The sequence below is a fragment of the Mugil cephalus genome, chromosome 15 (genome assembly GCF_022458985.1).
Source record: "Mugil cephalus isolate CIBA_MC_2020 chromosome 15, CIBA_Mcephalus_1.1, whole genome shotgun sequence".
Taxonomy (NCBI): domain Eukaryota; kingdom Metazoa; phylum Chordata; class Actinopteri; order Mugiliformes; family Mugilidae; genus Mugil; species Mugil cephalus.
In genome coordinates this window covers 4,609,858-5,117,927 of record NC_061784.1, presented here as the reverse complement: position 1 = coordinate 5,117,927, position 508,070 = coordinate 4,609,858, and the positions used below count along the sequence as shown (strand labels likewise).

Below are 508,070 nucleotides of genomic sequence, written 5' to 3'. Positions count from 1 at the left end.
ATGTAATGAGGATGATAACAACTTTGCATATGATGTGCAGAGGATACTGAGGCAACAGGGCTTACGTGAAATATTAAGAATGAAATATTCTTTAGATCTCAGAATTATATAAAGCGTTTCTAAAATTGTCTCTAATTTGAAGAATGTTTCAGTATTCACCATTTTGAAAATTAAGGCCTGACTGGCCACCTTCAGCCATGGATCATGTGTGATTCATCTGCTTTGTCAGCCAGCCACTTAATGCAAAACTATTTTGTGCAGTCACCATTCAAATTTAGATCACAACCGAATTCATTCGGTAAAAATAACATCAATAAGACAGATTCAATGAGTGTCTTTTAACATGATAAAACAGATAAGCCCCTAAAACATTTTGGCTTCAACTATGTGACATCTCTCATAATGAAGACTGAAGCCCCCGGAGACATGGGACGGGAGGGGCTGCAGAGGGTAATGGGCAGAGACTGCGCAGGCTTTCTGTCGATCGAGGTTTGAATCGTATCAGCATTATTGAAATAGGATCACAATTGAACCTCCTGAAAAGATACTTATTTACTTTGCCATATATTCCTTCAAGCATGTGGAGATAAAAGTTGCATCTTGATGTAGCTGGTCAGAATGTCTGTAGCATATACAGTATATACAGACAGGCTAATGAGGAACAGTATCAAACCAACATGGAGTGTGACGAGGATTTATCATTCACAGAGTTAGCTCACGAGTAGGTGAGGTAGATGTTCTTCAGTCTATTGATTTGAATACTGTATCAAAAAAATAAATAGAATCTCATCTTTTTACAAATTCTGGAATGATCCATGTCTTGTGAAGAGAGAAAACTAATCTGATTAAATTGCTATTATTTTAGGACTTCATGCGCAAGAGAGTTTAACGACTTTTGAAAACCCATCATCACCATCAGTAGCAGATGCTTCTATTAAACATCGCCAAATTGAATAGGGGATGTCATGAGAATTAAAGCTGAAATTTTGAAAGCATAATAGTACTTGTTCTGTGGTGCCCTATACCGTAAATCATAGGTCCTCAACAAGCAGGTAGTGGATCTTTGCTATGGCATTTGCAGCAAGGAGACAATTTGATTCTGTTAAACTTTGTTTAGTAATTACACTGAACTTTGCTCAGTCTTTCTGTGCCGCTTCCTTCTCTCACCACACCTCAACGACCAGGAGTAGATAGCCCAACTAGTTTATCTCTGTGACATCTCAAAACTTGCTCAGTGGGCTCAATGTGTCACTTCACGGGAGAATGACAACTGTCTTAAAAGTTGACAGGTAAACTGCATTCCCAGAGACAGAGCCCGGACCGCCTTCATCCCAGCTGGTAATCAGTCACCCGGCTCTGATGTCGACAGGATTTGATGTTACTTCCCAAGTGCAGGTGACCCAAGAAATGAAAAGGAATGGATCCGTGACCAATTTGTCAATGTCCCTGACAAACTGCCCGTGTCAGTGCGAAGAGAGACTGCAAAATGACGGTGGGCTGAAAAAGTGTGTTTCACATAATATCACTGCCAACATTCTAAGGTCAAGGTCTAAGTCAAGGCAGGAGGCAAGAACGGAACAACCTATCATAGCCACTGATACAAAACATTGCTTCCATTTCCAACTCATACTGCATATCTATGGAGTCGCAGTAATGAATGCGACAGAAAGTAAAATGTGGAATGGAGTACTGACATAAGGAACAAGCCTGAACAACCTCATCACCCTACAATGGAACCACCTTGACATAAGAAAACAAGCTGAGAGCTCCAACTGACTCACTGGTTTAGCTGAGTTGAAGTGTTCTATATGTATCTTATCTAAGCACCTCAGAAACAGACAATTGGCTAGATTAGGTACACATAATTTAAGTCGTGTTTATGGCATACCATGCCTAAACAGAAATAATGTGCCCCATAATGCTTTTGGTCCAAAGCAATGTTCCAGCTTTTCGCCAAACTGCCGTGACATTTGCGATGGGTATTACCGCCCCAGCGGATGCAGGATGATGATGTTTTTGGAAAGGTTTTACTGAATTTGGAATGAATATTCTCCATGACCGTTGTCCTTTATCCTACAGCTAATGAGCAGCTCACCAAACAGAGCCATGTAATGCATGCTCACCTGAGGGCTTTCACTTTCTATTTTGGACACTACACAAGGTTTGTTTTGCTTCCATCCTTAGGCCAAATAACAACTTTGGAACCATGTTAACGTTGAGCACTTTCACCTTCAATTTTGATAATCCCGTGTCTTTCCTTTAGTGCCACCCTCAGGACAAATATTACATTTTTAGCAAACTGCAAATACTCATCTGAAATATATGTCAATGCATCTGATTTTCAGTGCAATTTTGATAATACGACTTAGCGATTTAGTGTCACACCCAAGTCTGGGTCCCGGAGACACACTTAAACACATCCTGACGGAATGTCATGTGAATTTCATTCCTTTTATACACAATTCTCTAGATATATTCTCTTGGGCAGTCTGCACCAATTTCTTTCCAGAGAGCAAGGCCCAAATAAAGGTTAACCCTCTGAATCCCAAGCCCGCCCCCGGGCTCAAAAACTACTATTTTTTAAATTACTCGTATTTACAAACCCTTTGTCCAATCTGAAAGCTGTAAAGACTGGCGCAATCGCGAGATTCTGAAGTTTACAAGAAAGTTACAAGAAAAAATCTACAGAAATTCAATTTCCGTTTTTCTTTTTTTGTAATGGTTTCAAGCTTTTAATTTTATATTGCATGGAGTCAAAATTGAGTTACATTCGCCTATAGCCCTATGTGTCCTGAATCTATAGAGGTGTAGGACTTCACTGTGCACAGAAAAATGAGATCACAGTGAGTAAAAATGTGTCAGATACCAAAATCAGACAAAAATGGCTTGGGATTCAGAGGATTAATGTATCTGAGAAATATTTTACGTTGCAAGTTTCAAACACATAATTGCGAAGAACAGCGACACTGTTAGCGCTGATGAAGGAGTTGAGCATCGTCCCACAATTTATTCTATTTACTATAAGCCCTCCAGGCTCCAAGAGCAGCTCAATCAGATACCATGGCCACTCCATCTGCCACTGTGTTCCCATCCTCATTACTCCGCAGCAAGAAATGTGGGAACATCCACACGGAAATATTACTTTTACATATATCGTAATTGCAAGAAATCACTGCACGTATCTCGTTCAGATGGGATGAAGTGTTTCTGGATGGATCCTGATAAAGCAACCAAGGCGGAGCTCAACCAGGATCGAAGGACAAAACAAATGAAATGCTCTTACTTTTCTTCACTACCGCGCCGCATGGACTCATCACAATAATTAACAATGTGGGAAAAAAAAAAAAAACAGGTGAAGGCAGGAAAAAAAATTAACAAATGATCAAGAGGAAGTCAATTGTAGGGGCCTTAATGAAGCATCGGTGCAGGTTATTAAAACAGCAGCAGGGATCAGAAAGCAGCATGCAGTAGGAGCAGATAGGAGATGTTAGACAAAAGGCCCTCTGTCACCACTGGACCAGAAAATCAATATGTTGTTGTTGGTCACCGCTCTTTTTTTCTGCTTAACACCTGTGGATCACATGGAAACCCCTTTATCTTCTCCACAGCAACACACAAACAGAGTAATATATCTTGACAGCTACTGGTCGGAAACCATTAAAAATGCGGTATGGTTGCACATCGCTGCCTCTAGGGGAGGTGTTACTTTTTTATTTATCTGCTTTCCCTGTGTGTGCTTGGTAATTGTAAACTGGAGAATGTGTCATAATGAAGCCAAGTAGTATGCACAATCTGGTGACACATTAATTAACGATGATCTAGGTGAAATTCTAGCTGCGTATAGGTGTCTGTGAGCGATGCACACAGTTTGAGGGAGCAGTCTGACAGCTGCTTTGCCTCGAGCTTAAAGCTAATTCAAGGAGCAGAATGGCCCACCAAGTTAAACAGAGAAGGCGGCTTGGCCATGTTAGCGTGAACGGCCATTTTTCCTGATACATTGTGTATGGAAATGATGAAAAAAAAACAAATAAAGCCCAAAAATAATAGGATGATCATTTGTATGAGAGGAAAAACAAAACAGAGAAAACTGAAAACATGGCCGCAAGGAAGAAGACAATACATAAAAATGTGTCTTGAGGGATGCAATTTAAAAGGAGATTTACAAGATAACATTGAATTAACTAGCTTACATTCCTTAGGCAGGCACATTCCACACGAAGGCCTTTTAGCGAAACTGCAATCAGCTTTATTTTTGATTCGATGCTGAAGGAGAGTCAAAAGAGCTTGAGAACCTCAGGCTGACAGGAAACTCAAAAATACTCAAACTCTGGACGTCGCCAAGGGCCTGGCGTTGCTTTAGCCTAATTTAAAATTGATCGCTAAAAAGAGATGACACCAAAGTAAACCCCCCCCCACACCCCCACCCAAGTCATGTGCGAGTTTACGTCACGCATTCAGCTGCCAGTTGGTAGGAGACTCTCTGCTTCATAGGCTGACAACTGCCTATTTTAGTGTTTCCCAAAGTATCCCATTTGTCCCACGACTCCCAACATGCTGTCAAAGCATGTCTCGTGTTCTGGATGTGGGTGTGTTCTGAACATTTTGCTGGCAACGCGCAGGCCTGATTAATTCATTACCGTCTGTGACAGCCATGTCCTACCGACGAGCCAATGCTTCTCCCTTTATTTGGCGAACGTCTCAACAGGATGTGTAGTGATTTGGAGAAAATGCAATCAAAGCCCAATGGATAGACTAGAACTAAAAAATAATAGAATATTTTAATAATCAAGTAAGATTATATTTAAAAGTCACGAGAGACGTTTTAAAATGTAGGTCTGCAGCATAGACTGTATAAAAGTGAAGTCTCAAAAGAGCTCGCCCTTGTGACTGGCTGCAGTGCAGGTCATAAGCTCCACCTCCTTCATGTTAGTGGATAAGCCTTGGGCCAACTTAAAACACATTTATTTGATTTTTTTCAAGAATGGTTTCTGTCATTTTAGGTAGTAAAACGGACACTTGAGTACGTGAAATGTCCATTTTTTTTTTTTTTTTCTGTTTAGGTTAGATATTTTTGCCGTATAGAAACAGGATGTGGCGTCATGATGAATACAAGTAGCCATACCAACTGTTCTGTGAAGCAGTTCCGTAGGTGTGTGAGAGTAAGGAAAATAAATAAATAAATAAATAAATGAGCACAGTGTATAATCCAACCTTTCTTTGTAACTGGTGGAGGCAGAGTAGAACACTTCTCTAGCTCTACATCACTTACTGCCATTTCAAATTTACAATCCATTGCAGTTTGGCACTGCAGAACTCAACGTCTTTTTAGGTGGCACTAAGTCGGTTTTTATTTATGGAACTGAATCAGGGTTCTGATCACAGGAAGAAGGAAGAAGCAAACAGCTGTAAGGGCAGACGGAAAGAGAAAATTTAGAAAGAGGAAGACAATGTAACCCCGCCAAAATGATCTTTTCCAATGATCCTTTCCAATTTTACTTTATAAAGACTAATATACGAGCATACTCCCTAATCCAAAATAAAAAAAACAAAAAGAACAAAAACAAAAAAAGAAATGTGGAGGTGGCACTTTCATAACCACCTCCACAAAGGTAGATTCAGGGGGCTTTTAATTTCAGTCTGGTCTTCACATTTGAGGTGTTAGTTAAAGGCTCTTAAAAGCCTTTGGTTGCCTCGTCTCTGCTGCTTGTTTCTACGTCTTGCTGCGATGCTCCACAGCTGGGGTTTAATGTCTGAGGATGCACGCCCTGCTCAACCAGAATGGATGCGGACACCCTCAAAAGTACCTGAAGTCAGCACTTACCCTCACAGTCACTGCTTTATTTCAAATGTGTTGGACTTCATTCCAAACATGTCACCGTTCCAACACTTTCCAACTGCACCGTTCATATTTTCAAACAGCCATTCTCCCATAAAGTTTCCGTCGCAGCTCATTCCAAACCAATTCAATTTTGGAGGTGTCAAAGGAGAAGCAGCATGGCAGTTTACGGTGATTTTATAAGCCACTGTCAAAAAGGAAAAGATCCACTCCTAGGAGGCAATAACCTTGACTTATCTGAACAAGTACACTGTTACCGTGGATTTTTTAATATTTTCTAATTTACTGCAAAACTTTATTGAGCTTGGTAAGTAAGTAAACTCAATAAAGCTCCGCTTTATTAAGCAAGCTTCATTAATAAGATTTAGTCAGTAGGCACACTTTTGGAAGACTGTGAGATGAACTAGTTTGTAAAGTTTTATAAAACTGAGACCCTAAGGGTTCATACAAAATATTATCTAAGCAAAGTTTCAAAGCTAATGTCACATTTCCAATCAGCATTGTGTTTCATAATTAAAGTCATTTCCAGCAATCAATCCTCAGCATTGATCTTAGGGGAAACTGACAGACCTACACAACAAGTAAGAACAATTATGCCGGCATTAACAGCCCCGTATACTCTTTAAGATATTAATCAAGTTGTCATATTAACACTAGTCTGTCTGTGTGAAGAGAATGTGAGAATAACCTGGTTCAAATGCTCCAATTTGTTGTGTTATTTGTGTCAAACAGGACAAAGGAGGATTTGCCAAGAAAGCCCTGACAATATGATTATTTACTAGCATGAGCAAAGGGAGCAGTGGTAGCCAAAGGCCTCATTTGAACGCTTTCAGATAACATTGTGAATAATGAGGCCTCAGTCAAGTGAACTCCGTCGGCTGGGTAAGGAGAGCTCAGAGAAACAACAACAAAAAGTAAAATAAAAAGGACCTGACATTTCCCACTAATTCCTTGTGCTCAATTCTTGTCTGCAATAACTGCCCCCAGTCTAATCAAACATACCCCTGCTGGGTGAAATCACTTTAATTTCTAACTCTGTCTACGCTTAATTGAACTATTACTGCAATCTCTGTTGTCACGGTAACAACCATGCCCTTGCATTGTTCGCGTCGTATAATCAAAATAAAGTCTAGACTTTTTAGTTCTTAAATTTGGATGCTTTTTCTTTTCTTCTTTTTCTTTAAGCATCTACTTACACATGTTTTCAAAATGTGTTACCACTGGGAATTTTGTCCACTGTTTTTTTTTTTTTTTTTTTTTTTTCCCACTCCTGCTTGAAAAGTGTGTCCTAAGAGTCTGCTTCTTTCTTACATAAGACCGCGCGAGTTCAAAGAAAAACTAGGCTGGAGAAATCACACACGACTGACAATGTACAGCGCATTTCCACAGTAATACTCGTCACAGAAGTGTGCAGTCAGTGGAGGAACGGGGGCAGCTGCAGTCTGGATACTGCACCAGCGTGGGCAGATAAGACAGCCGATGCAAGGGTTTAAATGACGTGAAGCACAACAGAACAGTGGGAATTCAGAGCAGTATTGAGTGATGTGTAGATGTAATGAGACAATAAGACTGCAGTGCACTTGCAGATAAGGTGCGAGGATGGTGACAGATGAGAGGCAGGAATGAAAGGGAAAGGTGTGGTCACAGTAGCATTTAAAACAGAACACTTTCACAAGGAAATCAATTCGCTTCTATGAAACCAATGTGGCCTGTGGATCCACACAAGTTTTGTCCACAGCCAGCACAGCTGTCCTGTATCCCTGTGGTGGCTAGTTGAGCTAGTTGCAGATAGATGCACGTTTTTTTTAATCTTTTCTGTCTCTCATCATTCCTGATGAAGATTTCAGGTCAGCTGGATACACAAATAATCCTGGTTTAAACATTCGCCAAGGCATTAAATGGCATTTAATCAGAACAGCTGTGTGTTACATGTTGACCTCAATGGCTTTTCTGTGGACTTGAGTGAATAGCTCCTGATTTCTTATTTTCCCACCTGCCATCCAATAATCAGTTCTTTAAAATGTTGCAATAAAACAAGGAGTTCTTCTTTTGACTGGTTTATGAAAAGATTTAAATTACATCTTGAGCTTGTTTAAATAGTTTAGAATTAGAATATCTGTGTTAATGTACCTACTGCTTACTGATGCACATGGACAGTAGCCTGGTTAGCAACTTAGCTAGCGCAAGTCCAATTCAAGTTGGAATTTCCAAGTTCTAAATTGGAATTTTCAACTGGAACGCCCCCCGGAGTCTAACTCAGAAAGTTGTAGAATCCTCACTACCCCTGAGAGCTGAGTTATCAAGATGGCCGCCCCATATGTAAATAGTAGTTAGAAGCTCCTGTAATATTTCGTTTATTAGCACTTCTGATTACTTTTTGTTGACAGTATTTTCTGACATACATATGTTGAAATGCTGTTACAGTGTAATTTAAGTTTTTCATGTGTTAAACGGGAACTACAAGCCCATGTTGTGGTAACCACAGCTAAAATCAATAGCAATAGCAAACAATTTAAACTTTTGAATATTTTTATAAATTTCTGCCTCATATGGTCTTGTAAATTTCATCACTGTAAATAATTCTAGTAAACTCATGAGATGGTTCAAGTTATTTGTATAATTTACAATCTGTGTAGCCTAAGTAGCCTAAATGTAGTTTAACATTATAGCAATAACATCAAGATTTCTTTTTTAAAAAACTTTAATTTCACTCTGCACTCAAAAAATGTAGTTTCTTTCATGGACATGGCCATCTATTCCGACTTCTGTAACTGGAACACCAATAACTCAGGTGTGACGTCATTCCCAGTGCCTAATTCTGCCCTCTGAGGTAAATGGAACGCACCAAAATGCTTCTCTAACTGGTACTCATGAGCTTTTGGTTACAACATGGGAAGTAGTAACTGTCAGCGTGTAGAAGCCACCAGTGCTAACAGTTTACAAAAGAAACAACTACTAGGTCAGAAATACCACACAAGGGGGCCGTTTCTATGGAGTTTACTCGTGAACACAGTAAATAAAGCTCATTTCACAACGGACGAAAAACACGGGTCGAAGGACCCGGCAGTCGAGCTGGGATTTTATCGGCTCTACTCTGCTTCGATGTGAACAGGAATGCCATGTCGACCCGTTGATTTACATGTTGATGTACCTGCCTGTCACATTCAGATTTTGTCACTAGACGGCCTGTCAGACCGTTATTGAAAATGGAAGCACACTGTCAAGCTGCTCTGCATAGGCGGAGAAGAGGAGCGGCAATGTGTAATAATGACGTTGTCGACGCAATGACGTGTGAGAGGGAGGAAAAAACAGGCACACATCTCTCACAGCGGGAGGTCAGACCCGGGACTGCTTGCAATGTGAAAGCACACCAAAGGTGGGTCAACCCGGGCCTGAAAATCCCGTCTCAACCCAGTATTTTCAATGTGGTATAAGGCACCATTTGAAGGCAGCAAAAGTACAAAAAGACATAATTGTGGTGGAAATTTCTGTTGGAAAATAAGAAATCAGAAAGCTCTGGTCTTTCTGTTTGTTTAATTCAGACTCTGCAGATGAGCTCACAGCACAGACAAAGTACCAAGCACTGAGACGAGGCTACTGAGCAAAGACTACACAGTGTAGATCTGTTTTATACTTCTTATCTACTAGAGGTCACATTGTTCACTCCTTTCAGCAATCTGTCTGGCTTCCAGGCACAGGCCCTGTAAGAACACAAGAATGCTGGAGAACACTGACATATACCTTAGTAGACTTATAGTTTAAAGCAGCATCTAAATGCTGCATACTGACTGCGTGAAAATTTTCCATTTCACAGCAAATATTAAAAAACATACCGAAACGGCTGGCAGTTAGTCCGGTGCCAACAGTCACCTGGCTTCCTGAAGACAGATCATTTTTACATTTTCTGCTGCAACCACGGTTTAATACACCATAATAAAGACACAAATATTAATATAGTGTGGGATCAATAAAGTACAAACCATTACCTGAAAAATTTGAATCATATTTTATTAATACTGACATGTTTGTGAAGAGTTTTGGACAATAAACTTCTTTTATATTGAGAAATTAAAAATGACAGATAAGTGCCATTTGCTAATCAATGGAAGGCTTCAAACATGGATCATAAAAAGTAAATTTTTTTTTGCCAGTGAAAAACATGTTGGATAAACATATGACTACAACACCTCAACGTTGGTTCCTATAATCATTATTTATTCAAACCCAAGCATTATCAATGAAGCGTTCAAGTCTTTACCGTTAAGATGATGCTCACTGAGTTCCACATAAAAATATAAGCTTTAACAACATGCACAGTGCAACACAACTGCACATTCTCAATTATACTGAATATGAATGTTGGGTTCACGTTGAGGGTATGTAAGCCGTCGGCAAATGTCTAGATTTACAATTGTCGCCATATAAGCTTCAGATTCTTTAAACCATTTGTACCATGGTGCACCAACATGGTGGAACACAGCCACCGTCTTTCTTTAAACACATGCCATCCATTTGGGTTTCACAATATGTTTGTTTAGTTTGTGTTCTTCCTGCTGCTGAGACCCAGCTCCCCAACTGCTGTGGTAATGTACTGTAGTCCAGCGATGAACCGAGTTCCCAAACAAATTAATAATTTAAATGTTTTCAGAATGCCTGTGATAACCTGAATGATGTTTTTTTTCCCTTTTTGGCAACACACCAAACATTTCCCTCCGAAAATAAACCAGCGGAGATGTATGTGTGTAAATGCATCCACTCCCAGCAATAGTGGCAGGGGATCCCGAGAATAACATAGTAACTTTTTTTTTTTTTTTTACCATTGTGTATGTAGAAAAGGGAAAGTGGTCTTGTTGTATAGAAAACCAAAAAAAAACTTGACAAACTGGTATGGATTGGTATGGGAAGGTAGATATTGACCTTATTGTGTTGACTATTTATCAGACAAAAATGGCATTGGATTATTATCTGTATCAGCAGAGTGAGTATTTGAATCCAGTCTATGACAATATTGAATGGATGACTTCCACGAAGAAGAACAAAGCTTTCTTTGGTGTCCTAATTTAAAAAGGGAATAACATTTCCATTTTTATTGATGACTATTAGCATGCTTCCCTCACCTTGATTTGCTGTGTAACCTTAACGCTAACTTAATTTATAAAAAGGGAAATGGCTATAAACTTTTGATAACCTTAAAGATGGACTATAACTTCAGTGGTTTTGGCCCAATTTACCCCCAGATGTACCCCTACCAAAATCAGAGCGAGTACCTCGATGGTATCGAGGTGCAGACCAGATTATTTGGTAATGTGAGGGTTTACAGATCCAGTCTTCAACCTCCTAAACCACTCGCAGACTCAATGGGGCCACCTGGATTAATGTCAAACATGTCTGATATTAAGGATTTAAGATCAGGATGATTACGTATGCACCACCACAGTGGACTTTGAGAGGAGCGAGTCTTCGGGGACAGGGAGCAGCTGACGGTGTTGTCAGGCAGCAGTAAGCATTCTAGCTCTTATGGCCAACTGTAGCCAAGCCAACATCTGTTAACAGGAAGCCGTTTGCTGTGCTTCTTCTGCTTTTGGTTTCGTTGTCACCATACCTTGACAACACATGTAAGTAATATTTTTGATTTTAGCCTCAGCGGATTTGGTGAAAAATGTAGCTACCATGTAAACAGCGAGTGTGGTTTGAAACTACCGGTCCCACATTTCTGGCGGGGCAGCTGCTTGAGCACCTATGTTGTCACAAATATAACAGAAGGTGGAATGGTGTTACCAGAGCAGCCAGCTCACATTGTTTTAATAAAGACACCAGACAACAATAGGCTGCCTTTTAATGCCGCGTGCAATGTGAGTTCTTGCCGCATGTGGCACACGTAGGTTTTCACACGACAGCAGGCGGTCTCGATGCTGAGGAGTTATAAATGTGCAGCTTGTTGTCAGCATCTAGCAGCTTACTGTAGCTGCTTCTCCTCGTTACATCACTCGTTTGCAAAAAATTAAAAATGATTATCTAGTTTTTAGCTTATCGTGCTGAATTTGGTGAAAACGCCATTGTGTCTCCTCTGGCTTTGTGACATAACACACTGTGTTATGCAACTCGAAAAAACAACAACAACAACAACAACAACAAAAAACTTCATCAATTAAGGTAAATCTGGGTTTTGCAGTTGCCCACTACCAATGTTCCTATCTGGCAACAGAGTTGAGGAAGCAGTAAGTAAAAAAACCAATTGGAGCATTCCTGTGAGAAACATAGTTTCCTTTTGATCTTCGGGAAAAGCATGATCATATGTTTTACATCTATATTTCATGAGGACCTGCAGCGGTTGAATCCATAATACTGTTTGAGATGCAACACATACTGTAGATCAAGTGTAATTACACTCTGGCGTAAATCAATGCATACACGGGGCAAATCAATGTTATAATAATTTGTCTACAGCCATAATAAAGGCCATTCTAACCTCGTATTATACAGTTGGGGACGCTGCACAGATGGAACAAGAAAGGAGCTGCCATTGGTATTTGGTAATGGAGATGCACACCATATTGAAAGCATGGCAGATTTTAAAAATGAAAATTTGATCATAAATTGAAACCTTGGGAAAAACCAGCGCTGTTAGAATGAGAGAGCAGGTTCACCGTGTTTCAACACAGACAACCACAATAATGGGTAATACAATCCCCTACAGCTGGTCCTATAGCCACGATAGCAGTCTGCCTTCATTGTCTAGCCAGAGGAGCTCAGCAACATGGAAAATCAGCCCGTCTTATTGTCTTACACTGGGAGCATTCTGACTCAGGATCGTAATTCATTTGAGCAAATACATACAGTTTACTTTGCCATGCTATTCAAGCTGCCACAACACAAGACAGCTGGTGAAATGTAAACGTCGCCTTAAGAAGACTGTCACGTTCAGAGGAAAGTGTACCTTGACAGATGGGCCGGCTGCATTGATGATGTGTAAGTTAGTGTAAGTGGAGCACTGAGACTTGCTGTATGAGATGTATTCTGCTGAAATGATTTGTATGCCTAAAAGTGTTGAGAGGCTTCCTGTACTCCGAAGGCACTGCTCTGAGGTCAGCTGAATAAAAGATGGGGGAGGTGTAATTTGGGTTTCAGTGCGAGCGCTGACTTTTAAAATGGATTCGAGGCTTGCAAAATGTTGACTGCTCCTATGCAATGTTTATCATACCGGTAAATTTAATTGTCAAATAGTTGATTTGACAGCAGAACACCCACCCACATAGTAAAATATGTCAATAGAAAGAACAGTAAAAAGTAGAAGTATTTTACCTATATCCATTGTCTATATAATTAGACACCATGCAGCCTCATTCATTCTTTAGACTAAATATAAACATGTCAAAGCCAAATACTAAATGAAGGACTGTAAGTGAATTACCAGAATGTTAATTGCAGCACCTTCAAAAAAAAAAAAAAAATGGACTCCAGCATCCCATCAGCTGATCAGCTACAACTGCCTGTCAGATTAAAATATGGTAATTATACGGTCTTGATGATCTGACAATCTATACTTTCACTCCTGTCATTATTCTGTTATTCTCTGCTCTTACGGCTCATGCATCACACACTCTCTCCCTCGCCGCTTGGACTCAGCTGTGGAGCGCCTTCGAATGCAGAGCAGTTTTCACTGAGTGCATCTGGACATCTACTTTCAATAAATCTCCCTGAATCCTTTGATGTAAGTGTCTGGCTGAACTACCTGACATTCCGCAAGAGCACTACAGTATAGAGGTCTTATCAGTGGCGGTCCACGCTATAACCAACTGGTTATATTTGTCGGTCTTTTGTAAAAAAAATAAAATAAAAAATAAAAAATCTCAGCAATCGACCTCACTGTCCAGCAGTTTCAAGTGATTAGCCAAAATGTAACTTGAGGACACCAGGGAGATTTCATCTGGCTGCAGTCACTGAATTCACTGGCAAAGGAGGAGAAAATGTGCATGTTTTTTTTACATCACGTTCAACAAACCAGTCTGATCAGTGATGACCACTTCAAATTAATTTAGCTTCTTTTTTTCCAAGACCACTAAAGCTTAGTTTATAGTTCCGTGTCACTTTTACGGCAGAGATATGCCCTAGCCTACGACGTAAGCTGATGCGCACCTCCTGAAAAACGTAACTACCTGTTGCAGTGGCGCAAACCTCAACGGAATAGGTCTTTAATACATTTCACGTCTCAGCGAGTGCAGAAAGTTCATCCTGTCTCATCCTTTACGTTCTATGCCGCTGTGATTTCAGTGAAAGTAACTGTTGATCCACATTTAATAACTTTGTCTCAAACATGAGCCAACACAACTCACTAGTCACTATCGAGTTTTAGTGCCGCAGTTACAGAACAATAAACTAAGCTTTTTAAAAAAAAAAAAAAAAAAAAAAACAGTAATGGACTGTCCCTTCAGTAGTCAGTCTAACTTCGTCATGGATTCTACGAACAATGCGTTGTACAATCTCGGCCCAGCACAGCGAAAATACAAAAAGTTCCGTCTAGTGCGAGAGTTGTCTGAACAGATATATCGGACGGTGAACTTTCTTGCGTGACGAGCTCTTAAGCATGCCAAGCAATGTCCATGGTACAACATGACACGTGTCTGTAGTCGCACCAAACCAACGTTTCTGCCACAATCTGCGAAACAATCTTTCGAACAGCTGATGAGAATTACGTTTCGTTTTTTTTTTTCTTTGAAACTTGTGTAACCCAGGTACAATATTTGTACATGCTGGGACTGCTGTTTATTTGAACAAACACGGGTATTTTTTTAATTAACAAGGGTGGACAATAATGGTCTCTTTCGCTGACTAACCCAAATAGCTTTAATCGTCAAAACAACTACAACATACCACACTTAATGGATGTACTAACCATTGACCCTCTGACTTGAATCACTTCACGCATAGCAATGCACCGACAATCCTGTAATTTACAGCCCGGCCTACATGTAGCACAGTTCGTAGCGTGAGTAGTACTTTAGCGGAGCCGCAGCTCATGTGCTCTGACTGGATCTGCACAGGAGGTGTTCAGGAACACTACGGAATTCTGGCAGGGCAGTAAACCCCATGTGCAGCGACTGTAGTTGTGTTGTAAAATACAGAAAATCTTACTTACTGTGCAAAAACACAGCTGGGGTCACATTACAGAACGAGGAAGAGCAGTAATGACTTCACTGGAAAAATAATGTCGGGAGGAGACATTTTAATGTTTTCTTCATAAAAGGTTACGTGAAGAGTACCGTTGATTTGAAAATATTTTTAATTAAACACCAAAAAAAAAAAACGCCACATTGCAGTTTGCCATTTTTAACCAAGGTGCATGTTTCTTTCACTACCTGCTTACCATACCTGTCTTTGTACCCTTCCAACACAATGGCGATAGATTTTTCAAAAATTAATACAAAATGCCCACCATGTAAAGTGTTAAAATTTGAGAAAATCCTTTTGAGGTCTCGGTGAGTATCATTCAGCGCTCGTCAACGGTTGATCACTAAGATAATCTGGGTCTTAAAATTCGGGGGATTACATTGTCTGACATCTTAGTTTCAGCCTTGACAAGGTCCACCTGCAGTCACAGTCAGTGGACGCCAATCATCACTTATTTCATGTGCCGAATTATGTCTCCAACTTTATTTTGGTTGCGACGGACAACCCACAATGCACTGAGTGAACCGTCTAGCACCCGACGAGGAGCACATACTTCGTTCTTTGCACTGAGCGACAGTTCAATTCGGCACTAGTGGCAGTGAGTAGGTGGGGGGCACAGGTATTAACATTTCCTTTATCACCACATTTCACCTTTCTTCACCGTCCTTCACTGTATTCAAAGTCAAAGAAACTAGAATTTTCTGCTTTCGTAAGGTAACTATCATGTTCTCCGCTAACAAAAAAAAAAAAAAAAGTGTAGGAATTGACATTTAGTCAGTAATAGAAAATGTGCGGCTGCCTTAACGTGCCGTGTAGGCTACATGTCGAACTATGTATGTATCTCATTCATGGCAACACCTTTCTAAAGAGAACCATCTGCCTATTAAGTGGAGATCAATGCTGCTTGAAAGAAATCATTTTTTTTTTAAGAATACATGTTTGAATGCCAGTTCAAGCCCCGCCCCCCCCCTCCACAAAAAAATAAAAATGAATTGAAGCGCTGCAGATGCTTAATGGATCGTGTCTGATGAATTGAAGGGTGGAACTTTGTGATTCAGGAAAGGTCACGTGTGCCGTTTTAATGGGCTTGTGCCTCTGCCGCTAATAAAAGAGACATTAAATGACCAGATATTTTTAATGGGGTTTGCTGTGATATTCTTTCCCGACTGCAGAAGACAGGATGGCACTTATGCTGGCTTATCTTATGGATGACTGTTATGTGATATTGTTCAAAGGAGGTTACACAAGATGGTTACCATGGCATTTGCACTGGCGTTTCTCCAGCTTCACTTTGCTCACAGATGATGGGTCAGGTCAAGCTATTCTACCGCCTTTCTCCTCCATGGCCGTGACGTGACTGAGAGCTGGGTCATTTTAACCTCCTTTTTTTTCTCCTGACTTGACATCTTCACAGAGAAATTAAAATCTCAGAGACTCCATTATGGCAGCTATAGCATCAAGACGGCATATAGTAAACGCTTCATGTGAGGATGCTGGCTAGAAACAAGGCTGGTCATATGGTGAGGATAGTGCGGATGGTAGCAGCTGCTGAATAGAAGCCAGTGTGGGATGGATTTTTATGCTGTTTTGTGTCGATGATAATTGTGAAAATAGAAAAAAATTACAACTTGGTAGCGTACTAAAACCCAGAGTAATGTGTACGGTCCATGTGCAGCTTTCAAGAGAGCTCGTCAGAAAGACCACTAGAGGTAAAATAAAATTCTGATGCAGGAAAAGCAGAGTGGTTGACGTCACATACGCAGAAACATGGCACAACCCAAAACCTTCCACGCAAGTAATATGTGCATTGGACGCTTTTAACCTACATAACTTACAGATGAAACTGTAATTGTTCCATGTCTGCTTTGCTCCTTCTTGTTAAGCAAATGCTGAAAACACATGACTGCATCACTGAGGGCTCAGTGCATTCCCACGCTGTAAAATTGCTCAGTGCACTAGTTTCAGTTAAAAAAAACTGTGTCCTAACCACAGACTGCACAGTCCAATCATGATCCTCCACAGCATTTGTCTTTCAGGTTCAAGTTCAGGTTATTATACATATTTTAAATGCAGATTGGGTACATTTAGAACTGTACTGTATAATTGTTGTACTTTGTTTGAGTACAGGGACACAAGCTATTGTTTGAGGGCCAGTGGATTAAAAAAAAAAAAGAGAGAAGGGGGCCCCCAACAGCTACTCTTTTTTTTTTTTTTTGATATTTCTGATATGTCAACAACAATAAAGCCCCTAAAACCAATGAAGGCATTACAGTGCATAGTGCAGTACAACACTCCACAACCCTCAATAAGGGCCCGTTTGTTGAACTTAGGAGATAGCGCTCCCTGAAGCTGAGATTGCCATTGCTTGAGTGTTTCTATTTTGATGCTTTATATTTCCACCCCTGTAGTTTGGAGGTGAATATTTAATTCCAATACAAAAAATCGAATAACCGTAGTACTTGAATAGGTTTAGTTATGTAACAATCTAAATACAGGACTTTTGCTTGTAAGTAGTTTCACTATTGCTGATTTTTCTATAGTAAAAGATCTGCTGGATTCCCAGAGCCTGAAGTGAGACAATCCAAGGAGCATGTGAATTTGTGACAGAAGTCAGAGATTTCTGAAGAATGTCCTTACTACATCTCTGAACGCTCGGGTCGGTCCCGCGCTCCATAAGGGCTGAGAGCATAAGGGCTCTCTTGTGGAATTTTTTTGGACCCTTGATACACACTTTCTGCAAGTGCACAATCCTGCAGACTCTCCTTAAGGGACATGGTGTTGTGACAAAAAACAGCAATGATGGGGGAACCCCTGAAGCATCCCAGAAAAGGTGAAAAAAAATAACCACAAAACAAACAATGTCACGTGATGTCCCTGAGGGCTATCCCATAAGCCCGCTTCATGCTTTTGTTGCCTAAATTACATCAATCAGCTTTGGTGGGCTTCTGTGTACTGGCAAGAAGTGCAAATTAAGACGGAGCCTGTGTCAGAACATATAACGTAGATTGCGTGTTTTCGTGAACAAAAGTGTTCACTCTCGTGATCCTGTATTTTCTGGATAAAAACATGACCCAGACTTCACCGTAACCTACGCCGTAACCTACGCACATAGCCAAGCCGATGCCACCCAAACACTAGACGGCGCTGTGTCTTTCTTGCCATTTGGGTTAATTTTTGTTCCTTCTTCCTGCTTCCCTTTCCGCTTCCTCCTCATGTATCTCCGAAGCTCTTCTGTTAACGTCGAGGAACTGTGTGTTCCATCTTTACTGATCCAAAACAACCAGTTGTGGAGATGGAGAAGCAGCTGGGAGTACTAAATCAGAAACACGATGCTACCGAAACACCAATCACAGCTCTTGCGGTCTGTGTTGCTGTGACGTACCGTCACATTCCTGGGGAGGCGCACGTAACCGACCAGCGCAAGGGTCTGCGTACGCTCTGCACTGTTGCCGTAGCTTCTGCGTCAATTTAACGCAGGAGTCTGTGCGATGGTATTCCATTAAAATCATATGATAAATTCACTTTGAGTGCCTCTGGTTTAAACAAGAATACATAATGTAATTTGCTCGTCCCGAAGTGAGAAAGCATCACAGCCATGAGACCACTTGTTTATTAACACATCTTTCTGTGCAAACTCTTGATGTGATGGCGGCATGAAGAAGCCGTACAGTATTTAACACTCTGAATTTTTATGCAAGTTTTAATGTATGCTTGGAGGACAACAGCAAAATAACAAATGAGAAAATGACTGAAAACTGATATCTGTGTATTTGACATGGATAGATTATAACCTAAGCACAGACTATAAAGTCCACTCATGTACCTTTGTAGTATCTTTATCATGTTGATGGGTATTTCTATTTTCTGTTCCTTTATCCTTCTAATTCTCTCCATTTATTATTGACTATTCATATCTAACATATATGATATAAAGTAATTATAGTGAGGCCTACAATTACCACCTGCAGCATAACAGGTGAACACATTAAAATGTCAATAATTATAATCCAGTAATATGTGTTATTCTGAAGTAAGGCACACCTTTTCCTTTGATGTTTAATAATAATAGTAATTAATAGTTTTGTTACTATCACTTTGTCACAATCATTTCATGAGAAGAGGTAAAAAAATATTTTATTATGGCTTCATGTTCAACGGTGTTTATGATGCTACTGCTGGATTTTAAAAACAGACTTCCTGATTCTTTCGATCTTCATTTGAAAGAACCGTATCACCTCATCAAATCCTCGGATGGATTTTTAAATGTGCGCTTCCTGAATCCTCTCATTGGAAATCTAGCTGCAGCATAGTGAGGCTGGTTTCACATGTTAAGCCTCGGGAGACGGCGCAACAGAGTCCACGTGTGAGGGAGAGCCAGGACATGACAGAAGCTACAACTCTGACAGCACCGCGAGGCCTGAAAGCTGATGTGTGGCGGAAGTTTTTGATTTAAACAGCATGACGACAGAGAAGAGCTGCACAAAAGCAAAGCCATACGGCCACATGCGTTAAACAAAGCACCCGGACTGCAACATCAGCTTTGTGAAAATCTCTTTCGTAACTGCATAAAATTACGTCTAAACTGAAACCTTCCTAGACGAACTGGTCTTGAATCAAATCAATCTGGTACCTTGTGATTCGCAATCAGACTGATTCAGGTGATCTTATTATACTCTGACATTGATACGTTTATTTGAGTAAAATCTCTAAAGGCTTCCATCTTCCAGTTTATTGTGAATATATCACTTCAAAATAAAATAATGCATTTCACTTGTGGATTATTGGAAAATCCAAATGTTGGATTGAAGAATTGGTGCAAACATGGCAGGAACCGCGTAAACGAGTTGAAGTAAAACATGCACACTCAAACAGTGACATAAAATACAGCTGCAGCTTGCTTTCATAAATCACTTTGCATTTTCAGATTTATTTCATACCAACTATGGTTGTAACTGCCCGTGGCCGTGCAACACCACCACTATAGCCTGCAGGCTCAGGAAGCTACGGTGCAGATCACTTACTGCCACATTCTACATAATGCACATAATCTCACAACCAGACTGAGCTAGTGTTACATCAGTCACATACTAAAGTCTCAGGAGTCTAAGGAGAGAAATTGTTGAATTAGATTTACTTGCTTAGATGCATAGGACTTCAAAATGTTACAATTACATTAAACGACAGAAACAGTAACGTGACAAGGTCACTCCTCCTCAAAACAAACAACTAAACACGCTACCCGTCCTTTCAGGAGACTCTGGTTTGATGGAAGAAGAGAAAATGTCCCATCGAGCACCTCAGGACACTACACCTCGCGCTCACACATATCACCCCAAACATACTTCATTAAACATTAAGACTTAACACGATTTGTTCTGGATTGTAAGTCTCCACCTCGTGTTGTCATCCAACCCATTAAGCAGCCATTCTTTCTTTTTCTTTCCATTTATCTTCACTTATCGTCTATTTTCTCTCTGAAAACCAATGGAAGCCGGGCTCGCCACAATATTAGCTTTATTGGCCCTTTACTGTAGTTTATTGGATACAGTGCTCTGGGGATGGCAGCAATCACAGTATCTTCTTCTTGGAGATTAAAAAAAAAAAAAAAAAAGATGGAATACCAGTTATGAAAGTACCAGCTGCCTGGCTGACAGCAGTGGGTGCACTACATTTGCCACCACATCTTCAAGGCCCACTTGTTGTTGAATATGTGGACACAAAATGGATCACTAGCAGACATTGCAAATCAAATATTAGCTTGGAAGAAATAAAGGCTTTAGATGTTTCCAAGAGACATTTAAATGTGGGGCCTGTGGGTGTATTTCTAACGCATTTTGCCATTTGGTCGCTGTGTACACTTTGTACTCTCCTCTGATATGTAATGAAACAATTCAGACTGAAAACGCACTGAATGAGGCAACACTGGTATATGAAGTCACTCAAGTCTTCAGCCATGTTCTGTTGCATCTGAGCAAGCGCCCAAATGCCAGTAACCAGGCCGTCGTGATGCCGGCCTAAGAAAGCAATCACAGCTGTTTTCAGCGGAGAGCCGACAAGAGTAATACAAAATTCAGCAAAAGTCTACAAAAGCACTTTATTGGTTTTCTGATGGATTTTAAATGTCACTTCTCTGTAGCTACGGGCAACATATCAGCGAGAGGGGAGGGTGGGGGGGAGAGAAAAAAAAACACATTCATTCCCCAAAAAATGAAAATATACCATTTCTCATCCGTGACCTGCCAGAACAGAGGTCCTGTTGTCTGCCATTAACTCAGCACTGCTCAACCACCACTGAATATTAATGGAGCCTTCCCCTGGATCATCGGAGTGTGTGCATTTAATTCACAATCCTATCTGCATCTTCTAGGGCACGGGCTTCGGTGTGGCTGTGTGCGTTTGTGTGTGTCTTTCGTAGCTGTTGTGAGTTTGTTCATTAGAGAGGACATCGTCTGAGTTCAGGGCCTGTCACACACTCTGCTTAAGATTAGTTATATTGCAGCAGGCTGCATGTGTGTCCAATTAAGCTGACATCAATGGATGTAATAAAGGGGCATTATCAATAGGGATCTATACCTTCGCAACCAGGCGAAATCAGAGCCCACAGGAGGAGAGCAGCCAATCTGATTGGCGCATCCAAACGATGAACTGATTCCAATTAAATCACACTTACAGGTTCTTGATGGCGGCACCGCCGAATGCTGATGTTGGATGTGGACCGATCATGTTAAGACGTGAGAGCTCATCAACAGGCAAGGCCAATCGATGGCTCCCACTGAAAGGAAGAAAATGTGTGCTATAGCAACAAAGTGGCACGAGGATTCTACATTGAAATCTCATTCTCCCCCCAAATTGTGACAGTGCGTCAAGATGGGCAACGTGCGCTATGTGCGGAGTCACCAAAGCGTACATATTGCGCACACATAAAGCCCACGATGGACAGAAAACCTCCAGTCACGTTTAGTAGGTGGTGGTGGTGGTGGTGGTGGAGCGTATGGCTTACCTAAAGAGACGCGATGCGAGCCCCGGAATTAAGACGATGACGATGATGATGGCCCTTCCATCTAAACACAGTTCTTCTTCTCTATCCTCTGTCGCTGTGTCGGTGATCTCTTAACTAGGCCATTTCTTCCCGGATCGCAATTATTTCTCAGGAGGGCAGCGCGTCGCAGGCGTTCGCACATCAGTACACCTTCTCGGCGTCCGTCTTTCTCCGGCTTTTCCAAAAAAAGCACACCTCACACTGCCCCCCTCCTCCTCCTCTCATCCCTTTCTGACAACACCCTGCCCTGTTCCTTATCCACAGATATTTGACTTTTATAAGGTCGAGATGCAGCAGCGGCTACAATTCAAACGGGGGGAAACAGAGGGAGAGAGCGAGAGGGGAGAAAAAAAAACACACTCAGTGAAATAAATGCGTAACGCTATAGCGTCAAGACTGCGCGCGTTGCTTCACAAGTCAACGCAGCGATCTGTCCTCTTTTTCCCATTTATCCATGCTGATAATAATAATCCACGGCGCCTGTCTGCCCCGCTGCTGCACCGGCCGGGCCTTTGGAACGCGGCTCGTCGGACTTAAAATGTGGAGAGAGAAAAAAAAGACACCACCACGAAATCAGGTGTCCAATCTCTTATTTGCGCGCTTGCGTTCTGCTCGCCCTCGGATTCACTTGGTGTCTGATGATGGCAACAGAGAACCGAAAAACATCTTCCGTTTAGCCCTCATGCTGCTGCTGTTGTTATTATTTTATTTTTTTGTACCATAAAGGCTTTTAAATATAAGGAGGACGCGGTGGTATTATTTTGCAGCTCGATGTCTGCACTGAAGAAGATCCCTCAGCTTGTGCTTCAGCTGCCTCTCTCTCTCTCTCTCTCTCTCTCTCTCTCTCTCTCTCTCTCTCTCTCTCTCTCTCTCTCTCCCTGTCTCTCACCGACTCTCTCGCTCGCAGGACACCACTTGCAATATTTCAATCTCACGGCTGGTTGTCATGGCGAGGAGGCTCGACGCGTAATTCAGTGAACAAGGCGCTCGTTCTGCAGAAATCGCCATGCGAAACACAAAATCTGCCTTTGGAGAGGAGGGGTTCTGCTTTGATATTTTTTTTTCTGACGTCAGAGTCGCTTTTTGTTTTATTGTGATATACTCGGCGACGCCAGTAAATACTTTATGTACCTGAATAAATCTGTCTGCGAAATATTCTAGTCGGATTATGGATGTCCCAGCTGTAACTCCATCGCACATTGAACTCAAATAAGCAGAACAGCCAATTTATGGTGGTGTCAGTTCTGTTTCTCACATAATATTCTAAAATAATAACAATAATAAAAAAAAGACAAACGCAACATCAACACATTCTATATGTAAATTAAATGGCACCAGCAATCCGCTTAAAGAAACTTGTGGCATTCTAATTTTGTTTTTGTAACTTTTTCTAAAACGAGACGCTGTGACAGAGTTGTCCAATGGAAATGAAGTAAAAATCCTTAATATTCTCACTTTACTAACACACTTAGTGTAATAGAAGGGATTTCATATTTCCTAGTGGATCAGATTACTCCTAAATGTGGATTAAAAGCCTTTTTAAGCTCAGCAACAGGGTTGACCAAACATGTATTTACAGTAGATGTCAAATATATCTGGAAAAAGCAAAAACAAAACATAGCCTCAGATGGCACAGGATATCTTTTTTTGGTGGTAAGGTCCAAATCCAAACAGGGGCGTACAGAATTTAAAATCAGTATTTTGAAAGTCTTACATTACAAACACTTATAATGACACATGCACTACAGAATATACTACAATTACTACTACTATTATTGCAGTATAATGACAATTATACTGATAATATACTAATTATACTAAGCCCATGCTTCCCATAATTTCCTGTGAAGCATGGTTCATGATTTGGTATGAATTTTATTAATACTGGTGCATTTTCACATTAACTGGCATTGATTTGGCCATCTGGGGGTAGATTAAACTATGGATTTGAGTTGAAAAAAAAAAATAAATAAATAAAAATAAACAAGAATACTACATCCTGGAATTGCCATCATGAATGTGAATCATGAATTGTATTGCCTGTGGTAATTCTCAAACTATGTTCACGAAGGATTACTATTTTGTTCCGTCTCTTCTGAGTAGCTTTAACTGTTGATGCAGATCTTTAAAACGCACCGCCTATGTTAAATTTAATTACACCATATTATCAAAATACAAAAGTGGGGTTGATAGTCATTTTTAACACATTGTTTCTGCCAAGTTAACACTGATGCTTATATCATAATTTACCTTATGGCGTCTTTGCATTGACTCTCAAATTCACTAAAATCAATAATGATATTGATTATCTGTCATTGCGGATAATTTGCTGAGAGGTTTTTCTGTATTTCAGTACACAAAAAATAGAAGAGATTAAGCACTGAATGTTGGGTCAGAAATTTGCTTTACATGAAGATAATACGAGCCTACTGTACAGGTCAAACGTGTCTTCTCAGTGCCTAGTTTTACAAAGCTGGAAAGTTGATAAAAGACAGTGTGCAAGGTGAACTATAAACATAGGAGACACAAGAAAAGGAACAGAAAAGGGGGCTTCCAACCACAATGTTTCACTGTGGGTCAATACTGAGCCTTTTCTTAACAGCCCTTGTGCAGGAGGCAGATCTCAGGTGTTATATTAAAATGAGAGGGGAGATAGTGTAGACGCCGAGGTCCCTGGGGCTCTGACCGCTTATCATAGGTCAGAGAGGAGATTAAAAGAAGCCAACAGCTGCAGCAGTATCATCTGCTTACTGAATATTATTAAGGGCAACAACAAAGCAATATCTGAGCAGACTGGTGCAGGAGTTATTCTGACAGAAACAGTGAGGGGAAGTGAGTCTTTTTTATTTATTTATTTTTTTTCTCCCATTCTCGCGTTTCAAGATGTGCATCGTTAAGGGTAGTGAAACTTTTCACTGCTGAAAATATTGTCAGCTGCCTTGGCTTGCATTCAGCTGGGATAATCCCAGTTGTTTCATATTGTAAAAAACAAAAACAAAACTGTGCATAGCCTAGTGTAGCCAGATTCAATTCTTATCAGTATGTAAGTCTGCTATTAAGGCTTGGATTTCATTATGGGGCATGTTTCCACTAATACAGAGAGAAAAAATACTTCTTCACGCAAATGAGTAGTCCTACAACCAAACAAAGCAGAGAGAAGTTCACAACACACCAATGACATTGCTGTTACTTACGGTCCATAAAGCCCAACGAAACGATTGTGACTGGTCTGGCGGGTCTCTGCAGGGAGCATAATCATTTCCCAGCGGAGTGAACCCTGATCAACAGCAAAACTTTTGCAAGTGAGGGAAGTTGGATTTTCTTCCAGGCCAGGCTGTGCGCTATGTGCAGGAGCTGACACGCAGCAAGAGGTACATGATGGGACACATTCATAAATCACAAATCTGCATTAGAATAAAGTCTGGGTACAGTCGACTTTGACCTTCTCGTATTCCTTTTACTTTTCCACACCGCTTGGTTGCAGATGTAGGTGATGAGGCAATTTCTTCTACTATTAATTTTGAACCAGGGGTCAGTGCTGCTATTCATTCATTCATCCATTCATTCATCCATTCATTTAAGTGCTTGTCCTCTGGAGGGTCGCCGGGGATGGCTGAAGCCCATCAACGCTGTCATTGGGCGAGAGGCGGGGTGCACCCTGGACAGGTCAGCACTGCTGGTGGGTAGTAGTGAGATGTTCTAATTTAAAATTAACCAACCCCATTCGACTCTAATGATCCCTATGGGAAAACAGCCATCCAAAGTGCAAACAACTTGATTTATATAAGGCAACTGCCTCTGGTAGGAAAACACAGCAAAAGTATTGGGTGGGAGAAGTCTCGACACATGTAGACAGCTGCAGAAAGAGAATCACGAATGCACATGGTGAAACAGCAGAAATACACAGACTGCTGTAATGGATGTGACAATGTCACAGAACCAAGCAAGGAAGGGAGACTGAGGCGAGGCAAGGCACAGCACCCAGCTCAGTGATGATTTTTGGAGGAGATGACGCATTTCCAGGGCTCAGTTGTTGGAGAACAGCTCCCTCTGCTGGTGATGTGCTGCTGTTGCATTCTTTGACATTCTCAGCAGCACAAACACTGTTCCAGGTGATGGTTTTGCGAAGTGGCTGCCATGTATAGATATGAAGATGGAATACATGCATTCAGCCCAACCTTAAATGGTACTTGTATGAATACACACATACTTTCAGACAGATAATAAGTCCAGGGCTGATACAAATCCAATGATCCAGTTACAAATCAACAAGCTTTAAAAAAAATGGAAGGATTCAGGAGGCCTTCATATTATAGAGCTCTTTCTCATTAACCTGACAGCTGTGCTGACCCAAGGAAGTCCTTGTTCTAGTTCTCTTGATGTCAGAGTGGAAAAATTATTATTTTCTATACCACTGGGCAATGCAGTGGTCTCCATGTCTAAGATCACTCACGCTTTGTTACCAATCCACCGTGCAGTGTGATGTTGCTCTCAGATTAGCAATCCCCCCACATGTTTTCTATAACTGTCAACTAACAGTCTGACTTTTAAAGCAATACTTGTTTGTTGGTTAGACAGTAGCCCATAAGAAGATGCTCTGAAAGAAACAGAAACAGTTAAATCAGGCTGGTTGTTTTTTGTCTGACGTTTTTCTGTGCCTTGAACCGGTCAACATGGTTTATGCTGTTTTTATTCATTGTTTTTTCTGGACTTTTTGTTTTTGGCTGTGACGTGTTCCTCTGATCAGCTGCTAGCGCTGTCTGTGTCCCCTGAGCTGCCGGAGTGAGGCCTGATATTCCCGCTGAAGAAGTGCTGGGGATGCCTGGCTGGAGTTGGAGGTGGAGGGGAAATGTGAGGTCTTTGGCAGCAGAATGGAAGGACTCTGTGCACTTGATGGGATCCAGAGGGAGTGTGTCATAAGAAGGGCGTTGGAGACCTGGTTCATACTGACCACAGCACGTCTGTTCCCGGCTTCGGGACTCTATGGGCTGACACACTTGAGCTGTCGTTTACATCCCTCCCTCAGCAGACAAGGAAACACCGTGCGCCATGATCTGTGCCGCTGTTGCTATGCAACTGGCCAAACAACCACATCACCTTGGACACTGTTTTGAAAAATGCTTTTGTACATTTGTTCATAATTCTGTACATTTTCTTGATTACACTGTTTATTTTACTAGATATTTTATTTTATTTTATTCTATTATATTTTATTTTATTTTGATTTGATTAGATTTTATCTTTCTTTTTCTTTTTTTTTTTTTAAGAGTGTTTCCTTTTATGTACAACGAAGCTACTGTGACAAAGTAATTTCCCTCGTGGGATCATTAAAGTCTGTTTAAGTCTAAAGGGCATAATCATTTACAATGAATCTTCACAGTCCACAATTCTCCCTAAATATAAAACCCTAAACCTAACAAAAAAAATCATCCACTTTATAGTATCCTGGGTTAATGCTCAGTTGGAATATGCAGTTTGGAAAAAAAGTGTAACAGGTTGTAGCTGTTAGCATTTCGGATAAAATAGTTCAGTGCTATAATTTAACAGCTACATTAACGACAGTTTATGTTACATTAAACATCCATCTTTCTCACTGTGTTCTTATTTTTAAAGGATATTTTTAATATTTTAAATGCGCGCCTTTTCTCTGCACTGCAAATTGCTGTGCTCTGAAAGGTGTCGAGTTGTTTCTAAAAGTGATGTAGAGCATTACTTCTTTTCCAAAAACAGATGCTCCTGTGATATTCTTCTAGCAGCTCGGATGACCTCTTACATGTTGACTCTAGCTCCAAACTCAATAAACTACCTTGATAGAAGAGTAAATGAACACTATTTTTACTTACTACTTCCGTTTATTTATCAAAATAGTGCAAAGCAACACTAACAGAAAAGCACTAGAAAGAAATTAGTTATCAATAAGCCAAAGACACTATGTCAAGTAAATATATGTACAACACAGCTACACACCACCTGCCTTCTTGCAAACAATTTATCGCAAATGTGTCCAAAGATAAAGGATCAGTGTTTCCACCTATAGGTACTCAAAGCTGACACATCCACCCATTTGCTCACACACATTTATTCACCAGTGCCAGGCACCGTGAGACAACTGGGAGTTCAGTGTCTTCCTCGAGGACATGAGACATGTTCCAGGGATCGAACCACTAACCTTCATACATAACAGAGTCTACTCTGGATGAGTATCCTCCCTCCCTAAGATAAATCATATGAGACAGTTTGCCACTGAAAACTAGTCTGACACATTCCAGAGAAAAATATATGAAGATATCAAAAGAAACAGTTTTTTAACACTGGTACACTTTGGGTAGGATTTGCTGTAACGAAAAGTAATTTCCCCCTGTGATCAATAAAGTAATTCTGACATGATCCTAAACGTGCACACATCACGTTAGTATTTAACTGACTTGATTAGAGTATTCAGTCTGTTTGGATAAGAGTCTACCAGCTTGACATTCACTCTTCCTTTCCAAAAAATTCCAAGTTTGGCTGACTGTAAGGACATTACTCGTGCATGGATTCGCCATCTTTTCTTGATTTGAATGTTTGCTTTGGATATCAATATCAATATGTCAGGATGAGAGTTATTTTAATTTCCAGCTTTCTGAAAATAGACACAAAGAGTTTCTGTTCTAAAATTGACCTCTACGTGGAGATATTCATGTTGTTCATGTTGACCTCCACCTTCACTAAAGCCCCAGTTTCAGCTGAAAAAAGCAGCACCAAAGCATGATGCTGTGACCACCATGCTTCGACATGGCCTTTTTATTATAATAAGTCAGGATATTGTAAATGAAATGACTTAGACTTCCTTTATAGTCATTTAACAACCGCACCATCGCTGCATATATTAAACGAAATTTCATTGCATTGACTCACAGTGGAGTAGGCACATATCTAAAATACACATGTACTCTGTATTCTGGAACACCGAAAGAACATCATAAACCTGCTGACTTAACAGCGGCATACATGGATTTTTGCATCTAATGTATAGCCAGTACCCATAATGTATACACTGACAGCCGTAGGAAATGATTTAAAAGTCACCAAAAAATGACTTCTACCATAAATCTGCCCTCCCTAAATATTTTGATACCCAAAACACATAACCAAGGTGTCATTTATTTGACAATCTTCTAATACAATCAGCGCTAATTCATGATCACTTTAACATGTAGTTCCCAATTCAAAGCAACACAAATATCAAGATGTCATCCACATACTTTAAATAAGTTTCTATAAACAGGTAAATGTGGCTTATACTAGTAAATACTAGTGCCTTGAAAACGCTTATGACTTTCTGACACATCTACACCCTAACCTGAAGGAAAATGTATTATTCTGAAGTCAATGCCAAGAAAAAGCAGTTATATTTGTGGAGGGCAGATGATCAAAAGTCATCCAGCCCAATTTACCAGACATGACAGCGAGAACATTTAGAAGCCTGATTAGAGATAAAGACGGGGCTGGAATAATGATTTATTCCCTATATTTAACATCCGTTTAATCTCTCTCCCTCTCGATTTCCCCTTTTCTCCTTCTCATTCAGTCCCCCTCCCTCCTGTACATAACACTTTAGAGTCTCCCTCTCCATAGCTATGTCTTTAATAGGATGAGGGAAATCACGTTAAAGGATTTAAACCCTCTGCAGTGAAACGCTGTAGCTTTGCCAAGCTCACTCTGTCGTTCAGCTTCTCATTCTCCTCTCAAACACTCTCGCCTCTCTGAATTACTTAGCGCCGGCTCACACTGTTCACTCCCACAGACTCCCGACTAATGACTGAGAGGTCCGGCAAGGACACCGCAATAAAAGAAGGAGCCGTAGACAATGTCTGACAGTTTGGGTCAGTGTTTTCCCATTCTGTATACAGCACACGCCACGTGAAAAGTTTGATATCACTGACATCCCTGGTGCAAGAATCATTCGCGGGATTTCAGAGAGCATAGAGAATTGGAGAGGAGGCTCAAAAAAAAAAAAGAAAAAAAAGAAAAAAGAAAGAGCTGTTTAGTTTCGAAGAGCACGGCTTGAGGCTGAGGCTTGGAATCAGAAATGTGAAACACAGAGGGTAGAGCACGTGCCGCCGTGTCCCAGTTTCGTCATTGTATCCAAATTTGCCAAAGGACCTTTTAAATCAGTTGGAAACCATTCTGTCTGGATTTAACACGGATACTGAAATTACATTACAATATGAGGCTCTGGGAAGAGCAACGTGTAGTATTTAATGGCTGTTTAAACATAATAGAGACGGGGAAACAGGCCATGGGGGTCATTCATCTATTTAGCAAAGTAGATACCACACTTGATTGAAATATTTTGCTTTCCTTCACTCAGTTAATTCTGAGGGGATTAAGTGGAGCCAGTTGCTCTTAATTTGAATCGATTAGTATTAGTATTTAGTATTGATTAGTGTCTAGGAAATAGTGGTGAAACATGCCCACCGTGACGAAAGAAGGTTGACTCATATTACTCATTTAGTCGAAGCAAGATTCTAAAATTAAAAATATTTATTTTGCCATGACGTGACAGAGAGAAAAGCAACAAATGAAAAGTGAGTCAAACAGGAAATTTACAGAGAAAATCTATTTTCTGTCCATCTAACTACTAATCAGTGTATCCACTCTACATGTCCTCCCTGCTGAGGCAGTGACTAATGGGGATCAGAAATAAAGAAATAAGGACATGTCATTATTAGTCAGATATAATGTCGCCTGTGTGGAGAGTCTACCACATAACGTTGCTAGATGAAATTCAGTCCAGAGCAACTGGCGTCACCTTCAGAGCTCCTCCAATCAGACGTGGACATTTCAAAAATACAGAATAACACAGTGAGATTTATCATAATACAGACGTTAAGAGCAGCCGTGGTCGATTTTGCGCAGTGGATACCATAATGTCAGATTTATTACTTCATCACTTTTTCATTATGTCCTGTGTGCTGAAGTAACTGTAAAAAGACAGAGGTGGAGGAGCACGCCGGCGACTGAACTGAGAAATGCCCTTGCTGTGTTCTTCAAGGATGCAGCAGACCCCGTGAGTCAGTTGCGTTTCATGTACAGCAGGAGGTGCTGCCTGACTGCGCTCGGCTCTCTTCATCTTCCCCTAATCCTGTAGCGGCTCTGTCAGTGGGAGATAGTCACGGTCTGTGAGTAAGACTATCAAGGAGGAGAGGGAAACCAGGATAGAAAAAAGAAGATGGGAGGATACACGGGGACCGGCGAGGCAAACTGTGCTTTAGTAAAGTGTTAAGATGAAAAGTGGGGGTATAGGTGGGTAAAGTGTTGCGAGTACACACACACAAATATGTGTGTGTGTGTGTGTGCGCGTGTGTGTGTGTGCGCGCTTCTGCTCGACCATGTAGGCTAAAGCTGGATGGGTGATCCTTAAGGACATGGTTTGCTTTAGCAGAACCACTTTTCTCCTGAGTGGCTGCCTCTCCTCTTCCTCTGTCTTCCCTCACTGGCTTCAGACCAAACCTTCTTCTCGTGTTACATCCTCTCTCATGCCCCCTATGTCCATCTTCTTTCCCTCTTTCATCCCTTCCTCTCGCCCTCTGTTTTCTTCTTATCGCTCTGCGAAATACCTCCTTATCCTATTCTCTCCCCGCGGCCTTTGTCTCTTGGAGTTGCAGGTGAAATTAGAGGGTATTATTTCCTACAATCAGCAGAATATGGTCCACAGCACCCCGCCCCCACCTCTCCCCTGCTGCCCTTCCGCCATCCGTCCACCCTCTTTCTCACACAAATCCTCACCATGGCCAGGGGCAGAGGAACACCAGCAGTCTCAGGGAGAAGCCTCCCTTCGTTCTGCCGTCTTCACGGGGTCACTTTCATCTTCTGGTTGCGGGGGAAAGAACAAACCGACGCAGAGGAAAAGAGGCACTAATGAGCATGAAAAGCAGATGAGCGGATCCCGGTCCCGGTGTGTGTGATGAAACGGAGTGAAGGTATATAGAGAAGGTGAGAGTCTAAAACGTGGAAGAAAAGGAAACAAATGAAGGGCAAAGAAAAAGAGGAGGAGGAGGAGTGGTAGGGATGTGAAGGAGGGTAAACAAAACCGACCCCCAGACAAATGCACGCGCACATCACCTTCCAGCGGTCTCCCACAGATAAGAAGATTACACCTCTGAGTTCCCTAGAATGTTCTCTGCTGTACCCCACTCAACCATCCACCCCCCCACCCCCCATCCCACAGAAAACACCGTCTCCTTCTTCTCCAGGCGGTGTCCTAGACTCAGGCACGGATGCCCCGATCTTCCACAGCTCCACTTATATAAGCACGACCTCATCCTCTCCCGGGTCTCCATACCCAGCCCACGGATCACACCATCCCCGGCCTCGCCACTCACCCGCTGAGTGATGCCCCCCGGCCCGCAGGACAGTCTGTTTGCTGTCAGTTAGCCTCATAAAGCATCTCAGCCACTTGACACTGTCCCAGATGCTTTAAAACCCCCAAACAATGACCTTTTGTTAACTGTGAACAATGCAGGCCGAGGAAACGCTCTACCTTTTGGCTACACTTTCCTTGTGTTTCACGTTAAACAAAGAGACTATTTGTTTTCCCCGTTGCGCTGTATACTGTGCTACACTCCCTTCAATGCTGAAAAGGGACGGTGGACTGTAATTATTTGGAGAACAGCTTTTGTATGAAGGTGTTTTTCACCTTCCTTATTCCTCGTTTAATGAAATCGATCCATCTTTCAGTCTGTTCTGATTTCTACCCACTCACAGAGATTTGCAACCCCTCCACCCCCGCTCAATATGTTGTTTTTTTTTTCTCTTTTGCTCTGCCATGTCTGTTTGTTGCTCGTGTCCATTAATCTCCATTAACACAGTGATTGCAATAACAGTCTGAGGGAGAGAAAGAAGAGGGAGCTTTTGGGCTATGGGAGGAGGGAGGGGGGGGTTACAGTGGTCAGAGATGGGCTGATTTGATTTTCATCCTTCTAAAATTATTAAAAAACTTCAGTGGAGAATTTCTGGAACAAAGTATGCAAACATTAAATCCAACATTAGGACTTCTATATTCAAAGATTATCAAGTGCTGTACGTGGGAGCTGCTTCAGGTCAGCTCACTTACATAATGCAATCAAAAGAAATACAGTTAGGATAGGGCCAATGTTGATGATCAGCCATTTCAATCATCCTCCATGTTCTGTTAAAGCCGGACAACAAACAGCTTCCCAGTGAGCCGCTGCTCTAAATTGGAGAGAACCGATAAAGCTAATGCTGCGTCTACGTCAGCATGACTGATACGTCGATGGAGTGTTTCTGGTCAAACAGCCAGTGTACGGTATTGCTAATTGAACTTAAGAGCCTGTCTTCAAAGTGACATGTACAATGCATGTGAGAACAAGTAAACCGATTCTTATCTGGGAACCTTAGAGTGGAAGATATTGACAGGTGTATCCATTATACCCACATGGACAACTGCCACTGGTTATATAGTAAAAGAAATAAAACTTAAAAGAATTAAAAGTGTATGTTAAAAATGAGCAATTTCACAGATAAAAACTATATTGCTTTTCACTGACTAAACCAAAAAATTATGAATATCAATTTGTCTAGGATCTGTATACGTTTTTATCAAAGGACTAAAACTCCTGTGCCAAAATGTTTAGCACATTTACACATCTTGACTGTCAAATGGTATTCTAAAAAAGCATGTGTTTATTTATGGAGGGTGTAAAAAATCTAATTAAGAAACTTAAGTACGGTATGGTCCCATTTAGGGCAAAGCAACACTGAATCATGACAATACAAATCCACTGCAGAGAATTTCTCAACCAGCTCAGTCTGTCTATTTTTCTGAGGGCTGATGCTGAGTGGCACACATTCAGGTTTGCTAACCAGCTGAGGATTTATTTTCTGGCTCTGGCTGTGACTTGACTTGATTAATTAGTATTCTCTTTGACAACTTTTTTCTCTAGTTTGAAAAGGAACTCTTGGATGCAACATAATTGGCCACGGCTCAAAAGCTTTGAAGTAAAATTGCCTGGGTGAAGTCGACTATTGTAAACTGGATTAAGAGTCAAGGGGGTAATAAGTAATCAGTTTTTCATTCTCTATCAACTTTCACTCCCTTGCTCTGCTCAGACTTCCACTCTCCCTCTCTCTGCTTGCGTCACCCCTTTTACTCGGTTCTGCTTCTCTGCCAATCCTCCATGCTTTCTGCTCCATTTTCGATTTGAGAGGCTCTGGCAGTCAAAAGTACAACATTTTCTCCCTGCTACATTGTTACCTAAGGTGCACAGCTAGAAATAGACATTTTCATACCCTTTAATTGCAACGCTGCTGCAATTCAAGATTAGGAGTTGCACTATGGCAAAAGCAAGTAGGTAAATTTGAAATGTCCATTAGGTTTTAATTAGTGGCATCCTTGACTGAAAACGGCACACATATGTAAGACTGAGATGTTCATAGTAGATGATGCATGAATAAATGAAGAAGGAAAGAAAGAGAAAAGAATAAAACAGACTCCTAATGGAGTGTGACAAATTGTTTCTTAAGCCATGACGCACAAGATGGGCTGCAGTCAGGAAACAAGGACAGTAATTACGAGAAAGACCTCCCCCTCTTTCCGGCAAAATCTAGCGAAAGCAATGAAAGTACTAGATGTGAACTTAGTCTGCAACAGAAGAAAAAGCCTTTCACGATGAGCAACAACATTTAAACCACCCACCAGTGAAGTGAATGACATTGATGATCTCATTACGATGCAATGTTCTTCTGGGGAACCTGGGTCCTGGCATTTAGATGGATGTTACTTTTATACCACCAAGCATATCCTCACAGCAAAGACAGAGGTTTATTTCATTCTGGTACCATCATGTGTTCCGCAGGAAAGCAACGCACACACACCTGGCCATCCACGTGATGTAGCAGAAATCAATAAGCAACAGGCGACCTTCTCCTGTGGTCCAGTTCTGACCCTTATTGTGGGTGGTTCTGGCAGTGGACAGGTACAGGATGGGAACCTTAACTGGTCTGTGGCTACACAGTCAAATACAGTGTGTGTGTGTGTGTGTGTGTGTGTGTGGACACCTTTGGTACATCTTTCTATCAGAACTATAACTTTTTCAACAATTTACACTCTAGTAGGTTGTCCATATGCAGGGGCACCACCAGGAATTTTGGGGCCCATGAGAAAAAATCACATTGGGCCCCACCACCTCACTGTGAAGGTTGAAGACCATACCACTGCTTTGTGGTACTAACTGAGGTTATTATCATCATTCATGTAATTCCTTCCAGTTTACAATTTTTCCTGCAAAAGGTTTACTTGCTACATAATATATCCTACCCACTGAAAGAATCCATGATAACCAGAGGATCAGGCTTAATTACTTAACCAGGGATTGTGACCAGGTCATTATAATGTTACATAGTCATTGTTGGTCAGGTACTACTAGGGGAGGAGAGGCTGCCAAGTCTAAGCTTCAAAAACATAAGTACACGATATACGATTTGTTTTAGCACATTCACAGTCACACCCCAAATATAGCGTAAATAGCTTCCTATGGGTGTTTAAAATATATCAGTTTAGTAAGGAGGTGGGGTAGGGGACGTTCAATAAATGGCTTGCGCCACTAATGTCGTGTTTTGTTGAAGTTAAGAAGCACTGGCGGTTAACCAGATTAAGAACTACAACACTAGATGTTTAGACATATTTTTAACACACATACCCGGTTTTGATTCAGTGCCAGTTTTATTGGAGACTGGATTTTCTGTCTTCGGGTTTATAACGTCCACTCCGTCTTCAGCGCAATACATTTTATGGCTACCAATTCCAGCAATTTGTGACTTGAGATTCATCTCAGTTTGTAGTACATTGCCAAAAGCCTGAGTGGTCTACTTTAGAAGCAGAATCAGAGGGCTATTAAACCTACCTATTACCAGGAGGTAAGTTTTTACTGCTAGAGCTTTAATATATTCAGTTCCTCAAATAACAGCATCCGTTCCACATGCAGCAGTGACAAAATTTCAAAGTATCAGCTTTAACTTTGAAAGTGTTATGGTGCCTGGTTCTCCCTGTGCTGCAATCGCTTCAATAAGGCTAATAATGAGTGAGAAGATTATCATATAAACACCTATGTCTTTGGATTTTTCAGATTTGGTGTTATCAGCATCTGAGAAGTAAAGAAGTACAGCATCTGAGAAGTAAAGAAGTGCTGAGGGATGTTGGAGGATTAAAAAATTTAAAGTGAGTCATTGTGGCAATCGCTAAAAGCTAAGGAGGACATCATAGTCATCGTTACAAAGTAACAGGGTCTGTTGGAGGTCAGGGGGGATTGATGGGTCGGTACAGAACTATTGCTTCACTTTCCATCGGTGTGGTTTTGGAGGATGAGTCAAAGTGTTCCTTATATATAGACACATGTTAAAGATTAAGACTCCTTTAGGATTCTTTTCATTGTCATTGCAGAGCACATGCAATGACATTTCAGGGCTGTTCAGCTCACTTCAGCTACCCATTTGTGCTTCAATTGTTCTCAAAAATGTGGGAATTTTTGAAAAAGATTGGCAACAGATAGTGTCGATCAGGACATCAGAGTTATTTTAAATACTCCTTTTCATCTAGGACTCCCTTACAATCAGACATTTGTGTTTTTCCAATAGCTCTATGGCCATAAACCTGCATAAACCAATGCTACAACCATTAGACAAAGCCATGCTTTGTTTAATTAGTGTAAGTCAATAAATCAAACAAAATACCTGATAAATACTAGCATGTACCATGTTAGTGAACACTTTGAACGTGTTGCCAGTGTTGTTTAGCTTAAATCACTGATGTGTTTAAATTGTAAATTGCCTGGATGATAGTTTGACTCATTAAAAAAAATCCTATAAAAGACAAAAGAACATGCAAGAGCACAGTGGATTCAAATAACAACGAGAGACAGTGGCATCCACACACTGGCTCATCTGATAAGCTGACATAAATATCTACTTGGTCTGTGTGTGTGTGTACGTGTGTGTGTGCATGTATCTGCGTGTGTGCAGAACATCCGCACTCACAACACACTCACTTGTGCCACAGTCAGAGCATCTGTCGGGATATTGCTGCGTATCTAATGTGAGTAAAAGGTATCATATTAATATTTTAATTACAGGCAGTGTTGGGACTTCTGTTGAGAGACAGGCTTAATGTGGTGACAGATGAGAGTTGGGGGTAAACAAGAATTTGGCCGTCCTCCACAGGAACTGAGAGGACAGAGTTGGTGGATTAAACAGCAGGTTTTGGCCAAAAGGCACCTTGCCTGTGGTGGGATGGATGCAAATCCAAGGGCTGATTACCAGGGACATGAACATCAGGAACCATACCCTAGTTAATTACACAATCTCAAATATGAGATGTCACATTTCAGCTCAACAAATACGCTTATCATGCGTGATTAATCCAGGATAACTGGACGGGAAATTCAGATGAAGCCACAGAAGCATGTTTGCCATCAGTAGGCTGTAGGACAGGTGTTAATTAAGCTGTATTTGAAACCATTTGGAAAGCCATGGCAGGTCACTGACTTGCTCTGTTACCTCACAGCATGGAGAAGCTGGTTCCTCTGAGGTGAGAATGTGACTGTGATTGTGTTAATCTGTTTTACCCTTGTGATGGACTGCCAACCCGTCCAGCGCGTGCTGGGATAAGAGCTTGCCCTCTGTGGACTAGAGCATGTCATTGCCTCATTTTGTAACACAATACTGAGCAAATACAAAAATAAATCACTTGTTTAAAAAATGTACATGAGACACAGGACTAAATTGAGATTATCTCATACCTATATGCAAGTACAACTTACATTGAGGCTTATACACTAAACCTAAAGCAAGATTTAACAACATAGGCCCATTACAACATGAGCTATCTGTTCTCAGCATAACTGAGGTCAGGAGTAAAGTTGGGCCTTTTAATGTGCATTTAAGGAATTGTGCGCCTTTAGCACTGTCTAATTTTTCAGCAATTTAGGTTTGCTGCTTGGTAATGAAAAGCATGGTGAACATACATTACATGTCATATATGACCATCTTGTGACAATGCAATGTAAACCTCAGTTATTAATTAGAAAGTGGAACAGCTTGATTATTTCTAACCCTATAAGATTAGCAGACACTCAGCACTTAAAGTAGCATTCATTATTTTATTTAAGATATGAATATGTTGAAACACCCCAACTAAGGAAATATAAATGATACTAATATTCAGTTAATTTTATGTATATTTAATCACATAGTATGAATGATGAATAAATGACAGATTTTCAGTGTCATTTCTGTTTACTGAAGCATATTCTAATACTCACGAACATCAAATGTTCATATTTGAGTATGCCAAAGTCAAGCTCACTAAATCATCAAGACTGGATGACTTAGAGCTTGAAGTTGGAAAAGGATGGTCATCCATGGACAGTTCCTTTTCTTCCAGACATTGTTAATGTTGCTGCTGTTGACATCAGGGTTGTGTCTTTGCTGGGAGTGTGGCCCGCTGGACTGAGGATGGAGAGGGCGACATCTCCAGCGTGGGCCATGGAATCTGTCCTTGTGTTGTCTCTGTGGATTTGGTGTTTGTTGGCATGTGGAATTGTCGTACGGCTGGGGCTGCCTCAGATGATTTTGGCAGTGACAACAGATGTGTTCTCTTTGCCACTGCTGTACAACTGCACGTAAAGGGTGTGGGTAATAGTAGGCTGCCTGTGGGCGTCTGTGGTGACGGGATGTCCTGTCGTGTCTTGCATGGATTGGCCTCTGGTACCTCGGATGACGGTGAAGGGCTCCACCATGAGAGTAGTTGTTGTTACCCCAATTTCTGTGACGGCGGGGATTGAATCTGCGTGTCATGTTGGCTTTTGTCTTGTTTGTATCTTCTTGACAATCCCCTGCATAGGAGACTCTGCGGTAGTGGGCAGAGAAGGTTCTTTTTGTATCCATCACTTTAGTGGTGGTGCTTCCTGGATCTTTGCCCTGAGTGGTTCCAAGTACTAGCTTGTTCCATGGACACGTCATCTTCATCTTGAAGTGAATTACTGATTCTGCGGTACTGGGCAAGCAGGTGGTACCTGCAATGTACACGCAGTGCCCAAATACCAGAGGAATCCTTGTGGAGAATGAAAATGGAGGTCTTCCTCTAGTAGTGATCCTGCCTGAATCTTTATCTTGACATGTTCCACCACGGCCATGTGCCATGGGTACATTATCAAGTGAATCAGGTACTGGGCAAGCAGTTGGTACCCGCAATGTTTACGCCATGCCCATATACCACAGGAATCCTTGTTGAGAAGAGAACTGGTGTGTCTTCGGTGGTGTGAAGTAGTAGTTCTTCTGTGGTGGTGCCGGCCTGTATCTCTGGTGTGGTAGTGTGGTAGTGTTGGTGCTGCCAGAGTCTTTGGACTGTGATGTTCCAGCATCGTCTGCTGTGGATGTGTCATCAGTGGAATCAGAAATTATTCGGTAGTGGGCAAGAAGTTGGTATGTTACTGTGGGTGGCACAGCAGCTCGGTGGTTAGCCCGGATGCCTCCCAGTGAGAAAGTCCGGCCTCGAGTCCAGCTTGGGCCTTTATTGGTGGAGTTTGCTGTGTTTGCGTGGGTCTCCATGACTCCGGTTTCCTCCAACCTCCAAAGACGTTTGGCGGCTGATTGGTGACTCTAGATTGACCCTAGGAGTGCGCATGAGTGCGAATGGTTTTTTGTCTATGTGTTGGCCCTGCGATAGGCTGGTGACCTGTCCAGAGTGCACCCCAAAAGTAGATGGTAAAATGGTGAATCTGAGCAATTTTTGACATGTTTTAGCCCAGGTATGTCCAGGCAGAACCACCAATTGTGCCTTTTTGTCACATATTGGCAACGTATGTGCGATTTGACCTTTCTCAGGTACCAGACTGAAAAACTAATTGTGTTTCATTGATATATCACTAAATACAAATACAACTGTTTGACACATTTTGAAAATTAAATCAGACCGTGCATAAAAGGAAGCCTTCAAGCCTAAATTGGGGAGAGTTGAAGAAGTTGGTTGGGCAGAATAGGATGTTGTAAGGGAGATGCTGCATTTTTATAAAAACATGTTTTTTTGTTTGTTTTTTTTTTGTTTTTTTGCAGATGCTCAATGTAACTAGTAAATGTGTAATCGAATTTAGTTACTTTTAAAATCAAATAATTAGTAATGCAACTTTTAGATGAGTTTCTCCTTTTGTCTCCTCTTATCATTTTGGTATACTACATGTTCGGGAATGGTGCATGCTATCATACGTTTAAATCATTTATAGTGCACGCATCTGTCTCAGCCCCCTGTATAGGGGGTGATCAGGCCAGACATGTTAAAGTAGCTCACATGGTAGAAAAAGCGTGGTGCCTATCTCCGAACATGGCACTTACAGCAGAGCATGAAAGTGAGTGGCGCAAAAAAAAAAAAAAAAAATGAAATAACTGAACTGTAATAAATTTTGGCATTTATTTTATGACCAAAAATATCTTTTACTATCTGAAACCATGCCGGCTTTGAAACCCACAAAAGAACTGCTCAGGAACAAAACCAGACACTGTGCTTTCTCTTGCATGTCATTTAATTGGACTTCACAGGTGGGACAGTGCTTGCTCACTGACTTGCTATGCGGCTCTGACAGACCAAACAAACCCTATTTTTACCACTATCTGAATCTATGCGTGTGATGGTGCATGTGTGCTTGTCTTAGTATCACAGCAGGTAATTAACTATCATATGCCAGCCAATATGTGTTTGAACACTTTGTGTTTTGGTTTTCATACAAAGTCAGTGTTGGATTTTCAACATTCCAGGTCATAAAATCTACAAACACAGCCTGGACGACAGCAAAGAAGAGACAGCTGTTGTCAAGAATAAAACATACAGTTTTTTTGCAACCATTAATTACTACAGTTCATGTTACAACTCTACTGTCCACACAGACTCTCCCAGTACACATCATGAGGTTTGAAACACAGCCATGCCATGTAGCAACACTTCTATAGCATCTCCAAAAACAAACAGAAGATCCCATGGTGCCGCCTCTGGCTGGGCCATATGCGGGGCATGACTTGTGGTAAGTTGATAATAACAAAACTCTGTATGCCTGTTCACCATAGCACAATCAAGCCCCCAGCAAGAGACTTGACTGCATATCCATTAATCCACTGCAGTTTCCCACTGGTTCAAAGGCTGTCTTGCAGCGGAGCTCTGCAACATCAAAGAGTGCTCTCTCTCATGAAGGATAGCAGGAAAATGTGGGACTCGCAGCTCAGCTATCTACCGCGCTGCAGAGGAATATTTGGAATTCACCAAGAGATGCAATTAGGCTAGCTTGAGTCAAGTGGCCTCTACATTCATGACATGTTTAAGGTGAAGATAGTGTTTTGCTTCCACTTCTAGCCCTCTAATGACATCATCCGTCCTTTAAGGGGGCGTTTCATTAAATACAGCATTTGGTTGGCAGCCAAGGTCATCTCGGTTGTTCCCCAACTAAGTTTCATATATCAATAACCAAAGCAAAAGAATGTCATATTTGAAAGATCATATGTGCTTTTGAAATGCATTTGTTTTAGGAACATATTGGTTTTCCATATGTAGCCTTACTTTTCAATATACACTAATTGCATATTCGGTTATGTGCTTTGCTAAAACGGTGTGTAATTTCATGCTTGGTGATAGGATGTCACTTGCAAAATTGCAGTTCTTATGGTTACAGTAATATACTGTATCTTTGACCTTTTAACAAAGCATATTTATCAGAATCTTTTATCAATTTTCAACATACATCCCTAGAGAAATCTGGTTCCTTGTGCCAATCTCTAGACTAAAATCCCCATTTACATGGAAATTGACTAAAGTAGCTGTATCAGGAAGTATTAGTTAATATTGGTGATTTCAGATATTTTACAGTACATGCATACATAAATACTGCTGTCACAGTCTTTTCGGGGCCACTGTGGTTCAGTAAGTAGAGCACATTGTCCATGAACCATTTCTCAGTATATGAACCACAGGCCATAGTGTCCTTGAGCAAGACACTGAACTCCCAGTGGTTGGCACTGGTGTGTGAGAGTGCGTGCGCATGTGTGAACGAATGTGACATTGTGAGGGTGACTTGAATACAACTAGCGCTATTTAAATGCAATACCATTTACTTCCCGACAATATAGGACGGATGGATTCCCTTTTGTTCTTATGCAAGCATAAATATATATGAAATCTGTCTTATAGGTCTATAAATGCTGCAGCAAAGGCAGAGTTCACCTCTCATCTTAAAAAGCTTCTCCAGCTCTAAGTGACTAGTAGGAGGTATTTAACCTCTTATGGGGCCATTAAAAATCACTGAGGTTGCATGTGACTGGTTGGTGCTCCCAGTCGTTATGTGAGTCGTTAGGGTCACATGTGTCGATGTGTAAGTGTGTGAGCAATCTAGAGACTGCATTCTAAGTAGCTGATAAGTGGTGTTGTAAACCATCTCCTCTGTCCAGTGATGGCCTATGACTGAGGACCCTCAGAATTATTCTGTCCATATTGACACCTGACAATTGGTTTGCTGTCGACCTACTATAATAAACTGTTCACACCATCCGTTCTCCAGATGATTGTCTTGTCTTTAAAAGGTCAGCCACTCTTTTTGTTTCTGTGATTTTAACTCTTCCTATCATCGCCACACCCTTATAAGCCTCAGAATCTGTAAAGGTCATGTTTGTTTCACTGAGCTTTTGTTCACAGATCTCTGCAATACCACAATCCTTGTGAGCCATCTAACTGTGAACATGCCATGTCTCCACTATATTCTGACAATAATGCCCTTAAGTCTAACAACAACTAATTCTGTAATATGAATCTCTCCCATACACTCTGTTAAAACGCCATCCAAACACTAGTCAGCTCTGTGGTTTTTTTGCCAGTTGTTTAATTTTTGTTTCTACTTCCTGCTTCACTTTCAACAATGACGAATTAAACTTGTGCCGAAACTCGTGGAATATAAGTCATACAAATGTTTGGTGTCTTCCATCTTTAATCATCCAAAAACAATTAACTCAAAAATTGCAGAGATGGAGAAGCAGCCAGAAATACCAAAGCGGAAACATGCTACTGCCAAGTGGACCAATCATAGGTCTTGTGGTTGGCGTTGACGCGATGTGTAACTACATTTCTGGTGAGGCGCACATCAGGCTACAGTGTTAGGGTCTGTGTAGGGTCTGTGCTGTCGCCGTAGTCGTGCCTTTGAAGCCAGAGCTTGTTGAAGGGATAAATATCATTGACTTACTGTGACCCCTAAATAAGTACTGGTTTAATGAGTGTCACTGGAAAGTGAAGAAGCATTGACCTTTAGTTCGCCCCAGGCCCCAACCCTCTAATGAAGCATGAAGCTACTCAGTGGCCAGCAGATCAGACTGGTTGTACTGGGTAAATTCCACATACAAATAAACAACTTGAGGAATACTCTCAGTATAAAAACTGAGAGAGATGTGCACATAGAAGTTTAAAAACTACATAATAATATAGTGGGCGCTATGACCTAACCTCATGTTCCTCTAATGCCACCCTAGGGGACACCAACACCAGAAATAATTACTTCAGTGTAGGAGGCTTTAAGTGGATTTGTTCGATGGCTGGTGTGACCACCTGATAGGTGTGACAGATGAGAAAGCGAGTCTGGAAATAGACTGTATAGTGACCATAAACAGAACCCCATGGCAGCAGTATCGATAACACGGATGAGCTGTACACCTTGGACAGAGATCAGAGGTAAAAAGAACCTCACAGCAAAACTGACGATGTGGCTAAAACAGGTTCTTGAAGTATCTCTGAAATATTTCTGAAACACTTCAGTTCAGCAGATATGCCAAGATGGCAGGACGTGTAATGCAGCAGCTCACAACGCGGATCTAAATTTTAACGAATGCACTCTGCTGTGACAATAAAAGAAATGTTAAAATTTACTTGATTGAGATCATGAACACTGGTGTGTAACACAAATCTCTCAAATAATGTAATATCGTCCTACCTGGAGCCGCGCTACTAATATAGCTAATAATGTTTGTATTATGTTTTTAGTGTCCTGCATTTTAAAGGGGTATACACAAGAAAAACACTTTTTCAATGATCATTCTAACTTAGCTTTAATTTCAGGAGAAATGTGTGCGTGTGTGTGTCCCTCTTTCTATCACTGCTCCATGTGGATGTCCGGGTCTAGTTGCTGTCAGAGCCCAATACAATATCCTGCTGTAAAACACCAGGAATCAGACTTGGAAAGCAAAAAATATGCCTCATGTTTATGAGCGCGCAGCGCAACTAAAACATATGTGGTTCTTGGCAAGACTATCTTTTCCACTGCATATGTATGAGACTGAAATATGCGTGAGAAATCAGCCTGTTTTGTTTTCTGTGTGTTCTTAGACACACAGTCTTCCTGCTTCTCTAGAGAATCGTGTCATGGATCTGGCACGTTTGAAAGGAAGCCTTTGTTTAAAAAATTTTAATGCTAGAGTAATGAGTCGAAAACATCAAACCGTCGACACGGGATAAGGTGGAGGGCGACGTTAGAAGAAGCCGGCTGTGTTACATAATCCATAAACCGAATAAGGGACGTAGGAAAGGCGACAAATGTGACAAATGACAAATGTGTAGTAATAAAAGGAACAATCTGCAGGAACTGCACGTGGGGCGGATTGGATGCAAGAAGTTGGTTTTGAGCCTTCTAAGAGATGTTATGATCCTAATTCAGCTGAACATCTGTGATGGGAGGCGCCCATCTGAAAACACCAGGGACATGCCAGCTTCCACCCACCACTTCTCTCCTCCTGCAGCTCACCCTCAAATGGAATAATGTTGCACTATGTGTGTAAATCCAAGTCCAAGCAGCACATCCATGCGGTAATTGTAGTTTTGGTGAATCTTAAATGAGTCTGAGAGAGTTATTCTTAGCAGTAAGCGTCAAAAAGACTGATGGGACACTTGAAAGACCTCCAGAAGCATAAAATCAATATTTATACTGAATACACAGCCAGTCTCAAAACCCACTTACGTGACCTCATTTTTGCTGGCACAAAAATAATCTTGTTTCTGTATTCCTGCTTAGCTTTGATTCTCCGTGGATCATATATGCCGGAATATACATCATATTGAAAAATAAAAATCTGCAGTTATTACCGCAGATTGGCGCGCGCTGATCGCCAACACATACACACACTTTGAGTTACAAGCATCTGAAGTGCTCCTGTTTGCCGAGCACTCTCTTGGAGGGATGATTAGAATTAGTTGTGGCGGGATTAGTTGGTGAATCAGGAGTCATTATTTGGACCCAAACATTTCATATCCACTCCTAATCCACGAAAACGAAAGGTCGCCCTAATCTGACACAAGCCTATTCACTCAGACTCACTGGGGATGAAGACTGTGGAGCAGGGGGAAAGAGATTGAAGACTAAACAGCAGAGATCGTCCCTAGCTCATAGTAATCACATTACTGTCTCATCTGAGGGTTCAGTTAAACTTGTCTCCTACACAAATCCACCCACTACAAACAAGACCGATGAAAGTTTAGAGGCACTTTTCATCTGACAGAGTTGATTGCTTTCAAAATGGTTACTGAAGGAGTGAATTCAACCCCTAATTCTAAGTGACAAGTAGTTTTTTTAGAGTCAAGAGTGCAAGAACAAGCTGACTGAAACTATAGGCACAGATAAATGAACCTCCTTCCTGCTGGTCATTCTTTGATCAAAAACTCACACCAAATGTGTAATTGTTGCTAATTTTCTGCTTCACTCAAGTGTTAAACCAGCCCCCACTGCGTTGGTCAGTGTAAGTTGTATCACATATGATGCAAAAATACAAGCTTTCAACCAAGTAAGAACTGCAAGGATTTGTAGTAGGAAAACATATACGTTTATATACTAAATAACAATATCTTGTGCTCCTCCACGTGTGGAGAATAGTTTTGAAGGGGATCAAAACAGGAGAGAGAGAAGGAGATGAGTGTGGTGATGGTCGAACCAGCGGTGGTAACAGTGAGATTTCATACGAGGGCGTTCCAAATTTCTGCATTCATCAGGGAAACTTGACTGAGGGAAGTTTAATCTCACAGATTTACCTGCTAAGACTGCACCTCAGGCAGCAACTGAACACAAAGACAATGAAAAAAGATCACGTTCAAGCCCAAAGAAGATGTAAAAGAGCGTGTGGCTGACTGATAACTGTAGGAAAGTTAACACTTAAAAATACATATTTCCCAATAAATGACTAATAAGAGGCAACAAACCAAGAAGTCGGTTTCTAATCATTGTTATGAGTTGAGCAATAAATTAAATGAATTAATGTGTTCACCAGTACAACGGAAAACAATCAGAGCAACTGTCAAAAAATGTATTTAAAAACTAAAACATGGGTAACTCTGTGCTATGTAATCAAACGAGTAGTGAAAAGGCAACTTGCTTTTCTGTATTTTCAATGGAAGTCGGCAATATGAAGCCACAAACTACACTTTTGCCGACACCCAAATGATGTATTTAGTAGTTTTATCCAATAATGAGTGTGTTTACTCCAATAATATGTGCGTTTAACCATTGCACTTTTTAAAGAGATGAGTACCTACACACCGTCTCAATGTAGCTGACCACACTTGGCCATTTCGCCAGTGGAGTGAACATGAGGATGAAAAAACAAGCTGTCTGCTTGAATCTGTGATCTTTGGCTGTTGCACTGATGCAGAAGTCATTTTGAGATAAATCCTCAAAATGAACATCTGGCAGCTTTCTGATTTAGTTATTAAAGTTATGCTGTCACAATGTTATGCATGATTGGTGTAAGTTCATATATTGTATAGAGGCTTTGCTGTTTTGTTTTTTTATGTATGTGTAAATCACTGATTTTCCCAATGGCCTCATCTTTTTGCTTTGCACTTTACACTTGTAGATGCCAACAGATGTCTACCAACAGTGTTCTCATGGCTTGCAGCCACTGTCACCATCCAGTGCCAAGTGTTTTGAGTGCACCATGCCTCAACCATAAGTCCATGAATTCTGTTTAAGGGCAAAATTATATTCACACTAATGCTCAACTAACATGTTATCAGTTAACGCAGGCCTGGAGGTGAGTATCAGACAGAGCAAAGCGGCGCTGTAGCTGCTAATGCTGCCAATGTTCAGGTCCTAAAAAAAAAAAATGAAAACAAATGTGATGTAGCAGCAGCACGCCCCTGCTTTATTGCGGGGTGAATATTCAGAGCTTATCTTAACTCATACAGTTGGTGCCACCCCTGCTCCTTCTCAGCAGCTGTTTCCACCAGCTGGAATCATACGGCATTAACAAAACTGAACAAGCCACTGCCATTACATAAACAAGGCGACCATATTATTTTACATTTAACCATCAAGAATCAAGTGTGCTGTGGCGAGAACGAGGTAACACTGTGTTCATATCATTTCATATCCCAACACTGAACTTGCTGTTGAAGACTGCTGCTCCTCATTAAGGAAAATATGGGCCAGACTTTTTATCTGTTAGGAATATCTATTCGGATCCACGCTATGTTTTACAAGAAGCATGGATGTTTGTCTAGCCGATATTTGCATGGTGACAGATAAGAGGCAGTGCACTGTAATCCAGTCAACATGTATACGTTAATGCAAAGCATGTAAGCTGGAAACGGGGCCATATTTGATTTTTGTTTTTTAAATGAGTAATCACTCATAGCAACAGATTAGTCTTTTTGATTAACTTTCCCTACACAAGGAACAATTCAGCAGTACTGGCATTATTTAAAAACCAAGCATCTGCTGAGCAATGTGCTAAAAAAAACTGACTCACAGCGAATCAAACTCAGGAGCTGTTTCACACAGAAATGAAAAGAGGATCGGTTTCGGTCTCAAACACAGTGTCACTTCCACGATTAAAACCTAATTACCAGAGTCTGATCTGAACCGGGCTAAATAAAGAATGAAACCGAGAGTGGTATGTGCTGCTCAAAGCTAATGAGCAACTCACCCAAGGGTCACGGACGCTGGAAATATTATTTCTGTATGCAAGAAGGAGACCTCAGATTCCACATGGTCGCATAATGGAGGGGGGATTAACGAAGAATACTTCCTGTCATCTGTGGACAGCGGGATGAGCTGAGAGGGGATTGAAGGAGAGAGAGTGATGTAGAGAGGGGGGAGAAAGAGACAGAACTAGGCCAATTGTTTTGATGTGCTTAACTCTTTCTGGCTCCATGAGTGTGTTTATGTAGCAGCATGTCCAAACTTCTGTATTGCAATATCACTGTACACAGGACCAGTGACTCAGTGGCACCTTGAAGCAAATACACTGCCTCCATTATTCCCTGAAAGTCAGTGACTGTAAAGACTATGGTAAACTTGTTTTTATATACTTAATAAATCATGCTCAACTTAACGTATTTTACAAGTTTAATACATATTTTTTTCATGAAACCTTAGGAAACCTTGATCTGTAAAAGTAAAATTTTTCTTCAAATGCAGTGAAACTGAAACTTATTGTAGGATAAAACAGAAACACTGCAAGTACCTCAAAACGGTACTTAGATGCAATACTTGAGAAAACTGTTAGTTTACTTTCTGCTACTAGGATGGACAGAGAAAATCTCATCTCCATCCTTCTTTATATTCCCCTGACGATTATAAAAGTCTTTGTTAGGACTGTATAAAAATGGATGCCAATGGATAGCTCCTGAAAAGTGAAGCCAAAGCAAGTAGAGCTCCCCCTAGTGGCTAGCTGCAGTATAAGTTATAAGCTCCTCCACCTCCATGTTAGAGGTGGGAATTGGGCCAAACTAAAACACTACATAAATGTCACAGGGTAAAAAAAAGAGCAGAGTGTTATATTAAGATGGCGGCGTCCATATCCCCAGGAAAATGGCATCAGTCTGGCTAAAGCAAGGAAGTGGAGACACGCCGTCCATACGTATACAGTCTATAGATAGGCTACATGACTCGCGTAAATGTATTACTATATCGGAGTACACAGCACCAACAACCAAGTGACACCTTGCAGCAAATACACTGCCTCTATTATTCCCAAAAGGTCAGTGACTTTAATAATGATGGTGAAAATTTGCTTTTGTGTACCATCTACCCATCAATAGAAATCTAAAGAAATTTGTAGATGTTGCAAAACCCCAATAAAAACAATACAAAATTTAACTTGACTTACAGCGTCAGGGTTGTGTGCCAGTCACCAGTCAACGCACAGTTTACATGCATGCTAAAGGGATCTTTAAACAGAAACGGGCTTTCTTCACTAAAAGACAATTTCTCATCTGGAGGTCAATATCAGCAAAACAAGAGAGCTTGTGGTGGACCACCAGAGGAGACTTACCATCCAGGGAGAGGAAGAGAATAGGCTGGACTCCCATTAGACTTTTATAAGAAATGTTACCATAATTAGTGCATGAATTATTGAGTTATGGCCAGTTACGTGCTAGCGCAGTGACCTTGACCTTCGCCAACCAAACTAATAATTTTATGCGGCAGTCCAAGTGGACGTTTGTGCCAGATGTTATTAAATTCCCTTCGGGGGTTCCTGACAAATGTATACCATGTTCTCAGGAATAGGTTGGACACAAGGTCACAATGACCTTGACCTTTTGTCACTTCATGCTTATGTCTAAAAGGAACATTTGTGCCAAAGTTGAAGAAATTCCCTCACGGCCTTCTTGAAATATCACGTCCACGCTACAGTGACACAAACGGATGGACAAGCTGAAAACATAACGCCTGCGGCCAAGACTGTCTCCTTTGTGAAAGCACGCAAATGTATCAAAAGGACTCGAAAAAGGACTGGAGAAAAAGTGACACAATGCTATATGATAAGCGATTCGACTATTGCATATTATAAGTAGGCTTTAGCTTTCATACAGTAGGTAGTCAAAGCATGAACTGTATAGCCTGCTGTAGCCAGAATCAATTCTTATCAGGACAAAAGTCTGATGACAGCCATTTGGATTCCATTAGGGGGTTTGTGTCAACAAATACAGAACAATCAATTTGATTGGCCCTGTTTATCAAAGCACAATTTGTGAGCAGTGGATAAGTCAGACGGGCTTCCAGAGTAACGCCAACTGTTTATAAAAATGGGCAATGTGTCAACACTCTGTAAAAAACTGAAGCCACAATATGGCAGTAATGGGCACTGACATCTCATGCTGGTGACATCGACTGCAACTAGTGTCGTGATTCTGGGAGGCGTCCAGGTCCTGGCTCCAGAAAAATTCATTTGCTAAATAAAATATGATTAGTAAGAGCTAGTTGTCTAGTTGGTTGTGTTCTTAGTTTGTCTGCTATAACATTAGCATTAACTTACCGTACCTGTAAATATGAGGTGTATCCGCTAACACGATCCCATCCACAGCAAAGGACCAATCAAGATATTTTAGCTTGGTTTGAAAAGGTCCTGCTACAAACATTAGCATTCAACGCATGACCATTATTTTAAAATCTTTCGTGGAATATTGGATTTTATGTAAAACATGAAAGCGTCACAAATCTCACATCACAGATTTGTTGAACCATTTACATGCATTGTATTTCTCAAGTTTTGACTTACTGTAAACTTATTGAAGGGTAGAATAGAAACACTGAAGTACACTGCAAGTACCTCAAAATTGTACTTAAGTACAATACTTGAATAAAGTGTTTAGTTACTTTCTGCTACTAGGATGGATGGAGAAAACCTCCTCTCCACCCGTCTTGCTTTTCTCTTGAAGATTATAAAAGTCTTCGTTAGGCTACATGAAATCACCCAAACATGGGAATCATTATCCTAGGAAAACCCATTTCAACATAAAGCCCTTTAAAAGAGGATGTACCGTTAATACCCTCGGCTTCCATGTAAATTGATGTGCATGCAGGGATTGTGGAACGGATTGATTTTGGCAAAACATCTGCATTTAATCCCCTTTTGTGTATTATTCAGATGATGAGAATTCATATACTGCACAGAAACGTGGCATGTGTGCTATTTTTACATTTCTTACTTTTCATTTGGATTTATTCTTCATTTGTTTCTTTGCTTTACCAAAGAGGATTCAGCAGACACTGGGCGTGCATAGTAAATCCTAAATGTGACCAGATTTGTTTAGGGGCCTTGTTCCAAAGTAAGGCAGGGGGCATAAATTATGTTTGAGCAAGACAAAAGACCAATACAAATATGGTAATACATGGAAAAGAACTGATGTGGAGTTCTGACATAATGGGTGTTTAGTTGTTAGCAGGGCTACGTTCATACAGGTGATAGGTCCTGGGACGAAATGAAAAGCGGTTTTAATGCAATTGGTCCACTTATTTTGTTGGCCTGATCATTAGAATGATGGAAACATTTCTTAACCTTGAGAATGTCTAATGTCCCAAGAACCCCCACTTAGCTTTCGTTTGGTGTAACTTGGCAAGTACTTGTGACTGGAAAAAAAAAAAGCAAAAAGAAGTACAACCTTTGGCAATGTGTGTAATGCGATGTCCATTAGGAGATTGATTCTCAACCCAAAGTAAGACGAACAAGCGGCTAGGGAAGGTTAGGGAACGTGGAGGGGGGGCACGAATCGTTAGAAAAGGAGAGAAATATCTTTGCTGTTTTCTCGTCAATACAAAGTGCATTATCTCACCCGGCGCTCCCGCCGCTCGGCCCCCGCCGTGCCCTCGTCCCTCTGTGGAGACCAAACATCTGCTGTCACCTGTCAATCAAGCCCTGACAGACGGCGACCTTGCTTCGGCATTGTTCGAAACGATTTGAATCGCCCTTGCATTTTCCGGTTGCTTCTGCCGCCGGTTCCCCCAGGCTTGGCCTGCCACTCCTGGCTTGTAAAAGAGGTGCCATGCCAAATAAAACCCGATTGATTGGCGCTCGGATGAGATGATTTACTGAGTTTAAGAACTTAGAAGGAAGATGTTTAGAGTAGTTATATTGTATATTCAGCTTTACTACGGTTTCAGTGATGAGGTTTTCACACTATGCCTCAGATTTGTCAAGTTGATGAATGTAACAATGTAATTTGAGTGGAAATCGGACATTCCCTACAGGATTAAAATATGTGTATCACCGCACCACAAACATTACATGCAGTGCATCAAACTTTCAAATATTTTCTCTTAAATCAGATTTTTTCTTTCTTTTTTGTTTTGCAGAATGATGGTGGTCAGCATAAACATTGTTTTGGTTGCAACACAACAAGGTGCTTAACAGGAGGGCACTTATCCACTTTCATTTCACTCTCAATGTGTGTGTCGGCACAATTTGTGCTCTCTTCTCATATTCGGGAAGTTTGTTTTGTCCCATTTTTTATTTTTTTGTGTGAAATCTCTTATTTAAGACTCTGGATTCGTATCTAAATGGAAGCGGAATAAATGAGGTAACTGCACGTTCACCATCTGCAATATATGCACGTTTGTTGCTTTCGTATGAGTATTTTGCAGGTGGGGAGAAGAAGCAAGGGGAAACCGTGGCTGATGTGAGCCCGTTTGCGTGTATGTGTTTGTGTGTGTGTGTGTGTGTGTGTGTGAGTTGGCAGGGTTAGCTGTCTAACTCAATCTGTCCGAGCTCATGTTTCTGTCAGGGTTAGTGTAAGCCAGCAGTCGGCTATGTCATACAATAAATGCCAGTTTAAGGGAAGAACAAAGTCATTTTATGTCTATTTCTTTTGCCTCCATTTCTTATGGAGAGCTCAAGCAAAGAAATCCCAGACAGACCGTGGAGGTTACCCTCGTGTGAGCAGGAGCACAGGAGGGAGATGAAGAAGAACACTGACTAAAGACAAAAGTACTGAGCAGGGAGAGGACTCCGCTGCAGGATATGTTGATTTCCTCTGCATGTGTGTGTGTGCGCGTCTGTGCATTTGTGTGTGCATGTGACAGGATGGTAGCACACGGTGGTGATGTTCCTCTCGAGGAGGCAGAACTGTCACAATCTGCACCTCAAGCGCGCCCTCTTTCTACCCCCCTCTGTCTGCAGTCAGAATGATTGAGTTTATTTCAGGGAGACGTTTCTGTAAAATAACAAAATTGTTGCCTCTGTGAAAGGTCTGTTACCCGTCGCTCTCCCTTTTCCCCAGCCAAGCTCATTGTCACACATTACCGCCTCGACCCCCCACCCCCCTTCCCTCTCTCTCTCTCTCTTTCTCTCTCTCTCTCTCTCATGAATGTCACCTCTACTGGTGGTGGCTGCTGGAATTCACACACACATACTCTCACAACCACTCGCTGACTTTGGATGGGAGGAGGAGGAGGGAGAAGAGGAGGAGGAGGAGGAGGAGGATGGGGAGGGGGAGGGGGAGGAGGGAGAGGGGTTCGTTGAGGACTGTGGGAAAGGAGCGTGCCATTGGAGGCAGAAGAGGAATCTCTGTCTGTCTGTGTCCATGTCTCCGCTCTGTTCCCGGCTTCATTCCGACAAAGACCGTCAACGTCCCGCCTGCTGTTCTACCTCTGGATTTAAGTCGGCTGGATTACCGCTTGGACTCGCAGCTCATTATTCCACGCTGCCACATTTAAATGGGAGGCAAAGTTGGACCTCCGTGGACTGCACAAATGGTGACAAACAGTTTGATTTGTCCGGCGATTTTAGGAGCTTCCTAGCATTCAAGATGATCTCACATTTCTTCAGTAAACGTGTTTTTATATGTAAAATATTTTGAGCTCTTTCTCTTTGGTATTGTATATTAAAAAGTAGGTTAGTTATCTTGCAATATAACATTCTGAACTTAGCTTTTAAGGCACATTTTGACGTGGAAGATGAGTGGGGAAGAGGGGTAGAGACAAGTCTCCTTCTTCCCCCCTTTTTTTTTTTTAAAAAAAAAGTCTTTCTTAAAACTGAAAATGTAAGCGTAGCCCTTTTTCTCTGTGCTCTGTCAGATTCTTATTTTTGGTTTTACTTTGGACAGCAGGTCAACTTGCATCTCTTCCAGTTCTTCCCTCTCCAAGGGAACCCTTAAACTAAACTCTTCTCTGTTAACCCACTTAGACGCCAGATCTCCCCCGTGGGGGCTCCTCTAAAACGTCTGTCCTGCTATAGGGTTTTTTTTTTTCTGTTTGGAGGAAAGCAAAAGTAAACCAGCAAAGGGGGGTATAGAACAAGGAGTTACCCCCCTCCCAAAGGTGAGAGGGGGGGAAGATGGCAGCTCTCGCCAGCTCTCTCATTAGACAGAAACGGGCGGTCAAGGACGACCAAGCCAACCGGCCAGTAGCAAACAAGCGCAAGCCCTGTCCTAAGAACAACAAGTCCCTGTGCCAGAAACAGATCTTGGTTCTGATATCTAAAGTGCGACTATGCGGGGGTCGAAAAGGTCGAAACGACAAAAGACCGGGTGAGTCATGGCTATCACGTTTTATCTTTTCTTGCTCATATGTTGGGCTATTTGACCATAAATGTAATGTGAAAATGTAAATTAAGATGACATTTACATATTACAAAATTCAAAAAATCATCAAACTTTTTGTATAGAGCAAACTTCCCTGCTTGCAAATGAAGTAATTACAGATTATTTGGGATATCAAAGAGCTGTCATGATATTCAGTCCTCTTTTATCTCCTATGCAATCAACAGCCCACCATATCTGTCCTGTTAGAACCAAGGCATCACCCTGCATGACACCTTCTCTTTATGCACAAATAATCTGTTTACCACCAACAGTTAAAAGTGCTGGACGGCCCCCACCCACGCCTTCATCTGCCTGATCCGCTGGTCATCCATAGACACTGCACTCAGCTTTACACAATAAAAATAAAATAAGTTGCAGAGTTGACACAGTGGTCACCCGAAAGGATTTTTTGTGCACGTTATGGAGCAATTTTTGCATTTTCAAACATATAATTATGCAGACATACATAAACAGTGAAGTTGTAAAATTAGCTAAAAGCCATAAATGAAAGTTTCTGTGCTGGTTTGGGGCATGCCAGTACACATTTGATGTTTGAAAGCAGAACTTCAGCTCTGGGGCTCAGAATGGAGATATATGTGATGATATATGTGATGTTGTGCCAACATCATTTTGTCTCTACCAACATGTCAATGGAACAAAAAGCATGCTACAACTTCTTAAATCACTCAAAGTTTAACTTTTTCATACAAAGCCAATTTCTTAATATGAAATCTTAACACCCTTGTGTATTTTACTACATTTGCTTTTTATCTCCCTAATGGCATTGTATCAATAATTAAAGAGAATGGATAAGGTAACGTCTTTGTGTACGTTTGAGGTACTCTTTTCTCCTTTGGTGTGACTGCTAGAGTGCTGAATTATTTAATTCATGACTGAGAACAGTTTTGCCTTATCCATGCACAATTAGTAAGTGCAGTATGCTTCAGGTAAATTATGCACATTACAGAAATGTCGCTGAACAAACATCTTTCATAAAGAGGCCACATACCGTCAAGGCTGATTTGGGAAGAAACTGTGAATTTATAGTGTTTTCTTCTGCCCCAGAGCTACAGACTGAACATAAAAATGATAAGGCATAAGCAGAGCTTCGTGTTTGATGATGACTTTCGGTTCAGACATGTTTGCAATGCCTCAAACAACACTGTAATTCAAAAAGTCCACTTCATGGCCAAAAGACAGATACACCGCAGATCTGTTACAGTTTTACAGCTGGCTCAGTTTATTTACGTCCGTCCGTCCTTTAAAGGGGATTAGCTTCCTGCAAACCACATCCATTAATACACTTGTTTTCATACTTGGCAAACATGATATAAGGATAACAAACTGTTATAATGCAGCTGTATTTCTCATAAAAGGTGTATTTGAATCGTTATTTTGCAACTGCTCTATATAGCCTCGACAATCCCTGGCTCTAAGTAGTTTACATAATGAGACCAGCTGTTCGACTGGCGCTGCAGTGGCAAGAGGGTTTGACTGTGGACATTAATGAAAAGGCTCCGTGCTCAGTTACAGTTAGTTATCATCCTTGTGGTTGCATGAACATGTCACCAACGTCTCAGCTTTGTTCAATTTTCAGTTTGAGCTATATGGATCAGTATGACATTAACTGGAATTAGCTTTTTTTAAGGGGTTTGTAATTATATCAACAATATATCAATATTATAATTAATTAACATTTGGATTTAATATTTGTAGATATGTTGTGTGGAGAAAGGAAGTAGTAACAGTACAAAGGCTAAATGCTAACATGGGGACATGCTTTAAACTTGCTGATGTTCCTGTTTTTCGTGTTCATCATCTATTCATTAAATTAATAAATTAAACTAGCCTTACTAATGCTCATTTTACTAATTAATACTAAATATATGTAGTTGAGCAGGCATTTGGCCATAAATGGAAGCACTAAACAAACTGAAAACTGGACCTGATGACAGTTCCAGAAAATCACCAAAGTCAGTAGGAGGCAAGCTTTGGCCACAGTAGATGTAAAGCATCTACCACTTTTCCTGGCATTCCATTCAGTACATCTGGATCATAAAGGTGGACAGTCCTGCTGCACAACATTAACTGCCACAAAATGAAACATTTGGGTAACCAGTCCTACTACCAATACATTTCTCTTTGACGGCTGGGGCTAGGTTGTTAGCGACAACCTGCATGCTAGTAGTTAACAATTTATATGCATGCTGTTGCCATATAACATTCATTTTATTAACTGATTACTTCAGGTTTCAAATCTGCTTCAAATTTCAAATTTTTGTGTGGCAATAACATTTTGGGTTGTAAAGGTTGTAAAGACCTGTTCCAACTTTCAACATCCATTCGTCTCTCAAGTCTGGATGAAGTATTTAGCATTGGAGCTGGACCAGGATTGCTCATACCAGATTGTATCCAATATTTACAAAGGTGTTTCGGGGAGTATTTCCATAAAAGCAACACAATACAGTCACCAGTGGTTTGTGAAACAGCAGGTACAGAACAAAACTGACTTACTGACTCACTCACGCCAACTCACAGTTAGCGTACTGCAGTAACTCCACATGGCAAAGCTCTGGTTCCCCTTAAGACATATGTCAACTGTATACTGACTGGATATAAAGATGGACAAACCTTACACAATGCTGCTTGTAGATTCCAAGTACAGTGCCTGCATCCACCTAAACCCAGGAAATTTAACAATGGGCAAGCCATGAGGTGGTTGACGCATAAGCAGTGGCTAACTGTTAGGCAGACAGCTAACATCCTGCTTTTTTCAACATTAATATCTATGGCTTAGTCTAATGTCGACAATGAAGGAACTGCAGTTATTAGCACTTGGCTTCATGTTTTTAGATCCTGAATATTGCCAACTGATGCCAACCAGCTACAAATGTAGACTGACACCACCTATAGGCAAGGACCGTAATGCCTGCTCTGGTTCAAACACAGGTCAGAAAGAATTATTGACTTTTACATAATACCATTTGAAAAACTGGGACTTTGAGAACATATACACATATGTGTGGGTTCCAAAAAGGTTTAGAAATGAGAGATTACAGTCATGTTATGCAACACTACTGCATATCTTTTAAAAATACACAAATTAATATATTGATTCTAGGAAATGTAATTATACTCTTTCTCTGTGCAGCGCAGCCAGCTCAGGATTCTGCCGATTTTCTACCAGCTGTGTTTTTTGAGTGTAGAGTTTCAGTAGTCATATTATCATCACACAGCACACATAAGCCGTATTTATTACTGCCATAAAGCAACGGGCTATTACAAAGATAGATAAGGACATAAACCCTGGTGCACGTACATTCGGCTGCCACAAATCTCAGACGGGATGAGATCCATTGGAAAACCACCACAACCACCCGATTTTACCTGCCTCCGTCCTCTTCATCATCCTCCTCTACGTGTCCTGCACAGTCCCTTTCAAGTGGTGGCCCTCAGACTGGCAGTGATCTGCACTGCTGCCCTCCTTTCAAATCAATTCAGCTCATTAATGTATAGCGACTAATCAATAATCTCCCTCTTAGTTTGTTCAAGGTGGAATCTGACTTGAAAAGGGAGGGATATCGAACTGCCTGCCCCTGTGTATTACCCTTTAGCTTTACCTTTCACTAAGTTAGATCACATGCGCACAAAGTCTACACACATATGTATGCATCGTAATAAAATAATAAAAACATATACATTTAGACTGAAAATAAGGCCAAATATTCAACTAAAAACTAAAAGATAATAACTATTTGGACTTTGGACCACGTTTCATAGTAGCATTACCATAAAAATACAAATACGCTTTAAAAATAGCACCACTATAAGCCGAGTCATTAGAAACTAATGCATTCAAGTATAGTGCAGACACAGACATCTTGTAGCGTTGAGTGTGCCGTTTGGCATGGAAGTTCAGTAGTATGTTGTAGGAGTAAGCATCAGAGGGGCCAGTCAACGATTGGAGCGCAAATGTAGGGCCCGGCTGGCGGGCAGCAGACTGGGTTACAAGGAGAGATCCAGCAGAGGATAGCATTAAGCTGACCCCAAGAGATCAGGGCAGCAAACTCGCTTACTCAACAACACCTGATCAGACAATGCAGTGTTAGGTAGCTTCTCATCAGAACTTTACTGACTGTGACAGGGGTCAGAGAGAGAGAGAGAGAGACAGAGACAGAGACACAGGGAGATTGAGAAAGTCTGCAGAGGCACAAGCTTCGAGAGAAAAGTAAATATATTCCTGATGTCAAAAAACTGTATCAAAAGGTGGAGGTGGATGGCAATGACGGGGGTGGATGCAGATAAACAGGTAATCAAAAATACAGGAAGAGAAGCACTGAGAGATAACAGTGGAGATTAAAGGGAATGTGGGTGGAACTGCAAAGAGGTGTGAATCAGGCTGTCACAGAGGCAGCATGTGGAGAAGGAGATGAGTTGGGAAACCATGGGGCTCGATATTAACACATATCTTGCTTCAGTTATCCTGTTGTTTGATAATCTGCCTGGAAATTAGGTTGACTTTGCATGAAAAACAAATGGATTTATTTGAGCTGTGCGTGCTTTTTTCCCTTTTGAATGAATGTTGCAGATATTCTAAGTGGCCAGTCAGAAGTGTCAATAATTGTTTACAGAAGAAACAGTTACATCCTCATATCACACGCATGACATGAGGAGGTGGATAGGTGGATGTGCATTAGATTAAAGCCATTGAAAACACATCTTCTCAGTCAGTTTCTTATTGATAGCGATAGAGTCTTTCACATACTAACAGTACAACCATGTTGAGCACGGACCCCATCTCTTAGCTTAACAGCCAGTGCGTTTACATGCACAGCTTAATCGAGCTATACTTGAAATTCAACTTTTCTAAATGCGGTTCAGTTTACGTGCAATGGAGAAAATCGAATAACTGACATGTCCTCCTCCTACACACTAGGTGGCGATATGTGTCTTGTCAACGGGTTAATACGGCCCCCTATCCAGTTGACCAAATATGTCATATAATCAACAGTCGTTCATGAAGCAGACCAGTGTTTCAAACAACATCAAGGTGGATAATAGTTCATTTTATTAATCTCATATGTAATGTGTGCGCTACTTATGGTGCAGATAAGATACATGCTATCCCTCAGGTGGTTGTTCTACCAACTTGATTTACCTTCTTCTGTGACCAGATTTCTTGGAGGTTTTTGGTCATGCGCCAGTGTAGTGGTTGTGGCGTATGCACACACACGTTGTCCAGTCCAAGTCTGGTTCAACGTATACATCCCAGAGAAAATCATTTTCCAATCGCATTATCTGGGTGCCTTAATCAGATAAGGAGAACTCCGCTTTTTGACAGAGTAACGTGCTTACATGCACATAAATTGTCAAATCAAAGTCGGATTAAGGCAAAATTCTGTTTTATTCACGTGCATGTAAACATACTGACTGACACAGAATGTTTGGTCAGATATCAAATCCTGTTTCTTTTTTATTATATAGTTAATGATTTAAACGAAAACCATGCTTTTGGAGAAGTTATTCAGTAACATTTTTGAAAATATCATAATTAAATTTGAGACATTTTAAACAATGTCTATGCCACTGACTGTATATTAAGATGGAAGTGATATTAAATTTGAAGTCTAAAGTGGTGCCACTGCCATCTTGGCAGTCAGTGACTCTGTTTAGGCATTATTTTTTTTTGGACCAGGCTTATAACATGGGGTTTCTTTAGGGATTGAGTAGCTAATGGAGTGCGCTCCCAGTGGTCATTTGAGGAACTTTGGTCATTGGAAGTTCCGCTCCGGATTAAATTTTCAGCCACAGAGGTGGCCTATCAGTTTGCTTGATTCAAATCTATTACATTATATTGATACAGTTCCAAGAACAATTCACACTGTTTCAACAGGCTTTATATGACTCAGAGTATGAAACTCCCAAGGCAAACACTAAGGTGATGGTAGCAAGGAAATAATCCCTTTTAACAAGAAGAAACCTTGAGCAGATCCCAGCTCATATGGAGGGACCCATCTGCTTGAGGCCAGTCAGGTCCTGATGAAATAAACAAAAGATTAGCGCTTGATTGCTGTAGAGGTTATCCAATGGTATAGGGATTTTCAGCTTTGAACAACCCTTGGTTCACCAGAGGGATCTAAAATTTCTGGAACCAAATGTTGTTGACAAGGATGGGGATGGAGCTGTTCATATGCCAAAGAAGTTAATTCCCAAACTTGATGTGCTCATCAGATTAGAACCACAATGAAACAAAGTTCTGAGCTTTAATCTACATTTGGGTTGCATACACTCAGCAAATAAAGTCAATGGATATGGGTGGATCAGGGGATCAGCACGCCTTATTTTGGTGAGTATTACTGCAGTTACAGTTTAGGAGGGTCATCTGCAGAAAGCATGTTGACAATGCCCTTAAGTCTTACTCAACGCTACTGGGGCGGAAGGATTTGTGTACAAAGAACACGCTTTTGTTTCCTATCTTCCTGAGGATACTACCTTAACCTCGCACACATAGACACTAAATTAAATCTGTGGACGCTTTGATTAAAGCTGACAAGGGTAGATTGAATTTACCTCTAACAAGGGAAAGACAGTGAGGATGGAGGACACCTATAGAGGTAATAATGAGAAGACAAGGTGAGGGAAACCTAGAAGAGTGTAAGGGAAAGAGGGTCATGAGATGGGGGACTCACTGCAAGAGAACCAGGGCTGTGATGGGAAACAAAAACGATGTTGTATACCTGCATATATATTATAAAGAAAAAAAATTAGAAAATTATATTATTACACTTTGTGGAAATGCCAGAGGAAAGGTTTTTCATCAACCTGGCAGAATACAGTTTGTTATCATCTGGGACTAAAAGTAAGAATGGCAAACTGGTTCCAAGTAAGAACTATTTTCCAGTTTTTAAGAGACATCAGCATGGTTTGCCTTCATCATTATGGAATAATCTGAACAAACCCACTCATGACACACCCACGCACTCTGAGACAGTGAGGAGCCATAACAAAGAATCAAAATGAGAAAGAAGCCAATCGGGGCTTGGCTGCATTTCACCTAACACAGCGCAAGGCAGGGATATCATGCAGACATCGTATCCATGCCAAGACTAACTGCCTAGACTACTTGCCTAGACTACTGCTCACTATCATAGCCTTAAAAAAAACTAATCAGAAATAGTTTTACACATCCAACTTTTGTCAGGGCGCTCACATTAATGGTGCTACCACATCCAGTAAGTTAGCATATTTTTGTTGTACCAACTCTGTTAAACATCCAGATTGTGTTCTAAAAGATGATAAAACAACTGGTTTGGTGATGAAAACCATGCATGTCTGCTTTGATTCCACACACAAACTGATGGCGAACTGATCGATAAGGGAATGGATAAAGAATTGATAATTAATAATCAATTCACATGACTACCTATAACCTTTGCTCAGATTATCTTGCTGTTTAAATACTGTTTTGCAAAATACTGTTTTGCAGCTTCAAAGCCTGCAGTTGTACACACCCAGAATGTCTTTGCATCATTTTTATGTGCTTTTTGGTAGGCGAGCGTGGCAAGTGCAGTTCAGTTGTGAAACAGAGAACCATGGAAAATCTGATTGTCTTCCTCATTTAAAGGCTTTTTAAGCTCTGCACGGGATCTAAGCAAAGCCTAGACCATTGTCCACATTTCTCCTTGTGCACTGGTATGTTGCTACAATATACCAAATGTTCTGTAATTACAATTGTAAATTGGCAGTTTGATTTCAGTGCCACTATGTTAAAACAGCTAAATAATACTGTTTACTGAAATCAATGTAACGCAGAAAAGAGAGAAGATGTCAGTGCAGATGATATAAGACTGCTGAAGTGACTCAAGGAGAGGGAGGGTAAATTTTCTCAGTTGTCTGGCCAGAGACGTGGATGAAGAAATGCACCAATAATTTTGGACCAATAACAGATGTCAAAGTGACCTGTGGTACCATTTTAGGCCACAGCGTACACTTTGGCATAGGGTACAGAGCTATGCCATTCCAAAGGCTTACCTATCGCATAAATCTAGCTTTAGATGTCAGTACTGATGAATTAATACTGGAGGCCTCAATGAGGTGGGTTCCCCAATACTGAACTGGTTATTGGTGGTCCTCCAACTTCTATGTTCCACATATTCAACAGGTGTCAAGAGCTGTTCGGTTCAGTACTGAATCAGAACAGAAACCACTTAATTAGGAGGGGACCAGACTGTGATATGCAGGGCAATCATTTCTGATCTGAGCACAGTCAAGTTCACAAGGATAAAAGCATACAGCTCCAAGACAAACATAAGGCTCATATGTAACTATGTAAGCCCAAGAACTTGCTTGTAAACAAAAGAAGAACCTATGATAATGGTTCTACCATAAGCTATATAAAATCATGAGGTTCCTGCAACGGAAAAAGTTATCAGCATTTTTTTTCTATACGATTTCAAAATGCAGAGCTCCATCTGCTTAATGGAGCATCTACTTTGTGTACTGTACGTTCATTTGCCCATACATATTTATGCCTCCTTTGAATGTATATCTGCGTCTGTATACGATCCTATTCAAACGCAGCTTTGCATGTATCAAAACTGCGTCAGCAAAACTTAATCTCAGACAATGTTTGGCAGAAAATGGATTCCATCCTCCAGTGAGAAGCTGCCCTTAGGCGTCTCCACTCGTGGTTTTCTGTGCGGGGGAAAGCGCTCTGTGTTCGGAATATATCCAAGTGCTTTAGCAACCAAATCAATGCAAGTTCAAAATCCGAATCCTTTGTTGTCCATCACTGAGATGTTTAGCTTCGTTGTGTGTTCTCTTGTGTGATTATCACACATTCTGACAGAGGCTTGGACCCATGTGGGAGTTTGTCTCTGTTTTATCTGCATATATTAAAGTGCCTATTTGGGTCCTTGCTAGAGGGTCCACAGGAGTAAAGGACAGATGAGGTGCAAGGCACTGCGGCCACGCTCCCGTGCTTTCGTACTTATCTACGTGGAAGTGGCTTTCAACCTAAAACACTATCTGAAGCTGCTGCTGCCTCACATCACTCTAAATCCCTAGAGCTGAGCATGTTGTTAACTGTCACTGATATGTTCTTGTCCTCATGCTAATGAAGCACACGTGTGAATATTGCATGTGTGTCGGGAACGTGCTCCTGCTGCTGTTTGACACGCAGTTGTCAAGCACCATTAATAAGCAGCAACAACCCTCACTTCTGTGAACTGCTGCCATTGTCACATGCAATGATTTATGAAGCCTTGAATTTAAGTTAAAAGACCGATGTTGACGTTGGAGGTGACACGCTACACCTCATTCATTCCTATTCTTTCTTTAACCTCTCCCGCGTCCCGCTGGCCCTTTTCAAAATGTCTTCCCCCATTTTCCTCTCACGCTTGTGACATTCTGTATCTCTGTATCGCTGCTACATTGCCCCTTTCTCTCGTTGTCCTTCCCTCTTTTATTTCCGGACAAACAGAGCTTTCCCCGGCATTGCCTGCGAGTTGTTAGCAGCTTTTATGACTTCATTCCTCCCTTGCTCCTCTCCTTTCTCTCCTCCTCTATCTCTCCACAAGGTTGATAATTACTAGCAGCACTGTAGAGCTCATGGCCCAGTTTAGAAAAGAAAAAAAAAAGGAGAAACCGTGTTCTCCTTTTATTAGGCACAGAATCAAACACAAGAGACAGGCTCCATCTTTTTTTGCAATATGCGGTATAGATGCACACGTATGCACGCATGCATGTAAGCACACGAACACTATGCATGCATTTACGGACAGACAGAGAGCTAGAGAGGAGAGGTATGGAGAAGACCTAAAAATGAAAAGAGAGTCAGGGAGTCCTGAAAATATAAGCCAAGGAATACCCCTGTTGTTTGCTGCAGCCAATGCAGAAGAAGAGGAAATGCCCTTGGCTGCTCAGTCATGCAGGCCCCCAATAATTACCTCCAACCTTATCAAGATGAGCTTGGTTGTAGGGAGATCAGCCAATGACATACTGAGTTCAAATGAAGCCAGATAAATACATTAGTGTAATGATAACCAACAATGAGCCATACACTACGCTGATTAGCAATAGACCTCGACCACTGCTTATTTTTCAGAGCAATTACATAGCAGTGAAGGGTTTAAGTGTCCTTGATGGCAGCCGTGATGCATGAAGTGATTACCTTGGGTTCTTATGTGCATTGACCTCATTTACACAGAGATGCACATAATTGCTGTGTGAACAGTTGCACTGCAGGGCGAGGCTCCACTGTCCCCCAGGTGATTTTCCAAATGATCATCAGCGCTGAATGTAAATTGATGAGGGGCATCCCCGCTTGAGCCATGAAGCGTTTTTTCTACTGGGATTAGTAGCAAACTCAATTTAATAAACAAAATCCTCCCAGATAGGATCTCTGGTGCTTTTACAAAACACTTACTTAATAATAACTTGAGCTCTGAGAACAGTAAATTCACTGTGGTTAAATTCATCTAAAAAAATGAAACAGTGACTTACAGTGCAATAAATATAGAGTATATGTTGAAGCAGAATCCCCTACAGTGCTCTTCCTACACACTACTGCTTTTCTGCTTGTCAACTGCAAGTCATATTTCCCTTCATGTGCGGAGAGGTCACTTGGAAATGGGCCTGCTGATGAGTCGACATGTTGTCGGGTGAGCTGATGTACATAAACAGACAGGGAGCTCTCTCCGTGACCCACACTCCACTGACCTGGATCAGTGAATGTTTTCTGTCAGTCAAGCCACACGTGTCCCGGGAGTGATGAATGTAGTCTCCTCTTCGTGGGAAACACCCAGTTACGGCGGAAGCTGCACGGTGTGTTTCTGGCAAGCCGGATAAAGATGTACTCACTCTGAAAGATAATGTGCAGTCCTGCTGTTCTTGCAACAACAAAATAGAGTTAGCCTGGCGTAGCCAGACTCAAGTCTGATTAGAATATGGTTCTGCTAGCAGGACATTGAGATGACACATGTTTCAACCAACATAGGTAAAAAATACCTCCAGTTGGATGGTCCTATAACCAACGACAGCAATAAACTGTGTGTATGCTTTTCCACAAATGTCTTAATCGTTGTTAACTGCTCATACTTTAAAGTTATTTCACTGACAGTATATTTCATAACAGACGATATATGACGGATATTATATCCAAGACCCTATCCATTATTAAACAAACAAAAATATTTCCCCTGAAGATTAATAAAGGCATTTCTAATTTTACCTATTCTCCTAGATCATGTGTGTACTGTTCAGCTGTGTTACGTACAACAAATAGGGCTGTCAATGCCAATGTAGCATGGAGACTGGCTCCACAAAACATGTATTCTGTACTACAGAAAGAAAACTTTGTAATCCTCTCTGGAATATTCTTTTCCTGGATGCTGTCTCTCAGAAACTGTTGTAGTTTCAGTGCAGACTTTGCCTGAGTATACTCGTCCCTTTTGTTTGGTGTTCAAGTTGGTAGTATTGAATGATAAACACCTACTAGGACCTCGCCAAACATCCAGACTGTATAATAGACCCTTTCATGGGTTACGTCACTGTCACGTTACAATGTTAACTGGAAGCAAAACAGATGGAAGCTTGAGGCGAACACTGTCACTTTCAACCATGAAAATGTCGTCTTGCCGTTTTGTTTGGTGCCAAAACCGAAAAATTAAAAGTGCTAAGTTGACGTTTTATCACATACCAGCCACTGTCGGTTGTAGACAACTTTGGTTTGGTGATTAAAAGAAAGGTCTGGAGTAAGACAATCAACAACGTGCCTGGAAAACGTAATGGGTTAGACTAGATCGTGACTAAAGTTACATTAAGTTAAAGTTTATTTAAGGGATTCTTGTTACATGTTAATGTTAATGCTAACCGCTAGGTAACGCAACATCTTTCAGGGGTGTCCAAGCAGAAGTTACATTTTCCACATTTTCACATTACCCTCCACAGTGGTTCCACTTACTTCTTGTAATATGTTTGTTTGAAAGGCTTCACTTGATAAAGACAGCCCCTCTGTGTTCGGATGGACAAACATCAAATCTTGCACATGTCCATTCAAGACATTGTTATAGGCGACAATTTTTCTTTCGTGTACGGTCTCTCATTTTTCTTTCGTGTACGGTCTCTCAGTTAAGTCCATGTAAATGTCTGCACATTGCACAGTCAGCAGACCTGTCAAATCATCCATCACTCCCTGGATGGACGATTTGACAAATTACATTAAGTTAATGCTTGTTTAGGGGATTCTTGTTGCATGTTAATGCTAATGCTAACTGAGAGCTAACGAAGTTGCATTTACTACATTGCCCTCCACAGTGGTTTCACTTATTTCTTATATCTTTGTTGGAGAGGCTTCAAATGATAAAGACAGACAAAATTTCGTCCCTTCTGTGTCCTCCTCTGGTCAAATCGTCCATCCAGCTAGTAAGAGTGTAGGGGTCGGTGAATGTAGTCCCATCAATCAGAGTCACCTTTTTAAAATAATACTCACCATCTTGAAGTGTGTTTATTAGCATATTCTCTAAAATATGCATTTCCCCCACCCATTCGTGCTAAAACAGTCCATTGAAATATGCTAACTGCCGTACAGGCTATGGTGTTTGAGATGTTTTGCCTCCAGTTAAGTCCCGCCCCTCAAAAAACCTCAACCGTGAAGGGGTCTATTGAAAATTTCTGTCTGGCTGACTTGACTTTCTAAAGTAAAGTAGTTCTACACAGCAGACATGTTTAGTCGTGTGATTTTGGTTGTTCTTCTTTCAGATCCGATTTGATCATCATAAAAAATACCTGGATGGCGTCAGATACTGATCAATTGATACCAATGAGGCGTCTCTAGTCGCAACTTCCCTGTCCATCGCCACATAAAACCAGTTCAAATGCTAATAATCCATGCCAACATTGCTCCAAATAAAGGTGTGTGGCCAGCTGGTTTCCAGACTACTGCAGGGTTGCACCTCACCTTATATGACTGCAGCGACAAGGCAGCATATCATAAAATGAACGATTATGGGTATTTTCAACTACCTCAAGAGACGACTTTTTTTTTAAATAATGAAACATGATTGATTACAGAGAAGCTAAGAGAATATTGGCATAAGTAAGGAACTGCAGCCTCACCTGAGTTCTCCATTCTCCAAAGTGAAAACAGGTTGAAATTCCCAGCACACTTTCTATGTCAGCATACTTCCTTGTATGCTGACATAGAAAGTGTGCTGGGAATTTAAACCTGTCTTGGTCATAACTCACTAGAAAATGCATTTTCTTCTTTTTTTCAGTAAAACATGGCAGTTTGATTCATTCAAGCCCTCGGAGGAACTACATTGTTATGTCGTATATGTAATAGAAAGCATACGCTGATTTACAACACATAAATCAATTGGTGGATTCAGAGAAAATCTGTAATTATTGTGATGGATCTTTTCAGTCAATTTTCAAACAAAAACATCAACCATCAACTTTTAATGAGTTTGCTAGGCAAGAAATGTGAAGGATCCAAACTGAATATTGTTTTTTTAACCAAACGAAAGAGCATTAAAATGAAGTAGTGTATCATAACTATGCTTAGGTAATGTATTTGATTAGATGTACTTTTTATCTCTGTATTTTAAGAGGCTTGACTTCAACATTACATCTGTTTAGGTCAATGTCTCAAGAACTGTCACTGATATGTCCCGTGCCAAATAAAATATTCTCTTTCTGTTTGAATAAAAGCATGCCCCCCATACCAAACTCAGGACACGTAACCTTTGAGTCAGTAGCTCTCCGAGTTATCGTCTTCTTTGTTTACCCCCGTGGAGCTGTACAGAGTGAGCTTGCACGCTACGCATCCTCATGATACAAACACAGGCTTTTTGCCCATGTAAACAAGTCTGTATGCTCCGCTAATCCAACCAGAGGTAGACTGCTGTCACAGTGTGTCACTATCTGTCAGTGTGTTCCTTCAACGTTTATAAAGGGGAAAGAAGTTGTGTGTGCTTTCTCTGCTGTGGCTTGGACAGAAACCACTGAGTTTAAACGGCTACTGCACAAATGTTAACACACAAAATTTATTTGAAACATTTTGAGAGTAAAACTCTCAAAAAAGTTGTCTTTAGTGGGTCTGGATGGAGTTTTCCCAAGTGTGAAAAAGATTATTTCAGTAGGATCTCTGTCTGAACCTTTTGAAAATAAAACCTGCATTAAAAAAATGTATGTTTTGTTCTTTAAAATAATTGGACATTTAATAAGTAGGGTAGGTCCCATGCAGCCACCAAGCACTTCCTCAAATGGCCACACTTTTGGGGCAAACAGCACAGAAGGTGTCTGTATTTTTTTCTGAAAGAAACATCTATTGATTATGATTATTTCTCAAATACTGAGTTTATTGTTTTTATTAAATGACCTCTGTGCTACACTGACTTCTAGAGCAGTCATTGTATTGTGCTGGAGAAGAATTTACGGGGTGAGGACTGTGAAGTTAGAGCCAGCTCTGCTAAGTGAAACATTAGTTCTAGTGCACATGACAAGAAACATAGCAGATCTAATTGTGGCCATATTGCGCAATTTGTCTGTTTTTCTTTCTTCCCAAATGAGCTTTTTCTTGAGCGCATACAGCCGTCACTCTTAATGAAATGACAGTAGTGTTGTCTGATTTACTCTGCCCTCTGCTCATTTCTGTCCTCCCTGATCCTCCCATCTCCCTTTCTTTCTCTCACTCTCATCTTTCTCTTTTTGCGTCTGTGGGGACGAGTAATGAACGGCTTCCCTGCTCTGATTGGATGATGTATGGCATTATTAGGTGGGATGAAAGCGAACATAACTCAAAGGGTATAAAATGCAAAAAGAGAGAAAGAAGGAGTGGAGATACTGAAATGTTTTGACAAGTGGCTTTGAAACAGAGACGGACTGGGACTGCTGCAGATGCGTGCATGTAACAATGGGAGTAGGTCACAGTTTCACTGATGTTTCAACCCTGGCACAGTTCCTTTGGGAACGAGTCCTACAGATCTCATCCCTGCATCCTCTGCTTCTCTCTGATTCGGTGTGCTAGTCCGAAGAAGGCAGGCAGATTGCGCAGTGCCCTGGGTCACTCCCTAGGAGGTGCATGTGAGGGCATGGGAGGAGTTTAGCAGAGGGGGAACTCCCAGATGGCCGTCAGCCGTCGTCATAAACTGCCCCTTCATCCATGTTTCATTGGCCTCATTAAAGCTGCAGCGAAGGAGCCTGGTCAGTTCGCTGAGTCTGACCAGACTGAATGACTGTGACTGAAGCTAAGTCATGGGAACTGCAGGGCTTTCGTTGCCGGTGGGGTATCCCAGCTGATGCAGTAAAGTGCTGAGCTCAGGAGAAAACATGGTATTAACATGGATCCTGAACTGAAAAAGTAATTTGCAAGAATCCAGCTGGAGAGAAATTTTTCTCCGGATGCATCTCGAGCCAGTTTTCGAGATCTGATCTCAGTTTTGAAATGCAAATGAGCTAACTGGGTTTGTTTGGGGTGCAGTACATCATTGTGCAAAAAGCCGCCGTCTCTAATGTGTCGCTAGTTTCAGGCACATGAACAGCACTGTTTGTTGAGTGTGCGTACCAACATGGGGATACAAATTGTGGAACATGATGTGCACACATAAAGTTCTTATTTATTTATCTCCACCCCCACTTTAGAGAGTGGTACGAGGTATGGGTAATTCTCATTAGCTCCAGTAATAAAGGTAAACAGATAACATCGGGTAATATATCCCTGATGTATCTCTCTCTCTCTGCTCATGAACAGACAACTCTTAAAGCGATTATGTCTTTTCTGGCAATCATAATAGCGGTCGTGTGTTTGGGTCTGAATGACTGAGGCTTGCACAACTTCAGCTGAGTAGGCGGATCATCAACGGGGCCAGGCTACATATGTGTTCACACTGCCAAAAGAATGTTCAGAGGCAATCAGATCACTCAGGAGGTATTTTAATACCACGTCTGAATAGATGACAGCAGCAAATTAGGCCACGTCCACATTTGGGTGTAAACAAACCATTAGTGCTAAATACAAATCCCCCCATAGTCAGTGTTTATTTTGTGTTGCTAGCTTTTGTCAGCCGGAAAGTGGGCGAAATGGCTAGCGTTAGTCAGGCAGACATATGTAATGTTATTGCCGAGCAATGACCTGCAATATTAGATTGAAAATTTTGAAAAAATAGGGGTGGTTGTTTTCCCCGATAAGGGGGTGTGGCCTTATCAATGATGTAAGGTTACGGTCTTCCATAGGGCCTTAGATTCCCAAAAGAGAAGGAATGGTTTGTGAGTTGGTGTGTGTACATGTGTGTGTGTTTCTTAAATAAACGCAAAGGGGGGCTGCAGGGACTCCGCTCATGAATCATTCAGCCACTGCTCACCCTCCATCCTCGCCTCCTGCGCCCAGCCACCGTGATTACATATCTTTTATTTAGTGGGAGACAGACCTCCTCTCTCACTTGACTTCATCCTCCGATGACCACAGCTCTTGCTATGTTAAAAATAGCACAACACGGTAGACACAGCTTAAGTTATGCATGAACTTTAGTCACCAGTAAGCTGAATTACCCGCTGCTACAGAATTTCAGATATGTTGTGTTTGATAAATATTCCCAGTGTTAGTGTATGTAAAACGCCAATTAGCAAAGGCATTGTTACTGAGTGCTAAAAGCCTGAACTATCTTTTTTTTGTGCCCAACACAAAACTTGTCTTTTCACTAATCTAGAGAGAAATCCCCAGCCAGAGAATATGCAACATAAATAGCTGTTAACATTTAATTGTACAGTGTTTTAACATTGGATGAGTGGTTTTGAAGTTGTTAGCAGGATGTTCAATCTGTATTTTACATCACTTTACTGAACAGTTAGTGACTATGGTACTTTGTAGCTGTTAAAAAAAGTTTGATGATGGATTCCTAATTTCTGAAGAGCTGTTTTCGGGCTCTGTGTTGTCGGTTGTCGCCATCTTGGCAGTGCCCGACCCTTAGCTCACCTCTTAACCCAGCTTATTCAGAAAATGGGCAAAGACGTGGAGCATCAGTGGAGCTGAGGTAGGCAGGTAACCTCTCAACAGACAGCTAGCAACGTGTGAGGGCATCAGCATGTCATGCAAATTGGTCATTCCATTGTTATGTGTAACTTTATGCATTAATGTAATTTCAGCAGGTGAGTTATGTAAAATTTCAACCCCATACAGTCGTCACAAATGGAGAAATTAGCTGGAGAGGCCAAAGCTGTTTTTTTGTTCCAGGCTGTCAAAATGTTTATTTATGCTGTAAAACTGAACATTTTAACACGGAGGTCTATGGGGACTGACTCATTTGAGTCTGACTCACAGCCAGACTCAAGTGGCCATCAGAAGAACTACCGTTTGCGCAACACCCACGTCGGCTTAATTGTCCACTCCTGACATAACTGAACAACCCGTTTGTTTTTCAGATTTCTGTAATTTGAGTGAATGTCATTTCTGCTGTCTATAGTGATGTTGCCTTCCTGTGCTGCCTTGCAGAGCCACAGCTGAAAGGCATTGTTACCCGGCTATACAGCCAGTACGGATACTACCTGCAGATGCAGCCTGACGGCACCATGGACAGCACAAGGGATGAAGGCAGCTCATTCTGTGAGTGTGTGAGTTTTTACCTGAAGCTAACACATTTGACATGTTTGTGAAACTGAAATTATTAAGTGTGGCGCCCAGCACCAGTCACATACACTAAATGCATGTAAACACTTGCAGTTTTCACCAACATATGACTCAGGGGTGGAACACCTTGTGGCCTTGTTAGCAGTCAAATCTCCAACAGTGGCAGAGTTAATGCTGTGCTGTATGCACAGAACTAAGCTAAACCACAGCAGGTGTCAAGCTGTGCTGCAGGGTCCTGCGGCTGAAAAGTCGAGGCAAAAGTTGGGATTTTGTCAGCTCACCTGTCAAATTTGTTCCAATTAGCATGTTATTTTTGTCTTTTAATAGGATGGAGTATCATGTCAAACCGCCTGTCAACTTTAGCGTGTCCTCGCCCATGTGTAGAAACGCTTGGATCACAGACGTCGAGTCTCCTTGTATCTGCAGCTCACCGTCTGAAGTTTATAACCCACAAACAGCGGTGACATATTGCCACTGTTGAGACAATGTGAATGTTCACTCTGACCTTTAGCAAACTAAATTTAGTTCTCAGACCGGAAACTATGCAGCGTTCCCTTCCAAGTATCATTTCTTCACATTTGCCTGTTTGACCTTCAAGACTCAGACGTGGGCCCTTTTTTGCGACTGTAGCTTGGATACTGAGTTTTATTTATTCATCAGCTGAAGTTATTTCTTGGTGAGCTGTACCTTTTTCTGTTGTGATTTAATCGGCCCAAATATGGAATCAGCCTGTCCACTTTTTTAATGCCTTTGCTCTAAGCTGCACCTGGTACGGCAGAACATCTCCATTATTATCCAGGTTTCGAGGCAGTGGAGAGCACAGTGAAGGTGACATGGTGTTGTGTTACCATAAACATAAACTCTAAGAGGTCACAGCATTTGGGCTTAAGAGAGATATAGCATGCAGCAGTGACACTGCAGCTATTCAGCCAGCAACAATGAAGGCAGGAAAGCAGCTGGTATACAGTATTGCAGTTGGATTTCACACTCTTCTGACTTTTTCCTCTTTTTCTCTTTTTTTTCGTCATGCTCTCTCTCTCACACACTCCTGCTTTATTCCCCAATTTAGCACAATTCAACTTAATCCCAGTGGGACTGCGGATTGTGGCAATTCAGGGGGCAAAGACAGGGTTGTACCTCGCCATGAATAGTGAAGGATACCTCTATACCTCGGTAAGTACACCCCACAGATCAGCCATATGTGTAAGGTCAAAGCTAACTTAAGTGTGCTCATATACCTGCTGTATGCCAACCCTCATATGATAAAAATATGTCTCGGTGACACTAAATCTCATGTAATGTATATAAACGGGTTTTGTCTTGCTGTGCATGGTCTTAATTCATTTCACATGGAGAAGCTATTGCCTGGAATTCAAGATGGAAATTCAGGACTTTATCTTCTGTCATTTTGGATTTAGCAGTTCCGCTGCCTGTCAGTCAGCTTTCAGTTTAGTGGGTCTCTTATCTGAGGATAATATGGATGCATGTGGATAGGAGCACGGTGTAATAACTATGAAAGTGTCATAAAGGATTTTACTAGTTTTAAAAAGTTATACTGTGACATGTCTGCTGTATGGGTCTTCATTATTTATTGAATCAACAACAATTAACACTGTTCCAGGTGACTTTTAAATCCTTCAGCTGATAGTACACGGCTGGAAAACAGAAATGTATGTAGCAGCAGCGGGCGGAGACAGAGAGATGGGGAACTATTTGAAGTGTAATACCCATGAGAGCGTTTCTGCATCTCAACTAGTTTGGTTTAATTTAGTTGCAATGAACTTCATTAACTTTTAAGTATGATTTCAATCGGTGCTGCAAGTAAGATCAGCAAACTTAGTACCAGACAAAACTGACAACTCGAAATCCAAAACATTGGCAGCTGCTGTACATTAGCAGCAGGATCCTAAACTCCTTGCACTGTGGAGCTGGCACTGTCCAGCTAGAACGTTTAATATTTTGTAAAATACATAAAAAAATGTTACGGACGATCTCAGCAACAATTATTTGAGTTCGAGCAGTTCCACCAGGAACTTGGACAGCTTTAGTGTTTAGGTTTAAGAGTCTGATCAGCACCCTGGGCAGCGCTCGTGACACTGCTTACTCATGATTGTCACTGAACCGTGGCCACATGATTAATAATAGATGACTATGGTAGGAAATGTTGACTATTTACACCTTACTGTGGCAACCACTGTTGTCTATCCAATTCTGCTTATAACAGCACTAAAGTCGTCCCGCTAAAAATAAAAATAGCCCCGCTCCAAAAGCAGTATACGCTTACAGTGTTGCCATCCTCCCTTTGGATTTCGTACACAATATACCAATCGGGGATCACTCTCGCCATTCATCTACAGCAAAAAAATAATAATATAACATATCTTTAATATAATCCTCTGGTTTCTAAGGATGGAAGGGAAAATTATGCGCAATAGGAACGAATGTCATCGTGGTTTAATAAAAAGGAGAATATCATCTGTACGTGTGAAGAGTTTAATCTTGAATTACGGCTTATAGACTACTCCATCACCTATTATCTTCTGAGTCCCTGATTAGCATGCATTAGACTTTGGTGCCTTGCTTCTGCGAACGGAGAAGAGAAGGGATTTCCTCGGCACCAGTCAATAGCTGCGCTGCATCCCAGTCTGACCTCTTTTAGAGAATTTCCTTTCTCACACACATACACAGAGTTACAAGAATTGTGTCTTGAGGTGCACAACAACGGAACATCTGTCTTCTTTTGTAATATTATGCATGTTTTATGCCCGATTTTATGACCCCATATTATTCTCTGTGTTGCGTCTCGCGTACACATTTGCTGGCGTAGGAAGGAACACAGGTGGAAAATGTGTCCCTTTACACTTATTGTTGCTTTCAGAGCATGTTCATATTGCTTTTTATCTCGAACGCGTGCCAAGGGAGAACGTGACACAGGCCAGGAATGTTTTCGTTTATGGCAAATAAGCTCATCACTGTCACTTTCAGAGGAGCCGCGGTGACTGACAGAGTGATGAGTTGCTCCCTCCGAGCTATTTTGTCATCTTTTTGCATACGTTCTCTTCGACTGCTGTTTCTTCCTTCCTCGTCCTGTTCACACATAGAATGGTCAGGTTGTTGTGCCAAGCTCCATAACAAGCACAGGGAGTCCACTGTTTCCCTGTCTCAGGCATAAATCTCAGCCTTGCTTACCTGTAGGTGACACCAGGAAATGGCTGGTCCTGATACAAAAATAGAGCTTGGCTTGTTCCTGTCCCATTTTATAATCTATCTGCTCCGGAAAACTCCTCAGTATGCGTGTGTGTGTGTGAAGAGTGGACATTGGGAGGGGGATGGGGGGATTGTTTTCACATAAGCAGTTTTAGACAGATACCGTACATAATCAATCATTCAATCTAAATTTACTGTAGGTAAATATAAGGATATATTTTTATATATATAAGAAATAGGAATACGACCGGCCTTACATCTTGTTCAGGCACCTCTCAACATCGTTCTTATGGTACAGCATGCAAACAGTGAACAAAGATCGAAAAAAGCGTGGGTGACGGAGAGGCATTAGAGGTATTGATGGAAAGCTATATCCTTTCTATTCTTTTCATGAGAGGATTACAGTGAGATGCAGGGCAACGGCAGGGGCCAGACAGCATCGCTTTTATCATCGGACAGGGGGAAATGTGGACATTAGAAAAAGTGGTCGGGAGAATAATTGGCCAGGGCAAGAGAAAGGAGATGAAGTGCGCAAATGTAATAATAAAAAAAGGCATTTTTGCCAGGCAGTTAATTAAGAACACTTAAGGAAGGAAAAACCTATTCTGCCTGATAGATTAACAACCTACCGTGAACAGCACATTTCTTCCAAAATGTTCTTGGGGATATATTAGAATAGCCATTGCAATTTGATATGAAATAGTTATGGCGGTGTTAATGACACCGAGTTGGCCTTTATTCTCTGTCCCAGAAAATTTAAACAAGAGGGATTTTGAAAAAGGGCAGCGGGCACTGTGGAGCTGGTCACCTCTGTCGCTGAGGGTCGAAGAGGGGAGTGACAGCTACAGCTCGCCTCTCAGCAGCATTTATATTGACAAGGGCCTTCCACCTGTCAATCAACCACCGTGGAGCCACGTGTCCCCAGGCATCACCATCCACTCTGCTCTCGTCATGCAAGCAACATGCTTCCCTGGGCTATCATAAAGCATTAGAGACAACCCATACATGTGTGGTGCTAGACAGCAATAACTGCCAGGCTCATCCTCTGTAAACCCCCCTTAATGAGCACGTCTATGCCCTATTGACTTATGTAACGTGGCGTGTCATAGTGCATCTACATCTGGCTCGACAAGAGCATCAGCAACATGCCCTGCCGTCAGCTCCCAGCGCTGGAAACACTGACACACACACACACAGATTGTGTGCATGCATCAGTAGAGGATCACCGTGAATAAGCTATATGTTGCAGTAATGGAGTAGTATGGTGGGATTACTGCAGCCAGGCAGATTTCACAGCTTACCTCAAGTTTACCAGAGGAGCTAATGGGACATAGTCTGGAGGTCGGTCTGAATGTCCCCCACCCACAGCATTTTTTTGGGGATAAGTTTGTCTGGAGTTTGCGAAGTAATTACGCCAAAACAGCAAAAGATCAGATCGCTTGTGAAGGACAGAAGGGTCACAGCTAGGTAGTCATACACATCGTCTGAGCTCTGTTTAGTTGATTTTGTTTAAAAAATGTCTTTGATTGGTTGTTGGGCTTAGCATCTGTGTGCAGACGTATTTTTTCTCTGTATCAGTGGAAACACAGGCCACGATGAAGTCAAGATGAGGTGTTGCCAAACTCAATAGCCCGGAAAGGAAGCATGACACTGTGACCTCTGCTAAAGTGCAAAGCATATACTAAATGTTTTAAGTTCTTGAGTAGAGCGGCATTTTCAGCAGCATTCATTCCGATTATACATGCATGATAGATTTAGTGATTAACTTCTCTCCTCGTGCGTTCTATCCTAATTTTACACAGAGAAAGATGTTAGTATTTGTTAGATTTAGGGTACTCTGCCCCGTGTACGTACATTATTAGTACTTCACTGTCCTTGTTTGGTGATAAGTGCACTTCTAGCGTATGGTGGCATGCAGACTAAAGCTTCTTGAAGCAGGTAGAGCAGATGTAATCAGACACAAGGGATGAAGAAGGAGGTGGTGTGTGTGGGCGGGGAGGGTCGGGCTGATACTCTGCATCATAAAAAGGCTGCTCCCATCATAGGGATTCTCAGCACGGACTACACACATTACCTTCCTCGCCCGCTTTCATTCAAATTCATTTCTGGCTTGAGACACACGGACGGAACGCTAGCTTTCCAAGTCTGTGAATAAGTCACGGTTACAAAACAAACAAACGGATTTTATTTAGTTTCCAGTACGAACGCCTAATATTTACGTGGAAATATTCCCCCATCGCTCCTAAAAAAAAAAAAATGCTGAACACACTCACACCCATATTCAGCAATTATTCATCTGGGCAGGTAAATCTGCCGGCTTGATATCATCAGCAAGTACGCACTGAGTGGAGTCTGTTATTCGGCCGAGGTCTAGAGGTTAGCTCAAGGTGAGCTTCGGGGATGGGGACAATTACAGCAACATATTTGTATCAGTTAGGGACGGGCATATTGGCCATTGTGGCAGGTTATTGTGAAAAATCACTGTCATATGAGGAAATTTATTTAATTGTCTTCCCTGCTCTCACAGACTGTATTTTTTTTTCTTCGGACATTTCGAGGGTACTTGGATGAAAAACAGAAGACACAGAAGGCTCTATCATTAGACCAATTTCAGGGGAGTGATTATGAAGGGTAATTATAGGATGACTTGGGAGAGGGGTTATCGCTGGTGTCGTTTCAAAGGTTGAGCTGAAGGGTATTTTGCCGGAGCGATGGCTTCTCTTTCCCGAGGGACATGGGTATCAGATCTTGGGGTGCCGGCGGCTAAAGCCCTTCTTGGCCCGGGCGTTCCTGCTTTTCTCGCGTACGAAGAAGCGGGTCCCTCCTTTTCTCCCTTCCCTTAAACTCCTTCAACAGCGAGCAACCCCTCTGCCCTCTCCGAGTGATCTTCTGTTCTTTTTCCCGTCTCTCCTTCTGTCTCCCGCACTTCCCACCTCTCTTTCTCCCTGGCCTGATTAATAATGAATGAAGCGGATCATCTATCGATCCCATCCTCTGTGTTAGCACAGCAGAAGATATCAAACCTGTCAGTGGAGCCTTAAAATAGCTCTGCGATGTGGCGGTGAGGGTGGTGGGAGTGTTTGCTCAGTAAAGGGTGGGGGCTTGTTTTTTTTTTAATTGGGGGAAGACGGCAGTGAAATGGGCGCACGCTGGGATGGATGAAATGTGCTCTCGGCTAAAGGATGACTCCTCGCCGTGAAGGAGAAAGGTGATGACCTGCGATAAGTGCGAAACCAGAGGTCTCTTATACCTTTTCAATCTACTTTTCACTCTATATTAAAACTTTTCGACCGACGCCGAGCCGTGATCCTTTGGCCCTCTTCTGTCATCCTGAGCCCTGAGAAATTCTCCGCTCAGCCTTTTCTGCGCTGCTGCCCTCACTTAATCAATCCAGCAGATGGGCTGTGCTCTCTGACAGACGAAGGACCCTGTCCAGACCCTGACGCAGTCTAAGAGAGATGTATATCTGTCGCTATTAGTTAATATCACCAGTCAACATTATGCAGGGTTCAGTAGTCCTTATGTTGAGGACACGGAGGAAGAAGAAGCGCTGCGGGAACATGATCATTTACAATGAGCGGCTGAACTGTTGGATTTGATCCAAGTTCTGCTAATTTGATTCTCTAACGTCTATTCAGATTTAGCCGGGCACAGATAATTGGCAGTACATGAGAGTAGTCTATTTTAATAGCATAATTCTCTCTAGGAGGGTCGCAGGGGGACGAATCTCACTGTGGATGGATTTTCCAGTGGTTGTTTTTTTTGGGAGGGGAGGGGGAAGATTGTTGATCAATATCACCTATTTTCTTGGGACTTTTTCACAATGATCTCAGCCAGGTTTCTGAGCTTGGGATGCCTCGAGCAGTCGCTGCGGTTCGATCGCAGAGCCCTGCAACAAGGGCTCACCGCCATGAAAGAAATTGTATCAGACCCCGTGAAAGAAATGAACAAAGTGGGCCCCTGGATAGCTACCTTTTGTCATAATTTTCAGCGACAGCCATGAATCCCCTTCAACCATATATACATGTCCACAGCACTTCAACAATGACTCAGAACTTCGCTTCCCTGGGCAACGTATGCGTTAAGTTATTCTGGAGCCCAGAAACAAGGACACACTGCCCGCACTGGGTTTGGTTTCAGCTGGAAACAGACGGAAAATCCAACCAGGATTTGCTATACTTTAATAAATTCATAGTTAGTTTTGTTTTTTCATTAAAAATCAGAAATGCCAACGATACACAGAATTTGTAACATCGCAGTACATTATCAAGTCTAATGAGGATTTATATTTTCCATTTTATTGTGAATGCCAGCAACACAACTTTTCAGTGCTCCGTATCAGCCAGATAATAGGATGCTACTCTAATGAGCCCTCAAGTCTTATTAATTGCACTTAATTTTGAAATAGCTTGTTGGGAAACAGCCAGATTTATTCAGTCATAAAACATACTCTTTGTCTTATCTCACCCTATTCTCCTGTGGCCCCATAGATCCACATCATGAGTTGGTTCAGTTTAATTAAAGAAATGTGTCAGCCAAAGCAGGAAAACAACATTCTTGTTGTTTTGTATAATGCTGTGTAAAAATAAATCACTTTAAAGTGAGTGACTGTGTGTCCCATACGTGTTTACTTTAATCATGGGTCAGGCTACAGGAAGTGCATTAATGGTGAGGTTGGCTCCGGATTTAGCTTCTAGATATTTGCGGGTAATGGGCAGGTTCCGGTGCTGAGCATTACCGGTGTGAGTCTGCAAATCAGGAAACCTGCCGGAATCTGGTCGGATGTCAAAACTAGTCATTTACATGTACAAAATATAAGCATGTGCATATATAGAAATTGTATTGGTGTAGGTTTTTTAGCGCCTTTCATCTTTTTTTTCCTTTGGGAACGTGTTGTTTAGCAGAGATGTTAATGCATTTGTTGTTTGTTTTTTTTTTACATATGCATCCATGTCTTGCTGTTCTCAGAGGACAGGGATGTTCATGCTTTCAAAGAAAGTCCAGATTTAATTCTGTCTTTCCTTTCCCTCGGGATTCAGTCACCTAATTAATGTGTTTCACTATGTATTTATTTTTTATACTGACATGTGCTGGAGTTCATGTTCAAAGAGAAAAATATTCACTTTTCTCATGACATTTGCACTCTATCTTTCTCCTTGCGTTCTAATTTCTAATATAAATCCACCTCTTCCTCTTTTCCACGTTTCATTTCAGGAGCACTTCACTCCCGAGTGTAAGTTCAAGGAGAGTGTGTTTGAGAACTACTACGTTACGTACTCGTCCATGCTCTATCGCCAGACCCAGTCTGGCCGCTCCTGGTATATCGGCATCAACCGTGATGGCCAGATCATGAAGGGCAACCGGGTAAAGAAGACCAAGGGAGCCGCACACTTCCTGCCCAAAGTTATAGAGGGTGTGTGTCGCTTCGTACAGTATTCCAGACCACTTTATCTCAGTTATTAACCATCTCCTCAGTCATTAATCCATAAATGCCTCTGTCTGACAGTTGCCATGTATAAGGAACCATCGCTACACGAGATCGCCAGTGAGCCAGTGAGTCCTCCTCGGAAGACAGTGAAGACGTCAGATTCGCCGACCCTAAAGAATGGACGGAAAGAAGCTCCCAAGGCTGATGCCTCATAGCACAGGAGACTGAGGGTGGGACAAAGGGCAGCACTGACACTGGGAACACAGTCGCCCATTATGCACTGAGGGTGGCTGAGGCAATGGCCAAAATTGACCACCACATTCCAGAAGTGCACTACAAGATGCTGAGGGTTAAAGAGTCAGCAGTCCATCAGCAGCCAAGAAGGCCTGAGAGAGGAGTCCCCACCTCCCCCAACCCCCTCACCTCACAGACCCACAGAAAGTAAGCCCAGGGTCTGCCCCCCCCCCCAACTCGCCTGTCCTACCGTCAGCCTCTTTCTCTGGCCCCAGTAACCCCCGAATACACAGCATTCTTCATTTCCCTCAAGCGTCTTTGTTTCGCTGACAATTTCACCTGTTCTCACATGCCTACCCACATCTGCTCTCTAAGACTGTATATTCACCATTTCCAGCGCTGACTCTGCATGATAATCTTCAGCCCTCTCTTGAGCCCTAAAGTCGGTGGCTGCATGGCTCAGCCAGCTTTCCGGTCACCATCTGCCTACCAGCTAAGCTAATCACCAAGGTCAACTAAAACTCAAAGCGAGATGAAACAGCTCAGCGAGGAAAGAAACCTGCGAGGAGCCCAGGTCAGCTCAGGTCAGGTCAGCATGGCACGATGAGATTTAGAGAGATTAACGAGGGGGTCAAATTATTTGCCGATCAGTTTATCACATAACACGATTTTTTTCTAATTTTTTTTTTGGTTTTCCCTTTAATCGTGTACTGAAAACTGGAATTCGTGTCAGCCAGGGAGAAGCCGTGTCCGTAAAATATGATAACGACGATAATAACGCGAGATCAAATCGACAGAAAGGTGGCGATTCTTGATGGAAAATAAAGACAAGAACAGGACGTCTGGATTCAAGAAGATGTACATGAAGCTCACGAGAGAGGCCACTTACAAAAGTGTGATGATTAAAATAAAATAACTATCCCTCTAAGGAAGTTGAGCCATAAAACACAACATAAATGCCTGAGCAACATATTACCAACAAGAAAGAAGATAATTCTTAGTAATAAATAAAAAAAGAGGGAGTTACACCCACTTCTTGTTCCATGATCTCCACCACTTGATCACTAATTATTGCACTAGCTTGTTAAAGACTAAAAATGAACAACTGGGTCGCGTTTTTCTTTTTTTCTTTCTTTTTTTTTTAATAAATCCGGTGCAGATGTGAACTCAGGCACCTGAAAAGGAGCCGTAGTGTGTACACTTCACTCGGCATCTGCTGTCAGAATAAAGTCAAGTTTGAAGCCTGACATCAAAGCCGGAGGAGCCTCTGAGCCGGAGCACTTGTTATTCTGAGGATGTCTGGCAGCTTATCCACTCACTAGCTTTATCAAATCACCTTGGAAGAATTGCCCTCAAAAATGTAGTTGTCTGAGAGAATGCCTTGGCGTGACTGTGTTTTAACCCTGGTGTACGGACGATTTTTAGAGTATGGATGCACCGAAGGGTCTATGTGTGACTGACTGAGCCTGAGCAGAGGAGCCACGGGTAACCTCAGCTGTGTCCTTCACACAGAGCACGACACAGTCTGTGAAAAGGTGATACTTCATCTGGCCTCTGTACCATTTCCAGTCACTTTCCATTTAAAACAAAACCGGAGAGGGTTTCTGGGCAGCCTCGTGGGCACTGAGCTTTTTTAATTTAATACTTTGTTGAGGTGCAATCCACCATATGTTCTGACTCCATCTGAAGCCCCTACAATTTAATAAAACTGCACTGACCTGATGGAAGTTGAGGCTTCTAAACGGGAAGTGTCAGGGTGCTTCGGCGCTGCCTGCTGTTAGGTGCCGTCTGCTCTGGTGAGCCACTGAGGGGAAAAGAAATGTCACCACAATGTTCAGTCAAAGTGAGTGTACATGGATACCTTCAACAAACACAGACAGCAATACGTCTTTATGTCAGGAAGACTGTTGGGAAACATGGAAGGCAAACTGTAAGTGCTGTTGAGAGATTAAATCATGGTAGTTCTGTGCATTGGCAAGTGTATAGGACTGTAATTGTGACATAACGTGAAGGAGGGTTACAGGATGTGCTGCGTTGAGGGGGTGAAGCAAGTCTTAAAACTGTGTGCGGAATTGTAAAGAGGTCATCACGGGGAGACGGTTATTTAGAAAGAGTGAAGGATTAGCAGGTGTATTCTTCAGGAATGCCGATAAGGTATTTCGGCATGCGGCATGTGGATATGATAATGAATGTGAGACAAAGAAACGGCAGGCACCGTGCGCTATTTATGACAAGGAGGGTCTATGTATGGAGGAAATCAGTTGGAGGGCTTTGCATTTTTTTTTCTTTTTCATTAAGTCGTTTCATTTTCTGGGCTTTTCCAGGGGGAATATCACTCTGTTCAAATTTGGATATTTTGCCCTTGTAGCCGATTTTGTACTGGAGACCTACAAATCTCTATTTTGAAAAGGCAATGCTCTGAGTCCCTGGTGAGTTTCGTACAGCCTAGTAGGATCTCTAACTGCGGATCACTGCCTGGCGTAAGATATCAAAGTGTGCTCACAGCAGGTGGCACACAATGTTGCATCTGTGTTTTTTTGAAAGATCTTGGAGGTTCAAAGCAGTGGGAACAAAATGAGACATTTGTTTCTCCCCACGTACAATACATGAAGCAGGGCTACGGCTACTGACAGAAAAATATACCAAATTATAATTTACCTGAAGGCCAATTTTGTCATTTTGTGATTAATTTCCTATTGACTAACTAATTGAGTAATCATTTCAACTTCACAGTGCACTGAATCAGATAGAAACAAAGTAAGTTTATCAAATGAACTCTCACACCGACTTTACTGTAGCTTTGTCCCTTCCTTTCCTCCATAGGTTTCTACTTCCCAAACAGTCCCTCCTTTTGTAATACTGAAGAACGCCACAGTAAGTTGTCAGATGGTGACGCTGAAAGTAGACGATGAACGGAGAACCTTAAGTAGTCTGATGGAGCACCTGAATGTGAGATCTGAGCAGAAAAGTAAGTTGAAGGTGAACATTTAATGTAAAGTAACGTGAATGTTGAGAAGTAGAGAGCAAATAATGGAGGCAAATGCAGTCAAGCTGCTCATGCTTTTGAAAGTTAAGTAAAGTAAGTGAAGAATGTTAAAGTTAAGTAGCAAAAAGGAGAATGTTAGCTGTAGAGTAGAAAACGTTTTAAGCAGGAAAGAGCTCGGTTTTGCTAATGTGAGAATGCGTTCACGGTACGTAAGGTCTTGGTGATAACAATGGAAGTAAAAACAATGACGGAGTTTGCGCACCCACGCATGAGAGTTTTAAAGCCATAATCCCTGTCCTACAAAGATCACCTCAACCTCAGTGTCCACAGCCCATTAACTTTCTTTTTAGCATTATGCTGCCTGTGCAGGCGTACACTCGCAGTGTCTTTATACGGTCTGTGAGGGGGTGTGCATGTGTGTGTGTGTGTGTGTGTGCATCTATGACTAAGAGTACGGTAAGACAAGACGGAGGAGCAAGGAGAAAAAGAAAGGGCATGAGATTGAAACAATGATCGATACACTCAATAAAACACAATCGAGAGAACAGCCACCCTGCCATGGGTGCGGAAATTTCCCCAAGGTTGGCCAAAGACAGCAAAATCCATTTGTTCATGACGAACTCAGAACTCAGTGTGATTTCTTCCTGTAAACTCGACCGAGAGGCCAAATGGACGACACATCCGGGCCTCGAAACAGTTGAGCAGAACAGCGCAAGCATCAGCAGCCATAGTGTCTTCCAAGACACATATCTGATAAAAGTTCAGGAGTATAACATACACTAAGCCACCTCTTGCACACCTAAATTATTTAAACGGAAGCACACTGCACCTTACAAGCTGTGGGCATTGCCTGAAACGTCTGAAAATTAACAAGCTGTGCAGGAAGGTTCTTAAAAGATTATGACAAACAGGGAATCCCCGTACTCTTTCAGAGGCAATAAAGAATATTACACAGCAGCTGATTCATCACAAAATCAAACGTTTTATTGCACTGTGTGAACAACTACCAACATCCAGGGAAAACTTTGGGACAAAGCCAGGTAAACCTTTATGTGAAGCGTATTTCAAGAGGCAACGAGGCATTTTTATCACACTGAATGCTGTATAGCATTGGAAGAGACTGGTGCATTTAACATTTTACTAAATCTGCATGTATACCATGTTGTCTTTCCCTTTTGTGAAATCATCCAAAAAAAAAAAAAAAAAAAAAAAACTGCAGCCCATCTCATTCCAGAAACAGTATATATTGTGTACCACGCGGTTTGTCAGGTTATGGGGAACGTCTATGTACGACTAGCTCCCTCTAATGGATGCAGTCGGTGGCTGGAAGGCAAGAACAAGGGGCAAAAAGACACACCGCTTGGTTTGAAGCCATAACTTCTAATTGTAATTTCAGTTCATCCACTGCAGTGACATATTCTGATGTTCACATTTTTACACAAGGAATTTTAAGAAAACAGTGCTTTATTCCTGATTTTCTACAGTCTGTGATGAGATTTTGCTGTTTACACCACGCTGTAATTTGACGATACTGAGCTCACCGGGGCTTTCTAATGTGCCGTGCTAAGCTTGCTTTTGATTTTTGTGTTTATTACAACTCATGTATTATAATTACTTACGGTACTAATGAGAGTATTCTGTCTATGATGAGTTCCGCAGAAAGAAAAAAAAAAAGAAAGAAAATTGGATAAACAAAACGAGGTACTATGCTACTTTTTTTCCCCTGCTAAACCTACGTGGGCATAAAAGCTACGCAGCTAATTATTTGGGGCATGTTTGTGAAGACTGAACAACTCAAATCCTGTGAATTCTGAACATAAATCACTCCTTGAATTACAATGGATATCTGCCACTGTCCCTGAGTTATACTAATAATATTCCAAACAGGACAGAAGTCGGCTGCAGTGCTGAATATCTGTAATTACGTCGGCATTCATTTAAAGTGCAAAATGCAGAATTTTGCTGACTGGATCCCTGCACAGCATAGCAGTATGTTTCCAGTCGACAAAACCTGCCTAAAGACATAAATGTATGGAATGCTTCCAGTTTACATGTATGTTTTGTCAGTAATACAGTTATCGTGTGTCTGATGAACTATATCGGATCTTGTTTCCTCAGAAATGTACTGACGTAATCTGTGTTGATGTATTTTATTTGCCTTTGCCGGTAGTTGTTCTACCTTGCCATGTTCCCTTTCTGACGCACACCCCTAAGACGGAGGCAGAATACTTGCTCCTATCTGTTGTGTTTTCGTCAGCACCATTGTGTCCACACTGATACGAACCTTGAGTGAAATTCAGCCCAGGTGAATCCTCCGTCCGGACTGTGTTTGCAAAAGATGCAACATATTCAAAAGAGCAGGAGAAAAACTCCTGAAGCCAACGTTTGTCCTGCCACGCCCAGCAATGGGCTAGGCAGTCACAGGGTTAAGTTCACGCCTTCCAGAAAGTCTTCCAGAGAGGCCCCACGGTCGTGTTCCCCCACTCTTACAGACTCTTGACTTCTCTCTCAAACCAATCCCCTTGTCTTCCTTAAAAACTGACACTTAAAATTTTAAAAAGGACAAAAAAAAACAAAAAAGAAAAGCCATAAATAAAAATGGGCCTTGGCGCTGATTAGTCAGAGAGAGCAGGCCTGACTCCTCAGGCACCTCCTGAGTGTTACAGGGATTTAGATTCATGTTGGACTCCTTACAATAAGAGCCAAAAGCAGCAGCAGGAACACACTGGCTTTTCTGAAACACTCCGAAAAGCAGCAGAGCAGCAAGAAGACCAGCAATATGCAACGCGTACTACCAGCCTGCACTCAAGGAGGAGAAGCAAATCTAACAGGCTAACTGGAATCAGGATTTGGAGGCTACAAAGGCTGTGATCTGCAAAAATAACTACTAATTGCCCTGACTAAGATGGGATTTTTTTTTAAAGCATGTATACATCAGTGTTCTTTGGCTCTCTAGGGATGACTCCCTCTCAGTATCTACAGACACAAGCCCTCGATTCACCCTCTCTCCATGTTTGCCATCAGACCTGTGTACATTTCTACAATTACTCCTATATGAATTGAAAGGAGATGTCTTATTCTGGAATATTACTCAATAAAATAACATATATTTGTATGATTGTAAGCTGTGCCGAATGATGTTTTGTCTTTTCCCACAATTTCTTTTTAATTCCTTCTAAAAATCAGTGTCCACTCATTATAGAGTGGAAAGTTATATTCTGTCATATTCTGACTATAAAGTTATGACAGCAGTGAGGAATTATGTAAAAATAAGTGACCGGGTGTCTCAGGTGAGCTAAGAGCGACGCATGACAGAGGTCGGCGGCTCGGGCTGAGTCAGCTGACCTGCCCGGATTGTCTCTTTTCTTCCTTCTGTCATCAAAGGCCTTGCAGAGTTGTACTTTGCCCCTAATTTCCCTGAGTCAAATAAAATGAACCGTTTCATGTCTGCGTGAGCAATTTTATAGAAGGTTAAATGGTAATGTTAGCAGCGCTGGTTTTAGGGCGCACGTATTGACCGCGGCAGCTGCGAGAGACAGCTTGTCTGGAGGAATGCCTCAAAGGACGAAGTTAAAATTTAACATTTTACATCTGTATAATGCACTTCAATGAAATAACAACAGTTCTGTCACGGATTCAACTCGTGCAAAGTTTACACAGAGCAAGACACACGTTATTCCTGAGATTTAAGTGGTGCACTGGACTGCACTGCGTCAAATAGAAGGCGGTCTCAAACTGAGTGCAAATACTCTCTGTGTAAATGTGATGAGATGAGGAACCTCAATGGCAAAAGCTATTTCATTGTACAGCACTAGAATTAAATAACATTGCCCATCTTGTGACAATTCAATGTTCTGCTGGGAAACTTTTGGACGTTACTCACACTTAGATGTTATTTAAACATGTACCACACACCCAGACCACACCATGGTGTGGTGATGTGTGGTGACAAAAACAGTTTAGGAACAACTCAAAATGCATGCACAGTGTTGACCTGGCCTCTAAATTCACTAGATCCCAAACTGATCCAGTATCAGTGGGATGATCCACAGAGCACCCTCCCCTCAACCCATAGGACACAAAGGTCCCCACTAACAACATTCTGTTACCAGACACCACAGGACACCCTCAGTCCATTCTCTGATGAGTCACAACTGTTTTAGAGGTACAAGGGAGACCTACACTCCCTGTGTCCCTCTGTCCTATTTAATTTCTTTCTGGTCACTGGTTTTCTTGACTTGTGCTGCTGTAACATCTGAATTTCCCCAGTGGGGATCAATAAAGTATTATCTTATCTTACATGATATTAGGAAGGTGGTCATAATGTTACGCCTGAAAGGTGAAAAAGTGATGCCAAGGGTAAAAAAAAAAGGAAAAAATTTTTTAAAAAAAAGCCAATAAGTGTAGATGTTTCAATTATGAAAAAAGCTCAGTAATTCCCTAAAACAGCTGGGCACTACAGATTCCAGCAAACATCACTTAAACATGAGTAAACAGTGCATTTGTCTGAGATTATTTCAGCCTGAGTGAATCTTCCCAGCAGCAGGGGATGTATTTGAGATTTATTCCGAGCCGCTAGTCTTTGATTCCACCAGACTAAATGTGAGTGTTTTCACTCAAAGCAATAAACAGAAGCACACAAACTTCAGCTTGTCCAACATCCACTACAAGAGATTGCGATTAGCAACAGATTGGCACTGCATGGGCCTGTGTTGGTTTAGCAGATGCCCTAAAGTACTTGACACTAGAAGCCTGTATGACAGTCTCACCATTTTCCTGCAAAAACATAATTTATTTATCTATGTCTAATGTAGATGACTTACTTGCACGTGATGATTCAGTAAGAGCACAGATTGTCAAATAACTTTTAAGATTTGGCATTTATCATCCATCAAACAATTTATCAAACCAATCACATCAAAATAAATTACACTTACTAATCTTATACATGTAAATCACTATTAAACTATGCACACTAACTGAAATTGGCAAAGCAACAGCTACACATTCTTGTTGCAGTCCTAATAGCCAGTAGCTAGCAGCGTTAAAAGATAATTACTGTTTGCAGAACATGTCTTACCTTATGAACAGGTGCTTGTTATTTGTATTTTACTGTGCAGAATCATTGGCCTCTTTGGTGCAACATATCCAAAATAAAAACTCAAAAGTGTGTAGGCTACTTGTTAATGAAGTTTAGCGGTGCCACACTGGGCTATGAAAAGAGGAAGATTTTCTGGGTGGCGGTTGGAATGCTCCATTCGGAACTTCCCCGGCCCGATGTATACAAAACGACGTTTAACTTTGAAAACTTTTGACTGTATGTAAACATGGACGCATGCAACGTAACATCACCCACACAGTTCTTAAAGAGTGGTTCCGTTCAGAAGCTCAGTGTGGTGGCACAGGACGTCGCCATCTTGCCGGTGCCAGACCCTCCTGAGTCTGGGCGAAATCAAACAGGGGCAAAGGCGCAAAGTGGTGTAGCGCTTCTTTTTTTTTCAACAAACTTTATTTGGGAAAAAAATAACATGCACCCGAAAGGAACAAGATGGATCAAAAAGAAAAACTGTAGATAAACAAGTCAACATTTCAAGTATAACAAGCCATAACAAGCTATAATATAATATTAGTGCAAGTATAGCGGCTTTAGGTAGCAGTTTATTCTAGCTTAAGTAATAAATTGTGTGAAGAAATAAGAAGAAACAATTGCTTATTTTAACTAACTGATGTCATTAATGGAGAAATTAACTATGTAGACTAAAACTTTACTGTTTTTTTTTTTTTTCGTACCAAGCTGGAGACATTTTAACATAGAGGGGAATGGACACAAATTTGGAGGCAGGCCATTACAGCACTTAGACTTGACTTTATTTTTTAGCCCCGAACACAGTTTTCTATTCGCTGTCTGCCAGCGCAGACAGGGCAGGTATGTAATGATATACCAAAGATCTCTTTACAGTAGGTTTCTGGGAAGCATTGGCAGATCTCCCAAGAAGCCCCATGATACAATAGGCCCCAACACATCAAAAGAAGCATTTACCATTACTTCAAGTTTGAATGACTGGCAGTTATGACGCCAATGCAGCTGTCATTCAAAATTAGCACAACTGTCACTTCACCCATGAAGCAGAAAACACAATGTGTCAAGACAGAATGAGGGAGAACTATCTAACTCCTCACTGCTCATTCCTGCCCTGGCTTGTGGAAGTGTGTGTGAGTGATATTTTCCCCTTGTGTATCCTGACTGTGTGCGATTAATCCATGGTCACTTGTTTGGCATTTTTACTGACAATGTAGAGGCAACAGGAAATGAGAGGAGCAAAAAAGTTTCCAAGGCTATATTTCCAAAGCTCAGGCCATTGTAATATGGAGGATGGACCTTGACTATCCAAGGTGCCACCGTACCTTGCGGCTTTAAAGTCTCAGACATTCAGAACAGAAACGCTTGCATATGTTGTGCCTTCGTTGTTTTTGAGAGTATAAGAGCCTGACAGAATCTTGTTGGGTGTGGGCTCCTTTGGCAACAAACAAGCCATGCGTCCTGTTCACATCCAACCCTCACATCATGGGGGATGAAAGATAGCAATGCTTAAGATTTTCATATTTACAGTTTTTAAACTTAAAACTTGAACGATAAGCAGAGAAAATTTAAGAAAACAAAAAACAAAACAATGTTAGCAACATTTATATACATACTCCTGAAAAGCTGTGTCTATTATTCAGGAGGTTAATTTAACTAAAGTGGTAGTTAAGTGAGGCTTGTTTTACTACAGCACTTATGTAATTGCCATTCCATATTTCACTCCTTTTTGCCTCGGCATCCCAGTTGTCAAGCCTGACATTAAATATTTAAAACTGGTAATAAAAGTCCCAGAACATATAGTAAATCATATCTGATGAGATAATTCCATGATTAGCAGACAGAGGGAAAAGTTCTACTTGAACACGTATACTTGGTAACATACTTTGTGGGGAATATCCACAATTTAGGTTCCCTGATGTTGTACAAAAGACATTTGTATAAGCAAACAAACGAAAATCTAAACATCCATGCCAAAAAAACAAAGACAAAAAAAACATTTTTATTTTATGTGAGAATAAAACTACTAACTATGTCTGATTTGCGTAAGACTCATCTGTCTTTTAATCAAATATATCAATTGGATGAATAGCTGCAATTACATCTCTGGTTCACAACTCAGCAGTCAGTTATACATTTCAATATCTATGTGCCGACTGTGTTAAACAGATGTGTCACAGACTTTGATCATTAAGCTACGAGTCAAACTCTAGAACAAACTGAAGTTGAGCAGCATCTGATCTGTGGATCTGTGAGATTATTCTGTGCTCTGGGCTGTCACTGGCTTTCACAACGAGTTCCCCTTTGAGACGTGACCTCAGTCAGGGTCAGACAGCCCTCTTTCCTCTTCTGATCCTCCTTCTGCTTTACTGGGGCATCTCAAATCTCATGGAAGCATGACTTGTGCATTTATAAAAGATTATTCTCAGTAAACCCACACAGAGTGGAGCAGTCTGCACTCAGACAAAATGGAGCTTTATATTTCTTAATGCAGCAAATAAGGATTAAGGCTTTAAACCAAATATAGTTCTCATGATAGCTGGAGGAACCAATTACCCTCAGCATGCGCATGTTTCCATTACAGGAATCTGCATGCTAAATTTGAACAAACGTGGGAAAATCGCAACCTTGTGTTGCATTTAATCGTGTTTTTCCAAGCGCCAAATGCCAATTTTCTTCTGACTACACACAGCTCAGCTCTCATTGATATTAATAACAACAATATAGCATCAAATGGATGGAAAGCAATCATGGAATGATTAACAAAGTCAGCGGAAGTGCATGTAGAAGAGGGGAACAAACATAAAGATCCTCTTTATGCGTCAATAATTACTGTCATGAAAAACATATAATGAGAACATTTGGTATTTCGTATTAGGTTCACTAGAGATGTCACATTTTTGTTATTTTAGCCATTTACCAAAACATACCGGATTTAAAATGGTATAATGAATATGGGTTTGAAGTGGCAACACTCAGTTTGAAAACATTCACACCTAAACTGAAAGAAAGTATCTGTGATTACAATCATTTGTATAGGCAGGCGCCATTTTGCAAGCTCATATTTGGACATTTGACTCAAAATCTGTGTTGTGGACACGCTCTGTGGTATACGCTCTCACTGTTTCATCATCAGTCAAGCAGGCTGAACATTTGTCTGTCTTCAAGTGTGACTCTGCCATGTGAAACTGTTGCTGTGAATCCACAACATGTGTTTTAAAGCTCTCAATGTAAGTGGAATATTTTGGTTAAGTTAGCCACCAGACTTTGACCCGATCAAGCATGCAATTCACTTAGGGCAGATAGGTAAACAATCTAATATAGAGACCTGGCAAACAATTGAAAAAAGAAAAAGAAAAAAAGGAGTATTTTTTTTATTTGTCCAATTATTTTTGAAGCCCTGACAGCAGTGGACTATGTATTATTAATGGTCGTGGTTCCTACGCCTTTCCTCCGATTTGAATACCCTCAAACTGAATCTGAAAATCTGCACTTTAAGTTCATATTCAGCACATGTAACTTCACAACAAAGACTGTGTCAGTATTCAAACATATGTGGACCTAATGCTGACTATAGACATTTGTTTTGATTTGATTTTCTGGACGGTTGAACAGTGCCTTCTTAAACGTTACTGAAATGTGATGATTGAGATCTACAGAATCACAGCCAGCTTAGCCACATAATGAATAAATCCAAAGCAGCAGCTAGAATAAAACTATGGCGCCCAATCTTTATACTATGTAACAGTTCCTACTGCTGTGTGAAATGTGGATGCGAAATGAGAATGTATGCTGATTACAGGGAAGTACGAACTGGCAAACAAGGTCGTAATGGTCCAAGAAAGAGCTTGAATGTACAGTACAAAGAAGGCACTCCTTTCATTTGTATGAGGTCCTTTTGTTTGTTTTGAAAAGACACGTATGCCACTTTGTTTGCAGAGGTTGACTTAATGGCCGTTTATGGCTTGGTTTTATATGCATAACAGCCAATAGATGGCAACATTGAGCTTTGTAGCTGTGTTTATGAGATCAAGCATTGACGCAACCATACCTCCTCTTTCCTGATCCTTAAAATGATGGTGCAACATACCCACTCAGAGTTAAAGGATTACAGAGAGTCACAAATCAGTCTCAAAGTTATACCAGCCACCTGGGTATAAGAAGCAATTAACTAGACAAAATTCATGACTCAAAATATCAAAGGTATGTCATAGGGAAATTTTTCAGGTAATTACTTATTTTTGATTAAAGGTTTAGAGAGGAAACTCGTTAATGTATGAATGATTTCATGAAGTTTCAGTTTTCAGTTACCGCAGTTGCACTGCCCTAAAAAGAAGAAGGTATATCAATAATAAAAAGTGTAACTTCCCCTCTGTTTTTGGAGGCTAGGTCCATATCAGAGTCTTTAACACAGTACAAAACATACAAAATCAATCTTCAGTTAACAGTGGTAAAGGGCCTGGAGTTATCTTTCAGATCAGTGTAAATAAAATGTTGACACAGATAAAATGGACACACCCTGTAAGGCACAATAAGCGCCCTAAAATAGTTCCTTTTGATGTCTGTCTGTTTTTCTTCAAATGAGTCACTGGCCTTGTCCAGAAACTTATGACAAGTCAAAAGTATTTACTAGATACTTTCCTTCAATCTCTGTGATGACTCAGACAGCTACGATTGGTATCAATCTGAAAGATGCCAGTATTGCTCAAGTATCATAACAATGATGAAACATACTTTACATGTGGTTAACATGCAGTCTGGTAAAAGTATGAATGAGAAATTCACACGCTTGCGTAAAACTTGATTCTGCATGCAAATGTTGATTTTGGTTATATCTGGTGTTTTCTAAGAATTGTTGTGACACCAGGAGGAGCTTAAAAAACCGGTCAGACCAGTGAAGCAACAGAAGCAACTCCCACTGTAACTTTCAAGTCACATTGTTATTTACCATGGAATAAAGCCAAAATATAACCACTAAGCATTCACCCAGATAAATTATCCAGCAAAACAGTCAGAGAAACCCTGCTATGGAGTTAAAGACTTTGTCTGTTAAATAAAAACTGACACTGGCACATCTGTGAATTCATATCCTGCTCTTGTGTTGTTGTAATGTATTGCCCAGAGCAAAGTGTCATCTAAAAACAATATTTCGCTTGGGGCAAATAACACTTTCAGGTCTGAGCTACCTCCTGGGTTAGCTATTAGATCTTCAACCGTTTGTCAAAAGGAAAGCTTATTCGGAAAAGAAATTCCCAGAACTGTTATGTTTGACTGAGGTTGGTATTTGTGGTTATGCCTTTACATGCCCATACATAAAGACACAATAGAAAACGCGCCCAAAAGACAGTCTACAAAACTGATAAACTGATAAACAACATATAAAAATCTTTCTCTCTCTCTCTCTCTGTCTCTCTATCTCTCTCAGAAAGGAACGCTCTATTTTATTTCCATTTGTTTATCTCAACAGTCCAAAAGAATAGCTCACAGGGAAGTGGCAGTCACAAACATGATAATAAATGGAATCAGTGCGTTCAGAGCTTTATTGATCCGTGAGTCTAATGTGAAGCAGCATCAGGCTTTGTTCAACCCACAACAAACAGTAAAATCAGTTCCTGCTAAGTTGATAACAAGTAACAGTTTTGTTGAAGGTAGGGCTGTATGTATTTATTAGTAAATGGATGTGTGGTATGTTGTTATCAAAACATGCTCCTTCACTATACAACACTCATATCTACCACTGCTATTTTAATGGATTCACCTGGGAGTGGATTCAGCCCCAGAGGCCACGAGACACTCCTGCTGCCATTTGTTGACTTTCCTGGTTTCAAATCCTCAACTGCAGTCAGTTACATGATCCTGCCAGTGGATCAACAGACAAACATCGTCCAGAGACCCATTTAATGCGTCCTATAACTGAAGCGCCCATGCTTAATCTAAAAAATAATTTAATGTATGATTATCAATTGTGCTTTTTGTAAATGTACATACAAGCACACTGTGTGACATTCGCATTAAATATGACTAAGACAAACCTTATGTGCTTTGAGCTTCCTGGATTACTTATTAGACCTTCACCGTTTGCCTGTGTGACAAAAGGAAGGTGTGAACTGATAAGACGTTCTTGGAAATTGTATTATGGTGACGGTTATGCCCATATATGTACACATAATTATGAAGAAGTAAAGACAGAATACAAACTAAAGCTAGAGACTGGCCACAACACGGAACGAGCCTCAGCCGTGAAGCTCAAAGGGAAGTGTCAGTTTCTTTCACTTTACATTTCATAAAAGGTGGGAAAGGAATGTGTTCTGTTCATCGGAAGCTAACACTCAGGCCGCAACAGAGTCAGGCATCATCTGACTCGAACAACAGCTGGACCAAGCCCTTCACGATTCCAGGAAACCCTGGCGCATAGACTGGAAAACAGATGTGTGAAAAACTAAATGGAATGTGTTCAAAATGAACAGATACTGCAACATATATGCTAAACATGACCCATTTTTTGTCTAATGTCTTACTTATTTATTTATTTGTTTTTGACACAAAGATTATATTAAAATGTATAATGATGAATTAACACTATGGGGAAAATGTGTATACATGTCCATTTCTGGACACCAGTAATGTGTACATATGATAAGGTAAATTAATTACCTTATTATTATTATTGACATTTTGGGCTTCCACTTCGAAAATCCTTATTGAAACTGTTATGAGGCTTTGATTTGATATTTAGATTTTAGATAATCTAACATATTGGCGTAATTCATGTGTCATTGGAGACATATGTCTGCTGGCTAAATTAGTTATATTATTATTGCAAAATATTACCACATTGTTGCAAGACACTGTTTATTTTTAAAAAAACGCTGACCAGGCAGTGCCACGTGATTCTGACTATTTCTGTCTTTGAAATGATCAAGTCAGAAATATTTCAGACTGAAATTACATATTAAGTCCAGACTTCTAATTTATCAAAAAATATGGTGCAGGTTGATGGGGGTGTTAAAGTTTTTGTTTCTTTCACTGCTTTTTCAGTTGAGAAGCAGAACGTTGTTATGCTAGTCATCAAGGTAAATAGAAATATTTCCACCGCACAGGAAGCACTGACATCACGAAACTAAGGTGCTCGCTGCGCGGCGGATGAGTCGAAACTGCGTGCGCGTCCCCGCCCACCTGCGAGAGAAACCGCCTAAAAAAGCTCGCTCCCGCTGTCCCCTCCTCAGTCAAGGTGCGGCAGAGGAACAGGTGTGCAACAAGGACCCCAGAGACTTGATAAATTCAAACAGAACCACTGTCGGCTTGAATATCAACAGACATCGGAGGAATATCCGCATAGATAATAAAAGAGGAGCTCACTTTTGGAAAGCGAACTTTGTTTTAAGAAACTATATTGTAAGGTGAGCGGGGGACCCGTACCGTCGCAGCAGGTGGACGTCGTCTTTTGTTGATTCGAAGTCAACTCGTCGAAGAAAAAGAAGGTCAAGAAATAGAAATGGCCAACTCGAGTCTTCAGATCTTGGGCTTCGCCCTGGCTCTTTTGGGCGTCATTGGACTGATAATTGGTACCATTTTGCCCCAGTGGAAGATGTCCGCTTATGTCGGGGACAACATCATCACAGCGGTGGCCATGTATGAAGGACTGTGGATGTCCTGTGCGTTCCAGAGCACAGGCCAGATCCAGTGCAAAGTGTACGACTCAATCCTGCAGCTCAACAGTAAGTGGCATTTTAAGCAGTTGTCCTTTTGAACACAGTACATTTTTAAATACTTGAAACGAAAGTGTTCGTTTCTCAATAGTCCTTTAAAAGGCTAACCCTGTTATTTGCGCTCAAACTTTAACAAAAGTAGACTACTTATGTTAAAATCAGTGTATACTTTTATTTTGTTTATTTTTTTAAGTATACCGTTAATATGCGGCCGGAAATTATGTAACATTGTCATGCACCTGCTGGAATACAAGTTTGTCCTACGGCCATTTTTCTTTTTTTCTTCTTGGCTAAGATTCCCGTAAACTGGGCTAACCGGTTTTTATCAACTTGTCAACCGCCATTTTGCCGTCTCTAGTTTGGATCCCATTGAGTGGCCTACTCTACTAATACTCTTTGTATTGCAGTATTGCAGTCAAATTTTTGAAATTCTTACTCTTTTGCCTCTTGATAGGCGACAATGTGTGTTTTACTCCCACATCTCGGCAATGATTAGCCTTCAGCCATTGTCCTGGTAAAACTTCCTCCTCCTCCCCCTCCCCATCCTCCCCGGGTGAAACTCCCCATAGAGTTGCACTTGCCTTACACAGCAGATGTAGTTACAGTTTAAACAACGCCTGTATGAACAACTGTTTAGTCAACAGGTCCAAATACCAACCTCACAACCCCCATTCCTGTATATGGCCTGGGCCCAAAAATCCATATAATTAACACCCTAAACAATGTTGCTCCACTTCCTAGCTGCAGAATAGTAGAGGCAGTTCAGTGTTGTGATAAAATCGGTAGTGATGTCATCCTTCTCCAGAAAAACAAAATAAAGAAGCCTGGACGTTGGTCTGAAATCATCAAACTTTTATTGTTGTAATTGTCTTTATGAGTCTAACCTGTCGTAAATGGCTGGCTAAATAGGTCAATGGTAGCGCTGCAATTTCAAATTCAGTTCAAGGATGCGGTGCCCTGAAGCGTGAAACGCCTGAATAGCAAAACGAGGGAACTTTAGAGCCGTAGGTTATTTGTCGGCCTAAAAGTTCAGGAACCGGCTACTATTATCAGTTATTATTTTAACTTAGTTATTTTTTTGTGTGTGTTTGTTTTTACTTATCAAAACTTGATAAAATATCTGTAGCACAATGTGACTTATTGCCTCTTCAAACATGAACACCAACCAACTCTGATAAACATTGTGTGATTAAAGCTGTGGTTAGATAAGGAGGAAGCGAATAAATAAATTGTCATTATTCAGAAATGCCTCCTCAAAATCTGCTAACACGCCTGGAAAAGGTTGACAACTAGAGTCGGAGGTGGCGCTTTTATTTTTAGCCACATTTCTGACTTTTCCGACGGCCCTTTTAAACCATTAGACATCTACCTGCTGTAAAGGTGGGCCGTTGAGTGCCTGGAATTGGGAGTGTCTTCTGCATAATGAAACCTGAAACCTGGTCAGACCTGTTTGGGGTTTGCACGCACGCACGCACGCCCACTCACTTACTACCCCAACCCCCTCCAGAGCGTCTTTGGTCTTCCGGTTAGAGCCAGTTTGTGTAGTGCGTTGTTACAGGGAGCGGCAGTGACACAAGAGACAGAGGCTGCTCTGTTGCTCATGAACAGTTTTTTTTTTTTTTTTTTTTTTTTCCTCGGCATATCTTGGATGTGAAACATATAAAACCACCTGTGCAACAATGAGTTTAACCTTCATAAAAGAGATCTACACTTTATATGTTGTTGTACTTTTGTTTTACAACCCATAAAGCCTGTACTTTCTTGCCACACCTTATTCATATACTCCAACTGTTGACGAATGGTAATTGTTTCAATGGCTGACGGTTTAACCTGGTCCTGTTCTCTTAACCAGGTGCCCTCCAGGCAACTCGCGCCCTTATGATTGTGAGTATCATCGTAACATTGGCTGGCCTGGGCGTTGCCTGCATGGGAATGAAGTGCACCAACTGTGGAGGAGATGACAAAGTGCGCAAAAGCCGCATTGCTATGACTGGAGGAATCATCATCTTGATTGGAGGTGAGAGGCCGGATGGTTTTTGCAGTAGTTTTCTCTTTTTTCACAACAGTTTTAGTGATCTTTACTTTACTCTCCCACAGCTTTGTGTTCCGTTGTTGCCTGCTCTTGGTACGCTCACGACATCATCCAAGCCTTCTACAACCCTTTCACCCCCGTCAACACCAAGTAAGTACACGAGAACTGAAGCTGAAAACTTCAGGCACGTTTTTCAAAGAGTCAAGGGGAAATGTAAAACGGTGATCTGCAAGCTGTACTTTTGATATTGAATCAAATTTGCATTGCAAAGCAGTACTGGGTATTTTTAGTATTATTCTCCCTTGATAATGTTTATTGTTTTGACTAACTGTACCTTCTCCTTCTAAAGGTATGAGTTCGGTTCTGCCATCTTCATTGCCTGGGCTGGAGCTTTCCTGGCTGTAGTCGGAGGTGCCATGCTGGCAGCATCCTGCCCGAAAAGCAAGCCATCACCAAAGTATCCCATCTCCAACAGACCCCCAAGCAGCAGCAAGGAATACGTTTGAGGCTGAAGGAACACTTTGACATTCTTGCTAGTTGAGTTCAGAGATTCAAGCATTTGAAAAAAAATGTATCCCAGGAGGCAATCAGTACCTGTGTATTTTTTTTATTATTATTTTTGTTTCTACGGGGATACCCAGTCATGTTACTGTAATATTATTATTTCAGCAAACTCATTAAAGTTTTAAGTAACAGTTTACTTATAAGAAAGACCTTACTGGCCCTGCCATGTCTAGAACTGAAGCCAGTGCTTGCTTATGTAATGTGTAATATACTATCTACATAGCTGACACCTGTAAAGCACTAAGTTAAAGTACTTTGTGTGTTTCAACATGCCGAATGGTGCAGTCCATTCAGATGTACAGTGTAGGGAGCATGATTTGAATGCACTGAATAGAAATGACACATGGCAATGGGTGCGTTTTGAACCCATTTTACAGCTGTGTAGGCCGAACACTTAACAGCTGACTTCAAAAGCAGTTCACTACCATTATTTCCACGTATTTGTGCCTTATTTAAACAAACACAAAAAAATCATCCAGTAGCCCTGCAGATGTTTTTCAGGTGCCAGAGTTAAACTGTAACTTTAAATGGAAAATATACTGATTTCTCTAACTCAGATTGCCAATATTTTTTGCTGACCGACAAATGTTGTGACCTGTTTGTTGGTTTGCTCTGTTTGTGTGAATGGGCTTGACTTGTACATGTTGTTTTTCTAGTTGCAATAGCTGTTGCACTCGTCAAATATTCAGTTTTTTAAAAACTTTTTAAATTGTGATTTGTTTGTGTTGTACATAAAATAAATGTGGAAAATCTACTGCGTCTGCCTTGTGGAAGTACTGTGAATAGAAAACTGTTCACAACGCACCTTTTTCACACGCAATGCAGCTTAAAGTGCCTCATGAATGTGTAAAACATACATTTTTAAACAGGGAAGTAAATAAGATAATCCTTTAAGGAGACCTTTATTTTTTTCTTCAGAGGAGTGTGGGGCATTATAGAGAATCCTTAAGATTTAAATCATCCTTTTTGTCCTTGAAGTGGTGCACCAATCTATATATACATAATTATGGAGCCTTTAATACACACTATATACAGTTCACATTTAGAGATGTTGCTGCACAAACATGAGACTTTCATACTGAACCAGGAATCAAACATCACCCGCGCCACACTCTGGCTCGCCCTCTCTCTGGCTGGAAGCCATCTTCCTCCAGGTGAATGAGTACACAAAACATAATGGCCAACAAAATGAAAGTTGCTTTGCTTTCATTGCCACCTTGTGGTGCAACACGCTATTGGCCATGAAAATGATAGAAGTTGCCATGGCTGTGCCGTCTGCATGTGTTTTAACTGGTTACACTATATATGATATATGAAAACCGCCTCTTCACCTGAACTCCCTTAATTTTCCTCTCTCTTTTTACAGTGTCTCATCTCCCTTCACTTTGTCACGACCTCCTCTGAGCTTATGATTTATAAGAGCCCACAGTGTCGCGCTCTAGTTCTCCTTTTTTGTCTGTTCCCATTCTGCCTGCCATTCTCTGGTCATTTCTCCTTCCTCCCTGCAGGCCAGACCATAAAACTAACAATCATTTCACTTCCACAGAAGTGGCCAAATCTTCTGAATCCACTCTGCCTCTGTCCTACAAACTCACTGAAAGGAAATGAGGAAGAATGACAATTATCTTCTACCGCAAGATTTCACATATGCATTTCTGTTCAGTGATCATTTCCCCTCTCTGCTCTTTACTGAAGAGATCGTAGAACTCCTTTCGTCTTTGGGCTGGAATTTAAGTTGACTTTAAATAACTTTAAATAACAACATCCGCCTACGTCAGGTGATCACAACATAGACCTCTGAGCTACTGAAACATGATAATGCTCAAATCTTTATGACCTTGACTGCATGTACTTCGGCACCATCTTATTACCATGTACCCAGACAGTTGTTGCATAGACACACACCTACACTAGTTCTTGAATGACTGTGACTCCCAAGCAAAAGACTTTGGCTTTTTTACGCTGAAGTTGCATACGCGCCACATACCACGAAGCACATGGCAAAATACTGTACGCAGTCTTACAATAGCTGAACCTCTTGAGGTTACATCATCAGAAAACTGTTCAAATAAATGATTCATTCAAGAACGTTCACGCAACGTGAATGGAAAACAACCAGGCCCACCCTGAAGGTTGAGTCTGAAAACGTATTCCTCAAGAAAAAGGCAGCAAGGGGAGCTAGATGAAACGGATCCTGCTTACAGACACGGTCGACACAGTACGTGTTCCACACACGGGAACAAAAGCAGCCTCACCGGCGGCTACAGTCAAAAAGAAGGCTCGCGATTCTTTTGTCAGATGACTGCATGCCCTTTAAAAAACGCATTTGATCAAGGGTCACAAAACATCACCCTCGCTCTACGAACAATAGCGGGAACAAACAGCATCACAGAATTCTGTGATTCTGTGTAGCTTTCATTAATGCAAAGTAGGAGCACGGATCACAGTGGTGACATGATTTCATCTTTACGCTGATGATTTTGATAGAATGTTATATAGAGAGACACGCACTGGAGGGTGCATCACCACGAGAAACAGTGAAATGTGGTCCGACCTGACAGACCAGTAGTTCAAAGTGCATCAGTCTGCTTTGTACCAGGTCACACAACTGCACCTCTGTCCACTGCTGTGAGACGAGGCACTGATCCACGGGGTCCTCCCCTCACAGCCTGCAGGACTCGCTGCCTTGGTACTGGACACCACAGGAGTCGGGTTAATGTGTTAGCAACCTACACAATATCATGATGTTATGGCTGATGAGTGTAAAGCAGGAACAATATATTTTCCCCATTATGGAAAAGACAATGGATTTCCATGACACCTAAATATGAAGCTTCACTTCTTAAACACACTGGGAAGGAATAATACTTTCATTCATACAGTTCAGAAGAGAAGACTGGTTTATTATTCAGAGCTGTTAACACCTAGGACTTGATTTTGGCTCCTGCCTCAAATTATGAGTCTCAGTCTTTGAAAATGTTTCACAGAATATAAAGGAAAGGCTAAATACAGTATTTATCGTCAGCTATTATAACTGCAAGGAAACGGAACAATGACAACAGATCCACATCTTTGTTTTTATTTAATCATTTTTTGGGAAGTCCATTCAAACCCACGGCATATTTAAAGTCATAAAAACTGACGAGATGTTTCTAGACAACATGGAATGCTCTTCCGCTTGAACAGGCCTCATGCACCAACATTTACGCATTTAATACAACTTGAACTACTCACAAGAATTTGCAGCTTCTCGAAAACAGGTCGGAAATTTTTAAGGAACAATCACAAAACTCACTCGCAAATTCCTTCATGCGTGCGGGTCACTCGAGGCATTCGGAGCCTTAGGCCTACAGGACTGTCAGTAGTCATAGCAACACAAGGCAAACAGATCCCCCAACAGAGTTGAAATATGTCAGGCGCTTCACTTCAACGGTAATGCAGCTTTTTGCTCAATACCCAATTGTTGATTATATTTTTTGTTCTTTCCCGGACGGTAAAATACAAGAAAATCTTGAATTCTGAAACAATATTACATACAATGTTTAGTGGGATTATGATATCTGTAATCTCACATTAGCATGAACATTCAAGGAAAAAAAAAAAAGTGCCAAGTGTTTATGTTCTTGATGGTACCAAATCTAGATCAGGATTACTAGGGATGGCAAAAATGCATTACCAAAGCTGGACTATGGGAAGCAATAGATTATGCTTTGGTTGAAACTCATTTGAAGGTTTTATGTCTTAAGCGTGTGTTATGATGGGTGTATATACTGTTGCTATGAGACCAAATCAGATTTTACAGTTGATGCAAAAAAAAAAAAAAAAAACAAAGAAATCGGCTAGCGAGAATTTTATTTACAGTGATCTAAGACCGTTCTTATAGGGTTTATTCAACAAACCAAATAATTTCTCTGTACTAATGAGAAGGCGATGCATGGTTATTATCCACCACCGCCTCTCCAGTCTCCTCACTGAGGAGAGCAGGCCAAGTTGGACTAGACTGAAGTGATTTTATGACAAGTGTGAGGCACTGAGTTTGGGTTTGAGAGGTGCTATGGGCAAAAACGAGCCATAAAAAGAGATAAAACTACAGAGTGGGAGTTATTTAGCATCCTTCAGAGTCTGTCTCCACTTCCACAGCTCTGCAATCGCCTAGAACAAAAAAAAATAAAGAGAGCTGGATGTTGGTACTGCAGGATCAAAAACATTTCAAATGTATTATCAGGAAATATCAGCGTAACATGCTTTCAATCCTTCCAGTGAGCTTCAAATTTTGGTTTCATTTCTTCCAAATAAACTGAGGCAGTCATTATTTGAAAACTGGGACTCTGCTGCCCTCTAGTGGTAGTCTCAAAGTCTAACAGCATCTCCTTTTTTCTTCTTATTGGTCTACTTTTAAAGAACATTTAATGCAATCATTCTGCTATACTCATATCTAATAAACACACAAAATGTACAAAGATACACAAATACTAACAATGTAATAATATTTTTTTTCTTTCTAATCTTTAATTTTCTTCATAAAAGGTCAAACTGGATGACCTTTAAGATTGAAAACGTAGTCAACAAATGAGTTTCAGACAACTGAGGTATTAAAAGTATCACCAATTAACAGTAGTTGTACGTTTTCCATTTTGTTCAAACTTTTTTTTTTATATTGCCAATAAACTCCCACAATTAAATGGATTACGTGTCCCAAGCTCATTTTAAATGTCAGCGAGCGTCTGATTAACGAGCACAGGCTCTGTAAATGTGTACTGTACCTTGGGGTCTGAGACTTTATGACCATGCTTCACAAAGTTCTCAAACTTGGGCTGGGCTTTGGGTAATGTTACTCCCTGCGAAAACACAACAGCTTCTATGAGAAAACTTAAATTTTTTTAAGTCGAGTAATGCATCAACTCTTCAAAACAACATCAAACAGTGATGACAAACAGATTTTAAGAGAAGGACACCAACCTTGTTGACTGCCTCCATCATCTTGGCTTTAATCTCAGGAAGAGTCAAGTTTCCTTTGGGTGTTGGTGGGGTTTTAGGCGACTTCTCACCTTTACCTTTAGGGGTCTTTTGAGAACAAAGTTTTGACATTAGGAGCGTGCTAACTTTCAAATGGTAATATGCTGTCTATATGTAATAGTGGTTGTGTAGAGAAGGTTTCTGAAACCCAGTGGTCACCTGGTTTGCGGCTGGAGTGGCGGGTTTAGAACTCTTGCCATTCTGAGCTGGGCCCTTCTGTTTGGATGGCGTTGGTTTGGCCTGTAGCAAACCGGCAGATATTAGTCAGATTACATCTGTCACAAAACATATTAATTCAGCTTACATCATAGTCTAAAATATTTGCTTACCTTAGGAGGTGTTTTTTCCTCCTCACTCTCTTCATCCTCATCATCCTCTTCATCGCTGAAAGAAAGGATTTCATTAATATGGTCATCTTTGTTCTTACAACTGCTTTATCTTCTTAAATGGCTTAAAAATAAACATCCTTGTTATCTGTAATTATGTCAAAAGTATTACTAAGAAGCCAACATTCAAATAGTTGCCTTTAGGGCTAAAACACCACTTCAGTGCCAAAGCAGAACACAGCTGTTAGTTTACAACTCAGATACACAAAGTCTCCTCGGTAACTGCATTCATATTCCCAACTAATAACATATGTGGGGTTTTTTTTGGGGTTTTTTTGGTTGCAGAGGATAAACGCTGCTTGCCTTCCACAGCGTTCCTGCTGCACCGAGCATGTCCTGATTTTCCAAACTGCTGTGTAGGCCAAGGTCATAAGAGAATATGTGCGCATTAATAGAGTGCTAAAAATAATTTCCAGTATTTAAAGAGTTTTTTTAACGTGTTACTATTGCATTTATTTTCAAACCATAGTTTGAACCTGGAACCATATCAGCACCTCTGCTAGATCACTCTTAATGAACCTAAAAGCCTGAAGCATAGTTCAGCGTGTGGAGAACTGCTCTCATGCTTCCAACATAATGTTTCTCACATTGCAAGCTCAGAAAACGAGACGGCATCTAAACAAATATTAAAAACTAGGAACAGTTGAAGCACCTTTCATGATTCAACATAAATCCTATTACCTTTAATGGTATTCAACCAGAAAAACCAGGAGCAGTATCTATTAGAGTCATCTTCACATCAGGTTACTTTTATGTTTTGTGAGGAAAGTTCATTGTAACAAGTCTTGGGTGTATTACAGCACAAAGGCAGGTTATACATCAAGCTAAAACAGAACAGCACTTCCAGGTCACACTGCTATCATCGTTCAAACTGCAGGTAATCAACCACTTCAACACAGGTAACTTGGACATCCCCAGTCCAGTATCTCACATTCTTTGAATAAACTGCTTTAAAGAAGAACCTCTTAGTCCAGTATTCAGCTGTATATACTAACAGCAGTGCACGTTTACTTTATAGATAAAAGTTTCACTTTTAGATCTGTAGTTTTTGTATTCTGTGTTATCATATGTTGTAATAGAGGAGAACAGTGCAGCAGTAGTTGCAGGTATAGTAGTTATTATGGTCTTGTCAGCATAAATGTAACACAGTGGAACTAGAACAAGATTTCACAACCTCAAACTCACAAAAAACACTGGATTGAATGCTAGTGCGTGTGCAGGTAATTCATTGATATATATATATTTTTTAATTATATATGTTAAGAACTAACTAATTTTGACTGTGCTAAGGAATCCATGTTTCAGAAAGGTAAATGAGATACTTACTCATCATCCTCGTCGTCATCATCATCGTCATCCATTTCCATTTTCATTTTTTTCTGGAAAGAATTAAAAATAAAATTTAAAAAATTAAACAAATTATATTGATTTAATCTGTGTCACGTTCCAGCTTCAAACCGAACCGGATATAAAACAAACCTGAGCCTTGACGGATGGAGAAGAAGCAGGTCTTTTCTTGGATTGTTTGACGTCTTCCTCCTCCTCTTCCTCATCGTCGTCATCATCTTCATCAAAAGACTGGTCAGCTTCCATCACTTCAAGAACAAGTTAGACATGTCAGACGAGGCTCTGCTGCATGAACAGTCATACTGGTGTTTTCCAAGGATCAATCATTAAGTGAAAAAACAACGTTATTTTCTTTGGTCAAATACTCACTGACGAGGTGCTGTCCACTGATATGGATGGGACCTGCCCCGGCCTTCAGGCGGAAGACGGCAGGTGGTGTGATGGTGAAACCGCCGAGACAAACCTGTAACGAAGAGGCTCACATTATCCAACCGCCTCATCGCTGGTTCTTAATATTCATGTTACACGGAGCAGAATTTTGAATCATGAATTATCTGAGTGTCAATGAGTAACAATGCCAAGTGGCAGTGGCAGGAAAAAGAGCAGAATGCATTAAGCCTTTGACATGTTTAGAAAGACAAGAAGTGGTTTACTTACACATGGAAGTGTAGAGGGTTTGAGTGTAACAAGTGCCGCCTTGATTTTCTGGCCCTCTGTGTCCTGACCTTCCACCTCCACCATGTGAAGTTCATCCTTTGTGCTGGGGTCAACACAAGCCTAAAGGGACAAGAACAACCACATTTCTACATTGTTTCTTTCTTCTTATTTAGATTAATCTGGTGCACTGCCGTGTTTGTTCCATTTGTTTAAGTCTTTGTAAAATCAGGTTGTGATGGATGAAAACAAAACAGATGAACTTCTGGACTCTGACGACTTCTAAAGGTTTTCATGATTTCACTGCAGCATGAAGCCGTGAATCGGTGTAAGGGTGTGTGGTTTAGCTACCTCTCTTAGACTCGGGCGGATGTTAAACTAGGATTTTCATTTCATTTTGACAGACAGCAAAAAGCAGCTGTACCTGCCAACTCTACTGAGGTTTAGGAGCAGGGGGACTCTAGTCACACGCCCTGAACAGTAGTGTCTGTTAACATCTGTTGCAGCTGAGCAGCTGTTTCCAGCAGATGGATCGAGTTCAGCGACCAGGGTAAATATTATATAAAACTAATATACTGCATTACTCTGTACAAGCCTTTAGATTTTGTTTGGGTTATTGTTAAATAGCAATTCTGAATGATGCCATTTTGCCTTATTGATTATTGACTCTGTTGGTAACCTTAGTTAAGGAAATTATTTAAAATATGCACCACTAAATTAAACCACCAAACAAGCTAATACTAACTTTGTCTGATTCACATTCGGATCCTTTAAACACACATCTGGAAACCATTGTTTACACATTTCCCATCACTTCAATCATGTATTAATGTTTATTCAAATGTCTATCAAACACTGAGCAGCAGTCATGAAATACAATCTGACTTTGTGATTGCACTGCATGGTCCATAATTGCTCCCATGTATTTGTCCGCAACCAGAAGAAGCTTATAGAGAAGAGGACCTGTTGCCAAACTGCCAGTAGGATAAGGAACATAAAGCGTTTTATTATAAAGTGACATATGTCTCTCTTGGTTCAACTTTGATTCCAGGGTTCTTACCATTCTAAGGTCCAGCTGATGCTCCAAGTCGTCATCCTCGGGATTGAATGTCACCTCCTTTCCAGCTTCCAGCACACAGCCTGTTGACAGGATATTTACAAAGAAAAGAAAGAAAGAAAGAAAAAATTAGATTAGATGCAACGTGAAACCTGGAAGCAGACAAAAATCTGGGTTTAAAGTGCTATATTTAAAGTATGCACAAGAGGGAGACATACAGATTACTGACACCAATGGCTCCACATGGTACCTGCAGGAATTCCCCTCAAATAAAGGGGGGGGGGGGGGGGGTGTAGAAAACCCATGTTGATTTTTTTTTTTTAAAAAAGGAAAAAAAAAAGACCCAAGCTAGATAATTTCATTTTAATTACTACGTTTTCCATAGTTAATAACATCACATTTTATTGGACCTAGACTCAAGAGCCCCATGTAAATTTAAATGTAATAGATATTTATTCACATTCGTTATTAATTCGCTAGTATTAATAACGAATAACATTTTAAGTTATTACTGATTACAAATTGTCTGACTAAGAATTGCCTACGGCTGGCACACTAAATGGAAACGATTCCACAGATCACATGTATGAAACGCCTCCCATTGTGTGAATCAATGCAAAATATATGGCTCACATTATTTCTTGTGCGAGTTAAATTCCGCAGCATAACGCTGTATTGACCCGTTTCTTTTCTTTTCTTTTTTTGGTTGGTTGGTTTTGCATTATAACATCTCAATCATATTTAACTCCGCTCGGGAAATGCTGAGGTTATACTGAGTGATGGGACGCAGAAACACCGATGGTTGCTAAGAAACAATTACAGATAGATATGTGTAGTTTTAAAATACACTCAAGTAAAAGCACGTGAACGATTTAGATCGAGGCACCAGAGAATGAATAAATAAATAAATAAATAATAAAAATATCTAAGACATTAGCCAAGCCAGGAGAGGACGTGAACGTGGTCCACATGTGTAACAAGCCACGTTGGGGTGAACGTTACCGGTCCGATGAAAACCGTTACTACAAACTTAATCCTCAAATCTGTCAGTACTTCAGAATATGATGCGAATTAAACTGCAACGTAGTCTCAATCTACAGTTGAAAGAAAAAGACTTAAATATCACGGATGTTCTTAAACCACGGGCGCCGCCATATTGATAGTCAAACACGTGTATGGCGGAGTGCTCGGAAACTGCGCAGCTCACCAGGACTCATTAATGCTCCTCCTGGAAAAACGTTACTGCAACGCATAACGACAGATGATGCACTTTAAATGCCCTCTACCGTCAATAATATGAGAAGCAGAAGGCATTACCTTCCATTAAAGAGAGCCACATGCAGCTGATCAGCCAGATGTATTGACTCTCTCCTGACAGCAGCACAAAGGGAATTGATGTTTAAAACACAAATTGAGAAGTTATCTCACCGTAAAGAAAGGTTTGTGGTGCCATTGGTTCCTCGCTTAAACCGTTCATTTTGGAGAGAAAGTCGCTGACAGCCTGCTGTTTCTGTGCAGTGGAAGAACTACGATTGACTGACTGACTGACCCACTAACAAACGTGCTACTTCGGTTCCTCTCTTCTTCTACGGTGGCCAGGAAAGCAAAAATGAAACACCGCCGCCTACAGGAACACACCGTGTCTAACACTTCTTCAAGGCAAGGGGCTTATTTTTTTCTACACATACTGCGATAATTTAGAAAGTCAGTTTTAAACAGAATTCCAGGAATTTTGTTTCGACGGAGGGCCACAACTTTTCTTTTGGTTATACCCAGATAGACAACAATAGACAATATAATCATTTAGAAGAAAAACTTCATAATAACAGAATAATCTCATTAAAATATTTTCACTGTAATGACTGGCAGTCTTATGTTTGATGTTATGTAAATAACATGTATGTAAGTAACATAATAATAATAATGTAAATAAGCAAATTGAGTGATAAAAGCTTAGATAGTAGAGAGTTTTGCTATATTGCACATATTTTTTTAAATCAGAAATCAAGTTTGCAATGGAATTTACAATACAGTTTACAGTATACAACTAAATGTTTATTTTGAAGGTTGTCTATCTAATATTCTGAAAAAAATGGGCAAAATGGCCCAGTATCTCAAAAAAAAAAACAAAAAACTAGTGCATGGAAAAGGTATGGTTTTGTCTGAAGTGTCTCGCTTTAATTCATCCATCCAACATGTGCGAGCAGCACTTCAGAACAATAAGAATATCCGGTCTATCCGATGATTATGTATTATTTCTTAAAAAAAAAATGTAGTAACCAACTTAATGTGTCAAGATCTGGGGAATACATCTTTGATTCACATCAAACCACTCAGTGGCTCCTCTGTCAGTCTCCTCCCTCTTTAAGGCAGGTAAATTATACATTTCCTTGAGTGCATTCACAAAATAAGAGAGAAAACACATGTCAAGTAAAACACCACTCAGTTTAAGAATTTACACGTTTATTCCTATGGCTTAGAATTAATCACCTGTTTGTGAAATTGTACAACTCTGATTCAAACCAAGCTTTCAAAGGCCTGATGTCACACGGAAGCGTACCATACAGAGAGACTCCACTGACGGCAGAAAGAACAGCAATTAATATTTCAGTGCTTCAGCTACTATAGCCCAGTGAGTTTTCTATTATGGTGGTGCTTTCAAATGCACTCTGACTCACAGATAGGCAACTGCAGGTGTTACTATTTGTCCCGTGTACGTCAGTGTGACATCAGAGTCCTGGTTTGGATGGGGGAGGCTGTGCCACACGTTCATAATGGAGTGACTATGACAATCCAAAGATGACATTCAGCTGTATGACCCTGGAAGAATATATGAAACTTTCTCATGCCAGGGTTTCATCACAACGGCCCAGCAGCCAGGATCTGACTTGTCATGCAGACATGGTTGTAGGTCGCCACTGTCACCTTGGTCATATCTCAACTTCATTAATCCAAATCTGTACAAATAATGATATTGGTTTTATGATCTCCCTGTTTATTCAACATCGTAGTTTTACTGGCACTTCATAATTAGATTTATGATTTTTTTTCCCCACACTATAGTTTTTTTTTTAACATTTTATGACAACACATGGATTTGACCACAAGAAGCAGAGCAGCAAGTGAAAATATGAGAGAATTAACACATTTCTTTCTCTTTACGAAGTTCCAACATAGACAAAAAGACAGACAGACACATGCCCATCACATTAAAATAAAATGCACTGTTTCAAAAGTATTCAACTCTCTACTGCAAGATAAAGACAGACTAACAACAAGCATATGATGGACTCAGCACAGAAGCAACAGCCAGGTCAGCACAAAAGTACTTGTCACTGGATCACAAGAAAAACAAAAAAGCAAAATCAACAACACATTTGAAATATCTCATAGCTTTCAGCCGCTGTATGCCTGAGATAAATAGAGACATCCTCATGGCCAAAATCCCATAGCAAATGTTTAGAGATAATTTTTGCAAATGCATGCAATTATATTTTGGCAAGAAAAGAACATCCTTTGGCAAAAAAAAAAAAAAAAAAAAAAAAAAGTTCAGCTCATTGGACGCATAGCTCTTCACTGGTCATGAGCAGCTTTGTATTGGGCGAGCATCTTTATCTTTAACTGGCTGAACTAAGAGCGTTGTGTTGAAGTCAGAGTCTGTCACATCAGCCACTCTGTGTTGTGCAGCAAAATCCGGTAGGAAGGCTAAAAACACTCCAGTCCGATCCCTTCCTTCAAACCATTGTGGGGGATTCTGATTGCACTCAGGCCGCAGCTGGATAGAGAGGAGAAGAGGAGTAGAAGAGACCGGATGTATTGCACATATGCACTCTTGCTTTCCCTGTCTTCGGCGTTTCCACTTGTCCTACATCACATTTTCGAATAGCTGCATGGACCTCATCATGGTTTCATCCTGGGGAGAGAGAAGATGATTAAACATGGCAGAAGTATGCATTTAACTGTCACCATACACAATGTACTGTACATCAAGCCCTGCTGTAACAACTGCACAAAGACTGGCACTTAAGTAAGGAACTTTTACCTAGTACTATATTAATAAATACCAGTCAGAACTTCTATAAATAGAAACGATAAGAAAGATGTAGGCAAATTCATGCAGCATTCATGACTTATTTCTTTATATGGTCTCTCCACTTTGCCGCACAGACGCAGGGCCATTCATACCTCCTGGCAAGCTATGATGAACTCCTCCAAAGTCACCACTCCATCCTTATTCTTATCCATTTTCTGTGGGAAAACAAAGAGTGAAGACTGTCATTACTGGGTGCTGATCATACTGGGACTCATTCAGCAATATGTGTGTAGAAAACTTTGCACATTTGCAAAGTTATTGATGTAATCATGACATGTAAAATGTATGTATATATGACAAGGAAGTACAGGAGTTGGACAAAGCTAGGAAATTCTTCTAGAGGAGAGGGGCCCCGAAGCAAAGTAGGCGAAGACTTTTACTTTTGAAGAAACCGAATTAACACTATTCAAAAGTTATTTTAAAAGGTGGTGAATATTGTATTTAAAAGAAAAAGAAAGAAAGAAACGGACCCATCTGAGACTAGTTATTTAGTCTGCAGCTCTTAAGTTGTTGTACCAATAAGAAATTATCGATGAATTCTGCATCCACAGGCCTCGTTTGTGAATGCTGGCCACTTTTTTTTTTCTTTTTTTTTTATCTTGTGTTGCAGAGACCTTTAATCACTACAAAAATCTAGAATAATTCATACACAATGGCAAAAATACTCCGACTATAAACCTTTGCACTACAAGGACTGCTTACTTTAAAATGTTATAAACCATGTCCAACTTGTTTCCCCTCGTGATTTTTATGTTCATTATGTACATTAGAAATTAGAAATGAACCTGAAAAAAGGCATCCACATGCTGCTGAGGGACGTCTCCCTTTAGTGCCGGGTAGGTGTACTTGCCCATCATGTCGTAAATCGCCCTCACAATCTCGGTCATTTCCTGTTAGAACAGAGGATTCACAGTGTGCTGAGGCAGAGACTTGAGATAAGGCATAAAACGCCGTTAAAGCTGCAGCAGCGCGGTCTCACCTCTCGGTTTATGTATCCATCTTTGTTGATGTCGTAAAGGTGAAACGTCCACTCAAGTTTTTCCCTCAGTGTTCCCCTCAGCAGAAGCGACAAACCCATTACAAAGTCCTGTCAATAACACAACAAGAAACAAACAGTAATGGGAACAATTCTACATAAAAAGGCAAAAGACAGCAAAGAAATTCATATTTTTACATGTTTGTTGTTACCTTAAACTTGATGGAGCCATTGTTTGTAGTGTCAAACGCATTGAAAAGATAATGTGCATACATGCTTGCATCTGAAAAACACAAAAGGTAAAAAACATGTAAGGACTACTGTTCAAATTTCTCTAAAGGACACTGAAATAGATTTGAAAACAGTGCTTTTTACCTCCATGAGGGAAGAACTGTGCATAAATATGTTTAAATGTCTCCTCATTGACGACTCCGCTTGGACATTCCTGAGGGGGAATATGATTCATTACTCAGTTACAAAGAAAGATTTCACTAGGAATGGGTTTTATCACTTATTTGACTCTTTTCACACCAGTCAGCCCTGATGTTATGACCACTGAGTGGAAACACTGATTATCTCCACATCATGGCACAGATGGGATATCTTATCTTGGTCATCAGTGTTGACTTTGTTGACAGAGCAGAAATGGTTTGGTGGAATGGTTTGGGGAACTCAGCAATGAGTTCAAGGTGTTGACTTGGTCTCCAAATTCCCCAGATCTCAGTCCAGTTGAGCATCTGCAGGAAATGCAATACGAAAAAGTCTGATCCATGGAGGACCCACTTCAGAACTTGCAGGATCTCCTGCTACCTTCTTGGTGCCAGATACCACGGTGCACCTTCAGAAGAGTACTGGAGTCTCAGCGGGAAACTACACAATATTAGGCAAGCGGTCATAATGTTATAGCTGATTCGTGCATACTTGGGTGCCTTTGGATGAGATCCAGAATGTCCATATAAATGACCTCACTTTTTTGTAATTGCAACCTCAAATTTTGTGTCTGTGTCCACAAATGTTGATATTTCCAACAACCTTTCGTGCATTACCTGGACAACATGGCTGTTAGATCGCTGAGCTATTTCCCCAGTAGCCTCTAGACCCTGACCATCACCTTGCAGCGGTGTTGTCAAGAGGTTTGAAAAGAACCAAGCTACCGAGCGTCAAACTGACAACTTCTACAAAGTTGAGCTGCCTTCAGCTTTTCTCAACCCTCCAGTGACTCATTTGAGTTTGTTTCGCTTGTTAATTTTTGCATGACATCCGACATCAGTGAGTGCTTGAGCAACGTAACGATGTTACCGCCGGAAAGCCAAACATTTTGTCCGCATGCCTTCCCATGACCTCAACCAAGAGTTCCATGTGAAGGCAGCATTTCACACAAGGAGTAAATAAGGAAACCAGAAAGTGTGTGCTTACATTCTTAAAACCACGATATAGGATCTGCAGCTCCTGTTTGCTGAAGTTAGTCTGGGCTTCCAGCTGATCAAGACCTTCCGGCCTGTGACACACCATCGTCATCTCAAGCTCGTCGTCTGCTTTGTCTTCAGGGAGTGAAACAGAAAGAGATACATGTTTCATACTCAGGACCTTTGGAGTGAGTGTTTTAACATATGCTCTTCAAAGTCTTTTGTGGGGTTATGGAAAGTGTAACACACAGGAAAGAGGCAACTCAGCGAGGCTTGAGAATGTTAAGTGGGCAGAAAACATCAAAAATCTGATCAGACAGCAGAAAAGTGAGCTTGCAGAGTTGCAGCAGAATAAGAATAGGGCAGGACGAGGAGGTTAAAGGAGAGAACGATGTGAGGGAAACTACATCTATGCCTACTTGACAAATTGCGTGGCCCTGAAGCGTTTCATTAATGGAAACATGGCTTCTGCTGTGGAGATGGATGGCGGTTAATGAAGTGTGGCGATGCTTCTGCCGTGGTTATCTCTGACGACAGACCAATACTTACATCCCTAAACCCGGCGGAGAGCACAGTCCACACACCAATGAGTTCGCAAACATGAACAAATATCCAGGAGAAAACACCTACCAGCTGCTGCAAACCCTTAGAAAAACTGTGGATAGATTAAATCTTAAACCTGAAGCCTTGCTGGGGCAGGACTGGATATTTACACAGGGCGGTCTGCAACTTACACATTTGCTTTAACATCTGAACGGAGCCTAAGACATTTAAGACACCAGGACCTATATTCTTGAATGAACACAAAAGATTACAAAAAAACGCTAAATCCCATTTAAGTCCACTATGGGAAATACATTAATTACATGTGAGAAGCACGCCGTCGAGTCCAGGCTTTATAACTGTACCAAAATCAGTTGGCACAGTCAAACTCCGAAGAAAAGGAGATTACAATTATTAGAATAATTCTCGTGTTTCAGATCAGCAGTGATGAATCACTCATTTCAACCCATTCACCGGCTTTGTCAAGATTTATCTTCGACACTGAAACTGTGCCCAGAATTATCCATCAGTTGCCGGGGATTATGTTTATTTGAATTGTACATGAAACATACAGTTAGTCGCACCCTTTTAGCGGTTTCCAGAAATCATTTGAAAAGACACATTCTAACGATAAAATCTAATTGTGTCTTTGTGCAAGATTAAATGCTTCCGTTTCAGCCTTTTATTTTTTTATTCACTGGGATCTTGCCTGGCCTGTCGAACACCCCTTGCAGCTGTTTCTGAGATCTAAGATTCTCAAGGTGACAGTGTGGTGTCATTTATCACCGGAACACACATCATTTTTCTCTCAATCTTCCCTCCATCTCTCTCCGAGCCCCAGCTGCCATCCCACCGACTCTTGTTGTCATGGAGATAGACAGCCATGATAAATACGAGCTGTGGTCGGTACACTGGATGAACAGATAAAAAAAAAAAAGCATACACATTTTATGCATTCATTTTCCCCCTGACTGAAAGTCCCACCTCAGGTGAAAACAAAACAGCAAAGGTCAAAACCTACAGGCTTTTTCCGTAAAGGGTGCTTTAGCTTCCGGCAAATGCGAAAGGTGTGATTATAAACAAATGAAATGAAATGAGGGTGCGAAAAGGAAACAGGCAAGAGGTGTTGATTAGAGGAGGAGGAAGAGGAAGGTGGCTGTGGCTGAGTGTGAAGAAACACAGAGAGGCGAGAGGGAAAGGGAGCTGAAAAGGAAAACACAAAGTGATTGATGGGCAAGGGGACACACTGTATTGATGAAGCGCTAAGCTTTAACCACACGGGGGTTTAAATATTGACAATAACAATCTGAGCTGATGACAAAATGATCTGAGTGTCAGTTTTCTTAGCAGATGGAGGCAAAGAAAAATGTTGGAGACCTTTCCCGTCCTGATTTGCGAGGAAGGAGGAGGTCTCAATACAAATACGTAATACAAATGGTGCGACAACAGCTCAGCACAGAAGTCTCAAGCGTGCACCAGGTGGGAAGTGTTACATGATGAAATGGAGATAATTAAAAGTGTGCATCGGTTGCAGGAAAGCAGGGTGTGTGTTCTTCGCAATGTTCTCACATATTTTAATGTAATCGCCACCTTTCAAACTAGTGGACAAATGACATGGGTTTACACACAAAAACGGTTCTTGTTGCTTTGGTTCGGACGTGATCTTCCAGCTTTTCTCAAGGAAGTGCTCGTCTAGGGTTAGGTGAGAAAATCAATGCCATTCTCACGTGTGCCCAATAAATAAATATGGAACTAGTGCAAGCAGCAGATTTCCTCAGTAGATTACCTCAGCTTCACAAATGGCTCTGTGGGAAGGTAAAATAATCACCCCACCAGCTTCTCCAAAGCTCACTACTTAGTGATTATTGATCCATCATCCACAACATTAAAACCACACTGACGCTGCAACGACACAGGGCGTTACAATACGACGTCTTCTGTAAAACCTCTAACAATGGCGTTCATACCACACGTTTAGACAATATTATAACCCAGTTGATGTCTGTCTCTTTTAACCTCCTTAACTGGAACAGACCGGTTGTTTCAACCCAATCAAAGGGTATTCTCAAACAGATTCAGAAGGGGGGTGTAACCTGTAACCCAGTTAGGAAGTAATGGCCCCAAAACTCCACATAAACACTTGACCTGATTGTTTCTCTCTGGGTGGGATGAAACATTCTTTTTCGGTATGTTAGCTGGACAAGTTTCCAGCTGGGCCAGAAACGGCAACAGGTCGCTCAAACAAGCACAAGTGGTTGAAAAGATGAACAAATTTAGAATAGATTTGGGCAACACTTCGGCACAATGTGTGCCTCCATGGTCTGTTTGCACTGGTGAAATCCAGGGTTTTCAACACAGTTGGGAAAAAATCTCGTTCTGTAACAGGCAGATTTGACGCTCCTCAGCAGGCAGGACCACTTTGTGCGTGTCAGAAAATTAATATTCTGATGTATGTTACGTGGCACGAAAACACATTCATACAATATCGGATCAGATAATTGCGTTAAGTGTAATTAAATAATTAAGTTGAAACCTCTAATCAGAATCAGATTCAATGGATCAATCGATGAATCACTATCAATGGATAGTCACAAGATGATCAATGTTATTCACTTGACCTGTCAATGGTCATAATGTTGCCAGATCAGTGTATGGAACTAATAACTGTCTGTGTCTTGACTCAGTAGTTATAGGACTCTGAACTGAGAAGTCACTGTGCGACAACATGACCTTTTTTATACATTATATATTCATCAAACACTATATAACATGTTAGAAGTTGTACCTACTGAGTTTCGTTTTCTTGCAGAAAAGGGCAAGCTTGCCTTTTCCAGTTGTCTGTGCTAAGGTAAACTAATGTGTCACCGGCAGTAGCATGATACTAACGTGGTGTGAATGTTGTTTCTCTAAGTATCACTTTAATTCTAAGAACACAATGTACTCAAAATGTTGCTATTTTCTTGTCCTCATTTCCGCTAAGCTGCTCCTTTAAAATGCTCAGTTCATGCAGCCTGTGTTCGCTCATTTCTTTTCTTTGATTTAATTCCTGGCAGACCAGATAGAACAGATGTACCCACCATACTGGCGAAATATAGCTTGACTGTACTTGTGGCCTGTGATACAAACAACAGGACTGCTTGTTCTTTAAAATAACAATAATTTGCTACAATGTGCATGTTGCATCCTACTTTGACCTGCCTCTGTGCCCTGTCTTTTATTATCCTACTGCAATACTTCTTATCTTATCTCACATACTTCCGAACAGCTGGCACCACAACACACTTTTAATGGACAAAGACAATGGAGCTTTAAAAAAAAAAAGAAGAAAAAAACACAACATGACCTGTTTCGCTAAAAGGTCCTTGAAAGGTTTTTATCAGAAACAAGGACAAACGCAAGACACTGCCCTCGTCTTGTAAGGTGTTGCATCTCTGTCAGAGTAACGCTTTTGTTTGCTGCTTCCTACAATTTTTTCCCCCTTTATCTCCATCATGCTGTTACAAATTCACCCTGGTGGAGTGTGTGTGTTCACACTCTCCTTTTATGCCCCTACAACCCAGTCTCCATGACAACAGGCTTCTCAAGCATAAGGCCAGGGAGAGGTATGATATGTGAGCTGCGTGTTAATTCGCATGCTTTTCCCCGTGAACCCCCGGCTTGCGCCGCGTTTCCCCTTCACACGCGCACACAGAGCGCCTTATCATAGAATCTGAGGCTGTGATTCGGCTCTCTGGTTGTTTTCAAGGACATTCGGATTCATGGCATCCTATAGCCTCTCCATAGTTAGCGTATGTTGTACCTCACAACCCAACAAAACTGAAATCAGTGAACACACCATGATTCTGCAGCTACTTCCCTGAGTTAACGCTTGTCTGTTGGCTATTCTTCTTCTGTGTTTTTCCAGAAGAAATTTTAGAAATTTGGCATCAGTGCTAATATCTGATGTACTTTACCCACATAATATATGGATTGCCATTTAATACTATTTGTTTTCATATTTGTAACATTTGGCAAATTCTTTACAAACTCCCCTTTGCTGTTCTTTTCCAGTTTCAGTCTTTTAAATCACTCTGCAGATATATTAAAAAAAACCTAAAGGTGTTTCCTTATTTTGCTTGTGCACTAAATATATCACAATAACAAACACATCATGAATTACACTAGATCTCTGTTTTTTATCACTTGAAAGTTGAATGTTATATTTCTCTGCTGTCTCTCAGATAAAAGAATCTTTCTGTTGCTCTTTTGTCTTCTTCCTTTATCTCCTTCTGACTAATGTTGCCGTACCTCTGGTTGGTCTCCTCTGTTTGGTTTGCATGGTCAAAGTGCCCACCACTGCACCCATCTTGTCACCGTGGAAACCAGCCCGGTCAAACAACCCAGAGAGAGTAACAGTCCTCTATTTATCCCGGGATTGTGTCAGCCTGCGTCGCCCCGTCTTTATCTCCCTCCACGGCTCAGCGCCTTAAAGGGGTTTTGCCCTCTGTCTGTGTCTTCTCGCCGGTTTCAGATCTGTCACCGGAGGACGTCCCCTCTTCTTTGAGCGCACTCTCTTGAATTTCTGATCCCTTTCTCCAAACACACAGGCTGCTCCTTCCTTTCTGTGCCACTCCCTCTGTTCTGCTGCTCACTCTACTCATCTGTCAGCCTTTCCCCCTCTCCATCGCGATCCCTGCCTCCTCGTGCCCCTGTGTTGTTGTGGAGCGGTATTCTCTTCGATGACATTTACTGACAAGTGAGCGGGATCAAGAGAAGAAAAATTCAGACAAATATCTTCTTTTTATTTGTTTTTTTCCCTCTTGTCCATAAATTCTCATATTCTTGTCTTAACCATTACTAATTTTCCTCTCTACTGCACTGAACAGGAACCCCTAACACACGCAGCTCTGCACACTGGTTAATGATGACAGTTGTTCAATACTACTTCAAATTAGCACTCTGCTCCCTGGAGTGTGCACCATGATGTGTGTGGATACACTGTATGTTAGCTGCGAAGGCTGCCCACTTGTGCGTATTTTGCTCGTGTTAGCTCGCCACAGCATCATTGGCTTTGTTCCTATCCCTGGAAACATATTAGACTTCACTCTATCTTTTTCCACCAGGGCACAGACAAGGACATTAGTACTTTATAGTCCCAGTGGATATTCATTGAGCAGACTGTGTGCATTGGAGGAAGGAAAGCGGTCGGAATGAGCAATGCTCATTTTCCTCTAAACACTGAGCATTAAAAGTCTGACAGCGTTGCCGGATGAAGAGTTAAGAGTTTTTTTTTCTACCAGACAGTATCACTCACTGCAGTAAAAAACAACTGTTGAGTAAAACACACATCACTGCAGGGCATCTTGATGTCTTCCTGACATGCAGCCATTTCTGTAGATTAGAATTCATTTAATATCAGGAAACACATCTGAAAGGTTGTTGATTTGGCGTACGCACCTTGTTGCATGTGGTCCATGTAAAGCCTTGAGGCGCAACACAGAAAATGGGGCATCTTTTTTTAATGTTCCACTGGCTCCGTAATAGAAATGTAATGCCCCTGCCTCACTCATTGTTTAAGTGTGACTGTATAAGTGTGTGTGGTAGCTTCAAAAAGAAAAAAACTCTCCTTTTTAGTTTTTAAATATTCATGGATTGCCATTTTTTCAATGCCACTGCAGCTTTCTTCTTTCTTGAAAGTGGACAAAAAAAAAAAAAAAACTCTCGTGAAAAGAGTACGGTGCCAGTAACTGGAGAAACACTCTCTGGAGTCATTCATAAATTCAGTGTTTGTCAGCATTGCTTGAATATCCACAAGAATGTCCCTGATATTCAAATAGAGGAATGTGTGTGAGTGTGTGGTTTGCTGAGGTGGTTGCTCAGGTAGGGCAGAGGTAAGAGCATAACATGCCCCGATTAATTAAACATAAAGTCATGGATAATTCAGGTATATTTACACTCCTCTCACACTAGCTCCTCTGCATTTTCTTTACAGTCCTTTACCTGTTCCCCTATAGCTATAGAAGAAAACATACTGTCACCCTAACAGTTACAATTTCAAACATCTATTCCTGTTAATTCCTAGAAAATTCGGGGAGGCATATTTAAAGACTGTAAGTGATAACACTTGGAAACACTTGCAGATTACTTTAAGTAACATGATGTAATCCCCATGACAGATGTTTGCCATCTGGAACTGTCCTTCTGCACCATATCACTTAGTGCAGAGACAAGAAGTGAGGGCACCGCACTCCAATCTGACTTCTCAAATCTCTTCATTTTCTTGCATGCATGAGCTTCCCACGCCACAAAATCCAGCAGAGAGGACCCACTTCGAGTATTACATCTTCTAAAGAAACATGAGGCACATAGAGAGTAAAATATCCATGTCAGGGTTCGTCGAGTGACATTGTCTTCATTGTATAAGGAAGCATGAACTGATACATATTGATTTACACTCATTAATAATGTATACATACATGTTTTTCATTATCACTGACCTGTTTTTGAACATAACAAAAAAAAAAATACTGCACTGTTCTCTCAGTGGGAGAAAATAACATATTTTCCAGAGCTCAATAAATTTAACTTTAGAAGAGTTTAAAAAAAAAAACTCGTCTGATCTTCCTCTCAGACATGTGACGTTCCAGATCTGATGAAGTGGCCCCCGGTTATGCAAGAGCTTGCATCATTAAATGTGTTCGACTCTACTTCTGTCTGTCTTCCTTAACCTCCACCACTATCACTGACTCATTCTACATTAAAGCCGGCTTTAATGTAACTGCAGGGGAAAAGAGATTTTTGGAAAGTATAGCACATTTCCAGATCAGTTTTTGCCATTTGTAGAAAAGAGCAGCCACGTTCGGGACATGTTTATCATTTTCCCTTAAGGATTTCGGTAAAATTCTAATGGGTCAATCACTTGTGGTGCTGTTTTGGTTGCATATTACTGTAACTTCACATATTTCTTTTCCTAAACTTTTAATAAGTCAGATCAAACAAGCACTTGGAATAAAGCATTCACTTGAATAAAGCATCCAAACTGATCACCAATCAAGCGTCAGTGATGGTTTTGCATACAAAATGATGAAAGCCCGTGTCTCTGGAGAGGAGGAAACCCCAAAAACACTCAAAATTGAAAAATGCATGAGGGTAATCGTGCACTCTGGAGTAAACATCTACTTTTTCACTCGCACAATCGAAATATTCTTCGGAAAGAGATATCACTTGCTATATTTAAAGAGATTAAGGGCCAAAAAAAAAGAAGTACACCAAGCCTTCATCTTGGCTGACAGGGTAAACAGACTCGAGCGGTTCTCATCACTAAGCAGCTTAAGAATATCTTTTCATGTGTCCATAGAGAACAGCCTGATTGATGGAAGCTGGCACAGTCACAGAACGACAAATGGAGCAGAAAAGTAAGGCTAACATTTCTTATGTTCCTGGTGGTTGTTTCTGACAGTGGAGCTCTTTTCACGTTGTAGTGTTGCTCGTTGAACTACAGGTGGCAGCAGAGTACAGTGTTTGCTGACTCAACCAGCAGCTTCTGTCACCTACTCATCTTAAATAAGCAACACAGCGAGGAAAATGTCTACAATGTACATTCTACAAAGCATGAATATGGAAGCAGAAGCTAGCAGTCGCACCCTACTACACATTACGACGCCATCATCACACTGTTTACAGCATCAAATACGTACTAGAGATTGGGTTTGTAAATGTCAAGTAGTAAAACAATGTGACTGGGCAGATTTAATGAGCTGAATGAAACAGAGAGAGGAGACCAGAGCTGGGGATAAAAATAAACCTAAAAGACGACGGTTACATAAAAGCATGTAGTGGGGTGATGTAAAAAATTAAAAACAGAGACGCGCTGTCGGCTCCCGTCCATGGCTTCTACAGCCACAGGACAGGAGAGCGAGGCCGAGAGGAGGACGCAGAGAGAGAGATGTTTCAGGGAGTTCGCATATGCACCGCAACACTGGCCAATTTTGCCGTAGTCCTTGGTCAAAACAGATGCTGCGTTAGACGGGGTTGAGCCGCACATCTGAATCTGTCTCCGCAGTGTGGGCCGAATAGGCTCTTGCTGCAAGGTTATGCACTTAGAGGACACATGTGACTTGTAATGGAGAGAGACAGGTGCAGCGTGAGGAGGGCTGAGTGGGTTTCTGCGTCTACCTACGCTACTATTGTTTCCAAGTGGAACTCACACAAAAAAAGACCTTTCACAGGAAAATATATATGCCAAGTATACAAAAAAAATTATATATTTTTTTGTAATGTTTCCCAACCTGTCTCTTTGCAGTTATTCAAGCAAAGCTAAATTTTGAGAAAAATGTTAAATCCCTGTGGTCGTTTTTATGGATAGTTCACTGCGTGAGTGGTGGTAACCAATAGCAACAAGTGTTACTTTGGCATATGTCTTTATTGGTGAAATGCGGTCCTGGTATCACTTTCAAAATCTCATAGTAAACACGCTGATGAAGTAAATGTTGTGTGTCAATAACATTACTTTCCTTTTACTCAAATAGGAAACAACCAGTGTAATTCTTAAAAGGGACATTATATATAATCGTTTAAATTGCATTTAGACTCACATTTTTCCAGCTCTGACCTAGCTGACCTGGTGACAGTGAGTAAAATGATGGGAGGAAATACTTTATTTTCTAATAACTTAACAGCATCATTTCAGCTTTAAGTCTCCATGTAATCACCTTTTACAGTTATCTGTTTCCATCTGACGAATCCATCTGGACTAATTCCTTGTGGGTTGCAGCAGTGTAGTACTTAAATACTTTTAATCTGGCAAATGAATGTATTCTAAAGTATTCCACTTATTCAACATAATTCATGTTGAAATAACTGGATGGTGATGATGATTTCAATGATGAGCTTTCACTGTTGGCACAATAAAAAGTGATTTACACCATATGACCCAATATAATATTTGTCTTTCTCCTATTAAACTGCACTACAACAAAGGGAACAAAACACTATATGTTTTCATTCAGATGCCTAGAAAAGTATTTGATTCAATGACAAATCTTCATAACAATGGGTGGCCTTTTATCAATAACATTTTTTTTTTCTTTTTTTGAGAAAAATGGAGGCTTAGCTCTTTGTCTCAGACATAAAGGCGCTGCACATTCACTTTGCAGTTCATCGGGTACTCAACTGAAAATGAATGCAATCTGATATAACAATCCCGCACTAAAGCTTAGCTTCATAAAGGTTACAGTATTCAGCGTTTGTGTCAAATAACTGAGAGACCTGCTGATTCAGCTGTGATTCATTCTGGATGCTTCGGTTTGTTCATGAAGTTTAATGATGTGCCTGGTGAGTGTACATGAGCCGTTAACTTCTATCTGGACAAGCGAGGCACGGGACTGTGCAAATTAAAAGGATTCATGGATCTTGAATCTGATGCCTGAATTAGCTGAATATTGGGGACTCAGAGTCCCTCCATTTTGCTCTAGTCCTGCCATCCTGTTGAAGTCATGTCTTCTAATCTATCGTTCAAACACTGAAGACCTCCATAGTGATGAGTCAGAAACGTTATCACTCACATCCTCAAATAATTCCTGGAGCCCTGAGCACTGCCTTAATCATGCTGTTCATTTATCAAGATAAAGAAAGCTTCAGTTGGTCAGCCGATCCAAACTATTGCTCCCACTTCTCTTTTATTTTGCCTCCGATGACACAAAAACCTCAGCTTTCTTGTAAAAAGCTATATAAATTGTAAAGCAGCTTCAAGCCCGAGGCAGAGCAGCAAGCCCGTCGTGTTTAAAGGTCTGGAAATGAATATAGATGTTGCTGAACTTCTAAGTACAGCATTTTAAAGGTGAACAGGTTGAGCTTTACAGCTCATTTCACGATGTACATAGAGGTATGCAGGCAAATAGGCATAGTAAATCAAACCAGCGGTGATACATGCGTTGGAGTCGAGGGACTCGCATTCCTCGCAGTCTAGATGGCATGCTTGCGTGTTCGAATGTGTGTGCGTGCGCATATTTTCACGTCTTCTTCCATGCATATAATAGCATGTGCTTTTGCTCTGCTGCAGTCTGCTGAAGTTATAACATGAGACACGACCGGAGTAAATTGTGCAGAGAAAGGTTTGAATCTGGAACGCAAGCAATGCCACAGAGGGAGGACGGGGACTTTGTGCGTGCTATGACCCTACATAGCAAGATCAGCTCTCTCCACGTGACCTCACAGTTTACAGACCAATGGCAGCATTTCTAAGCAGCAGGAACTCATTTTGTATGGGAGGCAGAACAACAAATAAAAAACTTGAAAACTTGTAATATTAGACTAAATGGAGGTTTAATTGATTCTGGGGTCCTCGCAGTTCTTGAATGTAATAAAAAAACGACTTTCCCTACAAAACAGGTTTAATCACATATGGTGATAAGAGACAGCTTAGCGCACTGCAGCTTAAGAAAATACACACACTACTCACAACACCAGACAACAGAATTGTTTCCAGGGGACCCCGAAGGGTCACAAAAATTGTCAGGATAAAAATTTAAATATAATTAATGCTGTCAGTCTGCACACAACTCGGATTATCTGAACTGAGAAGCTAACAAAAAACTATAAATGCTTATAAGGAATCGTGTGACTAAGCCGTTAAAAGAAAAAAGACAAGAATAAGACGCTGACAGTCAACGAACAAAGAGAAGTCATAAAGCTTTGAACAACAAGCACACAGGCCATGTCCATTGTTAGAATTTTAACAAACACGGATTCAAACACCATCACTTCTTGACGTTCCCTGGAAATATTTCCATTGTTGTTTGTGATTCAGCAGTGTGCTTCAATACTGCCTGCAGTTGCCAGTGTTTGCAGACTATGTGCTGTCAAACTTTGCTTTTGACTGCATTGCAAAAAAGGCTTTTAATGGATATAAAAACAGAAAAAAAAGAACCTTTACTCATTTGTATGACTATTATGATTTGCATGACATGACTCTGGACCGAATTTATCGTTCTCTTTTTTCTTACCTATATGAATGCAATAGCAAGTGATAAAATCTAACCTTGCAACAATAATTACAAAAACATGTTTGTGCAAGTTTGAGTTTTTTATACCAGAAATATTTTTTCCAGCTTTCAATAAAGTCTGCAACAGAAATATTTCAAGTTTATTTTGTCCAGCTTTCAATAAATTCTGCAACAGAAATATTTCACATTTATTTTTCCAACATTTCATTGCTCCGTGTCATAAGCGTGACCAGCCCTTCTGAGCCTGTGTGTAAAAGCTTGGGTACGTTCATCTTGACCACTCCCAACCAGTCCCAACTTTTAGACACACATACTTTAAATTAAAATATAAAATCTCACTGCGGGACAGAATTATGACACGTTTTTAGCAATATGAGTATTTTGAATAGGTCGGGCCTCTTAATTAACTCAGTGACATTTAATTAAAGCGCTGAATGTAGACACGTCCCCTGCGCTGCTCAAAGCGCGCGCATCTCAACAGTAAGTCTGAAAAGGTCAGAACCGCGCGCTGCAGTCAGCGAGGCACAGAAGTACATTTATAGGGAAGCAGCAAACATGTTCTGGGGCGCAGTATCAAGGGACTGCACGTGGAGTAGAATTCACACTCCCTTCCATCGACTGCTCATCCTTTAAGGACGCAGAGAGCAGGGACACAAACAATGACAGGGATCATCCTGAAAACGGTTTTCTTGTTTGCTCCTCCAGCAGCAGTCTGAAGGAACATTACATCACATCAGTTTACTTTTTTGTACAAGCGGTTAAATATAAGCTTCTTAATGCAAATACTGATATGTGGCTGCGTCATATGACCTAGATTGTCAGCCCATGCAGCCATGAGTAGGCTGCATTATTTCTAGAATAGCACAGGAGCTGACTAAGGAGCTGACTATAAACATATAGTCTCACTCCCAGCAGTTTTTTTTTATTGCATTTTTTTTTTTTTTGTACATTTCATTCCAGATGCAAAAACTTTTCCTTGCTCTGCGGCACGATTGCATCACAGGCAACATGGCATGTGTCTATGAGTTTGTTGCTGTAAAGTAGGACAGAACGAAGGCAGTCAGACAGAACTCTGACTGGATGGATTTCTGTTTCATATGTGAAACACTCACATTTGTGCTCATGTAAATTGCACATTTTGCAATTGAAAATGCATGAATACTGCATGAGTCATTCCACCACCTATCAGGTACTCACTTATGATGAATACTGCAGCATGATTTGCCTGTTAAAATAAAAGAACAACAAAATCCTAATCTATTTAAAATAATAAACCAGCTAATAAATAAATCAGTGTAAAGATTCATCCGAGTGGTTTTGGTGACTCCTTGCTTTCAAAGGAGTGTTTCCTTTGTCAAGTTTCCTCCTGTGCTACTATAAGAAATCAATTCCTGGCAGTGAGTATACTTGCAAATAATTTAGAGGTAGCTGGTAAGAGCGTCTGAATGGAAAAAGACAAGCAGTGCAGAAATCATAAAACAAACACCCAAATTTACGGCTCACAAGTTTGAGATGACACAAAGACTGCACTTGCACACTTTTTTTAATGGGGTTGAGCCAAACATCTACGTAGGTTTTATGTTGAATTTCTATCCGAACACGAGTTTTCCTGAAAGCCAGAACCGACTGACTTGCAGCTGCACTCTGACTTGGTGACTCAGCACTTGATTTTTCGCTGCTGAAGTGAAAAGTAACTTTCAACTTTAAGATGAGAGCTTGTGAGAAGGAACAGAGCCTTTTAGCACATGATGGATGTACGGACGACACGCATTCGGTAGATGACCTCACCATTCAGCTTCTGAAGGTGTACACAGGGAGTCCAAGCGAGGTCTGCACAAAGGCGCCCATGTTTTAACATCCGCATAATCCACAACACAGCCTCTGATGGAACTGCTCCTGAGCCGAAGGTCGATGCCTGGCCATTGTTGCCCCCTTTGGTGTCACAAACCACTAGCTCTAGCTGGACCCTTGTTGGCAGATTTTCAGTTGATTGAACATATTGAATCAATGTGAAAGAGTGAAAGACTCTGTTTGGCAGTTCAGATTAACATAAGAAGAAAGACCGAAGAGGTGACGAACAAGCGAACGAACACATAACAATGCAGTCAAAAAGCACGTCTGAGTGCTTCTCATTTTCTCCCTTCACCTCATCTGAATATTCGAATATGCATACATGTACACAGCGACACTGGCCATCTGGAATGGATAAAACGTAGGCCAGCTGATCTGGATGATTCAGGAGAGGTCGGCTGTAATGCGACAGTTTACAGCTCTTCCCATGTACTCAGACTACTGAGCCTAATAATTGGGATGTAGGTTCATAGGCGGTAGAATGATGTCGTCTGCAGTCTTTGACGTGGATTCAACATTCTGGCAACATGAGTCGATGCCACTTTGAATTATTTAGTTTGATTTTTTTATTTTTTTTGCACGGAGGCAAAACCATGCGCAATGACCGCCTTTTCAGACGTCAAATATGACCCTTTTAGAAGAAGTCCTTCTAATGTCCTCTCTGGTTTGAGCCTGAGTCACTCCATTAAACGATCTTGACCCCACAGGGTGGCCACCAATGGATTCTCCATTAGCAACCACAGATCCTCAAACTGTAGCGGCCTCAATAGAGCCTGTGCAAGCACAGGAGGCTACTATTCACAGGGCATCTGCCATCAAAACAAATCAAATTGAGTTATGGAGATCTTTCCGCATTTGTGAATCAGAATCAGCAGAGAATGATAATCAAATAACAGCCAGGATTTATATGCGTGAGCTGAAACCTTTATAAAGCATAGGATCAGTGTTTTGGTTAAGGACACTCTGACATATGGCTGTTGTTGGAAATTAATCTTGACCTTGACCACATGGCTTCATGAAAGATACAAGGCAATGTAAAAAGAATTATTGTTTAAAAAAAAAAGTTATGAGTCAGTGGCTTTTGACTTGTGTTAAAACACACTCAGGCCATTTCAACATTTTACTCTAAAAGCAGAGTCCACATTAATCACAACGGTCCACAAGAAAAAGTTATAAGCTATGTAAGTACATCAGTAAAAATTCACTGTACCTTTTGTGAGGGTTCCTGACACCAGTCTCTGCAGGGACTGGATTAACTTGAGCACCCCCTGCCTGCAGCGGCTGGTACAGCCGGCCATCCTGAGGTAGAGACGGGCAGATGGAGCAGGCTTCTTCCAATATATGTCGAAAAAAATCTCTCTTCACCCTGGGATGAAGTCTTTATCACAGCCAAGACTCCGCCTCAGTAGTTTTTGTGATGCGACATCATGAAGCCGTTCAAGAGGGATGTTCCTGGTGGAGAAAAAATAAAAGTCAGTGAAATGAATAATAAATCACTGGATTTAAGAGTTCGTACTACAGCTTCAAAACAAAACAATGTATCTCTTTCACAGTCCCATTACTATTCCAAGCAGATACACCCGAGTGCTTGTTAACTCATTCAGGTACATTTAACTTTCTCATTCAGGAACACCTGCTTGCACACACGCACACACACACACACAGATAAAAACACATACACACTCTGCTGTGAAGTTCACAAGAGATAAAAAAAAAAAAACAACGTGTAAAGTCAAACTTTTTCAAAAAGCAAATGTGTTCCCCAGACCAAAATGAGTGAGAATATAAATTATTGAACAGACTCCGAAAGTAGAACGTGAAGCGCCTCATCCCCACTGGAAGTTCTGCTCGTCCGCGAGACAGCAGAGAACCTCGTCTAGTTCTCACCTCTTCGCCTGTATCTGTCTGATCTTTCTTTGTCTTGTCTTGTGTCGTGGAGTCCTGCGAGGTAGCTGATTCTCCTGGAGTGGAATGTTTCTGTGCGAGGTTGTCCTCTGAACTGCAGTGGGAGCCCTGCGGCTGTGGTCTGCTGAGGAGCTCAGCTCCGGCGCTCTCGGCAGCTCTGTACTGCAGAGAGCGCCAGCAGCCGCCGCTGTACCCGCCCTCCCTCTCTCCTTCTATGCTCCCTCCTCCTGTCTTGCATTTGTGCTTCCTCACTTTCAGTGGTATTCTACCTTTTTCCGAGAGCCTGCACAGTGATCCAGTAAATATCAGGGCAATGAGAGGGGCTTAAACTTGATGGGTTACAGGATGAAGGTGGAGATCAGATGCTCTCCACATTCCCATGTCAAGAGTTTTATGTTAAACGGACACTTTTAAACAGCACCAGTTCTTCACATTAACTGTAGAATTACCTCGGTTATCTGTTTTAAATCACCTCTAAATGCCTGCCTGATTAACTGGGGGATTTAAGACACTGTATCACCACTGAGGGATCAATTAAAGGATTATCTTATCTTTTCATAACTCAATGCATATTTTATGTTTTAATTTAAATTACTACAAGGTTCTCATAAGTTCATCTTTAACAAGGTACTTTTTTGTCGGTGTAACACAGCCTTTAGGTCTTATTCTCATACTGTAAAGATTTTTAGCTATAGGAGCGTGAATGTGTGATGTGTGAACAGTGCACCATACAATGCTTCTCAACGTGTATCCAATGAAACACTGTAGAAAGCAACTGCAATTGTGAAACAAAAACAAAAAAGATAAATGCAAAAAGAGTGATCTGTAGAAACACAGTGTGGAACAGGGTCTCTCCTGGAAGAGTGGGCGTCTGTCTACAGTAAACAGCATCAAGGAAAGTGCATCTTGGCGTTAAGGCCCCCATCAAGAACTGAGGAGTTATCTTTCCTGAACAACACTCAAATTGACAAATTGTATAAGCAAGCAACAGACCAGAAATGCAGCGGCCTATTCTGTCTCAAAATGACTGAAGCAGGTTATGTAAGTCCGCAATTTGCTTGTGGAGACGGAGCTTTTTGTCTCTCACTCCACTGAACTGGGGAAACGCGTAGGGAGAGCATGACGCAGTGCTTCCTTCGTCTACTTTCACCCCCCTCCCATACACTCTTGTCTATATTTAATGGTTATAGATTCTATTTATCTTCTCACGGGGGCATTTTAGCAGGTATCTGGCCCTCAGTGTCTCCGTCCTGAATACCTGGAAGAAACAGTAAGTGACAGAAGGGAAACCCACAGCTTTCGTGACTGGACGTGGTTGTTCGCATAATCCCGTTTGGAACACGGGAGAGAAGCACTTTACTCGAAGAACGGCGCGGCGAAAAAATTGCAGCTCACTGCCAAGCACGCTGTCAAAGAAGAGTGTGTGCAGGATGGTAGTAATCTGAATTGAATTGTGACTTTTTTAACAGTTCACACTTGGTGCAGGCCTTCACCTGGGGATGTGTTTAAATGGCATTTTTTTGTGACAATGTGAGGAATGTGTGTAATCGTGTAAAATGCAGGCAAAATATATGACAAAGATGACAAAACCAGTTTCAACAAAACCTATATATGGGGAGGTCAATGTCACACAAGGTTCAGATAATAATTAGCTTCCAGAAATCCAGGCAGACATGTTTTTAAGAAGAAAAAAAACAGCTGTTGAACAAACTAGACACTTCTCTACCTCTCCGTCTTTAACAGTCTCTTGGTATTGTCCAGTCGAATAACTTAAAGATATCATAAATTAATCATTTACTTTACAAAATTAGCAAGCGCAGTTGTTGAATAAAACATATGACTGTCCCTTGTAAATTATAAACCTAAAGTAAGTAGTATTAGGGTTAAAGAGAGGGCGAGGGATAATTATCAGAGCTCTAAAAGTATTGGGGCCCTGGGCAAAAATCTCCACCAGACTTGGTGAACACGGTCATATTTCTCTGCTAGCTAAGATAATTAATGTTAATCTTAAAAAGCTGGGGTGTAGAATGGGATGCCGGTGGAAGCTATTCAAATATCTCCTCCCTCATTGTTAAGCTTATATTAGGTGCATTCACTTAGGTATTTAAGCTTATTACTTACTGTCATTATCTGCTTGGCTTCAATGTCTTGCTTTCTTCTCTTTTCACGCCCAGAGGGATCACTTCTTCTCATTTTGAACTACGCATCGGCGACATACTTGCTTAAAGAGCACACAGCCTAGTGGGATTTAATGTATAGAGGTGTGTCAGCTGGGGGCGCTTCAAGTGCAATGCCACTGGTGTAGTTTAAAGTGTGTCTGTTGCCCCTACTGGCGTCGGGCTTTAAGAAGTTGACTGCCTCACCAGATTAGCAGTTGCACCACTGCTAATTATGTCACTCACAATGTTTGCATTTTGATGTGGCTGGTCATACATACACTTTGCATTATCTACAACTTTTACATTAGACGTAACAATAGAGGCGCCACAGCTCCCAGCAGAGTGGAACATTTAATATCAAAGATACTGTTGTCTTGGTATGCAGCCACCCTCAGATCGAGCTAATCTGACCAAGAACAAGTTAGTGGAGTCAGTATTTTTACATCCACAGCTTAATCGAGCTGTGCTAAAAATTTGACACTCTGAATGTGGTCCTTGTCCTAGTTGGTATGCAATGGAGAAAATTGAATAACTGACGGGAACATGTCCTCCTCCTGCACACTAGGTGGCGATATGTGTCTTTTCAGCGGGGTAATACCATGTTAATATGGCCCTCTTTCCAGTTGACTTATTATGTCATATAATAAACAAGAGTTATTCATGTGGCATTTTAAACAATAACAAGATGGATAATAGTACAGCTTAATCTCGTACGTAAGATGTGCGCCACCCTCAGTGGTTCTTCTCCCGGCTCAGTTTGCTGTCTTCTTCTGCAACTGGCTTTCTTGAATGTTTTAGTTCTGGGGTCATATGCCAGCGCAGGGGTTGTGTAACATGCGCACACGCGCTGTAAACGTATACATGCCAGAGAAAATCGATTTCAAATCGCATTATCTGGGTGTCTTAATCAGATAAGTAGAACCCGGATTAAGGCAGTAATTCGTTTTTTTTTTTCACGTGCATGTAAACATACTGAGTGTGTCAGTTCCATGTGAGAGTAACACTAGTGTTACACCAATCAGGCATAACATTATAACCACTGACGTTAGAAGTAAATATCATTGACCATCTTGTTACAATGCAATGTTCTGCTGGGAAACTCTGGCCCTGGCATTCATGTGGATGTTACTTATACAGAGGTAAACACAATATGTCCGTCCTGTTGAACAGTCCTTTGTGAGGAGTTCTAAAGCAGGTTTTCGTGACTTAGGAGGTAAGCAATATGTTTTTTTTATACAATTAACTTTGAATTTAATTCATTTAAATTTAAATAACGACTGCATTAGACTACATTGAACGGAATGGCACAGTGTCATCACATTTCTTTGTATTAAAATGTTGTATTGCAGCCCAAGTATCTAGATAGCAGAGATGATGAATGACAGCACTGATATGCGTGAGCATGGCTTAATTTAGTTGTGAGAATTTGTTCTTTTGTAGCCAGTGGATTATCCACTTTCTCTGAGCTCCAGCCTCGTACTCGATTAAAAAGCGTCCTTCAGTAGCGGTACAGAAATATTATCAAGAAATGTGCTTGTATATTTCTGTAGTAATATGTCCCAAGTGACTGGTAGATGTATGAAATCCAGTATCAGATCGTCCTCAGTACTGGAAGATGATTAACATCAGAGGACTGAAGACAAGAAAGGTTCTATCGAATACATTTGTAAAACATTTAGAATATGCAACCATTTGAGAGGCTTCGTCAGGACATCTAAAAAGTAGCATTGAATGCATGTCACAGTCTTGCCGCACCTTTTTTGTATGTCCACACCCGAAAATTAGAAACCATGGGTTTGATTACATGTTATTACCTGGAAAAACTGCTAGATCCAGTATTTTGCAATACATGCCTCTGCAGTGCGACTGAAGTATAAACACGTACCTTAGAACTGCACAAGAGCAGTGTTTCAATACCATTTACCACACAACAAAGCACCTTGTGAGCCCAGGGAGTAATTGGTGGGGATTCTCATCTGTTCCTTGATCCACATACTCATTACCATCATGTCTGCCCTATAGAGACCATTAGGCACCATGGCGATGTCAGCACACATAGAATCTGGATAATTCCCCGGTCAGATTTCTACATCACTTCTGGGGTCTCCGCTCTAGAACTGTCAGGTTATTTATGTAGCCACTCATCACAAGTATGCCCCAAAGCTGTTGTGGTAGAACATGTTGCATGATATATTTGCATATACAATACAATGTATCATGCAGCAAAACAAACTAACTGAAACTAATCATGGATCTGAAGTGCCACCCACAAGTAGGAATCATGCGCGCTCCAAGATGAAAAAAACGAAATCTTTCACAGCATTAATTTTAACACTTTAATTTATTTATTTATTTTAATCCTGTTGGCAGCAATCTCCTATCACAATCGTGGCCAACATCAGTAGAAAAGCCAAGCGAGGCTGATGCGGAGGAAAAAGTGTGGTTCAAAGTGTCCATGGTGATATGGAGATATTACTTTGGCACGTTGTTTGAGGAAAATATTGTTGCCATAGTGAAGTTCATTCCCTAAGCAATTGAGGGAAGAAGATATTAAAAGTGTATTAAATCAAATAAAGAAAAATCACACATGCAAATACTGATACTGACTAGCTTTGCGTTTAAGGTCAACCCTCCTCTCCTCATCCATCAGCATTTTGCTGGTGAGGGAGGTCTGAGATTTTCCATTTCCTCAGGGGTTATCTGTTCAGTGTAAAAGAAACATAACTGCTGTTGAGTGCGGGCAGCCACACAGCTGACCCCTGCAGCAGTAGCAGCACTGCGATGCCTCCCACACTCGGATGTTAAGCCTTCCGTAGCCCCCGCACTGAGCATGCTCAGACGAACCTTCTTCTGGATCTCAAGACAGGAGTTTAGCAGTCATCCGCACATAGGACGATAGGAAGTGACAAGAATAATGGGTCGCCATGGAGCTAATATACTGTGTCTGGATGCATGAGGCAAAACCAAAAATGTACAGGCCCACACACACTTGTACGGTTCACGTCAAAACACCTTTTGGCTCTCAGGTACATTTAATGTGAAAAAAGACAGTGTTTGCTGATGAAGATCACCTTTGGCATAGCATACCATAGCATAACAACAACCTGTAGTATAATGTATATAACGCAACCTAACAAAACAAAACATAAATACATAATATGCTACCTATTTTCTAGTATGTAATGTAATGTAGCATAGCATAGCATAACATAGCATAACAACATTGTGTAGCATAACAAAACATTGTAGAAAAGATTAGAATAGAAAAGAACTTTCTTCATGGAAGGAAATTCATGTGTCCAGTAGCTTGCTAGCATAGCATAGCATAACATACTGGGTTTTATTCAATTCTTACTGATTTTACTTTAAAACTCGCACATGTTGCAAAGATTCAAGCTTATCTATTACTGCCTTTTGAGTAAAAAGCTGCATATTAGAAATAGAACTGAACATGTAGCTTCCTTCAGAAATTTATTTTTAAACTACTTTCTTAATTGTAATCTGTCCAGTCAACAGACCTCAACAAAATCTTCTTCAAGTGCAGTCTGCGGAATAAATTTGTTTAATTATCCATGGCAACCGCTGTCCTGTGCAAATCTACTGGGGACAATTAGGACGTGTGACTTAACAAACACCAGCCAGCACTCCGATCAAGTGCAGAGGCAGTATTCACCAGCTCACAATGCAGCAGGCTTACATGGCTGAGGAGAAACCAGAAACTGAGTCTTATTTTAAGTGTTACACCTCGCCACCCACCTTCCCTCCTACTCAGTTGCATAATAAGGGAGAGATTATTTAAAACACTCTCATTACATTGCCACGACAATTATCAGACAGAATATTGGCACATACACAGATTCCAAAAATCCAAAAATCCAAAAGCCTTTCTCTTTCTCCAACGTTACTTTCCTGCTGAATTTTGTACAGAGCAAAATCACTGTGGACTAAAACATCACCTACACTGTGCTCCTTAATGATTGTTCATCAAAGCTGATTACTATCTTTACAACAGTTTTAGTTTTGTGTGAATTAATTTTAATAACAATAGTTATGAATGCACCTCTTAAACTGTGACTGCTGTCTTCCAAAACCTGATATTGGCAGTGTTTCTTTCAGGGTATTTGCATAATCCTTTTCCTGTCATCTGGAATGAGACAATGCAAATCAGCACGGAGAAAAAAATAAGGCTTAGTGTAGCGTTCATTTAAGTCTTCACAGTGAAAGCTGGTTTATGCTGCCATCTGGTGGACACTGTCATTGATGGACGCTGCAGTGAACCACGTGGGAGAAAAGCGCTACCATTACTAAAAGATAGCAGGTGCATAACAGCCCAGGCTAACCATTTTAATGCTTTAATTGGTAATTTGGTGACTGACATTCACACGGTTTATATGTAGATGATCAGAAGGGAAAATTGTGTTAATATAATGTTATTGTTTGTATGTACACAAAAATAAATTGTTCACAAGTACAGTAAAACAGAGGCAACAGAAAGTTTAAAAACAGTGTTACAGTTACTGGTAAAATGTATTAAGCTGGTGAAAGAAGCAGTAAAAATCGGTGAGTTTTGGTACGTATTCGTGTTTTACAGCAATATTTGTAAAGCTGAGTCTTAATGATAAACTGCGTGTTTATTTTGATAGTGACATGGCAGTTAATCATTGTTCATGAATGGATTCATGGAACCAGTAGAGTGGAAGACTGATAAGAAATCCTGTTTTAATGAGGCCTGTAACATATACTATGCCAGTTTACTATAGATTTTAAAGGTAGCCAGACAAAATTGATCATTTAAAAGTTGCGAAGTAAACCTGGGGAGTTTGTGCCTCTAATGGTCTTATATTACCTGGTCTGCCCAACATCTAATCCAGCCTTGGCTTGCCATCCAGAAGTATCATCATTCCCTGACAAGATACGACATTCTGTAAAACTGCTCTTTGCATTGATTAAACACATGAGACATAATGGGAAGTTGTAATATGAGACTGGCCCACAGCACACAGTTTAATGCAGTATTATGATGCTGCTCCTGCTGTGTTATTTTATTTAGTGATCACACTAATTACATTAAAGCAAGATTCCTCATCTTAAACACATCCAAAGACGCTGAAAGGGATTTTTTTGTTGCCAAGACCAACGATGCTGTTGAATTGTTTAGGAACTTGTGGGGGGAAAAAAATACGTGTCCAGATGGAAACCGTTATTTAGCAACAGCAACCATAAAGCTATAAAGGCCCTACAGTGCATCAAGGGATCTCCACAGCTCACCCCGAGGGGTCCCTTCATACATTTCTCTGGTGTGGATTCGGGGGAAAGTACACGTACGTCTTTAACAGCAGAACCTGGCCTTGCCACTGGTTAGGTTATTTCCTAAAACACTGTAGACTCTGAACCCATTGTCCGTATTGTATTCACGTACAGACACACACCAAAACAATAATAATGCAATTATTGACTCCGGGATAAAAATGCTGTCATTTGTACAGCAGGTGGGAGTTTATTTATCTTTGTGCAATAGAGATTCAAGAGGAAATGATAAGGTTCAAGCAAACAAAGATAACCACAATGTAAATGAGAGTCAACATCCGAGATTACAGGCCTCATATAAATAGTAATATTGGATCAGTGAAGCGATACATTTTCATAAAGCATGATGACGCATACTGCACGACCCCATACTGGCACTGTGGGTTTCTTAACTATGTTTACACATGAGCGGAAAGCACATTTTAACAATTGCAGAGAGTTCTCATGGGGTTCCGGAATCTGATAATCAGTTGTAAAACCACTGATGTTTTTTTTTTTTGCATTGTTCCGTTTGATCTGTTTTCATGATGTCCAAACCAGCACACTATTCATCACCAAACATTTACAGTAACACAAAACCCAGACGGATAAGATTTAACTACATACATTGATAAAAGTTACTTCCCATTGCAACTGCATTTCAAACCAGAACTACTTCATTTTTATAACTTCTGCGCTAGTTTGTTATACGCATTATATCGATAATGTCTGCAATCACTGATTACAACACACATTGTTTCAGACAACATGCAAATACAAACATTTCACAGACAAAAGACAGAGATCAACTATTTCATTTTTCATTTCATTTTTTGGCAACCAACAATCATTTCAAAACAAACAAAAACAACAACTTGTGGTATAATTACGTTACGTTATAAAGTAAATGTTCAACAACAGTTGTTCAGTGATTGTTTGTAGCGGTAAAGTTAATAGTGGTGACAGATCCACACCCTGAGTCTGATGGTTGGGGCGTTCACTGGCATCCAGGCCATGCTGATGATGTTGTGGAAAATAAAGTATTATTTCTGTATAGCTCTCAAAGAGACGCAATAAGTACAACTGGATCGCTGTCCTCAGTTGCATCATCTCAACTGGAGGTGACTGTTCTCACTGCGGATGGTCTTCGGTACTGATCATGGAGCAGCTCTAGTTTATCTCCACTGCATCGATATATCACAATATCCCACTGAATTACAGTTCACTCTTGATATGTTGTGTTTCAAGTAATGTTAAGTATTAAAGGAAAATAAATGTTGGCACGCAAATGATGTCTGAGTATTGCACTTGATTGACGTAATTAAGCGAATCTGAACCATTGAGTGAGTATTATTAAATTTGAAGTTGATTGTTGATTTCAGAAGGGTGCAATTTGTGTCAAGTAGTGGACACTAAATGAAATTAATTTAACAAACTTCGACAAAATTCATTCATTCAAGCATTAGTAATTAAGTAGTACAATTTGTTTCAATGTGTACTTTTTATAAGCAAAGGTAATTTATTGGATTTAGCAGCATATAATCAGTTCAAAATGCCTCAGCTATGAGGCAGAGGCATTTGAATGAAGTAACTTTCACTAGCATCCCATTATTTCATTTGTTCTTTCTTTCAGGGTCACACATTTTTTAACTTGGCTAGCAGTGCAGTGTGTCCACCGAGTGCTTGCGGCACCAGTGGGACTTGAGACACCACTGACTCGTTTGCTGGTTAGCTGATAGCTCTAAATCCATAAAGTTTTCTTGAACTGCAAAATCTTGTTTAATTCGTGCAAAAACAGACACGTGATAACTTTTCGACATGTTGAAACGAGCGGTGAGGTTGCTAGGCAATCCGGGAAGTCATTTTGCCAGTTGAGACGTGACTTTCAGTCAGAACTTAAACATACCATTTCTTTTACGGTTTTCCACGTCAGCACAAAGTCACGCATGTCGCATTTAAATCATATAAGCAGACCTCCACCTGATGGATTGCAGCGAGTTTTATAGAGACGCTGTTTAACCCTCAAGAGGCTGCACATGCAAAGCTTAAACTCTGACAGTCTTACCCTATGCTCCCGATGTATTGAACATGTGTGGGAGAAGTAGTTGTAGTTTGAAAATCTCTGGTATGCCTCATCAATTTTACTGTCCTCCAGCCGGTAGGTAAATCACTGCACTTAACCCAAACAATATGTCACTATGTAGGTATCACTTCTTGTAATATTACGTGATCGGTTCTCCTCAGCAGCTTCCTCTAAAATACAAGTTGTAGGTAAGGGTATTTCACTCCCTCTCCCTACTTTAATTCAACTTTAATTCAACTTACGCTGACAGCACCATGATTGACATTAACATTTAATTCCATTCACACTCGGTTTGCATTGATACTGACAATTCTTGAAAACCACACCCGTGTATGCATTCACTGTCTAAAGACACATGTACACGTACACATAGACACCAGTAGTATAATAATCAACAGCATACATATGTAATGGTTAACAGATTAATTATATCCTATTAAGTTAGGTTAAAGAGTAATTGTGAAAAAAATAAACATTTAAAGAATAAAAACTTAATAAATATGTTAGCTAAATAGAAACAAATGAAATTCCATTATTGTATCTATTTTTATTTATTTAACTTACATGTGATATATATCAATGCATTTAAAGCTATATAAGACTATTGTCTCCCCTTCTGGCATCGACGGTGACTACACAGACTCTGACGATATGTGTATAGTTCCTCAGAACTTCTATTTTCTCTGGACTCTCTAGACAGAAAGAACTAAACCACTAGCAACGTGTATTTGCTCTTGCACTTGATCTTTTATTTTTCTAGGCTGTGATTCTAAATCATCCTATTTTTGTTTTTCTTGAACACTTCTTAGGCTCTATTTCATTCTTCTATTTTGACCATCATTTAGGTTATTTGTAACACCTGTTTTTGCAGCATTGGCTCCACCATACTCACAGTTGTTGTCAGCTAATCTGGAGCTTTTTTTGTGATCAACTTTTTTGTTGTCTCGGTTGTTAATATTCATGCCATCTTCAGCTTTGGTCAACCAGTCATTGCTGGTTGATGTTAAAATGCATCAGTACCTGTGAGCTGGCACATCATGATAGTAATTAAAACCTCCTGTATACCAGGAAATGCTTAAAAAAAATCCTGATTTTGTGAATTTGTTTGGCAAGTGACTGAGTGTCTATTTGTATCTAAATGTCTCCTACTTTAATTCTATTGTTATTTTTTAACAATTAGTGTAATAGACTATATTTGCATCACACATCCTCTTTCGGCATTATCTTGACCACTGTAGGCAAGAAATGTGAGTGAGTTACAATGTTAGGGTCTTTCATTTGTCAATGTCTATGCATTAGAATAACAAGCAACAAGTCAGAGAAAAGGAATCAGCTTCACTGACTCACAAATGAAGCAGATCTTCATCACAGCTGAATTTAAAAATACACTTTTTCCGGAACATCTTGTTCGGTAGCAGTTAATCTGTTGAAACATCCAGGAAGTCCTTCAGGTCACCCTGCTTGGGCCAGGTCAAACATACACATATTGTACATATCAAATGAGCCTGCTGGTCATTTATTCACTTTCAGTGGCAGGGCTGAAGGGAGAGAAAATAAACAGTCCCGAACAATTTTTAACCTCCTGTGTCTCCATGCGCCTTGCTGGGAATTGTATTGAGTCATTCATTCATGCAACTCGGATTTGCACTTTTTCCTTTTTCTCTTTTTTACAATTCTAAAAAACAGACATTGAAATACTGCAACGCGCAATGTGTACAAAACCTGTGATCTATAAAATAATGTGTAATCTAGAAGATTTTGTTGTGTGATATCAAATACACCAACAAAACAGTTGTGTAACGTTCTTAGTTTTGTGCCTTGAATCGTATAATCTTTGGCACTAATCGTCTTAACTTGTGCTGTAAATTGTTAGCTAATCTGGTACTGCGAGTTGAGCAAGTTTCACAATCATCACGCAGTAGTGTGCTACCACGCTGCGGTCCATCTGTGAAACAGAAACCAGTCATCTCAGCTCACCAGGGACGCCATTTCTCTCGTGAGGAGTGAGGTGCTTCTCCTCTGTTTCTTTCTGAGCCGTGTTATTATGTTTCTCAGACTGTCGGGGGAGACGTCCATTAGTAAAGGTCAACCGTTTATGCACTGACACAGGGGTGAGTTGCCGCTTTCTGCGTGACGGCCCTCTGCAGCGAAGAAGCTCTGCGTAGGCCTTGCGGAAATCCCTGTTGAAGGCTGGATACAAGATGGGATTCAGGGCTGAGTTAAAGTAGCCCAACCACAGGACCACAGAGTGAAGTGTGTTAGGGGGGGTTGTCTTTTCCTCCATGCCCATGCAGATGAAGAAGGTGAAGTAGGGGAACCAGCAGATGATGAAAGCCCCCAGTACAGCCGCCAGGGTCACCGTAGCTTTGTGCTCTCGGGCTATGGCTGCAGTCGCTGTGCGTGCAAACGATGGGGTTGCAGCACGGATACGCCGCACCTGAAAGAATTGGTTAGAACATGGATAGAGAGCCAAAAGAAAAAATTAGATCTTGGGATTGATTTTGGATCACCGAAGGGTATCACGAATTGATTTCTGGAATAAAAAACTCAACTAGGTGCAAAAAGCCTTTTATATGTGACCTCAGCAGGTTTTACAAAATCATAGTAAACACTGACCTGTTCTCGTGCCACTCTGAATATGCAAAGATACATTCCACACATGAGCATCAGTGGCAGGTAAAATGTGCCAAAGGCATAAAGGAGAACATAGTTGTTATTCCATTCAAACTGGCAGTAGCGTCCCTCCATGTTCTCATCCCCCATGTCCCAGTCTGAGTGCTGCACTCTGTAGTCTGCCGTGTTCCAGCCCATGTGGATGGGCACAAAGGACACAGCTAGTGACAAGGCCCAGATGGCGGTGATGACCAGCGCTACTCTCAGAGGAGTAACTCTCTGGGAGTGTCTGAGGGGAGCTGAAATGGCCAGGTATCGGTCGACGCTGATCGCCAAGAGGGTCAGGATGGAGGCCGTGCACAGCATGACATCCAGCGAGATGTAGATATTGCACAGGGTTCCTCCGAGGGGCCATTTCCCACTGCGCAGCTCCAAGGTGGCAGAAAAAGGCAACACCACCAGTCCCAGCAGGAGATCCGTCACTGCCAGTGACACCACGAAGCAGTTAGCAATGCGCCACAGTCGACGGCTGAGCCCAACAGCCAGACACACCAGCATGTTTCCACCTACGGTCAGAATGATAAAAGACACCAGGACCAGCCAACGGAGAGCTGTGGAGATCATGATGTCCTCCTCCTCAGGCACTGGGTCACTATAACAGTACTGTGGTTGGTGTCTGAGTCAGAGTCTACTGCCAATTCACCGTTCCCTTCAGACAATCCTCTTCATGGCGCTTAGATATAAAGGGAACCAGGTTGAGCGGAAAGAACATCCTAGCCGTCAGTTTTTCCACAGTGCCTCTGCCATAGATATTGAAGTAGACGTGTCCCTGGTGGGAGCAAGAACAACAGTAATTATTTAAATAGATGACCATGTAAATGCACATTTAGTATTTGCACAGTTCATTAGTAAATCATCTTTATCCATCTGACATTTAAAGAATTTTAAAGAACTGCTGCTGCCTGTTAAGAGTCAAATTGCCCAAAATGCAATTCAAAATTAACAAAATTCATGCAAATGTGTTAATGTGCTGTTTACAGATAATGGGCTGGGGTAATGTCAGTATCAGCATAATAACATGTACAAGAAAAAGCACATTTTTTAGTACTGGTCATTTTCTAGATTCCATTTGTAATGCTGAGTTACACTGACCAATCATATTTGTGCCAACTTTTGTTGCATGGTCAGTCCACGTCCATGTGGAGGTTAAATGAAGCTGAACATCTCGACATAATCCTGTTGGCAAGCAAGTTTGTCACATAAACCTCCTTAACTGCAACTCAGTTTGCTCCTATCATGTCGCTAGTTGGCCTCAAAATAGGATCAGTGCAGGGAACAGAAGTCTTTGCCCAGATATCTGTCTTTTGATCTCTTATCTGGATATCCGTTGACTACTCTGGAAGCACTGGAGGATTGACTGTTGCTCCCAGAGTCTGTCGTCAGACTATAGCCCATGACTGAGGATACCGCTACCCTCAAAACCCACAGATGTGTAAGATAATTTGAATAAAATGGATTTGAGTTGGGTGTAAATATTCCCGTCTATATTATCAACAGCATATGCTTGAATCCACATTTATAACACACACATTTACTCAGGATGCAGGGTTGGTTTGGTGTCATGTACATCTCAGCCTTATTTGGAGTTTTTACTGTACACACAAGAGAACTCAGTCGTAATCATACTAGTATTAAAAGTCATATTCACTGGAGAGTATTTACACATATCTACTGTATATAATTACCAGAAATGATAACACAAATAAACCATTACAACACAAGATTGTAATACGTAACCATTTATATTCAGGTATTTATCACTTTCACACACAATGAAACAATTTTTTTTGTCTGTGTGTATATTTCCACTATATCTAATATTTTAAGGCCTAACAAAGTCATTGATATCCCACAATTCAACTGATGGTTGAGAAGGATTTCTCCATTTTACTATAAGTTTTATATATGGATATGACTTCGCTGAAATTGCACAGGCACTAGAAGTACACTTATCTATGGGAAAAGAAATATAAAAATGCTGGACTTGGATGGACTTCAACACAAAGAGAGTGCATGTGCCCGTGTACACACGTAGACTATGTTGTGGTTAGAGAGATCCTCCCTGGAGACAAGAATATTTATTAGAGGGAAAAACAGTGGGCTGCACCACATTCTGCAATCTCTGTCAGGGTAATGCAAGACAAGATCATAAAAACAATCATAAAACATTCTGTCACAGTCTAAGGAGTCATATAAACAAATCTAAGCTCTTTAAGTGCACGACGATTTGACATATCGACAAAGATATTTTGCGTAACCACGTAGACTGTATTAGACACTGTGAAAGACACTGTGTATATCAAAATAATGTCTTCAGTCTGGTAAGTTTTTCTCACCTGATTGCTGTGCTTGCACAAATGTCACTTAACACTTTTTTTTTCTTTTGCATAAACACATGTCTGAGTTAGGTGTGATCAACCTTGTTCAACAGGTTCTTGCTCTGTTTTCTTTGACACGCTTGTTCAAAGCCCCAGCTGTCCCGCCAGAAATCGAGGCTGAGCTAACACTGACAAATGCAACTCCTATAGAGCTCGTTTGGTAATAAATAAGCTAAATCAGTTTCCAGTAACCGCTAATTTGATTTGAGGATGTCGGCTGAATGTGTTTTTGTGTCTCATGTGTTCTTCCTGCATCACCCACAAGCTTTAAATGCACTCCAAACTGAAATGAGTCACATGAGCACAGGCACAACTGCACTGCAGTATTGAGCCTTGTCTCATCTGGGGGAGCTTAAACAATTGTTGACAGTGTACCGGTTACTGCTGTTTTCCAGTGCTTAATCCGTTTCCTTTTTACACTCTGACCACCTGATATCCTGCTAAGAAAATTATTTCCCTAATAAAAGTTTGGTCACCTAAAAGCTGTGGTGGCTTTTATAACAGCCGGCTGACACTTGATTTTAAGAGACTACATTGGGTAAAAAAGACATGTTAACACCTCATATCTGCTATCTCTATACTAAAGAATATTCCATTAAAAAACATTGCATACACTCTGAGTACAATATTTAACAACCCATGCGTTAAAAATAATATGCATATATATATAAATATGAAATATGCAAGTGCCTGTTTATAGATAGCAATCTATAGAGAGCTTTTTTGTTTTTTTTAGTGGTCCTTGTTGAAATAAGTGGTAATTGTAGGTGGGTTTTTATAAATCTGATTTGAGTTTCCAAATGTTTTGATCAATAAAGAAAACGTCAGTCAAAGCTTTTTCTTCTCTTTACAGCTTTACAGCAGAAAGAAGTTTGGCACAAAGAGCCAAAGTGGTGATATCTGCAGAGAAGAAGAAGAAGAAGAATATATATAATTCCCATATCTTCCCACTCAATGGATTCTTCAAAAGGTCTCTGTTTGATTGAAAATTCCTTCCAGTTGGGTCAGCCTGTTCCCCATAGAGGGTTTTCACAGCAAGTCATCAGCGTGTCATCTGTGTTTTTGGCTGCACCAATCAGGCAGACCATGAAAAACATATGGAATTTTATAGACTGCCAAAAGTTACTACAAGTCAGAAAGAACAACGTCAAAATCTGAGCAAAAGAGGCACTTTTGGTTAGCAAAGCTAAACCAGGATCTATGAGGCAAATGTCTGTTCGTCACATTTCTACATTGACATTCATATTTTTCTAGTGTACTGATAATAATATAATTCATATCAGGTTACCACATGTGACATATTGACACACATCTGATGACCTGAGCACCCTTAATAGCCTGCTACAGTAGCAACACCGTTCTTAAAATATAGAGCCATCTGCAATGATTCTCATTGCATTCCAGGTGAAAAGTCTGATGATCCAGATTGGGTGCCATCTTTTGGAATGACAGGGCAGAAAAGATCACCTGAGCTTCATATGAATTATATTATTGCCATAACACTGGATAATCAGTTAAGAGCCACTACTATATACATTTCATTTACTTGACAAGAAATTGACAAATTCGAATGTTGTCCAGACTTTGCTTTGTAGATCCTAGCTTCACTAACCACAAGCTCCTAACTTTTGGCTACTGAGTGAGGCGTTTGATTTTCAGCTCTATCATGGCCACTGCATCTTCATCCCTGAAGTTGTACATGTCTTCTTATGCGAAACAGGAGCATGCCCAGATGCATATGACGTGTGAAAAGAGGTGAAAGGCGTACATTCTGTCTGCAAACAGTATGATAAGGTATCAGCGTCACCGCCTTTATGAGTCATGTGCAAAGGGACGAACTGTTAATTCATGTTTAGTTTAGCACATGAGATCTATAGTTAGTATGAAAGCAGGGAGAATCAAAGGAAGAACCAGGTTTCCCCAGGAAGGGGTTTATCTTTTTTTGTGTAGTAAGTCTTAGCGTACTCAGGGTTTTCCAGTACAATGTATTAATGTGATACTATGAAATGACAAAAGAGACAATGATAAGAACAGCAGCTGTAGGGTTATGGTCTTAATGTTACGGGGTAGGAAATTATGTTGGTGCTCAAATAATAATTTCTAAATTGATGACTTTGATAGTATATAATTAAAAGAACCCCTCACATTTGTTGCCTCCTTCAAAATAAAATATATGATTTTCTAAAATACTGAAAATAAATCCTCATCTGATAATTCTAAAAACACGCATTTACTCAAAAACATAGTTCCATCCTCACCGCCTTCATCTTCTTGCCCAGTTAAAGAGAAAAGATTTGATTTGATGAAGCTTTTTGACCTTCCTGACCTGACCTTTTATGCCCTGAGTTTCACCTCTCAAGTCACATACGACAAACAAAATAAAAAAAATATGTTATGCCAATGTTATGGGCAACAGTGTATAATGTCATAAATATGTTTATGACATGTTCTTACTTTACTGTCCTGTCATTTAATAAGAAAAAAAAGAGATAATCTGTACTCAGTTATTTGATCACGAACCAAGTGCAAACATCCTTTGTTTAACTTTAATCTCCAGCCATGTCACATAATATATAATATACTGTATATATATATATTTTATTTTATTTCATTATTATTATTATTATTTTTTTTTAAAGAACTTTAGAAAAGCATTTTTTCACCTACTCCTCCTCCTGCCATTGAGAGAATCCAAGGTTTCAATGGTTTTAATGATGTCAATACATTTCCCTCAGGGATACACACTTCTGGTTTCCATGGCGACTTTGCAGTTCACCTGGAGCCGTGTCCCTCGTTGTCTCACTACACTCGTTTAACGCCATAAGAAGCAGGCTTTATTGGTTAAAAGTCCATGAAGAGTCAGAGGAGATTTAATATAGAACCCCAATAAAAACAAGTCTCCACTGTCATGTAGTACTGGTGCCGACTTGATACAAGACAAAGGACAGACATGAAACACAATGCTGCTGTACCATGAATAACCTAAGATCATTTTACCGTTCCTTGTATAATTTATTTGGCTGCTTCCCACATGGCCGAGCCTAAGTGGAAAAATGAGCTGTGATCAATTTTGAAAATATAACATATTCCCTGAGGCAAACAGGCAGTAAACCAAAAAAAAATATATGAATTTCATATCATGTTCAGAGAAATTCAGAGGTCAGTCAGAAGAACAAGAAGGTTACAGAGTTTAATTAAGTTTGTCATCTGATAGTTACAATAGACCTCTTTGATGTATAAATGGCACCTATTATGTCCTACAGGCTACTTACATCAGCTGTCTGCACAGACACACTGATGGCCAGGTGTAAACTTTGGCCCCACACAGCACTAACACAGAGATGCACATCATGTCCCTATGTTTATTTTATTGCTTCTTCACAATTACCAGATGAGAGTTACAAATGAATCCACTGAGACGCTAACCGTTGCTCTCCACTAAAAGTCTTTTCAGCAGCTGTTTGAGTCTCTTCACAGCAGCCACAAAACCAAAGTATGGATATCTACTGCATCATAAAGCAAATTAAGTAGGTATAGATAAAAACGTACCAAAGTATCCGGGCGCAGGGCCAGCGACATTATCATCAATAATTTATCATCTGTAAAGTGAAACCACCAACAGCTGGGAAATCATCTGGTAATCTGCCAAAGCGTCATCCAAGGAGGAGTTATAGGATTTATTTTCAGTGCACTTGTGTTCGTGTCTCGTCTTCTCGAACCAAAGCTTCTTCCATTTGTTTTTTTCTCTCTGCCCCATGAGCCTAACCAGGCTATATTGAGTCCATTAGGTGGATCTCTAACATCACTTTAGAAACATAAACTTAATTGCTTTGCGGCTCTCTCTAACAACTCCCGCATGGTGATAGTGCTACAATATCGCAGCTGTTTGGTTATTTACAACTCAGTGTAAGTAATCAGCAAACCTGAAACACTTTTATCTTCTACCAGGAAAAAAGTCCCTTATTAATTTGTACTCATATTATACAGAAACAAATGTGAATTGAATCTTAGAAAAATACAAAACGAGCAAAAGTACCTCATACGAAATACAGGGCGGAAAAATCCGTGTTCTAAAGACCGCTAACCATATCCAGCTAAATAAAACAGGACACTTCTAGTTAAATCACAAACACTCGCAAACTCAGTTGTGCAAAGTGTTTCATGGACAAAAGCACGTTTGCTTGCCTTAGGAATTGTGCGTCTCAAGGCTGGTTTTGATGAATAGACTAGCTGATCTACACTGCTACTGCTTAATGAAGACTAAACCAGCCGCCAATAGGCTGTGAATGTTTAACCAAAGAAACTGAGACATAAACGAATCACCAAGCAACAAACGCATACATATACTGTATGTAAGTCTGCACATGTCTTACAGCCATACCCCCTCCCCTCCTCCACCCCTCAAAGAAAAAAAAAGAAAAAAAAAGTTGTAGACTCACCTTCCATGGTTTATCTTAAATCTCAGTCAGATCCTGACTGAGTCTGTGAATTTCTCATTGACATGAATAAAGTATCTATCTGTCTACCTAGATTCTGTTTTTATTCCCAGACCATGAACACTCTCCTCTGGTTCCTTGATTCTGACTATGTGTGAACTCTCTCTCTCTCTCTCTCCTCTCTCCCCCCTCGCTCTCTCTCCCTCTCTCCTCCCATGTAAGTGTAGACCGGCACATGTTTCCAGCATGTTCATTTCTGACTCCCCCTAGCGCACCCATTCATCCTTTGATCATGAGAGTTTTCTCTGTTTTGGATCCCATGCTGAAATTCATTTCCCAACCGTTTCAGCACAGTCACATAAACGAGATGTGTATCAGCGTGCTGTAGAACTGGATAACTTGCCATATTTTATCTTGATAAGGTAGCGATAAGGCAATAAGCATGTTGTGCTGTATCTCATCGCTTGCCGCAGAATGTATTCCTGTTGATATTCACAGTACTGGCATCTAGATCACTGGTAGTCAGTATATTACAGTCTGCAGAATATATATGCAACCTTGCATAAATTGGCCCCCAGGTTCACTGTAGCTTTGCTCTTTTAGTTCAGCATGCTAACATTTGCTAAAAAGCACAAAACTATAAGTGGAGTTCGGCTATATTATAGTTTCATTTAGTCAGCAAAGTAAAGCAAAGTATGAAAATTAATGCTCTTTTTTCTTTCTTTGCACTTCAAACCATCAGACAGGTGCTGGGATATTAATGTCTATAATCTTCAGGCTAGCGCCTTGCATGGCTACACATGTGTAGACACACTTTATTTATTACATTTTTCCTCTGCTTGACGTTTTTAGAGCTATACTATATTTTATAAATGTCCCTAGGGGATTTAAAGTCAGCTGTCCCATAAAGAAAGTCACAGATTTTGCTAGTTGTTTACTCTAGAGTATATTGTGCTGTATCCCTAAAGACCACTTACGACATGTGATATCCCTTCAACACCTTCACTATTCCAGCTCATGCAAATGGTTTCTTTCTTCATCACAGTAATGTTAATGGCTTTTTGCAGGTCTCATGGCGATAAAGGTCAATGCTTTTTCACGTTATTGCTGACCTTGCCCTGCTTGGCCCTAAAAACACAAGTTAACAATTAAAGAAATCTGGATAATATTGCCGGCTGAAGGCTGAAGAGATTAAACAATAACATGAGTAACTCGGAAACTTTGTCACCCCGTTGTAGCGAGGAGACATCATCCTTCCAAAACTCTCTTCAACGTCAGATGTGTTCTCAAACTCAAGTAAACTTTTTTTTTTTTTTACTAGTGATTGAAATATGTGATAATATGGGTTAAGAAAAATAACAGAGAGCAAAATCTGTGTTTCCTTGGAATGCTAATCCAAGGGGGAGCCATAAAATATTTGTGTTATGGGAGTAGGAAAAGGCCTGAGAATAGGCTTGTAAGAATATTTGTTCATCTAGAAATAGCAGTGCGCCGTGCTTCATAAAGCTGAACCGGGTCGATGGGGGCAACAGAGATCCATTTTTCAAGTGAACAACATGTTAAGCTTTAAGAATGTTAAGTCAAAGGGTAGGGATTAAGGAAAGGCTGTTTATTGTTACTCTAAATAAGTGAAGTAAATTTGGACGGACCACAAATTAACCCCTAGTTACAAAAGTCAGTGTTTAGCATATTATTATATATTATTATAACCAAAATGAACCATGAAACACTTTTAATGTAGCAGTTCTCTTCAGACAGTGTGAATATGGAGGGTAAGGGGATTCAATTCTCTGTCCAGTGCTGACACAACGTTTCAATTACTCAATGCTCCCACCTGCTGGACATAAGTAGTCATTGACGTGAGGTCTCTAATGAACTACAGGAGACGAAGGGAGAAACAAGTCAATTAGCTTACCGAATATTTAAATCTGTATGATACACAAGCCCCCACTTTATAATTATTTAAATACGCATTCATTCATTTGACATTTCTTGTCTTCTCTCTATTTAAAATGTAACAGATATTCAATTTACCTTCATACAAACCTGTGTAAACACATTCACGTTTAGAACTGGAACTGAAGCTTTAATTTTAAACTTAAACCATTAAAGGGTGATTTGAAATGATGCAGATTAATGTTGACTGGTGAATAAACTAACTAACTTTAGCTACCTTCACACGAGCGTCTCCATTTCAAGCCACGTAAGCCTTCCATTTCTTCATTTTACAGAGCTACTTTGAAAACTAATGTTATGTGGAAAATGCACAACTATTTGGAAAAAATAATTCATGTCACTGTGACAGATAAGCTACTATTTAGTTTGATGAGTGGGTGAAATTTGCTTTATGTGGACAACAACGAAGTCCTACATCTGCTTCACTTAAGATTCACTGTGTAGTCTTAGCACTTCAGCATACGATTCATACTTTTATTTAAGGCGTTTATGCAGTTTACTCACTGTGTAACATATGCTTTTTGGTGTTATCTAAATGTATGTACTGTATAAAGCCACCTTCTCCAATGTTATAACCTCAGATCAGGAACAAGACTAAATCTTACTCTGTTCAGTTACCCGCCCTTCCTACGTGTGCCTGCACTTTGTATAATGGTTTACTTTACACTCTGGTAATGAAAGCGTTGACGTGTGCACTTTAAAAATCTCAGTTATTCTCGCTGTAGAATATTCTTTTTTCTTGAGCAATAACAGGAATTAATAAGGTTTTGCAGCTGTATTAGCTGTCAGTCATCAGCCTTCACTGTGGTGTGCTAACAAGAGGAGAGTGAGCCTCAAGAGTTGTTTCTTACTAACAAGCTTTTTTTTTTCTCGCTGATTCAAGGCCGCTGGTCTGACCTGCTCGGCGTTGCTGCGCTTCCAAACCCGAGCTTTCTTCTACCATCAAAGCTGTTTTTTAAAATGAAGATACCTATTGACGTGTAAAACAATACTCTCATGCTCTGATTAGTGATTTACCTTTTTATTAATAAGCCCTGCTCTCATAGTTTTTGTTTCATGGTTGTTGTATAGTCTTTATATATTTACATTATGTGTTGTAGCTTTGAGGACTGAGACAATACAGTTGAAATTATGCATTTGATGGTCAGGGAACAACTTGATGCCATCCAAAAGTTCAACTGTTTGGGGCAGCTGTAATCTAATGATTAGAGGTGCCATTGGGGAGTTTAAGGTAATGCAGAGAGAGAACTTCCCCATGTGGGGGTGCAATTATCATATAAAGTCAGCCTTTGGTTTGTTCTCTTATTTATTTTCTATTCCGAAGCAACCAATATTTAGAAGAGAGAGAGGAACTGGGGAGGAGTCATCCTACACCAGACATGTCAGTAGATGTCTCAAAGAGAGACATACACATAAATAATGCGTTTAGCTAAATACATTATCATAACGTGTGGAAAAAGTATGCATTAACCAGACTTTTCCAGTTCTGTGTGTGTGTCTCTTTTTCTGACGCTTGGCCAAAGCTTAATAATGAGACGAAACCTCCATGCTGTACTTATTTTTCATTTATTTCTTTAGGTAAACACGTCACATGGTTAATAATCATTTCCTAGCATATTATGCCCTTGCATTTGTGTGGAATCACTACACTAATCACTAATTTGTCAGCAAATCAAATTGCTCTCTTATAAAGGATGTGGATTTTTAAAAAATAAAATAAAATAAATACATTTTAGGCTACAGTGATAGTCTGTGTTGATTAAGGAAAACTATCTGGTGACTGAGTAATTCAATGTACAGATACTATGCTAAGTGTGATGAGATGTGCCAAAATCACTGGTTTGATGCGATATTTACTCATTGTTATTAATGTGACCTCACACAATGTTGATGGAGGGAAGTCAGGAAGCAGGGAAGGACAGACTAGATAGTGTTTGTCATGCATGATTATCAAACCAAATTACATCGCATTTATGGCCATATAAAACCCTCAAGCAATTGCCTGGTCTCTTTTTTATGGAAATTCATTCAGCACTCTCTCCTTCCTCTTCCATTGTGCTCTGTCATATTACATTTCCATCCCAAGGGAAGCCAATCTCTCACATCTCAGTGGATTACTGCCTCGCTAAAGTCCCACTGGAGGACACTCGACCCAGAGAGAAGAAGTGAGAGTAAACCCTAATCTGCCCTTCTCTGCCCTGTTCCACTCCTCGCTGTCCCGGAGGAGCACTGCCAGTGAGTCTCCACATCAAAATGAGTCATTAGTTCTGTCTGTGAATCAAACCGGCAGCAGTGTTTCCTTATATAGAGGAGAAACAAGAAAGAGACATGTTCATATTTGGCGGGTATCGCAGGAAATAGGCTACATATTAATGAACCAGACTGATGCAGACAGACACATAAATGCTGACATGGGAACTAAAATCAGCTTCATACTTTCGACTGACTGGAAACTTGGCATAGCTGGTGAATGTTAGGCATTTAGACATTTGACACTTCACCAATAGCTATTTGTCCATGAAGCCAGTCTGCTAATTTTGCCACCCTGACTTGACAAGCATAATGTTGTCTCAGTGCATCATTATCACCACTGATATAATCTAATTAAATAAAATCAACCCGGACAGACTAATAGATGCTGTTTCTACATTTATTAAATAAACCACATGTGTTAGCTTTAGCCTTATATGTGACCCCATAGGTATCAAGACTCTAAATGGTTGATTCAGTTCTAGAGACATTTCAAAATGCAAACCAACAACATTTCATTACCATTACCGTTACCATTACAATTACCATTACCATTTCATTTGACCCAACATTTTACCGAACACTTACTATTATAAAGCTTGTAGTAAAGACAACATGAAGTAACTCAGAGTAACACCTTCAGGGAAATGCATTGCATTGCAAAAATGCATTGCAGTTACTCAAAAGACCATTTGGAGCTGATTCCAAAAGTCAGTCCCATAGACATTCATGTTAAAACCTACTCAGCTTCCCAGCAGAAATATGTTTATGTCAAAAAAGTATTTATATATAAATACTGGTGTTGCCAGGTAACAATTGTGTGCGCTAACAGGTTGCTTGCTGACTACATAGATCCCTTCATGACCTACGTCACTGTGACGTTACAATGTTAACTGGAGGCAAAACAGATGGAAGCTTGAGGCCAACACAGTCACTTTCAACCATGAAAATGTCATCTTGCTGTATTTTTTGGTTGCTGGTATTTTGTTGTGTGTTTCACAGGTGTACAAGCTGAAGTTGCATTTACTACGTTACCCTCCACAGTGGTTCTACTTACTTCTTGTAATATCTTTGATTGAGAGACAATTTCATAAAGACAGACTAGACTTCTTCCCCTCTGTGTCCTCCTTTGGTAAAATTGTCCATCCAGTGAGTGAGAGGGTAGGGTTTGATGATTATAGTCCCATCAGTCAGATTCAACTTAAAATAACACTCATGGTCTCGGACAGTGAGTGTGAGAGTGAGAGTAGTATATTCTCTAAAATATATGTTTTCCTCGTCCATTCGTGCCAAAACCAAAGCCAAAGCCAGTCCACTGAAATATGCTAATCAACGTTTACAGGCTATTGTTTCAGATGTTTTGCATCCAGTTAAGTCCCGCCCCTCAAAAAAAGTCATATTGTTTACAAACCGTGAAGGGGTGTATAGGTGTCTCTGGCCTATGAAAGCTCCGCTCATGCTCCATCTCTTTGACTACTTTTTGAATTAACCAGCAGGATTTAGGTGGAGGGAGGTGCATTCAAGATAACCACGGCTGGTGCCGCCCTCATTGAGATTCAAAACCACTCTTCAGTCTCAAGGGAGACTTCACAGAGGTTTGTTCATCTTTGCTTATAGTTAGTGGTCCACACCTACAAGCTGAGAGGCAGATACTTTTATAAGAGTTGTATTTTGATAAAGATGAATATCCACACCAGTGTACAAGGCAGAAATAAATGCCTTCATGGGAAATGCCAAGTTTATGGGAGATGCCGAATGGTCAATACGAGGTGATACCATGAAATTCTGGAAAATAAGGTGAAATATTTACTTCTGACATGGATTTTTAGATATAAAGGCTCTTGAAAATAGAAATAGAAGCATTTTGAGCTACCACCTACAGCCACATTTGTGACATGCGCATTTAAGTTTGACACATGCTCTGACTACACCGATTAGGCATAACATTATGACCACCTTCCTAATATTGTGTAGGTCTCCCTTGTGCCTCCAAAACAGTTGTGACTCATTGGAGAATGGACGTGGGTCTTCTGAAGGTGTCCTGTGGTGTCTAGTAACAGAATGTTGTTAGTGGAGGCCTTTGGACCTTTGGGTTGATGGAAGCGGCCTCTGTACTTACAGATACTTGAACAGTTTGGGATCTAGTGAATTTGGTGGCCATGTCAACACCTTGTGCTTTTCTTCATTCTTTTCTTCACTTATTGTGTTTGTGTCTGTGTCAGGCTGCATCCTGCTGGGGTGGGGTAATGATCAGTGGTCAGTTGTATCACATAAATTACAACATATTGTGAAGCTATTCTGACAAGGTCCTCAAATCAAGGTCCTCAAATCTGGAGGTCTTTCTTATTAACAATGCAAAATCTGCTTAGTTTGACTGCAATCGGATGGATGGATGGATTGATGGATGGATTGATAGATGGATGGATAGATAGATAGATAGATAGATAGATAGATAGATAGATAGATAGATAGATAGATAGATAGATAGATAGATAGATAGATAGATAGATAGATAGATAGATAGATAGATAGATAGATAGATAGATAGATAGGCTAACTGGAGCACATGTACAAATCCACAGTTCCCTGTGCTCAATAGATGAATAACAAGCTCGTTTGCATAAATTTCAGTCTGAAAGAATGTTTGTCAGTGAACAGCAGGCAGCCCCGAGAAAAAAGCACTACAGTGGAAATGATTGTCCCTTCTGAAACTGTCTCACATGAAGTGGACACAATATAAATGATTAAAACCTGGAAATTGTCAGCTTTATCTTGGAGACTAACAGAAACATTTGTTTCAATATTTCAAAAGGAACACGTCTGGGCCAAAGAGGTCTTTGGGAGGATAGGCTAGTCCTCGCTGGTGTGTGTAACGTTTTGTGCAGCGCTGTCTTGTCAGATGATTAGCATATGTTATACTGGATTAAAACCATGCCAGAATTATCGGGGCCACAAAAAGCTTATGGTGGTGCAGAAATGCAAAAGAAATGTAGATGAGCACCAGTGGCCTTTCTGTGTGAGTGTTTGTGATATGCTTTCGTGTTCGCTTCAACTCAGTTGAAATGCTGATTACAATTTCCAGCTTAATGGTTTATTTGGATATTAAAATCACCACAGGATAGTTAATCTTTTCTGTTGATATCTACCATGTGTGAAAATAGCAGGTACAGACCAAATTATATCTCATCACGTCCACAAGTTCTAAAACACAATAATAAAAGGTCATTCATATCGTCTTGATCCGAAACATTCATAAATTACCTACATAATTTGTAATTTCCACCCAGAGTTTGATCTTATGTTTAAAAAAAGTCATATTTGATGAACAGTGAAAACATATAAACATAATGACTAGTTGTTTGAGACCTCTATAGTCAGGAGATTTTATCCTCTGAGGACAATAAGTGTTGAAGTAATGTATCTCTTACCTGCTGATGCAACAGCATTAACCACAGTGAAAGACAAACAAGATGACTGGCCAATAAAGCTAACCAAAGACAGGTAAGGAAACTCCTTCCTTCATGAAGGTGTCCACTCACAGGACACCTCTCACTACTCTACTTCTTCTCGTCAACTGTTGACTTAAATGAAAACTGTAAGTACAAGAGGTCAGATGGATGCTGTATAGGCCACTGCAGAGTCAATGCTTCTATTGGACACAGGGTGCAAAAGAAAATCTTCAGGACTGTGATGGGCAAAAGTGTGTGCACCATAGCAACAACAGATAGTAAGATGCATGATGCTGACAGTGAGCTCAGAAAAATCGCTAAATTGAATTCCCAGTCTCTAATAGCAGACTCATTAAATAGTAGGCACTGTTTATTGTAAAAAAGGGCTGACTTGCTAGTGTTAGCTCAGCTACCTGAATCCTGTGACACTCATTTTGCCCCTGATACAGGCCTCTAGCGGTTTCTCCTTTATCCTGTATTATCTTTGTGGACTCTTATTGGAGTTACCTCCCAGTCCTCAACAATAATGGACTCTCCACTCTGCCCTGTTGTTAATTCCTGTGAATAAAATAAGGTGCGGGGGAGATTAGTTTGCTATATGAGCACTTCCTCTCTGCCGTTTTCAATGCACAGGTACAGCAGTGTACACTAAAGCATTTGAGCCCGAGAACTGGCAGCTGCCCACGGCTTTTTTTTTATGCAGGGATGGTGAAAGCCGTTGGACCTCAACCAGACGGACCAGTGAACCAAAATAATGAGCTGAAAGTGGCTGAGGGCTGCATAGAGCTGCAGAGCAGGGAGTTGGCAGCATGAGCAGAAGCCTACCTTCACCTTATATGAAGTCATTTGATTCAAAGTTAATATTAACATTGTCATTTATGCAAGACTGAATTTATACTGCGTGGTTGGCAGGTTTTAGCTGGTAATTAATCTAACAGCTGTGTGCTTCATAGATATGCTCATTTTACTGCCCTCTTTGCAACTTACACATTAAAATCTTCATTTTAGAAATGAAAGTAGAGTTCCTTGAAAGCTTGAAAGGAAAGAACATAACAAAGAGAAGTGGTCCAAATGACCGGGTCATATAGAGTATACTGCGCCCAGATGCCTAGTGAATTTTTGATGAAAATGGCCCGTAAGAAACGTTGCTAAACTCCGGATATTTTGGGTCAGTAAATGAAGAGAAACGCAGGTTTAAACAGATGAAACGTATGAGTAAACAAAAACAGACGGACTACACAAGGGAAAATTGCTCCTTAAAGAGCAGCTTAAAGAGTTTATTTGTGCTTATTCGGAGGGGTTCACGGTTAAGTGCAGCAGCACAGCAGTTCCATGCCTGGCTCTGAATCATTCCCTGAGAAAGACATGTTAGCAGTGATTAGGTAATTTCCATATATGTCTGCAGTTCTATTCAGTGAAAGCACTTCAAAAGCTTTGTAATCATATTTTGTGCAATTATTACATAACTGAGACACAGCAAATAGTTCTTCTCCAACACTAAGTGAGTTGCACTGATTCTTTTACAAGTAGAGGCAGAGTTGGGACTAATATTATAGAGCCACTTGTCTTACCGTTTTAAAATTTAATGTTTTAATCTTCACATAGGACTGTGGCTTCATTTCCTGTGAAAGATGTTCTCTTCTGCTGTGGCTAGTAATATAAGTGCAATATGTTTTCCAGCTTGTTTATGTTTTTGTTTTATGGGCCCAATTTGTCTTTGCTTCGAAGGACTCGGGACTTGCTGTTGGTGCAGGATCGTTTAGCAGCACCACTTTTCAAAATTAGCAGGCCCGCCTGCAGAAGCTTAGCGGCCCTCTGCACTACTGATAGCCAAATTTTGAAAAACACTGGGCCATGAATAAATCTCCTAACTAATATTTTATGCGAGAACTGTATTTATGCAAAGCAATCTTTTACCATTACACACAAAATGTAATTGTTCTTCCACCTTCAGCTAAGACATTTTGTCTGACACTACTTTATGCAGCTCATGCATAAAATACTAGTTGGATGTATGAATTGTTGAAATAGGTGTCTTTGGGATGGTTTCTGACAGAATGTGATACATTTTCTCATTTTAATGCCCCGTAAAGCCCATTTCACAGTCAAAACTACAAATTCTTCAACACTGCGCTGCACAAATGCACTCCCATTGCATAATGTAGTACAATGGAACCAAAGCTTTTAAGCCCCCCCCACAAAATCTTCATCTGCAGTGCATCTACTAAAAGTAATAGATCTGAGATTTGAGTGGCTCCTCACAATAAAACCAGCTAGCTGATGTAGCCTTGAGCCACAAAATGCCAGCTAGAACAGTAAGTTAGTAGTAACGGTCTACACTTCCAGCCTCAACTCATTTTTATATTTCAGTCCAACATTTATCCTCTATAAATTCATGCTTTTCTTCCGAAGATGTATGTATGAGTAAAAGTATGCCATTATATTACATTATCAGAAGTATTGTTTATGGATTTGATGCTGAAAATGTATTCAAAGGTTTGACCGTTAAATCAACACTGCAGCTTTGCATGCAGTGAAAACCTTTATCATATAGCTTTCAGAACTGTGCTACCTGCTTCAGGCTACACGTCTGTTACTGTTTCTGTGAGCTCATATTTCCCTCTTGGAACATTGTAGCAAGAGTTTCATCCTCAGTTGCTGTTCCTCCTTATTAGAGGAGCTTTAATTAAAGTATCATCTGTTCTGGAGTTTAATATCGCAGCCTTTGCCTGGTTTACTGCTCAAATAAATTGTGCGTGTCCCTCATAAGCCTGTATCCAAACATCTCCAGTTCTTGTTCCCCTTCCATCGATAAATTATGAATACTTCTGCAAAACCATCCACGAGAGATGGCTGCAGCTTGCTTCGAATGAACGTGTGTGTTCATGAGTGCTCGCATGTGCACAAGGCCGTTTTGTGCGTGACTCATGCTTCGCTGCGTGCTTTGGTCATGTCATTATTTTACCTGGGAACCTTTTATGGAGTTCAGATTGTTTGGGGATTTGGAGACCATCAGCACAATTGGCAAAGGCATAATGAACGTTTCTCTATTTTCTGCACCCTTGTGGCCAGTTTGTAGTTGTAAAAAAAAGTTTATTCATTAAAGGTTTATGTCTTAGCTGAGAAAAGAAAAATCTTTATTTGATGTTCGGTTAGCAAAGAGAATAAACACCACTCTGAAATAAATAACACATTTACAGGCAATTCAACAGTCAATATATCAAAATGAATAGTGTAGGGATATTTATTCTTAGAGGAAGCAAGGGGACGACTGACAGGGAAACGTAAAATCTGCTGCATTCATCATCAATAGTGCAAAGAGAACAGAATCTCATATATAAAAGTAGATATAGAAATCTGTGGTTGTGGTAAGCCATACGTTTTAAACAGGCATACTGAGAGGACAATAGCATAAACTCCCAAAAGTGAAATTAAGAATTCCTCACGGGTGGTACCAGCTGAAGGTCACAAAGATCGCGGGCAAATTCAAGCACAAAGTCCTGCTTATGAGCTTTGAGAATGTGCAGGAGAGTGGAACTCTGCTGGGTAAGAGCCTAATTCAAAGTCATTCTATGGGTGGGGAGGGAGGGAACAAGGAAAAATCCTCTGCAAAAGGTTCCTGCTGGTCACAAAGCAAGCGAGTATTGTTCTCCAGGCCTACACTCCATGAATTTTCCTCGGAATCCACTTGAAGAGGGTCTTGCACAGCTTTTTGCTTTTCACCTTTGTCTTTGTTAAGTTCTTTATGATGACATTACGAAGCAGGCTGAAGTTCAGGTGATGGGGAAGATGCACGGAGAAAGTATTGTTGCCTCTTGCTGAATGATTCAGAACCTCCAGGAAGCGTCTTTCCTGCTGCCTGAAGTCATATTCCACACTGGAGGGACAGACGTGCAACACAAGAATTATTAAACCCTCCCCTAAAACCACAAATGCAAAATAGCACAAAATGTATCAAATTCAGCTCTCGCCACAGATGCAAATGAGTGTTTCAGTGTATTAGATCTGCATACCCAGCTCATTTTTTATTTTATTTTTTTGCTTTTTATGCCACAAATCGCTACAAACTGTGTCGCTGCAGTTCATTTTGCTTTGTGTGGGAAGCGCCGTGCTTGTCAGACTTCAAAGTGACTGATTGGTTTGGGCGGGGGGGGGGTTCTGAAGGTACACACGTCTCGTTTTGAATACCCTTATCTTCCACTTGGCCTTTCAGGACCAGATGCCAACACACAACAGTCGGGGAATCAACTTACATAACATCATTTTTGACACACACAAGCCGTTTTGAAAATAAGTAGATCAAGAGGAATGTTTTGAATATTTCAAGATAAAGACAGTTTTAGGTTCTGCTTTGTGGAGCATGATTTTTTTTCTCTCTCTCTCCAGAAGATGATGAGAAGGCTTTTAGATTTCTCAGCCTCACTTAGCCTCTTTTCCACAGACATTGTTTCGTCGACAATTGTTGAGGTTTTTATTTCTCCGTTGCCCGCACCTGATGCAACATTTCAGCGAATGGGTGCAAGCCAAGACAAGATGAAGCAATGTTGAATGATGATCCTTAATACACTGCTTCTCCTAGAAGACTGGCTAGGTATACTTTCTGTAGTTAACTTTCTTTAATTCATCTTTGCGAAGATCTTCTACACTCAACAGAAAACCCAACAAACGTCCCTCAGATGAAAGACACTTACACTAAGTGTAAGTGAAATTCACCTACTTCTCTTCAACTTTCTTTTCGCAAGATAGGAAATCACTTTGTCTGCAAATTAACAAAGCTTACAGTATGAGCCGTTATAAATCAATCATGCTTGACTTGTTCCTCTTTGGCTGCTTCCATTTCAGAAAGCCCATCTCAGTCACCATAAATCTACTCTGTGAACAGGCCGCTCGGCGTACAGTAAGTGCTTAAATTTGACAGTTATTCTAAAAGATTTATGGCGTGCTCAGACAGGAAAATGTAATCTTTCCATGTATTCTGAGCAAGAAACAAATGAGCTTTTCATTTGGTGAGCTGCCCAATACAGTAAGACATTAATTTTCAGTGGAGTGAAGGCGACAGGCTGGCAGAGAAGTGGCAAATGAAATGACCCATGAATCTAATTGTGTAAATAAAATCCATATTATCAAATCATCCATGAATAAACTAGATCCGTGTTCCCATTAATGTTGTTTTAATAGTTTCCTTAATCTCTTTTCTAATGAAGGCTTCCCAGAGTCAAAAGTGTAACACAAAGCAAAAAGGAAGTACACTTTGGAATACATTTTATTTTAGAACCATGGTTTCATATTAGAGCGACTCTGTTTATCAGTTCAAACATTATGTGGTGTAAAAATGATCAATTTTAGGATTATCTCACCTGTACACAATACAAGCAGTCTTCTGGCAGGTGGAGCAGTTTTTGAGGTCCTGTCCGCTTTTGGAGCATCGCCGACTAGGACAAACAAAATTGAATCGCGACACTGTGAATAACTTCCGTAACTTCTCATCCTTTCACATTTACAATTTAATCTCGTCTCTGTCATTCAGAGTCATTCAGACTGCTGTTGGCAGAGATGGGCTGTCTAATTCATTATGTTGGTTATTAGGAGCTGGTTATTCTGAAACATGACCTCAGAGGCAGTCAGAGCTTATTAGCGCAGCACAGCGAATGAGAATGATTGACAGAGACACGTTGCCAGAAGGTCCCTTTAATTCCTGTTATTTGTCCCAGAAGAGTTACATGGCTAAATAAATCTCTCAGAAATGTGCCCCCTTGAAACGCCCAAGTAGGTTTCTGTCACACTCAGGGACGCAGTCACAGGCCTGTTTGCAAACTTGCTACAATTTTCCTGCGTCCCATTGGTGTACGCTGAGCTTTGATTTATTGCATATTTGAAGCGGGCACAAGAAGAAATAAAAAAAACAGCTTTTTAACATCTTAACAGTATGTTCTCCTTCAAAACGCTGCTCTTCAACATGTTACATCATATTAGATTGTGTGGCTTATTTCACAAGTTGTATTTTGTTTCTCTTGCGACTTGTAGGCTCATTTGGTGAATAAAATGTGGATGTCGGCTCAGTGTTAGCAGAAAGTCACTTGACAATTCGAACCAAATTGAAGACAACTTTTTCCCAGTTTTGCATTTACGTTTTCATTGATTCCATTTTCATTTATTTATTTCCCCAATCCTATATTTGCAACAAAATGTGTGTACTGTCTGTGTATATGCTGGGTCTGTTTAGATTCTCTCTCAAATCACTGACAAGTAGAAACCAGTCATTCTTTTGGTGAATAATCATGCAAATAATTACATAAATGCACAAAAACAATGCAACTACCCAATGATTGTTAAAGTCGCTGAGTGATTCCAGTAAATGAAGGTGATGACTCATTGGAAAGTCAAAGATTAGTAGTGCAGGAATGCTTTTACAGTAATTCCTGAAGCCACATTCTGGCAGCTGTACCTGTGCTGGACTGAATTTAATATATTAATAATTTACAAGTCATATTTGACCCTGCAGATGAATTATTTATTATTCAAAAATGTCCAGTGCTCAGCTAAACTGTAGGTTAAATATTTAACATGCATCACAGACTAATTCTGTAAAGCGACGCTTATCCTCTCATCCTCTTACCCGCTGGTGGGAGTGTGGCACGTCTCGAGGTCATGGATAATGTTGAGCAGAGTGGTGATCCTGTCCTTGTTGGCTGCCAGGCTGGCCTCCACAGTCTCCAGCCTCTGTTGTAGGGCTGCTGATTTGCTGCACTGTGGGGAAGGCGGCAGCAACAGGGCTGCATCAGCTGGGTGGGAGTGAGCCAGGCTGGTGTCCTCTGGGCACGACTGAGGGGGAGCTCGGCTAGGCTTCGAATCAGGTCTGACGACTGCTTCCTTCTCCTCCTCCTCCTCCTCCTCCTCCTCCTCCGCCTCCTCCTCCTCTTTGCTGGACCGGAGGCGGGGACGGAATGCCAAGTGCATTGTTGATGACGGCCATATGGAATTGCATTGAGGGCCTGTGCGAGCGCAGAGCTCTCCCCCACTGTTGAATGGTGCAGTGAGCGAAAGTGCTGGACTTGTGTGTGCTTGTGGTGGTCTTGGTGATTTAAAAGCGGAGTTTTGGTGGATGGGTGATTCAGTGAAAGGCTTGACGTGCGTGTTTGAGATTACGGGTTCACCGCTTGTTTGTGCTGTGACAGAGAGCGTTGAGTCACTGGGATGTGTCTGTTTATCTGCACTGGATTGAAGCTGACTAACATTTGAATGCCTGGCCGATATACCTAAGGAAAACTGTCCTGTAGCCGAAGCCGTGTGCTGGCTTGTTTTTACTGATGGGCACGCTGCACCGTGTCCGTCGCGCTCTGTTTCTGTACATCCTTGATAGTGTTCAAGCCTTTGTTGTTCCGTGTTTATACAACCCTGCAGACAAGAGCTGCTTGACTTGATTAGAGAAATGTAATTTTGAAGATTAGTGACCTGCGATGGATTTGAATTTTCATGCTCTTTCGACTCATGCGCAACAAATTCATCGATTACATTACCACTGCATTTGTTTTTACCGGAATACAATCTCTCATCGTGAGCAATGATTGGTCTGGGATCGTGGCTTCCTGAATCATTCCCTCCGTGGTGATTTTTAGACACATTTCGAGGCTTGTATAATGCGAGCAGAGGCCTTCTAGAGCTGTTTTCCTGATTGGGAACTACACAACACACACCAGATTCATTACGGGTTTGAGTTCTGATGTCTGTTGCCTGCGCGTGATGAGCTTTGCTTGTGTCGGGGGCTTCATTACAGCTAAGTACCAGTGCTGTGTCTGCTGATTGAAGCAAGCTCCTACTTGGGATGGAAGCATTATTTTGATTTTCCGTCAACAGCGAGCTAGCCGTGGATGCAGACTTTTTCAAACTGAACGAGTTCCTGAGGGTCACGTTATTGTGTGGCGTGTCGTTACGCGTAAGCATCGAGTTGGAAGCTGCACCTGCAGGGTTTGGGGGTTTGGACGCCTTAGATGTGTACAGGGAAGAAGTAGAAACGTAAAGTGTGGGTTCAGAATTCGAGGAGTTAGGCTGAATAAAGTGAATTTGTGCAGCTACGGACTGCGATCTAATTTGATCTGAATTAGCTTTATGTTTCAAAGTACTCTGTGGGATGATAGTGCTAAGATGTGAATGTGGTGTGGCTGTGTGTGGTTGATTAACAAAAGCAGGGGAAGCAGTGGAGCTTATTTCAACTGTCCTCTCAGGGTTTGAAGATGACGACTTTTCTTGTGGTTTAAGAGGATCGGATGCAATAAGGTGTGCAGATGGTTCTAATTTTTGAATAGGGTAATTGGAGCATTTAGGGGTCATTTGTGGGCTGTTAGTAGTATTTTTAGCTGTGTTTATTTGCACTGTGTTCATGGTTATGGGTTGAGATTTGGCTTCAGCAGCTATGCTTTCAGAGGACATCACTGCAGAATTAAAAACTGTGTTGTTGCTGGATGCATTTCCTACAGTGTACAAATGAGAAGTTGTCGTATTCTCAAGTGTAGCGTGCACAGACACACACACATTTTGAGGCACATTATACTGCGTGTAGCTGTATTGCGTGGCCTTAGGGTAAGTATGTGAATATGGATTGTTTCGTTTGGTAGCGGTGGCCATCTGAGGAGTCAAAGTGAGACTCGCTGGGCGGGAGGTCTTACTGTCCTGGGATAAGTTTGTGAAACATTTTACAAGAGCATCATCCTGTCTGCTTTCAATAGTGGCTTTGGTGACAGTGACGCTTTTAGCGCGTAGGAGGGTGGTGGGTTGGGGAGATGTTGCATCACTGGAAGCATGTGTATGTGACAAAGCGTTCAGATTGGCTGAATTGGAGTGCACTGGGCATGCAGGGTGAGGAGATGTTCTATACCTAAGTTCTTCATGAAGATAGAAAGTTTGGGGTCTGACTGTAAATTGTGTCCTTTCGTCAGTCATCGTGATACTCTCACAGATTTGCTGGCTCGTTTGTTTTTCAATATGGGGCACCTGGAAATGTGTAGCGGCCGGCAGCGACGCGAGGGCTGACTTTAACGACGCCTCGCTACTGAAGGCGTCATCGGTCGGGCTTTTCTCCCCCAGAGCGGCAGCCTCGGCGCTTGCAGACTGCTTCCCACCGCAGAGGTTGCATATTTTTTGTGAGACGCTGAAAGGTCGTGCAGCACATAACGGCAGCGTCTTCCCACACTGATTTGCATGATGACCTTGCGGTCTGGCCTGGTCCCTTCCACGGTAGGCTGCGCTCTTCACAGACTCAGTTTCGTCGCTGTCTACGCTAATGCCACCGATCGCCTCAGAGTCAACCACGCTGCCGTTGGTGTAGCGGGAAGCAGATTTCAATTTGGACCTGCCACTGGACGCGTTCCCTGCAATGTGTGGATTGGTCTTGATTGCCCTGGCGTAGCATCGAATCCCACCACTGTTACCCTGACAGCAGGCCACATCCTTTGAGGCCTCACCTCCAAGTGCTTTGAAAGTCACTTCCTTTTTAGTCTTGGCTTCCCCACTTTTCTGTTTTAAAATAGCCTTTTTTTCCTTGTCAGTCTTTGTTAGCAGCAGTATCTCCTTGTACTCTGTCTCCTTGGCTATATAGCAGTCGGTCGTTTGAGTAATGTTATTTGAGAGCGTCTCAGTTAGCTGGCTAGGTGGTCTGCTTATCCCAGGGGACGTCTGAACACCAACACTGCACTGAAGCCCCCACGGGTGCAGCAGGGCTCCTACGGTTCTGTCTCCTCCCGTTGTCTTCCAGCTGCGCACCCCAACCAGGGCTGGGACACCCAACACCGGAACCGGAGTCGTCAGGTCAGCCGCTCGTCTCCCCATCCCTTGTCTGAGTGGCGACTCAAAAGTTTGACAGTTCAAGAGAGCGCCAGCCTTTCCACACCATTACATCCGTCTAGAAGTAAGAGAGGAACAAGTTTACAGAGGGAGGCGTTTGAGATGGCGCTGTGAAAAGAAATCAACGAGTAAGCAGGATTACTTGAAACAATCCACAGAGCAAAAACTGAGACAAGGAACTGCTTCGGTGCCGCCGAAATGAAGGATAACTAGAGCTGTCAGAAATCAATTGTAGATTGTAGATAACACGAAGAGAACTGTGCTCTCACTTTTGAGCTTCCCTGACAAGTTGACTCGTTGAGAAATAGGAATGGAAATCTGTTAACGCTGATAAGAATGGGAGGATGTTTCTGTGAAAACAAATATTCCATATTATATTAGCATTTCAAACATGCTGCATTCATTCAGTGTCTGCCAGCACACAGAATAATTTATTAGTCAAATTTAAAACACAGCACCGGTGGCGAGCTCTCTCCTATTTCATTGTGATGTTTGCTATAGTAGACAGCCTTCACTCTGTTGTCCTCCACACTCAGCTCACCTTGGAAAGAGGCCATAATGTATACAGTGCATACTACAGTATGGACTTCATTAAGCTTTGTGTGCACTTAACTGGAACGTGCTTTCACAAAGAGGGCAGTTTCCCCCTTTCCTCCTTTGTGTCTGCTTCTGTGCCACCGTGAGCATGTGCCAGTTTTGCTTGCGTGTGCAGGAGGTCATTTTAATGATTTACGCAACAACAGTTCAGTAGTCAACAGCAGGGTGGTGATAAGTGGATTATTATTTTATTTTTCAAAGGATCAGCCATCTAAATGTGTGAATGTGCGTGCATGCGTGCGCTTGCAAGCGTTCACTTATGGCGAAAATGTCATGCAAACGCATCCTGACAAGCCTCCCTTCCCTCCTCAACATCCTTCATCCAGATCTAAATCCCTAAAAGAACATTTAGTCATCGGTACCTGTGGGGATGATTATTGTGGTTGTCCTTTCATCTAACGTTACTTGAGCCCAGGCAAGTGACCCGTGCCTGTTATCACTAAGCTTAACTGAAAACTGTCCAGCCTTGTCAAGACACTAAGCAAATTCCTCTTCGCAGACTTAATACGTGTTTTTTTAAAAAGCCACACACTTTTTTTTCACACCTAAAAAAAAAAGCTGTTTGTGCCTCCCAAATGTGTTAGTGTGAATTTGTCTCACAGGCTTACCTGAGTGTTTGTGTGCTCCCGCTGCGAGATGTTTAGTTTTCTTGACTCCAAATGTCAAGGGCTAGTTCTCCGCTTTCACGTCCTTCCAGGTCCTCAAGGTTTGGAGTGACTTTGTCTTTATATTTTCAATCCCTTGGTGGCAGAATTCAGACTCAAAGGAGTCCGCAGGCAGTCCGCTCTGCAAAGCAATGCTGCTTAATGAGCCCTCTCCCCTACTACTCAGATTCTGAACTAATCTGTCTTTTATTGATCAGGCATGGAGCCAAGCTGTGTCCTCACTGTATCCACTCCTCCTCTTGTTTGGGTCCTGCTGCTCCATGCTCTCTCCATAATCACAACACAGCAGTATGCTACAGTATGCTGCCCTCCAACACACTCTCTCCTACTATGTTTTGCCTTTTTTTTTGCCTCCTCCTCCTCCTCCTCTTCCTCCTCCTCTCATTCTCTCTGTCTCTCACCCTTTCCTCCCTCTCTCTGCTTTCTGCCACTGTCCTCCTTCCCAGCATTTATGTATCCTGATCTACAGCTGGGTGGAGAAAGACAGCAAGGAGAGAGAGAGAGAGAGAGAGAGAGAGAGAGAGAGAGAGAGAGAGAGAGGAAGTGACTTGCATCAGTGGGGTAGGGACTGTGTGTAAATTACCGTGCAAGTCAAAAAGCAGGAAAATGAACTGAGAGCAGTGAAAAATAAAAGATAATTTGAACATATCTGCACTTAGTCTTGAAAGTCCCAATTCTGTGTTCTACATATTTAACCATAAACTGTTACTGCATCTCAGGATCACTGCTATTAGGAGGTACAGCATAAAGGTTTGTTATATATGTCTCACATCATGCTGCTTTTACTCTATGCAGCACTGAAAAACTTGGCGTCAAATGTATCAGTTTATACCGTTGTTTTTTTTTTTGTTTTTTTTTTTTTAATGTCATGAGTCCTGCCTTATCTCTGAGACCGTTCACCTCTGAGTGGCAGCAAGGACAGCCAGATTTATGTGCCTTTCATATAGGTGCCCCGTTTGAGAGGCCAACATTGTTTTGGGGAATAAACACAAATCATCGTTTGTCTCATGCTATTGCATTTGAAGCACTTTCCATGATTAAAGTAAACAGCAGTCAGAAAACACATTTACTAGAATACCACTTTAAGGTGCTTGTGATTTATTAGTATTTCTATTGTACTTCTACCTCACATTTTGGAAAGAAAAAAAAATCTGCTACATTTAGTTTATAACCTATTTTTGCTTGATTTGGTAAGGTGAATAATAAAACTATGACACGTTGTTATAAGCTAAGCAACTTATCAGCCCGTGTAAAACAAACTGTGTCCTTCTTAACCGACTTCAGCATTGCACAGATACACAACTAACCAACTGAATTAAAAGAGTAAAATGGTCTCACTTATGTTGAAATCAACCCCTGGGTATAAAAATGATATATATAATTTGATATTTTTGGTATAGTTTGATGACAGTGCACTCACACTTCTTATGCATTATATTTACTTGTACACCAACAACGTTTCCACTTCATATACTTGCTGTGCCTTCTGAGAGCTGTCACTTTTAAGTTTATCCCTTTGTGCCTAAGCAATCCTGAGGATTTTCTTTCCCTGAGGTTTGCATCTGCTGCATATGCAGGAACAACTGCACGGTTTCAGTTCTGCCCCCGGTTTTACTCAGCATTAAAGGAGTCAACTGATGAAAGGAACAAGAGGAAGAATGAAGAGGTCCAGCTCCGTCCGTCTATTTAAAAAAAAAAACTCGAATACTCTTCAGTAAAATATCAAATATGCAAAAATAGAGGAGGGAAAATTAAGTTACATTTTACTTTTACAAATATTGCTGCAAAGAAGTAAACACATCAATACAGCTATTTCATTCGTCCATTCATCAATTAATTTAGTGATTCTAGGACAATAAACAGTAGAGACAGCCTTGTTTATAAATGTAGGAGGCTTTAACAGAATGATCAGCAGAAAAAGAACTGCCCTGTCTCCCCATGCACAGGGAGCCATGAGTTCCTGTTCCAAATGTCCAGACTTAGTGGCATCTAGTGGTGAGATTGCAGATTGCAGCTAACTGAATACTTCACTATCCACTGCAAGCAAGCTGGGGAAACTGATGGCAACTGAAAGTGAGAAAAATAATGTTTGTTTGTTGGTTTGGAAAATATACTTGTGATATAATTTGAGGTTAAACAATCAGCAGAGTCAAACGACACAATATAAAACAATTCTTTTTTTCTTTTTTACTTATTGTGAAATCAACCACTAAGAGCTGACCTGCATTACAGGTTAATGTACATCTAGTTAATGTTAACACACATCACCATTTTCATAGGATCAATCAGATTCACATACTGTGCTTCAATCCAATGAGAGCAACTGTCTCTAATTAACCAAATTAAATAACCCATTTCATAGTCTGTAAAAAAAAGGGAACGCTGCACATTAACCACCTCCTGAATAGCAGGTGGTTTAAAAGTTTGACAGTCTGGTAGTTATCAAGATTTAATCAAAATTATCGTTACTCTATTGAAATAGATGTGTGGGTTGACTGAGCGTACTGCGTTCAGTAGATTGTACTCAAATTGTACTTGTACTTTCATCAGTGCAGCCCAGGGGAGGGGGACATGAGGCTGACTTTGTGAATATAATATCATCCCATAGCCTCAAGGTGATTACATAATATTGGATCAAGGAAAAAGGCCTCCAGTGAAACCAGCTTTTCTGTCACTGAAATAGTTTTGTGCATCTTGCATTTACTCATCATAACATGTCAGTACATAATCGAGTATATAAATATTGCCACACAGTTTATTTTCCTTAATTCTAGCTTTGTAGAAACGGTATCAACAGATAACCAGTGATACGTAGTTGCAGTATTAGCTGATAATGACTCATTTGCGCAGGCAGAGCTGTAAACTTCAGATAACAAGGAAATTATTGAATTCTAGAAAGCAGCTCCAAACCTGCACACTAATAACTGTGAACATGCTCATGGGTAGGATACAGTAAGCCACTGGCAGCCATTTTGCCAGTGCTGTTGCATATATTAAACCCTGATTACTTCAACTTCTCCTAGCTGGATAATCTGTGCAGACAAAACATATGTTTTATGTATATATATTAATATTATTCCATCGGCTGTAGGAGCTTTATTTATGTCAGAGTATCACCCTTCGTGATGTCGCACCTAAATGTTTCATATCATCAAACAAATTAGTCAAAAAATACAGTTTTTTTAATGAATGCAAAGGAAAAGATGGATTAAAGAAAAAAAAGGGGATAAGGGAATTAAGGGGGAAAATATACAGACCTACATAACCCTGTGTGAACAGCTGTTTTCCCCTTAAAATTTAACTTAACTGTGGTTTATCACACCTGAGTTTAGTTTCTCTAGCCAGGCCTGATTACCACCACACCTGTTCTCAATCAAAAAATCACTTAAATAGGACCTGACTGTCAAAGTGAAGCAGACCAAAAGATCTTCAAAAGCTAAACATCATGCTGAGATCCAAAGATATTCAGAACTAATGAGGAAGACAGTAATTGAGATCTGTCAGTCTTGAAAATATTATAAATTCATTCCAAAGCAGTTGGACTCAAGTAAACTATGGTGAGAGCCATTATCCACAAAATATTACATAAGGTCAGTGTTCATGACTCCACCATAGGAAAGAGACTAGTCAAACATGGCTTCATGGCAGAGTTCAAGGCCAAAACCGCTGCTTAGCAAAAAAGAACGTCTCATCTCAGTTTGGCAAGTGTGTATCCCATTACATCATGCATAATAACACTGAATTTCAGAAAAAGAAAAGCAGTGTTACCTGGTCTGGGGCTGTTTTGCTGCTTCAGGACTTAGAACCATGTATTCTGCTGTCTACCAAAAGATCCTGAAGGAGAAAGTCCGGCCATCTGTTTGTGACCTCAAGCTGACGAGAACTTGGGTTCTGCAGCAGGACAATGATCCAAAACACACCAGCAAGTCCACCTCTGAATGGCTGGAGAAAACTAAAGACTATGGAGTGGCCTAGTCAATGTCCTGACCTGAATCTTATTAATTTTTTGCTGTGGCATGACTTTAAAAGGAAGGTTCATGCTGGTAAACCCTCCAATGTGGCTGAATTACAACAATTTATGAGTGGGACAAAATTCCTCCACAGTGCTGGAAAAGACTCACTGCAAGTTATCACAAACACTTGATTGTAGGCTTTGCTGCTAATGGCGGAACAAAAGTTATTAGGTTTAGGGAGCAATCACTTTTACATGGCAACACTTTTTCTGTGTGTATAAAAGTGCTGCTGCTGATCCGATCCAGGACAGGCATGTGCTTTGCATTTTGCTTCACCTATTTCAACTGAAGTATTTTAACTGAGTTTTTTTTTTAACTTATTTTAAGTGAGCCTTTTGCTGATTTTGGTGCATGATCTGGTCTGATCTGACCACAGACAGTAATGCAGTTTCTTTCTGTCTACATTACAGTTGTTTCATTGGATATTATATCCATAGATTAATAACAGTTATGATTCTGCATGCAGGTTGAGGTTTAGCTAGTTGTAAATTTCTCCTTTATGTTCTACGGTCTGTGCTGTTGTAGTATGTATGCGTTCTCTCGATGGACTCCAGCTTTCTCCCAGTGTCCAAAGACTCATTAGGTTAATTGGTAATTTTGAATTTGCTGTAGGTGTGAGTGTCGTCTGTTGTTTGTAGGACTGAAATATGGAATAAGAGAACCTCATAAAGGATGGATCTAGAAAAGAAGTGACCAGTAGGGGGCAGATAAAGACCAAAGACATTCATTCTCTCATTTGTTCATTTCCTTCTTGAATTGTGCCAGTGAGGACCGCCACACAGAAATCAAGAAACCAGATGGAAGACACAGACTTGTCCTTATGTACTAGACAAACTCAAAGAACAACCCAACAGCAAACATCTGGGGTGTAGTTTCTACTGTCTTGGTGTGTGTGTGTTACATGTTTTGTGCTGAGCCGTGTGTGGGATGAATGATGTTTGTGTGTGTATTCTTTTGATGTGTGCATTTTGGGAACAATTTCAGTTACTCAACTTTGTTCCTGGCAATAGAGTCACCATGACAGCTATTATAAGATTTGATTCCAAGTTCCTGTTAACTGTATACTGTATAACTGTCTATTCATGTATGCAGACACAGGGGTGCGCATTAGTGATTTCTCCACACTCCATCAAACAAAGCAAACTCCACACTCAAATGGAGGAAGCCCCCATATCAACCAGTATCCAAACCCTCTGTGGCAGCCTTGAATCCCTGCCAACTTTAAATGCGCGGCTCAGTTGCTGACCCATCACCTCCAGCGAAACTCCTACCACGAAAGGCTTTCTAAGTGACCTGTGTCAGATTTCTGTGTTGCTGCATGTTCTCAGTCATAAGGCCACAGGCTGTTTTGATTATATTTAGTAGGACAAACAGGACTCCAGTGTGTTTCAACATGTTTGTTAGAGGCCTGAGTTAAAGAGGAAAAGTAAGAGGTAAATGATTCTGGAAGGACAAAATGATAATCTGGCTGGATTCATGCCTGCTGATCTAACTCCAACATTTTCTTGTATTTATGCAACATTTCTATCATCCAGTGGGATCATATAACAGCTATGACGATATAATGTTTTATCATGGCAGAGTCACGGTGTCATTTACTTATGTTCCATGTTACAGTTGACTGTTATCCAGACAGTCAACTGTAACATGTGTGTATGTTACAGTTAACGTCTCACACCATCTCACTGTTTATCTGCCACCTGAACCGGGACTCATGTTAAGTCCTGGGTGAGGGACACACTTTGGCCAACTCAATGAATTCTCCCATGAACTGAAAAGTTTACTGAAGGTGAAACCAAGCTGAACTGAAAGCAACAACCCAGTTTGAGATATTTAAGAAAAACTTTATTTGTGACTTATTAACAAAACACATTACCAGATTGAGTAAATCATAAGAACCACTAGTATCACCTTTACAATGATAAGCAGGTGTACAAAAAAGTTATTAACAGATCTGCACTGTCACAGTCGACTGGTGTGCGCCACTCACCACCACGCCCAGCCACTGAGGAACATTCACTTTACACAAGCAGAGAATACATCAACCTTATATTTTTTTTTGTTACAGATATTTTTTTTTGTTTTGTTTACTACTCTTTCTACTGAGCAAGAAATAGATATTTAAGGGTGAGTAAATGGTTTTCACAATAGTGTTTGTTCGGTCATCGTTTCAAAGCTTAACACAAGTTAAAGGATTGATTTTCTCATAAGTGAGAACCATATCGGTGAGAAGACAAAAAAGGCGTTTTAATATCATAACACAATAGCATTAAGTATATCTAGAAGATTAAATTTAAGTTAGTCGGTAGCTCAGCTTCCACCCTTCCTCCAACCGTCACCACCCCCATCACACTGTCCTTTCTCCTTCTTGTCCTTCTTCTTTTTCTTCTTGGGAACCACTTTCTTGCCGGAGCTTATGAAGTCACCTTTGTCGTCCACAGGGGAGTCTCCCCAGGACTCACTTCTGAGGAGGACCGTAGCCCTGGTCAGGACCGTATCTGAAGTGCCAGCTCTTGCTGTCCACTCCAGCGCCCACTGGAGGCGAAAGATCTCCACCGTCTTCCCCATCTACACAAGCAAGATGGAAAATAAAAACAATTGCATTGTTTTAGGAATAGTTCAACATTTTGTGAAATTTGACCAGGCTCTCTCTAGTTTGTCTAGACATTACTTCCCAGTTTTTTGCATTTAGTTGCTATGTTGATCCTTCAATATAAATGGATATTATGAATATTGAAGTGTTTGAAACAATTTATTGAAAGAGGTTGGAGGGATGATAGAGATACAAATCACCCAGGAGATTAGAGAGCATGATTATGTGATCTGAGTTTCATCTTGTCTTTGGACTTAAGTTTATTTTGAACTTGCTGATAAGATGAGACTTTCTTGATCCCATGGGGAAATTTGAACAAAATATTTAATTGGAATTAATTGCATCATTTCCATAGTTTATCAAAGCGATGAACAGAAATTGGGAGTTGACTACCACTAAAGCATTTGGGGGGTTAGGTGCTTGCTCAACGCACCCCAGCCACAGACACAGGGAGGACACAAACCTGTGACCCTGCTACCCCAAGCTGCTTCTGTAACACAACTCAAACAGTTGTTAGGTCATATTTGGACAATAAAACTACTTAGGTTTGCAAAAAGGTCAACTGTAAATCAGTTAATCCCATGCTCTTCTTTTTGATTATATTTCCAAAGATAAACAGGGTTCCATCGTGTTGTGACTGTTTTTGCTTTTGCCAAAACAAGGATGTTAATGAGAGGCCTGAGGTAAAGAAGAGGGGTTCTAGAGACCAGTGACTGGTTCTGGAAGGAGAAAATGATTCAGTTGAGATGTATGATGGTTTGATTGATTCATACTCCAAAAATATATTCATGTATTCATGCAACATTTCTAAATCAATCAGTGGAATTATACCATAAGAACAACTATGACAATATAATATTGTTCAATCGTAACAGCCTCAGTATCATTTACTCATGTTCCATTTACAGTTGACTGTTATCCAGAATCCACACTCACATCATCTCATTGTTTATCCGAGTCTGAACAGTGAGGCATTTTTGGCTGTGCACGTGTGTTATTGTGTGTGTAAATCATGTGCGTTATCATGCCACTACGCATGTGAGCTGCTGCTTGAGGCATCAAGCGTCACTTTCCCCAGAAAACAACGGAGGCATCTCCCTCATGAACCGCAAAAGCTCACCAAAGTTGAAACCAAGCTGAACTGAAAGCAAAAACACAGTTTAAGATATTTAAGAAAAAAACTTTATTTGTGACTTATTAACAAAACACATTACCAGATTGAGTAAATCATAAGAACCACTAGTATCACCTTTACAATGATAAGCAGGTGTACAAAAAAGTTATTAACAGATCTGCACTGTCACAGTCGACTGGTGTGCGCCACTTGCCACCACACCCAGCCACTGAGGAACATTCACTATACACAAGCAGAGAATACATCAACTTTACAGGTTTTTTTTATTACAGGTATTTTTTTGTATTTTGATTTTTTTTTCTTCTTTTTCTGCCTATTTTTTTTTTTTTTCTCTACCGGGCAAGAAATAGGTATGGAGGGGTGAGTAAATGGTTTTCACAATAGTGTTTGTTCGGTCATCGTTTCAGAACTTCAGAAGCACAAGTTTAAGGATTGATTTTTCTCATTGGTAAAAATCATACGGGTAGGAACAGAAGAAAAAAAAAAGGCATTTAATAGCATAACACAATAGCATTATGTATATCTAGAAGATTAAATTCATTTTCAACAGGATAAAAAATGTGATTCTTTTAGGTTTTTCCACAAGTTACTGTTCGCAATAGCGTATCTGTATGTACTGTGTGTTTGTGTATGAAGGAATGTGGGTCTTTCAGTGGCATTTGAGAATGTGTATCAGAGCTATATGAATCCAATACGCATTCCCCAGTGGAAAAAACATATCTATGTATATATAGTATCTATATAGTATCTGTTTCCTTTGCTTATAACATGCAAACAGCCACTTGGTGATCTGACAGCACAGAAGTACACCTGAAGAAGGGGGTAGGGGAGGGGAAAGGACTCGTGAGCACGGGTAGGGATTGAGCTGGATAGCAGCACCTATATACCCCTATGGTGACAGGTAATACGATGGTCTTTAAAAAAAAAGGAACACCGAGGTGACACTTTTAATCATGTTAATGCTGTTTCCAGTACCCTTTCTCCACCATGCTAGACCTTGGTTTCACAACGTCAGGGGCAAACACAGTTCACACTTGGATCACCGCCCCCACAGCCTCGTTTCTGATGTTTATGCGCAGCAATAAAGCGGAAGAGTGTATATTTCTGAGCTCTTGCTGGGTGCCATTGCTGATCTTTGCACGGAGTTACCTCTCACTGGTGCAGAATAAACAATTTTGGTCCATCCCCACTTACTTATAATACAGATTTTCCCTCTTTAAGTCTTTTTACTGCTTTTCGACCCACTTCACACAATAACTGGAAAACCTGCAATATGAGGAATCACCTGTCTAATATTTTCTTTTCTTCCCAACTGGATTGGCAATAGACTCCAGTGGCTGCTGTTTTATAACTATTTGCCTCTCCATCTTGTCTCATCACATCCACGCTGCATAATCTCAGTTTCCGCTAACCTGTCAGGTCCCGCAGTGCAAATACGGGCAAGCCACGGCAGACGTGACAGAGCTGTCAACAGTGAGCAATCAGAGGAGGGACCCTGGCTGAAGAGCATAAGCTCAGCTGAAAGATGCGATTTTGCGGCACACTCGCGTACGCCTATGCGTGTCTTATGTGTGTGTGTGTGTGTGTGTGTGTGTTTGTGTGTAAATATGCAAATACACGAATGTTCCTGTGCTACAACAGTCCGATGAAAGGAGAACGACTTTAAAGGTGTCGTCCAACCATGTGGATTTGAGGAAACGGGAGCAGAGGGAGGAAGCAGGCAGCGGGCAAGCAAATCCTACAAGCACTGAAGCAGTCGAGGCAGTGGCGCAGGGCTTGAAGAACAACTACTTAACATTCAAAGACAGAAGTAGAGGGATCAGGCTTGAACAGAAATGAAGCGACAAGCAACGTTCCTGCTTCCCAGCGGTATAATACACTCCCATATTAAGGATGGCAGTTCAGAGTTTTCCAGAAAGGGGTGCATAATCTTTTACTAAATTATCTGTGTTGTGTGTTCCTATGTATTGTATGTCATAAGACCGGAGGAGGCGGTGTAGGCATTTGCTTGTCTGTAAGTGTGAGTAAGAGGCAGAGAGAGCCTGTGTGTACAGCAATGTGTGTGTCGGACTGAAAGTGCTGATACACAGTGGGACTAAGACCCCCATTGACCTGTGCCATAATCCAAGAGAGGACGCAAGGCCAGGGGCCGGTTGCATCAGCTTCACGTAGGTTCCCTTGTTATATCCCAAACAGCCACGATTCCAGATCCATTTCAAAATTACAAGCAGCAGCACCACAACACCCTTTTCTTGCAACGCAACCCTAAGTAACAACTAAATAATTAAGCAAGCAATAAAGCAGGTGCAAATGATACAAAGTCACACAACTGCACTTACTAACGGTAAAGCAGGAATTTTCTCTATTTTTTTTTTTTTGCACACAGCATATTTCATCTTCAGCAATTCAATGCCATATTGCAACTCGAAGGCCGATAGCAGTGATTTTGAATGTTTCTGTCCATTTTCTGCACATTTACCTTTTTCCTCTTTTCATTCTCCCCTTTCATCATGCAACGTCTTAGGCCCATTTATTTTTCATAAAAATACGAAAATGAACGCGCTGAGACTTGCTTTAGATACGGCTTAGTTTGGCTCAGATTAGATCATTGTTGATGATGAAGTGGGTGTGTAACCACGTGAAAACGAAAATGAAACAACCGGACGTTCACTTTGAGTTTGGGCGTTGAGTCTCAGCTCTGTGCTTTTGTGCTGTAGCACAAAAAAAATAAAATTAAAATAAAAACAATCAAAAAATAGCCACCTAGAAGGAACAAACATAATTATTTAGTCATAAAACGTAATGGTGTGCTTAGGAAAATGGTATAAAAGTACAAAACAATTTCTGGAGAGTGGACTGAAACATTCAAAAAGTATTGTCCTTTAAGAGTCAAATATGGATTCCATTTGCCAATTGTTGTGCCAATGTAGTTAGTTACAAATCCACGTGGTTTGTACCCATCTGCAAGATAATGTCATTACTGATTGGCTACTTAAATCTTAATGTTACAAATAGACTCAGCGTTAGAACTTTCCCTTTGACACCCATTGTATCGTTCAGTAACGTACTAAGTACTTAGCAGTTAAGACACCACTACTTTCTAAACTAACTAACTTTGGAACAAACTTGCGCATAGATGGTGCAACCCAGTCCAGGTCCTCAGCGTCTGCTATGTGCTATCTTACACTGAAACAGAGCTCTTTCTTCGAGCGTGGTCCAGCTTCTCTCAGAAACCTTATTTTCTTAAAGGTGCAAATTTTGTGGTATGCATACTGTTTGTTGTTAATTTTTCATTTTTTTTTAAATAATTCTTTTTTATAAAAGACCACAATTTCTGAATTTCTACAAGGCCTCCATGATACCGAAGACAAAAGCCTCTGTTTACATTTTTTTTTTTTTTTTATTTAGGTTGGCTTTCACTTCACTTTCACCAAACCAAAGAGAAGGAGGGCCAGAGGTGTCAACATTGGCTGCCTTCACTGACAATGGTCCAATACAAATTCTATACCTTTTCAGGTGCTGTTTCTTTATTATTGTTGTTATTATTATATAAATTGGGGTGAGGGGGTTTGGGGGCATTGGGCAGCAGATTACAGAAAGGCTAATCTAAACCAATAAAGCTTTCTGTTTTAATTTGGTCCAACTTTAGGTACATTTGTTACCCAACCCTTAGACTTTGAGAGGCCAAAGTTAAAGGTCAAATGAACCAAGAAAGAGAGAGAAACATTTGCTTTGCAAGTTTGCATGATGTGGGGGAGCCAGGCCTGGTTTAATGAGGATTTTGCCTCTGTACAACGTCTATGCAAATATGGTTCATATTGGTTCTACAATATGCATTTGGCTTGTTTTTCTGGCTCTGAAAATGGGATGGCATTTTGTTGGTAGCTCAGCTTCGACCCTTCCTCTAATCATCACCCTCGTCATCCTTTCCTTTCTCCTTCTTGTCCTTCTTGTCCTTCTTCTTCTTTTTCTTCTTCTTGGCCTCCTCCTTCTTGCCGAAGCTTATGAAGTCACCTTTGTCATCCACGGGACCTGCGTCGTGGCGGATAGAAATGATGGCTGGGGATCCGGGGATGATGAAGGCTTCAGGAGGAATCTCTCCAGGTTTCAGTGGCTGGGGAGGACCGTAGCTTTGTCCAGCGCCATATCTAAAGTGCCAGCTGTTGCTGTTCACTCCGGCGCCCACTGGAGGCGAAAGCTCTCCACCACCTTCCCCATCTACACAAGTAAGATGGAAAATAAAAAAAGAGATCATGTCAAAGTTGGACACTCGTGACATTGGCTTGCTTTGTTCAAGGAATACTCCAACATTTTGTGTGATGTTTGCTTTCTTGCCTAGAGTTAAATGAGGCGATCGATAGCGCTCTCTTGTTTGGTTGGCAAATATGCTGCTTCCTGAAAATGTTGATTCCACTCAAGAAATAGCCTGCTGTTTTGTCAAAGCCACTGATGCATCACAGATATCCCCAGGTGTTATTTGGTGCCTCGATGTCCTGGGTCTGCAATTAGCCGACCATTAATATTAAACTGATTGTAAAAGATATAGGATTGTTTGCAGAGGAAGGAGTGGTCAAAGTATCATCGCCCATGAGATTGGTTAGGTATTAAGGCACTAAAACTACTTAGATATGAACAAAAGAGTGAGGGTTTTATTTAAAATACAGAACATGTTAGAGGGAAAACATCTTATTGTCTGAGAAGGAGAAGCGCTGATCAGCACAGAACATTTGACTACGCTCTCATGGCATCTAATATTGCCCCAGGTGAATTAACATCAAAGTGAACTGCGAATCCCACGAGTCACAGCACAGACAACGGAGCGCACCTCGTCCGTATCGCTGCGATGCGAATGGCTTTGACAAAATGGCAGTCTTTGAAACCCTGGGAACAAGGGTGGGCTCAGTGTTTCCCTTTCTTTCCAGCCTTTACAAAATGAGCTAACTGGCTAGCCACATCATTTACCATGCAGCAGTCAAGAAAGCAAATTATCACATTTTTCAAAATGTTACACCCTTTTCCTTTTCAGTGCTTCCGCTGCTTGTGATTGTGGTTGGTAGAAGCAACATTCTGACCTGGACTTCATTAAATCCCCATCCACTATTACCTGTTGTTCTTTTCTTAGACTTTGTTATTTAGTCGATGGCCTGACAATAGTGCCATAGCTGCAGGGAGTGGATATTTTCAGGACAGCAAGTCATCCGAGTTCATAGGAGGGAAAACTGGCTGGGACTAACCTTTAAACCGCAGGGATGTTTAGGTTGGCAGTGTGATTTGTATTTGTATTTGGATGATAGCAGCAGCATAATCCTACTCTCACAGGAAGCCAGAGACAGGGATTTAACCTTTAATGCACAAGCACTGATGTGCAAGCGAAAGGAGCCCGTATAGCAAGCAGGAAAATATGGCACAAAAAAAGAGAGGAAAAAATTGAAAGGAGGAGTCTATATATGGAAGAATCATCATGAAAAGTGATAATCCCGCATAGCTGTTAAGGTCAAAAGGTCATTCGTTCCGGAATGAAAAGCAGAGAGGATATTGGCTGAGGCGAAGAGAGAGAGAGACGGCAAGAGCCAGAGCGAGGCAGTAAGGAAGATGGGGGTGGGCGGGTTTTGCAGACACGGTGCTCTCAGGCCCACACCAGTTCCCTCTGCACTGACCTACTTTCAGTCTGGATTTTATTTAGATCAAACACAGGCCCTTGCAAAAAGATTCTGTTTGATTTGTCTTTGTGGGCTATTTCTGACGTTACTGGAGTGCTGAAATGGTTTCAACCGCTGTCCCACTGGGAAGTACACTGTTTTGAAGATGTGTGCTGTGTGTACGCACAGTGTCCCCACGATGAGTTAAATGAGTGTGAGAGTAAATGACATGCACGGGCTATAATAAGAGCACATGTAATGGACACTATTGAACTGGTCAATAGAAAGCTCTGCGTTATTGCTCTGTTTAATCACTCCTGCTAAAAGCATATAAAAATAGAGAACGAGATGATATTTCATTGACTCAGGACTCATTTCAGATTGATTAGATATTTATTTAAGGACAAGATGCAGGAAGGGACTGATGTTTTTAATATAGCAGTAGTAAAATAACAACATACTGTTATGACAGGAAAGAACTAAGACACATAAATCACTTCTTAACTGTTTGTAAAAACGGAACTATTCATTTTAACTACATGGAATAATGAACATGTGAATGACTAAAAGTCCACAACGTATGGCTAGAGAGAAAATCCAGGTTTAGTTAATTTGTTTGGTTCATATCTCTCATTTTACATAATGTCTAAAAGAAAAAAAAAGTCACTAGGAGCTGACTGAGCTTGTTGAATAATTAGTCAGTGTCTGATGTTATCATCTTATCTCACCATTAGCCATGTTACTGCTCTAATGCCGTAATGATAGTCAGTTCCAGGATTATGACATTTGATGCTATGGTCTGTCTGTGTCTGTTTAATCTGGGTATTAAGCCCCTGGAAGAGCTTGTGCTAATTTAAATAAGTCCTACAGTATGCATTTAACTGGTATCAGTGGTTAGGGTAGGAAGACCGAGGCTCATGTGGAGGAGGACAGCGCTTAAAATAAACTGAGCCGATGTGTTAAAGGAAATGCGCTAAATACTGTGAAGCAGCATGTGAATGAGCCTATCAAGCCGGTAATGCAGTGAAGTATGCTGCTGTCCTAAATGCGCCTTTTAAATGTACCTAGAAGGAATATTTTTCAAGTTTTTATTACTCTTGTGAACATCTTATAAACTGCTCGTGCAGCTCTTTGCTCTCAGCTGTGTGCTTTATCTGGTGGTAATTCAGTTCTCAGTAAATGCAGATAACTTGCCCAGAGATCCATCTAACAGGGTTCTAAAGCTACGAAACGTTTCTTAATCCACTTTTGCTTGTTTGTTTCTGCTTGCGTCCATTTTCTTCACCACAAACATTCACAAAGAGCCAGTGTTGCACATGTGAACTGGCGTCCAATTTTCCTCAAAGACATCCTGGAAGACGCCAGGAAGTCTTTGAAGAAAATTTCAACCTGGCTTGTTCCCTCCAAATGTAGCTCGTGAGACTATGCCTTCCATGCCTCTTTGATTCTATGTGAAGTTACAGTCAGGAAAGATCAAGATTTAAGTAGTTCATAAATATGGGTTTTATGGAAAGTATTTACTGACAACTTAATAAATGTGTGCTGCAAACTGAACTATAATGACTGTGCTCCTGGAGTCAAACAAATACACACTCCTAGCAACATTGTTAGCAGTTGTGGCATATGTACACCGGATGGGATTAAAGCAGTTCATCACCAACTGAGATTAAATGTCAACTGATGGTGCAGCGTCCAATCAAGTGAATATTATCTCAGTGTCTTGGGACATCCCAGGGCTTCCTGCACTGCTGTGACGAATCCAAACCCCTGACATTGTTAATTACAACAAGGGCCCAGGTATTAATCAGACATTTTGCGTGTGTATGTATGCGTGCATGTGAAAAATGAGTTCACACCCTGCAGGTCAGGTCACAGATTGGAAGTTATGGGGGTCTTTGTTTCCTCCGTGCCACTGCCACTGCTTTATATTAGCCTATATTTCACAGCAATCAGAAATGGATTACGGTGTAAGTGCTGGTAAGCAGGTCAGTATAGCTCCTTGGTTGCCATGACATCTGATGCGGATGTGTGGGTGTTGGAAGCCTCATTTCATATAACCTGATGTCCTACATTTAAAAATAGGCTATGTTATTTTCTGTCTAGTCCAAGTCGCTGCTCCATCTAATACGAATCCCTCTTGTGGTTTGTAGCACATGCAAATCTGACAGTCTTGTAGTGCTTTCACAAATATATGTGGTATATGACATGCTCTCTGCACAACATGCCCACCCACAAACAAAATGTTCTGTAATTGTTTCCACCAGTTTACCCTCTTTCTCGTCTTAATACCTGCCCTTGCTGCGTCCCTCTTCTTCCTTTTCTGCTCCTTATCCCTTCTCTAAATATTCCATTCAAAGATATGACCGGTTGCCATGGAAACTGCCTTTCGCCCACTCCTGCTGATGGAGGGTGCGGCTGCTGCAGCAATCTCTCAGTTAGACAGTGTTGCCAGGCAACAAGTCACATGGCGTTTCCTAGCAACAACGCTACTGCAGGAACCTGCCAATCCTCTTAACCTTTCTCTCCCTCTTCCTCTCTCTCTCTCTCTCCATCCCCCCACACCTCTCTTTTTTTCTCCATCCCCCTGTACATCTCCTCTGCTCCTCTTCCCTCCAAAACAGCTTTTAATTCACCGGATCTCTCTTTTTCTCATGCTCTCTGTCTTTTTACTGATAATAGCTCATCTCCCCCTCTGGCATTAGACAAATGTCTCCTCATCTGTGCCACGGATCACTTACATAAATGCAGTTTTGAGGGTGCTGCATTTAGATGCATCCCAGCGTGTCAGACAACTTCATCGTGATAACAATTCACTGCAGACATGAAAATGTGTCACAAAAAAGGCTCCACCTCTTGATGCATAATAAAGAGGATCAACTTGCAGTCTAGTACACGTCTATAGCACTGAGACACTCTATTTCTCAATGCAACAGTGCACCTTTGAATGCACTGCAGTATGCTGTGCATTCCTCTTAAAGACTGCATTTGGGTTTGTACATTGTAACGCTATTTGCACGCTATTTGCACATTTCTCCACTGCCACCTGGCCCAGAGATAGTGGCAACGGCTGGTATCTCAAACAATTGCACAGCTTTCTTTTCCACACAGGGTAAAAATCTCCATATATATATATACACACTTCCTGACAGACAGTAAGACATATTCTGTCGCTGACTCACCGAGAGATTAACTGTGATGCTGCCCTTCACCCTCAAGTCTCTACGTATGTTCTACTTCCTGCAGCTAGACAGAAAATCAATGAATGGGAGCTGGGCTGACAGAAGGAGGCTCACAATGTTCCAAACACTGTTGTGAAATCTTAGTTACAACAGCCTTTCAGCCATTTCTGCGCTTTCCGAGAACAAACAAAAGTACTTCCAAATTCTTATTCAGTCATTAGCTCTGAGCCAAGCCAGCTGTCTTTACACTCAGGCTGTGTTGCTACATATTTTTGGTGTTCCCACCCACTCAGGATCTCATTCCTTATTAAAAAACAGCTGCCTTTTTCAGTCTGTGGCTCTTCATGCTACTAGTTGTTGCATTCATTGCATTGACAGTTAGATGTTTGTGGCTCTAAATAAGGGCCCTAGGCTCCTGGCATCACAACTAAGTTACTGTATGTACTGTATGTACACCATAATTTAGGATTATGCAAATATTCAAAAGACAATTTTGTGAAAACTGCTGTAAACATACATTTTAACAAGCACATTGGTATTTTTATTGATATTGTAACATTGTCATGTTGTAAAAAAAAAAAAAATGCTATTATGCTAAATTATGCTATTAGGCTAATGATGCAAGGGAGAACTGGGACCAGATGTGATGCCATCTGATGACATCTGGGTTGCTCTCTTTGGAACTATGTTCCATCAATATTTCCCCATCTATGGGCAATTAAAGGAATATAGTGACATTTTGAAAAATGTCCTAATTATTTGTTAAGCGTTAGCTGAGAAGGTTGATGTTGCTCTCATTTTTGTATACTACACATGAATCTCTCGACAGCCGACAGCAGCTTAGTTTGAGGCGAAGACTTGAAACAGGGAGACCAAGGGTATACACAATGAAATGCAAAACGGTTTTGGTTTTCCTTTTTGTGTTATTAGGTACAAATAAAATAACTCAATTACTGAAAATGTGAGGTGAACATAAACATGTGCTAAGCTAAACTAAGTGTCTGGCAGCATCATAAGATCTATTATTAGCCTGAGCCCTGAATCAGAGCTAGATCACACACCTTGCTTTAAGAACATGTATTCACACACAGTTTTGGACTTTACATGTGAACAGATGCAGACTTCATTTGGAGCGCAGTGGAATAATGTGTGAAGAGCTGCTGTGTCAAAAAATGGAAAAGATCAGAATTACAGTAACTCAGTCAAACATGTCACCTGAGCACCACCGAAATGAAGTTGTTTACAACAAAACAGCTCTGATTGGTTGTAGAACTATCTGAGTTTTTATCTCTGTAGTGGTTGAGACACGCCTCCTGACGTGTTACCAGGTTAGAACCAACTTTAATTGTGGTGCTTTTGCCTTTGCCATCCATCCTCCAGAATAGCGCTTGTGTTTGTGTTTGTTGTGAATGAGACAACACTCCTTCTCAAGAGGATGCCAGTTGAGCAGACGGACCGTCGATGTGGCCAGGACACATAGTATGTTCACACTGTGGAAGGAATCTAGTCATAGAAGGCCCAGACCTCCGCTTAAGTTGGTCTTAGGGATAGGATCTGAAATGCATTTTTAAGCCTGTATTTCAAGCCGCCCATTTGTGATCTGATGACTCAGGATGCATCTTAAAACCAGGTCTGAACAGGGCCATATTTTGCACATCAATGTTGATGTTCTCATCTAAGGTATAGTAAGAATGAGCACTGTAATAAAAGTACAACATTTCTTGGGACAGACCCATCCCTCTCCAGTAATCTACAGTTATAGATGAAAGAAATTTTATACACTACCATATTTTGAACAGCAATAAGCCATGTTTTCATTTGTCTGATTGGTTATTCTACATGGAAATGTTGTCCGGAATTTATCATGTAACAATGCTGAGATGTGCAAATGAATCCACAGGTATTGATATTAGTCGGGTTGTGTACCGTATGCTGTTTTTGTTGTTTAATTGTTAATACGGTAGATGAACACACAGTGTGACTTATGTACTAATATTGCTTCCACTCACCTGCAGCGCTGGATACAGTGGGCCAGTTCTGGACCAGCATCCCCTGGGCTCCCTGCATCACGGAAGATTCCTCCATGTGAACAGAACTGAAAGACATTCAACCGAAACAGTTTGAAACATTCTGGCTATGTGTTCAATGCATTAATATTAGAGTTTGTTTCCTTTAACGTGATATGTAAAAATAAATAAATAAATAAATAAATAACTCAAATTGAATGGTAATCCAAAAGATTAAACTATATCTTTGAGAGAAAAAAAGAAAAACTTACAAGCAGTTCTATGCCTCAGCATCAAACATTATTTAGACTCCTGATGACCAGACCTGAAACTAATCTGATAAGTAATATTATGGCTTCTTTCAAAATACTGGAACCAGGATTAATAAAACCACTCTTGAGGTACGAGTCAAGTTTAAATGTGAGTTTGTCTATTCAGTCTCTCTGAATTTCTTTTTATAGTGAGTTACCATCATATTCTGCAGAGTTACATTGTTTTGTTTTTTTTAGAGTCCCAGCACCAGTGGAGCTATGATAGCATCACTTATCTAGGGACTGGCTCAACATATGTGTCTATACAAGTTACCACAGAAATGATGCCACCAAAACCTGATCTAGTTTATGACGGTCAATAGAGTGTTTTTTATATATTTCACTAATTTAGTTTCTTCTTATAACATAGGACCTGCTCTCGGTAATACTTGATATCTATTAATGAGCTGTTTTATTTTAAATCTTCTGGTTTTAAATGTAAAAAGAAGGAAGAAAAGGCGTTCCATTTCAGTATTAGTGATGCACAAATTGACATCTGTGTCTGTGCAGTTGAAACCATACGGAATTAGAGTTTGTGTGGTATTGTATTGGGACAATTAACACATATTTAATGTGTATGTAATTAAAAACATGGCATATTTTCAAGTATTTTTAGGTGATATTGTTACAAATCTTAATGTATCATAATTATCTGCATAAATACTTAGGTTTCATATTTTATTTTAGTTTTTCTTCAGATGTAATTTGTATCCAGATTTAGTGTTTCATTGTGATTAGGTGGTGGGCAGAGCATAAACAGCTACTTCAGTTATCACTGTTGTGTATTTGCAAAAGCAGGAAGAGGCAATAAAGCCTATAAAGCTGTGATGGGATGCTATTAAATGCATACTTGATATATAATCCAAAATACAGGGACTTCTGTGTATGTTTTGGAGGGCATATATACCCATATATGCCAATTCATGAGACCCTCCTTGCAAGTTGGAGGCTTGTAGTCATGGTAACCGACCAACTTCCTCTCTATTGCAAGGTAACGTTTCACCAGAAATAGCTAGCTCCTCATGTGCTATTAGCTTCATACTAAAATTATAAACATACTAAAATGATATTATTTCAGTGTCCAAGCTAAACTATGCTCAATGACTATAGTTTCATACTAACTACACTGACATAGTAGTTTCAATTGGAAAATGTATATAATAAAATGTACATTTTTGTAAATACTGAACTGGCACTCAAACCTAGGCGAGGGCAGATTTCTTTTCCTCATCCATAATGAATTTACTGTATGGGAAGGCTAGGCTGACTGGGTCCCCTGCAATGCAGCCCTAGCTCAAACTGCAACACACGTTATGTTGATTTCCAATGAATAAAAGATGGCCGCGTATATACTGAGCAAGTTTCCATACTTTACAAAGGTGCCGGCGTATGTTTACGACCCAGGCACAGATAGGGCTGGTTAATATTACCCTGCCTGTGCACACCAGGAACATGGGTCAGGAACGTTGCTGCTACATGCTGTGTGTGCTGTGATACATTACAGCGTGCCCGCGTTGAGGGTTAAGTGTTAATGTGAGCCATCTCTCTGTCTGCGTGTGTTACAGCCGCTGCCATTCCAGAGATGGCAGCGGCAAATCGCGGTGATGATTTATGGTAATCCATGTCGTGTTACAGTAAGTTGATGACATGTGCACATTATGATCCCCAGCACACCACAGAAATTAACACTAATATCCAATTAGCTCAAACTTAGACGGAGCAGATGACTGCACGAGTGAGCAGTAAGCATTGTTAGCATGAAATTAGGAAAATTTAGTACAAAGCGTAGGCACGTGGAGGGGAAACTAATTAGTTCTTGATGTAACAGCTGTCCTCATATTCGACTTCATCCACTATTTTAACTTTTTTGACCTGATTATCATCAAATGAAACTGCGAGGTGTAGGTTTACACATACTATTTTAATTCAACTCTTTTTTTTTGTAGATGATCCTTATAAGTTCGATGTTCTCTCATTTGCACATAGAGAATGATTACAGGTGCAGTACTTGATCCCTCTCACAAAGTAGGGAATATTCAAATGAAAAACAAAAACGCAGAAATCTATCATTGAAGTAGCACTTAAGGTGAGCTAAACCAACCTGAATATCAGAAATGCTGTTGTTGGGAAATGTCAGTCTTAGATAGACTACCTGTTTTAGTTCGTTACTTTATTATGTATGTCAAGTAGCCATAAGATTATGACCGTGTGGACCGGGTGGTCCAGTATATTGCCCTTTTTTGATTGGTTGACTGGTTTATCCTATTGTGCTCCGACCTCATTAGTTACCTCTGTCAATGTGTGTTTAAAAATCCCTGCCTTTTCCTTTGTCCTTTGTCAAGTCTTGCTAGTGCTAGTGCCTTTGTGAAGTCTTCTCTATGAAGTGTTTTCTATTTTGTTACCCTCTTGTTTTATTCTCCTGTTTCTGTTCTACCCTTTGCAATGTTTTGTGAAGGGTAATTTTGCTTGGCTCCTATCTCACCACCAAAACATTACAGCACTTGTTAGCTACAGTGTATAGATGATGTTACGTGTCAAAGTGACCATGTAAACACCAGGACTCAGGTTTCCAGAGGAGAACACTGCATCATAATATTATTCGCTTCACCAGTTGGTGGTTTTAATGATGTGGCTGATCTTTGGACCAGTCTATTATTGGAATTTCACGTAGCAGTGACGCCTGAGGAAGGCATGTCAAAATGTCCTCTGCTGTCTGTGTTCGCAACTTCTCCCCTCATCTCCGGACACACGTGTGCATGCACGGCTGCTCTCCACACGCAGACACTGAGGCATCTGATAATCTGAGAAAGGTCATCGTCGGCCCATTTGTCCTTCATGCTTCCTGCTTAAAGACTGTGAGCGAGGGAAGCGACGCTCAGAATGTAGATGACCTATATAGTATTTCACTGCAGAGGCACAGGGGCTATGCAGCCACTGATGGAGCTGAACATGTTTTTTTTTTCCCAAAGGAAGAGGACATGGTTGAGGTTCAATCTAATGCTGAGGGGCTCTTCTGGATATGGCAAACGCTGAGCAGCAGTATTGTGTTGCAGTGTCTGTTTTTTTTTTTTTTGTTTTATTTTGCACAAATAACTAATTCATAGAGGTCATTTTGAGGGTGCATGTATCTGCAGGAGGTCTAATGTGTCAATAACTATTTTGCCTACAGCTGCAAGAGCCACTGTGATGTTGCAGACTAAATGCAGACAGCATGACTGGGATAAACGTGGCGGAACTCTTCCTCCATGATCAGAAGTTGCAAAAGAGTTAAGGATGGAAAATGCTTACCTCTGCATCCCTGCCCTCAAAGACGCAGAATATCGCCAGTCAGCATTCGGGGCTTTTGGCTGAGCGAGCAAGAGGTAGAGAGAAAGGAGAGGAGGAAAAAAAAGAGAGGGAGAAAGAGGGATGAGAGTGGGTTTAGTTTGATCTCATACTGTGTAGAGCCAGGCTGGGCCACGGTTTCATCAATTAATCATGATACACATCCCAGCTCTGGACGTGATAGGAACACAGCATTTGTGTCCCAGATTGTGAGCAAACAGACACACACACACACACACACACACACACACACAAACACACACATACATACATATTGATAAACACACTAGGATTTTTAAAAAGGCGATGACTGAAATCCATATTGACAGTTTTTGGACAGTCGCTCTCTCAGTGACTCTATAAATGTGCATGAGATCTGTGAGTTATAGCTTTTGCATGAGTGCTGGGGTGTTTGCGCAGACTCATGTGTATGTGTTTGTGTGCAGCTGGAGTAAATCTGTCTGCTCCTGATGAACCTGGGCTGAGTGCTTGAAATTCCCAGCAGGCCTCTGGTAAATTATTGCGTTTTAAAATCCAATAAGCAAGAGCCATCATCGCCTGGGCAACCGCATCCTCTGTCTCTGGCCTGTATTGGGGCAGTGTTACATACAGATATTGTTTGATGGTATTGTAAATGTTTAGTGTGTGATCACTATATGGTCTTTTGTAAATGGATTTAATCTTTCTTTATCTTTAATGCTCAGTTCCACTTTCTCTTACTCATTAAAAAGTGGACACCTATTTGGAATATACCTACTGCACTGGTCAAAACTGGTCATCAATATGATATGGTTTCTTGGAGAAAATTTTAAATTTGAGTAAATTGGTTTTTAAGTATTTCAAATGACATTATATTAGAGAGTTGAGTTGTGTTTTTAAAATGCTAGACATTTTCTCCATGTCAAGGCTGCCAGGACTTGTGCTCATTTGCCTTGTTTTTAAGTCCAATGATCCACATGAAACTCATACGAAAATTATTTTTAATAAGATCGTCTTTCACGGCCATTACTCACGCCTGCCTTTTTTGTCATTATTTTCCTCATGAGTAGAAATCAAACACAAATACAGCAGGAAATGACTGTGAACAGCTAATGCTAACATCTGTCTGCATCGCAAGGGTTGCATCCATGGACCTCAAGGAAACACAAAAAGCTGTTTTTAAGACACAAACCTGCTCAGGCAGCTGCAAGTGTCCCAGATAAAGATGGCACATTATGTTCCTCAGTTCAATTCAGGGGGGAGTATTTTCTGCTGGTGTACCCAGCCTCTGTAAGTGAATCTAATTTGCAGGGCGAAGGAACAGAGGCTTGAGGTTAATTTAATTTACACTGCTGCACTTGTCTGGGTTAGATTTTTTTTTTTTAAATAACTAATGTACCAGTGACTGGCACCTGATCATTAAGAAGATGCACTCAGACAACCTCCCAATCTTAGGAGTCTTTGCTTTGTGGATTTAGTACAACCAGGTATCCCAGGATGCATCTGGTGGGTGTCATCACGTACGCTACTGTTCCAATTACAGAACGAGCTTCTGTACTTCAGAATCAAACTAGACAGATTTGAACCAGTCATGTGTCATCTGTTGCAGAAGTCCACCATGGACTTATTTAGCTGCATATTTTGTTCTCCATTTAGACATGGGGCCTGCGGCCTAGCAGCTAGACAAGCAGCTATGGGGCAGTGAGGTCACTGATATAAATGCCCTCTGTTGTGCAATGTCTGCTTTGTGCTGTGGCCCCATGGACTAACCTCGTTAAAAGGTTATATCACAGCAATATTTCATCTCTGGCTTCTCAGTTATAAAAGCAGAAGAAATCTGTATTCAAGCCCTCGAGTCCTTCAGACTAAATGATTGTCTCCTCTGAGACTAAAGGGAGATTTCAACATTTAAGAGCAGCATAGCGCGTGTATGCTAAGAAAAGCAAATTCTCAACTGGACAAAGAAACTTTTTTGAAATCACATTAAATCCCTAGTGTAGACATAGTAGGTAAGATTCGCACATCTAAAAATAGATATACAGTTTAACTGTAATGTAACCTTTAGAACCATAACAAGCAAACACTACAATACACATTCATACTAAATGTATCTACAACTAGTCTTGCAGTGTCTCTGATGAAGTCAATTAACCCCAGTTGCTCAGTTCAGTTTTACTCAGTCACACACTCCCACACACACAGACAGACAAGTCAGCCCCACATGCAAAGAGCGTGAGCCAGTCGCAGAGATGATACATGACCTGTTCCTGAGTGGATGTGATGACAACCTCAAACTGAAACACAAATCTCTGAATCATCAGAAATAACACGGGAGCCTTGAAAAGCATCAGGACTGACACTAATTCGGTATGAGTGCTGAGCTGGGCTGAACTGAGTGGCTGCACGGCGCAAGTGGGAACTGAACAAAGAGAGTGAAGGGTTGCGAGGATTCGATTCCATGCAGGAGGGGATCGAACCTGACACACAGGGATGTCAACTCCCTGCTGCAGCAAAAGAATGCTGGCAAAAGACTTAAGAAATATAATAAAAATGTTTAGGATGAGTGCGTACTAGTGCTTCGATGTGTGAACATAATGGTTAATGACTTTACAGTTATGTGGACAAAGATGAACAAAAAATGTATGACACACCTCTGGGCATATTTGCAGCGAGGCATCAGGCATGCTCAGTCTCCGTACAAATCCACTTCCACTGGTGAAGAAACGATCAGCACCGCTGCCCCAAGTGCCACTGATGGGCCGTCCTGTGTTGTAGAACATGAAAGTGTCACTGCCAGAGGTGGCTGTCAGGCAGGTCTTGTAGCAGTAAGTCTTCGTTAGGGAGCCATTCCCGCGCACTTCAATGTAGTGAGGCTCCACTTTGAGGTCTCTGCGAAGCACCACATTGTTATTGGGTTGCCCCCCGGCCGCGCCGCCTCCCCCTCCGCCGGCACTTACGCTGCTGCTCCCACCATCTGGAGGGGGTTTCTGTGACACGCAGCAAGGAGAGCAGGACCCCGGCTGGGTGCAGTAGGCGTGACAGCGGACGATGGCCAGCACCACCACGGTGACCAGGAAAACAAAGGTTGTGGCACTCAAAGCTACGATCAAATAGAGGGTCACGTTGGAGAAAAGCAGTGTGCTGTGAGGTCGGATGATCCTCTTGGGGTCGGGGGCCACCTTTGGTGGCACCTCCATGACAGCCACGTTGATGGTGGCGGTGGAGGAGAGAGTGGGCTGGCCATGGTCCTTCACAACAACAGTCAGAGTAAAGGAGGTGGAGTTGTCCTCCAGGATCCTCCGAGTGGTCCTGATTTCCCCTGTGTGTTCGTGCACTTTGAACAGGTCCAGGTCGGTGGCTGTCTCCATCACATACACCAGCCAAGCATTTGGACCAGCGTCTGCGTCATACGCCACCACTTTGGTCACCAAGGCACCAGGCTCTGCGTTCTTTTGTACCGTCTCCAAGGAGCGTGTGCCATTGCCAGGAGGGTTGACTATCAACGGGGCATGGTCATTCTGATCCATTACATAGATGTAGACAGTGGCGACACGGCTGAGAGGAGGAATGCCCCCATCTTGGGCTTTGACCTGGAAATGAAACTCTCTCAGTGACTCATAGTCAAAGGCTCGCAGGGCATAAGCCTCCCCTGTATCGGCCTTCACAGACACATATGAGGTGACAGGAATGCCATGGTTGTTGTCATTGAGCACTGTGTAGGTGATGCGTGCGTTCTCTTTGATGTCTGCATCTTGAGCTTTCACAGTACACAAAGAGGCCCCAGGGGCATTGTTCTCAGCCACGTAGACTGTATATGAAGTCTGTTCAAATCGTGGTGGGTTGTCATTAACATCAGCCACATCCACCTGGATGGTCTTCTGGGAGGATAGAGGGGGATTTCCTCCATCTGTGGCACTCAGAGTGACATTGTAGGCATCAGTGGTCTCGCGGTCCAGGAAGGCTGAGGTAACCAGAGTGTAGTAATTTCTGAATGACTTGATCTTGAACGGTAGGCCCGCTGGGATCTCTAAGCTCACCTGCTTGTTGGCGCCAAAGTCTCGATCAGTAACGCTAATGAGGGCCACAACTGTGTCTGCACGGGCGTCCTCCCTCACAGGGCTTGACAGAGATGACAGCACTATCTGAGGGACGTTGTCATTCACGTCCACCACCTCCACCACCACCTTACAGTGTGCTGCCACGGCCCCAGGGCCCTTGTCCATCGCCTGAATGTACATCTCATAAGAGTTGGTCTCCTCATAGTCAACATTGCTCCTCACTCTTATTTCTCCTGTATTAGTGTCCATGCTGAACATCTGCCTCACTCTTTCCGGAGTGTAGCTGCTGAAGGAGTAATAAACCTCTCCGTTTGTGCCCTCGTCCAGATCAGTTGCATTCAGTTTAATCACCAGGGTGTCTTTGGGGGAATTTTCCAGCAGCTTCACCTTGTACACGGAGCTGTCAAATTGGGGAACATTGTCATTTGAGTCCAGGACGCGTATATTGATTTTGGCCGTCCCTGTTTTCTCTGGTGTCCCACCATCCACAGCACTTAAAATTAATTGATGGTAAGGCGTCTGTTCGCGATCAACGGGCTTTTTGAGCACAAGCTCGATGTGCTTTGTGTTCAGGGAGGGTTTGTTGGACACCAGCGCGAAATGGTCGTTTGTGCTAAGCTGATACATGCGGATGGAATTGGACCCAATATCTGGATCTTGGGCGTTTTCAATCGGGTAACGAGAACCAGGCAACGCAGATTCTGTGATTTCCAATTGATACTCGTCTCTGGGGAACTGCGGCGCATTGTCATTGGCATCCACAATCTCCACCTCGACATGGTGCACATCAGTGGGATTTTCGACCATCACCTCCAGATTAATGAGGCAGGTGCTGGATAAATCGCACAGTGCCTCCCTGTCAATCCGCTCATTGACAAGTAATTTCCCATTTTTGGGGTTAACAATCACATACCGTTTGCCACTGTTGGAGGTTATCTTGATTTTTCTGGTGGGGAGCTTTCGAATATCCAGCCCCAAGTCATGCGCCAGATCACCGACCAATGCCCCATTTTCCAGTTCTTCTGGAATAGAATAACGCAACTGTCCAAAGGAAAGGCCACAAAATAAGGAAAATATCACAAAATAAAAAGGCACATTATTCCCTATCCAGTTGCATATCCCCGCCACAGCCATTGCAAGCTAATAGGATCCGCAGACGGATTAAACGCAGCCTTCCGCCTTTTTAGCTTGCAGTATCTTGCATCCCAGCACCTCATTAAGGTGGGCTAATTGGTCTCCGGGTATGTGAAACAGAAGCGGCTCATCCATTGTGTTACCGGGCTGTGGTGAATCCTCTCCAGCACACCCATATTTCCTTTGTCCGTGATGCGCTTTTTTTTCTGTCTCCAGTGCGCGCTGCTGACGGGTGTGTTTCCCTGCTGCTGGAGCTGTGAGATAGTCAAGGAGGGCAAAATGTGCCCCCCATGAAACCGGAAGACAACGGTGTTTCTTTCAAAATAAAATCCTCACACGTTTCTCATTTCCATTGATGCGTTTATACGTCTAGTAATAAAGCTGGCAGTCATGGATTGGCAGTTCTTTTCATTTCAGACAAGTCATTCATCAATTCCTAACATTAGGAAGAGTTTTTTTTTTAAGTTTTGAAAATAAATTAATATTGTTAATGATAAAGTGTAGCCGTCATGTTTAATATATAAACACTTTACTGCTACAAATATTTAATTTAGATGTGAGACATCTACCACTGAACCACATGCCGTTCGTATGTGTCCATGTGGTTTACTCAGAATTTTAGCAACGCTCAGCAGTATTTATTTTGAACGTGCAATCGGAGGTGGTTTACTTGAATATGGCTGACTTGACCTTCGAGGGACAGCATCCCACCCTAGCGCGCACTCAGACTCCGGCTCTCCGCTCACCACTGTGGCGCAACTCCCCTCCTCCCTCCCCACCCATTCCTCTCCTCTCATCCCTCCATTGCGATGTCGGTGTAGGGTCTGGGAGCTAATAGACAACCAACACATTAAAGCACCTTCGGGGGGAAAAGGAGAATGGCGACCGAACAAAACGAGCACATTTGTAGTCTGTATGCGTCCAGTGCCACCAGCATTCAATCAGCAATTCATATTTTCTGCACAACACGTGGCTGAAAAATAAATAGCACTGAAGAAAAATACTACATTTGGCTGCACTTTTTTTTTTTTTTAATTTGTCAGAATCGCTGTTTGCTCGGACTCGCTGTTGCCCATAGATAAAAAGGTTAGGTAGTAATCTGCAAGACATGCAGCGTCTCCCGCTGTCCCCAAACGCAAGACATAGAGCGGACAGGGGAAAACGCGGTCACAGACACAGACACATGTTTGGGGACTGGCTTATGTTTGTCCTCCTTTGTCTGTGCTGGAGTCGCAAGGATGGTGAAATTGCCGGTAGCGATTCTGCGGCGCAGCCTTATACCGCATGGCGAGCGTTTGGGCAAGCAGGGCGCAGCGGCAAGAAAGCATCGCACTGACAATCACAACCTTCCCTCCACACGGATCGCTGTCAGTGGTAGACCTCAGACTGTCAGGTCACATAATCGTATTTACGATGCCCCCGGTGGACCCCATAATGCACAAGTCTCATTTCCTCTCCATAGAATATATCCCGAAGAGAAACATGATAAGGATTATGTAAGGGCACTGAAACGAGGAGACGGTGGATAGGATAGTGTGAAAAGGGCAAGAAAATAAGGAGGCTGTCTTAAACCATACACATGAGCAGAGTTATTTTTATTATGGCTATAGAAAAACTACACATAAATCTTGTGTAACCAGAGCTGCTGGGAATTAACCCTACAGTTCTACAGCCAGAATATGAGAAAAAAAAGGTGATAGAAGAAGGTGCAGCAGACAGTCCATGTTATCTAAGAGTCTGGATGGCTCCTAGCTGGTGCACTGGAAGACTGAAATCCTACATAGGTGTGGATGGGATCTGTTCCAGGCCTCTTAGAGCTTGCTCACAATCATCCTCTGTAGAAAGTCAGTGGTCGGCTAATGTTTGTGGCTTGGTTTGAAGTTTAAGATCAGCTGCGTACACTGTGTGCACAGATCTGAAGTCCAGTGAGCAAGAGTCCCAAAGTTTAAGAGCCAGTTTCAAAGACGCAGGCAGCTTGAGTTTCCATTTAGGAGTGAGAAACGACCATACGAAGAATGTATCATCCAGGCAGCTGTTTGAACAATGGTCATCACAAAAGATCAGGAAAGGAGTTACAACTCTTTGAAGGCTTTGGTCAGTAGCTTAGTGGCCTCATTGTGGGAGGTTTATGAGTGATGTGGCATGCTGAAACAAGTACACGGGAACTGATATTGTCTAAACAAGTTAAAATAAAGACAAATCTTAATATTTTGACAACATCACAGAAATAAAAACAACTATACTGCTTAGAAAGACCCGTGGCTTATTTGCATGCTACATCATTTTGATTGGGTATGATGAGTGAAAGCAAGAATATGTGGCATTGTAAGGAAGCATTAGCTTAAGAGTCACTTCATCACCACGAACAGTTCCTCTCCAGTAGCTGCATCAATTTGCTTGATTGTATGGTTACAGACTATGGCCATGTAAATGAAAAAGCATGTTTTGTTATTAAGAATTCAAGCTGGATTTGAATGTGTGAGTGTAAATCTCTTATTTAAAAATGATAAATTTATATAAATGTGGAACGTAAACAAGTATTTTTTTTGGTTTATACCAACGTGAAAACTCACTATTTTTTATGTTAACTAAAAGTAACTCAAAGTAAGGAGTGTTTACTTTTACTCAAAATACATATCTATATGTATTACTGGATACATATTATTCAGCTCTATCTGTCAATATAGTAATTCTAATGCAAAGGGATCCCATGTTAATACAGTTGACCAGAAATTGGAAGGAAAAATGTCATTGTACCAAAAGTACAAAAACAGCTTAACTTAAACCTGTCACCACTCAGTTCCTGTGTATAAATTACAATATTGCTCCTGAATTGACTTATGTTAAAATCTTGTTGCTATATAGTTCCTAATCTCCATTTATTCAATATTAAGATTTGCTGCATGTTGAGAAACATCCCTCTGTGATTTTTGTCCATCTGCCAAATACCAATAGAAATATATTGGAGAAGCAAGTGAACCATGAGAACTGAGACTAAAGAGGGATTGCTAGGTCAGTAACCATGGCTCTCTTGTGTAAAATTTGGGGTAGAGCCTAGAGATAACAACATTCAGGCAGTGAACAAATTCACAGCCAAAGCTTTGTGTACCCAAAAAGGAAACTGGAGGGATGCCCTTGAATATGGAGCGCGAAGCTTTTATGTGGGGACAGTATTTGTAAATCCCTGGTATGTACAATGGAAAAACTAACAAAAATAAATAAATAAATAAATAAAAAGGAATCAGTGCTAACATTTCACTATGAAGGGGAGGCTGAATTATTTCAGAGTGGGAAATCCGGTCACAACAGCTGGCAGGGCAAGGCTGTTCTGTTAGCCTCAAGCAGAATAGGTCATTGGATGAATGCATCTAATGGAGGAGACCAATAATGAATCCTTTAAATAATGTCAGTTAGACCACTGTAACTGTTGCTATCTTGATCAAAGTTTAGAATTGTTTCTATAGTAAACTTTCATTAATAATTAATGCCTGTATTAAGGATTAAAGTGACAAATGAGGAAAACAGGTCAAAAACAGTCACATGCGTGTTTATTTATTTATACAAACCTATATCTAACAGATTATACTAAACTAAGTCTACCCCTGTCCTACCTGCATGAAATAACTGCCTTGAAAATTAAAGCATTTGCATAAATGGACAGAAGTATGGCATTTTTTAGGAGGAATTTAAGCCTATAGCAGAGTATGGGCAATAGGAACAACTGATATGAGTCTACTCAAGGAGCAGGATTTTGCTGGTTTGTTGATATTTTTGAGATGCGGATGGAAACAAGAAAGCCGTAGTAGCCATAGTAGTAGTAGTAGTCATAACAGTAATAGTAATAGTATAGGCTAAAAGAAAGCCCCTAACCTTCTAGTGAGCTTTTTTAGCCTAAGCTCACACACATGCAAAAACATGAAGATGCTACATGTGAAAGATTCGAACTGGAACACAGAGTCCTCTTCAAATACGCTGCAGATTGTTCACCTGCCCCGATGGGAACCATTTTGTATTTTTTGCACAAGACTTGCGTTTCCATAGCAACAGCAATTTGACAAATGCTGTGATCAACATTTGAAATATGATGTGCCGCCCTGCACAAAAATATGCACATTTATTTAATGGAGTTGTGCTTCATACGCTTTCAGAGGATACGGCGCGCTATTTCAGTGAACCTCCAAAGATACATTTTCAGTGGATGTATACTAAATAATTTGGGCGGCAGGATGCAGCTGAGACCTCGAAAACGTCTGTATGTGACGGTTCATCTGCGCGTCAGCTGTAACACAAACTGCCACTGCAGCGTTGCGGTGCCAAAGATTAGAACCAAGTGCCTCTCTGTGACGTTTAAGGCAGACGTCGTTGCTTTGCAAACAGTGGTGGAGACCAGCTTACAAGAAGTCAAAAATAGCAAACACCCAGCACAGGACGGATGATACGAACTGGTTCATGACCCCATAGCAAGGGCAGCCATGCACATACGTGAGTACGCCACCGGCATCTCTCAAGATAGAGCTTAAATCAGACTGCACTTAACTCATCCATCAGATTCTAGACTCTAGATCATCCATTCCTTCAACCACCGGTTCCCCTGTGAAAACGAAACCTGACTGTTACACACATTATTGCAATAATCAAGGTATATATCAATCAGGCATAACATTATGACCACCTTCCTAATATTGTGTAGGTCTCCCTTGTGCCCCTGAAATAGTTGTGGATCATCAGAGAATTGACATGGACCACAGGCCTCCTGTAGCGTCTACAGGCTGTTATTAATGGAGGTCTTTAGGTCCTGTGGGTGGAGGGGAGGGGCCTCTGTGGATCATCCTGCAGATACTTATTAGACCCCAGTTTGGGGTCTAGCTAATTTGGAGGCCAGGTCAACACCTTCAGCTGTTCTTCATGTTTTTTTCAGGCGTTTTAGTCAGAGTCAGGCTGCATCCTGGTGGGGATGACTGCTGCCATCAAGGAGCGTCATTGCTATGGGGTGGAGGTGTCTGGTTTGGTCTAGGTGGGTGGTGAATGTCTAGGTAAAAATCCACACGAATGCCCGGTCCAAAAGCTTCCATTTGTCACAAGACGCTCAGTGGTATTTACTTGTCATGTCAGCAGTTTTATTGTTGCGGCTGATCGTTGTAAATTGCCATTAATCCACGACAACATTCAGCTCACCATATGTAAAGCTCGATGAAGTAAAATGAAGCCAACAGGACAGATGTTGTCCGTGGAGATGTTGCACTTTATATGGTAGCTTTGGCAGATGCAGTGACACATTTGTATTCTCATCTTATCTCGTGCAAATCAGAGCGACAACCTGTTCATATCAATTTCTCGGGGAGCACAATAACTGCTCTATCTTTTCACACAGCCCTGTCACCAAATGACACATCAATCCTCCCTGTGACCGCAGCTGGAGTCACGCATAGCTGGACACTTGCTCGAGACCTCCTCGGTTTATCCCTCCGACTGTCGTGCGAACCAAAGCTCTAGGTGATAAGACTCGTGGCCCCATTGTGCGTGGGCTCCAGCCAGGGTATCTCTGCCGCTGATCTGAGTCACTGATGCAAATGGGTCAAGCATTCACAGCCTGTCTGACACTCTGACTGATGATGTTGCGTTTGTAATGGCATCATGGCTGTTAAAATAACAAGTTAGGCGGTGGAGCAGGTAAGGCTAATCTGACGTGACGTAATTAAATCAAAACTTTACACTTTAGTATAACAGTATAATAACTATGGTGTGTACTTTCTGTTATACAACTGCGTCATGCACAGGATGGCACACAACTAACATCCTCCAAATACTTTAGGCCCAAAAGCAGAGACAGAAGGCACCAGAGGACGTGTCTGCTAAAATCCCGCAACACGCCAAAGCATGAATTAAATGTTAGCATCTGTAGCTTGAATTAAGGAACTGCCGATGCTGCTCACAGCTAATAAGGACCAAACCAATATTAATATAAAAAGAGGCTGGTTTTGCTTTTAAGAGTTATGTTGTTTAATGCATAGATGTGCACTGATCAAAAATTGACTTTTACAGTGACCAAAAAATCTAGACAGTATTGGGCAAATCCACATAATCTGTTTAAAATTTGCTTAAGCAGCTTAAACTGCAACATCTCTACTTTGACCATTATATTCTAGCAGTCAGTAGTAAAACACGCAGTATTCTATAGTAAAACACACTTAATGGATGGAAACCGTTTGTTCAGTATATATATAAAGTGTGAGGGAGAGGTTTTAAAATGATTTACACAGAAGCCTACAGGCTGGATATGAAAGCACTGCAGCACTGCACAAAGAAATTGCGATGATAAATATATAAATAATGGCGCGCTTGATTGCATACGTCTACCGGACCACAGATTATAACCGGAGAAAGCTTGTGCTTCACAGTGGAGGGTGAGGGTGTTTTCCAGTGCCGCTGCTTTGTTCTGTAATTGATGTATAGGCTCCACAGTAAGTGCACTATGAAGAGACTGAAAGGATCCAGAGGTTAGCGGTGCCACGTTTAAAAAAAAATAAAGGGTTGTCCATAAACTCTTAGCTGCTTTTAACAATACAAACTTGCACGGCCCATTTAGTGACTTCCCGCATTTGCCTGCATTCGAAGCAAAACACACTGAAGTTTATTACATTTCAGCACAAGCCTTTGGACGGTAAAATGAAATCCCAGCTCGTTCGTTAGACTAAATAACCAGTTATTTTAATCCATTTGTGTTATTTAAATCCCCCAAACAAATAATCTGCGGGTGGCTAGACGGTGGTGCCCTATATACTGCACCTACTGAGCAGAGGACTACCCGACATAAGAAGAAATTCTGCACCCTGGAAAATGAAATGTTTAGCAGGAAAAAACACAAAAAATTGATTGCGCCTTCAAGTAAAAAGCAAAGCTTTGTACCTCTGTGTCCTGGTTCATCACAGCTGGGTTGCACAACACTTTCAGCATCACGGGCACACAGAACCGGTCCTGAGAATGCAGCCCGCTGGGGAGGGGAGAGTTGATGGGAGCACACACGAATGTAGCCACAGGTGCACTGCTTATTTCCACCGACCTACTTCAGACCTTTTAAAGCACAGCTACTACCTTGAGGCCTTTCGTGTCGTACTGCTGATTTTGCAGAGTGCTGAAGTGAGCGGCAAGTTTTGGTTCATCATTTTACTGACATGAGATGTAACTGATTACTAGCATTTTACATCTCAGTTTGGCACATAAAACTATTAGGTTGATATGCAGTTCTAAAAAGGCAACGCATGATACATTCTTATTGGCCATACATCACTATGCTGCAACCGTAAGGCCATAGCTTGTCATACGTATTCACAATAAGTCACTCTCAATTTCTGATAACCATGTGTGGCCACAGCAAAGTGCAAAATACTTCAATTTGGCTCAAAGCTTTCAGTAATCCTGACAAAGCTATTATTTGTCTGCTTCCGCGATTCTGAACTGCAGGCACATCTCCTTTATTTAGTTTTCAATTTCCAAGAATTAGTACAGAGCGTTATAAAGAGAAACTGGGTCAAGATGCGCGTATGCGAGGGAATTTCAGAGTGAGAGCGCAAGAGACGGAGACGGGAGGAGAGAGTGCGAGTGTCCCATTCAAGAAGTCACTTTTGATCATCCCCAGTTTCATGTTTCCCCACTGAGCAGAACAGAACAGAACAGAACAGGACCAAAAGACAGATTAAAAAGCTTTATTCAAACTAGCATGATCAGGCAGAACACTGAAGCCAAATAAGCAACATCAAAATCCGACAATTAGCTCGACTTGAAAATAAATAAACACCATTCTCACTCATACTATATTTGATCCACTAAGTGGGAAGGAACTGGTTTACGTTTGATGTAACTCTCGAAGCATACTGTACAATCTAACTGGCAAAATAAAATAAAAACGGTACACAAATGAGAGATAACTCACTTTTACAGTAACGAGCACAAGCACCTCCTGTGCCTTTTCGATCACAGTGAATACAGAAGATATCAAAAAGGTCTACTGTATAAAAAAACACAAAGTAGAAAGCAGTTTCATTTACAGTAAATGCATCTAGAACGTCCGCTCTGAATCCTTAAAGGCCGAGCCTCTGTCCAACAAGCAATTCGAGGTTGTGACTAATGGGAGGAATCGTAATTTGTAATACTAAACGAAATGCTGTCATTTCATTCATCAACAGTCACGTATAGCTTTTACAATGCAGAAGGCACGCAAGGAGCTCGTCATGTGTGCAATTTATTCATTCTTCGAACGCTGTTGGAATCGGTCGGCTGAGGCCGCGCTTGCACATACGACACGCACTCCACAGCAAGAGATCCCTCATTAAATGACATCTTTAGTCTGACAGAAAGTCAGACAGCCAGCTGTGTTTATGTCTGGACAGCCTGTTGGAACAGCGAGAAAGAGGATCAGAGGGGTTACATTTCACCAGATCAGAGCGCGGAGCCCGACGCATCCAGAAATATTCACTGCATTACAGAGGGAGCTGCTGTGATCACATTTAGATTCAGCGCACATTTCAAATTCAAAGTGCTGTCATCTGCTTAATAGTTCCTGCGAACCATCTCCGGGTTCAGCAGTTTTATTGTACATGCAGAGTCAGCACTGGAATACTGTAACTATAATTAACACTATGTTCTTCTTCGTCTCATAATCCCATCCTATTACCTCATGCAATTACATTTTATCACTTAGCACCCTGATGAGTGGTCTCGGTAAGCTCCTCGTTTCTGAGAAATTGAAAGTCCTGGGCTGTACAGTAGTGCAACGGCGCTACCTTCGAGGTCAAGAAAAAGTATTCTTGTTTCTGTTTTAAGTTATGTACACTATCAAAAACAACATTGTTTGCACTAAAACTACAAATATGCAACACAAAATGCCCTTGAATAAGCTCACAAAAGCAGCATTAAAAGGTAATACATAAAATATATATAAAAACAGGAATATTCATAAAACAACACCTTGCCTGTACCATCTGTTCCCTTGTACCTGGCAAAGATTAATACATTTTAATATTTTTATTCTTTTCAATAAATTGAATCATTATAAAACTTAGTTTTTTTTTTTTTAATTTCTAGTATTTTTACTGTCTTTTAATTACAATTTGCATTGTGTGCAAATGAATGCAATTAATATCTGAATTGCCTGTTTTCAAAGTTAGCTATAATTAGATTATGATGAACATTAATTGAATCTTGACCCTGTTAAAATAATGTTCATTGTGAATGTTTTACGTGCTCCCTACTCTGGTCTCACTCCAATTTGGGATTAAATCCGAACACAAATTAGATCCGAGGACACACCTTCCCCCAATGCACCCCCGCTCAGTCAGCCCAATGATTTAGCTAGCTAGCTAGCTGGATTCTCGTGAGAGTAGCAGGGCCGTGCAAGAATCCATCCATCCAGCCATGCACAGTGACACAAACCAATAAGTGACCGAAAGGAAACTGTTGGCAGTAGCATGTGTGCTCTAGACAGGATAACATTGTACGGTGGCAACGGTGGGAAGTTATGCTGCATTCGACAGAGTGGAAAGTTGGAACTCAAAATTCTCAGTGCACAAATGGGAAAGTCGTTGCTCTCTTAAGGTTTGCGATAGACGATTCCAGCTACCATCGAATGCAGCATTAGCCTGGTATAGACTTTGGTGAACATGAGGGTTCATGCGTTCACTGGCCAAATATTTTTAGTGCAAGCACAACTCCGAACCATAACGTGCGTCTCGTTATGTAGTGAGAGGAAACGGACCCGAAAAAGTGTGTCTTCGGTTTTCGACTTTATCGTGGTTCCAAAAAATCGTCAGTATTGCAGTCATTCGACGCGCAGGGTGAATTGCACATCTGATGTGAGTCTTTTTGCTTGTTTGACTTCATTGTCACTTCTATTGAACTACACTGTCTACAATCAAAAGAGAAGAGAAACAATTAATCTACTGTTGTTGTTTTTTTTTCAATTTTCTGGTTTTCTCATTCTTTTTTTTTTTTTTGCCACACATTCGTTAACTTGTTGAGCACAGCAAACATTGCAGTAAAAGAAAAAGAAAAATACTGAATCAGTCCTTATTTGTATCGTAAAGTTACTAGATGACACATGGGCCTTGTTCACATCCAGCAGTAACGTGTGTCTTGGGGGATCTGATCGCCAGACCGCTGAACCGCCGAAAATAGATCAATGAAGAAGAAATAAAAGCATAACTGGCTGCCTCTACTTACTGCCGTATATGGGCTTTTTTTTTTCGGACAAGCCAGCTTACGCACTGAGTTCCACCTTTAGTTGCTCTTTAATGTGACACACAAAATAATGTAGCTATTCAGTACGAGCACCTCTGAATGTGGTCGGAGCAGATGGAGCTCAGTGTGTAAAAGTGGACAGCTCGGTGTGCACAGGTGTGAGCGCACCGAGCTGTCCACTTTTACCTGGAGCCGTCTGCTTTATTAAGACGCGTGCTACTGCCAGGTGTGAACATGGCCTATGAGTCTTACTGAACCAAGAGAAGAGTAGAAATAGTTTGTGAAAAAGCAAAAAAACAAAAAACAAAAAGAAAACAAGAGAAACACCAAGAGCAATGCTTGAAACAGTGAGACATAACCAGCTACAAGTTAGTATTTATCAGATTAATGGAAGAAAATTCACCCTGATTCAAATGTGTATTCATGATTAGGCGTGTTGGAACTTTTAGAAAACATTGCACAACGGCGACTTAAGTATATAATAAACTACTAATGGTTTCTAAAACTACAGCACACAGCATAAAACCCTGGAGAGAAGGCAAATGTGTCCATCGTTCAAAGCATTAAGGAGGGAATGATTGACAGCTATGAGGCCCTGTTTAGTAATGTCCAGCTATCCTGCCATGGATGATTTCAACTTGTTGTCCAAATACTTTGTAGTAGAACCATGCAGATTCATGCGTAAAAGCACAACGAAGGTAGAAAGCTGAGGTGATTCGTGGTCGATGTCTGAGCGTGGGATATTGGAGGAAACATAGAGAAAGAGGAGTCGGAGCAGAGGGACTGGAGGAGGACAGCTGTGTTACATCTTCTTTATGAGTCACAGGGAAGATTTTCAGACTCCCATGAAGAGATGATTATTTCATGGCAGTTCTCTTCTGGGCTCCTGCTGAGAGACAGAACACAGAATTAGCCACAAATGGAAATCCATCCGATATAAAGTTATAGAAAGTCCTCACTCATGCAACAGTGGATCGTGACTGGTTACTGCCACCATCGTTGATGTGTTAGGGGTAAATCAATAACTTCGCTTGTATATTTTCGGTGCATGTTTTATGGTTCTTTGAAATCTGTCTTTTTGGCAATTTCAACCAAATCATTAATAGAAATCCGTCTGACTAAACATACACAACTGAAATGGAATATGACATAACTATTGGCTACAATAGGTTTGATTAAAGCATGCACAAGCAAGCATCACAATGTGCTATTTGGTATTTTGGTTAGCCAATGTCACAGCTATCGTAATACTGGCCTTTGGCAAAGAGAGAAAGGAATAAGCTCTATATAATATTTGCCACAACTTTGTGTGCACTGGTGTGGGAATATTCTCATGTACATGCTGAGAACCTATTGGGGACAATTCATTCCTTAATCCCCCCTTTTTTTAATATCTGAGCCATCACTTTGTCCTGAATCTCTAGCAACCCAGCCAGATGTGCACAACACATATCTGGCTGGCAGCCAGTTCTATTCTAATCTCAGCTCTCAGTATAAGCTGATAGGTTTTTCTCACTTGAGAGATCAGCCAATTTGAATTTCAGTGCTCACGGTAGCATCGGATCGAAGCGGGAGCATCGCGTTTTGGAGGGACAGTGTGACTGCGGACAAATGGAAATATTTGATTCTGCTCTATTTAATCAGGAATATGTGTTACACCCGAGATCTGCACTAGTGACCGTGACAGTCCAGGGAGCTAAAAAAATCCTGAGCCAAACCAAACACGTATACCAAATAGGAGAGGATAGAAAATGTCTACACAATTATAGTGGCTCTACGGAATGTAGTTAGCAACCAGCATACCTCCAGTTGTAGAATGGACTTCCTTTCATTTTGAGTACTTAAGAATAGAAAAAAGAGACAAGTTCAGTGATGTGTGATACTCAGACACTCCAACTCACATACGCATCATACACAAACATCTCTCTCTCTCTCTCTCTCTCTCTGTCCATGTGCGTTATGCATATTCATGTTGTTTGAACTTCCAGTGGATCACTTGTTTCAGTTCACTATACAGGTCCAGCTGTACAAAAACAAACAACATCTGGATCAGTTATACATAGATGACAGTCTACTGTGCGCCAGAGTGCTGCTGGAGATTCATAATGCATCTGAGTACAGCGATTTGTCTTGTCCTTGAAGAGAACCCTTCCATGTCTGGGTTTCTTTGTAGTACTCCCCCTCTTCCTGCTACTAGGGTATTATGCGTCTGCAATACATGACCTACATACTACATAAGACATCAAACAGTTTGAGGGGTGGGGGGGTGGTGATGGGGTATTTTTATTTTTTTTATTTTTTTTGCCCTAATTACACAATAAAAGTGGAGATAGTTTGCAATAGAATTACACACAAGGAGAATCAGCAGGTCTGACCGTTGATGGAATTTTTTTACTTTTTCTGTGACCTTCAGATATAGGGGCATCATGATCCACCACACTCTGCGTGTCAGCAAATGACTGAATGTTTGCGCTGTATAATGATGACACAAATAATCCTCGGTGACGTTTCACCCCCGGTCCTTTTTCATTTGGGTCACATTTCAGTTTCATTGAGTGTACACAGAATAAAAAGCTCAAGTGCCCCCTGAGTGATATCTGCACTCCAGACCTCAGACATAACACAGGCTTCAACTAAATAATAAAAATTGCTTTGATTTTTTTCAGTCAGTGGTGTCAAATCGAATGCATTTCAGAGAATGTGTGGTAGTCACTACATATAAGTAATGCCAAAAGGACTTTCTTAAAGGGATATCTGGTTTTCATTGAACTGGGGTTGTATTATGTTATTATTATCTAGAGTTGGAGAATATTACTAACATACAATATCTTGTACCCTCTTTATCTTGCAGTCAGGCAGCCTTTTCTGATGGGAACTGAACCCTCATATTGATCTCTCTTCAAAGTCACCACACTCTACTGACAAAAACAGTCATTTGACCTTGCAGAATTGTTTAGCACCTCTCTGTTAGTTTATATAGTATATATACTCTATTAGGGCTTAAATGGTCAATGCTTGGCTCCCTTGACAGTACTCCTGGCAGCTTCTCCAAACTGGGTGTGGTGACTTCCATCCACTCTATGTAATGCACTATGGTTATGGATCATCTGTGATTGAGCACATCAAACCACTCCACTTCAGAGAAATCCAACCCTCACTCTAAAGAAAAAGTACTAATTTAACAATTGAAGAATTTTGTAAGTGAAGGCCCTGCATTCAAAATCCTACTCTGGAAATTGTTAGTTATGACCAATGTACTTAATTATTAAATTACATTACAGCATCCTTAATGTTGATATATCACTGAAGATTTCAATGTTTTGGTGGAGCCAGTTTAATTACTTTGACTAAGAGAGTGTACTATAAACAAAGAGCTCTACAGTATACAGTTAAGGCTTGACACCGATTAAAAGTTTCATTTGAAAAGTAGCAAATAAAAAGGCAACTAAAGCTGTAAAAAATATTTAAATAAGTAGATGTGCATTCAATGCTTGAGTAACTTAAAGCAAAGATTGAAGTTGTTATCACTTTCCCCATATCTTTTCTACATTAAATATTATTAGCTGAATCTACTGGAAACATGATGTACTGATAATGTACTGATATTGGGAAACAGTGTTTTTTATTTGGCATACACCAATCAGGCGGGGGTGGGTGGGGATGCCTGGTCCGGTCTAGGTGGGTGGTACAAATAAGATCCACGTGAATACCAGGTCAAAAAGTTTCCCAGCAGAAAACTGTATTGTCACCAGATGGTCAATGTTATTTACGTGTCCTGTCAGTGGTTTTAATGTTGTGGCTGATCGGTTTGTATGACATGTTAAAATGCACTTATGTCTTTAAAATGCTGGTGACAGGGAGTAATAAAGACACTTACCTAAGGCACTGCTTATACTATTAACAGGGTTATCAACTTGCATCCACAGCAAATATAGCAAAGCATTTTTCAGCTCTCCAATAGAAAAATAATGTGTGCGTGTGTGACTTACTATATTGAATATAGTAAGTCAGCTGCATCCTTCAAAATAACTTAATGCATCTACTTACACTGATACATAATCTCTACCACACCCAGCTTCAATTCCAACATACCTCCAGTGTGGATGCTCTGGAGTCTGTCGTCTCACTTGGCCCTATGCTCCTAGGTATACTGGATACAAAATACCCAGCTCCTTTGGGGATTATGGGCTGTCTGACGACCACTTTTCCCTTCCTGGTCTCTGCGAGGAACAAGCTGTACCAGTAGGCATCACTGGAGATCAGGGTGGAATCTGCGATGGTGGAGCTCCTCTGGCTGATCACGCTGTTCCTGCTGATCACGCTGTTCCTATTGGCGGGGGGGATCTTGATGGCCTTTGGCTTTGGTTTTTGACACTTGAGCACAATAATAACCAAGATGGTTATCAGTAGCAGGAAGGACACCGCTCCTAAACCAATCACCAAGTACAGGTTTAGGTCTGTGAAGACGTCATATTCTAGTGGTAACTCGGTAGTTTCCGAAAACGACATGACGTGTTCTACTGTTGATATCTTGATGGTGACGGTAGCAGAAAGAGAAGGCTGGCCGTTGTCTTTGGCAACAATTACTAGTCTCTGTTGTCTTGGGTCTCTGTAGCTGAACATTCTCGTTGTCCGGATTTCGCCGTTGTACTGATCCAGACTGAAGAGGGTTGAGTCACTGATCTGCAGAAGCTGGTATGTGACCCTGGCGTTCTGCTCAGAGTCCGCATCAATGGCGATCACTTTGGCTATCAGGTGTCCCTTATCTGTGGACCTCGGTATCACCTCCTCTACGACTGAACCCTGCGCTCGCCAAGGTGACACTATGAGGGGAGTGTTGTCATTCTGGTCCAAGATGATAATATGAACTGTCACATTGCTGCTCAACGGAGGAACGCCAGAGTCTCTAGCCTCGATGTGGAAAAGGAATTCCCTCTCTCTTTCATAATCAAAGGTCTTCAGGGCATAAAGATCACCGTTCTCTGGATTGATGGAGAACAGCATTGACATGGACGTGTTAACAATCTCCTTCTCCATGATGAAGTATACTAAGTACTGATTCTCATGGAGATCTGGGTCATATGCAATTAGAGATGTCAATAAAGCCCCTGGTAGATTATTCTCCACAACATGGATTGTGTAAAAGGACTGGGGGAACGTGGGCGCATTGTCATTGATATCGAGGATCTCTAAAATGATGGTCTCGTTCTCAGATAAGGGTGGCAAGCCTTTGTCTGTCACTCTAAACGTGATGTCGTATTTGCTTATTATCTCTCTATCCAACGGCTTTGACACCAGCAGTTCAAAGTAACCCTCTGAGGATTTGTTGAGGAGGAACGGTAAGGTTTCTTGACGATTCAAGGTGAGCTCCACTTCACCGTTGGCTCCAGAGTCCCTGTCGCTGACGCTTACCACTGCAATCAGTGTCCCTACAGAGACATCTTCAGTCAGTGCACTTTTCATAGACTTGATGGTCACCTCTGGGTAGTTATCATTCAGATCTGTTATGAACACCATCACTTTACAGTGTCCTGACAGAGGGTTTGCCCCTCTATCCTGGGCCTGTATGTGCATCTCAAAACTTTGACTCTCCTCATAGTCGATCACACCCTTCACCTTGATCTCACCAGAGTTGGGATCAAGGGAGAAGATCTCTTGTGTCTTCTCTGAGGTGTAAAGTGTGTATGAGTAGATCAGCTCGGCGTTTGTGCCTTCATCCAAGTCTGTTGCGTTTAAGGTCATAACTACTGTGCCTACTGCCGAGTTCTCTGAGACATTGACTGCAAACACTGGCTGACTGAACAGGGGGGCGTTGTCATTGATATCCAGCACGTTAATAATGATGCTGGCTGTTCCGGAGCGGGGAGGCACCCCTCCATCCACAGCGGTTAAAATCAGATTATGAACTGCGTGCTCTTCTCTGTCCAAATTACCGCGGAGCACCAAATCTACATATTTTGAACCATCGCTGCCGGTCTGGATGTCAATGTTGAAGTATTTGCTTTCACTCAGATAGTAGGTCTTGATCGAATTCGCTCCCACATCCGCATCCACGGCGTTTGTCAGCGAGAATCTCTCACCGGGAGGGGTTGCCTCAGATATGTCCAAGTGCATTGTCCTTCTGCGAAACACTGGCGCGTTGTCATTGATGTCCATGATCTCTAGCTCGATGTTAAATATGCGAACGGGGTTCGAGAGGATGACATCCATTTTCAGAAAGCACGAGGTGGTCTTAGTCATGCATATGCTCTCCCGGTCCATCTTCTCGCGGATGACCAGCTCCCCCGTGTCTTTGTTGATGTCAAGGTAATTTTTGCTGTGAATGACATCGAGCTTGGCGTTGCGCTCCAGCAAACTGCGAACGTCCAGACCCAGATCTGTGGCCAGATTAGCAACAAAGGAACCCTCTTCCATTTCCTCCGGTACAGAGTAGCGATTTATGGAGAGCGCAAATCCCCACAGTGCAGTGAACGTAATAACAGCCACGACTAATCGTGTCCGTAAAGGTGAAATTACGCGCGCCATCGTTCTATTAATAAAGATAGAAATTAAACAAATCCGTCCTTACGATCAGGTTGTCTTGGTGACGGGGAGCGCCGGTGTCATTCTTGCCTCCACGAGTTGCAGCTGCAGCAGGCCATTTGCAGCACAGTGCCGCTGGAGGAGTGGGCTTTCTCAGCTATGATTTGCAGGGGCGTGTGCAGCATCTGAGAGGGCTGGTGGGGTGGCCTCAGTGAAGTTAAAGGACCCTCATATGAAAAGTCACATCAGGTTTATATTTATGTTCTGACACTCTGTAGTGTCACAATAAATAATAAAATTAAAAGCAAACTGTGGATATGTTGAATACCCAGGTTCATTTGAAGAACAAGAATATCTGCTTTCAAGTTCTTCAGATTCTTACTTTTTTTTTTTTTTTTTTTTTTTTTACTATCCACATGTTTACAAAGTAATACACTTATTTTTTTTTTTGGCAGATTTCATAATGTTTTCACTTCAGGGGTGGTTTAAACATATGGACATCATTCTGTAATTCAACTGCAGTGTACTTCATGAGGCACTTAAAACGCATTCTGGGATACCTGGCATGTCTTAAGGAGTTTGTGGATGTTTCACAAGAACACAAGTGGAGACTAGAACGCATATTGGTAAATGCCACAGATGAGCAAACGGTTGCACAGAGCGTGTCCTGAATCATATCAAGATTCTTCATTCTAGAAGACCGTGCAGATGTGAAAAGATTTGAATGTTGAAATTGGGATGTGTTATGACTTTGTGTGAGCCCTCTTGACTGTGGTGTTGGTTTACTTTAATCACTTCTTCTTCCAAAGCACTGGTTTTCCAAGCTGATCTGATCAGTCAAAACTACCAAAAGGTTGCCTGGTCAGCATAGTTTAACTGATGGTTATAAACTATCTGTGGGTGTGCATGTGAGTGTGGATGGTTGTCTGTCTCTCTGTGTCAGCCCTGTGGATTAACCCTATGGACTGCTGGGAGAAACTCCAGCTCCCCCACCACTCTCTACAGAGTCAAAATCACAACATAATGGCAAGAATGAAAAGAGTTCAGCCTAGTGCCTAACTTCACAGCACTATCTGACTCCGGATCAGGATGCTGCCACATTTGTGACTTTTAACATGACCCCATGTTATATATGATAAAATCTGCTAACACACGAGGCATAGCTAGGATAGTTAGGTATAAATCAGGATGCAATGCTGTATATGTCGATGTCATTTCAAGTCTTCCTATATCTAACGTGCTAAACTGCAGACTTATTGTGTAAAATAACTCAAATAGTGCCCCATTCAGAGTTATAAGGAAAGGTGGATCCTGGTTAGAGAATTTTTTTTTTTTTTTTTTTTAAACATCCAAGCGTCTTTATGAGTATGAGGTACATGAATGTCCCACACACTTCCACAGTGGTAGGCCCAGAGCATCCTTTTCATTGAAGCCTGCCAAGAGCATGCTCGACGAGACTCCCCCCTGCTGTGTGGGCTTACTTCCTGTTGGCAAACATGAATGGGCTTAAATAAAATAAGTCTTCAGCTCTTTACATTTGAATAATGAAAAAGAATCATTTCACTGTTTTTTAGTGCTGCTTTTCCAAGGACTGTGTCTAGGAAAAATGTTTTCTAGGTCACTGTGCATCACAAGATGAATGCAGAAGTTGTTGGTGGTGTACTACAGACATGTCCTAAGCTGTATAAAATGTTAAAGAATGTGCCAGATGGAGTTCTTAGCAACACACTTGTCACTAAATGTAACAGTTTGAAAATGAACCTTGTGGTGTAGTCTTTTGGCATTCTGTGATTCTGTAATCTCTGTGATTACAGAATGCCAAGACAAGATAGAAAACTGAAATCAGAACAAAGGGATCTGCAGGAGGCAACTAGAGACAGTTCTTCATTCAAAGGATGGATGTATACCACAAAGATGAGGGAGGAGATAAAGCTACGTTTGCAGTGGCTGTTAACCATCGGAGAAATACCCAGTGGAAATCTCCATCTAGGGATGAGAGAAAGTTTTTCACAAAAGTCTTATAAAATCTGGAAGTAAAACCCTTTAAGACAAAAGTTTTGTATTTGAAATATTCTGTAAAAATGTTAACCACAAAATGATAAATATTCTTATAGGCAACATATCAGTTTTAGCAAGCATACACTACTCTTCACCAGCTGGAGGGCCAGTTGGAGGATCAAGACCCATATCAATTTGAGCAATTTGGCTTCATCACTTTTTACCAGATGTCGTCTTCTTAATAATCTTTTTCCTACTTAGTCATTGTCCCCTGTGTCACAGTGCATACAATATGTACTCTTAACAGTCACCTTCTTGGGACAATACAATGTTCTGCTGGGAAACTTTTTGACCTGGTATTCATGTGAATTATACTTAGACATATACCACCCTCCAAAACCAAACCAGGTACCCCTACCCCATAGAAATGACACTCCTTGATTGCAGCAGCCATCCCCAGCAGGATGCAGCCTGACACAGACACACACAAAAGCGGATTAGGAAGAACTCAAAAAAAAAAAAAAAAAACATGAAGAACACCACAAGGGGTTGACCTGGCCTCCAAATTCACTAGATCTCAAACTGATCAAGTATCTGCTGGATGATAAACCCGAGGCTCCTCCCCTCAACCTACAGGAACTAACAACACTGTGGTTCCAGACACCACAGGACACTCTCAGAAGACAGAAACATGTCCATTCTCTGATGAATCACAACTGTTTTGGAGGCACAAGGGAGGTGGTCATAATGTTATGCCTGATCGGTGTATCTGCTTTTCCTGCAAACTACAGGGATTACCTGCTGCCTTGAGAGTTGACGAGATGAGGATGGTGCTTCATTTTTCCTGTCCTTTTGCGCCATCCAGTGACAGCTCAGAGAATTACACGATGCTTTGCACTCCATTCACCACACGCGACTAGTGCGCATGTTATATTTGTCATGCATTTGAAAGATTATTTTATAAGTGATCGGAGAATGATTTGTACTATCTACATTTACCTTGTGCTGAAATAAACTGAATTTGGATGTGACTTAAAAACACATGGATGTAGATATGGATGATTCATGCTGGCATTTCCCCTCAACAGTGTTATTTGAAAAGGAAGCCGTCTTGAAAGAAGGCTTTTAGAAGCATATCTCCCAATTGCATGGTTTATTGGCTTCAAGCAAATGTAGCTTGTAGAAACGCTGAGATCTGAAAGTATTTAATTGGAGACTGCATTTCAAGACAGCCAGCCCCGCCGCTGGTTTTATCCTAATGGCCAGCAGCAACTCACTTAACTGGAACGAGGTATATCTCAGTGGTGCATAAAACATTATTTTAAAACCCTGAAACTGTATCCGCTGTTAAAAGTGGTACTGCTACTATTTCATAGACCTATTGATTTGGATACAGACTCTATAATACAAAACAGAGGTGAACAGAGTACAGTGTAATTTGCCAGCCAGCTGGCTCAAAGATTTATTGCTCTTAGTTTTGAGACGGAAAACATACTCACACAGAAATAAAACGGCAATAGAATATCTGGAATTAAGAGAAGATTAAACGCTCATTAAGTAGCACGAAGGGGGATTTCATAAGCAAACTTTTATAGATTGCTTCAGCCATATAAAAAGATCAGTGTGAATTCCCTGTCAGTCCTCCTGTGTTGTGTTTGAGATTTGTCAGCGTGCTGTGTTGACATCCTCTTTAACATCAATTACCAAAGTGATTGCCAGTGTAGACGCACTGAGAAACACAGCTGCGAGGTTCAGGTGCGCCAGCTCAGCTGATTACTTTAATTTAGAACAATAAGTTGTCGGATTAACACCTTTTTTGTGTGTGCGTGTGTTTTGCCTTTCACAGACGGAAGTGAAAATGAGAAGGTGGAAAACAAAACACAGGGTGTCTGAACATAGGCTGAATGGGAGAGAGGACTTGGAGAAGAAAGAGGAGGACAAGAGGGCATGCAACTGAATCCATCGCCACCAGAAAACCTTTGCACTGTCTGAAAAAACATAATGTTGATTTCATGTAATGTTTTGTATTTATTATCAAGTTAATAGAATATGATAAGATGATACATGCATACAGATGACAGACAGAAAATTACTGTTTAAGATCAACACTCAACTTTCAGCGTCATATGGATGGCTCTTCAGAAAGGTGACCTGTAAAACAATTCTGCCCTCTACTGGGGATGGAAGGTAAACTTTTGCATTCTTCCGGACTTCTGTATGCTATGTATTAGTGGGAGAGAGTTGAGGGAGAGAAAGGGAGATAAAGCAACGCAGATTAGGCTCAGAATAGACTGTAATTGGCACAGACGCTCGGCATATGCTGCCTGTCCCTGTTCATAGCACATCTGATGTTTAATTACAGCCAAATCTGTCTGGTTTTGGTCCTGATTGTGACACAGTCAAAGTTACATCTTGGCTTGATTATCTGTGATTATTGGCAGGCTGTAGGTTTGGGCCTATCCAGATATGCGCTGTGTATTTGTTTTTATCTGGGTTTAACAGTTTGACTCGGTTTTAAGTCCAAAATAAATCTGAATTTGGCCCTTGGCTCTCAAGTTCTCCGACGTGAAGCAGTTCACTGGTCAGACCCAAGCCCAAGATTAACCCACTGGTCTGCAATAGCCCAGTTAGAGACAGTGGATCAAAGGGGGATAATCTTCACAGCTGTAGTTTAAAACCATGGGTTTACTGACCAGAATGTCAAGAGAAAGGTTAACAGACATTCACAGCCGCACGCCACAGCACAGCAGCTTTTCTTTTATTTTTTTTTTCGTCACACACCACCTTCATATACACACAGATCCATAGACGGGCTCTTGCAGTTGACTTCATTTTTTAACATGAGGAAATAGCTGTATTCTGCAGGCGTCAATGTCATACTCTTACCCCCGAAATATTAGTCAGTGACTTATCTCGGGCCCCTCTGGAGCTCAATCACAATGTCAGCGGCAGGGCGAAGAATTCTCAGAATTGTTGTGGAGATCTTTTATTTTTAATCTTAAAACCCTGCTGCAATATCACCTACCCTCCTGGGCCCCTGCCTCATTTTTATTCAATGCTTTCAGTGCCATGCGATCATCTGGGATCTGTGCAAACTCTGAATTTTACGCTTGCTAAAATAGACTTTCCCGTCACCTGGTACCTCACCTTAAATATGAATGTGTTACATTAGAAACAGAAACAGCAACAAAAACATAGTCAAGTTTCATAGTTAAGGGCAGATTTATTGATATCAATATATACACTATATACAGATTGATCAGTCCTACAATGCATAACTAACCTCTGTCAATATACAGATTGCAAACCTAATGAAAAATACAAATCTGGAATGTGTGTAACCCGTTATGTCTTTATCCCATCTCTTAGAGGTGTATGCCATTTGCAGAAGCTAAACACGTCACCTGTGTCATTGCCCTTCGTAACGTCGTCAACACTTCAATGTGATGAGTCAGTATGATCGTCTACTGCACAAGACAAAGAGGTCGATCCTTGACTGTGATGCTGTATAACACCATCCGTCAGTGGAGCAGGACAACACAGTCTGCCTTGCTGCACTCATTAATGTTATTTTTTATATCACATTTTCTTCGTTTTAAATGAATATGTGCTGCTGCTGTGACCTCTCTGTTTTGCGCTGCTCGTGCATTACACCTGGATTTCAGACTTGTTACTAAATGTGGCCTATCACCGCAGTAAATGGACTCAGGCGTGATTGGAGTCAAACTGATTGGAAGATTGCAAGTTAACACAGTTTGATTATCCCGCCAAAGTCCAATTGTGAGTAACAATGCCAGCAGAGGGCCTTAGTCCTGGCGCAGAAAAAGTTAGCTTTACTTTTCGTGTCAACTATTGATCGAAACCTCTATTCTGAAGGCTATGAAGTGTAAAGTTTATTGCTAGCACGGTTAGTTAGTTCACAGCTCTGACAAACAGCAGCGCGCTCGCTACAGCTGTCCCTACGAGACTTAAAAGGTGCAGCTACAGAAAAAGTTACCAGAACACAAACAACTTTTGAGTACTGTCCTCACGTCTCCAACACAGAGGAATACAACGTGTTATTTAAAGATGGAATTGCTTATGATACCATCATCAAAGGACTGTTCATAGTTTGAGATGAATCTCTTTTTCTTCCCGAAAGTGGAGAAGGTGTTGTACATGTCCAGTTCTCCCCTGGGTGCCGGCTTTAGGGTGCTGTAGCCGGATGTGGTGCCGGGGATATAGACGTTGTGCTGGTAGTCTGGCGCTTCAGAGTGGGGCTGAGTGTACTTCGGCGTCCATGAGTAGTTAGGAACCGCTGCCTCTTGAAGAGATAACTTGCAGTCTGTAAAAAATGCGCATAAATTACAGTTTGTATCTGGAGATTATTTCAGCAATGGCCTCATATTTAAATACAGTACACTTGATCTGAATGAGGTGGTTTAAAGCCATCTTCTTAATTCAACACTTCTTAAATAATCCCCCTGTTGACGCATTAAAATCCCCCTCCAGTTTTGGGGAGAGGTATTATCTTTTTTGGTTTACCCTTTTAAAGCTCAAAATAAATCCTCAGGCGTAGACACAGAGAGAACCCCCACCCACGCAAACCATCACACCGTCATCTTCCATGTGAGCAATGATGGGCCAGAATTGCACAGCTGCCACCCACCTTTCATGTGGTTTCCCCAGGTCCAGTATTGTGGCGCCACGGAGCAAGAAAAGCCATCACTGTCGTATTTTTGTGGGCGCGATAGCGTGCCTTCCATATTCGCTGAGCTATACCTGAGGACACGCAGAAACAGCTTGAGTATAGATTTCCATTTGAGGTGTAAATGTATGTGTCAGTGTGTGGGTGAGCGGATCAGCTGTGCATTCACCTCTTATATGCCGAATTGTGTTGGTTCTTGGTCCACGTCCAGTCCTTGTTTGAGTACTTAATCTGCACAGAATCAAAGCCACAACATCAGAACCCTGGCGTTGCATTTCTATATACTGCAAACTGTGCACACATTCAATAGAAGGAAAGCCTCAACAAGCCAGTTTTAGTGAATAAGCTAAAAAAAAAAAACCTACACACATTTTCTTATTTATTCTTTTTAAAACAGATGAATAATAGGCTTCAGCTGCAACACTGCATGCCATAACTGAGAAGACGCATCACCTAAAAAGTGCTTGTCTAAGCTGCTTATGTGGGTAATGTGAGGTTTAATACTGATGGAGATGCTGATGCTGTTGACAGGGGCACGAAAAGAGCGTTGGCAGTGTCAAGCAGAGCCAGTCTTTTATATAAAATAAAAAGACTTTCCCTTTAATCCTTGCATCCCCTTTTGTGTCTGTGTCACTCACTTTGCCACTCTATAACTTCCCAGACTGCAGGGTGTATTGTCACTACATTTGAGGTGGGTGAGGTGGACCTGCACCTCCATGCAAAAAAGTCGTGTAAAACATGAATGAATAATAACTAAAGCTGTACTGGACCTAGTGTGTGAAGTATATTGTGGCATTTAAGCCTGTGATTAAACTTTCTGTCACCTTTAACTAAAGTGAAACAGCTTGAGAGCTTCTTGGAGACTTGTGGACACAGTTTTGAGGTATGCATACAATCCTTAAAAATGTCAGATAAGAGAAATAATCCCTCTTTCTTGTTGATTCGCGACATTTCACTACATTACCTCGTTTGGAGTTGCCGCTCTGTTGTTGGACAGCTCGTTACGGTCCAGTGCGCTCCAGCCAGAAGTCAGGTAATCTGTGCTCTTGGCGTTGTTCTGCTGAACTGACATAACCGGGCTGCACGGCTTGAGGAACATGAAGTCGCTTTTGGACGACTCTGGCGTCAGGCACATCTTGTAGCAGTACACTTGAGGGAGCGCGCTGTTGCCGTTCGCCTCCGCGCAGCCGGACGCGCCCGTGGACATCCGGAGGTTTAAGTTGGACTTTTTGAACACCTCCGTGGTGGTGGATATTTCTGAGCGGGAGCAGCAGCAGCAGCAGCGACTGACGGCGGGGAAGTTGGACTCTTTGTTGGACGCTCTGCCCTTCAGTCTCCGCACTGCGACGAGGACGATGATAGCCACCAGAAATGTGAAGGAAACTGCGCCCAGAGACACGATTAAGTACAGGGTGAAGTTGGAGCTGTGATGCGGGCTTAGTGACAGGTCGCCCAAATCGGGCTGCGAATCTGGCAAGCTGTCAACCACTGACAGGATGATGGAAACTGTGGCCGAGAGGGGCGGCTGACCATTGTCCTTCACCAGAATGACCAGTCTGTGCCTAGTGGCGTCTTTCTCCACTAACTGGCGTATCGTCCTGATTTCGCCTGTGTACAGAGCAATGCTGAACAAGCTCGGGTCTGTCGCTTGGAGCAGCTGATAAAAAAGTCGCGAGTTTTGACCCGCGTCCGGGTCCACTGCGTTTATTTTGGTGACAAGGTAACCCGCGTCAACTGATCTGGGCACTGCCTCGCTGGGCGCAGTGCCATTATGCGAAACGGGTGACACTATCACGGGCGCATTGTCGTTTTGGTCCAAGATAAAAATGTTCACTGAGACGTTGCTGTTCAGAGGCGGAAACCCCGCGTCCTGAGCTTGTACCATGATCTGAAAGTTTTTAAGTTGTTCGTGATCAAAGGATCGCAGCGCGTAAATGTTCCCGTTGTCTGAGTTTATGGACACATAAGTGGACACGGGCATTCCCTGTATGTCACCTTCCAGTATAGAATAGGAGAGGTATGCGTTCTGACCTGAATCTGGATCCAGCGCAGTCACCGAGCAAATTGATGCTCCTGGCGCGTTATTCTCGGTCAAATATACAGTATATGAGGGCTGTTTGAAGTGGGGCGCGTTGTCATTCACATCAGACACTTCAACTAAGATTGTTTTCCTCGTGAATAAAGGCGGAGAGCCCATATCTCGAGCTGTAAGTGTGATGTTGTACTCTGCCACGGCCTCTCTATCCAGAAAATCACAAGTTACTAAAGTATAGTAGTTCTTAAAGGAGGAATGGAGCTGAAACGGGACGTGGTGGGGGATCTCACAGTCCACGTTCCCGTTCTCACCCGAGTCTTTGTCCATTACGCTGATGACAGCAATCACCGTTCCCGGGGGCGCGTCCTCCTGCACAGGTGTGGACACTGACGTCAAGATGACCTCTGGAAGGTTGTCGTTTTTATCCAAAACGTTCACCAGAACTTTGCAATGAACTGCCACGGCAGACGGGCCCTTGTCCTTAGCTTGGACATAAATTTCATGCATCCTGGCTTTTTCGTAATCTATCACCCCTTTGACTTTGATTTCTCCCGTGTGCGGGTCCACGCTGAAAAGCTGGCGCACTTTGATGGGAGCGTGGCCACTGAATGAGTATGTGATATCAGCATTGGGACCCTCATCTAAATCGGACGCGTTGAGTTTGATGACAACCGTGCCCTTTGGTGCGTTTTCAGAAAGCCTCACTCTGTAAAACGACTGATCAAACACGGGCGCGTTATCATTTGCATCCAAAACAGTGATATCAATTTGCGCAGTGCCTGATCTCTCCGGCGCGCCTCCATCTACCGCCGTTAACACCATCTGATGTGTACTCTGCTGCTCTCTGTCCAGCGGGGTTTGGAGGACCAGTTCTGCAAATTTACTGCCATCGCTGCGCGTCTGTATGTCCAGAAAGAAATGCTCATTTACACTCAGCAAATAGGTGCGGAGCGAGTTGGCACCGACGTCCAAGTCCTGTGCGCTCTCAAGTGGAAAACGGGATCCTGGCGCAGCGGACTCCGATATGTCCAGATTAAACTCGGTCCACGGGAAACTAGGGGAGTTGTCATTCACGTCTAAAATTTCCATCTCTACCCTGTATAGCTCCAGTGGGTTTTCTATGACCACTTGCAAGTGAAACGAACAGGACAAACTCTGCTCGCACAGTTCTTCCCGGTCAATCCTCTCATTGACAAATAAAACTCCATTCTCTAAATTTACCTCAACATATTGCTTCTTGGCACCCGAGACTATCCGGAATCTGCGCGCAGAGAGCTTGTCCAAGTCCAAGCCCAGGTCCTCTGCAATGTTGCCAACAAAAGCTCCATGCTCCAGTTCCTCTGGGATTGAGTAGCGTATCTGTGCCCAGACTGCGTCCAAGAAACAAGTGAACAGCGCAAAACGGTACACCACATGCCATTTCCCACGCAGCATTTTCTTCTCTCCTTGTGTGCCCATTTTGGAAACTGAAGGAAGTACGCACCTCACACCTCAAGAACATCCGTATGTATGTACATCAAAATTTCCGAAAATACAGCCTGGAAAAAAAACTTGACATTGGAGGGACTGGAGCAGCCACTGTCTGCCTGAGAGAAAGAAGAGGAGGGAGAAAGGGATGTGCAAGGGCTACTAGCCTATCTCTGATTAGTGTGCGTCCTTGTGTGTCTGCGTGTGCGCGTGTTTATTATTGGCTGTACACTGTTCAGATAGAGGGGAAACAACATCTGCTCGGATAATCTTTCCTGCCTACTAGCCCGATCAAATTCATGTCACGGTCTCTGGACTGTGACCGCAGGTCAAAAGTACTACATTCAATTCCATATAGGAGTGTGTCATCATTTTTGAACTCATGCTGTGGAGGACACTCCTATATAAGCACATCTTCCCGCATCACACTCACACAACTGGTAAAACAAACAAACAAAAAAGTTAGACAACCAGGCTCATGCTTAATCTGCTTTTATTGTAATCATACTTTATGCAATATCACTAGTCAGAGCAGTGAAATGACTCTATTAGGAATTTTATTAACTTACAGACATGGCAAACTGGAAATCAAAATGCGTCTGGTTTTAGTAGGAGATAGACTTTCATTTAAACCTTTATAGAGAATAAAGAAGGGGATTTAGTATTAGTTACTATAAATATTAAACAACTATGAATTCTCTAAAGGGACATTTTATATTAACTGTACGCATCAAAGTTATAACATCTCTTTTAAAATTGTCCACAGGAAGTAGCTCAAAATCACAAACACCAGAAAAGCATTTTGGCAGCGATTTCTTCAGTTTGAAGCAGATTCTTCTCCCAGCGTATTCCACTACATTAATATTCTAATAGAGCCGTTGTTTCTGTTTACCACCCACCTCAATGCGTGCTCCACCCGTTTGCTCTGAAAAACCCAGTTCCCCCGGTTGAAAGCTGAAAACACAATCTGTCTGCAGGAATGAAACTGCAGCAGATGGTGAGGTTTTCCATGGGCTCATGCTCTTTTTAATTAATGGAATGGAGATTAGAGGGCATTCTCCCTGGATCATTAGTGAACAGAGGAATTAAGACATTTTGTGAGGAATAATCCCAAGGCTATCCATGCGATGCACATGTGGTTTTCTCTCAGTGGTCATATTGACCTGCTTTTCACGGCCTAAGTGCATGGCATCGCTTACGCACTGCAGAAGCTAAGTAGCTGGGATAAGGGGACACAACCACCACATTTAGGGATCAAAAATATAAAAGAGATTATCTTCTCTCTGTCACTCTTCTCTCTCTCTCTCTCTTTTTCTCTCTTTCTCTCACTCACACACACATACACTGCCTGCCTCTCACTCCCTCCCTCTTTCCCCCATTCAAGGGCAAAAAGTAGAATACCAATCCCTTTGTCTTTAACTACTTTTCAGATTTAAAACTGTAGGATCAGAGCAGGTTAGCCTCTATTCTCAAGCTTTTAACACTTAAGCGGTTTTAGTTGGAAACGCCTGCCATGTAACATGTCCTGAGTGTAACTAATTATTTTGCATTTGGTTTAACCCTTTGTGAAATGCCACAGATGCTTTGCACCACCTGGTATGAAGAGCCAGCAGCAAAGCGCCACCGTCGTGGCTGGGAGGAAAACAACAACTATTCGCTCATTAGTCTTGCCGCATTGTATACCTGTACGTTCCCATTGTTTTACTGCAATGACAGGCAAATATAGACTAAACAGAGACATCAAATAGGCTGTGATTTGTTACAAAGGGTATAAATGTCCAGGCTTATGAAAAGGGACAGATTGCGAATAAGAATTTAGTCTGGTGTGCACACTGTACATTAACACATCATAGAGAACGGAAATGTTTTTCAAATGCACATAAAATTAGTAGTCTCACCAGGATAAAACGCAAGTTGGATCAATTTTGGGTAATTCATCTGCAAACATGAATTTTTATCACAAATAACTAATTCAACAGTCTGCCAAAAAAAAAAAAAAAGTATTTGATTTCAACTCGTGTTCATGGTTTATTACTGAAGAACTGCTCTGGACCTCTGTTCTCTTGCCTCCATGTTACAGAAAAATGAATGAATGATTGAATGAAACTCACGGTTGTGTGTCTGTGCCAACCAGTGAAGCTGCATTTTACTTCTGTGTTTGTCCAGACTCATATTACTGTATGTAGTGGAGACGAAACATTTTGATTTCACAGTGACATTTACCTTTGGCATTTTGGATAGAACATGTCTAAAATCCCTTCGTGGTTGTATTGTATTGGAAATTTGTGTGACAGACTGTCGTAATTAGAATACGTCGTGCAAGGTGTAGGGCATAAATGTGTTTTGTGAGTGACATTAACCTTTGACCCCCAAATTTGACTTGTTTTATTCTTCCGTTAAAGGGAAATGGTGCGTTCACAGGAATGGGAACAAAAACACATGCGTCTGACCACAGCAGTGACTGGAAAGAAGAAAACCTCATTTAGGTTTTTACAGAAATTGCTACAAAGACAGTATTTTGATAATGACCATCACACGAATACTACACAAGTATTAGCATTAAAACATTAAAATCACATTGTGGCTTTGTTTGCTATGAAGTAGCTTCACCGATTTATGTAAAGCTGTCCCCTTAAAAGCAGCACAACTAGATGTAGTGTTTGTTTCCGAAACCTGTCGTGAATTTCAGAGAAAAGAAGGAGAGTGATGACTGTCACCGATAGCTGACACATTTGAGTCATCGATGCCAAATTCTTGCCTGCCTTGTCATGCATGCAGTCCACTGAAGGAAACTGGCAGCAACATATGATAGTATGTTAGACTATTAGATGTCCTCTAATTGCCTCAAAAACTATGGCACCACTTTCTAAAAAGACACTCTCAATTATTAACGGTAGAGGAAATTGCTCAACAGATCTGTTCTCATTCTTAAGAAAAGGATTTTGGACTGCCAGGTTGTTTACGATTTCCACATAGATTTTGAAATTTTGGACTTCCTAAAAACAATTAGTTTAACGCGAACGTGAACCATTGCTAAAATATTCTCCATCACTTATATTATAAAAATATTCTTTTATTTGCAGATGAGCACAAAACATTCAGATGCTTGTGGCTCTTGCCACTCTCTAAAGGTTTTCCGTGTCTGCATTTCCCAAAGATCTATCCTCACCTTACTTGTCCTGAACAGTTTTTGCAAAGAAGCATACACACATCAATAGCACAACGAGGACGATTTTTCCTGAGAAAAAGAAAATGGCTTTTAAATTCAGACTCAGAGATTACAGAGTAATTCAGGTCACTGCCGGCTACAGAGAGACTAAACAATTACCCCACCAACAAGCAGATGTCTCTGCGCTGCAGCGCACCACCATGCATCAATAGAAAGACTGCTCAGTCTGTGTAGCTCGGTATTCTTCCTAACAGAACGCACTGTTAGACAGCCAATTTGAGGAGCTTCTCCTCTCTGGCTGTGATCATTACTTTTGAAGGGAAGGAGAGACAGACTGCAGACAGGAGTCGAAAATGCTTTCGGCTGATTTTGTCCTTTCTGTGCTTACATCAGGGTGCTCGCATTCGTTGTGTTTGTTATGACATTCTCATTTTATCATTACAGAAAATGTGAAATGAAAGATTTCAAGGAAGTCTTTCATATAGCACAAAACCTGAAGTTAAGTAGTAGTTTTACATGGACTGCAGTTTGAATACGGGCAATGTGCAATGTGACAGTTTCAGGCCAATGAAGGACATTTTAATTTCATCTTGTAAAGACTACGTACTGTGCCGCTGTAATTATTTAGATTCAGTTAGGACTGCAATTATTTGTTATGATGAATGCTTTGTCTATATTGTTGATTAGCCTTTCAGTATTAAATTAAATGTTAAATGCTCACTGAATGTCGCTTCAGATGGCATTTTCACTGGGCCCAATAAACAGACGTCCTTTTACATATTTGTTTTGCTCAGGGCAACACTCTGGACTAAAGAATATTACATTTGCAGTCGAATAAACTCATGAAAGCAGCTTGCCTTCATATCTGAAAACTTGATAAATTCCTTAATAGCTTTACAGTTCATCTTCTGTCAATCAACAAATCGGTTAATTAACTAATTATTTCTGATTTAGATTGTATAGCAGACCGTCTTGTTATGTAGGAAAAGCACAAGGGCATTGATGGCTATGTTCACATAGACAATGTTTCTTCAATGCGATGGGATTTGAACTTAACTGTTTACATGGAAATGACTGAATACAATACATATGCTTACATTTCCAGAATATCAATCACAATACGTTTTGACATTAAATGGAAGTGATTCATTAATTCCATCAATGCTGTAAAAAGACAAAATGTCTGCTCCAAAAACTGTCAAGAAGTAGGCCACACAGACTGAACCCAGGTGATTTGAATTGGTTTTAAGGGGAGATTAAGATCACTCTCATGCTCTTATTTAGGTTCTTCCACAGACTTGTGCAGAACAAATTCTCCTTCTCCCACGACCTCACGTACCTGCTTTCAACATGACCTGAGCACTAATGAGACAAAGTCACTGAAATAACTTATGATAGTGTCCATCGTGCAGGGTCATTAATATAGATACCAGTGGGACTTTACACGCAAGACATTTTGACATGTTGCAGTGGGAGAAGAGCAAGCATAAAAATAATATGAATAATGGCTGCAAACCATTTGGGGTTTTCATTTTCCAGGTATTTGAATTGTGCATTGTTGTTGTACAGAGTGTCTGCAAAATACGAGCTTTTGAACTGTTTGAAATCTCACATGAGTGAAAGGTATACAACAAACCAACATTATGACAGAACATGCATAAGAGTCTTGTACTGACAGAAACGCTTGTTGTAGTTGATCAAAGTAAAATTTTGAACACTTTATGTGTTGCTACAGTAGGAAATTCCATTTATAGCAATATGTCAGATTTGTTTTAGAAGGGGTTGCAAGTGAATGCTAGTTCTGCTTTTATTTTACATTCGGTTTTAATTAATCACATTTTCTCATTACAGGCACAGTGGTGGCGTGGTTTTGCACTGTCGCTTCACAGCAAGGAGGTTCTGGGTTCTAGCCTTTCTGTGTGGAGTTCGCGTGTTCTCGCTGTGCCCGTGTGGGTTTTCTCCATGTGCTCTGGCTTTCTCACTAGCCCGCGTTCCAAAAACACCATTGTTGGGTTAATTGGTGATTCTAAAGCGGCTGTAGGTGCACACCACAGGGTGTACCGCACCTCCTGCCCCATGTCAGCTGGGATAGGCGTCACCCCCTCCCATAATCCTGTAGAGGATAAGCGGTAATAGATAAATGGATGGGTGGAATTTCTCATTACGACCTGTAATACAGGCAAAGTCAAGTATTTCCCGTGTGTCATTATCCTGCTGCAGTATGACCCTCTCCACAAAGATGCAAACCAGAGGAGGACGTCTCTGAAGAATGCAGTGTTAATACTATTTATTAAAGGTGGAGTTCGTTCTGTGCAGATAGCAAACAGCATGTTTTAATTTTTGATTAACTGTTTGTCTTCTTACATACACTCTTCTCTTACTGCTGTAAATCTCCAGTGTGGATTCTTGAGTAAAAAGGATTTTTTTCCCCCGATCAGCCACTGTGAAATGCCGATGTGTCGAGCCCTGCCCAAGTGTTTGGCCTTGTTTCTCCTCCCGATAAGTGGTTTAGAGGTACTACTCACCCACTGAGATCCCTACTGGACAGCCTTTGTTTGACAGTGCTTCTGCTGATTGGAGCCTTGCAGCCCTTATTTAGTCAATTCTGTGCCTGTGATGAAGTTGCTTTTCCGTCTCTCAGCGAGCAATAATGTATTGATGGCAGCGGGTGCTGTTTTAGAGTGCCCTGTGCTGTCCCCTTAAAAGCCTTCAGTCTGCTCAGAATAACAATAAGACTTTTGACACTTTCCCACTGTCACAGTGCAGATTAATAAGCAGTGTTCTGCTGGAAACTTGAGGTGCATATTCATAACAAGTAAACAATGTCTACCAGGTGACTTCCTTGAACAAGGGATACAACAACTCAAGGAAATCTCACCCTTTGTTCAAAAGAATTATAATGATCATTACCCCAAATGCGTTTCAATTTGACTGCGTGCACTGCGGTGCATAATCGCACAGCGCTTCATTGCCCCTCCTTGTTTTTGACTGTTTGTAAACACAGAATGTTCTATTTCTAGTTTTACCTGTTTGTTCAAGTTGTAAAAGCTGTAAACTGTGACATCACCTCTGCTGGCATTTGGAAGCCACCGAAGCTTAACACAATTTAGGGCAACTTAGTGTAGGAACCATAACGACATTGAGCCAATGACACATTTTTCTCACACATATTGTAAAGTTATGAAGAAAATACCATTATCATAATATATTCAATTACAGTCTTTCTGAAATTTTCAGTGTAGCACAGCTCACGATTATTAGCTGTATTAACTGTAAAGGATTAGTGTGATGGTATAATTCGAAATGACATACACACACACACACACACACAAAAAAAAAATGGGTTGGGATCCTGGAAAACAGATCAGGAGAACAGTGACAAATCTGAAACTCTGGAAGTGTGTTGGGGAAAAAAAACACTAAAAGGAGGTCTGCAACTGTGGAGAAGAATAACTTTAATATACAGGTAGATTTACCGATATTTGATTTTATTCAAACTTTCAAAACATTTTTATTACATTTCAAGCTTTCAAGCACTTCAATGTTTATTTTTTTCCTCTTTTTGCAGTTTGGAAATGTGGCTTTATCCCACTGAGCTGCTTGTATAATTCTACTCAGAGACATTCAGCTAGGATTCAGCGCTGTCACGCCATGTCAAAGAAAAGTCTGGATTTGTCATGTTGTGGGCTTGATATAGTGGCCCACTGGACTACACAACAGCATTTTGCTTACGGTGAAAAAAAAATGAATCCAACAAACAAGGCATTCACTAATCTTTTGTTCAATTTGTTAAAAATATATAAAATATATTTAGAGGAAATCATTAATTTCGAACATATTAAACATGTAAATGTCTGTATCTGCACAGACATGCAGCTTGCAAGTGAAAACGGATTTAAGATTCAAGTTGTGTTTATTGTCACTTGCACAGTATGTTGACAAAAACATGCAGGGGTGTGAAGTACTGTTTCTCATGGTCTCATTGTGCTAGATAAATGCTGACACCCACCATATCTACTATTACTGCTGCACTACTCTATGCACTCCAGTACAACCTACTACAACACAGAACATAAAAGGATTATCTGAACAGAAGATATACAGAGGTGATGCACAAGAGCTACCTATGGGTATAACACTTTCACAGATAGAGTCAACTGAGGCTAACAGCAGCTATAGATTTAACTAGAGTGAAAATCATTATTAAACTAACTATCGATCAGGCATAACATCATGACCATCTTGATAACATTATGTAGATCTCCTTCATGCCTCTACAACAGTTGTGACTCATCAGACAATGGACATGGTCCTTCTGAGGGTGTCTGGATACAGAATGTTGTTGGTGGGGGTGTTTGGGCTCAATGGGTTGAGGAGAGGGGTCTCTGTGGATCATCCCACAGATACTTGATCAGTTTGGTATCTAGTGAATTTGGAGGCCAGGTCAACACCTTGTGGTGTTCTTCATGTTTTTTTTTTTTTAGTTGTTCCTAAAGTGTTTTTGTGCGTGTGCCTGTGTCAGGCTGCATCCTGCTGGGGATGGCTGCTGCAATCAAAGAGTGTCATTGCTATGGGATGACAGTACCCATAGCATCAATTGTAACATTTGACAGATTTGGGTTAAAGTTACTTGTGTCTGCAGGTTTTTTTTTTTTTTTTTGCCATGTCTACTCATAGTCCAAACTTTCCCTCCATTCACCAGTGTTGAAGAAGTTTATCAAATGTTTAATTTTTCTTTGTTACTTAAATTACTTTTGTATTTACTTATTTTTTTGAATTAGTCATAAGTTAAGAATAACTTCAAAATAAGTACCGGTATGACCAGTCTGAGACTTAAGTTTGAAAAAAGAAAGAAAGAAAAACATCTCCCGCTTCCAAAGTTGTTCCGACTTGACATGACACTTGACTGGGTTCTCTGCTGCATTCACGTGAATTTTACCACACGGGAGCTAATTTTCCCGATTATTCCGAAATCACCTGAACGCACAATTAGATCGTCAGGTGGTCAGGTGGCCCCGCCAAACCTAGCTTGCTGGCGTCACATTTAAATAAGTTCTCTGCGACATGGAGTTTACCCCCAACGTTATAGAGGCCACGTACAGGAGAAGGCAATGACTCAGGTATGATGGAGAAGATTAAAAAAAAAAAAAACGAGTTAAAAGATAAAGTGTGGCGGCGAAGGCCCTCTGCGGCCATCTTGAACCAGGTCAGACCACACCGTTAGCCACCCAGTCCATACAGTCAGTGTTAGCCACCCTTCAACCTTCCCACGTGTTACTTCTATTACTGTACGACTCCGTGTTGACAAACAAGAGACGTTTATTTACATCGTCGGCCAGTCAGTTAATAGAAAGCATAAATATAAATATGTAGCATGGCGTCTAACGGTTCGCGTTTGGTGCGTTGCTTCGTGTTAGAGTCCGCGTCCATGTTTCCATGTTGTGGCTCTGGGCGGAAGTCTAAACCCATGTTATGATGGAGGTCAGTGGCGACTGGTGGTCAAATTTGAGGGGTGGGCTAACAATGCATAATACCGATGACATAGTTAACACAGCAGCAAAAGAAACATCAACAACAATACACACAGTTGCGTCAATTACAGGTACACTATACTCTTTTAGTGTCCTGCTTATGTGGTTCTTCACATCTGGTCTGGGTCCAGGACCCACCATCACCCTGGAATGACAAGCTGCGACCCAAAGCAAAGAATATTTTCAACTTCTCAAGTTTATTGCATGAAAAGATTGTGCAGTTTGTACCTGAGATAGTAGAATATAATATCACAGTATGAAAACACACAAACAGATTTGTGTTTTAATTAAAACCAGAATGCTTCACGTAACTTCAGTTTATTTACATTTTTAAACAGACTCAACAGTGCTTTCATGTACGAACACTGAATATAAAAGTCCAACTACTGAGAAACATTAACAAAAAATTTAAAAACTTAAACTACTTACTGATTTTATGACAACCAATATTGCATTATGGGAGGAAAACCCTCAATTTTCAGTCAGATGTGTTTTTGCATTGTTTGAACCATGACCTCCTGTAACAGAAAAATGAATTCTTCAGTACACTTGCCACCAATGTGGTCTCAGTCTCTTAACTTCCAACTTTTCCTCCAAAGAAGTGGAGGAAAATGGATTAAAAAGCAAGTAATCCGCCTCATTCATGCTAACACCCAGCATAGCTTCTTCTCCCTCCTCCCACTCGGGCACTTCTGACCAATGAGTAGCTGCCTGAGGGCTGACTGAATTTAGCCCAAATGATCAGTGAATTACGGGGGCGTGACACGACAGCTGTCAATCACTTAAAAGAGTTAAATGAATGAAAGCGGACCTGGGGGCGCTGGGGCTGTAAAAAAATCAGCCCGTTTAGAGACATTGTTTTTCAATTGACCAGTTAGTGCCGTTGCAGCCCTTGGTTTCACCAACAACTTAAAACAATCTGTTATAAGTTATTTAAAAATTAATTTTTCTCATCTTTTTTGTGTTAGCTTGGGAGTGCTCATCCCTGTTAGCCCATTTATACCAGCCGTTCCTGATGGAGATACTATTCCCGAGGCTGTCAACCTTCACAGTGCTTATTTAAAGGGTGAGTAAAGCATTCTTTTTGATATTATTTATACAGCCGTAACACGCCTGTGTGTCTGTGTCTTCATCACACGTCCGTAGTCTTGATTTCTTGACGATAATGGTGATCTTGGGTTTGTACAGTTTTGATTGACGGACCCTCTTGATTTACAGAATTATTATCACAAACCATTTTGTCCATTTTTTTCTGCTTCAACTTTGAGGACAAAATGTTCACTTCATGCCTATTGTGTCGTGCTCACTAACAGGGGCTGTTAGTCAGAGATAATGAGCTAATGAAGAGATAATATGTTATTCACTTCTCTGTCAGTGGTCATAATGTTATGCGTGGTCAGTGCACATAGCAAGGCAAATACTGTACAGAATTGCGGGATGTGTGGTGTGGTTGGCCTTTGGCGAGGGGGAAGGGGGTTCTCCATATGGGTTTGTGTGCTAGTAGGTGGTATTAGGTGCTCGACGCGCCTCGTGCTTCACTTTGCATTTGGAGGACCTCTGTTTTTTTCTTTCCATCCACAGCATTGATTCTCCATCATTTCTTGATGTCCCAAACTGTGGGTTGTGCTGAGGGTCAAATCAAAGAACACTCGTGTGTTAATTGCGCATCAAAAAATGTTGTCCTTATAAGAAATGTACATTAACACTTAACTTTGACAGCCCTAATTTTATATGAAATGTGGTCCTTTTAGATTATTAATTCAGCATTTTAACTTTACTGGCTGTGGTACAATATTATGTTGTTATTATTATATTATATATTATTTTAGCTGCTTCTTACAATTTCAGTTAGCTCATTCCTCTCATTCTGTAAAAACCAAACCTGTTATTACTGTAGCCTTCTGCCAAGTGCCCGTCACCCGTGTCAATCAGTATGTGACTTTAACCAGGCATACCTCTAATTATTTTTTCCCCAACTTACTTTTGGCCCTGCTTATAATTCCTTCAATGACAGTTCTTTTGTGCCTCTGAATGTCAGTTGCCACTTACACTCATTTAATGTAAGCGCACACATAGTCAAGACAGCGTGGCAGCTTGGAATGGTAAGACACACAAAACAAACGCTTTTATACAACACACCACTTCCTGTTGACTCAACGAGGACTATAATAGCTTTGATGAAGTTCTTATGAACTGAATTATACTGTAGTATAAGATATTGGCTGGATTTATCTATATAACTGAAACGGCACTAGTGGAGTTTTTTCGTGTTGTAATCTAATTACTGTAATACGGGCAGGTTTTTCTTTAGGTGAATTACAGTTATGCACATTCATGATTTAAGAGGGAAAACATCTGCTGGCTTGAAGAAAATTGCATTCTGGGAGCTACTCTGTTGTGATTTTTTTTAAAAGCTATATATATATACATATATACATACCACAGAACAACAAGCTGATAAACCTATCTTAAAACTTTACAGGAGGAACAGTCAACGCGAATTAAAATATACAACATAATGCAAATACAGTTGTTACTGCAGTAAGAAAAAAATATCAAGCGTATCACGGTAATGTATGATATTCTACTTTGATTAACAACTCCTTATAACTCGGATTCACAAATAGTTGGGACGCATAAATTGCTATGATGAATAATGAATAATGGTCCGTTGATATGCCTTAAGACGTTGTTATCTTGGAAGTGCTTATAGGCATTTCAATCAGGCGAGACTTTCTTCCAAGAGAACTGTAAAGACTTTATTCAGTAATGCCCTTAATAATTGAAACGTGAGGCAATTAGAAACAACTGTGACATCATCATATTGCAAGGGGATGGGTATAAGTGTGCTTAGTACAGGAAAACTGCCCAATATGTAGACGCAGGTGTTGGCCATGAGAATGCAGAATATGTGGACAGGCAGAGGACTGGACCCCTGGTGATCTTGACCTGGGCCTGGGATTCGAAGATGCAGTAGTTTCAAAGTGAAATATCAACAGCAGCAAAGGAGAGTATATTTAAGTTTGATAGCAATGATATGACTGATTGTAACTGTCAAAAAATCTGGATGGTTAAGCTGGAAATATCTGTTACGACCTGATAAGAGGAGTGGAAAGAGAGGGAAAGTAGTGAATTGTTGAGGATAAAGATAGTCTTCCTGATTGAATTTATGTTGAGCTTCATAGTAGGGATGGGTGGTATGGGCCAAAAAAAATTATCATGATAAATTTTACCATTCTGGCGATAACAGTAAAAATCACAAAAAAAAAAAAAAATAGTATAATTCCCATCTGTGTTTTTTCACCCGGTCTGTCTCTACATTCTGCCTTGAGGTCTCCAAGGTGATACTTACAGTTAGCACAGTAAAATAAGCAGTTAAACTACAATTTTATAAGTTGTGGAGAAAAATGTAGTGACTAATCAAATAAGTCTGAAATATGAAAACATCCCATCAGTTCTTTCTTTTTATCCATTTGGAATAGACTGACTGAATGCAGATTGAATGCAATTCTTTTTTTTTTTTTTTAAATTTACTGTAAGGTGACCAGATTTCTGAAATTAAATCCAGGGACATATACAGCAAGATAAAAAAAATACATTTAAATGTTATCAAGATGAAATGAAGAAACATGTACAATTACGGTTTCATATTTATTCATATTTGTTTATATTTAAACTACTATGTCTGTAATGTCAATAGCAGTGCAACCGACTACCGTAATAACTGTTGCGTCTGCGTGCAACATTTTTTTTTTCTCATTCATAAAACGCTAAAATCTGGGACATTTTAGGGGATGGCGTGACTATCCCCAGAAATCAGGGACGTCTGGTCACCCTAATTTACTGGAGGATATGGCTGCTTTCTCCTGATTCATTTGCTGGCTCTCTTGTACTCTGGCTTGCGATTGTACTGTAGGTGAAAGAATGAATTTGTTGTGTTGCTTTCGATGGCCATTATCTGTTTGTGCAAAAGGATATGGGTATCCAAACCAGTTCCATATTATTGATGAGGAGCCTTGTTAAAAACAAGTTAGCTATGGCTGCAAGTGGCTATGAGTACGTCGAATATGTTTCACAGACCTACGTCAACAATTCGCATTTTTATGCTAGATGGAAAATTCTTTTTGTGGGGATTGTATCATGTACGATGAGTTACTGCCCATTCCTAATGTCTAGCTCAGGGGTTGGCAACACTCAAAGATCGTTTTTTACCTGTATGCTATGCATAAAAAACTATAGTGTGTTGCATTTATGAAATGAAAGAACTGCTGCAGAGAAGACGAAATTTTATTTTTGCATACATAACAGGGATTTATCCATGGTTGGCTTACCTCCGGTCAAAAGGTTCAATAAATAGCGTGCTGGACCTGCCGGCAGGTGTTGCACATCGGCAGTTGTGATGTATTTTGAGTGACAAAAAATTAAACACATTTTATTTCAATGTTACAAGATCGCCATCAATTCAAATTTAGAATTATATTTAAAAAACTAAACTAACTAAAATAAAATACATTTGAATTAAATACTCAATAGCAATAGTGCTGCAATAGAAGAGAGTAGCAAATTAAGCTACTGGGTGAAAGCAAACTACTGGCAGTGAATCCAAATCCCCCCGTAATCAGTGTTTATTTTGTGTTGCTAGCATTTGTTACCCGGAAAGCAAGTGGAATTGCTAACGTTAGGCAGGCAGACACATATATAATGTCGTTGCCGAGCAAGTAACCTCTCCTATGTTTTCACCCACAAGTGGGTGTGGCTTTACCAGTGACGTAGGGTGAGCTACTCTCTTCCATGCACTGTGGGAGTTCATTGTTTTTGGTTGATGTTACAACCATGAGTATAGTGTGGCATTCAACGTCATTCAGTTGTTGTGTAGCTCTCGCTTGTTCACTATTGAGCGAATAGTTGCAGAGGCAGCTAGCATGAAAAAGTGAACGACTTTGATCAGTGTCCTTGCTCCACTCCACTTGCCGCAGAGGGACGAAAGAGCTGCTGGTTGCCGACCGCTGGTCTAGCTGTTGACTGTTAAGTGACTCCTTTGGCTCAACGCCTCTGGCTCATCTCATTGGACTTCTTAATCAAATGCCATGCCAATTGATGGATACAATAACTGTAAAAAAAACATGACACTTATTATTCCAAGGGTGTCTGCACCTTCTCTTGCCATCACGCAGTTGGGAACCTTGTGCTTGCAACATGATTGGCAGATCATCGACTTTTTGGTGGCGAATGGTCAAGGATGTGTGTCATGTAACTATCATCCGTAGCATTTACCTGTAGATTTCTACTCAAAAATCTTTGACGTTTTTTTTTTTCTTTCTCTTATAATCCCACTGGTATAAACTTTGAATCAAATGTTTACTGCCTGTATGTTATGTTTTAATCTACAAATCACTGCATTCTCACCATACATTTATGCTTGTCACCTTAACTTGTGATGTTAACAAAACAAAACACTCAGCTTGACTGATTTTCTCTTTTAGCTTTAATAGTCTGTCCTGTGTAATGTAATCAAAACTGCCCTGAATGTTATTAATACTGAATCAGGCATGAGTCATCTACTGTATATGATTAATTTACATCTGTAGAGTAGATGTGTGACATGATGTATTAGTCTGTGTAGTGTGTAGGGTTTATATTAATGTAAATGTTTTTTTTTAACAGACAGTTTCTTATTCCACTTTCAACTTTTTGACAAATCGTCAATTCTTTTATTTCTCATAGTGATAGGAAACATTTCCTCAGACTGACAGTTTGGTCATTTCAGGTTTGGCACCTGTTCTTCTAAAATCAAAGTAACTTAGATCATAGATCAGATGCTTAATGTCAACCTTGTGGAATCCCTTTAACATATTTATAGTTTCAGTATTACGACATTTACATTTACATGAGCACTCTATGTGTTACTTTTGCATTGTTAGCTTTAAAATGAGCAGTCAGTTTTGCTGTACTAGATGCCCTAAAATTGGTCTGATTGTGTTGACTGTATTGTAGATGATTGGCAGTGGTGAAGAAGTACAAACAAACTCTGTCAACTTTGCCCGTCTAAGTAAGGTTTAAAAATCAGTGCAGTGAAACATCATTATATACTCCTCAGTTGACCAGTAAGCAGCAAGTTACAGCCTGAGTGGACCTGGTGAATGAGACCCCTGTGTCTGTCTTTAGCTCATGTGCCAGTCACCATTAATGCTGGTTGCACCAGCATGGCTTTTTCCCTCTGCCTGACACTCACTTGCACTCAGTCTCCCCTCAATTGCTGTCACTTGTGTCCTAAAGGCTGTCATCTCCACTTTGTGCTCTATTGCCACCATGTCTCCTCCACTGCTCTATTTTTCCCAGTTCAGTCAGGCTTGTGGCTGTTTGTCAGTAGAGGCTGATAGCCCGGTTATTTGGTTTAGCTGTCTGCCTCCCTGTTGCTCTGCCACTACATTTTGGCTCCAGCGAGACATTTCATTATCCATCAGTGCCGCAGCAAGGCCGCATTTCTTACTGTACTCCATGCTCATCATTTTGCTCAATCTAATAAATTATGTTGTCATCCTGTCTTAAAACATTTACTCAAGCACGCAAACATGGCTTGGTACGAGTAGCTTGTTTGGGAATGTCAGTTCATTCCTGTTTGTTTTGATAAAAGCCCCTTAATGTGCTTCATAATTTGAAGTGCCATCTATCAAGAATGCAAGGCAGAATCATACCTGTAGAGGTCAGCATCTGTCTAATCTTTTTCTATTGGAATATGGAGATTGTTTGCACAGAGATTCTTCTGCTTCCCCTGTTTTCTCCGTGATAATACAGTAAACATTTTTTTAACCACAATCATGAATACAGAAATTACGAAAGGCATGGCACATGGCAAACTTAGCATGTTTCTCCATACAGGTACAGATAGTATACAATTACGTAATTTTTGTTTGTCTTATGAACATGAAAAACATAAAGCAACAGATACAAAAGAAATTGGATGTATAATAACATCAACTAATATGTACATCTATCACGACGTAAGCACAACTATGCATGCACCCATACATCCATACCTGCACACATATATATACTTAACATGCTTCTACCCACACCGTGTATTCATGTTGCGGGGATATACATTGATACAGGATCTCAAAAAACAAACAAACAAACAAAAAAGACAGAATCCTAGAGGGGGTCATTATCCACATTTATGTAATCCCAAAACCTGTTTGACGGGGTCACCCCTCCCCCCGTCGGTACGTATTCTACTTAACATACATTCATAGGCTGTTGTTTCAGTCATTACACAGACCCATTCATTCACCCATGGAATTTCTAATGCCTTCTTAAAATGACTCGACAAGCTGTGGTCGGACCCGAAATTACCCAAAAAGTTCCATTTGATTAGATTTTGTGTCATTGTTGATCCTACTTGCAGTGTATGATTTTTAAATGATCTGAAAAGGAAGGAGCAATTAGCCAATCTAGCTTTCAAATGAAATATCCACTGAGTCTGTAATACTCTTTTCTGCTTCCCTTTCAGGTTTTGATACATAATACTCAGTTCAGGCAGTATAACTTTAGCCACATATCAAACAGATGCGTTAAGCATTTTGTAATCTTGTCTTGGGCTATGATTTAGAAAAAAAAACTAATTGTGTATCTGGCACAGAATAATATGGTTTACTTATTCTATCTAGTTAATATTTAGCAACAAATGGATCAAACGGCATATGATGGCTTTTTTAATTTTAGCAATTCAGACGACGTTCGGACAAGTGGACAGCTTGCAAATGTCTTCATGAATCTTAAATTCAACTTTGGATACTGCATGACAAAATAATTATTATTTATGTGTCAGTTCTTGTTAGTAGCTATGTCATAGCAGTTCCACTTCTCAACCTGCTGTAGTAATTCAAAGCCTCAACAGTTATTAATAAAAAAAAAAAAAATCAAAACTAAGAGGCTCTCTAGCAATTGGCATTTTTTTGTGCAGCATTAGTGATCAGTCAAAACTGTGTGTGTGTTTGTGAGTGTTTAAACATTTGATAGTGTTCATATACACCAGGAAACAGCATCCCACACAACTTCCCTGGCCCAAAAATGTGTATTCTTTTCTCTTCTTCATCTAACCATTTGCAATTAGCTGAAATCCCTTAATGTCAAAACATGCCAAAATGAATTAATATCTAAATTTGCAAATGTGTCAATGCCTTGGGTAAAGCCTGTAACATAAATTAATTACCCCTCTTTTCAATTTAATTTTCACTTTAAAAAGTGGCACTTTTTTTCCGGTTGACTACCAGACAGGTGTATTTTTTCGATTTAGGTCTAGATAAACGTGACAGTGTCCACCCGTTTGATGTTTATGTTTAATTGGAAGGGTCAGAGAGCAGGATTGATTCCTTGCTGCTCCAGCAGTTTGGGCCAGGGACTTCATAGTGTGTGATATAGATGTATGTCAGCCACCCTCTGGTTCCTAGCATAGCACACATACAGTACAAGTTGCTGCTTCCAGAAATCAAAACGGCAACCTCTCAGTCTTCAGTCAGCATCCTTTCTTTTGAGCCATCTTGCTGCTTCAGGAGAGTTTCTATGCCAGGTGTGACCATCACTTTATTTACTTTAAGTGTTGATGAACTACATGTTATAATGTGTCCTATTACCTATCATAACACATGGAACTGAATTAGAAGGCTTGTTGTTATGAAAGCGTGTACATATTGCTATACTGTAAATTTACACGTTCATTCGAAAACCTTTTTTTTGGCATCTGAAATAATATCCCCTTATAATTGACAGTGTCAAATAACATGCAGTTTAAAATGAATTCAAATAAACACAGTGGAAGTTGACAGGCGGTCTCAGTGAAGGGGTACTTGAGCTCATCTGACAGGGCTGTGGGAGTACGTCAGACAAAAAAGGTTGGGAACTACTGGAGTAGATGACACAGAAACCTACAGGACCACGAGAGACAGACTTAAGACTGCAGACCTAAGATAAAAAGATATAAATGGAGTATGTTAAATTGGCTTCCCGATCTCGACTGTAAACATTCATCAGAGAAGCTTTCCTTTTTGCGAAGTGACAGCGTCGTAATACAAACTTGATAGTGTAACTAGTTTTGGTGGGTAAACAGCAAAAGATCATTGGGTTTGTAAGGAGGCAGTCAGTTGAGAGATGTAGTTCAGGTTGAAAGGCTAGCTGAGTAGGCGGACAGGTATTGGGAAGAGGCTGCAGAAGCGGCAGGCAGTAGAGATGGACTAATTCCACCTCCCACAAATCCTCCAACAGTTGATTGCCTGGGTGGGCAGTGTCTGAGGCAATCCTCCCTGCCCTCCTCTTTGCTCTGGCATTAGGCGACTGCTCAGTGGAGAGCAACTGGCAAGCAATGACCCTCTCAGCTGGATGACACACTGCAGTTTTTTTCCCTGGAGCAAGAAGAAATGGAGCTGTGGCAGACTGCAGAGGATATCAGGACAGTCTTGATTGTCGATCTTTATCCTTGACAGGATATGTTCTGATATGTTTATCCTCCTTGTTTGTGATGGAGAAAAACATGTGCCTTTAAGAAAGCTGCAGATTTATTGGGGCAAACTTGACATGGTGGTCAGCAAAATAACCGGGGAACAGAATGAGAGCATGGTTGGTTCCTACTATTTTGTACCTTCATACCCTCTCTGTGTTTAATTCAGATCAAGCTGTTGTCTCACATGCGTAGCATTATACAGTATTTGCCTCCAGTCCTGTCTAATAGGAGTTACTTAGAAGGGCCTGTCTGCGATATAATTTAAACTGCATTATGCTGTAGCACTGTAAGTAAAGTTAAATGCCATTAGCCGCACATTACCAGACTGAACTTCAGTGCCTTTCCCAAGTACCGCAATGGCTGAATACATGACGTAAAAATAGGAATGCTCACAGTCCTGTGGTCAGGCATAGATCATGTTCAGTTAGAGGCAATCTTGTGGGAATTCGCAGAACAGGGTATAAAAATAGAACTATACAAATGCCAATTGTTGAATTATTCTGTCTGATTGCATCCCTAGTCTCCAAGTTGAAGTCAACCAAAATCTAATCCTTTGGTTTAGTGAATAACACTATTGTCAGAATGTTTTCGGCATGCTATTCAGATTCTTGTCTATTGCACAGTTTTGTCAGTGTGTTATCTGACTGGTTATTCTGCAGCATGACAATAAACCCAAACTACTACACCTAGAGTCTTCAACCACAAGAATAATAAAGAATCTAGGGACATGATGGGATCAATGTTGAATCACCAGAACACTGATAAGTACAAAAAAAAAAAAAAAAAAAAGCAGAAAACCGCAAAAAGTGTATTTTGAAAAAATACAGTTCCCGTCACTAGCCTCCTAAGGCACATCTTTTATCTATACCGTCTCAGGGGTTGTCAGTCAGAATGCACCACCCAATGCACCACCCAAAGGCCTGTGCACTGCCACTGCACTGCCAGTGGGGGCACGGAGGGACATGATCATTTGCAAGATGCTTAGAACAATCTACCAGAAAAAGTGTACCTAAGAGAATGTTTGTTGTTGTAAAAGAAAAAAAGTACATTTCTGCTTCATGCAATTATAGTGTGGAATCAGTCTTTCTTTATTTACCTACTGGTGCTTGTGTAGTATCCATGTCTAATGGATTGGATTTTACTAAGGGGACAAAGATTGACTGTCCAGCTTTAGTGAACATTAGTTTGTGGAAGGAATAGAGAAAGAATATGTTTCTCACTATCCAGAATATTTTTTCGGATGTTACACTTGAAGCACACATTCAGAGGTGTATATTATACCTTTTTTTTTTTTAAAGGGGACAAATCATGCAGTTCTCACTTTTGGTGTTTTTTCAACATTTAGTGAGTCATTTCAGGTGTCTTCACACCGAATCCAACTTTGGGAGAAATTAGTTAGGTGGAGTTAAATACATTAACGGAAAATCTGCTTATTGTGACCGTTAACTGTACCACAGCCGCGAAGGGTATCCTTAAATTAACTGTACTAAAGTAAACGTCATATTTATTTCATCTTCGAATCAGCTGCTGTTCACTACCTGACAGGTTAGCGTTTAGGGAGGTAATGCCCAAGTATAGACTGTCTTTTAAATTATTTTTTTTTTGGGATACTTCTGGTAACCTATATTACAGAGCAAATTATTCATAAAACATTGAAAGCCAGTTGTCGAAGTCAGTTGGAAAATATTATTTATAATGTATTCATTGGTTTTCAACAATGTTTATATTTGCTGGCTGTATACATGTCAAGTTGAGGCTTCACACTGGAAAAAAAAAACTAAGAGGGCAAACATATTTATTGCTTATCTTTAGTTAACCTAGCAGGTGTAGGGAATATGAGAATAGCTATTTTTGCTCAGATGCTATACTTGAAACACACATGCAGAGGTATATGGTATACCTCTGCATGTGCACCAAAGAGAGGTATGTGGCACCCTGTGTAGTTACAGTTTGATGTGTTGGCTGCTTTGAAAAAAATATTTTTGTAGAGCTTCTTTTGTGTTAGCTGGCTTACCTGTATCACAGGATCTGAATCAAAAATATTTTTGCATCCACACAGATAGACACCATCTTTGTCTGCTCGGCTGCTGGCCTCTTTTGACAGTTGCATTAATTGCGTCTGACTTCTGGTGGCCTTAATAGAGTGTCTGTGTGTCTACTTAATACAAAAAGAAGCTATGTTGTTTTATGAGCAGAGGATAAATGCGCTGTCTACAAATGAATATTAAAATTATGAGCTTATCCCAGTTACTTAAAATGCTAAATAGAATTTGCTGTGCACTTTCCCATTTACCCACTTTCCCCACTCACTGTTGCATCTGCGGTTATATTTACGTATTAAGATTAAATGTGTTATATTTTAATAACATTTGCCCAAATGTTACTTTATGTCCTGAAAATTAATTTTGTGTAAACATACTGAAACATCAATGTAGGAATATGGCCCTAAAAATATATATAAAGTATTTCTGCTATAATAGCTAGAAGTAAGCATCCATGATTTGACAGAAACTCAAAATCCAAGGCCTTCGATTTTTCATGAACTGACGTATAGAGGATTATCTACAGGCTCATGATGAGATTATAAGTCAAAGTCCTCATTCCAAATTACTCACTCTCATTTCGGTTCGTTTTCAGCATTTAGCGACTTATAACTAAATACCACAGACGGATAAGTACAACTCATACATCTCTTGTACATCGAGTGCTTATCTAAATGTCACATTCGAAGAGAGCAAAGCGTTCCGTGCTTCTTTTCTTGCATATGCAGGATGCAGGATTTGGCCTCTGAGCAACCTGTTACAACTAATTAAAAACAAATGGTAGTTATCAAGATGAAGCATGCTGATAATAGGTTCACCTTCTCTGTTGACCTAATAGGGGAAATCAAAAGCAGGGCCTGAAACGGACGGCTAAATCGATATAAAGCACTTATCCTGATTGGGCACTACTACAGGGACACCAGTGTTGACGCTGGTAAGAGGGTTAGCTCACTTTTGTTCCCTGTATTTCTGTTGCCTTCTGAAGAAAAGCTTCTGTGCTCTCTTGAACATGGACTCATTCTAAAGAAAAAAAATCTTAAAAAAAAAGCCATGCATTATTATGTGATTAAAAACGATTAATCACAATGCAGCAATCACGAGAACAACATGTTCTAACTCTAAATTAGTGCTAATGCAACTGTCAGGTATGATATAGTACATATAGTACATCTCTTAGCTCCCTAAATGGAACACGGCCCCCAGCCCCAAACATGTTATCAAGTGTCCATTCCGTGAATGCTGAGCATTTGACAGTTCATCAGTACTGATGCTATTAATAACTGGGCTCCAACACAACAGCCCAAGGACCAGGTTAGATAAGAAAACATTAATCTCCCCAACAAGTCAATCTGTTTGCAGTATTAACAAAACACAACTGCAATTAAAAATCATGGTACTCCATCAGTTGACTTTTCAGCAGTCATGCTACAATTATCACATAAAACAAAATGTACATAAGCCCAAGTACAGACTGTCACTAAAATCAATATTGAATGTGATACTTTTTTCAAGGTATATTTAAAAATGAAATGTGATAGATGAAATGAAATGATGGGATAGCTGTTGTAGAGGATTGGGAAAGGTTAGTTTGTAGAATTATCAGGTATATACTACATTGTATAGTTAAAATTATTTTTATATTTCCTGGCCATGTACATTTCCATGTCAGGTCTACACTTTACAGAGACCAAGCACTTGATGAGTCTCAAAGCTTTTAACTTTTATGTCCTCAAACAACAAGCTACACTGACTAGTGAATTTCTGGCAAGTCGAATCTGCCCCTTTTAACAGCTAATGTATGCATGATGTGACACTGGGTGCTGCTGTCCATTAAAATCAACGAGCATTTTTAATGGATGCAGGTCAATTTGTCCAATAATGCTATTTAAGTCTCTTACAGTAATTCAAGGCTAATTAAGCCAGGTAAATTAACACACTCCCCTACTCCAGACTCACTGAACAAGGTATTAAACGCACACGGTCACTTAGGCAAGCATCATTTATACTTACTTTAAATCAGCATCTGGAAGCGTGTTAGCATACCAATTCAAAACAAAGTGCACAACACAATACACGGTCCAAGCTCATTATTTAATGACTGCAAAGATGGTTTGTTCTGGACCTGTTTATCGCACTGTTGACCAGGTGGTGCTGGTGGAACAGCAGCTAAACTGCTGGCATTTCCAGAAATGTATTTTGTACTCGGTTAACATCAGGATGTTTTGTTGAAAACATTAGGAACAACATTAGGAAGGGACTACTCATAATTACTCAATTAAAAATTGACCATGGCTATGTTGCTATGTTGAATGACAAGCTCATTATCTCAACTATGGAAACCACAGATGTCCTGATCAAGTTTTTTTTTTTTTTATAAATCCTTGAACCAATTCTGGTTATTTAAGATGAGTTAATCTGATGTTTTGATATATATATATTTAGCATGTTTTGTAAAACATACAGATAGGCTTTTCTCACATAACTTGTATTCTCCTAGGTCATGTGTGCACTGTGCAGCTGTATTAGTAGCTGTGAGTACAGTGACTTCTAAATTGGCCCTCGGTCTGAGTAGCTCTGCAGTGCATTAAGGAAAAAAACTGCCTCCATATTATAACACAGCAGTAGAGGATCTTTGTTGTGAAAACTGGACAAAAGGGAACTTAAAAGTACACTCTCTGGGTGCTGGATGGTTTTAACTAAATTAATAACCAGGTAATAAGCTTATCTAGCTTCAGGATTAAAGCTGTGGTGTGTAGTTTAATTTGAACATTCACATTGTCATAAACATTTCTAAATCACATTCTGTTTAGACCAGAATTATAAAACATAAATGTCTTCTCAGTTCTGTAAAATAACATTTAAGCTTCCACTGCTCAAACAGTTGGCTGTAAGTGTCAAGATACATTACTCATGTAGACGGGAAAATCTAATATATCTTTTACTCATTCTGCATTCTGATAGCTACCTTGGTCTTTGTGTGCAGTCTGGTTTACTGGGACAAGTGTGGGTCATATTCGTTTTTATAGATCCACATTTACTTGGACACCTAATGAAGAAAGATCAGTGAGAGTCTTTTCTACCTATTTGCTGATGACATGTCTCAGTAATACAAGCTACATTCATCCCTACTGTTTTAATAGAGCCTCAGCGTGCCAGCTTATCTGATGACATCACCGAGTAATGCAATTCTCTTCCTTGTTTTGCCTCGGTAAAACAATTGAATTCTCTTGTGATGCAATTCACAGCAATGACTATTATACTACAGAAAAAATAAAGTAATTAGTAGAATCCCAAAATGATATCATCTTTAAACTTCTTTGTAGTGTAAAACTGAATTTGTACTCACTTTAAAGCAAAGCAAAACCTGTCATTTTACCTTTGCAGAGTAAGTTCATTACCTGCCATTTTTATTTTTTTGGTTTAAGCTTCTGTACATAGTACAGTTACACCTGTTTTATGTTGAAGACATGCTAAGCCATTGTGGTTTTAGAATTTGTTTAGGTGCATCCTTATAGGGATATACTAGACAAATTCTATGCTGAGTTGAGAATTATTCTATATGAAAGAAGCAGGTAAGATTACTGGCACTTGAAAGACCTTAGGCTAAATCAAAATAGATTCCTAACAATGCACTTTTTACAGATTTAGTTTTTGTCATTGTCTAAATATTAAATTGTCAGTTTGGCACATTGTTTAAAAAATACATTACATTCAGATATTAATTAAAAGTAAACATCCTTGACGTTTTTACTGCCCTTCATGTTCTTAACACACTATTTACAATGTTTCCAGCCGCCAGCATCAGATGAATGCAGGATGGTTGTTGTATGATATGTATGTTCTAGTGATGTCTGCCAGTGGTTTGATGTCCATGTACTTTAGAAATCAGAAAGTCGGGTTGAGAAACAAAAATTACAAAGTTTATTGTGGAGGTTGCTTTCTAGTACTGTGACACAATATACATGCTATTACCCTATTGTTTAATAGTAGTTGCTAGTGTTTATGATTCTTACTGTACTTCTACACAGGTGTAAATAGCCTTTGAATTTGTTTTAAGCACACACCGTACGTCATGGCAGCACATGTTGAAAGTGGTTTCAGTAGCCATCTGGAGAACCTTTTCACAAACATTTTTTTATTTTTTACAATCCAGTTGCATTTTAATGTAAAGGTTAAAGATAATTATTGTGTTAAGATTTAAACTCGCACTGACTGCTTCGAGCTGGATGACACAAAATGAACCAGGGACCGAACTTTAAATTTTGCTTGAGGCACTAAGTGAACCAGCTAAATGTACCTGACTTCCGTGGTGAAATTGCACCACAAAACCCATTTCTAGTGACAGAAGGGTGATGATTTATGTTTTCTTTGGAGCCCTCAGGAAATGGAGTCTAATGTCATCTATTTACAGGTGAATCACCTTTTCTTAGCTGTGCTTGAGAAAATCTCAAGTGCTGAGTAATCCAGCACAGAATATGAAATGCCTGCGTAATGTGACGGCTGCCTGACGTTAAATTTGTTACTCAGATAGACAAAGTTGGGACAATTATTCAAGGACAATAATGCTGACAATCAGTAATTACAACATAAACTATTAAACTCAGTGAGAATGTTTGCCAGAGAGGCAATTTGGTCCCATGAAGCAAGGTAATGAATGATTGAATTAATTACATTTTAAATTTACAATTTGACAGGGATTTCAGACACCGTTTTCCGTGTTGAGTGTTTTATGCAGATGTTTTATGTTTTTTTAGCGAGACAAAATATGCATGATGACAAGTGGGACAAATGTGTTTTCAAGCCATATCATTAGAGATTAGATGGATAAGATTTACCACCCTCTTACAGAAGTTTTACCATAACTGTGCCCCCCCCCCCCGCCTTGTGACACAACCGTATTCACTGTGACCACAGTATATTAAGGCTTTACCCATATGAGCAAACTGAGTTGTGGCTTAATTCCTAATCAAAACATACCTTTCACAGAACACAAATGGCGAGGAAAGAACGAATAAATAGCCGCCTTTATCGTAGGACAACAGTGTGGGTTAACAGATAATGAAATTTCACTAAGATGAGTTGTGATAATAGGATTTGAATGGAGGTTACCATATATTGCTTTAGCTTTGCAGATATATTGCACGGTGCAGGGTATAAAGCTTTCTGAGATAATTAGCTGGTATTGCCTTCTTGTCAATATGCAGACTGTGGTGTTAAATAATACCTATAATTTTAGTAAATAAAGGTCACTAGAATTAATCATGCTGGTATTAATTATTGAAAAATAGCCAAGTAAGTGACGAAAGGAAAGCCATTTATTGTACTTGAAAGCAAGATAGATGCAATGATGTGATTGATTAATTTACTTCTTAAACTGCCAAAGCAGAGGACTCGGTGATGGGGAGAGCCATTTCAAATATTCAAAGGGGCCAATGTTCTCGTGAAACATCTATTAATCATGGAGATTTTGGCCAGGCAGATGAATTGTGGTGTCGCCTTTCTGTGCACGCTGCCACGGAATCATTAGCTACAACATTCGCTCCAGCCAGAACAGACATGGGGGCTAATCAGCAGCTATAATGGACATACTTCATAATCGTCAGTCTTTTGCAGTACGGTAAAGAGGCCTAAGCTGGGGAGACTGAGAGCGTTCTATGAGGGAAACTTTGATCGGCTGAGCTGAGAAAGCGATGTGCCTATATACTCATTATTTTACCTCAAGACTTGTGTCTAAAGAATACAGAGGATTTACAACATTTAATACCGCAGTATTTTCAAACTACAAATGTCGTCCCATTCTTGTAGTTACTGAAGCGAAGTGAGTTCGGTATAATTAAGGCAACTTTATAGGCACTGTTCCCATGCGAGTGTATGTACGAGTACCTGTGTTAGATGTTTCATCTTTATTAGCCAGAGCATGGTAAGCCTAGCTCTTCATGCACTAATCCCCAGCTAAAGAAACAGCTTTCAAGGAATTAACATCAAAAGTAAAGCTTTGCGTGCCGGCGGGGGAGCTTTCAACAGAGCCTGCCTCGGCTATCTCCTAAGTATTTCCAGAGCCTCAGGGATGAAGTGGAAGTTAAGTTTAACTTGCTCTGTGTTCTTCTGCAAGTCTTTGACCTTGTTCTCAGGTCTCTTAATAATCCGAGATACGTTTGAATCCGTACAGTAGTTGTGAGGCACCGTCACGGGGTGAAGATTGTTCACTGGGGCCAATTGCCCATTTTTCGCTTTAACCATGACTCCTGTGATCAGCAGGTTAGGGAACAAGCAGCTGAAGTTTTGGATCAGCACCTGACAGACAGAACTATGTGCAGCACTGAATTCTGTAACAAATCTGTGAATTTCAATTTACTGTATGTGTATGTTGTACATATTCATTATCAGTTGGCATGAAAAAAATAAATCCTAGTTGCCTAAATGTTAATTTAAAAATATGCATTTGTAATAAAAAAGAAAATAACAACTTATGGGCTTTCTCTCTCTCTCTCTCTCTCTCTCTCTCTCTGTATGTATATATATATATGTATATATGTATATATGTGTATGTGTATATATATATGTATATATGTGTATGTGTATATATATATGTATATATGTGTATATGTATATATATATGTGTGTGTATGTATATATGTGTATATATATATATATATGTGTATAATATATGTGTATATGTTATATATGTGTATAGTATATATATATTTGTATATATATATATGATATATGTGTATATATATATACATACAATACACACACACACACCCATTATAGGAGATGAGAGAGAGATCTATGATTTGTGTGTGTGTGTGGTGTAAATGTATATAGTAATTACACGACACACAACAGCACAACAATCCATTTTTATCAGGAATGTGAAAATCCTCACAGGTGAATATAAATTGACAACATTGTGGCATGATGTTATACCCATTAAAGGAACATGAAGCAAGCCCACAAGTTTTGAGATGAATTGAGCCAACAAGTGTACAGACATTATGTGAGGTTTATTTTAGACTGTAAAGCCACACATCGCATATCTGCCCCTGCCTCCTAAAGCTACTTTCAAGAGATGTTCTTTGGCCAGTAATGATTGTTTCACAATACTTGCTCTTGCTTATGTTCCCATAACTCATTTATGCTTTCATAGAGTGTGACAGCTTGGATTGAGCTAAGGGACAGTGATGACTGATTCATTGTGTCCTCACAAAGTACAGTCAGAGAAAACGACGTTGGCAGCTTTGCTTTGCAGCTCGAAGCAATAACCAACACTATATCTCCTATCTTTTGAGGTCCACAATGAATTCTCTGTGGTGCAATAAATTTCTTGTCTACCTGATGTTAACATCCCATCAGGCAATCATCAGGCACTATTCTTTCTCCCCTCTAAATCTGTTTATATGGCTTCCTTGAAAGATGTGCTGTGGGATTTATTTTGCCACATGTCACACAAGCTCTGGGACTCAAAACGGGCTGAACTCAGGTCACATCACAATGCCTGCATTAAACACTTATGACAAAATGAGGTAGACATTGAACTGTGGATAACTTTAAAAGAGTTAAAAGTTAAATAGTTCCATACTATAAAATGGAGCAGCATATAATGTGTATTTTTACAACCGGAATACAGTAACTATCACAAACTCCTATACATTATGTTTAAAGTTACAATAGTATATTGTGAGTAAAAAATGTATGTTGTCTTGGCTTTTGATTTTACTCTTACTTTCTTTCTTTAAGTATTTTGGAACTATTTTTTAATAAGTGAAATAAATCAAAAAAGGACTCCAGCCTTCAGCTTCAGGAGAAGTTTGAGCCTTCAACAATTGACTTGTTCAGGAATCTCTTGGTGAACATGGTGAACTTTGTGTCTATTTGCTGTTTTTATTATGTGTTTGAAGCTTTACTATAGGATGTGCATCAGAATTTGTGCTTTGTGTGACCAACAGCAATCGCAAACTCTTGCATGGAGAAAATGTGCAGTTCGCAATACTCATTTAATGTGCAGTTACAAGTCATTATATCACAGTTGCTGAATTAGCAGGATTGGTGTTGGGAAAACAAGACTAGAGAGAAGAAGAGCTTTGCTTTTCTTTGTTTCTTTGATAGCTGGAGATGTTGGGCCTAAAATATAATAACAATATTGTTTGATTGTGCAGCTTTGTTTTTTTTTTTAACTTGAACTTGAGTAATTTGTCCATCCAGGAAGTTTGAAGTCATACCTAACTTCAATAACTTTGATTGACTTCAGTGATTTATTGTCGACACACCGTCCTTCCACTTGGGTGAAGTTGGGGTGACATCTTTTTTTTTTTTTTTAATATTCTTGTTAAAACAAATAACCTAGGCTCTGTTTTGAAGCCGTGTAAGTAAAAATCACCATTCTGTACTGTGGAAATTTGCGTGTTTGACTGCTGTGTAGTGATCATCTTAGTAGCTTTAGTTGGGGCATTAATGTTTTACAGTGAGACATTTATTAAATAGAGTAGAGGCAAATGTGTTTTGAGTTTTTATAAGTTGTGGCGTATAGAGAGAGGCAGAGTGAGGAAAAAGAAGTAACTATTATTGACTTTTGTGGGTTTTATCAATATATTGTTTCTAACATAACACTACATTTATGTGAAATGTCTCGTTTCCATGATGATCATTTTGTAACCAATATCTGGATTCCCTGTTGCCTGAGGACACATTGGAGGCAGATTTTTCTTTTGCTATCTGGGACAACTTGTCAGTATTTTGCGGTTTACATTGTATTACATTTTTAGCATTCATTCAGACATGGCTGTTTATAGGAAAGAAGCCGGATTTAGTGATTTTAAAAAACTGCTCCTGGCTAGTTTAACACGATTTGTCAATAAGATGGCAGGTCTTTATAAAATATAGACATGTATTGGTAGAATACAAGTGTATCAGCTCCTCATGTATAAGCTGTCTTTCACATTTGTCTTCTTCACCTTATCTGACGTGCTTAGCCTGAGTTCATTACATTGCGAGAAGTTAGTGTCCTCACATTTACAGGAATACTAAAAGAGAAAGAGCATGTATTTGCACATTTCATCAGAAGAACATTAATGCAGACAATTAGTATTAGAGGGACACAAAACTAGGTTTTCACATTAGGGACAAGCGACTATAAATCCAACCACCTCCCGGAGTACTGCACTGCACTGCACTACACTCCACCACTTCCTTTAGTACCACATTGTGCCATTAAATGTAAACTGCTAATGCAGCACAGTTGCAGATGAATGTAATACATGGAAGACTTGGTTGTAATAATGTGACAGAATAATTGTCCCATAAAATGTACATTTAGCCATAATTTATACTTCATTACTTTCATGTATAGTAGCTAATGTTGGCTTGAAATACTTTTGACCTCATGCCTAGGTCGACCCTAACAACTTTGCCTTAATTTGTTTTTTTCAGCCAGTATAATGAGATAACTAGTCACCAGCGACGGCACCCACCTCTTGCTCAAAGCAGCCGCTCCCTAAATTATGTGTAACTGTAAGTCTTGATACACCTTGACAAAAGTTCACAAGTTTGCGTATTAGTTAGAAATTAACTTTAAAGCCCTAAACATTTTTTTTTCATACCAGGCTGTAGACATGTTAGTTTGTGCTGTGAAGTTGGATTATTTAACTCAGAGGTCTATGAAGATTATTATGTTTATGCAACAAGCCACAAGTGGTTATTTAGAAACTGAAACCTGCAGCTTGAATATCACCAGAGATATGGGCCATGTTTAGAAATCACACTACCCTTGGTGGATTCTGAAGAGGTGGTCAAAGTCATATTCTCTCCCAAGTTCATTCTCAGTTGCATCAGTCAAGGGGTGTGGCAAAAAAAAGTTTCTATCTGCCAGTAATCCCACAGAAGTTATGATCCTATTGGATCTATACCTTCCACCAAGATGCATAACCGCTTTCCAACGAAAGGCCTCTCTCACATTGGGTAATGTTCCACCATCAGGAGAACGCTGAACAACCATGGTGTTCATGGCACAGTGACAAGGACAAAGTCAGTACTGTCTCTTCTGCCCATCTGCTGTTTGCTAAACATAATGTGCATAAGCCAGAAGAAATGATTTGTGGTCATATGAGTCCAAAGTAGAATAGTTCGGTTTAAATAAAGGGCTCATATCTAGAGGTGAAAAAACATGTCATTCTGGCTTCAGAGCCTCGTTCTGTGCCACACCCACACTCAGCCGGGTGCCAGCCGTCCAGCCTGACGATCCTCATCAGCAGGCAGCACCAGGACTTGGATGAATCTCCTCTGTCTGTCACATCATGAAACAGAGGGAGTGGTAATGTCCTTGTTTGAGTCTGTTTTACTGTATCTGGGTCAAGATGGCGTGCCATCACTGATGGATCAATGAATTCTGAATTCTAAAAGAAAATGTCCAGACATCTGCCCGTGAACTGAAACTTTAGAGAAACTGGGTCATGCAGCAAGACAACAACCCCAAGCACACACATTGTTACAACAGCATGGGTAAAGAAGGACAAAATGAATGTTTTTGGAATGGCCAAGTTAAAGTCCTGACCTTAATCCAATAGAAATGTTGTGGAAGGACCTGAAGCAAAAAATGAATGTGAGGAAACTCACAACATCTCCAAACTGAAACGGTTCTGTACTAACAAAGTTAGAAGTTACTCTTGTTGCACAAGAGGTTCACACCGTTCACCATGATAGAAAAACAACACTTACTTTTTGCACGTCATAAACATGTAAAAATTATTATGATATTTTCTTGAATAAAGAAATACAAAAGCACAATATTTCCCTTTCTACTGTCAGGACTTGTGAAAACCAGCTGAAGCTTTGAGTAATTTTTATGCAGAAATGTCAGCAGTGCAAATACTTTCATGCGGCACTGTAATTCCGTTTTGCTGAACAACAGTAGCGCTTTTGTCACTTTAGTACTACTTGACTTAGATTTGGTCACACTTTATAATTGAAATCATAGCGAGTTAATGACATGTTCCAAATGAAACCACCAGAACATTTTGTTTGACAACTCAAATAGATGCTTCATTGCAAAACATAAATGTATGTAACTGTCTGTCATGCTTTAAAATCCTGGAGAAGCCTCTGCATGTTACATTTTGTCAGACAAAATATGTAACAACATACTCCGCACTATAATCTGCCACAACTTAAGGTTAAAAACTTGTCAAAAAATACTTGATGAATTAATGTTCATGGATGCATTTACACAATGTGTTCCTTATCTGAAGTCCAGAAATGTTTTGGAGATTTTGAGGGATGTTTTCACCAAATTGTTTTATCTAGCAAAGTCCCTAGCTAAATATACTCTTGGAACAAAGCCTGGTAATCCATAACAGATGCTCCACTGGAGTCGTATCACATTCAGTGCATGAGTCATTGGGCTTTATTAAACCAAATCTGGGTTGAACACCATGCTGTGTGATTGACAAGCATATTGCTTTGACCCTACGACCCCTTTTGTTGTCTAGGAGCATAACAAGACCTTTTATTTATACCGTGGTTTGTGTTGACTATAATTTTAGAAGGATAGATGCTGAATGTGTTTGGGCGCAGTCCCTTTGATTATGAATTTTTGTTTTTAATAATCAATTGATTTCTCAACGGAGGGCCTTTTTAGCCTCATGCTAGCTGTTTCATCTTGTATAAGATAGGTTCAAAGTAGGTTTTGGCATGAAAACTGAAACAAGACAATTATATTTTTTATTCAATATCAGATGACTTAATTAGTTCATGCGTTTCTAAATATGATTGCCATTTTTTTCGATCTCTCTGCTCATTTTGTTGCTTGCTTGCTTTAGTCATTCAAATCAAGCTAATTGTATTAGAGCATAAATTTTCTTCCACAATAGTCTATAGACATGCCATGCACACTAAGCTACAGTTTATGTGGCCCCTCAGCAGTTAACAGGACTTTTGTAACTCAAGATGTTTAGCTGACTCTGGCTATCTTGTAGTTGTTCCAGAGATCACATTTACGAGAGGGGGAAAAAGGCACAGCTCACCGAGTTGAGCTGTGTTTGTGTTCTTCGACAAGAAACCGTTTCTGTTGGGAGACATGAAGCCGTGGGTGTCAAGTGAACATTCTGTGAATTCTACTTTATTCAGTCTGTCCCTGGCAAGCTAACACTAGCTAGTGTCTACAGATATCAGCGTGATGTTTTGTCAACTCGAGCAGCGCAGATGAATTCATGCTTTCAGCTCTGTCTGTGCTCAAATTGACCATTAAAGTCTGTACTTAGCTGAAACATTTTGTACTGGACAGCCCAGGTACAGCTTTGCAGGATGGCATTCATTTTTGAAAATGCACACAATGAGGATGCTTTTGCAAGTGGCGATGATCATTTTTGTTTTCAGTAATCTTTGGTCAACAGTTAAATAACTCAGAAAAGTTTTGTCCTTGATGTGCACTTAATACAATTTTACATTCAAAAACAGAAAGATAGCAGACTTGTTGAAGGGAGAAGACACGTGGTATTTCTTTAACTGAAACATCAAAAATTGAGATGAGATTGAACTAATCATCTTGACCTTGTGAATCAAAACCAGAATTTGAGCTCTGTGCTAAATTAGTCTAACTGGTGAATATATTTTTTATTCTTTGAATCTGGATATTTAAGTCACTTGATATGCTAATATACTATCATGATGAATCATGTTTTTTTTTTTGTTTTTTTTTAAATGCCAAAATCTTCGAAGATACAAATTTTAAATTGAGTTTAGGAGGCATTTAATATATGTTGCAGAGAGAACATCAGTGGCGACGCACGGTATTCGAAACTTTGAAAGTCACCAAAAAATATTGTTTTGTGTTTAAAACACTGGTGGAGAACAGCTAGCCCTCCTTGCATCCTGTGAGTCTAAGATAAGTGAAACTTCGGTTGGCGGGTGATGCTTCAATTAGCTCATTATGTGCAGTTCCATTGAGTCAACTTTCCATTAAATAAAACAAAAGTCCAAACATTGTGCAACTTTTAGAGGAGTCTCTGTGACTTTATGGGTGTTTATAACTGGACTCTGGCCTGTCGGTAATTACCACTGTAATATGGGATACTAGGGTATCAGCTGGTGATGGGCTAGTGGAGGCTTACAGCCGAACAATGTTAGCTCAATGTTGGTAGACAGCAGATGTGACCCTCCTCGACTGGGAGGAGAGTGGTCATGCCCAAATAGTCAGTTATGTTATATAAAAGCTGAGAAACTGTGAGATGGGATAACTGAGATCCTGCAGCGGCTGTTAAACCAAACATACAGTTGTTTTAATCCACCAAATCAGACTCGGCCAAAATATCACAGAGACTAGAAATAATGTGTTGCTTGATCAAGCAGAGTCATCCGTCAGCTTCTCTGGTTGGTTTGTCTCCACATCTATTCCAGCAGCTCAGTAGTTAAGTTTTTATTGTCCTTATCAAAAGCATGATAGCAAAAGGTTCAGCCAGCAGTGACTACTACATGTCGCACTCAAGATGATTCTCACCGCAGCCAAGTTTGTAGACAAGGATGCCTGCTTGGCCAGTTTGATTTCCTGTGAGACACATCAGAGGATGTGTGAAATCAAGCTCACACAATTAAAACTGGTATTATACTGGCACATTCGGCTCTGTAGTCTAAAGAACAGAACCAGGATCAGTTTCACATACGTGACTTCATCACAAAACTAATTATTGATTTTAATTGTTGTATTATTATGTTTTCCATTTTCCCTGACACTGCACTGCCTCTCCAATACCACTCAGATGAGTGAGAGGGATGTAACGGCACATAATGATCACTTCGTTCTCACGTCTGTCAGATGTAGTTGTTTGATGTCACTTCACTTTCAATGTATGATGAAGTCAGAGTATAAAAAGGGCATTGGCATGCACTGTTAAAATGATGAAAAGCTAATCAAGTCACTAGCGTGACTTTTCAGCCTGATTTACTAGATTTTATGAATGCTAACAGTAATATGCCACTGCAGACTTTTCTTCAGTCATTTTTGTCTCTTTATGTGTTAATGAAAGAAGCGCAAATCTGACACCTAGCAAAAATTGCCTTTCTGTACACAGATGTGAAATTTCCATTTTTAATCATCCTCCGAAGCTTACGAGATCTGATGATAAGGTCTAGTGTACAAGGGCATAGCTGAGTACAGGGTATAACACCTAAATGATGCTAATATATATTTGACTTCAAAGTCTATGATTTGTATACTTAACATAATTATTATAGTATATTTTAATTGCATATTTAATTGTTATTATAATGCTTATTGAAAGTATTCATTAAGTAATAAGCCATGATGTATCATCATCGACCTGGTCCAGACATTATACGTGGTCTTTCATTTTCCAGATTAGGTTTTTTTTGTCTCAAAGAGACAAATCTCAGAGATTCATAGAGTTCATAGAGTTTTTTAAGAGACTGTATTCCTAGGAAGGGTTTATTGTTGTTTCTTCTGTGTTTCTGTCTTTGACAAGTTTTAACTGAATCCTGCCGTTATGATATCAGCCATGAGTCAGTCATATGACTGTCACGCAAACTCGCTGTTAAATGTGGTCAGTTTTGATGGCTCGTTTTAGATTCATGACCCATTGGTCAGATGGTAGGCAGAAACTTCTCCTTCCAAATGAACTCTCATCTTAGACTGTTGGTGTTCACATTCTGAACTGAGCTACTTCCTTTGAATTAACACAGTAGATACATTCTGTGGCTTTCACAGTCAGTTGGGGGTTTTACCATATTCAACAGATCTTTTTTTTTTAAATTGCTGCCTAAATCAAGGGGAATGTTTCTTTAGGGTAGAGATGAAAGTCCTCCCGAAAATACTAGTGAAAACATCTGGTTATTTTTCGATAATTTTCAGTGGCAACGTCCTGCACGCTGACAAAAACTCAGAGAATGCTGTCAGTTCTGAGCATATTCTACTGACCCCGACTATAATGACGTACTCCTGAAGGTTATGCTCTACTGTTTGTCCTTGGCCTGACATTTTCCCCACTTCCCATATGCTATATTTTCACCCGATATTACTCATTCACCCCTTCCATGTCGCAGTCACTATCCTTTAATGTGTCTGCATAGCGGCGTAGTGAAAAGAGCACATTACGAGCACCGCAGGATCTTCAATCTTCCATCAGCGTCTACACAGGATGTGTGCTGGCACAGTCTTTCAGTGTTCAGAGTATACGCAGTCACTGAGGTTACACGTGTAAAACAAGAAAATAGACTTGAAGTCTAAAAATACAGGCTCGGTGTGGCAGCTTTAAGTGCAGCATGATATCTATTACATATGTAGACAGATATATCAATTAGAATAGAACGGTCACATGCATTAAAAACTGATAGATGTGACTGGAACACATCAAGTGTAGACAAGAATTTAGAATGACATGTTCTAATTGAAGTTTTTGAATGCTTCCTATAGTCTCTACAGTATGGTGCTTCAAGATAGAGAGCTATACCTACTTCTTTGTCCAACATAAGAGAATTGGATTATTAGCTGTGCCTTCTCCTCCTCGTTGTGAATATTAGTCAATTTTGACTGTTAGTATTAAGCAACCATTTAGTCTTTTACAGTTCAATCAGTCAGTAAATTGGTTTTAAAGTGCTCAAATCATTCAGTACTTTGTCATGAATTTTGTAGGGTCTTTGAGGTTAGGCCTCTGCAGGACATATGTCATTGACTAGGTTTTCAGTACCTTTTATACAGTGACGGCCGGTGAAAAGCTCTCGCTAATGATATTCTAATGCTAGACTTGATCTAATGCTAAGTAAGAGGCAAATGCATGGAAAACATTGCCTAATGCAAATGATTGACAATTACTAAATTATCTGAATAGCCAGGCGGCTAGAATAATGTAAGTACATGCTGTGCTGCAGCTAGAATGAATCTTTTAACAAGTTGTCATAAAACGTAAAGCACATGTACGACTTTATGGTGCCTGGTGGATTTGGATCTGGATCAGCTCTTACTGTTTTTTTCCATCAAAGGCCTCCTCTTAAATGCATGAGTATAACAGCAGTACATTAAACAAGTAAAAGCTTTCTCCTTTGTGTAAGGCATTTATTTGTAGTTCTTGTTGTTTGCTTTAGAATCATTATTTTTTTTCTTTTCCATGTTTTGTCTTTATGACCAGTGGGACTGGTTTTGTTTCTTCTTCAAGGATTTACTTTGTTTTTCGTTTTTAGTTCGGGACTTCGACTCTTTGTCTTCCGTGCATGCTCTGTACTGCAACCTGCAACTGGAACTTGAGGGGAATGTACTTATTTTGCTTTGATCTGTCTTTTTGGGACATTTCAACAGTTCAAGTTTAAATTGAATTCTACATGGAAACATGGCTACTAAATCAGATTTAACCTTCCACACAGACCGTAAAACCAAGCTCATTCACATACTCTGCTGAAAATCTCACGGAGAGAAGTAAATGCACAACATACTCTCACTCTCGCACAAAATAGTGAAACCTTCAGAAGGACTATGAAGTGATTTGGGAGTTATTTGATTTTACATACTGAACTAAAACACTCACACAAACAACAGAGAGATGATTTGCTTTTATACACAACAGAAAAGCTCTCATATGAGCTAAATTGATATTGAAAGCTCTCACACATACTACAGGGCAAGACGATTTCAGGAAAGTGCTGATTATCTCAGTAGACACCGAAAAGTGTTTTTAGCTGACGATTGTTGGAAAAAATGGGGCGCATTTCATACAGGTCACCAGTCTCCCATCAACTGTTCGTGTGTATTACATGTGTCAGACTGGAGACCTGTCTTGGGTGTACCCCTCTACTTTCCCAGTGGCAGTTAGGAGAGGACACCAGCCCCACATGACCCTACAGAGGGTAAGTGGTAATGGGTAATGGATAGCCGGATGATTGGCGTTTGTTCAATAGTCACATTCATGTCTGCTCAGCAGCCTGCAAGGAGCCTATTAAAGTGACGTTACATAACATTAGGCTTGTACTTGAGGAACTGTGCCTCAACTTTAAAGCGGTTGAGAGCAGGTGGCAGAAGCAGCAGGGGGCAGGGAAAAAGATTCAGTCAAGTCGGACAGTTTCCAGCCGCCTTCAGTCTGTGTAGGATTCACACAAACATTCACATCCTCGGAGAAAAAACTATTATCAGGCTCATATATCGGTTTGGATCCACTCCTCAGTAGTTTTAAGTACGGCAGGGCAGTCTATTACGATGTGACACAGGCAATCGGTGATCTCTGGTCATGCCTCAACCTTCATTTTACACGAATTCTCATGTAAATCAGGATGGTATCAGTGTGCTGCTGTATATGAATGAGCTGACCCAGTCTCCCCCACTGATAGTACGACCCGGTTAATAAATAGTCAATCCAGTAGAAAGAAATGCCAAGTCAGACTTGCTTTTTGTGCATTTAGGAATGTAGCAGCAGACGTTGAGTGTTGGAATGTTGTTGTAAATGGAATGAAAATGAATGGACGTTGGGGGGGAAAAGTTTCCTTGGAATGTAAGTTTTGTTTTGAAATTAATTATTAAATTTCTACTGTGCTTGTGGTGTATACAATGAAAACACCACTGCAAACTACAGCTTAAAAAAAATCACTATCGAGTTGAATACACACCGATCCACACCTCTGACACAGTGTCAACAACAATTTGGAATATAAACACTACACTATTTATTACAAGGGTATTAAATTGGATGGCATTCTCATGTGAATGGATTTCTATTGTCCTGGTCACATTGTTTCGTAAATTACTTATTTCGTGTAGAGCCATCTGAGAATTGATCGCCTGGCTTTGGCACAATAGCGACTGAATAATGTGCTGCTCATCGTTTATTTTGATTTAGATTTATCATTGATCAATGCAACTGCATGGGTACCACTTTACATAAATCTCAGATGCTATACCTGTAATCAGACTGTTATTTTTTCCTTACATGAGCTGTCTCATTGCGTCTGTGGTCTAGGGAAATCGCGGTTAGCAACCGCCGCCACCAACGGAGAAGATTTAGTTTGAGCTGCCACTCTACATTGGCCATGTTATGACTCAGCAGATGTAGTGGAAATGACAGTGAATTCTCATGGAGGGTTGCGAGGAAGAAACGAAGCAGGAGAGTATCTACAGTATGTTGCATATAGCTGAGAGACGTGCGCGTCCCTCTCCGTATGGAGGAATAAAGCAGGCCTGAAGAGCGGTGATTTATTGAGTGTGTGTCGGGGCCTGACAGGCACGGCTCTCATTAGACGGACAGAGTTTTAATTAGTGGGAGCACAAGACTGATGCAGGTGTTTACATTTGAGTGGAAAACCATGCCAAGAGCGCAGGGGCTCACACAGCTCTCTCAAATATAGAACGGCGTGAACGAGATGGTCTGTTGACCCCAGAGGGTTTTAACTGTGCAATTTGAATACAGGTTCAAAAGCGCATACTATACATTTACTTCTATGAGGGAGAATACTTGCAGACTGCACTAAAGGGAAGGTTTGGTTCTAACCTTAAGTGATTACAAGTGTCGTACAAGGTATCAGCTTTACTCTTGTACGCACAGGGGAATAAAGTGTCCTCTTTGTGTTGTACATTCAGTCATCATCTGTCTCTTGTGATCAAGGTCAGAATTTTGCCTTTATTTACATGAATCACTGTCAACCAAGGGGACTATGAAGCTGCATGCATCACACTTGACAAGTGTTGTTTAATTGATGTGCCCCCATGCCAGCATATTTGCATATTCTAACGGAGTACCAGGTAACCCGAATGCTTTTTGCAGCACAGAACCTCAGCTTCGCCACCTTCATAAACTGTGATAATCAAGTTTAACTGTGTCCCCGTTTCTCACATGAGCTGCGAGCTTTAATATGGTGTCGGTGCGAGCGTGCGTACTCTTTATAAGCCGCAGCGAGCTGTAAAGCAGACCGCCTCGACAAAGGCTCAGAACAAGCTGCAGCGCCAGTGGGGAGAGTTCACACTGCAAGACAAAATAAAGATCATATCTGTTTCTGTTTGTTTTTATGACTATGCTTGTACTTGTCAACCCAGACACCCCTCTAGAAACTATTTTAGTAGGGTTGTCCTGATCAATATTTAATATATATTATTTTTTCATGTTCTGTAAATTTCTTCCCCTGGTGATTCGTGAAGGCTTTTCTTATCTTATATTCTTCTAGATGATGTATTGTGAACACACTGTGCAGCTGCATTAAGTGCAATAAACTTCAAAATCAATCTACTATAGGCCTGTATACTTCAGAGTAAAGAGAAAAAGTTCCAAGTTATTCCTTGAAGATGTTTTACATCACCAGCCTTGATCATTGTTCAAAACAAAGCAGCGAATGAACTAAAAGTATATGTACATACAGACGTCTTTAGTATTTGTTGTTAATGTTTGGTTTTGGTTTATAGGAGTTGTAAAACTATTACAAAAGTTCAGGCTTGATAACACGGACAATCTGATATGAGCATTATAAAGGTGCTTTGAGGGGCATCCGGAATGACAGGAAAAAGATTCATTTTGTCTAATCTGCCAGTATCTTTCGAAGCACTTGGTGCAGGAACATTGTACAAGCAGGGCAGCATTACTGAGTAATCGACCTGCTTATTTTCCGCAACATTTCAGAGGCTTTGTCAGACACACCAAAAATGAAAAACGGCACCACCACTGCCACTTTTTAATTTGAATCCCAACTATTTAGGAAGAAGCGCAGTCGTCGTGTTCTGTCTTTGATAGTGGGAGAAAGGTGCACACCAGCCTTGCACCACCAGTGTGCAAGTACAAAAACTGAAAAAGATCTACTGCTGCGATTTCTTCCAAAGCGTCTGTAATGAAAACAAATCTTGCATAAGAAGGTGGGAGGAATATGTCTGCCTGCTCTCCCTCTATCATTATATCTGTGTTCATTTGGCCATGCCTCATTGGATAATGTCACTCTGAGGCTATATCGAATCTGACATGTTTGATGTTAAGATTAATCACTGACTTGGTCGTGGAAACTGAATTATATTGATCCCTGGTTAGATGCGATACCTAGTATCCATGGCAGCAGACCTGAATGCTGTGAAGTCGCATATCAATCTGAAAGGTCAGAAACTACATTTGTCATCAGCAGTCACTCCCCAGCTCCACACAGCTCTTGTAAAATAGCAAGACCCGGTCCTCTTTCCGTGGTTAAAGAAGATATTTATTGAAGTAAGCCGCTTTCATTCTGTCTGCTTGATGTTAACTATCAAAGCACCCGCATGTCAAACAATGCCTTTTTGTTTAGAGATGACTGCGACTGAGAACCCGTGTAGCATTTTGTCCGTGTGTATGGTTGGATCTGTACACAAATCATGCGCAGACTGTACTGTTACATGGAAAAATAACAATTAGAAAAAGAGTGAAAGAATACATCACATTTATCACTGTATATCCTGCAAGCGTCAAAAAACTGTCAGTGAACATAAGTGGTCTAAATTCCCATCAATCACGAGGGGAAAGGAATTGGATATGATATAAAGATATATGGTAATGAGAGATGAAAGCTGGTCAGAATATCTGCTCGTTGTTAGTGAACCTTTATGGTCAGCATTATCTGCATTGCGCAGCGCTCGAACTAAGAGCAGCTCCTAATGGCCGTTAGTGCTTAATAATGGCTACGTTATTACTCGGTTATTCTATTATTCATGACTTCCTCATTACACAGACAATTCTTAACAGAGAGGATCACATTTCTGTCCACGTGTATGCTTAATTGGGAGCATGCGAGAAGTGAGGAAGGATCGGAGACAGCTGGTGGAACAACTGTTTATCCTAAATTGTATATTTCCTACGTGTGATAACTAAAGCCCATGAGAATATGAAAAGCGGGATGCTGGAGTTTTTGGTACGCAGACACAATCTCTGCATAGAGTTCAGAGAGAACAGAGCGTACGTCAGCAAATATGCCCAGAGCTTATACCTGTGTTTGGAATGAAAATGCACGATGTCGCATTCGTACTTGTCTTTTACATCATTATTATGTAGCAGACGTCAGATTAACACCACGTTGACATATTGCATGTTTTACGAGACAGATAAATAAGACGACTATTTTTGACAGACTTGATTAAAAGTTTATCAAAACGGCATACTCTTTATCACCTATTGTATATGTGTTGGAAAAAACAACAGATGTAATTATTCCTTTATTCATTGAATCCAGAAGCGCTGATTAAACCACATCCCTGCTCCCTGCTAATAGAGGGCTGTGGTGGCATAAACAGTTTCTGTAGCTGTCTATGGATGTCTCTGTCTTTCTGTTTAAGTGCCTGCATAAGAAGCGAATTATCTTGTGCCCAAGAAGAGAATTATCCCGTTCAGGTGGATGTCTGGAACCTAATTACACTAATGATAAATCACTGGGAAATCACAAAGCATTAAACAGAGCAGTATAAACCTCTGTTTATAAAGTTTTCACTCTTTATACAGAATTGAAAGTAACAGCAGTTATGCAGCAAAAGTTTAAGGCAGTATAGACATTTTTTCATATTTGTTATTTATTTATTTTTTCTAGTATTGTAGTGAAATGTTTGTGCTTCATAGAGATGTTTCCCAGATTAAAGTGTGCTACAGTATTTAGCTGCTAAAGAGTCAGATATTTCCCCCGGGGTTTGGTAGAGACCACCGAAAACGGAGTTAACATTTGCCAGGTGGCTAGAAACATAACTCCAACGCAATGATCTTGTTTTTGTGAAACTGCTGCACGTGTAAATAAGCATCTGCTCACTATCAGGTATGCCACAGCAGCTTGAGAGCTGCTAAGTCTTTGTTCACAACTTGTTTCTTCTGCCTCCAAGACGGTACAACAATCTGTTTTTGTGGCATTAGATAAAGTAATGGCACAGATTAATTAACGTTTTTGGTATTTTCGGGACATGATGAAATAATTCCACTGAACATGGGTTGACAAACAACAGCATAATATCTAGGGTGAACTAAAATCATGATCTGAATAAGAGAATAAAACTGTGGAAGTGACCACCAAATCAAAAATGTAAGATTTCTCAAATTTAATCCAAAAATCAGACCAGAGGGAGCACGGCGGCCATCTTTCGTCAGGAAGGTTTCACACAGGCAGTGAGCAGGGAGGTGTTTCCAGTTGAGCTCTTCATTACAAGCACAAAGAATTGGGCAAGGGTAAGGAACAGAAACCCAGTGGTCAGCCACAAAAGCCCAGTGCATCAGAACAAAGACACATCAAACTGACTTCCCTTTGAAACTAGAACATGTCCAGCAGTGCAACCACCTTTGCAAGTCAGAAATCAGTTGAATGCTGGTTCACCCTGTGGCCCATCATCTGAGGAAGCCCTGTCAGAAGTTGTCTTTGTGGAACACTCACGGCCAAATAGCCATTCATCTAATGCGGAAACAAAGGCAAGCAGCTCATCTATGTGGGGAAAAAACACAGGAACTGGGCTGCAGACGAATGGCAGAAAGGGCTTTTGATTGATGAATCAAAATTTGAAACAGATGGCATTTTGTCCACTAAAGGCCTGGGGAGCTATGTGTGTCTGCAGGCGTTAGTGAAGCTTGGTGGAGGAGCCTTACAGGTTTGTAGCTCTGTGTCTGAGAGTGAAGTTAGAGGTTATCCATCATCCAGTATCACGAGGAAGGTGCAACTTGATCCCAAATTATTTCAGCTGCATGTAAAGGTCCTCATACATCCTACAAATACAAGTAGTCCTTGCACAGAAGCCTGATCTCAACCATTGATTGTATATAAAGACGGACAAATCCTCAGGGACTTCAACCATTGATACCTGGAAAAGTGGTTTTGAAGCTGAGCGTGGGTGGAGACATTATGTTCTTGGACTGTCTGTTCCATTTTCACAAACGCTCTCTTCGCAAACACTTAAGACGTCTCGACCGAAAAGATTAAATTATCATGGTCAAAGGTAAAGTAGTAATTTGATTTTTGACAAACTTTTAAAAAGTTTGGCTTGGATCGGTTCGAGCACGTAGCATAGCCAATGCTTTGAAAACCTTTTTACGGCTGCCCCAAAACCAAAACTACACTTGAACATCTGTTGTGTGGAAGTGCTTTACACTGAGTTATTGGCTGAGCCCTTCCCTTTAAGGCAAGGGGCCTTGTTTGTAATGTGTGTGAATCACTGAGCTAACAGCTTCTGAGCCAACACTGCTGAAAGCTAGCCGCATGAAAGTGACACTTGTGTGCCAAGACGTGACAACATTGTTTCTAGTTGTTGTCGAGCATTGTGCTGCCCCTTTTCTCGGATGGAAAGCTAAAGGGCTTAGTTCACAAAAATTTAATGGTGTGGATTTTCCTGCTTTCCCCTTATCCCTGTGAAGTTTTGTCCGGAGCAAAAGCAAGTGATCAGAAATGAGCTTGGCTACACAAGCGGATTGAGCTGTAAACCAGAGGTATCCATGCTACCATGGTACAGAGCTGTTAATCTCATTGGCCAACAACTGGAAAATGACGGCAGTCAGCAGTTTGTAAATTGTGCAATATGGATGTTTTGGAACTTCTGTGGATCCCATACATCTGTTTATTAAAACCGTCCAGCTCTTTTTTTCCTTTTTTGTTTTTTCTGATTAAAGCCAATATACTTGTTTTCTTTATTTTGCACAACAAAGAACATTTTACTCTGAGCTTGGAGGCAGCTTTTTTTTTTAATACTGTGCAGAGATTCACTGTCAAGCATGTAGTATCGCACATTTGATTGCAGGACACCTGGTTGAATCATGACTCAAATCGGCAATACTCAAGATTAAAAGGATCAGGGGCAAAACAAACACCCTCTTCACTTCTCCATGCATTCCTCTCTAAACATCTCTTAAGAAGTGACGACTCTTTTTACTGGTAATGATTCTCTGACATCATCCATGTCAGTAGTGATCATTTTAATTTTATTTTGCCCAAAAATATGCTCATACTCTTCATTACATATTTTGGTCTGGACACACACAGTTGTTAAATGCACCTTCTATTTTGTTATGACTTTTTTTTTTTCTTTAGCTGAGTTGAATGCTATACTGATTGCTTGTACTGTGCTTAACACCAGCTACGATATTTGAAGTTGATTACAGTTAAGCTTGTTTGCTTCTATTTTCGTTGTCGTTAACAGCAATTTTACACAGTAATTTTCTAACAAAGTACTCAGGTGGACCTGCATTGATGTTGATGAAACACCTTTCATGCTTGTGATTCTCCCAGCACTGCTCACAATGAATGTGGATGTATTTGTATGAGCACACTTATTGATCTGATGTGTTTTAACAAGAATTGTATGGGCTTCAGAAGGACTTTTCCACTGTCTGCTTCATGGTAAAGAGCGTCTTAAAGATTGTAACTATATGGTTAAAATGCAAGCAGGCCAGTTGAATGCTACGTTATATAGTTTATGAGTTGTTTATTTGTATTGGCACAAGATGGTCAATGTTATTTACTTCTCCTGTCATTTTAATGTTGTGGCTTTATGATTATGAGCCATACCAATCGAGGAGTCCTGGAAAAGGCAAGAACTTGGTGACATGATGGCCATCAGGGAGAAACCGGTTTGTCTTAGACTTAAACAGACTGTAATGATCCACAAGGGAAGTTACTTTGTCACCGTAGCTTCGATGCACATAAAAGTAAACACTGATGAAAACCACAAGAAAGATAAAATAAGATTGGATTAAAGTTAAACAGTGTAATCACAACATTTACAGAATTAGCATTATGAACAAATACTTAAACAGGCTTTAAGAGTACTGCTCAAAACGGCATAATTTTCCTCTGAAATTACTGCTGTTTTTTGTTAACAATTAAAGATAATACACAGACAACAAAAAGTAAATATTTAAGCTGCAGGTTGCTTTTATTCAGTATTTTGGCTCACCTACAGAATAAAGACTGTCTTGACAGACTTCCACCTTAGTTTGATGTATGAAATATTTATAAAATGTAAGAAACTGGGACTTCATTAGGAACAGACCAAGCTTTATTTGTGTTGAGCAAAGAGAAAAGTAAAGGCATGTGCATCTAGTCATCCATTTCCCCTTTAGGGACAAATATGTGGAACTACCAGTTTCTAACATAAAATTCCCTAAACACCTCATAAGCACCCAGTGGGCATAAACATACAGCTAAACATCTTACAATGGTGCGCTCATTTGCAAATCCCATGTGTTATTAAGAGGGAAAAAAAACAAAAAGTAGTACCTTAAAATAAATCAACCGAGACTTCATTTAGATTTCACTTCCTCCATGCCACAGAATGCACTCATTGGTTTGTCAAAACCTGATAACACCTGTGAGAAGTTTTCTCCAAAAGCAACATGAAAACGTTCACTACTGCATTAGTGTCTGAGAGAGCTCGAAGTACGGCAACTAAAAGGAGCACATGGAAAAAAGATGAGAACACACGCAAAATAACAAAATGCCCTCATGTGTTTGAATGCAAAAAGCCCCAACACTGAATATAGAAATGATAAGGAATGTTTTAAGGGGACGCCCATAACATGACGAAGGTGGCTTATACGCACTTGTTGTACAAACCTTTTTGTTTGTCAGTTGGTTTTTGTTTTAACTCCCTAATTGTGTACCTCATAATCCTTTTGCTTTTTCATTAACTCGTCAGTTCAACTAATTTGACGAAATGCACAATTCATTTGCACATTCATGGCATTAGTAATATTTAATCTGAGCACTTTCATCACTTCATCACACATTGTGTTTTTGTGTTTAGTTGTTATATTTGCAACGTGGGTGTTGTCGTACTGATGAATATGTTTCTTATTTTTATTTTTGTTGTTAATTATCTGTTTGCATGTATGTTTACTAAGTTGCTGCGTGTTGGGCTTTCTCATCCACCGTGACAATGTGTCAGAAGAAGAAGTATTTAGGCGTAAGACAGAGCTAGGTGATAGTAAGGGAAGCGGGAGATTGCAGGGGTTTACCGATGAGTTTTAGGAAGTGTGACATCTCATGGGAATAAACTGTTGAGGTGATGTGCGACCTCAGTCTCAGAGGGTAGTCTTTGGTACAGATTGTATCTGGGGTGGACGAGAATGGTGACAGCTCTTCCTGACCCTTTTCTCACTTTGGCATCATTCTTTCCTGTTGGTTGATTGAGGGTAGCACAGAGAAAGTGTTCTGCTCAGCAGTCAAGGCGACACATTTAAGCTCGGGGAAGCCAGTCCTGTAAGTCTACAAATGTGAATTAGGGCTTCTTGTCACACGGAAATGTTTCTGATCCCACTACTTAATTCCTCTCCGTGTGTAAAATGTATTGTCATATGAACAATGATTTGTTCTTAACCTTCATGAAATTGTGAAATCTCTGCTCCCTCTTGACATTGCGGCATTTCCACTAGCCATTAATTCAGCTTCTTATGCTTGGATAAGAAAGCCAAGTAGAATCGAAATCACATTTTACCTCCCTCTTCTTTCCTAATCTCTCTAAATCTCGCAGCGTTTTGTTTTTGTCCCCGTCTTAGCAAGTCGCACCATTTACCTGAGCGCATGAAATACTTCTTCTCAATACATAGCTCTCTTCTTTGGTCTGTCCCTCTGAGCCAAATGACCTCTGTGGCCTTATCTTGCAGTTCTTTCAAATCACTGGTCATTAAATCACATTATTTTAAGCATTTTATCCATGTCTCGCTCTCCTTCTGCTCCAATTGAACTTTGCAATGTTTTCTCCCTTTGGTATCAGAGAGCTTGAAGAGATGTCTATTTTGGGAAAGTTGCTGTATTAACTTGACTGTCATTCAGTTGTGAACATCAGTCTCATTTTCCCCTTGCACTGTGCCTTTGTCCAAATTAAAATTTTCTGGGTCTAAAATGAGTTTGGTAAACCTACAGCGAAGTGAAAAAATGTCCTCCTTCCTGATTTGTTGTGTATTTGTCACACTTCAGTGTTTCCGATCATACAACAAATTTAAATATTATTCAAAGACAATTTAAAATGCAGTTTTTAAATTGAGGCTTTGATTATTAAGGGAAAACAAAATGTAAACCTACATGGCCCTGTGTGAAAAACGTGATTGCTCCTTAAACCTAATAACTGGTTGTTCCACCCTTAGCAGCAATAACTACAATCAAGCGTTTGTGATAACTTGCAATGAGTCTTTTCTAACACTGTGGTGGAATTTTGTCCTGCTCATCTTTGCAGAATTGTTGTAATTCAGCCACATTGGAGGGTTTACCAGCATGAACCTCCCTTTTAAAGTCATGCCACAGCATCTCAATAGGATTCAGGTCAGGACTTTGACTAGGCCACTCCAAAGTCTTCATTTTGGATTTCTTCAGCCGTTCAGAGGTGGACTTGCTGGTGTGTTTTGGATCATTGTCCTCCTGCAGAACCCGAGTTCTCTTCAGCTTGAGGTCACAAACAGATGGCCGGACTTTCTCCTTCAGGATCTTTTGGTAGACAGCAGAATACATGGTTCCAAGTCCTGAAGCAGCAAAACAGCCCCAGACCGTCACACTACCACCACCAGATGTAATGTTATTTTTCTGAAATGCTTTGTTACTTTTACACTAGCTTTAATGGGACACACCTTCCAAAAAGTTCAACTGTTGTCTCATCAGTCCACAGAATATTGTCCCAAAAGTCTTGGGGGTCACCAAGATGTTTTCTGGCCAAACTGAGACGAGCCTTTATGTTCTTTTTTTCTCAGCAGTGGTTTTGGTCTTGGAACTCCGCCATGCAGGTCATTTTAGCTCAGTGTCTTTCTTATGGTGGAGTCATGAACACTGACCTTTGAGGTAAATGAGGCCAGCAGTTCTGGATGTTGCTGTGGGGTCCTTTGTGACCTATTGGATGAGTCGTCTCTGAGCTCTTGGGGTAATTTTGGCCGGCCAGTCCTGGGAAGGTTCACCACTGTTCCATGTTTTCACCATTTGTGGATAATGGCTCTCACTGTGGTTCACTGGAGTCTAAAAGTTTCAGAATAAATGTATAACCTTTTCCAGACTGATAGATCTCAATTACTTTCTTTCTCATTAGTTCCTGAATATCTTTGGATCTCAGCATGATGTCTAGCTTTTAAAGATCTTTTGGTCTGCTTCACTTTGTCAGTCAAGTCCTGTTGAAGTGATTTCTTGATTGAGAACAGGTGTGGTAGTAATCAGGCCTGGGTGTTGCTAGAGAAAGTAAACTCAGGTGTGATAAACCACAGTTAACTTTTCCACACAGAATCATGTAGGTTTGGATTTTATTTTTTTTTAATTAATTAATTTAAAAACTGCATTTTGTGTTTTCTTGTGTTGTCTTTCTTTATCTCATTTTTTGTTTGATGATCTGAAACATTTAGGTGTGACAAACATATATATATATATAAAAAAAAGATGTTCAAGATGCTTAGTTTACTCTGACTGCCAGTTTGTGTAGGCTTGTTTTTGACAGTGGTGGTAGAATTCAGATTTTTTTGTTATATATGTAAGGATTAATGCCCGACGAGGTCTCGGACTTTACCGAACTGAATCAATAATGCTTAAACGAGTAAAAAATGCTTACTTTTATTGCCCAAGTTATAACAAAGATACTGTTTTTTTTTCTGTTATATTGTTATATAATATATATGTTATATATATATGTTAGTCACGGTCACAATAGGCCTAGGTAACTTAATGTTACGTGTCTCTCACACCGAAGGGAATACCCTCTTGGCTAAAACGGTGCACTTTACACCATAATAAAATATGTGCCACAGACTTGGCAGAGCAATATTTTTAGTGATGAGTCAGCCGTGCTGTAATGTTGTTTTTACCGTTTAAATCATAAGTTTTTCACAAGAAGCGGCTGAGCGGACTATTTAATGTTACATTATGTGATACAAAGTATAATTTCAGAAGGCCAGTGCACTTATTACAGTGTGTGTGTCCAGAGGATCATGCGAAATTTCCACAGAGTCCACAGATCGTTTCCTAAATCGTTTTTATTGCAAGAAAGATAAACTTCTGATTTCTTCAAGTTCTGATTCAGGGATACGAGGATGGTGGAAGCTGGTGTCTTTCCCACTGTTCCTGTAGCGCTTCGGCATCGCCTTGAAAACAGCATTACTTGTCTTGAACACCGTGTCGCTAATGATGTTTACGTCTCTTAAGTGGCGATTAATGCCGGCTCTCAGACTCCTAAAACTGGCAACACTTTATTCTCCTCCTTCCTTGGCCGCCCGGACAGAGTCTGTGCCTGTGTTTCTGTTGCCACGGTTACCAAAGCGTTTGAGCCAGCACAATGATTTAGAACGGTCATCAGGTAATTTGACCGGAACATCTTTATGGGTGTCCACTATCCCCTTTTAATGTACACTCCGCAGCCAATCAGAATCAAGGATTCACCTGGACCATGGTATAAACATATATATAAAAATCTGAATATGTCTGATTACTCACTCCCCAAGCCCATGTGTGTTACTTGAAAGATTTTTGAAAAAAAAAAACAGAAAGATTTTTGAAATGGGACCAGATTGGCCAACGAGTACGCAATAACACAGTTCATGGCTGATATGACTGGATTACCAACTGTGTAACAGCTGGTATGTTTACATGTACTTGATAGAGAAACCAAGTGTGTACAGTAAAGAAAGAAATGTAAGTCAAGTCCATGACAATTTAGGGCATAGTTGTAGATATCTGATATGCCCTAAATTGTCATGGACTTGACTTACATGTTTTTAACAGATGAGTTTTGTGTTGTGTGAGCTGAAGTCCTGCCTCACTAGTGGCAAGACTGGAAAATAAACCTGTGTCAGGCTTGGATCATTGTGAACCAAACCAACATCTAAGTTACCCACATCTCGTATTTGTCAGCCATGAAGTAAACTACAAACGTGTTATTTTCGATGATCACCTCTGTCCAGTTTTTCTTAATCTTCTTGCATTTAACCACAGGTTTTTCTGATCTGTGTGACTTGAAGTGGCAACTGGCATGCAACCAGATTTCAGTTTGGAGCTATTAACTTCACACCTCCAATTCTGGCATCCCACTACAACACAGCAGGATAGTATTTTGCTAACGGTAATCTCCCGAGCTAACCGCCGTGACGTAGTCCATAAATGGATCTGCAGGGTTAACATTTTCAAAACATGTACATCCACAGTGTTCAGCATATATGGAAGGGTAAAGGACAGCGAGAGGCCGACATGCACATTTTATTATTTGTGAGCTCATTTCAAAATGACACGGTGAGGCTCCAGTTCAATGCTCGCCTCCGTCCCCAGCTCCTCTTGCTATGGGCTGACTATATCAGTATAAACACCAAACTGGCAATCAGTAGCTGCTTGTTGACACCACATTTATTGCCTGCCAGGGGGATTCCAGTTGCTAGGGGATGTGTAGAGCGTGGTACTTTGAGCTTCTAAAGCAAGTATCTTTTTGTTTCCCAACTACAGTATCAGCTTATGAATATTCATTGCTATAATCTAAGTGGGAAATTGAATTGCTTGTTTGTCTCTTTTGTTTCCCATTCTTGCTGATAATTAAACCTGAAAACTGTAAAAATATACTGCACATGAAATCCTGTCGACTCATGGCAAACTTGTATGCTGCCGCCTTGCTGAGACTTTGTAAAGCAATCATTTCAATCGTATCTCATTGGCCTTGTGATGTAATGCTCCAAGCAACAAACTTCATCTATATGGATCTTCTAAGAAAACAAGAAGTGCGCTGGAAGGTCAACATTCAAAATTAAATAGGAGCCATTCAATCAAAGGCACATTTATTCACATTATCATCTTTATTGAAGAGTACAGTTATCAACATTTCTCTTTCATTTCCTTTATGGTAGCTACATTTCATAATCATCTACATGAGTTGTCCATCGTTTGCCATCATGTTCTAACAGGGCAATAAGACATAAAAGACTAGAGAGGTAGCTGCTTTTTTACTTGGCCCAGAAAAGGAGGAAAACTGCTCCAGCAAATGTTATTTACACCGAAATTGATACTTTTCCCACAGAAGTTTTTATTGATATTTATTGTACATTGGCATGTACATGTATCTTAGATCTCATGCAGATAACAAATCAAATCAAAATTCACTGCAGTCTCAACCTGTGCCTAGAATGTTCTGAATAAAAATGTTATTGTAGAAGAATAATTACCCTGTCAATCAACCCTAACCCAAAATGAACTTGGTGTGGGGATTACTACAAGAAAAGGTTCAGTCATAAATTCTGGGTACTTAAAAATGACAAGGACATTGTGTTTTCTGCTTTTAATGAGTAAACGAAACAAATAAAATCCCAGCAAGATGGCAGCATGGCAAGTACTTGTGTACTTGCCATGCCACTGAATATTTTAGAGGTTCAAGGGGCTGAGAAATGTTTAGGGTGTTATGAAAAGTGCGCTGTGAAGCTAATGAAGGTCACAGTTTAGATCTCTGGGGATCCCAACACAGGAGCTGTAAAATGAACAGAAAATGTTGTCATTCTTAGAAAAAAAACACAGCTGATAGCTGTACTTTTATCCTCAATAGTTCTGCAACGGTGGGAAGTTCTACACTACGTCGTAGCTTCACACATAAAATTTACACAGTGAGAATTCTCACACTCTTCCAATATTGGGGTGTGAATCATACACAGCCAGGGGTCTCCCTACTGCAGCAGAACTGTTCAAACTTGTTGTACATCTTCAGCGTAGCGAGCCTGCTCAGACCTTTAAGATCTGATCTGGGCTATCCCATTGCAAGTGGCCAGCTTTCAAATAAATACATCACCTGGGGCACAGTAGAATATTGTAGTCTTGGATGGATCTCTACCACTGCTCCAGAACCAAGAACAGTGCTGTTTTATGAGGTGTCATGACTTTGGTGTACACGTTAAGTTATTTTTTATTCATCTTCCCCCTACAGTTGATGGTGATTGAGGAAATATGCAACTTAACCATACTTGCCTCATGCAACAACATGACTGTATCAATAATTAACATAGAGTCACTTATACACTACATTAAATCCTTATATTTATAAATAACTAACTTAGATGTACTTATTTTTCAGCTAACTGCTCCAAGGACAGAATATTTTAAAAGCCTTTCACTACTAATGAACAGTAACTGCTTTTTCCTTCATGAGTGAACATTTATAATAGTGGTTGTGTATTTTTTTCTGAATGAATGAGGCAAAACTCCACTGTTGTAGGATTGCCCCTGTGGAGTACAGGTGGTCTTTGATGTGACTCAGGACACATTGTGTTCACACTTCCAAAGGAATGAGACACATGCAGACATAAACCAGACCACCTCCAAATGTGGTCCGATCTCTCAAATGCGTTGTCAGTGTATCCCACCTGTGTTCACACCTGTCTTTTGTGTGATTGTTGAATTGCCCTGATTTGATCTTAATACAAGGTCTGAACAGGCCCAGTAAGACCAGACTCAACTTGTCCCAATGGACTGTCGGTCTGGACACCGTTATAAAAATAAGTACAAAAATATAAAATGCTAATAAAAATCAACTAGCCAAATGCGGGTCAGTTGGTTTAGGGTCAATGACTTGACAGCATGACAGTTTGTGTGAATTTCATTTCATTTTATTTTATTTTATAAATAGTATTATATAGAGGATTACATTAGTTTTTTTTTGGATTGTTATGGCCCAAATGATTCTGTTACCTCAGCAGCGCCGTAGCAAATAGGTCAGTGACTCATGAGGTGTGTGGAGACTTTTCTATTTGAAGCGATACTTGGTAAAAGGACCTATGCTGCATAGGGCTTAACAGATATGGGATGGATAAAGAAACAGTTGCCAGCACAGGCGAAATCTTGGAAAGGTCACACTTCAGTCCTTTTCTCCACAAGTCATTTTTTTCTTTGAAAAAAGCGTGCACCTGCAAAAAAGCCACTAGTCTCGAATTAGGGTACATCCAATCTATCTTCAGATAGAGCAGCAACTCAGGAGGTGGTAAGGAGTCAGCACCTTGCTCATTGACATTTCAGCAGAGTGGATATGGGACGACAGAGGGGCTTCAATCTATGGCCTCCGGCTATGGGTCTCGTCTTTCTAATGACTGAACCCTCCGTTGCCTGGTTGCCTAGTTGATGGCTGTGCTTGAGGTATTTGTAATGAGAGGAACAAGTGAATGACTTGCACACTTGCCTTTTCTTAAGTGGCATTTACCTTTAATAGTGCTCCAGACTTTTCTGCACCAAACAAAGTTGGAGCATTTGTTAGAATGTAGGTTTCAGTCATACCCACTATGTAAGAACAAGAGACACTTACATTGAGTTTGTTCAGTGAACGACTTGCATATTCACTGACATTATATTAAAGGGGTGTTTTCTTACAGAGGAAGAACAATCCTTTTTTGTTAAAAATGCTAGATCGCTTTGGTTATAAGAACACGTTCCAGTCAGCACTTAAATATGATAACACGATTAACCATTGGTTTGCCTTTAGATGGAAGAGATTAGGTTTAAGAGCTTCTTAACTGAAACTGTGTTTTAGTTTTTTTCTTACTCTCCTTCCCTTGTTAATGCTGCATCATCATGCTAAACATAATCTGTTTGTTTCTTAATGTGACCCATTTTAACGGAATCACTGAAGTGTCTTGTGGGAGTATAGCATCTATTTATAATTCATTAAAGAAATCTTTGAATTAAATGCTTGGTGCAGACTTAGTATTTACAGTTAGTTCATTTAGAGTTGAACTGGCAGCACGAAATTGAAAATTCATGGGTGACTGCAATCAATTATGACACTGTAACATTAGCTAATAAATAGCTTGTGACATTTATTTTGTCAGTGTACTTAACTGTGGTTTCTACCAACATATATATTTTTTTCTTTTATTAATCGAATTCTCTTGTTTCACAAGCAACATTCTAGTTATGCATAGCCACAGAATTTTAGTTTTTATACTTTGTACCATTTGATCATTTTTGGATGACTGAGAAACACATCGTTAAATGAACTAATCTAACATGCTGTACAATACAAACAATGCACAAAAGGGTTAGTGTTAATGCAACAAATTTTGTAGCATAGGTCTGAAAATAAAGTTTTCAAAATAAAGCCATAGGTTTGTATTTGTTAAGGAAGAGTTTAATCCTTTGGGCAATATGCATCATAACTTTAAAGTATAAAATTAGAAGATTGATGCAATTCTCCTTTCTGCCTCTTTAATAGGGATGGGTATTGATAAGGTTTTATTGATACCAATGCCATCACTGATTGTGCTTATCGACCCAATTCTTTACTGATTCCCTTATAAATTCCTCCTATGAATTTCTGGTTTAGAAAAAGTAGGCATTCATAGTTTATAGTGCAAACAACAGAATTTTTTTGAGTTTCTACGCAAGAGAAAAGCTTGTGTAAGTAAACAAGCAGGACATTGGTCACTGGATGATGACGATGAATTGAACCACTCTGAATGCGCGTCCCCACTCTTAACTATGATACTTTTGGAGTCTCACTGATGATTTCAGTGCCATTAAATGATTTGAGTTTATAGCTGACTTGTTCATATGGTCAGAAGCATTGATGAATACCTTATCCACGTGTTCAGTTTAGGCCTGGTCAAGACAAACCAGTTTCCTGGTAAAGTACAAGAAGGAAATGGTGTCGTTACCTTTACGTTTTTATTGAGTGCTGGGGGTGTGGTTCCTTGAATGGTTCTGACTTCAGTGATCTGACGTTTTCAAGTCAGTGCACTGGCTGACTGATTCATGCCTAGGTTTGTTGTATTCTAAGTGGCTTTTAGTTGTTTTGAGCCTATTTTCCCTTCATGTTCCATATGCTAGAATGTATATATTTGAATTTTAAGCTTAAAGTAGTCTGCAGCAGTGTATTTATTATATTTGACACGTTATGTGTCTTAGAACAAAGGGCCCTTTGACATTTGTTGTGGTCGGTTGTTCTTTACTATACAATGACTATAATCTTCTTTGTTTAAAAATTGCATGGGAGATTTTGTGTTGCTTCACCTAAAACCTACTTTAGAAGTGGCAGCAGTTTCCTAGCATCTTTGTAACTATCAGTTGCTCTAATGCACTCCTATCTTGGAGCTGCGAGTGATAGGGTTCAAAGGGAATTCAGTATCCTTTTCACCTTAGCCTTGTGGTCAGCTCTTTCAGCAGATGAACTCCGTGACATGCAGCCAGCAGTATTGTTTTGGTACAGCAGGGTACCAAGTTGTGTTGCCCAGGGGAGCAGGCTTTTCATTCCAGGTACTGAAGGCTGGTTGGCCAGTGTTTATCCTTCCAGTTCAAAGAAAATGGAAAGTTGAGAAGTTTACTCAAAAAGTGTGTCTCTTGTGTATGCATTGTTTATTTCAGGCAAGAACAGCACTGGAAAACAAGCATGCTTGCGTATAAGCCTCAATACTTGTCAATGTTCTGCTGTCAGTACATGTCAGCTTTAATTATAATTTCTCTTCTCTTCTCTTCTCTTCTCTTCTCTTCTCTTCTCTTCTCTTCTCTTCTCTTCTCTTCTCTTCTCCAAAGGGGAAACAAAACATCCCTCCATCCATTAAAGTGCCCTTGCTAAACCCCAGGTGTCCCTAAAGCCCACCACCTACTGTCACAGGTGACAGTGGGTTTTATTAAGTCATATAATACATGGGATCAGTCATAGTAACAATGTCTATACCTGAGGACTAGGGTAAAGGTCACTTAGCGGCTCTGTGAATTTGTCTGTTGCAAAGATATATCATCACAAATCAGTTGTTCATTGACCTTGCACCATTAACTTTTTGGCATTTTACGTAATTAAAACGTCACGTTTTAATCATGAAATTAGGATTTAAGTTTAAATGAAATATTCCCCTCATAGTGAACTAATGAAGGGGGCCCTATCAACAAGTTAAACTGCAACGAATTAGTGGTATTTTTTTCTCAAAGTTCAGGCACACTGCTTGATAAATTGGCCAGAGGCGTAGGCCAAACACCCGACCTAATCTTGCATAGCCTTGCCTCAGGGTACTTAAAATTCAATTTAACATCACTGTTTATTGGGATTTCAAATATGGATGGTTTTAAAGCCAAGTCCAATTTCTCTAAGACCTTTGTCTGAGTTTATTGTGGTCTCAATTTAATTAGAATTTGCACTTTTCCCGAGCTAAAGACTTTTTTATTTAGCCTTTTTTTTTTCAGGGCAGGTAGGTGCCAGAGAGTGTGTTTCTTCTCGACTTACCTTTTCAAAGATCACTGAAAATACTGCAGCTCAAATATAACTCTGTTGAAAATGTTTCTGTTTGTCTTTGTTAGTAAAACATTCTTGACTTGATCTCTCCCGATACTTTCAATGGTCAGTTGTGAGCTATTTTTACACAGTGCAATGCAATTGTAGAAGGCAACACAGGTGTGTTGTCTTATGCGAATATTTCTCTTACATGTTTTATTTTTTTATTGTCTTGCCTATTAATAATTTACAGCTAATGCCAATGTTTTAGAAGCGGTGTGAAGCAGAAAATTGACTGGCCTTTCTATATTACGACAGGTGTCTAAAGCCAATTTGTTGTCCGTCACATATTTTATTGAAGGGGTGCCCATGGGAACCTCTTATCTGATGGACGCTTTCCAACAGCTTTGTGCCGACTAAAAGGGTTGGAAAAGTCAACCATTTACCTCTGCCCAGAGGTTTGGGATGACTCTTTGTTTGTGAGAGCTCAAAGGCTTAGAAAGGCCAAATGCTTATCATAGACCAAAAGACCTTTAAGGCTTTAAGGCCACCTGCTCACAATATAAAATCTGTTTTGTGACTCTGCTGCTGGTGATTAATGTCGCTGTGAGCTGACAAGAAAAACATCTACTCCATCTTCAACTTATTCTGGAGGCATCGTGCTACCTGCAGCTTCCACCTTTCTAGCCATCATTTTTATTATTAGCCCCGTGATGATCCATTCATTTTTATTGTTGTCATTTTTGAATGTTATGTTTTTATTTATGCTTACAGTTAGACCCACTACCGTTTGTGTGCTCCAACTAAGCCAGTGTTTTTGTGAATTACCTGACATGAGCTTATTACATCTCCATGAAGAGCTATTGCATATCTGTATCCCCTCCTTGATTTCAAGGTTGCTTGCTGGCATGTGTGGTATTTTTTCCTTGATCAAAGAGATATCCAGACTGCCCTCCAACCTGGTTGTCATGGGAACAGATGTCACATGACCTAAAGTGAGACAAACTTTGGATGAGAGAGGATTGGCTCTCTGGAGGGCGTCAGTCCCCCTCTCAATTCGTCTGACATGGTTACCTAGGAAACAAGGCTGTGAGACAGGAAGCTGAGACGAGATGTAAGCTCTTGTTTGTTTGGATAACAGCAAAGAATCTGCCTGTACTCCAGGCATTCTGGGGATATGCTATTAGCTTGAAGATCTTAAACATGCCATGAAATACCAATCTATGTGTCTATGTGTCTATCCGTCAGTTTGTCTGTTGGTCTATCTATTAGTCCATAGTGTTGAACAGGGGAGAGAACAGAAACAAATCCCAGGATCATGTCAGTCAACAGGAACTCCTTGTTGTTTCCCTTCAGATCAGGGCCCATAATTATTTAACATCAAACAACAAGGTTAATGGGTTAATAGGAGGGGAGGTTGTTTGATGCTCCCAGCAGCCCTACATGACTGATGCTCACATTTGATTTGGATGGCACAGAGAATGAGTCTGACAGTCTCTCAATAACAGTGACAGCCCATATACTGATGGGGGCGGTAATCAGTTTGCCTTGGGATGTTTCACAGGTCCCACTGGCTGTCAGTCATCTCAAACTCGAGTCACTGTAGGGGCCCATGTGTTATTTATTTCATGCTGGTATGGCACTGGTGCTTGTGGGTGAGATTGTTTGAGTAATCACCCAGATTTGTGTTGCATGGCAGGAGTACTCAAAGTAATTTTTTTTCTTGTCTTTTTAGATTAAATGGATTTTATGTCAGCACTGTATGCCAATCAGAAAGCATCCTGCAGTTTGAAACAATCACTGAACATAATGTCCAGAGGTATGCTAGTTTTTCCTCTGCAGCGTGCTTCTTCATGCTGTGGGCCGTTAGGCCACTTACCTATCTAGTATACATCATTTATTATATTTTCTTTTGTGTGATGATCAGAACAAGAATAAACAGAAGATCACATCCCTTATTCATCTCTCCTCCTTTCATCAAGAAACATGAACTTACTCCGCAGTGAGCCATCAAATGAAAGATCCAATATTGTATCATACCAATGCGCTGCTGCGTGCAAGCACAAGTTCAATAATCAGTGACCCAGTTATTTTAATTGCTTACCCAGAAACAATAAATAGCACAATGTTGTTCTTGCACCAACATCTTATGCCATAAATATGGAGGGTCTCCCCATTAACTAGCATGTGATCAAGGCATTCTCTCATACAAAATCATGAAAGAGAATATTTAAACAGCCTAATATCCAGAACTATGTTCTATGTAAAAACAAAAGTGAAGAATCTAAGGAATAATTTAAACACTTTCTGACCTGATAAAAGAAGAAACAAACCTATCCAGGATTTTCAGTAACCCTGTAATGTTAAACCCTGCTACAGCATAAACCGGCATTCTTGGTGACGGTTCATCCTCAGCACAATATTTAGTCTAAATGGCAATGGATTATAGTTGGAGAAGCAAATTTGTGAGCTCTTTTGTTCAGTTGTCAGCTTTGCAAAACTGAGGGACATCCTGCTTTAGCAGCTGAATGTACTCTGTCACTCCTAACCACTCCCACGTTTAACAAACAATATAAGATGTTGCCGCAAACAGGTTGATATAGACATTTCAATGTGTCAGTTCCTACTGCCAGCTAATTATGTGATAGAACTGCCTTCTCTGCTGCGCCGAGCAGTCTTCTCAGTCAGTTTAGCCTTCGGACAGAGGCATTACAGTGTGGTTTTAGTACCAATTTCTTCAATCCGTCAGTAGGCATTTGACTGAGGCCTCCCGTTGTAGCGCTTCACTTTTGGTTTTAGTCATTTTTGCCCTTCGCCAAACTTTAAGGTGATTGCCTTGTCTCTGGTTAATGTACAAGAAGATACTTTTTGTTTTTCCATTGAAAAACCAACACGACCCCATCCATGCAGTTATTTTGTAATATACTTTTAAGGAACTCTGCTAAAATGTTGATGTGGAAGGTTGAATTACTGTGGACGCATAATTATTTTTATAAGGAAGTCTGTCTTCATTTGGGAAGAACACAGCAAGAACACTGGTATTCAGTGTTATGGTTTGGTAGGATGATAAAAAGTAAAGTTCTTATATGTAATTGCTGTGTAGTTTTTAAAAATATGTTACTATAAGCATAGCTTGCTGTAAGATTTTATTCACTTGTGACTAATCATGACATTAATCAGCGCCAAGGTGAATGGTGCAATTTAGCAAAGATGGAATTTAGGACATGTTGTAGCATATTGACAGTTATTAAATGGCTTTCACTAAAAGTTTTCATGAGTATTTCTCCGTCTCAAGGGACGGATGTGCTATCATCAGATCAAAATTTCAATATGTTCAATATTTAGAAAGCAGAAAACATTTTAAGCAGCCTTAGGCTACTGACTCACATTCTTACCTGCTGTTAATGATTTATTGAGATCATCATTCACTCTCAGATATTTTATTGAAGCTTACTGGTGGTATCCTTCAACCCGATGTGTCATTTTTAAAAATAGCAGCTGATGCGGCTGGTGTTTGGATTTGGTTTTCAGACTTGAGGGTATTTTGTATGGACATGTGAGTTATTTTCCCCCATTGGAATCTGGAGAGATTTGTTCATAAATCTCCCTAAAAATGATTTACATGAACAGGCAGTGCCGACAGTACTTGGATGTCGCACTAGCCATGGCTTTGTGGCTGGAAGTGCAGTGTGTATCCATAAGTATTGCAAGATTTGACAATACTAATATTCCCAACCATTAGTTCACTTCACTGTGACCAAAAACACGAATGCACACACTGAATGCACAATCAAACATGTTCATGTCAGTCCACTTTATTGAATGCTCTGACACAGCCCGTACAAGGTTTGAAAGCAAAACAGCCACATGCAATGAACCCTTTGCTCTGTGTACCTCCATACTTGCTTCTCTTGGATTGTTTTTGTAAAGCAGCAGCGTGAACACAGAGTTCACTAGACCTTAAAGGGAACAGTGCAGTTTTTCTCTCAGTCTCCACCAAATGAACTGTGCATGAAATGGTAGGCAGGGAAAGTTCAGTGGGAAAATATGAACTCTCATGGTGATATGACATGCCTTGAGCAGTCAATAAGTGTGAGGATCTCAACTGCTTGAAGAGCAACATGACCTTGTGTAAAAGCACATTCCACAGTCCAAAGTGTTACATGCATACTTTAGTGAATTACGCCTATTGATTGACTCCATTGGTTTGTTCATAGCATGAATTTACAAACAAGAACCAACAGAGGATTCAAAGCCATCTTCTCTGAAGATCAAATACCTCATGCTTCAACTTAATATAATCTAACCCATAATTAAACTATCAGCTGATCAGCTGAGGAATGAACAGCCTATTTAAGTTCAATTGTTGTTTTTAATAAATTGCCTGCTCAAAAATTTTCGACTCTTGCTCCCATTTCCACTTTCTGCATTTAGAAGTTCTATTTAGAACCATCTTAAGATCCAACAGAAATGTAAAATGTAAATTCCAATTGAAGATTCTTCCTTTTGAGTGCAGCTAGAACAGATGGTTGCGTCGGTGGCCAATGATGGAAATGAACAGGCTTCTCCTAGTCTTTAACTTTGTAAAACTAATGTCCAGTAACATCCAGTAGCAATTCAAAACATGCCTCCTTTAATTGCTTTTATAATCGGCTCCTATTTCCCTGTCATTTTCCACTTCAAGTTGGGCCAACCAATCCAATGACATCACGTCCAGCAACACAACAGCAATGGTTGTGCCCTGTGTTTTAACAGTGAAACTTAAATGGCAGGATTTTGAAATCCTTTTGCCATAAGTGTTAAAACATAATTAATCTTTTTAGTATGAGAGACCTTCTTTAAATTATCATAACTACATTTAGCGTTGATAAAATGTCAAAATAAAATGTTTATTATAATCTTAATTGTTTTGTCTTAACATAAAATACATTTTAAAACAGTAGAAGATTAAAGTTATTCAGAAGCTACATACGTATAACCAATACAATGACTGGCTGTAATTAAAGTCCACTCGGACATCATTCAGCAACAGTCCTCAAAACTCAGGTGTTAGGAATTTATAACTTCACAAAACTAATGAGCAAAGGTACGTAAACACAAACGAATTGTAAACATACTAGTACATGTTTGTTTTTTTTTACAGCTCAAAGGTTCAGTCCATTTTGTTTTGTGCATATGCTTCAGCAAAAGAACTAACAATGCAAAGATAACAAAAATCTGCCTTTCCAGACTTTATCGGACATAACTGACATTTGCAACCTTCATCATGCTCCCTCCAGGCCCTGTGTAAATGAGTCAGCATCTGGATTGTGGCCTGTGACATTTAGACAGTTGGAGCAATTTCACTCGCCATTAAAACACTGGTAGTTGCTCTAAATCTCCAAAATGAATGTAGGCATGTAGAATTTGAAGCAGTAAAACAATGAATAATATGATAATTACCACACCAGATAAAACATTAATTGTCACCATTAGAACGTTGGAAATGTATTTCTTTTAAAAATGCTGATCATGTAAACATGAATGGTGATCATTAAGGTTGGTCTGGTGGAACAGTTGTAACAGCTGCTTGTTGGTGTAAAGATTTGATGAGCAGTTGCACTGCCAGCTGTTTAAGACCTGACAACTTGTTTGCAGTTTTCTTTGTTTTTTTTTTTTTTTTTTTTTTTTTTTGAAAAAGTGCAGAAATTGAATAATATCAGATAATATGTAATATGTTACTGGTATGCTTTGTTGAGCACTATGAGCTTTCAAAATTCACAGTGTGTAGTGGGGATATTGATACAATATTTATATTACATGGGTGCACAGACATGCATTTGACGGGGTTATAATCAATTTTGCCGGTGCATCCCATCGTAATGATAACATCATCAAGTTCATGGTAATTATAGCTGTAGGCCCTTCATTGATCCCTGGCCATAAAGTGTGATCCCCTTTCAGCTGCAGAATAATAGCCAAACCTTTAACCTGTACTTGAATCAATAAACCTGCTGTATTCCACCTCCACTGTCGACGAGCGCCGCAATTGGGCACCATGTAGACATAGTGTCCGTGCAACAATTTCATCGTCTTCTCCGGAAACCTAATGCACTAGAAACAAAACAAAGTGCAGTGTCGGATTTGTGATGAGCTGATTGTGCTTAATATTAATTACATTCAGAAAACCAAGAAAATTGTGAGTATGGATAAATAATTCATGTTTGTTTTTGAACCAGCCGTGCGAAACTGGCATTTGCTAAATAATGTATGATTGCGTGTCTCTGATAATAGGGTTTGCATTAGAAGTAATACGCTTTCCTTCACTCCACAGGGCAGATCCTTGCCTGGCCGGGTTATTGTGCAAAAATTGATTTTCCTAAAACCCTGTGTGCCAGAAGACATTAGTCAGCGTTGTCTGGGAGCCGGTGCGGTACATGAGAAAGGGAACCGCATGTTACAGAAGAAGGTGAGAGGTATTTTTTAATCTCACATATGTAGCCTTGGTGAATTTGATTATTCCCATAATGAAGAGTAAGTGCTGAACAAATAGATCCATTAGATTCAGTGTATACAACCATAAGCAATCACGAGTAATCTACATTTTGAATTAAAGTAAGGACCTTCATTGAATATGGATTATAAACTATATATTAACATCCAAATGAGATTTCCTGGTGCTAAGTGGCAAGAACATGAACCTTTAACAATTAGTATTTAAGATATCCCCTGCTCACTGAAGCTTGAAGGCAAAGTGTGAAGCACATATAAATCACCAAAGTGTGTGTAATTTCAGCAAGAGCTGAAAGAATTACTTTAATGAGTGTTTAAACAAAGCAAGGAATTAATATGATGTGCATGCATTCATACTTGTAGTCTCAATGGAAAATAAAACTGTCCTCTGATTGAAGGAATAATTGTGGGTATAAAGTGGGGTTAATATACAGCAGTGCTACTAATCATCGCTGGAATAATAATGCGGAAAACTGTAGGTATATTTATTAAACCAAATAGTCTGACATGTCTAAATGTTGTTTTTTTTTTTATTGTGACATTCTGCAAAAAAACCTGAGATACTTTAGACTGAACAGAGACCCAGAGAATAATAGGTTTTATGATATTTTTAGGCGCTCTGATACAAACAACATAACAACGCATTGATCGTATTTGTCACACAGACGAGAGACTGACAGAAACAGACTTCTGTCAAAACCTGGTTTCATGATATGTCATGCTGAAATTCACAATTACAAACGCATCGACGTGGCACTGCTTCGTTTTTCCTATTTACTATTCAAAGCTGAGATTAATCACATGGATGAAAATAATAACTAAACCTAATCATAGACTTCTGCTTCTTTCTCAGCAATAATTACAGTCAGACTGGCTGCCCTGCTATATGACTTATGACAGAACATGATGGATATTAATGGATTTTGTAATTGGTGCATATGCTTATGAAAATGTCTGGCTCTGACAATATATATATATATATATATATATATATATATATATATATATATATATATGAAAGATGTCAGGAAAGCAAGATTTGCTCCAGGAATGACCAACAGCGGATGGCACAAAGACTGCTAGTAACTCGGAAAGATCAACTTTCAGATTCAGTGCATGTCCGTGCAATGTTACCAGATCTGAGCCTGAAATGTCAGCGTCAAGCCAGCACTCTATGAATTTGCACTTTCAGTAACATTTATGAACAGATTCCTAAAACAAGGAAACTAAAAAATAAAACATGATACCAGATATTTGCTATTTGTCAGTACAAGTAGTGTCATAATAAACTAATATCCTAAATAGCACACGCTAAAGTAATAATGGTTGCTGTCTTATGGTGTTAATCTTTGTAAATGCTCTGTGTGGAACACTTCAAGATATGAACATTTTGACACAAGGTTTTAAATACTAATTTACCAAGTGAAACTATTTGTATGCTAATCCCAAGGCCTGTCTCAGTTGTGTAGATTAGTTCAAGGTGTTCCTGCTTCTTACTTTCAAAATGCTCTGTTGTCTATATTACATAATAGCTTTCCATGGGCCATAATGTTCCCTCATTGTCCACTTCACAGTGACATATCTGTGTTGATAATGTTTTGACCACAGACTGATGTGCACTTGTGCTACAACCAAAAATTTTGAATCTTCTTGATTGTAAAATATTATTCTTATTTATATTGTTCTTTTTGTTATGTATTTTACTCAGAGCATAAGGCGTTATTTCGAGTTTTCCTATGGGCACAAGCAGGCACCATAATGCTAGGTAACAGCCTGCAATTGACGACAAAGATTGATTGACTGGATCTTGTCCAAGTGCTGGGATTAACACACAGTATGTGTCCCAAAATGAATCATATGCCTTGTCAGACCTCCCTCACTACTATTGTGAAAAAATAAAAAAAAGACGACAGAAAAGCGAAGTAAATGTGCCAAAAAGTTGTGTTTGAGGATTTCAGCCTGCAGCTGTTACTTCCAATTACTTTTCAAGCTAAAATGGTCATTCCGTTGGAGCAGAGCCCACTGAAGAGTCAACAGACTCGTGGTAGTTACCGCAAAATGTGGGAAAACAATGCTGCAACATTTCAGAAAACTGAAAGGACTGCACAAATGTTTACCACATCAGATACCAGGTAGTCCACATCCCCAGGACAGCTTCTCCAGGCATGTGACACACCTTTTTTCTAATCAAATTCATCGTAGGTGCATGATAGACTGAAGGGAAACAGTTTTAATAATCTTCCCGGCCCGCTTCGTGCTGACTAGCTTACTGAAAACGACCCAACAGAGAATGATGGTTAGTGAGCAAGAGAGTGATAGGTAGTTAATGAGTGATGGAGAGTGAGAAGCTTTGAGGGAGTTGAGGATTGTTTTTTTTTTGTTGTTGTTGTTGTTGTTTTTTCGTTGAGGTGAGCAGTTGCGTGACAGTTAGACAGGAGACAGAGGCAGACAAAGTCAGACTGAGAGAGGCATAGAGAGAAGGAATGAGTGGAAGCAGAGGTAGGTGGAGGAGCAGTCAGGTTGTTCACACTGGCAAAATGGATTACTGGAATAGTGTGAAAGGTGCTGGATTTGTAACTCCATAACTACTATCCTGAGGCATCACCACCAGCAAGGAAAGATATGAAATAAAGAGGATGGCGGACACCTGCACGGACTTCAAAATAGGCGCTCCTTAGATAATTCTCTGCCATGGTTGCACTCAAATAATGTAATATATTTAATACACCAAATGGAGGAGTGAAAAATGTCTAAATGTATTGTCAAAAAAGCATCATTGCAGCCATTTTGGAAGTCAGACAGTGTAATAGCAAGAAGTTACCATTGGTTTGGTTTACAAGTTGACCTGTTCTGGGTTCTGTGGGTTGAGTGGAGGGTCTCTGCTGATCATCCCAGTGATAGTTGATCAGTTTGGGATCTAGTGAATTTTGAGGCCAGGTCAACACCTTGTGCTGTGCTTCAGGTTCGTTCATAAACTGTTTTTGTGCGTGTGTGTGTGTTTGTGTCAGGCTGCGTCCTGCTGGTAATGGCTGCTGCCATCAAGTCAATATATATAAAGGAAACAAAGAGACATTTTGTGAACTGTAGCTGTCGCCTTTTATTCTAAGGTGGCTGACATCCATTAATACCACCGGCACCCTGTGGCGTCACCCACAGCATTCATGAAGAGTAGGTCTGAGGCACAGTGTGGGAGCTCTGTCTGTGTCCATCTTGTCAGTGCCTGACTCCACACAACTTGTGGCTACTTCAGAAATTGGCAAATATTTGGAGTTTTAGTAGAGCTGAGGTGGATGGCTGATACTTAGGCAGACAGTAGCCACTTGTGTGTGCAGCCGCTCATCACTCGAAGCTTAACTTAAAGCCCTGATATAAAATATATAATATTATATAATATAGTCATTTAAATATAAAAAATACCCCCATACAGTTATCATGAATGGGCAAGTTGGTTATGGAGACCAAAACTGACTTTGTAGCAGGCGTTAAACATAATTTACTTCTGCTGTACATTTTCACTTTGATAGCCTCCCTCAAGTGGTCATTGAAGGAACTGGAGTTTGTGGCACTTCTTTGTTGCCTCTACATTAGTGTCTAAACAATCAAATTATCAGAAAGTAGGAGTGTAACAATACATTAGGGGTGAGCGATATGGCAAAAATATCATATCACGATTTTTAAAAAATAAAATCACGATTTCGATTTTGTCATGATCGTATATTGAAAAATGAAAAACAGACAATTTAGTCCAAAGAACCTTTCTTAATAGATTTTTATTTTAAGTAGTCGCAGTTTTGCCTGCATGTGCAAACAATCAAGTTTAAGGTAAACAACAACAACATTCTAATAAAGTGCACTCTTGCAAAAGTAGTAACAGAAAGTTTTGTACCGTCTTGAAAGGTACCATATCTTTTGCAAGATAAAAAGTAACTGCTTCTATTACCTCTTTCCATCGCTTGCTTGACTTGTCATACGGAGTGCCTTTGTTAAACGCCTGTGTTAATGTGGACTGTTTTGGTCTTGCGCTAGCTGCTGCCTCCGCCTGCGGTACCCGCCCCGGGCCCCTCGCTGTTTGGCTCTCAGCATATTGTTTAGGATGCTTCCTCTTCAAATGAATGAACAGGTTTGACGTGCGAACCTGTTCTGCGCTTCAGCAGTTGAGGAAAAGCCAAACCAATTCCATATAATGGAATTTTTTTTTAGTGACCAACTCTGTTTGACTTTCAGCCATGGCTCTCCATGCGGCTACCGCTACACACATAAACAAGGAGGCGGGTAAGAAAGCGCATCACTTCTGGTGCGTCGGTGCATCAGCATAGAAATGCAATTTATAGAATGTGCCCTAGACGATCCCACGATCTCTGCAGTTTGACAGATCATCTTCACATTGTAATCGTTCACAATTTAATATCGTCATATCGCCCACCCCTACGATACATGTATTGTACTGAAACATTACAGGAATGTGCATGGGTGAATTCCCAGAAGAATGGAAGTTGTGCGTGTTTGTTTTCCACCTGCCACTACACATGCAGCCCATGGGCGTTATGGCCACCGCTAGCGATAAGCCAGAGCTTCTAGACCCTCCCTTGTTGCTAAAGTCTTCTGCTTTGGAGCATTTCCTGGTTAAAATATTGCAACGGGCAAAGTGGATAAAACGTGCAGTGGCAGTGTGAGATTAGGTACATTTCTGGCAACACCACAAACATGCTAACTCACCAGAAATGGCACTACCCGTCGATGAATATCACTGCTACAAAAAAATAAAAATAAAATAATAATAACAATAATAATAATGATAATAAAACACCTCAGTGCAAACGCAGCTGACTTAAGCATTCAAGCAGCATCTCTCTACTAATTCAGATCGGGCCAAAGTTGAACCTTCTAGCAAAACATATAAAGGTTGAATAAAACTGAGCTACATGCTGTTAGTGCTGCACTTGTTGAAAAGTTTTGTCAGAAGCTGTTAGGGAATGTGAGGAATTTATTTTTATAATATTTTATGTACTTTTTGTTTACTTGGGAATATTGTATTTATTGGAAGCTTATTTTATATATTTTTTTCTTTATTTTAGAATCATTTATTTAACTTCATTTTTTCACATGGTGCACCTTATGAACAGAGACTAGACTTTTATAACAAGGCAGAGTGAAAACTGTATTGTCATTTTCCATTACATAGTTATTGCTGTGCTGACTTTAAAGGTCAACTTTCTTTTTTTGTAAGCTGCAGTCCATTGAACAGGGGCTATGTTCTCCCTACCATTCTTAAAGTTCATATTGAAAAATTGACTTGCACAATCCAATAGGATGCTCTTTATTTCCTTAAGATATATTCAGCCACATGTAAAAATGTGGGCACATTTCTTTACTGAAAACGTATTTACAACTTGTGCAGCTGACAGGCATAAGGCAAATAGCTGTGCATAGATGGATTTCACCTCTAATTCAAATTTTGTCTCTTTAATACAATGTTAGTAAGCAAATGAAATAATGGCTACAACTCCGATACATTGGGAAGAAATTATGATGGTACACTACCTTAAAGGACCTGTCAAAACAAAAGACAGATCTTCAGACTTAGGACATTTGTGTGAGTGGGTGGCAATATATCACTTGATGCTCCTGAAACTTGTACTTCTTGTATGCAAACAGAGGTATAGTCGATCATATACTGCAGAGAAGTATATGATGATATATGGTGAAGTGAGATGCCAATAAAAAGTTTCTCTAAGATCCTGGACTATTACAATATCTGAGATGACATTCATTCTTGGGAAAAATACCTAATACCAAAGGAAGTGGTCCTTTTTTTGCACCACGGACCGGTTTAATGTCAGACAATATTTTCACAGACAGACCTTTAAGGTGTGGTGGATAAATACAACACAATGTAATGACCGGCATAAAAACTGATATTTTCTAAACATAATGATAAACGTGAATCCGCTGTGTATGCAACTTTATTAGCTGGTAACTTTGCGCCAACATCGTAACATGAGTAACGGCCTCTCAGCCCTGCACCCTCTGGTTGTAATAGTAAAGGTTAAACATGCCTTCAACATAAGACCCACCACAAAAACAAATATAAAGTGCATGAAAAATACAACTCACCATAACGCTAAATCAGTGGGAGCCCTGAGCTTGTTTCTCTGCAATGAGACCGTCCCATCTAGGGGTAATGGGAGACATTAGCCTGCGCAAAGAAACTTTCCAAAGACATTTGTTTTTTGTTCATTTTGCTAGCTTGGGGGTTTCAATTAAGCGGTAATGGATTTTGTTACCGGCGGGAACGGCCCCTTTAAGAAGGTAGCCATGTGACTGAGGCAAGCATCTTGACCTGCGTCAAGAGTGAGTCATAGGCAGATGTGGCGATAGAGAATCCAGTAATTTTCCAAAATAAAATATTGTTCAGAATCAGATACTAAATAAAACGGAAATAATGTAAGCTATGTATTCTTTGACCCACGGTCCACGGGCTGGGGGTGGGGGACCACTGGTCTAAAGTAACATTGTGTCATTAAGTACTGAAAGGTTCCAAATGCAACTACATTACATTAGTTGAAGCATTGCCAGCATTGGTGTTTTCACGTACAAAGTCTTGATGTCCGAAAATGGAAAGTTGACACTAATTTTAAGTAGTTAGGGTTATGACCTTTTGTGCAAAAGCAAAATGTGGATTTTAGATCTAACAAATTGCAGTCACATATGCTGGTGCATGTCTCACCTGACACTGGATAAGAGTATACAAGCAACCTTTGGGAAGCATGATTTTGTGTCGTATAGTCTGAGATATTTTAAGTACACATTTGACAAGCCAAAGAGTGCAGAGTGGTAAAGAGTGGTAATCACTCCACAACTGCCTTTTACACAGCAGACATGATTTTAATTTATAGCCAGTATGTATCTGTTAGCATGAGTAATGGCTGCTTCCCCTGTCAAGTACAGTAGTTGTCCGTGCCTTCAAAGATTTACAGTCGATGCCTGGCAGTTAGCAGTGCTCTACATTGATATGATACATAGTCTGGCTCAAGTAAGGCACGTAAGTAATTTGTTGTCAAAATATATTATTGGTTCATCACTGGACAGTGTGTCTTATATTGAAGTGTACACTAAATTAAATTGTAGGGACGTTTCATTGATGTGATCTTGCTTCTCACTCTTCTACAGATTTTTTCCACATGCCACGTATGCAGACCAGTTAAATACTCCCACGTCAATTAGTGTTATTGCCCAAACTATACTGTGTATTTTGAACAGACACACAAAAGCATCAAAGAACTTGCCGCACTGAAGGCCGAGTGTGACATTGCCTCACTTCTCCTGAGTTTGGATCGGGAAATTACATTTGAGCGCACTACAAAGACTACCACCAATGGCCAGCTGGTACATACCTTCTACGCAGGCATGAAAGGAAATAACTTTTCATACCGGCAGGTCGCTGTAGTCTGTATGCGTTACTCAAAAAGATCTAGGATAAACTGAGAGGATACAAAGCTAAGAAAAGCTACAAAGGCACAGATGTGACTTCTGAAGTGTTAGTCCACAGTGTACTCATTGTAGATGGTCATGTTGTGAAAATGTTTGCATAGTGGAAAGTTCCGATGGGATAAAAATGAATAATGAGAAGAGTGTCACGGTAAACCAAGCGCTTATCAGTGCTAAGACATTTTCTCATTAAAATAGTAAAAAGAGTCACATACCTGAAATAATTATCTGACAAAACCCGACTCTTTTTCCATCCCTCCAAGATTCACGTTGACATGCTGACTGCTGTGCTGTAACTGAAGTCTAAAGCGTGTGACATATTTTAAGAAGAGATCCTTGTTTTGTGCAGTCTGTTCTTCAGAAAATCACAGTGCTGTAACAAGACCATAATATAGCAGAGCTTGTAAAGAGTCACGGAGCCTGTGCCATCGTCTCACCGTAGAGTTTTTTTCTTTTAAATGCACAGACATGCAGGTGTAATTCATAGCAGCAGAACTTAATTGAGTAGTTTACAGTGGAATGTGTGGGTGCAGAGTTGTGTAGGAGGTTTCAGGAGGAATGTTGCTCCGCTGGAGTTAACCATGGCCCCCCGACCACCACCGCAATCGATTCTTTATCTTCACTCTTTCTCATTGTCCACATTGACTTTACTCCACATCATTTCTTTCCATCTATTTCTTCCTCTGAATGTCCCTTTCTTCCTCCTTTTTCTTCTCACTTCTTTTTAATTCCCTGCTCCTACTCTGCATGTTGTATTTTCCTAAAATGTGAAGCAGTCTTAAATGGCTGTTGGGGTCCAACAAGCCATTATCGTAAAGTACAACAATCAGCTGAGGCAGTGTACCTGAACATGGTTGTTTTTTGAGAAGAAGACTTTGCACTCCTACTTCTTCCATTCTTCTCATATTAAAAGCATTTAATCGCAGAGCAGGCCCTTCTCTTTTTCTCGTCTTTCCTCTCGGTAAGCCATTTCCTTTTTGAGCCTTTCTACTTGAGTGCCACAAGTGCTTTTCCATTGTTGTTCATTTGCTCTTCATCTGCTTGTGTTTTTAAGTGAGCAAGTTCAGGGTCTACATCGGCTTTACTATAAGCTCTTCATTTTCCATTTTCTTATGACCATTTTGTGGTGCTCCTCTATTTATTGTAGCTCATCCTGGAGATGAAACTATAGTTATTTTTTCATCTATAGTTTTATATTTTTTTCCAGATATAGATTTTGTGACTTATTGAGAACAAATAAAAAAAAAAAGTGCTCCAAATGATTGAAAGTGCTATTTAAATAATTAATTAAATAAAGTTTAAATTTGAGTTTGTGATTATATTTTGATTACAATGACTAATCAGACCAAAGAAATGAGACAAATATCAAAATGTTATCAGGTTCCTTGAGCTGAATCTACTGTCCACATCGGCTCACTGGAGATTTAGAAGAGGGGGCATGGATGGATGTCACTCCTGAGACTAGTTTCAGAGCACTGATGCTGTGTACTGTAATATTAGTTCCTGTGTATATATGTATGCATGTATATATGTATATATGTACATATATATATATATATATATATTGCAGTTTCTTTTCACCAGGACAGTAACATTTTAGCCTCTGTGATGATTACAATGGCTGTAGCATTGTTGTCTCATTCTGTGGTCATTTTACAGTTAAGATTTCTAGAACTGGTTCAGTAACATCCATATTTACTGACTTATTGTTGTTTATTCAGTACTATACACTTCTGATAAGGTAGAAGAATGTTTTTTTTGTGTGCTTTTTTTGTGCTTTTTTTTAAAAAAAAAATCTCATTCTGGTCCGGTGATGGGGTCAAGCAAAATAAGTTTGTCTCGTACACAAAGCAGCCGTGTTTGACTGCAAATTTATTTCATTTCATTTTCTTCACCTTTGTGTATCTCCTCTGCTCTTTTAGTTTTCTGTTTGCCATGTGTGCTACCATGGGACAGTAGGCTGACCAATTAGCCTGTTTCTGCTAACTGATACAGCATCCTTACGTCCTTGTGTAAGAACCTCTGTTAATTAACATATTTTAGTATTTAGTGCTAATGCTCGTGGCTTGAGCTTCAGAAGCTGCTCTACCGATACGATGAACGGTTTCTGAGGCAATGAGGCAACCATGAGACTGATGTGTTTGTCAATTGATTGTCAGTTGATTGTTGCAGCTGTTGCACTGCAGTCTGGGATTTGTAGTATCAATGGTGCGCACGCAAAATACTGCAGGCCAATTCTGATAGATAATTCAATATAATTAGCCTTAAGATTTGTGCCATATGGAGACACGGTTTGACCCAAATTGGCTGTCAGAGAGGGTTAGGGTTAGTAGCCAAGTATTCCCCCTGAACAAAACTGATATTGGGATGAGTATGGATAGATGGATGGATAGATGGAAAGATGAATGGATAGATGGATAGATAGATGGAGAAACACTGAATCCAGAAACACTGTAACATTTGCAAACTTGTCCTTGCTCTGTGGCAAACACACTAGTAATGATTCTACTGTTCCTAAATTACCTAAAATCTAGTTTGGAAATTCTGCACTGCTGTATAATGGTGGTACTATATTGCATATGAAGTTCCTTTCTTCTGTTGAATCTTTTATTAGGCTTCAGTGTTCTTGTCAAGTAACACACATGTGCTGCAGTGTTATTATCACACCATGCTATGCTTTCTAATGAGCTTCTGCATCTACCAGTGCAGTTGATGCATTACACGAGTGGACATACTTGTCTGTATATACCTGAGCCACCATTCATCATTTCCCCAAAAAAGAATGTTCCACAATTTATTTTTGCATTATATAAACATGATATAAAATGAATCATGTATGGTGAGTGACCCTGTGTCCCACTGAAAGTCGTATGTTTAATATATTTGTTTTTGTACGAATGATGGTGTCAGTTCCATCAGTGCCTGATGGGTTCAGACATTGGGGCCATTTAACTGGCCTTCTCTCTTGTATGGTGCAGAAACATGGACCACCTACAGCCGACATGTAAGCGTCCTGGAGTCTTACCTTCAGAGGTGCCTACCCAGAATCCTGAACATCTCCTGGAAAGCCCAGTAGAGGTGGCTGGAAGGAGCACACACCAACAGCATTGCCGCCATCATGGCACCATCACACACTTGTACCAAAGCAGGTCCTTTATTCAGAGTTAAGGACTAGTCAGTGAGCTCCTGGAGGTCAGAAAAATAGACTCAAGGACTATATTCCAATCAACATAAAGAAGTTCCATGTAGACAGCATTTCCTGGGAAGACCTACCTAAAAACAGAAGTACTTGGAAGAACACGCTACGTGAGGGGGCCACAATTCATAAAGAAGATCCAGAGCTAAGCGACAGCAAAACAGGCTTGTGATGATGCCGATGATGACGACGCTGAATACTATACATGACCTTTATAATTAATCAATCACAGGACATGTGACGCAGTTATAAATGTGCTCAGGTCTTACTACTTCACTCCTACTCATCAATCAAAAACTAAAAAGTTTGCAATAATGCATGGAGTAAGTGAACATATTGGTCCAGACGCTCACAAAATGATGGAAAAAGTCTAGTTATTTCCTACCTTATTAAAACAACAATTGTTTGTTTTATTGTTGCACAGATATTGCCAAATCAACATACCACAGGTCATATTGTGCAATATATATTGGATATTACATAATAACACAAATACAGACCATTTCTTGCTACTGGTAGTCCTTTATGTTGTAACATACCTTGTGGTGACGACCTGCTCACACTGTACTTGAATAGAATAATGCTATACATTGACTACAAGCTTGTGGGCTTGTTTTATAGAAGCATTGTTTTCACTCACATTCAGTCTGGGGAATTTAACAACATACACTTGTGTGGGCAAAGAGATAAATTGATAGTCTGCTTTCCTGCCATTTTCGTGCCATGACTAGTGTACAAAAATGCCAAAAGATAAAAGATTGTCTTGAGCCATAAAACATCAGACACCACCAACAACAATGCACAGCATTGTTCATCTCAAAGAGAAGAGAGATCAGAATTAGACTTTCAGCTTCCACGTCAGAGCAAAGTTTCAGCGTACACTCTGAACTTTAAAATGAACATGGACTATTGATTTCTGAACCCCCCATTGCAAAATGTAATACCTCACACGGAAGGCATTTTTAGCATCCGTCTTCCTCTTCCTTTTTTTCTTCCTCTATTTGTTATTTATTTAATTATTTATTTATTTTTTAAGAATGATATCTTGATGCAATATAGCCATGGCATATTAAAATAAGGACACTAGATGTTTAAGGCTGCTATTTACTAAGCACGGTCCTTTCACAGGTAAAGCTTCATGCCAACAGGATACAGTTTTACTTACGAACTGAATGCAGTCATCAGTTCGTGACATTCGGTTCATAAATATGGGAGGCAGTTTTGCAATATGAAGGGTGAAGACGTGCATCACATTGCTGACAGTGCTAGCCAACGGCTGCACTCTCGATAGTTAAGCTGCTGACAACAAACCTACAAAAATGAGATATGAGAGTAGTGTATAAATCCAGGCCCGATGCAGAAAGCCAGCATGTAGCTGGGGGTAGCAGATCTGTATATATGCTTCTCTCTAGACTTCCAGGGTACTTTAGGTGGGTGTAGGCCATGTACCTGCCTATACTCATTTCTACACCTCTGGTCATTCCCTGTCTGCAGTGTAGTTTCAGTGGTTACTGCCTTGTCAAACTCCTACTGCCCAACATGGGTAGAAAGATAAAATGGCAGTCACCTCTGTCCTCACTTCTGAGAGGTTCTGGCTATTTCAGTTCTACTCCTCCAGCATTTTGATTTACTCCATCAGTAATTTACCTGGAACATTAGAAACTTCATAGAAACTTTCAGTATATCTATGATATCCAGATTGTTTACATCCCCTTAATACTCCGCATCCTATACTATATAGTCAACATTTATCATTTTAGCTTGCATCTATTTTACATAGTTGATAATGGAGGATGCTGGAGAATTCCACTCATCACATATCAGTAATCAAGATGGGCAACCTGCAAGTTTCTTTATGTATACACTGCTGTATATTGATGAGCAGGCAGGAGGATCTTGTTGGGGCTGAAACTAGATTCCATCACTTTTAGCCAGGAGCACAGTTGAGCTCTTGCTTTACTTATTGCTCTATGCTGCTCCACTCTTCAGAATTGTCTTGTTTTTCTGTCTTGTTTCCTGCTCAACTACCTTGAGAAATTTCCTTTCCCAGTTTTCAGACAAACCCCTCAGGCTAGCTGATGCACTGCGAGGGGTGTGTCATCTGCCACGATCTGGAGGAAACCACACAAAAAAATAAAAATAACAAACTAAATGTTTTCATATTTTTTTTTAACTCTCTGCTGCCTGCTCTGATTCAGTTGTGCTGTCACCCCATCAGGGACCTCCCCCCCCCTCACTGTGTGTGTTTGGCCCTTATGCTCCGTGTTCAGCGCACACCATGCTGAGACAACAGAAAGTGACAAAAAGAGAAAGAGCTTGACACAGCTATGTAGCAGGAGCCAATTAACAAAATTGTGGTATGTTTCAGATACTTGATCTTGTTCCTGTTTAAACTGGGAATCTGTACTTGTGACTGATAAGCAAGGAAACATTTTCATTATTGTTGTGAAAGGGAAATTCAGATGATACATTGGATAAGGTTAACTATGATCACTCTGAACCTGCCCCACTCTGGGTGGTGAGTCTTCTCTTTGCTCTGTGTTGCTGCTCACCTCTTCACACACGGCAGAGCACGAGTTCACCGAGTGGAGCGAGTCTAACAGACTCGAGATTATCGCTGAAGTTGACAACGACAGCACTGGTTATCCCTGTAAATGCAACAAAATCCACCAGCAAGAGAGACGGCACATTATGTACAATTTATCAAACACCTGTTGAACAAGCATGACCTTGATTTACAGAAATGTGTCATTTTCCTCCGCTCCCCACACAGTCTGCTGTAGCCTCTTGATCTTCAAACTAATTATAAATAACAGTTGAACCTGCTGACTATTACACATAGTTGAATGCTAGTAGATTTAGATTTTTTTTTTTAGAGTAAAACAGAGGACTTAGGATAAAGAAAGAAAAAAGTTTAGAGTAAATTATTATAATTATATATACTATGATTAATTACATCACAGTATATAATGTTATTGTAATTGTAGCCTGTATTTGCTCATCGGTAAGGTTGTATATGGGTCTAGTGTTCATTCTACATATTAAAAATAAAAGGCAACTTCAAAGAGGAATGCAACACACAAATTTCCAGATATTCTCAAGGATGCTGGAGGTTCTCTAACCTTTGATCTATTTAAACAATTAACCTGTCATTCCAAAAGTACCTATTTTCCTCTTCACAATTGTGAATTTAGTAAAATGAAACCTATTCATTAGTTATGTCATAGCTAATTACTGGTTATTGTTAGCGGCCTTGAAATTCCACATTGTTGCACGTCTTTGAAATTAAAGTAAGTGTTTTTGGATTTCTACAAAAGACTACCAAGTGTGTGTGTGTGTGTGTTATGTTATATTATATTATATTATATTATATTATATTATATTATATTATATTATATTATATTATATTATGGTGTTATTGGGAGTTCCTAATGTTATTAGATTTTTTTTTTTTTTGCATGAATTCAAACATAGCTTTAATCAAACTACATGGTACATTTGGTATCCACAAAAAAGAACAATATTGACATAGCATGCCACTGCTGTGCAAACGGTGGAAAAACATTTGCAATGAACATAATTTAATGAGCAGGTTGAATCTTGAGTTGTTCATTAACAAAGTCTCAGTCAGTGAGCTCCCTTTCACCACAGTGTTCGGTTTTGTAGGTGTGAACAGCCTTTTTCTATAATAAAGTGCAGCTGCAAATCTTTTAACGGTAGAACGACAGCAAAACAACGGCATCACTTGTAGCCCCATTGGTAAAATGAACAGTCATGCTTATGTGAGGTGGCTACAGGCATTTGCTGTCAAGTAAAGTAACGCCTTCTCCTGCTGTACCGCAACATTTTCAGGGCAGTGCTAGCTCATTGGTTCACGCCTGCAGTTGATTGATTTCAGTCTGTTCTATCTCGGAGATTGCAAAAACCAAACTGAATCCAAATTAGCAAAGTAAAGCAGCCTTTATTTGGTACTATTTGCTTTTCTACAGTGGCAGAGATCTCAGCGTGTGGTAAAACGTGTGGGCCATTGACTCAAAGGAAACATCACAGTGTCTACAGAGAACTAGCCTGCATTTGAATAACAGGGAGAAAAACATAGAAGAAACTTGGCAAAGTAGGCATTAACTCAAATTAATCTGATTCTTTCGGTGTACGGGCCAGTTCTACTTTAGACTGTACTGAATGTTTTGTTCTATAGTTCATAGAGTATTTGCAAGAATCATTTTTTAACCATAAATACACACATCAACATCCTTATCCTAATCATACCAGTTACATCAGTCATCGTGATGAATTGTATGATTTCTAAATAGTTCGCATGTACTCGGCTACAAAACATTGTTATGTGCCCGCGAAATAGATTTACATATAGATGAGGTTTACATATGCATTAACATATAAATATGCATCGTGGATGGACAATTTTAGGTCTAAGCCAACACAAAATCCTTCCAGCCACATTGGCTAACAGAGAAAGTGCTTGGTTCTTTCTGCAAGGACTTCAGTAGAACAGATTTGAGACAGTAACCTGAAATTGTGTGTGATTTAAAATGAATGTGGCCTATGCATTTGTGTGTGCGTATATACATATATGTATATATGTGTGTGTGTGTGTGTGTGTGTGTGTATATATATATGTACACACGCACACAACGGCGTATAAGTTTTCCTCCATGTCCATATGTTATTGAATGCAACACTGATTGATAGCACCAATGCAACAACACATTTCCAGTCCCACTGTTTCTCAAAGTAGATGAGTAATTAGAGATTTCATTCAAGGACTGTTGTTTAAAATTCGAACAAAACAAATTGTGCATCTGTGGTTTCTTTGCTGAAAGCTGTGAAGAAAATCTTTTCTGCGTGTGTTAATCTTAAAAGACTGACCTAGTTCCACAAGAAGCAGACACGACTGTTTTCTGAAGTCTCAATGCTAAAACTGGATCCTGGCAGACACAAGTTCTTTGTGAGTCTTCCATTGTTTGCTTCAAAAATGATTTCAGACATTTCACATCAAGTGCACATTAACCTAGAGCAGTAACTCCTCCAAGCACAAGGACACAATTGTCAATGTAGTTTTTAACCAGGATGATTCATACCTGGGACTGTATCTCTGCAGTGTCCCTATAAACCCTAATGGTGGAGGTTTATCAAACTAAAGCATTACTGAAAGAAGAACTGGAATAAAACTTTAAAAGATAGTCTGCTACCTTAAGATAAGTGCAGCAGCTTTGAGAGTTTTCTGAGTTATTATCATACACTGTATGAAATACTGGTCAAGAAACCATCAAAAACGTTACTAGTCTAAACATACTGGATGTTGTAGTTTCCTTGTGGTCTTCTACCTTGTCACATGCCCCATTCTAAGGAATGTATTGTGAGAACACAATACAGACTGTAAAAAGCTTTTTTTATACAAACATAATCAAATTTTACCCAGCTCCATGTTAAGAGTTCTGGCTACAAACATGAGGTATTTAAGTTGTTTTTGCTGATGCTCGCTATACGCCTGGGCTTCCTGAACATAGTTAATTAAACAGATTTTTCATTGTTTGCCCAGGCACGGCCATTGTTAAAGTTCCCTGGAACCCATTCTCCCACTTTATTAGGCACGAATCCAGCTAAAGCTTTCCCACATTTCTATCCTGCTCCCTATCTCCCCTGTTACTCTGTTTCTACGCCGACCAAAGAATAAAACAATTTAAAATGGCGAGAATGCCAAACCGTAATAGGACACAGAAAGTGATACTGCTTATGCAAAATTTGTCATGTTTATCTAATGTGTCGGATGCTCTCTCCCGCACCTGGTTTTGCCCTTTGCAATATTTTGAGTGCCACACTCATGGAAGCTAATGGCACAGACGATATAGCATACCACTACACTCAGCATCTTTTAATTAGAGGTCCAGTTAGTGTATGTAATATTGCACTCTCATTTTCAGCACTCCCTTTTTTTATTGTCTCTTTCCTCCAGTGAGGGTGGCTGGCCAGTGATGCCAGCCCAGGGTTGTTTCCGTGGTAATGAGCTGTCAAGGATATAAAGAAGGCTGTTCTTTTTTCTTTGCATATCTCTTCCTTCCAAATAGGGAATGGAGATGGGAGAGCTAGTCTGGCAGCAGCATCTGTGGAGAGCAGACCCTGGGGATTCTAGTGTCACAGATGCAGTTTAAGAACCATGTGAATGGAGTGGCTCTCTCTGACTGCAGGCTGTGGGACTGGCATGATTAGACCTTTACATGTTGTCTGTTGAATAAGAACTGGGTTCTGAGGTCCTCAGAAGGACTGCTCTAAAGGGCTAATTTAATTTGCTGGCCTGTAATGACAAAAATAAATCCTCCAATCATTCTCCGCTCTTTTGGGCTTGCTGATATGTTTCCCTCTGATTGTGTAAGTACTAATTGTCTCTTTCATCATACATTTCAACTCACAACAAAGCAGCGCACTTGTTCGCCAGTAATGTGTGCAGTTATTAAGGCAAGCTGAAGATGAATTTTCATTATTTTTCTTGGCTACTCTTTAAGAGTCTCGCACAAAGGGACACCGCATTCTATGCTTTCAATCTGCACTAGATAGCTGATCTAAAACCGAAACTGAAATTATGGTTGAGATCCAATTCTGTCGAGGTGCTTTGTCTCTGTTGACAGGGTTTCATCGGAGTCTTAAAAAGTCTGAAATCTGATTATCCCTATGTAAGGCCTTAAAAAGTCTTAAACACGAGCATATTTTGCATTGTAGGTCTTAAATTACATTTGGTCAGGTACAGTACAATAATTTTCATCTTCCCCTGTTTGACTGCTTTGATAATAAACTTAATGATTATATGTCTTTGGCATTCAGGTAAACTGACTATTTCCAGTTTTTTTTTCTTCAGCAGAATATATTCATGACCAGTTCCAGCTTGCTCACCACTCACCACTTTGAGTGACAGCTTCTTATTCCACCGCAGTGCTGTGAAACCATAGTTAATCGTTTTATCCAACAAAACTGTTTTTTACAAGGTTTCTTGCGTCGGCATCTACATATAGATCTTATCTGATTGGCTACTCTGAACCAGATTGGCAAACGCGTACGTCATTCAAGACTTATTTAATAACCTACGGGTGGAATCATAGAGGCTTTGTTCATCATATTATAAAGTCTGGACCGCTTCAGTCATTCTAACATGCGGATCAGACTTGAAACTTATTTTTGGGCGTAGGCAGGCTTAGTTGTTGAACTATTGCTCCACCAGTGGAGGTGGTAGGGTAAAAAAATAGAAATGTATCAAATAAAGTCTGTCTCTGCTATTCAGTTTGTGGATTGGAGTGTTAAAATAGAGATCTTAGTTTATGTAGGTAAAGCACAGGGGAAGAGCAAACTACAGACAAGTTTTCCTCCTTTTTTTTTTTTTTAGAGGCACCCAACTGCAAGCAAGATGGATGACAAGGGCCTCGCCATACCTCAACTCAATGCTGGATCTCCAAAGAGGAAGTTTCTTTTTTCAAAAAAAGACAGAAGACACAGAAGAAGAAGATCATTTGAGGAGAGCGGGAGATCGGTAAGAAAAATAGTCTTTTAATTTCAGCCAAGTGTGTGATATGGTGGTCTCTAAGATGTGATTCGTGTTATTTACAAATGCGATGTATCGAACATTTTGAGCATCATATCTTGAAGTTTGTTTTTCTGGTGCAGGCTAACGTTAGCTTAGCTCCTATGAGGTAGAAAATACGCCAAGGTGCTCAGCACACTTCTGCTGCACGGCTCTGCTAGAAAGCTGGGAGGGGGTGCCTAGGCTCACAGCAGAGACCAAGATGCCCCCTTCCCACCACCACCTACCCCATGAGATCATAATGGCCAGTGGTAACCTGCGACCCCCATTCATTGTTTTGTCATCACTGTTGTTTGTTCATTCGTCTGTTTATGTCTGTTTTGTGCTTTTCATTTAAAGATTTAACTAAGGAAAGACATTTACAAAAAGAAAAATCCAAGTCTAGTTATTATTGCCAGTACGGAAATTGACACACTCGCCACCATATCCTGATAAAACATCTGCAGCATGTAGAAAATAAATTCAATTAACTTTACCGGGGTTAGTCACTACACAGCATATGAAACTCAGGATCGAGTGGCGATTAACTAACTTCCGCTTTGGCGATCAGGCATGGAGTTGAGGTATGCCGGCACACTTGTCGGCCATCTTGCCTGCAGTTCTGTTCTCTTTTTTAGCAACACCCAGTGATGACATACATGGTTAAACTGGGTGGACGGCAGAAAAAAGTTCCCAAGGAATTATGTCAAGGAAAACAAGTTGGCCTTCTTTGTACTGTGCCACGCATATTAAGGAGGATGGAAACCTCAGCTTTAAAGTTCACCAGCACCTTACACCACCAGGCTTAAAAGACAAACACCACATGCATATTTGCCAAACTTATTCATTTGGGTGATTAATTAACGCTGGATGACTCTGAATGAGAACAATAAAAATTCCTAGCCACTATATAGAACGCAGGAAACCTCTTAAATAAGAGGTGAAATAAAAACCTAGAGAGAAGTCTTGGTACCTAAGCACATTAGATGACCGTGAACTGTATGACAACAGATACAGAGCTCCTACACAGACTTATTTCTCAGGCACATTTTCTTTTTGTAACATAGGATTATCAAATAACTTGCTTCTCAAGGCTTTGAGGTACAAGTTAATGCTGAAAGCCTCATTTTCACAGCATGTCTGTACCTTGTTACAGCAGTGAACAGTATTAAATCAAATTCCCATTTGTGTTACTGTTTTTTTTTTCCATATCAAGTGCGTATGTGTCTGCAAATACAACACCCACTTCTCACAGTGCACTAAACACCTGCCACCGAAAGATTTTGTAAGGAGGTGCTATATTGGGGACTGATGCTTGCTCTGTAAGATCCATGTATAAATAACCAGGTTCCAAACAAACTTTATAATGTAATCCCCACTGCTGATGAGATTCACCACAGGGATACAGATATTATGTGCACAGATGCACCCTCAAATCCAGTTATGCAGCAGTCACTTGAGTTAACAAAAAGACTCACATAATGAGAGAAAACAAAGATCTACAACCTGAATGAAACCACAAGACTGAGATCTGGACAAATTCAAGGATTTTATAAATAGCTAGAAAATTCAGAGATGTTTCCCGGAATGACAGCTGTTAAAAACACCCCGCTGTTCTTTGATGCAGCTCAAGCAAGGGTCAGTTGAAGTTTTCAGGTTCAATTATAAGGCAGTGGCAACACTATCGAGCATGGAAACATATTTACTTTTTTCTTTTTCTCCAGCTGGAGGGCTACTGTCGGTTGAAATGTTGAGGTTACTGGGTGTCATGCATAAGTCCTTCCTTTACAATTATGCACCAGTTTGACCTTGCGCTCTATGGAAATGACAGAAAATAGGCCACTATACAAAATATTCTACAAAAGAACGTTTTCTTCTCACATCTGTCTAAACAGCTTCACTAATTCTGTGCAGGCCTATGAAGTGTCAGATGTATAATGAAATAATTAACCTTTCCCTTTATCGGCTTTATTTCCTGGTGCAAACATTTGTTCTTAAATAGTCACTTACTGTTTAGTAATTTACAAGTTATGTAAATTTGACAAGGAACGCTTGTAATATGGACTGCTACATTCCTGTTTGATTGACAGGTTATTAATTAGATTGATAAGAGTTGAGAAAAAAAGTTTAGTTGACCTCTGTACAGCACTGTGCAAAACAAAGACCACCACATGAACACAATTAAATTGTCCAATTCACAGCAGTTTGCACCATAAAATGCAAATGCAGATAATGAGGAAGAAAAAGTTACTTTGATTTCTGACATTTTGACCAACACTTAAACAAAAGTAACTGGGCCTTTAAATTGGGCTGTCACAGTATTGACGATAATCTTGGTATTAAAAAATGAAATTTCAGTGTAGTGTTAAAAATGCGCATATCATAATATCGTCCTGGCCAAATATAATTGGTCAGGATTTACACGATATTATCATATGTGCATTGTTCACTGTATATTTTTTTTTACCCATCATCAGCGGGCTCTCTTGCTGCGCTTGCGCTCATTAAATACTATTTATTGGTGCACTTCCAGTCCTGACCAAAGAATAACATTGTGATGCATTGATGGTAGGGTGGCGCTGTTGAGCTCCCCCCAGCTCAGATGGGACGTGTCAGGCAGTGGCACACAGGCAGAGGGGAATTCAAAAAAGTCGGGGAAACGATCATCCTTGGTATGGTACTATGGTGGCAGTGTGTGTTGTGTGTTTTGCGTCTGTCCGTTTTCTTCTGTTCTACTGTTATTTTGAGTGTAATTCATCTCCTAAAAGAGAGGAAATGACATAAATAAAGTAAAAGATGCATTTCCTGGATTTTGGCGTCATTACTTACATTTTTGTTGATATTGTGATAATATCGTTGTTGTGACTTTTTTTAGTTTGATTGTTTTTTGTCCACGATAATGGACAGCCCTACTTTAAATGAGATTCTGGACAGATAATGCGACTCCCATTGTTGTTGTTTTTTTAAGCTGTGCAACAAGTTAGTTTGTCCAAATGAATTGAGAATTGGCAGTGAAATAGTATTTGTTGCCTATATATATTTTTACAGTTGTAGCTGTAACATTAGGCAGATTGTGTAATGTATAACAGCTTGCTGGCATCATTAAGCTGACCGGTCCACTTCGCCTTCTCAGACACAAACAGGCTCACATATATACATAGACAGACACAGTGAAAACCATCTAATTTTCTATTCATGTGGTTGTTGTGCTGAATCTGTTTGGTGCATATGTTAGGGATTTCTTAGGTTTACTGGTAATTGGTCAGTGGAAAGCACAAACTTTATATTCAGTTATGACGTGCCATTGCAAGACTGCTCTATAGGATATGTGCCAATCAGCCACAAGAAAACCACTGACGGAAGAAAACAGCATTGAGACAATTCAGTGTTCTGCTTGTTATTTAGACATGTACCACCTGCCTAGACCAGAGCAGCAGGCACCCCCACCCTTTAGCAATGACACTCCTTGATGGCATGAGCCAGCCCCAGCAGGATGCTGCCACACACACAGACACACACACACACAGAAACACTTTAGGAAGAATTCAAAAAACATGAAGAACAGCACAAGGTGTTGACCTGGCCTCCGAATTCATTTTCCAGTTAGTCTCACTGATTAGTGTTTTTCTTAAGGCTATGCAGCAGTTCAGCCCCGATCTCTTGAGTTCCTTTCACATTATATGCGCTTACCTTCAATATTAAACATAGCCCTGTGTTCTATTGTTGCTTTTCTTCGATTGTTTAAGTGATCGCTGATGACGATCAGGATTTTTTTCCGACCACATGTCTTCTTCAAAGGCGACGGTTCCCCACTGTCCTTCCAGTTTTTAATAATGCGTTGGACAGTTCTTAACCCAATTTTGGTAGTTTTCTCCTTCAATCTCCTTAGATGTTTTCTCTGCGTAATGCATGCCAACGATTTGATCCTTCTCAAACAGACTAACATCTTTTCCACCACCACAGGATGTGTCTTTCCGCACGGTTGTTTAAGAAATGAGAAGCTACTCACTGCATCAGATGGGGTTAAATAACTTGTTGCCTGATGGAAAATATTCGCCCATGCAGTAATTAGGAGGCTTGTACCCATTTGCTAAGTTAAATCCAGGTGGCGATTTTCTTTGGGTTCGATATGGTTTAAATGGCCTTTGGGTCAAATAAAAGCTCCTGTGATTGTGGCATCTTGACATATTTGAGAACGAGTAGGAAGGTTTTAAGGAAAATAATATGCATTGGGACTTTTGTCAACATATTTTCTTCAATTTTTCTGTCAAAAGAAGTAAATACAAGTAATGTAGCAAACACAGGCTACAAAATGAGCAGTGGTAATGTGCGTTCACACTTCTCACTCAAACTGGAATTTAAAAAAAACGTAATTATGGCATATGCACAGGTTTGTAAAGCTTCAGCACTTCATTAACAGTTTAGGCATTACATGATTGTAAGGCAGGTTGAGGTAGAAGTCCGCCAAGAACACCACAAAGCTCGCTAAACTCACTCAGTCTTTAAACCTTGTCACAGCACTCAAAAACCATGGACTACTCTAAGCATCTGAAATGAAGCCAAAGGCCACACACAGATATCAGATCACATCCAGCTGGCAGTTTCCACTGTCTAAGAAATGGCAGTTTTTGGGAACCGTGGCTGTGTCAAAATCTGAAAGACCGTGAACAGCGTTCAGCTAAAATTGCATATTTGTTGAGCACAAAGGAAAAGCAAAGCCTCATGTGATTGCAAAGGAGTTGTAGGAAGGTTTTACTGACACAGCAGAGGTGGTGCATTGTTCCACTGTGCAGCGTTGCGTGCACAAACAGGGTTTACATGGAAGCATCATCAGAATTAAATTATATGTGAAACCTCTTCACAAACATCAGTGTCAGACGCACACAGTAAAATAAAATTTGTAACTTAAATGAAAAGAGAAAAAAATGTAAATTTACCGAAATGTTTAATAGGGTTATGCAACGGTATATTAAAAGTTCTATGGGAAAACACATTTATCGTACAGAAAAATAGATTTATAGACTTTTCTCCAGAATTATTCCAACTACAGAACTATAGGCTACAGTCCTGAGTTATTGTGACTATGGAAGTCCTTCGATATTGTGTAAAAAACATGCTAAAGATTGTAGAATAACAGAAAGGATAAAATCTCTAAATATACTGCACAGAGCATATTAAAGCAGCTTCGAAAAAACTAAAAATGGACTTTCTGCAGCCTCTGCTGTTGAACTGAGGGGGCTGTAGTCTGTTGTGTTATTTTCCAATACTGTTTAGTATAGGTGTCCTGTCTGTGTGGTTTGGATACAGCATGTGGAAAAAAAAAATGTTCCACTGTCTTTCAGTTCAGCACCCAGACTATACAGACTATATATAATAACTAAAACAGGAACACAGCACATAAGGTCAATGAACGTGTACCATAGGTGAAAGTGTGACCTGACTGAACAGTTCTCCTCCAAATGATCAGTTATCAGCTGATGGCGCTTGGTGCACCTACGGGAAAAATGAGAAAAGAACAGTAAGATTCTCTGAAAATTCCTTAAAAGCAGGGCAGCATTTTTTACCGTTCTCTTAAATTGGCGTCTGTGCTGACGTTCCCCTTTTTCCTCCTGCACCCTGAACTTTTTCTGTTTTCTACATTGGTCATTTTGTTTATAACCATCTCCTCTTTTACTTTTGTTTATAGTTTTGGACTAATCTATCAATCCCTGGTGTATTATAAAGAGGACGTCCAAGGCTTTTTAGTTCTATGTCATGTAGCAGGTGAGATGACATGAATTTCCCTTCTTTTATCTAAATGACATGAGGCATAACCAACGTATTTGATGGACAGAGGAGGGTCCAATCATGTTTATCTATTGGATGTTCTTGAATCTTATACAGTTCGTAAGACTGTCAAATTACTGAACTACCGAAAAGGTGCGGATTATCTCTGTGATCCAAAAAGATGGTGAAAGAGGAGATAGAGATGCTTACATGTGTGGGCAGAGACATACAGGGACAAACAAGAAAGATGTCCTCAGTGCAGCAGCATTCTCAAATCAAAGAGAGCTACAAAAATAGAATGTTTCTGAACACTTCTCTGCAACCAAAAAATAAATATATAAAATAATTGCACGCTTTAGTCTTTAATATAACTGTTTAATTTTGAGTATTTTGTTAACAGTTCACATCATGAAAATGCTTGTGCGGTAAATTAATTGTTACCGAGGGAAATGTGAAAATGAATCATGCAATTGCTTCTAGCTCATGTATGCAAAGCAACATCTGGAAAAGCCAGACGCTGAAATGAAGAACATGGAGCCAGCTGTTAAGCACAGGAGTGAAACTATTAGACTCAAAATGTTAAAAAGTAAATGTTAGATGTGCCGCGCAGAAGACATCCTAAAAGTCCCTCAGAGTACCTGGAGAATGAAAAGAGCTGGTGGGAAGCCTTCTGTCGTCGAACTACATGCGAGTATCAACGCAACTCATGTCATCACTGTGTGTTTTAGTTTTTCACTTGTCATTTCACACCACGTCTGGCTGAAAGACCCCTGTCCTTAACCCCGACCTCCTTGTGTGTCATTTGAGAAAAGCTTAAAAACGCATAGCATGACAGCAAATTGGGCTTGAAGTGGTGTGCCATTCGTGCACATTTCCGTAAAATCACATAGCTAGATTTTGCTTGGCATTTTAAGCTCTTCCTTTGTCATTTTACGGCACTAAATGACGGAGGGTTGGGGCCCTTCATCCAGACTGCACGGTGTGAAATGACACGGCAAACAAACAAAATGTACAAACAAGCAGCGCGGCTTACACGCATCCCATTAGGCGAAATCAGACTGGGGCTGCCTGCAAAAAGCTTGACAACGCTTCCATGACAATGCGATGTTAGAAAAAAATCTGAACATTTTAAATGTGCGTTCACATTAACTCGTGGGGCTATTGAGGCTAAACTGAAATACTAAACAAATAAAATAAACAGCAAAAATGCAAAAGGCATGAAACATATTTAAATTGTGAAACTCTTACGGACTGAAGATATAGAAAGGGCCACTGCCGCTCATCGTACAATGTCAGCCTGTAGTGGAAATCAAATTAATTTTCCATACCGAATTGCTATATCACCCACCAGACAAGAATGATGTATTGCACTTGATATTCATTTTCCATCATCTTTGGCAATCTTTGCATTTTTTGGCAGGCTAATGGAGGTCTTTTAAGAGTAGGGACATCATCCATTTCAAATTCTCAAGATAACCAATTGTGTCACATAATGGCTGTGTGACTGCAGGAATGTGTGTCCGTATGGAACAAACCAACTCTTTCTATTCTTAAGCTGCAGTTTGACCAGTAGCTGCTGAAAACGTTTCACGTCTGCGAGATGACGTCACTGTCTTTCGGTGTAATTAACATCTCAGGAGATAATTCGGTGTATTTAAAATCTATAGTGGTGTCAGACTTATGAATTTCTATACTTCAGCTTTTGTTTGACGTAGTCATGTTATAATTCTCTATTCCTGTTTTCGAGCAAGTGTGTTGATTCAATAACAGAAACTAAAGACCAGAGAGACACGTGAGGAATTTGTTCATTAAAGCTGCTGCTGTCATTTCTGCATTACCACCATCCCGCCGGGCAGCTAAACCCTCCCTATACCATAAATGGATTAAGCAATTTACACGACATTTATTGGATAAACTTTTCCTATTTAACAATTGCAAGAGGGGAAAAAAAAACCTCAATAACTTTTAAAATAACAAGGAATAGGCAAAAACTGCACAAAGCCAGAAGTCATTTTGTACAGTATTTTATTTATTTATTTTTTTAGAAAATGCAAACCTCTGTGGTAGTGTGCGGGGTTGATGTCAGGACAATATAAACAGATGGTCTCCTTCCTGATACAGCCTCAAGAGAGATAGTAACAGACATATCCCCACCAGTGAGAGCACGCAGGCTTTCGCTGTGCAAATACACTGAATCCATGGCCCGGTATGATACTCCCATAGGGACAATATGTAAAGCCATGCTCATAAACAGTGTTAGACTTGATTGACACATACACAACAGTCATTAACACTCATTTCCTCGCTCTGCTCTGTTATACTGGATAGCTCAATAATTGTAGAAAACCATGTAATTTGGAGGAAAACAAAAGGGAGGATTAGTTTGAGGAATGAGCTTGTTTGCCATATGGGTATACATAGCAATTTACACACGCCGATCAGGCAAAACATTTTGACGTTATAACATTATTCCTAATATTGTGTAAGTCTCCCTTGTGTCTCCAAATCACTTATCAGAGAATGGACATGGGTCTTCTGAAGGGGTCCTCTGAAGTCTGGCAACACAATGTTGTTAGTGGGGCCTTTGGGTTCTACGGGTTTAGTGGAGGGTCTTTTAAGGATCATCCCACAGATACTTGATCAGTTTGAGACCTAGTCAGTTTGGAGAGCAGGTCAACACCTTGTGCTGTTCTTTATTTTCTTTGAATTATTCGTGAACGATTTCCCAAAGGAGCGACTCCAGACCAACTCTCTGCTCCAAAAAAAATATACGACGTATGGTTTACGTAATGAAATAACATTGAAATGACATTTTTGATTATTTAATTTTGTATTTTAGTTAATCAGCTCCTTAAGAATGTTTTGTGAAAATCCAAATTCAAATCCTAGGACTAAGTGGGAAGTAAATAAGCAATATTTTCTCAACAAGTGTTTCTACAGCAAAGCTCTTACTGTACTCTCGTTTCTTGCAAGACAAGCAGTCACCACATTCCAGCTGTACTTGGCAAATGTCAGGAGTGAATGTGTGACATTGTGTAAGTGCAATGCAGGACATTTTTAGAAAACGGCATACATAATCAGTTGGCATTCCTTTAAAAGAAGGTAACGGAAAGAAATGCAGCATGTGGCAGATGACTCCTCTTTCTGTCATGCTTTTTGTCCTTATGTCCTGTTTTCCAAAACCTCTCAAGTCATTAGCATGACCTACATCTCTTGCTAATCATACAGTACTCGTTCTATCCTTCTTTGGAACATGAATTATAAGTGAATTGTGATGGTCTCCAGTCAGATTGTTTTCAAATAATCCTTTAACTGTATATAATACCCAAATTTTACTCAGGGTACGCAAAGCCACTAGGTAAAAATCACTAAAATGTGTTACAGCTATTCACTGAATGCAGGCAAATAATAACAAATAATGGCACTGCCTGACTGCCAGTAGTGGCACCCCGACTCCAATCACTAGCAATTACTGCTCCGCCTAGGTATCCACTGTGCGGCCCATATGGTGCTCCAGGACTCCCTCATGCTGATTCTTGCCTGTCCTCTGAACAGCAGAGATGAAACATTGCCCAAATTGTGTTGAGTTATTTTCTCTTGGTACATACAGGGCCTAGACATCTAAACATTCCTTGTATTTTTTGAGTTTGTGCAGGTCGCACTGGCGTGACATGGAAGTACTCACAGAATGTTATTAAGATAATGCATGTGGATTTTAAAATCAAGCATTGTTTTATTGGAAGTACTGTCATAACTGCATTGACTCTATGTGAGTACTTTTACAGTAAACAAAACTCTACTTCTATCTCTCTCATGTGCAGTATTCAAACCTTTTTTTTTTTTGCATCCAGTGGCAGTTTACTTTAATTGTCTTTCAGGTGTGTCTAAATCTCAGTTGAAGTCCATCTTTGACAGACTGAACTGATTGGACATAGTTTTGAAAGTGACAGTCTTGTGTACATAAGAGTTGACAGGACAAAATCCCAGGTATGAAGTCCAGTGTGCTCTCTGTAGACCACCTTAATAAAACTGTGGTGAGGCATTGATCAGAAGCTAAAGCTGTGAGGATTCCAGTGGGGGCGTCTTTAATTTTGAAACAGGAGAACACTGGAAGCAGGACTCTTCTTAGAGCTGGTTGTCCATTCAAACTGAGTTATAGACTGAGGCCAAAAAGCATTTATGCTGTTGTTAGTTTGAGATACCAAATAATTCTATCATGTCTTCCGTCTGTGCACAGTCTTAAAATGGTATGGACGCTTCCCATCTAACCTAATCTATGAGGCTTGGTGTGATCTGCCATTAAGAATGGGACAAAATGCCCAGTTCCAGGTTCTACAAGGTACTGCTTGTACACTCCGGATAACTTGTCAAATTGGATATGTAGATTTTAATAAACTGTACATACTAAGTGTATACTAATGGGGCATTGAATTAAATTAAAATGTAAAACACCTACTAGCCCAGTGGGGGAAACATTTATCAGTCAACACCATCCACAGTTTAAAGCTAAACTTTAGGAGAATATGAGCTTCTCTCATCAACTCCAGTGTCTGAACATCTGGTTTATTATTACATATGCATGTTATATGATTGTGAGCTAGATTTACATCGAAACACCTGAAATACCAATAGAGATGAGGCAGTTGTTGAATTTTGACCAATTCAACCCTGGAACTCCAGCTTGACTGTAACATGTGGAGATTGTGCAGCAATTGGTGACTCAACCTACAGACCTAGAGGTCCTTTCCCTTTTGTGTTTCCTGGGCTCTTAACACGACAGAAGTCCTACCCTCTTATTCACAATGCCGGTCAATTGGTGGTTGTGGACGGCTTTTGCAGTGTTGAAAGCTCACCTTCCCATGGTATGTTCAAAAGGTAAACGTTAGATTAGAGCACCATGTGGTGAACCGTTGAGTGTCAAGTACACTGAAGAACTGTGTATAGGTCTGTGCATAGGAGAGCTTGCACTGATTTTTACAGCACAGGGCAAGTAACACCAAACATTCATTTCTTTATTTTATTTTTTTTCCTGCTCCAGTTTATTTGTAGGTGATAACTAAACACATTTTGCTTTCCTGCTAATGTCTAAACTCTTGCAAAATAAGCAGCAAAAAGTGTGCAGGCTTGGTAACGTATACAAGAAAATACAAATAAAGCAATAACTTGCACTGAGATAGCAGTACTGTCGAAGCAGATACTGCACAGCACATCCATGATCTTTATGGAAAACTTGATTGCCCTTTGTAAACTGTATTTGTTTTTGTTTTGGATGTCTTTATGGACTGCATCTCACACATTTTATTCACTACAGTGAGGTGAGTAGCTGAACTTCCTTCACTTCATTGTGCTACGGGGGGTAATATTGCAGAAGTGGGTCCATGCGGACGCAGACGGCATGTGGAGGCTGAATGGACCACACTAGACATCTCTTAGTGGTGCTGTGTGAACGTTTGCATGATGGCTGGAAACCACAGAGAGGACAAACAAATTCTGCTTCTGTGATCTGATTGTTTGCTGTTGTGTGTGTGTGTGTGGATTGTTCCACAGCACTGCTACCAATTACTTACACGCTTGTTAGCTGGCACCCCAGCTGCTATGCTCACCTCCCCTCCAGACATACTGGGATGCGTATAGCTTCGACAGAAATGTAGGCTATTATCTGCTGTTATGTTATCAGACATCCACTGGCGTGCCTTGTAGGGCTAGCAGCCTTAAGCACGTGGGCGCTGTTAGTTGAATTGTTGGTTTACCTTGAAATAATAAGGAAATTGTTTTGCGGATAGCCCCTGTGTGTGTGTAGTGTGTGTGTGTGTGTGTCATCTGCATGCTTTGGAGAGCAAAGTAATGCTAAAAGCACAACTATAGGGGTCCACATATCTGTGAGATTAGTTGTGGCGTTGGGTGCTTTGTTTCTCTTCACTCTTTTTTTAGTTGTCTAGTTGTTTGTGTATATTCCACTTGACAGCTCAGCCATGATTATGAAGATCTTTAAGGTCATGACCCCGACTGTATAGCTCAACTTTTTCATAGATTGACAACAATGAAATATACCTATACAGTATGTTTATGTTCTCCATTAGTTCAAGCTGTATTGTAGCAGCATTAGTTGTTGTTGCACACAGTTACACACTGCGACATTTGAGTCATTCAGTTTTATAAGTTTGAATTATAAGTCAATTGATGATTTAACTTAATCTTGAAAATTACACCAAATATAAATATCCATATTTACCATCAAATTAAGATAGGAACAACATTTTATGTAAATTCATTGTGTTGGGTGGCATGATGGCTAACACATGAATAAAGGCAACCGACTTAAGCTACTGGAGGCCTTTCATTTATTTATAACTTGTCAATTACTTGTTACTCATAATGTAGGTCACGCTAGTAGATAAAGAAAGTAATTAAAATGTAATGTGGATCTACATTTACAATATTAACACTAAATCAAATGACTATATATAGTGGGAAAGGTTTCCTGTAATGTCAAACCCACATCTAAATAATATACAACTATGGAGCTTGGTTTACCTCCATCAGCTTCATTAAACAAACATTTTTATTACAGCGTGAGGTACCGTTTCCATGGCAGACATTTTGACACGTCCAATTCAATTCAATTTTATGATATAGCGTCAATAATAAAACAACAACTTGCCTCAAGGTGCTTAACGACACCTGGCCTGAAACCCTCAGCGCCGGCGCGACGGCTAATGACTTAATTCCAATGGCAAACGTTCAGCAACAGCAGCTTGGCAAGTAACGACCAGGTAATCTAGAAAATGCAAAGGCATAATGAAGGGATGAGGCAGCCCTCAGGCGCACTGTAAATTAACAAAGAAAACTCCATAACACTAAATTACAATGCACTTTACTTCCATCCTCTTCCACCATTAAACAAAAAACATTCGCAAACATGCCAGATTCCAGACATTATGGAAATATCCAGTCGGGACGTTATGAATACCACAAAAGAAGGTTGTTCATTTCTGCCATAAAAAGTCTATTGCCAAATGCCCTGCATTCCTCCTGCTAAATGTTTTTTTGATTATTATTATTTATTTATTTATTTTTCCAAATCTGGAGTTATAAAATAAGAATGGTTTTAATTCACCATGTGTTCTTTATTAGCTGTGACAAAAGACTGAAGGATGGTTTATGCCCGACAAGCCTGCGAGCTTAAGTCGGCAGACGTATCCGTCGCAATAAACCTGAAGAATGGGAAACACAAAAAATATTTCCCGCATTCCAACTATGTTGTTATCTCAATGGGCACACTCCTCATAATTCCACCTCTATTTCACTTAACATACAAGAGTATAAAGGCAGCTCGCATTAATGTGCTCTAAAACGAATGAAACAAAGGAGATTAAAGAGTGTTTAGTTTAGCTGCCAGTCAAGAGTTAAAACGAGAGAGGCCTCCAGTCTAAGTTGCACTATTAAATGTGCGTGTGTGTGCATGTTTGTGTGTGAAAAGGACTGTATTAAGGAATTTTAGCAAAATAGTGTCTTTATTATATTGTCCGTTTCAGACTCCACTATCTAGTCCATGTCACATTGACATGCTGTAAGAAAAGGACCCAGTAGTGTGGGTTAACATGTCCAATGGTACTACCAACCCCAAGGACTGAGGTTTGAATCTGCATTAGTGTTTTCTCTTTTGGGGGGGTGGGGGGCTTACAAAGTGAACACACAACACAAGCTCCAGAAAAGTGTGAACACAACACTTAAATAACAGCACTGCCCATTTACACATCCACTGTACATGAAGCACCACTCCTGTTTGGTTTCTGTCCTTTTTAACTTGGCTAAAACCACGATCACACGTCATTCAACATGTTTTTCCTCTCTGCAGTCTGGCAGAAAACTGATGTTTCAGTTTTGCAAGAGCATAAAAAAATAAGCAAATATAGTCTCATGCATTAAAGAGACATTTCTATGTGGTTAATGGTAAGTGACTAAGGACATTTACTGTCATTATTATGTGACACAGATAAACAGTCAACTTTCAACAAGTTGAGAATATTGAATAAATATTCGACCGTTCAGGACCTATTCACACCTCAAAGTTATAACCAAGGTTGTGTTACACTGTATGATTCTGACCCTGTTGGTCAGATGGTAATTATGCACTAGGGAACTATATAACTGCAGTACACCCTGTTGTCATCACTCACAATGAATTCATCACTCTATTCATGACACTGAACATTGCCTTGTTGATTTGTACAGATTAACTTTGTTGCCTCTATAATAATATTATAATGACATTACCTCCATCAACACCAGCTTCAAGCAAATAAGTAACTTATCAACAAGTGTCCTTGTTGCATTGTTTTCTCAAACAATATCAGTCTCTTCGTCTTTGCTTTTTTGTCACCTCTTAACCTCTCTCATTCATCCTGTTTGAAAATACCTGAAAAATATCATAGTGCTCATGAGAATTTTCTCTTCATGGCTTCGTGATCACTATTCGTTTGCTATTCTCTGTGGCTTAATTAGTTTAAGAGTTTGGCAAAATTTTGCCGATTCGAGCCCACCCACGGAACATCACATTTATTGGGGGTTCATGTTTAGAGAAGTGTCTTTTCGCCCTTGAAGTCACTGGTTTGGTCAGTGTCTGTGAAATGAGCAAGAACCTAAAAACCGGCGGACTGCTCCCTGGCTTCCTTCCATAACTTCTCACTGCGCCAAGTGTGCTCACTCAGTCCAGCTAAATGCAGAGATTCTGTGTGAATATATACATGGCAAATAAGGTAGATTTAAATTAGATTTGGCTTTGCTTATTTCACTAATCCAGCACTTTTCACACCCTGCAGTGGCTCATCTGATAGAGTGTTCTTCACAAATTCCCTTACTCCACCTGAGATTTTCAAGTCGTCAGATTTTGAGACAAAGGCTGTTTTTCAGTGCTTCTAAAAAGGTTGCCATGTGTCTCTTGATCGCTACAGGTAACTATTGTGTGAAGTTGCACAACGCGTGGGAAAGTGAAAGATTGTTCGTCGACGGCAATCAGCAGACAAAAGGTCCATTGAGTGCTTTTTCTCCCCCACAACACAGGAGACAGTTTTCTTTCAAATTTGAAAGTAGTTCCTCGCTAAACCCCTACGAATCACGGAATATGCCACTGTAAAATAAAAAAAAGACCTTGCTACAAATGCTTCAGTTATTTTATGCACCACATCCAATACTGTGAAGAAACTGGCATATGACAGTATTGTTGATTTCGGACTGCATGACAAGATTGGAGAGAAGCTAGAGCAAGGTCAAGTTTTAATGCAGAGTAAGGACAAAGGGGTCTAACCTATGTGCTACATAGTTCATACACGCAACTAAACATTACAATGAACGAACAATAACATCACTCTAATGTGTCACTACTGCACTAATCTACTTTCTTGACATGAAGTGTCCTAGCCTAGACTGAAATTGGCTTTCTAGAATAATGGAACCGTGTGTTGATACAACACAATTCAAAACCAACATTCTATATAAGTTGTACCAGAATTGAACTCTGACCATGTGCATTATTAGGAATGCCGATGTTCCAGATCAGCTACCAAGCCTGACAGTGCTCTCAGAGTTAAGTAGCTTCTGTCATGATTTGGATCTCCCTCACACATGGACTAATCTCGTCTCACGAGACCGGATTTGCATTCGTTTTCTCATGAGGCCGCAGTGAGATTTCCAACAAGGGAATGCGGGATACGGCGTAGGATGGCGCATGAAACGATATCGGATTTTTCAAATGAATTTGTAAGCATTCGTAACTATAGATTGTAACTTTAATTTCTTTTGCCAGCTGTTTTCAGAGCCTCACATTGCGCAGCGTAGTCTTGGCAGTCGATGTCCCCCCACATGCGTACGGGCTGAGAGCAGAGTAGATTCCAGTGGACATGACCTTGAAGTGTCACATTTTACAGTAACTAACGTCAGACTCAATGGTCCCTCAGCTTTTTTTTTTTTTTTTTTTCAGACTACAGTGAATTATCAATGAAACATAATCCGACAGGTCGTTGCTAGTGCTCTATGTCCTGCTGAAACGTGTTAAAAATTTGAAGATAAGCACCTTCACAGATTCTCAAGTGCAACCGAATCTGAATTTGCGCGTTTGCTCTTTAATTCTCAGGCAAACTTTACCTGCAGTAGCACGGCCCACAAACTTCCAGTACAGGTTGAAGCTAGCGCTTTACAGCCAGTGCAGCTGTTACTCTGCTATTGCTTTCATTCATTGTGTTAATTTAAGTGTACAAGATTACACAGCTGGAAATAAAATTTAGAGTCGGGAACACGGGCAAAAGGGAGCGCGGGATTAGAACCATAGTAATGAACACAAAGAGAGCTGGAGGACAGGAATAAATGAGACGAACGGAGAAACACAAAAGGAAAGGACGGGAGAGAGAATTACAAGAGCAAAGGCGAAAAGGAGAGATACAAGGTGAAGAATAAAACAGACGGAAACAAAAGAGGGACGAGTTGGAAATGTTTAAAGGAGCAGGATATTACATCGAGGGGAGACGTGGAAGAGGATTGGGGACAAAAAAAGTTTATCAGGAAGTGTAAGAGAAGACGTAAAACTTAGAGAAGAATAGACAAGGGAGTTATTAAAAGATGGTGAGAAGTTGTAAATGACAGATAAATTCAGCTAGAATAATAAAATAAAGTCAAAAAGTGAGTGAGTGAGTCAACAATAGTGAATGTAATTTTAAATAACATGAGAGCACATTTACACACATGGAAATAGTAGAAATGAGTAACTTAAAACAGTGATCGTCTTCTTCTTCCGTGAGGTAAGAGATTATCCGAGATATTTTTAAACCGTTGATGGAGATTTGAGACACGTGTACAAATGTCATCCTTTTGATGATCGAATACAAGGCGCTTCTCACATCACAGAAAAATTACTCTCAAGTACGTGCAGTTGTCTTTCTGATTACTTGCGGTGCCTTAAATTGTGCTCACGAGTACACACCCTCGGCTTTAGATGAGCACGGAGGAGGGAAATTTTCCACTTGCAACAGAAGAATTTTCCACCAGTCCTCTGGTGTCAAACTTTGAACATTTTTCAGTGCAGCGAAGGTCAACATCTTAAAACATTTACATATATTTGAGCTGAGGAAGTCTGCAAAAAATCCCAAACGGATAAAATTATACAACTCAAAGTGTGCCACTGCTGTACTAATGATATATATGACTCTTTAACTAGTCGCACATAACCAATGAGGGGACATATCAGTGACACCTGTCACTAAAATGCCATAATACAATCATTTAGCAAAAAAGTCCTGTATTCTTAAGTATATTTAGTCTTTGTAAACATCAAGGACAAACTGAATCTCTCCTGTGGTCTTTATTCTGCCTTTTCTAATTAAAAAATAAATATATAAATATTTATTATTACAGTTTTGTGAGTCCAGACCATTTCTTGCACTTCTGTGACAGTTGGTTTGATTAGACACACACAGCTGAAAATAGCTGACACAAGGAGGTGGTTGAGCACCATGCAGCTCCTTCTGGAGGACGGTGGAGCTGAAGCATGCTCATATCATTTCAGCACTATAAATCACTCTCAGCTCTACGAAGGCTTGAGCAGTGCGTGTGCGTGTTGCTGCATGCACTGAGGATGACCGAGCCATCATTTAGGCATTGCATCCCTACCTCACCTATTACCAAACCCCAGAATGCCCAATTTCTGCTTTTCATTTCGTTGATCACGTGAGACCTAGAGTTCATGCACTGGGATAATATCGCACAAAGTCAGGGATTGTTACTGATTTCGCAGGCTACTCCACTGCATCTGTCCTGGTTGAGAGTTCTTAATTACGTGTTTCTGAGGTTGCTGAAAGGCAGCATAAAGTATTCACTGTTCTGTCTTCTCTAAAGCTCAAGGCCATGTCTGTTGGTTGAATTAATGATTGGGCTCAAGCATGAAAACGAATTAGGCTCACCCAAAGGGTACACTGACCTGTCAGCTGGAATAATGACTGGAGAGTAGCAGATCACTAATGAGAACAGTAAACAGTCAATCTATTGTATGGCCAGAAGATGAAAGAAGTTGTGCTTCAGTTTGCTTAAACTACAGTGCACTACACAGAGCAAACCACAACTATAGAACAAGGGTTTATATTGTCAAAGTGCATGTGGTGAAAAGGAGTCAAGACAATCCTGACAATCCTGCTTAATGGCTTGTTGGTTAAACAAAAACCTCAACAAACTAATATCTGAAAAATTATAAATACTAACATTAATCAAATTCTAGCTATCTGAAAGGAGACAGACTGCACAAATGGTGCAGCATCAAAGTGCACACTGATATTCGTGTCATCTCTAACTACTGTATCATACAGTATTTGTCTTTTCTGAGATAACCGAATGCATCCACTGTACCAATTTATTTCTTACACACCGCCCATATACAGTATATTGAACTGACCATTATTTACTTAAGAAGTGAATGTGGCATGCTGGCTGTTTGGCCTTTTACTATAAAATATGCTTTTATCACAATACTTGGAAATGTAATTGTGCAGGCTATTCAGCTTATGGTGTAAAAGTTGGGGTCAATGTGAGACCCAAGCTGTTCTCAGTACCAATTTGTTATTTCCGTATGTATGATAAACTGTTCTGTCCTGACTCGTGCAGTTTTTCCTGTTTCCTCTCTGTTTTTTTCCCCCCACTGTGGAATGGCTTATTCACTGTGCCATGTGTTTCTTGTCCCTGTGCGCTGTCGGTCAATGGAGACGCAGGCAACCACATAGGCATGGAATCACATCAGCTGCTTCTTTTCATCTGACAGTGACAAGCCTGACAAGGAGCACCTAATCCCCGCGGAACCTCGTGGCACACTATTCACCCCTGAAAATCTCACTCTGTTCAGCCAGTAGGAGTCGTGAATGCAGTTGAGAGGGTGCGATCCCTCACTAAATTCACACCTGAGCACGCTGCCAGTCTGGCCAAGTCGGAAGGAATTCGTCTGGGGACTGAACCAGAGTACCTGCACAAGGTGAGTACAATTTTTCGTTTGCTTGAATGACTGGATGGAGTTCCATAAAATGTCCTGTAGATAATTACGGTTACAAGATGATGTAGGCTACTCTACTGACTTGGATGATCCCCTGAAATTTCCTCCAGGGCCGTTGTGAAGCACGCGGTGTTAGATAGATAATACACAGCTTCAGATATTCATTTTTTTTGTGTAACAGTAGGGTGACATAAAGAAAATAATTGGCAGATGCCAGTTTTAACTTTAAACGTAGCTAAATGTAATAGGGTCAGTGAATCACCAAGTCATTTTGGCCTCCGTAGTTGGCCGATGTTAGCGAGCTGCACTGTGTCTGGAGACATGAGGACTGAAAAGGCTCTCGGCCAATTGCAGGGAACCTGACAGTCAGCGTGTAATATGCAGCCTTGTGATTGGCTCCGCAGCGATGGTGTACACGAGGCTTAGATTGACGGGTCTCGGCTAGCGTGGCGCTCTACGTGAAGGTGCTCTGTTGAGACAGCTCCTGTATCGCTGAATGCGTAAAGCACTGACTGAAAGATAATATCTTCCGCCTTCATTTATCCCTTTACTAAAATGTGTTGGAGTCATGTAAATGTGTATTTAAAGAAATTTAAATATAAAAAATGTCTAATCAAAGATTTTGCGAACCCCCTTGTAGTACCTCCGCGGACCCCCTGTTGAAGAACTATGCTGTAAATAATAAATTACATTCCCTTAGCCTCAGCTGTAATTTGTTGTTGGTTGTGATTTGCAAACGTTACACACTAAAGTGAGATGGCAAACATACTTAGCAGCTCTCCTGAATTTCAACATATGAATATTTCTGTAAACATACCAACATGTTGATCTTAGCATTTAGCTCAAAGCACCAGCATATGTCCTTGCTATCATTGGCTTAAGGTCTTAGTGGGTCATTTATTTAGCCTTTTGCAGTCTGACTGTGACGTCTGGCGTCTCTACATAGTTAGTAGTCCACAAGCTAAACCGAAGTCTGGTTCTTGGAAGTGTCTTGGAAGCAGTGTCTTGCTTGTTAATATGAGAGATGTACAGTATGTATGTTGTAATTCAGAATTTAGCCCCGACAAGGTCTACCCACTGGCCCCCATCAGCACATTAGTCATTGATTGCCAATGTATTTGTGTTGGCGTAAACAGAGAGACTAACACTACAGCTCATCATTTAATTAAGGTATTACCATTTTGTCAGAGTTTGCACTGGGTAAAATAACATTAGCTGTTGTAAAGTCTTATGAAATGCAACAAAACACCAGTTGAATTAGAAAAAAATATAAATCAATAAAAAATTATCTTTTTTTGGATACATTTTCTGTCTTCAAGGCACAATCGCAGTCTACTCAGAAAAGGAAGTGAGCGGGAAAGGCGCCAATCTGAAATAAGACACAAGGCCTTTTCTCTGTCCTCTGATCACGTTGATGTAGGCCAGTGAGGCCAGAAGAGACACAGACAGAAGCACCTGGACAGCAGCTGAGAGGTTGAAAATTAACTACTGTATAATTTTGTATTATTAGGTCGGGTTTATTAAATAGGGCATTAAATTACTCAAGTGTAATGTAGACTCTTTTGTTCATCAAATGGCCTGTAATAACGGGATTTGCAAAGATTTCTGTCAAATATAGTAACAACCTCATTACCTTTATAGACATCAGTCATGCTTAATGTCATATGTAGACTCCTGACAAAGGACTATTCTGAGGCAACAAAAACAAATCCTGCAAAGACTATGTTTCAGTCTTCAGTTTCAGTAATCTCCATTTTCACGTACTGGTAAACACGAGGTATTCTCACTTTAAATGCTATACTGCATATGGCCAGTGATAGATAATGCTGGAGTGAAAGGCGAGTTTTATCTTCACAAAAGCAAATGTTTTGATTCAAGCATTAAGGGGGGCAGCTCTGATTCACGCCTATTATAAATCTTGCTGTGCATAAGAGCGATGCTCCGGGTTGTCTTGAACAGGCACGTAGTGTATGTGAGACTCTTAAAGAAAGGTCCTCATTTTATCAGTCCTTATAAGACTGGTCCTGTTAGGCAAACCTTGCTGCTCTTTCATGCCGTGCTCATATCACCATGGCAACACACCAGCCCCTGCAGGCGTCTGCCAAATTGACAGTGTAAAACAGAGCGCACACATCCACCCATTCATCCACCCCCCTCTCTTTCTTTAGCACAGAGACACCGCTTATATACTTAATCAGTTTCTGTATACGCCACATACTCGTCACTTATCAGCTGATGGGAATTGTCACACGGCGGATGTCAAATTGGCCATTGCTTTCTTTTTCATGTGTTAATTTGGCAGAATTCAAGAGAGGCAAATTGCGGCGATGGTAGTGACCAAAAGCCTTAGAGGTTGAGATAGAATCAGGCGTAGGAGCAGGATCACAGTGTAGGAGGATTTAATAGACCCTTACCTGCAGGGTACACAGGCATTTTCAGCAATTGAGCTGTGATGTTAGTAAGCTGTTATAAAGCAAGAGATGACACACACACACACACACACAGTGACAGTTCACCACTGTCTCTCTACATAAAGACAATTCATGTACTTTCAGCACACAGCATGCATCAATAGATAGGCTTTTAGCATTACAAATCTATTATTTTTGACATTTCGCATTCAGATGAAAGAACAGCACACCTAATGTGGATAATCGTCATGACTAACATATAAAATTGCGTGCAAGAATGCTAAATACATGTGTGAAAATATTCTTTTGGATTCACCGAGCACCAAATGAGCAGGGCAACCTTATTTGAAGATATATTTTTTCAATTCCATAAACTGTGAACTAATAGCCCGCAGTCTGCAAGGGCTTTTTAACAGACCTCCCAGAGGACTGCAGAATGCACAAATGCTCCGAGGCTATGTATGATGCGCTTCATACTCTTCGGTCTCGGCTTGTTTTCAGTGAAGCGATTGTACATTATTATAATTAAAATATGTTACTTTACCCAAAGATTTTACATCAAAGATAAAAAAAAGGGCAAATTAAATATTTTCAATTTTAGTCTTGGAGTAATTGATTTTGACATCCAGATTTGGAACGTGGTATGATGAATTAATTCATGAATTAACAGAGATCTATAACGGTCTCAGACAGATCTCCAACTTTTTATTATATGACACAATGACAAAGTAACAATGTGACCTGTGGGCACGCGTATATAAAGAGATTTGCACGTACATGTATATGGTCATAGGCAGTGGGCGAGGGCATCGCTCTGTTAAAGATTGAAATGATATACGCTCATTAACAGTCCCCAGTGCAGTCTAATTAGCATGTAATAGGACACCAAATCCAGCACAGGAGGCTTGTTATTTAAGGATAAAGCTCATCTCTCATTTGAATGCATTTTTCATAAGCTGCTCTAATTAAGTTTCATTAGCATTATTAATTAAACATGAAAAGCTTCTCATTTCCTCTGTATCATCATGACTACTTCAAAAGAGCACGGAGTGACAGTTCTCATGCTAATGTATATCTCATCATGATATCATGCATCAAAATATATATATTTTTAATATGGTAGTTTAGAAACCTTACAGAATATCTGCTTGTGACATGACTGACGTGTTGTTTCCATAGCGTAATAATGAAAATAACCACTCGTGTGAACCCCTTGCCCAGAGTGACCCCGTGAACACGCTGGTGATTTAAAACATTGTGGTACAAAGTATCACAATGGGTGGTTGAGGACTCCAGCGACGGATTACAAAAGCCTGCTGCTCACAAAACTGCTGATCTGTATCCCTTAGGTTCACTCAGGATTGCTCCCAAAGTCACAATTATTCATTCTCAGTGAAAAGCTGAAGTACTGTCATCCGTACCCCTTTCAAAGAAAAGCCTTTTGAAGCCATCTTAATTCTGCTTCCCTGTTGCCTGTAAATCATGTAGAGTTACAGTTGTAGAGCCCATCTGGCGTACTGGCAAAAGATTGCAAAAAAAAAAAGAAAATGCAGCATTATATACTACTTATATTTTTTTTTTTTTGGCAAACCATTAAGAATGTCCTGTTATATATTCAGAAAAATATTCTGCGTCATTAACCCTATCCTCTTGTATAGGTAATCAGCAGAACTTTGACAAACAAATTAATCTGCTGTTAAATGAAAATTGCATTGACATTTAAAATAGGTAAGCATTAAAAATGAATTGCTTGATTATAGTCGAAATGACATACTACCATGCTTTATTAGCACTGACATGATTGATTTTCTGGTGTCAGCATCAAGACAAAGTTTGACTTATTTTCACGTCGCGGTCACGCATCACAGACCAAATTTCTCTCCAGTGAATATGTTGTGGGAAGTTTCCATTCTGAGCTTTGGTTATCAGAAGAACACTTTTCTTCTCCTGTCTCATTCTTGGGAATATGCAGAGTGAGGCACAGTTTGGCTGCCTGTATAAACGCAAGTTTTTCTATGACATGCAAATAAAGTTGGCAGTGATTTAGAAGAATGAGGAAATGAAACAGCTCTCCCTACACTGCCTTGCCTGATTATTATAAAAGTAGCTCACTATGCATAATTCCTTAGTGAACATGTATGCAAAGTTCCAACAGTCAAAGTTTGGTCTCTATAACCTTGGAGCCCGGGTACATACTGTTCGCTTCTTTTGAAAAAATTGTTCACTGTGTCGCGTAAGCTGCTGTTATACTTAAGACTGGTTGGCCTAATGGTGATTTTGGTCACTATATACAGTAGGTTTCTGGCACTGGACTCAAAGATAATGGCAGCGGGTTCTCTAGTTTTGGCTCTATATGTAACACCTTAACAAAAAACAAAACCCAGTTTAAAATTAAACAACAGATCCGGAGAGGGGCAGAGTGTGAGACCAGGCATATGGCGCGGCGTTTTGTAATGTCTTGTCTCACTGATGGTGACTAATTTAGTTTTGTGTTTCACACTAATCCCAGGAAAATATGTCACCGCATTGTCCAAAAAGCCCTTGCGGAGCATTTGCACTGATAAAGTTAAGTTATAAAAGTGGTAGCCAAAGTCATGATTGGTCTTGAATTGATTTTGCAGAGCCAAATAATGAACAAACAAATACATGGCTAACCACAAGGACAGAGTGAGTGAGAGAGAGTGAGAGACTGATAGATTTCCTGAAGGCTGTTATTTTTATGTACAAATTGTGTTGTGCATGATTGGATTTTCTAATACAAGAATGTACTGAACACATTGATAATTACCATAAAGTACCTTGATGTGTATGGATTGATATAGTCCACTGATAGATTAATACCCCTTCTTGGTGGACAGTTGTGTCTGTTGGCATGCTGTTTTTTTAATGTCAGGAAATTCACAAGAATATAAGAACAGTTTATAACCAGCACAAATATACTGCTTTTGCCGAACAGTGAGTAGCTACAAACTTAATGTTTATTGGAGCGGCAAAGAACTAACGTTTTTAATGTGATTACCTTCCTCCTCTATACTTTTAGACACATAGCCACACTTTCTGGTCCATCAAATCGACGATATAGACACAAACAAGTGGCTCAGAGCTGCCGTTCATGAATGCTGTAACGTTTCAGTCAGTACGTCCGCCAACTATAATCAGCCATACTTTATTCAGAAAAATTTTCTCAGGTCCTCTTGGCATGGTTAGACCCACTAATTACACAAACACCCAGAATATACAATTGAATGCTTCATCTGCATTAACAAATTGATTAACATGAATACCTTTTTCATTATAAGTAAGTAAGTAAGTGAATAAGTAAGCTGACAGGAACAAATTAAAACTTTTACAGTAATGTAGCATTAACTGATGCACTGAAATATCAGAAATTGGAAATGTTAAGGTAATTTAAAATGCCTATTGAGCATGTATGACTTTAACATCAGGCTGTTTGCTAAATATAGTTGGTTAAAATCTCAGTATTAAGGAGTTCCATATGTAATTAATCAATACTGTATAACTTGGAAGCCAGCCATAAATTCTCCTGCCCAAAACATTTTAGATGGGGAATTTCATTCAAAATATATAAATGAATTCTACCTGGTAAAGACCTGCAAGAAGAGTAACAGTGACATAGTTATATGCATTATCTGAGCACCGTAGAGTTGATTGAATTCACAACAAAATACTTCACATAGTCCATTGCTCTGATCTGTTGTCGGTCCATTTGCGTGCAAAGGTTTTTCTTTTTTCTTCTTTTTTCACCCCTGCGTATCTGTGTTAAAAAAAACAAAAAAAAACACAACGGATTCATATTCTGATTAGAACTGAATCTTGCTTCTAGAGCGAGAAACTCAAAATTACTCACACATCAATGGACGTGAGATTGTGCTTGATGTAAATACTTGTATCTCACCTTACAAATAGTAACACACCTTTTATCTCACCTAAGCTCAGTTCTCTCTGTTGTGGCAAAACATGCCGCTGGGCTATTTGAAGACACACATGGCAGACCATTTTCTTTCAACTCCTCCAGTTGTCTGTAAGTGTTACATATCTGTTGGAGTTGGTGATGTGTTGGAGGTTGCGCTGATTACTCACAACACTGTGGTATGTCAGACTGGAGCTGTCTCTGATCTTTTAACCTTAGCCGGCATGCAACCTGACAAACTCCAGACCCCACCGGCCCTTCTGCAGTCTAAAGACCAAAGGCGATTTTAAAACATCTTACCTGAAGCTTTTCTATTTGTCTATCGGCCAGTGTATCTTGTGGTTTCTTCGATGCATGGCTGTACATAGACAAAAATGTACATATTAGTACTATTTTAATACCAATGCAATATTTTTTTGTTTGTAGTGGCATAATTTACTGATATACGTGTGTGTGACCAAAATTTAGCTTTAGCTTACCCAGCTATCAGAAACAGATTCTTTTGAATATCTTTTGATACTGTATATCTTCTTGGTCAATGGCAGAACCAACACATGTTCATAGATAAATGACGAACTCAGTTGACTTCCAGTGACTCTTAAACAGACAGCTATTTTTCAGGACTTTCGTCTTCACACTGGGGTTCGTGTCCAGTGTCTTGTCCGCTGGTTTTGGAAATGGTTTGTGTAATTAGCTTCCACTTTCCCTGTGGTAACCTTTCATATTATGTGGGTCCAGTTGTGGTGATGGCAACTCATCAGACTACCAAAACTCACTGCAAAGAGTGCCCCTGCAATCTCAGCATTCATTGTGTTACCCTGCAATTTCAATCACGTTACGGACTAACGACAGGGAGGGCTCAAATCACAGATGAAACTAAGCGGCTGCTAGCGACGCCGGTCCCCCAGCTGATTACCAGCCAGTACGTCTGATGGAAATAAAGTAATATTGCAAACTATTTTTAGTGCCAGCCCACATACTGTGTGGGTTCCAGTGAAATTACCAGTACCAGCACTGTCAGTCAGAATCAAAAATATTCTGTTTGCTACCCCTGCAGACAGGTGAATAAAACTTTACAAAAACAAAAAATATTAGATTAGATTGTAGGTTAGATGCAGTTCTAATCAGTAGCGACTGGTGGTGAAGTTTGGTGGGTGGGTTAACAAATGCATAATATTTAACACACTGTTAAATGTGCTTTAGTTAACACAGCAGAAAAAGAAACATCACATACAATACACACAGTCACATCAATTACAGGTACACTATACTTTTTAGTGCTCTACATCAGTGCTTCTTCTCATCTGGTCTGGGTTCAGGACCCGCCATCACCCCTTAATGACTAGCCGTCAAACACAAATCAAAGAAAATGTTCAACTTCTCAAATTAATTGAATGAAAAGATTGTGCAGTATGAGCCTGAGACAGTAGAATATAACAGCACAGTATGAAAACACACAAACCAAAACAACCAGAAAGTGAAGATGCTAGAGAAGGAACCATTCCCTTTTACATTCAATTAGCTGCATTTTAATTCAAACCAGAACTCTTCACTTCAGTAGCTTCAGCCCTTTTTTTTAACAGACTCAACAGAGCTTTTATGCACAAACACCAAATAAAAAATCCAGCTACTGAGAAGTAGTTTCAAAGAGACTAAAAATATGTAGGTTTAGCTATGTTGTTGTTGTTTAATTAAAACAATTCAGTCACTTCAAGCACTAATCATAAGGCTGACATGACAATCACGATGTTTCAGTAACAGCTATTTTTAACCCTCAGTTGGTGTTTTCGTGGAGAATCTGTGAAATAAAGTGCAACTACTGAGAAATATTAATGAAAAATGGAAAAACTCTAATTGTGTAGCTTTAACTGAGACTCTTTACTTACTGAACCTGTGACAGCTAACACTGCACTCCGGGTCTTTCAAAGGATCCTCATAGGATGTGATTTTCTTTGTTTCCGTGCTGCATCTCTTCCTAAAAGCAGGCAAAACAGAAGAGTGAGTTCATGGCTATACTTGCCGTTAGCCAGTCCTTTCTTTCAAACGAAGAAGCACAAAATGAACGATTTTGCCGTTTGTCCTTTTGATTTATTTGAACATCGTTTGGCCGACATGATTCCAATATCTTAACTTCCAACTTAACCTCCAAAGACATTGAGTAAAATGGATTAGAAAGCAAGTAATCCACCTTGTTCATGCTAACGCCGTCACAGCTGAACTTCTTCTCCCTCCTCTCACTCTGACACCAGCAGCACTTTTGACCAATGACCAGCAGCTTAAGGGCTGATTGAATTCAGTCAAAATGATCAGTGAATGACGGGGGCACAACATGACATCTGTCAATCATTTACAATAATTAAATGAATGGAAGCAGACTGGTTGCGCTGGGGCTATTCTGTGTTTTACTTTTGAATTTTTGATTTTGTTGCTGCCCTTGGTTTCACAAAAAAACTTAAAAACAATCTGTTTTAAAAAATATTTTTCTCATCTTTTTTTGTGTTAGCTTGGGAAGGCTTAGCCCTGTTAGCCCATTTATACCAGCCGTCCCTGGTTCCAATACTATTGAAACACATTTACTTTTTTTCTGTTATTCCATGTCTGCTGAGAAGAAGAAAAAATAACCTCAGTGCTGAGGGTGAGCTACGAAGTTTCGCTTCAATAACAGTAATACTTACCAAAAGGACTCCCTTTTTATATTAAATGTATCCTTAAGTTTAGGCAAGGGCAGCCTGACCAGTCCTGGTAGTGATGACTGAGAAAAGGATTAAACTTCAAAATCTGCACCCATTTAGAGCAGTAACTCAGCAATCGTCCTTCCCATGGGATACAAAGACACTCTGGGGTGTTTTCCATAGATAAGGGTGACTGTTTTGTTTTCAAAGCCAGTTGCATGTCAGTTGAACTGGTCTAATTTGCCTGTATAAAATCTCAAAACAAATAAACTGTCAAAGTAATCTTGCTTGTTTACATTGAGCTTCAGACATAAGGATAACACCCTGAGCCCAAGTCTTAGTAGCGCTTAAATCTGTACAATTTCAGTTATTATAGCATGTGGGTATTTTTAGAATGGATTTCTGATCTATAAATTAGCTTTCATTCCTAAATCAGTTAGATTCTACATTAAACGAACAGTTTATTTTTTTTATTATTATTATTATCATTTTATTTCACATCTTGTTGTCAAGTAATCCCCGAAGAAAGGGAAGACCCCAGCACATATAAAGAAAGGAATCCCAGTGGTAAGGCTAATTAAAATTTGGAGGCCAGATGTTTTGCCTTCTCTCTTCTCCCCAAAGCATTCTGTTGGCAGCCTGTAGCCTCTGTATTTTTCAAGAAGATGTTTGGATGCACAATAAAGCAAGAACCATTTCTTTCATTTTCAGCCAGTGGATATTCTTATAGAGATGTCAATTGCTGAATGTTTTTTCCGTCCACAGTGCCCTTTGAGACTACGAGGGTGTACACCGTTAAAGGCCTGCTATCATATTATTTCTGTCTGCCTTATTACCAGCGTGGTCAACTCTTTTAGAGTTGAATTTGAATTTGTGTCTCTTCTTTCCATACTTGCTGCTTTTGGGAAGAGGAAAATGACATATATACATTGTACAGTGGTATAACCATTAGTGACTTAAGGATGCAAAAGATTTTGTTTAGTTATGGGATTATCAAAAATGCTTGATCTATTTTGCTTCACCTTTCACAATCATGGTCTTGATCGTGGTTCTGTCATCTGAGTAGGAGGATTTTATTGTGTGTATAGATACTCATTGACCGTCACTGAACAATCATCTCTGTTGTCAGTCTAGTACAATGATAGACCTGAAAACACTGGCAATTTGCCCAACCTACACTCTTACGTCCCTTTTGACTGGTATATATAGCATGTACGAATATATGCCATTGGATGGTCTGATGCCACGTAACTGAGCCCACTTTGCAGGTGTCACAGTGGTTCATACACCAATTGGCCACACCATTAAAACCACTGACAGGAGAAGTAAATAGCATTGACCATCTTTTGACAATTCAGTGTTCTGAACTGAAAAAAGTAGTTTGCAGTGTGTTTCTTGATGGCACAGATGGCGGCCACAGGCTAAAACGCATTGGTCTAATAAAGCTGTGCTCGAAGTGTTGCTGGAGCCTTGACCTTTTATATTTCCCTTCGCCACGCAGCTTTGTAGTAGGTGAAGTCACACCAGAAATACACCTTTTTCATCTTCTATTTGGGAAAGCGCATGTGGACTTTGTGTATTAAATGCCAAATACAGTATTTTTGCTAGTCTCATGTCGGTATCCGTGGTCCACAAGGCTGTCCAAGAAATACTTAATTCTTTACACTGGTGAAATAATAGGTATGGTGTCAATATGAACGAAACATATGCAATTAATTTCTTTAGTAGTTTAGTAGTTTTTCATGAAAAGATAAACTGACCTGAGTGAAAATGCAATCACCTGCCTTAACCACAGTTTTGCCTCGGCTTTAAGTAGTGGTTTAAATCTGTAATCCAACAAAATCCACTTTATATAGACAACAGAAATGCTTTATGGAGCACCAACCCCATTACAGCATTGCATTTCTTAAACAAGTAAATAGCATCATCTTTACCAAATGGTTTTTACGGCAAGGTAATTGGATTGCTTTAGATGGTTACCGTTATTGTGGGCAGCACTTTATAAATCATTCTGTTTTGCTCGAGGTTTAAGTCGTAAATCAGCCGTCCAGTTTGTGACAAAGCATAACCCGGAACAAGCAGAATAAACGCGTCAAGTGTGACTTCGATTTAGTTGTGCAGCATTAGGCCACAATGCTGCTTGTTCTGCTGGGATTAGAATATAGAGAGATAAAAGAAACGGCACGTTGGGGCAGTGCATAAGACTTAGAAGCTTGAAATGCATCGACAGTGTCTGAATTAATAGTCTCATCAGGTGAAAACTGCAGACGTTCACCTCTTGAACCTTGTGTTCGACATAAAGTGGAAGTAATGATTATTTGCTAAAAACCTTGCACTGTGCTCTGTCTAGACACCAACTGAAGCAGCACTGGGAGTGAATGGGACAGGGAACGGCACATACAAAAGAATATGAATAAAGACAGTTTTTATTACAGAGAAATGTATTTGAAGTGGGTTAAAAAATGTGAGTATAAAGTCTGATAAGGCACAAGAACATAGTTATTTGTTTCACGTGTTCTTTAGTTGGTCTTGAAACTCTTAAACTGCTGATAACAGGAACACACATGCAGAAGGTACACTAAGTATAGTCTCTATTGAAAAGCTAAATAACAGGTAAATACAAACTAAACCAAGTCACCTTGCTGCAAACTCGCTGTATTAAGCTTTAGTTACAGTAAATATTATATGTGCTCCCAGCGCCAGCCATTCTGAAAAATGAGACTGAAGGAAAAACCTGAATCTGGTCACCTAGGAATTCTTTGAATAGAGGCCCAATGAAATGACACAACCTTGAAATGGTCATCCTAAGCAGCACATGAGCATCATATGACCAGACAGCTGCATACATTATTTCTCCTTCCTCATGTATTCACTTATTTTAATTCACTTATTTTTATAATTCCGTAAATATGGTGTATATAGAAATGTCCAAGTTTGGGAATGAATAAAGCATCTATCTATACGTCTGTCTGTCGCAACAAGAAGATGGCCATGTCTAGTAAAGCAGCGCTGCTTTCCATCTCTTTCTTTGCTATGTTGTTACTATGAAACCAGACTTGGTGGTAACTTTCAATTAACATTCTGCTTTCAGTAGTCAGCGTATGGAATTTATTGACTGAAGGTCATCCATACTCTATACTGTATATCATAATAGCAGAATATAATAAAAAAGATACTGGGTAAAGAATAGTCTGATGAGTAGGTGACATGAAAGGCCAAGATGAACCTTTATAAAAACATACATGAAACACTCTCGCCTTTAGCTTGTTAAACTACCTTCGCGTAAAGTTGCGTTGGTGAGCTTCAGCAGTTGATGGATAATTTATTCACACTTCATCTGCAAAGGGAATTATAGGATGTAGTGTTCATAAAACCACTCAATGGGTTAACATGTGGCTATGGCTTTAAAGCAGCTGACTCCTGCGAACACACATACTTCCATTTTGATGCTATGCATGGACAAATAGTGCTTTTACCTCGTATTTATTAAAAATACGATGTTCATTGAGTAGGCTTTAATAATTTGAAAAAAGGAAAAGAAGTGATTTCCTGCTGTGGCCGTTACACAAATTTCTTTAGAGGTCTGAATCTGATTTTGAACATTATTAAACTCACTGAAATGAGGTCCCATTTTGGCAACATCAAATAATGAAAACAACAGTTCAGTTCATACAGAGGCATTTCATTTGTCCGCTGGAGTCTTTCTCTGTGCAAACAACACACACATTTCCTTTTGTGATGTTTAATACGGAGACATATTTTGCGACACATTTAACTTTTAAAAAACCTTTTCAGTGTTGTATTATATTTGATGATAGGACATCTATTTTGTTCAAACAATATAATTCGTATTACGCTTACTTCAAAGTGAGTGGAGCCTAAGCTTCAATGGGACGGTCTATTAGATATGCTTCACAGAAAATAATGGTCTTAGGTATACCTCTATAATTTAATAAGCATAATACAGCAACATTTTTTGTGCAGGACTCATATTAAGGTTACTGCGAAATCCTGCCTGACTTGATCCCACATGGTCTTTGCTTTAGTGCAAGTAATAATCCAGCCATGACAACTGGCTAAACCACCAACCTGTCACCTTCCTTTGTATTGTTGGTATTACCAGAACTGCCCAGCTCATATGGTGTGTTCAGAATACAAATAAAATTGTCTAAAACTTTCAATGGAAGTTGGGTATGTGAAACCACAAACTGATGCCTGGCCCTTTTTGCTGCGTGACCAGTAATATGTTTCTTTCCCCAATTCCACTCTCCCTCGAACTTCCCTATTGTTTTGTCTGAAAAACAGAAGAAAAACCTATTCTCCCTAGTGCTATTTAACTCTACCCCTTTTGTAGGCACTGACAAAAAAAAAAAAGCATATTGTAAAGTTTGGCAGAAGGTGGCCTCTATTGTGGGATTATTACGTATGTAACCAAAACTTTTTAAATACATGGCAACATTAAGAGCTTTAATTGCACACAAGTTACAACGAAATTTTCTTTGGTAGAAATCTCCAGTATCAGGTTGATGCCAGGTGTTTGTCGGCTGTCGGCTGTGAATCTTCCGTTCCACCACATCCCAGAGGTGCTCTATTGGATTGAGATCTGGTGACTGTGGAGGCCATTGGAGTACAGTGAACTCATTGTCATGTTCAAGAAACTAATTTGAGATGATATGAGCTTTGTGACATGGTGCATTATCCTGCTGGAAGTAGCCGTCAGTAGATGGGTACACTGTGGTCATAAAGGGATGGACATGGTCAGCAACAATACTAAGGTAGGCTGTGGCATTTAAACCATGCTCAATGAACCTTTGATCCATGCTTTTGTGTTGTTTCTGACAACAATGTTGCAGCTGAATATCAAGACTCATCAAACCAGGCAATGTTTTCCAATCTTCTCTTGTCCAATTATGGTGAACCTGTGTGAACTGTGGGCTCAGTTTCCTGTTCTTAGTTGACAGGAGTGGCACCCAGTTTGGTCTTCTGCTGCTGTAGCCCATTTTCTTGAAGGTTGGAAGTGTTATGTGTTCAGAGATGGTATTCTGCATTCCTTGGCTGTAATGGGTGGTTATTTGAGTTACTGTTGCCTTTCTGTCATCTCCAACCAGTCTGTCCATTATCCTCTGACCTCTCACATCAACAAGTCATTTTTGTCCACACAACTGCCGCTCACTACAGTACTCATTGCAGTAAATCAGCAGTTTCTGAAATACTCAGACCAGCCCATCTAGCACCAACAACCATACCACGTTCAAAGTCACTTAAATCCCCTTTCTTTCCCATTCTGATGCTCAGTTTGAACTTCGGCAAGTTGTCTCAACTCTACATGCCTAAATGTACTGAGTTACAGCCATATGATTGGCTGATTGGCCGTTTGTGTTAACAAGCAATTGAACGGGTGTACCTAATAAAGTGGCAAGTGAGTGTATGTATGAAATATTGCATTAAAAATCACTCTTAGGTCTTAAACCGCAATTTCTTTGAGTATTGGGTGATTTTGGTGCCAGTGATCCACTGATGAAGTTTGATTTTATTAAAAGACACTTTTTTCGGTTGCCATGGTTCATGTCTATATAAGCCAGTACATTTGAAAGTTCCTCAGAGACAAAAATGTCTAAAACAAGGAACCTAACGGGGAAACACACCTAACGATACAGATTCTCGTGGTCGATTTTTAGGTCATGACTTAAGGTCCCATGTGGCTGTCAAGAAGCCCCTGATCAATGACAGAGGTTAGCCCAGGGTTGTTGGGCCTAAGCAGACAAGAACTGGAGAGTCAGGAACTGGAAGAAGATTCTGTGGTCACATGAGTGATACTGACAATGTTGAGAACTGACACTGAAACTGTCAAGAATTAAGTTTTGATTGTTATTTCTTGTAAACAATAAACAAAATAAATGTATTTTGTATTTATTTGTGCCCGTCTAAAGCAGCGACACCTCCACTCAGCCCCGTCTAGATGACCCGCTTGCAGCTGTTTTTTCCAGCGCGGTGCAGCTGGCATACCACACTCATACATCCGTAAGTTACCATGCTTTCTGTGGTGCAACAGTAAAAGTTTTTCAGGAGAGGTGGAGGAAGTTTGTTCTTCCTTAGCGCTTCTGGGCCGTTTTAATAATATGAGTGGTGTTCACAGTGCAGTCCAAGTCCTCTGAGATGTGTAGACCAAGGAACCTGAGGTCTCTGACCCGCTCCACCACCTCTCCATTGATGCTTAGACCTGTGTACTGCATTGTCCTCAAACTCCTAAAATCAATGATGATTTCTTTGGTCTTCCTGGTATTGAGGTTGAGGTGGTTGTCACTACACCCGGCCACTAGCCTCTGGACCTCCTCCCTGTATGGAGCCTCATTGCCAGGTCAGTCCCACGATGGTCATGTCATCAGCAAATTTGATGCCGGTGTTAGTATCTCGTGTGGCGACACAGTCGTGGGTGTGCAGTGCTTGCCCAACACTTCAGCTGTGACTCTGTGACAACAGATCTCACCACTCTGGCTGTTTTTCAAACTTTTTTACTCTAAATGCTGAAATACCATGTGTTGGTCTGGCCCACCAAATATCTCTTAAGCAACATGTCATGTCTGTTTGCCCTATCTTATCCTCCATCCTTTTTTGCATTCAGTTATCTTTCGAGGCACGACAGAGGGTACTGTATCTCATAGCTGAGAGCTTTGAGATCTTACAATTACGTGAACTGGAAGATAAAGCCTTGAAATTTTTCCATTTCCATTAAAGTCTGTAGTCTGCAATCAACTGAATGGTTTGGCACAATATACATAAAAATAGGTTTGGAGAATTTGACACAATTCACTAAGTCGGCCTCCTATTCAGACGGCAGAACTGGATGAATGCTACCATTTGCTAATTCATTCAGATCTATAGCATTTATTTATGACTTTCTACATAATTTAATCTTTGTAAAAAGCACGACCAAAATGCTAAGTAGCTTAATTTCCTCTGTCATGCTCTCCTTCTGGGTTAGCAGACGTGCAATCTGTAATCTGCTCCCGGCGGCAAACATAAACAATGAGCAAGAAAAAGAAATGCAAACTGCTGTAGCTCCTGGCATGGCTGAACACACCGCAAACCCCCATCCCCTGTAAGAGACATCAACCACTGCTCCACGGCACCTAGAATAAATGCACTAAATAAGATGAGAAAGCCTGAGGATAAGACATAGAGACATGTTTACATGACAGTAACAGGATTACTTACCCCTACAGTGCAATATTCTCATCACACTCGCTAAAGTGTTGGAATATTAATTTGTGAAATCTCTTCGTAGCTTTTTTGTTTGAAGTCCATTTTGTGAAGAGCTGTTTCCAGAGCACCTTGTTTCCCCCCCCCAAAATTCAGATATTGCATTTTCTGCAAGAGGGGAGAGTGATGCAGATCCTCCCACCTCTTAATACTCTTCTTGCTGGAGAGCCCATTCTGTTAATTAACCAAACCACATGGGGCCAAACATAAGTCCAAATGCTCTCTTGTTTTGATTTAAGTTCACTCTATATGCTCCCCGCTGAATAAGGGCTAGAGGCAGAGACTGCACTTGAAATTTATACCAGCGTGTTCTTCTACTGCATGTGGGATGCTATAGGGTGAGTTTAGGGTCAGGCCTGCAGAAGGAATAAATGTTCAAGAATAAGCATGGCCTTAACCTATGACCAGAACTGCCCTTGACTTCCTACGCATGCTGCCCTTAGCACCCCACTGACCATCTTCTTCTTTATTTCCTACGACAGTGCACATCTGTTGGCCGAGTTCTTGCTTCGAATCGACAGCTGCTAGAAATGTTATCGGTAAATTGTTCAGCCTTTGCAGCTGCCAATCACGCGCACACACACACACACACACACACACACACACACACACACACACACAAACAAACCCTCAGCGAAGTCAGGAATGATGGTGAGTTGTTCATGTGGTGCTGACAGCTTAATAAACAACTCTTTTAAATCTCTTCAGATGCCAGTCTGCCATTAGGAAATCAGTTTTCCATTAACACACTGCAGTCGTTAGATCCCGTCAACCTGCGGAGAATGATGGCTTTTGTTTTCCTTTTTTTTCCTTCCTTTCTCCCGAGCTCCTTTTTTTCCATTGACATAAAAACATCTAAATTACCAGGTGAAGTTTTAAGTGTGATTTGTATTATGTAGTGGCTTTATGACCCCTGCAATGATATATCAGCACATTCATTAAGGGTTTACAAAGCCAAACCTGCTCGCTGTGCACCCATTACACTGTAAATAATGTTCTCTCCCTACTCTACTCACCAAGTGGGGTTTAAGGTTATGTAATGAATCAGTGGTACCAAAATAAAATCCGATATTTTGAAACCCTTTTGCTCAGCTTAGGGGGGAAAAAAAGACTAGCAGAATTGAGTCATTAGGAAAGTATTGTGCACCAGAATATGGAGCTCGAGCAGAAATTAACACTTTTGGAAATCATTGTGAAATGGGGAGGGGTACAAAAGAGTTACTACTATGAACATGCTGTTATAGCTGATGAAATCTCAAGACATGCTGATGAATGCTATGTATTAAATATTGTCTTTAAAGATGGGGGTGTTGATTTGTGCAGTTTCTCGTCTAACGTACTCCGACATTGAATTTATTTGCAGCGCCGCTCAACTGTTTTTGCACCCTTTGGTAAAGAAGAACCCACTCAAACAAATGAAAATGTAAATATTACACTTGCGGCTTTATTTATTCAAGAAAATCTATCTATCTGCCTGTCTATTATGGGTGGAGCTGAACCCGAATATGGCATTCCTAACATGTTTTTCTTACAAATACTTATTTCAAACAAACAGTTTTCAAATTATTTGTATTCGAATAGAAGAAAAACATCCTATCAAAAAGCTTCCTTTCCTCATGTGAATATTTGTGTGTCTGCCACGACTTGAGTGACGTTGAGGAGTCAGGATGAAAAGTCATGACTCGGTAACAGAGGAGGCTCTGACTGGACGAAACGCGACTTAACTGCATCATTATTTTTATCAAATTGATTTTTTTTTCTGGATTGCGGAGGCAGCTATAACTTTTGGGAAGCGGTGTTTGACCAGGAGATTATTCTGTCACGTTACATTGGGACGTCTGCAGCCAGGTTCTCTCATCTTAGCTCGGTAATTCAAACTACGGTCTACTGGTGATGGTAAAGGTCTTTTATATAGCACTTTTCTACCTATTGGTGCTCAACCAGCTTTACAGTCACAGAGGTTCGGTGTCTTGCTCAGGAACACTCCAGCATGTGGCACATTCCGGGGGATCGAACCGCTTTTTCCTACGGTTGCATTTGCATTCATAGCCAGCTGCAACTGGTTTGGCAGCTGGACATTTCAACCGTTTATTTTATCCATTAGCATCATGAACAATTTTTATCCATTTATCTGATGCATTAAGCTTTTTAGACCAGTGCTTCAGTCTGTCAATTTAGCTTTCTGTCATACCCATTTATCCATTACTTTCATCTAATTATTTAGACCCCTCTGCTGCATGCCGGCTAATTTGTTTTCACACACTATAGTGGGAGGTGGTGGGGTTGATTCATCGTTTTATTCTTCAGTTAAAAAAATAAAAAAAAAAAATATATAGCTTTATTTGAAGAAGTAGTACAAATGACATACATTTGTTTTTATTGTATACATTCACTCACTCTGTTACTGGCTTTGTCTCCGGGCTGAGCACTTGAAGAGTGGTGAAGTGATCCATTCACCCCGCTGCTCCTTCTATCCTTCCATTGACCCGTCTGTAAATGGTGCGTCTCCACAAGTGGATTTGAATGCAGCGTATTCTTCCGGTCTGTGTCAGAGCGAGAAGAGGAGGCAAATAATAGGAAGATAAAGGATGTTTTCCCCCTGAGCAGAAATGAATTTTTACTGCGGTGGCATTTAAAGAGTAAATCCACTCCAGATCACATATGGCAGAAAACGGGTGCTGCGCTGACGCCGCTGGGCTTGAATTTTGTAGCGTGTCTGGCCACACCCCGTGATGTTACAGCGGGTTTTCAATCATCTGTCAGAGCCTGGGATGTGACCAGAGTTTCTGTGTCTTTTATTTCATTTTATTTATTTATTTTTTATTTATGCCCATTTTGATTCAGTGTGGACTTTCTCTCCAGAGTATCCACTGACTGCGTTTTGAACTCCTTTTTCTTGCTTTAGCTGTCGATTCGCGTCTGTGTTTGCCTTTTCTCCGAGAAGCTGCGTGTGTGTTCATCGAGGGAAGAGGGGCGGACCAGGTGGGGTGTGTGATAAGAGAATAGATGTAAATGTATACAGATCACATTCGCACGCTGTGTCGCCGTGTGCCGCAGCAGCAAACAAACCGCGAGCTTAAAATTCTGACATTGCACGTGTGCCCACGGAGCCTGTTCAAACTCGCCAAGCTTCAAAGTTTATAGCATCAATGGGTGTAAATGGAGACGGATCTCAAAAAACACATTTTATTAAACTTGCCAAACTGTTAATTGGTGTTTGTTGAATGTGTTGGCTGGACTAGGTCAGCTTTGAGAAGAAAAAAAAATAAATAAATATGAGATGAGCCAAAGTAGGAGGCTGTAATATTCAGGGCACTGGCTACAGATACTGAGCTGGCCAGATACCGCACAGTGGGTAGACCCTTTTGGGGAATTGAAGAGAGTTTGAGGGCATTCTCTGCCTTTCTTCTCGTGCACCTATTACCTCCTCGCCATGTCCTCGTTTTTCCCCTCTCTCTTTTATCCAAATATGGCCACCAGGAAAAGGTGAGTGGGAATCAGACGGGCTGGCGCTCTTTAGACCGGACTAATGAACACATCAAGTGGAGCAGTGTTTCGGCCCGCGCTCGCGGCCTTGATTCGCCTCTGCTGTTTGGGTTTTATTCACATAAAAACATGAATATGAATGCAAGCACACCTGATGAACCTTAAAAGTGGAATTAATTTCAAACGCCTTTTTAGAATTTGTGATTTAAAAAAAAAAAAAAAGAAACAGCTCAACAGCTTGAGACAAAAAAAAGAAATCATCAAACTTCATTTGTGTCAAGTGCCAAGAAATCCCACAAATGAGGCTTTATAATGAAATATAATGATTCGACTCATTCGCTTGGTCACTCTGTTGGAACACTGGCTCAAACGCACAATTTAGTAATTAGCTCGCTTTTATTTGCACACACATGTGTTTCATTTGTGCCCCTCTAACATCTCCTCCTGTCTCTGCGCCGTCTCCCTTCTCAGACGACTCGTGGGCCACCTGTGAAAATACTTAGATGTTATTAGTATGGTTGTTGAAGAGCAGCATAGCGGTGGCAGCGCGTGGGCGGGAGCTCTAATATGATTGGCTCAGGGACACTGTAAGCCTGAGTGGCAGCCCTTAATGGGAGCCCTGGAGAGGTAACCCAACAGCTGTGTGTTTGCAGCTAATGAGAGATGGGGGAGGAGTAAAGGATCACAGACTGGAGGCACTCTGATAAACTTGCCTCGGAATGGCTGGGCGCAGATAGGAAAATCAAGTTTCCTCCGGAGGACATTGCTTAAGGCTCTCCTTTGTGACACACCCCGGAGTTTGACTCACTGCTCCCGGTCCATTGCTTCATGCTTAAGCAGTTATGATCGCAGGCGACGGTGTTCGGGAAGAAAGGAAGAGTAACTGTGGCGTGGGATGGATTTCACTCCCCGCTGAGCAATGCTGATTTATAGCCTTGAGCGAAAGCATTGTGTTTTTTTTCCCCCTCTTCTTCTTCTACTTTTTAATTACGCTGCTGCACTTTTAACAGATGATGTCAGACACAACTACTTTAAACAAATACTCACCAACAGCGCCTTCCTTTCCACGTTGTGTTCACAGATAAGAGGATGAGGCGCATCACTCCATCATCAGTGTTAAAACGCTGAACCCGTTTAATTTCCTGAGCAGACACATGGAACCGTGTTGCACGCTCTCCTTATTATAACCGCCTGAGGGTGGCGCCAAATGAATAAATAGTGGCCAAACAGCTTCCATTTTAGGCCACTCTTTTTTTTTTTCTTTTTTGCTACATGCAATGCATATCAACAAGTAAACTGTCGGGGCTACCTGTTACACCAAATTTAGCCCAATCAGTGCGCTTACGCAAACAAGAAACGGGAATTATCCTGCGCCGCTAATAAATTGAGGTCAAGGCCGGCGCAGATTTCTTGATGGCTCGTTTAATGGGGGTTCACCCCTCTCCCTCTTTGAGGTGACCCAGTTTGATGAGATCTTCTTAAACTGTAGGAATCACACAATTTCCTGGTAGGCAGCTCTGGCATAATGTGATGTTGAGTGTGAAGTTGCTGTGTGCTGCGGTGGATGGGAGCCCCACCTCCTCCCACGCTCTGATGAGTGGAGAGAGAGAGAGAGAAAGAGGGAGGGAGGGGGAGAGAGAGAAAGAGAGGGAGAGAGAGGGGAGCAACTAACCTACCCACTGTGTCTCACCACTTGCTCTCTGGAAATGGTTCAGATGGGCTTCTTATTTAGGACCGCTTAGCTATTCCGTTTTAGGTTGCAGAAATGCCATGTGTGTTGCAGTCGCCTAGACATCCCGTGCGTCCTTAGAGTGCGCTCTGAGCTACTTGTATCGGAGCGGGGGAAGCGCCGGAGAAACTTGGACCAAAGGGATGCGACAGCCAGCGAGTGCATATCTTGGCAGGGATCAGTTATTGGGGACTGAAAATGGCACGCACTAGTTTGTCCCCCGTGGATTGACACTCTCCATTTCCCAGCCCTGTCATCTCATCTAACGCAAACTGCCCCGAACTTAAGATATTCCGCGCGGACTGAAAGCTGCGTCTGTTGTTGCTCGAGGGCTGCCGGGCGACCCTGGTGGACGTAGGATCCCGAATTTTGATGCGGAAAGTTGCGAGTCCCCGCGAATGGATTTGGTGATTTCGATGTCAGCGCTGTGACGGAGGTTTGAGGGTGAGACACCTGCCTCTGGGAGCACCGGTGGACGCATTATCAGCCGCGGAAGAAAAACTGGCAATTGGCGACGAGCGCTCAAGTCTCCGGATCAGGTAGTGAAAATTACCGCAGAATTAATGGGGAAAGTTGCTTTGATTTGGTCGCCGCTGTTGGAAGGGGTTTGCGCGGAGACGGGAGCGAAGTTTCTTTAGAGAATATTCGCAGGCTATTAACGCAGGCTGCGACTGAGGTGTTTATACAACAAGTTGGTGCAGTTTGGAACGGGCAAAAAAGCGGCCGCTGTTCGGCGTTACAGGTTGACGGGAAGGCAACAGATATGTCATCCACAGCGAGGAGCCGCCGCATGATTGATGAGACGATGCATAGCAATTAAAACACATCCCTGAGTCCCAGCCCCCCGTTAGTGATGGTATTAAGTCATTAAGTCTGCATATCATTGCACTTCAGCGACAGTATGAGTGCATGCGCTTCAATCTGATCTGCACTGGCGATCGGCTAATTGCATTTTATTATACCATTATGGTTCTGTGAAGCAGAAAACGCGATCCATTTGTAACGTCCCCCTCTCGCCATTCATTTCATACAGCTGCAGACATCACACTAATTGCCTTTATTAGTGGATCTTTATTCGGCGCTGTTTACTCGTAACATTTTTTTATTTTTTTATTTTTTCGCGCAAATAATTCTGACGTAAAGCCCGTCATGTTAATAACTAATCGGCAGTTTCCCCCCCTCTAAGGAGATTTATGCTCATAATTGGAAGAGGGGGAGAAGGGAAGAAACAAAAATCTTTGATCAGCGCATGGGTAATCTCCCGTGCTCCCCAGTGAGAGTCTGGGGTGTTGTTTCTTTCTCGCCACTTCACCGACCACCAGGCACATTTTAATAGTCTGCTCTTCACAGTGATGTCGGTCGAAGTTCCCACACATACTGTAGGCTACAGGGCCGTCAGAGCCGAGCAGATCAAAACAGGCCGATTACCCCCCTGTCTGATGAACAGTGCGTTAAGACATGAAAGTATTCTTTCTTTTTTTTCTATCTATCTATCTATCTATCTATCTATCTATCTATCTATCTATCTATCTATCTATGTTAGAATAAATGATGGTACAAACTGAGGAATACTTAAAAGGGGTTGGAATTTAAAAAAGTGTTTACTTCTTCCTGCTACTTTTTGGAACTGATTGTCTTTCTATTGGTATTTTTTCAAAATAAAATTCATTTTTTTCATCTGTCTCAGCTAAAATTGTGACACGATAAAAAATTCCTTTATTCCTCTATATCGCCTTTGTCAATTAAATGCCCATTCTATTATATTATAACAGTGTGCAACCTTACTCTTATTACTGTCCAACAACATACAGCCTGTCATGTGACTGAGTTTCTGAAGGAAGCCAAAGTGTGCAGATCAATTGGCTGCAGGTATTTCAGCTAGAGTGAAAGAGAACCTTTTACAAAACAGCACAAAAGCAGTAAAATAGCCCTGTGAGGAAACCTAACCATGCTCCCTCAGTCACAGATGCAGGCGTATTTTAAATGACATGACCTGTCAGTATGTTCATGTGTCTTCTGCCTGCAGACTCTTTGATCTCAGTGTATTTAATGGGATTATTTTTATTTTTTTATTTATTTTTTGAACCTCCATCTGTGTTTTCGTGCGGCTCAGCCTACATATAGCTAAATCAAGAGCCCATGTCCTTAGCAAGCGTTTTCCAACCAAAGGCCACTGCTTTCTCATTACCAGCGTCCAGGGTGTGTGGCCAGTAGAAGTGTCCATCCCAACATTTTGCAGTAAATTCAGCTGGTAGATCAGCTGTGTAAGGAGACCCATAGCTGTGATACTACCTGTCATAAATCATGCTGGTGGGAGGGTAATGGATTTTACCTGTTATACTAGCTAAAGGCGCAGAGTCAGCCAATATATCAAATCACATCAGTTGAGAAAATCATTAAATCATCCGTTATCTTTCCACACTCTGCCAAAGTCGGGGAGGAGCACATCCTACAGCAGAAATTTGTGAACTCGATTTGTTGCAGGTAACAAGTGGAGATTTAGCTCCTGCAGTGGTATGGTGATGCTGCAAGATCAAAATCTCAGCTGCAGTCACTGCAAAACATGCAAGTAGTTAAAAAAAGCTGTCTAAAATAGAATCTAATGTTTGGGGTTACCTTTCAAATATTAGTGCTTTATAATTACACACCCTGTAATGATGCGCTTGAGTCATTTCTGCCGGACCTGTGGAGCGGCCAACTTAAAGAGCAAATGTCACCCAGTCAGTCACTGAGTTGACTCAGTCAGTGGATAGTCTGTCTCTATGGCAACCAGAACCGGTGCACATGCTCCGCAGCACAATTAAACTCTCCTTCATTTTTTTTTTTTTTTTTTTTTTTTTAACTACCTGTTTTTGTTTGGGTGCGATGACAGCGCTCGCGTGGCTCACCCACACGGTCATGTACAGTTTTATTTCCTCTTCTTTAAGTCCGATATTGAAGCACCATGTAGCCACTTTAATACATTTTAAAATTAAACAAATAATTTTGCTAAACAAATAAACTGAGACGCATTGGTGTGACACACTGAAAACTCACGGTGCTGTTCATAAATTGGTGATGTTAATAATTTTGGTAGGAAATAATTGCTGGAATACACAATTGATATTACGTATTATTTAATGTTTTAACTGAATGCTTCGATGATGTTAATGTCACTCAGATGCATGTGTGTGTAAGCAGAGTTTCTATTCTGTCAAACGGAGTCCTCCTATATATTTTGCCTGATATTTTCTCCAGTACTCGTTAACATTGGTCAGTGATTAAATTAACAGGATCCGCTCATTCTTTTCTTTGATAAACATGCAGCCGTTGGGATTAAATTAATATGGACACATAGTACAATCGTTTGTCCTCAGAATGAAAAATGCGAAACTCCGAATGCAGCAGTTAACCTTATGGCTTCCTATCCTCCCACTTACAAAATGTCAGCCTCCCTGAAGACAGCTTGACAGCTGCCTGTGGTGCAAAAAGTTTTCGGCAAAACACACGTGGGACAGTTTTTTAGATGATGGTCTGGAAGTGCGAGTGAATGAACAGGATCCTCTACAGCCGTGGAGATATTTCAGAATTGTTCTCCGCTTGGTGTAGGAGTGGGTCTGTCATGTAAGCCGGGATGGTACCAGTTTTTCAGAGGTCATTCTTTTGACTTGGTTCAGCCATCCTGGCCTCATTAAGGGAGAGAATTGTTTCCTTGGGAACAACTGCACAACTTGGCACAGGCTGGGCCGCTGATTGTAGACACGTACTGTAGAAGCTGAAATCTTCTCTTGAACAATGGGGTCAGGTGGGTGGTGCACTGTGTGAGGGCTCCTTGTGAGACTCAATCAGACCTTGTAGTTTGACTGATGTTTAGCTGCCAGTGAAGTCTTTCGCCTTCTACCCTGTGAGGAGCAGAGCAGCAGCGCCAGCGCTGGCCACCGAGCCTTTAGGGAGCGGTGTTGGTGGCGGGGTGACAAGTCCGTAGACGATTGAAGGCAGTTGCTAGGAGGAATTTAGGAGGAAATTAGTAGGTCCGTGAAGTGAGGGAGGGATACGAGGGAACAGAAAAGGAGCCACATTGTTTGGAGCCGAGTGAATTCATTGTTGAAATTCAAGTCTCCTCTGTTTCTTTTGAAGTGTTTTCAACTGATCCAATAGTCTGGTTGTAAATGCAGCATTCCTTACTGCAGCTTTGTCCTCTTTTGCATATGTTGTTTTCTAGCAAACCAAATCCACTCTTCTTTAATTATTAAAAAGCCATATGGCTGTATTAAAGAAAATTGTCTCTACAGTTTTTTTTTTTCTAACAATTTGGGTATTTGTAGCGGAGTGAGTCATGCAAGTGATCACAGAATTAACAGTTTCACACAGTCTTATCTAACATTTATCCTGCTGGCCTCTTTCTAAACGCACTGCCTGCTCAGAGGCATTTTTTGCCTACAGGTTAAGCAGTGGTGTAGTCAAATATCATCGCACTTCTGTGGTACATTTTAGATTTAAATTGAACATAAGTGACAACGGACTCCCAAATGACACAGTGGCCATCAATCTAAAATGCTCTCCATCTTCTCCCGGAGCCGCTCTCATCTGTAGAGGTTGTTGGCAGGTGAAGGGGTATGCTTGGGTGAGCTCCTCCGACCGATTGTGTGTCCGCGGAGTGATTGCTGTGCATGAGCATGAGTCATGAAACACTGACTATATAGTCTGGTCTTGCACTTACACTTGGCACCCCTGTTGGCCTTAATAAGTTGGACTATGGCCAGGCAGCGTCCATGCCTTGTGGCAGGCGCGCTCTGATGTCCTCGGGGATGTTGGACCCCGTTGCCAAGCAGCTTCTGCCTCGGCTGCATTACTTCTTTCAAAGTTAAACATCTTCACGAGACAAATAGCAGATAGCAGACCCATCAGGCAGTCTGTGACTCTCTTTGAAGGCCCACCTTCACACTGTGGTACAGACTGCCTTCAGTTTCTCTCCGTGTTGAAACCATCTGGACAATTGCATGATCACAACGTGCAGCTATGTGTTGAGTGCTGTTTTACTCATGCAGTTAACATTCCCTCCTCAGACAGCCAATGCCTTGATTATGTTTGGCTGTTTTTTTTTTTTTCTCCCCCCCCACAATATGTGTTGCCCTGAATCCCCTCCTTGGTATCTGGCTCAATGTGTTTGTTGGTATGTCTGTTTGAGTAGGAGGGTTTTTACAGCAGACTGCATTTAAAGGCATTACAGCATGAGCCCTCTAGGTCTCGCACAGATATCCCTGGTAGTTCAGTTCTGTGTGAAGGAAGTACAGTGTATACTGCATTCATACAAGTTGTATCACAGTAGGTATTGTCAAACCTCTATCCTGTGGTGCTGCTATCAAAAAATCATAGGTGTGCGATTTTCTCGTTATAACGGATTGTGCGGCGGACAGAAAAAAAAAGTTTCTGCAGAGGTTCCGCTATTAGTTTAATTCTGCAGCGCTGCCACATTGCAAGGGTGTCGACAGGTTTAATGGCAAAAAAAAAAGACCCTTTCAGCTTCGCAGTTCATGAACATTTGTCGTGTTCTCTTTGTTTGGTTGGCATTTATACTGTAGGATGCAGTGCTTACCAAAGGCAAAACGTTGCGTGTGAGAATTCATTTCAGATCAGTTGACCAGGATGCTAATATGACAAACGCATTTGAGCACAGTGGAACAACTCATCTCCTGCTCCTCCCTTTCATTTTTTGCTGAGTTATGAATTGCGATCTGCCTGAATCAGCTTGTAGTCTTATGGGTCTACCGGACCATCTGGGATGGCAGATGATAACCAAGTTTTTCAGAGGAAAAAGCGCTGAGATGCAGGAAATGTCACTCCTAGTTGTGTTCAGCAGTTCTAATTTATCAGTTTTGCCGCTCATGTAGTGAACTTTGGTGAGACGCGCAGTAGCCCAAGACGTCTCCCGTACTCCAGTGTGGTGGAAAAAAATATCAGCTAGCACCTTGAAGTACTTTGAGGAGAGGGAAAGAAATTTGACGCTGTCAAGCTGTTGATAAAATATTTGTGTGATAGCCGTGTCAATAATATCCAACGGATAAGAAATTGTCAAAAGAGCAATGGCCATATTGCACAGGCCACATGAATTTTAATGTAACTGTAAACAAAGAAAAGAGAACACCAATTCGCTGGGCTGCTAGGCACGGTGCCATCTGGAAGACAGGCATGAGGCCAACTGGAAGACATTAAGTCATGAGTGTCATCAACCATAACAATCATGTCACTATCAAAGCACTCCTATTCGTTCTAGAAGTGGCCGTAATGGCAGGGGGACAGCTACAACTAAACAAAACATTGTGAATTCAATTATAGGTTTCATTTTTAAATGACCACTCGGTAAAAAATAATTTAGCAAACTTGAATTCAACAGCGAACATTAAAAGAAAGGGATGGGGGGAGAAAAAACACGATCCTTTCATCAAGTAGGCTAAAGCACGTTTTATGGAACCTCGGATGGGAGTCTCATTTTGTAAGACGAGCATAATTATATTCTTCAAATCGCGGCGCAATTTTATCTGATTATGCGCACATCTACATTTCTTCATTTAAGACACCTATGCACAAGCTGTTGTGTTTTAGGTAGTGAAGGATAGCAATTTGAAACATTTGCAGCCATCACAATGGATATTGTTTCAACATATATGAAATGTGTTTAGCAGTGTGTGTACTGGTAATGGTTTGGAAGCATTTCTTTTTTATATATATTACCCTGCACACGCGGACATGCAGAAAGCAGATTCAGTGTTCACGCCACATTGCCCAAAGGTTCCCCCTGCAAATGTAAAAAGGGACACATCGATAACCGGGCAATTAGTGCGTCAATAACCTGCACTTCCAATTTTAATGTATTCAAAAGGAATTGGATTTCCCATTGGATTTCTGTATATTTGTGTTTTGCTGTCTCGCTTGATACACATTTGCTTTACTCTTCTCCTGGAACGCTGTATTGTGCGAGCAGATGCACGATGTACTAATTCCGCTCAGGATAACATTGTTTGCTCATATTTATGCATATCTCTATCAGCTATCACCCACACCAACTAAAGGTGCACTGATTCTGCTTGTTCTTTTCATAATCCATAAAATCTTTGTGTAGGCACACATTAAATTGGCTACTATGTATTTTCTTTTTCATTTTAAAATTGCGTGTTGAAGCAATTGAAACATTTTTCTTTAATCTTTAAGGTAACATCCTGCTTCAGCCGCACATCTCTTCTCTTGGTAACTAAAAGAGTAGAACGCTTCTTTGAGGGTTTGTGCAAAATTGAGTTACCCATTGCAAAGTAAGGGCTCAGACATAGTTATAATACACGACTCATAAGAGCCAGTATTGATCACCGTACTGAAGTGGTGCATCACTAATAGAAACAGAAATATAGTGCAATAGACTCACTCTATAACAGTCTACTCTCACCCGAAATGAACACAGCATGATTAGTAAGCAGACGCTCACTGATGCACCGCGCTAGCTAAAGTTTTAAATTATTGCATTCATCATTAATTTTTCCCGAACACTGGACCTTGATACTTAACCTCAATGTTTGCTCCCATTTCAATTACCAATAGCACTGTACACACACCACACACACACACACACACAGGAAATAATTATAGTCTGAAATCATCGCAGCATGAAAAAAAAAAAGCTAGAAGTCTTAGCTGGAGGGAATACAGATCAAAGAAACTCTAAAATAATGGGTCATAATTACAGAGTTGAAAGGTTCAAAATCAAACATAATGATTACAGTGTTTGAGCTAGCCAGTAGCAATGGAGCATGGATTGGAATTTCTGCGTTGTGCATTGTTGAAAGCTGCATACGATGATAATGGCAAAGTTACATAATCTGCATGGGAAGAAATTGCCGTTATGACCCTACGTATGCAAGCCCTTGTCGTTAAAAGCCTCCCCAGCAAACAGTTCATCTCTATCAGTAGATGCTATCTTGGCAGGTTAGTGGGGATTCATTCTTGAGGCCAGGGTTTATACCACAGGTTATTTTATAGCTATATTGTTAGCCCACTCAAAGTCTAGTAGTGTAATACTGAAATAATGAGTCTCCCAGGCTGTGAGGTTTTGTAATACATTTTTATTTGATTACTCTGCCGAAACATCCACGTTGGCCCTCAAGTTTGTTTTGTATTTAAGATCACAAGATACAATTTCTTGCTCCGACTTTAATTTCAACACAGAATCCTTAAAGATGAGATATTACCTAAAACTCTTTAAGCACCGGGAGAGAAAGGAGACTGTGCTGGAATGTAGTCATGATTGCATTTTTTTTTTTTTTTTTTTTTAAAAGACCTTTTTTCCCTTTGTTGTTTCTGTCTAATTATTATGTTGTGCTTCCATGCCCACTGTAGGTTTGTGTGTAACCTATTGCTCAAAAATAACACATTTTAAAAATGTAGCGCAATAATACAACGTTGTTTTTTTCCCTGATTACTAAATCTTTCACTTGGTTTTGATGTGGGTTTCTCCCTTAAAATAAACCACAAAGTGACCACCTATTGAACTTGCCACAGTGAGGAAGTGAGTTGTTACAGTATTTTGACAGAGATCCTTTTTGTCGTTTTGCAGGCAGATCTTCTGATGAACTAATGGAACTGAATGTACAAGTAGTGCTGTTTTGGGTCGTGGTGCTGCACTGTGGCTCTGCTGAGGGCAGCATCCTGTACCGGGTCCAGGAGGAGCAGCCGCCCAACACTCTTATTGGTAGCCTGGCAGCAGACCAGGGACTTCCAGACTCTGGTCACCTCTACAAGCTAGAGGTGGGTGCCCCTTATCTTCGCGTCGATGGAAAGACGGGAGACATTTTCACCACAGAGATTCCCATAGACAGAGAGACCCTCAGAGACTGTCGCTCCCTAGCCAAAGGGAAGCCCTGCTACCTGGAATTCGAAGTGTCCGTGACAGATCTGATACAAAACCAGAGCCCACGACTGATTGAAGGACGCATTGAAGTACAGGACATCAATGACAACACCCCGCAATTTCCCTCTTCTGTGCTCACCATCTCCGTCCCTGAGAACACAATCATGGGGGCACTGTTCTCCATACCTCTGGCTACAGACCGGGACTCTGACAGGAATGGGGTGGCTGACTATGCGCTGACTGCAGGGCCAGATGCAGCGACCCTGTTTGGTTTGCAAGTGGCCGACGACAGAGGAGGGAAGCTCCCGCAACTCATCGTCCTGGGCAATTTAGATCGCGAGTTAAAGGATTCTTATGACCTCACAATCAAGGCGGTGGATGGTGGAAACCCTCAGCGCTACAGCAGTGCTCTGCTGAGAGTGGTGGTGACCGATGCTAACGACAACTCCCCCAAGTTTGAAAAGTCCACGTATGAGGCGGAAGTTTCAGAAAATAGTCCCGTGGGGCACTCAGTGCTGCAGGTAAGACTGTCATTTAATTCTTCCTTTATAGAAAAAAATGTAATCAATATTGTTTTTGCCATTTCAGTCGTGCAAGATATAAGATGTAAATGAAAATTACATGTAGTTGTTTCTGATATTATCATTTTACAATATTAAAAGTAGTGTTGTTGTAGTCTTGAAACATATTTGAACATTTTGGGAAAACAACAGCAGGCACATTGGTATTTTTATTGATAATGTAATAAAAAATTACTTAAGCAATTATGGTATATACTATAGGTTAACAGTTTGTTTCTTACACTTCTGTTGTACTGGTAGGCCGTTTTAAGGCATGCTAGGACATTAGCACATTATTTTTGTGCAGGTAATTAAGCTGCTTACTGTATTTTCTTATGCCATTATACTTGCAGAATCAGAGTTAGAGCTACACAATATCAGAGTGTGGGCGTAAGATGCTCTGTGTAGGATTTTCTCAGCATACTGCTGTGAAATTGCACCGACTGTCATGAAAGAAATAGCATCCCTAATATCTTACCATATGCTTTCACAAGAACTCTAGAGAGGGAAAAGGAGAAAAAAGGCAGATGACATAACCATCAAAAGAACAGAGAAAAAGGCAGTGATGAATAATGGCAAAATAAAGTTGTTCGCATGCTGTGCTTTGAAGTGATCTGACCTCCATTGATTCATTTATTCATCCATTCAGTCACCACTGATTAATGGAGAAATTCCTGGTTATATTTTTACCTCAAATTGTTGCACATACACAGCAATTCATGCCTCTAACCATATAATATGTTTTGCTTTTAGGTGAAAGCAAATGACTCAGACATGGGCCCTAATGGAGAAATTGAGTACACTCTTCACCAGGCGGTCGACCCAGTGCCGAAACTTTTACGAATTGATCGGTCCACAGGCATTATCTATGTGAAAGGACCACTGGATAGGGAGGAAATCAGCAGCTTGTCCTTTTATGTGGTGGCGAGGGATAAGGGTCCTCAACCTAAAAGCTCTAAGACATTCGTAACCATTGAGGTGACTGACCAAAATGACAATGCTCCAGCTGTGGAGATTCGCGGGATTGGTCTTGTGACTCACACTGAAGGAGTGGCTAATATTTCAGAAGACATGCCAGTCGGAACAGCTGTTGCCTTAGTGCAAGTGTCTGACAAAGACGAAGGAGAGAACGCCGTGGTCACTTGTGTCGTGGCAGGAGACGTTCCCTTCCAGCTCCGTCCTGCCAGCGACTCTTCCACTGATAACAAGAGGAAATATTTCCTACAGACCACCACTCCTCTTGATTATGAAAGAGTTAGGGATTACAGGGTAGAGATTGTGGCTGTTGATTCTGGAAACCCAGCACTATCTAGTACAAACTCTCTAAAGGTTCAGGTGACAGATGTGAACGACAACTCCCCGATATTCTCCCCGACATTGTTTGAGGTTGATTTTGCGGAAGAAAACCAACCAGGTGAGAAGGTTTTGGACGTTACGGCCTCAGATGCTGACAGCGGGACCAATGCCGAACTCCTCTATAATATCGTGGCCGATTCATCCATCAAAGGTTTGTTCGAAATTGACCCAAATACAGGTGAAGTAAGAGCCAGGAGCCCGCTGGATCGTGAACATAAAGAAAGATATGAGTTTCGGGTGACTGCAGCAGATAAAGGGTCACCTGTTCATAAAGCAACCGCGACTGTCGTAATAAAAGTCCTTGACCGCAATGACAATGACCCCAAGTTCATGCTTAGTGGCTACAGCTTTTCAGTTTTGGAAAACATGCCTCCCCTCAGTCCAGTTGGCATGGTGACAGTCTTAGATATGGACAAAGGTGAGAACGCTCATGTTCACCTTTCTGTAGAGCCTGATGGGGGGAAGTTTGTAGTTCAAAATGGAACAGGCACAATTCTCTCAAGCATCTCCTTCGACAGGGAGAAAGAAAGCAGCTACACATTCCGTCTAAAAGCACTAGATGGAGGAGAGCCACCCAGATCTTCATATGTGGGTGTCACTATAAACGTCTTGGATGAAAATGACAATGACCCCGTGATCACTAAGCCCTCCAACTCCTCCTTCAAGCGCTTGTCACCTTTAGCTTCCCCAGACAGCCATGTTGAGGTAGTGGAAGCCGAAGACCTGGACAGTGGGCCTAACGCAGAACTTGTCTTCAGTATCGCCGGGGGAAACCCTTACCAGTTATTTCGCATTTCCCCCTCCAGTGGAGAGATAACTCTGGCGAAGGAGATGACCCGTAAACACGGTGGACTGCATCGTCTGGTGGTGCGAGTGAGTGACAGGGGGAAACCCACACGCCATGCCACTGCCCTGGTCCACATATATGTCAATGAAACCATTTCAAATGTCAGCTTAGTGGAAGCCTTAGTTGGACACAGTCTTTACACTCCACTGGACAGGGATATTGCTGGTGATCCTGACAATGGTTTTGCTGCACAGCGTAGTAACATTTTATTCGGAAGCCTTGCTGGTGTGGCAGGTGTTGTAATGTTGATCTTGGTGGTGGTATTTGTTCGACACCGCATCCAAAGAGAAACTAAAAGTGGGTATCAAGCAGGCAAAAAGGAAACTAAAGACTTATATGCGCCCAAGCAGGCACCAAAGAATGCCAAAGGTAAACGGGGAAGGAAAGGCAAACCCCAGAAATCCCCAAAGCCACTTGGGGAAGATGAGGAGGTCAGCCTTCAGAAAAGTCTCAAGTTTAACCTTGATGGAGTCAATGATAGCCCCAGGATACACCTGCCCTTAACATATTCACCGGGAAGCCCTGATATAGGCAGGCACTACCGCTCTAACTCCCCCTTGCCCTCCATCCAGCTGCAAGCCCAGTCCCCCTCTGCCTCTCAGAAGCACCAAGTCGTCCAGGACCTTCCCGCTGCCAACACATTTGTAGGAACAGGAGGAGACGACAACTCTACCGGCTCAGACCAGTACTCAGATTACAGCTACAAGACCACTCATCCGAAGTATAACAACAAACAGGTAAAGTCATCCCTTACAAAATGTAACTGTGGTCTAATGTCTGAACTGTGGTCTGTTATAGGAGTGTATCATTGTTTGAGAGTATTGAAAAGGGATGAGTCAGTTTTAGAAGGTATACAAATGAATCATATACTACACATACTGTACATACTAGCCATACATATATATATTTTTCTGTTAATATAAATTGCAGTGACATGGTGTGTTCAAGTGTAACTTTACTCTATAGAGTAAATTGGGATGCAAAAAGAAAAAAAAAGTTTCGTAAAATTGTTGCGCCGCTCACTAGACTTCAGAGATTACTGTCATATTTTGTTTTCTCGTCTGGCTGGCAGCAGACTTGAGTGGGCAGGGTCCATTTCTCAGTTACTTACTTCTGCTTTTCTGCCTGACCTCTGGTGTTCTGATCTCTGCAGGTCACTTGCTCTTATCTCCTTGCTCCTTATGCTCTTATCTCCTCTTATCTGTACAACATTTGGCAAGACTCGGATCGCCATGGAAACAGAAATATTAATAGACTCGGAGGGGATTACAAACAGGAAAATTGTGGAGAGTCTAGGGATAGAAAGCTAGTGTGTCTCTAGGTTTCTGTGTCATCTGCAACAGTGTGAATGTGTGTCTTAAGAGTAGACAAGTATAAATATGTATTTTGTGTGCGCGTGTGTGTGCAGCGGGGGATAAAGCAGACTACCATTATTCTTAACATTTTGTATAATTCAGCAAAATGTCCAGATGTCTTCATCCCACAGTTACATATCTGTATTAGAGCGACTGACATTTCTGCAATGAATCAGATTTTTTTAAAAGTAAATAAACTCTAATAAAGTCTCATTAACATGAGAAAAAGTGACCAGTGTCAGTAAGAGGGAGAGTCTTTATCCCACACAACGTTAAGGAGCGCACAGAGAACAGCCTGAAAGGAGCCAGTCCATCACAAACAACTGCATTCACAAAGGCGAATATGATCAGCAGGCTAACACGACTTTTACATCTGAACTACTTTACATCAGCTACATGTAATGCTGCTGTATTGTCGCAGCGTTCCAAGGACGGCCATTATGTCTAACTGGAAATTACTGTCTTTGATGTATACAATTTATTTTGACCCATGAACAAGCTGACGTGGGCTTTCAAGACGCTTCCTGCATCTCAGTGTCATGCGTGCAGAACAGTTTGACATTTCTCCAAAGCTTTGCGGATAACGTTTGCCACATTAAAATTAGCAGGAAACAGACAAGGAAAACATGCCACCGACTTCTAAACACGTGTAGGTGACACATTTTTCTGTGGAGATATCTTCAGAGCTAGTCTCACAGTTGGCTGGTTTGGTAGTTTCAGCAGATGCTTGCTGACAGCTTAGGTGATCACAAGCCTTTGTGGGTGGAGTCAGTTTAGGGAACAGTCACCACTGTCTCCTTGATGGACAACACAAGGGAGCAAAATGACTGCAAGCCACAGTGTTTGTCTGGATATTTGTGTGTAGTGCCAATCTCTGCATTTCTGAGTAGATTTGCTCCTTACTGGAAGAGTTTTAATTGTAACTGCAGCGCAGATGTAAGCTCTCAGCGTCTGACAGTATTGTGTATGCAGTTTTCTCGACACGACAACACGAACGCGTGTAAGACGTGACTCGAGTGATTGACAGGCTGTGCAAAAACACGGACAGATGTTGAAGCTCATGTGACATACCTCAGCAGATGTTGTCTCATGTATGGCATCCCCTCTCACATCAGGAAGAACAGATTGACCAAAATATATAATTAAAGTAACTGCCAAGTGATGTGACAGATGTAGAGTGGTGCCCTTGCTTTAATTAACCGTGCTGCTCTTGACAATGGCTTTTCATTTGGAATGTGGTCAGGTGTCTAGGTTTGTAATGTATTTCTTGATATTTTGTCCAAAAGTTACGGCACCTGCCGATTATGAGCACATGAAATAAAATGAGCGTCTTCAGTAAAACTTTATTTTTTTTTTTAACAGTCTGCAGCACAAACATCATTCCTTTTCTCTCCCAGGCTTCAATTAGAGACTGTTTCCTTGCGAGCGCCGATCCATCGTTGGGTGGAAGCCGAGTCTGTTTTCCACTAACTAATCGAAAACATCTGATCGCAAAACGGTGAAATGGGCATGCATGTGTGCTCCTGAGCATATGCTGTATCTCTGTGAGCACTAGTTTGCGCATCAGACATTGATAGTGAGGGCATGTTTAAAAGATGAACATGTTTTGCTCAGGTTCAGATTGGTGCTGGGAGGACTCCATCATATCACAGCAGCATTACAGATACGTTTGCAAGTTGTGCACGTTACGTTTAGTTCTACATTATAGCAGTAACGGCAATACACGTATATATCATTGTTTATTTTGCTAATTTATTTTTTACACAAATGTATAATTTATTAATTACATTTGTTTTAAGAAAGTCCTGTATTGCACTTTTCTTCTACTACTACTTGTATGACTAATGTTTACTTACCTACTTACCTAGATGTCCACTACAAAGTGTGTTATCAGAGGATATCTTTATTTTATAGAAACGTCTCCAACTATAAGTGCGAGCTTTGAGAACTGCCCGAGGCAGAATAGTAGAATATTTAAGTACTGTACACTCAGGAAAGGCTTTCTGCGGGTGCCAAAACCCCAACAGATGTTTAAGATCTCCTAATTAGCACACAGCAATATCGAAGCCTGTGCCAGCGATAGCGAATGCGCAAGGCAATATTTGTTTTGTTTTCTACACTAGGAGTACTAGTACTGCTATCAATTCAGAAACATTTTGATCTTATCCCAAGACTCTGTAGAGACATTTTCAGCCCTCTAATTGCTTTAGATTAACCCACTTTGGCACAGCATTCCTGAAATGCATTTCGCAGGATATAGGATTTTACAGCTGACACACTCCCTCTGAACAGAGTTGAAGGGAGTTGTACCCAAAGTAAATTCAAAAAGAATCCTTTTCCTAAAAGGCTTGTTCCAAAAAGTCGAAGCGGGAAAAGCCAGGAATAGACTTAGACATCCGAAAGCCTTAACTGCAGTTATAACCAACGGTTGTCATGTACTGTAGGTGTCTAGGAGCAATGAAATTCAGCACCATGGACAGTGGTTTTGCTGCAACTGCTCCAAAGCCTCCGTGCAGAGTGGAAAGTAAGATGTTAGGCCTTTGTATGGCAAATAACAGCTGACTCTAGCTCTCTGTGGCTTTTTGTCAACATTATTAAAAATTAGCCTAAACACAAGTGTTTGAAATGCTTAATGAAATAAATAAATAAACAACAAAAACAACTGTATTTTACTGTAAGTAGTGGAAGCCCACCAACACCAGTACATTCAAAAAGAAAGTCACTCTTGTCCCTATACTTTGAAACTAGATGCAAACAAACATTATGAGCACCGTAGGATGCTGCAGCTTACCTGTGTTGAATTTCAACAGAGGTCCATACTGTTGCCTTCGTACTGCCTGCACCTGTTTGGGTAATATTGTAATTACAGAGGGGACGCTGGGAATTTTCCTCAGGGTCTTGGCAGGTTCAACCATTCTCAAGTCTATGCCACTGTTGTATTATTGAGCATAGGTAGTGATTTACGTCAAGAAAACTATGGCCATTCCAAAGGAATAATCACAGTACATGGCATTATCCTGTACTGTGTAAAATTACAGTGAACACTATGTCACACAGGCAGGTTAATTCAAGTAGACGGAGGCGGATAACAGTTCTCCTTGGATTATTGTGACTGAAAAGCAACTTAATATTATGTCTACAATGTGTCATATTAATATGAGAACTATATTTTAACACAAGCATGCACATCAGTTCCCTCATTGCAGGTTGGTGTAATGGAAGCTGTTTTAGAAAATCATGTTCGAAGCGGGGACTGATCTGTTCAGTTAAGTTTATATGGTGTCAAGTTGAGTCAAATTAACAGTAATAGGCATCATGGAAGATGAACTAGGCTGCAACATGCTGCTACATGACAATATGTAGAAAACAACACATGGTAAGCTGTATATTTCTGAAACAACAAAGCTGGATGTTTGGGCACCTTCTTAGTTTACCACCCCACTCGTCACCTTTGAATGTGTGATATTGCATGATCGTTGCTGGAGAAACCAGTGACTCACAGTAGCCATTAGAGCTGATAATTAGCCCTGTTGGGTCCAAGAGCTGGCACCTTATTTCACACTCCACTTAATGAGAATCTTACATTTGAACAAAATGCACTGTAAATCATGTGTTACACAGCAATCATCACAGCATGGAAAGCTGTAAATGCATTCTTTATATACATCCGTGCCATTAAAACGCTTTATTTAGCCAGAATGCATGAAGGGCTACTCGTTCATTTCTCTCTGCGGTTACCTAAATCCAATCCAGTGGATTCTCTGAGCGGGAAAGAGGATAGAGTGCGTCACTGTGAGTCTTAATTAACCTGCTTCTTTGTTAAGCAGGGCCCACACTTGGTGAACTTTAGGCATCCCTTTGAGCGGGGATTAGCCCAATTTAGTCCAATGCTGCTGTTTGAAGTCAGCAGAGGTGTATTACAGATGAGGCTGGAGGCAAAATCGGCACTTGTTCTACAAGACCGTGACACATTATTCTATCTTACTCGTGCTCGGGTCCAGTGAAACCTGGAAATCATTGGAAAAAATGTCATCTTCATTTCGTTTGTTGAGTAGTTGGAAAAGCACAGAGTGCAGCTGACTTATTTTCCCTATCTTTTCCCATCTTGGTTTCCAATCTGCCTTCCAGTATATTGCAAATACGCACACACAGGCACCCACCCACAGCTCTTTGTGCACCGCATATTTGGCCTGGCTGATTACCCAGAAAAGGAAGGCTAGAAGGAAAGTGAGGTAAAAAGCATTGTAGGTGCATGAGTAATTTACCCTGTCTGTATTGCATTATTTGCTTACTGTTTTATAGAGGAAAAGCATGATTCAATACATTGTGTTGGCAGTGCATTGTACTGAAAATACATTGTTTAGTCACCAATACTGGCACCATTTCACAGCTCAGTGACATCATTCTCAGATGTCTGCCCATACTGTACAGTAGTATTCCTATTGGCTAACCAAGCCTACTAAAATACACATTCATGACCTAAGTTCACAATGAAGTATATTTATCTATCTATTTTTATAATTACAACATATTTCCTCTGAGAAATCTGCTACTGCAGTTATATAACCTAACTTCATAGACTACTCCTACCCTTTTTGGGAGCGTATTGTTATTTATACACACATACACCTACATACTGTACCATCAGATAAACCAGTTCTAGTTTGTGAATAATTTTTCATTACGAACTATTATACGTTTCTGCACCAAATAAATATTCAACAATTCAGTCTAACACGAAATTACACTGCAGTTGCAGGACCACAAGTTTATTTGAAGCACTACATAAAACGCTTGTGGGAATATCCATTTGGGCTTAGATAATGTGTTGTTTGTGACATAGACAACAGTGGAACCCTGTGTTAAGAGCACAAGCTGAATGTATGGTTCTTTGATCCAGCCTCGATGGAGCTAAGGCATGGCAGGATCAAACAGAGTCACAAAGATGACAGGAGCATATTCTCTGGAGGAAGCTTTCATGGATTTGATACATTTTTACCTGGAATCCACTAAAAGAGTAAAAGCATAATATGAGGGTCTAGAACAAGGGTGTCAAACATATGGCCCATGGGCCAAAACTGGCTCACCAGAGGACTTAATCAGGCCTCTGAAAATTTTATAGACTACTGGTATTACTGGTATTTGGAAAGATTCATTAAGTATGTCCTATATCCAATCTCCTATGTTCAACATTGTTCCTCAATGCACCACAGTTTTGTGTCACAAATGGTATGGACAGGTGTCAGTCTGTTTTATTTATGTTCAAGTTAACCTATCAGGTGTCCAGGTAGATGGGACCAAGAAGAGAGAGAAGGAAAGTAACCGCTAAAATTTAGTCAAGCGAGCTGTAGATTTTAAAGTTAAAGCATATTTCCATCGCAAATTTTACTTAACTGATGCTAATCCATGACCACACCGCGGACCGTTGCCAGTTAGCTCCTCGTGCTAACAGTGTAAGAGGCTTGTGCTTGGGAAACGCTTGCTGAACAAAGCTTCTGAGAACCTGCTGAATGTTTATGAACTTGGACAGAGCCTGAGGAGGTGTTTGTTCGCCACAGTGACGGGACACTACTGAAACAGTGTGTTGCCAAACTATATCTAACAGCGTTCTGCATCCCAGGAACTATGAGTACTGTTAAGACACTGTGAACTGGATTCAAATGAGCTCCAACATCCCCATAAGCCAAATATTTGGTACCATAGACTAAATTGACTTCAAATCTTTTCAAAATACTTGTTTTTAGTTTTGATGTTAAATTCAAAATGAGTCGTAGGGGAGGGAGCTATGGGGCTACAGTGGGTTTGCTAATGCATGGGAGGCTGAGTATATGTATATAACCAGGTCTCTCTGCACCCTAGAAATGGCCATGCATTCAGACTGCTGGTATACACACATTCACCCATCCATCCATTTAATACTTTAGTAGACCTGTCATCTGTTCACCTGCCATGCAAAGAATGATTACTCAGAATAGTGTTGAGGCAGGTTATGGACCCTTCTGTAAAATAAGAGAACAGATTGCTACAAAAGTAACTTAATTTGTCCACTGTTTTAGTTAGAGTAGCGGACAGAGCATAACATCCAGAACTAAATAGCACAGCGATAAAATTGCACTTTATTCCTGGTTCATAAAATGTTTTGTAAAATGCTGGCATGCTTGTTAAATGTAAACATTTCTATAATGTCCTTGTACTTCTTTGCACTAAAACAAAGGAAAGCTTTTGGAATTATCTTTATTTATAGGTTATTATACTATAATGTTACTGGTGCGGCCCGTCTGAGATCAAATTGGGCTGTGGACAATGAGTTTGACACGCCTGGTGTACAATGATGCACACAGTGGACTTGCTTGTCATACATCATCTCCCATTTTTCCCACTTCCCTCTGTAAAAACTGTGTCTGCATGGACCATACTTTGGCCACATCTTGCTTTCAACAGTCAGGTAACTGACGCAGGACGAAACCCAGACACTAGTCGGATGAAAAAAAAAAAAACAGTTTTATGGGTTTCAACAAGGAGGATAGTTCAGGCTCTCACAGCAGAGGAGGCAAACAGACAGGACAATGACATCTGGTAGTCATGTAAGTTGCAGACACAGATAAGAGGTATGTCAGACAAACTGATGTTGGCCAGATACTGTAGATACTGTAACAAGAGGAATGGCAGAAGCGCTTAAGCAGAGAGGCACCCTAGCCCGGCAGTGAGCAGCCTTCTACAAATATTAGAACCAGTTGCTGATGGGAATCAGCAGACAGGTGATAAGGTCAGGTGATCTACAGTGGGGGAGCAAACAGTCGGAAGAGGAGCAATGACAAACAGGAAAATTCCAAGGCAGGCAAGAGACAGAGTCTGTGTCTGAAGCTGTGGAGAAAACAAGGGGGATGATGCAAACGGCGCCATGCCTCTTGCTACATGTCTGTACGTGGAGCTCAGGTGTGGGTGTGTGAACAAAATGCTTCAGCAGAAATAAACATATAATTGCTGGGGAAGCCTTCTAACTGTATTATAGAGGAGTCAAGCGCAATTAAGATATTGTCAAATATACCACAGAGGAATACATACCGCAGGGTTCAGCTAGATTGTCACTAAAACAATAAGCTTAGTGTCATCAACCAGTTGTCTTTAGCAAAACACAAAATACTAAATGTCATTCATTACGCTGTTGAGTTACACACGACCTTCTGGATTGTTAGCATTTGAGCTGCTCCCCTCCTGTCTTACTTTCTTTCCCAATAGAAAATGAAGCCAAAGGACTCCAGAGCTTTTCAATATTTTCCGTTCAGGCATTGCATTTGAATACTGTCTGCTTTTCATTTAATTTGGTTTAGGATCAGTGAACACTCAACCGGCAACTTCCCTTAGGACTGTAATTAAATCTAAGGAAAATAAAATATTCTTCATACACACTGAAAGGATTTGGACTTTTCTGCATAGAAAAATAAAAGCAAAAGTCCAATTATCCAATTTTACAAACTGGATATAAAAATTCCTGTACAAATGTCACATTATAGTAACTATTGACATTCCTTGTCCACAATTTGGCAGTTTGGGTCCCCTCTTTTGGAACTGACTATACACTGACATAGATCTGCTGGGCCAAGCAAACTGTTTTGACAGGATTTACGCACTAATGGACTGAAGAGTCACGTAGTCGTACATCAGAGCGAGGAGTTGATTTTGTTTACAACTAAAAACAATTGCTCTGATTGGTTGTAGTATTATCCAGTTGTGTACTGGGGTAATTTTTTCTATATTAGTTGAAGGATTCAACGGAATGAATGCCAGGTTAACTAAATTGGACTTTATAGATAGCATGAAAGCATTCATTACTACTATAACTAACACAAAACAAGTGAATAGTCATTGAAACATAAAGCAAGCGATCCTGTACAATGAATGAATGAAAATGAATTCAACTCTCCAAAGTATCTGCTTGCTTTATTCAAATCATTCATAGTCACTGTTGATTTACTGGTAAGTACTGTAGGTTGCTGGCTATTGAGGACAAAGAAAAACATTAGTTGAGAGGCAGCTTGTTCGCCCACTGTTTGTAGTGTCCATCTGTCAATATGGACTAATCCACCAGAGTGATATCGACAAGAGGAAGAGCCGAAGAAGAAAGGCCTGACGTATTTTAACTAATATTACTCCTTCTTCTCCATCACATCCCAAAGATTCTCAATGGGGTTAAGGTCTGGAGTCTGTGGTGGCCAATCTATGTGTGAAAATTATGTCTTTTTCCACTCTTTCACAATCTGAGCCCCATGAATCCTGGTATTGTCATCTTGGAATATGCCCGTGTCATCAGGGAAGAAAAAATCCATTGATGGAATAACCTGGTTATTCAGTACATTCAGGTAGTCAGCTGACCTCATTCTTTGGGCATAATGTTGCTGAACCGAGACCTGAGCAACTGCAGCAACCCCAGATCATAGCACTGCCCCCACGGGCTGGTACAGTAGACACTAGACATGATGGATGCATCACTTCACCTGCCTCTCTTCTTACCCTGATGCCCCATCACTCTGGAACAGGGTAAATCTGGACTCATCAGACCACATGACCTTCTTCCATTTCTTCCAGTCCAGTATTTATGCTCCACAGCAAACTGAAGTCCTTTTTCGAGTTAACCTGATTTCTTCAATTTGATTTCACCAAACATTTAAGTGATCATCGATCACAATCAATCAAGATTTGATTTCCAACCACATTTCTTCTTCGAGAATGATGGTTCCCCACTATCCTTTCAGTTTTTGGACAGTTCTTAAACCAATATTAGTAGTTTCTGCTTCAGTCTCCTTAGATGTTTTCTCTGCTTGATGCATGTCAATGATTTGGTCCTTCGCAAACAGAGTAACATCTGTTCCATCACCAGTGGATGTGTCATTTGACATGGTTGTTTAAGAAATGAGAAGCTACTCATTGCAGTTGGGGTTAAGTAATTTGTTGCCAGCTGAAAGATAATCACCCAGCCAGTAATTATCCCATAGAAGGTTCATTCCTATTTGCTTAGTTAAATCCAGGTGGTGAATTTTTTTTTTTGGCCAGGCAGTGTATTTTCACTAAATCTGGCTGCGGTCTCTTGGTAGGTGTTAGGGTACGTATCATGGAAACATCCGTGACTGTGCCTTTGATCGCTAGCTAAGTTACTGAACAACACCTGACACCCACCATAATCTAAAACAACAAATGCCTGTAGTTGAATTTCTGACGCAGGTTCTTTACTTCTGCCGTCAAATCAAAGTCTGTCCTTGACCTTCCCATCAGAACTGCTGCCACAGCGCAAGCATCCAGACCTGTTTAAGTGTGTCACGAAGAAGTAGGCACCTTTTTAGACGTTTAGTGTGCTGACAGAAATAGCCTAGCCGACAGACTAACAACTCCAGAAACAGCACTACGAACTAACACCCCATCCAAATTCTGAATAGACTGACTTACTGCTGTATCTTTGGAAAATAAAAGGAATGTAAGGGTTCTTTTAGATTGTCGACGTGAATAAGCCTCCCCTTAACATCTCCACAAGATAGAACTGTAACCTACAACAAGGCACCAGTATGTAAGCTACTGATCAAAATGAAACTAATCGAGTTAATTTAACCACAGGAAACTGAGGGGCTATTTTTACTTAATGGTGGTTTGACTGTATAAATCTAGTGGGCTATTGCTTGAAATGTTTAATCACCACTCATTTGAATCTTCTTTGGTGTGTCTGCTCATTGCCATTAAAAATTGAGCTAGGCAGTTGGAAATAGAGGCCAATAATATTCACATAACATCCGCAGACATCCTTTGAAGTATCTTGCCAGGAGAGAGAAGGTGCGTTACCTTGACTTACAGTAGATGGAGACGGATGTCAGCTGTGTGATCTGGCTCGGCACAGTATAAAAGATGGCACAGCTCAATAATCAAGGTTTATGCGGAAACACTGGATGCTCCGAGCGCCTGCTATACTCAGCACATTTACAATTTCTTGGCACCCTCTGCGTAGCCTTCTGATGCTGCCTGTTTCATGATCACTTAAAGGATGGAGCACCTAAATCCCAGGATACATCCTAATTAATCAGTGGCCAAGCAACTGTCGAAACTTGGAGAGGCACAGTTTCTTTAAGTTCTTGTGACTTAGCAAGTCAGATCCTGTTTGACGCATGCAATGTTCGATATTTCTTGCTTTACACCAGCAGGCCAGTGTTTTGTAGAGTCCAGGAGGTTGACTTTACTAAAAGCCAACTCCATACAGCATGATATAAAGTTACGTGTGTCTGGGTGCACATACAGTGCCAGATGTACACTGAAAATGTACAAGGTGCTTGCATGGAAAATGAACATATACATTCCAACTTACTGAGTTATTACAATTAGACTTCAGATTGTATGTGCCAAAAGGTATTACAACGGAACAGACTGTGTCTGTATCTGTATTTTAGATGGCTTTGCTACGGTACCTATGTAAATGTGAATCTAAAATCACCATGGTGGTTATCACCATGGTAGGCAATTTATCACTGAGAGTTTGTTTTATGTATGTGTCTAAATCTAACTAAGTAGTTTAATAGCCTTTGCCAAATCAAAGAACAGCAACATAAATACTAAGTTAGTATTTGTATAAATTCAAAAAAAAAACATATGCCATTATCTAGAAAGGTGATAGAAATGCTTTGCTAACACTTGTGTGAGGATATCTTTTATTTCTTTCTTTCTTTTTTTTTTTTTTGTTGCAGGATTCACACTGCCCAGGGCATTGATTCAGAATAGTGATGGCAAGAGAAACAGGAGAGAGGCAAATGACTTCAATTAGCAGACATGCCCTAATGAGTGAACCGTCCGTTGATCTAGGACATAAGGATTGATTTCATTTGGACTTTACTCTTAGAATAAATGATCAGAGTTGGGCCTTTGACTGGTTGACTCGAGGTCAAGTCTGATGACTGTAGATAGATCGTAAACTTAGTAAACTTAGAAACTCCAATGTGGAGATTGTTGTTTTTGCCCAGTTACTGTAACTCTATAAGCTGAAACCTGGTATTTTTCCACAAACACTCAGCAACACGTAATTTTAATTTCATTTTAAACAAGGTTCTAAATGCTCCTCCTTTTAAACAAATCGTGTTGTCGTTGTTCACCTGGGCTGGAGCAGCGCCTTCAGCCGAGAGTTAACGCCTCACTGTCACAGCTTTTGATGAAGACCCTTGGTAACCATTTGAGGATGTGTGGTAGATTCTGTTTGCAACTGCACCTTCAAAGATTTTAATAGTCCACCTGCCTTTTCACACACACTGTTTCATCCATCATGCCAGCTTTAATGTAGCTATTATGCATTGAACATTTTTAATAATGTAACAACGTATTGATTTAAGGGCAGAAGGATCCATGACTAAAGTCTTCCTGATGAATGCCAATTGTAAGTGAACCTTCAGTGTAGCTAGTTCTGACTGCCAACTATGAGCCCACTTGATTTCATCAAAATGCCCAGCAATGCTGACTCGCTCTTTGATGTAGAGGGAAAATAATTAAAGTGATGCTGGTGATCTATATGGGTATTAAAAAGTGATTGCCCCTCCCTATCGATCAAGTCTGATGAAAAGCCAGTGGTTCACAATGATCCGTTCTCATTTTTCCTGGGGCTGTCTGCAAGTGGCGCATTGGTCAGATTCTGTCTTTTATGTAAAAAATAAAATAAAATGAGTAACTCCTTTAGGTAAAGCTGTGTGGCGGCTCAGCTCCCTGATGGCATTGCCTTCAGCTGAGATATTATATCACCACACAACCCAGCCTCCTTACCTTCTGCCAGGCAGATTAGTGCTTTTATCAATAAGCAGCTTAGCACCAAAGTGTCCCTCAATAATATGCCATGGTATTTTTTTTCTCTCACTCTCTCTGCTTTAACTCCTGGGCTTCTTTTTTTTTTTCCCATGTCTTTTTGCTCTTACACATACTGACACTCTCACATTTCTCTATTTTTCGCCCCACCCACCTTCCCCCCCTGAACGTCTCCACTTTCTATACCTCTGTGTATTAACCTTTGATTTAGGCAAACAGAAATACATTATGTATTCTTCTCTCCAGGTCACATTAGGACCCTGGGCAGGGCCCAAGAGGACCTGGGAGCCGCATCCCCATCAGACATACTACCCCATTAGAAGCCTGCAGTGTACCATAAAACCCATTAAGGTCCATTAGGGAAGTGCTCCAGCCCACAGACACCTTTAAGACCAGTCAGCCACAAAGGTGCACAGTTACAGATGGTGTCAAACTTATTTGATTTGTCATTGAAATACCATGTGGTATAAGGATATGTATTCAGACCCACATGTCAGATAGGGTTACTTAAGAAGCCTTGGTTCGCATGGTGTATGTCATGTATCACTTTACATGTTCTCAACATAGCTTCAGGAGTTTTATTACAACAGTCATTTACCACCAAGTCGTATTTCCTTTCTTGAATCCGGCGATGTTTGGTGACGGCAGTTTAAACTTCCCTGAAAAACGCCATTTTTTCCCGGTTTAGCAAAGCAGCACATAATGCAAAGTATTCCAATAAATATAAATTAGCATAAGCATTATCAGGTTTAAGCAGATCCCAGCTGAGATTTCTCTCAGTCTTTTGTAACCGCCTGAACATGTTCTCCGGCAAATTGCAGCCGTTTCACCCTCCTTCGATTGGAACAATTGCGTACAGCTGCGAGGGTTCAGCGTACTGCCTCTCATGTGATTAGAGCACTGCTTATTACGTTTGATGAGGATGACCCAAATCTTGCGGAGGCAGACACGTTTTTCATGGCGAGCTGGAAATTCTAAATCCTAGATCGAGTCAAAGGTGAATCCCCGACTTGGCCGCAAATTGCTATTTCTGGACCTTTTTTTTTTTCCCTAATGGGGGAGAATGAGCATAAAAGTGCAGCGGCGATGCGCCGACAACCATTTGGTCTTTTGGGAGATTTTCATGACATGTAGTGAGCGTTAATAACAGCTGCAAATGCGCCCACCAGTCAGAAAGCGACGCATGACGCGTCTCAGCCACATACACCCGTCAAACTAAAAGTTTGGAGCACTACATAATGAGCGGTTTTTAATTAGCTTTGTGGAGACGTTTCTCTTTGTGACAGACTGTGGTGGAGTGATTAATTTTTTGTGCGTTTCGTGCTTTTATTCTGACTTCAACAAACCTTTTTTCTGTGTTGTATTTCTGTAATTTAATTATTGAACAAGCCCATTATGGATGGACTCATGCAGCGAAATACATCGTATTTCTATGCAGTGCTTACAATAGGTGTATGATATAGCTGGTTATGGCAGATTACTAGTGTGTAATATGAGTGTATGCAACTTTTTGCAGAGCATGTCTGGATTTTCAGCAAGAAACGGCAGCCAACTGCCTAGGGCCCCCACAAAGATCAAGGTTTACTACATATATTGAGCCTATCTATGTGCATTGATCACGCTCACACTAAAATATTAACTTCAACAGATTTTTCATCCCCAGGCACTTCAGTAAAAATTACTTCTAAGACCTTCATTTGTGTACAATAAGTGCTTTGTCGAATATGCAGCCATTAGTGCAGGACTGTCAGAAGAGGCGTCAGGCTGCAACTTATGATTATTTCACAATTATTTTTCTTACTAATTTATTGGTTTATAAAATGTCAGGAAACCGAAAAAAGGCAGATAATTACTCTCTGATCTTTAAGTGAACATCTTCAGATTGCTTTTGTTGTTTGGTTAAAGAAAAAAAAAACACTTACTGTTGGGAAACTAGTACCTTGTTCACATCTGAAGTTGTTGATTTTCTTAAAAGCTTGAATTGAATGATGAGTGTGAAAATGGTAAATTGCCAGGTAAATTTCTTAAGCAAATAATCAATTAATCTGCTACTTATTAATGCTCTAGAGTCCTTTTAAGGATGCTTTTGTAGATGACTGAACTGTCAGCGCCTACCAACAGTTTTTTGCCCTTTGGAGGTTCATCCAGCCATGCCTGAGAGAGCCAAGAAAATGTATGTTTGCTCTAGTTTGCCTTAAGGGTTCACCAGCAAAAAAACATAAACCATAAAAAATCAATACTCCTGATGATAATGTATTCAGGTGTTCATGTTTTATTTGCAAAACGATGGCAGAGAAGCCAGAGAAATTGAGATGAGCTTCTTCAGAAGGGAGATCACTTCAATCGCACTGCCTAAAGTGTTCCGCTGTGCAAATGTCTCTTTTCACATTACAAGTTGCCGCGCTCTCCTCATTGCAAGGGTGTTGTGCGTTCTTTTAATGTCACTGTTTCCTCTCCTACGATCCTAACGGTGTCAATTCCAGACAGTGGATATCATCTTTTGAAGAAATTGGGTAAATTCAGTCCATCCTGTTATTATGAACGTGCAGCGTTACATTTGTAGCATTCACAAAGGTCTTTTATGTGTACTTAATGCCGAGCTAATTAGCCGAAGAGCTTGCTGGTGGGTTAGTAATGACCGTGCTGTGGTCTAGGCTCAGATGAGTTTGGCCTTGGAATTTGGAATAATGAGGACCGGCTCTATGAAGCAGGTGTTGAGGGGCTCCACTTTATCCCAACATCTAATCCACTATGTGAGTGATTCAGTGTTATCAACAGTCTGTCAATGCATTTTAAGTTAGTTTATCTATCTATCTATCTATCTATCTATCTATCTATCTATCTATCTATCTATCTATCTGTCTATCTATCTGTCTGTCTGTCTGTCTGTCATGACTCTCTGCTTGCATCTATGATTAGAGACTTTACCGCTCGTGCGCTTTTTTTTTCTTTTTTTTCTAATGGAAGGGCAAAAAAGACAGATGAAGAAAGCGAAATTGTCAAAAGGAAATAATCTCATTAATTTTGATGTGCTCAACATTTTAAATGTGAATCCGAAGATTACATCAAAATTTCTCACAAAGGTTTCACTTAATTAGAGGCGCAGCCACGACTTTCATTAACATTCGTGACATTGTATGGCATTAGATTATGTCAAGTTTTAATGTAACTAGAGAACAGTTTGACACATACAACAATTACAACAGATATTAAGCAATTAGACTCAGCTCATTTTACATTTAGATGCAACTAAGCAGCCCCAGTCTTCCTGAGTAACTCTCACTTTTTAACTCGTAAGAACTGACAGAGCGGCTCGTGTGAGAGTGCTAACAAGTTACAGCCTCTGAGTCGTGAGAACCCAAATGGAATGAATACATTTCAGTATGTAATATTTTGTTAATGGCTTGTTTTCCAGGGGTCAAGCGACAGGATAGGTGGCTTATACGTGTTTGAGAGTGTTTAAGCTCAGTGTACCAGCAGCTCAGGTTCCCATTTTCGCGACATCCCAATACAAAATAGTGAGAAGCACAAACGACCTTCCGAGCTACTCAACGCTTGCCGGCGATGAAACAAAATGACAATTAAAAATTCCAGAATGTAAATATAGTGCTCTCCACTGATTGTGATTAAAAGCACTCCAGCATCCTTCTTCTGAGCCTTCCCTCACTTTTCATCATATTCAGAGTATGGCATTTACATGGAACAAAGAGAAATCCGGTGATTGGTATACATAATAAATGTTAGCGTCCCCGTTGGTGTTTTTGCCGCTTGCTGTGTGTCTAGGTGCCTGTGATGACAAAGTGTCCATAAATTAATGAAATGTGGATACACACGTGCTGTGTGTGTTCTAACGTTGTCCGTGCAACGCAACCGCATAAATACCATTGGCACATTATTCATGTAATAATGTTTCTTCTCCGCCGTGACCCGACCTGCTCGGTGCTCCCACACAAACTACACATTGCCGAGTCGTGCTCTTCCACACCCATTTTGGTGGTTTTGAATTTTATTTTGTGGAGTAAAACTAGAATTGGGGGCAGAAATTTTGGGCTGGTTTTGGATGACTTTTTTCCTAATCACTTTTTAATTAGAAACAAAACCAAAGGGCATCTACTCTTCCCAGGGCAGTGTGTCTTTTTGTGTGTGCACTGAATGTGCACTACTTGTGCCATAGTCACCAGACGCGAGTTGTCCCGGTGGTTGGCTGCTGCTTTTTGTTAGAAATCTTTTTGATAATGGGTTACACCTGTGTACGCATCTGGGTGGTGAGAGGATTTGAACAATTTATCGATATTTTTGGCAGTTTTGTGTGAGTTTTGAGTAGCTTTTGGACTGGAAAACATAAGTGGAGTTGAGTAAAGTGGTCAGCCGAATATAAGATGTAACTACACATGCAGCAGTGTCCCTGGAATATTTCAGCTTGGTAACAGGATTTCTCCAAACCATGATAAGAGTTAATGCAGGTTTCTGTAGTCAGGATGTGACGTTCACATGTGCAAACACAAAAACATGATGGTTAAAAAGATCTGACAATTTAAGTCTAAGGATCAGTGACTGAGCGAGTGAATAAGTGACTTCCTCTATAATCTAACTCCTTGTAACTCAACAAATGTCTCGCACCGTTGCGCTTTCCTTAAAATGTTAAAACTGTTCTCATAAACTCAAAATATTACATATAACTGCTGTAATTCTACCAGCCATTGGATGTTTTCAACAATACCTGGAAATCTGGTTCGGGTAGGAAATTAAATACAGATGAATGAATAAGCCATTTTGTAGCAATATGAAGGAATGATGGAAGGAAATTGGCAGATAATATGCAGAAGGAAATAAAGAAAGAGTCCAGGCAGACTAACAGGGAAACGGAAATTTAAATAGAAGTAAGAATTCAGAGTAAGGACCAGAATCCTCGCTGAAAACAGCCCCGGCCGCTCTCACATTGAGGAACTGAATTGCTCGTCAGATAACTGCATGAGCAGCAGAAACATCTCACAGTTAGGTGCAATAATTGCAGACTTACGCACACACTGCAAGCAGTTCGGGTTAATTGCACCTGGTGAAGGATGCGCGGATACATTACCCACTGGGGACTACACCACACTTTCTGAGCTTTTTTTTTTTAACCTCCAACTGAGAGATTTTTTTTTTTTTTACTGAGGAAGCACCTCCAGTGTACTCCGTACATCGCTCGGGTTGGGGGGAGACACTCGGCCAATAAAAGTTTGTCGAATTCTGCCTGTGATGCACCCAGGAGTGCTATATCAGCAGGCTCCCTCCGCTTCGTTGCAGGAGGTATGTATGGAGAAGAAGGGAGAGGGGGTGGCATGGTCTAACCGAGTTATAAGCAGCTGCTCTGTATTTGTATGAAATTGAATCTAAATGAAACATTGGTCGTCGAAATTGGAAATGAGTTCTGCGAAGGGCCGCGATCGCACTGATATGCCCCTTGACTTATTAATTTAGATCTGAAAGAAAAGGCTTATATAATTTAGACACGCCCATACATAGAGGATTTCACTCCGGGCTATAGGTTGCTACTGTTACTGGGACGCACATTTGATTAAGCTCAGTGAGCATGTCCACGCAGGCAGCAAACATTGTGTGTGTGTGTGTACAGCGTGCACTGTAGCATGAGTTGTATCCTCATCTCCGGCGATAGGGGAGAAGGCAGGTGCTGGCAGAGGTTGGAGGATAGATGGTGATGGGTGGCTGGCTTAAGAACGGGGAGGATCGGGGGCTGGGTTGTGGGCCAGATCTCGTCCTTGCAGTTATAAAGGAGAAACAAACTGATCTGACAGTGACAAATGAACCATCTCCTCTTCCCCAACTGCCAGTTTTATGCCTCTCAAACTCCTTTCTCACCCTCAGTCTCTTCCCCTTCCTCTCACCATTTTCTTCTTGAGTGCCCTCAACCCCTATCTTATTCATCCTCACCTACCAAGCTCTTCTCCAGACTCCAGAATTTCCCTTGTCCTACATTTTTACTTTCCTTTTGTTCTCCCTGTGATGCTCTTTCCGTTCTTTGCCTCCCACTTTTACTTTCTGCCTTCTCTATTTTGCTCTGTTGCTTGAGAACTACTGGATTCTTTTTTTGTTTTTTTCATCCGAAGAGGTCCTGCTGCATTCTATTATGCAGTGTTCTTTAATGGATTATTTAGTCCATTAAACTGATTTCAGCGCGCCATAATTACTTCCCAGCTTCTGTTTCATGTCACCAATGTGACTAACATGGCATTTAAATACTATAAAAAATCGCCTTGCATGTATGAAAATTTTATTGCAGTTGAGTGGAATTGTCATAGCTGGGTGCCATTAACCAGGAGACACTGAAGTAGCACAAAAGGATGAAGGCATAGCTCAGCAGTGATTATTGTTGAGGTTTAATGACTGTCCTGCTCCTGTAATAGACCTTCTGGGGTGTTGAAATGAGATGCCAAGCAGAGAAGACAATTAATTGCTTGGCTTGCTTTTGTCCCCGCCCCGATCCCCCTGTGTATTGGAATGAAACCTGATAAGACAAAAGCTCAGGGCCACCCTAATACCTTAAGAGACTCGTGTTGACTATCTTGAGTTTATTGTGGGTGCATTGTGTGAGTTAAGTTGCCTTGCACTGATATGTGGCGCGCAGGAGGGAACGTGTAATGTTGTGTTGCTCTGCAGGTTCACTGATCACCTAGAAAGCAACGTAAAAAAAATTTCAAAATGCATCGGATAATGAATGTGTGGAGACATAATTTATACAGCGATTTCTCTTCCTCACCATTGTGCTATTGTACCACGTTCTGTTTCTTAGTACACTGACTGACAGTACGACTGTCTCGCAGTGAATGTAGATATGAGGATGTTGTGAGCACAGTACTGTAGCAGTACAATTATTATTTGTGATTTGTTTGTGTCTTTGCTGCTTTTCTCTTCAGTGCTTTTTCTCTTCTAAATAATGAAAGAGCGCACAAATTGACAGCAGGATAAATGTATCATGCCGACTCTGTCCTCACTTCTGCCGTCTGAAGAAATGTACTTCAGTGACAGGTTATTAATATGGGGATAATCAAATGCCAAGCATAGCACCCCTTTCGGGCCAATCTGTCTTCTTCTCAAATGTTTCAGATTCCGTTGGAGTCATTGGAAATATTGCGTTTGGTCGCCCGGAGGGATGAAGGCTTACTGTACTGCAGCGCCACCTTGAGCTAATAAAATAATTATTAGAGTTATTTAAAAACCTGCTTAAACCCAGCTGTGACATACTTTAAGTCCTCAAGGCTGATCGCTATCAAAATATCAGGTCTCAGACGCTGCGATAAGAGACGCGCTGTGATCGAGTTGTTTTTCTTAAAGGCGGGCTTATAAAAAAAAAAAAAAAATCACATTTTCCACATGGCCAGAGTCTGTGGAAGTTGCTGCTGCAGCTCACCTCTGAGGCGCCTTTAATTCCTGCAAAAAAGATCTGTCTGCATGTTTCTGCTAAAACACATTTTTCGTCACAATTAGCCTCGCACATAAAGCAAGCCATTTCATGCCAAGGACTTGCTACAAATGGCACAACCAGATCCAGTGTTAAATGGTGGCGTAAACATATTCAGTGAAAGAAAAAATATATATATAAATAGGAAAAAAAAAAAAAAAAAAGCCATGGTGTACCCTCTTGTTTATGAGCATTAAAAATGCATTGGTGTTCTAAATCATTATAATGCAAATTCTGAGTCTGTTAAGCAGCAGTACACTGCACACATTAGATGAGTGCAAATCCATCAGGCAGTGCTAAAAAAAAAAAAAGAAAAGAAGAAAAAAGAAATACTGTGTACTGAATGTAATTGGAATAACAAATAGTAGGCTATATTATTCACCATATGGTCAATACCATACAGATTGGAGTCGGAGGGGGAAAAAAAGAACAGCAACATGTGCATATCATTTGGACAAGCATGCTCGCCATGGGTAATGGAAGGTGGGATGAATAACACGTTTAAATACTGTCAATCCGTTGGAAGTAAAGATTAAAAGCAAACAAGGCTGCCTTTAATGCCCTCATACAATTTCAATATTGTGTTTTCACATTTATGTCATTTTTGCATATTTTGCTCGGGCAAATCCTACAAACGGCATTGATTCGAAAATCTGATTTCTGTCTCCTTTTATTTTGCATTCTGCTAAGTGTCAGTACAAACAAAGCACTCAGACTGAAGACTAAAGCATTGCAGGGTGGAATTTCAGCTCTCAACATAATGACTCTTGGAGGCTGCAGCAGCTCATACAGGAAAGGATTGTGTCTGGTTTGCAGTCATATGAAATGTCATCTGGAATTTGACAAGATATGAAGAAGCAATCCCCTTTGAGAGCTCCACTGAACCGCACATTTTCTTATATTGTTCTCTTGTTATAATCAAGCCCTTACGGGTGACCCATGTCATTGTGTGATAAAACTAATTATTTGCCACAAGAATTATATCGGGCTCTGTTGTCTCGAGGTCAGAATAACTGGCAGCTTTCTTATACTATTAAACTGATTATACTACGTCACTGGCCAAGTATTTGTACGCTGTTGTTGCCAAGCAGACGCTGTGTGTTTTAACTGGCTATTCTTTGTCACTGTAAGGTATCAGCAAGAACTTTATGTTTATGTATATTTATGTGTGTGTTTTTTCAAAAAGATCGTAAAGTATTAAAAAACGACGGGCTCGACTAATTTTAAATTGTTGTTTTAACCTATAAAAATGTCAAGCAAACATTCTTCTGCTTTCTTCGGGTTGACACTTTGGGTAACACATCTGCTCATTTATTTATTTGCAGCTAGCTTGGGTTTGCAGACATCTGGCTCATTTCTGAATATGAGTTTCTTCAGAGCATCCCCTTAGGCACTTGTCCATTTTTATTTAGACTTTGGCCTTCCTTTTGCTACTTCTTCTGCTGCAGCGACAATATAATAAAACTAAAGTTAGCTAGAAAACAAACTGCGAAGCGTTCCTTTCCCCCCTTTGAAGCCTTGCTCACAGTTGCACTTTAAACTTGGAGTATGAGAGAGGTGCCCTGATCAGATCACAGCCCTATTTGCTCCATTCGTGATAAATTCATCTGTAGCGTTCCCTTAGTTCAAAGGCTGGAGATCAATGGCTGTCAGTTATTCAACCCCTACTCTTTCTTTGTTTGTTTTTTGAATTACAATGTATAATTCATGCGATCACATACTATCTTGCCTTTGCCTGAGAAGAACCTGTTTGTACTCCAAACAGCACCACATGGGTAATGGAACAGGCCTGCCAAAGCCTGCCACTTGGGTTCCAGCTGTTGAGAGGTTTGGTGGCACAGCTGGAGTAGGCTTGCGTCTAAGGCTTCTTTTGCCCGGCACATAAAAATTTCCACGGCTGCACAGCTTGCGCTCCAGGGCATCCCACACTAGGACGATTGTCCAGCTTCCACTTCAGTTCAGACAATATGCATCCACTGCAGCTGCATGCAGTGTCGCGTACTGAATGATGCGTTTGTGAAGTCAGTCACAGAAATATGCGCTTCATACTGTCAGATTGGGACCGTGTCCGTCAGACGGTTAACATGGCGGGCATACTATTTTCAACTTCAGCGAAATGTATTCAGAATCACAGGAGGCATTTTGCGTTCCTACACCTTCAAGTTCACCTGAGATTATCCAGTGGAAAGAAGTTCTAGTGCTGCAACCAAAACTGTCTTTGCTTCATGCTTAATACGCTGCAAAAAGTAGCTTTTCGCCCATCCCGTTCATGAGATGAATTGAAATAATCAAAGAAAGGGCTTCCTTTAACAATACGCGATTCTAGTGTCGGTTTCCGCCTAAGGGTTTTTTCTTCAATAATCACGTTGTGCGTTGTTTAAGCGAGATCAAACAAGCAACAAAACAAGCCTATGCCAACACAGTGAAAATGAGCAACCATGATTCATTTGGTTCATGGCTGCTACATTGCAACTTCTTCTGTGCCGTTAAAATGTGATGATTCACATGATCCACTGACACCAAAACTGAGAAAGCGGAAAACCTTCATTGGCTCTGTACCTCCTAAAAGCAACCGTTGGTGCTATTTAAAAAAAAAAAAATACATTAGACCTACTCCACATATTACCAAATATATTTGTGTGACACAACATAGACCAGGCGCTAGTTAATCAGTTGGATGTATCACCAGCCATCAGGTGTTGTTGAAAGGATGCACTAGCTCTAGGAGAACAAACAGGCATTGCTGTGCTCCCAGTGCAATGTACCGAAGGCAGAAATGCTTACCAAGGATACGAAGAAAGTAATCTGCTTTTGAGATACGGCTGAATACAAAAAAAAAAAAAAAAAAAGATAATAAAAAAACAGATCCATGATTACTTGATTTGCACAGGTGATACACACTCGCTCGCACTATATTTGTTATCTGACAGGAACTGCTTATATCCTATCCCACTTGTGTGCTTCCTTTGACTATTTCCACCTCGTTAACTGGGTAGCAGACAGTCTGCAGAGATGGATAAGCTCAAATACAATGTATCACAAACCTCAACATTTCTCTTCTGCTGTTTGTGAAAGTCCCAAGAATATGTTAGAAAGAGCCTGTGCATTTAATAATGTTTCTGGTGTACTGGATAAGCACGTGTCTTAAATCAATGTTCTGCAAGGGTGCGATAAGCCTTACGTTTGACTGTAGCCCTCTATAGAGCCCATCCCTCAGATTGTGTGTTCTTTGTGCTTTTAACACCATGTTTTTGATCCTAACTTGGTTGAAGTTTAAGTTTATTGATTATGGTTTGTAGCACAGTGTCTCATGTAATGACTGTGCTGAGGTGGGCCTTGCATTTTAAACAGTACAGTTTTGCTTGTATCTCTATAGCTGTCCTTGCGACAGCGTAACTTTCTTTGAAACACCTGTACATGGTGCGCCTCATACGAGCTGCCTTTAATGCAAGCCATGTCCTTGGCTCGTCACTGTTTACTGCATTTCTTATTCCTTAATCAGAGAAACCGGGGTTGTAAAAATAACCTTTTCTTGTTTCATTCTCCATGTTTATGTCTAGCAAAATGCAGATGCTTGCTCCACAGCTGTACATGATGTCTGCTTGTAATAAGAGGCCCTTCTGATTTATGGTTTTGATAAAAATCTATCCAGTAAAAGCACAGCGAATGCTTAGTGTATTTTTAATAATATCAGGGTATATATTTGATTTTAGCCTTTTGCAGTTTGCTTGACTCTCCAGCCGGGAGCTTGTTTGTATCTTTCAGCTTGTCTGCCTCACTGTCGGAAACAGTCATTGACTCAGAAACAATTACCCTTATGACTTGAATATAATTCAATTAATTTCCTTCATTTCACAAGTAATAACGCATAACAAAGTTCATTTTCTGTACTCCTATAAAACACATAGGGTTTTCACGAGAGAGTGCCATTGCCATTGGCTTTTGTTTTTCTGCTTTCTTGGATGAAAGTCCTTAATCTCCTCCACTCATTTGAGATGATTTATGAGTTTGCAGGGAGCGCTTACTTTGTTTATCAAAATGTCCTGTAAAGAGTAGGACAACAAAATAAGCACACTCTTAAATCTTCACCCGTGTGTCTTTCCCCCCTTCCACCCTTTTAAACTATTTTTCCCCTGCCAGTCACAATAGTGATGATTGAATAGGTTTGGAAAGAGAATGCGCCTCATGCTTTCAGTTTAAATTTGACATGTATTTAATAATATGCCACAGCCTCATTGCAGACATCTTGACACCTCTAATTTACATCTTGATGACATTTGCTGTTATGTAAAGAATTGTGTGCAGGAAAATGATGTGATTCAGGGCTTCATCACAGCATTTGATGTAATGTAATGTGCAAGAAAAAAAAAAACCTTAGCCTTTTCTTCTCCCTCCCTGAAGTCAGTCTCTTCTTCTTATCAAAGTGATCCCTTGGCATGTCATTTTCTCCAGAAAAAGATCAGAGGGTGCGCCCCACCTCACCCCACCTCATCTCCCCTTGCCCACGCACACACACACACACACAGACACACACACACACACACACACACACACACACACACGTACACACATTTGATGCATTTTGAAGCTCAGTTAGGGCTTGTATGTGAGATGGTCATTTCAGAAAAATAAATAAATAAATTGTGGAAATTTTCTGGTCAACCACAACATTGCAACCACTGATAGATAATAGTAAGTAATACTGACCATCTTGTGACAGTTCCAGACCAGACCAGGCACCCCCACCCCATAGCAATGACGCTCCTTGGTGGCAGCAGCCATCCCCAGCAGGATGCAGCCTGACACAGACACACACGCAAAAATGGTTTAGGAACAACTAAAAAAAAAAAAAAAAAACATGAAGAACAGCACATGGTGTTGACCTGGCCTCCAAATTCACTAGATCCCAAACTGATAGTATCTGTGAGATGATCCACTCAAAGACCCCACTAACAACGTCCTGTTGCTAGTCACCACAGGGCACCCTCAGAAGACCCATGTCCATTCTTTGAGGAATCACAACTGAGGAACAAGAAAGACCTACACAATATGTGGAAGGTGGCCACAACGTTATGCCTACACAGTGTATCTGTTAAGTGTGAACTACTTTTATTAGCATGTGTAAACCTAGATTTATCCTTTAAAATTGCACGCATGATGTATGGAGCAGTTCATTACATTCACGATGTGGAGGTGGAACACTGGTGTTCAAAAGCCTGCTACCTGTACACCAGCCTGTTAGCTTCTCAGTGATGTTTTATCAATAAAATTAGCAATTACCCTGCTTGCTTTGTGCGTAATAGTTGACACTAGCATAGTTTGTTTGTCATTAGGACTTACAAGCTAATGACACAGCTCATCTGTTTTCTGTCTGTCCTTATTTTGACTCAGTTTGGAGGTCACAGAGTAGCGTCTCTTTCCTGTATTTGAAGTCTCCGTTTCCCATTGCTAACCGCTGGCAGATATAATCCAACTAAGCTTTTCTCCAACTACCAATTAACTGTTTATTTTCTCCATTGATTAAATTTGCAAAAGCTTTGTAGCGACGATTAAATGTAAATGTGGTCTGATTACAATTAAACTTGTTGATGCAGTACACTAACCTTTAATTACTAATAAATATGTGTACAGCAGGATGGTAATCGGCGTCTTGAAGGACACTGTAAGTAAAAAGAAAGCATAAATGTTATCAAAAAAAGAATGAAGACAAATGCCAATTCAGTTTTATAATTTCAACAGATATTTCATAAGTGTACGTAATATAACTCCGTATTGTACTGTGTGGCATAATCCATTGAATTGGACTGAGTCAGTTACTATACAAAATGTATCATTCAAGGTAATCATCAACTGTACTTCAGATTTTTTTTTTTTGTGTAGCTCCGCCACTGATTGTGTAACTGTTTCAGTTTCTCTTCCATTTCCACACGTCTTTTGGTATCATCTCTCATCGAGTCTGTTGGCAGATTCTTATAACTGTCAGTTTTTCTTTCTTGAAAGAGACGATGGAAATTTTTAATTTAGTACAAGTACAAAAGAAAGAAATTTCTAGGTCACAGGGGCTTCGCTGTAAGTGAGTGTCAGCCGGAGAGCCGCATGCCACGCTGAACAGAAAGTGTCAAAGTGCCCACAACATAAAGCTCGGAAGAATTAAGAGTATGTATAGAATACAGTTAGAGAAGGGAGAGACACGTCTTTATTCCTTTGTATGTCTCTGCTGAACAAAACGAGTGGGTTGAGTTGAAGGTGAAGAAAAAATCTGGTAAGAGAGTGGAGGTAGCTGCTCACCTGGGGATGGGGGTCAGGACAGAGAGCACAAACAGGGCGCGGAAAGGTGTGTGGGATGCTGTCGAGTAGGAGTTTGTGCGAGTGGTAACCGCGTCGTTTGAAATGGAGGGGGTTGCTAGGAGACGAGGGAAGATATCAGATGCTCTGGGAGAGCACACACAATTTGTCGACTGGATTTGTCATAAAAAAAATTAAAATAAAAAAAAATAGACCCAATCGTTTGTACTTGTTTAAAAGCACACTACCCAGCGTTAGCAATCTTGTGATCAAGAGGCCCTCAGGAAAATAAGCAGTTGTGCAGACAAAAATATGTACTAAGTTATGCAAAATGTATCATTCTCACCCTTCACTTAGGAAAAAAAATAAAACTTTCAGGTGTTTTTTACAACATTTAGGATGCTACAGATGGACGGATACAGGCTATAAATGTCTAATATCACTGAACTATACTAGACCCGAATGTCTGGAGAAACAAAAAGGAAGCTTTCTCTCCAAAGAAGCAAGTCTGACACAGCAGAACACTCTTGCAACTTGTCAAAAGGAGAAATCACTACACACAACCTTATCAGCTCCATGTATGCATAATTTAAAGGGGAGATGTTCAGTAATTGGCAAGGTTTAAATATCTTGAGCTATGGTAATTGAATAGTCTCCCCACTAATGGAAATGTGTCAGACATGCTCTTACACCCAGCAGACCGCAGACAGTGAGTGACGGAGCACAGGGGCAAGAGAGTGTGGCATGGAAAGAAAAAGAAAGAAATACTGTCTTATTATTTGCTTGGCTGTAGAGAAGAAGATGTCACGATGAGAAAGAGTGGCTGGGTCATGTTGTTCTGCTGCCATCGAGCTGCTTGGAATTATTCCATCTCTTTCCTCTAATATTTATCTTATGATAAACCCACTGTTAGCTCCAGGGCTACCCGAGTCCTGTTGGTTTTTGTTCTCATCATAACCCTCCTGGCTACTTAGTCAGGTCTGACTGCCGACTGAAGAAAAACATTCTACTATTTCCAGTGGGAGTTATCGTTCCAGCATGAAATAAATAAATAAATAAATCATTTCCAGGCATATTTCGCCGATCTGACATTGACTTCACTTCAGTCTGAATCTGAGAGAACAACAAAACTATGAACTGTGTTTGTCATAAAAGGCAACCCTTAACAAAATATTACCTTCATGACTTTAGGACTAGAGAATGATTTGCATATACATAATGTTACTATTACTATCCTGGTGTGTCCTAACACGAAAGGTGGCATCACATTATCTGTTACAGTGTAACTGCTACGCACCAGTTTAAATTAATCCTATTAAATCAAGGACACAAACCTGAATGTGTATTAAGGAACACTCGGGAGCTCTTTTTTACTGTCCAGGTGCACCTTTTCGTCCCATTGTGTTCACAGTGAAAATTAAACCCGTGTTTGAGTAGAAGTCATTTTAAGGTGAAGCAGTCATGTCTCCAGGGTCTCCAAGAAACACCCCGGCAAAACGTCTTGAGCGAAATGAAGCGGTCATCCCGCTATTTGGAGAGTTCAGACTGCTTGCCCGTAGCTTATCTTGTAATATTTACAGTGCCAGAGAGGTGTAACAGAGAGCTTGAATGTATCATTTCATAACCAACTTTCAAATCCTAGTGTTGCAAAACATGTTTTTCTTTCCTCCGGGAAATGTGAATATGAAGCAGAGGTGAACAGCCTTGATCCGCCGAAATTTTTAGACACTCATGACGTGGCACGAGTTAAAATGGGAAGATTCGACAATGACAGCTGAACTATGAAACAACTATGAGAGAACAGATTATACCACAAAATGGGATTAGAATGTAAAGGATGCTTGCAGATCTGCATATGTTTTCTCCCAGATCAAAGCTGTACCCCGGCACAAAATGGGTTGTGGTGGGTGTGTGTTGATCTTCTCCACAGTCACTCTCTACAACCCTTAGTAATTGGTAAGTTCAATACATCTTGTTCTTTATAAATCAAATTAACACATTGATCAGCCAGGAAGCTGCCTAATAACAACACAAAGTGGGCCAGTAGAAAATAGTGTCATCAGTCTTTTGAAGTCTGCACCACTTGCTTCTTTTATAATTAATGCAAATGCGCTTTTGGCCCTATAGAAATCTCTTGTTCTGGTGGAGCTTATTGGATGAGTCCGGCGTTACTGCTGATAACCTTATGCATTAGTGCTGTAACATCCAGGCCAAGGTAATCACATTGTTTTAAATGTGCATGACAGGTTAAATAACAAACAGACGAACTGACACTGAGAGACAGAGTGTATTTTCAAACTAGATAAACATCCACTTCATTCCTCTTTTTTTCTATTTGAATTCAATCTTTTTGCTCAGTGTGTGCCAATATTAAAGGGATTCTAGATAGATAGGTCTTTGTTAAACAGTTTGTCTTTGGTGAGGCGAAATGCAGAATGTCAGCAATCTCCTGTCAGACTACAGGAGATGCTTCGGAATCGATGTTGGAAAGACGGTTCAAACTATTTCTGTTGTGATTGACTGGCGTGCCAGCAGCTGAGCAACCGTCAACAGCTGCTGAAATAACCCCACATGGGGTTATAGCTGTTTGTTTTATGGTTTGATTTTTGTGGGTCAGGATGCAGAGGAAACATTACTTAGGAAGGAATATTTAACAATCTGCCAAAAAAAAAAACTGAATATCTGGGGACGCATACTGTTGAAACCAGGACATATTCATCTATTTCAAAGATTCCTCTGGACACCTAGTGTGTCAGTGAAACTGGAGACACGGGCTGCACTTCAAGAGAACTGTCTAACGGCTCCAATTGTGACAGAATGTGGCATGGTTTTCGTCATTTAGCCTCATCAAATAAATGGGCATCCCCCATTTGAGCGTCGGTACAACACAGTTTAGTCAGTGAGCAAGAAAATGTCCAGATCTCGCTATTGCCAGAACATAACTGAGCCTTGTTGCATTAGCGCAGCCGGATATACTGTTTCATTCACTCTTTGAACCTTCGATTGCATCACCCTGCAGCATAATGGGCGCCCTGTTCTTTCTGCCTCGGCCCCCAGCGCAAGTAATGAAACCCTATACAGTATGTGCTTAAAAACAAGCAGGAATTCGACTGGTGGTGTCTAAATCATTACCAGCACCAACAACATAACACAGACTCCACTATATCAGAGGGGCGTAATATTCGGACCATTTGTCAGGTAGCGGACAAATAATTGTGCTTCACACTATTAAACTAAGAAATGAGAAAGTCAGAGTAGATAGAGAGCAAGAAAGAGATGGATTTGATGGGGGCTGGGAATAACAGTCTGACACGAAGGAAATTAATCCTCAATATCCACTGCTCCCAGTGCACCTCCACAATTGCAGGCTCAGGCTGTCTAGTCCATTCATGAATCACTGGGCCTAGGAGACACGCAGGAGAAAACCACCGGCTCTCATAAATAAAGCAGGAACCTACTACTGTAGTGCCAATGAGTCATCTAGGTCTGTTCTCACTGAGTTTAGGAATGGGGGGGTGGGGCATGACGAACCACCTCCAACACTTGTGAAAACCAGACGTGATTGTATTTACGCCGACCCTCACTAACCTCCCTCCCCTACCTCCATCCACCAGTGCACTTTTGTTAAACTCAGCGAAGATTAGACAACGGACGCGCGTTTAATTCCCTCCTGTCGATTTGGGTGGTCATGCGGATTTTGGATTTGGCGATCAGTCCGAGATAGATGATACAAGGTGGTTATCATCCTTTATTTGAACATATGATTTCTGCCCAGCTCGCCGGAGATGCTTCACATCAAAATGTCACTAAAATGCCACCAGGGAAATAGAGCTATTTTTTTTCCCCTCACACGCCTCTAATGTATCAAGGAAGGAAACACAGCTGAATTCTTCGAGTGACTGTTCATTATCTCCATCGAACAACAAGGTTAAGAGGATCCACGATGAGTTTTGAGTTTTGAAGGCAGCAAATAAGTTTAGATTTGCAATAAGGATGATGCAGTTTTATTGCCAGTGTAGCCGAAGCTATGTTGTGCACCGTTGTAGCAGCTCCTGCAACATAAGGGAGCCTGTCTTGTTTGGAAAGTAACACTCTTAGGACGTCAAGCAAGTCTGTAACTACATACTTGTGAAAATTTAAGACAGTGACCACGTCATTTTTTCCTCACTTCACAATAATAGGCCTGCTGTACGCATGTAAAGCTGCACCTCGTGCTCAGCGATATGGTGAAACCTCACTTGCTCAGTTACTCGGGGAAATTTCCCAACTCACAGGATCAATAAGTGAAACTTAACGCCAGACCTCAAAAAGTCTCATACCGGGGGCCGTTTTAAAGGGAAGTTTGGAAGCGTTTCTGAAACATTATCAAGGAATGCCCCTGCACTTTTCTTCTAGTAGTTCCTCTGTACGTTGTAGCTTCTGTTTTGTGAAGCTATGTAGGTATTTTTTTTATTGCACTGTATGTGCATTTAAACGAGGCCCATCTATGGAGGTGCACACTATAGCCTTTAAATGGTTCTGTGACTTGTCTCTGCCGTGTTCATCACATATAAAATAAATAAATAAGGAAAGGAAATAGGAAATGTCAACTCATTTATGATGTTTTTCCATCCTGTTTTATTATTTAATTCCCACCTGACAAGCAATGATATAAACCGTAAGGAACCGTGTCCTTGCGAGCACTATGCTCTGTGGAAGGACCTGAAAACTATGGGGCCGCATTCAGGCCCTAACTTTATTTTCAGAATGAGTTATGGTGTAAGTTGCTTCCAGCCAAAATCAGATAACAGGAGCCTGTCCACAGATTGGCTCCCATTAGATTGAGAGGACAATAAAATATTTCCAGATTTCAAGGCTAATATAACACAAGCTCGCCCTTAAAAAATCACTCCAATAGCCATTAATTCTTTTCATTCAACTCTGTATTTTCTCTCCAGGAAAACAGAACTAATAATTGTTAACTGTTAAACACTTCGAAAAGCCTCTGTAGAGCTAAATGTCAATACAGATAAAATACGGCTCCCTGCCAGCGATTAACAGACGTCTTGTTATTTTTTTTCTGATACGCAAGTATCCTGCTTATGTTATTAACCAAAAGGCCTGATGTGACACATTGGCCCAATAAAGGTCATATTTCCTCAGCTGGACGTCGTTAGTTTCACCAGTAACAACACGACCATGGCTGGAGGAGTTAGATCCATGCTCCTTCTGTCCTGTAATCTGGCGAGGTTAATTCCTTTCAGGTACAGCTGAAAATGTCTAGCAGATGGTGATCAGTATTGACATTTAAGGCACGCTGGCTTTTAGGAAGCTCATTGATCTGTGTGACATACAGCATATTTCCCAACAGGATCTTTGAAAACACAAGTCTGAATTAAAATCAAGAACAGGTCTTTACTTAATAGTTCGAATAAAAGGTTAAAGAACGGAGCGGTATTCTGGAAAATTTTGTTGACGTGCCCCCGGTTGGTTCCTCGAGGCCTCGGAAATCTACGCTGCTATCTGGATTTCTCAAAGTGCAGCCCTGTATCCGCTGGTGACAAAAGTAGGTTTGCGGCTCCATAGTGCAGAAGCCCCGAGCCTTTCAGTGCTCTGACGGACAGGGTCAAATACCATGATCTGTATTTATCAGCGGGACGCTGCTCCTGTGCTGTAAATGTGATTTTAAAGCCTCTTTATCCTCTTTTTGAGGATTTGCGGTATAGCAGATCACATGTGACTCTGCCCTGCACTTAAGCTACACTATCAGTAGCTCAGTATGCTATCCATAACACATGCAGCCTCTTTTCTTTTTTCCTCATTTACCGAGGAGCTAGACTCATTGGATACCGTTCAAATTCACAAAGCAATCTCCTAAGTGCCTTAAAGTTACTACTTTAAGCCAATGAAAGTATTCCGGAAAAATATCAGCGCTGCATCTGTCTTTGTTGCCTGAGACGCTTGTTGCTAAATCACTTGTTCAATCTGAAAAAAAAAAAAGATTAGATAACCACCAGTTTACAGATAACAGCATGGTGCAGTTTGTATTGGAATAAGTAAATAGTGGGCATTTTTTTCCAAAATTTTAAAACCGTCGTGGTGTTTGTGAGAGCACACATTGAAGGGAAAACAGATGGAGACCGGAGGCAACAGCATGTTTATTCATTTGAGGTTGAAAGCACCAGGAAAAAAAAAAAAAGGCCGTATTAGGGGAGATATACCATGTCTAATACTTCCTTTGTGGTTCAGGCTCACTACAGGATACTCAGCGACTCGTGTTCACTATTCATGCAAACACATCATCCAGCTAAGATAGCTAAAATCAAGTTCAAATCAATATCGCGCTGAAAGCACTGTAAAATAAATGGAGATCATATGCAGGGTTGCACTGTAAGGATACAGGCCTCTCATGGTAATTACAGAGCACTTAATGCTAAAGATATACTAATGAATGTCCATTTTATTAGATGGGGATCCAATAAGCCACCTGCTCTCTTCATTCAGTGAAGATTCATTGATGTTCGAGTATGACCAGCCAAAATGAAAAAAGGAGAGCATATTTGAATTGTAAAGGTCAGATTTGAATGCATTTGATGGCCTGCAGGTTTTGATGCTGATCTCAGGCTCCATTTTATTTCCACGAACCGACGCTCGCACAAAAGCAGCTGTAGTTATAAATACGTGCTGGTGCCAGAAGAATATGGAAATCTTATAAAATACTTTGTTGATCAGGGCATTGCTGTTATTATTGCGGTGTCTCCTGAGCCTCTAAAGCTCCTCGGCAGTGTCATCTCATTGTAGAGATGGCTTTCTAACATGACATTATACAGACTTACAAAAAGCAAAGGTAATATGTAAGTGAATCTATTTTGGCAGCATGTTCTGTAACCACCCAAACAGACTTCATAGGGAATAAAGAAAGTGGGGAAGCTGGAGGGGGAGGCAGGCAGTGAGGAATCATGGGCTGTCAGAACCGTGTCTGTCTAAGCTTCAGGAATCCAGGAAGCTAATGCTGTTTGATGTATTAACCATGATGGAGGGGGCAGTGTCTGTGTGTTCATGTGCAGTCCTGTAAGGATTTGGATGCACCGTGTGTGTGTGTGTGCGCGCGCGCGCTGGCCCACGTAATGTGCACGTGGGTGTGAACGTGCATGTGCGCGCTCATTGACAAGTGGAAGAGGAAGGAGAATTGATGTTGTTTGATGTATTAATCATGCATATGTGGGATTGAGAGGCTCTGTGATGGGTTGCTCGGGCACTGATTCCATCTTCAATCAGTGGCTCATTTGGGCCCCTTTGTGTAAATGCTTAACATTGTTTAGCGGAAAATAAGCAGCCTGCTTATTTGTGTGTGTGCGGCATTAAACGCAGGGATGAGGGGGCCAAGAGGGGGGAAGAGTCTCAGACTTTTCATCTTCCTCATATGTTAAGCATATTTTAACATATTTGCAGCGCTGTCTTCCGTGAGCCACTTTTTCATATGATATGCATCAAGCGCCTTTTAGTGGCCAAATGCGAGCAGGAAGTATGTTTTTCGAACAGCCGCTCTGCTTATGAGTTCGTCAATAATTCCATAGCAAAAGGTATGACACAGATCTATATGCTATGGTGATTTATCTGCTTTACGTCCACCCTCATGATAGTTCATAGATTCTAGTTGAAGCCAGATGAATCGCTGCATCCATTAGGGCTGTCCATTGTAAAACTACACAGTTAATTAGTAATGCTTATTCTGGACTCATCCAACCATCCGTATTCAGGTGAGACTCGGTGTTAAGATATTTATTAGGGTGCAGCAAATGATTTGCGTTCTTCCAATTCGCTTTGCCCACCTTAGCTATAGAAGTCTTGTCCAAGAGGCACTCCTACTGTCTAAAATTTAATCCATGTTGCCTTTGGATTACAAATGTATTTCGTTTGACACTTTAATTCACTGCAGAGCTCGACTTCTGTTGCCAGGCAACTCTGTTAAGGTGCACACAAAGGACCATTATAGATTTCTTGGGTGCAACTGTTAACTTGTACTTCTTTAAAAAGATATTGTACCGTTCTGTATCCTGATAAGTCTCCTGTTTGTTGCATTTCGCCGTGCTTCCAGTACACCCCATGCTTTCCATTAATTTTTATTTTTATTTTATTTTATTTTTTAGTATTTATTATTATTATTATTTTAGTTAAATAGGCCTGCTTGCAAAAAATAAATAAATCATGCCAGTTAATTTGCCAACTCTGGGCTTCAGCTTCTCCACAGCACTACAAAAAGAATCAAGTTGAGTGCCTCTTCTTATGCATCTATCAGACATATGTTACTAACAGGAGATGACAGCATGGCCCACAGTATTTAAATGGTTCATGGTGCTTGTACTCTGATGGCTACAATATGACATGATGAGCCATAAATATGTCAGATATGACTCAAATGTGCTCTGAAAGGATACGGCAATTGAGTACTCATTCTGGATATTCTGCTTTGGGGCCTTGTCTAAACCTTATTGTAAGCACTCCGCCAAAATTTCATCAGAAGATTAATCAAATCTGTCATCAATATCATGCTGTATCTGTATCAACTGTGTCTAATGTATTCCTGACAGTATTAGCAAAGCTGCGGAAAGACTGACAGGGATGTGCTTAAATGTGTATATTTAAGTGATTCACTCTGTATTTATAACGGTGTAAACCAAGCCGTAATGATGGTGAATGCGTGCATGTAGGGAGTCAGTGTTGAAAATCTTGGTAAAAACTTGTGCATTCCTCAGTTCCTGAATCTCAGCGTGGCCTCATCAGCAGGGCATCTATTTTTTTTCTCCAGTGTGGAAGTTGTAAGTCATCTTTTGTTTGAGGCCTCCAGGAAGATCATTGCTCAGTTGCAGTCTGTTGTTACAAAAAAAGAAAGAAAGAAAAGGGGGAGCAAGCCGAGTAGCAGGATGCAAAAGAAGTTAGAGATTGTAGGTAGGATTTTAGAAGGTGAAATGCGCTAGGATTACATGCGCATTTCTGGCAAATGGGCGATTAGACAGAGGGCAGCTCTTCATGCTCGTGTGTGAGTTTGTTTGCGCCGCGACTGAAGTGCAGTAGGTGGATTACAGAGCTCCTCTCACAAAAACACGCTAACTCTTCAAAGTCCTCAATGCTCGGAGCCGCTCACTCAAACTGAGTAATCTCTACATCTGATGATTTTTGATGTGTTGTTTTTCTGCCTCGTTTCACCGATCCGGGTTCTTCGCAGTCCCCGGTTCTGAAGGCAGATCAATGACGAGAACACATTCTGCCTTGGCGGTAGCTGGGCGCTTGTAGCCAGAGATGAAAAAGGTCACTCTGAATCTAATTAAGCATGATTTTTCACTTCCTCGATAAGATGGCGGCGCATGAGGGCTCCCCATCCAGTTGCATCGAAAGGATTACTTTGAGTGCAAGAATGAGATGCAGACACACTTCCGAAATGGTCCAGCTCTCCGAATGTATTGCCAATCGGGACAATCTCGGATGCAGGGTAACAAATCAAGACAAGCGAGACCATGAGAGATGCTATTAATAGCAACACATAAATGTCCATGCACACGCACGCACGCCCTGGAATACCAAGTTGCACACCCTCGTGCACATATTAGAGGAAGTTTTAAGTACGGTTGAAGGCTTTTTCATCCCTCTCCCCAATCCAATTATGTTCCAGTTCAAACAAATGGAAGTGTATGCATGCTTTTCAGCCAGATGCTGCAGCAATAGAGATATTAACTCTGAGATGGGAAGTTTGAGAGGCAATAAGGTACCCAGCAGGGAGTGGATATTGAGGATTAATTTCTCTCATGTCTGATTCTTTACTTCCCCCATCATCCATCTTCTTCTCTGTCTGTCTTCCCCAATCTCTGCTGTTATTAACTCCTGATACGTCTTTCAGATAGGCAGTATTGAAGATGCTTATTTTACAGTATATTATAGGAGATGGAGAAATTAGATACATGGAATAACCTCAGAAAATCTACAGTTTACAATATCTGAAGTATCAGAAAATTGAAGTAGGTACTTGATATAAACCTTGCTCAACTGAGCTTACCATTCCTTGCTGACATGCGTCTACTGACAAAGTATATACTGGCCCACAGACAGCTATTAATGTGTGGTGACTGTGCAACTTCTGCCCTGGGCTTAAGAACAGTAAATATTGATTGGTTTCACACAACTTGAAGCAACTGCTTTGCGAGGTTAAACAAATATAAAGTGTATTGCAAAGTGTGAAAATGTACCATAATCCATGTCAGACAAGGCCATGGTTTGGTTTAATAAACAAAAACAACAATGTTATTTTCATAGATGCCAACACTCCAAATAAGTTGTTTGCTGGTATCTGTGTCCGGTTTCTGCTTACCATCAGTATGTGGAATATTGGTCCATTGGCTTTACCCCTTTTCATATCTTTCTGTAAAAGCATTGCCTTTAAATTCTGTTTGCCTTTAATTTGGTTTTGTTTAGCACCACAGCTTTCTGAGATTGAATTGGAAACTTGCCCTCAGGACATTTATTTCGATAAAAAAAAAAAAGATATAGCTACAGTTGACCATTTGGGGGCTCTGAAGCCAGAGGCCAAACGCACACAGATACTGCAATTTGCAAAGCTGCCAAAGCGTCTGCTCAGCAACATTATAGAGCATGACCAGATGTGATCTGACAAAATTTGGGGCCAATTCCCGACAGTTATGCAAAATTTGGTTCCTCTTGCTTTTGGCATAGCAAATTAGAGCTTCTCCTTTAATGTTCAAAGGCGTATCCTGGCTCAAATTTGTAACATGAGATCTCCAAACGATTTTTTTTAACCTGCAGTACATTAATCTAAGTCTAATTAGGGTATATTGCATAACATATCCGTGGCGCAGGCTTATATCTTACTCAATGAAATCAGCTCACCTCATTCCTGTAAAAAGCTGTGACCTCTCCACTATTGGAAAACTGTTTCACAAAAGAGGCAAGTGATCTTCCTGTATCACAGGTGCAGAGTCTTTCAGCGCAAATATATGCCTCCAAAAATATCTTGCTGAAGTGATATGGTGTCACGTTTTAGGTGACTAAATTTCTGTCAGCATTAAAATCACTGTCATTGTGCTTTTGATGCAGGATGATGTGAACTCATAGGATGGTGGCTGACAAAGATTTTCATAATTAAATGATATAAAGACGACTACTGCTATCTGTGTAGAATCTTTATACTCTATATTATTGTCATGAATCAAGTTAGCACAAAGTCCACCATACTGTTTATACATTGCTCAGCTGCAACATTAAAACCACTGACAGGAAAAGTAAATAACATTGACCATCTTGCGACAATACAATTCTCTCAGCCTGACACAGAAACCTTTTTAGGAACAACTCTAAAAATACGAAGAACAGCACAAGGTGTTGACTTGGCCTCCAAATCAATTCATTAGATCTAACTGATCAAGTATATATGGATCAAGTATATGCAAGTATATACCTCCACTCAACTCCGAGGACTCAAAGGCGCCCACTGACAACGTTGCATTTCCAGACACCACAGGACACCCTCAGAAGGCCCATTCTCTGATGAGTCACAACTGTTTGGGAGGCACAAGGGAGACCTGATTTCTTATTTGTTGCATGTTTATCACACTTAAATGTTTCAGAACATCAAACTAATTTAAATATCAGTCAAAGATAACACACATAAACACAAAAAGCAGTTTTTAAATGGAGGTGTTCATTATTAAGGGAAAACAAAATGTAAACCTACATGGCCCTGTGTGGCCCTTGATTGCAGCAACAACTACAATCAAGTGTTGCAATGAGTCTTTTCTAACACTGTGGAGGAATTTTGTCCCACTTATCTTTGCAGAATTGTTGTAATTCAGCCACACTGGAGGGTTTACCAGCATGAACCTCCCTTTTAAAGTCATGCCACAGCATCTCAATAGGATTCAGGTCAGGACATTGACTAGGCCACTCCAAAGTCTTTAGTTTTCTTCAGTCATTCAGAGGTGGACTTGCTGGTGTGTTCTGGATCATTGTCCTGCTGCAGAACCCAAGTTCTCTTCAGCTTGAGGTCACAAACAGATGGCCGGACTTTCTCCTTCAGGATCTTTTGGTAGACAGCAGAATATATGGTTCCAAGTCCTGAAGCAGCAAAACAGCCCCAGACCGTCACACTACCACCACCAGATTGTACTGTTGCTATGATGTTCTTTTTCTGAAATTCTCTGTTACTTTTACACCAGGTGTAATAGGACACACACCTTCCAAAAAGTTCGTCTCATCTCAGCGTTTGTCTCATCATTCCACAGAATATTCTCCCAAAAGTCTTGGAGATCTTTAAAATGTTTTCTGGCCAAAGTGAGACGAGCCTTTTTGTGCTTTTTTCTCAGTAGTGGTTTTGGTCTTCTCTGGCATGTAGTTCATTTTAGCCCAGTCTCTTTCTTATGGTTGGATTGGTCTTGGGGTCTTTTGTAACCTATTGGATGAGTCGTCTCTGAGCTCTTGGGGTAATTTTGGCCAGCCAGTCCTGGGAAGGTTCACCACTGTTCCATGTTTTTTCCATTTGTGGATAATGGCTCTCACTGAGGTTCACTGGAGTCCCAAAGCTTTAGAAATGGCTTTATAACCTTTTCCAGACTGATAATACTCAGTTACTTTCTTTCTCATTTGTTCCTGAATTTCTTTGGATCTCAGCATTATGTCTAGCTTTTGAAGATCTTATAGTCTGCTTCACTTTGTCCGGCAGGTCCTATTGAATTGATTTCTTGATGGAGTTCTTGATTCAGGCCTGGGAGTGGCTAGAGAAATTGAACTTAGATGTATGTAAGAAGTATATCTCATCTCATCTTCTACCACCGCTTATCCTCACTAGGGTTGCGGGGGTTGCTGGAACCTATTCCAGCTGTCATCGGGCGAGAGGCGGGGTACACCTTGGACAGGCTGCCACTCTATCACAGCGCTAACACTGATTCACACCTATTTAGAATCACCAATCAACTTAACGAGCATGTCTCTGGAGGTGGAGAGGAAACCAGAAGTACCAGAAGAAAACATACGCAGGCACAGGGAGAACATGCAAACTCCTCCCAGAAAGGCCTGAGCTGGATTTGCTGGGAGGCATCAGTGGTAACCACAGAGCCACAGAACTGCTGTGCTGCCCATATATAAAGGCCAACATATACACACTCTGGCCCTCACCCTAATGAGAATTACCCCCTCTACTTTGAATAGTCCTGGTTTCTAAACATTTGTCTACTCCCCTGCTTCTCACTTACCCTGTGCCCTGCTGGCCTGCTTCCAAGGGACGTTGTAGCCACTGTGATTCACAACAGTCCTCTTCTTAATGCAGCTCTTTTTGTGGTTCCTGGATTTTTTTTTCCAACTGCAAATATACTTTGGCCTCAAAGAGAATGTTAACGTCTGGGTCAGCAGATCAACCAAAAAGAGGGAATAAAGAAATAGTTTTATAACATAATCGCTCACAGTGAAACCGATGAAATTTGAATGAGTCACCGTGAACACCGGCCCTTTACATAAGGGAAATAAAACCATACACTGGACCGACACGCTTTACCACTTCCTACAGTATATATTAGATTACAAAACACTGATCAGATGAATTAATGTACAATCTTGTGTCAGATGAAGCCAAATCATGTTTTCAGTAAAAGCTCAGATATTTAAAGCTGATAACCTGTGGCTGAATTTCCAAAATAGTTCGATTTTTCTTCCTTTTGTAGCAGGGAATAGCTCCAGCTATCCCCTCCGATTTATGCTTCACTGACTCACTGTGTATTGTGTCCTCCATTTCAACCTGTCTGCTTACCTCATGTTACCTGTGTTTTGAACACTGGTTCCTTTCCAGAGCATCTGGTAGCACTTCTTTTGCAAACCTCTAACTCTAGAAATTTCACTCCGTTCTCTAACACACGCACAGCTTTTTTGGCTTATTCATATTAGCATATTTGGTCCCCACAGTTTAAGACAATGAGAGTGTCAGTAGAAATACATCACCATCTAAACCCTAAACCAATCAAAATTTTTAATCCCGCACCCTTCCCAATTAAGTTTTACCACTGATCCTTTCTCTGGCTTCCCCGAAGCTTATCCCTCGCCTCTAAATCTCTCCCGGCACCAAAGAATATTACGTTTGTGTCTCCCCGTTCCATCATCTTATTTAATTATGTCAGAAAGCTACCAATTAGCCAAATATATTGTGTATTGTAAAGCTGCTTTGACTATCTGTGACCATTGTGTGTCTATATTAACTTTAACGTTACACCCACACAAACTCAAAGAAACGGTTTGTTAGTTATGGATCAGCTGTAATGAGAGTTAAGCAATTGTTCGATTATTATAGTAAATGTTAAAATACAGACCATCGTTGCTTATCTTAGACTGGCAGCTATTGATTACTAAATAGTAACTGTGGCTCATAAACACTAGTCAAGATTCAATTTTTTTTTCGCTACATTTTTAACGGGTTCCCCTTTTGTTCTCGCACACGTGTGCCTGAATTAACAGGTGCAATTAAAACGGCACAGACCATCTACACATGTGGCCTCTGTAGACAAACAGTTGAGTAGACACGATTCTCCCCTGCACTCCTCTTCCCGTGTCACAACAAATGACTGCACCACCAGCGCAGTCTTGGCGTGCCCCGGAATTACCAAATGGGTGCTGGCAGGGAGAACACTTTTGTTCATGTAAGTACCCGGCTTCTCAGCAAGAGTTGTGTAGGGAAGAAGATTACTTTTCAGACTATGGTTTGTTTTTGACACTGTGTGTTCAAATCATTTTTTTGGTTTGTTTGTTTTTTTGTTTTTTTTTTCTCCTCTCATCGGACGTAATTTACTCAGAACCAGGTCAGCAAATGTGGGAGCTGCATGTGTGGCACCGGGACAGGATCATAGCCGGATGATGCCCTGCAGCTGACGCCAGCGAACCGACCAGAATCAGTTTTATACACTCACTTGAAATGTGTTCTATAGAGAGAGGAGTGTTCTTGTAATGGGGGGGAGAAAAAAAAATAGGCATCCATAGCTCACTGTTGGACAGAGAGGCTGACGGAGAGCTTTTTGTCGGAGGGTGATGCATTCGCACCAGCACTCCCACTTCATGTCATATGGAATGGCATGAACAGTCAGATTTGTCATTAGATGTGGCAGCTATATTCACACTTGGTGGGTCCCGCTGAAGTAATACTTGGTTTTACTATGACAACATTATGGTCTTTCAAGGCCAGTGCGCCTATTGAAATGAAATTCTCTGCGTAGGGTAAAAGAAATCCTCCAGAAAAGGCAACACCGCAGACAGTGAAGAATGCAAATCCAGTCTTGCCTATCAAGACCATTAAGGTCTATGTGATTGTTTTTTAATGCGTTCACTCCAGCCTCTTTTTTTTTTCTCTTTTCTCTCTCCCTCCATTTACAGTACGGGAACAAAGGGACTTCTGGTCTTTATCCTCCCCTCACCCCCACCCCTCCCCTGTCTGATCACTTCATCCTCCACCCAAACCCATGCTGACTCCTCTGCACTCTTTCCCCCTCCCTTCCTCACGCTTATGTTCTTCCCTCCCCCTCTCCAGCGTGTCCCCTAGTTTTCTGGTAGCTGTGTCTCTTTGATAATCCAAGACTCTTTGAAGACTCCAATTCCACGCTGCTTGCCTCGGAGCTATTGCACCTACAAAAACAACTGTGTGTGTGTGCGTGGGTGCGTGGGTGTGTGTGTGTGCGTGTGTGTGTGGCGAAAGAGAGAGAGAGAGAGAGCAGTAGATGGGATGAGAATGGAGGACATAATGGTGGGATGGAAAATAAAAACAGTTCCATATGCATTTCCTTTGCAACCGCTTCAGTCTTTATGGTTTTATGCTTGCTGCATACACTGAGAGGTGCACTTCTTCATTGTCACATTTGTTGGTGCAGCTCATTTTTTCTGTGCCTTCAGAGGCAGCAGCTCATTGATTCCTGCATACACGCCCAAAATGCCAGCCAGGATGTACTCACAAACACTGTAACTAAATGGAAATTCTAGGTCCCTCACCGGGGGGATTTCTCCCAGGCTATCAAAGATGCACGTTTTGTAGATAGCGCTTTACTTAGAATAACAGGACATGCATGCATATTATATGTTTTCTGCGTGCCGGTGTGCGGTTTGAACAATACTTCAAATAAACCACAAGTTATGTCTGGAGAGAAAAAAAAAAAAATAAAAAGTTTCAAGTTTCTGTCAGACACTGCAAAGTGATAATTATAGAAAATTAGCTGGCTATACTGAAAATGCCATAGTGATCAGAATTAATCACTGCTAAAACATTTTCCTTCCATCCACTTCCCCTCCTCTTTGTATCGCCGTCTACTCCTCTTACCTTCAGCTAAGTGTGTCTGCTCTCTGTTAGTCTGTCTCCGTTTCTCCATTGTTTCAGCCCCAATCTTCAGTCCCTCTCTTCTTCCATCTCAGTCTCCAGCCCTCCCTTTTTGTCTCTGTCATTCTGCCTCTCTTTGGCAGAGGAGCTTGCCATTGGGATTTAGAAGAAATTGAATTGAATTATGAAGGAATTTCTCTGCAGCACGATTGGCATCATTTCCTCCACACAATAGAACATCATTCTCATATCTCTCAGTGTGAGGGAATGAAAATAGGCCGTGCACCATTCTTTCTCTCATCCTTTTAAATTGAATTTTTGATATCACAGGGGCACTGAGACATCAGCCGTTTCCTTTAACATGGGCAGAAAACCCATTTCATAATATCAGAGAGACACATAACTGTGATTCAATAGGAAAACTCTGGCTTCCAGCACCAGTACACATACGATAAACCCCAACTCAGGATTGATAAACAGGGCCACATAGGTTTTCCGCAGTTTAGAAAGTTGGAGGAGAGCTTGCCATAGCTGTTTGGCTTCACAGCCGGTTAAAGGCACCGGGTTGTAAACTAAATTAAATGCAGCTCACACTCATAACCTTATGCATTCCTTTCTCTCCACCTGTCTCACAGCAAAGCATATTGCCCACATTCTTTACCTTGTGAAGCCTCCCATTTTCCTCGTTCATTTTTATTTGAGGTGGAGATGCTGCTCCCTAATTGTCTTTGCAGAAGTGGTATTTTCCACTCCCAACAAATTGCTCCCAAGTTGCTACAGTGTGGCAATGATTGTGTTTAGTCGGTTATTATCCCCATTCATGTGTCGTCTTTTGAGTTATGAAAGTCAGAGTCTTGCTTTGCTCCCGCAAATTCTGAATATTCAGCATGTTTCACCGGCTGCAGTGACGCAGCTTGAACAATACCTCAGTGTAATAAAAAATTTAAATAGAAACATTTGGCAACAAACTAACTGTGACAAAGAAATTGGTACCCATTGGACATGGAAAGCTGCAAGAGATTTTGTTTAAGATGAAGTGTTTGGGTGCTTGTTTTGATTATTTAAGCTTTTGCAAAAGTAACATTTCCCCCAACACAGCGGGGGAAAATAAAGAAGCAGAGGCTGATTATTTTTCCTGCAAGTAGCAAATCTATTTTAACTACTCTACACTAATTTAGCACATGTCGTTATTCATCACTGGGAGAAAATGGATAGCTAAATTGGTTAAAAAGGATTATTTTATGATTAATTCATAAAAAAAAATGATGCAACACTTGACTATGATCCAGATATGTTTTAGCGAGCAGTCAGAGTAGTATAAATGGAGATGCAATCGGGGGCATAAGTGGGTTATCGAGCACTTTAACTTTAATCAGAGGTTAATTCATCTAGGACTAGATACATCTTTGAGTTTTAAATCTTAGGTTAGATATTACAGCTTGTACAGTTATTAAATTTCATTACAAATGTGGCATACAGCAAGTATTGATCTACTATACTAATAATCCAATCTTTTGCGTTTTCAATTTTATTTGTTAATTTTACTTTATGAATATGCCCCCACTGCCTCTGCAGTATACGTGCAGTGCCTTGTCGCATAGTATGTTACGCAATCGACCTATAAGCTCTTGCTTCCTAAATGGTTAAATTACATACAAGACAGTCACCAGCTTGATCGCCAAATGTTCACACGCAGATCAGTCAAAACATAAATTTGGAAGCACAAGACAGAGATTCAAACACTGAGTCTAATTCACTTGCGGCTCTGCTGGGAGCCTGCTCCAAAAGTGGCAGAGAAGATGGAGGAGCTTTCCCATCTGCATAAGTACCGGCAGCCCTGTGCACTGGCAATCAGTGAGGCTTGGCTGGATGACAGGGCACCTGACGGCAGAGTGGTGTCAGGTAGCTCCAGGGCATTCGCAATGGACAGGGAACTCGGGGAACTGCAATGTGAGAGCACAGCAGCGGTGGGGTCTGCTATCCCATCAGGGATCAGTGGTGCAAATCAGCAGTGGCTATTGAGATGCACCACAGTCCCCAAAACGCTATCCTTGTTGCCCAGGCACAGCTATTTGCCCCAGGAACTTCTTTTTATTCCTTTATCTGAGCCACCAGCAAACACATTATTTTTTATTTCAAACCCAATCTTGAAGACAGACTGTCCGGACTGTTATTTGCATGTGATTAAATATAACCATTAACAATAACCCATCTGGGTCAGTTGCAGTGGCGGTGACATAGACGTGAATACATTCACAAACTGGTGGTGCATTTCTCCAATACAGACACAAAACGGCGAGCCACAGGCCGGGTGAATAATGGAGATATATTCTCTCACTCTTCACACCGTAGCAATATCTAGTCTCGGTGCAGAAGTCCTCCATCACAGCAGACAACATTACTGACAGAGGTGGCTGATATATGGTTTTTGCAGCAGCCAGCTAACGGGGCTAGCAGCTCCCTGGGTGTGACGTCACTGTTGTGCTGCCGAGTAGGAATTGATGTAAAGAATGCTTTGAAAGCTAGTTTTATATCTGATATCAGCTCCCAGTCATAAATTTGCTTTGGATCAGATATGATGAATGAAATATTTATGCTCATGTGTCTGGGTGTCAGAAATTTCATAAGGGATCCCAGTCGCAACGTAACCTAAAATGCACTCTTAAGTTCAAACCAGGCGTCGTCTGCTTCTGCTTCACCACAGAGGATCGTGATTTAAATCTCACAGATCATCACTTGCAATGTTTTGCTTCAGACTGTTTCAATCCGCATCAATTCAAACACAACCGGTGGTTGTTTCAAGCTGTGTTATGTCAATGTTGTAATATCCGGCTGATAGGACATCTGATATTTTATATCCGATAAAGTCACAACTTCCGACATCAGATAGAGGCGGCTCAGCCTTTACACCTCGCAAGATCTATACTGTATGTCTGTGCCTATACTATGAGATTTGTTGGCTTCTGCAAATCAATGAAAGGATTAGACGGTGAGAGGGTATAGTGCTCCTGAGCTCAAATGTCTTTCCGTATTGATGTTTTTTTTTTGTTTTTTTTTTTTTATCAGAGGCTCTGTTAATTAACAATGACTTCCATCAGCTTACATAACAGCCTCGAATACAAGCACATAAAAAGCATTTTGGTGTACTGTGCTGTGTTTGTTTTCTGTGACAAGGCCTTTTAATTTGACATTCTGACATCTGAAACTCCAGAAAAGGCCCCCATCCCCTTCATAAAAAAACAAAAAAAATATACAATATCAGGCACAATTAGCCTTAAGTCACCTCAAGTATATTTTTCTTAAGTGTCAAGCAATTTTTAGACATATCTGTGAAGACTTTGACTTATCCAGGTCATGGTATATCTAAAAATACATTATTGTTGAAGATGTTTCATCCATTCATCCGTGTGGCTTCTTCAGCTCTAACTTTTGGAGAGTCTTTGGGAGTCTTTCTGGCTCTTAGTGGGTAATGAGAGCCACTGGCCATGAAATGAGAGGAAAGCACTCAGGTTAAAATGAACAGCATCCTCTAATTGCTGGTGAGTTTTGGGTGGGTGTCTACCCGAGATATTTCAAATAGAAACCAAAACTCATTTTAGACTGAAGAGGTCAGATGGACGAGTGGTGAAACCTCTTCAAAATAACTCTGCAAAATGTCCAGTTGGCTTTTCATTGTGGAAAATTTCAAAAGAGATGACTTATAAAGGGAATGTGATACAGACATTCACTCTCCTAAAAATGATCGCATCAAGGTGATGGTGTGCAAACCAATTATAAAAATGTCATTTAGAACAAGTTTCATTTAAAGTCAGCCGGCTCAGGCACTGACCCATGTTTTTGAAATACCACTTTTTATGTTTCTGTGAGATGTTAGATGGGAAATAAAGGAACAGGTTGTCATTCAGTGCACATTAGGTTCAAGGAATTTCAGCTCTAAGGGGCTAATATGACTGTAAGATCTGTAGTATTTAATAGTTTGAGACAAACAAGTGGGATTACAGGAGCAGTTTTTTTTTTTTTTTTTTACATTTCTTTCAATTTATATTACCTTAATGTGCTGGAGAACCACTGAGGAAATTTAGATGACAGATAAGTTTATCTGATCACTTTCAATTTTATTTAAAGATTTTATATTCAATTAACATGTTCGGCAGTCTCACAGAAAAAAGGGGGCTCTGGGTGATTAGAGGTTGATTGCTCTGTAATAATACTACGGAAAAATAATCCATGTAAAGACCACGCCCTGCTGTGTTTTTCCATCTGCTTTGGGATTACTATTTATTTTTTATAAATAAGGCCATTTTAGCCCAATCTAAATGGGGTGTGAGTTCAGATGTCACCGTAAATGTCCCCTCTTTCATTCTGAGCCCCATAGCTACTTAGAGCTACAACAATGCCCGAACAATCCCGCTCTCCCGCCCCCCAGTCTTCCACAATCTAATCCTTCTGCTTGTCCCCTCCAGCCAAAGTGCCGCCTATGTCTGCCTGACCAACTCCCCACTCCTGCTCAGCCTCCCCTTTCCGTCCTTCCGTCTTGCCGCATCCCTGCAGCCCCCAAGGCCTGGCAAAGGATTTGTGCTCTGACTAAAAGGAGAATCTATTTTCCATCTCTGCAGCCTTAGCTAGTTATCATACTCAGGAAACATGCTGACTCTCTGGAGTGATGCCTTGAGGAGAAGTTTAAGCAAGAATCCATATTTGAACAACTAACATTTAAATAGTTGTGGCCAGTGGTACTTTGTCTAGCCATGTGTCAATATTACACTTATTTAAATATTACAAAAGCAGTAGTAGATGAACTCATTATTTACCAGGGTGATGGAGGAAAATGTACTATAGTTTTCATAATTATGCTTTCATTGATTTGTAATAACTAGTAACTACTAATCATTGTATTTTCTTTTGAAATTCAAGCTTTTTGAATTAAGGAGCTACTGCTGTAGATTCTTGTTCATGCTTGGAAAGGGCAGATTGTGGAGGGGGTATCCAGCGGTTTGCAATCTGCAACCTCAACACTAGTTGGCAGTATTTCCTAGACCCTGCTTCTTTAATCCATTAAGTCTACATATGCATATATCCTTTATAAAACTGAATGCAACATTTGCATCCATCTCCCTTTTGAGTCAGATGCAATGTCATCACCTTTTTTTTTTATCCCGTTTTCACATCTTTCAAGCCTCATTATGTTATAAAAAAAAAAATGCTTAGGTTTAAGAATACTGTGTTAACGGGCACCTCAGGTGTTAATGGGTTAAAATAGATCAGTCAGTGTAATTTAAACGTTCTTGCTTTGTATTTTCAGTCCCGCACATTTTGACAGTTAAAACTGTTTCATGTGTAGATCAAAGACCTATCAAAGGCACGTTCAATGGCAAGAAAACCAGCCATAACCTCAGATTACCCACTTTTTTCTCATTTGAACGCCCATCACTGTTTGAAAGATTCCTTACATATCGTGTTTGAAAATTTAGATTTAGTTCCATCAAATGTTACAGGTACCCTGCGGAATTACCAATACAAATGAAACTTTATTGGTGTTGCGATGTAACTGCTGGGAAAAAAAAAAAAAAAAAGACATAACAATAATAAATAATAATAGTAATGTTTACCAAAAATCTAATAATCACTATTTAGATGAAAGTCCAAGAGATGTGTCTGTAAAGCCAGAAAAATATGACTGCTTGCGATGATGGGCGATGAAGAGATTTCTGGAATCACTTGGAAGCCCACTAACAGCATTAAGAACGCGGTGCTGATGGCACTTACCTGAGCTCTAAAAGCATTTCTCAGTATTCTGGCGTGTGTGTACTAAAAAGCGGATGGTTCGAATGATTTCTAGCATGGATTTGTTTGCCAGAAAAGTGGTTGAATGGTAGAAAGCGCAGGCCCGTGGTATTGATCGGGGCTGACTTGTGTAGCAGAGGCAGGCCCGTTCTGCTGTATCAGTGCTTTCCTGACTTTTACGAGAGGTGCTCGTGTGTGGTGTGGGGTGGGGCGTGGCGGGGTGGGGGAAGAGTGCGATTGCGTGTGCGCTCTAAGGAGTCATCTTTCTGTTGTGGATCGGTGGTAAGTAGCCATTAGTAAACTGATCTTTGGAAGAGGAAATTTAATGGTCTCCTAACTGTATTTACAAGCCATTCAATTTGATAAGGGGTGTGATCTCAAATGATTTATAATACGTTTCTTTAGGCTTCTTCAAACTCAAAATCAGCATTCATCAGTGTTTCCATTCATCTAAGTCATATTTAATGACATCCTCTAATACTTGCAAAATAAAGCCTAAGCATATTTTCAGTGCTTTGTTTGCCTTATTTAGATCTTCCTGGGATTCCTTTTTAGTTAAATTGAAGAAATATTGTCTAGCTCTCCGCTCAGTTAAACATCAAAAGCCTCGGAGAGAGAAATATTAAAATATGGAGATAGGAAGTAGCTCACTGGGGCTACTGATTAGTGCACCAATCATTGTCATCAGAATTCATTTGGCAGTGGCAGATTTAGAAAATGAAACTTCTGTCTGGCTAATAATGATAATAAGAGAAGGAATACCTTACGTTGTCACTGCTGGTGACACCCTGTGACACTTGTTTTGTGACGTTTGCTTTCATGTCCATGCAAATGTACATATATTGTGCACTACTAAGTTTATTGGAACAACGAGGCTGTATCTGTACACAGAGGCTTGCTATCTGGTTCTCAACTTGTCATTTTGACTAATGATAATGCACATGGCTCTTACATACCATATCCCACCTCCATCTGGAGCTCTTGATAAGATGGAAAATGAACAAAGTCAATGCACGTCTTTACGTTTTGCACGCTGGGTCGATATCTCCTCTTTTATTAGCTCAGATAAGACGGGCAGGGGCACCACATACAATATCAGCATGCCTGGGTTTGTTCTGTAAAACCTTACCATTTGTAGACACACTACTTCCAGAACATGCAGTGCGTCCAATTATTTATTATACCGCATAAACATGGCAGTATCGTAGAACATATTCAAATGAATGCCCCATATTTAGAGTAAAACTTGGTGTTAGAGCGTGGAATATGTAATACTTTTGCCTTAGTTTATTCATCTCTGCAGCGGCTAATTTGCACACTCTTATTATTGGAGTCGATAACCTCGCTTTGTCCATATATTTCTACCTTATATAATCTTCAGAATAATAATAGTGCAAAAGACTATTTAATATTTAAGAGTGTTTAATATTTAATTCTATTTTCTGACTTTTGAAGAGTGAACTTTGTAAAGCCTGCAATGGGTCTTAAATGATCTGAGTTCTGAGTTGGAGCATTTGACATGCAACCGTTGTGGAACCACCTAACAAAAAAAAAAAAAAAAAAATGTCGCCGGAAAAAGTTTCTTTTGCGGTGATGAAATTCATTAGTCGTCTCACTGTTTTCTAGCATCCCCATCGGCGAGTGACCTTTTCCACCACCAACCCCGTGCAGGACCTGCAGGATGCCTCTCAGCACAGCTACTATGACAGCGGCTTGGAGGAATCGGAGACTCCCAGCAGTAAGTCATCGTCTGGTCCTCGCATCGGACCCCTGACCCTGCCTGAGGACCACTATGAGAGAACCACTCCAGATGGCAGCATTGGAGAGACCGAACACCCGGAAAACGGTACGGTGACACCGACTCGTTCGCTATGAATATGTATTTAAATGTAAATTGGCTCTAATAGGGACTTGTGTGTGTGTTTGCGTGTGTGTGTGGGGGGTTGCTGGTGATGGAGACATTTGTGGGAGATTTGTTTGCGCTCTGGGGCCATTTCGGAGTGGAAATATTGTGGCACCCGTGACGTTGAGTTGCTGCGTTTGTCGATGACTGTGTGAAATGTTGTTGGGTTTTAGGCAGATTTGTGTGTTTGCGTGTGTCTGTGCGGTATCAGGGCCGGAGTAAGCAGTGTCTCCATCCCCCTCATCAGCAGGTCTTCTGTCAGACATCCTTAATGACCCTCTCTCACAAGTGTGCTAATTAAAAAGCCCAACTAATGGAGCATTTGCCCTCTAAATAAATCTGAACCATGACATCTGTGCAGACAACACTGTGTTTTCTCTAAGCAGTTCCTTGTCTCTGGCTGGTAGTGAGCTACACTGCAGCTTAGGTGTGCAGGTGCCATCATTTCTAGGCTCGATAAGCTGATGCTCTCAGCATTGGGCCACATTAGAAAAATAGTTATAGCCAATTCTGCCATTTTGTGAGCTGTGTACAATAGTAACAGTTTTGCTGCCTTAAGCTGCCAAAAATATTCCATTACCTGTCCTGTAATGTACTACGATAAGTGATTCACATGGTGCATTTTCGGTTATTATAGTGTTTCGCATTGCACCGCTGTGTGGAGTGGACACTTTTACATGGCGTGATATATCACTGCTCACCTAGAAGGCCTCCCATGTCTCCTTATACCTGGATATCATTAGTTTGTCGTAATAATGCGGTGTTATCTCAGAAGCGTGGCTCTGCTCTTTGTGCGGGAAGTGTGGTTTCTAAGGCTTTTACCGGACCACACAAAACGGGGAACGTATCAGCAAGGACCCGGTGATCAACCGTGACAGTTATGTTGTCGCACTGTGAGTGAAAAAGCCACCGATGTATCTATTGTCAGGGGGACTGTTCATCAAGAATGCAAGAAAGTTTTTTTTTTTTTTTTTAAGTGAGGGTAAAAAAAAAAAGGCCTACTTCAATCTCAAGCATTCCCAGGTTGCAAAACATTGCGGGATGAAAGGCTAAAATGATGTGTCACCGTCGCAGCAAAACAGCAGATGACTTGGTTCTATTATTAGTGCAGCGCCTTGCATTGTAATGCATTGCCTCTTTACCAGACGATTGTGTTGGGTCTCATTAGCCAGTTTATTAATCTCTATTGTGAATGTTTTTGTTTTGCGCCAATTAGTGACACGATAATTCCAGAATGTAGTGGGCGGTGTGTGTTGGGTTCTCTCGACCCTGTAGAGGTCAGACATAGCTTAACATCCTGTTAATTGACGGAGTCAATCAATCCAGGCTCGCTGTTGATTGCCCAAGGAACCAGCAGTTGAGTCCTGTATTTCCATTCTCTCCCTGCGCTTAGGATGCATAATAATATGCTTTTTCATTTCTCTATTGTTGTGGCTGTTTATTGTGTTTCCCCCATCTGCACAACATAGTTTTTTTTTTTGTTTTTTTTTTTGTGAGACAGGGTGCTCTTTGTTGTCAGTAGCAGGAGAGCCCGATTGTGAGTGGAGATGGAGCAGTTAAAGAATGAAAAGGTGGCACAAGATGGGGGAGATGTTAGATTGTGTGTGGGGACCAGGAGTTTCCGACAAGGAAGCCAAAGCCCATAGGATGAGCGCACAGGACAGGACAGGGAGATGCAAAGATGAGCCGCAAAGCAAGGACAGACCTAATTAAAATGTGATTCCCACTTCTGGGAGATAACAGAGAGCCCAAAGAAAATGAAAGATTAGACAGGAAAATCAAAGGAGACAGTGGAATTCCTCCCCAGCTCCACCTGAACAGTGACAAGAAGTCTTTTTTTTACTTTTTTTTAAGCCATCTGAGTGACAGAGTGACAGGTTGTACTGGCGCAGAGCTTTATTCATTGCAGTAAAGATGACTGACAGGCAAAAAATGGGGAGGTGAGTATGATGTGTCATTCTGTTTAAGTTGGATGAAACGCAATATATGAACCCTGGACTGTCAACATTTGCGTCACTGGGCCCTGGAAACATCAGCATGGATGTGTGCTGTGTTATACAAGTTGAACTTTGACACTGACGTATCGAGAATTTTAGAGATTCTCAGTGGTCTGTAATGGGGAGTGATGTGGTTTGAATTTAAATTTTAAGTTTAAAATTTAGGAATTGGAGTTTTGGTATATTTAAGTGATTGAATCAATGCCTTGCCTCTAAGTTCTAAGTGTGAGTTTTAGTTCATCTACATTCGTAGTGATTTCTTTTAGTTAGCTGTGCCTCTGTGATTGCTGTCTGCAGACGTAAGTAACACGACCTTGGTTCGGTGGACTGAATAGCAGAAAGGAAAGTATGTGCCTGCGGTCTGGAACAGTCTCACCGGTTCACTGAAGTAGACATCAACATATTCCCTTATGGTTCTTGGCTTCAGAATTAAAAGTGGATTCAAACTACAGGAATAAAATTTCTGATACGTGACATGTACACTGTCTGATCTGCAGCTATTAATTGCGGGAGTTCTTTTTCTTTTTTTCTTCGTATGCCTGAGCAGCTGCTCCCTCCTCCCATTTTTTCTAATTCTTGTCTTCAGGCTGTGTTAGAGTGCACTCCATTTCCAGTTTCCCCGTGTGTATTCTCAACTCTTATGTTCTGGGGTGTAGCGTGCACAGTCCTCATTCTAATCAGAACCGCTTGTTCATCATGCATGTGTACATGAACCTGCATACATGCATGTGGTCGTTTGCGGGGGGGGGGCACCACTCCCCATATCTCTAAATCATTTTGATTGCCGTGCTATTTTACTTTAATAGACTCTCATCATAATCACTGAGCTCTGTAATTCCCTTTAAATTGATTGCTTCAGACAGCATGAAAACTGCTTATCTTGTATGTCTGGTTGCTGTCAAGATGCATGATTTGTCATTCACAGGGAAATCAGAGGGAGACCAGTGACTGCTCTCTGTCTGTCCCATCTCTCCTCCCACCGCATCTCAGACGCTGCTGATCAGATTTCGATTAGTGGCGATGTCAGAGTGATTTAGAGTATTCATTACTGATTGGTTCTCAAGGCAAATGCATAATGAGGATTTGATATGTTCATTGTATGTTTGAGTGTGATTATGTGATTGATATGTTCATTAAAGCTTCCATAAAAGAACAAAGTGGCAAAAAAAGTAGAGATGACTTCGGGCAGCTTTAATCATGATTTAATTTAACATCCTTCTCCAGTTCCTTCCATAAATTATTTTTTTCATCGTCGTTAGGCCAAGTCAGTGGGTGTGTTTCGATCCCGGCACACACCTGAAGTAGCGCTTTAACCTCCTGCTGCTGCCCCAGAACCCCAAGCATGAGTCACCCAGGACACATGACAGGCCTCGATTTCTCTTCTTGGGACGCGAGTTTGACCAGCATTCCTGTCTGGTCCACACCAAGCAAGACAATAATCACTCTTCCAAGGATCAGTGGTTAGGCGTCTTGGCTGTGATATGAGGGCCAGCACCGACACAGGTGGATTGAAGACAGGTACTAAGCCAGCGCACGCACACACAAACCCAGGCACGCGCAAACTCAATTGACCACAGATGGAGGAATTTTGATGTGGCCGCTTGCCCAGCACGAGGTCTCCCTGTGTCTTCCTCTGTGCGGACTCGCTGCCATATGGGCTATTGAGAGGGGTGAGATAAAATGGAATAAATGGCATTTGCATGATAATGAGGTTCTTTAGTAATGCTGTCTGATTTTGCTGCCTTAGATCTTGCAGATGATGCATGTAGCGACATATATTTGCGCCATTTGAAGTCCTGTCATGGGATTTAATCCGCTCTCAGTGCTTGCCATCTCTATATTTTAGCCGTTCACTCTTTACCATTAGGACTTTTCTGTGGACTGTGATTTCTGTGTCCGGACACGAGGAAATATATCAACAAATAAAGATGTAAATGATGCCGATCCTAATGGGGCTTGTTTGTCCTGTGAGTGCCAGCTTGGGCCCCTGCCCGGGTGCCAGTATAGCGTGCAAGGGAGAAGGTTTCCTCAAACAGATGTCATTGTGCCTTGTCAGTGTCTCTGCCTGTTAGTATTATTGAGGGGAGTTGACCACGCCAGCTTGTACCAGCGTCACGGCCTATGCCAGCCGCTGCTGGAACTGCCACCACCCAGAGAAGGGACAGGTCATGGGACTGGCAGTTTTGTGGAGGCTTCTGCGGGGAGAAAAAAAAAAGCCCTTACAAGTGGCCCCCTGAGGCAAGTTGTCATGAGTAATACGCTTATAATCCTGAGCTCATTCTTGCAAACACATCATGCTCTGCACAGATCAGCCGCTGCTGTTTGTTACCCCCGAATTGTTGGTTAGTTTTATTCCAGAACAAATAGGTCATTGAAAGACCCTAACTGGAGCAGAATTAAACCGTAACCTGGATAAGGCTTTGACGCCACAGACAATGGTTAACCAAAGCTCTTTACAAATTACAGTACGAGACATCGCTGCAGAATCCAAAATAGCCCTGGTGATGTGTCAACGTGTCACAGTTTTGAATGTGTCCAGATTTCCCCTCGCCCAATTTGACATTGAAAATGTGCTTTCGCTCGTGCGGCCAGTGACAATGAGACCCGCACACCCGGCCCAAACTTTGGCCGCGCACATTACAGCAGTTGTCAAATTACTGCAGACAGGCCAGACCTTTGAAAGGGGCTTTGAAACACGAGGTCCGTGTTATTACATCTCAGACCATTAACTGTCGCGGAGTGCGTATTTGGCTTATTGTCTTTCAGAGTTAACTGATCTTATTGTGTGGCAGTGATTGCAGCCACATGTGAAATCAAGATGGAACCAGAATAGAAGTCCCATTATCCCAATAAATCTACCCCTTGCATTCAATTTCATACTACCTTCTTCTGCCCATAAAAGTGATTTCTCTGCAGTTTCATCATTGTGTCCAGCTGACTGGAAGCCTATACCCTCACTGATAATAGCATGTTTGTGTCAGAACCTGAAAATCCTTTGGGCCTTTGTTCATGCTATCTTAATATGTTTGTTTTTGCTCTATTATTATTGTTATCTCAGATTTTACTCAATCACTATGTTTTAGTATTGTCTTTTGGTCAACAGAAAAAAGAACATGCTTAAATAATAAAAGAAACGGCTACATAGATGCTGCTTAAATAATAAAATGAGGAAAGCGAAAATCAAAAGAGATTTAGTGGAAGATATTTGGCACATGTTCTAAGGACAGATTCCCAGTCCTCTTCGATTTAATTGAGATCTACACGAGCTATTCGGCTCTTATCCACATGTATATAACATGGCTAAAAACCCAGATGAGTGTTGAGAATTATGTGCAGAAAGAAAAGTACATGCATATAACCACACATTACGTTCCATAAATAGTGCTTTTAACACCATGGCACCACAGAAAGTGTCTGGTTTTAGCACTAAGCTTGTAAAATGAATGAGTGAGCCAGTACGCCTAAGCCAGAATCCCTAAGCTTTAGATGTGCTCATGTATTACTCTAACAAAAGTGGATGGCTCTCTGTACTTAGGCAAAAATTGGATAGCACGGTGCCTACTCTTGCCACGCCAGTGAATCTGGGCAGCAGCATAGTGAAGCAGCAGGTCTGGAGGTGGCAGTGTGTGTGTAAATTATGAGTTTGTAAAGACACATGGAGAATTACTTAATTAGCCTGGTATAGCTCAAGGCTGGAAGGGATGCTTCTTTTAGCTGAGTATCCACTGGCAGATCTATGAGGTCTGGAGTTGAAACTTAAGGGTAATTATGGAGGCAGAAATAGAAAGTGGTGGTGGAGTTCTGTTGGTCTCGGTGGGTATTACCTAGTCTCACCCCAGATGTGATTCGTAGAGCAGGTAGAGCACTGTGCATGACGGAGGGGATGCTGGACGGGGGCCAGTTCCACTTCAGCCTCAGTTGGACGGGCTGCTCAAGCCAGCGTCAGAGAAAGGCCCCGGGGGTCATCTCTCCATCATAGTGTGATGGGGACCAAGAGCCGCTGAACCTCCCACTAACTAGTGTTCTGCCCTTCAATGATGGATGGTACTTGAGGGACTGGAATTGTACTGTATGGGCCTGACATGCATTTCCTTATTTCCAGTGAGTCTCACAGGAATGGAGCCGCTCTGGCTTTAAGGCTTTCTCACAGATATCTCAAGAATTCACTGCACTTCAAGGACCGTACAAACTCAATGAGCACTACATCCAGGGAAACTGAAAATGTCCCCATGTCACCAAACAGAGAGCAGCAGTAAATTCTTTTTTTTTTTTTTTTTTTTACCCTTGGTGAAAGAATCAATTCTTAATTTGCTGTTTTGTGTTAACATGGTATATCATGCAGTCAATACTCTACATGCCTTAAGCTAAATAAAAAATGACTTAAATTAGTCACGCTTACCCTCATGGCCAGCGGTACTGCAGTTTTATGCCTTTAAGGTGACGTGACTGACATTTCACTACCATTTTACACGGAACCATCACAGTCCCCTTACATGGGCTTGATCTATGTCACATCTCAACGTTGACTTCACTAATTCAAGGAATTTCTGCCTTTCAAAACTCACTTTAAAGCACACGTTCTGTGAGCTACTGTATCCCTAAAGAGTCCTTGTTCTTAAGCCAAAACCAGAGTAATTCTGACAGAATATTGCATGACGATGTAGCTTGGTTCCACCATGTATTGCTGCTGGATCTGCGGTCTAATTAGAGAGCATGCTTGACTTCATTGTAAGTCAAGCTAGTTCCAAACTGCAGCGCTGTAACAGTGCCATGTACTGTACATCTTCATGCGATTTCTTGGTCACTAGCAGAGGTCCTTTTTTTTTCCTTTTTTTTTTTTTTTTACTTAAAGAAATGAAGCGATTTTCTTTTTTCTCCATTTTCCCTTTGGCTACCTCCTTCTCAGATGGCCATGCCATGTGCAAGGCCCCAACACTTGTCACTCATCTAGATGAGCTGTCTGCTGAAACAGTATCTAGCCTGAAGATGAGGTACCCATCAAACATACAGCCACCACAGGCACTGAAAAAACAGATGGCAAGAGGAGACATTCAGTAAAAAAAAAAAGTGATACTTATGTTTACTCTGGTTGTGCATTTGGTATATGTTGTTTTTTTTCTCCTTCTCTTATGGATTCCCTGCTTTGTTGTCGTAATTGCTATGGCTTCTTTGAGCTCAATTACCCCGATCGAGTTCACCACTAGACACATTACAGGAAAAAAAAAACAAAAAATAAAAAACGCAGTGAATATGACAAACATAACATTGATGTTTTAACTGGTCAAAGAGAGTGAGCCATGCACTGCCAGGGTCACAGACAGATCCAGACTGCTGCTGTGCACATGACCCAATTTACTCATCAGTGCATTAAATTTTAATTTTATTATCTCATAATGTAGAGTATGTCCTGTCCATTTATGATATTTTTTATGTGATAAAACATTTATATAGCTATTTTACCGCTTCTTTAATTCACAAGACAGCACTAAAGTGCAGCTGTGGTTTTCATTTAATTAACCGAAATGCTTGGCCTCCCAGACACGACTGTCCCTGCCTTTCACCCGCATTCGCTCCCGAGTCTGAGGAAACGTTAAGTTGATGTTGTTATTGTACTGGATTATTTCTGTCGGGGGGATTTTGACAACGGCGGAGAACATGAATGTTGACCCTTCTTCGGCGAATGAGCTTAAAAAAGGTCAATCAAACACCAGCAGCCGAATGCAGCGGATCAGTGGGGAGCAACAGGGGAGGGAGGATTCATGCTGGCCTCAAAAGCCGCCTTGATGACCCCCCGCTGCCTTCTGTGTTTTGCATTCCTCTTTAAGTCCGTATTTAAAGACGGAAATTTCTACTTTCCCTTGATAATTATGTATTCAATCATTTTCTTGATTTCATGTGATATATTTTTTCCCTCCTTCCCTTAATCAAAGCCCTGTCAGAAATGGTGCCGCCTGGCCGAGGGTATAGACTGGTAGAGCGGCACCGGGAGAGCGCGCCTGCTCTTTCCCTACAGCCTCGCTCCTACACAAAAGCCAATTTTCATATTCCATCATGGCATAAATTTGAATTGTCCCGCTCCAAACACATGACAGTATTGTTCAGAGCATTGTGAGAACAGAGCTTTCCATCTCGCCGCATTAGTATGCTGACTTTCGCGGAGAATTGTCAGTCATGCAGCAACTCTCTATCTCCAGTAAATGGTCAAATAAAGCTCTGCCTCTCCGGGGCCGTTATTTAGCCGCTGCATGGACTGCTTACATGATTCTAAAGAACGGATTTTGTGAGATTAAGCCGATATTTGTCCATACTGGGCATGGAAATGATGTACCTCCTGTGACTGTGTTATTTAAATCTGGGTGTATTAAGTTTTATCACAGTTACATCACTAGTCCTGATACATTGCATTATGCCCGCAGTGCGTCCAGACTACATAGTGCTCAAATGAAAATCTGAGGGAAACCGTTTGGGTTATGGTTGAAGGATACGACGCCGGATGAAATGATGAAAGCAGTCATGGAACAGCCGGGCCACAGGCAAGGTTAGATGGCAGACAAGACATGGGGAATCTATGTCACAGCATTGTACACAAACTCTTTGAAACTGTGTTTACTGTTTCTATTTTTAACTCGGGCTCCTGCCCAGGTGTAGCAGCTAGGTTAGCTCACCCAAACGAAGCACATCGCAGACAGCGTTGATCAAAGGCGGAATTAGCGAAGAGATAACGTCTTGATCAAAAGGGGAGGAAGAGCAACACATAGATTACGGAAGACATTCGTTTTACATGTCAATAAGATCAATGAGTGAAAGATAGGGAGCATGAAAGCCGTACGTGAGAATGTACTCTTAGGGAAAATCCTGAGAGGAGATTAATTCCCTCTTTGATAGTTAGAGATGGAGATCACGTATGAGGAAGGCTTTGATTTTATTATTGATTGAAATAAAATTGCAGATTTACCCACTCTGTTAAGCGTGATTTGAACATAGCGTGACGGCTGTCCATTCTATATAGTGTCGGCTATTGGCTATATGTACATAACGTGCAAGCAAGTGCTTCAAGTAAAATTCATTCAAATGAAATAAACCCTTTAAATGCAACAAATCTTGAATTGAAGGCTTAATGTATCCTTTTTTTTTCCGCTCCTGCAAAATAAAACATCTTCTACCTGCCAGTGTGAGGCCATGGAGTGCTGTCGCTGTGAAAGGGCCACAGAAAGAGCCTAAAGCAGGAAGAAAGCTTCAAAGGCAGGGACCAAGAAAGACACATTCAGACATGAGGAAGAAAGAACATTCGGGTGTGAGACGGGAATAGACAAGCACCTCCAGAGTCAAAGTTCCGCAGTAATCAGAGAATGGGTTGGGTGATAAAATGTTCTGTTTAATTATCATGATGATATTTCCCATTAAATCAGTCATAAACTTCACACACACACGCGCGCAAATATATATATATATATATTTTCTTAGCTCCATTTTCGTTCTTTCGCCCGTTATTAAGCTGCAGCCTTGCATATATATACATTTTTTATTCTTTTTCTTTTTTCTTTTAAATTAATGTACACAAGAGACAGACGTCTGCTGCCGACTGATCCAGCATTTGCTAAAGGGTAATCGGGCAGTTCGGCTCCAGATTTTCAACTGTGCCTCTTCTTTAACCTGTGCAAAATTTGTGATCGAATGAAGTGGCACGGAAAGAAAAAGTAAAATAAAATAAAAGGAATCATCAGGCTATTGAGCGTCCAGTCACAACCCCACACCACGGGGATTTAGTCTACATTTCTTTGAGCATTTCTAATTAAATTACACAGAAAACTGAATGGGAAATGCAAGGTTTCCTATTTCAGGAGTCGGGCAAACAGAGGAGAAGAAGCAGAGTGGGCATAAATGTAATTACACAAGCTGGTAGAAATATATTCGAAGAAGCCTATAAAGCTAAAATGTCTATGTCTATGTGATTTCCCACTATTCAATCTTGCACGTTGATTCGAAAATGCCCAATGACATATACAGTATCTGATTTTGTCAATGTGTATTATGAATTTGCAGTTATATTTAAGACATGCACAAAGAACTTTGTGCTACCACTGTATTTTAATCCTAATCAGCATTCCTCTTTTTAGTATTGCGCCCTTCATCAAGTGTGGCTCAGCCCACAGTAAAGCTTTAAATGAACAGCATTAATAAATACCTGCACTGGCCCGGAGTGCAAATGCAAATTCCTAAATTTAGAGTAAAGCACCGAGGTCTAACTAATGCTTTTAAAACTCGCCGCGTACGTTCGACTCCCTGAAGCCTTGGGTGAATGAATGCAAGACTGGAAACAACACACAGAGTGATGCTCTTTATATTCCCGCAGCTGACTGCTCTAATGAAATATTTAGGCAACGGTGTGGTCACGTGCGGATGTTGTAAAGTCTTAATGACGATGCATAGGTCGATTATCTGGAGACCCACTCTGGATTCATTGGGTGTGTCCGTGCAGTTGAGTTTATTGTTGGATGTTGCTGGAACTTGGTAAGTTCTGGGGCAATTTTAGGTTCCTCATACTTGTATGAACATCCCAAACCTAAATCTGAAGTACTCATAATATATTATTTGTTGTTGTTCGTTTTCATTGGCAGGTGCTGTGGATCGATATTTTGTTGTCAAGGTTCAGAAAGCAATTTCCAGTCGGTAATTGGCCAGCAACCCAAACATATACTGTAGCTGTAGGCAGAGGCATGAAGCTGTTGTCCGCAAATACCTGTGTGCACCAGCAGAGAAGTGATTTTATTACTTTCAAAGGGAGCTATATCATCATTTAGCACACTTTACCCCTCAGCCTTATACCAGTGTTTTGAATCTATTTTATCCGAGGATGCCTTGTGCGTGTCACACTTTGACAAAGCCTTAGAATTGGTTGACGTATCACACCGCATATCAACTTCTCAATTGGGGGAGCTGGTGCATAGCGTGATCTGTCAGCAGGTGCTAAGGCTTTGTCAAATGCGGTGATACAAAAGGCAGTCTTCAAATAAAGGAGCTCCTCGACAAAATGGTGGATGGAGAGCGAGCTGACAGGAGGTGTACCATCGCCCACTGAACCATCTACAGCGTCTTTTCCTGACGTGCCTCTGGTCGACATGTCCACTCATCAGACTTTGTCAGCGAGAGGCCTGGCTGCTCGGGAAACTGAGAATTCAGATCTCGAGTCTGGGAAGGAGACTTTAACACATGTGCCTCAAAGACCTATACAGATCTTATTCTGGCATCACCGTCTGTTGATGCTTTGAACTGAGAACTGATGAACCAGACTAATAGACAGAAATTATCTCCATTGCTTTATAAACTAATGTCAGGGGTTAGCCCTTTATATGTTCTTCCTAAAAATAAAAGATATGAAACGTTTAGAATTATAAGCGTCTGAATTTGTCTAAAAATGCAAGTGGCAGCGCATATAATGAGCTATTTCACACACAGCAGTTTTTAGAATAAATGCATACCAATTATGTTTAGAGCAACACCACAGTAGTATAGTAGTAGATATAGTAGTAAATATTGTAAGAACGTAGTCAGACATCACTTTCTGTAAGGTGACAAAGTTTGCGAGCTTTATAATTTTGCTGGTGAGATGTGAGAGCGTCTAAGGTTACAAACTCCTCCATTGTTCTCTCGGAATCCATTACAATAAGCGAGGGAAATGTGCATGTCAACAATGTTTGTGTACTTGTAGTAAGTTTCACTCTCTTAAAAATGTACCCCTCTTGAGAGGAGAAAAAAAAAACAGTTTTTTGGTAGCTTCTGCTTACTGTGCTCGCTGAGAACACTTGAATAACAAGGCTTGACATGTCACAACGAACGAAATACAAAACCGTAGTTTGTTGTTGTTTTTCTTCACAGAGGATGACAACCACTGGATCCATTCACACCCAGTCATTATACCGATAGCCACCACATTCGCTAATGTCTGCTCACATGCGGGTTATTTCTCCTTTTTTTTTTTTTCCTTTTTGTTTCCCTGGAACTTCTTCAGTCATTTACCACATAAACTGTTTGCAGAGACCAAAAAATATATCATTAATTTCGCTCACACACTCCCAAACGATAGTAGCTCTTTTTTTTTTTTTGGTATTTTTTTTGTTTTTTGTTTTTTCTACGGTTATCCCTCCGCGAGCCGTGGGTCTCTCATATTTGTTCGCCATCGATCATAGCGGTGTGGCGCACACGCTGGAAAGCAGCCGGTGGGGAGAGGCAGCATTTGCAATCAAACAGAGAGGAGCAGTGTGAAATCTCAGGAAGAGGCAGCTTCCCCCATGCCCGTGGGCAGGGGATCAGACGATGAGGAAGCCTGCCTCAGACACTCAACACCTCCCACTGGCACCCTGATGCAAGCAGCATGCAAACCCACCCCTCGCATGTAACCGTCAGCCGAGGGGGGGTTGGGGAGGGTTAAGCTCTGTGTGTACCCCCACTCTGTAACTGCACTGTGCAGTGCATGTTGTGCTACCGCGGCAGAGGTGCTTTCAGAAGCTTTGCTAAGGTTCACTGTCGCTGATGTGGTACTGAATGTGGTAGAGAAAAAAAAAGATTACTGTTTTTCTTTTTCATTATATTTTTCATAGGGAATTGGGACTGACCCAATGTAAAGGAAGAAAGGCGCTGGTGCAACCGATCTCCAAGTCTGGAGGAAAAGAATTCTGCTGTGCAGAGAGGAAGAAATGTCATTGAGTCATTCCTCTTCAAAATCAAAGCAAAGCTCTCCAAATCCAGTCAGCCTGTTTCAACCACTTGCATAATAGTAGTGTGGTTTGCCCATCTGTTCACCATTGTCCACCTTGGCTCCCCATCCATGACATAGAAGACTATGAACTCTAAAAGGTTTGTTCCAGACTGTGAGCAGATTTATTTCAGGTATAGGGCCGGCGGAAAACAGGTTTGAGTGGGCGAGAAAATACCAATTTTCCCACCGTGCCTTTCACTGCACCTTAAACCCGAGGTTGAGTCATTTGTCCACCTAATATTCAAACAATGATCCAAGTGTGGGAGTATGTTTTGATGTGCGCAGCAGACAGTATTCCGCCACACTTTAAGCGGACTGTACTCCAGCTACAGATGGCTAATGGCGGCAGAGAAAGGCAGACACAAAAGTATAATTATCGGTATTGATTTTTTTGGTGGAAATGGATTTGAGTGTGTCAGAAAGGTCAGCGCGAGCAAATGTAAAAACTTGTGCTTTCGCAAATGATACACCCTATCATAACATGCTGTCATAACCGCACAATAACCGACTCATTATTATTGTATGTCACGAGCTGACATGTGTGACTGGATTATAGGCGCTGCAGAATGCTAATGACAGCATGTGGCACCACGGCAGGTTGAATATAGACCTTTCATTTGTTAAATTGTCCGTTAAGAATAGTATGTCAAAGCTACATTATAAATAAAACCATATGAAATTTAGATGAAACAGTAACAGACAAGGTGATGGCCTACTTAAATAGCTGGCATTGGAGCATCTATGTTCTCTTTCGATGGCACGCGACACGTGCCTTGGCGCCGTTGGAAGAAAATGGCAGATTCTGGCACGTTTGCCGGTTTCTTTAGCTGTCACTGCTGATTTTCTGGCCTCTGACGATGATGAGCACGGTTCGGGACGCGCTCCAGTTCATGTCGCTGGTGCGCGGCGTCATTTTGCATGTTTTCCTTTTGTTGGCGTTTCATAAAAGAAGTCCGCATTATGTTTTCTAAAGACACGAGCTGAAGTCAATTACCAGCCTGAGTTTAGGTGACAAAGTGGAAATAACCTCTCTTATCTATAATGCCTCTTATCTATTCTGAAACTGGATTGAATTTCAAAGAGGAATCATATATAAAATAGGTGAACCTGGGTCTCGGTAACTCTGAGTTGGCTCCACTCGTCTCACATGAACCCGATCGCACTCATATGATGGCAGTTCGTAGTTCACGGAGGCAGAAGCGTTTTGCCCGGTTGTGGCGTGTGAAGTGTTTCAGAAAACCTGTGTACCTTTTTTCTCCCTGTAGACTGATTTGTAGATGCGGCGCTGCCCCGGTTTTAACACGCGGCCTCTTGGTGTGGCGTAAACCTCCTGGAAGCTGTGGAGCGGTTTTAATCAAGTGTGAAATCCTTTTGGGGTAGATGCCTTGGAAGCGCACTCCTCAACCCTCTCTTCCCATGAACATCTTTTGTAGCAAGAGTCCATTTTGCTGCAGTGATGCATACAGACAGCGCTGTTAGCTGAGCTGAGAAAATGAGTACACACACACACGCACAGAACTGCCTTGGTTGCCTGTCAACTCTTATAGTTTTAGATCCAGTTTTATTTGCTCTTCAATCAAGCATAAAAGTGCAGTTCATTCATTTGATAAGAATCTCAGTCCATTGACACTGACCTAATAAAAGCAGAGAAGAATCCTCCACTTAAGCCCAGTGACATAATTAAACATGAATGTACAGTATTAAGTGGCCTAAACATCTATCTAGAGGATGACAGGAACAATGAGATTAACTGTGACAATAGATCGTGCTATGTATTCTTCTTTGTCCCATTATTATTTTTTATAAACAATAGGACCATTGTATTTGGATTACCCATGACAAATGAATGTTGTAGACACCAGTGAGGACAGAGAAATTAAAATGAATAACTTCCCTCCAGTCTTTTTAAATGTTCAAGTTTTCACAGAAATTGTGTCTTTTTGGCTTTTGATTGACTGAAGAAAACAAACAAACAAAAAAAAACCCTCTGTGAACCAGATGCAGTTTTTCCACCCTCAGAGGTCTGACATTTTGTGGGCTAATTATCCTTCCTCTGGTCATGAATACAATACTGATGATACGTTTCATAGGCTTGCTGTCAAGCTGGCATTTTCTCCATTAGCTGTGAACGCTTGCTGCCGTCTCAACTCTCGTGGTTGCATCATTCGCACGTCGGTCGCGCCTTCGCGGCACCCACTTCTCCGCGTTCCCCGCGAGTGGTGCATTTGTTCCGATTCGCACGCCGTCCCCGTAGCCCCGGACGAAGGCAGGGCGACCGTGATGGACGTGTCGTCTCATGGCGTGGACAGCGCTGTGGCACTACAGTAATGCATTTATCACAGCAATCAAAAGTTCACATGTCACATGACATCACGGGCGCACGGATCTTAGTTGTCTGCTCCTCTCACAGACATTGATCGGGCTGTTCCAGCCTCAGTCTGAGGGGATAACAAAGATAAATGGAGTTGTATTTCCATTTAATCTGGGCAGTATGTTTGGCTTGTCAACAGGTGGGCTGCTTAAAAAGTCCTAAGGGCTGCCGGCTGTACAGTATTTGAGAACAAATATTTTCTTCCACGGTTTGGATTTTGCCTGGAGAACTGTGTGAGTGATCGCTGTGGAAAACTTATTTTGGCACGTTAACAGCTTGTACATTAAAATGAGGTCACTGGGTCATGGGCCCATTTATTTAATTAGGAACAGTTGAATAAAAAATGGATGATAATCAAGGGCAGGGAACTCATTTCACTGTCAATCAATAACTCATTCTGTGGTGGTATTGCCCTGAGGGATTCAGCTATTCCCTCTGTAACCAAACACTACGCGACTTCGGCTCGCGCGCCCGTTGTACTTTGTCCACCCTCTCGCTGTTTCTTTGCGTTGACGAGGCGCCATTTACAGCCTACAAATTGCATGTGATAAAAATTAACACATTGCTGCTGAACAATGCGGTGATGTATTACAAACATGCCAGGCGAACTGCTGTTGGAGACTTCTAAATGACATAGACGCAGCACGCCATCTCTTGAATGTATCACATCGAGCTGGTGGACTACACACACAGTGGCGCTCATTACACAGCGCATAGCAACAGCTACATAGCAACTGCTGCTGACTGCTTAGCAACAGCTGCAAAGACCTCAAGGAGGAGGGGGTGGGTTTCACGGGGTGTTTCAGATGACACCATTTCTGTTCACAAATGCCCTTTTTACAACTTTTTTTTTTCGTCTAATGAATATTGTTCCAGTGTTTATCGCTGCGAAGCCCTCTCTGATTGTGCTGTTTTCTCTCTCCTGCCCACAGACATCCGCTCCCTCCCTGATGTGGCAATGACTGGAAACTGCACGACCGAGTGCAGTGAATTGGGCCACTCAGACGCCTGCTGGATGCCTGGGCATCCCTCCCCCGTACGCAAGACCAGGAACCCCCCGAAACTCTCCACCTTCGTGCCTTACCAGGAGAGAGGGAGCCTGGGACGCCTGGCGAACGGGAGCGCCAGGCTGGGTGGCGAGGAGCACCGGTCGCGCCTTCCACCCTCCCGCAGTGCCTATTCCAGCAGCGGTCATGACGTCAATCAGGACTGCCCGTTAGAGGAGATGCCCCTGAGCGTGGCCTCCGAGTTCCCGCCCACCTCCCCGTCCGCCCACACTCCAAAAAGAGAAATTTACCTGTGAGGAACATATTCATCCGGTCGGTACATAAGCGAAGAAAAGGTACGCCCACATCAGAAGGAGAAACAAGCTGTCCACGCTCTAAAGCCAGTGCCCGTTTTGTAGGTAACAATAGGCTGTGACTCATTCAATCACTGGCATGAACACTTGTTTTTGACATTTCCTCCTTAAATTAATAATTTATTAGCATATTTATTAATGATTCCACAAAGTCAATTGGTGCACTCGCTCATTTATTTATTCGAAACCTTGAAGGATACAATTCAGACCGATGAAAAGGAAATGCAGATGGTAATTGCTACTCTAGCAGTGAATAATTATCGTTGTAGTTAGCCAAGTCCCATTCTGTGAAGTGATCTCTTGAATTTGAAAGTTGTGATCAGTGCTCTTGTGCCATTATTAGGTATAATTTAATAGACAGCCAGTCAGGCCATATCGGAAGGCGTAACGCTTTTGATTAACAATCACATGGTCTATCTTAATGTACAGAGCTGTAAATACATTTGAATGGTGTGTTCTACATATATTTTTGTCTGGCATAAAGCTGAAAAAAAAAAAAAAAATTTGCCTCAGAATTTTAGCATATTTAAGCTTTTCTTTACTGCTGCTGTTTAAACTTGATTGCGACCATCTCCCGGAGTGGAGCTTGATATTGTGGAAGGCATTTATCCGCTCCACGCAAACACAGACACACACACACACGCGCACACACACGCATAAGCACACACCTTCGACCCCTAATCATAGTAGAATGGCCTTTACCTCTGCTCCCTGTAGAGCTCTGCCACTGGTGGAGAGAGCTGTGTGGCAGCATTTAAACTGACATTATGTTCCACTGACTCGCAGCACTGTGACCTATCTAAAAACGGTTGACTTGGCCGCAGTACCCCAGAGTCACAATGACCAAGCGCAGAACACTCGTAGGACACATTCTGATTGGCTTTTCACTTTGTTGATGAGTACGTAACCCGCGTGTCAGTTCAGAAAGCTCCTCTCTGTCGTGACAATCAGATGGGCTCTAACTCACATGCGGTTCCTCCGAAGCTCGTAGACCCTTCCCCTTGAAACCCACGAGGTCTGCAGACCTAATGAATGCTGGAGGAATTATTTACACGAGAGGGCGATCGCGTGTCGAGAGCCACCGGGGAGATGACGCACTCGCGGAACTTAACACAACACTTATATAAACTCGCTCTGCATTCGGACCGCTCGGTTCCTCGCTAGATGTACGCTTCGTCAGAGCTGAACTCAACGCACAGCGCGCCAACAGGGTCTGACAAGGCAGATTCCGAAAAGAATATCAGAAGCAAATATTCGATTTTGTGTCAGTAGCTCCGTGATATCCGCGAAGACAGTAAATCTGTCGAGCTTAAGCGTAGGTTTAGACAGCAGGAGTCAGGCTCGATTTACAACTCCTGTTAATTATCATTTTCCTTGTATTGAGGACAACATGCTTAATAAGTTATTAGGCATTTTTCCTCCTCTGGCTATTGAACACAGAATAAAAATAGGGCATGCCTGTGGGCTTCATTTATCTTTACAAAGATTTTCCAAGTGAATCTGAAGGATATGTCTGAAGGACACTATGTATTAGTCAGTAATTGGATGTTAATGATAACTCCACTAGCCTGCCTTACCGCGGCATAGAGCTAGTCGGCGTCTTTGATTTAAACATTGATTTGATTAGATTTGTAGATACCTTTCACCTCTGCAGAGTATTTCCATAGTGAGATTGCGTCTCTGAGTAAGGGTGGAAGAGCTTCGAATGGACATTTCCTAATTAGGGTGAGTAATGAGTCCTGAGCGAGGGCATGTGTGAGCACACCCCCAGGACAAGGCACCCACGAGATAATGCAAATCCACCCACGGAGCTACAATCAGTTAAAAGGGGTATTTTTATCAGCACTTACCTCATCACGCCGCCATTGAAATCTGCGTCTGGAATAATTAAACTGAAAACATATGGAAATTACTGGACATGGCCATGATTAAATAAGGTGGGCGATTATCCTGCCTTGAGGGGAAGAAAGCACATTATGCCGTTTTCAAAGCCATTTAGCGACTGAAATAAAATTCAAACAACAGCCATGATACACTGTGATTAAACCCCCCCAGCTCCCCCGAACGCTGTGGATAGCCGCTTCGCGAACCGAAAGCAGCGGGTAAGATCACTGACCTGGAATTAATGACAAGTGAGAAGGATGGCAATGAGTGATAAAACCAGTGTCACATAGCCTCAATCACAATTTTTATCTATTCAAATGCTCTGACTTGATTCAGATTCACCGCCGCTTTGCTTCCGAAATTCACCTCTTGGGTTAAATCTTAACCGGATTGCAGCCTAAGTGTCACTTCGGCGAATCTGGAACGCGTCCTCTGATTTGTCTCGCCGATATGTGACATAAATCGCGTAACTTTCGGCAGATAAGTCGTTATCGGCGGTTGTCGATCCAAATGAGATGACAGGATTTAGGTGCTCTGCAAAAAAAAAAAAGAAAAAAAACAAGCCCCGGCCTCCTCCCCCCCTCGTCTCTCTCTGTGAGCCGACCTCCTGCTCCTTATTTCTGGGACTATACGTTACCAGGTTTGACCTTTCTTTTGAACTCATGCTGAATGAACTGGGTTTACTTCTGGCTCAAACACAGAACCTCGATCAAAGTAAGAGGACGTCACGAAGCACCTAAATACACTCGAAAGTATGTTGAATAATGTTTAATTTGTACTTAACATTGATTTAATGTTGAATTCACTTGAGTATATTTTGCCTCTCTGTAGTGTGTATCGTATGGTGATAATTTCTGTGGACAGATGGACAAATTACCGTACTGTAATTGGCAAGGGATTATTATTTTTCCTTCTTACTGGTCAAAGACTCTTAGCAAACTGGTTGTGTGAAAAAATAAAGAAACATGTCGGTGGTGTAGTGTACATAGATCTCCACAACCCCCTGTCTGCCGTCAGGCGGGCAACGATTTTAGCATGAATTCCAAAGATAATTTGGTAGAAGCTGTTTACTCTTTTCTCTTTTTTTTTCCTATCATTTGATTTTCCGAAGTGTCAGTGCCGGTTCATAATCAAAAAGGCCCTCTCACAAACGAACTGAAATTAACTTTCATCTTTTTTTCCACAGTTTCATCTAGAACAAAGACGATTGCCTTGAAAATATGTCTTTGCAAGAGAGAATCTAGTTGTTATCCTAATTGTTGGTATATTTATATAGGATAAAATGCTTGTGATGCCATGTTTTTGTACAGTTTTATGTACATACAAGTGAAGCTTTCTAAAAGTTCTGAGAAAAGCCGATGGCATATAAAAATTGTAACATGTTTTCTTGAGATGTGCACATCTTGCCTTGGTTGGATTGACCTTTGCTGAGTCAGTGTGAATGTGGCCGTTCTATGCCTGCACTGTAGTCATTCACTGGCTCCCACCTCCTGAGGACTTTATCAGTTTTTATGTTTATCGTGAACAGTGGATCGTCCTATCTTACCAGTTTGTTAAACTCCTGTGTTCTGCTTTGTTCTGTTTCCGCATGTTGACAAATTCTCTTGTAATACTGTAAGTCCTCATGAACTTTGTAATAAAATCACTTCAGGGAAAAAAAAAAAAAAAAAAAGAATGTTGTCAGTGTTTTCTTTGTTTTCTATTATTATTCATCACTTTTGACTGTTAAACAAGGGTTTGGTTGTTGCGTTTCTTCAGCCTTGGAGCGACATTGTTTAAAATGTGTCTCGCTCCAGGACCAAGGCTCATTAAGAAGAACTAGTATTCTTGTCATGCAGGGCACCAGCGCCTCATTTCTGAGTCAGGAAGCCTCAGAATGTTGAGAGAGAAGCATTCAAGGGTTTGAAGTGGGAGAGTCCCAGGACCTGTGTTCACTGCTCCAACTGGAAAAACAATGTGCACGGTCCTCATCATGCACTCAACACAGTGTTTCTTCAAAGCATTGATGAGCTGCCCAGAGCTACACATTGCCTTCAAGGCTTACAAGGCTGCTGTCTTGTGATGTTAATTTGGAGATGTCTATGTGCCTTTGCTTAAAGTGAGAGAGAAAAGAATTTTTTTAATGAACAATAAGCTCCGGTTGGAAGCATTCAGCGAAAAGGGGAAACCCATTCTATGTCTGGATATTTACGCTCTATGCGTTCCTACTTGTTTCATTGCCGGCACATAAGCTCTGAGCTTAATTGACTTAATCACTGTTGCACAGATACCATATTATTTAATTATGTGTGAACTGCAGTAATGCAACATGAGTGATAAGGAAATCCTAGGCCTTTTCCACGAACAGTGGTCCGAGTCGTGAGTCACTGAATGGAGAGGATATAGGCCTGCATGTCATTGCGCCTTTTACTCCTCATTGCCTTTTACTCCGCGCTCAAGGAATTTTAAGACTGCACTCAGTGTAGTCATTTCGGGGGTAAGAAAAGCTTGTCCTCGAAAATCATCAAAATGTCAGAGGGGTGGACAGTTCTCTGAGTAACTTCAGAAATCCAGAAGAGAATGACAAGAGGCTGTCTTATATGAGAGACTGTGAAAAGCTGCAAATAGTTTATAGTCATGTTCACAAGTCAGTGAGGCCGTAATACTCACTGTGGAGAGAACTAAAGTGCTGCATAGACACGTACTGACATTCAACCATTTGTATCTGTGAATCCTTAACATACACTTTTTACCATTCATTTCCCTTCCGTAGATTTAATGTTGAATTGTATTCCTCGCAGACTGACAGTATCAGCTTGTTATAACTCTTCATTAACTCTATATCCAGGCTAACAGAAGCGTTTTATGGAGAGCCATCTTTTTCTCATTTGATAGATGATTTATATTTCTGGGCTCCGGTAACACACACGTTATCCTCTGGATTCTCTTTTTTTTATGAGTGGGTCATCAAAAAAAAAATAATCTCCTCCACAATTTTCTATAAGTTCCACCGACGTTCACTCTGAAATATTTGGTATCTTCTTTTGAGGGGGTCTTCACTAGAATCTGAAACTGTGTCTCTGTACTTCTTGTTTTGTAGGTTTGAGCATTTTTATTTTTTTTTCCCGGGTGCACAGATGCACATTAAGGGTTTTTGGCAGCCTATATCAGAAGGATTCGTCACATTGTGAGTGCTGAAGTGTTAAGAAATGTGCAGGGCGGTATGAATTTAATCATGCGAGCAGGAATTAAATCATGTCACGAGTTACATTTTACGTTATATCTTGTCTAAGCAAAGATGAAACAACTCAAGATGTAGTCAGGGCATATATATAACGTATAGTAGTGGTTATTCATTTTATGTAATTTACACATAAGAGACGTCCAGTGTTGTTTGCCACTGGTAACGTTTCAATTTATGTTAGTATCCGTACAATTAGTTGAAGACAATAAAGAAATTGAGAATGTCGTAGACTTGCAATGCATGTCAAGACATTTCATTCTGAAGCTCTAACACTAACCCACTAGTGAGGCAGGAGGATTGCCTAAGCAATTAGAGTACATCCCCTGAGTAACATGAACATTTATGTCTGTGCCAAAATGTGTGAATTCCGTTAGTTGGGATAAGTGTATTTTTTCCGATATTAAACATATGAAACAGTGACAGTGAGTGACAGTGCCAACCAAAGCGCCCAAACATTTCTATTTGTCCACTAAGGTCTTCATTTTAGTTTCTGTTTATTCCAGAAAGCCAGAGATATGACGACGGCAATGGGAGCAAATATCAGAACTTTCGGCGCTATCTCATTCAGCTTTGACTTCGATCCAAAATACCACCTGGCATATTATATCAAACATATTTTCCAGGCCACCGTCACTGTGGGCTCAATGAGCCGATCTTCTCCGCGCACCGACATGGACGTTGCCGGGAAATGTTCACAAATGGGTCACTCATCCATTCCTTTGCATTCTCGAGTCATCTGCAGTTTGATGTAGCAGTCAAAGCCTGTCTACCGTAACGCCAGGTGACAGCACACCAGCTGGGATTAGGACGGTCCACCGTCAGTTTCTCCCAAAATCCCAGTTTATTTGGGAACTTGTCAAACTCGGTCCTGTTCACTCACCGTCCCCAAAGTTTCGGCTTGGTTTGAAAGCAGACACTCTATCTGCCATCTTGAAGACACTTCTCATTCTCCCCTGAAGTGACAAATTGAGTTCATTGAAGAAATTGAAGATTTCAGGTTGTCGAGTTTTGCTATCCTCTCTCTGAACACTGCCAAGTTCAGCGCAATTACCACACAAATAGTCAGACATGGACTGGTGGTAAATTCTTTTGCTGCCCAGTATTACTCCAGGAACCAGAATTTGGAGACATATAAGCTTTATAACAAAAAAGTGATCAGGAATTATCATTTGGAGGACGTGAATGAGGACACAAAATGTAAATGAAAATAAAAACTGAAAAACGTTTGCCAAGGGCAATGCCATGCGTCTGATATGGTATAAAATATGCAAGATAATATAACACTCAGGCGTTATGTAATTATGTTATCACAGTGCACAAGGCAATATACCTGCATAGGCTAATATTTACCTCCAAGACTGGCCAGCACAACGAGTTCTTCTTTAGGAAATACATAAAGGCAGCATTTCCCCCTTGTGTAAGCCTGTTAATCTACACTCATTATTCACGTTGTCCTCAGTCATAGCTGCCAGCAAACATTAGGGCTTAGACTTCAGTCAGTGTATGGCTTTATTATGGAAAGACTTCAGTGTAGTCAATAATTGCATGCTTGCTTTTCATACTTTATCTCGGCGAACACTGGCAAAAAGTGACACTGAGCAACTGAAAACAGCTCATCATATTTAATTGGATCTCGCAGATGTTAAGGATCACCGTTTCTCTTCCTAAAACAATTATATTCCGGATACAATATAACACTTTGACATCAGATCCAGTTGTGTGTAAATGTGAGGATATGGCCCAGTAAATCACAAACAACATATTCATTATGTGGTATAGTGAAAATTATACTGTACGAGTGTTCTTATGGCTAACTGAGAAAAAGGGAGGCATATCACTTATTTGCCTTTGGTTGACACCTTTGAGTGCAAGGTACATCTTCAGCCTTTCTGTGTGAAAATTACTATTATCTGATTGTGAAGGTTGTCACAATATTCACATTGTGTTCCAACACAGTGAAGAAAGGCTTTAAAAGCTTGAATACTGATTTGAGCGTAAAGCGACACAGGCCCTCACATGCTCAGGTCTCTTGAGAATGCAACACATGTTCTTGGATGTAGACACTGTCCATGGCCTCTTGCTCCTGCAGGGCTCACTAGCGGTGTTTAGCGGAGGCTGAGGCAGAGTGATGTGCATTGTTGAGAACAACTCACACTGAAAAAAAGGGGGCACATGGCTGACTCAAGACATGGTTCAAAACAGACCCTAAGAGAGACTTTGACATTCTATGTGCTGTGGCAAACGCAGAGTACAACTGCGATGTGTGTTTTTCTCTGCGTGAGAAACAGGATTAAAAGCATTCAAGTCATCCATCCAATATTTGAAAAAACTCCCAATGCTTTTAGGTAAGAAGGATGGGTCCTGCCTCAGCGTGGCATAGCTCCAGTCCAGTCTGATGAGTTTGTGATTTTGATGGGCGAATAGATCAAAGGTCCCTCACCCTTTTACCTGCTGTTAAGGAAAGCAGTAGCTGTATCTTAATAGAAAGTAGCCTGGAAGGGAATCAGTTGATGGGCTCAGGAAGTCTACACCCAAGGGAATGTCTAAACACATGTTCATACAGAATATTTGATAGAGATATATTATTCACAGCCTGAATATTGGTTAAAACAGTACCTTATTTACAGTGTCAGAGTCTGTAAAACTGGTACATCATATGTAGGTTTGTTACATTCCTCACTCAAAAGCCACTGTGAATTTCATGTGTGAGCTGTTTTGAAGCTCAATGTGGTGGCACCAGCCTGTCCTGGCACCTGATTCCTCTTAAATCCTGGCTAATCCAAAAATGGGCAAAGAAGTGGAGTGAGACAGGAGCTGATGTGGATGTGCAGGCAGACAGCTAGTGACCTTTTGTGGAACAACTTAAAGCCTTAATATAATTTAAATGTGTGCATTGTATAAAAGCTGGAACCGTCAAAAATGCACACATGTGTAGAAAATCACACGATTAGCACATAAATGTTCTGTTATTACAACCTTGCGAAAGTTTGCAAAATCCAGAAGGAGCAGATCAGAACACTCGTAACAATGTGGAAAGCAAGCAGAATATGAAGTGCTGTTGTAATTTTAGTAATTTTAGCCTGCATAGGGCGCTGATATGAACTTTAGCATCAAAACCACCAATAATCATTGAAAGCAAGCAGAAACAAAAAAATCTAATAGATAAGATGTATAATGCATTTTTTGAACAGCAAGTTGATTCTAAGCCTTGTCAGGTGGTTGTCTTGACAATAACAAAATGATCTACATTTACATATGAATTTAATTAATTATTATATGTTGTCAAGAGAAACACAAATTTGAAATATATCTTTTCCAGTAACATTTAAAACAGACGTTTAAAAAAGTGTGATTAATTTCTGTTCACACACATAAAAATGGGAATTATGCGATTAATCGCGATTAATCTACTGATAGCCCGAATAAAAATCCTTCCCTGTATCGTTGTCATAAGCGGTAGCAACAGCCTTAGAGTAGAGACCAAAACAAAAGTTGCCACTCTGCAACATTAGTCTTTCTCACTCCAAACAGCGGGGTGAAAGCGCAAGCGCATTAAGAGACTGTCCACTCCAAGTTTCCCTTCCTGTACTAACCTTGCTTAAGGAACTTGCATGAGTAACTTCACTGAGTTTATCAGCTTTGATGCCGTGCTTAACTTGCTGCTAATTTTAGCCTTCCCAGCTTCGTAGGGAGTGAGAAAAGCCAATATTATCAATAGCATGTAACCTTAAAGCTGGACAGGGACTACTGAAAAAAAAGAAGAAAAAAATGAGCTCTCAATGTTGCATGAACTCACAAACGGCGGCTGACAGACTGATCCTGCACTTCAAACCCACAGTTGAAATAACAAAGGGAAAAGGTTAAAGTATTGAAGTGTGCTGGTAAGTGATGGACCACTTGTCCAAACACTTAACTGTAACAGTAGACACGTTTCTGGTGCTTTTGGCTGTATTTTCATTTTTTCTTTTTTCTTTTTTTTTTACCATTCACAGATATTTTGAGATCTCTGTAACACTGATGCAATTGTTCTACTCTTTACAATTCTAGTCTCCGCTGAATTCTAACTCAGGGTAAGGGGCTCCGTTTTCTAATTTATTACTCTATTAGACTTGCTCGCCATTTCACTTCACCACTGTAGCGAAAGATGACATAACTGGCACCTTCTAGACCTATTTGCTGCTGGAAATTTCTCCTGTGGCAGGCACTGGGCCTCTCGCAATTGTCGTGTAGTGCTGGCTTTCTATCTATCAATTATTAATGTGTCTATGTTCTGCTGGAGACCCTCTTAGTTGAGGGATGTGCTGTCTCAGTATTATGGTTATTATCTGCTTTTTGACTCATGGAAGTGTTTTGCTATTCAGGGGAGTCACCTGGAATCGGGCGAGAGAGACTCCAGACCATGTGGTAATTGACAACGCAATAAAGGTGAGGCCAGGAAGATGATAAATTGAAGACATTAAATTGAATCAATAACTCCATACATATCTCATGAGGAGCCTGACTTATAATTGAGTTTTACAGGTTATACTCCGTTAACTGTGTAATACGCTGCTATCAACTGTGGTGACATCTGAGCTTGCTTTAAAGTTAAAAAGTGTAAATTTAAGCTGTTTAAGTTGACCCACTACCATTATTGAGACACATACTTTATTCATTGACATTATGTTTGGGGAATTTGAAAAGAAATTAATTTATGGACTAAATGTACATGTAAATCTACACTGTCTAAATGTCTTTAGCTGAGATTTCCTGCACTATACTATAAACACACTGTAACTGTGGCAGAATTCTCACAGGACATTTTGAAAGCACTGGCACACTACTACTCATAAAGTAGCCTTTAAAACATGCTTGTCCAGTTCAAGATTAATACTGCCTCTTCTCAATACTGGCTACACCCCAGCTTGTTTATACTCTAAGCATCTTTCCCATAGAGACTTGGCAATTCTATGTACACAGGCCTAATCTTAGATCACGCAAGTTGTAATGTTCCTACAGTAAAGAAGCCTTCCCCGAATCATTGGGGATTCTGAGACATTTCCCTTAGCAAGTTTTTGCTTTATTTCATCCATTACTGCCCGTTAGGCTAATGCAACGCATCGGCTACACTCTGCCTTTCTTCCCCTCCTCCTGCTGGGCATGGTGTGTCCTACTTGGAACACATGACGCACATGGATGCAGACCATTGGTGAATAGAAAGCAAGAAAGCAATTTTTTAATAAACTGTATTTTGAAAAATAACAACTTGAACACGACCCAAGGTTTTATTGGACCAAACAAACCAACAGAAAGAAAATAAATGAAAACCTGACACTTTGCTGGGGCTTTGCAGAACTGTTCTGCTATGATGATCCATTGTGGACATCTGTGCCTGCTTTAGTGATATACATCAATAGGATAAGCAGGGCAAAAAATTACTAGCCTGTTTTTTTGTTCAAAGCTTAAGACAGAAAGCTCTCAAAGCTTAGTCCCTGCAGAGTTACTTTTAAGCCGGTGCACTAGTATACTCGAGAAGTGGCCTACACACATCTAATCCTGAGGTTTGGCGGAAAATTGTTCCTCTGGTGGATAGTGGAGACTATATTCTACAGGTTGTCGTGCATTTTTCAGCTCTGCAACATTCCCACAAATATGTCTATTACTGTATAGATATTCATTATAAAGCTGCAGGATACACTGCAGGGAAACGCTGCTCTCCTGTAGCCGTTTCCTCAAGATGAAAAACACTACTCAGCTACCGCTGCTGTTGCCTTGGAAACCTGGTCACTCTCACTCTTTTACCCACACTCTTCACCACTCGCTTCATTAAGTGCGTTGCTGCTGGCAATTAGAATAAAACCAGCGGCGGGGCTGGCTGTCTTGAAATGCAGTCTCCAATTAAATACTTTCAAATCGCAATGTTTCTTCAAGCTACATCTGCTCTCTATATAATAAACCATGCACCTGGGAGCCACGCTTCTGAAAGCCCGCACCCATGGCTGCTATATCAATGACTGACTTCACAAATCCATTTCTTTCAACACAGAGGATACAAATGTAACATAGATCAGACACTGCCTTGTTATGCTGCTTCAACGCTGCTCTAACGATGAAAACAATGTTCCAGACATTGTCACGGCTTTTTCACAGGAGCAGAAAAATGCCTGAGTGATCAATCCAAATCTGCATCCTTGTGAGTGCAGCGCCATTCATCTGAAGCACCGAGAGAAACGCAGCGCATTCACATCGCTCATCCGTTCAAGGCCACTCCTGTATAAATGATTGATAATTGATGTATAGGTGGCATGAACCGCGGCCTTAAATGAAGTCTTTAAGTCGGATCAAACTCTCCAATTTATATTACTTTCCAGCATTTTTACTTTAACTGAGCAGGTTATTACTGCATTAAAATTGATGAAGTGAATTAAAGTGAATCATCATTACGGAACGTTTGCTTTAAGTGAAAAAGTACTCTGGAGAAGTGCACTTGGTATGTTTCATGTACATCATCATCATTAATTCAACGGTGCACATCAGTTGCCCTCACACATAAAATAGAGAACACACTGTTTGTGCATCAGCGGAGCACATCCTCAGTCATTACTAAATTACACACAAGCTGTCCATTTGCATTGACGGACCTTTTGTTGGAAGCCACAAGCTCTCAAGCACATTCATATCAAACATATTTGCTGGTCTCAGATCAACATTGCAATAACCCATAAAGTATCTACCTTCAAGACAATTCCACTCATCTTTTTGTCGTTTTTTACCAGCTGTAACTGCAGATAAATGAAATCTATCACAGCGCAGAAGGCAGATTTACTTCCAGCCAAATCTCCTCCTCAACAAATATAAATCCCTTTAAAAGTCCACCAAATTGTCAAATTTAGCTGTCACCCTTGCTTCCTCTTTGAAAACATCGCAAAACAAATTTCTGAGTTAATATCTTCACTTCAGCAGATCCTCTTCTAAATAGAGCCCGTGGCTGCAAGTGTCTCAAAATTAATTCAAACAATGCGGCGCTCTGCCACCAAGATTGAAGACTTGTTATGATGCCACGGCAACCGAGTGAGATTGAATTCTGGTTTGTTGTAATGATTTGTTTTACAAGGAAAAGCCGTAATGGCCGTGGGGTTGAAGGACAGAGGGATAACTTTAATCAAGGATATCAGTGGGGGGAAAAAAAACAACAACAGCACATCTCCTCAATTGTACACAACACACATTCAATTATGGCCACAGTAATTGGTCAGATAACAGGTCAGACATCTTCATGTGCAATTACTGCGAGCCAAGCAGCTTCCTTTTGCAGGCGTGTTTCTTTTGAAAGAATTCTAACGGGAATACTACTTGAAGGTGGTACAGTATGTAATATGTGGTGAAAGAACAGGCTGCTCATATTGAAGATTTCTACCTAACACACTGTATCAGTACATTTTAATCTAAAATCTTTCGTATTGGTTCCAAGGTAATAGTAATATATATTTCTAAGGAAATAAAATTGAATAACCTATAGGATGTAACTCATCACATCAGTGGAAGATGACTTCTGTTACGGCTGTAGCTGCGGTTGTCAGGATACAGACTTTCCTTGTTGTTTAGTCTTTTTCTGTTATTCTTTCACAGGTTTCAGTTTTGGTCTTTAATGGAGTTTGGGTCGCACTGTTTTACATCTTCTTTCCTTGTGTTTTACTTACTTTTATCTTTAATTTGAAAAGGTCCTGTCGTTGATTTTACTTCCTGTGTGACTGTTTGCTCCACCTTTACACACCCCTTCATGGCAGACGTCACTATGACATCACAATGTTAGCTGGAGGCAGAACCATGGGAAGCTTGAGATGAACACTGTCATTTTCAACCTTGAAAATTTAGTCTTGCTGTATCTTTTGGTGCTAAAATCAAAAAATCTAAATCACTAACTTGAAGTTTCATCACATACCAGCCACTGCCAGACGTAGACAACTCGTGAGACAAACAACAATGTGCACTCTTCATATCAGGTCAGCTTAATGTGTAATACATCATAAATCGTGACTGAAATTCACATCACGTGTTTGGTAACACATGGTAATGCAATGTTAGTTACCTGTTTCCGGGATTGTCCAAGAAGTTGCGTTTGCTACTGTACCCTCCACGGTGTGTCCGCTTACTTCTTAACGACAGCCCCTCTGTGTTCGTACAGGCAAAAGTTATTGTTCAAGTTCTGCTATCGCGAGTGGTGCACATGTCCATTCAGACGTCTAAAGATTTGTATGCCTTCATTTTTTCTTTCATACATTTTTTATTTCATGCTGGGTTTCTCAATTAAGTACGTGTAAATGAATGACCATTGCATGGTGGGCAGTCCTGTCAAATTGTCCATCACTCACTGGATGGATGATTTGACGAATAACAATTAAGCATTATTTGGGGGATTCTTGTCACACATTAATGCTACATTAGTTGCACGTTTCAGTTAAGTCCCACCCCTCAAAAAACATTTACAAACTATGAATTGGTCTATTTCACCTGTGCTGTTGGCTCATTAATTTTTGTCCTGCTTTTCTCTTCTTCAGGTTTGCTTGGGTTTTTCCAGTGTGTTCCGTAGATCTCCTAAGCTGTGTTTCTGGGTGTGCGTCGCGGTCTTTTGTTTCAATTTTGATTACCTCTCTATGGATTACCCATGTTGGCCCATTTTCTGTTAGGTTAGTCTTTCCTTTGGTATTCTTTGGATTCCCCAGTTTCACTGCAGACACTGTGGTCATCATCTCGGTAAGTTTCAATACATAAATTTACTTTTGTTGTTTTTCATCCTGCCCTGCTCCTTGTGTGTCCTTCTTTTGGGTTCTTCCCTTTCCTGAAAAATACAACACAAGTATTAGAGCAGGTCATCCACCAATCCCAAGGTTCTGTCTACAGTCCCTACAGAAGTGACAGAAAAAAAATGAACAGGGTTCAGGGTGCTCAGGAAGTTTTTTATGCATGTAACAAGAGACATAAGTCGCAAAGCTTGAAGGAAAAGTCCAAAGCACAAAAATATATATAAAAAGGCTTTATAGAGATGGCTATTTCATGATGAAATGGTTTAAAACATTAGTGCTAAAAAGTTAACACTAGGATACAACAGTAAACAGCCTTCCTTAGAGTGTGATGGAGCTGCTCCCAATGGCAGTGGAGCGTGGTAACCTGTTGTAGCACTTTGCATCTACCTTTTTATATTAATGGCAACTGTTTCAGTTATTATTACATCAGAAGCTTCTTGTTACATGAAAAATGTCATCAACATAGCTGCGTTGCCATTACAGTTTTTCACAAAAAAAAGCAATATTACAGTTGCTTTGTATATGTTTCCATTGAAAGGTGTTTTGAGGAAAATGGATTTGTAATGAACTGGTCACGTGACCCCCTGCGTCATCTCTGATAATGGGGAATTGGGGGGAAAAAAAGTGATTCCATTGGACTTTTGTGAAACACTTTCATATTGTGAAAAAACACCTCATGAGAGCGTAAAAGTGTTTTAGCGATACTTTGGAGGTGTTTCCATTACTAGTTTTTATTGCAATATTTGAGTTTGCGCATTTGTTGGGGTAATGGAAACGCAGAAAATGACCCCTTCCAGTGTGTCTCATCTCATCTCATCTTCTACTACCGCTTATCCTACACGAGGGTCGCCGGGGTTGCTGGAGCCTATCCCAGCTGTCATCAGGCGAGAGGCGGCTGGACAGGTCGCCAGTATATCGCAGGGCTCCAGCGTGTCATTGATATTATATAATTCATTTGATATCGGAGTTCCCTTTTTTCACTGCAAACCTCGATTTTCCTCATGAGGAACAATCTACCCAACAGAAAATTACTAAAACCAACTTTATTTTTATCTCCCCACTCCTCTGATGTGAGCCGAGCCGTGTCCAAAGGTGCCGGCGAACCCCTGCTCGCCTCCCTTGCGCACCTGCTGTCTTTCAGGGTCGAGGCTGACGAGTTAATGCGGCTCAGGTGTTGTAATTGAAGATTGCCACCAGCTGGTTGTGGTGTAGCTTGGCAGAGCAGAGTTGGCTGCCGGGCTGAACAGGTGAGGCGCCGCTTCCGTGCTGCTGGCCCCGGTTCACAACAAGCCCCTTGTTTATGGAGAGGCACTTGTGTCTCCAGGCACCGCGGGCACATAATGGCTCTAACAGTAACATAAAAGGAGAGGAACGAGCGCTCCATTGAATATTAATTTGAATCCGAATATACTCTCGAATTAAAACCAACTAACCTCATTAGCGTCATCTGGTTGAATATTTGAAGCAGGAGGAGAATGGAGCCAAAATATCAAACAGTATTTCATTGTCCAAACTTTCCGGGGCCGACTGCGGTACCAAATATTCACTTAGTTTAATGTAAACCACCCCCACGCTGAAAAGCGTGTGGGCCAGCAGCAATCAGTATTGGATTTAAATCAGCCACAAATTCTGTTCCAAACTCTACACAAGCTCTCTGTTAGCGAGGGAGAGCTTGCTCACTAACTCTGTGAAGCCTTAAAGGATATATTTAATTCTTGCCATTTACATCTCTAAACCTGATAAACATGACATTTACACAGTAATCTAATAAGCCACCAATGCAGGTCCGAACGGAATTAACAGTTTGTATTTGCATTACGTGTAATTCGGCGTAATGCATGCATAAATGTCTGAGTCTACAGTAACGGTTTCTCCTTGCTCTGCTTTCATGTGCTGTGAATTTATAGTGTCAGGCTGCATGGTGAGATTTTCTTCTCCCCTCAAGTGTGTGCGCTTTGTTTTTAACTTTACTCTTAGAACTCAATAATCTATTGCGGCCACACAAGAGATTATAATATTCATGGGGATTTTATTTAAACCTGACTGTTTTCCCTAATGTTAATACATGAAAACTATCCAAAAAAACAATAATGAGCATATCAATAACATGCCTTATGCAACTGGACTAATCTAGAGTGGGCAGGCACACCACAGCATACTGTACATGCTTGAAAACACAAACACCCATTTCCTTCATCTTTTTATTAGTCCTTTTTTAAGCTACCATAGGGACTTGAATATGAGACCAAATAGAACCCGCTAGTGTCCAATGAAAATGCTGCAGGCAGAGGAGTGAACATTCTCTGGTTTGTGTAACTGTCGGCGTTCCTTACTACTCAAGAAATTTGGAATCGATCAGTGCGTTGTCACACTGTGGCACCTGGTGAAGGGATGGGTACAAGGCAGCACCTTATGCGCCCAGAACAGCCACAGTGGCACTGCACCATGAGGAGCAAGCGGCACTGTGCAGAAAGACAAGTCAATAAACAGTTACTTGGACCAGCGGGTTGTTTGTCAAGCGCAATTACAGGAAAAACATTTTTGAGGCCAATGTCGCCCAGTTCAAAGCAAGTAGAGATTGGAATAGAAAGAGAACTTAAATGATCGGAGGAAGGATTGGAAGAGGTGTGTAATTTGAGCTGCTGGAAAAAGGAAAAACACGGGTGGAAACGTGGGTGAAATATACGTGCTTCTGCTGAAAAGGACAAGGTATAAATAATAAAGACATAAGAGACCTTATCCAGTTAATGTTGCATTCTAAAGAAACATGCCCATTATCAGCGGTTATTCATTCATTGAGATTCAATATGTACCTGCTTGTGAAATGGCATGACGCATCCAAAGTCATTTGTAAGAACGTAAGAACTCTCACAGCAAATGAAATGTTAAGCAAGAGCTGTGTGTAGAACGCTGTAATGCCTAAGGGCATTACAGCTTGTTGGTGGAAGATAGTCTTGGTCTATTATATTTTTACAAGTTGTGATTTTTGTAATTAAATATTAAGTCTAATTAGCTGAAGCTTTTCTTGGTGGATAATTCATAACGTATAGCATGGCATAAAAAATATAATGGTTTAAACAGTACCGTCAGATGTTCTGCTCACTGTTACGCCTGGTGCATCTGCTGTGGTGTAAAAGGGTTTCTAGGTATTTGACAGAGAAAGCTGTTTCAACATTTGAAGTGTTTCATTATGTTTAACTAAAGAAGTGAGAGAAAGCTTGTTAAGGAGTTTTTCGGAGGAATATTAGCTTGCCTTCCATTAGTCCTAGTAATGGTTCTTTAGGTGCAGAGTTCACAGCCCAATCATCTGACACTTAAAACTAATCACCTGCTTCATACAATCTGTCAACCTTACAGAAGCCTCTAGGTGATAGAATAATTGGTCGTGGTTCACTTTCCTCTTGGAGGGAGATGTTGTACTTCCTCTTCGTCTTGTGTCTTTTCCTCTCTGAGGGTGTTTTGGTGTAGGTTGATGGAGGAATCTTGTGCGAAACAGCGACATTTCCAGGCAGCAAGATGACTTTGTTGAATGGTTGAGCACCAACTGTCAACTTGAGCAGATCCAAATAATTGATTGGCTCATTATCCCAACGGTGTATTTTCTCTGCGTGAGGCTTGACGTTATTTGGTTGCAGCAACCTATTATTTCACCAGGGGATTTATTGCTGAATTAATTTGAGTCCTTACCAATCTCATGACTAACATACAGCACAGTTTTAAACACTGGGGATTCTGTTCTTAATTCAGTAATCAGTATGAAAGTGGGCATAGTCCAGAGTCCAAATATTCTATTTTAACACTAGTTATTATGGGTTACATTCAGTGGAAACCCGTAGGCTTTGGACTGTACCATTTCTGGACACTTTACCAACCACCATCCAGCATTTATTGACCTCAACTTTCAGTCATGGTCAATATTGGAGTCAAGCAAAGTTGAAACTACTTATTGCAGTCCACTTTTCCCTAAAGAAAATAAAGTTGCTGATGCTATTTCCACATTAAGTCAAAAAGTGTCCACCTCGTTGCTTCCCCAAAACATTTTAACTGATCCACACACATCCTTGTACAGTGACCACTAGCTGATTGTAATCATCATGAACAGCTGACTCTCTTCCCCGAAGTGACAAAATGTAACCTTTTGAAGGAAGTGACCCATCTCCTCAGGAACAGTCAGCAAAGACCGCACATTCACAGCAACCAAGTCCTTTAAGAGGCAGCTGAAAGGGCAGCAGCTTGTTGAAGGGGGGGTGGTGGTGCGCACATAGCTCACGAATGTCAAACCCTTGGAGCTTTGCCTGTTCACTGCTTGATAATTGGTCATCTATCTACTCTCCTGTGATCACCAGTTTAGTTCCAGCTGCCTGGGTCAGTCATTTATTTCTGGTCTCATTGCTGCTTGTTTTGTTTCCAGTTGTGTAGTCAGCTGTTTATTTCTGGTCCTGTGATCAGAAGTGTATTTCTGGTGCTGCTGTCAGGGGTTTATGACGGGTTTCAAGGACATTGCGGCGGGTGCGTGGGTGCCACTGCCATTTTCTGCCTGATTTTATTAATTAAGACTTACTTAACGTAGTGGAAATGCAGTGTGTTGGTCATAAATTCTAACCGCGAGAGAGAAATTATGTGTTTTTGTTGGAGTGATATATAACAGTGTGTGGAAATGCATATTTGTGTGGATCATTTTCTGCCTTCATGTCAGGGAAAAAAGCATGTCTGTGTCCTCCCTCAACAGTGTGAGCTCATTCATCTAGAAAAACAGTGGGGACTGTGAAACTGAAATAGAAAAGTAGAGCATATAGAAAGTTTTGCAGTGAGCTCTGATTGTAAAAGTGAATAGGACACCTTCATAAGCATATTGAATGGAGCTTTGGGAGCAGAGCAGGATCTTGGCAGGATGAGTCAGCCCTGTATATACACAGAGAAAAATCAGTACCGGCTTACATACTAAAAATTGGGTTGATCTTGAGATTTATGTGAGCAATACCTTCAGGCCCTTTGATAAACTCTGTCAAGGATACAAACTGCTGCCATTGCAGCAATGGAAGTATCTCCCAGATACAATACATTCGGGTAAATATTGCTCCCATATTGGATAAAAATATTGATGGTACAGAGATATTGCGGTCTTTAAGTAAGCACATTTATTAAACCCAGTGCTTTAAAATCACTACAGGGAAAGATTTCAGTGTTTCATTTTACACATAATGACTGGTTCAGCTTATACGAATTCCAAAATGCTTTCAAGGGAGATGGGTACTAGATTAATTTCACTTTACAATCATTAACTGGTTCTATTGAACTCTCTTAAAACTATTTAGACCCCATTTGCAGGAGCATCCCAGGCGAGGGAGGCACTTGGGTATACTTTCTCTGTGTTAGGATTTTAGTTACAATTCAAGATTGCATTGACAAGACTGTAATCATTCAGGATGTTACCTCTCTTCATTTTCATGTGGGACAACGACACTGAAAGCCATTATGGCTGGATGTTAGTTTACAGCTGCTATAACATTTGATAACAGGAGAAAGACCAACATGAAAGCGGTCAATCATGGAAATGAGCCCACAGGGAATTATCAGACGGCAGTTCACTGTAAGGAGCTTTTTTTCAGCTCATCGCTTTGGTTTTCTGGTTCACAGCTTTAACGTTTTGGTTCATCCGCAGCAGGTTTTAGTGAAAAGCTCTTCAGACCCCCAGCTCAGCGCCGAGCCGTACACTGACTGACTCACTGACTGTTGGGACGTATCCTTCAGGGGCTGATGAAGACCGAAAAGGCTAAAATGAAGGAGGGAATTTTGGAAGTGTGACTCTAAATATAATCTTATGTTGGTAGTTAGGCATGCCTCCTGTATCCTTGACTGTATAAGTAACTCCTACTTTTTATGTAAATTCATCTGCTTGTCTAACATTTTACACCTACCAATGGCAGTTCTCAGCTGCTTAAATTACAAAAATGGATATAATGTGGAAAAAAAATATTCTCACAAACCTGTGTGTTATCCCTAATATCTACATTTGTAATCACACGTAGATGCACTTCAGTAATTCTAAAGCTTGTTCAACAGTTTAATTGTCTTAAATAATGTTAAATAATGTCAGACTGACTGATTTTCATCAGCATCTTCCTTTAATGGGCCCCCCTCTCACGCTGTGTTACTGCTGATGTCTTGGAAAGCCATGAAATTACCAAATGGACGCATGCAGGAAAATACTGCTTGTGACCGGTGAGACTGTCACTTTACAAGGTCACTACACTTGATCTGCTCTGCTACGAAATTAGGCCCCTCGGTATCGTGAAAATTAAACTGACAGAAAATTCATTTGCTAATGAAACAGACAAAAGAACGAATCACTTGTTATCTAAAATGTCGCCCATAGTGATTTAAAAGAAATACACCGTCCATCTCTCGTTTTCCTGCTTCCTTTCAGCTATAATGAAGTCTCTCTCATTCAGTTGAGTGATCTCACTTTCAAAACCGTTTTTTTCAAACGTACCTAATTAGACTTCACAACCTTTCACTGTCGATCTTGTCTAATTAAAGGTCTCTCATTCTTCCCCTCACCTCGTGTGTCTAGTACTCATCAAATAAAGGTCTTGCTCTCTCTTTTCTCTCTGCTCCCAACTAAATAAACCAACTTCCATTTTTTCCCCCGTATCCACATCTTTAGAAAATTAGAAAACCTGTAATTGAATATCACTGCCTCCCTCCATGGACGTTAAGCATTCCGTCTGCTCCTTCAGCACAACTATAAGTTCCCCTGCTTGTTTTCTTCCTCCCTGTAACTCTAAAGCTCTTCTTTGGAATTGAGCCTGTTCCCTTAGATCTTTAAGATCTCAACATCTACTCTGTTTCTTCTATGACTGCTGAAGGTTCTGGATGCCTCTCAGGAGGTTGCGCTTTTGTTGCCCTAGACATATGGGACATAAATCTGTTCAATGAAGAAAGCCGAAGCACCGCATCTTATCTCTCCCATAGTATTTCCCAGTTGTATCGCCTGCACAACAACTGACTGAATGTAATGTTATTTTCCTAAAATCTAGCACAGGCTGTTAAATGTTACATTTAACAGCCTGTGCTTCTTTGATATAACTTAATTTTTGGTCAGTTACCAAAGACTGGATTTGTCTTCCACAAGATACGAAAATATATTTATTAAATATTAATGTGGGCAATCGTTGCAGTGATGGCTAAGGGAACACTTGAACACATCCAATGGGAAAAATAACAGTCAGCTAACTAGACATTGGTAGATTCCACTGAATGACAATATGTCACTGGTATCTAATCTAACTACGTGGTTATGTGTGCTAGAAAAAAAAAATATGGTGGAGAAATCACCCATGACATATTTAAATAATTGCTGCTGTAACTGCAGCACCATTGTTGCATACTATGCAACTATTGCAAATCTGAATAAGAGGAGTGACGTACGTGAACAAACCCCGTCTATTGACCGCCGTTCTTTAGTTAGTTTCATTTTGCCGATGCACACACAAGGAGGAGAACAGGCACAAGGAGAGGACCGCAGGAGAGTACATGTGTGGTGCTCATTTGATATGCAGATACCGCATAGGGTCTGTGCCTGGTTGGGTCATTGGATTTTCCATTCAGAAAAGGATATTAAAAAACAAAAAAAATAATGAGCGGTTATTTGATTTTCATTTTGAAATTCAAAAATTCTGTTTAAAATTCAAGGCATTTTTCTTTATCGGGGCAGAGAATGGATAAACATTTTTTTTTTTTTTTTAAACAGTCTATTTTCATTTTTTGTCTCTAAAAATAAAAATAACATCGTTAGAAGACAGAAACAAAACTGCCTGTTTTTTCATATTTTGCACCCAGAAGTTGCAGTTTTCAAAGTAAGAGCACGTATAAGGACGGTACTGTGTTTATAACAAGAGCGCCCAAATACATGACTTCTATCTGTGGTTTTCCTAGCACAGGCTAAAATGTCTTTTGAACCTTACTCTAACATTATTTTTCGCAAAAACAAGGCTGTATCTCTGCACACATATCAGAGTCATGTTAGCTAGTAGCTAACTATTACCTGATTATATGCAGTTAGTTTTAGTTTTTACCTGAAATATGCAGCTTAGTTTTTCTGCAGTCATGTCGTCTTCCCTGAGACACTCATTTATTGTTTCGAAAAACAACGAACTGATCCACTTCTGTTACATAGCGCCGTCCGCATACGTGCTCTTACTTTGGAAACGACAACTTCCGGTCGCTCAATATGAAAAGACGTATTTTTTGTTTCCGTCTTCTTACGATTTTATTTTTTGTTTTTAGAAACAGAAAATTAAAAGTGAGCAGTTTTTAAAGTCTTGTTTATCCATTCCCGACCCTGATAAATAAAAATGCCTTGATTTTCAATTTTAATTTTTGATTTTTTAAAATGAAAATCAAATAACTCCTCTTGAACAGAAAATTCAATGACCAAAACATACACGAACAGCGTGGCATCATCTGAGCAGTCCACGCTGCCTTCACGTGTGTGCCTCAAAACCAGCCGTCTTAAGACGGGAGAGGACGTGCTTCATTTCATGTGCGTGGCTGGCAACTCAAAACGAAAAAATGAGTGAAAGGAAGGGAAGAAAATCCGTACCTGTTGTTTGTTTTCTGTTACTGCATGTCCTTTTTACCAGTCAACCTAACGAGCATGTCTGATGGGAGGTAGACTGGAGAAAACCCACACAGGGAGAACGTACAAACTCCACACAGAAAGGTCCCAGTCAGATTCGAACCCAGTCCTTCTTGCTGTGAGGCTTCAGTACTAACCACCACACACTGTGATGTCCTCCACATGATCCAGCTCCCTTCAAAGACCTGTAAATTCTATTTCTAATATGAATGCTTACACATGATTCAAACTGTCACAATTTGAGACTGGATTCATACTCCATGTAAAAGATGCTTTGGTTTAACTGTTTTGTTTTCTTACAGTTCAAGTCACATTGTTAGTAGTTCTATGAATCCATGCGCACTGCTGACCAAGGGTCAAAACTAATGCATACTTTTACCTGTTTATTTGGGAGCAATCTGTTGAGGTTTTCGCTTCATGCTGCGCAGGTGTAGGGAGCGAGGTCGGGGGTGGTTGTAACTGAAGGAGTCAGGATATAATGTTAGGCTTCAGCACCTGCTCACATCTTCCAACCTGCCTGTTTATCTCCCACTGAGCAGCAAGTTTGTCAGGAAAATGCTGTAGTCTGTCTGGCTGCCAAGTGCAAAATTTAACTTTACATTTTCCTTGATTTATTCAGAACTGAATATGACTTGATTTGTTTGGTGCTTAATGAGCCTGACTTAAGTTCTCGCTTATGTATTCGTGTTGTTTTGTCAGCAAAAATAAGTCTCGTGTGATAGAACTTTTTTTTTTTTTTTTTTAAGTAATCCATGTATGGCGCATGTGAACACAGACTCAGAAAGGCAATACGAGCTATGGCTCTGAAAGTTGAACAGTTGGGGACAATGTGTGCCAAACACTGAATGGCAGCAGCTAATCAGTTTTGGGAAATCAGGACTCGGTTTGATTGCGAGTATTTCTGGAAACACGGACCATCATTTTGAAGTTGCGCATGTGTGCTTGCAGCAACTGAGTGACGATAACTCATTACATGGTATTTAAGGAAAATCTTAAAACAGGATGCAATGTGAGTTTAGTGGGAAAGATTTTACCACGATACCTGCCATAGTTTACTAGGATTAGCTTGTTCAGATTCACTGGTCTTGTATATATTGAAGAGGCTGTCCGATCATTTCAAGGCTTCATCTGTACACAGTACGTCTTGAATGCAACTTTTTATTTTTTATATATATATTTGGCATGGAACATATTCCACTGCTGCACTGATTTTTAATTGATGCATGATTCAGCCTGTGAGTCTCTTCATTAGTCCACCGTTCTCTGTATTTCTTATTATAATTCAGCTAATCTATATGGATTGCACTTAACATGTGTAGCAGGTAGAATTCATGGTCTTTTTGTTAACATAATAACACTATTTTATTCAAACATATAGTATTACACTACTGTATATGTACACTATCCTGACTACCGTTGTGTCTGTTTAAACACTAGAAATCAAATGCCTCCATATCACCCATCGTAGCTTCCCACGGTAGCAAATATTCTCTTGCACTTTATTAAATATTTAAGTTCTTTCATAAGTTTAAAAAGAAATTAACACAGCCAGTTGCAGGTGATCTTTCTTCAGAGCTCATACTCACTCGTGATCTTGTCTCAAACCAGTGGTTACAATGATCTGGCAGTTATCAGAACATAAATCAGATGTTGCTGCACGCATGCCACATGGCACACAGCCCGAGGGAACGTTTGTTTTTATCAACTACAAATTTAGTCACCTTCACTGCAACTTCAAACATCACGTCGCTAAGCGATGGGGAAATTACCATCAAGGCCATATGTTTTCATAATTAGGGATTTAGAAAGTTCATAACTGTGGTGGAATTTAAGAAAAATGTCTATTCTCTAGCTGCCGATATGACATATTTCACTTCCATAATGAGACATTTTTTCACACTCGACTAAACCTGTATTTCCCGCTCCGTACTCTTACGAGATGGAAGCCATTTTTGCTCTCTTTGGCCATCACAGTAACAGTCAAGAAGATTTGACAAGCATGGCAGGTTTCTCCCTCTCAGCGTACAAAAAAAAAAAAGAAAAAGGGTGAGGAAGCTGCAACTTCTGAAGCCAATTACTTAAGTTCTGGCTTTTTTTTTTTTCTTTTATTCCCTCTCATGAGAAAGAACCGAATAAAAAACTTCCTGCAGCCTTATCATATGGAAATAATATACTACGGCTTGCATGTTTTTACATGCCAACCCATCTTCCCATCATCTATTTTCTTTATTTTGCCATGCATTCTAATCTCTCTCCACAAGAAAGGTACTTACAGGATCCTTCTAAAGAATAGCTGGTTTGTGTGCTGCTGAAGTGTGCCAACGGGGAACATTTACTCAGAGATTCTTCGCAGTGTTTAGATAAGACTTTGGATGCTGGTGACAAATCAAATGCATGTCTGTGGGAGTGTGAGAGGACAGCAATACAGCCAATCATGCAAAGCTGCCCTGCCTGCCTGCCAAAATGAGATTCATATCCGGAGTGAATAGCTGTTTTCTGAAAAAGCAGCGCTGAATAGTATAAAAATACCCACTAAAATGTTAAACAACATATATTCATGCCAAATAGCTGTGACCACAATAAAAGTGAGCAAATGAATAAGAGAAGAAAAATAACTCACACACTTGTAATGCTAAAATTAAAGAATATTGTAATTTAGCAAAAAAACACACCACAATTTAAAAATGGTGTTTAGAGCTTTCTAATGCAATATTCTTCCTCAAAGTCTATGACTATGTCAGGGGGTGAAATGACCCCTTTTCTCCTTTTTGTGTGTTGGCGTGTTCTGCGAGTAGCCAGAGGGGATGCAGAGAGAGAACGGAGGAGGAAATATCAGCTTTCTGTGTCTTCTAGTATTGTAACAAACAGTTTCTCCTGTTCTGTGAGAGCAGCTGGGAAAATTATAGCTTCAAACTAATTATGTACGTGGGATGTAATTGTGGAATGCGAAAGAAAATTAAAAATAAATAAATAAAAATTGGAAATTTGTGTTTTCATTGTACACGATGGCTACACAAGATTTTTCTTGAGCTTTTTGTTGATAAATAATGGCAAATGTATTGGCAAATTATGCTTCATTCACTTCATAAGTATACTGTATAGATTGATGCTCATTCCCACAGAAATGTCTGAAGAACCTTCAAAAAATCCTGAGCAATTTCTTCAGCAGTTTGGCTGCTGCAAACAAACAAATGTGCAAATTACAGAAAACCCATGAGATCTTGTGTCTTCAGAAAATATGCACATATTTTATGTAACCTTATACCGCAGGGCAGAGGTGTAATATTTAATGGGTTGCATATTCACCAATAAGGGACAGAAAAATGTGTAATTCATCTAAATCTGACCACTAATGACACTTTTGTTTGCAGACCAAATACCTGTCATGTTTACAGCACTCAAAATGTCTAATTATAATATAATACTCTATATCATAATCTAGCTGTTGCATTTTAAACTGATTATTTATTTATTTATTTATTTATTTATTTATTTTTAAGTGTGGTCCCCCTTAATTCCAAAACGCATAAAATGAACTGAAAAACCTAAAAGGACAAAATGGGAACGACACAGATATGTGTACGCGTAAACACCCAGCTGCATAGCAGCAGTAAGTCTGATGAATCATCACATCACCAACACAGTCGCGTCATAAAGATGTCTGTAAAACTTTGCTCTAGCTGATTGACGGGCGGCACTAATAAAGTTACAGTCTATTCTCTTTTTGATCAGACTGTCACACAACTTGTCACTTTAATTTTTAGTCTCCTCAGCAGCCTGTCAGCAGTACAGTATGATTCGGCAGCAAATGCCTCCCATGCAATTAAAATTGGTGATCGCTAAAATCCTCTCTTTCATTTGAAAACTTCAACACTAATATTATCTCAAACCCATTTTCAAATACAGTGCATTCTTGAACTGCTATATAATCATCACGGTACTTCGTCTGAAGTTGTTATCAATGGCCACTGTGGTTTGGTCAGAGTCTTTTACCTTAAGATCATTTGAAAGATGTGTTCAGTCGTGCTGTTTCTATAAACAGACATCTGGATATGGACTATTACCTTGAACTGAGCTGGTGCAGGGGTTTTAAAAAATGCTTCTGGTGGTGACGTTGTCTCTTGTCTCTGAATCTGTTTCCATGTTTCTGGTTCTTACTTCCAAAGCAAACAATGAACAGCACACAGAACAGGCAGCCTTGGCTCAGACTGCCGTTATTACTTATCCAGATATCCCATGGATACATCCGAAGCCTTGAAACATTGGTCTTTGCCCCGGAGGATGAGACTAAGTCATTACATGGTAACTGATGGGTTCCCGGATTGGCTGTTCCACAGATTTCTGAAATGTAGGGAAGGACTTCTGCATATGTGAGTGCTCAAGAATGAGCAGTGTGAAGTTTGATAAACTGCCTCAAGTGATGTCACTTGAGTGAATTTTGAAAAAAAAAAAATAAAAAATCGAACACCCTGGGAACCCTACATGATTCTCAATTGACCGTAGGTGTATGTGTTTGAGTGTGAATGGTTGTTTGTCTCTGTGTTAGCCCTGAGACAGACTGGTGACCTGTCCAGGGTGTCCCCCGCCTCTCACCCGATGACAGCTGGGATAGACTCCAGCAACCCCCACGACCCTAGTGTAGGATAAGCAGATGTGTTAGATGAGATGAGACCCCTGCAGGCACTTCTATATGAGAGCATTACAGCCACCCAGTTTTTTTTCATCATGCACTTCAAGAAAAAAGTCGAAATATAATGTTGAGAAAAAAGTCGAACTTTTGAGACTATAGCAAGCAGCGCATATGTCTGCTTCTTCAAAATGTCCTGCAGGCAGTTAGGTGAAGCGGTGAAACTACACTTCGGACTTCAGTAACTAAGGAATACTTTCTTTTTAGCTCATAAACACAATGTAGTAGTAGAGACTGTGCTGAAAACTGCGGCTGTTCCGAAGAATAAACCTCACGAGCTTGGAAGAGGTGGCCTCATTTGTGCAAGCTGAAATAATGGGTAATAGCAGTAGATAGAAATAAATAAATAATTAATGGTGGCCCTGATAATACTCGACCATAGTCTGAAGTATAGTTTCACCACTTCCTCTAACCGCCTGCACAGCATTTTGTAGGAGCAGTCACATGTGCTGGTTGTTATAGTCTCAAAAGGTCAACACACGAGGCTTTTGCGAAACAGAATAATGCATGAATCTATCGATTGATCTACCGGTGCCGTGCAAAATGATTACTTAATCTCGATTCAGTTTTTAAGTTGAGAGGTGTACGTGTCTATTTTAATATATTTTGACTTTTAGCTCCACTCTGCTTCTGCATTTAAACCCCAGAATAAGGGGTTGAGACTTAAGAGTGTGGCTGCTCTAAAGTAATATGTCAAGTCGAATGACATTTTATTCCAGACTTACTTTGTGAGTCATACATGAGGTGGGCTCACCTGCTGTTGGCATAAATATGCATTCTGTGCTTTTTTTTCCCCTGTCTTTGACATGTAGCGAACATCATCCTTTTAATCATCTTGTGGCTACGCTTGTTCCTGTCTGTTTTCAGTGATACTGACTATTCAGAATATTTTTGTCAGACTTGACTCTGACTGGCACACCAAAGCGTTACATACTATCTAACTGCTACAGCATTCAGAGAATGTACTTTCAAACAGATGTAAAAGGGGGGTGAAAAAAATCTATATTATATATAGACTGCAGATTCTCAGTGGGCAATAAAGCCTGTTTGTGACATTTTAAAATGGAGCAGTTATTTTATTATAGACTGACAGCCAGTAACCATTCTGACACTGTCACTAACCTTTTGTCGAACATGGACACCCAAATCATGTTTTTGACCTTTCGCTCATTTCACCCCTTCTGACAGGGAGAGCCATGCTGTCAATATTTAGTTTAATATGGAGACTTTCAGACCGTTCTTTGCAAATTAAGCCACACAAAGCTTCTCTTCATGTGCTGAATCAATAAAACTGTCTGCCTTTTTCTGTTATGAATTTCTACAATTTTTTTTTGCGTTTGATATTGTTCATTGTGCATCTGGGGTCCTTCTACTTTGATTGCATAGATTTGACTGTGATCACTCATTTGAAAACAAAAGCGGCGAAAATGCGAAAGCTGTTATTGAAATAATACATTGTAGTCAGACAACAGACACCTTTGGGGGGAGAAAAAAAAAAACGATACCTGCTCTTGTCTGCCAGGCGGACCTGTGAGATGATTGTTGAACCTCATCACGGAGAACATTTGTTTACACAAATAGATGCTTCCAAACGTACTCGGCGCTCAGGCAGCTTTAAGGCGGAGTTGTGGCATTGTGTCTGAGATGAAAGGGGCAAACTCTTTTGCCTCAGGAGATTCAAACTTGGCCCTCAGTGGGCTGTTCCGCTGTAATTAATTCAGCTGCATGTGTCAGTATTTTGGAAAAGTCTCTGGATCAACCGCAAATGGATTTGTAAAACTTTCAAAAGTCTATTTATGTGCATCAAGGTTCACAAACCTCTACCTACATTTGTACTTCTCCTGTTGCATTTGTCTCTTCCAGTGAATGCAGTTTTGTTTGAACTGCCTTTTACCGCAGCATGCATATTCATGAATGCCTGGTTTGTGTCCCTCCAGATTCACAGTCAGACGTTTGGGGCACCAAAATACTCTGTTACATCACACAGAAAAGACGAGTCACCTCGTTTTCGTCCTCAAGCGCCACAAAAACATTATTTCTCCTGCTGAATGAATTGACCATGAATCTGGTCATTTCTCCCAGAATCTAAGCTTTTCCAAGCTCGTGTGTCTCATGTGTTATTCCAATTGCAAATGTAAAGTGAAGCTTTTTTTTAAAAAAAAAAAAAACTTTATTCAGGTGCGACATATACTGTAGCTGTATTTCTTTCTTAATGGTCTCCGATCGGTGCCATGCAAGGATCTGAAAGTGTGTGTCACAGGAAGCACAGAGAAAATTATCCCTTGCCACCACCGCAAACACCTCGGCTCATTCCCCAGCTGTGGCGTGCAACAACACAATTGGCTGTGTTAACAGAAGGGAAAGCAATGAATGCCTGAGTGTGCGGTTAGGTGATGTGGGGGGGCAGGCAGTGGGGTCACATTTTCATATATTACTTCAGTGTATAATGCTACGGCTGTTTTACTGTTGAAGAAAAGCCACGCTGTGTGTAGAACATGTGTTTCTGTCCTCACCCTCTCCAGGCCAACACTAGACATAGCAGAGATGCAGGGAAATGACCGTAGCAATTTGGGAATTCCTCCTGTGCCTCCGATTTGATGTTGTGAAACCGCTAACAGTAATCACATAATAAAAAACAAAACATCGTGACATGACTTTTCAGAGCATGTCTCCTGACAGGAAGTGAATATTTACCGGACGTCCCCAGTTTTAGGTTCGGCTGTCACCATGCTCTGGTCATGTGAGAGTTAGACGCTGGACGTAATCTAATGCAAATGTGTACGTCTCGTTGGCAGGCAAGCAGCCACCTCTAATAGCCCTGCAGTGTTGTCTCTGGCACAGCAGCACTACAAACATGTTGCAGTGGAAGAGGCTACTTCCACTGTAATGTATTTACTGTCTAATTTGTGTCTCAGTGAGAGACCATATATCCTGTTTAGGGAGTGACACCTCTCCTCCTCCACTTTATGGAGCGGTGCAGGCATTTGATGGGGACTTGAACATGCTGTGCTGATGGATGAGCTTGTCAAGACAGCCCCATGATGCTCTCCTCCCCGCAGAATGCACAGAACTAGAGAAACTCAATCATATGGAAAGGTGCCGCTCGGAACGTACTTAATAACTCATTCAGCACCTGAAAATAATCATTTCAACAGTACAAGCTTCACGTGTGAGGGCGGGCTTTACAGTTTACGGTCGGTTACATGTCAGCTTTTAGGCTATAGTCAAAAACATGACATTTGGCAGAAAAATGCTAATTTGCCGTGTCGTGACAGCTTAGCTTTTTCAGCTGATAAACACGCCTAAGGTTGAGGCTGTACATATGTCAACAAGCCGTTTTTTAACACTATTCCCTGCCTTCACTCCTGCGCCGCTGCAGAATGTTGAACACTGTGCTTTTAATGTCAGAAATTCATCTTGAGACTGAGAGTTTGATTCCCCGAGGCAGAGGTTCTGAATCGGTGACAGGGGTTTCAAAGCGTTAAATTTGTGGATGTTCTAAAACAAATTCTTGAAACACTTACCTTTAATATGTCCCTTTGAGCGAGTATTTTTGTGACTCTATTTTTGCTCTCCATTTTTTCTTTACTTTTTTCTTTACCAGTCAACGTCATTCCTGACTGAAAACTATTCTAGGAGACTGCATAACTAACAAGATGTCAATATTCATCAGAACTATGAACTACCGGTGCATACATATAAAATATCACTCAAAAGTTTGGACACACCTTCTCATTCAAGAAGTAGAAGAAGTTGTTTACAAACTTTTGACTGGTAGTGACTGGTAGATGGTTACTGAATATACCTGAAGAGAACCATGCAACTGTATCACTTATGTAAAAAATTACCTGAATGACTGCATACCATTCTCAGGGAATATTGCAACAAGCTTGAATACTGGCCATTTACTGTACATTTTTCTACCTTTCTTGTCTTTTCTGATGTATATTTGAGATAATAAAGAAATTCTCCAGAATTCCTTTGTCCAAAGTGGTAAAACTTCCATTCTTTGTAAGCCGTGCACACACACACACACACACACACACACACACACACACACACACACACACACACACACACACACACACAGTCCCAGTCCCTTGGGTCTGGCTTCAGTGACAGGATCCAACATAAATAGCCCAGGCAGATTTCACAGCAGCAGAATGCTCCTGTGTCTGTTGGCATTTGACAGCCGTTTGAGCAGAGGCATCACCAGACAGCCCACTGACCCTGTCCTCTCGCAAGGCTAATGCAGCTGCAGCCTCGGCTTCTTGTCGCTGGGTTGCTTCTTTGTCTATCTGAATAAGCCAATACACTGTAAATACATACACATACACTGTAAATATATATATATATATATATATATATATATATATATATTCTTATCCATTGTTGTTATTAGAAACATAGTCTGCATTAAGAGCAAGCAGCAAATTCTGTGTTGTCCCCCCAGAGTCCCAGAGGAGAGACTACAGTAGATGTCGAAGCTTTGAAACTGCTTGTAGTCTTTTGAGAAACAGTGGCCTCGCTGGTTACCAGAAGACCTACAGATTTCGAAGCTGGGACCCAGAGAGGTTTAATAGGTTTATAGGCGTTAGGAGTAACCTATCAGAAATGCAACACCGTTTGAAGGATAAGCACCTGCTAGTGAACCGTATGTAGTTGCAGCACCACCAGTTATACTGAACATAATCAGTCTGTGCAAAACCCTTCGCCTTCTGCCACTGCATATGTTCCTGTAGTCTGCTATATTGCCACGTTTTTTATTCCCAGCCCTCACACACTGTAATTTGAGCCTTGATGTCAGACTGGTCGATGGCAATCATTCTAAGGTTTCATTATTCCCACATTAATTATAGAGATTAAGTGTCAATATGTAAACCTATGCATGTATCAGAATAAAGAAAAGAAAAACAAAACTGATGGTTATTGACAGAAATCTTACCTAAAAATTGAAAACGTTCTACGTGGAACACAAGAGGTTATTGTGCTAAAATATTCTCGGAATAAAATGTCAGACAGCTTTTGTGTTTAAAGTGGCGCACGCACGTATACAGGCAACGCCTGATGTCTACTAAAGCCCTGACAGCTGACAGGCAAATTGTGAAATATTACATGGTTCTGTCAAACACCTTGCACCCACCTCTTCCCTCCGCTCCTCGTGAACTCGAGTGTGATTTCCTCAGCAAACACAAAAGGTCTTTAAGGCACAGAGGGGGCGATGACGGACAACATATTTGATTTTCATGTCGAGGAACATTAAGGAATGGCGAGGGAAAATAATGTCAACTGGTGAATTGAAAAGACTCACCCATGCCATTTTATTTGATCATTTGATCAAGAAGTGTTTCCATTTGAAAGTGGTATTTTTTTTTAATCATTATTAATTACAGACAAATTTCTCCAAATGATCGCATCTCAAATGTTGAATTTCGGGCCTTGTTTGTGGTTAAATGCCTGTGATCCTGCTCCTCTGCCAGACAACACTGTCACCACTGAAGAGCGTGCCTTACCCCTGCCTTTCAGAAGCATCACTCAGTGCCATTTTGAAGGGTGGGGTTGCTTTCTGGTGGAGTGTTGTTTATGGCAGCGATGCACGTTTGAAAAAACATTTACAGTGCATGACCAATACGAGTCCCACATCCATCAAATCCACAGTGGCACTGATTTCCCTCACTTGCATGAGTTGCCCTAAAAATATATACTCAGTATTTCTGTGGCTGCGCGACCCTGAAAATGTGTCTGGGAGATTTTATGACACTCACAAAAAGATTTGCCAGTTTTGCTGAGTGCATGTCTTACACTGTCAGTGGTGCATAACGGATTTCCCTGTTCAAAACCTCTAATATATATTGTCTGTACACACACACCTCTAGCACACTGTGAGGAAAACAAACCCAGGAAACAAGTGTTTGGTAGCAAGAATGACACGCCAAGAATAAACATGCTGGTGGTGAATTAGGTTAGGCATCATCCCAGACACACAGATACACACCACATTCTGATGGATTTATGTCTCTCTACATGTTTTTTTGTTTTTTTTTTCACTCTGTTTCTCTTCAGCTGGCAAAACAATACAATTGTCTTACAAAACACAAGGTCTTTCCTGAGACTGCATAACATGTCTTGCAAGAAGTGTGAAGGCAGTGCATTCCTGGTTGCTATTAGACCGATAATTGCACACTCGGCTTGGTGCTTTTACCCTTATTATCGACTAAGGAAAAGCAGCAGTTTGAGGTGAAATGCGAAATAAACTTTGTTTTGATCGCCTGTTTGGCTGCAAGCTACAGCTCCTCCAGCAACAACATTAATCCAGCTATGGAAGTCGAGCTAAGATACAATTTTTATTTTATTTTTTTTATGGGATGCTAATAAGCGGCGCTCATGATTTAAGGTACACAAGGTTTTGTCACACAGTCTTTAGAGCAAACATTGGTATTTAATAAACATATCTTTCAACTGCGCCTCCATTGGCTCTGACGCTCCCAGTTTGCGGACTTGTTAGGCCAATCCACCGTCAAATTGGCAGTCGTTTTGAAAGTGGCGGAGGTGTTTGTAAAGTGGAGTGGCTCCCTGTCACAGGACTCCCACGTCTCCTGGAAGGAATGACCTGTGTGTGAACTTTACAGGGCTGAAGCACTCCTAAGAGAGGTAACACTTTTATTTGGCTGTAGTGTAACCGTGGCCACAGAGAGCAGTGTGTACCTGCATCACACTCTGGCACGCAAGGAGCGGTGGCAGCTCCTCGACTCTTCTTTGAACGGGGCCTTGCAGTCCCGTCTAAAACCAGATTGAAACTGTAATAAATTGGAGAAACTGACGAACACTTTATCTGGATGCCATATGCCGCCAATCAGAACACAACTTAAGCATGAAAATGGATAATCTAGACAAATAGAGGACATGATAGGAGCTAATTTATTTGAGAGAACTGTATTTAGTGTGAAATCCCTTGAGTGCCCATCTAAAATCACAGTGGCATAAGATGAAGACAAACTTGCAGTTGAACCATTCTAAACACGAACACTAGTTTGGAGCTCAGTTTTGCATCCTTTGATTACAAAACACCAACCAGCGGCTTTCCACAAATTCCAATTTTCACTCTGAGGCCACGTCTCTACAGTGTGACATTTGTATGCTTGGAATGAGACGTCAGGATGACAAAACGTAGCACATCGGTGCAGACATCTGATCACATAACTCACAAAACTACATCACTCAAATGACAAAACACACGGGTTACAGTTAAGACAAAGACAACCTGGAGGCAGTGAATCTAACACAAAACAGACCCGTCGTGATATGAGGGTGTTATTTTTAAGTGCAGATAAGGAAAGTGTAAAGAGCGTTTTAGGCAGCGCCGATAAGGGATGTGTGACCTTTGCAAAATGGTTGTTGGAGGTTTAAAAAATGTGAAAGGTTTTTTAAATACATGTTGGCTAAACTTGTGCAATTTCAAGCTGCCATTGTAGAAACAGAAGTGTAGCAAGTGGGAAGGTCAATAAAAATATCAACCATTTTTCCATATTATGCTGGAAATAAATTCCTTTGTGAAGCAAACTATTATAAGAATTATGTACATAGTTAAACCGAGTTCTTCATATAATATAAGCACCTATCTAATGTCAGAGTCCATGATACCATGGATACAGCAAAGTTTCACAAACAACTTGGTTGTTTTACTCATGGAAGGATGGGTTGCATCTCTTTGCTACAGTAATTGCCAGCATTTGTCATTTTTTCATTTTGTCTGCAGCACCAGATGTGCATTCAGCTTCACAAAATGTTACAATTACTTGTTAAAATAATTCCTGTATTGATAGTTTTAGTCAAAAAGAGACATCGGGATTTCACATATCGACAGTCAAGTATTGATCCTCACATTTTAACACTCTGGAAGAGCTCAAATCGATCCTGCGGATAACACGTAGATATAGACAAACAGTTTCATACTTAGATTCACACGTGCATGGTTTTGAGTTTCCAGTTCAATTGAACCGCACGACTTCGGAGGGTAGGAGGCAAGCGGTGGACCCTGGGGAGACTTGCATGTTGAACGAAAAAACTAAACAGAGAAGGAAGCAGAGGAATTCAAACTCAACATTCTGTAAGGTAACAACTGCACAGTACGCACACATTAACAAACCAGTCACAGTTCTGTTGACCAGAGTTCTGACATGCGCTCTGTTTTTCCTTCCATGTCATTAGCAGCAGAGCTTTTCCATCACCGTTGTACTTTCTTCTGCAATCATCCCCTTAATCAAAGCGCATGTGCTTCATTTCACTTTGCATCAACATTTGTGAAAAGTAAGAATAGTTCCTGTCCATTCCTATACACCACTGAGCACCGAATAACAGGATCAGGAAACAGCCAAGCCCGACTTGTCAGTAATTCAATGTCTCCATTAAAGGATCATGATGTGCTCCATGATTTATGACGGCTACGCAGGAAAGTCGTGTAATTGGAGTGTATGAAAAGCGATGGCTCCCTCAACAGGCTTTCGGTTCTGTTATCAGAGTAGTTACCTATCCAGTGTAACTACTTCTTTCCCTTTCTAGTTGCACATCATATACACATCAAAGTCATACTCCAGCAGTGCACCACAGTAATGAATGGCCCACATTTCTGCTGTTTAAATTTGATGATGACCCACTGAAGTCTTCTTCTTTATAGTTGTTTCCCCCCGCTTATGTTCTAAAGGCATTAGGTTTCTCAGTGTATAAGATTATTATTTCAATGCCACAGTTGAGGTTTCATTGCAGGCCTAATTTCCTGCTATTTTGCAGATGTGAACTGCTTATTTCTTTAGGCTTAATTTTTTTTCTTTTTGTATAGCAGGCTGACTGATCAGGGTTCTGTGGCGCCCATAAAGTACTTTGAAGCTGATTTCACATTCAGTTCCCAAAAAAGGAACTTCAGCCCAACTTTCCGCCTGAAAGCAATGTATGAAAAAAAAAAAAAAAAAAAAAAAAGTCTAAAATCAATAAGTTGACACATTGAAGTGGGACACAAACCTTGTTGCCCCCCATGAAAATCCTGGATCTCACCCATTTAGCCTGTGGGGGTGTTGTGCATTGTTGCTCTTTATAATGCTTCACTAGACTTACTAAATCCTTAAGTGCAAGAGGGCTGCTCTACAGTGCTGAGTGTAAATAGCCAACTATCAAGCACATGACTTTTTTCATCTGGCTGAAAATAGCCACAAGGAAAGGTCATTTTATGTAGGTGATTTAAACAAAGATCTTATTAACCACAGCGTAATTATTCCTGGGGCTCAAACGTTGACACCGAATAGAAAAAGCTTTGCTATATTTGAATCATAGTCAAATTTAATGCTTCCCACAAATTTGGAGTAATGTCAAAGTGGATACAGGGTCAGTCGAGGCGATTCAGAACCTTTATATTCCTGCGTAATATACAGCACTTGTTAGTTGAGACATTAATTGGGACCGGAGCAGCATAGCTGGTTATGTATGACTGTGTGAGCACAGGACAGAATGAGTTTAGTGTGTCACGCATAAAAATAATAATCAGAATTCCACACACTGCACACTGCACAAATGCTGGAAACCAATTAAAGGAATGGAAAAACGATTCAGGCTCGTCAACGCAGAGGCATCTTCAGATATTTAAACTGCCAACGCGTTCATGATGCTGGACCATTAGTATATTATTTTGGCTACCACAGCATGAAGCCTCGATGATTTTAACTGCATGCTACATTCAAGTTTCTAAAATCTGTCAAGGGACAAAGAATCGAGAGATGCTGCACGGAGGTCTGATGTAAAAAAAAAAAAAAAAGATAAAAATAATGTGGCAACTGTGGAGATAAGCACAGATTTTTTTTTGACCACACTGACCTGACCTCTTTCACATGAGTTAATTGAAAAAGACAAAAAGTGATAGAAGAAAGAAACTATAAATGTCTTAGTGCCAAAGTCGGCCTTAAAAGACCCGAAGCACACTTCACATTTAATAGATAGGATGGCGGTCCCACATGGCTTTACTCACCTTTGCTTTCAAGACGCTACTTATTTTGATGCAAACTTTTGTTCACTTTTCAGGTGTGAGGGCGCTTTAAACCTGTCCAATAAGTTCAATATGATACCCCAGCTTATTTACCATAACTGAACTTTAGTCCGTTGTGGTCCAGTTGGTATAGGATTTAGTTTAAACATTAACATCTGCGCTTATAGCTGTTTCTTCTGCGATAAACACATTATAGCCTAATTTTATGTCCCTGACATTTCCATTCAGTTGCAGTCTGTGACCCTGCCAGCTGATCTATAATAGGTCGCAGAGTCATTTGGTAAGATCTAGGGTGAGATCAGCCAGGGATCAATGATTTGCTTTAACGCTTTTGCTTCATCTGAGAAGTCTGACTGCTACTTGTTTCTGGCGCACACAACAAAAAATCCAGACATTCATTTTATGAAACCATATTTAGAAATGTGAGTAGGTTCTCCTATGGATAGCATTAGTATGCCTGACCCATACTATGAGATACATTGCAAGCTGTTTATTATGTCTTGCAGACTTTCTCTCCTGATGCTGAGCCACACACAGTCAACTTGCTTCCAACCACCGCAGCGGCCTATGATGGAGCACATCCATGCATTTTTTTTTCCACCAAAGGGCAGCTCCCAGGGTGCCAAGGTTGGTTAATAGGGTCACCAAGCCTCGGCTTTGGATAGTAACCCCTGTCCCCCAAGGACGGCATTAATGTGATGAAAAGTTGACAGCACACAGGTATGGAGTTACTAACTGTCAACCCTAGTGCCTACCAATAAGACATGTATCCTTGAGATTCATTCCCCAAACAGTTGCATATAGGAACCTCGGTTCATAGAAGGTATGTATACCTACTGTATCTAGTATGTCTGTTTACTCAAGTTTGCTGCCTCAAAAATGTAGTTATCCAACTTGGAATATTTTATTTAGTTTACCTATGCCAAGTTAGAGAAACATTACTTTACTGAACAACTTTTCACTTCTGTTAATGTAACATATGCCATGTCTGCTAATGAAGTATAGAACAGTATATTCCGTGGAATATATTACCATTATTTAATAGTTAATGCACTGTTTTACGATAAACGTAAAAAAAAAGCATGAATACAGTTTAGCGTTTTGCTAATTGCAAGCATACACGGTAATTGTGTTAATCATTACAACTTTGTCATTTGATGAGTGCAGAGCTCTCATCCACTTAACATGCTTGGAAAAAAAAGATGAACAAGCACCGTGCACAGACTCACATCTACATGGTTGATATAGTTCAAACAATGATTCTATGTGAATTCAGTTCACTTATTTTTTAACAATAAAATCAAAGTGCCCTCTGAAGCTCTAAAGACAAGTGACCTTGTCTGGCTCTGAGAAACACATTGTGAGCTACTATTTAATATTTGCCTCATATACAGTATTTATGGACCGACCGTGTTGACTGATCTATTAACACTCCAGCCTATCTTTGAATTAGTTCCACAATGTAATGCAACAGTAATAGTTTGATGAAACGTGCCAAAATTCTAAGGGGAACTAATGTCCCATGGTTTGTAATTTGCTGACAGGCCCATTATATGCCCTATGCCCTAAATTCAAACTCTCTTAAGATGCCAAAATGTACTTAAAGTAATTTTGGAATACTTTGAAGGACGCAGCTCAAGGGAGTCAAGACTTATGAATTATGGAGATAATGAAGTAAATGAATAAAACTTCAGAAAGATTTTTTATTTATTTCTTTGAAAAGGGAAAGCTTTAAATTGCATACTGTTTGTGTCTACGTGCATTTATATTAATTGAATAGTAATTTGTTTCCTTGATTTACTCAAGTTACTGAATAATTGTAACAAAACTGTTATGGTGTTGAATTTCAAATATAACATTTGAGATAAAACTAAATGACATTTTCCATTAAAAAAAAAAAGAATAATAATCATGAAGGATCTGACAGTATTGTACTATACAGAGACAGTTCATCTTTTTATTATATTGCACAAAAAGGAGGTTTCAGGTTATTTTAATAGTGTTATAATTTACATTTAGTCAATCAAAGTCATTCTTAACGCAATCATCCAACAATTTGAATTTTATATGGACAGATACAGCTAATTATGTAGGATCTTGGAAGCCAGCCTGAAAATGCTTGTGGGGAAAAGCTGGTCAGGGGCATGAGGCCAGTTAAAAAGTCTGGGTGAACTTCATGCAGAGATTGACAGAAGATCAGCAGCGTCATACAGTCATACAGCTCATCCTAGTGCTGTGTTTGTAGGATTGTTTAAAGAGCTGTTGTTTCTCTGTGATATCAGTTGAAACATGTCCCATAATGAAATCCAAACAATGTTACCAGACTTCTATTGTAGTAAGAGTTTAGAATTTATAATAACTATTTACAACTGTATTGTTATTACTGTGTAGTTTTTAAAGTACAAATGGAACATCAAATTAAAATTAGGTTTCTTTTATTCTCCAGTTAACCTTCCCAGTTTTTAATAACCAGATCATGGCAATTTTGGAAGAGAAAACTAAATAAACGGTCATTGTTGTTTGTGCCAAATAAAAAGGAGGAGTTGCAATTTTTGATGTAGTGCAGTAGCATATTTGTCCAATTTGTGTGTAATACTAAAAACCTCTATGTACACAATAACAATTGTCAGCTGCTGTGGGCTGCTATCATGGACAAATATTGAAGTAAGTATGTTTAAGTATTGTATTTAACATCCCATCTTTCCCCATCTTACTAAGGTTAAATAGGGTCTTTTTGTAAATGTTATCACTGATGTCTTCTTCTCACATTGCATCAAATTATGCACCATGCACCACAGTGTGAGTGTTCAGCGAGCAAGTTTCTCCCCTCAACTTCAAAACTTTTAAATATATCAACCATATTAAAATGTAAAGATCTGATAAAAAATGCTCACTGTGTGTTTTAGTCACTTAGACCTCATAAAAAATTTCCCAGAGTGCAATGAAGCGACCAAATGAGGCGAGTGGATGACTTCTTCTAGGCCTGGCCACAGCTCTCACATTAGACAGCCCATCAACAGGCGCATTTGCACAGGGGGGGAACACTAATGGTGTGATTAGGCTGGAGGTGAATCTCAAGGCCTTAGACAGCAGTTTACATCTTGGCATCCAAAGACTGTAGGACATCCATCGCAGTGCCCAGCTTACTGTTACATTGCCCTTTATAATAAACATACTGGCATCTAGTTCTTATTCAATAAAATGTCTGAAATTATATTTATACCAACACTGGAATCTCAAGAACATTTACAGCTTAAAATGTGAATCTTCCAAGTTGAAAGAAGGCCACATGGCAAATCTTTTAATCCTTCACAATCTGGGCTGCAATGTGAACCAGGGACAAAAGGATGGATGACACCGTGTCCGTCCATCTGTGTTCAAAGATCCAGTGCACACAGTAAATCCTGGATTTGTGCTTGGTATTAGAAAGGTAGAATGAGAGGAATTAGTAAATACTACTACTACTACTACTACTACCACTATTACTACTACTATTACTATACTATTATTAATATTGTTATGATTTTTGTATTATGGATGGATGAATGAATGAATGAATGATTTGTATGTAATGATCCCATCTCAACGGTAAATTTCAAAAATTGTCTTAAATGAATATCTGTTAGGTAACACAGTAGCGATCAAGCCTATGGCACTCTACTCAAATCATGTGATAGTCCTTGAACTAACAATATGCAGTGGCGACATCCTCACAGAAATTCTGATGCCAGTAGGTGAAGTTGGTGTTCAACTGGATGATGTAATGCAGGCTGTGTGGATATCTGGGATTGTGGTTTAAAAACACACTTGCAGTTATCACTTAGTGCCAAAGTGTTGCCAAAGAGAATAAACTGGATATTGCCGCAAGTGGAAGTACAGTAATATAATTTTTATTAGACTGATTCAGCCATTTCAGTACCTGCAGGACAGATTTATTATGGGATATTAAGTGTGTCCCCATTACCAAGCCAATAACCCCTACTGGTTCTCGGTGAACTCCCATGCTCATTTTCAGTCAGTTTTTGTCATGTTGGTACATTTGAAGGCAGAATTAACAACCTGCTCATTACTTAAATCTAATAATTTGTTGTTCTTATTGTTTTTATTTAATATACATTATATTGAGATTCAGTTGATAGACATTAACATAAATACCAAATTTATAAAAATGTATAAAAAATCTCATAGGTTGAAAAAGGCTCAACTAACATTCCAATCAATGGTGTCCTGTCTTTTTTCATTTTGTTTTCAAAGTTTTACACTGAACATGTTAAGCCCCGTCTGCATATACAGTGACTGATGGAGCGTCGCTTTGTAGTTGACAGCTGGCCATTAGTACATGGCTCTGGTGACCTAGGTAACCATCATGAATATTTTCTTCCCTAAATGTTTAACAAGCAGTGTACCCACAGACGTATGCATGATGGTGTTTTCATACAGTAAACTTTTGATAATTCATCTGTTTCACTCGCTCCCATTTGTCCCTGAATTGTGTCAGCTCAAGGTTAAGTCGACTAGTTTAACTTGGTACCTGCCTGCTTTGCGTCACCAAAGGTTATTTCGCCTGTTATGTTTTTTTTTTTCAAAATCAATATATTACTTAGAAAAATAACATTTCAGACTAATCTGATAAAAATAAACATTAGCTGACATTCAAATATGCCATCACGATAAGGGCCATGATTTCCATAGTTACTAACCCAAGATTAACACCAATGAATCGTACATTTTTCAAATCAGCTTTAAATATACATTGAAGGAATCTTTCATACTCTTATTGACGTGGGAGTGGGCGGAAATGCAAATGCGCAAATTTATCATTATTATTATTATTATGATTGTCCCAAACAATGACAATCGCTGAATATACAGAATATTCTCCAGAAAAAGACTGCTGGGAGTTTGTTGTTTGCAGGGTTGTCCAGCCATCTCCATTACAAGTGGGTCTGCTTTTGGCAAAAGGAAGGAGGGCTCTATGCTCTCAGTTGTGTGCCTGGGTGTACAAAAGACTTGTTTCTGCTTGTTTGTTTCTGCTTGATTTCTTTTCCTTCTTCTTTTTTGTCCATTTTTGGCAGGGTAAAATTGTTTACTACAACCACATTTAAGATTCTATTTGGTTTGCACAGCGTTTCTTCTGCACCATTGCTTCCTAACTTCCCAAACTACAGTGCGGGCAAAGGTCACATACATAAAAAATTCAGTGTGAATTGCCTCAAAATTGGTTGCGTGAAAAGGAATTTGCGTTCGTTTTGGCAGCCCTAGCTAATGCTTATCTGCGATGTTTATCTGTATTCATGAGACGTCAATTAACAATCATCTATCCATGTTCAAATCACTCCAGTGTCCTAAATGTTTGAGACACTGTAGTAAAATCTAATTGAATCTTTCATACCTAATCCTTGCTGACTTAGAGCTTTCCGTGTATTTTGCAAGCTTCACTATTTCCATGTGGAAAAGGCAGGTACGTTTCCCATTGTTTGAGAATTCATGGTGCACTGCAAAAGCTGTCGGCAGCACCTTCATACAATAATAGCCGCAAGAAAGAGAAGAAATGGATGTAAGGTGCCACACATGCCTTTGTCCATTGTGCTCACTTTTCACTCCCCCAAAGGCCCTCAAAACTCTCTGGCATGTGGCACACAAAATCCTGGCTGGAGACGGAGACTAACTGGTAGAGAGCACTTTGATGAGGATCCAAGTATCCCTAGAAAGGAATCAGTGTTTGAAAGCATACCCTTTCACACCACAGCGTAAAGTGTGATACTGCATATTGTGAAGACATGTACTGTATGTATCAGTCACAGAAACAAAGTGCATAATGCAGCAGTGGTCGGCAATAAAAAAAACAAAAAAAAAAACAAGCTTTTTTAGCTTCTGCTAAAAATGAAGCTGTCTCAGCAGCAGCAAATATGGTCTGGGATCAGACAGAGGAGTGACCTCACCACTGTCATCCACCATAGCTGAAATGCCCCTGAGCAGGGCATTAAACAAGGCATGGAGAAACTGTAGTAGTAGATCTGCTCTAAGGCCAACAAGACAAGGCTGTAGTGTTTGCACATGGTGGCTCCCAGCTGTGAGTGTGGGTACACATAGCCTATAGCTTCCCCCCACAGCTACTGCTGTAAATACTGATGTATTTTTAGTAAACATGCCTTGTTAAGTCAGGGCTAAGAATTCAAGTTTATTGAACACTGCCTCTGCAGTGACAGGAAAGTCAGTAAAGTTCTACAGTATCTTAAATGTGGATTGCTCTCTGCACTGCAGGCTGTGTATTTTTCCGTGTATGTAGGCCATAAGCACAAGTTTAGTCAGCAGTCTTGTAAATTTTACATAATAGAAAGTGTCACCATTCCAACATCTTGCGCTCAGCAGGAAGTAACTTGGCTCCCTGGTGCTGGTCTTGTTTAGTTTCCACACTGGCATCCAGTATAATGAATGAAATCCTGGTGGTTTGTCGTTATGAGCTAATATAAATGGCAAACATTTATTTGTGCCTGAGAACACTTGTTCTGAGACCATAGAAAGAAAAGACAGAGGAAGGGGAGAAGGGGTAATTGTTTGAAAGCTTGTTATGTCACCACTGTGTAATAATTGCTGCAATTAGAGAGAATGTACATCTATCTACTTCAGATCGGCTCATGGAAAGAGGGATACATCTGACAATAGGGCAAACAGATTGTTTTGTTGCAATGATTATTTAGAGTTTAAAATCATATCAGATGTGGGCAAATCTCCTCTGTATTCAAGCAGTCGGCGATAAGAGTCTCTGGCGATCCATAATGTTTGTCTGCAGTAATTAACTCGAGGTGAAGATTATGGGAGATTTCTTCTCTAGTGTGTACACATCATGCAGAATTCATATTCTGACCTAAGCCCAAAACAATGAGCCTCATTTATAGCTTCCTCTCTTGCTAATGGAGAATGGGTTTGACAGCGATCAAAACTGCACAGTAATCTACTCAAGCTGGCATTTGCCATTGATCCGTATTTATGCCAACTGCACCGTGCATTTTAATTCACTTTTACACTACAGTAGAAGCTAGGGAACAAAAAGAGATTTGCATTGTTACGGCAAGACCCAGTTAGAAGTCCACATCTGTGACTGCCAGTGTTCAGGTAATAATTCCACGTCAAGGCTGTTGCTTCTTCACACATTTATGTTAGTATGCTGGCTCATCCATATAATTCTCATGGGCTTGGTGTGCTTTGTATGACTTATATACAAAAGCATGTGAAACCCTTCTTCAAAGGTTCACAGATATGTAAGAGAAAAATTCTGGTTAGCGTTCACAGTTTATCTCTCCTTTATTTCCTGTAAATTTCAAAATCCTTTATTTACAGAATATGGATTTTGTCTTATATTATAGTGTAATTCTGAAAGTTATTTCTAACATGTGATGAGTGATGAAACTAGGAGGATAATTAACCTTTTCATACAAAGCGAAGACACTGCTACTTTCAGCTGTTTTCACATTTATTTTCCCTTGATCTAAAGTCACATTAAACATATTTGAATACGTCATAGATCACGCTAAATAATAACAATGTCTAAATATATAAATAGATTAAAGAGAAATGTGATTAGAGAATGCTTTAAAATAGTGGTTTTAACCTCAGTAACAAGGGTTTCATACATAGCACACCAAAGGAACCAATCCACTTGAGTGGATGTTTGTCACCAAGTTGACACCTGGGAACAAAGTTTACCTAAAATTAGCAGTACTTTATTAGAAGGAGGCTCTCTGAGAAAAGTGTGTAGAAAGTGAAACATAAAATACACTGGAATTTTAATACACTGCAGTATAGGTCAGGCACACACAGAGTGACAGAGACTGGGGAGTGGGTTTAAATGCAAGCGCATTGGAAGACAAAGCAAAGAAATTAGCAAAAACTGGAAATCCAAGCTGAGGCGTCTGGTATTTCTGAATGCCAACCTGCACTAAAGGCTTTTATCTAAAGTGTCATAATGTGAAGACTGTAGTCATTTGATTTGTTTGCTGTGGCTCAGTTGTTGATTTAAAGCATTAATTAAAATGCTAAAACAATAGTGACTTTTCTGTAACGAAAATTCATAGTTGCTAAGTTGGGATAAAATAGAAGTGTCCAAGTGAAGTTAAATGAAGAGCCGTTTGGGAGCCACAAAAGCCGGCTCCTCTCAGGGAGCTGAGTCATGAGGGCTGAATCTATGAAAGGAGCCGAACTTCCCATCACTATTCCTCACAGTGGATTTCTGTTGATATGTGTGGCGGATTTACCCCAGTGTCACACCTTAAAGTTTCACAATGCTGACCAGAGTCAAAAATGAATAAATGTTCTTGAGCTGTAGGTGAGTGGCAGGATAGTAGGTGGAGAAATAGTCATTTGAATATTTGAATATGCATACTGCATGCTAAGCTTTACTGACTAGCCGACTTTACTGCTGCGCTGTGAAGCAGGAAGTCAACGCGTTGCCGATCACGTGACAACAACAACAACACGGAGAAGACAATTGAGGAGCCCAGTCGGTCATTGCTAGTTAGCAGCGGTTCAACAAGTGTGTGGAAATACTTCACCAAAGATGAACGGTGAAAATCCCCGACAGCAGTCAATTAGCAGCTTCACCTGAGGTAACAGACAGAAGGAGTTTTTAGACCTTTAGCTGCTATACATGGAAAAGTCTTGGAGACATACCACTTTATTTATTTATATCCCGGCTACATCATATTATCTGTCAGCATGTTTACACAGCGTCCTCACAATATTATATTAAATGCTATTGGCGGTGCCGTTTTATATTGGCTAAACATATCCTCACAACGCAGTATTGATAAGCTCATGTGTTTATGTTCAGTGTTGTCATGTGTTTATGTGCAGTGTTGTGTTATATGAGATGACATTGTTGCTGTGGTCGTAGAGCGTTTTTTTTCTTTTTTCTTTTTTTTTTTTCGAGCATATTAGAAGTGTCAAACTGATGGTGTTTATGGAGTTGCCGTGGGCTACGGCCGCATAGCATAGCAGCAGTATTCAAGCTTCAGTTACCTTGCAGAAAAATCTCCATAGCTTCTTTTGTGTGAAATAATACAATATGTATTAAGGTCAAGAAAATACATTTCATTGTTGCGAAACCTTACTTTCTACTGTGTTTGTGTATGACGTCATCGACAAGTCAGCGTCGACTTAACTTTCACCACCTATTAGTGGTACAAAGTAAAAGGTACAGCATGAACATAATATTTTCAATATTTTTCAGCTACGATCATTACGCTAGCATGTCTGCTATCTGAGGACAAAAACTGATGCTGAAGGAGAGTTTTTATCCCCATGCTATCAACTCAGGGCCTTAACTGGACTTTATTGACACAGTTGCAATACAAGAGCTACTCCTTTTTAAAGTTATACATTTTAATTTTACAGTTATATTTTATTTTTCTCATTTATACTTAAATTATTTTACCTTGTGTGCTGCGTGGAATTATTACTGTTTTTATTTACTACTGGCTACAGGTGCTGGCTCTACTAAAATGCATTGTACTATGGATATCTGTGCATGTGATAAATAAAATGTCATCTTCTATAACCACTTGTCCTTTGGAACCTATCCTAGTGTTGTCATTGGGCAAGAGGCGGGGTACACCCTGGACAGGTTGCCAGTCCATCGCTAACACAGAGAAACAGAAAACCATTCTCACCTACAGCCAATTTAGAATCACCAATGAGCCTAACGAGCATGTCTTTGGCTGGTGGGAGAAAGCTGGAGTTGAAGTTTTGAGCTTCTAGTGGTGAGGCAGCAGAGTGTAGACATACTGAATATCCTTTTAGGAGAATGTCTGGTGGCTACTATGTCATACCTCCACTGTTAAGTTTGTCCACTCTAGACCAAAGGTCTTCAACAGGGGGTCCGTGACCCCTAAGGGGTCTGTGGAGGGGAGAGTCTCAGAATCCTTGATTGATCAGACATTTTTATATATATATATATATTTAATTTTTATGGTGACAAACTAGTATTTTTGAACGGGGCTGGTGCTTAAACTGTGCCCGAACTGTTGAAGAATGGAAAACATACAAACTTTGTACAAAAACGTTCCCTTTTATTTTTTAAGGCCTTTTGTGTAAGTTGAACAGAATGTGAATTTAAATAATATAAATACCACTAAGAAGTGGTATTATATATTAGTGGTATTCACAACAAAGCGTCATAATTAACCTAATAAAAACAGTGGCGTGGGGTCTTGCAGACTATCAAAGATGGTATATTTCTTGGCCTTTAAAAATGTGTCGTCAGATGCTTAATGAAATTCTAGGTGGTACGTCTCTTGCGCAGTGTCGTCTTCAAAAACTTGATGCAGGTTGTCGATGTCGAGTCTGCATCTTTTGAGGGGAAGTACAGCCAAACTTTTGACCGTTTTGCCTTACCGCCATATTCTCCATGCAGGTGAAAAACTGATGTGACATCACGTGTAAGGGGGCGATAATTAAAAATTCAGTTGAAATGAAGCACCTAAATCTGCGTTGCTTTTCGGTCTGGTTACTAACATCTGTCCTTCACTGTTCATAGTTAATGGTGATTATATGAAAACATAATTAGGAATAATATACAAAAATTGTTGCTTATCAAACCTGCCCCCTCAAATCCTACGCACTGGTCAATGGTATGCTGTATACTGGCTAACTCTCCAGAATGTCAGTGCAAAATGTTGACTTTTAGTTATTTTTGTGATTGCACATTAGCAGATTTGAGAACAATAGTAAGTTGTATCTGCCACTTTCCAGTTAATCCATTATACATCCATCACCCACCTTACAGAATCCACCTCTTTTGCTCGCTAAGCGTTGCCCAAGCCAGCGAAAGGGTTTGACAGTAGAAGCTCCTGCTATTAACAGAATTAACTCCAGCCAGGAGCACAGCTCAGGGAGAACACACCAATTCCATTATCTCAGCTGGACGGAGGCCATTCTCTCTCTGCCACTCTGCAGCCAAAGTGCTCCAAGCATGGAGCCCACCTTTCCCATTGTACAGAGTCACAACATGCACCAACTCTCAAATGCACTCCATCAAAGTCTTTCTGCTTGAAATATTCATCTAGCTGGAAAACCACATTTGAGTCTTTTGAAAAAATAAAAAAAAATAAAAAAGGTATTTAATTCGTTTTTCCTTTTACTGAGTAAGTAAAGTGAACCACAGTGAACCCAGTAATATTTGGTACACTTTAGTTTACATCAATACCCTTTCCCAAGACATTCTAACAACATTTTCCCCTCAGCTGTTTTCACCACTGGATAAATATGCATACAAACATTAGTTCTGAAAAAGTTTTAGCCATAAAGAATTTAAATATTCATGCAAATAATTTACTTGTATCTAAGGATATTGAGAATATACTGATTACTGAAGGTTTCACTTATAATAATGGAGCAAAACCCAGTGATAGAGGGGACCATAGGTAGACCATAACATCCAGCAGTAGTAATGTAATGAGCTGGTAAAAATGTCCTATTAGATTTATATTTCCATAATGTACATTGCGCAGTATTTATTCCAAACCTTAAGAAAAACATTTGGCTCACTGCATGGCACACACTGGTAATACAAACTGGTAAAGTCACACTTTGTCTCTCCCCTGTTCTGTACTCAGCACAGTGAGCATCCCCATTGTTCTGAAACTATGAAACCTCTGTGTGTGTAGATATATATACACCACAGAGTTTCTATTGTACGCGCACACATATATATGTATACACAGTACTGTGTAAAAGTTTTAAGCAGGTGTGGGAAAAAATGCTGTGAACTAAGAATGCTTTCAAAAATATAAAAAGTGATTGTAGCAGAAGAGAAATCTAAATCAAATCAATATTTTGTGTTACCACCCTTTGCCTTCAAACCAGCATCAAGCCTTATAAGCACACTTGCACAAAGTCAGGGATTTTGTAGGATTGTAGACACAGTGGTCAGCCAAGGGGCTACATTTCTGCAAATGGAGTTGGAGATTTGGTCAGGATTAATGGTGTCCTCAATGCTAAGACATACGGGCAGATACTTATCCATCATGCAATACCATCCGGGAGGCATGTGATTGGCCCCAAATTTATTCTGCGGCAGGACAACAACCCCAAACATACAGACAAGGTCATTAAAAACTATCTTCAGCGTCAAGGAGAAGTCCTGGAAGTGATGGCATGGCCCCCATGTGTGTGTCTGATGACATGAAGAGACAGAAGAATTTGAGGAAGCCTACCTACATCCCCAGAAGATCTGTGGTTAGTTCTCCGCCTACTTCCTTCAAAAACTGTGCAGGTGTACCTAAAAGACCTGGTAATGTCTTGGAGGCAAAGGGTGGACACACCAAATATTGATTTCATTTACATTTCTCTTCTGTTCATTCACTGCATTTTGTTAATTCATGAAAATAAACCATTTACACAAGCATTCTTAGTTTATGGCATGTTTTCACACCTTCCTTAAACTATATATGAAACCAACCAGACTTAGTCGTGGTGGACAAAGAGCAGAACAGGGTGCTGGTAATACGTGTGTATATGTGTGCATAAATGTGTCTGCGTGGGTTCTCACCGGGTGCTCCAGCTTCCTCCCACCTCCGAAGACATGCTCGTTAGGCTGATTGGTGATTCTAAATTGACCCTAGGTGTGAGTGTGAGTGGTTGTTTGTCTCTGTGTTGGCCCTACGATAAGCTGGTGACCTGTCCAGGGTGTACCCCGCCTCTCGCCCGATGCCACCTAGGATAGGCTCTAGCAACCCCCGCGACCCCAGTGAGGATTAAGCGCTATGGAAGATGATATATATATATATTTATATATACTTGAGAACATGACTTTTCTGTTCAGCCTGTGAAGGGGCGGGGATTGGTCATACTTCACTGTCTATAGATAATGAACATACTGAAGAATGCAATTATTCTGATCACTACTTTGAAACAAATTGTGCAGTTCATAGCAAAAGACATTATCCTAATGAGGATGTTAAAAAGTGACTGTGGCCAGGTACTCCAGTGGCTTCCTCTTTGTTTTGTTGTGGGTGTTGGGTTTCACATAGCTGTGATTCTAAGTCAACAATCTTTTAATTAAGAAGAAAAAAAAAAGAAACATATTTTTATCCAGGGTGAAGAAAAAGCTGCAAACTCAAACGCGATCATTTTATTAGGAGGAGATAGAATATGCGGCCAGCTGTTCACCAGACAGTAACTCTAAACATGAAAATCAAGTATCAAAGGAATTAAAGGATTTTGCCTTCACACCGTGTGTGTTCTTTAACAGTTGGGACGCATTCCCAAAAATATTCCTCTGTGGAAGCAGGCTGTGAGAGCCCACACACAGCCTGTTTTATATGATTTTTAATAACAACTGAACACTGTTGCAAAACAACTGAACAAAGAAACCTACCACGATGCTGTTGTCAGAGATCGGATCTCAGCATTTCCTTCTTTTCTGGTTGCCTGTTTCCCCAGCCATTAACACTAATGTTCCGCCAGTTGCATCACCTGATCTTCGCCGCCTCCCTACTCAACTGTTTCCATTGCTCTCATTATTCTCATTCCATTTTCTCAGTATATGCACCTCCGCCGTCCTTCCTTTGTCAGATTGTCTTTTTTCTTTCTTTGACTGAGCTTTCCAGCATTCAAAGCCTCCTTTGTTCCTGATTCTGCCTGTAAAACCTTGGATTTTTTCTGTCTGACCTTTTTCGTCTCGTCACCCCGTCTTGTAGATAAACTTGCTGCTGTAAACCGCTAATTTGTTTTTTCCCGATCCGTGTCTATGTTGTGGAGTCGTGCCTGCTTTCATGAGCTGTGACCGCCCATGTATTTTTTAGGTTTGTTTGCTAACTAATTATTTGTTTTGATGTTATTTAACGCTGGATGCTAACCAAAATACCAGTGGAGTTAGGATGAATGGCAACATCTTGTCATCTATTCGTCTGTTGTTCATAAATCACCTGTCTTATCACAGGTCTGGATGCAAGCGTGCACTCCAAGCCAAGACGCTACCACTGTGACTTTACTGAAGTCTGTATATGTACTTGTTTGATTAAAGGGATTTATGCCTTCTGAGCTGAAAACCTTAATGTATGCCATGAAGCCATGTTTGTGGATGTTGTCTAAATCAGAGTTGTCCTCTTACATGCCTCTGGCTATGTTTATTGAGGTTGCTTTATCGTTTGTCATCCTGCATTTTATGAATATCCTTGAATTTAAATGTCACATTTAAAAGTAAAGTAGACTGCCAAGAACAGATAATAAGGAAGTTCATGGAATAAGTTGCATTGTTTCAGTTATGTCTGTGCCCGCTAATGGAACCCACCAACCGCCCACCTTTGTAAGTAGGCTATTTGTCAGCCAAATAGCTTACTTTTGTGCTATATAGAGTCCACTGTGTCCTTGTGGGCATTCAACACACCATTAGCATACGTTAATAAGTAATATTTATGTTCAGTTTTAATGTTTGAATTCATAACAAATACAGACTTGTTTGCTTTTGCCCCTGGCTGTTGTTAAAGCAGGATCAGATGGAGTTTGAAAGAATGATAGAGGCCGCAGGCAAAGAGAGGAGACCAGGTGAGAAATATGAATGTGGGCTATAATAAAGTATTATCACATAGAGCATGCCATTAGCATTTGAGGATTGTTTCACACAAATTTGCCTCTTGGCTGCACAGCCTTTGCAGAGAACGCGTGTGCCGTTGTCTCCCTCAACATTAGCCATTTGCAGGAATATAAAGCAGAAGAAGAAAAAATCCCATGCAGTGGTAAAGCTGGAGAAACACCAGAAAAAGGCTCAGTGCTGCTGTTGCGCTGTTGTTTACAATATCCAGTAATAAGGTACAAATTTATTACCATTTGTTTGACACATAGCGACTGTTGTTCCTTCCGACACGGAGAGGGAAATAAGCATTCTGTGAACGCACTCTTTCTACGCGCAGAAACAGAACAAATTTATGTCTTAGTGTTTCTCAATGCAGGCATCAAAGAGAAAGGCAGACACAACCAGAGCCAGGCAACAAGAGGAGAGAACAGCTAAGACTGCACACTGTGAACTGCATTGTTATTTCATGCAGCACACTCCTGTGACATTCTCCTAGACATACATGGGTAATTCATAACAAGTGCAAGATCAAAACAATAAAATAAATTGTCGGAGAATTATATTAAGGTTGTCAATACAGGGCTCCCAGTAGAGGAAGAGGAAGACACAGGCATAAAGCGAACGAAGGGGAAAGCATTATGAAGAAGTGACCAGGTACCTCATATTGGCAAATAGACCATGTCATTGGTGTTCATGCTATTTTCTGTACATCCTGCAGGAAATCCATTTTAAGTGACAGAAAATGATGTTAGAGATGGAGACTTGTGACAAAATGCGCAGAAAAATATTTTGGGAGTGGATAAGTGTGTCTGCAATGAAAAAGAAAAAAACACCTTAATAGAAGTAGAGGCACATTGCCTTTGCCTGCACTCTCTGCTGTTGCATCTCTGGCTCTCTCGACCATGTTTACGTCTGAGCTGACATTCGCTAACATTGATTTGACCTACCAAAGTAAATAACATTGACCATCTTGTGACAATTCAATGCTCTGCTGGGGAACTTTTAGACCTGGCATTCATGTGGATGTTATTTAAGACATGTACTGTACCACCCACTTAGACCAGACCAGACAGCCCCACCCCACAGAAATAACACTCCTTGATAGCAGCGGCCATCTCCAGCAGAATGTAGACACAGTTATCAGACAGTCGTCAGAAGATTTTTGTGAGTGTGCCTGTGTCACACTCACAAAAACGGTTTAGGAACAACAATGAAAACCTGACCTCCAAATTCACTAGATCCCAAACTGATCAAGTATCTGTGTGATGATCCACAGACGCCAGACACCATAGGGCACCCTCAGAAGACCCATGTCCATTCTCTGATGAGTCACAACTGTTTTGAAGGCAAAAGGGAGACCTACACAATATTTGAATCAATCAAGAATCAAGTCTTTAGTGTCATTAACCAAATTTTTCAGAGACTGGCTTAAAGTGCACACATATAAATAACAGACACTAGGGAAAAAATATATGTACAGAGAAATAATGTTATACCTGATGGTGTATGTTTATGTTTATTGGCCAGATTTCATTCTTTTTGAGTCATATGGTGTCAGACTCTTTAACGCTCTCAAATGTCCCATACAGGAAAATCTCATAGACTCTTCATGAAAAAAACACACACACACACTTTCCACATTTGAGCATTAAAACTGGTTCAGAAACATCTTTAAAAAAGAGCAGAAGACACAGTGAAGAAGACACCTCTCCAAAATCAGAAATCTTACTGCCTAATTCACTTTGTTTTTACCATTTCTCATATATTACAGAAATGTCTTAAAAATATAACTACACAAAATAATCTTTAACTTGTAATAAATATAATCTAAAACATTTAGCTGAAATTTGTATTACACTTTGCTCTGAATGTATTAAATACCTGCTCCAGACATCTGCAGGAATGTCTTCAAAACAGTAGTTTTGGAAATTTACTCATATGTTTTAACTTCCTTAATTAGTCTAATTATTATTATAAATAATCCCTGGAAAGAATTTCGCAACCAAATGACATGTAGGCTGCTTTCTTTCACTGCAAAGGGATGACTGCCAGTCACAGTTAAATCATTTACTACACTTGTACAGTCAGATTGAGTTCTCGGCTCCATCATGGCACTCGTAATATTTTTTCTTGTTACTGATCGATTTGCTAATGTCAAAGATATTTTTTTTTCTGCTGTGATTTCATTGGAGAGAGTTTAGCATTTTCCAATCTCCCAGCAGGATATTTGCAGTAGCTGCATTGCAGAACGTGAGCTTTCTGAACAGGAAACTAACTACCGAATTATGGCATCAGGTAGCCTAATACAAAAAACTCATTTCATAGTACCGTACCTGCTGTAGCTAGATTATAACAATCATTACACATTAGTTTCTACCCTGTGGTAATTCAAAATTCTGCACACTGATGTTTTCAGATCAAGAAAATCAGGTGTTAGTTGTTTGGTGAGAATGAAAAATATATATATATTTTCATGGGCCTGATTTAAAGGAAATTGTTAAAGCCTTCTCTGCATGTAGTATTGATGTATGTAGAGTTCATGAAGAAAATCCGTATGTTGATCTATCTAGTCTTCTATATCTTACGGGCATGTGTCTTTCATTTTACAGTAAATGTAACATGACATCTATCTATCTATCTATCTATCTATCTATCTATCTGTCTGTCTGTCTGTCTGTCTGTCTGTCTGTCTGTCTGTCTGTCTGTCTGTCTGTCTGTCTGTCTGTCTGTCTATCTATCTATCTATCTATCTTAATGAAGACTTTGGGCACCAGTCGATTGAATGCACCCTCTTTGCTTTGTGTGCTGAGTGATCTTGATGAAAGTTTCTTTCTCTTTGAAACCCCAGTGAGAGGAATTAGAGGAGGAAGAATATTCTTTTTATTCTTGCAAGCTGTCCAACTTCAGTGGATACACTCAATAGTGGTTCATTAGATTCATGATTAATTCCTGTGAATGTGGCCGCTCAAACACACATTTTGGAGAGCAGCCAGCCAGAATTTAAGTAATTCCCAAAGGTAGGCAGAAAATAATTGTGTTTGCCCCCAACACTTGTTTTACCTTAGCATACCTGTCGGCACTCTTTTGTATGACATAGGCTATACTGCGACCACCAGACATTGATCTATTTGCAGTTTCAGTCGCATTGAACTGATCAACCACGATATTATTGCTTGGAGTTTAAATAGAAAGACAAATAAGGATAGAACACACCTAATGTAAAACGTATAGAAAATGCGCAGGGATGCACACTCTCACATCTATGGCAAATTGAATTCAAATCTTAATCTCAGTCACTCAAATGCTCCTCTTATGATTCTGATTATGGGAAGAGATTATGGTTTTTGGCATTAGGCAAACCCATACTGGATGGGTACATACTATTTCAAGGTCAGAAATTCTATCTTAAAATGCATTGGTCTCACTTTGATATAACCAAGAGCAATGGGCATTGAATTATTTAGATGTTTTTGTTTTATTTTCTGTCTTCTATCTTTTCTTATGCTACTGTGTTTTTGTTACTCACATTCTAACACATGTTGACACGTTCCCACTTGTATCTCTACTCAAGTCCCACTCACACATAAGCTATACTCCTGCATTCCTTCTGTTAACATATTCTAACTCTGTTGTGCATTACATTTCTGCGAGTCAGTATTCAAGTCCATATAATTTATAAGCTGAAATGTGCAGTTTACATTCGTTTTGAAATGCACATCAGTTTTGTGGAATATAAAATAATACCCTCTTAGGTTGTATTCTCTCACATGAAACCTCTGTCATTCATGTGCAGTGGGTCAGATTTTAATGACTCTTCCCGCTGGCTTGGCATTTGCAGGCTGATGGGCTTCCTCAGGTACAAATTTTGCTTTTTTTGTTAAATATTCATAGAGTCTTCTAGGTCACTTTGGAGGGGTTGCTATTCATAGAACAAATCTATAAAATGCCAACATTTGTAGCAGCATTAATAAAATTAAAAAAAAAAATCTCTTTTACTTACATAGGAAGATTCTGAAATACATATAAAACAGAGCAAACTAATGGAGATGGAATGCTGAAAAGCCTTTGGTTCACAGTCCTGTCAAACACTAACTACTCATGCCTTTTATTTGATCATGTAATCAAAATAACTGAACCGTGTCCAGGTGACAAGCACTGGCACAACAAACCAGTTACAAATAACAATAACAGACAAAGGAGTGCACAGAATTAACGGGGGAAATGTCCACACTTCTGTACCTCTTAATTATACTCCCCGTTTTCTAATAGTGCGGTAGAAGGTGGACACGCTGTGTAATTATGCCGTTCGGACAAATGTTCAATAATGCTAGAGATTACATTTGCTGTGAAGCGCCTTAACCATAACGACCACATTTTCAACCCTCTTCTTACATCAGAGACAGGGCAAAGCTTGCTAGGAATTTGCTTTAAATGAGTTTAAAATTATTCTAAGTTTTGGAAATTCGAGTAGAATAGAGGCTGGAGAGGAACGTTCTATGGACCCTCATTTCCTGCATGTCTCTGTGATATAAAAGCATCCAATAAAGGCCAAAAGCCAGACTGACCATTATGAAATAAACGTTCAGGGCAATAACTGAAGCCTTTTATGTACTGCCCCAGTATAGATATCTCAAATGAAAAAGTGCGGCCAGTCTTATTACACGCTGTATTGTATTAAAGACTCGAGCATTCAAAACACTGCATGAGGTTTGTTTTGGTCTCTGATCCTCTGCCGCATTACAAAGAAACCCTCTCATCGGAATCATTAAAAACCCACTAATTAAATGTGCCTTATATGCCATCCAAGCAAGTCATATGTGATGGATCATAATTCACTCCAGCAAGTTCAAGTTTAAATGGTGAAAGTAAGTGTTACTCTCATTTGCATAATTTTTACAGATTGCCTCCGCCTTTGTGTTCGGTTTTAATAGTTAGTTCCTCTCCACATATTCACATGGGCACATTCCCATTCTCTCATTCTCTGCTTGAGACTGGAAACTGCTGTGCAAACTTTTTTTTTTTGGGTGTATCTTCAGTGTACACACGCCTTATAAATGAGCCCTCGGAGATCCATGACTGTGATCCGTGATGTCACATTGATGTACAGCCTGGAGCTGTTCTTCTACTTCAATGGACGGGAAACAGACTGAGTGGATTTTTTAACCATTATTTATCCAGTGAAACCTGAATAAGCACACACGTCGTTCTGTTCTGCAGTGATTGTACTTGATTCCCACAGCTGTCTAGAACAACTTTAGCATGGTTTTATTGATCAACGGACCTCTGCACTTTGCCGCTGTGTTATTTTGAAGGCCTAATTTGTGATTCATATGTTAGCAAACGGATTGACCCGCTACTGAATGTCAAAACCTTAGAATCTGATGTCTCTGTCATATTGATTGACAAGTCTTTTAATACCGCGGCTAGTCGGCAACAGTATCTGCCTGATGGTAGGCAGAGATTGTATTAGGACTGCTCGCATCAGTGAAAGAGTAAAAAGCTGCAGACAAGTGACTTGATAAACACCACAGTGCATGTGAAAATGTGTGCAACCTGATGTGGTTGCACACTTCAAACAAGGCTATTTCCGCTAGCTACAATGTCTTTTTATTCTTTGTGAAATCTGTTCAGACCAGTGAGCCCGCCCTTCATCAAATCACTCTCCTGGATAAGTCACTGTTTCCTTTTCTGTCCTTTTCCAAATCAATTATGCATCAGTGTGGTATCACAGATTGGGGCTGTGGCAAATTCCTTTTTTCTTTCATTTTCTGGCTACACAGGAGGAGACGGTGATGCGCGTTCACTAATGCGGAATGAACTGTCCAAGGGCAAAGGGACTGCATCTCAAAATTCACAGGTGTTCCCCTGGAAAATCCAAATTCAAATTCCCTGGCATGGATTGAGGATGTTTAATAGACTGCTGGAATCCAATAAGGCTCTGCTGATTTACCTATAACAGCTAGAAATTATCTATCCGGAAAGAAAAGGGAAATATGCAAGTTAAATGCCACAGAATGATTTCTGCTCTTATGCAGACCAAAAGGTTAAAGGCTTTTCATCCATGAGGAAAAATGCTCTCCCCATGCATTTATTTATACTCTGGCTGTTATGGCTTTTTCAAGTGTCCCTACAGGGCTGTCTGCACTTCCAGCACCTCTCCACTCTGACGCACTTCCCCTTGTGGGGCTTCACTGCACTGGTGAGCATGTAAAACTCGTCTCAGAGCACTCTTCCTTCTGCCTGGGGAACGACACCCTCAGAAAAACACCTACATGAAAATGCAATTAAAAGCATCTTTCTCTGAATAGTACAGCCTGTTTTAGGGGGCAGTGGCAGGAAATGTAGTGTGAGAGCAACATGGTGCGGGATGGACGGAGAATGAAGGGAGCGAGGTGGGGAGGATCGTGCCATCTGCATTCTCCGTCTAAAGCACTCATCTTACAGCCATCATTTCACCACTCAAGTCTTAATTTAACCATTTCTGTGTGACGAAGCACACTCACAACCACACACTACCTTCCTACTTCCAGCCAGTGATCTCCTACTTCCACCAACAGGACTTTCTCATTACAAGGTTTTTAAAATACATTTTTATTAATTTTATAAAGTAAGCTGTATAGCAGCCAAATAATATATTTTATGAGATATATCATGACTTGCTGTTAGTAATACTCACACTTGGATCCGTGTTTGGAGTCATCTGAACGCTGCAGAGATGATTTTTTATGAGTTTGACCTACCTTTGAGAACCTGCAGTGAGTGCAGAGTGGCAAAGTATGTGAGCCAAATATTTAATTGTGCACATGTTTCTGTTAAGGATTAGTCTCTCTCTTAAGAATTCTAGGAAGGACGCTTCAGCCATGTTTATTTCAACCTGTGCTGTGTTTTTGCATTTTAAAACAGAATCTTAAGTTTTCCACAGAGTGCTCGACGATGATTAAGTAAACACTTACACACACATTAATCCAGATTTATGATCCAGATTTCAAACCTAGTCAAACCAAATCTGCATTCTTGGTAAGTAAAGACAGTTCTTCAGTTCGCTTTTTGTCATTTTTATTTCTACTGTCAGATCAGGGAAATTTGAGACAAACTGACTCCAGAGTAAAACACCAGTGAATGCATTGTGGAGAATTAGCAATGCTTATAGCACCAATGCATAGATGCGTTCCATGTGTGCTGCAGATGTGTTGAAGTGGAATTAAAAGCAAACAACGTAAGGCCCAGGTGAACAAGATCAGCTGAGAACTCCCCTATGCCAGACAGTTTCCTGCTAAGGTTGACCAGGAAAGTGTCCAAGTCAAAGAGAGAGTTGGGGGCCATCAGAAAAAAGCCTAGGGCGACAAGAGATCAAGCAGAATATTTTTCACTCACATTTATGTATCCATGCCACTGTATGTGGAGATGTAAAAAACCTTTGCGGGATAACAGGACACCCTCTAGGTACTTTATTTGACAGAATGCTGCAAGTCAACAGATGTCGTCTGAAGCTTTGTTCACACAAGCATCAAATATAATACTGCCTGTAACAACCGTGGCCAGCTACATTGCCACAAAGTTGCTGTGTTTTGCTCATGCTTTCATTGAGATTATTTAGTCTTCATCTGTTCAGTAATGAATTCTTGATATGAGTCCTTCTGCCATGTCATGGGACCCTTTGAAAACATAGAGGCCTATTCATATTTCGCTTTGTACGTTGGTTTGTTGTTTCAAATGGCCAGATCCCATACAAAAGGGACGGTTTATTTTTCACCACTACAACTGGTTGGATGTAGATGGCTCCACAAGAAAAGGTCAAGTAGGTGAAGAATGAAGACCTTAAATAAAAAAAAGAACGTAAAGGTAGTAGCATAAGGTAATACTGTAATGTGATTAGACTCAGAGAGTGACAGTGTAATAGGACTAGAACTCACATGATGAAAGTAGATATGGACAAGAGTCTAGATACCAGTGGTGGTGGATAGGAAAAAGAGGTCAGCAGATCTCCGATGAAGACATCTAGGATGACCGTGGCAAGGTGGAGATGGAGAAGAAGAGGGTTGTGCAATGGGCAGCCTCTGGATGGAGTGGCAAAATGACCAGTCCAGGAATGAGGGAATGATTGGCTGAGAGAAGGCAGGCAGATAGTTCATTGGCAAGAATAAACAGACTGATTTTGATAGTGTGGGAAAATGGAAGAGATAAGGAAATAGAGCCACAGCTCTCAGTTAGCATAGAGGAACAGATCGTAATGTGACAAATCTTTCTTATTGAACTTTCACCTAATCTTCAATGGGGATAAACCATGCCATTGGCCGTGTATTACATGCGGCAATATCCTCTCCCTTCCTATCCTATCCCTTCTACAGTCTTTATGCCTCTGTCTTTTAGATCACCTTGGCTACAGGAAACAAAAACCTTTACACTTAAAATAGTAGGTTTTGACGATGATTTGACAGGACTGTTTTGGTAAGTTTTTTGATAAATCTCTAAAGATGTTTACAATATTTGATGTCTAATTGGGACATTCTTGCATCATCCACTCTCTGACACAGTCACTGTCAGATTTTATTTGTCACATAGAGTTTACTCTGGAACATATCGGATTAATACATTTCTTCAAGCGCCGCAGACAACATGAAATATGTCATTTTAATGATTCCAGTGGGGAGCTAAAATAGAGACCAGTCGACAGTCAAATTACACAGTCAATGTAATGTATGTTGTTTACTGGCACTGCTCACCTCCCCATGTGAAAATGTTCTGGAACAGAACAAGTTGCTTGCTGAAACTCCTTTGCAGGGGAGGATGCTGTTGTATCGTCGACCTGGCCAAGACAGTTGGGATTAGTTTGAAGAAATACAAACAAGCCAGTGTTTTTTTGTCTGCTGTCCCAGAATGATAATGAGTGTAGCCAGACCGTTTCCCAGTGCTGACACAGCGATGTGGAGATAGTTCAGACTATGAGAGATTACTTCAGATGAGCTGTGGTGTAGAATGGTTCTGGTTCTTTATGTAAAACCACCCTTAAGACACTAATCTAGGGCCTACACAGAAAACATATTTCAGCATGTGTTGCAATGTCTCAGAATATACAGGGACTAAAACAAATTACATATCTTGACATCTCTGTGGGCCTCAAGCGTTTGATTTAAACTGTGTTTTGCAGGGGATGAAATTTGCTGTTCATTTTAGGTGGCAAATGACTTTAGACTCAAGACACACCCAAGGAGCTGTACCAGCATTTTAACAAGGGTCCTGCTGCTGGTTAAGAAAACACAGCGTTGTTGTAGGAACAGCTCGGTCATTTATCAAGCGTTATCTTCTCCATTAAAAGAAAGAGCTGGGATTCACATGCACCTATCTGCATTTCCTGAAATCCATGTTTCTGTCATGTTTTGTTACGGAGTCAAAAGTTGGAAAAAATAAATAAATAAATAACAACAACAAAAATCTCATTTAGTCACAGCATCGTGTCTTTGGTTTGCTGTGCTACGGACTATTTGTGCGCTGCTGGAAGGCTATCAAAAAAGTAATTATCAAGAAACAACATGAAATTTGTTTTTAGATTGCAGCATTGGGAGCCATGAAGAAAGTTAGAACTATTTAAAAATGATCATCACTGAAATCTGTTCCACTCGTGGATGTGGCATTTCTATAGAGGGAACCATAAGTTGAGTGGGCCCTTGATTTTGATGAGTGTGACTGCACAATGCAGACATTCAGTATAGATATGGGTAATTATATACAGTATGCAATTAAATCAGAATTTTTTAACGTCAGGAAATTAGCTTTGTTAGCTTGTTGCTCACTGTGGTTGTTATTGGCAACAAGCCTCATAGGCAGTTTGAGCACTGTGCTGCTGAAATTTGAAGGATGATATTAGGTGCAGGTGTTGCTATAAAAACCTTTTTTTTTCTTTTCTACTACATGCACATGACATACAGTGCACAGACTTTAACATGGTCTTATTTGCAGGGTGTGTTTTGAATGATGGCTAAGGACACATTAAGCCTCGCTGTGCTTACAAAACAGTGTTTGTTTTTTTTCTTTTTTCTTTTTTTTTGTATTTTTCATTACGCTGCTGTTTACCATTTTCTACATCTCCCATGTTTAGCTTTAATAGTACACCATGGGTGCAATGTAAAATACGTTTGCATAAATATCCCGCACAAATTAGATTGCTGTGTTGCTTGCATGTTTGCTCTCTTGTTGCAAGTACCCCGCAGCACAGCATGCTTTAACCCTAAGTTCAAATACTCTGTGCTGAAAATTACCATGGGCTCCTTCTCTCCTCTAATTGCTTAAGATGCTAATTGGACTGTGGAAACAGCCTCCCGAGTTTCATTTAGGAATCCCACAACCTGAATTCAAAAATAGGAAGTAAAAAAGGCTTTCCAGTTGCCTCAAGACATCTGGATGGCCTTGCCCTGAAAGCATATTTATAATTAATACACAAAGTATGGGGGAAGGTTTCTTCTTTGATTGAAAGGTCTCCCTACATTACACAAGTATGAAAAGAAGATGTACATTTACCATGCAAGAATGTGACATTTGAATTAGAGCATGCAGTATGCCTCATTAAAATTAAAGTCGATATGTAACATCCGTGGACTAAAAGTTTTTAGTTACAGTACATTATCAAAAGCACTGAACAGCACCGGTGACATGTCCATGCATTTCATACCACAACAAAGTGACCTTGTTTCACTGATGCTTTGTAAAAATTTTTACACCTATTAAATACCTCAATAAGAGATACGCTGGCATTAGATAGCTGCCCTTAATTCACTTATAAAATTGACACCATTTACAAAGCAGCAGACGCGATGTTCTCTGTATTTCACACCACTGGCCTTGGATTGCAAAGATCAGGTAACGAGGAAAAGAATGGATCAGTGGGAAAGATCTGTATGTGGAAAGTTGTACAGCCTCAGACATAAAGGCCTTGTGTTGCCATTGTTGCGTTTTGAAATGTGGCAACCTGAAAGCGATGGCTGCCTTGAATGACTGTGTTACAGAAAGGCAAGGCAGCTAATGGAGACAAGCTCTTTCCATTACCACACCATCTGTTCCCCTCAACAGTACTGTTGGCAACTGCACACATGTTGGAGCTAGACCTCGAAGCCAGACAGAAAGGTCTGAGTCCCTGTGCTCTGTGAGGACCTGACAGATACAGTCAAAGATTTTAATTAGCTGAACTGATCAGTGAAAATCCTTTGATTCCTCAGCTCGCTGCTTTTTCTGAGACCACAATATGAACAACCTTTTTGAGATGCTTGATGTTGGGTTTGATTGACAGAGGTTAGGCAGCAAAGGCACCAAACAAATTACAGAAGAGTATTAATATTTGTTTTGTTATATGAGTTGGATTAAACTAAAAGAAGGCTTTTCTTTAAATGTATTTCACTAAAACTTGACAGAACTGATCTAACAGTGTGTTTCAGTGTGTAAGGTTTTGTTCCTTCCAGCATGTTTTCGTCGCCGCCATACTATAAAATAAATGAAAGCAATAAACCGTGGCTGTTGATTTGGTCAGAGGGATTCACCGTGAAGCCATCCTTCTACATGAAACATTTATTTCTCCTAATTCTCCTTGCAGAACCTTTGAGTGGTAATAACATGTTTCTTTCCGCTTGGTCGTGCCAGACGAGCGACAGGAAGACTGTAGGCCATAATTATCCTGTTTGTTCAGAGGCCCAGTGCTTTTTATTATTTAAATCTCCTAGGGCTGTGAAAGTGCTGGGAGGCAATTCTTTCTCCCATTTTTCGCCATGCTGTGTTAGTCAGTGTTAATGCCGCTCAGTAATTTTTTGATGTTCTGTTTGCACAGTGTTCATCAAGAATGTGAAAGATGCCTTAAACAAGAAAAAGAAGTGGCATGGCAGTGCAAACAAATAACTCGAACAAATTGCTTTACACACAAGTGCTGATGATAAAAGGCATCATGTGCTGCTATTCCCCTGGATGTGCAGTGAACTGATTCCCTTCAGTAGTGCAAACAATAAGGTGCCAGTATTTGTCCTTTCCCCAGACAGTTGTCAGTCTATGTGATTGTCCTCCTACAACATTTATGAATTCTTACGACAAATTCACATGTACTAGTATTAAAGATTAATGTGTTTGCAACATGTCACGGAATAATTGCTGAATTCTTCGTAATTAATTAGACAGGAAAACCTCTAATTTTCTTTAGCTATTGCCATGAAACGCTGGTCTAGAAACCAAAATGAATGGTTCAACAAGTCCTCCAAATTAACCGACTAAACAGGCTCAGGCAAATATTGGTGTTAATGTATGTGCGTTGGTTGGGTTAGCAAAACAATCTGGGTTCAGTGCAAATTAATCCTCTGTTAAGGTTAAGGGACATTCATCATTATGGTTACAATAATAATCATAAGATTAAAGCTGAAATGCTAACTCTCAGCTGGCAACAGTAAACAAAGAGCTTCCTCCTGTGTTTAAGTCAAACTCTTCTGACTCATCTGTTCCAGTCTCATTCAACCTCATCATTCAATCCTTCCATTAGCGTAATTAGGTGAAAGTACTGCATTAGAGAGGGTTGATAAAAGCAGCGAAATTCTAGTGACAAGACAAGAAAACACACCATTCATAACGTTTAGTCCTACCACCAAAGTCTCTATGCTGATACCGGGCTAAGAGCATCAGGTGAAACCAGATAAAGATGATGCACTGACTGTACTTTCGTTTCAAATAGAGAAGAGAAGAGAAGAGCTAGCTCTCTGTATGCACTCGCAATATTTTTTATATTGTCCTTGCAAAGATTGCAGAAATGTACTGACACCCTTGTTCCATTTTAGCTATTTCAGATTTGAATCATACAATAAATAAAGCAATAAACGGCAAGAGCTTGAAAAATGCCTTAACTTCTTTCAGACTAAACCAGTGGTTCACAACCTTTTTTTTGTTTGTTTTTGGGGCTTAATTGAGGTCTCTGCTTCACATTTTAGATGCGTGAGTTGTTGTATCAACCTTGACCTGTAAAATCCTTTTATCCACTGATGCATTCTTATTGACACCCTAATAATGGGACATAGACCAGAATAGCATCCACCTGGGCTAAGATAATTTTGATAGTTCAAACATTTTGCCAAAGTGCGTTTTTACTTTTATTCAAGTTATCTTTTTGGAAACACCTTTATCTTCACTGAAGTAAATGATCCGATACTTCTCTTGCACTGCCGCAGGAAACCGTAATGCAATACAAAGACTCCAGTATTTTAAAATGGTCAAAAATAAATAAAAAAACAAATCTCATGTGGTTCACATTTCTAATTTTAACATTTAATTATCTCCTAGAGACATCTCCAAACGTCCTCCTTGTGGCAGTGGCCATAAACATGTACTGTAGTGACAGTACTAAGAAGCGCAATGAGAAACTTTTTGCCTTTTGAAAATTTCACATCTTTTTTTATGACAATATTTACTGTACACCATTAAAATATTTTTCTTTTCTGTGTCAAATCCCACACAGGCTTTTCCGTGAAAATGACTTCAGATCTCATAGTGGCGTCTCATTCTCGGCACGCAGGCTCATTGCAAGACAATTGCATACAAGACAACTGTTGGAGCCGCAGCCTGGGTGAGCAGGGATATTTGAGCAAGCCCGAATAAAGCCTCGGTGTAGCTTATGGTGCTTGGAATGAGACCCCAGCAGGGCAGCTCTGTATCCTCTGTTAACTCGAGTGCGCACCAGAGAGGGAGTGTGACACAGAAAAAAAAAAAAAAAAAAGGTGCACTGGTTAAACTCTCCCTATCATTTCAAGTCATGTGTGTCTTCCTAAAGCTCAGAGTACAGTTTTACTCCTCTCAAGGCGACACTTTGCTTAAGTTTTCAACAAACTGATTCCAGCACTTGTTCATCCGTGAAAGGAGTTCATGCTTTGTTGCTCCTCATTAAGGCCTATTCTGTCTCTTGTCTGTATCAGCGCCTCACCAGTATCAGCATTTTATCACGCATCAGTCAATTTTTGTTACTGCGGTTCCCCTCCACACAAACTAAACAATAAAACCTGTAATTACATTGCTGTTTGTCTGATCAAAGAACCTGGTTATGTGTTCTCTTTCTTGTGTTTCAGCGTAGCGGTGAGGAGATAAAACGTGCATTGACATATTTTATTTAAAGATGCATTTGCGGAACTGCCATCTACTGGTTGTTCCCTCTCGACAATTGGACAACAGTAATGCAATGGGTGTGGTCACAAGTTAAAAAAAAATAGTGATGTGGTTGAAAGTGGCATGTCTTCACCTTAATTATATATTAGTCCGGTATATTTCAATTTGGCCTCCCAGCACAAAATTGCTAATTATATCAAACCAGACTCAAAAGTCTGGACTTAATGAATGGACTACACTGAAAACTCCCATTCTGAACAAAAGAATGTCGCCTGGTCTTGCCGACACCTTTTCGTCGTCTGCTCTATGAAACCGTCTCCAAAAATGATGCCAGCCAGATATTTACAACCCTTAAAAGCCATCCGACAGCCCACTATAAATTAATGGTGCGTGTTTATCAGCGCTAGCAGGCCACACCTGGCACATTAAATAAATAACCCTCGGAAGATACAAACAGTGTTTGCTACATGTATGAGACCGCGATTAAATTGTTCCAATTTCATAGATGATGATACCTACAGAAAAAGAAAAAAACATATTGTTATTGGCACGATGACGTCCAATTGATGCTAGCTACAGCAAAAACAAATAGTGACATTTGAATGTTCCTTGGAATATCCCAACATCATGAGGCAGAAGACGATGTCTCTGAGATAACAACATGAGCATTCTTCAAGTCCTAAGACACTAACTTACAGTATGACATTCAAGGAGAAGACCTAAGGGCAGTGCTGTCCTTTAGTAAATGCTGAGGAGGCACTATGGCGTCTCTTTCCCTCCGATTCCAGTTGTTCACAGTAGGATGAGTACCAGAGTTTGGGATTCATAGGCAGCTGTGATATGAGTGAACACAAAGATATGAAAATGTCAGTTGCCTGTGACCTGGATAACACGGCGCTGTTTACGAAGCGGCGCGAGCCAGCGCAACATAGAATATAATATGCATGCATAATTACCCATACACTCGTATGCATGCAGGAAGCTCATACGACATGTGTTCATCACGTGGCTATATACGCTTTTTTTTTTCCTGACAAAATAAGGTTTTTTCCAACTGTTATGTTTTAATGATAAGTATATTGAATGCATACAGCTGCTCATTAAAAGAGGAACACTGTTAAGTTAACCGCACGCCGTAGTCATGTAACGAGTGGCTCACATGTAAACAATTCTCCTCCAAGTAAATGTCTGTCCAGACAGATATCCATTCATTTGACTGTTTACAACACGAACATAAAGCAAAACAGTGAGGTTGAACTTAAACCGAGGAAGCCGACTGCCTCTGAGATAAATTGCTTTTCCGTGTTGCCAAAGGTTTCCTGTAGCACCTACCAGAGATTAGCCTCAAACAACAGGGATTCCCTGGGCACACGCTTTGATTTAGGTTTTCGGGCCTGAATGGTCCTTTGTTCACTATTGTCCTCTGTGTAATTTATCAAGCAATGATTGATTGAATAACTTTCTGATAGTAAAAACTTGTTCCCTAACGTCAATTTCATGCTCTATTTTCTTCCACTTTCTACCTTCACAGACCTTGTTCAATCCACTTTTGACCAGACTTTGTAAAACTTGTTTTACTTTCAGCATTTTAAGTAGGTTCGGCTCAGTGGCAGCAACTTCACAGATATAAATAAATAAGGCTGCGAGCTAAGGCTACAGGGTCGCTATAAATTGCCTATACAGCTGCAAATGTATATTTCTGGAGTTACTAAGAACCAGAGATCAGAGCCTCTGCTGCAGATGGAGAGAAACTGTTCTTGAAGCGGGGTGTTTCGGCGAACAGAGGCACTGCTGTGAGGAATTTCTACATCACAGCTTGTGTGCGACACGTCTTTTCTTTTATAACACTGGCCACAGAAGAGAGAGAGAAAGAGAGAAAAATACAGATAATAATTACAAAATATCAAAGCGCTGGGAGATGGCATTCATTTAGTTGATAACCTTACATTGGTGTCATAAACGCTCGTGCACTTTTCGAAATTTGTTTGTTGTGATCCAATATGGTTAATGAATCTTGCTGAGTGGGCTGTGTGACTTAATGAGAGCCAGCTGTGCAGATCTTCACTTTTAATAGCTGATTGTTCAGATCATTGTTTGCTTCCTTTAAAGCGCTGTTATTGTTGTTACGCGATGCAAATATTCAATTTAGCAATCTCCTTAATCGATTTTAATTAAATTTTCAGAAAGGAGCAATTGTTTCATGTTAGATTTTGGATGAAAACATAAGGACGCGGAGAGTAAAGTAACGATTACTAGCATTAAATCCCTCTTCTAGTTAATGCCAACTGGCAAAATCTGTCGACCATATGAGGGGACTGCCAAACGGTGCTTTGATTTAGCTTGTCAATGCAGCATGAGCATATAGCCACAAAGACGCCAAATCATACATGGCCAACTTGAGTGGCCCACCTGTTCATGTTGGATCTATAATATTATTATTGTCCACTTCTGTACATTACCGCTCTATCACATATAATAGGGCTGTGTGTTCAGTTGTCAGTTCCAATTTCGCTCTTCCCCCATCCCCTCATCCTTACATCTAAACCAATTACCTTCAGTGTTCCACTTTACTTTAGAAGGCAATTAAATGTCAGGAAATGTACACAAAACAACAATCAACCTCCTTGTTATGAACGCTGCCCACGGAGGAGCCCCTCCGCTGCATGCTTCTCTGGATCCCTGCTTACCAGCTGCCTTTACCACACACGTCTCCAGCAATGATGCAGCATTTAGCAAAAAAGATCCCAGGCAAGAAGTCAGTTCTTTGTGACTGAGTCGAAGAAGTATTAAAATCCGCAATCGTGCGCACAGTACGTAGGGCCTGCATATTTTACATAAAAGAAATAGTACCATCCTTCACGATTTTGGCTATTTCTTTTCTGTCCAACGATAAAGTGTGCGAACAGTCTCACAGCTGGTATATAATTCATTTGATACACCGCTGCTACATAATGTATCTGCAGCATGTGTTATATTTGTGCTGAAAACACACAAAGCAGTTTATATTTCACTAATGTATCTCTGGCAACTCGCATGTTTTTCATGGTCAACTGCAGTCTCACTGGACATGCCTTGAAAGGTCAGAGCGGAGGCAAGAGATGTAAAAAGTTGACAAAATCTGAATTATGTCGGCAGTAGAAGTGTAAAATCCAACATGTGAGCCAAAGCCCAAGGTAACGCTGCTGCGAGGTTCGGCAGCACAGTTCTCATCTGAGTTAAATAATGGCTGAAGCGCACTGAAACTTCATACTTTGCCTCGGGGCCTTGGTGTTAGTGGGGCTGAAAATATTAAATTTTAAGCTGTAGTGTGGTTTGAGGGTGGGGTGGGAAATGCTTTTAGACCTTCAAATACTGCCAATGAGCAAGTGACAAACTGTGGATGTTGAGTAAACATGGTAATGATGCAGCTGTTATATTTGCATAATACTAAGATCAAACCATTTGCTCACTCATATTGAGCCACTTGTCCACAGGACAATGGAAGTGAATCATGACCTGTACGAAGTGTACCGTTTTTTAAAAGTAGAGCAAAAATCCAAGTATTGATGTGTTTGCTTAATATTCCCTAACGGAACCCATTTATGAAAGTCAATATTGTATTAAATGTGACAAATACAGCATGTTATCGGCAATGACGTGTTGTTACCAGGAGATGGCAGCAAAAGTCATCCAAACACCATATCAGACTCATTTCCCCTCTCTTATTTTGATCTGTGAGGGGAGATTGGCCCCTATCTCCCATCTCCATGATCAATTTTCTGCTTATTTAAAATAAATACCCAGAAGCCATTATTTCAGAGATGATGCTCAGACCTGCTGGGTAAGACCCTGAGTTCTGCGGTGGCAGTAAAGGATATTCTATTCTGTTTTATTTTCACACTGCACCTCAAAGCAACCTCAGCTTTCACTCACAATATTTTATTAATCTTTTGTCTTGCAGTTTTACATTTAACACGCATGGTCTCCGGGCATACAAGCAAATTGCCATAATGTATTTCTTTCTGTTTCCTCGTGGCATAATTCTCCCACATCCCTAACCCTTCCGATCTGGTTCAGTTTAAAGGCCTGGAGTCATTTGTCACGTAGCGTCTACTGGAAGAATAATATACAAGGATAATGAGACATACGTTGAATCTAGGCTGCAAGAACAATGGTTTTGTCACGTGGAACGACACTCAGCTTCTTCAACACAAAACTACTAATTTTCACCACTTGATGGCAGTGTAGTTGTGGGTATCTGCATTTGCTTAGAAGATAAAAGAAAGCTGGTTTTGCCATGGAAAATATCAGTAAAAGTCAGCTGGAAAACACACAATGTATTTCATCGACTAGATAGTCCAGATAAAGGATGCTGGACCGATGTGAAAAGACAGATGTAAAAATAGGATGTAACAGCAACCCGACTTCACTTGGGAAAAAATTGTAATTAAAAAAATAAAACAGAGTAACATGCAGGAAGTGCACCAGATATCTTAGTGTCTGTAGGTTTGTCCACCACATGTGCACAAAGTATTTTCTTATTTCATGGCATCAAACATTCACATATTGCTTTAAAAATGTCCTATAGCCACTATGAAGTCCACTACAGTAAATGCAGCCTTTCCTATCCAGCAGAGCAGGGAGAACTCCAGCTGACAGCACTGTTTGAAATGGTAAACACCAGGTTGTGAGATGGTCACCATCCGTGTTTGGGAGGAAAAAAAATAAATAAAAGTGGAGGCAGCCTGCTGGCGAAATTTTAATGTTAAACAAAGCACTGGGTACTGTGCTAAGATGAATATTTCATTATGAATGTCACAGCATGCTGTGTGATGACCCAAGCACTAGATAAAACCAGCAGCTTCCTCCTACTATCTGTGCAGTGCTTTGGTTGAGATAATTAGATGAATCTATGCCCTGAAGTTGTTGAGCTGCACCGGGGTCATGGCTGGTGTCCAGTCTGGTGCAAGATGAATCTAATATAATGGCTTTAAGTATACAATACAGTGAGACTTTTAAGCATTTGACATCCCTGAGTAGGAAACCCACGGGCATTTTAAGGCCACCAACTTCTAAGCCACGGCCCCCTCCCCACACTATGCCAGAATACAGAGTATATGTCCTATTCACTTCTTTTGTAATTTTTTTTGTGTTTTGATTCCTGGTGATACCTGATTTGAGTTAAGTCAGAATTAGCTCTAAATTAACTTTTCTCAAACTCCACGAGTCAGCCCAAGTTAGGCGCCACTGCTGTCATTCAGCGGGTATGTGGTGAAGCCGAACAAGGTGTGTCAGCGAGATACAGCAGAGTCAAAAGCCCGGGGCACAGTGTGTATTAAGGTTAATTTGAACTGATTAGATTAAGCAGTAGGGCTGTTGCTGTGGGGAGCGAGAGCGCTGCGGTGTGTCCTGCCGTGAAGGGTGTGTTAGTGCGCTTTATCTCTTGCTTCCAAGTGAGTTTGTAAGGGTGATACTTCATGCTAAGGGATGGCAGGTCACATGAGTTCAACTCTTTGATAGCACGTATCCAGCAGCTTGTCACGCTTGATGGGAGAGTCAAATTGGCAGCGTCTGCAACAAAGGAGGCACGCTGGAGTCCTGGAGGAGGAGGCGGCTGGCAAATGCTGTTTTTTTGTATTAACAGTACAACCCTCCTCATTACTTTCATACCACTCTTGAAATTCACTGTATTGAGTCAAGTTTACTTTCCTCTGTATTTTGTCTTAATATTTCAATATTATGTAGTTTATCTAAGGTGAGGTGAAATCATTTTCCCAGGTTTCCCTGCCTCCCTTACAGAAACTTAACATTATTTGTCCTATCTAGAGCACATTGAAAGGTCCAAACTTTATTTTTTCAAGCCATTGCAGTCTCCTTTATTATTTGTCCCTGGGTTTTTGGAAGCCTAAGCTTCCCACTTTATAATATTTGCACTTCTAAGGCTCTGTGTGCTTAAAAACCCAAATGGAGCTACTACTAATTTGGAATCACAACTAGTCTGAACAGAGTACAAAATGCACCCATAAATCCGTGATGGTTTTGTTAAGAAAGAAATTTGCCTTTCAAATATCCAAGGTAAAGTCTCCAGCCATGCTCGGAGCCCTCTGAAACTGTACTTTGGCGCAGCGATGCTTCAAAGCCACACGGATGTTTAGTGGGTATAATGTTTGTGTTATGAACAAAGATCACAGCGTAATTGATGCAATGAAGTTTATCTGCAGACAGAACCTGGGGGAAATAGGTGGAGGGACGGGAGGGAGATGGATGACGGTCTTCAGACGCAGAGGAACCTAGGGAGTGAGACTCGGGGCTCGGGATGGGGCGGTACGTCTCACGAAGCTTTGGCTCCTTGTCCATCTGGTGGTTATAATGAATGAGGGCAGACGAAGAAATGGAAATGAAAATAGGGGAATGCAGAGGTTGGGGGTGGAGAACTGAGACAAACAGAGAAGAAACACTCCTGAATGGGTAATTGTCGAAAATGGAATGAGAAGAGGTGTGATCTTGCATGAAGTTGAAAGAACATCTAGTGTGCACCGACAATTGGTATACCGAACGCAAAGTACAGCTGATGATGATGAGTTACTGTTAGCACCTACTGCAGGACCACACAAGTTCGCTGAATCTATGGTTTTAGAGTACTGGTCACCCTAACCTACTGGTGCAATGTGAAGAGGATCATCATGTCCATCCATCTGTGAAAAGCAGCAACCTCTAGGGCCAGCATGAGGCTAGCACAGAGGCTGTAGCTAATTTTCCATTCATGACAACTCTACAGGGGCGAATCTTAACTCAGCCATTTAAATTATGTATCTTAAAACAATGCATAATTAAGGGCGTGGCCACTCTGAGTGGCAGGTGGGTGAGGTCTCAGGTTACCTAGCTGTCTGTCTGGTCTTCAGGAGCCCTGTGAGCGATGTCACGGTTCATCCATCTTTATATACATTCAGCGTTCAGTGGCTGTCAAGACGTTTCACTCAATGTCTGTACCGAATTAGAGGTGCATTGACAAACAAAGTTTCTCATTTACTTGCCACGGGTCATTAACCAAGCAAGTATACTTTGCCTCAACAAATACCCCAGAACTGTCGGAGCAAAGCCAAGGTGAACTCAGCACAGCTCAAGACACCTTTTTCACAAACACCTGAGGTTAAGAGACAAAAATGAAATTCTCACGATCAAACTGAATTTTTGATGCCAACCAGTAAATCAAAAATGATGCTGAAAAGTTAAATCTGCAGGAAGTAACAATGTTGAGATGATTGCATGTGAGCGTAGCTGAAAAAAAAAAAAAAAGAAAACAAAGGAGGAAATGAAAGAACTAGGTTTTCTAAACTGTTGAGGTAACACATGAACAGGTTGGTTTAGCTGATGGGTCCCAAAACTGCCTGCGCTGTTGTTTAGGAATGCAGATTTATGAAGATGTGAAATAATACTGCAAATCTGACGGATTAAAAGGGGTTAGCATGTGGCATTATGCAAATGAGTCGCAATTAAGGCACATCCAGATGTGATGCAAACGCTAGAAAGACGCGCTTAGTCTAAAATTATCTGTTAATATCAAATATGGGGTGCTGTGAATTTTCACACCTTAATTGAAAGTATGCTTTGCTTATTTCAGGTTGGAATAAAAATGAATCAAATGTGAATTTCTGCATTTAGATGGCTTAATTCATTCAAAATCATTATATTAAATATTTACGGCACACTTCTTAATGTACTAATAATGAATAAAGAAGCGGTGTAACATCCAGATGAACTGATGACTACAAAGTGAGCAAATGAGAGCAGTGTCCCTGAGATATTCATGTCCTGCACAAGGGAGAACATGCTATCGATTAAATATACTCGAAAAAATACAGACGGCTGTGCAAGAGTCATTCTTGATGTCACATATCATCATATCACCCATTCAACATCATTTCTTGTTGCCGTGATGGGATATTGCTCATCTGCAGATACGTTCCGAGCCGCTATTTTATTCAGTTCCAACTTCAGTCTGAATTCAAATATACAGCACATCACCTAGAGAATTAAATTAAATCTCGCCAAGACATGGCTGGATATGGATGGTACACTTGTGTTAATGTTAACATTGTGTAAAATTACATGAACCAGGAATGAAAGTGTCTACATCGCCTTTCCAATTAAGCTCCCTTTATTACATATTAGGTGCTCGACTTAAGCTGCAGGCAGTGGAGGGTGCATTTCAACAGAGCTGGATTTCCTGTCATTCCGTCTGGCGTACTGTAAATGTAAAGAAATTACTAAGCCTAAGATTTTAGTTTTTGGAATAAAATAATAATAATAAAAATAAATAAATAAATAAACTGGAGCCAAATTGAGACTCTCTTCATCTGTAAGCTGCTTTAAGCCTCGCTAACGGCTTAGCTCGTCCTTATTAGTGCTGGCTGCTGTTTATAGCAGAATAGCCCGTTTCCCTCTCGTTGCCACCAGCCTGTTTACCTTTGATGAGACCTTGTGCACTGACAACTTCAAGGAGACACCTTAAGCTTGTTCCTCCTATATCTAAGTTCAGAGCATGGTGGTTATATGATTATGATAAGAAGATCTTACAGACTGTTTGTCCAGCACGAAGCTCTTCAAACGCAGCTTTCAACTTTAAAGTTTACCGGAGAGTTCACTCAAGCAGAATATGTTTTCTTTTTCTTTAAAAAAAAAAGAAAAAAAAAGAAAAAAGAACTGTCAGCTCAAGGGAGACAAATTGCAGATTTTCTTGAATACAGAATTTCAGCATTGAAGGTGACATTACAGTGGGTGAGTATTTCTTGTTCCTGCAAGACAACACCATATTTTATGTATGTGAAAGGCACATCCTCTGAAGCTAAGAATAGGCTGATTTTCTAGCTAGATGTGCGGTGAGCACCACTCCTGGGAATGAATGCAAATGTGTTGGATATATTCCTTTGTATCTTTCCAGTCTTGAGAGTGCCATCTATTGTATATTGTGTATTGGCTTTTCTCCTCTCTGTCTGACACCCAAAACAACAGCACTGACTGAACAAGTGTCGAGAGGCTGCTACAGACACTGACGGCTTCTGTCATTTTTACTTTTGCACATTGTTTGGAATAGAATAGATTATTTCTGAAGACCTGACTATTTAAAAACTGCAGAGAAAGTCGACAAACTATTTTGTTAAAGTTAGCGAACACGCGGGCAGCAGAGGCAGCAGATGTGTTGCTTTTGAGAAAATGATGTCTTTCTCACCTACTGCATTCACGATGAGTCTGGCAATTTCCTCCTGGGGCTTGTTTACCACAGCCCATAAGTAGGGGGCAGCAGTGCAGTTCAGACAATTGATAATTGCTGCACTGGAAAGGCGATAATCAAAACGGCACAAGGCAGAAAAGGCAGAGGCGGAGGCTGAATAAACATGTACACGGTGTTTCTGTGCAAGCGAAAGGTGTAAATAGCTCAGAAATTTGCAGTCAATCTAGCTGATAGATTTAAAACTAGCCAACAGAGGGAATGTTTAGCTTTGACTACACGTATAATATTATATGTGTGTGTGTGCCACATATGTCACATTGCATGATGCCGTTGCAGATTAGAAGGGAGACTTGGCTAAAAAAGAAAAACACAAAAAAGAACAGTAAGCCAATGGTGGCCACACATGTTTCAAATAAATACTTCAGCAGCTGTCTAGCGCACACAGCTGTGCCACAATCTCTTTGATTACCTCCTATAATCCTCCGTGTGTCACACAAACATGCTTCCAGTACTGCAAGCATGCCGTATGTGGTATAAAATCCTTTTCCAAATATATTCTATCTTTAACCAGGTGCATAAGACAGTCAACTCGATTAATGATGCAGAACAGCATGGTGACCAAGCGCTTACCGAGATTTAAATATGAAATCACATGTGCTTTTTTTCCCTACTACTTTCCCAACTACACCTTTGCCTGCGCTCCACATCGTCTCGGTTTGCCGCTGCTGAAATGACTTTGCTTGACCAGATTCAACAAATACTGACTCGTGTGATGGAGGAGAAGTCTGGTTAAAACAGGGCCTGCCCTCGGGCTAACCATTCCAGCTAATGGCACAGGATTTACCACACGAGGACGTCAAATGCAGATGGACCTCATTGAGACCCTATTAACTCCAGGTTTAATGTTGTTCCTGTAATGATAATTTGGTGATCTAATGCCTGTGAAAATGCATCCATAAAATTTCAGACTGTGAGTGGAACTTCAGAATCTGATGATGCCCCACGGCTTTTTTTAGTGCAGGAGCCATTACATCAGGAGAATTAAGTTAGTGGTGGCTGATTTATGGCCAGAGCGGGGGTCAAGAAGACTGGAATCCAGGTAGCTGGCGCACTGTACCATTACAGTATGTCAGTAAACGAATGTGTACATTTACTTGTTTTAGCTACAGATAATAAAGTTTCAGAAATCTTTATTGCATTCCTTATCGATACTGATGCTACACTAAAATAACTGAACAGCAAAAATGCATTTACTGATACCACATAGTTTTAAACTTGTCTCAACAATTACTGCCCTTCCACATACAGTCCAGACTTTACCCTCTGTGTGACCTTAGGGTGGTTCAAATCATCTTAATTCACACTGCCAGCTATCACCAACTGAAAAATTCCCCTGTAACTCAGACTGACATGACTGATAGCTTTGTAAACTTTAGATCTCCTTTAGAACTAATATAAAGTTGTGTCATTTTTAGCAATTGAATGCTCATTATTTGTTACAAAGCTCCACCCCTGGACAGCCATATGTCAGTCACTACTCTTCAAGTGAAATTAGGCTGAAAAACCACAATTTGCAGAATTTATTTTAATTTAGGGTGACCAGTTACTCTGAAACCATAAATTCAGTCCAGACAGAAAATGTGTATTTAATCCACAAAGTCAGCCTCCAGAGATTGCCGTCCTATTGTCAGCATCCATGTGTAGCACTTGTCTGGTGCTGCAGTGGGGCCTCCAGAACTGATTCGCTGCACCAGATGTGATTTCAAACAAAAACAGGTATACACTGACCAGCATGAAGACAAAGTAGTTTGGTTCCTCATAGCACACATCAGGCATCAACCCCATAGGACCCAAAGACCCCCACTAACAACATTCTGTTAGCAGACACCACAGGACACCCTCAGAAGACCCATGTCCATTCTCTGATGAGTCACAACTGTTTTAGAGGCACAAGGGAGACCTACACAATATTAGGAAGGTGATCATAATGTTATGCCTGATCAGTGTGTGTTTATCATGATTAGATAATTGTATGATTGCTTGTGGATTTTTGGGAAACATAAATTCTGCCTTGAGGTGCTCTCTCTACCTAAAGCAGGCATGGGACCGTCATACAGACGTTTTTAGGTCACAAAACAATTTTACCAACAATAAAATATCCACAGTTGTATTTTTCTAGATCTAAAAAAAAAGTGGCCAACCGATCTGTGTGTGTAGCATTTGAGTCTTAAGAGTACCAGCTGTCATCATAAATCTGTACAGGGCTTATTTCCAGGACGTACAATTGTTCTTCAAAACACTGGGATTTAGCCCAGCACGGCAGCACCTGGAAACTGGTATGATTGAAGGGTACCCATTTTCTCCCCTGCTATTCACTCCAGTGATAGGAGTAATCACTGAAGCATCCTGGAGGGCTGTGGGTGTTGGGAGACACAGGAAGGGTCTTTTGCCTTCAGAATGGGGCACACTCGTGTGAAAAGATGACAATACCATGTTATTAGTTATATTATTGACTTGGTTACATTTAAGCCATGTTTAAAGCAAAGTAGATTCCTATCTAGAATGGTTCTCATTGACCACTTTGTCACTCGTCGTTTGTCCAAAAAATATTAAAGTATATGTTTGTTTTGCATACTTGACTTGTTATATACTGTATATATGGGTCAGTGGGCTGTTCCTAGAAAGCTTAGTCTGCTCTGATTAGTCAAGCCAAAGCTGGCAGTGGTGTTCCTGTTAAAGGAGAGGCAAAGGTGGATTATAGAACATTAACATTTGAAAACTAATTGGATGCAAAATTATAAGACCCCAAAAAGGAATGGATGAGCCATCAAACTTTTAAAATCATTTCCAGGAAGTGACTCTTTTAACACAATTGAGAATACTTATAAAACATGTTTTGTTTTGTGATTGTTCTGTCAAATATCCATTAATAGGTGAGATGTGATGTAGTACATATGAAAGCAGTTAAAATTTTAAAAGACTGCTGCTTCAGTAAAAAAAATAATTAATTATTAATTAATTAATTAATTAATTAATTAATTAATAAAAAATTAATAAATGTAAATATTATTTCACTGTTTAAAATAATTACACGAAACATTTAGTACTTCCTGTGCCTACCGCCAAAATTTAAGACTTGCTGTTACCACTGTGTGTGTTGTCTACTTACAAATGAAAAAGCTTCATTTATACTGAGCCTCTGCGGCTGCTGCTTTGTGTTCAGGTAGCTGCATGCTATCTGAGTTCAACGTAGCAAGACAACATTACAGGCCTAATGACAGCAGCCAAAATAATCCATCTGCCCGCTCATGTTATCATCATCTCTCATGAAAAATACCCAAACTAAAATACCTCTCATCATACAAATCAACAGTCTTATGACAAACTGCATGGAAGCTCTCATTTGTTACAAGAATTCACTCAGCCAGTATTTAATCTGGTGTACAGTATTAGGGATGGCATGTAACATTAACAATACTTGACAGTGCTCTCTATCACCAAAGGCAGCCGTATAAGCTGCCTCTGCTATTTGCTGCCGGGACATCACTGGGACTGAGTCTACGGCTAGAGCTGAGAAATGAAATTATACCATTAACTAAGTTCAGCAGCAAAGATTCATATCATAGATTCAGCTTCCTAAACCAACAGAATCCCATTTTTAATAAATGCCTCGCTACCACGTGAAGTTCTCAGACAGCTTCACCCTTCCTTTTTTCCTTTTTTTCTAAACCTAATCACTCTCTGGTCAATCTAAGTTTATTACCTGATTTAGCCACAAATAATGAGCTTCTCCTTGGACATTGATCTCTTTAATGAAGATCTACCAAGACCTGTCTAATCCCTTCTGAGTGTTCACCATTCTCAGGCTGCACAACAGACCCTCCTGATTAGAGAAAAAAAAGAAGAAGAGTCCTCCATGAAGGAACGAAGAGTAGACTATTCAAAGATGGCAATAAGAATTACTGTAAGACATTCTGATACAGCGCAGCGTCAAACTGAGTGACAAACAAAGGTTTTCCATGCGGTTTCCTCACTTCTAATGCCCTCCCACTCATTGGTATTCTGAATTTATGCAATCTGTGTGAAGAGAGTTGAGCGTTCGGTGTGATGATTTGACAGCGCTGGAAAAGTTGATACATAGTGTTTGAGAGCTTGCAGCTGAAGAATGATTTTAAATCATCCCTCGCCTCGCTAGATTTCAGCCCATCCAAGCGCTTATCATAAAATTAACTGAGTTTAAAAGGTAACCGAGAAACTAAAACCCTCCTGTTATATTTGGAGAAAAAAAAAATCATCCATTATGTTGATGATCCATTATACACTGAATATAATAGGTTTAATAGGTAACAGTTTATGCCATTTAAAACACTCACATAGGTTTGAAGTAGAAGCGTGTGACACAACGTAAAGTGTGGCTTCAAATTTGATATGTATCAATGTAGTGAATATGAAAAATGTCATCCCCTGTCCTAGAATACAATCACTTATTGAGGAACTAGAAATAAGTAGTGGGTGTCTGAACAAGTTTGTGTTATAGAAGTTATAGAAGTACCTTTCATGCAAGTATAGGTCTGCTGCCATTTGTCTCACAGTCAGCAACCGTGTACAGTGCAGTGTCCTTGGCTGTGTAGTACATGTGTTGTTGTTTTTTTTTTTTTTTTTTGGATTCCCAGGTTGTGAATCAGTAGTATTGAATTTTTCACACCAAGTCTGTGTCACCTGCAAGCAAAGCTCCACCTTAATTCTACGTCCCTGTTATCACCAGGATAGGACAGTAATGCAGTTCTGCAGTTGTGATGGCGCACACTGTGTGTGTTGCACCCTGTATGATAGTTTGTCTGCATTAAGCAGTAAAATGATGTATTGTATCTGTTGATAAGCCAGTGGAGTTGAATAGGTCAAAGGTATAAGTTGGTACCTCACATCTAGTACTCCTTGGATGTACTGGAGTTTTGTGTCGGATAATTAATCTTGGCCCGCCAACTTTTATTTGCTTTAATGCATTTTATTTTGACCGTACTGTGCAAGTGAAGGTGACAACCTATAAAGATGACCTTCCTTCAGGTGTACCACATATTTTTCAGTTTAATTTTCCATCACCGCTGTCTGCTAAACCAAAGACAATGAACTGGTAGCACACGCTGTTTGTACAGTTCATGAAAATCAGCTTGCATTATCAAACCTCAAAAGACGCATTTCATCACCATGACAGATGAAAAGTAAAAAGGTAAGAGTGTTGATAGTTAGTTTTTCAGAAGCAAAAGCAATGATTCAGCTTCTTCTAAAATGTGGTTTCATGCCAAGGCCAGCTTCCCACTCTCCTTTTTCCTGTGCACAGTCAAGAAATTGCCCTGCGCTCAATACCCATTGTGTTAATTTGTATTCATGTCGAGTTAAACTAACAAAGTTTAGTTTTTAGTTTCCAGTCCCTTATGCTATGCTAAGATTCTCTGCTGCTGTCTACAGCGCCACAACGTATTTACTGTAATGGCATCACAGTGCCAACAGTTTTTTCAGCATTTTTTAAGAAATTATAGAACTGATCCTTTGAGGAAGAAATACATTTAAATAACAATGGACACAAGAGGGCTTGCTTTTTTTTTTTTTAATCAGGGAAAGTAATGTTTTCACTACATTTCCTACAGGACCAGGTGAAGCCCCCTAGGGGCAGTCTGAGCTGCCTTAGTAGTTTCTGTCAGTAAGATGGAACAGCAACAATGCTAAGGTCTTTTTGGATCACTAAATCCCTCACCCTGTCACGCAGAGTGAGGCCTTTAATCCCACTGTCACTTGTATATAACAAGCTCATTCTTTCGGTCACTACCCAGAACCTCTGTGACCTCAGGTCAGTCGCACACAGAAGATGGACCAGAAATCACAGAGCTACAGCTGATGCACAAAATCAGGAGTCAAACTCACAGTTCCTCTTACTCCTACTTCCTGGCACACTTGAACTCTTTTGCATGGATCATATGACCCCATGAATGGAGCAGCCCACCTTTTATGCAGTAGACAACCATGTCTTTAGAAATGGAGGTGCTGCCTGTGCCTGGCAGTCTAAAAGGAATGTATTTTTCTCTCAAAGAAATGCAAATTTATGCGGCAAAAGTCCTCCAAAATCTAATCAGATCATCTACTATAGGAAAGTGCACGACAGGTTTCTAAGGGAGACCTGTGGTGTAAGTATTAGGTTTCTGGCATGTATTGTTCTTGAGTTATTATGTTCTCAACACTGTGCCCACACAGACGGATGTCACAGTGATGCATAAAATCCCACACCTACTGCACAGAAAGCCGACACAATGTGTGGCAGCGACTCCTCACATTATTGCTGCGCATTTATCATCAGGCTTATTTGTCAATACAACTAACAGAGCAGCGCTATTAGGCTTTGACGGAAGCCCCAAATGGTTTATAGTCCAAGTAAGAATTTATAAATGACAACAGTCACTTAAGTTATCATCACATAAATTTGGGTAAATGTCTAAAATGGATGATGAGTGACTGCAATCTGCAAATTAAATGTGTCCACAAAACAATTCCTTACAAACAAGATGATTCATGTGGAATGTGGCCACGTTTTAAAGTTAGCTCTGCTTTTAGCTATGCTTTTACAATGAAAATATACTTTTGCAATTTAATGAACCCCCCAAGAAGATATTATATTGTCCAGTACTGTATTTATCAACTGAGAAAACACATTAAGTGCTTTTTTAAAGGGATAATCCAGTTTCTTTGAAGCGGGGTTATATGAGCTACTTATTTGTAGGCAGCGGTGGTTGGCAGGCCCCCAGACAACAGCACATATTTTTTATCCACCTAAGACAAGCCCAACTAAAAAGATCTGCAGTACATCCCGTCCACATGCACATTATATTTAGGATATGTTAAGAAACGGTTAAAAAGCAGGGAACCGAAGCTGCCACGTGTGTTTCAGATCCAAACGAATGTCAAAACGCAATGGAGTCACACAGGAATTAAAGAAACTAAACACTGAGGCAGCAGCAGACAAACAACTCCCCTGTTCTGTGAAGTGAAGTGAAATGTAAAGAAAGGGGGAAGCGGTTGTTTTCTTATGGTGAGTGGGGGCTGGTGGCTTTGAAGAGAGCATCGATCAATATAACAACTTAATTTCCCCTTTAGAAAAAGGCTGTGTGAAACCGAACTAAAGCTATGAGATATTCTAAACGTATACTTAAACGCGAAGTGGCCCTTGTTTTGCGTAACTAAGATGTATTTTGCTTCTTGCGTAGCTTTTGTGCCAGCACCCCTGTCTACTTGTGTCCGTGCTGCACACCATCTACTTATACTGACTGTGGACATGCAACCACTGTTATAAAAAGGTGGAACCATCACTTGAAGAAAATGGCGGCCATGCAGAAGACTGGAGTCCCTTTCCTTTCTATCTTGATGCTTCCTTTTTAGCATTAACTTTTAACTTGCTGCGTTCTTTTATTTTGTCTTGTTCTTTTCGCTTGCTTTCAGTTGTTGCCTGGTTAGGTTAATGGCTCGGGTTAAAATACCCCAACACAAATAAAAAAAATATATAATTACGATAATTATTACGCCGAAATACGAAATAAAGGAGATTTAAACATGGTGTCCAGCTTGTAACCTGTCACTTCTATCGACAGAACATTTATATGAAAATAAATCCTTATATCTTATTGATTGACAGTACCATAATGCATGGAGCAGAGTTGAAACTGCCAACCCTAGGACACGCTCTCTCTCCTGTTTCATTCATTTTCTGTGTTCTCTTTAAACCAGACAGTCAGTGCCATTTTAGAAACATCTAACAAGATTAAGAGGTGAATGCCACATAACTCTCTCACCCATGGCTACCCGTTTGAAATACAGAAAGAGGCCATTTCTATGGAAATGCAATGTTTACACGCATGGGAGAAGTCTATTATCTGTCATTTTGAAAATGTTATGTGCACACTGCTTCCTGAGGTTTGCACCTCATATTGCTCTCAGCATTTTCCTACTTATTTTTTTATGTTTTTTTTTCCCCCTGTGCTCATCCGGAGGAAAAACAAATGGTGTAAATGTCCTTGCGCCTGATTAAACACAAGCCTTTTCTTCCTCCGTCACGTCTCTATATCACTACAGAAAAATCTCACCAGTGTCCCCCAAAGTACCCTTTTCAGAAGCTGAATGGGGCCTTTTTCACCTTGAAAGCATTTAAATGGAGTTGGTGGGATCGGGCCCTTCTCTCTCCACTCTAGCAAGGTGTGTCAGGAGTTCAATGGTGTTTTGTGGAGCGTGAAGTTATACAGTGGTAGCAATGTGCACGCTGCACGAGAATAAAGTGATAGCGAAGCGATGCATTGACAACACCACTCATCACCAAGAAAGAAAACTGGGTCTGCCAAGAGGAGACGTCTCGTGAAGTTTAGCTTGAAGAGTGCTACAAAAGTTTTTCTTCAACGTGTACGGTTACACTTTGAGATTTAAAGAACAGTTTGGCTCCACAGAAGTGGAGCTCGAGCGAACCCACATAGCAGAGACAATTATTGACATGAAAACCTGTTTTGACTTGCAAAAGATATCTGCAACATGGTAACATTTCAGAATGAGGGTGCAATAACCTCTGCTCCAGAACAGATGGGATGGTTTGCACATGTGGTAAATGAGAGGCTGTATGGGCTCCTTAACAAACTCTACTCCTATATACTTTTTCCTTGTCTGTGTTTTAATTGCACCTGCCATATATATATATATATATTTCCCAATGGTGGAACCTTGCCAGCTAAACAAAAAATAATATGTTGAGTGTATGATGCCATTGCCGTGTGGTTTCTCTTGCACCTGGTGAACTGCTTTTAGAATATGGTGAACTTTTCTTTGCACAGCTTTACAGTATTGCAGCGATATTGTCTGAGTTCATCACCATCAGTAGCAGCAGTTCCCATGAGTTAGTTCAAAGAGTCTACTGTGGTGTGTTGTGCTGGCAGTATTCGAGCAGGAGATCCCCCAGAGGGATTTGTTCCTTGAACAGTCAGCTGGGTCATCATGACTTCCACAGTCAGCTTGCGCTGTCTCTCTTTTTTGTCAACCCCTGACTTCCTCATGCTGAATTTGTATAGAAGTTCGGGATTTGTTTCACCCGTGGAAACACGCTCACCACGCATGATCCTGATAACCTGTGGAGCCAATTAAAGAAAAATAAATGAGGCTACAACGAGCTGGGCAGGAACTGCAGAGACAGCCACTAGAAGCCACCAACTTTCTGCTCTTGATGGATCATCTAGTGCAGTTCCTTATGATGCAATTGATTGAACTTTGTGTTTTCTGCGGTGCAATCTGAGAGCTAAAACGGGTGAATAATTGAAAACTAGTAGTCTGATGTTTTGATCCTCATTATGAATGTCAGAATAATCAATCCTGCAAATGACTGCTTTTAATGTTCATATGAAAATTTTATAATTGGAGGCTTCCTGTGCTTGAAGAAGACATCGGACCTCAACTGAAAGCATATTTATTATTTTCAAATTTTAAGATAAGTGGAAAAATGCAAACAAAAGGCTGAGGTTTTTCAATTATTTCACCGTACACTTTAATTGGTTACTTCTTGTTTTACACGCCGCGTTATGAAAGTAAATCTAGCATGAAAACGCTCTGATGACGGATTTAACAGAAGTCAGGCATCACCGCTGGACTGAGCACCTTAAGCTGTTACACAGAGGTTTGGCACTCATATGCGGCTTTGGACTTTGTGGTCAGGACACATGTCTACTCTGTCTACTCTCAGTAAGGCTGAGCATGCCTGGTGCTGAACACACTGTCACACACACCATCTGTTACCTCCGACACTCCTGGCTTGGACAAACACGAGTATGAGTAGGTAATGGTGCGGACAAAACTTCTGACCTTGACACTGTCTCCTGCGTGTGATCAACCCAGAGAGAGAGAGAGAGAGGGAGAGAGGCAGACATAGAGAGAGAGAAGTAGATTGATGAGAGCTCTTAGTTCTTTTGATTTTGGTTTGTGCGAGAAAGGCAGTAGAACCCCACGTTGCCTGGAAACCCGTCGATCTCTGCGTGTGATGAGAGATGGGGTCTTTCACTGCCTCTCTTATCTTATTCAACTTCAAAGATAAACATCAAATCACCTCACTCAATAAATGTTGTTTTTTTTTGACCTTATGCTAGACATCAAATGGCATTACACAATTATCTATGCCTTGTGCCCTTTTCTCACCTGTCTCTCCATTTTAATGGTACTTTCATTCTGCCATGAAGGCATTTATCCCAGATGCTTTTTACCTGTTATCAGCTGGTAACTATGTTAAAATGTGTCATACGAAGCTGTTCAGTAATGTTTGGTTTCTACTCAAACTGTAATGATAAATCATAATGCTGTATGTCTTTATATGATTTCAGAGCAGCATGAGAGTGAGTGGTACTTAAACACATCTCATATTTCATTCGCTTATATTGCATGGGGCTTCTAAATAGAAATTTCTGAGCTGCATAACCTATAGGCAAATATTAGGTTGCCTTGCTTTCCCAATTTGCTATGGGTAGATGGATGAAATTAATACCGAGCAGCTTTTATTATTTGAGTGTTAATGATGAATAGCACAGAGCCATTTGATACAATTATCACTAACCGACATTCTTGAAGATTCCATCGTTAAAGTTCACCTTGATGGATTCTGTGAGGTTATTCATTTCTTGACAGGCCTCCTTATTACCTCCTCTTTGCACTTCTGGGAGGCAGTGGGTTGAGGTCACATTCAGAAAAAAAAAAACTGAAGAAGACATTGTCATTTGTTATCTAGTCACTTAAATCCAGCGATGCATCGTTATTCTTTTCCCTTTTTAAATGCCACCTCGCTATTTTCGCACCAGTTTAGTTAATGGCTTACACTATTGTGGTCAAAAGTTATTGGAGGGAGAGGACTGGTGCCACAGGACTAATTTGACTCGAAAATCCTGCTGGAGACATCATTGTCTGATGGATGAGATCTA

General features: G+C 40.6%; 10 protein-coding genes and 1 long non-coding RNA gene across 16 annotated transcripts; 4 read left to right on the top strand and 7 right to left on the bottom strand.

Moving 5' to 3' along the window:
- The first annotated feature begins 53,341 nt into the window (after window positions 1–53,341).
- On the top strand, window positions 53,342–87,007 carry fgf11b (fibroblast growth factor 11b). Its single transcript, XM_047607717.1, has 5 exons — window positions 53,342–54,351; window positions 71,894–72,004; window positions 73,098–73,201; window positions 80,450–80,648; window positions 80,742–87,007. The coding sequence occupies exons 1-5, from the start codon at window positions 54,159–54,161 to the stop codon at window positions 80,876–80,878; spliced, it is 744 nt and encodes a 247-aa protein (XP_047463673.1). The 5' UTR covers window positions 53,342–54,158; the 3' UTR covers window positions 80,879–87,007.
- A 9,171-nt stretch (window positions 87,008–96,178) lies between these two features.
- cldn7b (claudin 7b) lies at window positions 96,179–100,022 on the top strand. Its single transcript, XM_047606589.1, has 4 exons — window positions 96,179–96,681; window positions 98,525–98,689; window positions 98,770–98,854; window positions 99,054–100,022. The coding sequence occupies exons 1-4, from the start codon at window positions 96,459–96,461 to the stop codon at window positions 99,208–99,210; spliced, it is 630 nt and encodes a 209-aa protein (XP_047462545.1). The 5' UTR covers window positions 96,179–96,458; the 3' UTR covers window positions 99,211–100,022.
- A 2,309-nt stretch (window positions 100,023–102,331) lies between these two features.
- Window positions 102,332–109,324, bottom strand: npm1a (nucleophosmin 1a). Its single transcript, XM_047606587.1, has 11 exons — window positions 109,157–109,324; window positions 107,732–107,811; window positions 106,675–106,794; window positions 106,387–106,480; window positions 106,150–106,265; window positions 105,997–106,049; window positions 104,614–104,668; window positions 104,444–104,524; window positions 104,228–104,332; window positions 104,032–104,106; window positions 102,332–103,420 (listed from the first exon to the last, which is right to left on the bottom strand). Exons 1-11 carry the CDS (start codon window positions 109,203–109,205, stop codon window positions 103,370–103,372), a joined length of 879 nt encoding a protein of 292 aa, XP_047462543.1. The 5' UTR covers window positions 109,206–109,324; the 3' UTR covers window positions 102,332–103,369.
- An 830-nt stretch (window positions 109,325–110,154) lies between these two features.
- kcnip1b (Kv channel interacting protein 1 b) lies at window positions 110,155–129,673 on the bottom strand. 2 transcript variants are annotated; one of them, XM_047607945.1, is made up of 9 exons: window positions 129,467–129,673; window positions 128,790–129,031; window positions 114,214–114,338; window positions 113,173–113,242; window positions 113,010–113,080; window positions 112,801–112,908; window positions 112,607–112,711; window positions 111,914–111,976; window positions 110,155–111,641 (listed from the first exon to the last, which is right to left on the bottom strand). In XM_047607945.1, the coding sequence occupies exons 2-9, from the start codon at window positions 128,875–128,877 to the stop codon at window positions 111,594–111,596; spliced, it is 678 nt and encodes a 225-aa protein (XP_047463901.1). In that variant the 5' UTR covers window positions 128,878–129,031; window positions 129,467–129,673; the 3' UTR covers window positions 110,155–111,593. The 2 variants fall into 2 exon arrangements, with proteins under 2 accessions (XP_047463901.1, XP_047463902.1); XM_047607946.1 differs by lacking the exons at window positions 128,790–129,031; window positions 129,467–129,673 and adding an exon at window positions 119,034–119,467.
- Window positions 129,674–137,134: 7,461 nt separating this feature from the next.
- On the bottom strand, window positions 137,135–148,643 carry hrh2b (histamine receptor H2b). The gene is made up of 3 exons (XM_047606300.1): window positions 148,503–148,643; window positions 141,629–142,454; window positions 137,135–141,449 (listed from the first exon to the last, which is right to left on the bottom strand). The coding sequence occupies exons 2-3, from the start codon at window positions 142,247–142,249 to the stop codon at window positions 140,976–140,978; spliced, it is 1,095 nt and encodes a 364-aa protein (XP_047462256.1). The 5' UTR covers window positions 142,250–142,454; window positions 148,503–148,643; the 3' UTR covers window positions 137,135–140,975.
- Window positions 148,644–159,274: 10,631 nt separating this feature from the next.
- LOC125020792 lies at window positions 159,275–167,652 on the bottom strand. Its single transcript, XM_047606297.1, has 4 exons — window positions 167,197–167,652; window positions 162,771–166,049; window positions 161,512–161,586; window positions 159,275–160,031 (listed from the first exon to the last, which is right to left on the bottom strand). The coding sequence occupies exons 2-4, from the start codon at window positions 165,974–165,976 to the stop codon at window positions 159,812–159,814; spliced, it is 3,501 nt and encodes a 1,166-aa protein (XP_047462253.1). The 5' UTR covers window positions 165,977–166,049; window positions 167,197–167,652; the 3' UTR covers window positions 159,275–159,811.
- A 5,441-nt stretch (window positions 167,653–173,093) lies between these two features.
- On the bottom strand, window positions 173,094–194,891 carry LOC125021754 (protocadherin alpha-C2-like). 2 transcript variants are annotated; one of them, XM_047607922.1, is made up of 4 exons: window positions 192,084–194,891; window positions 189,418–189,476; window positions 185,822–185,907; window positions 173,094–173,834 (listed from the first exon to the last, which is right to left on the bottom strand). In XM_047607922.1, exons 1-4 carry the CDS (start codon window positions 194,622–194,624, stop codon window positions 173,725–173,727), a joined length of 2,796 nt encoding a protein of 931 aa, XP_047463878.1. In that variant the 5' UTR covers window positions 194,625–194,891; the 3' UTR covers window positions 173,094–173,724. The 2 variants fall into 2 exon arrangements, with proteins under 2 accessions (XP_047463878.1, XP_047463877.1); XM_047607921.1 differs by lacking the exon at window positions 173,094–173,834 and adding an exon at window positions 175,019–179,212.
- A 7,420-nt stretch (window positions 194,892–202,311) lies between these two features.
- On the bottom strand, window positions 202,312–211,521 carry LOC125021114 (protocadherin alpha-C2-like). 4 transcript variants are annotated; one of them, XM_047606993.1, is made up of 3 exons: window positions 208,950–211,521; window positions 206,661–206,697; window positions 202,312–205,746 (listed from the first exon to the last, which is right to left on the bottom strand). In XM_047606993.1, exons 1-2 carry the CDS (start codon window positions 211,380–211,382, stop codon window positions 206,686–206,688), a joined length of 2,445 nt encoding a protein of 814 aa, XP_047462949.1. In that variant the 5' UTR covers window positions 211,383–211,521; the 3' UTR covers window positions 202,312–205,746; window positions 206,661–206,685. The 4 variants fall into 4 exon arrangements, with proteins under 4 accessions (XP_047462949.1, XP_047462950.1, XP_047462947.1 ...); XM_047606994.1 differs by having other exon boundaries at window positions 202,312–205,743; XM_047606991.1 differs by lacking the exon at window positions 206,661–206,697.
- Window positions 211,522–216,585: 5,064 nt separating this feature from the next.
- Window positions 216,586–221,700, bottom strand: LOC125020726 (protocadherin-10-like). Its single transcript, XM_047606185.1, has 4 exons — window positions 219,029–221,700; window positions 218,234–218,295; window positions 218,026–218,138; window positions 216,586–217,701 (listed from the first exon to the last, which is right to left on the bottom strand). Exons 1-4 carry the CDS (start codon window positions 221,555–221,557, stop codon window positions 217,436–217,438), a joined length of 2,970 nt encoding a protein of 989 aa, XP_047462141.1. The 5' UTR covers window positions 221,558–221,700; the 3' UTR covers window positions 216,586–217,435.
- An 8,031-nt stretch (window positions 221,701–229,731) lies between these two features.
- On the top strand, window positions 229,732–321,377 carry LOC125021363. Its single transcript, XR_007114336.1, has 5 exons — window positions 229,732–229,855; window positions 231,235–231,332; window positions 284,182–284,316; window positions 302,438–302,581; window positions 321,177–321,377. It is a non-coding gene; the product is annotated as an uncharacterized LOC125021363 (long non-coding RNA).
- Window positions 321,378–342,612: 21,235 nt separating this feature from the next.
- On the top strand, window positions 342,613–425,486 carry pcdh1a (protocadherin 1a). Its single transcript, XM_047607260.1, has 5 exons — window positions 342,613–343,429; window positions 351,472–352,286; window positions 353,079–355,265; window positions 405,185–405,404; window positions 421,518–425,486. Exons 2-5 carry the CDS (start codon window positions 351,492–351,494, stop codon window positions 421,886–421,888), a joined length of 3,573 nt encoding a protein of 1,190 aa, XP_047463216.1. The 5' UTR covers window positions 342,613–343,429; window positions 351,472–351,491; the 3' UTR covers window positions 421,889–425,486.
- The last annotated feature ends 82,584 nt before the right edge of the window (window positions 425,487–508,070 follow it).

Bases quoted from the DNA above. Each gene is read 5' to 3' on its own strand.
- fgf11b (XM_047607717.1), top strand. From the start codon at position 54,159: ATGGCAGCTCTCGCCAGCTCTCTCATTAGACAGAAACGGGCGGTCAAG. The intron at 72,005-73,097 runs GTGAGTGTGTGA...TCCCCAATTTAG, and splicing joins GGATGAAGGCAGCTCATTCT to CACAATTCAACTTAATCCCA. The intron at 73,202-80,449 runs GTAAGTACACCC...GTTTCATTTCAG, and splicing joins AAGGATACCTCTATACCTCG to GAGCACTTCACTCCCGAGTG.
- cldn7b (XM_047606589.1), top strand. From the start codon at position 96,459: ATGGCCAACTCGAGTCTTCAGATCTTGGGCTTCGCCCTGGCTCTTTTG. The intron at 98,690-98,769 runs GTGAGAGGCCGG...ACTCTCCCACAG, and splicing joins AATCATCATCTTGATTGGAG to CTTTGTGTTCCGTTGTTGCC. The intron at 98,855-99,053 runs GTAAGTACACGA...CTCCTTCTAAAG, and splicing joins TTCACCCCCGTCAACACCAA to GTATGAGTTCGGTTCTGCCA.
- npm1a (XM_047606587.1), bottom strand. From the start codon at position 109,205: ATGAACGGTTTAAGCGAGGAACCAATGGCACCACAAACCTTTCTTTAC. The intron at 104,525-104,613 runs GTAAGCAAATAT...GGTTTGCTACAG, and splicing joins AGGAAAAAACACCTCCTAAG to GCCAAACCAACGCCATCCAA. The intron at 103,421-104,031 runs GTACAGTACACA...TTTTTGTTCTAG, and splicing joins ATAAAGTCTCAGACCCCAAG to GCGATTGCAGAGCTGTGGAA.
- kcnip1b (XM_047607945.1), bottom strand. From the start codon at position 128,877: ATGGCCGGCTGTACCAGCCGCTGCAGGCAGGGGGTGCTCAAGTTAATC. The intron at 114,339-128,789 runs GTACAGTGAATT...CACTCCCTGAAG, and splicing joins GTCAGGAACCCTCACAAAAG to ACAAAGCAGACGACGAGCTT. The intron at 112,712-112,800 runs GTGAGACCGCGC...CTGTTCTAACAG, and splicing joins ATGGATACATAAACCGAGAG to GAAATGACCGAGATTGTGAG.
- hrh2b (XM_047606300.1), bottom strand. From the start codon at position 142,249: ATGATCTCCACAGCTCTCCGTTGGCTGGTCCTGGTGTCTTTTATCATT. The intron at 141,450-141,628 runs GTCAGTGTTTAC...CAATTCTTTCAG, and splicing joins TCAGAGTGGCACGAGAACAG to GTGCGGCGTATCCGTGCTGC.
- LOC125020792 (XM_047606297.1), bottom strand. From the start codon at position 165,976: ATGGGGAGACGAGCGGCTGACCTGACGACTCCGGTTCCGGTGTTGGGT. The intron at 161,587-162,770 runs GTAAGAGGATGA...TGTTTGTCCTAG, and splicing joins TGCCACACTCCCACCAGCGG to TCGGCGATGCTCCAAAAGCG. The intron at 160,032-161,511 runs GTGAGATAATCC...CTGTCCCTCCAG, and splicing joins ACTGCTTGTATTGTGTACAG to TGTGGAATATGACTTCAGGC.
- LOC125021754 (XM_047607921.1), bottom strand. From the start codon at position 194,624: ATGGCTGTGGCGGGGATATGCAACTGGATAGGGAATAATGTGCCTTTT. The intron at 189,477-192,083 runs GTGTGTCATACA...TTGCTCGCTCAG, and splicing joins CGCTGCAAATATGCCCAGAG to CCAAAAGCCCCGAATGCTGA. The intron at 185,908-189,417 runs GTAAGCATTTTC...AATGTCTTTCAG, and splicing joins TTGAGGGCAGGGATGCAGAG to TTCTGTTCACATGGAGGAAT.
- LOC125021114 (XM_047606991.1), bottom strand. From the start codon at position 211,382: ATGGCGCGCGTAATTTCACCTTTACGGACACGATTAGTCGTGGCTGTT. The intron at 205,747-208,949 runs GTATGTTGGAAT...TCTGTCTCTCAG, and splicing joins CCAGAGCATCCACACTGGAG to CAGGAGCCCAGAAGAGAACT.
- LOC125020726 (XM_047606185.1), bottom strand. From the start codon at position 221,557: ATGGGCACACAAGGAGAGAAGAAAATGCTGCGTGGGAAATGGCATGTG. The intron at 218,139-218,233 runs GTGAATGCACAG...GCGTGTCCTCAG, and splicing joins CACAATTCGGCATATAAGAG to GTATAGCTCAGCGAATATGG. The intron at 217,702-218,025 runs GTGGGTGGCAGC...CATTTTTTACAG, and splicing joins CTGGGGAAACCACATGAAAG to ACTGCAAGTTATCTCTTCAA.
- pcdh1a (XM_047607260.1), top strand. From the start codon at position 351,492: ATGGAACTGAATGTACAAGTAGTGCTGTTTTGGGTCGTGGTGCTGCAC. The intron at 355,266-405,184 runs GTAAAGTCATCC...ACTGTTTTCTAG, and splicing joins CGAAGTATAACAACAAACAG to CATCCCCATCGGCGAGTGAC. The intron at 405,405-421,517 runs GTACGGTGACAC...TCCTGCCCACAG, and splicing joins GACCGAACACCCGGAAAACG to ACATCCGCTCCCTCCCTGAT.